General features: G+C 41.5%; 4 protein-coding genes, 1 non-coding gene and 2 pseudogenes across 13 annotated transcripts in view; 5 read left to right on the top strand and 2 right to left on the bottom strand.

The window, feature by feature from the left end:
• IQCH (IQ motif containing H) overlaps nucleotides 1–83,150 on the top strand; it is a 198,145-nt gene extending 114,995 nt beyond the window's left edge. Inside the window, exons 12-21 of one of the 5 annotated variants that reach the window (XM_069458489.1) lie at nucleotides 2,972–3,147; nucleotides 8,952–9,224; nucleotides 13,744–13,935; nucleotides 29,336–29,456; nucleotides 32,704–32,990; nucleotides 56,350–56,520; nucleotides 65,593–65,715; nucleotides 72,225–72,286; nucleotides 77,413–77,521; nucleotides 83,037–83,150. In XM_069458489.1, coding sequence (XP_069314590.1) covers nucleotides 2,972–3,147; nucleotides 8,952–9,224; nucleotides 13,744–13,935; nucleotides 29,336–29,456; nucleotides 32,704–32,990; nucleotides 56,350–56,520; nucleotides 65,593–65,715; nucleotides 72,225–72,286; nucleotides 77,413–77,521; nucleotides 83,037–83,150 — 1,628 coding nt within the window. Of the gene's footprint in view, nucleotides 1–2,971; nucleotides 3,148–8,951; nucleotides 9,225–13,743; nucleotides 13,936–29,335; nucleotides 29,457–32,703; nucleotides 32,991–56,349; nucleotides 56,521–65,592; nucleotides 65,716–72,224; nucleotides 72,287–77,412; nucleotides 77,522–83,036 lie in introns of those variants that run through there. The other 4 variants (XM_069458498.1, XM_069458506.1, XM_069458514.1 and 1 more) reach the window with 4 other exon arrangements.
• Nucleotides 83,151–102,282: 19,132 nt separating this feature from the next.
• On the top strand, nucleotides 102,283–107,118 carry C2H15orf61 (chromosome 2 C15orf61 homolog). Its single transcript, XM_069458475.1, has 2 exons — nucleotides 102,283–102,649; nucleotides 106,930–107,118. Exons 1-2 carry the CDS (start codon nucleotides 102,304–102,306, stop codon nucleotides 107,055–107,057), a joined length of 474 nt encoding a protein of 157 aa, XP_069314576.1. The 5' UTR covers nucleotides 102,283–102,303; the 3' UTR covers nucleotides 107,058–107,118.
• A 15,127-nt stretch (nucleotides 107,119–122,245) lies between these two features.
• On the top strand, nucleotides 122,246–364,951 carry MAP2K5 (mitogen-activated protein kinase kinase 5). 5 transcript variants are annotated; one of them, XM_069458428.1, is made up of 22 exons: nucleotides 122,246–122,999; nucleotides 128,260–128,308; nucleotides 140,037–140,104; nucleotides 157,328–157,397; nucleotides 161,473–161,513; nucleotides 162,583–162,650; nucleotides 168,858–168,906; nucleotides 176,125–176,189; nucleotides 199,906–199,945; nucleotides 213,513–213,581; nucleotides 213,674–213,755; nucleotides 219,640–219,701; nucleotides 225,749–225,797; nucleotides 251,111–251,184; nucleotides 252,149–252,199; nucleotides 260,928–260,999; nucleotides 283,481–283,510; nucleotides 302,982–303,008; nucleotides 303,320–303,352; nucleotides 325,163–325,224; nucleotides 328,191–328,236; nucleotides 364,544–364,951. In XM_069458428.1, the coding sequence occupies exons 1-22, from the start codon at nucleotides 122,865–122,867 to the stop codon at nucleotides 364,646–364,648; spliced, it is 1,347 nt and encodes a 448-aa protein (XP_069314529.1). In that variant the 5' UTR covers nucleotides 122,246–122,864; the 3' UTR covers nucleotides 364,649–364,951. The 5 variants fall into 5 exon arrangements, with proteins under 5 accessions (XP_069314529.1, XP_069314546.1, XP_069314537.1 ...); XM_069458445.1 differs by lacking the exon at nucleotides 283,481–283,510; XM_069458436.1 differs by lacking the exon at nucleotides 302,982–303,008.
• A 17,290-nt stretch (nucleotides 364,952–382,241) lies between these two features.
• SKOR1 (SKI family transcriptional corepressor 1) lies at nucleotides 382,242–391,276 on the top strand. Its single transcript, XM_069458414.1, has 9 exons — nucleotides 382,242–382,441; nucleotides 382,669–384,871; nucleotides 385,965–386,055; nucleotides 386,977–387,084; nucleotides 387,580–387,651; nucleotides 388,994–389,068; nucleotides 389,322–389,396; nucleotides 389,906–389,971; nucleotides 390,456–391,276. The coding sequence occupies exons 1-9, from the start codon at nucleotides 382,335–382,337 to the stop codon at nucleotides 390,548–390,550; spliced, it is 2,892 nt and encodes a 963-aa protein (XP_069314515.1). The 5' UTR covers nucleotides 382,242–382,334; the 3' UTR covers nucleotides 390,551–391,276.
• A 5,016-nt stretch (nucleotides 391,277–396,292) lies between these two features.
• Nucleotides 396,293–396,399, bottom strand: LOC138380982 (U6 spliceosomal RNA). Its single transcript, XR_011232940.1, has one exon. It is a non-coding gene; the product is annotated as a U6 spliceosomal RNA (small nuclear RNA).
• Nucleotides 396,400–423,907: 27,508 nt separating this feature from the next.
• On the top strand, nucleotides 423,908–424,162 carry LOC138375056 (NADH dehydrogenase [ubiquinone] 1 alpha subcomplex subunit 3 pseudogene; annotated as a pseudogene).
• Nucleotides 424,163–574,507: 150,345 nt separating this feature from the next.
• On the bottom strand, nucleotides 574,508–575,583 carry LOC138397852 (glyceraldehyde-3-phosphate dehydrogenase pseudogene; annotated as a pseudogene).
• Nucleotides 575,584–576,716: the final 1,133 nt, after the last annotated feature.

Raw genomic sequence — 576,716 nt, 5'->3', positions numbered from 1 at the left:
CAAAGAATTTCTTTACAGAAGAGTCTCATTATTGGAAAAGACTTGAAAGTATTAGGCTTCTATTTTAAACCATTCAATAATTCAGTCTGTGTCCACCTGCAATGGAAAATTTTGCTAATGTGAATGTTTCTGAGAAATTATGAAATGCTTTTTCTTGATACACTATCTTCATGATATAGTAATGCAATCATAAAACCTCTTCAAGAGGAGTAATGAAAGTTTAGAAATAGTAGTTAGATGAAAGAAAAAGTACTTTCTTGTGAAATAAAAACGTGACAAAGCTAGAAAAATTAGTAATAATTTTATGGAAGAATAAATAATTGTCCTTTTTTATTGCATTCAGTGATAGAAAACCTTTGTTTTTTGTACTTATTCAGGGGAAACAAAGATAATCCAATCAGGCTGGTAAGACTTGTCCTGAGATATTGGCTGTGAAGCCACAGTTGTCAAGTGGAGACCCCAGTGGCTAGATGAGTTAAGCAAGAGAGCGGCTGGTTTTGACTATTGACTAGCAATCAAAACAGCTTTCATCTTTGTATCAATTCCTTTCCAAAACTACCCGTCAATTAATTTTGAACATTTGCAGATTCATGGTGAAACTACACCAATACTGGATATTAGAGTTAGTGATATGTATTCCTTTGCCAGAAATGAACAGGAAAGGTGAAGCCAGCAATATGATTTGTTGTTGTTTGTAACCTAGAAATTCCTTCCCAAGAAAAAATTTATTTTTCTTCCACTACAGAGTCTGTAAGTTATTTTTGCTGTTTTTGTGCCCCTATTCTTTTATACTGAAAAAAACCCACTAGTTTGGTTTTAAAGCCACTAGTATAGTTTTTTTTTTTTTTTTTTTTTTTTTTTTTTGAGACAGAGTCTCACTCTGTTGCCCAGGCTAGAGTGAGTGCCATGGCGTCAGCCTAGCTCACAGCAACCTCAAACTCCTGAGCTGAAGCGATCCTCCTGTCTCAGCCTCCCGAGTAGCTGGGACTACAGGCATGCACCACCATGCCCGGCTAATTTTTTTCTATATATATTTTTAGCTGTCCATATAATTTCTTTCTATTTTTAGTAGAGATGGGGTCTCGCTCTTGCTCAGGCTGGTCTCGAACTCCTGAGCTCAAACGATCCGCCCACCTCGGCCTCCCAGAGTGCTAGGATTACAGGCGTGAGCCACCACGCCCGGCCTGAAAAGCCACTAGTATAGTTAAGTAAGACAGTAGTCTCTTCTTCAAAACAAGACTTGGGATAACTGTTATAATTTGATCATTCAGCAATTGGATGCAAGTTATTTAATTACTTTCTCCTGAGTTAATTTATTTTGAGGCTTATATGGCAATTTCACAATCAAATGGGAGCCAATTAAATATTCACATGTATGGAGCACCTACCCTGAGCTTAGCACTGGGCTAGTTTAGAAAACATGACCTCTAGACCTCAGGAGGACGAGATTTCTCCTGCATGCTGTGGGTCTAAGTGTGTAAGACTTTCCACTTTCTGAACCTCCCATTTCCCACATCCCTTTGGTCAGCCCACAGATGTTTACTGAGTAGCTCCTAGTACTCCACATAGTACCAGAGCTTTGGAGAATATAGGAAAGACTGTAAATATTGCCTTTAAGGAGCTTAGCAAGACAAGAGTAATAGATTTGAAACAACAGGATGGAACAACAGAGTACATGACTTCCTTGTGTTAAATCTTGAGGCATTGATCAAAAGGCACTAGCATGGGGGCCAGGGCAGGGAATCACCGTTGGCTGCTCTGCCAGGGTGGGCCACGGAGCAGATTCACGCACCTGTGCCCTTCCTTGAGCACTTACTATCTGCAAGATGCTGCACTGGGTACTTTTTTCTATATTCTTTCCATTTAACACTAAAAAGTCTATGCCCCGAATGGTTTTATTCCCCATTTTATAGATGAAGAAACCCCAGTGCTTAGAAAGGTTAAATGATGTGCCCAGGGCCCTAGGCAGCTGGCCTACACTTTAATCAGTCTATGCTCTGTATACTCTCCCAAACTGAACAGAGGAGTCTTAAAATCCCCTCTTGGCCCTACCTGTCCAAGAAAATATTTACAGTACTCCCTCCTCTGAGCTTCCTTAAGTACCTGGCCTGCGTTCTTCACTGTACCCACAATCATTGCTGTATTTCCCTCTGTGTCTAGCCAAGTGCTTTACCCGTACAGATCGGTCAACTCTTTTGTGAATGAATGACTTTACTGGCTGCTGATTTCCCATTCCTACTCCCTAAAATATTGTGCAGCACAGAGTGATGAATCTCATCTCGCTATTCCATTTGGATCTAATACTTAATTAGGGTTTCTTTCTGTGTACATACAAGATGCACATCTTAAGAAGGAGAACAGTTAAATTAAGAAAGTGTTTCCTTTAAACCAAGAATCACTAGATGAACTATTTAAGTAATATACTCCCCTTTGGGAATGGAGCAGAGGACAGGTTGGTTTCCTGAAATAATCACTGCTATGGCCATAATCAGACCGTTTATTTGGACAGGACATTCCCTGAATTGGCCTAGTCAAGTCCAGACAGAAAATGAAATTGCAATTTCATCAGCTTTCTAAAGTTAATAGCTCTGTTTCATAATTTACTGAAGTTAATGGGATAAATTTTTAAAGCAGTATGCAATTCCCAGTGATGTTAATGGGAGTTGTGTGGCTAAATCCCTATGTATTATTTGAAAGTCCATTTCAGTGGTACCTCACAGCCCTCCTTCTGAAGGAATCACTGCATCTGTTTTGTTGGTGATAGTGTGATTTATCTTTTCTTTAGAGAAATGCTAAAGACTAAAAGGGTCAGTTAGATTGCTAAAATTAAGATTGTACAAACAAAACCAATCTAAATTAACTTCAATGTAGCTTTTGGATCTCTATTTTAAACTGCACAACATCAATTGGATGCCAACATAATGTCATTTACCTTTATACCAGTAATTAACATTTTGCCTGTTGTTTTTAGATGCCAATGTGAACGTCATCTACATCTGCTCCCATCATATGAATGACGAGTTACTGCTATATTACAGTAAAATCCTAAGTCTACAAGCAGCTGTCAAATCAGGGAACCTTGAGGACAGAAGTGACCTGCAGCACAGGTTCAAAATTATCACCCCTGAAGCTGTAAACATCTTCCCTGTGAGTTTGTCTTCTAATTACTACGGCTTCAGGGATGCAGTAAAATTAAATTGGAAATTTTATAACTTGCAACGCTCTGGTACACATCAGTGAAATATTATTGCAAGTTTTAACAGCTTTACTGATTAGACTACTAGTTGGACTGTAGGAAATAAATATCCCAGTTTAACTCCCAGACTTAGTTGAGCTACCCCTGCCCAGTTTCTCTGTAACTGAAGCCTAATTGCAGTCATTGGGTGGTACCATCAAGTAGGTGAATTTATCACAGGTACCATTCTTTTTTCTTAATTTTGTATGGAGGACACCAAGGCAGGGAAAGGCAGGGCCTGTCCACAGTCACAAAGCTAGTTAGGGACAGAATCTAGATGAGGCCCCTGTTTTCTGATTTCTACACAGATATTTCTTGTGACTCCATGGTAGTTTTTCCTTAGGGGAATTTTGCCTGATTTACTATATCACATGGTTCATAATGAACAATGTTCAGTTTTTATTTAAAGGCGTACTGACTTCTGGTGACTGGAATGAGTTCTGAGTGGAATCCCATTCCTAGACAAGAGCCTTTGTGAAATTCATGGAACCATGAGGGCAGCATTCTAGACTAAGGCAGCATAAAAGATGACTTGAAATGAATATTTCTACATTTTAACAAGAATTTAAACTTTCCATTTTAAACGACCGACATTTTAATCCCTCATGGACTGTACAATTTTTAGGAAATTTTTTTTTGTATAATTAAAGACTCTGAATTTGCTGATAAAGATAGCTCTCTCCATTCACAATTTTTTTTTTTTTTTTGAGACAGAGTCTCACTCTGTTGCCCAGGCTAGAGTGAGTGCCGTGGCGTCAGCCTAGCTCACAGCAACCTCAAACTCCTGAGCTCAAGGGATCCTCCTGTCTCAGCCTCCCGAGTAGCTGGGACTACAGGCATGCACCACCATGCCCAGCTAATTTTTTCTATATATATTTTTAGCTGTCCATATAATTTCTTTCTATTTTTAGTAGAGATGGGGTCTCGCTCTTGCTCAGGCTGGTCTCGAACTCCTGAGCTCAAACGATCCGCCCACCTCGGCCTCCCAGAGTGCTAGGATTACAGGCGTGAGCCACCGTGCCCGGCCTCCATTCACAATTGAGATGCACCAAAGTCAATTCTCTATTACAAGAAAAACTGATTGTATACTTTACATAGGAAGCATCTATGTGTTGGTTTACTACCCACTAACACTTTAGATAGACCATGATTTGCCATAAAATGGGGGGGAAGGAGATGGGACCTGAGAAAAGGCCTGCCAGGGCTGGGGAGGGCTGCTCTAACATTTCTATTTTGCTGGTATACTCATTGAATTGTCATCAGGGTTTATTCTCTTCTACAAAGATGAAGATTTTATTTTTTCAGAACTGGGCACCTCAGTATTATTCCAAAGGCCCTTTGCTGAGCTGTTTCATTGGCACCATTGGCTGTGAAAGAGGAAGGCAAGGCCATGGATGAGGGGAAGCAAGAGAAAGGGCAGGTGACAAGTCATCACCACTTACTTATATTCTTAGGAAGCCTCCAATATCCTCCACCAATGCAAAAATTTCTTTGGTACTTCCTAACTATGCCTTGGCCTCAATGGCATAGTTACTGCAGACATCAGGAAGCAAGGAAGAGAAAGAACTATCATTAGTGTTTAGTTAAATTCCTGATTTTCTCCAGTCAGAAGCTTAAGCTAATACCTGATAGCTGCTAGTAAGGAGTTTCTGCACATCTGAAATGCTCATTTACATTGACGAGGTACAGAATAGGGAAGGGGCACTAGATTTAGGAGAAGTCAAGTACGCGAACTAACATTTACCAAGTGCTTAGCATGCATTTTCTCATTTGAGCCTCAGAACAATGCAACAAGACAGAAATTATCAATCTCCCTTTATGGCTGAGGAAACCAAGTCTCATTCTCTAGTCCAAGGTTACTAGTAGGACCAGAGTGTGAACCAAAATCAGTCTACCCCAGTCTATCATGAATTGGAATGACTGCTTTGCTCCTGGGTGACCTTGTGGCCTTGGGCAAGCCCCTTTATATCTCTGGTCATCTGCTCTTCATCTACAAAATGAGGTGATAAATTAGATAATTTCAAAGCCCTCTCCAACTCTATAATCCTATTGCCTGAGAAATTTAAATTTACCCTTTCCAGTGCACTCTTCAACTTCCATGCAGGAGATTGGCAGTTAACATTCATTGATGCACCAACTTACAGTCATAGTAGGTTTGCATCTTTTGGAGTAAAAACAAGTAGGCAAGGTTTTAAGTACTTAATACTTCTCATAGTTTAAGTTTAAATTATTTACGTAATTAATCACTCATAGGCAACCAACTTTTTAAAATTCAAAAATTAAATTCTCACTTTCAAATCAGTTCCTGCTCATGTTTAGCCATTGCTTTATTTCCATCTTTTTAATGGATTTGAGAGATTGTATCAGTGCTGATTTTCATTTAAATGAATGGCTTTGAGGAGATTTTTTAAAGCATGCCAAAAATCTGTTTATACATTTCTCCAAGTTATTATATGTTCCTTGAGTTTGTAATGGCAAAATGTGTTCTTATAAAAGTCATCATGTCTATTTTTGGACGTTTTAATGTTTATGAAGACATCCTGAACAACTACCTTTTGTCTCAGGTCAAAAAAAAAAATCAATGTTGATAAATTAAATGTAGCCATAATGCAATGGAAGTAGGAACATTTTTGATTTTTTATCATCTGTGTTAATCCACTGCCTGGATTTTGATGGTACTGATTTGTTCCAAATGGTCCTACAAGACCTGTGATCAGTGATGTGTCCTCTGCCCTCACTCACTCACATTTGGATCTTTATTAAACTCATACTGAACACAATGCTATGGTACCATCTTGCCTGAAGAATAAGGCATGCCCACAGTTGACTATAATACAGAGCTGGGTTAAAAAAACAATACACACACACACACACACAGATTTGGGTAGAGTGTTTGCCAGTAGAAATAAGCAAACCTAGAGGAGATAGAAATGCATCCTGGCTGGAAAAGTGCTCAGAACTTTCAAGTTAAGTTCTATTGCTGCATCTGTCATCCCCTCTTCACATCTCATAAACCCACCAGAACTTCACTACTCACTCTACAAAATGGGGAAATTTTGGCAGCTATCGTGTGCCAACTGTGTTAACTGGGTTTGGATCCTGCCTCAGCTGTTTACTAGCTGTGTGACTTTGGGCAAATCACTTGAGCCTCAATATCCTCATCTCCAAAATAGGGACTGTTAATTGATACAGTGTTGTGTGGATCAAATGAGAGAACACATGTCAAAGGCTTTGACCTTGTGAACTTACCATGAGAGAATTGCCGCCTTGGAATGCTCTTCCAGGTGCCCTGAAAAGCCCACCGTGGACATCATAACTCAAGTCACCAGTTCTCCTGGACAGTTAATTTTTTTTATGTTTCCTCATTGGGATAATTTATGGGAAAAGGAAAAGAGTGAAGGGGAAAAAGCAGTGACGGACCGGATGGGAAGCACACACTCAGCAGGTGCTGTCACTGGCCATTGTGTTTCCTAGAACTGCATTCTCAGAAGGATGTTTTAAGAATGGATTTACACTTATGGTAGAAAAGGCATATTGCATAGATCTAAGGAGCTTAGAATAGAACACCTAATCTGAAGGAAGGGCCCAATAGGGTAAATCATATAAATCTTCTCAGAGAAGCTCTCTGTTTTTTGCCTTTTATTATCATGGTAAAATATGTATAATATAAAATTTGCCATTTTAACCATTTTTTAATATACAGTTAAGTGGCATTAAGTATTATACATTCACATTGTTGTACAACTATCACCACTATCCATTTCCAAAACTTTTCATCATCCCAAGAAGAAACTCTGTACCCGTTAAGCAGTAAATCCAGAAGAGCTCTGGTTTTAAACGGAAAGTTATTTCAGAGTTATAAGGACCCTAGAGACTTTTCTAATCCAACCCCTCATTTGAATATAGGAAACTGAGACGCAGAAAGGTCAAGTTTTCTAAATCACCTAGCAATACGAATTCAGGCAGGACTGAAGTCCGGGGGCTGCCCCAGTCCAATTCTCTTTCTTCCATGCTCAGAAGCTGCTACAGTCTCCAACAGTTTGCAAACTGATGCGTCTGGTATTCCTTGAAACAGTTACTCAGCATTTCGCCACATTTTTATGCTGAATTGAGTAATTTTTCACTAAAATTGGGGGAGTAGGTGCTAGTTTATAAAATCCCTTAAGACTCAGGCACTTTTATGTTACTTGCATGACATTTTAAGCACTTTATTTTAAAAAGAGGATTTTCTCTGTAATAATAGTCACTACCATTTATTGAGTATCAACTTGATGCCATGCATCATGCTAGATATTTTACATTCAAAATCCTATTTTAAAAGCCTTAGTGCAATCCAGCAAATGGATATTTTGATTCCCATTTAGCAGATGGAAAAAGTTAGGCTCAGGGAGTCTAAGTCACTTGCCCAAATGCATGTAGCTCATAAGCGATAGAGCTGGATTCAAAACCATCTATTTGACTCCAAAGCCCCAGCACTTTCCTGGATGCCACGCTGCCCTCTTCTCTAGAGGAAGCGAAACAGTCCTGGGTTCTTGTATTCTGTCCTTGGGTACTGTCTTTCTCATGCCCGTCTTCACCTGATAAATCCTACCCCGTCCTTCAGAGTTCACCTCAACCCCAACCTCTTTCAGAATAACAATACTAGCTAACATTCAGCGTGTGCTTTTTATGTGCAAGGCACTATCATAAGTGCTTTACACGCATTATCTCATTTAATCCTCACAACATCCCTATGACATGAATACTATTATTATAGTCATTTTACAGATGAGGAAACTGAGGCACAAAGAGCATGTATAATTTGCCTTTTCAGCTCTCTCCTTTAGTGTATGGCCTCTACCTCTCTCTCCGTGCCTCTGAGGCACTTTGTGTCTCCTCGTGGCCCTTATCTGCCTTGTGTCAGGTTATGTCCTAGCTGTTCTTGTGTGTGTCCCCACTCCTTGAAGGCAGAAACATGATTGTTTATTAGTTGTGGTGTGTGCTGCCCATCTAGCTCTGTCCTCTGCCTCTAGTAGACATGCCAGAATTATCTATTTAATTGAATGAGACAGACACATACATTGCGCAGCTGGGTCTAATTAGTCAAAAAACAAATTTTAAAAGTTTTCATTGGAAAGTGAATGTGAGTCTTACTGAAATTTTCAAATATTTTCTGTCTGTCAATCCTTCTCAGCGTTGTTGGCTAGAACCATGATAATCACCATACAAGAGCATATTCTCTGAAACAGGCTGTGATAGAATTTTGGAGAGAAGGCGTCAAGTGCCTTTTTCCTGCTGAAGCACTTAAAGAGTTGCCAGAGTAGGACTCTGTATAGTGAAGAATACTGTGGGGCTTTTTTCTTCATTTCTTGTATTGATTTTCCAGACACTTTAGTGTTAAACCATGCCAGAAGTGTTACAGAGATGAATCACTATTATCCAAAGGCCGCCAGCCTCTTTTCCTTCTGACAGAAGGATAATTCCACGTGGATCAAATAAATACAGATGTGTAGTAATTAGTTCTATTCCCAGTGAGCCTATTTCCCACACACTAAAGATGTGAGCGATTATGGAACCTCACCCCAGCAGCTTTTATCAATTTAAACTGCTAGACAACAGGATAGGTCATAACCCAGCCTGCTATTAATAATGTATTTATTATGTGCAACATTATAAATTAGGTGTACGGACTAGAAAAAGGACACCTTTTAACAAGAATAATTTCATCTTCCCCCAGAAGCATCATATGTGCCTGGCCACTCACCTGCTGTACAGTCCCAAGGCACTGAAAAGAGTAAAAAATCTCATCCAAGGAGAAGAGGCCTACATTGTCGGCGGGCTCCTCCACAGAGATGATTTAGCTGTGGCCGATATGTTAGACATACCCATCCTGGGCTCAGAGCCTGAACTAGCTCATCTTTATACCACCAAGTCTGGAAGTAAACGAATCTTTGAAGGTGCCAATGTGCCAGTCCCTCCAGGAATATATAACATCTATGATCAGCAACAGGTATGTGGGGTGGACAGTGAAGGTCTCTTCAAATATTTCACATCCTTTTGACTTTGTGCAACTTTAGGTCTTCCAGAGCCAGCCCTACCCAATGAAAAATGTGTGGAATACTTGAGTTGATTTGAGGGGATCTACTTTAGGCCTTTGTGTTTTAAAGCAGTGGTCCCCAACCTTTTTGGCACCAGGGACTGGTTTCATGGAAGACAATTTTTCCACAGACTGGGTGTAGGGGTGGGAGGTACAGTGAGCAATGAGGGAGTGGCTGTAAATAGAGCTAAAGCTTCTCTCCTTCACCTGCAGGGCTGCTTACCTCCTGCTGTGCCCCTGGGTTCCTAAAAGGCTACAGAGAGTACCGGTCTGCAGCCCAGGGGTTGGGGACTGCAGTTTTAAAGTATGTTCCCGTTGGTCTTGCAGAAATTGCTGGAATTTCCAAAATATTTACTCATTTTGGATTAAGCATCAAAGACTCTGTTGAAATGTATATATCTTTTGGACTAATCTGCTACCAATATTTAATGCCTTAACATGGATGAGTTCATCATTCTATCAGCTAGCCTAAGAAATATGAGAGTCCATTTTGGCTAAAAGAAACAGGTTTGGAAAGCTCCAGGGAGTGAGCCTCTCCACCAGGTCAGATTGCAGAGGGCTGCAGACATCCTTGGCTCTGTAAAAAATACTTTGGCTCCTCAGAAAGGGGCCTAAAGGGAGGAGGGAAAAGAGCCCAGAAAGGAGAAGTGAAATGGCTCCAGGAATAAAACTGTTTTTGGTTATACCTTGGACCAGATCTGTGGCTATGAATTCTTCTAGCAGATAGTTAGGGCCCAAAATATTTGGAGAAATATATTAGCCATTAGAAGTGTTTTCTGAGTTAGCTCTGGCAGGTGTTCTCCCATTTAACTGCCATCTGTTTTCATAATAAAGGAAATTAAAAGACAAATGGCTGTTAATATTTCTTAACCTCTGTTTCAGTACATCTCTTGACCTTTGCTCTGAGCCAATCACAAATTATCCCCTCTACCCACTTCTTGGGAAACCAGAGAACCATGTTCAATGAGGCAGTTAGTGAGGGACAATATTTAGGGAACCCCTCCTACTCTCAGTCGCCCAATCATGATGCTCCGCACCCCATAGCTACTGAGCTCAGAAATCAGGCCTTCAACAAATTATACTTTGCAAAGATTAGTTTGAAGATACTATTAGCCTAGTAAATCGCCCTAAAGTGTTACAGTCTTATGAGAGGGTTCTTGGGCAATACATGAGCACATGAAGGAAGTTCCTCTTAAAGATATCACAGTGTGGGAAAGGCACAGGCAATTTTAGTCGGAGTGGAATTCCAGAGGGGCTCCTCTTGAGCTGATGTGTCACTTCCATTGTCATTAACTTCCACTGGAATTGGAAGATAACAAGGGAGATTGCTTGACTCTGCTTCCCAGTAGAATATTTGGCTGTTAGACTTATTACAAGTGAAATACATTTTTAAACGATACAGTTTCACATGTGCACATTACATTAAACAATCTATGTATGTGCAATATTTATATTGAATTTTGCCTTCATCTTCACTAAGGAGAAGTCAGGCAATCTTTGCTATGAAATATTTTAGAACTTTATATGTTGATGGTGGTTAAAGGTACAGGCATATTTAAAACACTAAAATCTCCCTCTACTGCTGGTATTCAGAAGTAGGACTAAAAACCTCTGCAAAGATACATCAAATTTGAAGGATATTATTTGACCTATGGTATGTGCAAATTGTATAACAACAAACCAATTTTTAACTGAGTTCTACTCCACTTGTTTGGAAAACATATGCCCGAGGTCATCAAGAATTGAAATACTCCACTGAGATTTCTCCAGATAGTGACTACTCTACTTCATCTATCTGAGCGTGTCAGCATTCTGAATCTGCAGATGGTGATGAATCAATAACACTGACTTTTTACCAATGTGCATCATAAACTTGAACCTGGTGAAAGAAAGCTGTGATCATGTTAACTTATTAATAAGGATTCCTGACCATCAGTTGGATTTTAGCAATAGTCATTTTTATACCTTTGCCCTTTACCAGTGTAAAAAGAATCACAACTAAAAAATTTACTACCTCTTTTGAACAGATAGACTCAAACAGAAAATGATAAATGTTTGGAAATAACATAAAGTCATTTGGTTTATGATTAACTAGTTTTTTAAAAATCTAGCATGAGCACAGTGAGCATTTCCTGTTTTGATCCATAAAATAACTGTGCAAGTTTTCTTTCAGGCATATGCTCCATATGAAATATTGGCAGCTTTGGTTAAATAATCAAAAATGGCAATGCTATTTTAAAGCACTGTTCAATTTTCACTTAAAGATAGCACATAATTCTTTCCAGTGGTACAGTCTTTACAATACTATTGATCCTTTTCATTACCATAGGGGATCCATCAACAGACGCCCATTTATAGGATTCTCAGAAGCAAAAAATAATAGGATTTGGAAGAAACAGATAATAATTCTGTTAGTAGTCGAAACCTCCAAATATACACTACATCCAAATATACAATAAAAAAGGGTATACCAGAACACCCTTCCTTACACTAGCAAAAGAATTTTATCTGATGTCAACAGGCCAAAGACCATCTCTAAGTCTGCAAAATGTGATCATAATATGGCAAAATATGATTAAATATAGAATCTATCCTCTCACTACATTACAGAAAGAGGGATGCAACTTTGGAAGGCACATTAAAAATCTTCCCAGCCTGTGTTCATCACGATATGGTGTGAAGACCAGAATACTTGTCATTTAAACACCTGAATTATCCACAGAAATTACTTGATAATTAGGGAGCTAAGATAATTTCATTTTACCCCTAAGTAAAAACCCCATCATTGTATGGGGTTTCCGAAGACCCCAAGTATAGCCATTTTGATGTCTATCCCACTCTGCTCTATAGCATAGCACCCCCAGGAAGATTTGCTGGACAGACACAACGCAAGAGAGCAGATTGTGCCTTTAATCAAAATAATTTTAATCTTACAGCTCCAGACTTCAACAGAACTTGAGTCCTTTCACAATCTTTAGCTAAAAAAAAATTTTTTTAATCCATATGGTGGGCAAAGAGAACTCATCAAAAGAAAAGAGAATAGGAATGTTGCAGAGACTTTCTTAAATACAGGAGACGCAGCCAACAAAAGCATGGGAAGGCTCGGGAGACAGAACGCTCGGCGTTATTGTGTTGCTTTCTGGGAAGTATAGACTGAAAGTTTGATGAGAAGACAAGACAAAAAAATCGTTCTGTGATCTAATGAGTTATTTTTCTCCAAGGCTCTACCAAGACAGTATTATTTATAGTTAAGTCATCTTGCTGTAGACTTTTATCTGATTCAAACTCACTCCAAATGGCTTATTGACTGTTAGGAAAGTTGCTTCTCTTGCTCCTCTTCCAACTTCTTCCTCCAGCTCCCTCTGCTCCACCTCTCTGCGGATTGGGATTGGGATGGGCAGCACAGTGGGGAGGGAGTCAGCATCGGTTTTAGAGTCAAAGCAACCTGGGTGGAATTCCTGCTCCGCCACTCAGTGCTGTGTGATCATGGACAAGTTATTTAAATTAGCCAAGCCTCTGCTTATTCGTATATAAAATAGAACTAATAATGGCGCCTACCTCATAAGGTTATTGTATTAAATGAGAAAATTCATGTAAAGAGCTTACATGAGGCAAAGGCATGGCTCATGGCTTACATGAGCCAGGCCAAAGGCATGGCTCCTCCTGAGAGTTCAGTAATGTTAGATGTTGTTATCATCATCTTTGTCATAATTATTTTGATGTTAGAGCTTGGACTACTATTCTGTCCCTTAAATTTCCATGTGTTTGAGCCCAATTCTTGAGGGAATGTTGTTTCAAATGAAATGTAGGATAGGTGTGTATTCCAGAAAGTATGCTTCCATGAATATTTTATCTCCTATATCTGTCTTGTTCTATAATACACTTATTCATATCATATATGTAACAAACTTGGCCAACTGACCAGCCAAACAAATGTATTTCATGTATGTTAAGGAGGAAAAAATTAAATGCTTTATATGTTACAACATTTAAAAGCTCGACAAAGTTCCAAACAGTTAAAGTTTTCAAGACTGTAACTTTTTATAGTCTTAAAACTATAAAAACATCAGTGGAAGAATCAATAAGTAAATGCATAATTCTCTGGAAAAGAGAGAAAACAGTATCAAGATTCAATTACAGATATTCAGGGATTCTTTCTTTTGTTTTCAAAAGCCAGCAAAATGATAGTTTCGGAATTTCTCATAAATAAGACTATATTGTTAAACATGTTTTTGGCCCCATTCGTTAATGGTTTCTTCACGTTATATGTACATCGCTTAAAACCTTTAATCTGTCTGAATAACTAGAAGATAACTGAATGAACAGATCATTTAAAGTAAAGACACATAAAAAGTACAACTAATTTAAGATAATAAAAAGGAATCCCAAGAAATTAGCTATATTTAACGTTGCTGTCTCTTCGGCCCCATAGATGATAGAACAGCTGAGTCAGCTGATAGCCGATCACCTGCACATCCAACGCTGGGTCTTTAAAATGGACCATGAGTTCCGAGGAAATGGGACTGCATTTTGTGACATTCCTTGCTACCTAAAGTGCTACGAGTGGGTGCTGAAGGAGAGTAACAGATACGGCCCCAAAGACTGGAGGAAGAAATGGGCACAAGTGAGTATTCGGTGGTGACGTCAGCCCCCCAGTGTCTGTGAACGGTTAGGAGATGAAGCAAAAGGCTCAGCTAAGAGATGATAGTACTTTGCTCTAGACTCAGCTCTGTCACCTACCAGCAGTGCCTTTTTTGGGCCTTAGTCCTTATATACAAAGTGAATAGAATTGATTAGGTCATTTTAAGTGTTTCTTTTTTGGGCTTTAAAAGTCTTTATTCACGTCTTCAAATTGCTTATGATAATTAGGAAGTCATTTTTTCATCATATTCAGGTAACATTACAGATCTCATCACTTGCCCTGAGTGGGTCCTAACATCTGGTGTTATTAAGCTATCTGTATTTTATTATGAGATAGAAATTCTATTAGTGAATGGTTGTCACCTGGAAGCTAATGTGTAATAGCATTCCGTCAACAGTCATATGTTTTGAAGACAATTCAGGGAAATTGATGTAACTGCAGGTCCCTGGGAGATGCTGAGTACATCCCAGCCAGAGAATCTCCAGCAAAAGCTGAGCTGTGGGTAAGAAGTCTTAGCATATGAGTAGACATGTATAGATTTTTCCGTGTGCATTGGTGCAGAGATGAATTGTACAACCTCTCAGTCTATTCCACATTTGCTTAATAATTAATTTTATATGGTTTAACATGTAAATTAAACCTGCCATTCTAAAAGCTGTCCCACTTTGCATCCAGAGACCTAGACTTGCCTGGTTTCTCTTAATCCCAAATCTCCGCTTTGGCTGTCCTACTGGTTAGAGCATAACTGATTAGGAAAATTCAGATGCAAATTCACTTAACCAGTCCCTTCCCTACCGGCATACATAGCAGTGGGCTGTGCGAAGAGATTTGCATGTGCTTGAGCATCCCACTCTAGAAGTATATGAATCAAGACACAAGCAGTAGAAAGGGAGGGGCACACTAGAGGAAACCATATTATTCCTGGGGAAGTGAAATGATGAATAAATCTAGAAAACAGTCAGGAGAGAGAGATCCCTTTGACAAATGTGACTGTTCTCCCCATGATCTATTCCGGGCTTTTTTCCCTCCTCCATCAATAAATGGACTAAATGCAGTACCTGTCATGGCCAGCTCTTTACATATTATTTAAAGGACACCAAAATGAATTACTCTTCTAGAAAAAAATAAAACAAAGAAAATGTATTTAATTTTGAGACGCATAGAGGTTTCCCTTATGTTGTTCTTGAACTGGATTTTATTTCACATTCTATAGAATTTTCTTTTTAAAGCAAAACTGTTGAGATTAAACTATTAAGGAGTAGGCCTTTTTTACTTAAAAAAAAACTGAAATGTTAGTGTGCAAAGTGTTTGCTGGCCTCAATATTTCAAACCAATAATTTTTAAAGAATTCCTCTGACATTAGACTATGATAAATTGGAAATATCTTAAGTTAAAAACATTTTTAAATACTGACATTTGGCTGAATTGTATTTAGAAGTCTCACATTGTTTAATTTCAGTTATTTTAAACTATACTATTTTAAATTGGCACCAAATACATTTGGCACTGTCATTAATGTTACTAAATGTGAAAGCCTTGAATAATTAATAGTCTGTCGAAATCATTTTTTAAAACTTAACAAGGAAAAAATAATTATTCAGAAATCTTTTTACAGTTTGAGGCCTGTGCTTAGCCATGGTATGGTGAGAAGTCAAAACTAAAACTAAAGTGGTTCTGAAAAGGTTTTTTTTTTTTTGTTTGCCGTTGTTTTTGTTGTTGTTGTTGTTGTTGTTGTAGGAGATTATTGACATTCTTTTGCCTTCAAAGTGAAATCATATTCGAACTGGAGGTGAACTGCAATCTCCATTGACTGTAGCTATTGCAAACTTAGGATTAGAATTTTCCTTTGTTCCAGAAGACCATAGTAATGGTGCACACTTAGACATCAAAGCATTACTTTATGAGCACAGGCATGTTTTAATGTCCTATTACAGTTTGTAGACCTGTTTCTTTTGATAATGAAGATGTTGTATCATCAAGCCCAGCCTGCCACATACAAAACATATGCTGGCAGGTTATTAAAAATTTCAGCTTCTTGATGAAAGACTATCCTGCAGGCTAAGAGTCCAGAGAAAGACTCCATTCTGGGAGAATTATTAGAAATGAGAATATGACTGTAAGCACTAAATTATGTTAATACTTACAAATAGCATCATTTGCATAGCAGTTTATGACACGATACCATGATTTTTCTCATTGGTGTGTTGGAGGCAACAGATTAAAAACAGTGTGCTGTTTATGGGAGTTTGAACTGTTTTGAGATTCTCTTACCTCTTACGCAGATATTGGTTTTAGATGTAGGCTCCAGTGTCTAATATAAAGAGCATCTCTTTTTCCATCTCTCTAATTTAGAACCAGAGTTATTTGGCTAGTTGCGGTGGAGATTTAAAACAAAGTCATGGAGTCAACAGATGCTGAAAAGCTATAGTCACGTTTTAAAAAATCAGTAAAGACATGTAGGTGATTTTAGGAAAAGCAGAATGTTATGCGATGGCCACAGTGAAAAGGAGTACAACTCTCTTTCATTTTTTCTGGGTGGCTTGGTACCAAGCCTATTCTCTTCATCCTACCAGCTAACAAAACCTACTTTCCCAAACAGGTTCCAGTAAGCTCATTCACTTAAGTATTCAATGCTTGTTAAGGTTTAATGAATCCACACACTTGCGCACACTCCAAATTCCCCTTTCCCCAGTTGGGGATATTTATTTTCATTTAGTAGGAATAAAGGCTTAAACAAAGGAAGGCACACTTGTAGGGAAGCAGCCTAGGGCACACTCACCTAAGACAGTGTAGGGAGACACAGGTAGACATTTACTGTAATACCAGTTGTTCTTGTGGCTTTTTTTTTTTTTTTGTAAGACAGGGTCTCACCCTATCACCCAGGCTACAGTGCAGTGGTGCGATTATAGCTCACTGCAGCCTCGAACTCCTGGGCTCAAACGATCCTACTACTTTAGGATCTGGGACTAAGGCACACACCACCATGCCTGGCTGGGACTACAGGCACATGCCACCATGCCCAGCTAATTTTTTTACTCTTTTTGTAGAGACTGGGTCTCACTATTGCCCCAGGCTGGTCTCCAACTCCTGGCTTCAAGTGATCCTCCTGCCTTGGCCTCCCAAAGTGCTGGGATTACAGGCGTGAGCCACCTCGCCCAGCCTTTTCTTATTTTTAAAGGGTAAATCTTCCCTTCTTCAATTCCTGGGACATTGGCTTACTGACAGTGATCCTGCTGGTGACGCTGGTGACACTACTGGTGATGCTACTGGTAATGCAAGAGAAGATCTTTATAGAGCAGTTCCTCTATGTAAAGAGCTTAGTTAGTTTAGGGTTTCTCTGTGCAGCCCTTGTTTGTCCCTCTGTTACCCCGGAGAGTCTGGGATGTGGAGGTCTTGGCATCACTATTTTACCACTTAATGAGAAAAGGGAAATTGAACTGGCTCTTGAATGTTACTACTAAATATTGCTATCTTAGCCCTTGCAAGAAGAGTTTTCCCTTTACTTGTACTTTCGTTTACTTTGTTAGACATTTGGTATTAATTCAGGGATCACCAAAGGGGGGAAAAATACTAATTCGAGGCACCCAAGCCTAGAAAAGGTAGAATAAACCACAGTTGTTGTTTTGTCTCCTTGTAGAGCTAAGTCAGCAAAGTACACTATTACAAAAGAGAACCATCAACCAATTCATGCCTTAGAACTCTCTACGTCCCTGTCCACTGGGAAGACTTCCATCCATCCTGAACGGCCTTGTAACTGGTCGTAGGAGCCATTGTAGGAAGGCTGAGCTTGGGGTCTTGTATGGAGGTATTTATTAGGTGATCCCAAAGAGCCATTGCCTTATAACTGCATAATTTTTAGAAAAGTTAAATGATAACATAAGAGGATTAAAGAAATATTTAACCAAATAAGTACATAATCACTTTTCCCAAACATAGTTGTTTTCATTTTTGTGTATTTCCAAATATGTGGTATTTATTTCTCATATCTGCAATAATAGTATATATGTTAGTTAAACATCAGATCTTAAACATTTTCCATGTTTCTACGCTGTCTTCACGTTTAGTGGTTGTATGATATTCCCTTGTACTGATTAACTCCAAAATATTACACTGCTCAAATAAGTTAGAAATTTAGGTTGTTTCCACTTTGTTTTCTTGGTGAGGGCAAAGGAAGGAAAGAGGAAATATCTGTTTGTTTTTATTTTGGGTTTTGGTATATGCCTCTTTTTGCTTCTGGTGAATTATTTCCCTAGGAGAAAGACCCAGGTGTAGAATATTTTATGGCTCTTGTTACATAGTGTCGTATTTCTAAGCAGGTAGTACCCATTTCCAAACAACTAGCAGAAAATAAATGTACTAGTGTTATTACAACCTTACCAACACTAGATATTATGAACTGTTTGCACTTTTATTTTAGATATAAAAATATATCTAATGGTTGCTATTATTTAATTGCTAGTAAAGGATATTCTTTTTTATGTCCTTATTTATTTATTTGTATTTTATATCAAAAACATAACATCTTTATATTTAAAAAATGTAGTAGGTTTTCTAGGTTAAGAAAAAATCTACAGTATCATTTTTTCTAATCATTAAACTACATATAAATGATTATTCATTCATTTGTTTTTCATAGTTATTTTTATATCCCAAAATCTTAACTTCTTAGATTATCTTTGTATGTTAGTAGTTGCCAGAACACTGGCCTACAGTGGAGATTAAGCATTTTGTAGATCCATGAATACACATCTAAAGTCTTGACGTATCTTTGTATTTCTTAATGCACTAACAATTAATTAATATCATTGTAGAATACCTATGGAGTGCCAGGCTTTGTGCTAAGCACATCACATGAATTGTCTCATTCAATCTCAGAAAAACACTGAGGTTTTTACTCATCTACTTCCACACCAACTTGATAAGAAAGGTGTTGTTATTCCGTTTACAGATGGAGAAACTGATGCTGGCTAATAAAGGATCATGCCTGGATTTGAACCCACATCTGACTCCTCCTAGCCTAGGGCTTTTGCCACACTGAGCCAAATCCATTTAGAAAAGACCCTCTTCTTTGAAAATCCTGGAGAAATACTCTCCCCTAGGTCCTTGCCTTTGTGACCTGTACCATGTGCTGCCCTTGTGGCAGTTTTCTGCTTCCCACAGAGACTTGTGGGAATCACAAATGCTCCTGGAACACAGCGGCCACTGCTCTCGAATTTCTTTCCTCTCCTGGATGACAGTGGAGCAGCTGGCCTTTCCCACAAGGCAGCAAATTTAGGGGTGAAGGGGGCAAGCAGTTCACACACCTCCGAGCTGCAGGGGAGGAACCCTGCGTGGGGAGTTTCTAAGATTCAGCCCCTGCAACCCCATTGCCTCACATACCTGGGTAATGAGAGAGAATTCTAGATATCACACTTTGATTATTCATGGGGTGACAGGTTTTCAATGCCTGTCTCAATTTAATACACTGTCATGATCATTTTAGTGAGCCTGTAAATTCTCAATTCTTTGAGTAGCCTACCTCCACAATGAGATGTAGCTTAAAAATATAGTGAGCATTTAAAGCCCTGTTTTTTGCATATGCAACCAAATATTTTGTTTTCCTTTTCTTTTTCTTTCTTTTTTTTTTTTTTAGGCTCCTGTTCCAGGTTGACATAGGAAACTCCCTTTTAAATAGAATGAGTATTGGAATAGGCTAGTCTGAATAGTTGAACATTCCACTATTCAGTGAGGCATTCAGGGTAACTAAGAGGTAGTTTGGCTTCATGGGGTTCCGTAGCCCAGGCACATCTAGGTTAGGCTCTCATGCTTGCTAGGGGATAACCACAGGCAGATTTCTTCAGCTCTCCAAGTCTGCATTTCTTCATCTGCAAATAGGGATATTAATACCTGTCTCTTGGGGAGGTGGTGAGAATTAAATGAGATAATCCTGTGAATTGGCCAGCAATATGTTTAGTATATAACAAGGTTTCAAGAAATGCTACCTGTTATTAATATTACCATAAAATTGTATTGCAACAAAATACAGGTAATTATTGAACAAGTACATACAATTTCATCTTTCTTTAGTGATTTAGAAGGTCCTTGAGGATCTTGTAGGCGTCCAGAAGATTGTGGTAGACATCCATTATCGTTACATAGGATTGTGGCCATTGAAGATTCAGACTTTTGATTCAGTTATTCCTCCCTATGATTTACCCAGACAATGCCTTTAAAAAAAATAAACCTTGACAGTAGCCTTGTTTCTTACCACTAAAGAATAGAAAACAATTCCATTTATTTGAACTTTCTACATATTGAATGAAGAGGCTTGATAAAGTCGAGATTATTCTGACCAAAAGATTGAGACTTGGTCGCTTTATTTTCTGGTTCCAGTTGGTGTATTTTCTAATTAGTGTAGCAGCACGTCACCACAATCGTTGGAAAGTCTTAATCATTTACATATTTTTCCTTATCTCTGAGAATGACTTAGAATGTTTTCTTCCAGTTCAATGGTTGTTTTCATGAGGCTGCCAGGGTTGAATTCGAGGTGCTTCTCTGCGCCTGGGGAAGATGACAGGAGAAGGAAAATTGCCTCCCCAAGCGAAGTGAAAGCCGGGGTACCCCTTCCGAGGACCCATAATAACCAGCTACACAAGCTGTTGGTTTGTGTGTCCTATTGATTTAATATGCTTCTAATCAGTACATAAAGCTATGGGCCTGCAGTGTTAATTTTTCATATGCTTACAAAGTACCCTTTGATTTTCTGTCACACGTTAATTACAGCGTTTTGCCATTAAATAGGAAGCTTTGTGTAAACTAATTACTAGGTAATCATTGTCTACTGCAAGCGTGCTGTTTGTACCTTTTATTTTATTCTAAAAATGCACAGATCTCACAGTCTGGAAACACTCTACCTTCCAGCCATTAGCTCTCACTAATTCATAGCATTACTGTGGTGAGAGTGGAGGAGTTGTAATTGTTGTGGTATCAGAGCTGTTAATTACCGGAGTAAACAGTTGAAATGGTGCCAAGGTCTATTGTACAAGGCAGAGAAAAGGAGGTTTAAATGTTACTCCCGCCATCTGGGGACTGGAGGAGCGGCAAACGCTTGGAAACAGCAGTGAGGCGCTGTCGCCGCCTCAGCTCCAGGGTTGGCGGCCATATGGATCCAGAATATTTTGAATCAATTGAATTTAACTGCCAGTTTTTCGCAATAACAGCGTGGAAGGAAGGAATAAAGCAAAAGATGAGAGGAACGAGAATTGGTTAGTATTTTCACGTCCAGGAAGTCCCCGTTGGAGTTCTTTTAGAGATGTCTGCTTTGCGGAAAACCACAGAGCAGGCGTGGGCATTTGGAACGGATTCAGGGTGAGGTTTATTCTCCTCTGACGGCAACTGCGCCATTTGCTTCTGGTCGTCTGTCCTCGGTGCCCCTTGGTGAGGGAGGGATGCCCTTGAGAAGAGTCGGACTTCCCTGAAACTGTGCCAGACCCAACAAAAAGCTTGACTGTGGAATTCATCAATTTATAATCCTGGTATTTTAATAAGCATGGTCTGTAGAAATAAAGCAGTCAACATATATTACCACTGTATCTGCCTCAAGTAGATACGTTTGTATAAGTGGAAACATCAGAGAAAGCACAGGTCTTTGCTGCGGTTAAGGAAAGTTGCTGCTTGCCCATTCCTTTTGTATAAAATTAAAATGTAAATTCTCCTGATAGTCTCTCATTTCATTCCACAAACCCACCCCTCTCCCCGACTACTTGAATGAAAGATCAAGTCGAAAGGGCACATGTGTTTTCTTTTGTTTTTAATTTTCAATTAAAGAGCTTTCATCAGCATATGCAATTTTCTCAACGAGTGATATCTCTCTAAGTAGATAGAAAGAAACCTATTACCAGTAATAATAATTATGGCTACTTATGGTTGATTTTAAAACTGCATGGTTTCTGCTTTAAAATATTGCATGATCTTTAAAACAGTCATATGTATTTACTTGATGTCACTCTTATATTTTAATACCATTTCCTTTCAAATCATTTTCAACGTTAAAAATGTTTTTAAAACACCAGCCATTTGCTGCTGTAACTACTTTTTCATATCGTTCTCCAAACATGAACACATTCTTCTTTTTTTAAACCACCCTGGATTATTTATGTTTAACTGTTCCTTTAGCAGATGTTGAAGTAATTCAGGGAGTAAACAACTCCTTGAAAGAGATCACAGACCTCCACATACGCCATGAACCAAGGACAGTGTTTGTCGGGGCTTTGATGATGACAGTTTTGTCCTGGGGAAAAATTTTCCTGCTTTTGTGTATGTGCAAAGTTCGATTAAGCATTTCAAGAAGCATTTAATCTTTATCTATTGAAAACCCCAGCATGCAGCACGAGATGGGGTGAGCCTAGAAAGAAAACCACGAGCCCCTGTGGTGAGGGGAAAAAAGAAACAGCAGTTTAAGTGCTGGAAAGTTGAAAGGGAATGAACCTTTCTAGTGTTTGTGGTCGGGGGCAAAGCAGTTGTGCTGAGCTTTGGAATGGAGGCACAACATATGTGCCTCAGTTGGACAAAACGCTTCTTGAGTCAAATCAACCGCCAGGCCTGCATGTTGGTGCAAGGTGGAGGCCCAGATAATGAGGGACAGACTCCTCGAGAAGCCGCGAGTAGATAATGCTACATAAGTATGGAATTATATACCGCATTTTCACCATTCTGTTTAACGAGAGCCGCCACCGCAGCGAATCACTTGCCACACAGCCGAAATGGGCCATTAGCTATCAAGGGAAAATTGTCTTTGCCGCTTTCAGCAGATGGAGCAAATATTTTACAAAGCAATTTTACATACCAAAAACATTTGTGTGCCTTAGTAATGTTGGCTGTTTTACATTATGTTACCTTCTACGGCAGCATAATTTTCCATCTCATCGAAGGCAAAGTTGGCATTTTTGATTTTTAAATTCTCAATTAACAATTAAACATGGAGTATTAAAGCAGTCCTTAAACTTTAAGTAGGTGTGGGAAGTAGTTTATGACTTGCTGAAGACAGTTTCCTTTTTTCTTCATTCTCTCAGCATATTTTTGCACCCTAAAGAGGGACTATTTTTAATCATCTTAATGGAAAGGAATGAGTGAAAACTTCACTGCTGATTGCAGAATGAGAGTAACCAGCACAGAGGGTGATCAGAAGAGCATTTGCTGGCTTAAAACACTCCTCGTGAATGGTGGGTACGTAGTTTGGCCCAGCAATTTGTATCAGTTTAAAGTGTTTTAAGCTTCAAGTAACAGAAAACTCAACTCAAAATGGCTTTAAAAATAAAGATAATTTATTATCTCAGCTAACTGAAAACCCAAAGATTGGTCTGGCTTTTAGACAAGGCTTAACCCAGTGTCTCGACAATGTCACTGAAGACTCAGTTACTTTCCATCTTTCCTCTACACCTTGCGTACTGTCAGCTCCACTATAAGGCTGGCTGTCCTCAGGGTTGCACAGTGGCTGCCAGTAGCTCCTAGAGTTTGTCCTTGGTCAAGGCAATAGGAAGAAAGAACATCTCACCTGGGAAGCATTCTCAGAAGAGCATAAAGCTGCTCTCTCAGAGGGACCCAGGAAGGGCTTCCTAACATTTGATTGGCCTAAATGGGCCATGTGCCACTGTGGCCAGGATGTGGCTGTCTGGTCAGTGGGCCACCCTTACAGCTGAGTGGGGGGTGTCACTCGCAGTCAACCTACATAGCTAAGAATGGGGTAGGTGCAGTTTCTGAAAGAAGTTTGGGTGATCCTTACTCTGAAAGAGGGGACATAAGTCCTGGGCAGCCAACAGCAGATGTCCACTCTTTTTCACAAACTTGACAGCAGAGGACTAGCATCACCTGTGGATGATCTCATCCAACCCAGATTGACCTTTTATGCCACGGTGGCAGTTACCCGCACAGATTCCATCGCACCATGGCACACTGGTAGCAACCGGTTTGAATCCCAGTTCCCGGACATACGACATGAAGAGGGGATGATACTGCCTACCTCGGAGAGTGGCTGTGGGATGGTAAACGGGAACCCCAGCAATATGCCTGCCACGTGGTAAGCTTTCAATAAGTGAGAGCTATTCTTGTACTTGAAAATGACTCAAATTTATCCTGCGCACAGCAAAGCGGCCCTTCTAAATTCACCCTCGAATTTGGAATCCTTCCTCCCTTCTCTCCACCTCTGAGCCACTGACTGATCCAAACACTGAGCGCACCTTTCCTGGTGCGCCACACGTCACACCCTGAAAGAGGCAGTGGCAGGCGGGGGACGTGAGCCGGGGCACACTCACCCACACTCTCCCTGTGTGACTCTCGAAGCCCCTGTTCCCTCTCCTCTTGCATGAGCCATTTCTCCTAAGCGGTCCACATGGCCCTTTCCAACACTGACAGTAATGCGTAGTCTTCCGAGTCACTGTCTTGTCCTTTTGACCTTACACCAAGTCCGCCACTTAGGGATATCAGAAGCATCTCCATAGCTAAACCATCTAGCCAGGTCCCTCGGGTTTCTTTTGAACACCATCAATACCTGATATGGGAGACTTGAAGTGATTAGCCAAAAAGCTATTTTATTTAATTTACTATTGCAGAGTCAGCAGAGAAGCTACTAAAATAAAATACGAATTTTGGTGGGATTGATACTGAGAGTATTCTAATTTGTTTTCATTCTTCTTCTCCCATCCTCCCCAATACACACACATACACACACACACACACACACACACACACTCAGAGGCACACTTGGAATTTACTTGGTTAGAAAAGCTAAATCTCTGGAGTTTGAAGTAGCTTTCGTCATTGAGGGCAATATTAAACTGGATATGCTAGTGGCTTCCCCTGAGATAGCCTGAATTTCCTTCAGTCAAATATCTCTTCCTTCATATATATGCTTTTCTTGATAGAAAAAGAGAGAGCGCAAGAGGCAAGGCCCATGCTTGATAGGCAAGGATCTCTAGGAGGCATTGGTCAGGCTGGGAGAGGCCTTCTGCCTTCTGCAGATGTCTTGCAACCTTCCCAGGTCATGACCACCATCGCTGCACTCAAGGGCAGACGTGGGTGCGGACAAGCCTCTGTCATGGCAGAGACGGGGCTGAGGTTTCTCCTGATGGGCATCACCCAGACCAATCAGTTCCACAAAGGCCAGCAGCTAATGTGCATCCCCAGAGCGAGGGCAATCATGATGGAATGAAAATCTGGAATTCTGACACTTTTTTCCAAAAGTAAAGTGTATTTTTCTACTCCTTGTTTATCATTCACAAGGCATGTATTTTCCTGTTCACACCCCGAGTCATTTCTCTGAACGATCTGCTCCATGTGGCTCAAACACTGACTTGGTCATCTATCGCCTTGGTGTCGCTCACTGAAAAGAAAATTCCAACTACTCATTTCACAAGTTTGTAAGACAGAGAAGTGCACCGCTGTGGCTGGCTTGTAACAGACATCCATACACACCTTCAGAGGGTGAAGAAGAAAGCAAGCTAGTGATGGTTCCCCAACTCTGCTATTTTCTGTCTTCAGTCATTTGTTGAAAATTACCCAATAAGAGTCTGAAAACTCAGCAAGTGACGTTACACAAGCCTCTTCATTCTAAGTGCTTCCCATTTGTAAAGCAAAGGAAATACTATTGCGCTTGCCTACCTCAGAGTGTTGCTGTAAGGACCAAATGAGATCATGTATGTGAACCTGTGACAAACAAGAGAAAGTATTTTACAAATACTGTTCTAATGATTCACGTGGATGAGAGAGTTTGTTTGGCATGGCTGTCTGTGTGTGTGTGTGTGTGTGTGTACTTAAGTTTTGTTCTGAACTGAATAAACCTGAGTCACCACACACCTTCCCTTACCAGCATCTGCCCTTAAAGCTGTGCTAATTACGTTTGAGCTAGGCAGAATGATAAACACTAGAGAACAGAAATTCCTTCCTAAACCGAGAATTTGTATCTGACACTGGTAGATGCCTTGTGGCCACTGAGACCTTGTTGCTTCTAAAGAAGAGCGTGTTCTGGGCTTGTCATACCGCCGCTGGGATGGGGTCCTCTGCTCTGGGACCTGAGCTCTGGCCTAACCCACCAGTTCGCAGGCAGGTGCTGGGTCCCAGCAGAGACTGTGCTGTCGAGGGTTGTTTAGGGGGGAATAAAATAAAATGAACCTCTTAACACAGAATGTCATTTTGCTGTCCTTATGTTAATATATGTAGGTCCTGTAAATTTTTTTTTTTTTTTTTTTTGGTACAGGTAGGGGTACAATTTTCTTTGATTGATACTAAGGCTATTCTTAGCATAATCCTTATATTTTCCATCAGACGCTTTCAAAATAAATAAATTAAACAGTTAATACCCCTGCCCTCCCACCCCCCACTATCCCTCTCCGCGTCTTTTGCCTAGCGAGTTAATCATGGCCCCGAGCCGCCTCCGCGTGCCCCAGCATCCCCTACTGAAGTCACCGCGCCGGTGCCGTCAGCTGTGTACTTCTCACGACGGGCACAATTCATCCTCCAGATCCCTGCCGCACACTTTCCTCCAGGAAATCTACCCCGTCGCTGTGGCTTTGTGCGCAGTGAAGACTCTCGGTGTCAAGGCAGAATGGCTGGCCCTGGCAGCAGAGGTGGTGGCGGCAGCCGGGCAGTGTCCAGATGCCACGCACAAGCGGCAGCCTTACCGGTGAATTATTGGCCCTCCCATAGCATGTTGCTTCTGAGGTGACACTTCGTAAATGTCACCTCATTTATCTTCCTGATGCCCCTCAGAAGCAGGGAATCGCATAAAACCCACCAAGGAAGAATTGGTGGTTCTTAAGCGGCCATCCCGCTAGGTGGTCCCTGGGCAGCAAGGAGGGGGCCTGCCGAGAGGTTTCACATTCTCCCTCATTGTGCACCTTCAGAACGACGGCCTGTGGTTCCCACCAGCGTGATCCGTTCCACGGACCTTCAGTGGCCCCTGTGCTGGGCCTGGGGAGACTGACCTCAGGGCCAGTGTCAGTGCCATTAGGGAACCCCAAGGGAGCTAGACAACAGGGGAGAGGACAGCCATGGGGGGGATGGCACAGAAAGCTTCCTGGAGGAGGCGTGGCTGGAGCTACCTCAGAAAGGATGAGGAGGAGTCAGGAAGGGAGGAAGAAGGAAGACGTGAAGGCAGTTTAAGGGGAGGCTGGGAGCTGGCGAGGGCAGAAGTGAGGCTACATCAGGAGCCAGAGGCCACATCCCAAAGGGCCTTGTTTTCTGTCGTGCTGAGGACTTGGTACTCAAGTTGAAGGAGCTCTAGTTTCAAGGTTACGTTGCAAGGCTTTCACCTGCTCCTTCACCGCTGCCCCTCTGGCTCTCTTCCTGCACCAAGAAAACCCACAAAATACATCAACACTGTTTTTCTAGCACAATGACTTAAAAGGCCTGACATTCTACAATTTTTTGATACATGGATGAGTGAATGAATGATTTCTCTTGGACTGTCTTCCTGTGAGTGGTCACACAGCGTTTAACTGGTAGCTGGTTTCATACTCTTCAGAAACAGGGCAGAAAAGGCCCCTTTAACCAAAGCAGAACAGAAAGAGCCCTCCACCCCCCTGGGAGAGGGCCCGGGCTGCGAGGCTTCCTTTCCAGCGCAGGTGGAGTCTAAAGCTGGGTTGCATCGTCCCGGCTCCGGGCACCTCATGAATCAGAGACAGTGGGCTTCCTCGATAGGGCAGAGTGGTTTTCATCGAAGCAAGTACGAAACAGAGAGAAAGATGAATTGGGAGGACTGCTCAGAGAAGGGACAGAGAGGGGTCTGGGTTGCCAGATCTGCGCATTTCAGGAGCGTGTTTACGATGTAGGTGAAGGGCTTTGGGGAGATCAGGTCATTCCCAGTAAAGATCAGAGAAGATGTGTACAGTGTGTAGGATACGAAGGGAGGGGGAAGGCCCATTGCTTTGGCAGCAGTATTCCTTGCCTCCGTGTCCTCTATGTCCTCTGTGTCGCAAGGCAGAGGCTCTGCACGAGCCGGCTTCTCAGCCCCTCTGAACAGACCTGCCACACCGCGCAGCGGCTCACCGTGCACCGAGTCGGGGCTGGGCACGCGCCGTTTCTCAGGGCTTTGCCGTCTCGTATGTCCAGCGCTTACTAACCTAACTCATGAGAATCTCCCACCAGGATTTTCTGGCTATTTCTGAACTTAGTCCGATGATTTGGACCTGCCTGGAGTATCCCCTCAGATGTTTGCCTTCTATTGTGGATTTTCAGTGGCCACTGGACCCAGAATCAACCAGATGTTCCAAAGACTTGGGGAGGGGGGCACATAGAGGACAATCACTTTTTAATGTTGGGAAATTGGAAATAAATGACTGTGCAGATTATTTCTAAGATTCCTTCCAGCCCCACCCCCAGGGCTGATTCCTCCACAGTATTCTTAGATTCAGAAGTTCCCCTGCAACCTGCAAGCCTGAGTTTTTCTTGTCAATGTCCCATATTCTGAGTATAAATACTGTCCGTCGTGTGGGTTTGTGTCCCACATCTGGCCGAAATAACATCTGAAGAGGTGGCTTCTATTTGAAAATTTTTAGATAGTCTAAGAGGAAGCACACTGTAACTTATGACATCCAAAAAGAAAATTGTCCTGGCAAACCAAGGTTTTTTATATCAAAAGCCAGACTTCTTAGTCATTAGAGGGTTTCCTACTGATTTCATTTTGACTGGAGACTCTGTAGTGTTTGAATGGTTTTGCATGTGGTTATGGGGCCGGCCACACATCTAGACAGATGAGACTGTGACCTGGGAAATTCAGGCAGACGGAGGCTGGGCCCAATACTCTGCCCCACCTGACTCTACTCTACTCTATCCCTGCGGAAAACCCCACCTTTACAGCTTCAGCCTGTAGTTTAAGGCTTTGATAACAAAGTTGTCGGACGCAGATAATCCACCAAGGGGGAAAGAGCACGAATTAAAGAGATGAAGCTGCCAAAGAAAGACCTTGCCAGCTCCCACGGTCAGCCCTGTTAGGGCCATAGAATAAAAAATGTCCCAGTCTGAAAAATCTTAAGGACAAACTAGTTAATCCCACATTTTACATAAAGGGAAACTGAGGCCCAGAGTGGGGAGGCACCTTGCCCAAGGACACTCTGCTGCTCAGGTGGCAGCGGGTCTCAAACCTGGATGTCCCGATACCCAGACAGAAGGGTGCCTTTCGGAGACAATAGGCACAATTAGCAGCAATTTTCAGGGGGCCAAATCACTTTGAAATATGAAAACCGAAATGGCTGGAAAAATAGAGAAAATTTTCAAAAATGGCTTTCTGACTCTGGGTAAACAGTAACCACATTTTTTTTGCCTGTTGGAGGCCTGGTTTTTAATCACTCCACAAGCAGTTTTCATTTCTGTAGTAAAATTGCTTGTGGTTCTATTTAATTTGTTTCTGCAGGAGCCAGCTTTGGTGAAGATCTCCAAGGAGCTGGCGGGCATTTTAGCACAGCACGCACAGCCAGTCAATGAGAAACAGTTCCCAACGTGGAGGAAATTCCTCCCAACGTTTCTCAGTCAAGGTAAATAAGACTGTAAAGCTTCTATGGAGGATTAGTCTACACAACCTTGGATTCTAGTTTGGGGTCAACCGGGGCCAATTTAAATCCTTTGCATCTCCTGTGTTGGTTTAGAAAATTGTTCCTACCGTTTTCTTTTTTCAATGCTGCCTAAATATTTATCTTGCACCCAGCCTCTTAAGTAAATAGGAAGCGAGCATACCAAGCGTGGCAGGCATAGCTCAAGATTCTGGGCCTTTTTTTTTTTTTTGTGCCACAGACTTCTCCTGAGAGGTGGGCTTTGAAATCAGACCACCTGCGTCTGAACCTCACCTGTAACCTTGAGTGAGCAAAGTCCTTAAAGCCCCGGAGGCCCAGTTTCCTCACTTTCCGATCTCACAAGGTTGTTGGGAGGACTCTGTGAAATACAGCTATGAAAGCTCCCACCACAGAGCCTGACGCGACACGGTTCTTTAATAAATTTCAGTTTCCCCTTCTGTTGTCTGGGAGAGCAGAAATGGTCTCACTTCCAGTTCTGAAGGTAGAATTTCCGAATAAGGCTCCTCCACAGTCCAGGAGCAAAGCCAGCCTGCATTCCTTTCTCCCTCCTCCTCCTCCTACCTCAGCCGCACTTTCCAACGGCATGGGGAGGCCCATGAAGGAGGGATGGGTGGAGCGGAGATGGGGGGTCCCATGCCAGGGCCCTCACTTCCTAGGAGGCTACAGTGGGGGCAGATATTCCTGTGTGCTGACCCACAGGCATGACGAGAGAGGTGCAGTATAACAGACCACTCGGTTCACTGCTGTCAAGAGATCATAATAATATACTAGCAGTAATATATAATGATAAAATAATGTTATGTCAGATGATAACAACAGCGGCACCTGCACAATGATAATAGCACAGTGACAGCAGCATAATAAGCACTATCTGTGCCAGGCGCTATTCTAAATATCCATGTACAGGTACACGTATGTGTGTGCGCTACCCACACAGGTACCCCATATGTATGAGGAGGGTACTGATACCACCCTCACCTTACAGAGGCAGAAACTGAAGTACAAAATATTTAAGTTATCCCAATTAGCTCTGCTAACATGCAGAAGAGCCCACGAAAGGCTACCTCTGTGCTGCTCCAGGAGTCTTGGCCAGAGCCCGTGGGCACGTTTATCAAGGAACATATCTTAGCTCAGTGTATGAGAAAGAATTAGAAGGGACAGATCTGTTGGTCATTAGAATACACTGGTAGTGGACACCCTGTTCATGAATTCTTTAACCAAGGGGTTCAATGGCAGCCATGTAGTAAGAATGCTAAAAAGGGATTCTTTTGAGGAAGAGGACAGAGAGGGGCTGTGCTACATAACTTCTAATGTTCTCTGAACTCTTAAAATTCTGTGATTCTACAAATTTCCACATGCACCCACTGACAGCAAAGTCAAAATAAGAAAGCCAACCCCCTGCTTAAATGGAAGAAAATAAAGTAGCTTCCATAAAAAATGATCAAGAATAAGAGATTTTTACCAGCCTGAGTAACAGTGAGACCCATCTCTATTAAAAATAGAAAAATTAGCCGGGTGTGGTGGCATGTGCCTGTAGTCACAGCTACACGGGAGGCTGAGGCAGGAGGATTGCTTGAGCCCAGGAGTTTGAGGTTGCAGTGAGCTAGGCTGATACCACGGCACTCTAGCCCTGGTGACAGAATGAGGCTCTGTCTCAAATAATAATAATAATAATGATAAGGGATTTTTTTAAGTCAAGAGGGAAGACCCTGAAGATCTCCAGGTTCATCCAGGACAGGGTGTTAGGAAGAGTCCAGATCTTCCAGGGTCAGCCTGCAAAGACTTCCTGTAAACAATTTCTTTCCATGTGAGTTTTGTAGATCAACACATAGGTGACAGCTAAAGCCGTAAAATTAACTAAATCAGAGACTCACTGGGTTTTTTTTGTTTTTGTGGGTTTTGTTGTTGTTTTTTGTTGCATTTACCTTGCTAAATCCCCCAAAACTGGTATTTCAGTACGGTACATACTCCTGGGCCCCATTTGAAGAAAAAAACATCTTGAACCAACCGAATAGGTATGTTAGGGGTTTAATGTATACTCTCTAAAATCAGTGTTTCTCTTGAATCTTGGTGTTTATTAGGGCTACCTCTGACCAAATTTATAGACATTTAAGGAAAGTGCCTTTTGTATGAAGTAACAGGTGGCTGCATTTGAGAATTGCTAAAATCTCAGGACTTAATCATATCTGCTGTTCAAAGTCTGTGGCTTATACCTATGGGCAGAGGCCCCCCACCCCCACAAAATTGGTGAAATACAGGCCAAGTTTATCTTAATGCTGTTGGGTGCTAGAGGCCATGCTGTCTAGGGAACACTTCATTGTTTTTACTTTTAAATTAAGATATCTCTTTACAAGTAATAACTTTTTTTTTTTTTTTTTTACAAAAGGGTTATACCCAGTAAGATTTGGTAGGCCTAAAAACTGAAGATCGGGGCTGTGTGATTAACGTGGACACCACTGAGCTGGCCCACAAAATTAGTCAGTAAAATATCGTTGCTATGGTTGAGCCCCAGATTTGCCTGTATGGTTTTTGGCATTCAGAGCAAGAGCCAAAAGATAATAAATTATAAAGCTCTCATTATCAGCAAAGAGAAAGCATACCTTTTCCTCAACAATGCCAGCGTCTCCTGGCTGTTATATTTTTTAAAATGTTTTACAACTGGCTTTTATATAGGAGTACTTTGGCTGAGATGATGGTCAGTGTTCTCTCAGCCTGCTAAAAACCCAAACCTATAAAACCTTCGAAAAGCAGCGAAGTTGACCAGAAAGAGCACATTGATCGTCAAGATACAAACTGTGGACTCTGGGCAGTTAATTCTCCCTGAGGGATCTGACCATAATTCTTGGGTTCGTTGTTTACGTGATGAACAGGCATAGACTCAATGATCTTCACAGTGTCTTTCTAATTATGATTAGAATCAAAACTACCGTGCATTGAGCCCTACTTATATGCCAAGCATTGGGCTAAATACTATAGACATAGTATCTCTAAGATTCACATCAACCTGGTGAGGTAGTTTTATTATGCCCACATTACAGATGAAGAAAAGTAAGTTCAGAGAATTTCAGCTATTTGCCCAAAGTCTCCCAAGACATGGTAGATGCAGAATCTGAGCCCAAGTCCACCGAAGCCTGGGCTCTTGTCTTCCTGCTCTAGATGGGCACAGTTCCTGTGACACGTCCGTTCACCTACTCCATGCTTTTCCCACCAGGGGGTGTGATCGAAGCGTTCCCACTGGCAGACAATGTCACCAACCTGACAGTAGACATGCTGATAGAGCCCAACGGAGAAATCAGTGTGCTGTCCACGGGGGACCAGTTTCATGCCGACGGCCCCTTCATCTCCTCCGGTACCACCTTGCCTCAGACCTCAGTGAACCCCGAAGTTCTCAGTTATTTGTGCCTCCAAATCGGAAAGGCTTGCAAAATGAGAGATGTGGTTGGTTACTTTTCTATAGATCTCGTGACTTTTATTGATCCGAGCACCTTGGAGCAGCAGGTAAGTCAGATAGATGTCATATGAAATATTAAAATATGTAAATGACTCCATACCCTACATACCATCACAGCGGGGGGTATGAGGGAGCTTCTAAAATTCACGGCTACTCTGATGAGCTGACTCTAAATTCAGCATCTACGTGGTCCGCGCCAATCCGAGAGACCAGGCTTCCTGTCTGGAAGTACGGGGCCAGGGTCATCTTGTTCAGGTACAGTTGGAGTTTAAATGACTGAAACCTCATACCTCTGTTGACTGGGCCCTCCGTTCTGTCCCTTGGTGCTATGCCTGTGTCTTGTGAGACTATTTTATGCCATCCAGGGATTGAACTTGTCCGAAGCCTGTTCTTAAACAGAAAATCAATCACTGGATAGGAGTTAAGAGCTCTTGTTTCTGTTTCTATTCTTAGAGTAGTTCACCAGCAACTCAGACTGTCGATCTTTTTCTTTAAAAAATGTATTGGGAAATATTTCAGAAATATAAAAAGGTCTAAATAATAATATAATCAATATCATGTGTCCCCCACCTAGCTTAAGAAATAAAGTGGTGTCAATACCACCTCCAGTCCTGTGTACTCCTTGCCAAATGCATAGCTCCTCCTCCTGGGGGACAGGAGGAAGCTACTGTCTTATATTTAGGATTTTGATTCCTAATTCCCGTCCATATCTTTGCACTTTTACCATACATGGATATATCCAGCAATAACACATGGTTTTATTTGGCATGTTTTCAAGCATATTGTAGATCGTAACATTCTATATGTCATTATTGTCCAGTATGTTTTATTTATTAAATACTGCACTGTGAGGTTCTTCGTGTGCTTATGTATGGCTCTGATGTATAATATTCTGGAAAAATAATTTTTAGCCTTTTTTGCTTTGCCTTGTTTCCTCCAAAATTATAATGCTTAAATTCACTACCTATTTCATAGGACTCGTTTTTAAAAACGTTCAGTGACCCCTGCCTCAGTGCTGGGCGTCCAGACCTGTGTCTGGAGGGCGAAGTATCCTCCCGGCCCCTCCCTCCGTAGCTGCTGGCCATCGAGCACTGTAAACGTACTCTAGTTGTTTTATATTCATGATTCTCAGCTTTACGGTTCTCCATTCCAGTCAGATGATGGTTTCAAAGTGAGAGTTTATGTTTTTGGCCGTTTTCAGCTTGTTCCATAATCATTTTCCACGTGCCTTCCCCAGCCCTCCGTTGGTTTCACATTCTGTTCTCAGGCCCACACGTCGAGAGGGAAAAGGACAAAGTGAAGGGCGTTCAGACATCTACCTGGGGGCAGCGGAGAATAGAAACAACGCGCCGTGGGGAAAGCTGGGTGGCAGGGAAGCGGGGGAAGGAGACAGGGGAGCCCACCCCCTCAGATATTTGTCACGAGAAAGGAGGGTTGAACCTGGGGTCCCAGGGCGGTAGGCAGCATGGAGCTATGGGAACAGTTGACCTGTGGCTTGGTATAGGGAGACTCGCACACAGCCTTGAGAGTGATCTTCTCCAAACACAATGCTTGCCTTGCCCTGGGCTTGCCACCCTTCCAGGCTTCTGAGAGAAAGATCCCACCTTTCACTTGGCTGGTCCCATGTTCCCGGCCAACCTTGTGTCATCCTAACTCCCCTCTTTTTCTCTCTGGTCCATCCGCACACACAGCCTCTCTCAGTCCCTCTTACTCATCACACTGCCCTTTGCCACAGGGCCTTGGCATATGCTACCCCTCCGTCTGAGGGGCCCTTGCCTCATCTTTCAACCTAGTAAACCCCCTTCCCATCATCATATTTCAGCTCAAGCCACACTTATTAAAGCCTTTCCCGTCCTTCTGGAAAGAGTCAAATTCTCCTGTTTTAAGTTCTCATGTTGTCGTGGAGCTCTCCCTCATACCATTTATCTCAGTTGCAAATTCAAACTTATTTATGTGAGTGTCTGATTAATATCTATCTCCCCATAGACTGTGAGCTCCCAGAGGATATGTGCTATGTCTCTTTCTGCTCTCCGCTATACCATCAACATTTATCTCTGCCCTGGCACGAAGTAGGTGCTCAGTAGATGTTTGTTGAATGAATGAATGAACAATAGCGGTTTCGAGCACATGCTGGATGCTGTCATGAAGGCTTTTAGAGAAGGAGCTCAGACAGTCATTGGATGAATGGGATCAACAGATATTAACCCAACATTCTTTGATTTTATCATACTATGAGTTCTCCTTGTTCCTTCCCCCTGATACTTGAATATATGGTCACTTGTATTACAATTATCAACAGAACATTGAAGGAAGTTCTCAGTGACCACACAAAAGGGTGTTTCTTTCTATATCAGCAAAGGAAATAGTTCTGTTCTCTCTATCTAATAGCTGATTTGCAAATCACCGACGTGTTCTCTAGCCATTTTGCAAGTGATATCACTCAGAAAGTGCCTTAATATCTTTTCTAATTGGAATGTCTTGTGATGCCAGTGAAGAGTCTGGCAGGCATAGTATCAACCTCTCATTTTTGCCAGTCTAACAGAAAAAATGTTATTTTTTTTTTACTCAGTATTTCTTTGATTATTAGTGGTGATGAACATTTCTTTATATGTTTGTTGGCCCATTTATATATCTTTTCTTACTTGTCTGATCATGTCTTTTGCCCCCTTTAAATTGGACTATAATGCAAATGTTGATTTGTAGGAGTTCTTTGTATATGAGGAACTCTTGTTCTTTGAATGTTGTGCATGTTGCAAATACCTTCTCTCAGATTATTTGTGACCTTTCTTTCTTTTTTTAAGCCGTGTTTCTCCACCATAAAATCACTATTTTTTCCTTTGTAATTAATTAGTGATATTTTGTAGAGAGCTGCTTAAAGTACCCCAATATCTTATTCCTTATCAAATTCCACCCACAAAGTTTATCATACATTGCTCACTTTTTCCTGAATCAACTACCACTATGATAGTGATAATTTTCTATTTCTATATTTTTTCTACATTTGTTAGTTGTCAGTCTACTGCAAGGAAGAATTTTTACTTCTCCACTTTTCATTTATGTATATATGTATGCATGTATTTATATCAGTATGAACTCATGGGTTTCTATTTTATTTAATGGGTTGTATTTTGATACTTTCATATTTTGATGCTCAAATTGTCCCAGATTTGGCCAGTTGGAGACCCTGCAGGGTGGTTCTTATGTTCTTTTGATATGTTCTTATCATTCTTTGAGCATTGTCTTACTTTCTGGCACAATAAGATGTTCCAAGTTTATTTTCTGTTTTCCCTACCCCAGACCTAGGATCAGCTGAGAAGCCCTGGTTCCTTTAGCAGAGGAGGATATTGAAATCTGGGCTGCTAGTGTTCTCATGCTGCTGGGATGTCATTGCGTCTGGGACCTCTCAGTGGACAGAGCTAGAAAATACATGTGTTTTATATATATATATACATATATATATGTATATATATATATATAAAATACATATGCACAATTATATACATACATATGCACACATAAGCATATATCTGCATGCATACACGTATGTATCTATAACTATTTCTGTATCTATCAGAGTGTGTGTGTGTGTGTGTGTGTGTGTGTATTTATTTATTTATTTTTAGATAGGGTCTCTCTCTGTCACCCAGGCTGGAGTGCAGTGACACTAACATAGCTCCCTGCAGCCTTGAACTCCTGGGCTCAAGCGATCCTCCTGTATCAGTATATATATTTTAAAACCATGAGTTCCTGCCAATGTCTCCAATTGCAAACCAGCACTCAAGATTCTTTCTAGATTTCCCGTTTTCCATGCTTAAAAATCGATACCCCGATCACACTGATTTGGAAGCACAATTACAATCTATATACGTTGTATAGATGTATCAGAATATCACAAGTATCCCCAAAATATGTGCAAGTATTATATATCAATTTAAAAAAATACAAATAAAACCCCATCCCCATGCTGTTATGTTAATTAACAAAGGGGAAAAAAGCTAAATAGAGCCTGACACATAGTAACTGTGTATGTTTACAAAAGAAAATCCCAGAGGGTTGGGATCAATATATCTAGAGAAGGGGTTGGTAAACTACAGTGCATAGGCCAAATCTGGCCCAACATCCATTTTATATAAATAAAGTTTTATTGTAACTCTAAAAAAAAGAACCTTCTCCAACAGTGAGAAATTATCTTTATCCCTCAATATATTTATTAATACTTATCTGCTCAATCAATTTACTTATTTACTAAGGTAACCAGTCTCATACCCGCTCCTGCCATCTCCTTTGCCTCCCACATCTGTGCCCTGTCCCCAGTGCCTTATGTGCTTGGATACCAAACCCTGTCATTTGGGTATTAAGTTTATTTGTAATGCTCTTCATCGTAGTAAAGTTTCATATAATCAAATCCAGCTCTTTTTTCTAAATTGTTGTATTATCTTGAGCTTATCGCTTTCTCTTATCTTTAGTTTTCTTAGCTGTAAAATGAGGAGGTTAGTTACTTGACTTCTGAGGGAACTTCCAGTTCAAAAAATTATTGATTTCAATAATATTTTTGTAGACCTTATTTTTCTGTATCAGAAAATTCAAAATTTAATAGTAATAAGAAGAGGAATTCACTTTTTAAAAATTATCACCAGGAAATAATCACAAAGATTTATATATACATATTAATCACTACATTATTAAGAATAGCAAAACATTTCAAATAGCCTAAATTCCAATAATAGAGAATTTTTAAGCAAATTATGATAGATCAATGGAATTGAATACTACTACAAAGACATTAAAACTAGTATTTTTGAAGAATATTTAATAGGAAACTCTATAGAATAGCAGGAGGGTAAAAAGCAGATCACAAACAATATATGCAATATGATGACAATTTCATAAAAAGAAAAAAAGAAACCATACAACACAGAGCAAAGAGGATCCAAATATATACACTAAGATGTTGCAAGTCATTCTTTCCAGATAGGAAGACTGAGGGTGTGGTAGTCAGAAAATTGGTCGCCCAAAGTTGTCCACACCCTAATTCCCAAAATCTGTGAAGTTGCCTTACATGGCAAAAGGACTTTGCATATGTGATTAAGTTAAGAATCTTGCAATAGGAAGGTGATTTTGGATTATCCAGGCAGGCCCAGTGTTCACAAGGGTCCTTTTAAGGGAGAGACGGGGGGCTCAGAGAGAGAGACTTGAAGATTCTATGCTGCTGACTTTGAAAAAGGAGGAAGGGCCAACGGGCCAATGAATGCAGATGGCCCCTAGAAGCTGGAAAAGGCAAGGAAACGATTCTTCTCTAGAGTCTCCAGGAGGAATGAAGCCCTGCCCACATCTTGATTTTAGCCCAAGGAGACTGCTGACCTACAGAACCTTAAAATAATAAACCCGTGTCATTTTAAGCCTGTAAATTTGTGGCAATTTGTTATAGCAGCAATAGGAAACTAATACAGAGAGTGATAACTGTTTTGTTTTTTGTGCTTTCTGCATTTGCATTTTGAAAACTAAACATGAATTATATTTCTAATCAGAAAAAATAATGATAATTATAAATTTGTATAGAATATTACATTAATAGTTTGCAAAACACTTTCACATACATGATCTTACGTGCACACACATCTTGCAATAGACATGAAGGCAGAAAACTGAGGCTACTGCATCCATTTCAAATCCTTGCCTGCTGACCCCAGCTGGGCCCCCATACTTTACCATGCTTGAGTGGCAGGAGCAAAGATGGCTGGGAACCAAGGAGAAGTAGACAAAATGACCATAGAGCAACAAGAACAGGTCTACATTGTGAATCAACTCCAGATTAGAATGTGGAAAATCCTGTCTATAGATGTAAGGAGATAAGAATGAGGTTCTAGAAATAACAGTTTTGGAAATGTAGGGTTTAAATATTGGGAACATCAGGCAGAACACAGGATCATTTGGGCATAAAAGAAAAAGGGCCAGTCCCTGGGAAATGGCAATGATGGAGCATGGTACAAAAACCGCCCTTGTCAATGGTTGTAGGTCCAAGACTGGCCTTCAGAGATTGCATTCAGAATACGTGGCACACCAGAACGCACACAGCTAAAGGTGGCCATATCGGAGATCTGGCCTTCCCATGGGAGGATGAGAGGAGGGGATCTGCCCCAAATTATGGTGAAGGGATCCAAAGGCAAAGGCAAAACTATTTCCAAAGGTTGATGGGTCTTGGAGCAAGGGCCAAAGATAGACAGTATCTAGTGGGTTCTAGGAGGAGCGTGAAGCTCCTAGTAAAGGCTCTAGGTTGAGGAGGACTGACATGTTCATTGAACAAACACCTTCCAAGGACCCAGTCTGGCCTATGCTAGGTACTGAGGGAGCAGAGATAAACAAGACATCTTATTGTGAAGAAGCTTACGTCCATCCATCATCCAGTTTCATTTGATGTACATGCATATCATTGTTTTGTACTCTTATTGGTTCATAGGTATAAATATGGCCTCTATGAGATTTTTTAATCCTCTAGAAAATGCACTGGGCTTTGACTTGTTTACCTCTTCATGATGTCTAATGCAATGATGGTCATATTAGGCTTGCCACCTGATCATCATTTGTTGATTGATAGACTCTTGGAACTTCTAGATGACCCAGATTTGTTGAGCTTATTTACTCACTTTTGGGAAACTCTTAAACAAAACAAGTGTTTATTGAGCACCTGTTAGGTACAAGCCAGTATGCGAGGTGCCAGAGTAGCGCACTCTGTAAGATGTAAGAGACAAGGAAGTGCCTGTCCTTAGGGAGTTCACAATCTAGCTTGGGAGAGAGGCTTGAAAAATGAATGACGAGAAAAGGCTTAAGTGACAACTACACTGAACAATAAAAGAGACATCAGAAAGATAATGTCAGTTTTAACTGCCAAATGATTCGCTACTAATTCAAACAGGAGAGAGATCCCTTCTGTTTGGAGCAATCAAGAAAGGTTTTTACAGAGTAGGTGGGACTTGAGCTGAAAGATAATTAGGATTTGAAGGAGGAAACAGTGTGTTCCAAGTGAGAAAGAGGCTGGGAAAGGTGAGTAGGGGAAAAACACAGAGCATATCTGGATAAAAATGATGATCTAAGTCTTTCTACCATCACGTCTGACTCACCTCGTAGAAACGTGCATTTGCATAGCATTCCTCTATCCCTGCTCGTCGTAGAAAAGTCTCTAGACGTATGATAGATTAGCAAAGATGCTTTCTGTTGAAATTCCTAGATGAAAAACAACTTTGTTCTTAGATAATTGTGAACTTTTGAAACAACTGTCTCTATTACTAGCATTGATAGTTATTACTTAAAAAAAAAAAGGAAAGGAAAGGAAAGGAAATCCAATCTTTAAGCATTTACACAAAAAACAGCTACAGGCAACTTAGTCATGGCCCTTCCTAGATAGGTAAGGTAGCTACAAAAGGAAATAAGACTTGTCACAATGTACAAATTGTGAGGAAACACAAAAATGGAGACCCTGATGTATATCAGAGTACATTCCATTTATTCTGAAAACTATTTCTAAGAATTTCTAAATGCAGAATATCAACCCAGAATTTAAAAAAAAAAAATCTGAAAATAGTTTCATTGCGATGCTAATGGGTTCTGGCTTTCCTGTAACTACTGTGATACTGTAGACCGTTCCCTTGACCTCTCTGACCCTTGTTTTTTCCTTAACATCTGGTAAATTCCTGCCCTCCTTCTCACGGGATGTTCTGAGAGGCTGAGCAGATACAAGGTGCCGTTCCTATTAAATCAAATGGTGTAACCACGTGTAAAACTGTCACAGGAGTCCTCAGCAGGTTCTCAACCTGTGAGTGGAATCGGAATTGAATTAGCATTATTTTTAAAAGTCACTGAGCATTATCATCATCTCAAAGTGATATATAAGCATCAAAAACGAATACATTTACTTCAGAGAATGGAAAAACCGAGGTCTACAGAAATATCATAATTCCTTCTTGTTCATTGCTGTATACCCGGCACCCAGCACCCTGTCTAGCGAATAATAGATGCTCAATAAATATTTATTAAATGAATGAATGAATACTTCCCTCTGAGTCCCCCTCTAGTACTCTCATTTGCAAGATCTCCCTATCTCTGTTTTCAAGATATAAAAGGTATTCACCAAGGGAGCTCGATGAGATTTACTTTTCCTCTTTAGGGAAGGTATTTTATTTATATGTACGAAGGCTAACAGTGTATATCTGAATTAAAATTTAATAGGCCTTTGGTATAAACAGAAGTGCCTATTATTCAGTGTTTTTAATGCTATAATAGGCACATTGTTAATCACAATTAATACCTAGTGAAGGGAAAATAGATCCCAAAGGGTTTTGAAGTATTAAAGTAAAAGACCTATATTCGTGTCAATGAAAGAGGCATATAATATACGACTAATAGTAATGATGATGGCAATGGTGATGACTTCTACAATAAGCACTTAGACAATGGTAACAAATTTTACAGTGAAAATTACAGTTCTGTTTGTTAACAATGCTAGTGCAGGTAAACTAGTGGACAACTTTCTATATACAATATTACCGTATGTGACTGTCCTTGAATGGTTAACATACCTTACATTGTAAACCTCGACATTGAGGAGGATTGAACCTAAGCCTAAAAATCAGCTCTTGGGTAGAACTTGGGTTGTTCTACATGTAATAGACCTAGTTCTTCTGCTTTCATCCTCTTGCCCCCCAAGGCTTCAGAAGATGCCCACTCTCGTCGTAGAGATCTTTGCTTCCTTTCAAATGAAACTGAGACACCTCTCTCTGGGCTTTGAGATCTTTAACTAACTTTAACCACCGGAAACATTGCCAGGACAAGGAATATCTGGGCATCCACACTGCATCCTGCACTTTTTAATAGGTACCACATTTCTGCAGGACTCAGAAGGGCAGCGGATAGGAAAAAAGAAAAAGCCTCCCTGCTAATGCTAAGAAATACCAGAAGATTCTTTACACACAAGTGTTTATAGCTTTCCCCCAAGCAGCACAAAAACAAAGCTGAAAATCTGCTTCCTACTTCCAGCTGTCACCCGCGGTCAAGACTTTGTGTGTGATAAATTTTCCTTTGCAAAATTGTCCTTTTTCTCTCTAGCTTTGTCAAGGTATAATTGACAAATAAGAATTGTATATATTTAAGGTATGCAACGTGATATTTTGATATACATATACATTGTGAAATGATTACCACAATCAAGCTAATTAATGTATCCATCATCTCACATGGTCACCTTTTGTGTGTGGTAAAAATACCTAAGACCTACTCTCAGCAAACTTCAAGTATACAATACATGATTATTAACTATAGTCACCATGCTACACATTTGGTCTCCAGAACTTATTCATAACTGAAAATTTGTACCCTTTAATCAGCATCTCCCCATTTCCCCCACCTCCCGACCCCTGGTAACCACCCTTCTATTTTCTGTTTCTCTGAGTTTAACTTTTTTAGATACCACATGTATGGGAAATCATATGGTATTCGTCTTTCTGTGTCTGGCTTATTTCACTTAGCATAATGGCCTCCAGGTTCATCCATATTGTCACGAATGACAGCATTTCCTCTTTTTAAAAGCTGAATAATATTCTATTTTATATATATACACCCCACAGTTTCTTAATCCATTCGTCTGTCCACGGAAATTTAGGTTGTTTCCGTATCTTGGCTATTGTGCATATTGGTGCAGTGAACATGGCAGTGCAGATATCTCTCTAAGATTTTATAATATTTTCCTTGGATATATACCCAGAAGTGGGATTGCTGGATTGTATATTAATAGCAATTCTCTTTTTAATTTTTTGAGAAACTTCTATACTGTTTTCCATATGGCTAAACCAATTTGCATTCCCACTGGCAGTATGTAAGGGTTCCCTCTCTCCACATCCTCACCAGCACTTGGTATCTTTTGTCTTCCTGATAGTAGCCATCCTAACAGGTGTAAGGTGATATCTCATTATGGTTTTGATGTGCATTTCCTTGATGATTAGTGATGAACACCTTTCATATACCTGTTGGCCAGTTAGTTGTATGTCTTCTTTGGAAAAATGTCTATTCAGATCCTTTGCCCATTTTTAAATTGGGTTATTTGTTTTTTTGCTGTTAAGTTGTGTGAGTTCAGCAAAAGTATCCTTAGTGTTCATTTTAATTTAATTTTACTTATACCATAATGTTGGAGTGACGAAGTACAAGGTAATTTGCTCCAGGCCTTACCTGTGTCTTAAGACAGTCCTGAATCACCCCCCTCCCACCATAAGGCACGAGTTGCTTTTCTCATTGATTATGTCTATAGGACATAATGGCCCCATATTCAGTAAGTGCATTCTCATCCCACCTCCCACATAATACCTTCACCCTGACAACTTGTTTTTCTTTTGCTCTCTGTCAATATACAACTTCCCTTCCTTTCAAAACATTTTTCAAAATCCAACTCCTCATGGAAATCTACCTTAATTAATCCCCCTTCAACTGCCACTTCGTCGTCTGGCCTCTTGAAGCTGAGGCCAGTACTGATGGCCAGAGTAATTAGTCGAGATAATGTTAACTGTTCATTGAATTGTTATCATGTTCCAGACACTGTTATATATTTTACATGTAGTAACTCTAATCCTCACACCCTGAGAAGTGGGTGTTATTATCCGTAGTTTACCAATGAGGAAACTGAGGCTAGAGTGACATATCCAAGGTCACACAGTTATTAAGTGGCGAATCCAGGGTTCAGAGAATGACTTTTCTGGCTGCCAACCCTGTGCTCTTTCCCTCACAGCAAATGCTCACTGTGGCACTGCGTTGGATTCACAGTGATTTCCTTTGTGAGTTTCTTCCCCCTCTCCGCCACTATCACCAAAGAAAATGCATGTTTCTCTTGTATCTCCTCAATATGCTTGTTGAATTGAGCTGAACAGCTTAAAGCCAAGAAAACACATCTCCTATTTTTTTTAATATATTCCATCCTTGTGCTCAGCACATAAGGTAATCATTAAATGTTAATGACTAAGCGAAATGGAGTAAAATCAGTGTTGTGGTAGCCATTTTTAAGCTTTAAGAGTTGAAATGTGCAGCCCATGCACAGCACCACAGCTGGGAGCGCCATATTGCCATTAAGCCAGAAGGTGGATTCACGGGATGGGAACATTGAAAACAGACACCACAAGAATGGTTAAGTCAGTTTTCCAAACCACTTTCTACAAGTAGCTACTGCTTTCCCCCCCATAATAATTTCACAATGATTAGCCTGCTAGGTAAGAAATCCCAGGCAAAATCCTACATCTCACAGGAATTTCAAATAGCCTTTGAAGTACTGGGTCAACGTTGGTGGTGATGTGGACAACAGGTAGAGTCATTCTATTTAACTAGTCAAAAATGTAAGAGAACTGACATCTAGATTTCTATTATGGGCTTTATCTTTCAAGATAAATGCCTTTGTTCTTATAATTGGATTGATGAAATGCAATCTCGCATTCCAACACATATGGATATCAAAACGTGTATTTGGTGAGGAATGGTGTGTCATGCTACCAATTTCTGCTTCCTTTGCTTTCTTTGCTCATAGCACAAAATTTCCTATTTTTTGCCAAAACATTACTATGTAGCTTTTTAACTTAATTAAATATATAGGCAATTACTGACACCATCTGTCTTCATAGAAAAAGAACAAGAAGTGACACAGAAGACAGGGATTCTGAAGGGGATATTTAGCAAACACAATCTTCTAGTTCCACTATAATAATATTTATTTTTAGGAGCCCTTCTGTTATTTTAAATTATTTATGCTTCCTAGAAATAATGAATTTGAGCTATACTTAAAATGTGGTGGCTTTAGTATGATTTTTTAAAAAGAAAATATCAGGTAATCCATTGCTTTTTTAGTAAAACAAAAACTTAAACATGTCGTTGAACATCTGTTACTAGTACAGTCTAACACAGCACTTAAAATCCTTTAAAATCCCTGAAAACCTTTATAAAGTTACATGAATCTTTTGCATAAATAGAACTGTTTTAACAATATGTATTCCTTTAAACATATATTTTGCTTTCTTAATCATAAGGTTCATTGTGTTCCCTATTGTTCCAAGCCCTTATAAATAAGTAAATGCAATGGCTTCCCTTCTTCAAGGGGTCAGTCCTCCCCTCTCGTGCCACCACATTCCTGTGCCCTCTGGAGTCCCTTCCTTACTTACATCTGTTTTTAACCTTTGTCTATTTCTCCACAAATGACTTAATATATAAATGATATCAAACCAACCCATTGGAACTTGATCAGGCTAAGAGTTATGAACCAATACAAAACACAAGTCCAAATAAACTAACAAAATTCACCTCCCATAGGGAGAACATAGGCAGCCCATATAAAGAACATGGAGTTCCCCTAACATTGGCAGTTACCACCAAGGAGGACAACTGTGTTCCCAGCAGCTCTTCCTAGAATGGAGGGAGCATGTTTTGAATCCCACGTGGCAGTGACTAAGTTCCAAAATCCTCTGTAAATAGAAGTGTGCAGAACAAGAGGACATTTTTTTTTTTTTTTGAGACAGAGTCTCACTCTGTTGCCCAGGCTAGAGTGAGTGCCGTGGTGTCAGCCTAGCTCACAGCAACCTCAAACTCCTAGGCTCAAGTGATCCTCCTGCCTCAGCCTCCCGAGTAGCTGGGACGATAGTCATGTGCCACCACACCTGGCTAAGTCTTCTATTTTTTGTAGAGATGGGGTCTCATTCTTGTTTAGGATGGTCTGGAATTCGGGACTTCAAGCAATCTTCCCACATTAGCCTCCCAGAGTGTTAGGATTACAGGCATGAGCCACCTCACCAGCCTTGAGGACATTTCTAAAGAGGCTCAATATAAAGATACTTTTCAAAGAAATGACACTATACAACTTCTAGTCATATTAAAGGTTTATGGTATATCGAAGAATATGCAGTCCCAGATTTGGGGGGAATGCATCAATGTATGTATTTTGTATTTTTTATTCACTTGTTAATGAAAGAAATACGAAGGAAGTAATTTCACAGTTATTTTCTACAAATTGCCTCAAAGATTCTGCATAAAATGCCTAGCAGATACAAGTAGAGCTAAAACTAATTTACATTTACCTGCCGTGACTCAAGAGCCGTCTAGAGTATTCCCCTGAGAGGAAGCTGTACATTAGGAAAGAGTGCATTGAATTTTAGAAGAGGAAAGAGGAGAAGGGGTGGGGAGAAGGAAGGAAGAAAATACCCCCCCCGAATGCTGTTTCTTACATTTGCTAGAGATTGACCCTAAGGACAAAGGGTATGGGGGGGAGGGGTGTCTGTCACTTAAAAGCAGCCTCTGAAGTAGGAGAGCCCTGACAGGTGAGCCAGCACCGAAGGACCTTACTTGGTGAAACTCCAGAGTGACTTTCAGTCAGCAGCTACTCGATTGGGACTTTTCCCAGGGCCCTAGAGCTCCACCCATACATTTCTGGAACGTGCCACAGGACTTTCATCGATCACGGGTAGGAACCGTGGCTTTTTGCCCATACTGAAGGACAGTATTTCTTTGTCCTCACACAGCTCTTACATCATAGGTTCTCAAAGTGCTTCACAGACAAATGATGGGGAAGGTGAGGAAAAAGGTGTTAGGCAACTTGCCTGGAGTCCCACAGCCAATCACAGGCCTGCTACAGCTCCAGAACTCTCTGGTAGAGCTTCTTGTTGTGACTGCCAGCGTCACTGGGCCCTCTCACGGCCTCCAGAGCACGCGTGTCCCTTGCCAGACTGAGAGAAATGGGCAGGTGTTCTCTGCCCATACATGGCAAAGCTTTTTAAGGTTTAGACTTGAAGAATCCCTAGGATAAACCCAGAAAGCAACTTGGGAGGTGGTTTGTCACAGGCTCACATTCAGTGATTATTTACACGCTCAGCTAGATGCAAGCAAGTGGTCACAGAAATTGCACAGGTGTCCATTCCCAAAGGAGTTTCCCAGAGACTGGGTTGTATGCGTGTGTGTGTGTGTGTGTGTGACCGCTTTATTGAGATACCACATATCATAAAATTTACCGGTTTAAAGTTTACATTTCAGTGGTTTTCAGTGTATTTACAGAGTTGTACAATCATCCCCATTATCTGATTTTACATTTTCCTCACTGCAGAAAAGAAACACTGTACTCATTGGAAGTTACTGCCCACACCTCCTTCTCCTCAGCCACCAGAAATCATTTTCTGCCTCTGTAGATTTCCCTATTCTAGACATTTCATTGTCTTTGGTGATTTGTTTCTTTGACTTAATGTTTTCAGGATTCAGTCATGTCATAGCATGTGTCAGTCATGTCATAACATGTGTCAACACTTCCTTCTCGTGGCTGAATAACACTCCATTGTATGGCTAGACCACATTTTGTTCATCTGTTCATCGGTGGATGGATATTTGGGTTGCTTCCACTTTTTAACTGTTATGGATAATGTTGCTATGAACGTTCATATACATGTTTTTCATTTCTCCTGGTTCTACACCTAAGAGTAGAATTGATGAGTCATGTGGTCACTCAAAGCTTAACTTTTTGAAGAACTGCAAACTATTTTCCAAAGTGGCTGCACCATTTCACAACCTCACTAGCAATGGAGGAGGGTCCCAATTTCTCATATTTTTGCCAACACTTGTTATTGTCATATTTCAGCCATCGTTGTGGGCGTGAAGTGGTATCTTTTGTCTGCATTTTCAAGGAATATTTTTCACCTGTTTGTTATTTGATTGAACCATACAACAAAGGTTGATTGGACACTACTTCTATCAGGGGTGCTGTGCTAGGTGTCATGCAGGATGCAGATTGGAAAAAGAAAGGACCCTGTTCTCAGTCTCACTCTCCTCTCTAGGAACTTCCCAAATGTAAACACACTTGCCTTGGATTTGGAATCAAGCGCTCTGAGCTCTGGTCTGCATTCTGCTCCTGAGCAGGTCTCTTCCCCTCATGGATCCTCATACCTAGGGTTTGAAGGGGCTGGACTAGACCAACTCCAAGGCTGTAGCTCAGACAGTCCATGGTTCTTGCCTACATATTCTGCAACCCACATTATTCTTTGTAGAAAAAAAAAAAAAGTTCTGGTTGACCTGAACTGTCCAGGAAACTGGGAAGGAAAGGCAAACTCTGCGGCCAGCTCGCCGCACTGATGGGGGCCAATGCCGTGTGCTTGTCCTTACCAAGAGAGGGCCTCGCTCTGCGTGCCTGTTCTCCCTGTCCACAAGGTCTGTGTACAGAAATCCTCTGCAACGGGAGCTACAGAGCAAGAGCTCTTCCGCTTTGAAAATCCACACAGAAGCCTTTTGGAGATCGCAGTGATGTTAAAGGAGCACTTCTCAATTAAGCAAACCATTCACCAGCTCTGACATCTATAGCATGAAAATTAAAGGAGAATAACTATATACAGTATGGGATTACTATATTGAATGGCCATGGGAGAAGAATATACAGTTACTAGTCCTAGAAACCTGTAATAGGTTATAAAAATTGGGTTTTCATGTTTATTGTAGAATAGTGCTTAATGTTAAAATAAGAAAGTGGCCTTCCAAAAATTCATAATAAAAAAGTGAGGAAATACTTAAAAAGAAATGAGTATGTAATTCTGTACCTTAAGAATATAAATTATAGGGATGAGCACAGTGGCTCACACCTGTAATCCCAGCACTTTGGGAGGCTGAGGAAGGAGGATCACTTGAGGCCAGGAGTTTGAGACCAGCCTGAACAGCAATTTATTGTTATTTTGTAGTTTTCTTTTCATATTTGGGAGCCGGTAACACTTATTTTCAGAATCCAGAAATTTTGAAGGCCTTTGAAAATTATGGAGGCCCTAGGCGTGTTGGATTACCGGCCCCGAATGCTAAGTGGCAAGGCCCAGACTGTTTGCAACCTCTGACCCCGACTCCAAAGACCCAAAATGAGGCAATGTCCAGGGAGGTGATACAGAGAAGGGAAGCTCTAGTTGCTCAAAGATAACCTCATGAAGCTGTAATTTAAGCCCTGCCCAAAAGGACAGATAGGATTAATAGAGACCGAGGAGAAGGCCTCTAAGATGAATACCAAGTGTCTCACCCACTGACCGGGGTGACTGCCCTGTCCAGCGGCACCGAACCTCCTCCGTCAATTCTCCAAGAGACTGCTATCCCAGCTGCTGCCACTAGGTGGCAACATGCCCAGAGGCTGCCATCCCCTCTGCCTGTTGATTTTTTTAATGTAATACAAACAGCTCTTACCAAATATCATAATCCCATTAATATTTTACTAATTGAAAATTATTTCAGTGCAATGTACCAACTCCTTTAAAATTAAGTATCAGGTATGTTGTTTACCACAATGGAGAACTCAATGCTGTCTGGCAATTCAATGATCCAAACGGTTAAAGAAAAGAGATGTCGTTCAGTAACTGCCTAAGAAAGCACGTTCTCTTTATAATAGCTGGAATTCTGCACCATGTCTGTAAATAGCAACTGAAAATCAGCAAATGTGCTCCCCATCTTTGAGAGGCAGGCACGAATACTGACGGGAGAGCAAGTGAGTTCCCAACGTTTGCTCCAGCTCTGCTCTCGACAGTCAGATGGGGCAGCGGTCAGGGCCCAACATGAATTGGTGTCTGCCAGGCCCCCGCAATAATAGTCTCACGCACTGTCGCATGTGGCCACTGGATCCTCACAACAGCCCTCGGGGACGGGACCCATCAGGCCTGTGTTAACAGACAAGGAAACAAGCCCAGAGAGGAGAAGAAAGTTGGCTGAGACCACACAGGCAGTGGTGGCCAGGCTGGCTCCCAGCGAGGTCCTGGAACTCTGGTCCAGTGCACTTTCCATTCCCAGGAAGCCACTGTCCTCTCCAATCTCATTACCTTCAAGGTGCTGTCATTTCTTTTCCCCCTGCCAAGCTGCCCTTCTTTTCAACTTATTTCATCTTGGTCTAAACATGGTGCGAAGCAGGGTGACCTGCTTCTGCCTGTGTCCCCTAGGGAAGTCCTCAGGTCCTGTAGACTTTACCTCTCTCCAGCCAAGGAGAGCCTTGAGCCCCGGGCCCAAAAGTGAGAGCAGAGCAAAGGATGCCTCCCGCCCAGGGACTGATTCTGTCTTATCCCTGCAGCCCAGCCAAGCGCGTGCTCCTGATTTCACAGCCGAGAAAGGAGAAAAGGCACCTGAGATTTCCACCCGCCCTCTGGAGCATCCTTCAACCAAGGCATCGCAAACTTAACACGCCCAAACCTGAAATCTTGATTTTACCCTCCAAACTGTTCCTCCTCGGGAAACAGTAACTCCAACCTTCTATTTTCTTCAGAGCAGAAGTCTTGGACAAGACCGGGCGCGATGGCTCACGCCTGTAATCCTAGCACTCTGGGAGGCCGAGGCGGGTGGATCGCTCAAGGTCAGGAGTTCGAGACCAGCCTGAGCAAGAGCGAGACCCCGTCTCTACTAAAAATAGAAAGAAATTATATGGACAACTAAAAATATATATATAGAAAAAAAAATTAGCCGGGCATAGTGGCACATGCCTGTAGTCCCAGCTACTCGGGAGGCTGAGGCAGGAGGATCGCTTGAGCCCAGGAGTTTGAGGTTGCTGTGAGCTAGGCTGACGCCACGGCACTCACTCTAGCCTGGGCAACAAAGTGAGACTCTGTCTCAAAAAAAAAAAAAAAAAAAAGAAGTCTTGGACAATCCTTAACGCCTCTCTTTTTCTCACACCCCACATCCAATCCATCAGTAAGGCCTTTGTGTTCTACTTTTGAAAAGTCTTTGGAATACAACCACTTCTCCCACCCCCCACTCTTACCATACTGGCCCAGTTACTGCTGTCTCCCACCCAGGTTACTGCACTGTCTTCCTAACTGGACTCCCAGTTTCCATCCCGGCCCCTCATGGTCTCTTCTCCTCACTGCACCCAGAGTAACATAAGTCAGGTCATGTCCCTTGCCTGCTCAATGCCTCCAAGTGAATTCCCGGCCCCCACGGTTGTCGGTAGGACATGAGCCCTTGGCACTGTACCTCGCCAAACCAGTGAGGACAGAAGGAACCTTGGCCTTCCTGGGGCTGCATTCCCCAGAGGCCAGAGGAGCTGGGCAGATGTCCTGGCGTCCACAGGTCAGCCATAGCTGTGGGGACCCATGGGTCTGACTGAGGGCTTGGTCTTGCTCTAGAAAGAATCAAGTCGTCCACTGGTGGATTTTCTGTCGGACTAGGGCTGTGAAGGAAGACATGAACATGGGCAGGGAAGAGAATCACACATCCCTCAGCCAGCTGGGCTGCTGAGGAGGACGGGTCATGCGTCACAGTTTGCTCTGAAGGCCTGATGCTATCTCTGTTGGGGGCGAATTCTCAGGGCTGCATGTCTCTTTTTAAAAATTCCTCATGATGTGGGAAGTCTTCACAATTCCCGGCTGACCTTATAGATACATCTTGGGGCCACAAGGGGAAGGTCCACCCAGACTGTTATCCCCAGTGAGTAATTGAGGAAAGTGGCCCAGAGAGGTCCACTTGCTGTGGGTCGCAGATATTTGTCTGAAACCCTGATATGGAAAGCTGGGGCCTTTAGCAAGTCATTTATCCTATCTGGAATCTCTGGTTCTTCTCCTTACAAAAAGCAAAGGCCAAGAAGATGACAAGAAAACTATGGGATGAGTCTGCAGAACATCTGTGGATTCTTAAAGCTCTGAAATTCTGATTCTTCAATGAATGTTATTCGATCTATAAATCAGTCTCTCCGTCCCATACCTGCCCTGAGGCCCCTAAGAGAACACTGGCAAGAGGCAAGACCAACTCTTTGCTGCGGAACTGTGTTTGCACTTGTGGACGGCCACAGGATGGAGGGCCTGAGCACATCTGCCCACGTGTGTGTGTGCTCTGCCACCCATTCATCCCGCCTGTCACCAGGAAGAGGTAGAAGCAGCAGGGGTGAGCAGGCGGCCTCCATCTGCCTGGAACACCTCAGGCAAAAAGGGCTCAAGATCAGGCCTCTCTCCCACCCCTCCCCACACAGAAGCACGTGGTTACATTGTCATCCCAAAGCTGTGGCACAGAACCTGGGAACGGAGCACTTCTGGGCGGGCTGGCCTCTGCCTGACCCCCTCCCTGCCCACGGGTTCTCATGTGCCCAGGCCTCGGGATGCAGCTGCGGTAGCGCTCAGGGCCGTGGAGAGCTGGGACCTTGGCAGCCCTTCTCCCCTCCCACCCCCACACTGGTCCTACCTCCTTGCTGAAGTTGCAGCGGACTTCTTTGCTACCAACCCAACAGAAATAGAATTCAAGCCATAAATGGAAATCACATGCGTAATGTTTAATTCTCTAGTAGCCTCCTTTTTTTAAAGTTAAAAAATAGACATAATTTTAATGGTATCTTTTATTTAACTCAGCATAACCAAAATATTACCATTTCAGCATGTTGTCAGGATAAAATATTATTTATGAGCTAGTTTGCATTCTTTTTTACATCCTCAGTCTTCAGAATCTGGTGTGTATGTTTGAGCCAGCCACGTTTCAAGTGCTCAATAGCCACGTGTGGCTAGTGGCAACCGTATTCGACGGTGCAGATCTAGAATACACGGGAAAGTCTGTATATAATTGCAGTTATCATAATGCCACTAATACTAACATTGACTGTTAACATTTTGTTATATTCTCGCCTAGTCCTTTCTAAGTATATTATTTTTGCAAAGCTGAAGTCACATTGCTTATATAGCTAACTTTCTGTGCTCCTCTCCCTGTATTGTTCATCTTCCCAAATCATGAAAAGTCATTCGCAAACGCCATCTCTAATTCTAACACCAAACTGTCCCATCACTTGGATGTCATAATCTTATTAACCAATGCCAAAATGTTGGACAGCTGCATTTTTTTCAATAACATAAGTAACGCTGAGATGACTATTTTTGTATTACTTGTGCGCTTAAGGCCTTGCTGTAAATCTGTCTAGCATTCTAGCCATTTTTAAGAAATTATGTTTGAATAGCAGCACTCAGTCAAACAGCTAGCAACAAGTGATTTCTGGCTGGGAGCTGAGACTCCTCGGGTTCTCGGCACGCAGTTGTGACGCCTGGCTCTGCAACCTGGGGCAGGCCACTTTGCTTTCCATGCCGGAGTTGCTCCGTTTATAAAGTAAACTGATTGTATTAGGTGATTTTTAGGGGTCTTTCCAGCCCTCACCTTCAGTGATGTTTTTCCCTAACCCACGAATCTAATCAATTAACCTGTCAAGCCAGTCATTATGTCATCATAAGCAAGTCATGTTAAAGCCACCACCTAAACATTTTAAAATCCAGGCTCACTCACAGTGCGTTTGTACAGGCCACCGTCATCGCTCATCTAAATTGGGACAGGGGTACCCAGTGCTGAGAGAGAGTAGGTTCTAAATTTAACAAATCAAGAATAGGACTAAATGAGAGATGTGTGAAAGCATTGGGCTGGCGCAGAAGAAGTGGCCAATGAATATTTGCTGCAGAGACTCACTTGGATCCCATTCCCTAAAAGTTGCAGAGTTCACAACATTGCAATTGCAAATGCGCTCCACTGCACCCCTGCCCCAGACACTGGATGCTTCAGAAAGACAAAGACTTGGCAGCTTCCCCTAAAGGGCTGACAGTCTAGAGGTGGAGGCAGGAACCCCTGTACACAAAACAAGCATGCCTCAGGCAGTGTCTTCAATGGAAAAACCAGATGGAGAACAGAACAATTATCCGAGCAAATCAGGCAAGCCTGCTGTTGAGGAAAAGACTTAACAAAATTTGTCCTATTTCCTTTGTGAGCTGAGGGGTTAGGGCAGCCTGGGAAAGCAAAAGTGTTTTGGCTCCAGAAAGACTGTTCTATGCTCTGTGATCTTAGGCAAACCATGAGGCCTCTTTCTGATCTCAGTATCCTCACCAGTAAAATGGAGATACAGTAATACCAACCGTGTCCAAACCTAACTACCCACTGGACTGAATTGTGTTGAACACAAGGATTACATAGGGGAAAACAGTTATTAAATAGGGTGATCTAATAGCTAACATAGATAAATGATGATGTGTCTCCTAAGAATCTACTCCTCTTAAAGGAACTGTTTGGTAATCATAAGTAATGTTTGTATTGAACTTTACAGTTTATAAGGCAATTTAATGTGCATTTATTTTATTTTCAAAACCCTGTGTAGTGGGTATTGCCTTTGCTTCTTTGACACTTAAGGATACTGACATTGAGAGAGCTTAAGCAACTCCTTCAAGTTCACACTGTGAGGGCTACATGTAGGCTCTTTAACTCCTCGCTCCTCACCCTTTCTCCTACACTGTGCTGCCTTCCCATTAAAATCCTTTTCACCAAAGCCTTAATGCTATTAACATAAATATTAACGATGTGTCTTATATATGTTTCCCTTTGATCAAGGACACCAAAGCATTAAAATAGAAGCTCTGAAACAAAATGCCTGACATGCAAGAACAGCAAGTTCACTTTCTCACATTAAGGGAAAGTAGCTGTCCCCATCTGATTTACATTTTATGCCATGCAGCAGGAAATATTTAAGTTGACAAATAGGATGTTTACAACTGCAACAGATACTTGGCAGTTAGTTTTTTAAGAATTGTTGCAAATGTGATTTATTCGCTATTATAAAAGAGCATTACTGTGCGAATATGACTCCTGAAATTAGCTTCAGTTTAGCAAGGGGCCTTGACAGTTTGACCTCTTAATATCCTTATAATGATGCCATTTACATTCAATGCTTACTCAAGTCACTCACTGCTAGTTCTGGTTTGAGAAGAGTCCACTCTAGAGCAGATGTATTATGTATTTTAACACACAGAGTTGGAGAGTGGGGCACGTGGAGGCCTTGTAAGAGGAAAAACTGTTTAATCAAGTCTTCATGAAAATGTGTTAGTTTCCAACTTCCTACAGTGAAAATGCATTACTGCTAATTGCAGCATATTCCATAAATATAATACTTCATGTTTTCTCCACAAGACATTTCCATGGCATGGATTATATTAAACAAGAACATGTTCTGATCCTCCACAACTTTAGCTTCTAATTTGACTGGAGAATTGGTACAGGGCAAGGATTGGCTGGGTCAGGATCACTGCCATCTCCTCCAGCAGGGAATGGGAAGAGCCAGGCAGAATTGGATTCAAATCCCGGCACCACTACTTCCTAGCTCTGTGGACTTGGGTACCTCCCTGAACCTCTGTTTCTTCATCTGTAACATGGAACTGTTATTTTATAGGTTATTATAAAGATCTGAGATGTTTCTGAAGCACCTGGCACACTGTAGGTACTTGATACATGGCAGCCTAGTGTTTTTATCACTTGTTTGAAGCTCAAATGTCACCTTCATAATGCAGCCCTGACTTCACTAGGCAAACCCAGTCTGTCCTTTCTTTCTGCTTTAGTGGTACCTTGTTCATGCTGACATCACATGCTATATCGCATATCACATTGTATTGTTTAATTGAATATGTATGTACCTGGTCTTCACTTCCTTGATGGCAGGACCTGCACCCATTTACTTTTAACTCTCCAGTGACTAACACAATGATATTTCTTGAATGTTGGACTGAGAGGGATTCTGGGCGTGCTTCTGGATTCAGCAGAGGGATAGGGAATGACATGGGCAATTAAGGTTGCTTTGCCATAAGAGAGGGAAGAAGTAGCACATGACTTACTTTGTCATTGCCAGTTTAGCACATAGTAGATGCTCAGTAAATATCTGTCAGAAGAATTAATGGACATAACTTAGCTCTCTAGTAGTTGACATTAACTTATAACTATGATGTCTATTTTTCAAAGCATTTTAGTTGCATCATAGTATTCTTCCAATAATCCTGTGATACAGCTAGGATAAGGTGTTATTACCTGTTGACAATTGAGAATACTATGACGCTGTAAGGTAGTAAAATAAGAATACCCTGCACTTTCATGATAAAATGATGGTAGAGCTAAGACTTACAGACCAGCCCTAAGTTTCCCTTAAGTTTCGTATTAACATTCACAGAGAGGGTGTCACTGCTTTCTCTAAAATCACAGCAAACTGCCCCTTACTCATATTTACTCATGTTTTTCCTCTTTCTGTTCCACTTTAGTTCCCCACCCTCTGAAGCTTCTGTCTGGGCTCATTTTCTCAGTAGAAAACCTTGCACCACCTACCTTAGAAATGGCAGGCTCTGGGCAGAAACACCAAAGCCAACATGAGCTTTTGGGGACTCAGCATCTCCATTAGATTGTCTTGGCCAGGTATTTCTGTAACCTCCCACAAGAACCTTGAATCTTCCAACTAGAATAAGACTCCACCCCTCCGCTGACTGATGTAGAAAGAGAAGGAAAAGCATCTACTCCGTTGAGCCACATGGTCACTGTTTTGTGTGGTCTCATGTGGTTCAGTCTGGCTCGGAGGAGCTGGGGGAGTTCTCTACTGTTTGCTGGTCTCACACTGACTTTTTCGGTTTCTGTTTTAATCAGGTGTGGGCAACGGGCCTTACCTTCGCCTATAGCGACCAGCTGGCCCTGACTCAACTCCTCTTATACCTGACCAACGGCCATCTGGACTGCAGTTTGGGCACCCTCGAAGTGCCCCGCTTTGTTCCAAAGAAAGGGAAGAAAACAAACTCCATTAAGTGTCTCTCAATGCCGGTAAGCAACAGATGCTTCCCGATTGTTCTCGGCGTTCAGCGGGGCTCTGTCTATCTGCCAGGCTCTTTGAGTAGAGAAGGAAGAAAGAGTTTCAGGCAAGTCACTGGACCTGTCTGAAATGGGTTCCAGGAATGTGAATGCATTGGTCAGAGGAAAGGGGGCAGGACATTCCAAAAAGAGAAGGCAGCGTGCACACGTGTGACAGAGCGTGGGGTTCTCTTCTGTTCCCCTGGGTATGTGTGCGTCTGTACCCACTGCCTCCATTACCAGAACTTCTCTGCTTGCAGTCCTCAGGAGCCAGCTGCCCAAAACTGCATTCGTCATCTTTCTTCTTCCTGTCCTTCCTCTTGGCAGAGCAGGCCAGAGGCTGCTAAGGTAGCCCCAAGCGCCACATCTATACAGCAACTAAGTCACGTTGAGTCTACCTGCTAAAACACCTCAACCCGACCCCCCTCCCTCTCCATGAAGACCCCCCCCGCCTTAGTTCCGGCTCTCACCACCTGACAGTAGGATTATAGTACCCTTCACCGAGCTCCCTGCCTCCGCCTCTCCCCTCAGCCTACACAGACACTGCAGTCAGGGTGGCAAGGGCAGAAGCAGGTCTGAGCATGTTGCTTCCCTACCTATGATTTTGAAGACTCCTGCAACCTTCAGGAAAACCCCACTTCCTGCTTGGTTGTGAGCCCCTCACGATCTGCCTCTTCCCACTGCCGCAGCCCCCCTTGTCCTCACTAGCCCCACGGGGGGTGGCTGGGGACAGGGTCCCAGGGCTGGGGGAGAGGTGTGCCAACCTCGGCACCCTGCGCAACAAAGGGCAGATCTCCGTGGGAACAGTGGGTGCTTGGCCCAGCAGGTTAAGTTTGTCGTGGGGCAAGAGAGCAAAGATCAGGAGGACCAGATGGCCCTCAGTGTAAGAGAGTTTGGGGACTTTCTGGCCACAACTGCTCCGACAGCTGCCAGAGGGTTTCTTCTGCCTTCTCCTACAACAGTGGGATTCACACCCTTTTTGCAAATGAAGCTCTGCTTGAAATCCGAATATGTCACACAGTTGAAAGAGGAACTCCAGCGGCTCATAGGACCCCACACTGGTGTCCCAGAGAAACCTTTTCAGAGCAGTGTCTCCTGCCTCTCTGCGGAACCCCTTTGGGTCCAGGAGATGCCTCTGGGATCTAAAGAACCTTTGTTTGACTCTGCCCAGGGTATCCACGGTCACGCTAGAGAGAGGGTGCCTGATGTCTTGGGGGGCTCCTCCTTCCCCTCCTTCTCATCCACCTGTCTAGTGAGGTGCTAGCAAAGACCTTGCTCACAGGCATCCTCTTGATCTTGTAGCTTATTAAGAACAGAAGCAGAGTTGGACTGGGGAGAACAGACCTCTTTTAATGAGGTCCCAGGACTTTGCTGAGAACTCCCAGGTCTGACCCCACCTATGGGCTCCATCTTCCCCAAAGAGACCTGCGGGACCCTAAGTTCAAAGTTAGAAGGAGAGACAGCAGTCAGACTTGAGCCCTTCAGGCCAGGGAGCCTAACTCCATGCCGTTTCTAAAAGGAGGCTGGAAGCTGAGGTGGTTTTCAACACAAGACTTCCAAAGACAATTTGCTGCATTTAAGTATGTTGTTTCCGAAGGCCGTAAACAGAAGTTGTACTTTAAATTAGAAGCACTCTCCCATTTTCCCATGTTGCTATAGGTTTCGTTCCTAGCTCCAGGCTAGACAATATGGGAGTTCTCCTGTGATCAAGAGTCTTAAACACTTTTAGGAGCTGCACACACACAAAAGGGAGGCGTTATGATCTTCAATAAGGCAAATGTCTCTTCCGTCACTGAAGAAAAGCTATGCAGGTTTTCTGATGTCAGGATAAACCGAAAGTGCTTTTGCTTTTAGAAAGATATGCATGGATGTTTCACCCTGGTGCCCATGTGCTTGCGTGTGCACACCTCCCTTGCACATGTACACGCACGATAGCCTGTCTTTTAAAAAGAAGCACGTACACAGGCACACACACAGTACAATTCCTAAGCAAACTGAGGGATCCTGAACAAGTGTGAACAGACTGTTAAGCCGTCAGGTTTACGATCAGTCAGTTGACAGCCCCCGTTTGAAGACTGAAGAAAAAGGAAACACACAGAACCACAATGAGAATGAGAGCGTATCCGCACTGATACCTATGAAACCCTGCCGGTTTGGGCCTGTTCCTTTAATAGCACGCTATATGAGGGAAAAGCAAAATCTTTCCTGGACTGTCAGAGGAGCTGTTGTCCCTATCAGAAACAGGTGGCAGAATTGTCACTTAGAGCCGTTTAGACCAGGTCATTGGGCTTCTGATCCAGTGACCTCCCTAAATAACCACTTAAAGGTATAAACAAGGTCTGAAAAATCCCAGATGTGCATGTTTTAGAAATGAGAAGGAATCACCTAACAATTTTTTCACTTGTAATTAATATTCTGTCAGAATTGGCATAAATCGTTCCCTTTTCCGTCGGTTTTCACTCTTCCTCTTTCTTTCTGGCCCCTCCACACCATGGCTGGTGAGTGGCCGAAAGGGAACATCTTTGCAAACATCTTAAAACAACCCAACTCATTTATTCGCATTTTAACAGAACATGATCTGTAATGAATGATTAAGTAAAACCTTTTGTGTTAAATTATGATGTTAATAATGATTCTGTCTCCTGTAATTTATTACAAATTCTCAAATGCTCCGGGTTTGATTTTGATAGAATGCAACAACAACGGAGTTTATGTGATGACTTTATTTTTAGAACTCCTTCTTTGAAGGCGCACATTTCCCCGCGACTGCTGCTACTGTAATTATGTACAAAACCAATCACTCATTAGAGTTAGGATACATTATCTTCTAGACAGATGAGGCTAAATAAGCAACACATTAATAATTCAGAGAGCAGTTCATTATGCATGTAGATGCCTGCTTCGTAACTGAAATAAGAACCTCATCAGCCTCTGCCAACCCTTAAACAATAGTTCTGTGTTATTGCAGCCACATTCAAGTTTACGCTTGTTAAACTGCTACTTGGATTATTTTATCAAACATTCATTTATTTGTGGTCCCTTACTGCTGAGGACAGATTTTGGAAGCTCCTTTTTTAAGTTAATGATTTGAGCAATGGGTGTTATTAATTCTCAGAATATTATAAACATGATTAATTTTCAGGCAGAGATTTATTACATAAGGATTTCAACTATGTCAACTGAAATGCATCACTGTCAAAACAAGTATCATGGCGAAAATAGAATATGCTCCACACTTCAAGTGCTGGCGCTCAGAACTAAATCAATTTAAATTGTGGCTGAAATAAAATTATATTCTCCAGTGAAAAGGAGTATTTCAAGCTTCCTTTATTTGGCTCGAAGCATTCTTGTTAGATTGTGATTTAGAAAGGTAGTTTAATAAGACTAGACTTCCACCAATAATCTTTTGTCTTTTATTTTTTCTCCTGTTTTGCTAGAAAAGGCTAACCTCTGAAACTCCCACACATTCCAAATGTGACCGGTGGGAACTGGTAGTGAAGAGCACTGGTCTGGGACATCAAGAGAGATCCCGAATTCTGATCTCTCTAGTGCCATTGTCCTCGTTTGTAAAATAAAGGGAGGGCGAAATGATCCCCAAGGTCTCTTGAGAGAGTTAATCTTATGGGGCCTATGGAAAGGGGTTCTGGCCGGGTGTGGCTCATGCCTGTAATCCTAGCACTCAGGGAGGCCAAGGCAGGAGGATTGCTTGAGGTCAGGAGTTCAAGACCAGCCTCAGCAAGAGTGAGACCCCATGTCTATTAAAAATAGAAAGAAATTAGCTGGGCAACTAAAATAGAAAAAAAAAAAATTAGCCAGGCATGGTGGCACATGCGTTTAGTCTCAGCTACTCGAGAGGCTGAGGCAGGAGGATCACTTGAGCCCAGAAGGTTGAGGTTGCTGTGAGCTAGGCTGAAGCCACGGCACTCTAGCCCAGTCAACAGAGCGAGACTCTGTCTAAATAAATAAATAAATAGAAAGGGCCTCTGTACCAAGGCTGGCCCAGGCAACCTCTTGGGTTATGGAGGGCTGAAGGAAGGGACATCTCCTATGAGGGGACACAGGAAGGGCCCATCCCTCTATACTGGCAGGGACAGGGGACACTTTACTGAGAATATAGAACTTGGTCCTGCCTTAAGGTCTAGCGCAGTCACCAAGCGGCAATGATGGGGAGAGCTCCCTCAGCAAATGGGACAGAGCCTGGAGAGAGCCCGTGGTCTCTCAGCAGAAGGCAGTGAACCTTTTAAGCCTTCCCTTAAAAGGTCTTTTTCTTGCAGAATCTTTTAGAAAGAGGTAATATTGTTGTAAAAGGTCCTCACCAACCATTACCTAAAAATTAAAGAGAATGAGGCTGGGCATGGTGGCTCACACCTATAATCCTAGCACTCTGGGAGGCCAGGGCAGGAGGATCATTTGAGGTCAAGAGTTCAAGACCAGCCTGAGCAAGAGCAAGACCCCATCTCTGCTAAAAATATTAATAGAAAAAATTAACTGGGCACAGTGGCCTGGTTACTTGGGAGGCTGAGGCAGGAGGATCGCTTGAGCTCAGGACTCTGAGGTTGCTGTGAGCTATGATGATGCCACTGCACTCTAGCCAGGGCAACAGAGCAAGACTCTGCCTCAAAACAAACAAACAAACAAAAAAGGCTGATTATCAAAGAGCTCCAGGTTTATCAAAGTACACAGGTGAGCGGATAACCATAATTCATGTATTAATATGATAATAACATCCAAAACGTGTGGAGCCTTTACTCCACCCCAGGTACTTCGCTAAGTGCTTTACATCAATCTTTTTACAGTCCAATATATTAGGCAAGTGGTATTATGTTCATTTTTAGAGAAGAAGACTGAGGTTAAGAGATGTTAAGCAACTTGTTACAGGTCACTAGGCAAGCAAGTGGTGCTGCCAGGATTTAACCTCCGCCGGTGTGTTTAATCCCTGGGCTACCCAACCTGCCCTTCAGTGGCTGAGAGTTGATGATCCGGCCCCAGAGTGGAGCTGAAGCTCATTCCTGAAGAAGCCTCTTGCTGAGGCCATAGAAGAAACCATTTTTCCAAAGGGGGATTCATTTCTCCTGTGATGAGGTTGTTTCCAGGTATATTGCCATTATCCATTGGCTTCTCATCCGCTCTGAGCTCGGCCAAGACTCGGTAGCACTGAATGGGTGGGATGGTCATGGAGGAGTTGTGGATTTTAAAAAAGAAATATAAGCAGATATAGTACAGGTTTCCTAGATGGCACAGATTTTCAAATAAATAACAAAGAGTATGGAAAATGTCATGTCATTTATACCATGAACCATATTGAGTGACAGACCCTCAACCTGCTGCTGGCGTTCTTTGGAGAAACGACTGTGGACTGGCAGGGACAGGGGACACTTTACTGAGAATATAGAACTTGGTCCTGCCTTAAGGTCTAGCGCAGTCACCAAGTGGCAAGGATGGGGAGAGCTCCCTCAGCAAACAGGACAGAGCCTGGAGAGAGCCCGTGGTCTCTCAGCAGAAGGCAGTGAACCAGTCGGGCTGAAGCGGAGCATCTGGGAAGAGGGGAGCAGGAGAAGTGGTGGGAGTGGTGCATTGAGCAGGTTCGGAGGGTCTGCCCACCATGCCGGGGTCTGGATTTCATCCGGAAGGCAAGAAGAAGACACTGAAGATTTCTGAGAAGGAGAATGACATTGACCAACCTAGGTTTGGGAAAAGCAAACAATCCGACAATACGGCTCAGAATCCCAGGAGACAGGGACAGGGAAGGAACAGCCTGGGAAATTACGTTTACTGTAGGTCCAAATTCCTTTCAAACGAATAGCAACGAAAATAGAACAACAACAAAAATAGTAGCTACTATGTATCAGGCACTGTACTAGGTGCTTATTTAATCACCAGAAGTCAGAGAAGGGCTGCACACAGTGACTCACGCCTGTAATCCCAGCACTTTGCAAGACTGAGTCAGGAGGATTGCTTGAGGCCAGGAGTTTGAAACCAGCCTGGGCAACATAGTGAGACCCCATCACTACCAAAAAAAAAAAAAAAAAAAAAGTCAGAAAAGTTAAATGATATACACAAGATCACGCATATAGTAAGTGGCCTTGTCAGGTTTTGAACCTCAGTCTTTCTGACTCCATACAACCTCTCCACTATAGAATTCTGCTTGCATCCTCACCTGCTCTCCAGGCAATAAAGGTGTAGACTAGTACGGTTATGGAAAAGCAGAGGCAGCTGGGAGACAAACCAATTATCCTGGTTCTTCTTTCAGATTCTTTATGAGTCACCATCCCAGGTCTGGGGAGAGGGGGAATTTCAGTCTGCATCCACAGATAGGACTAAACGTCAGGGTGGCCTGTCCTTACTTGTCCAGTAACGCAGTGAGCTCTTCTGCTGTGCTTTGGAGCCAAGACACAGCGTTGAGCTGATCCTGCCACCAGATGCCTGCCCGCCTGCCTCTCTTGCCGACTGGGGCCTGATCTTGGTTTTGCTTGTTAATATACTATGGCAGCATAAGACAAGTTTGGAAGACAAAAATAACCTTGGAATTATCTTGTGAATTCATGGCAATTACCATGCAATTACATGCTCAATAACCACAATGGAATTCCAGAGTATTTACAGTTCACTTCCATGTGCAAAAGCTCAGGCTTCTGGGCCTTCATTGCACAGGCAGGAGCGTGGCCAGCCTGGCATGGCAGGGCGAGCAGGCCTGGTGGCCGTGCCCTTCCAGACTGACTAACCCGCTGAGCTCGAACTTCTCTTAGCCAGTTCTTGTTACCTCACCGATTATTCCTGCTTGGTTCCGCAGGGCCACACTGTCCTCCAAGGGCCAAGGCCTGGGGTGATTGCCCTGAGTTGTCCTTCTCTAGGGACGGTAGGACTGTCCTCTGTGCCTAAATAACCTGCTTCTGCCCCAAAGCACTTATCGACTGGCAGTCTCTTGCATGACATCCTTTGAAGAGTTTCTTAAGTCAGAGGGAAGTGCTGTCCGCCTAATCTGTATCATGTATTCATTCTTTTATCCATTCGGTAAGCTCTGAGCACCTGTTCCGTGCTACCGTCATGCCCAGCCTTGAGATTCAGAAACCAAACAGTGCCTGCCCCCAAGAAACTCCCAGGGATGGAAGGGACACGGCCAGGGGAACAACTTATGACAGATCAGGATGGTCAAGTACAGTTGTGAAGCATGTGAGGGTCAAACACATTTTCTTTTGTTAAGAGAAAAAAAAAATCCCAGTGACTACACATGGGGCGATACGAATGGAGGCACACACGCAAGAGGCCTCGGCCTGTGGGCGTCTGACACTCCCGTAGACGTGGACTCTGCTCACACGTGGGAAGAGTAGCCTTGAGTAGTGGCTCTGGTGACATGACCCTCAGATACGGTCCTTGATGTGAATATTGAAGGAAAAGACACCACATGTGGGGGAAGCATGTCACAAAAAGTAACCATGAAATCTGAGTGTGTGCTTTGGTATGGCGAGAGCACGGCAGGAGAGGAGAGGATGTCCGTTCTCTGCAGGGCACTCGGCCCCATCCCTCTGTGTCATCTCAGAGGTCGAGAGAGGCCTGAGGCCTAATGAATGTCAGGTCACTTAGGATCCCTATGGCCAGCGCGAGACCAGCAGTACCTCCTTTTCCTACTCCTGTTTCAAGTCACCGCGCTAGCCCAGATGTCTGGCTGCCCAGCACCTGAGGGTCCCCAAAGTTCAAGAGTTGGGCCAGGCACCTTCACCTTCCATGCCCTAAGGTTGCTCAGGGCCCCATATGCAGTTCTCCACACTTCCGGCTTTCCAACGAGAAACACAGCTGATTATCAAAAGCAAATATCACAGAACATGCTACAAAACTGCCAAGATCTAATATCTTATTTTGTACGTATTAAATTTTAAATGCTTTTAGGAAGTATATAATCAAAACGCTTTGGGCCTGCTAGAACCAGTCTCTTTGGGAGGGCTCCCAGTGACAGGCAAACAAGATAAGTAGCAGTTTCCTAAACAAAGAAAGCAGTTAGTATCAAACTTCTAACACTGGCCACCCCAAGGAGGTAGGCTACTCTCACTGCTGTGCTTCCAAAGGGTATTTATCTGTACTGTGAAGAACCTGGTAAAGTTTTTGCTAAAGTAGCAAAAACTACCATAGCCAGGTGATAAAAGTTACATCGTCAGGGATAAGTCGTGTTGATGGCAGGTTCCCGTGATACAAGATGAGGAAAATGGCTCTGTGTTCTTTTCTCAGAAACACATGATTCTATTTATTTATTTATTTATTTATTTTTGAGACAGAGTCTCACTCTGTTGCCCCGGCTAGAGTGAGTGCCGTGGCGTTAGCCTAGCTCACAGCAACCTCAAACTCCTGAGCTCAAGCGATCCTCCTGTCTCAGCCTCCCGAGTAGCTGGGACTACAGGCATGCACCACCATGCCCGGCTAATTTTTTCTATATATATTTTTAGCTGTCCATATAATTTCTTTCTATTTTTAGTAGAGATGGGGTCTCGCTCTTGCTCAGGCTGGTCTCGAACTCCTGAGCTCAAACGATCCGCCCACCTCGGCCTCCCAGAGTGCTAGGATTACAGGCGTGAGCCACCGCGCCCGGCCGCAGAAACACATGATTCTAATCACGAGGAAAACATCGGACAAACCGAAACTGAGAGACAGTTTACAAAATACCTGACCAGTACCCCTCAAACTGTTAGGATCATCAAAAACAGGGAAAGTCTGAGAAACTGGCACAGCCCAGAGAAACCTGAGAATATATGACAACTAAATGTCTTGGATGGGATCCTAAACAAAAAAAGAGAGAGAGAGAGAATTAGGGAAAAACCAATGAAATCCAAATAAAGTATGGACTTACATTGACTGTAATGTAGCAATTTGGTTCCTTAGTTGTGACAATCGTGCCACAGCAATGTGAGATGTTAGCAATAGGAGAAGTGGGTGTTGGGATATAGAAACTCTCTGAATTATCTTTGCAATTTCCTGTCAATCTACAACTATTCTAAAATTAAAAGCTTATTTAAGTACGTGTTTAAGAGCCTAACCTTCAGCTGTGCTCTTTTCCAGACGCTGGCAACCAGTCGCTATGCCGTGATGACCACCCAGCTGAGGCACGACAATCTCTCGGTAGTTTTCCACTACGTTTTCCTCCAGATATGCAGGGCCCATGGCATCGGCTATGACCTTGAGGTATGAAGGGTTACAGTTGACCAGGGCTAGACCAAAGCCCTGGATCGCCTGTGAGTGATCTAGGTAGTGAGTATTTGGTCCCCCTTCAGATATTCTTTTTTTTTTTTTTTTTTTTGAGACAGAGTCTCATTCTGTTGCCCGGGCTAGAGTGAGTGCCGTGGCGTCAGTCTAGCTCACAGCAACCTCAAACTCCTGGGCTTAAGCGATCCTACTGCCTCAGCCTCCCGAGTAGCTGGGACTACAGGCATGCGCCACCATGCCCGGCTAATTTTTTGTATATATATATTTTAGTTGTCCATATAATTTCTTTCTATTTTTAGTAGAGACGGGGTCTCGCTCTTGCTCAGGCTGGTCTCGAACTCCTGACCTCGAGCGATCCACCTGCCTCGGCCTCCCAGAGTGCTAGGATTACAGGCGTGAGCCACCGCGCCCGGCCTCAGATATTCTTTAAATATTGGTGGGACATGCATTTAGAAGAGAGCCGAGTACTGCTGGGGGAAGGGCAGAAAGGCAGCTCCACAGAGGGCAGGAGTTAGTCCTGGGAAGTTCGGCCAAACTTGCACACTCCCCTTGGTAAAGCAAAAGCCATACAGCTCACCAGACTTAGGAGGCATTTGGGGACCATCTCTTAAACCTGAAGCATGCCCTAAGTTTCCTGACCCTACCCTAGCTGCTTAACAATGAATATCCTCTGTCTTAGTCTGCTGAGGCTGCCATAACAAAATAGCACAGATGAAGTGGCTTAAAAAACAGAAATTTATTTCTCACAGTTCTGGAGGCTGGGAAGTCCAAGATCAAGGTACTGGCAATTTGGTTGCTGGTAGGGGCCCACTTCCTGGCTTATAGTTGGCTGCCTTCTTGCCGTGTCCTCACATGATACAGAGAGATCTCTGGTGTCTCTTTTATAAGGACATTAGTTCCACTGGTAGAGTGGCATGTGCCTGCAGTCCTAGCTATGTGGGAGGCTGAGGCAGGATTACTTAAAGCCAGGAGTTTGAGACTTGCCTGGGCAACATAGCAAGACTCTATCTCTTAAAAAAATAAAAATAAAGACACCAGTTCTATCAATTAGGGCACCACCCCTATAATCTCATTTAACCCTAATCACCTCTTTGAAGGCCCTATCTCCAATGGGAGTTAGGACACAATTCTGTCCATGGCATCCTGCTACCTACATATGGCAATTTTTTTCTAGAAGGAGTTCTGATAATAACAGCTTTCTCCATTTTTGGTCTATTTCCAATGATATCTGGGGCCCCTGCCCAGCTGTGTCATCCTGACATAGCTGGAGAGGAGCAAGTACGATGTAATGTCTCCTACCTAAAATAGAGCCTCCACTTTGTGCCTAGAGACTCATGTTACTGTGGAGAAATAATTTCATGTTTTTCCACTTTGATTCACATTTTCAAATCTCTGATACTCAGGGTGTTAAAAAGACCTCAAGTGGCCCTGTACACTCTTATTTGTGGAAGAACTGTCCCACATCACATCAAACATACTAAAATATATTCATCCCCTACATTAAATATAATGTATATATAATGACATAAGAATTGAGCAGTAACCAATGGATCAAATGTTTTGATTTATAGGTATTCAGTATTACATTTATTAATTTATATTTTTCATACTTGAGAACCAATATACTTTTCAGGGATCAAATGTTTTTATAGGCCCTTGAAAAGCAGGCAGACCTTAAGCACGGGGCCAACAGTGAGTAGAGTGGTCTGGCGGACACTTGGCAATCCCCACCAAGCTGCCAGGGCGTTGTCACGGTGCATAAAGCCCTTTGGTTAGATTGATTCATGCTGTTTGCAGACACATATAATGGAGCTCATATTCCCTTGCAAATTACATTAAAATTGATAAAATAAAGAAGAACAAAAAAGCCAGATTGAACTGATTTACCTGAAATTAATTGTTGCATCTGTTGCACATAATCCCTTTGAATTAAATAGGTTTTAGCCCCAAACTGATTAGACTGATACATTGCCACATACCAAAAGGTGGCTAAGTCTAACTCTAGCTTTATCTGAGTCTATTTATTTTACGTTCTTCTAAAAATATCAAAGCATAACAAGCTCTGTGAGTGGGTACATTTGGCGGGGAAAGTCTCCTGCCCAAAAGAAAACATGCTCGGTCACTTTCTAGTGCCTGAAATGATTATTAGAGATTTATTTCTTAGGTGCAAAGCTTTGTATTTGATCGAAGTTCTAGTATCCTTGGGAAAAGTAAAGCACCAAACTTTATTTACACCTTTCTTTCTGAGTTGATCAGCTCCATTTGCAAGAGCAGATTGTAGTGAGAGGAAGAGATCGCTATGGCCGGGGAAACAGGTGGATGGCGCAGAGGAAGGGGCTCCACGGGGCTCAGGAGCTCCCTGGAGAGAGCTATGGAGAAGGCAGACAGGGGGGCGCCGAGACATGGTGCAGTTTGGCACAGTTTCGCAGGCTCGCCTTTGGGCCACACAGGCTAAACAACCTGAAAAAGATGAACGATGACATGGGAGGAAAAGAGAAACACAGATGGTGGGCAATGGAGAGATAGGATAACACGAAGAAGAAAAAGAGAACAGAAGAGACAGGATAAAATCCAGAGACTGGAATCCTCCATTAAAAAGGAAGGAGGGGGAATCAGGGGCAAAAAAAAGAGCAAATAATAAACGGAAGTACAAAAAGAGAGAGAGAGAGAAGGAAAAAAATGGAGTCATAAAATTCCAAGGTGGGAAGGAGTCATATAACGACTCGGAAATTTTAGAAATTATTCTTGCTTTATTTTCCTGAGATGAGTTCTTATCTTTTCTGACCCTGGGGGCCATCCCTGGTCAGGACTCTCCACTTGCTCTTAACCGCCTTTCCTTCCGGGGCCAGTGGTGAGCCCACGTTTACACAGTACCTGCTGTGCGTTGGCCGTGAAGCTGGGCGAGCACTTTCACTTCATTATCTCATCCACTCTTCATGTCTGCCCTGCAAGAAGGTGTTATTTCTACGATAATGCAGTGAGGACTTTGGGCTTAAAGACTTTAAGTACTTTCCCAAGGTCACAGACCCAGGCATTTTGTGGAAATGACATTTGACCCATCATTGTCCACAAAGTCAAGCATTATTCTTTCTCTTACACCAAGGTGCCTGCTATGAGCCTTTTTCCTCCCAAGGACTATTTCCCACTGTCCCTATTTTCTAAAATATTATTACCAGCCCAATCCAAGAATTCTAGAATCTATTTCAAATGAAATGTTCCATCTAGGTACCTCGTACATAGTCTTCAGCTGGAGAAGCACAAACTTGTTTTCAAAGCCCCTATAGCTGTCTCTACTTTACAAAGAAGAAAAATAAATATGATTATCAATTAACTTCCCTAAAATTTTATTGCCTCTTTGGGTTATGCTGAGTCTAAAAAGAAGATCATGTACGCAAATTCCATCGCAACCTCTGCTACCTGCTCACACTCTTGGTTGAATTTAATGTGGGTGCTCTTTGCAGAGAAAGAAGGTAACATTAATAATACATCATTGTTGATGCTACCAAAGGAGGAATCCTCAAAAGTCCTTATACCCAACATTGTTTTTCTTCCTATTATTATCACATAATCTCAAATGATGTTCTTGTCCAACGTCTCAGGGAAAAAAGAAATGAGATCACTGTATGAGTTTATTTTTCCCTGATGAATATCGGAAGGGAGCATTGCTGAGTCTGTCAGTGACTTGGTGGGTTTCGTTCCTGGTATTTCTGTAATGCTACAGACTGCCCCACTGATTTCCTAATGAAATGAGGTTGTAATGAAAGCCATATGGAGAAAGGCGTCACGTTTACCGCCTACAACAGTGTGGAGCAGGGCTGGTCTCACACGTACACAGGCAGCGTGCCATGGTCCTAAGTAGCTCCACCACCACCAGCAGTCATTTCCTCAGGCCAGGGTATCACCGTGGTGGGAATCATCAGGGCTGCTCACAGATACTCTGATTCTCCTCCTTCCAGGTATGTAACGGATTTACACTTCCTCAGGCCTCCCTCTAAAGTTAGGCGTGGCCAAGTAACTTGTTTTGGCCAGTGAAATATGAGCAGAAGTGATAGGTGTCCTTCCTATGCAGAAGCCTTTAGGAGCCACTTCATGAGTTGCCATATGCTTTTCCATGCCTTGGAAATTATAGAAGCACATTGACACAGAGCCTCCTTCAGCCTGGGTCCCTGAGTGTGCCAACAGTGATCAGAGACCTGTGCCAACCCATGTGGGAAATGGAGCATGCGCAAGGACTATAACTTCTGTTGTTATAAACAACCAAGAATTGGTTTTCTTAAATTACTATGGTGTATCCCAGCCTACCTGGTTGAAATTGAAATTAGTATCAAATGTTCTGAACACAGAAACCTAAAAGTTTGGTATTGACTTAGTGGTCATGCAATGAGTAGCAAAGAAACTGTTCATGGAAACTAGAGAGATGACAATCCATGTTATGAAGTGGTGACATGTTTAGTAAAAGTGTCACCTGCAATAAGTTGGAAGGCAAATAATATAGCTAACATACCTACAGCTCCACAAGAAGCAGTTGGAAAAGATAATGTTAATAGTGTATGTTGGGCATGGCTGCCTGCATTTGGCAAAGTATATATACAAAAATTATAAACTTTCAAATGAATGAGGCGTTTTGTAAATGGAAATGAAAGGGAATAGAGAGATACTGGAAGAATAAAAAAAATTGAAAAGGCATTTCCACAACAAAAGCCAATTAAAATTCAGCCTGACAATAAGGGTCAAAAGTACAGGTTTGACTCTAACCTGCTATTAAAACCTGCGAAAGAGATAAGATATCTTAGAGGAAGAATCCAACAAAGATTATGGCCTCCAGTAAGTATTTTCCTTTAGACAGAATCACTTAGGAAAAAGAGACAGAGTGTAGCTCTCCTAGTGAAGCCTGATAGGTGTAAGATACCTGAAATTAAGAGAGAGAGGCATAGACACAGGAAAGCAAAGAAATGTAAAAAATCTAAGCAGCGTATCTAGACAAGAACTGCACGTGTAGCGATTTGTACTTGTAGCTGATTGAAATCAAATAGATTAGAAACCAACTCAGCTTTTGAGAGGGCTTAAGAGTAGTATCAGTCTGGATTAAAAGAGACCATCACTGATCAAGACATAAAACAACGCTTGGGCCCTCAACTATCTACAGGCAGGAAATGGATGAGAAAATTTTTAAACTGCTAAGGAAGGCGTAATCTCTAATGTCCACTTCAGATGCGGGCAAGGATGATTGTGGAAAAGGAGTAAAAGCCCAGAAGGCAGAGCCAAGGACCGCAGAGAAGAATGTCTAAGGAAGCCTCACGGAGCCAGTGGAATGAGGCTTAAACCAAGGAACATTTCCCGCCCAAAGGATAGGGGCCCTTGAAATGCCTGCCCGTGGGATTTCACAATTGCTACAGACCCCGTCTTCCGTTCCTCTCTCACTCTTTCCCTTTCCAAATGGAGAACTTACTGTGGTTACACAGTCCCCGTTCTACCGATGTTTGAGTGATGAAGGCTGAGCAGATAATTTGGTTTTTTTCTTTTTAGTCTGTAGTTATTTATAATATTATTTGATAGCATTTTATACCTTGTAAAATATTTTCATATATTTTGTTTCATCCTTGCCATAACTTTGAAAGGTTGATATTCCTGTTCTGATTTAGTAGATGAGAATGCTGAGGCTTACAACAAATGACTTTGCAAGTTTACATACAAAAAATTATTTATTATGGCGCTTTCTAATACCTAGCTTGAAAAGAATTTTACACAGAGTAAAATTTTAAATATAGTCGAAGGCGGGGAAAGATGGATAAATACAGACAAAAGGATCTATAGCCTGAGATGCTACCTACCTGGGGAAACAGGCCTGAGTAGGAAACAGCTGTTGGGAATCTGACAGCGTATTGTCTAGGGAGAGACCGGGGTACATAGGTAGATAGCAGTTGCCTTGGGAAAACGTTGTTTACAGTGAGGTTTACTTTGGTGAGCTGCTTGTAGACTCTTACATCTCTCACATGTAAAATAAAATACTGAATTGTTTTATGGGGTATTAAGGAAAAACACCTTTGTGTAAGCCTTTTACTTCTGTTATTCTCTCTGGATGAAGGCAAAGAAGACTCCTGGTCACCTTTCATGGAGAGTTATACAAATTGCTTCCCTATATTTTTTTACCCACTGCTCTTATAACAGTGGTTTTCAAATTTTGATGTGCACAAGAATCACCCAGGAAAGGCAGATTTCCTTCCAAGGATTCTGAGCTTGGATGATGCCCCACAAGATGATTCTGACGCAGGTGTTCTGAGGACCGTACTAGGAAACACTGCGCTAGAACGTGCCTACTCCATGTTCCGGAGACACCCTTTTCAAATGTGCTTCTCACAATATGAAAGTAGCTCTAGATTTCAATTCAGATCAATCTCTGTGGTCTTAGTGGTCTTTCTGTGCTAGTAACATTTTCTTTATTTTCAAAATAATATGCTATTTCTTTTCTCCCCACTCAAATTTTACAGGACAGACAAGGAACTATTTTTTTATTATATGAGCACCTGAAGAGAGACAAGTTGGGAATGTTGTGAGTATGAAGTGTCTCTATGAGATGGAATAAGCTAAGAAAACAGACTATAACCACCACCAAGAGTGGTGCTTCTTGTGCATTTTAACCAGCATGATGATTTATTGGAAGTCTATATTGTTTTATTTAGATCCTCAGGTATTTCATAAAATGAATTTAGATGTGTCCATAGGGGTTCGTAAATATAACTGATTAATTATCCAAAATTGGCAGGTAAGAGTTTAGACTTAACAACCCATCACACTCAAACATACATGCGTGTAAGGCATGTCAAATCTGACTGATAGGGCCAGCTCAGGCGTCCAGATTATGGAATGGCAGCTGTCATCCTGGCATGCTTAGAAAAGTGCTCTGGTGTCTTGGCAAGATGTTCCCCAAAAAGGCAGAGTCTGTGCCCCTCCTAAGATCTGGTTTCCGCCGCGATCTTCTCAAGGCACACGTATGCTGAGCAGAGCCCTGCGGCAACACTCAGGACGCTTCTACATACACTTCTCCCAAACTTCTTTCCAGGGTATTTTGAAGAGCTAGCAAAATTGTCTCCTCATCCAGGATTCAGAATTTTAGAGCCACAACCTTGAGTTATCTAGTATTCCATATCTTGGCATGTAGTTATTTGGTACCTTTAAGTCATCCTACCTTATTGGGAAACTGTTTCTGCCCTGTATTTCTCTTCCTTGTACCATCTGCAGGAGTGTAGACATTGTAGCTTCACATTGAAACACACCACACACACACACACACACACACACATACAGAGAGAGATCTGGTCTTACAAAAACTAACCAAATAAGAGCCAATTCCTCTGCTAACCATTGACGTTCCTGATCGGATCCCCATCCCCCACTTCTCCCCCCTCCCCCACTCCCCACGTCAGTCTCCTGGAAACTGATTCAAAGAGTTGTGCACCAAAACAAGCAACCAGGTGCATAGGACAGGTCTCAACTCCCCTACCCAAAACACAGTCCTTTGTTTTACCAAAGCATTCTCAGTTATTTATAACAAACCATTATCAATACAGTGATATTCACTCTCATCAATCCTTCTCAACTTTTGCAAATGTTCTGGTTTCTTCCCCTTTGGAGATAGAATGTGACTACAATTTAATCTAGTGCTTAACAGTCTTAAATGCTTCTCGTCACCTGGGAGGAGGACAAGCTGTCCATTTGAGTCCTCCCCTCCAGTTCCAAACCTTTCCAAAAATCCCATAAACATGCAAAACTTATTGGCTCTTGTTAAGAAAGTCCCTTCACTGGGGATTCTCCCCATCCTTTTGTCACACTGCCCTGAAAGCAACAGAAATGAGCCTCAATCCACAAGAGCCCAGCAAGCATGCGTTCATCTTCTCTGCCCAGGTCCTCACATCCTCACGTCCAGGATGACAACAGAGCCAGGGACACCTCTGAAGATGTGCAGGGAAGCAGTAGCCTTTGTTTCCCAGTGATGTTCTGGCCCTCAGCTCTCTCCCTACCCTACCCTTACCTATCAGAAAATTCAGAAGCGTTTAATCAGCTGTGCCAGGCATAGTTCTAGGTGTTGGATAAACAGCAATGAACCAAACAGACAAGTCCCTGCCCCCGTGAAGCTGACATTGCAGTGGGGTGGGCATACAATAACCAAGTAAACAGGTAAATGTGTTCTAGCCTGTCAACTGCTGACAAACCAGGAAAGGGGCACAGCAGTTGACTAGTAGCTGGAACACTTCCTATTCCACTCTCTGCAAACTTGACAGTATGATGCCTGGGCTGTGGTAGGACATAGGCCACCAGGCAGTTACTGGGACTAGGAAAACCAAGCAGCCAACTGGATGTGAAGTTGGCAAGCTGGGGGATGAGAAATTTGCATTTTCCTGGGTTTTGAGTCTAATTAAGCAGGAAAGTTTCAAAGTCCAAGTGTATTTCTAATCTCAGGAATTCAGACAGATGGATTAGTTAAGTACAAAGAACTAGAAATCAGAACACAGAGAGCTCTGTCTTACTGGGCACCAGCTGGCGTGAGGGATTAACTGCAAAGACAACCTGGGCCAGGACTGGAACTAGACAAACCCTCACGCACATGGGATGGGGCTGGGAGGGGTGTGCTCCCTTCAGGTGATGGGAGAAGAGCAGTCACACAGGCTAAATACAGGACCCACGATCCAGGTGCCTGGAGGTCATCCCAAAAAACAGCCAATTCACAGCATCAGGAAAGTTCCAACCACAAAGAGTGAAAGGACGACCTGAGAGCTATGTAGGGGGAGCTCGAACATAGGAGCTCAGAAAGGAGGCCACTCTCAGAAGACCCAGGTCAGCTGCTGGGGGGGGGGAGGGGCATGAAGAAAGCTAGTCAGCAGGTGACGGAACCCAGCAGAGGCTGACACTCAGGAGCAGAACTTGTGTCCCAGAATGGACAGATGAGACCTGGGTAGGATTAACAGGGCAGAGGCAGAGTTTCTGGGTTCTGGGTCACAGGGAGATTTATCCAGGTGGGACTGAGGCATAGAGGAGCTAGGCAACAGGAAAACCATCGCAGAATTTAGGAGCCAGCAGGAGAGACTGTTTCATGAACAAAGAAACCCCCCATCATCTAACTGACCTAGCAACACAGTGGATTTGATGCTGAAGCCCACAGAATGAATTATTAGACTGGTAACCAAGAGGAACTCGCCCAGCTGTCCCTACACCTGCACCTGAGATTTCAGGCAAGGATGCCTTGACCTGCAGGCTAGCTTCAGCGGTAGAAATAGTCCTATTGGCATACCTTCTAGATGGCTATTGCTACTGACATGTCCTGCAGAAAGGGGACTGTTGACAGGGACCTCCTGAAAGATTCCTGTGCCTCCTCCACTGCTTTCTGCCCCACCTTATTCTCATCCCTTACTGCGGTCATTGAGCCAGAGAATGTTAGAGCAGGGAAGGACCTGGGGGATTGATGGATCTTCATATTATAGATGGGAAACTGAGGCTTAAGGAGGGTGTGATTTGCCCGGGTCCCACAGTTGCCTGTGTCCTGGTCCCGAACCTAGTGTTCTTTTCTCTACACCACAAAGGCTACACTGAGTGATCACCTTGTATAGGTAGCCCTACTGTGTAATGCAGAGATTCTCAGATTGTTGTGAGGTGCATCACTTGTGCAAGTTTGTACAGATTTTGCTAATTTGCTTTCTGTGAATATTAGATAGGATTCAAGGTTATCCCTAGAATTCTCACTTGCATATAGCTGTGCTTTCTTAAGTGTGAGATAAAAGGCTGGAATCACAACTGCTGTATTGGGAATTGCACTAAAGTGTAAACACAGGAGATTGGGAAAAGATGATTTAATTAACAATGGCCAAGACAGTCCCGTTTTCTAGAACTCAAGTTGAAAAAGAAAAGACGAGAAAATAAAAACTTTTTTTCTTTGTGTTGCATAATTTTCCCTGGAGCTTTAAGGGGAGGCCTTTCCTGGGATGGTGGCTTTGTTTGGCTTCAGTGCAATCAGGTCATGCCAGGTGACTGTCAAAAAGGAGAGGGAGCTCACACGGAGGATGGCTTTTCAGACCAGAGATTGTGGTTTGGCTTTTCTGGGATAACTTCCTACCAACTCCATCTATTCTGGGAAATAGTGAAATTCAAGAAGAAATTTCAAGGAAGAGAAAATGAAGGAAATTCTAGAAATGAATTAATTAATAGGGAACAGGGACTTGGAGTCCATCCAGCCTCCTAGTTCCCAACCCAGAGAACATGGACATCAGGAGGCTGAGGAGAGACCACGGGAGGGGCATGAATCCGTCTGTGAACACGGCATCGTACACACACGTGCACACACAGGCATGCAGACACAGCTATAACTTAACTATGAGCCTTAATTTTTAGTATATATGAGAATCACCTGGGAAGCTTGGTGAAATTGCATATTCCTGGACCCCAAATTCAAAGATTCTGATTTTGTTGATCATTGGTAGAGCCTAGGAATCTGCTGTTTTAAGACGCATTCAGGGTCTAATATATACTGACCCTGTGGCAGTAAAATACAAATCACTTTTTTAAATTACTGATTCTGAAGTTGCCTTTGGCTGCTATTTATTTTCTTAAAAGAGATACTAACGTTCAACAGTCACAAGAGGTGGGTTGTCCTCGGATTCAGGAATGGAACTCAAAAGGTTAGAAGCACTGATCTAGTCCAATTCCTTTATTTCAGAGAAAAGGAAATGAAGACCCAGAGAGCTTAATTAAGTAACTTCCCCAAAGCCATACAGTTACTGGCAGGACAACGAGCCCACTCCCTGTCATGGGGACTGGGAAGCTTTGGGCTCCCACCCTGACCCGAGGGAAAGTCTGATGAGGCTAGAAGTCGCCATCCCAAAGAGGTCTGAGCCTTAGACTGTAAGGTGACTTAGTTTACAGGTAAATGAGAAAGAAGTAATCCCACCATCTCAGGGCAGAACACTTTTTAAATATTAATCCAGTCATTAAATAACCTATTTTTTTCCTGCAATAAAGAACATTCAAAAAATAGCTAGAAAAATACCCTAGAGTTTTGTTTCCAAATTAAAACTTACAACGATCTAGTTGTCTGGGAATGTTCACTGACCGCAGTATAATGCTACACGGTGGTTTGCAAGTTGTCTCTGAAATCTTGTTAGAGTGAGCGTTCAGCTTCATAAAAGATGGCCGTTCACGAACGGGGCACATTCTCCGCTGAACATGGGCAGAGCACCCCCAGGAGGAGCAGGACTCACTTGCACACCTGAAATAGATAATAACCCCAGACAAAAGTCTCCTGGATCCCGAGATGCAAACGTCTCTGTAGACAAGGCAATTGTTAGGCATGAGTCACACTTAGCAACAATTCTCTTAAAGTGACTTAAACAATTTTTAAAATGAGCTCATACAATGTCCTAGCTCAGTGGTAGCCTTTCCTGGAAATGACTGACCCTATCGCTGTATTCTGCTAAGTTGATTAATAAAAAATATTTATTACGCAAATCCTTTTTGTTGACAAGTTAAAATGGAGCCTCATCTTTCATATCTCCCTGAAGATTGCCACCTTGTGAGATTGAAAATACTCATTAAATTCCATCACCAGACAGGCACAAATGAGAGGGCGATTGTTTTTAAGCATGTGAGGGGAATCGTTGGTAAACTCATTTGTTTGGATATCATTAACAGAACAATCGGCGAGGATCTCCAGGGGGTCCTCATGACCTTTGCTCACAATCTCTTCATCATCCATCAAGAAATATCAGCACCTAATATGCAAGGCGAGACCAATTTTAAGGTGAGGTGTTAATTAACTAACGATCCTGGTTAATTTCTATACAACGGCTGAAAATACCTCATGCTGTATTGTAAACAAGTGCTAAACCATCTTTTTTTTTTATTGTAAGCAGTACATATTTTACAATGTGCAGGGTCAATATTGTAAGGTTCCCACTGAAGCTGTTAGTTAAATTTAATAGCTTGAAACTTTTTTCTTTGAAATATAGTAGACTTGCTTTTAGCTTGCTGCCATTTTCAGACCCAAGCTCATAAGAGAGAAGAGCTTCCTGATGTTGGAGGTGAAGCTAAAACATCACAGTGGAACCAAAACAGAGATTGTCACGACCATAAACTGTGAATGTAATCTGTCCATATTTCAGATAATACAATGTCTGGCTAATGATTCCTGGGGAGCTCCAGTTTCTAGAGCTGGAGAAGTTCTAAGACCCAAGAAAGCAATGTGTGTTAGAGAGAATAAGAACAAAAAATCCCAGAAACGGTGATAGAGAGCAACCTTGTCTGGTTCCAGTTCAGACTTAAACCTAAGACATGAAACTATAAGACTTCTGGAAGAAAATGTTGGAAAAACTCTTACAGACATTGTCCTAGGCAAAGGATTTATGAAGAAGACACCAAAGGCAATCATAGCAACAACAAAAATAAATAAATGGGACCTGATCAAATTAAAAAGCTTCTGCATAGCCAAGAAACCATCACGAGAGCAAACAGACAACCTACAGAATGGGAGAAAATATTCGCATGTTACACATCTGATAAAGAGCTGATAACTAGAATCTATATAGAACTCAGGAAAATCAGCAAGAAAAAAATCAAGCAACTCTATCAAAAATTGGGCAAAGGACATGAACAGAAACTTTTCAAAAGAAGATAGACTAATGGCCAACAAACGTATGAAAAAATGCTCAACATCTCTAATCAGGGAAATGCAAATCAAAACCACAATGAGACATCACATATCTCCAGTGAGAATGGCCTTTATCAAAAACTCCCAAAACAATAAATGCTGGTGTGGATGCAGAGAGATGGGAACACTCATACACTGCTGGTGGGACTGCAAACTCGTACAACCTCTGTGGAAAGTAGTATGGAGATACCTCAAAGAGCTACAAGTAGAACTACCATTTGATCCAGCAATCCCATTACTGGGCATCTACCCAAAGTAACAAAAAAATTCTATAATAAAGACATCTGGACCTGGCTTGGTGGCTCATACCTGTCATCCTAGCACTCTGGGAGGCCAAGGTGGGAGGATCACTTGAGGTCAGGAGTTCGAGACCAGCCTGAGCAAGAGCGAGACCCCATCTCTACTAAAAAAATAGAAAGAAATTAACCAGACAACTAAAAGTATGTAGAAAAACTTAGCTGGACATGGTGGTGCATGCCTGTAGTCCCAGCTACTCGGGAGGCTGAGGCAGGAGCATCGCTTGAGCCCAGGAGTTTGAGGTTGCTGTGAGCTAGGCTGACGCCCCGGCACTCTAGCCCAGGCAACAGAGTGAGACTCTGTCTCAAAATAAATAAATAAATAAAGACATCTGCACTAGAATGTTTATAGCAACACAATTCACAATTGCAAAGATGTGGAAACAACCCAAGTGCCCATCAATACATGAGTGGATTAATAAAATGGGGTATATGTATACCATGGAGTTCTACTCAGCCACAGAAAACAATGGTGATCTAGCACCTCTCATATTATCCTGGATAGAGCTGGAGCCCATTCTACTAAGTGGAGTATCCCAAGAATGGAAAAACAAGCACCACATGTACTTACCATCAGATTGGTATTAACTGATCAATACTTAAGTGCACATACGGTAATAACATTCATCGGGTATTGGGCAGATGGGAGCTGGGAGGAGGAGATGGGTATATAACCTAATGGGTGTGGTGAGCATTGTCTGGGGGATGGACACACTTGAAGCTCTGACTCGGGTGGGGCAAAGGCAATATATATAACCTAAACATTTGTACCTCCGTAATATGCTGAAATAAAAAAATTAAAAAAAAAAATAAAAGAAATGCAAAAAAAAAAAAATCCCAGCATATATGTGGACCATCTACCCCACCCCATTTCTCCAAAGTGGGGTGGATGTTTCACCACCAACCTTTTGAAGACTCCTTGTGGCCTGTAAAGATGTTAGTCCACAAAGTCCAGTTATATGTCATTGACTAGACGTCTCCAAACTCTAAAATACAGGAGCAAGATCTAGGGAGTGGGGGGGGGGGGGTTGAAACACCAGCTGAACAGAGATGACCACATGGTATTGATCAGGAAAGTCTGAATCTGATTCCCAACCTAGGCCTTCATCATGTTTGAAAGAACTCAATTGGAAACCCCATGTAGTTTCTCTCTTAAATGGGAAGTTCAATAAAAGCTTGATAAAAATATAATTTTTAGGCTAGGCATAGGAGCTCACACCTATAATCCCAGCACTTTGGGAGGCTGAGGCAGGAGGATCCCTTCAGTCCAGGAGTTCAAGACCAGCCTGGGCAACACAGCAAGACCTTGTCTCTACAAAAAAATAAGAAAAATTATCTAGGCGTGGTAGTGCATGCCTGTAGCCCCAGCTCCCGGGAAGGCTGAGGTGGGAGGAACACTTGAGCCCAGGAGTTCAAGGCTACAGTGAGTTAAGATCATGCCACTGCACTCTAGCCTGGGTGACAGAATGAGACTCTGTCTCTAAAAAAATAAAAAATATAGATATATAATTTTTAATACATTTTTTACTTGAGTTAAGGCATAACTCCTTTAGTAACAGTAACAATGACAACAATGCTTACTTTTTAAAGCGATTTTATGAGCTGGGGAATAACCATTGCTTTTCCTACAACATGATTGAGAAGATCCAATAAAAAATAGACCCCGTGTTACCTCAGTGTACACTGGCCCTAAAGAATATAGGCTCGTCATTTACACTTTAAGTTCCTTCTAGCTACCATCATTTTAACTGTTACTGCCATGTGCAAACTTTCAAGCCTGTCCAGATATAGCTAATAAGCAGGATATGGTTTATCCCCAAATCCATACAGACTAAGCAGACTCTGAGCTTGGACTTGAGATTGGCAGAGTCAACCACCCTAGAGAAAATGAAGGCTATTTCTCTGTCCTTTCTCTGACTTTCAAAATCAGCAAAAGTCAGATGTTTTCATGTAGCTTTTAAGTATCTCGTGATTTCTAGCCTTCTCAGATCAATCATTATTTTCTTGATTTTTACTTGTGTTAGATGGTCTAAAGGCAAAAACTTTAAATCCCAATATAATGTAGGTATAATAACAAAAATTTGAAAAGTAGAATAGATTCATCCTTGGTAATATTTTCTGTCCACTACCTAGTGGCATTATGATAGGTATTTGCTGTTTGTCTTGCAGAAATCCCACTATTTGTGGGAAACAACTCAAAAAGTTCAAGCAGTTAGTTAAGGGAGAAGATTATAAAAAATATATAGGGGTCATTGAAATTTGTTCGTAGAGCCAGTTACAGTGCTGAGACGGACAAGTGGATATCCACATACAAATAAATGAAGTTGGACCTCTATGTCACATCATATACAAAAATTAAGCCAAAATGGATAAAAAACTAAATGTCAGAGCTAAAACTATAAAACTCTTAGGAGAAAACATAGGTGTAAATCTTCATGACCTTGGGTTAGTAATGGTTTGTTAGACCTGATGCCTAAAAGACAAGCAACCAAAGTGAAAATTGGACTTCAACAGAACCTAAAATTTTGTGCATCAAAGGATACTATCAAGAAAGTAAAAAGAAGGCCAGGCACCGTGGCTCATGCCTGTAATCCTAGCACTCTGGGAGACTGAGGCAGGGTTGAGAGGTCAGGAGTTCAAGACCAGCCTGAGCAAGAGCAAGGCCCCATCTCTACTAAAAATAGAAAGAAATTAGCTGGGCAACTAAAAATATGTAGAAAAAAATTAGCCGGGCATGGTGGTGCATGCCTGTAGTCCCAGCTACTTGGGAGACTGAGGCAGGAGGATCACTTAAGCCCAGGAGTTTGAGGTTGCTGTGAGCCAGGCTGACACCATGGCACTCTAGTCCGGGCAACAGAACGAGACTCTGCCTCAGAAAAACAAAAAAAAAAAAAAGAAAGAAAAGAAAAGAAAGTAAAAAGACAGACAGCCCACAGGCAATATTTATAAATCGCATATCTGATAAAGTGCTAGTATCTACAATATATAAAGTACTTGTACAACTCAACAACAGAAAGACCAATAATCCAATAAAGGGAGCAAAGGATTTGAAGACTTTTCTTTGAGGAAGATACACAAATGGCCAATAAATATATGAAGAAATGCTCAACATCATGTCATTAGGGAAATGCAAATCAAAACCATAATGAGGCACCATTTTACACCCACTAAGATGGTTACAATTAAAAAAAAAAAGCAGGCAATACCAAGTGTTGGCAAGGATATGGAGAAACTGGAAACTGGAACCCTCATACATTGCTGATGGGAATATAAAATGGTGTCATAACTGTGTAAAGTTTAGCAGTTCCTCAAAAAATTAAACATAAAATTACCATATGACCCAGCAGTTCCACTCCTAGGTACATACTCAAGGGTGTTGCAAACATGTTCACACGAAAGCTTATACATTAATGTTCTTGGAAGCATTATTTATAATAGCCAAAAGGTAGAAACAACCAAATGTCCATAAACCGACATTGTATTATATGGATGAACCTTGAAAACACTGTGCTAAGTGAAAGAAGCCAGTCACAAAAGACTGCATATCATATGATTCCATTTATATGAAATGCAGATGCAGGCAAATCCATAGTGATAGGAAGTAGATTAGTGGTTTCTAGAGGATAGGGGGTGGGAGACTATGGGGGATGATGGCTAATGGGCACAGGGTTTCTATTTGGGGGGATGAAGATGTTCTGGAATTACATAGTGGTGATGATTGCTTGTGAATATACTAAAAACCATTGATTTGTACACTTTATAAGGGTGACTTTTATGGTATGGGAATTATACCTTAATAAAATATCAATTAAGTAAAATGGGAAGGTTCATTTTTCTTCCCAGCAACCAATGGAAATAAACCTGCCACAAGCCCACTAGCCCTCTTTTTAGGGTGACGAGACCAGTGCTTCTCAAACTATCTGTAGTGAAGAACCTGTTTGTTTGGTTTTGTTTTTTTTTCTGACCTGTCATGGAGCAATATTTTTGTAAAATACAACAAAATCGAATTACTAAAAAAAGAAATGAAAAAATTAAAGACGTGCAAAACAGAAGCCCAGTGTTTTCATTATTAGACTTTCTAGACATAAAAATTCTAGAAAGAGTTACAAATTCTTCCTCTCTACTTTTTTACTCATTTCAACAAGACTGGTAACCAATGATTTGTAGACAGATGCCAGTCAGTGGAACATACTTTGAGTAGAACTGGTCTAAATCATACTCTACTTCAAAAAGGAGCAAATGCTTGCTAGGGAGGTTGCAAGAGGTGTTTAAGTAATGACTGAATGAGTATTGTTTTTATTGTTTGTTTACAGACCACCATTAAAGATATTGAAGCCATTCTAGGTGTAACAGAGGAAAACAAAATGAAATTTCAAGAAGAGCAACAGTCCAAAGTTGATAAAAACCTCTCTAATCCTGATAAGTGATCCCGGAATACCTTATTATTTTTGGATCCCAATTTGGAGCAAAAAAGGCAACATTCCTTTTGCTGTGAGGAATTAAAAGTAGGGGAAAATTAGTGCACTTTGTTTGCTAGGAGGTAAATTAAAACAGATTATAATGAAATGCTCTTTTTAAAAAATTGTTTATTAAGTGATCTTATTTTGCTTATTAAATAAACCAAAACCTATTTGTGTTTTCACTCGAGAATGTTGAACTATCCTTTCCGCTTCCCAGATTTAAGAAAAAGAAATCTAATAGGAGGAAGTTAAAAGTCTTACTGATACCACGTCTACATTTACTTCTTTATAATCTTCAGGATTATGGAGCTTTTGAAAATGTTTAAGTTTTCTCCTTTCTTTTTATCTTTTATTTTCTTTAAGAGATAGGGTCTTCCTCTGTTGCCCAAGCTGGAGTGCAATAGCATGATCATAGCTAACTGTAACCTTGAACTCCCAGCTACTCCAGAGCTTAGGCAGGGCTCAAGCGATCCTCCTGCCTCAGCCTCCGGAGTAGCTGGGACTACAGGTGCATGCCACCATGCCCAGCTCTCTCCTCCTATTTCTGATGTCATTTATCTTCTGCATTTAAAAATTGAATTAAGGTTTAATCATTGCTATTGGGAAAAAACACAAATGCCTTTTTTCCCAAGACTTGAAATTATATAAATTTTGTAAGTGATTCTTTACCATTCATTGTATTTTTGTTGCACAAAGTCACTGTTTGTTGTTGCCATTTTTCAAAAAGTAGGAGAAGCCAACATCTAGTTAGACAAAGCACCAGAATTAATCTAGATGGCAGTATCTGCTCTTAGTTTAAGATAGAGCATAACTTGAGCCCTCTAGCTTGAATAAACATTTGTATTCTCTAGTTCTCCATTTAAAACAGCAGTAGGATTTTTTCAAGCGTTGTTCAACAGTGCAGTACCTTTAAAAGAGCACATTGTTAAAATTTTGCAGTGCTGGCACTAACTTTCAGCATTTGCTTCATAATTGTCTAAAAATATGCAAGCTGCAACACCAAAATCATGTATTATTTTAAAGAGTGATCTATAAAAATATCCGAGTGTGTTGAAGAAAGGAGGAGCATTCTTACCTATGGAATTCCAATAATTTTTTTTACTGTGTTTCACCCACAGGCTAAGAGTTTCTGCAATAAAATTAACATTTCTCTGTGTGTCAGCTTTTGTTTTGCTATAGTTGGAAATACATTAATTAGCCAGCTTCCCTGCCTGCACTAGGTACAATGATGACCTCTTTTTCCTGCCAGATCTTTCTAATCCCTACGAGGGGCCCATTGTCCAGACACTTGACAGATAGGAAGTACTACATGCCCATTAGAGTCTCGCCTCGATTGAAGCCAGAGCAACATAAGGTCCAAGAGACTCATTAGTTCACTGGCACAATCGTGTCCTGAGAGTAAATGAAACCCTCTGTCTCCCTATGGCTCTCATCTGCTCTGGACTTTAAAAGAAAACTGTCTCCATTTTGTTCAGCACAGCAGTGGCTCATTCACATGGGGCGAGCCCCTTCTTAACAATGCAAAACTGTTCAATCTATCCGGGAAGTTTGTTATGTGAATTTTGATTAGCACTCCTGAGCCTCAAGCTGCTGGCAATACTGAAACGTGTTCGCTGTCCTGAACCATTTTTTTAGCCACTTGATTGGTTTCTCAGACAATGCCACTTTCCTCCTTTGCATGTGCCATTAGCATACACCACAGAAAGCCTGTTCCCAAATTCAGGCCTTCTACCCAGATTCGGGTCTCACTGGAAAGCGACAGGGAGCAAGGTTGTCTACCTAAACACCTACAGCTTCAAAATGAAAGGAGAAAAATTGGTATAATAAGACAATCACTTCATGTAATTATGTGGAAGAAGCCAAAGGACCAGATTAAATTAGTGAAATGTTTTAATTACAGAATATTTGAAGGGATGCATAGTCCATTACCTTTGGCACATGTATGTTATAAAGATACTGTACTATTGGTAAACTAAGGCAAGTTTGGAAAAAGAATCATTTATATGTGTACAATATCTAAAGTCAAGATTAATGATTGAGCTTTTATTATACTAAATAGAAAACTGATTTTGGGGAAATGATATACCATTTTTCAGGAAGTTTTTGGGAGAAGCATGCATTAAACAGTAGGGGTATCTTTGTAGGAGAATTGACCTATTATTTAATGTTAAATGTTTGCAGTGGTTGGAGAGCATTCTTTCTTTTTTTTTTTCCCCACCCTTGGCCTCCCCAGAGCATTCTTTTTTTTTTTTTTTGAGACAGAGTCTCACTCTGTTGCCCGGCTAGAGTGCCGTGGTGTTGGCCTAGCTCACAGCAACCTCAAACTCCTGGGCTCAAGCAATTCTCCTGCCTCAGCCTCCTGAGTAGCTGGGACTACAGGCATGCGCCACCATGCCCGGCTAATTTTTTCTATATATAGTTTTAGTTGTCCATATAATTTCTTTCTATTTTTAGTAGAGACGGGGTCTTGCTCTTGCTCAGGCTGGTCTCAAACTCCTGAGCTCAAAGGATCCGCCGGCCTCTGCCTCCCAGAGTGCTAGGATTAGGGGCGTGAGCCACCACGCCCAGCCCCGAGAGCATTCTTGAATAAGTAATAACCCACTTTATACTGACTTTAAAGAAACTGATTAGATGATAATATTAAATGACAATCTATGCTGTCTACCTACTTACCTACCTTCCATAATCTACTTACATTTACCATTTATTGAACTCTTTCTAGGGGCTAGGTTTGTACTGTCCTAGAAGCTTTATATCCATTATTTTATTCCATCTTTCCAACAACCCCATGCAGGTAGATGCTACTACTGTCTTCATTTTACTTATAAGGAAACTGGGATTTAGTGAGAGTATCTCACCTTATGTCTCAGGCTAAATCAAGAGAAATGTGGGATTTATTGTCTTTTAGCACAAATTCTAGCATGCGATGTAAAATAGAAGGTTCGGTTTCATTTGCCCCAGATCATGCAAGGGATTTGTACATTTTTTAAATCTTTTTTTAAATTTTATTTTCCAGAACTTACAGTGTTGACATGTACATTTTTAGAATAACAAATTCTAGAGTGCTGCTTAAAATACAGATAGACAAGTTAACTTAAGCACACTTCCTGCTAATAAAATAAACTTGTGCAATTGACAACATCATAAGGCATCACAATTATGTGATCAGAGAAAAAGTGGCGCCGGTGGAATTCTCTGGTGATGGATCTGTAAGACTTTGGTGGAGAACTGGTGATGGAAATGCACAGGAGAGTTTGGAAGCTGGGGTGTCGGGCCCGAAGTTTTGTTTGAGAGATGGGAATGAGGCCAGGAAATCCTAGAAGGGTTGAGAAAGGCTTCCAAGAAGATGTAGAATAACCTAGCAGGAGTTTGGGGAGCATTTTTTCAGCTACGCCATCCTAAGAATTGCAAGCATCCTATTTTTCAAGTATAAAAACATGTATTTTATCACAAGTAATACATTAGTAACCATCTGATCGCTTTAACAATTAATAATCATTTGTATTCAACTGGCACCTTTCTTCTAAAGAGCTCAAAGCACTTTACATTTGTTATCTCATTAATTCCCAACACTGTCCCTGTGGGGAAGGTAATAAGTATTTTAACATTTAAATGTTTATCTTTCAGGATTTCTCAAGCATACATTAATTATATTTCCAAAAATGTAAATGTTCATTAGTTTTATTTTACTGTTCCTCTGGCTTTAATGTGCATAATGAATTTGTTCAACTCTTGAACAATGTACAAATCATGGTAAATCTTATCTGAAAACTATAAATTAAGTTGCCAAGATAACGCGAAGGGTAGAGGTTGGGGGGGCGGGGAGGAAGCATTTGACTTTGCTTTTTCCACTAGAGGAAGTTTGGACCAGTCGATTCAAAGCCCAGGTGAAATACGCTGCGGCTCTTCTGCACCTTCCCTCTTCCCATTCCTTCCCAAAGGCGAGTCACAGGAGAGTCGGCACTGCATCTAAGAGTCCGAGGCAAATAGAGCTGCTATTTATATCATTGTTTTATGAATGATTTCGTCAACGTGTGACGGAAACCTGATGCATTCCATCAGGAGTCACTTCCGAAAGAGTCACAGAATAATAATAAGGGCCGGGAACTCGTCTTCCCAGGCCTCCCTCTCTCTGACCTGGTCATACCTTCCTCAATTTTCTAACTAGAAAAATGGCAGATAGTAATACCCTACTCCTTAGGGAAGCAGTCGAGATTAATTAGCCAACGTTGGGAGAGTGTTCCAAAGATGAAGAGTTCTACATAAATGTTTAAGTATTATTATTACATCGCTACTTCAAATGGAAGTTCTAACTTTGAAATGTGATTATACACTTTCCAAAAAAAAACCCCTTCATAACCACATATATAGGTTTATTTTTCACTCTACCAGTCTAACTCATGGTTGTGAAACTTTATTGCACTTGATGGAAGGCCTTGGGTTTTATTAGTTTTAAACTGCTGGTTTCTGGGGTATTTATGTAAATGAGGGAAAGATACCAAAACAATAAATAATAAGCATGTCCCTGCTGTTTAAAAATCTGTTGGTAAAAACAACTTTTGTTTTAAGACCCTAAACATAGCACAGAAAAATATGGCTTTGGCATGTATGCATAAAATAGGTTTGTTGGTTTTGGTTTTTTTTTTTTTTGGATGGTAGTTTTTCCCTCAAGCATTTCTTTATCATTCTGTAAACATTTTGTTTCAGTTCTACAGTGTCATCATATATATGTCTGTCACCACACATACACACACACACACACACACACACAGAAATCAGAAATGAGAGAAGTAAAATGCTACATTTTAAGATTTTTTTATTTAACAAACTGTTATAAAGTATACCAGATGGCTAATTACAGCTCCCAGAAACAAAAGGCCACACCCAAGTTTATTGCAGTTGCCTCATAAGGAATGTTGTGATGAAATCATGGTCCCATAAACTTGACAACAAAACAGCAGACCTTCCATTGATTGCAAAATACACTCCAAATTCAAATTCAAATTTTGGTTCGTTTAAAGATTTATGCCACTTTGCTTCCTAGCAGAGGACACAAAATTCTTACTTTGCAATCATTGGAAAACTCAAAACTAATTAGGAATATACTTTTTGTTTCCAGATTCCCTTTATAGTCACTTTCCAGTCATTTTCTTAGGTTTTTTTTTCCAAGTTGAATATCTATAACCACATTCCTAAGCCAAAACAACTAGATCATTTGCAACAATAGTGAAAAATCAGAAAGATCTAAATATTCAACAGTTAGGGTTTTGCTTAAAAATATGGAATAGCTGTATGAAATACCTACATACAGTGATTTGAAAAATCATGTTATTACACCTACCATATGATCCAGCCATTCCACTCCTACGTATTTACCCAAATTCAGATTTTGGTTCATTTAAAAATTCCTCTGTTTCCCAGCAGAGAACACAAAATTCTTACTTTGCAATCACTGAAAAACTCAAAATTATCTAAGAATACACTTTCTGTGGTCCAGATTCTCTTTATAATCACCTTCCAGTCATTTTCTTAGGTTAAAAAAGAAAGCAAATGTCCATAGAAAGATTTGTCCATGAATGTTCATAGCAATTTTATTTATAGTAACCCAAAGCTGGGAAACAAACTAAATGTTCGTCAACAGATGAATGGATAAAAAATTGTGGGATATCCATAAAATGAAATACCACCTACCAATGAAAAGGAATGAACTTCCAATCCTGATCTGATAAGCTCAACAACATAGAAGAATTTCAGAATAATTATGTTGAATGAAAAAATCCTAACAAAAAAGTATACATACCCATTTATCTAACATTCTAGAAAATACAAACTATAGTGAGTGATTGCCTGGGGGTGGAAGATGGGGTGGGAGTCGGGTGAGGAGGAGTGGGGGTGATGGATATCTTTACTATGTTGATGTACAAATGGTTTCTTGGGTGTGTACAGTTGTCAAAACTTACCTAATTATACACTTTAAATATTGTCAAAGATAGGCCAGGCATGGCGGCTCATGCCTGTAATACCAGCTCTTCGGGAGGTCAAAGCAGGAGGAAACCTTGAGGCCAGGAGTTCAAGGCCAGCTTGGGCAACAGAGTGATACCCTGTCTCAAAAACAAAAAGGAAAAAAAAAGAAAAAAAATATTGTCAAAGGTAAGCAAGGCCAGACACTAGTTAAAGTGGTAAGAACAGATTTTAATCAATAATACACTATGGCAATAGGAAAAAGAATGCATTGTGAACTGAATTCAGCTTCAATTTGTACAAAGGTGACTGGGAATTTTAAAGAGCCAATGAGGGGATAGAGCAGGAGAGTGGTGGCTCAGTAGAGTCAGGGAAGTGAAAACTTAGAAAAGCCAAGATGGAGGGTTGGTTCGTGGGAAACCCACTGGGTTTGTTAACTGACACAGAAGTTAGGCTCCTGTCTTCCCACAGAGATTGGGAGGCAGAGGCCCTAATTTAGGTCATGGCTGGAAGAAACAGAACATTCTTTTGGCAGCCTTGAGTTTTCTCATGCAGGCACTTTAAGGCAGGCTAGTGTCATCCTAGGGATGCAGACTTGAGCTGTTAGAAACCATGTTAGTGTTTGTTCAAGCCTTCAGAGGCCAATCAAGAAAAGGGCTCAGGCCAGGAGCGGTGGCTCATGCCTGTAATCCTAGCACTCTGGGAGGCCGAGGCGGGAGGATCACTTGAGGTCAGGAGTTTGAGACCAGCCTCAGCAAGAGTGAGACTCCGTCTCTACTAAAAAATAGAAAGAAATTAGCCAGACAACTAAAAATATATAGAAAAATTAGCCAGGCATGGTGGCACCTGCCTGTAGTCCCAGCTACTCGGGAGGCTGCGGCAGAAGGATTGCTTGAGCCCAGGAGTTTGAGGTTGCTGTGAGCTAGGCTGACACCACGGCACTCTAGTCTGGGCAACAGAGCCAGATTCTGTCTCAAAAAAAAAAGAGAAGAGTGCTCAGGGGAGCCCGGCTAGAATTTAGTCAAAGAGAGAACTTTATCACTATGTGCAGTTTTTGAATATCAATAATACCTTAAAGAGCAGTTTGTTAACAGTGGTTACTTCTCAATGATGGGATTTTTTTTTCTTTCTGTATTTTCTATTTTATAATGAAATTGTTTTTAATTTATGCAGCAACTGAAACAAAAATTTAATAGGATATAGGGGTTGGGAAAGGAAAATCTAGGAATGTCTTTACTGTAAGCTCTACTCTCCAAAGTGATAATGAACTTTGGAACATGGCATGAGAATGCCATCATGACCCCCCTGCACCAAGTTCCCGAGGCTGCCACCAGAGAATAGTGGCATGTTCCCTCGTACCCTGGGTTGACTGTTTTTTTTCTAATGCCCTTAGTGTAAATATTCTAGAGTACGCACCAGACTATTGCTTTGGTGCCGTGCCTATTCAAACAAACAGAAACTGCATAGAAGGTTAAGTGCTTCCACACACCTGCAAATATTTGGAAGGACAGAATAATGATTATGTGGAATTTGTAGATGTTCTAAATGGATATGGAATATATATGACATCTGTTTTAGATTTAAACCTCCTAATGGGTTTTAGCTCCAATTCTTTCCTTAATAAGTAATTTCTCCTCTCTAGTTCTCAGGTTTCAGATACAGAAAATAAGAAAGTAGAACTGATATTTAAGCTTCCTTCCAGCTCTAATGTTCTATGATTCTATGCCACCATCATCAATGTATCAAAAGAGCAAAATTTTATATATCACACAAGCAGGTGGTTTCTTCTACTAGCTTTCTTCTTCCATTTATTGGAAACAAGGGATGAAAATATTTTGAAAATACTTTGCAACCTTATATGGCCTCTTAAGCTCTCCCGTCTACTATCCAAAAGAGCTGTGATTTTAAATGGTTCCAAATATCCTATAACTTTAAAATAGTTCATTACAACACAAGTATTTTTCTCTTGAAGGGAATCATCTTTACTGAAGCCAAACATAGTACATCCTTTAGACTAGGATCATGTCTTTCATTTTTTGGGTTTCACTCTCCCACACTGAGCTGTTATTTATTGTTAAGCAACTAAAATAATGGAAACATTTTATTGTGAAAGCATTTTTATTTGAACTGATGTAATATGTACCTTCTGCACTAGAAGATCTCAGTGCAAATAGATGAAATAGAAATGAGAATAAAAAGCTTTAACTGGTGTTGCGTGAAAGATGTGTATTTACAAAGTGACCCCCAAAAGCAGGAGGAGCCGGGAAACCAAAGAATGAGGCAGACAAATCCAGTTTATTGGTAAAAGGTGATTTATTGGGGAACTTAAAGACAGAAGTGTGATTTTGGGTGGCAGCAAGACAGGTAGATCTCTGTGCTATTACCCCTCAGACCCAGGGCTTATATCAAGGAAAAGGGTACACCTGCTCTATAAGAAATGTGTAGGACAATTAAAATTGACCTTATGACCTATAATTTGTGTGATAACATCAAGGTTGAGCCGGGCACTGTGGTTCATGCTTGTAGTTCCATCAATTTCGGAGGCCGAGGCAGGAGGCTCGCTTGAACCCAGGAGTTCAAGATTACAGCAAGGTGCACTCCAGCCTGGGCAACAGAGTGAGACCCTGTCTCTAAAAAACAAAAACAAAAAAATCAAGGTTGTTTTGACCTAAGGGCAGGATTTATCAGAAATACATGTTCTTACAGAAGGAACAGTAGATAAAGTAGAAATCTTAGAAGCATTCTCTGGGGTTAATCAGAAGTCAACATGGTGAATTAGCATCCAAGATGATGTTACTTTAGCCTCCATAACTGGACAATTGTCCCTGTACAAACCAGAGCATATCTGCTTTATACATCTGCTTTGCAGGGACAGGATGGATAGCTGAGGTGCAGTCTCTGAGATTTCTTTAATTTATGCCTGTTCCCAAAAAAGAGATGGAAGATGCATTTTGCAACATTCCATTTTACTGTGTAGTAGATGTAGCCCCTGGTGAACTGCAAACGAGATACGAGAAGACAGTAAAAATATTTCTACCTGGCATCTTTCATCCTGTCTTCTAAAGACATCCTAAGATGCTACTATGTTTCCTGGGCCACCTCTACAAGCAGGCAGGCTCAGCCTTTTTAGGAAATGTCACATCCATGTAGCAAGGCCTGGACAAGGAGCTAGACGTAAGATGATTCTATATCCCTCCATAAAGACCACACCGATTGTTATGACCAAAAGTTATAGCTGAAACACTTCTTTGAGCTTCATTGCCAAAACAGAAACCCCCCTCCTCCCTTTATCCTTGCTACCAGTTCATAGGTTCTTGGCATTGAAACCATGAAAACAAAAACTTATCAATGATATAAACTTTTAAAACTACTTACAACATTTTTCTTAAGATTACTTCCTCTTTCAGTACGTCTGTAGAATTTTTATTTTTTTCTAATTATAGAAACATATGCTCATTCCAAAAAACAAATAGGGTCACATAGCTTCTTCAAAAAAATAAATAAATAAATAAAGTCAAAAAACTTTGAAAAACAGGAAAGAATGGGGAAAAAATTTAAAAATCAGCTATTATTCTACCACCTGGCAATAACCACTGTCAAGGTTGGGCGTGTACTGCTATTATTCCCGCCATTCCTGCCTACGGCCTCTGCGTTTGCCATTCCTTCTGCCTGGCTCACTGTCCTGCTCCATTCGGGTCTTTGCTCAACTGTCACCAGCCCAAAAGGGCCCTTCCTGACTACTCTCCCTAAATTATAATAGCATCACCACTTTCTGTTCACTTACTCTGCTTTATTTTTCTTCAAAGCACTTGACAATATGTAATAATATTACATAACAAGTGTGTTTTTTATCTGTTTCACCCAATGGAGGGTGAGTTTAAAGATATTGTATGTATGTATATAAGCATACATACATATATATACACATGTATACATATATACATACACACAGGTATATATCTCTCTTAGAACATTTTCAGTAGTGAGAGTTGCTCAATTAACATTATTGCATTTGGGTTTTTTGTTTGTTTTGTTTTGTTTTTTTGAGACAGGGTCTCACTCTGTTGCCCAGACTACAGTGCAGAGTGGCATCATCATAGCGCACTGCAACCTCAAAGTCCTGGCCTCAAGTGATCCACCCACCTGGGCCTCCCAAAGTGCATGAGCCACCAAGCCTGGCTCTTCATTCTACCTCATCATGCCAAGTTTAAGCCTTCATTTTATAGACAATTGATCCAGGCTTAGAGAAGGGAAAGTGATGTGCCCATAGTCACGTAGCTTCTTTAAGGAAGAATTTAGATAAGAACCCAGGACTCCTGATTGCCTGTCTAAAGCTCTCTCGACTACACCATCTCTTAACTGCATGCTGGCTCAATAAATTAGAAAAAAATTGCTAACTTACTGCATAGTTAAAATGGAGACCGATACACGCTGTTATACTTCTCTGAAGATTACACAGTATATTTGCTTGGTGCTGCGAAGTGCCGACCTGATGACACTTGCAATCCTGAGCTTATTTGATGTGGTTGGGAAGCAAATGAGATTGCAGTGCCCCTGTTGCGCATAGGTGCTCATTGAGCATTTCCTGCATGGTGGGGAAGTGCCCTATATTTACAGTATTTGATCCAGTTTAACAGCAAGATCTAACGTTAAAATTAGCCTTGTAAAAGTTTTCACCCTAGTTCACACGAAAACAAGATTCTGAGATTGCGACTAGCAATTTTTCGTGAGTTGATTTATCTGAATAAAACCTAAAAGGTTTTGAACCATTAAGCATTAGATTTAGAAAAAAAATTTAGTGTACCAAAGAATAAACTGAGAAATGGAACAGGTTTGTTTCTTGTAATAATTATGAGCAATATCTCAAATTCAGCATCCTTAGACCATTGAGCTGTGTAGGATAAATGTGCTAATTAATCAATTACTACCCAACAATGTACCCTGTTTATTTACTGAAATGCACCAGAAATGTGTGCAGAACTGGTAATTATTAATCATCTTCAGTAACAAATATGACTCAAGTTCACCTTCATATAATTAATAGAGCATGGAGTTAGCTTTAACATCTTGCTTTATTAAGAACAGCAATGAGGAATAAAAAGAAAAGGCTGAACTGCAAGTTGTGGTTCACTGAAATGCTGGCCTGGACTAACGCGAATATTATCCGTAGCAGCAGTATTACTCATCTCCACCCAAATTACGGCCACATGCTCTCTCCATTAAAACTCAAGTTTTAAAAACTAAAATGCTTTAGTTTGAATGAAATTTTAGGCTTAACAGAAATGTTGAAAAAACAGCCCAAAGAATCCCCACATAAACTTTACTCAGATTCCCCAAATAAAACCTAAGTTTTTGGACTTGATAACTTGCTTTTGGGGTCTGCGTTGGTGGTGTCCAAACTCCTTAGCACATGGCTCTCAATTTTAAAGATGTTTAAAAGTACATTTCAATATACATAGAAATAGTTGTTTTACATCAAATTTTGCAAGTGATCTAGTTTTTTATGGGGAGGGGGTTGTGTTTTGTTTTTTGAAACAGGGTCTCTCTCTGTCACCCCAGCTAGAGTGCAGTGGTGTCATCATAGCTCACTGCAACCTCAAACTCCTGGGCTCAAGTGATCCTCCTGCCTCAGCCTCCTGAGTAGCTGGGACTACAGGTGAGCACCACCATGCCTGGCTAATGTATTTTTTTATTTTTTATAGCAGTGAGGTCTCACTGTTAGGCAAGTGATCTAGTTTTGAAAAATTATTCTTGTTTGAGAGTCATGATGTATGCCCAAACTGTCCTTTGAGCCAGACAGACATCTGCACTAAGTGAGCTATATTTTGGCTCTAGAATGCTATTTCCTGTGTCCTTACTGGCTGTGCAACATCTAAGGGATGCTAAACTGTGCCGGCTACATTAACATCTGAGTCTGACATCACGTGACTCTTTCAAACTGTGTTCAAAGCATGGGTTTTTTAGTCCTGCTAATGTAGGTTCAAATCCCAGCTGCACCACTTACCTGCTCTGTGACTGCAGACAACTACATTACCCTCTCTAACCTCTGACATTCAGTTTCCTCAGCTTGAAAATGAAGAAAATGAAACTTTGAAGTGTTATTTAAATGAGACAATAGGTTAAAAAAAAATACCTAGAACATAATAAATACTCAGTCACCAGTAGCTAACATTACATTGATATTATTCCCCTCTGTAGCCAGTTTTAGCTTAAGACACTGAAACGTGCACACCTATGCACCCAAAAACAAAGTGATACTTCAAACAGTGGAAACTGAAAAGGCAGATTGACATTTCTGAAAGTTTTCTCCTGAAGGAAAAAATTGGAGAAAATCTAGTGTTATTATACAGCAAATTAAAAACCTGTCCCCTCTGAAAATACCAGTGGAACTTCACTTCAAGAACCAAAACTGACAAATCATAAATCAGTGGGCAGACTACTGTATTTCCATTATAAAATGATTCAAGACCCCTTTAAATGGAGAGCCCCTTAGGGCATCTCGGTATTTGTTTATAGATCATTAACTACCTGACAGTGAGAGTGGGGAAGGGGCAGAGACACTTAAAGCTAAAGGACCAAGAGCCACTGTCGTTGAAGATCAGCAATGAAGCCAAAATATCTTTGAGATTTGGTATGAAAATATGATTCGTGTTACAAAAATGTCATATGCTTTTCACGAACGTATCTGTTGGAAAACAAGGCTCATTTTATGAAGCTGGAACCATAACCAGGACCCACGTGACAAAGTGAATTTACTTGGCCGCGTTTTCAAATACGTCCCCAAACATGAGGATTTGTAATATTGGAAACACGCCCATAAAATGGATTTATTCGGTTTAAAAAGTCACAGATACGTCTTCTTGCCACTGGATTCCAGAGTATTAGCATCCACAGCGGGAGATGCGAGAGTAGAACTGTTTGCTAAGGAAAAGCTCACTGAAAGCAGGAGGTCAGGATTTTTATTCTTGATTCTGATGTATGACCTATCCTGTAGTTTAATTTCTCCAACTACCAAAATTTAAATTTAAATTTAAATTTAATTAAATTAAAACCACTGACTCTACATATTGTAATTTCTTTTCTCTGGCATTCTTCAAATACACTGATTGTATTCATTTTAACTACTTTTTCTTTCCATTTATTCAACGAGTACCTCCTATTAATATATTCCAAGTACTGTTTTAGGTGCTGGGATCACAAAGGTTAATAAAACAGAAGTCCCTGGCCTTAGCAAATTTACATTCTAGTGAGGGGAGACAATGAGAGTAGTTTAGATACAAGGTGCTTTTGGATGAGGTCCCCATACCCACTATGTTAGCAGTGAAATGCTTTACCAGAGTAATTCTTTTTGCCATTTTACGTAACAGCAGCCCCAGCTGCCACCCAGCTCCTTGGGGGCTTTCAGATTGTCAATCAGTTCCCTGGAAGGACTCAAGAAGACTTAGATAAGAATACAGCAGTTGGGGTGGGCATGGTGGCCCATGCTTGTAATCCCAGCACTTCGGGAGGCCAAGGCAGGAGGAGAGATGATCGCTTGAGTCCAGGAGTTCCAGACCAGCCTAGACAACAAAGTGAGACCCCTGTCTCTACAAAAAAAAAATTTTTTTTTAATTAGCCAGGCATGGTGGCAGGCACCTGTAGTCCCACCTACTCTGGAGGCTGAGGCAGGAGGATCACTTGAGCCTAGGAGGAGTTGGAGGATGCCGTGAGCTACGCTTATAACCACTGCACTCCAGCCTGGGTGACAGAGTAAGACCCTCTAAAAAAAAAACAAAAAAAGAAAGAATACAGCAATTCCTTCCTTTCCTAATGACTTTTGTCATACTCAGTACTTCTGTGGATTGTACGTAAAGCCAATGTCTGTTGTCCTTGCCAGGGTAACACAAGGATACAGGAATGGAGCAGCAAGCAGCATCTGCCAGCGATGGGAATGGGGAGAATCAGTGAACATTCACCCAGCTTTAGGGGTCTCTCAAGCCACCTCTTCTGGTATGAGCTTGGCTTAGAGGGCACTGAGCCTTTAAGCAGGTGCGGGCTCCTAGAAAACCTGGGTGTGTGGCTCCTTTGGGTACCTAAGTTTCAAATCGTGCTGGAATAGGAATTGGACAGCATCATTTCCATGGTACTTCTTCTCTTGAACCAAAAGTCTTTAGGCCCCAAACTGGAAATTTTAAACAAAATCATTAATGTAAGTATTTCTGTCTTTTTTTTTCATAATTCCTTTATCTTTTACCAACATGCTGATACATGCACCCAGTAACTTTTTTATAATTCTCCTTCTGAGATAGCAGTGACCTGAATTCTATGTTCCTACCGTACTGTTTTAAATCACACTATCAGAAATATATGAGTAAATGAGGATCTCACAGTAAGGCTGGAAAAACAATATGAGAATAAAAAGTTTTGTGGCTGGCCTGAAAAGAGGTAACTTGGTTTTCAGTTACCTGTTCTCCTAAAAATTCTGTCTCTGACCATACATTGCATTTTCAAAACAAGATGTGATCAAATAAACGTACCCTGTTATAATGCTAAAAAAAATGAGAATAAATATTCTATATACATATAAGATCAGGTCTGGTTCAGGTCCACAGTGACATGTTCTCTGTAGGTATTTAATGAACACTAGTAATAGGATATGTTAATAAATAATACTATCCATGGGACTCGTTTTTTGTCTTTTTCAAACTTTCTACTGAAGTGTCATGTATGTAAAGTACACCTGTCATATATGTTCAGTTAAAAGAATTTTCACAAACTGAATACGCTTATTTAACCAGAACCCAGATCAAGAAAGAGAATGTCTTCATCCCCAAGAAAGTCCTGCATGAGTGGCCCCATCCCCCAGAGGTCTCACATGGGTGTCCTCATCCCCCAGAGGTCTAGCGTGCTCCTTCCAGTCACTGGCTTCCCCGCGCCCCGCTCTGCTGAGGGTGACTGATCCCTGTCTTGCCTTCTGACTACAAACATGAGTTTGTGCCTGTTTTCATACCTTATATAAATGAAATCAAACAGTAAGTACTTTAGTGTCTGGCTCCTTTCATCTTATGTTTGTGAGATTCATGCATGTTGTGTGTGATTGTGGATTCTTCCTTCTCATTGCCATATAGTACTCCTTCATATGAATATATCACAATTTGTCTATCGATTCTACTATTGATAGGCATTTGAGTAATTTCCAGATTGAATATTACAAATATGAACCGTGCTGCTGTGAATATCCTAGTACATGTATTTTGGAGAATATACGTACACAATTTCTGTTGGGTATTGTTGTGGACTGAATGTTTGTGTCTCCATCCCTCAAGTTCGTATGTCGAAAGTCTAACTCACAACGTGACTGTTTTTGGAAATAGAGTCTATGAGGAAGTGATAAAGGTTAAATGAGGTTCTAAAGGTAGACCCCTAATTTGATTGGGCTGGTGCCCTTAGAAAGAGAGGAAGAGACAGCAGAACCCTCTCTCTCCACCATGTGAAAACACAGAGAGAATGCAGCCATTCACAAGCTAGGAAGGGAGCCCTCATCAGGAATCCAGTTGGCTATTACCTTGATCTTGGACTCCCCAGTCTCTAGAACTGTAAGAAATAAATTTCTGTTGTTTAAACCACCCAGTCTGTGGTATTTTGTTATGGCAGCCCAAGCAGGTAGCTACTTACCAGTGGTATGACTGGGTCATAAGGCATGCATATATTCAGCTGTAATATATACAGTATTGAACTGTCAAAAATTTTCCCAAAGTGGTTGCCAACAGTGTATGACTTCCAGTTGCTTCATAGCCTCACCAACACTTAGTATTTTCTGTCTTTTCTACTTTAGCCATTCTGGTGGGTATGTAATGGTATTACATTGTTGTTTTAATTTCCATTTCTTGGATGATTATTGAAATTAAGCACTTTTCACGTGTTTATTGGTATCTGGACATTGTCTTTTATGATGAAATGTTCATTCAAATATCTTTTCATTTTTCTATTGGATTGTCTTTTTCTTAATGATTTGTAGGAGTGTGTTCTAGATACCAAAATGCTTGTCAGTCAGATACATGTATTGTTACTTCCTCCACTCTGTGGATTTTTTGTTGTTGTTGTTGAGATAGAGTCTCATTTTGTCACCCAGGCTGGAGTGCAGTGGCATGATCATAGCTCACTGAAGCATCAAACTCCTGGGCTCAAATGATCCTCCCTCCTCAGCCTCCCAAGTAACTAGGATTATAGGTGTGCACCACTGTGCCTGGCTACCTTTTTATTCTCTTAATAGTGCCTTTTCATGAATAGAAAATTTTAATATATTCCAATTTATCAATTTCATAAAATTCATTTTTAACATGTTCTAAACATCTGTAATGTCCTCGATGCCTTTAAATAAAAAACAAGAATGCTAAATCCCTTCTAGGAACAGCACGATGTATTCACATACATGCCAAATGTTGTACACAGTATTAGTCTTCATAATTATTCTTAAGGGATTCTAAGGGATATATCATTTCTCTATGCATTTTGGGAAGCTGAATATTCATGTATTTAATGTATTCTTAATGATGGTATACAATACTTTTTTAAAAAAACATTGACTTAGTGTTTTGAGTGCTGACTTCAGACACATCCCTAAGCCCCTTTGTTTCATAGCCATCAAGAACTGGAGCTGAAAAGGAAATCAAGTGTCTGATCTGAATTGTGAGGTTGGTTGTGTTTTTGTTTTGAGAGATTATTTATTTCAAATATAATCTTACAGTCAGAAGAGATGTCATATTCTCCATCTCTGTATCTTTAGGTAGGGGAATGTTTCATTCAAACACTCTTGAATACCTGGATGTGGTCCACCATCTATCAGCTCTATTTGGAGCAACTTCCTTACCTTAGAATGGAAAACAGAGGGAGATAGTCAAAGAGCCTTGGATTAGGGGAAACCCTCACCGCTGATGAGATTTATCCAAGAGAGCAGTTTCCAACAGAAGTCTTTGAGGTTCCTAGCCTTTTACCTAAGCCTTCATAATAGCAAACCTATCTAATATGTGGTTCTCTGTATCAGTGGTTTTTATCTCATATGCCACAGAACTTGGGGTTTCTCAGACATACTTCAGGGATTCTGCACATGTTTGGTTCAAATTTCAGTTTTTAAAAAATAGATTTTTACGTTGCCAAAAGAAAGATAATGACAATTTTAACATTACAAACTGCCCACACATGAATTTGAGGTGAAGTCATTTTAGTGTAGATCTCGTAATTAAGCTCCTGCTGCCATCTTTGTAATTGAAGCACATGCCCAGATGTCAAGGTGAAGCACTTTAAAACCATTCTTATTTGTATCTACTTTTCTGGAGAAATCAGGATTTTCTTGATAGCATACAGCCAAAACAGAAGATGCAGAAATAAACTGGGTGTTCAGGCTGCTATAACAGCAACTGTTGACCACAACCCCCAACTTCAAAATTCTGGAGCATAATACAGGGTCAAAAGTGCAGTGGCAGTGAGGCCAACCATGGCATGCTCACCAGACTAGTTCCTGTCGTTCTTATCCATGTCATTGCTGTCCAGACTCCCTTGGTTCCTTCTTGGTTATCCAGACATCCTATTTATTATTTTAGCTACCCAATTTCCTTCCAATAAATTCCTTTCTGCTCAAAACAAAAACAAACCCATGACAACAAAAATGTTTAGTAATAAAACAAATTTTAATCTACTTTATACGCTGGAGTTCTGAAATAGATTTTGTTTGAAAAAGGACTCTAATGCTTTTTAAAATTTAATTTGAAAATCATATACTGCCTCACCTCTCTGCCTCCTGTCTTAGTCTCCCTTTCAACCATGCCTTCAGCCATCTCCATGCAAATCTAACCACATCATGCCTTCACCTAAAATCCTTTAAAAACTTTTACCTGATTGGAAATTCTATAAATTCTATAAAGTTCAAATTATTTGCATGACTACAAGGCCCCTCAAGATTTGGCCCATGTTGGGGGGTGCTCAATCAATGTTTGTTGAATGAATGGATAAAAACTGGAGAATATAAAAACTAGCCACACTATCCTACATCTCCCTTGAGTTTTCAACAATAATAGTAATTGTTATATGATGATTACACATAACTGCTGTACCTCATTTACATAAGGTGCTTTCAGACACATCATCTTATTTATGTATGGTCTCTCCAAACAAGATGAGTTTATAACAAATAAAAGGAAATGCTTCTTTAGAAAACCGTTGTATACGTAAGTTATTACCCCAAGAGGCTGCAAAGTTTGAGAAGAGGTTTTCCTACAGTAATGGATTGATAATGGGTAACTGAGTATTATAAAGGTTGATAACTAAAAGGCTCCTGGTCTGGCGTTCTTAGGAGGAAGGTGGCTCTGTGCATCTGGGCATTGCACCCAGAGACGTGGGATTTTTTGAAAATAAAATTTTTATATTTTTTTGAGACAAGGTCGCTCGCTCTGTCATCCAGGCTAGAGTACAGTGGCACAATCATAGCTCATTGCTGCCCCGAACTCCTGAGCTCAAGCGATTCTTCTGCCTCAGCCTCCCGAGTAGCTGGGACTACAGGTGCACACCACCATGCCTGGCCTTACATAAACTTTTCATTTTTGAAATATCTGGGGCCTATTTTAAACAGTGAACAAGACAGCGAGGACCTATACACACAGTGCTCCCTGACCTTACCAGGCAATGCAAATCTGGGGTCTTGGCTTTTAACTCACTTCCCTGAGGACACTTTCTCAAGTGTTTCTACAATGCCAACTAGGGATTTCAATAGGGCCCAGGGCCTGGGTTTGAGTTCTGCCACACGCTAGGGCGGTTATTTCATTGTTTTACACCTTAATTTTGCTCATACCCAAACTGATAAAACCTCCCCACCCTGGGGTTACTAATAACGACATGAGGTCATATGTGACAATTTAACCAGCTCCTTTGCGCAGGTGTCCCTCACGCCCACCGCGCGTCACTCCTGCGGCCCTTCCACGGCCCCCCGCCTCCGCGGGAGACCGCGCGACCACCGTGCGCACGCGCCGCCGCGCCCCGGGGGCTCTCGCGCACCCGCGCAGCGCCCGCTGGGCGTTCCCGCCGCTCGCCCGGAGCCGCGGGCGCGCGCCCGCCCGACTGCCCCGCCCCTGCGGCGCGCCCCCGCGGCGGCCGCGAGCACGGGCCTGCGTCCTCGGCGCGAAGGGCCATGGAGCCCCTTCGGCGGGCCCACGAGGCCGCGCTCCGGCTGCTGCTGTGCGGGCCCTGGGCCTCGGGCGCCGCCTCCCGCCCGAAGCCCCGCGCCTCGGAGGTGCTGACGAGACACCTGCTGCAGCGGCGCCTGCCGCACTGGACCTCCTTCTGCGTGCCCTACAGCGCCGTCCGCAACGACCAGTTCGGCCTCTCGCACTTCAACTGGCCGGTGCAGGGCGCCAACTACCACGTCCTGCGCACCGGCTGCTTCCCCTTCATCAAGTACCACTGCTCCAGGGCGCCCTGGCAGGACCTGGCCCAGCAGAACCGCTTCTTCACGGCGCTCAAGGTCGTCAACCTCGGTGAGTGGCGGCCGCCGGGGACGGCCCCGCCGTCCGCAAAGCACCTCGGCACACGTTGGCGGCCAGAGGCCCAGAGCCGGCGGGGTCGGGCCGTGCCCGGGGGTCCGCGACATCGCCCCGGCTCCACCCCCCGGAGCGACCGTCTAAGGCCGGCCTGGGCGCCGGCCTTTTGTATTCCCGGCCCGGGAGGTCCTTACCACGCTGGGCTGTTGGCTTCTGAACTCGTTCCCCGAAAGTGGGCTCACTGACGGGCCTGTACTGAGTGAGGGACCATCTCGCGTCTCCCCTGGGGAAGGGCAGTCAGTCCGTCCTCAGGTCCCCCCGCGGTGAGTCAGGGAGGACCCTGCACTGGGCACTGAGGAGGGTGGAAAAAAATAGTCCCCGCCGGAAAGTGGCTCTGAAGTTAAATGTCTGTGGCATAGCGGAATTCATTCCCGTGAACGTCACTTTGTGGGTGCGTTTATGTTACAAAAACTAGAACTACTTTTTAAGTTTCTTTGTTTTCTTTACATGAAATCCCAGCAAGTTCGTTTTACTAAAAGCACTAAAGGTTTCCACCAAACATATTAGCCTCTTCAGGTGCTAGGCCTAAAAGATATTTTAAAAACTACATCTTTAATGTTTGTTTTCATGGATATATTCTAATTCTGAAAGTATCTACCCTCACCAGATGTTTGTTTTCTTTTGTTTCAATGACAGAAGAGGCATGAACATTGACATGGGTTTATCTTTTATAGGTCAGGGAAAAATATAAGGCCTCAAGATGTTTTGAACCTATTAATAGCTGACATAAAATTAATTAATCAAGATTTCAGTAATTCAAAATCTAAACATGGAGCTGAACCATGTTACCCAACCAGTTTTTTAAAGCCAGAATTAAAGCTAAACTCTGTGCAGCTATACCACTAGTATTACATAATTTGTTAGCTGATTAAATTTAAATATGGTATATGTATTTTTACTTAAAAAAACTCACATATGTCAGTCACGGGATTTTTGAGCCATTCCTCCACTAGTGCTGTCCTGGGCTCAATCCAATAAGGAGAAGAGGGTTATCCTTTAAAACTTTGTCGTCTTATTTGACTGATAGACTATCTAGAGCATGACCACTAATTTGGAGGTTGATAAGAAGTCGAAGGATGAGGAGACTTAGAAAATTCAACTCAAAATTGTTTGGAAAGACTGGAGTGATGACTAGATTGAATAAGAATAAGTTTATTTCAGCGTTTTCAGAATCAAGAAATCATTCTTCCCAAATATAAAGAGTAATTGGTTAGGAAAAGTATAATAGGAGGGTTATAGATAAACCATGAGCCAAATGCCTTTTTTTAAAAAAGTTGTCACAATTTCAAATAACATTTTGTTTAAGATCACCTTAATAATTAGGGGCTTCTCTTTTAGATGTAGATATTAAGACATCCCCAAAAAGTAGGATACCCAGCACATTCCCCACATAGAAAAGTTAAATCTTTTGAGGAAAGAAACAGTTGTACTTCTTTTATATGGGCGAGTGATTTAATGGTCTGTATGATCTTTTGGAAATTCTAAAAGTCCTGCTCAAATGAGAATAAGAGTTTTAAGTTAAGCAAAAAGGAAAAGGTTTTGCTCATGCATGCTTTAATACAAATTGGCTTATACTGATAAGGGGAATTTTTTTCTAGGCTTTTTAAAGTGTAGTATAGTCACCAATTTGGTAATGTTTATTTTTTATTTTTGTCTGAAGGTAGGGAATGCAAATTAGATAGTAGGATCCTTTCTTATTTTGTGATGTACAATTACCCCTCTGGATCATCAAGTGCATATTCTATTAATAAGAATACTTAGGATTTTATTCCCCTTCTTCCCTTCCAAATTAGTAATTATCAGAGTAATTCATTTTTCCACTTTCTAAATAATGAAGATTTCTGTGTACCCATTTGTGCCCTTTCTCCTCTGCCTTCCCTTCAATAGAAGCTGACATTTTACTGATGGTTTATCAGTCTGTGTATCCTGCTGGGAAATAGATTGAGATTTAGGAAAAGCAACTTACCATTGGAATGAATGGGTAATCGGAGATTTACTAGCAAGTTCTAATTTTTTTTTAAGTGCTTAATTTGACAGTGGTTTACCTACTGTTCAGTTGACTCAAAATGAATTATTATGCAAAGAACTGATTTTCAAGTTTATTTTGATGTTCTGATATGTTTCAGATAGTCTAGAAAAAAATTAATTTTTCATGGAATCTTATAGACTTTAAAGCATATGTGCTGCAAAGAAGATTCTTTTTATGTGTAAGTTATAAATCTTCCCATTTAGTGTGCTAGTCTCACTGAATAAACAGATGGCAGAAAAAAAAAAAATACAGAATTTATGCCTCCTATATCACAACTCCATCCCCTGTCAAACAGCATTACTGATAATGGTTCCTAGTTGTTTCTTAAGAAGAGGTAATGTAGTTATTATTAAACTAGTAATCTTTGATCAACCCCGCATTTTAGCTGAAAAAATATCGACCATTTGTGTGATTTTTCAAAAGTGTGAATTTTTTAAAGTATCAATATTTTAACTGAAAACTGTGATAAATACTATAAAGCAAAAATCTCAGTGTGACCAGCCATTCCTTAAATTTATATACTTAGCATTGGGTTAAAAGTCATATTTTATATATTTTACTCCCAGTATGTTTAGAAAATTAATAATTGCCTCTAGAGCCTACTTTTTTCTTTCTCATTCTATTGATTTTCAGCTTTTGGAGTTACGATACTGTATTTTATTTTTTATTTCAGCTACTCTCTCTACTCCTTTCTTATTTCTGCCTGTCTTGTTCATGTTTTTCTCTAGTCTGCCTCCCACCCCTGTGCCACTGGCCTTTTTTTCTTTTTGGTTAAATGATTTATAAATAGCTTTATTATTCTAGTTTTTTGTATTTTTTGAGACATTCCTTTGAGGCACTAGAGATTCTTTTGGGCATTACTAGGGAACAGAAGGCAATATAAAAGGTTTCATAGGAATTCTAGGGAACCCTGTGAGAGTGACAGACTTTGACCTAGCATATTCCTAAAAATAGAGGAGTATCAGCCTGAATGGGCATTTTTTTACCTTCTCCTTCTCATTGCCAGTTAGTGATGCTTCTCCTGATTAATCACAGTGGCTGGAATGCAGGTTCAGGGAATAAGCACTGGGTAGTCCAACACACACACTCAAAAAGAGCATAACACAGCAAATATATCCTTGCAGAAAAATAAGAAAAAAAGATTAGCAATATGATTAGTCCTGAGCATGTGTTGATTTCCTTATTAACGAGAAAGAAAGTGATTTTCCAAACATACAGCTATCCTTTTAAATTGTCACTTTCTGCCCATTTCGCACATGGGAGCAATAAAATTAATACTTGTGCAGAGCATACAGTACTTGTTATTGATTTGCCTATGGTTTTATACATATGTTTTTAATATGTTAATAGTCATTGGTTTTAAATAAGTGCATTAAAAGAAAGGAATTATAAAAGTTTGTTTTGTATACAATACAGTAGCATATTCAGAAGAATGCTTAATCCATCTCTGAGTAGTGTGTGTTTGGTTTCATATATCACAAATGGCAACTAATTTCAAATAATCAGCAAAATCTTACCAATGGAAATATTTCAAAGAAGAAACATGGGTTGGAGTCTACTATATACCTCTTTCAAATTGGTTGAAACAAGGTTGTTTTCAAATCAATCATAAAAATACTGATGATAGTGTTTCTTTCTCATGCCTATTATACTGAAATCTTCCTTAGACTTAGGCGTTGCCTTAGGTTTTGAAGACAACCATTTGACCCAGTTTCTTTTAAGGTGTACAAAAATTACTTTAGCCATCAGTGTTACTATCTAACTTAAAGAACAGTAATGTTGACCTCATAATTTTAGCTCAAGGATAATAATCAGGAGTATCTACAATTAAATTAATTAATATTCTTCTCCATTTGCTTATTTGTGAAAAGAATATAGAATTACTTCATGAGTATTTGAAGGTAATGAATTAGTGAAGTGCTTTGAAATAAAATTTATACCAGCCTTATCTATAGTTTTAAAAATCTCTAGGCTCGCATAATGCATAATTGCCATCGTGTTCTACAAGATGAAATTGAGTTCTTAGATGGTAATCATAGAGTCAGTGTCGAGTAATATTTTTATATTTTCAGAACTTTATAATTTGTTAACATGGCTGAAGAGTGTTATGTGATTAGTAGCATGACAAATACATGGGTGCCTGATTAATAAGTATTGATGTTATAAATAACGTTCATTTGTTTTCTAGGTATTCCAACTTTATTATATGGACTTGGCTCCTGGTTATTTGCCAGAGTCACAGAGACTGTGCATACCAGTTGTGGACCAATAACAGTTTATTTTCTAAATAAAGAAGATGAAGGTGCCATGTATTGAAAGTATGCATTGGAGAACATAAATATCATTGGATTTCCTCTGTGTGTATATGCAATATTTATTTTTCATCTTTTAAAATAAAACTTTTGCAAACATCTTTTTCTTTCTGTGTTGTCTGGTTCTTTAAGATGAATCATTGCCCTCAAGAGGTGAAGCTTTACATACATTTTTATATATTGTATACTCTGTTTAGCTAATGGGAACTACAAACACGTGAAGCTTCAAACCATTTTTTTTCCTAGAACTAGGTTAAACTACAGGTAAAAAATGATTATAATGTAATAGATTCTACAGTTGGATATTAACAATTTAAATTGACTCTAAAGAGAAAACATAGATGCCCACACAAAGGAGGGGGGAAATATTTTATATGACATTGGAAAAAGAAGTAGAGGATATTAGGGTATATGGTGGAGATAACAGTACATCATTGGCAATCTGAAGTCTGAACCACTCAGCTGCCAGGATTTTAAATAGAAATGTTTTAAAGCCCTTGTGCCATTTACCTGAAGGAAGAGTTGGAGTGTAATGAGTATAATGTTAGAACTTCTTGTTGCTTAAAGAATCCACAACCATAGTGCTTTTTTAAAAATGTAATAATAACTCTGATTAATGTAAGTACAGCAAGGTGAATGAAATTAAGACATTAAAAGTTAAAGTAGCATGCCGGTAAAACTAAGAATAACTATGTTCTAGAAAGACCCAGAAAAATTAATTTGGTAACTATTTATAAAAGCAATGAACTGAAATGGTACATATACGTAGACAATAGGGAGTGGACTGAAATTTTAAAGACCTGATGATGGCACTTTTGTATTAGAATTTTATTAAGTTAATTGCATTTTTGAAACAAAGTCATTAAAAAAATTTATCCTTGGGGTAGTCACAAAATACCGACACATGGTAAATTTCAGAAATTTGGAGTAATTTAGGGAGAACTAAGTAGAACTATTTAATTTCTAAACCAATGGATGTTTAAGATTTATGATCTCTCCCATAATTACGAACATACATTATATATCATTTTATGTTAATGTGTCGCTGATACTCTGCAACATTTACACATTTTTGTAGCAAAACGTTTTGTAAAATTTAAGCAACATTGAGATGCTTACTCCTATCAAGGCAGTAGAGAAAGTGAGTGGAAGTGATTGAGGTGAAAGCACCAGAATAATGAAGTAATACAAACTGGCTTCGTTAAAGGTAGTCATTTTAAATGAGCCACAGAGAGTGAACTGTTCTGCAAATATATGTAGTGTTCACTTGTCTAAAAGCAATTCTAAATAACACTTTAATCAAAGAAGTACTTATGCCAATATATTTAGTCCAGAAGAATATACTTGACACTAGTTAAATGAATGGCTTGCACAAAGGAGATAGTGTTACATTAAGCTTCATTAATAATAAAACTGACTATTAGCATTTTGCAAGGAAGGCTAGAACTGATTTCCTCTGTAATGGGCTAAGTTAAATAACTATAGCTCATAAGTTTTAAGTCAAATACTGCTCATTCATTGCTGCTGGTCTTGTCAATACTTGCTGTAAAGGTTTGGTCCCAACACAAGGCTGATAAAATGGTTTTTAATTACCAGACTATAAATACAGCTTTTTAGTAGAGTTGCACCTCTTTTCACACTGGCCTGTTTGATTTCTGATAATTTGTACTGCTGACTCTGCTTACCTATTTTTCAATAGCTACCATCAGTGTGACTTTCTGTCCATATAGTGATAGGTAAGTCTCCTTGGAGAACATCTTTGACAAACTACCCTATTGATCTTTGTAATTCTCTGCTGCTTGCAGCATTAAATAGAGCCTTGATTTCTTGTCTGATGTGCTCACTGTGTGACAATTAAGCAAATGTAATATTTTCTTGTATTACATGAAAATCAATAGACCTCTTGATCCTACAGAGTTGATCATGGTGAAGGATGAACTCAATGATGGCTAAGGGCATGGTTCAAAAATTAAAATATTCATTGGATTTAAGTCTTGTAGAAAACGTTTTAGTCTGAAAAACACTTCTCGTTGAACAGCAATAGTTTAAGTTTTTTCTTTAAAGTTGCATATTACACTGAAGCATTGTGGCCTAAAAGGGATAAAGTATAAATGCTGGAAGTCATGAGACTCAGTCTATTTTTAGTATAAGTGCTATCTTACATTTTGACCTCGGGCTAACAATTCTACTCCTTTGTGTCTGAGTTTTTCCACCTGTAATTTGAGAAGAATGAAACAGGAGACCTTTCTACCCTAAAATGTAACATGGATATGCTTGTAAGCACATCAGTTTTACTTTTCTTTCAGAAAGAACCGTGTTTTTGTGATCCACATTCTTCTGTTACATATATTCATATCTAAAGGACTTCATTAATAAAAAGATTTCAAAAATAAGGTGGGAGAGAGAGACACATCGAAGGCATTTTGTGTGAGTATATCTATGCACATGCCAATTAGTCCCAAAGTGGCGTGGAGGGGTCTGAGCGGACCCTCCCCTTCTAGACATCAGGAGTTTTCTTGATTGATGAAACCATGAATTCACCTTTTCTGCCTATACTTCTTTAATGGGATTTTGTCTTTAAAATAACCCAGGAAAAACTGTTAATGAAGATGTTTTTAGTATAAAACTTTGCATCTCTTCTCTTCTTATTCCATACAAATCAATTATCAAGTATTGGAAGAAATTTCTAGCAAAATTCTTAGTTACCGTATAAGTTGTGAGCCACCATACAGATGCAGTAACCAGGCTGGGAGCATGAAAGAGGCTGCTGATATAAAAATACCTATTTTCTCAGTGCTGATGTCCTAATATACCAAATGGTACAAATAGTTGCTTCTTTCATCATACATATTTAGTCATTACTATTTTGCTAATGTTGACTTCAGTAAAAAGTGAAACATTTTTAATTATTAAAGGCCATATGTATTTCTTTTAAAAAGTACATTTTATTTCATATCATTGATACTTATATTCATCCAAAACTATAAGCAGAAAACATCTGTAATTCTTTGTGAAATATCTTTTAACTCTTAAAGAATGAATGATACTTAAATGAGTGGGATGACATAAAAGGCAAGGATCTTGGTTTCACTTCACTTAAAAGCTAATGCAGATAACAGAAACCTTATCCTAAAGCTAGTGGATCAAGTATCTACTTTTATTCAGCACTTACTATTCAGACAATAATGACTTTTGGGGGCATCTTAACCTAAACAAGTACTTAGCATTACATCTCACCTGGGTCAACAGTCTAGGGTATCGGAGTTAAACTGTGTTACTGTAAATTAATGGAAAATGTAACTGCACTTTGCTGAGAGATCAATGTCCAATAAAGGCTGCACAATCAAATCTTGTTGCAATGATTGAGGTCTTTAATTGCCTTTCGAAGATAAGGTGGTAATCAACACAGCTTTAACTGATCTTTTTTACTAGTTCAATTACATGCTAATGACTAGTGCCAAGTCAGAATCTTTAACTACTTAAACTTATTAAATCTTATTTTAGTAATGAAAAATTACTTAAGCTATGCAATCAATAGAACACAAATCTTAATTACTATATTTCACTTTCATATCATTTTATGTGCTTGACGAATGTTTCACAAGGGCTTTCCCAACAATGAGAAGTGTTATTAGTAGTGTCCACAGTCCACAGAGTATTTTTTTAAATTGGAGATCAGATGTTGATTTTTTTTTCCTTTAATGAAAATGTGGCTAAAATGGTTTCCACTAACAAAAGCTTGGCCATCCAGTTACTGCTCAGAACTCTCTTCTGCTAATTGAGAGTGCTAACACAACTGAACTAAAGTAAATCTAGATTGTTATTAGTAAGTGTATTTCTAAAAAGTTCGGTTAGATTTCTAGTAAAGAAATGATTTCACATAGAACCTACACAATTTTCTTATTTAAGGAAAAGATAAATGTAAAAGGCAATGACAAAAGAAAAAACAGATAAATTGGACTTGATCAAAATTAAACATTTGTGCTTCAACAAACACTATCAAGAAAATGAAAAGACAATCCACAGAATGGGAGAAGGCATTTGCAAATCATATATCTGATGAGGGACTTACATCCAGAATATATAAAGAACTTTTAAAACTCAACAACTCAATTAAAAAATATATTTGAACAGACATTTCTCCAAGAAGACATACAAATGGCTAATGAGCACATGAAAATATGTTCAACATTAATCAGTAGGGAAATGCAAAACAAACCCACAATGAGATAACATTTCACATCACATTATATTTTGATGAATATAATCAAAAAGACAGATAATAACAAGTGTGGGTGAGGATGTGGAGACAATGGAAGCTTTATACCTTGCTAGCAGAAATGTAAAATGGTGCAGCTGCTTTGGAAAAGTTTGGCAGTTCCACAGAATATTAAATATGGAGGTATTAATACTATACAACTTAGCAATTGTGCTCCTAGGTATATACCCTAGGGAAAACATATGTCCACACAAAAACTTGTACAGTTCATGAATGTTCATATCAGCATTATTCATACTAGCAAAAAGGTGGAAAAAACTCAAATATCCATCAATTGATGAACAGATAAATAAAATATGGCATAGTCACACAATGGAATGTGTACTGATACATGCTATAGCATTGATGAAGCTTGAAAACATTATGCTAAGTGAAAGAAGAGTCATAAAAGACCACATATTACATAATTCTATTTATGTGAAACTGCCAGAATAGGCAAATCTATAGAGACAGAAAGCAGATGAGTATTTACCTCGGCCTGGGGAGGCTGGGAAGAAATAAAGAGTGACCATTAGTGAGTATAGGGTTTCTTCTGGGGATGATGAAACTGTTCTAAAATTGATTATGGTGATGGTTGTACAATTCTGTGACTATATTCAAACCATTGAATTGTACACTTCAAATGAAAGAACTGTATGGCATGTGAATTATATCTCAATAAAGCTGTTAAAAATTATTAAAGGGGAGGGGAGGAATGTACAATTAGTGTTCAGTGGGTACAGAGTTTCAGTTTTGCATGATGAAAAGCATTCTGTAGATGGATGGTGTTGATGGTTGCACAATAATATGCATATATTTACTACGACTGAATGGTACACTTTAAGATGGTAAATATTATGTGAATTTTACTATAATGAAAAATAATTTTTAAAAATTAGTAAAAAATTTAAAGTTACCATGATAAAATATAACTGCATGATTCCTATAGAAAATAACTGAGTTTAGAAAAATGTTAGCAATTAAAATAGTTAAAACATGTTGATTTAACATCATTTTATATGTTGCAATCTCAGAATTTTAAAAATTTTAATTATGAAACCTAGTTTTAACTAAGTAGATGAAATCTCATTTGGGATCATTTTTAGTAGTATTAAAAAAAGATATATTTTCATATCTCTACTCACACTCACAAAAATTCATTCAAGATGGATAAAAGACTTAAATGTAAGGCATGAAACCATAAAAACTCTAGAAGAAAATGTTGGAAAAACTCTTTTAGATATTGGCCTAGGCAAAGAATTTATGAAGAAGATCCCAATGGCAATCACAGCAACAACAAAAATAAATAAATGGGGCTTGATTGAATTAAAAAGCTTCTGCACAGCCAAGGAAATAATCAACAGGGCAAATAGACAGCTTACAGAATGGGAGAAAATATTTGCAAGCTATACATTCAATAAAGTGCTAATAACCAGAATCTACAAGGAACTCAAGCAAATCAGCAAGAAAAACTCAACCCCATTAAAAAGTGGGCACAAGATATGAACAGAAGCTTTTCAAAAGAAGATAGACAAATGGCCAATAAACATATGAAAAAATGCTCAGCGTTACTAATTATCAGGGAAATGCAAATTAAACCCACAATGAGATATCATCTTGCCCCAGAAAGAATGGCTTTTATTAAAAACCCTAAAAACAGTAGATGCTGGTGTGGATGCAGAGAGAAAGAAATGCTTATGCACTGTTGGTGGCACTGCAAATTAGCACAATCTCTCTGGAAAACAGTATGGAAATCCCTCAAAGAACTAAAAGTAGACCAGCAATCCCACTACTGGGTATTTACCCAAAGGAAAAGAAGTCATTTTATCAAAAAGACACCTGCACGCGAATGTTTATTGCAGCACAATTCACAATCGCAAAGATGTGGAATCAACTCAAATGCCCATCAATTCATGAGTGGATTAACAAAATGTGGTATATGCATACCACAGAATACTACTCAGCCATGAAGAAGGATGACTTAATGTCTTTTGCAGCAATATGGGTGGAACTGGAGACCATTATCCTAAGTGAAGTATCTAAAGAATGGAAAAACAAACACCACATGTACTCACCACTAAATTGGAAGTAATTGATGAACACACATGTGCATAGAGGAAAGTATAAATCAATGGAAATCAATTGGGGGGAGGGGAAGGAGGGGATGGGTGAAAACTTACCCAACAGGTATAATTGAACATTATCTGGGTGATGGCACACTTATAACACTGACTCAAGCATTACAAAAGCAATCCTTGTAACCAAAAACATTTGTATCCCCATAATACTTTGAAATAAAAAAATGAATAAAAAAGGATGTATTTGGTTTGAAATTATTTAAGATAAGACCAAAGTAAGCATGTAAAGTGTTAGTAAAAGAAAATATCCTCTCTTAGATCCTAGTTGCTAGATAAAGAATATCAGCTACTACTAGTACAAGGTTTTATATAGTATTGCTTATGGCTATTTTAGTTGCACTTATATCATTTTAAATACAGCTTATGAACATTGTACTATTCCATTATATTATTAATTTATCTTCAGTTATATTTATAGTATCAATTTAAAAGCTGTAAAACTTCACAAGAAGTAGCTTAAACACAAGTATTTTGATAAACAAAAGCTTTTGGTTTTTAAAAGCAAATCATGTAAACAGTACTTCTTAAAGAAGATTTGAAGTTTTTGTTGTTGTTGATAGAATTATGAACCTTATAAACTCAGTATTTTTTAGTTAACCTAAATACATAAATCTGTTTGAATTCATCTTATGAAAACAGATATGTCATTAGATATACGATCATTATATGCTTTAGTGATTCATGGACCTTGTTACATACATGCTTTGTAATGTATGAATTATTTAGTAAGAAAAATCACAATAATTTTGTTGTTACTCAAAAATTTATGGGCTGGCAGAAACAATTATGCAGCCCCTGAAGCTGGTATGTTAAGGTAACATCATTAACACTACGTAGTATGATTTTTTTTTAGTAGTTATTTGACATAACCTTTACTGCTTCTGCTAGAATATATCAGTAATTTTATAACACTCTGTCTGTAAACAGAACATTGAATTTATTAGCCACAAAGTGATTCATTTTATTCTATTTTCATATTAGTACATAATTTAAAATCAGACCTAAAAAGTTGTCTACTCAAACCCTAAAGCAAGAATAGAAATATACAAAATAAAAATTAATACTCTAGCCAATAGATATAAATGTAAAACTCCATTTAATGAAATGGATATTTTTATTTTTAAAAATGTAGATATTAAAAGAATTGGATGAAAATAATTCATGAGAGCAGGAGATGATCTTGTAACCTTTTTTATACATTGTATTAAGACCCTTACTATGGGATGAAGACCAAAATTTTACTTTCTCATGCTTTCAAATCTCTAAATTTACAAAATGAAGGAACCAAGAGTTTGAATAAAAATCTAAATAGTGTCACTTAATTTTAGACCACATTTAAAAATCAACAGTCATTCCTTTATCCAACAAATACTTTTGACATTGACCATGTTGAAGGCAAATTTTAGTAACTTTACCTGCCAATAAAATCTAGCAGTTCTGAATCTACACAGAGGCCATTCAAGCCATTCTGAAAAAGACTGCTTCTGCACACAACCAGGCGTTACTAATTTTTGTTTCCAATATTTATCATATAATAAAGGTTCTATTTTGGATAAATATGTAATGATTCAAAATTAAAAAGAAAACTTGCCTTTGTCTTTATAGCTTTTAAAAAAGGATACTTTAATTGGAGATCATATGGATGCTTTTCAAGAACAGCAGTAAGTTTTGAAATATTATCTCAGATGTAATGAATTAACTATGTATTCTGAAAAATGGAAGATTGGAATCTTGTTGCATTATCCATTTGAGGCATTTCAGAAGGTGCCATCTATTTTCTCATATTAAGAATTTTACTGGGCCGGGCGCGGTGGCTCACGCCTGTAATCCTAGTACTCTGGGAGGCCAAGGCGGGTGGATTGTTTGAGCTCAGGAGTTCGAGACCAGCCTGAGCAAGAGCGAGACCCTGTCTCTACTAAAAATTGAAAGAAATTACATGGACAATTAAAAATATATACAGAAAAAATTAGCTGGGCATGGTGGCGCATGCCTGTAGTCCCAGCTACTCGGGAGGCTGAGGCAGAAGGATCGCTTAAGCCCAGGAGTTTAAGGTTGCTGTGAGCTAGGCTGACGCCATGGCACTCTAGCCCATGCAAGAAAGTGAGACTGTCTCAAAAAAAAAAAAAAAAAAAAAAATTTACTATTCTAAAGTCAAACTTAGAATGATATGTAGAAGTAAATGAAGTGAAACATTAAACAGAAAGTACTAGGATCTTTTTAAACAAAGTAAGAAACAATGTGTTAGTAACTACGAGGCAAGAAGAATGTTTATTAGGGTTACCTCATGGGGCAGTGAGTCCTCTGTTGTTGAAGATGTCCAGAGAGGATATATGATAATTCCTCGGGTAGATGCGGAGAGAATTCTTGAATGAGGCAGGGGATTAGATTGGTGATTTTGTAAGATCCCTTTAATTCTCAAATTTTATTATCATTCTTGCATGCCTATGTTTGATTCCCAATCATGCTGTTTAGTTTGGTGTTTACTGCTTTTCTACTATGTATGTAATAAAAAGAACCATGTTTTGAAGATAAAAGAAATGGTTTAAGCTCTTGCTCTACCATTGCTGGTTGAGCAACTTTGAGAAAAATTAGAGTTTTCTAAGTCTCAGTGTCTTCAAGTATACAACAAGAAGTTCATCTAACACTTCCATAGCGTTTATTTGTGCCAGGTCCTCATTTAAGGACTTTACACATACGAATTTACTCATCCTCTCATAACCCTATGAGGTAGGCACTATTTTTATGCTTATTTTTCAGCTGTGGAAACTGGGGGGGTCTTGCCCAAGATTACACACGGTGTCATTCCAATCCCTGCAGTCTGTCCAGAGTCCCTGCTCTCAGCTGCTACCATGCACTTGTCCTACGATGCACATGGTCAGACAACAGATGCGCAAGTGCTGTTAAAGCTGTGAAGTGCCACACTAATGTGAGTTATGTTTTGTTATGATTAGTACTCCTACAAATAAAGAAAATAACATAGATATGTTCAAACAATGAGAAGAGAGGCATTATAAAGTTTAAGTGATTCGTAGGAACACCAGCCTACGCTACCTAAAGGAAAATGTAGTATGTAGAAATGAAGTGCAATGGCATTTTAATGAATGAATGAATTCATGTTAGAGTATCTAAATTCCACAGTGCCTGGCCTACAGTGGTGCTTCATAAATAACCGGCTGAACTTCCATGTCTGCTCCTGCATGAGTGCTGGGATTGTTCCCGTCCGGCTTTTGGGAGTTTGTCTGTGTCCATTTTTGTCCATGTCTCTTCATATTCTTTTTTTTAAACTAAGAGATATTAACCAACTTGATGAGAATGCTTATGTTTATTGTGCTGTTATTCTATTGTAAATTATATTTTTTACAAATTAAAATTATTGCTGGTGTGTAGAAGTGCAACTTATTTTTTAAAAAAAAAACTTTTGGCCGGGCGCGGTGGCTCACGCCTGTAATCCTAGCACTCTGGGAGGCCGAGGTGGGTGGATCGTTTGAGCTCAGGAGTTCGAGACCAGCCTGAGCAAGAGCGAGACCCCATCTCTACTAAAAATAGAAAGAAATTATATGGACAGCTAAAAATATATATAGAAAAAATTAGCCGGGCATGGTGGCGCATGCCTGTAGTCCCAGCTACTCGGGAGGCTGAGACAGGAGGATCGCTTGAGCCCAGGAGTTTGAGGTTGCTGTGAGCTAGGCTGACGCCACGGCACTCACTCTAGCCTGGGCAACAAAGTGAGACTCTGTCTCAAAAAAAAAAAAAAAAAACTTTTTATTTTGGTATAATTTTAGCTGTACAGACAAGTGCAAAGACAGTACAGGGAGTTCTAGCACACTCTCACCTCCATGTGCCCCTAATGTTAGCATTTTCCATAACCATTGTACATACCTCAAAACTAAAGTCAACACTGGTACATTATTCTTAACTGAGTGTCAGAGTTTATTCAGACTTCGCTAGTTTTTCTACTGATGTCCCTTTTCTGTTCCATGATTCCATCTAGGATCCCACGTTACATTTAGACATCATGTCTCCTTAGTCTTCTCTGGTCTGTGATGGTTTCTCAGACTTTCCTTGTTTTTTATGGCCTTGACAGTTTTGAGGAGTACTTTTCAGGTATTTTGTAGAATGTCCCTCAATTTGAGTTTGTCTAATGTTTTTCTCATGATCAGACTGGAGTTATGGGTTTTGGGGAAGAAGGCCCCAGAGGTCAAGTGCCCTTCTCATGGCATCACATCAGAGAGTACATCATGTCAACATGGTTTATCGCTGGTGATGTTAAACCTGATTGCTCCGTTAGAATGGTGTCTGCCAGGTTTTTCTGCTGCAAAGTTCTTCCATCCTCTATTCTCTTCATGTTCTTTTAAATCAAAATTAATCAACAACTATTGGAGTGTTATATGCAAGGGCCCATACTAGGCTCTGAAGGAGACAGGTGGATTTCTTTTTCTTTTTTGAGACAGAGTCTCACTCTGTTGCCCAGGCTAGAGTGCCGTGGTGTCAGCCTCGCTTACAGCAACCTCAAAGTCCTGGGTTCAAGTGATCCTCCTGCCTCAGCCTCTCGAGTAGCTGGGACTACGGGCATGTGCCACCATGCCTGGCTAATTTTGTCTATACATAATTTTAGTTGTCCATATAATTTCTTCCTATATTTAGTAGAGACAGGGTCTCGCTCTTGCTCAGGCTGGTCTCGAACTCCTGAGCTCAAAGGATCCTCCTGCCTCGGCCTCCCAGAGTGCTAGGATTACAGGCGTGAGCCACTGCACCCGGCCTGGATTTCTTCAACATGGGAGGCAATCAATATTAGTTATGAAATGTACTGTTTAATGGGAGTCTATGATTGTTATTCTATCAATCTTGTGGTGGTGGGAAGGCAAAGAAGCAGGTGATACTCAAGGCAGGCAGGAGAAGCATATGGAAGTTGCATTCCTATTGCTCAATCTACATTGCCTTCAAAACTCACGCATTCAACAAATATTATTAAAGTGCCCGGGATGTACCAGGTACTCTCTTAGGTACCAGGGATATGGAAATGAATAAAACACACAATTCTCTCCCCTCATGAAGTTATAGTCTAGTGGAAAGACAGACAGACAAATGAGTAAAATATGTGGTATGTTAAATTGTGGTAAGTGCCAGAGGGAAAATAAACTAGAAGAGGATTAGGAATCATGCACACTTTCCTGCTTGTATCCGTGGGTGGGTGGGCTTGGGGCTGGTTTGCAATCTCAATAGAGGAAAGACCTCAGGAAGAAGGTGACATTTGAGTCAAGACCTGCAGAATGTGAGGGAATGAGCCACGTAGATATCTAGGGTCAGAGCAATCCACACAGAGGAAATGGCAAATGCAAAGCCCCAAGGTGGAACGCCTGCCATGTTCAAGGAACAGTGAGGAGAGGCTGGTGTGAGTGAGGAGGAGTAGCAGGAAATAAGGTTCAGGAGTTCCAAAGGGATGGGGGGCAGAATGTGTAGGGTTTTGTAGGCCAAAGGAAAGGACTTTGGCTTTTACCCTGCACAAGATAGGAAGCCAACCGGAGAGTTTTAATCAAACAAGTGACCTGATCCAACTGTAACTACTTGTTGTAGGGGAAAGGGTAAAAACAGAAGATCAGGAAAGAATAGTTTGGACTGGGGTAGTTGCAGTGAAGGTGGCGGGAAGGGCTCAGATTCTAGGTTAAAGATTCGAGATTGAGAGCAAGGTAATGAGATGAAAGAAAACCTTTCTGAATTTATAATAGCAAAATGTGATTTTCCTCATTAAAGAAAATCACTTTAAAACAACAACAAAATAACTTGATTAAAAAATGGGCAGAAGACTTCAGTAGATATTTCTCCAAAGAGGACATACAAATGGCCAAGAAGAATATGAAAAGACGTTCAACATCACTAATCATGAGAGAAATACAAATTAAAACCACAATGAGATATCACTTCACACCCAATAGGATGGCTGCTATAAAAAATACAGAAAATAACAAGTGTTGGTGAAGATGTGGAGAAATTGGAACTCTTATGCACTTTTGGTGGAAATGTAAAATGGTACAGCCATTGTGGAAAACAGTATGGTGGTTCCTCACAAAATTAAACAAAATATGACCCAGAAATTCCATTTCTGAGTATTTATCTAAAAGAACTGAAAGCAGGGACAGAAACAGTATTTGTACACCCATGTCCACAGAAGCATTATTCACAATAGCCAAAAGGTGGAAGCAACCCAAATGTCCATCAGTGGATGAATGGATAAACACAATGTGGTAAATACATACAATAGAATTTTGTTCAGCTTTAAAAAGGAAGGAAATGCTGACACATTACAACATGAATGAACCCTGAGAGCATTATGCTAAGTGAAATAAGCCAGTCACAAAAAGGCAAATGTTGTATCATTGCACTTATATGAGGTATCTAGAGTAGTCAAACTCATAGAAACAGAAAGTGGAATGTTAGTTGGCAGGGGCTGGAGGAAAGAGGAAGTGGGCAGATGTTTAATGAGTGTAGAGTTTCAGTTTTGCAAGATGAAAATCTGGAGACTGGTTATACAAATTGTAAATATACTTAACACTAATGATCTGTACACTTAAAAATGGTTAAGATGGCAAATTTTATGTGTATTTTATGACAATTAAAAATTTTAAAATGTAAAAAAATGACTAGACACCTAACTTTACAGAAATGTAACTCTTGAGTTGTTTACCAGTTAACTGGAGTCAGTACGGGCCAGTTTTAATATTCCTTAATGTTATTACTCTGATGAACTGCATTGTTTTTATTTTCTCCTCTGGGTTCATTTTTCTCCTAGTGTTTACCACTATCTAACATATATTTCACTCATTTGTCTGTCTGTCTCCCCTCATCAGAATACAACTTTGTGAGAGGAGGGATTTTCTGTTATACTTATGAGAAGTCCTTCAAGTAGGAAAAATAGAAATAAGCACAGGTTTTTACCATAGTAAATCTGCTTTATGGCTAGTAAACTATCTCAGCCAATGCCTGAGTAACTATACTGACTTATATCCACTAATAAAAAAGAAAAAAAGTACTATATGCAAAAGTCTTAAGATTGCAACTTTAATGTTGAATATTAAATATTCTTTAAATTTAGACAATTAAGCTCTATTTGGTAAAGAGATGAAAAAGTTATATTTTGCTATTTATGATATCCAGTGGAATGGTCTTGTATTATCTGTGACTACAATGCTTTTTGCAATGAGGGTTAGAGTTTTCTGGAAAATCCATGCTCAAATCATCAAAGTTAAGATTTCTTACTACATAAAGGCTATGAAGAACTGAAGTGTGATTATATTGGCTCTGCAAATATTGGGAAGAGTTATGAGTTTGCCATTAGTGTAAGAGAAGCTTCAGAATATGTATGCAAATTTGGCAAATTGAGTTGGTTTTCCCCATGGTACTATGAATAAAGGAGACATTTTAACAAACCATAGATTCATAGAAAATCTCTAGTTTTGTGGTCTATTTCCTCTAATAATAGGAAATGAATTTTGAATAAAAAGTACACGGGGACCTTGGATGAACAGTTTATTTTTCACTGGATTGAAGAAGTGCAGGTAGAAAGGGGCAATTCCTAGAATATCTGGAGGATCTGACTAAATGAATTTCTACCTAAGCTATTAATTTGCAATAACTAAAAGGTGATCATTTATCTCCTACAGTGGCCTTTCAAATTAAATATAAAAGAAATTCAGGCAGAGAAAATTATGCACAAAAAACTTGATATTATACTGAAAATGACCAACATTTAAATCATTTTTACTCTGGCATTAATCAACTGTTACAAGGGAAACTGACACCACTCCTCCACTGAATTAATACAAAATTCAACCCAAAAAAGCAAGCCGATGTTTGTACCTTGATTAGAAACAGAAAAAAGACGAACCGATACGGTGCAATTTATAAACAAACTTCCGTATAAAGCACCAAAGACTGAGAAGATCATGCGTTAAAAACTCTGAGGTAACAAGGCATTTAAAATTAACCAAGGTTTAGTGCTACTGCCCTGGTATCACCGACTGCGTAAGCATTGCAATTTAGTTGAAAATATATGGGCTAGCCTGGATATTTTTGCAATAGTTTAATGAGTGGTGATGATGCTACTACTGCAGCTGTCCCCAGGCAGTTAAACTCTTTACAGAGTTTCTTTACTATTGCTTTTGAATAGGGGACTGTTTTCTATTTTAGGGCACTCGTGGGGTAAAGAACCTCATTGAAAAATTTATATACGTTTCCCAATGTGGGAGAAAGGCGATCCTCTGGACTTGTGATTTGGAAAAAAAAAAAAAAAAAAGACTATTTTTTTGAGTTCTTGCCTTTCTCTTGCTGATTTGATGCACAAAACCCCATGAATATTCAGGTGCACGGCTTGAAAAACTAGGGATAAACCCGAGCTGAAGTTCTGTCTTTATGAGGCTTTTGTAAAGGGAAACAGTACGCAATTTTAAGCCTTAATTGGCTTTTGGCGGATTGCAGCCCTAGGTCCGTTTTGTCCTTCGTTTGTTAGATGTTTTCACCTTACTGTCTTTAACCAGAGTCCGGCAAAGAGACTGCCGCGACCCGGCTGCCGCCAGCGCTCACGTGGCGCTGGGGGTCTCGGGAGCTAGCAGGACCAGCCCCGCCCCCTCACCCCGCGCCGCTTGTCCCTTTCGCGGGTGCCGCCCGCCGGGAGCTGCCCTTTTCCAACATGGCGCCGCGGGAGGCGGGTCCCGTTCGTCGGCTCCCGGGGTTCCGGCGCCGCGCATTTTGGTTCCGGAGTAACAGTGCCCTCGCCACCGCCTTCCTCCTCCTCTCGCCGCTGCTGCCGCCGCTGCTGCCGTCACCGCCGGGCCGCGCGGCCTGCGGCGGCCGGGGCTGAACCTGCGCGCGCCGCTCGGTCTGTCTCCGTGTGGGACAGAAGACTCGCCCCCTGACCCTCCCGCGGAGGCCCCCTCGGCGTTCTAGTGGTCTGGGGGTCCCGGGGCTCCTTCCTAAAAGCCCGGGACTGAGTCTCCTGCAGTCGGGACCTTCTCATCCGCTGAGGAGGGGTGGACCCCTGCCGCTGTATCTACCCCAAACTGGGTCCTTGCTCTGCCGTCTCACACTCACACGGACGGCAGAAAGCTTCACCATACTGTTTGCCTTCCTTTCCAACTCCAGAACCTTCTGACCTCCGCTAGTTCCTGCTGGCCCCTGCCCGCTTCCCAGTGCGCCCCGCCAGGAGACACCCTCAGACCCTATACACCCTGGGTCTGGCTCGGTGCCTGCGGGCCCCTGCCTGATCACCCCTTCTCTCTTCATCACACCCTCATCCTCCAGTCCCCTGTTTTCACCTTCTGTTCTCTACCCCTCACTCCCTTTGTCACCTCTTGACGTCCCTGCCTAACCAGGGGCGAGCCGGTACCCCCCCGCCCCAAGATGTGAGCCCCTTTAACCTGTAATGCTCTGGCTGACCCTTGGCCCCTCCCATGCCATGGAGAACCAGGTGCTGGTGATTCGCATCAAGATTCCAAATAGTGGCGCGGTGGACTGGACAGTGCACTCCGGGCCGCAGTTACTCTTCAGGGATGTGCTGGTGAGTGGTAATCTCAGCGTCCAAATCCCCGAGTGGGGGGCTCAGGGACTTGGGTAGTCTGCAGCTTGACCACTGGTGGCATGTGTTAGTGGCGATGGCAGTTTTATTGCTTCAACCACAGCATTGATTAATTGCATCAACCAAAACCTGGCAAACGTGCAGGTCTCTGGGGAAATAGACAAATCAGACTGAACCCCTGTCCTCAGGGAGCTCACAGCCTGAACTGAGACACACACACAGGCAACTAACTGGGATGCAAAACGCTGTCTAGAAGAGTTTTTTCCTAAGTGTTTCAGGGAATGTCCCTGGCCAGATTCCAGCCATGTCTTTCTACTAAGTTCTCTGAACTTGGTGACCAGCCAGGAAAGGGAAACAAGGGCAACTTTAATTTACCATGTTGAGCAAATTTAAGGCATCATTGAGTGTAAGACATCTTACCACTAAGAAAGAAAATAACTGCCTGTTAACTATGATATACCATCCGTTGTACAAAAATAGCCCAATTTCAAAGATATTAAAATAGAGGGAAAGTGTGCACCTTAGAATTGATGATGTATTACCTTCAGGATACTCAGAATATATTTCAAATAAAACTATGGAATGTGAGAGCCATAAGTAAAATTATGGAATGTAGGTGGCCTCTTCAGCGCATGTATCTTTTTTGCAGGTAGTTACTGAAGAGCAGTGAAGTGACAAGACTTTTCAAAGCTGTGTAGCTCCTGAGTGGGAGAGTCGGTACCAGAACTTAAATTTCCTTACTTTTACTTAGTAATTTTCTCCCCCACATGCTGCAGCCATATTTCATCTTTCTAGGATTCATTCGAGATAGACGGGGTACATTGTGCCCATTTTGTATACTGAATGACACAGGCATGGAAGGCAGAAACTGATATACCAAGAAGCACTGTTGCAAGTAGCAAATCTGTGGTGGAACTTACCCGCAAGATAAGAGGGGGCTGGGTGACACAGGTTCATGGGAGGAGGAGGATTGTGATGTGATTTTTTGATTGTCTTGGGTGACTCAATCAAAACTTGATTTCTATATATTTTGAGTTGTGACCCTACTGACCACCCAGGCCATGCAGATGTTCAGGTGCCTAGGCCAGGAATGTAGAGGCTACAGTGAGCCAGCAGCCTTCAATCCCGTGCATCAAATGCCACCCTTCTCTTTGCATCCAGAGCTCTGCACGCACACGCACGCACACACGCATATCTTGCCTCATGATAAGACCCAAATTCCTTCACGTGGTCCTCTGGGCACATCTTGATTGGCTTTTGCCTGCCTGGCATCAGCTTCATCTCTCACCACACCCCTATGAGCATCCTGTGCCCCAGGTACGTAGAATTACTTTCATTTCTCCCAAGTGCCCAGGCCGCCTCCACTCTGCCCTTTTCTTCAATTGGCCAATTCCCACTTATCCTTCCAAGTCAAGTTTTGCTTTTTCTCCATGTTAGTCTTTGTATGTGCCCCACCTCCGTGTTCCCACAGTTTTATGTAGTTCCCCCAGCAAAGCACACATGTTCAGTCATGATTCTTTGTCTCTTCCACTAGATGATAAACTGGTGGAGGAGATGGATGTATGTTTTCCCTGTTTCTGTTGCTTCGTAGGACCCTGAAATATTTGCTTAATGAGGAAGCTTCAAAGAGGATACGTGCAGTTAGGGTTCTGTGGACAGATCACTAGATTTTGAGTCAAGAAATTTGGGTTTAATTGTAAGCTGTCCCAGTACCTAGGGAAGTCACCTATGTCTCTGAGCCTTAGTTTCCTTGTTGTAAAATAGGAATACTTATACCTGCCTCAAAAACCTGTGAAGATTATGTGAGATTGTGTCTATGATGAGAAAGATGAGCTTTCTCTCACTTCACTCAATGAAACAACAGAAGATATTATTTTAAGTCGAGTAGTACAGTGTTTAAGACCACAAACTCTGGAGCCAGACCGTCTGGGTTTAAATCACAAGTTCTACCACTCAGGGAAGTGTCTTCTGTGTCTCAGTTTCTTCATTTGTTAAAAAAAAAAAAAAAAAAGAGGGGATAAAAATAGTGCCTATCTCATAGAATTTTGAGGACTGCTCTGGGCCTTGTCCTTTGTCTGAATCTTCAGGGACTGGCCGCAATGTCAAGGAGACCTACCTGGTCCTGAAGGAGAGAGACATTTGGATTATCTGTTGTATCTATTTTGCAGCTTTCTGTGTTTCTCTTCTTCCCTGAAGAACGAGTCCCTAGTTCTGGGAAAACTGCAGGAGGTTGAGAGAGTGTCCAGTCCTCTCTGCTCTGCTCTTTATATTCTATGGTCTCTAAGTCCCAGCTCAGATTCCCCTCCTCTATGAAATGTCTGTCTAAACTGAGCCTTTGATTTTTCCCTCCTCCTGAATTAGCAAATACTATTTGCTATTTATGTTTTTTGTTTGGTTCTTATTATACTATAGAGCCAAACATGCTATGTTTTATGTTATTAATCTTTTAGGTTTGTCTAAGGTCAAGGACCAAGTCCTTATTTTCCTATAGCCTATAGCTCTTGAGCTTTATGCTCCTGGCGTGTTGTAGATGCTCGATTATATTTTTGGTCTGTCACGTATTTGTCTGATTTATTGAAAGGAAGGAGAAGAAGAGAATCAAGACATGATCACCATTACGATATGTAAACTTAGTTTCTCTTTTGAAATCTTCTTCAGGTTAGGTAAAATGGTTTTGTTGTCAAAGGGAGGAGATGGTCACTTGGAAATAAGTTACTTAAAATATTACCTGAAAATGTACATAAAATCATTAAATGTACCCTACTTAAAAATTACTGGTAGATATTGACTAATTTTCAAACTTCTTACCCCTTTGTCATTATGATAGCCTCACTTTATTCTCTTTAAAGAAACAAGATGGTTGTGTTCACATGGTTCTCTCCAGCAGGTTTGTTTTTTTCTGTCTCGTTTTCCCCACGTCACATGTAAAGCATGTGTGGCGCCTTATTTATGTTGATGACCAAAAGCATGCCCTTGCTTCCCAGTGGCGTTTTCAGCGGGTTGTTAGAAATTTGCTGTTTGATGGGGTCTGCTATTCATAAGTAGAAAGGATCCTAAATTAATTTGCTAATACTGTAGAGGGATCAGAGTTCCCTGGAAGTAACTAGTGATAACCTAGACATAGAGGATTGGGGATGGAGCAGTTTTTTTCACCCTCCTTTTTTTTCATTTTTTAACCTATGCTAGCTAGAAAGGGTCTTCAGTAAATGCTGTGGAAGGATGAAGTCAGTGAGCGAATGACTATCCTCCATTGATTGTTGGGTGCTGGAATTTCAAGGTTTTATTATGAGGTAAGCTTTGTAATGTTTCAGTGATCGGTGATGTGGGGTTTTTTATTTGTTTGATTGTTTTGAGACAGAGTCTTGCTGTCACCCAGGCTGAATTGCAGTGGTACGATCATAACTCACTGCAGCCTCAAACTCCCTGGCTCAAGCAATCCTCCTGCCTCAGCCTCCTACGTAGCTGGGACTACAGGCGTGTGCCACCACACCCAACTAATTTTTAAACTTTTTGTAGAGATGGAGTCTCGCTGTATTGCTCTAGGCTCCTGGCCGCAACTGATCCTCCCACCTCAGCCTCCCAAAAGGCAGGGATTAGTCATGAGCCACTGCACCTGGCCAGTGATGGGTGTTATTTATTTAGCAGGCACTAATATGGTACTTGCCACGTGCTAGATACTCTTCTAAGCACTTTCCAAATATTAACTCATTTAGTCCTACAAGATTGTCCTGCAATCTCATTTTACACATAAGGAAACTGAAGCACAGAGAGATTTTCCCTCAGCTGTGAGAGGCAGAGCCAGCATCCAGCCACAGTTTGGCTCCAGATTCCATTCTTTTAGGTTTTACACTGGACTGCCTGTGTACTTTATTCTGTATTCGCCCTATAGTTTTCTATCAGTAAGTACTTTCTACCTATGAATGTAGAAAGAATTTTTTAACACTAAAATCTTTTACAGATACTTCCTCAAAAAGTTGATGTTTCATTTACTGAGACTAGAGTCAGAGAAAAAAATAATCTCTTTTGGCTCTAATGAGCAAGAGCTGCATGAGATAGTTCTCTTTGATCAATTTTATATGCACAGATTTATTTTTGAAAAAAAAAGAAAGCACTGTAGAGGCAAGACTATTATGCAAATTGCCACTGCTGCAAAAGCTTCTAAAGAATTGCCTTTAGAAGGAAGTTGCAGCCGCCACTCTGCTAAGTGCCCTGCTTAGAAGGGCTGTGGGCTCCCTGCTGAGAAATATTGCAAGCAGCTTTGTCAGCTGGCTGCCTGGTGCCAGTTCTTGCGCAGCCTGGGAGGGACTTTGTGGCAGAACTCCCAGAGAGAAATGAGGTCTGCAGGCCATTCGGGTTGGACTGGACAAAATGGAGGATCACTTCCCCAGAACTGAGGTGTACTGTGCCTCTTCAGTTAAGCTTCTCAGTAGGCTAATTTTCAAGTGTTTTCAACTTTATAGATTTATTTAAACATTGATATCATATTATATACACTTTTAAGGTTTTTTTGGTAGGCCAGATTAACTTTATTTTGGTGTCATTAAGTATGTTTTCTATTGCTTAAGAGTAAAGGTTGGTAAGAATTGTTTGTATTCAATGTGGCGTTATGGGTTTATGTCATCATCAGGGAAACTTGTGTGTTGAACTCCCACCATTATGAGTGCAAGGCGCGGTGTTGCTTGTTATATATCAGAACTACATTGTTGAAAATGTCTACAATGTCTACGCTTATGTTTATTACATTAATTTTTACATTACCTCTGTAAGTATTACTAGATCCATTTTGGAGGATAATTGAATTGAGGCTCAGAGAGGTTAAGTGATTTTTTTCCAAGTCATGCATCTAATAATAAATGCAGAGCTGAGATTCAACCTAGGTCAGTCTGATTCTCCAACCCTTTTATCTTTCCATTGCAGTATATTCCACAACCTCCCATAGAAGAAACCAACTTTTTGTAAATACCCAACACTGTATTTCTATATACACTGTTGAATTATGAGTAAAAGATTATGTTATTAATACAGAGTAGAAAAGGTTTCCTAAAGATTTTTCTCCCTGGAATAGAGATTTAAACTCTGGGTTTACATTGCTGGGCTAAGTGTGATTATGAGCTAATGTTTTTATAGTTTATGCCAACATTTCAAAAATCTTTCCCAGGTTCTCATATTTCCTCTAGGATTTGCCACATGTTAGCAATAAAGAAGATGGCTAATTGTGTTTCTTTATTCTTTCTTTGTTTAGGATGTGATAGGCCAGGTTCTGCCTGAAGCAACAACTACAGCATTTGAATGTAAGTCTGGCTTGTATACTTTCTTGACTATTTCTTTCTGCAGTAATTTTTTAAAGGGTTTATGAGTTGCATTACTTTAGAAACTGACAAAAACAGATTATTTATGATTATCATATGGTACATTTAAATATTTATAAATTAATACAAGTTTAATGATGATACTTAACCGAGTAATATTTTCTTATTTAATCATATCTTGGGTGAGCATATTTCTACAATATAGCTTTAATTACCAAGGTGACCTTTATTTGCTCTTGCTCCTCATTGTAATAATGTTGCGGGACAAAATGAAACGTGTAAACTACCTGTAGGCCAATGATTATTGATAAAGAGATTTTAATCCATTGCTGTTTTAAAACAGCAACAAAATAGAGCTTTTACATGAGAATTGCACAGAATAATTCTGTTTCAGTGGGGCTTGGCAGGATTGCTAGATGATGATGGGAACACTTCGGGTCTTCAGTCCTTCCTTTCTCCTCATAGTTGTCTTGAGGACAGGGCTGGGATGGCTTGGGGACTAGAAAACTGGTTTTGACATGAACCATGTCATTGCAGGGGAGATCATGGTCTGAGTAATATTAAGATGAGAGGTTAGGCCAGGCTATTGGGCTCATGCCTGTAATCCTAGCCCTTTGGGAGGCTGAGGCGGGAGGATGACAGGAGGCCAGGAGTTCAAGACCAACCTTGGCAACATAGTGAGACCTCATCTTTGCAAAAAAAAAAAAAAAATTAGCCAGGCACGGTGGTGTGCGCCTATAGTCCTCGCTATTTGGGAGGCTGAGGTGGCAGACTCACTTGAGCCCAAAAGTTTGAGGCTGCAGTGAGCTATGATCGCACCACTGCACACTCCAGCCTAGGCAACCCAGCAAGACCCTTTCTCCAAAAAAAAAAAAAAAAAAAAAAGATTTTAGAGTTTAGTCAGTAGCATAGACGCTAAGGTGCTGAGAAGGATAAAGTGAGGGTTTAGAACTGTGGTTCCCATCTTTTTTTGAAGATGAGGGCCACTTTTCAATGTAGAAAAGTTTCAGTGTTTCCACATAATAGTATGCTTTTTTGTTCCTGTTTTTTAAGAAGATGATTACTGACAGAATACAATGGGTACCTCCTCTTTGGAGGACAATTTGGCAATACTTATTAACATGTAAAATGTGCAAAACCTTTGAGTTAGCAGATCCACTTTTAGGAAGCTATTCAACAGAAATAGCTACAGATGTGTTGAATACCCTTCAAGCAAAGTATTCATTGTGGGATTATTTTTAAGAGCAAAAAGTTAGAAGCAAAGTAAATTCATAGTATAGTGGGTTAATAAATTATAATTATCCATAATTTGAATCAGTAAACAGCAACTAAAAAGAATGAGTTAGGATTTTTGCATTGACATGGATATATATATATATCCATGATATATTATTGAATGAAAAATAATACGTATGATATGATCCCATTTTGTAAAAAGTCTAACCCTTCTCCCCCAAAATCATGTATTTATTGAGAGATAGGCTCTGAAGAGTGCCCACTGCAGTGCCTTCCAGTGGCTTTCCCTGAAAAGTGGCTTTGAGACCCAGGAGGTGGGCTAGTGGTAGATGAATGAGCACACTTTTACTCCATATACTTCCCTATTGTTTGAATATTTTTCAACAGTCATTGTTTGTTTTTAAAGCTATAAGTAGAACTTTTAATGTAATTAGTATTTTATTAATCACACTAGGATTTATATACTATAGCAAAATAGTGCGTATATCTGAAATATATGTATTAGTGTTGCAAGCTCTATTGAGATTCCTTTTACTAAACTGCTTGAGAGTGCCAGCAGTTTCATGGACAGTCTGATAGTTAAAATTTGGAATATTTACTGTTGATGGATGATGGACTAAGAGCATTTCATGGGTTATCTCATTTATTTTAACCATCACAAGATCCTCATGAAGAACTTTGAAGGACTGTTATTAGCTCCGTTTTAGTTGAGGAAAGGACATCTCTTTTAAGCAACTTACAGTCTCACAGGTAGTAGGTGATAAAGCGGAGTTTCTGGAGTAGATTCTAGAGCATATATTCTCAAACACTGTGCTCAACTTGTCCTGAGAATTGTCAAAATTCTTGAAAGCACATATTCTGGTTGTTCTTAAGCATGGCAAAAAGCAGCTTACTTTCTACTTTCTACTTGCTTTCTGGGTCCCCAAAGTGCCTTGATAACTTGTGCCTGTCTCATTAGCTTCCAGTTAGGGTTTATAATAATACTGATTCTTTTAACTATAATTATTGATGGCTTGCTTTATGTCAGGCAATGTACAAGATGACTTAGCTAGGTTGTTACTAATCTTTACATTGATTCTGTGAGGTAGGAAAATTATACCTGTGAGGAAACTGAAGCTCAGAGACATGACATGATTGTTGAAGGTGATTTCTGGGAAGTGATGGAGCCCAGATTAAGACGCATGTCTTTTTGACTGTAAAACTTGCCCTCTGTAACTAAGTGTGTTGAAAGCCTGTGAAGTGTAAGTATAGAAAAGTTGAAACCTTGAAGTTTAAGTTTAAGCTCTTCCTTTTCCCCCATGAGGGACAGCAGCTGTGTACCCACCTGTGTCTGGACCAGTTTTAGATGAAAAAACAATTAAAACAAAAACATACCCACAGACAAAATAATGACAGTCCTTAGTTTTTTAAGTTTGGATTATCATGTACTTTCTATTATAGACTTGGAATCCTAGGCTGGCTTTTTTCATGAGTGCTCTAGGGTGACTTTATTTTCTGAACCAATGGAATCTATGTATAAGAAATAGTTTAGAAGATAAAGCTTTTAAGCAAATTTACTGGATTTTGGGAGGATAGTCCAGTGGTTTATGGATATGATAGAACAACCCTGAAATAAATACTTTAATCAAAGAAATATTTATGGTAATATATTTAATGCTGAAAAGTATACCTAACACTAATTGATTTTTTATACAACAGAGATAGTGTTATACTTAGTGATATAAATTAAGCAACAAGAGAAAGGGCAACTGTCAAATTTTTCTGTTTTACATAAATATAGAGAAAGAGTTGACTGAGTAGAAAAGAGGGGAAGGGTCAGGATATTATAGATTCTCCAGTTCTGAGAAGTGCCATCTCTTTAATGAAACGACTGGTGATTCCAGGTAAGGTTAATTTCTCTGCACAAGAGCAGGGAACCCCCTCAGTCTGCCTTCTGGTCGACTGTGTGTGTGTGTGTTTTCCTCCCTCACTGCATTTTGAGTCTCTTGGTGATAGGCACCATATTTTATTCCACTCTTTCTTTCTTCTTAGTAATGAGCTTACTGCCATAGAGGAACACAGTTGCTGAATGAAATGGAACGTTATATGTGTCCATATTCAAATGAAAATTATAAAATGCACGTTATCTAAAGCTAAATGAGTAATTTGCTTTTTTGGATTATTTGTTCTGTTGTGTAGACTTGGGATATAATCGGTTGGTGGTGGACAATTCAGACTCCAAATTCAAATTCCCACATTTGACTGTCCTGGGGAGGCAGAGGGTCTGCAGTATCTGTATTCTTTCTAATTTCTATTCCTGGGGATGGTATTTCCAAGGGGAGTTAGGGATGGGTGAAAGGAGGGAGGCCTGTCACTGCTGAACTCACCTTTTGGGCTGATGGTCCTAAACCTCTGTTTCTTCTTATTCCTTTTAGGTCCTTTTTCCCTTACAGCTAGAGTGCAGATGAAAACAGTTTTTAGTAGCTAGTGTCTTTTTTTTTTTTTTTTTTTTTTTTAGTTTAGAAGGTTCAGATAAATCTTAAAAAAATTCAAGCAGCATAGAAAGAAAGCAAAAAGTAAAAGTCCCAATTTCCCCCCAATTTGCTGGTTTCATTGTTAACAATTTCTTCTGTATTTTTGTAGAAATTTTTTCTGCGCATAGTATATACTGTACTGCACTAGTTTTTCCTATCCCCACTTAATTTATATTTTAGACCTCTTTTCAACACCAGTGTGCACACATCAACATCATTCTTTTGGATGACTACCTTATACTTAATTTTATGGCTGTGGCTTAATTTATTTAACTTATTGATGACATTTAAGTTGTTAACAATTTTTTAGTATTAGAAAAAAAATGCTGAAGTCAACGGAGTTGTCTTATATCTTTTCACATTGTGGAAATAAATTTTTAGGATTAAATTCCTAGGAGTTGGAACTATTGAGACTCCTGGATTACAGGAGTGGTGGCTCACACCTGTAATCCGAGCACTTTGGGAGGCCAAGGCAAGAGGATCAGTTGAGGCCAGGAGTTCGAGACTGGTCTGGGCAATATACTGAGACCTGGTCTCTACAAAAAATTAAAAAGTTATCTGGGCATGGTGGCATGCAACTGTAGTCCCAGCTACTTTAGACACTGAGGCAGGTGGATTGCTTGAGCCTAGGAGTTTAAGGTTGTAGTGAGTTATGATCACGCCACTGCACTCCAGCCTGGGTAACAGAGTGAAATCCTCTCTCTCAAAAAAAAGAGTATTCCTGTTTTATTATCTATTAATATTACTATATTTGCTCTCTAAAAGATAGAGCCAGTTTACACTCCTACCAACAACAGTGTATGAGAAGGCCCATTTCCCTCTACCTTTACCAACTCTGGGTATTAGCAGACTTTTTAGTTAATGTCAATTTGATAAGTGAAAAAGATTATTACCATACTGTTTTATTTTATACTTCTTTAATTATAAATGAGCTTGAACATCTTTTCATTTGTATTTGGTCACTTGTATTTACTTCCTATGAACTGTTTGTCACCTTTGCCCATGTTTTTATTTGGTTATTTGTCTTTTTCTAATTGATTTAAGGATTTTCCGGTATTAAGAAAACTGATCATTTGTCGTATAGGTTACAAATATTTTTGTTCATTTATTGCTCTTTTCAGCTTGCTTTAGTCTTCTATTGTCTCTTCTTTTTTCCATAGAGAAGTTTAAAGTTTTTGCATGGTCAAATTCATCATGTTTTCCTTTGTAACTTCTGGTTTATGTCATACTTAGAAATGTCTTCCATATTCCAGGATATTGAAAAAAATATATTCTTTTTTCTTTCTCCTTTAATGAGGTTAAACACACATATTAGTTTTGTATATAAATTTGTATGTTTGTGTGTTCATAATGTGGGTTTTTTAAAAAATTAGAAGCATGCATTTTTATTACAAAGGTCAGAAGAATTTTTTTAAAATTTATGTACCATCTTCAGTTTATTTTGGTGAAAGGAGTCAGGTGGGGATCCAACTTTATTTTTAAAGCAGATAGAAAGTTTTGACTTCATACCAGTTATTGAATAATTTGTCTTTTCTCAAATATGACAACATTTCTAAGATGAAGCTAAAATCTATAACCATAAAAGATCCTGTATGTTTGCATTTCTGGGTCCTACGTATGTTGTAGGAGCTTGACATTTATATCAACCCAGAGACCCCTGCTGATTTTCGTGGGTTCATTAGCAGATTAATGAGTAAACCAACACCTGAGTGATAAAAATCAACCACGCCCACTAATGCATTTCCTGTGCATATCTGTTACTTGTGTTCTTCTGCCTGGATTTTTCTCTAGACAAGCTGTGTGAAACACTGTTGGATTGGTGCTGCTGGACAGTAAAATCTCACTGGTAACTTGAAAGAAACATTTTAAGTCTGCATAAACAAATGCTGTCTTATACCTAGAAATACCATGTGGTTTTATTTTTCCACGATACTCATGTATTCTTGATCTGTAGCTCTAAGTATCTTAACACTTGTCAAACCATGCATCTGAGTTTGGTGCAGAGAATATGGTTATAGGATAAGTATTTATTTTATTTGTGCCTTTCTTCAACCCTGACTATTTTATACTCATTGATAAAATCCTTTTTGTTTGTTTTATGAAATTCTAGAAGATGATTTTATATTTTGAGTGGAAATCTTTAAACCAATACATCATATCTGATTTTAAATTTGGCATAGTATGACCATTGAAAGCTAAATTGCAATTAAGTTATAAGTTCTCAGAGTATAGAAAACAACTATAGCTGATTACTAGAGTGATACCTGTAGGAAATATCCTTATATCCAAATAGCAAAGACCATCTTATTAAGAGTAGTTGGGTGGGAGTCCCTTTTTGCTTCAGAAAGGAGTCTAAATCATAAGATACTTGGAAAAAAAAGAAGTTTCATTTTCTTAATCTGTTGTATATGTAAAAGATAAGTGGTTGCTTATAAGCTGAACTAGGTAAGTTAGTGAAAAATTGTCATTCACAATAAACCTGCATTGATTCTAAAACTTATTTAACATGTAAGATTTAATAAGCATCCTAGAGTGTGAGACAATTTGAAGAAAGCTTTAATTTATTGAAATTTTGGCTTAAAATATTATTGATGCAAAAAATCCAAATCCTTTTTAGTCTTATGAAAGTAGTCGTTTCTTATTAGTAGTCTTGCTAATTTGTATGGGAATTAAGATGTTTAAGTCCTTTACCCAAGCTCCAGACTAGTTAGTTGTCCCTTGAGGTCAATAGACAGTACTGCTCATTTTTGAATCACTAGAAATCCTACCATAGTATCTGGCACATAGTAGACACTCAATATGTGTTTCCGGAATACATGAATAATTGAAGGAATGAAGTAATAAGGACAAGCTTTCTATATTCCATTAATCACCAAATCCTATTGTCTCTATCTTCAGAATTTATCCAGCATGTGATGAATTCTCAAAACCTCACCTTGGTTTAGGCTACCATCATCTCTCACCTGGAGTGGGACAGTGGCCTTCTAACTGGTTTCCCTGTCCCTGTTTTTGCCTCCATAGAGCCTCTTCACACAGCATCCAGAGTGATTCTTTTAGAAGTTAAATGAGATTACCATACTTAAAACCCTCTATTGATTTCCATCTTACTCAAGAATAAAAAGCCGAGTCCTTAAAATGCCATACAGGGCCCTGTATTTTCTCATCTGCCCCCAACCCTGTCCCACCATTACTTCTCTGAACCCATTTATTTCTTTCCCTACCTCTCATTCTGTTCTAGCCACTCTGGCTTCCTCTTTGTCCCTTGAATATGCCAGCCACTCCTGTAACCATGGCCATTGCATTAGTTGTTCGCTCTGCCTGGAGCACTCTTTCCCAGATATCTACATGGTCTAATCCCTCACCTCCTTCAGTCTCTCTCCACTAGAGTGTATGCTCCACGAGAGGCACGGTTTTGTTTGTTTTTTCTTTTTTCACTGTTACTCTTCCAGTGCCCAGAATAATGCCTGCCACATAGTGGGCACTTTTATTTGCTGGAAGGAGGAAGAAAGCAGAGAAATAAGGAAGAATCAAGAGGAGGGAGGCAGGGAGCCTCGTGGATATGAAGATTTGACCATAGAAACTGTAGCCTCTAGTCCTGCCCAGATCATCAAACTGCACACCCGAGAAGGGCCTTAAACTTGACATCTTTTCTGGTAGTTTCCTGTGGATGTCTTTCTAACCTCTACAATTATGTTTTCATTTCTTTTCTCTTGCCTGGGAAAAATGCCTTTGCTGTAGTTCTAATTGACTCCCACCTGGCACAGAAGGAGTGTGACAAATGACATATAATATATTGCCTTAACTTTCTGTTGCTCTTTGTAAAAGCGAGATTGTTTCTCTTTGAAAGCCCTCTTGAGCCCCTGTCACCACAGTGGGTGGTGTTTGGCCGAGAGCTCTCCAGAGTCTGTTGCTCACTCGGGAGGCTGTTCAGACCACCCTTTACCTGAGGCTGCCTTTCCTCCTCTGTTGGGCCTTTATGTTCCTCTTCTTGGTTTTTCTTTTGGATTGTATGTTGCTTCAAATAAAATCGCTAACAACATATGGCCTGTTATGATTCTCTTTTCCCAAACTCTGCCATTTTGTATATTTGTGACACACTGCAGATTTTGTGAAGATTGCTTCATAATATTTGTTTACCATCTGCTGCACTCTATTTGGTATCTTGCTAGGATTTTTTCCTCCATTTTAAGTGACATTAACAAAATCCAGCCAGTACGTAGACTTTCTGGTTCTACTTTTGCTTCCCTAATGTGCTGGAAAATCATATTACTATGCTCCAGGCAACTAGAGAAGCCTGGAATTCTCATTGTGAACCAGTGTATCAGATCTGTTTCCCCCACCCTCCCTTTTCTTGGTCATATCCAGTAATGCTTTTTTGGTCAGATGGCAAAGAACCTCCATGTATAAGACAGAAAAAGTTCAAATTATTTTTCTACTTCTTTCTACTTAGTACCACTACTTTTTAGTGTTCTTCACCAACATATGTGTACTTTTGAAACTCTTTGTCCCATGTTAGTTTTTATGATTTATAGTTCCAGCTACTGTAATTTTTATAGCTAATCCAGTTTGATAGACAAATATCCAGAATCTTTGCTAGATGGGCTATGTCCAGCTTTTCGTTTAGAAAAATGGTTTAGATTACTGTCATACTAAATTGCTTAGTATGTATTTCTGCTTTCTTACCCTTCACCAACTTCTCATATCTATCAATTCACTGTCTTTAAAGAGAAGTGCATTTTTACTTTAAATGTTAAGCTGAATGGTTTGCTCTTAGGCAAACCATCAAGGGGTCAGAGAGAGCTCAGAGATTTTGCCTTTTGGCCAGAACCCCACCAGTCTTCTCATGGGTGTGGTTAGTTTTCCAACTCAGTCTCCTCTTGGATAAGAACGAGTCTTCTTTAAAACAACTAAGCACAAATATTAAAGAATCAAGCAGATAGTCCCCCAAAGAACAGTTTGTAAAGAAAACCAGTGCCTACGTAAAACTAAGTCTTCTATTAATCCATAAGAACTATTAATCACTGCATCATGTAAGTCTGATTTTATCCCCAGGCTTTATTAGAATGCCTCTTTCAATGTATCTGAAATCTTTCTCTTGGAGTCAGACCCCTTATGGGGTTGCTCTAACACTTTACCACCAGGTTGGCATCAAAAGCTTTTGGCTTCAGTTTTCTGTCCACTTAAAGCAAGTGCCCTTGTAGTGTTTCATAGCTGGTTTTTATGGAACTGCCCTATAAGAAATTATTCTGGTAGCTAACTTCCCTCTCAGCTTTTTTTTTTTTTTTTTCTGTCTGAAATAATCCCTCAAGAGATTTCGTGGAAATCTAGAATTCTAGACTATTTTAAGTAGCCTTAAAAGGTTCAAACCCTGGCTTTGAGAACTTAAAGAACTCTCTCCTCTTTTTTTTTTTTTTTTTTTTGTTCTTGATTTAGAGAGATTATGATGCAAATGATCTTTCTGGAATCTGTGCCCTCTTTAGAAATTATAAGGTTTTTCACTAAACCTATTTTAATAAACTATAAGCACCTCCCCATCCCACGTGAACGATACCTTATTGAGGTCTTATGTGTATGGAAATTTGAATATAAGCAGTACCTCCGCAACCATCATCTCTATAAGCTAGCTGAAGTGCAGAGGTGAGATTTATGAAGAACCACCTCATTCAGACTGGAAATTGGTGTTTTGTTTGTTTGTTTGTTTTGTTTTGTTTTGGCCAAGTTCAGGTCCTCGTCAAGAACAAATCATTTTGATCTGTATTTAAACAGAATTTGACCTTGGTTTAAAGCAAAAGTGTAAAGTGCTTTTCATGTGTGGTAATATGTAATATCATATCCTTTTATACTCTGTTTTGTCCCTCTCCTGTATTTTTAAGAAAACTTTAGACTTAGCCTTGAAAATGTTAGTTTTTGGAATGTATATAGAAACTGTTTTCTTCTCTTCCTACAGCTACAATGGCATTTCTCCCCCAATTTGGCCCCAGAGAATCTGTACCCAAAACGAAAGAAAGAAAGACAAAGTGTTAGATTCCTCTGTAGTTCTTTACATGTGAGACATCCCTCAGAACTGTGCCTTCTTTGTTGTTCAGAGTGGCCAGGGTGTGCCTTTTACAGTGAAAATGCAACTCTTGGTAATAATACTGGTAGTGACTCTCAACAGCTTCTAGCTATTTAGACAGTGTGACTTGATTCTGAATCACATGGAATTGGGGAACTCTGTGGGAGTGAACCAGGATCCAGACAGTGCTTTGGAGAGAAAACCTGGGTGAGAGCTGTTGGCTTGGTCACCGTGTGGGGCTGGCCCAGGTGTTGTTTTCCATCATGCTGGCACATTGCTGTTGGCTACGGGGAGAAAAGGGAAGTATCATTTTGCTTGGAAATAGGCTAATTGGGAGCAAGCACAAACTCCCTCCTAGGGTCCCTACAGCCTGGTCACCAAGCAGGGAGATACCTTTAAAACTGCAGCTGTGCCCAAGGAAGGATCTGTTGACTTATGGTGGGGGAAGAACCCTGTGTCGAACTGAACTCTCCCTGTCCTTTCAATATGTTCCCAGAGCGCGTTGTGCAGACTTATTCTCTTCATGATGAGAGATTTGTCTGCTTCTTTAGGCTCGGGATCAGTGTTCTCCACATCTGGTCAAATCAGCAGTTGTATGCCCAAGACTGAACAACAACAACAAAAAAATACCAATTGTTAACAGGTGTACCAGAGCTGAGGCTTCCTGCCAAGAGCCTGCCCTTCCAAGTTGTCTACTTGGGAGGCTCTGTATATTACTCAAAACGTTTTTGGCATTTTTCTTTCAAATGTGCATTTAGAGTCTAACACATAGGCTTGTTCTCATTGTTGACAAATCTTTATCTTTAGAAGGATGAAGGGGCCAGCTAAACATTTAGAAATAGCCAGAAGTCATTCTGAGTCCTGTCTGGCAGATGGTGTGGCTGGGTGACCAGGCCAACAATTCCATTTTGGGTTAAAAATGATATCTGATATTTTCATGCAGTTTATCTTCAGGTTCTGAAAGCTATTTTGAAGGGATATTTCAAAATGCTACTTTGGATAAGAGAAGTATCATTGTTTCTAGATGTGGCCTCCTTGATGATACTTATTTAAAACTTATTTAAAACTTAAATCCTTTAAATATTTATTTAAATACTATAAATAATTTAAATGCTTATTTAAAACATATTTTTAAGACTGTTAGATTATTTCAAAATAGCATGAATCATCATTTGAAGCTTGTTATGGTCAGAGAGCACCCAAAGCAAATGAAACTGTTCAGAAAGAGAAAGAGAGAGTGCCGCTAAATAGAATGTGATATGGAGGGACTTGTGTTAGAGCTGCTTGGCAAGTTAATCTTATACTAGGCCCCAGGTTCTTCTGTGAAAAGGGAATAATAATAATGGTTATGATGTCCACATTGTAGGACTGTTGTGAGGTTTTAAAGGAGGAATTGCATATGAAGCAAAGGTCATGGTATCTTGTGTATAGTGGTGTTCATTAAATATTAGCCATTTTTATCATGGCCACTGTGACATGATAGATTGCCTGGGAGGAAGAATGGAGAGAGAGAGACGGGCAGGGGGCTGTTTGAGAAGTTAAAGAAGTACTGATAGTAGAACAAGACTGGCCTCTCTTTGGGTTTTAAAGTTCTTCAAACCAAAAGTGTTTTGTCACATTCCAGTTATATTTACTTTAACCTAGATATATATTGTGAATGACTTAGCAATATTTTAATTTTCAGCTGTCCCTAAAAAAAATTTTAGTTCTATATTGAGATCCTGATTGTATTCCGAACAAAAGCAAAACAACAAACAATCCCAACATCCTCCAAAAATATGGTGTTGAGGGTTTGGATATCAAGTTATAAAAAACCAGTTGTATTATGGTCCCACCCAGCATGGTTTTTGTACACTTAAAAAAATGTAAATCTTATCACTCAGCAGTATGTTTTTTTGTTAAACAGATGAAGATGAAGATGGTGATCGAATTACAGTGAGAAGTGACGAAGAAATGAAGGCAATGCTGTCATATGTAAGTATGTTACAAATGAGGACTATTTTTAAATGTGTTAATGTAAATGAGGATGCTGTTTCCTGGGCATAGTGAAGATATGTAAGTAAGTCACAGTTGCCATATATTTTTCTATATAATAGATAAGGTTTTCAAAGACATCCTTACGTGAAAGTTAAGGGCATTCTTTTCAAAAGACACTTACTGATCATATCATGAACATTAAGAATAATGCATCTTAATGACTTTTGCATTAGGTATGGTGCAGACTAAATGGACTATCAATTTCCTGTATTTTTTATGCAGTACTTAAAGTAACGGCTCATTAAAAATGAACCCCTGGGCTCTAAAAAATTTTTCAAAATCTACTTTCAACTGGAGATCTCTTTCACCCTTCCAGACTATAGTTATAATGTAGCTGCAGGCTTAATATGGATATACAGTTTAAAGATGTACTCTCAGTTATTTTATGTACTGCCCATTCTCCTACCCCCATCCGAAAATGAACCACAGGGTTACTTACTGAATCAAAATGATTTGAATATATTCTGAAATGATTTTTCTTTTGTGTTTCAAGTTTCAGTGAAAATTTGTGTTAACATTTATCTGGTACTAAAGTTGATACAGAAGAGAAAAGGGTACATTTCTAAAACTTCTATGCTAAGCTTGAAAAATTCAACTATGATGAAGAGACATAGCTTACCTGATTTGAGCTTTCCTCTCAAGTTTTATTTTATCTGAGTTTGTAATCTGTTTACAAAACCTTTTCCAGTGGTCCGGTAGAAGGAGCTTTGGACTGAAAGTCAGGAGACCACAGCTCACTCTGGTTTCCTGGCCTTAGGCAAATCACTTAACCTTTCAGTGCTGTAGTTGCCTCATCTGTCAATTGTGGATAATAATACTTGTCCTTTATACTGCACCGGGTCATTGTAATGATCAAATGGGATAATGGATGTGAAAGCCCTCTGAAAACTTAAAAGTTCTATACAAATGCAAAGTAGTATTGTGGTGGAAATGGTGGAATCAAGGCCCTTGCTTTTCACTGAGACTCTAATGTTAGCCAACAGTTAGGTTGTAGGTTTTTGATAGACTTCAACTTCAACCAGGATATTGTCTCATTGTAATGAAAACTGTAGACTATCTGTATGAGTTTCCGCCAGTAGTTTTAATTTAGGGTAGGAGGAAAGAGAACAAGAAGGATGGGATGATTAACAGAGCATTGCATTCCAACCAGCATAGAGTAGGAAAAGTCAATTTCCCATTGACTTCCCATTAACTTACGTGGGAGTCTTTGTGTGCTGAGAATTTAGAGCTGGGCTCATCTGTACCTTTAAAAGCAGAGTAGGATTGTTTGCTGAAAAGGTCTAGCACTAGCACTGATAGATTGACTGACTCTCCTGAGAATGTGACATGCTTATTTTTAAAAACATATGCACACACACACACACACACACGGAGATGGGTTCTAATTTTCTCATATATGTCCATTGCAGAGAACTGTCATCAGAATATTTTCATTATGTATTCAACATAACAACACACAAAAGATACGTACTATTGGTATGATCTTACAAATTGTGCTTTTTGAAACTGTGACTGGCTAGGATCATAGTGATAATAACAACCATTTCCATTTTTAAGTGCCTGCTATATAAAAAATGCTTGAGATATTTCATTTTTTTAAGTTTTAATCACTCTGTGAGATAGATATTACCATCCCTATTTTTTAGATGAGGAAGCTATGGTTAAGAGACATGCCCAGGATTTAACTAGTGTGGATGTGAATATGGAATTTTCCTATGCGAAGCCAATGCTCATTCACTATTTTCCACTGTCCACCCCCTACCTCCTTGCAGATTCATACTGGGATCTTTTTATGTCATCTGCATTATTAAATTCTGAATGATTTGTGTTTTTTATAATACCTTAGTTGTGATTTCTGTACCATATGTTCCTTAAAACTTATGCTTACCTTCTCAAATGCAACGTTTAATTATTTTTGTGTTGTAACAAAATACTAGAGTCATGATTGGGAGCCACTTTTTAGTCTGAATAGAAGTCATCTAGCTCATTGATCCCCAAATGTTTGCATTTCATGAACTAATCAGTTTTTCATTTTTATGTTGGGGGACAGACATAGACATGGTAACTTTTAATTTTACCAAATATAAACATGAGTAAAATAAGTAAACTAATGAAAATTATCTATTATCATTATTTAATTAACAAAAAAAAAAGTTGGAGTCATTTTAAGGGTAAAACAGTGGGCAAGACATATCTCAAAAGTAAAGATGACCATTTCTTTAAAGTGAGTATATTTAGTTCTGTGTACAATCGCTACATTATTATTGTTTTTTCTTATTTTGCTGTGGATGGATGAAAACTTTTTATGCATTGGCACGGGTCCATGGATTGTGGTCTGGCTGATCAGCTTCAGGTTTTCTCATTAATTCACCCAATAAATATTTATAGTTGGAAACTGAGGGCCCCCCCCCCCGATTTTCACGTACATAAAGGTAGAGCTCCATTTTTCTGACACTGAGTGTTTCAGTAAGATATTTTGAAATGAAAATATGTCTGAGAGAGTTAACGTATTTTAAATAATTTAAAACTTAAATGGGTCTCCTTTTCCTCTTGTCTTTTGCTGTAGCCTTTACTATCGCATACCCTTTGTTTGTATAGAGTCAAACGCTCAAATAAACATTTAAAAGGTAAAGAGTAAGTGAATATCTTTTGCAAAAAGCACAAACAAGATTGGTTGGCTATCATTTTGATCTGTCTCGGTTCTTATGTTGAAATTCCTTTGGGTTGCAGTTTTGCCATAAAGAGAATTATTTGGACCTAATCTCACAATAGATTTTGGTTATTAGTTCTCATGATTACCAGCCTGTTATTAAAAATTTGTATTGGTATTTATTTTTTAGGTTCAGTTTGGCCTTGAAGTTTGATTACAGGATTTGATGTAGTGGCATAGGGAAGATACTGACAGATGAGCACATTTTGTTTTTTAAAAAACAAACCCAGCCTAGTTTTTCATATGAAATTCAATCTGTGGTCACCTTAGTATTTCTTTAAAAGCAAAAATAGAGACACTTTTTACCATTAGTTCTTTAATCATTCTTTTCTATTGATTACAAAGGTTAAGTGAATAAACAGCCTATATGTCTGCATAAGAATAAAAACAAATTTGCAACCTCTGAGTTGAAACTTGGAGAATTACTTTTCTTCTCCCTCGAATGCAAGCATTTTCTGGCTTTGGGCCAATACAAGTGTAAGTTTTTATCAGTAATTTAAATAGATTTTTGTATTAGACCTGAAAATGTTGCCTTTTTAATTGAAAACTTATCAATTATTTAAATCGCTAGCAGCCTGAAGCTGTTAATTTTATGAGTGCCATAATAATGGCATACAGTGGTTTTTGATACATATGACACATAGAATATCGTATTGTGGTAAGGATTTGTCATGACAATAGGTTGTTGTGTGCTGTTAAATAATAACCAACATATTAAACCAAAGTCTGTTGTCATACATTAGTAGCATTTTATGTAAGTTATTTAGAAGTTCTATTCTTTCCTTCATTAGATATATTTTTAAGAGATAATGAGAAGAAAACAAAGCTATAATAAATTGTCTTTTAAGAAAATGTAAAGTAATTTGGTCTCCAAGGAGATATTTAATGTATTGAAAGAATTCAGCAGCGAAGTGTTATTACAGAACCATTGTGATAGCTCTCTGCGTTTTGTTATGAGTTTGTGTTAATCAACAATCTGTTTTTATAGCATAGTTTCTTGTAAGTTATGTTGTTAGAATATTCTACTTCTGGGATCATGGCTTTTCCTCTGACACTATTGTATCTTTTTAATTCCTCCATAAAGTATTTTTTTAATTAGAATGTGAAATGCTTTATTAGGGAAAAAAAAATAGACACAACCTACATATTCTGAAAACTAAATACCTGATCATTACTAATTATTTAAAGGACCCTGTTAAATATTCCTTTAATGTAGTTTAGATTTGTTGTTCTTTTTTTCCCCTCTCATTTTCTAGAAGAACTGAAAATAAGTATGATGCTTTTCTCCTTCTATCTGTTTGTATTTGTTGTCTGGTAATGCTATTGAGGTCCAGTTCTAGAAAGGGATTATTTTATTGTTAACCTCTGATTTGGGGTGACTTTTCATTAGGAAACTCAGCTGTATATTTTTGTTTTTGCTAAATCCTGTGTCTAGTAAAGGATTTATTACATCTGGTTCTCTTGATATTGAGAGGCTTGTATGAGTGGAGCACAGTATAAGCAAAAATAATTTTCATCATTTTGACTATCCTTTTTTTTCCTTCAGACAGGACCTTTTTCTGTCACCCCCAGTAGACTGCAGTGGCTCATCATAGCTCACTGCAAGCTCAAACTCCTGGGTTCAAGTGCTCCTCCCGCCTCAGCCTCCTGAGTAGGTGGGACTACAGGAATGTGCCACAATACCCAGCTGATTTTTCTGTTTTTCGTAGAGTTGGGGTCTCGCTCTTGCTCAGGCTGGTTCCGAACTCCTGAGTTCAAGCAGTCCTCCTGCCTTGGCCTCCCACAGTGCTAGGATTACATGAACCACAGTGCCCAGCCTTCCTGGTTGTTTTAAATAAGGTTTATATTTTGGTATCTATTGAAGTCTTGCTGAGGAAGCTTTACAAATACTACTTTTTTCCTGATTGTAAAAAATAATGCTTTTTGACATTCTGAGTTTGATCAGGAACGTAAAAAATACTCTGTGGGCATCTTAAGTTTTAAAGATTTTGACCTTACCTACAAGGCTATGTTTTACCACAAAATTTGTTGCCTCTTTAGGAGTTGAATGTTTAATAGCCTCAGGCCCTTTGCTATTAGGAAGTTTTCTTTAAAGAGCAAAGAGGTTGGAAGCTCATTTTCCACGTGGTACTTTTAAATATGTCTCATGTTAAATAGGTCCTACTGTTTTTTGTTTTTTTGTTTTTGTTTTTGTTTTTGTTTTTGAGACAGAGTTTCCTTCTCTTGCCTGGGTTAGAGTGCAGTGGCATCATCGTAGCTCACTGTAACCTAAAACTCCTGGGCTCAAGTGACCCTCTTGACTCAGCCTCCCAAATAGCTGGGAGTACAGGTGTGCACCACCACACTTGGCTAATTTTTCTATTTTCAGTATAGATGGGGGTCTCACTGTATTGCCCAGGCTGGTCTCAAACTCCTGGCCTCAAGTGATCTTCCCAGCTCAGCCTCCTCAAGTGCTGTGATTATAGGCATGAGCCACCACGCCTGGCCACAGATCCTACTTTGAACTTACTTTGCAGGTGGCAAAATCAGCTCAGCCTTCAATGAGTGGTTAGTCCCTGTATTCACTGCAGTTTATCCAAGCAACTGACAATACAGTATATTTTTCAGGTAAGCTGGAGAAATGATAAAAAGAGTGAGAAAGGGAAACTGAAGGAAATAAATTATTTTAGAAATTAGTTTATTTACTCAAATAGTGACATGCACCAAGCTGTAAGTAAAGTTTTTGTTTTGTTTTCTCGTCCTAGTTAAAGAATAAAACTTTTTTTTTTTTCCTAGAGGCAGATTATTTTAACTGTCTTCACTGTATTGTCTGGGACATTTGGATACCCTCGAAGTAGTGATAAAAATGTAGTACCCCCTTATGTAGCCCCTGTTATGATATATCTTGGGTCATGTTTGGTATCAAGGAGCAGAGGCATACTCAAATTTGGGTCAGAACAAGGGCTTTCTTATGCAGTTCTTAGAAGCAAAGGAAAAGATGAGCATGAGCAGGCCTCAGCGTTGGTGGCACCAAAGCATGCTGGGGACTGCTGGAACAGTAGCTTTGAACCACCAACATTTTGTCTCTAATGTGGGTCTGCTCCTAGTTCAGCTTCATCTCTGTGGAAGGCTCATGTAGCCTATTTATAACAGAGTGTCCCATGTGGCTTACTGTCTACGTGACTGGATGGTCCCGTTTTATTTAAGTGGCAAGTTTCCTGAAGCTACTATTAAACTTCTCCTACTTTAGAGGTATAGCAGAATTGCTTCAGCCTAGAAATCAGATGAAAGGTTAGTGTAGAGTCTATTGAAAGGATTTGTTCTGTAAAATTTGGATTCAGTCATAAGGCTGCTCTCAAGGATCCAGAAGGCCACGTGTGGCCCCAAGGCTTCAGGGTCCCTATTCCTGGTATAGACACTGCCCTAAACTAACCATGGTGATGACTCTGAAAGCTTCTGCTAAGATGATCCTACAAGTTTTGGACCTATCACTGAATATAAATTTAAACTCCTTCTGCCAACACACATTACCTTAAACTTAGCCAAGTTGAATTTCATCTGCTATTGGCTGCCCAGACTTCTATTAAGACCATCTGGAGCTCCCTAACGTGCTTTATGGTTTTATCCAAATGGTGTTATCATTAAACTTAGCCAACTTGCTGTCATTTTCACTTCTAAATCATTAATAAATACATCTATCCAATAACATTAGCCTGTAAACAGGTCCCAGAGTTGTTCCCTGTTGACCTTTACACTGGAAGACTTTTGATTGTGATTTTCTTTCTTACCATCTAATCAATCCATGACCGTATGTGCACCCTCTTGGTCAAGTCATTTAAGGAAGAGCTTGGGCACGTTGTTGTTTCCTCATGGCAGGGACAATGAGTTATTAGGGAGTCAGGGGACCTGAAGCCAGGTAAATAAATGTGGCTATTAATTTGGTATTCAAAATAGATTGGCTTCAAATGTTATTTTTCACTACTGGGGCAGTTGTGTGCTTTGTGAGAGGTCAGTATCACAGAGGAAAAGTCTCTTAATGTAAAGTATAAGAAATAATTGAAAGAAGGTATAACTGATGACACATCTGAGTAGTGTTGTAATTGAATCTGTAGCCATTTGACAGAATTAAGATTGTTGGGTTCTTCACTGGGAAAACTAATAAATTAACTATGGACTGCAAATAGTTGTTGGTTTATTGATTATTGCTGTAATTACTGACTGAGCTACATATAATGGGGTATGCTTGCAGTATTGACAAAACTGGAATTTGAAAATTTTATTGTTAGTAGGGAAAAACCAGCATGAGTATTCCTTATAAGTGAAATACTGCACCAATTATGTTGTCTGTTAGAAGGAATACTAAGGAGAGATTTAGGAAACTGTCCTGTTATAAATGTATGGAGGAATAGTAAATAGGCCTGATATTTCCTTTGTATGGGAGACTTGCTGCTGAGTAAGTTTGAAGATATGACCAATGAGAGTAGTTACCATGTCTGCATTAGTTCCTGCCTGTCTCTGTCCTATAAACATTTGTGGAATACCTGTTATGTACTAGGTACTATATGGCAGTGATTTCTTAGGTTTTTGGAGGCATGACCTTTTTGAAAATCTGAGGAAAGCTGTTTATTCTTCTCCTAGAAAATTCACATAATACATTTCACATATTTTAGGAGCTTCAAGGATCTCTCAAAGGCCATATAGATCCTAGGTTATTACCTCTCTGCCATAAGAGATAATAAAATGTATAAGACATGGTCCCTGCCCTTCATGAGCTTCTAGAAAAGAAATAATGTTCCCCATAATACCCTTTAGTATTTATAGTACTGTTATAATTGAGGGAAACAGAGGGGACACTGACTCAACCTCATTAAAGCAATTAGTTAAATTCTACCTCTGTACTTGGTCCATATATTTCAGTGATCTTGTTTAGTATTTTTTGTGTCACCCTATTGTTATGAACATTTTTCTTGTATGTGCTCTTGCTTAGAGGTGGGAGATTAATAGCACCATGCCTTATTTCAAGATTTTTTAAAAGTACTTGTAAGATTTCCCATATACCAGCTCCTTTAATTTTGATCTTCTTAACACCTCTATAAGTTGAGCAAGGCAGATATTTTTTCCATTTTTATAGCAGAAGATACTGAGGCACAAACAATTGCATGCCTTTATTGAGGTCACACAGCTAGTAAATAGAGAGCTGAGACCTGAGATCACTCACTCACTGATTTACTCCCTTATTCATACAGCCAATTTTTCATGCAGCAAATGTTTATTGGATAGCAGGTCTCTGGCCAAACGCTATGCTAGGTGATGGGGGGGTGCAGCAAGCATATAGCTCCCTCAAGGAGCTCATGGTCTTGTTAGAGACATTAGCAAAAAAGGAAACAGAGGTCAGTGTGGGAGGACAAGAAACACTCATAATTACCAGGCAGAGTGATAAACACTATGGTATGCTTAAGCCTTAGGTGCTCTGTGAGCACAAAGGAGCTCCTAATCTAGCTTTGGGAACTGAGAAGGTTTTCTGGAGATGGTGGTGTCCAGGTGGAGTAAGCTAGGGCAAGAAGACTGGAAGGATGTTTGGGACAGAGAGAACAGCATGTTTAAAGACTCAGAGGTATCCAATAGCTGCAAAGTTCACATTCTTCTCCTCAGCTTGTGGGATCATTCTCAAGGGTAGACCGTATGTTAGGCCACAAAACAAGTCAAAAAATTAAAAAAAATTAAAATTATACCAAGAATTTTCTCTGACCACAATGGAATAAAACTAGAAATCAGTAACATGAGGAACATTGGAAAATATATAAACACATGGAAATTAAACCATATGCTCCTGAATGACCATTGGGTCAATGAAGAGATTAAGAGAGAAATTAAAAAGTTTCTTGAAACAAATGAAAATGAAAACACAACCTATCAAAACCTATGGGATACAGCAAAAGCAGTAACAAGAGGAAAGTTTATAGCAATAAGTGCCTAAATCAAAAAAGTGGAAAAGCTTCAAATAACCTAACAATGCATCTCAAAGAACTAGAAAAACAAGAGCAAACCAAACCCCAAATTATTAGAAGAAAAGAAATAATAAAGATCAGAGCAGAAATAAAAAAAATTGAAACAAAAAATATAAAAGATAAAACAAAATTGGATTTTTTAAAAGATAAAATAGATACATCTTTAGCAAGACTAAGAAAAAAGACAACCCAAATAAATAAAATCAGAGATGAAAAAGGAGACATTACAACCGATACTGCAGAAATCCAAAGGCTTGTTAGAGACTACTAAGAGCAACTATATGCCAATTAATTGGAAAACCTAGAAGAAATGGATAAATTCTTAGACACATATAACCTGCCAAGATTGAACCAGGAAGAAATCCAAAACCTGAAAAACCAATAACAAGTAACAAGATGGAAACAGTAGTAAAAAGTCTCTCATCAAAGAAAAGCCCAGGACCTGATGGTTTCACTCCTAAATTCTAAGCATTTAAAGAAAAACTAATACCAATCCTGCTTAAACTATTCCAAAAAATTAAGGAGGAGGGGATACTCCCAAACTCATTTTACAAGGCCTGTATCACCCTGATACCAAAACCAGACAAAGACACAACAAAAAAAAGAAAACTGTAGGCCAATATGTTTGATGAACATAGATGCAGAAATCCTCAACAAAATACAGCAAACCAACTTCAACAACACATTAAAAAGATTATTCATCATCATCAAATGGGATTCATCCCAGGGATGCAAAGATCTTTCAACATATGCAAATCAATCAATGCGATACATCATGTCAGCAGAACAAAGAACAGAAACCTATGATCATTTCAATTGATGCTGAAAAAGCATTTGATAAAATTCAACTTCCCTTCATTATAAAAACTCTCAAAAAACTGGGTATAGAAGGAACTTACCTCAATATGATAAAAGCCATATATAGATATGATATGACCCACAGCTAGTATACTGAATGGGGAAAAACTGACAGCCTTTCCTCTAAGATCTGGAACAAGACAGGAATGTCCACTTTCACCACTGTTATTCAACATTGTACTGAAAGTTCTAGCTAAAGCAATTGGACAAAAGAACAAAGTAAAGGGCACCCAAATTGGAAAGGAAGAAGTCAAAGTATCCTTGTTTGCAGATGACATGATCATATATCTAGAGAAACATAAAGATTCTACCCAGAAATTATTAGAACTGATAAATTTAGTAAAGTTGCAAGATACAAAATCAGCAGCATTTCTATGTGCCAACAGTGAACAATCTGAAAAAGAAACCAAGAAAGTAATCCCATTTACAGTAGCTACAAATAAAATAAAATACCTAGGAATAAACTTTACCAAAGAAGTGAAAGATCTCTATAATGCAAACTATAAAACATTGATGAAAGAAACTGAAGAGTACACAAAAAAATGGAAAGATGTTCCATGCTCATGGATTGGAAGAATCAGTATTGTTTAAATGTCCATACTACCCAAAACAATCTACAGATTCAGTGTAATCTCCATCAAAATACCAATGACATTCTTCACAGAAATAGAAAAAATAATCCTAAAATTTATATGGAACCACAAAAGACCCAGAATAGCCAAAGCCATCCTGAGCAAAAAGAACGAAATTGGAGGAATAACATTACCTGACTTCTAATTATACTACAGAGCTGTAGTAACCAAAACAGCATGGTACAGGTATAAAAACAGACCAATGTAACATAATAGAGAGCCCCAAAATAAATCCACATATGTGTAGTGAACTTACCTTCAAGAAAGTTGCCAAGAACATGCGTTGGGGAAAGGACAGTTTCTTCAGTAAATGGTGCTGGGAAACTGGGTATCTGTATACAGAAGAATGAAACTAGACCCTCATCTCTTGCCATGTACAAAATCAAAATGGATTAAAGACTTAAATCTAAGACCTGAAACTATGAAGCTACTAAAAGGAAACATTGGGGAAATGCTTCAGGACATTGGTCTGGGCAAGGACTTCTTGAGTAATACCCCCAAAGTAGAGGCAACCAAAGCAAAATAGGACAAATGGGATCACATCAAGCTAAAAAGCTTCGGCACAGCAAAGGAAACAATCAGTCAACAAAGGGAAGAGACAACCCACAGAATGGGAGAAAATATTTGCACACTACCCATCTGATAAGGGATTAATACCTAGAATATATAAAGAGCTCCAGCAACTCATAGGAAAAAAAAAATCAAATAATCCAATTAAAAAATGAGCAAAGGATCTGAATAGACATTTCTCAAAAGAAGACATACAAATGGCCAACATGTATATGAAAAAATACTCATCATTAGTCATCCGAAAAATGCAAATCAAAACTACAATGAGATATCATCTCACCCCAGTTAAAATGGCTTTTAATAAAAAGACAGGCAATAATGAATGCTGGCGTGGCTTTGGAGAAAGAGTGACGCTTGTATACTATTGGTGGGAATGCAGGTTAGTGCAACCACTATGGACAATAGTATGAAGGTTCCTCAAAAAACTAAAAATAGAGCTAGCAAATGACCCAGTGATCCCACTGCTGGATATATATCCAAAGGAGGAGAATTCAGTATATTGAAAAGATATCTGCACTCCCATGTTTATTACAGCATTATTATAGTCAAGATAAGGAATTAACCTAAGTGTCTATCAACAGATCAAGAAATTGTGGTGTGTGTGTATATATATATATATGTATGCAATGGAATATTATTTAGCCATAAAAAGAATGCAGTACTGCCATTTGCGCCAACATAGATCGACCTGGAGAACATTATGTTAAGTGAAATAAGCCAAGCACAGAAAGACAATTTCACATGTTCTCACTCCCATGTGACAGCTAAGTATTAAAAACAATTAATCTCATGGAAATAGAGAGTAGAATGATGGTTACCAGAGGATAGGAAGGGTAGTGGGGAGGAGGGAATAAAATAGAGATGGTTAATGGATGCAAAATATAGTTAGATAGGCCGGGCGCGGTGGCTCACGCCTGTAATCCTAGCACTCTGGGAGGCCGAGGTGGGCGGATCATTTGAGCTCAGGAGTTCGAGACCAGCCTGAGCAAGAGCGAGACCCCATCTCTACTAAAAATAGAAAGAAATTATATGGACAGCTAAAAATATATATAGAAAAAATTAGCCGGGCATAGTGGCGCATGCCTGTAGTCCCAGCTACTCGGGAGGCTGAGACAGTAGGATCGCTTGAGCTCAGGAGTTTGAGGGTGCTGTGAGCTAGGCTGACGCCACGGCACTCACACTAGCCTGGGCAACAGAGAGAGACTCTGTCTCAAAAAAATAAATAAATAAAAATAAAAAAAAATAAAAAATATAGTTAGATAGAATGAACAATATTTGATAGAACAACCAAGTGACTATAAACAACAATAAATTAAGATATACTTTAAAATAAGTTAAAGAGTGGAATTAGGATGTTCCTAACACAAAGAAATGTTAAATGCCTGAGGTGATGGCTATCCTAATTACCTTGATTTGATTAATTTACATTGTATGCCTGTGTACAAAACATCATGTGTACCCTATAAAGATATGCAACTATTATGTATCCATAACAATTAAAAAAAAAAAACCAAACAGGCTCAGAGGTGAAAGAATGCACAGTAAATTCAGGAGGAGCTCCCTCTGATTCAGTCTTTATGGACAGTGGGAGAGGGAGGGTCTGGGATGAGGGTGGAAGATGGGCTAGGTCATGGAAGCCATTAGCTCGAGGGAGCAGGGAAGTGACATGATCACATCTCATATCTCTGGAGGGTGGCTTGGGGAAGAAAATTTCTGAAGCCATTTAGGGGGCTTTCCATGTGAAAGACAGTGGTGGTAATAGGGCTGGTGAGAAGTTAACAGATTTGAGAAGTGGAGAGGATGTCGAGTTAATAAATCTTGGTGATTAAATGTGGGGAATAGGGGAAGAGAGATGGTCTGGATTACTTCCAGATTTCTGGTTTGGGAAACTGGATCATAGTTGTGGCATTTACTGAGGTAGTAAACCCAGGCAGCAGAAGACAGCTCTAGGGTATGAAGGAGGGATGGGAGAGGTAGAGAATTCGGTGTTGGACCTGTTGAATTGGAGGAGGCTCTGGACAACCAGTTGGATATGTTCTGAGTCTTAGGAGACAAATCTGGGCTGGAAATAAAGATTTGTGATTCATCAGTTCCTAATTAGTCTCAGTGACTCCTCTGGTAATTGAAACCTTTGAAGTAGCTAAAGTAACTTAAGGAGAGCATAAAATGAGAAGAGAAGGTTGATGAAAAACCATGGGGAACTCCAGCATTTAAAGGAGGTGGAGGGAAAGAACTACTTACAGGAAGTTGAGTACAGTGGTTGGAGAGGTAGGAAAACCAGGAGGGCTGCCAAAGAAAGAGCCAGAGGTCACCCATCAGCACAGATGTCTTTGTACTGCTTCCCCAGTCAGTGAACGATCAGGTGACACGGCCTGACCCACACAGGGTGTGAGCGTAGAAGCCAGAGCTCTCTGCCAGCTCAGTAGTCTACTCACTCAGTAACCCGGTCTACACAGTAAGCGTACGTTTTATGCTCTGAGTGCATGGACTAGAATGAAAGGAGTATTTTTCTTTGTTTACTGATAAACCGTTTGCTTCATCTGTTAAATAGAGGTGATGATATTTGAGAATGGGATAGGGTTGTGAGAAATTAAGTGAATAAACACAAATATGTAGTACTGAGCCTCATATACATAGGTATCCAATGAGTGATGGTTGTTTCTCTCTCTCTCTCTCTCTCCTCTCTCAATAGAGAACTTGTGCCTTATAAAATTAAACTGTGATGTTTTTTATATGGCAGATTTCCATGAAGAAAAAAATGTAATTATTGATTGAATTGTGCTGTTAGAATTAGAATTAGGTTCATAACAAACAGGAACACTGATAAACTTGCAAAGAAAACAAAGCCAAAAATTGTACTTGTTATCCCCTTGTTGAATCTGGCCTTCTGTTTCAAATTAATTAGATTTTTTTGATAACTATGCTAAACTTTGTCATATCCTTATTAAAATTGTTTAAGGATTTTGAAGAACATCTCAGAGGGACTCTGAAACTAATCTGAGTCTGGTACTGGAGTTTCCATTAGCAATCACAAAACTGATTAATCTTTTATTCAGCTTATTGATTATTGCTGCAATTACTGCATGTAACAGATTATACAAGGGGTAGCAACAGAAAACACATTTTATAACTGCTGCTCATGTATTAGTTTGAGCACAATATTTTGTACTCTTTCATATACATAATTATTTTTGCATTTTAAAATACTGGAACATTTCTACTAAGATAGAAAGTGGTGTGCTTAGTATTGTTTCAGTATTAGGAGGTTTACTTTTTAATTTCTCAACTAATGCATTACAGTTTACAAAGTGCCTTCACTAACTAATTCTATTGCTGCAGTTTAGTTTTTGAGCCTCACAGTAACCCTATGTAGTAGTCAGAGTAGAGGTTTTTACTCTCATTTGGAGAAACTAATATTCCAAAAGGTTAAATGACTTCCTGAAGGCTGTACACGTTAACGAGTGGCAGAATCAGAATTCAACCCCATTTCAATCAGTTAGTATTTATTGAACACCTACTGTGTGCAGAGCTTTGTGTTAGGGGTAATAAAAGCCAGGATGGGATTATGGAGGTAAAGATAAAGAAGTTATCTGGATAACTTCAGGTAATGGTTTCATTAATGTTATCCTGGTCACTTTGTTACTTTTCTGTCCAAGTCATGTTAAGTATCTTGGTATACTAGGTATAGGGTTTTTTGTTTGCTTTTTTGTTTTTGTCTAGTAGAAGTCTTTGTTATCATTATCTGTATTTTATCACTATTTAGAATGAAATTGGGGAGAATCCCTTTAAAAGAAGAATATGTTTAAAAAGATACAGAGAAGATCAAAATCTAAAAACAATTTGCTTTGCAGTTTATTAATTGCTGTCATATGTGTTTTCTAACATGAGTCTCATAGCTGTGCTCTGGTAGATCCTATCTTCATTTTACAAATGAGTAAAGTGAGGCCCAGTGAGCCTTTCCTCGCTGAGGTCAGGTGCTAGGAGATGGCCAGTGATGAGATGTCTAGGTCTGAGCACTCTGACTCAGGGTCAGTTGTGTAGAGTGGGCCCACACTGTGAGTTTATCACCCTTTGGAGCATGTTCTTGATGGTGAATTACTTTGCTGTGTGGAACACAAGATTCCTCATTAATACAAACACAGATCAAACTCACTATTTCAGCAAGAGAAAATAAATATACTTGGATTTGGAGGAAATGTCAAAAACGAAAAACAAAACCTAATTACTTGTTTTAGAGACACTGGTAGGTGGCATGCTTGATATCATTACTGTGACTGCGTTAATCATAGTACAAAGAGATGTTTATGGATTGCTTAAAAATTCTCACAATGACTATAAAAGTATATGTAGTTTGCCAATTGATTTGGCACAAACCTAAAATGAAAGGGAAACTTTTTATTTATTTTGTGAGGTAAATAAATAAAACTGGAAAACAGGTCAATTTCATGCATGCAAGGTTTTATAGTAGGGAAAAAATGCATTGCACCTGTTCTGACCCTTTACATTTGAGGTTATTTGTTTTCAAACTTGACCCCAAGCACCAGTTTTAGACAACTCTATAATTAATTTGTTAGATAAAGCATAAGGATATTTTATTTGTCTTGATTTCTAGGACTATGGTGAAGTAGTAACTGAAATTACTAACCTATTGTACATAGCAGTTAATTAAAGAAAAGCATTAGCTATAGGAGAACACCACCATTGCTGTTGTCTTGTATCAGTACAAAAAGGCAGTAATTTTTTTGACAGCCACTGATTGGAAAGTTGCTTGCAGCCTTTCAGAAGCAAGGGGGTACATGCTGTGGATCAATAACCGGCAAATTTCCCATTAAAGAGAATACCTGAGCAATGTTCCAAATAGCCACTGGCATCTTAATTTTCCATGGAAACCTCAAATACTTGTGTGCTGAGGACAAGTCATTTTCGGACAATTTTTCCAGACTACTTGTTAACAGTTATTGCTGTCCCAAAAGGTTGACAGCCTACATGATTGATATTTCATTTACTTGTCATCACTGTTTGAGTAATGGCGAGTGCTGTACTTCTGTGGTTTTAAGGAACAGAATCTCATGAAAGACATTTGCCTTAGTATGTATTCCAGAGAGTGTGTTGCACATGTTTATGCTGTATGTATATAGTTTTAGGTCCAGAGAAGGAGAGGATCACTTTCCTTTACAGTTTGAGAGCCTTTGGAGAGCAGGGTACACTTACATCAGTCCATAGCTATCAAAAATCCACTTTCACTTTATTTGTTATTAGGGCAAAGAGCCTTAGACTTGTTAACTTGTGATTGTCAAGATGATATATAATAGAATTTTATAGCTCCCCTTTATTGGGGAATAAAAGCTTTGGCCTTATAATAATTTTAATGTACATAAAAGTAGTAGGGAAGACGTATGTGTTATCTTCTAAAAAGAAACTTTTTTAGAATGTCAGCACATAATGATAATCAAGGAGGAATTTCCTGAAAATGTGGTGGTTAAATAATATGCATGTGTTTTTAATATAGAAACAGTAAGGATGAAAGGGGAGTTCTGCTCTTTGACAGCCCCTCAAAATACAAAATCAGCACTTTTCGTCATCAATATTTTTCTAGTAAGAACATTGGTTTGTTGTGTCAAACGTTATAAGAAGTGAGAGCGCAGAAGCCATCTCCAAGTTAGGTGGACATATACCTACCAGTTAGCATATTAAGGAACATGGGAATCAGACCATAATAGAACCTATGTAGTGATTTGTGTTCATGAAGGAGTGTGAAAGCTTTTTCATTCAGAACTTTATTTTTTGTGCCCAGAATTTTATAGTGAAATTTGATCCATACTAAAGTATTTATAAGCCTAAAGCATAAAAGGTATATTTGCTTGAAGCTAGGCTACCTTTTTATCATATTAATTCTGTCATCTTTGGATGGGTCATATCTTGTTTCCTGGTTCCACAGTCTCTCTGATTTAGATTTCCATTATTTGTGCATTTTATAGACAGATGTTAATAATATTTGATTAACTGGTATGTAGGTCCAAAACCATTGTGTAGCTTCTCCACTTTGTAAAATTCAGGGGAAAAGAATAAGAGGCAATTTGAGAAATTTCTACTAAAATGTTTTATGTGTCATTTTAAATACTTATCATTTAAAAAATTTCTTAAATCAAAAACTAATATAAAATCTTAATCAACACTTTTACTCTTAAAGATAATTGGCACTGTGAAGGGTAACACTATACTGGACTTTTAATCCTGAATATTCACTGTAGTCATTTTGATGTGCAAGTAGGGGAAAAGTATTCTCAAGGCTGATATGTGTATACCAGCAATTTACAAAAGTACTATGAATTAAACAACCCATGAGTGTCTATTCCAGTATTCATACATTACTGAGTAATCTATTTCTATAATCTCTTTGCAGTATTATTCCACAGTAATGGAACAGCAAGTAAATGGACAGTTAATAGAGCCTCTGCAGATATTTCCAAGAGGTAATGTTGAGCAAATTCTAATCAACAATGATTATTTCAGTAAACTGTTTCATCAACAGTTATGTTTTCCAAAGGTTTAAATGCACATAACATGATGTTTAGATCTTAATTTGAAAAGCCAAAAGAAGTATTCATTATCATGGGGATTGCAAGCTATATTATAGTTATGGCAGATAAAATATCTAATTTACTAGAGTAAATTAAACTAACTAGATTGTTTTTTGTTTTTGAAGTACATACTTACATTAGCTTAAAGAACACTTTGGGGGCCCACATGGTTTCTAAACCAAGGCAAATGAATGACTTTAATTCTGGATATTTATAAATTGTGGCTCATGATGGTAGCCAAAGCTGCTATTGAGGAGAAAGCTTTCATCTAGTACAGAAGCTAAGATTTACTGAGGGGTTTTAGGAAAGAAATTTTGGTGAAATGTTCAGTACTTTGTTTTTTGAGGAGCTATTTTCTAAATAACAGAAAATTCTCATAAATGGAAATTTTATTGTTAAGTCTTCAAAAATATGAGCTGATCTTGGTGAATCACCTGGTCAGATAATTTTCTTTTTTCCTTTTAGGTTTGGCAGTCCTAGCCTTGTAGATATGATTGTTCAACTACGTATAAACGTTCCTTTAAAATTTGAATAATGGTGAAAAAGAACAGTTAATTATATAAACCATTAAGTCTTTCACCCATTATACATTGCCCCACTTGGAATCCATGTTTTCTAACTAATGGAACAGATAAGGAAATTCTCTAAGTAACCCTTCTAGAAATAACTTAATTGAAATAATTAAAAGTTAAACTTACCTTCGTTAACTGATACTGTACAAATAATCATGGTATGAGTTTTCCAATTAAACATTCTAGACTTTCATTACCTGTAACTTTGAAGTTTGAATGGCTCAATTAACCAGTAGGCTCCTACTTGCACTAATAAAGTCTCCAAAGGCAGCTGGCTTGGCCAACCCCACAAGATAAGGGTTCAAGAGTAATATTGCTCTTCTAGCATATGTGTGGGCAGCAGAATTGGGAGTGCTTATTACATTATTAATAACTTATTAAAATGCTAAATAAGTAAAATTGGGCAATTTAGGACCAATGATAGTCCAAAACAAGAATTATGATTTATCCGATTATATTGTACTTGAAGACTACCGAAACAGAAAATAAAAAAAAAAAGAAAGAAAAAGAGAAAGAAATGTTGCCATTTCCTTGTATTAGGCCAATAGCAAGGATGCACATTTTTTTTTTACTGTTGCAATAACTGGAGAACTTAGGCATGTTTCAGAATTGTTTTTCTGCAAGGAATAGTTTTTTACAAGCTGAAAATTTCCGTTAATTTCTTCCCTACTTGATAGCATTATAGCTCTGTTGTAGCAAACCTTAGTGCAGTATCCTGGGGAATTATAGTTCCATTGTTGTGGGTCTTCATTTTTCTTTTTAATAAAATATTTACTTCACTTCATTAGCAATCTTTTCAAGTTCTGTTTGTTTTCTTTCGTTTTGTGAACAGTCCCTGTCATACTCACTGTCCATACCATTGTGCCCCCTCTGTGATAATAACAAAACCATTTTTAGACATCTGCTCAGTTCAGGCACTAATATTGCTGTATGTGTTATCATTTCTAATCCTCCCAACAGTTCTGCCTATTAGGTATTATTGCTTCCATTTCTTAGATAAAAATATTGAGGTTCAGGGACGTTAAGTAACTTCAGAGTCACATAGCTTATAAGTGGTTAATATCCCTTTGAGTAAGAATTTCACTTAAATTATAATTTGCTTAAAGTGGAAGGGCATATAAATTAAAATATTAGTAAAATTTGCATGGGGTGGTTTGGAGGGCTTGGACTAGGGGTAGGGAGAAGAGTTTATTATGGGGAGATGATAATTAAAAGAAGAAAATACATGAGATGGTAGTGTCACATGTAGTCCTAGCACAAAACCTACTAGGTTACAATGAATTATTAAATATAGTCTTTCCAAGTAAAATTTTAAAATTTCAGAATATGAAAGACTCAGTCTTCCTATCTTTGTGGATTTTTTGTATGCTGTGGTAGAATTCTTTCTGTTTTTTTGTGGTCTTCTCCTTTTTGCTACCTATCTACATTGAATGTACATCTTATCATATGAAGACAAGTGAGATTATACAAATTTATACAGTTAAGGTATAGACATATTTGGTACCTGGGCCTTCCTAGTTAGAGGCCCTCAGACCTTAGATTTCTTGGTCAGGCACCATGTTAAGAAGAATCTTTAGAATGAACAAGTAGGAAGGATGGGAGAAAATGATTCTGTTTTAATAACATACGTTTTCCTCATTCGAAGTAGCACGTTACCTTGGATAGTAACTCCCAGCTGTGGCTAAGTCCTTTCTGTTGTTAAAAGATATGTTAAATAATAAATATGAAAATTTACTAGCTTTATAATGACTTCTGATTTTATAACTTTAGGAAATATGAAGTTATTAGGTTTTTTGAATACTGTTTAGATTTCCAGTTATAAAGATTTGAGAAGCCAGTTGAGGAGTGAGGTAGATGTTAGAGTTAAAGGGTTTATGCTTGTCTCTGATTCCTTGGTTAGCTACTTTCCTTAGGTGAAGTTTATGAGTGCGCTGGGTTACTGCTATGGAAATATTGTAAAGTTGTTGTTTTAGGAAGTGTTGATAGTCCCTCAAGAACCAGGCATCAAATGTATGTGACTGTTATTTTGTTCAAAAAGTTAATTTCCATTTTAAGGAAAGATTTGGATGATGATGATGATGATTATTATTATCATTATTAGAGACAGAGTCTCACTCTGTTGCCCTGGCTAGAGTGCAGTGACATCATCATAGCTCACTGCAATCTCAAATTCCTAGGCTCAAGCAATTCTCCTGCCTCAGCCTCCCAAGTAGCTGGGCCTACAGGTGCGAGACACCACACCTGGCTAATTTTTCTATTTTTTGTAGAGACAGGGTCTCACACTTTTCAGACTGATCTCAAACTCCTGAGCTTAAGCGATCCTCCCACCTCAGCCTGCCAGAGTGCTAGGATTACAGGCGTGAGCCACCGTGCCTGGCCTGGAGTCTTAATTTTAATGTGTTTTAAAAAGACAAATAAAAACCCTTTATTAAGGTTTAGGTATATTTTCTAGGAAAATAACATAATAAATTTGAATATACTTGAAATATACAAAATGAAAGCAACTGATGTGCTTTGTAATTATTACCCACATCATCTTATTATTAAATAGCTCTATTTCTTATCAGAAACAAAGGAAGAACACATGTATATTTGAAAGAGGAGCAAAAAAAATCCTTCCCCAAATAATCAAACAAAACTGATGGCTCCTTAACATACAATTTGTAGGGCATAATAATTTTCAAATGGAAGCAGTCTATATAGTATGGGCAGGAGGCTTTTGTATTTTTAACATTTGGTGAAGAAGCATTTGCTAAATTTGAAAAGTACTAATTTATAACTTGAGATGGCGTCAGGAAGTTAACATTATTTTTCCTGGCACTACTTTATCTTTAGAACTAAATATTAGCAGATGCTAAGATTTGCAAGACGTAATAAAATTAGTTATATATTTGTATTTTAATAAATTTGACTGCTTATGGCTGTGCAAACTAGTATTCAAACTTCCATATTTCATCTTAGAATCTCAAGCAATCTTTTTGGCATTAAAACATCCTTCTTCCACCCCACTCTCCCCCCAAAAAACCTTAGCTATTTTCAAAGTAGTTTAAGTGATAGCTGATACACAATGTAATAGAGTGAGGACAGATTGCAGAAATTTGAATTATGAAAGAAATCTAATCATTTTAGCTCAGTTAACTTGATTTTTATATATTTTAAGCAGAAATTGGAATTTATATGAGGTGGTGTCAGAAAGCTCTTTGCATTTATAAATGCTCACTCCTGCAAGTTAAAACCTTGGTTCATAATTCCCACTTTGGGTCTTGGGAGCCACTTTTCAATCATTTCTCTCTGCTAATTTTGGTGTCACCCTCATTTCTTTTTAAACGATTCATTTTGAGCAAATTTGTAAATGGCCCTGATGTGTTCTACAATTTAGTCAATTACTGTTTCAGCCTGCAAGCCTCCTGGGGAACGGAACATACATGGCCTGAAGGTACGAATTTCAATAATTGTTTCAGTAAAGTTAGATGGATTTGTAATGCTGTGTTCCACTTATTGAAATGTCAAATAAAACTGCACTTTCTCAAGCTCTGACAAGCGATCCTTTTTTTTTTTTTTTAAATGGGAAGTGGAGAGGGATTCATCTGTAGTATTTGCTCAATATGTGTATATACTTGGATACTGGGGTTTTGCTGCTGCTGCTGTATTTTTAATTTTTTAAAATTGTTTTATTGGTCAGTTTCTTCAGCATGATCCTGGGTACTGTTGTCTCCACAAAGATTTATTTGAGTGAGAATACAGACTTCGTTTCAGTGATTAAGCACATAGGCATATTGCACTTGGACTACCCCCCTCTTCTTTTTGACATATTTATGCTAGAAACATATATCTAGTTAATGTCTTTTTATTGTTCTGTGTATTTTGAATTCTGGATTTCTGCTTAGGGCTTCATCTCTGAAAGAAAAGCGGGCCTTGGTATTAGGTTCAAATATTTTATAGTTGATTACTTGGATCTCATTTTTTATTGAATAAGCAACATTCTACAGGGTGTCCCAAAAGTCGCCATAGGGAAAATGGGAAATTATAGCTAAATGTACCTTTATTTACAAAATATTCATTACAAAATTTTACAAAATTTTTCCTTCGTATGGAAACTTTTGGGACACACTGTACATACAGTGTTCTGCTTGGTTGTAGAGATGGAAGGATATGATAACCTGTGGTTCACTACTAACTCCTGGATATATTCTTAATATACTTTTTTGAACATACCGTTTTTGTATGTGTTCTAGACAGTGAAATGAATTTTTTCCTTGTTTATCTTTCCTTTTTCCAGCACTGTTTAACTAAGTATTTGAATAATGACAGGAATAGAGTATTATGTAATATACAGGTTGTATGGTTCTGTAACCTATATACTGAATAGACTCTAACTGTGGGTCTGTCTAGCAACAAGCTAATTAACCTCCATAGTGAAATGTGAAATTTGTGGCAAATTATAGGTTAATTAGAACTGTGTCCTCAGAACACAAGACTGATCAAGATTCTTTCTTTACTTATAGGTGAATACCCGGGCTGGACCCTCTCAACACAGCAGCCCAGCAGTCTCAGATTCACTTCCAAGCAATAGGTGAGAACAAGCAAGTGAAGTGTGCCCCTGGTGTAATTATCTACACCAGGGGGTGGGGTGGTAAAGAATAGGCTTATGGGATGACATTTCTTTTTTATAAGACCAAAAAAGTATGTATGTGGCCAAAAAGAAATTTGGCCAGATCACTCTAGCTATATATTGACCAAAGAGAAAGGACTTTATATAGAAAGATGAAATTATAGATGTTAAAGTATTAATTTTGGTCTGTGGACTGGTTCACCTTCATTCTCCAGATCATATAGAAAATTCAGTGCCTTGGCTTTGACTATTCCTGCCTTGATGGTCTGTTTTGTCAATTACAAAATGCTTTTTTTTTCTTTTTTTTTTTTTTGCTTGCCCATCTTTTGACAGCCTCGTCATTCACGGGCATCTTCACTAGAAAGAGACAGGGAATAAGTAAAGTGGCGAAATTGAAATTGACCACCATGTTGCTCATTAGTGTCTTTGGTGTATAGGAAATTGAAGTTAAGAGGGAAGATAATTTTCATTAGCTCATGCTAATATTGCTGGAGTGGATACTAAAGACCTGAGCTTTTTCAAAGTGTTCTTACAAGCCTGAGAACTTACTTCCAGACTATCATCGTCCTCAAAGAAAGCGCATCCTGCTTAAGCTGATAGAATTCTAGGACATTTTGGTTTTACATTCAGTTATTCAGCCAGTAAATATCATATTACTGTGCTTGAGGGTGGCACTATGAACATGATTGTCCATGTGTGCATATTCACATTGGTGACTGAAAAGCCAGCATGGAGCTAGAAAACCCTTCCATTTTATGTTGAGGTTTTTCTGGGTTTAGGGCTTCAGCCAATTTTTTTCTTGGTTTAGGATTTTAACCAATATTTATAAAGTGATACCCTCTATTGGCTGAGATGTAGTTCAGGCTTCTACTTTACCGTCAAAATGTCTCCCACCCCTCTTAACCCACAGTCTTGGTTTTTGGCCAACAGGCTTTAATGTAGATAATTTAAAGTCTGTTCTGACTCTTTCCTTACTTGCATGCCTCTTCCCCAAAGTCACTTCCCCGATTGCGTTATTATGATGTCAGTGTATCTACCCACCAGCTTCCCTGCTATGAACATACTGCTCTTAAAGTATGTTTCCTTTTTAAGTAATTTATTCTGCCTTAAAATACAGTTGGTCTGGTGATTCGCCAGTGGATCATCTACCTTGTGGTGATGAGGGATAGATGTTCTCAACAAAGGGCTTGGCCCTGCCAGGTGGTACTTCGCAGCTTCCCTCTCCATGCGTGTTGAGCACGTGGGCCATGGCCCGGCACAGTAGAGGCATTGGGCCTGAGGGTCACTTGTTGGACTCAGTTTGAAGAAGGCAGGGCATTTCATTATTACCACTATTTCCAGAACAAGTGTTACTTACAGATTATGACCCCAGAGGAAGAACAAGGACTTTCCCTGGTGTTTTAAGTCAAATTTCATCATGGTATAAAAAGCAGAATTGAGTTGAAAAAATGGCAAGACAGAGAAGGTAATTCTCCCAGATTTGGTTTTTAACAACATGAGTAAATTAGCTTTGTTATTCAAAAATTATATATTCACAGAGTATTATGAAGTTATTAGGTTGGACAGAGGTTCCGAAACCATCTGATGATCCAGTGGTTCTCAGCCTTTTGTCGGTGGTAACTTCCCTTAGGGATATTACATCCTCCCAAATAATAATGATAGTTTGCTCCAGGAGTGATTTCTGTTATGAGAGGAATGTAATTTGAAAAAGTCCTACAGGTGATTTTACTATGCCACCCTAGGTTGGCCATGTTCTGTGCCCCAGATTGGTAACTAATCAACAGGTATTTATTGAGTGCCTCCTGTTTATTAGGTACTGTCCTACACAATAGAAATGCAGCGTGATCCTTGTCTTCTGAAGCTCACCATCTAATGGGTGTACATATAAAAAAACTATGCAAATAATTACACTTTATATTTAGTGTCATGAAGGGAACGCAGGATGTGAAGAGAGCAGACGCTGCACAGGAATATGTTTAGATTTAGACTGGGTCCTCAGGGAAGGCTCTCCAGGGAGAGCTATGGTTCCATCTAGACCTGAAGGAAGAGAAGGACCTACTCATGTCAAGCAGCAGCGAAGGGCATTTCAGACAGAGGGAGGAGTGTAGGTGAAGGCCCTGAGGTGAGAAAGGAGCTTAGCGTGTTTGTAAGCAGGCCAATTTGGCTGGAGCCCAGACAGGGATCCTGGGGTGGGGCAGGGCTATGGGAGGAAGAGGAAGAGCAATAGAAGTGACAGGACATAAGGAAGTAGACAGGAGTCAGATTATGCAGGGCCTCCTGGGCCCTTTAGTGTTTGAATTTTCCTCTCAGTGTACTGGTGAGCCATTAGAGGGTTTTCTGCAGGAGAGTGCCATGGTGGGCTCTATGTTTTTAACAGATCCTCTGCCTGTGGGGTGGAGAATGAGTAGAAGAAACACTGAGCTAATCCTGCCCTCCTTTGGTGCTTGATTCCCCGGTCCTTGCCAAATAGTCACGCAGACTCTTCCTGAGGATCTGTGTGGGAGGAATGCACTTTATTGTTCAAGGCAGCTCTCTCTATTTTCCTTTAGCTATATCTTAGCAAGCTCTTCTTTGTGAGCTGGGATTTATCTCCCGTTAGCACCCACTCCTGATAATTCAGTTTAGTCCTTAGAATGTGGCTGTTCCAGGTGATAGCTCTTCCAATCATCTTTGCTCCAGACGTACTACTTCTCCTAGATTTCCTGTCTCCAGATAACCTGCCAGTCCTCTGTCACTGCTCCTAGGCCTTCCTCAGCCCCACATCCTTGCAGTTGTGGGTTCTACCTTCTGAGTAGCTCTGAGTCTGTCTACTTTCCAGCGTTGTTGCTGTGCAGGTGGTTCAGGCTGTCCAAATCACTGCCACAGCCTCCTAATAGCTTCCTCCCTCCAGTCTTGCCCCATTTCAGTCCCTCCTCCCTGCTGTAGCTGGAGTAGTCTTGCTAATGCACAGTTCTGAGCCATCATTCCCTGCTTAAAAACTCTTTATTGCTCTTCACACCATCAGGATAAAGTGCAGCCTCCACAGCAGGTGAGCCATGGCCTTTCACGTGTGGGTGCTCTGCCTACTCCAGCTTGCTGGCCTGCCATTTTGCCCCTTCCCATCTGAAATTCCAGTTTTGCTGATGAATACATGTGCCCTGAATGTATCACTTTCCTCTCACTAGTGGGCCTGCACATGTGCTGCTGCCTCTTTCCTGTTTTCCTCCTCTTCTAATCCCCACCTTCACCTTCAATCTGGCTCTTATTGGTCATCCTTGATGACCAAATTATCTTCTGATGAAAACTATCCCTAATTACTACCCACCTCCCAGTCTATACCAGGTTTTCCTTCTTTGCATTCCAATAATCCTCCCATGCTTCCTTTTATTGTAGCAGTGAGCATATTGTATTGTAGTCACCTCTGTCCCCCAATAGAGTCTATACTCTTTGAGGGCAGTGACCGTAGTGTATTTATTGTCGAAGTCCCAATTCCTAGCATGATGCTTAGCACAGAGGTGATAGTCATGAAAGAATGAATGAATGAATGCACTTACATACTCTTTAAATCTTGTCTCTGGATTAAATTCTTTCCCAACTCATTCATCTTCATGGACATGACATTATTTCTAGTCTCCTTATCCTGTTACTCTTCTTTGGATATCTCAGTGTCCCTCTTCAGGTATCATACTCAGATTACAACTGTATTGCATTTAAATTTTAAAATGTTTTTGAACGTGATTTTTAGATAGCTCAGGTCACTGTGACCATACAGATAAATGAAATACTGAGTAAACTGAGTCACGAAGAAATTGCCAGGATACAGAATGTTTTTTTCTTTTACTAGACCAAGTTGGTAGTCAGATATTAGCATAATGAATGAAATCAGTATTTTCCTCTGTTATTCTGAAAGCATGAGTTGTGTTTTGCCTTAGATGAATGAATGTTTATTAAACTGAGCTAATCCACATGGTTTTCCTAGGCCATAATTACTGAATTCAAGTCCCACTGTCAAGGCAGGGCCTTTCCTAAACAACTTGACTTTCTCCTTCTGTAAAATTAGGATGATTAAACTTTCCATCTAACTACCTCTGGTGTTAGGAAGATTGATGAAACTGTATTAAGGAATCATGTTTTGTTTCTTGGATGAAAGGTGTTTTGCAAATGCAATGAATCAAAATGTTATTATTTCAAGTTTATAACATAATGGAATATCTGTGAAGAAATGTTGCCTGGGCTTTGTTTGGTTATTTGTGTCTTTACAAAAATTGGGATTCATTTATAGGAATACTAGGATCTAAATGTTTCCTGAAAAAAGTGTGTGTGTGTGTGTGTGTGTGTGTGAGAGAGAGAGAGAGAGAGAGAGAGAATGACTTTGAGCAAGGTATGTACCTTAGTTTTATCTATAAATTAGGGATAATAATAACTATACCCGAAGGGTATAGTTATTGTGAGGACTAAATTAGGATAAGTAATGGCATTTAGCACAGTGCCTGGCACATGGTTGTCACTTGATAAATGGTAGCTGCTATTATTATTTTGTTAACTGGACTGATTTTAGGCAGTTTATCAGCTTTAGTTCCATTCTACAAAATTCTTAACTTCCACTTTAGTGCATGGATTCTTAGACTTGGTAGGACATTACTAAAGTCTAGAACCCTAGAGAGAGGACATATTTTGTAAAATCTAGGAAAGTAGGGACTGAGGCTCCATAGTTGGCATTTGACCATAGCAAAAGTTTAAGATGTATTTAGAAAGAAGAATAACAACTTGAAATGTAAGTGTGGTCAAACTTAAAGTCTGAGATTTTCTCAAATGTAACCTATTAAAGGTACCAAATGGAGTGTGTGTGTGTGTGTGTGTGTGTGTGTATTTCATATTAGGTCATGAGTCCTTTTGCTTTCTGATACATTTATGGTCTTTATGTCTTGCTGCCTTACTACTGCTACTACCACAATATGATAAACAACAGGAGCAACGACCACCATTTATCAAACACTTAGCACATGCTAAGTCACTGGGCTAAGTTCAAGAGTGAGAAGGGAATGGAATAGATAGAATAGGTAAGATTTTGTCTGTGTTCTCAGGGAGCTCCCAGTCTTGGGGGAGGGTATGGTGGGAAGAAAGACATCTACGCTGATAACTAGCACAGGGGAGAGAGTTAACCTGGTATATAGGCAGAAGGTTAGAGTGGATAGATCAAGAATAGAGTTAACAAGCTTTAAATTTCAAATAGAACAGTGCTGGAGGAAGCTGCTATTTCATATGCCACTCTACCGGCCAGGTAGATATTTGCAGACATAGCTCATTCTAAAGCTGGAAGGAGTTCAGAGCTCCCCTTGGCCCACCTCTCTTTCTTCAAGAAGGACTTCCACTAAACTCATCCACATAAACGTTAACATAGCCATATCATCCAGGAACATTTTAATATTCCTTAAATAACTCTGGAAACTGCCTGCCTATAGGAAAGGAAAGAGAATGCAGCTGAAATTTATTAATTTTATTCATAAAAACGTACCCACTATGTACAAGAAAATGCTAGATGTTTTGTAATACTTAATTTTCCTGGTTACCCTCTAGTTGTTATTTTCCCATTTTTTTGTAAAGAGGAAATTGAGGTTGAGAGAGGGTAAGTAATTTGTCCCAAATCACACAGCTAGTGAGTACCAGGATTTATTTCTACTACACATTTGCTTCCTAGGAAGCTGAATTATAGTTCTTAACTGCAGTAAGGACTTAAACAGTGTATTTTAATCTTTTGAAGTTCTATAATCTTTGTTTGCTGTAAATATTCTGAGTGGGTTGTTAAATACTTTGTGCTTAGCAGATGAGAATGTCCATATAAAATTGCCACTGAAAGGCCACCCAGAGGCAGCAGAACTAAAAAAGTCACCGAAGTAGTCCATAAAATATTGTAGCTTCGTTTTGACTGCAGGCCTTTTTATTCCTTTAGATTACTAATGGGGTTTTAGTCTCTTCATTGATACCTTTAGCATGTGGCCAGTTACTTTTGAAAAAATTTTATACAAGGAGAAGGATGCAAAGAGTATAGTTAGTGCCTACACCTAAAAGCAAAAGTAGGGTGGAGGGCGAGAAAAAAAAAAAAAAGCAAAGGTGTATTTTAGTCTGGAATTTTGAATGGTATTCAAAGGTGTTGATCTTGCCACTATAAATTATGTCTTTCCTTTTCAGCCTAAAGAAATCTTCTGCTGAACTGAAAAAGATATTAGCCAATGGCCAGGTAGGTATTATTACATTTTAATATTTTCACATAGTAGTGACTTATTACTCTCCAGTGTTCGTATTCATAAACTTATTAAACACTTAAAAAGTATGTGAATTTCTTCTTGTCATAAATGAGTAACATGGCTTAATTTGATTGGCAGAACAATTTGCAGCACGTTTTTCAAACTCTGCTAATGGGTTTCACTCCCAGCAGATTGAAGTACCACGCACACACCCTGCTGCCGTCTCAGTTTAAAAAAAGTTAATCAGTTCTGAACAAGTGTGTCAACCCATGGGTTGCTGAAATGGCCCTGCATTCTGAGGTGACGGTTTCTTTCATTATCTTTGGGGAGAAAAGGAAAAACTGTTACTTTATTTAGCTCCTTCTTTTGTCCTGAAACTAACACTGGCTTTTTAGGAGAACAGTGACAGCAGACCTTTGGCATTTAAAATTCCTGGCCTTCAGGAGACCTTGGTTTGCCTAGTCGACTGGCCATCTAAAGCTGAATGACCTAACCCCGTCAGTGAGGGACAAACGGGCCTGCAGGCCAGTTATTTCTCACTAATTTTGATTCAAGTAAATGGACACTTCTGAAATAGTACAGTGCTTTTAAACATACACTGGTAAATTAAGCTACCTACAGGGTCCTCGATTCTTCAATAGCAACATAAATGCGTTTTAATGTTTGTTATAGTGGAAGCCCTTTGATAGCCTTGGAGGCAGGCGCCTGTCCATTGCGATCAAGCCTGCCTATTAGGCTCTATTGACTGAGACATCTGTGTCACCGCAAATAAAAGACTCTTATTGATTTTCTTAACTGCTGTTCACTTCCCGTCCATGTTTCGAAGCCTGAAATCTTAATTATCTCAGATGCTTATTCAGTGCCTTCACACGCTGACCTCTCCAAGCCTCATTGGCATTTCATGAATCAAGTACTTGTAGTGGAGCATGTCAAGAAGACAAAGCCAGGTCCTCATGCCTGTCCTTTAATATCACCTGTAACGTTGTGGCCTAATAGATGTATGTGCCTTAAAATGGTGATTGTATGGTAGTGCTTCTAAAAGCCTTGCTTATTTAGCACATACTTCCTTGAATGCAGTTAGAAAAAATTAAGTTGATCTGGTTCCGACATTTGATCATCATCCAGTGTGTGAATTCTAGTCCTTAAATATTCTGTATACAGTTAAGGAGAATCTGGTGTTGTGTGTATAATCTTGATAGTGTCTAAGTTTTAGATCCTATTTATCTAATACTTTTAACTTCAAGCAGCCAAAGATTTGTTTAGATTGAGGTCCGTGTCTATATCACCCCAGTATCCTATGTGTGTTCAGAACCAGTATAAACAAAATCTGACTAAAAGCAGAAATAGTGAGCCCAGGATATTTATATATCTTCAACATGCCTGAATTCTAGTTACTGATTATAATTTATGTACAAGTCGCTTGTGTTCTTCAGCTGGAAAATATATTTCAAAATTGACATAAATTAAGAAGCTTTAACTACATTTGTTCAGCCCACGCAATGGAAAATAACCTGTCATAGATTCCTCTTTCAAAAATGAAAAACAAGGTTGGGTGCAGTGGCTCAGACCTATAATCCTGGCACTTTGGGAGACTGAGGCAGAAGGATTGATTCAAGCCAGGAGTTTGAGACCAGCCTGAGTAACATAGCGAGACTCTATCTCTACAAAAAATAAAAAAAAAATTTAGCCAGGTGTGGTGACACACGCCTATAGTCTCAACTACTTGGGAGGATGAGGCAGGAGGATCGCTTGGGCCCAGGAGTTTGAGGTTGCAGTGAGCTATGATGACACCACTACATTCTAGCCCAGGCAACAGAGCAAAAAAAAAAAAGAAAGAAAAACAGTTTATTTTCACTGCAAAAAATAAGCATTCTGAAATGTTCCTAATGTTTTGACAACAAACCTAGTATCATAAATGTTTTAGTGGTCTCAGTTAGGAGGTTCTCTGTTGTGGGAGATTGTAATACCAATGATTTTTTGACACTTAAAGATGGTTTATTGCTTTCCTTTGGGAATATGATAACCCCACATTAAATAGTATGACATTTTCTTTCTTTTAAGGATTAGCTTTCTTTATATTTACTTTGACTTAAGAAAACCCAAAAAACAAAAAACCCACTTTTGGAAGCTTTCAGAATACCTCCTACTAATTCCTCAGTTCCTTGGTGCTGTAGGGTAACTAAAGAGTGAGTGAGATTCCATTGCGGTGAGGTAATATACACAGTGTGGGCATCAGTACATTTCTGGGCTGCACACTGACACTACTTGATATGGAAGATGTGAGTCACATTTAGCGATACTTTAACACTTGAGCATAGTTTTTTTATTTCAGTGGTTTATCAAAGCATTAATAATGATTTGCCTTTCCACTAGCCTCCACTTAGATTTAATAAGGAATTCATATTAATCATTAAAAGAAAGGGACATGATTCTTCAAGATAATCAAATATTGACAGGTTAGAAATAGCTTTCTGCCTGGGTTCATTGATATAGGTTATGTGATATAAATATTTATTTCTTTTCTGTCACTCAGAGTAAATGCCACCAATTGATTCAGCATTGATATAGTGTCAACAGTTCATAAGAAACATTTGACTGGCTTGTGTTTTCCGATTAGTCTCTGCTCTATAAAGTGGGATTTACTAAATCTCTCCAATTGTCTGCTCATAGAGTGTGACTGCTTTCTGAAACCATTATTGCTTCGATTTGTGAAGCAAAGGTCTAGTGATAGGACTAGTTTCTGTCAGACCGTTACATAAAAAATAAGGATTAATTGAGCATTTTTATTTTAATGATTTATAAGCAATAGGTACTGATTCTTTTTAGCACAGGCAGACAATAAACAAAAGAATGTTTTCTTTACTGATCTGTAATTGAATTCCATTTCCTTTTCCCCATAAATTTCATTAATATTAATATAGTAAATCAAGCACTTTTTAAAAAAGTTTAACATTTAGTCTTTGGAATTGAGACATTGTTTTCCTGTTAACGCTTTAGATGGAGTATTTTATTTTTTCCAGCTTAAAAAAATAAATCATAAGGTATTTTTGGCATGTTTTATTGAGAACTATAAATCAGTCTCACTGATGTGTTTTCTGTATGTGTTTTTCCTACTTCAGGTCTGGTGTGGCATCATCTGTTTAACTTTGGCCCTTGATTTGAAACTGATTAGAAGTAGCCCAAAGGGTCAATTTAGAGGATTTAAAAAGTATACAGTTACTCTAAGGATATGTGACTTTAACCTTTGCATCTATAAGGTTGTTTTCCCTGTTTTTCTTTTTTAGATTTTGTAGGAGACGGTGACAATATTTTCTTATTCCTGTTAAGTCAAGATGTACTCATAAATGTACTGAGAAGTCACAGATGTAGAACTAAGTCTGGTCCAGCTGCATCTTTGCCTATTATTTTGAGAACTTGAAATGCCTTTAGAAAAACTTTTTGTGTTTAGAAAAAAAAAGAGTTTGGGGAAAAAGGTATCTATTGTAAAATTAGCTTTAAAAACTGTATCATCACCAGTATATAAAACTCTTAGATTCTTAAACAGCTTGTTTTGGATGCCATATGAAGACTGAAACATAAATGAGAGTATGTATGTAAGTCTGAACTACACGACACCCTCATCTACCCACATAAACACAGTCCGATTGCCCGTGGGTTGCTGCTGTCTCCATTTCTTTCATGGGCCCTGCCTTTCTTGCAGCAGGAGCAGAGCCCTGTGCCAGTCATTTCTCTAAAGTCATTTGCTGTCTTGGCAGTTGACAGGTAATTGTAACTCTGTGACTTTTTCTTCTTCCTCTCTCACAACTATTATTTTGCTTTTTATTTGCTTTTTTTTTTTAGTCAAAACAAGGAAACTGAACTATATTTTAAAACTATTTGGTATCATTATCGAATGAAAAACTTTACCTCTTTTCAATTCAAAGAGCTATGTGATTTTTAAAACATTTTTCATCTTAAAAACAAACATCATAGCTAATGAAATTGCTTTTAACTTGTGAGTGCCCTTCAGGTGATTGTTTCCCTTCCTGTGAGCTGGTGGCTGTTGATAGAGGAATGCCCCTCCAAACTTCCACCTGAGACAAACTGCTGATTTATAACATTGAGCTGGAGTTTACTCAAAGACTGAATTCTAGCCTTGACTAGTTGTTACTGACTAGTTATATAACCTAAATGAATTGAGCTAAATGGCCTTAAAATGCTATAAAATTCTGTGATTTTTATGATACTTGATCCCAACTATTATATAATATTTAAATGTAGTACTCTGAAGGCTTATAAAGCCCATTTTCTTATGTCATGAGCACTGTTCCTATGCTTCATTTTGAAAAGTTGAATTAATATGCTCATCTAAACTAAAAAGGCAAAAATGTTATTAGATGTTTTTATCCCTTTAATGATTTTTTTCAGTTAAGATTAATTAAATTAATCTTAGATTAATCAAATTAAGCCATTTTTATCAAAGATACGAAATTCTCAAAATTTTTTTTGCAGTCAGTTCATGATTACAATAGTTTTCTGCTTTAATAGTTTTCCTTTTAAAAGTTTTTACATGAGGAATATTGGTATACTGTATAAAAGTTAGAAAATTCAAATATGCAAAAAAGAGGAATCTGATTTTTTTAATATTAAAAAATTGTCAATCGGTACCTAGGCCAAAGGTGTGTATAACTTTAAAACATTGTAGAAACAACACTTTAATCATTTTTTATGGATACTGTCTTTTAAAATAATTAATTAATTAATTAGAGATGGAGTCTCCTTATGTCTGGTCTCAAACTCCTGGCTTCAAGCAGCCCTCCCACCTCTGCCTTTCAAATTGCTGCGATTACAGGCATGAGCCCCTATACCCAACCCTGGATACTATCTTTTTAAGTGACATGGTTCTAGAACTTGCTCTTCAAAACCATCTTTATGTAACTCTTGCGATCTTCCTTATTATCTGAAATATTCTATATATCTGTCTTGATTTTTTTCTGTCCTTGAATTTGCTTACATAGTGCTTAGTGCATATGCACATACATTTGCAACAAACAGCACTTTCCCTCCTCCCTTTTCCTCACCCTCCACCCGATCCTGGGGCCCTCAGCCTATCTCCTAGCTCCTTGTTAGGTTGAAGTGCTGGGAATGCAGGTTGGAGAGCTACTCCACTTCTCTTTTCACTCTGATGGGCATTAGTGGTAAAAAGACTATGATATCAGGATTATAATGGTTGAATGTACTCAGAGATGTGCCACCACTACCCTGTGGTGGAGGGGATATGACCACATACTGTGGCCCCTCTGGAGCCTAGACCCTAGATACTAGGTAGCTACGTCCTGCTTACCCTTAAACTCAATGCCACTAATTTAGAATTTGCGTGCTTGAATGAATGAAATATTTCTCTCCTAGAAATTTATTTCAAGCCATGATGAGGGTGCATCTTGGTAGGTAAATTAATGGTACAAATTAGGTTGTTAGAGACATGTTCAGATTACCTAGAGAAATATTCTAAAGAAATTAGCCTGATAGCCTGTTTGTACCCACTATTAGATACTGCTCTTTACATATCCTTCATTGATCAAAGTAAACCAAGAAGCTACTCTGCTAGTTTAGCATCTCAAGTCACTTTATGTGCTGCTTTAAAATTTATCATTCAGTCCTGAATGAGGTTTTTCTTTTCTTCATACAACAGACTTTATACAGGTAAAATTTTTTTTTTCTATATGGGTAGTGAAGAACAGACTTCCCCTCCAATAGGAAAATTGTTGCCAATTTTTCTGACCTGTCTGTCATTTCTTTACTGACCTTAAATATAGTAATTAGCTGATTGTAAATTGCCTCAATCTGATTGTACTACAATTAAATTGGGTGCTGAATTGGCCTTTGCACATTAATCTGTCGATATTCTTTTAGGGATTGGCAAAACAGTGTGGAAAGGAAGCTGTTTCTGTTACTTGCACTGTACTCCTAATTATCACAGCTCTCTGAAGCTTCAACTTCAGAAATGTATAGAAGAAAAATATTTCCCTTGATAAATGAAGCCTTTCTTTATTCAATTGGTGGAAGTTTAGAGTAGAGCAAAATATTTAAAGCTTTACTATAATGGTCTGAGAGCAAACTAATTTTTTTCCAAGTGATATTGAATTAAAAACTCCATCCATTTTCTGTCCATGTAAGGCAGTGCAATTCCCTGGAAATTGATTTTTTTTTTTTTTTCAGGGCTTACTATGGCTTTTCCCAAGCTTTAGCTATATGGAAAATAACACCTCTATTAAATCCACTTAGTGAATAAAGTTGGCAGTTAATTTTTAAGAAACTGGATCAGTGTGTAGAAAATTACTGAATGTATCAGTTAAAATCTGACTAGTCTTAAAGTCATTCGATAAATAATTATTTAGGGAGTTTTCTAAAAACTCTGAAACATTATTTTGTGGTAGGTAGGTAATATAATTCACCTACTATTTGTGATACAATGAGAGTAGTATTTGTGGTATAATAGGTTTTATAGAATCTTAGAAAATGTGCCTTGTTTTATATATTATGAAGATGACTTTGTTTTATAAAAATTACATGTCTATATGTTTTCCCTTTATGCATTATAATATTTGACTATGTGTGCATTTTAAGGTGCATTGATTTCACGCTTTTCTGTCAGCATAATATGATTTCTGCCCAGTTATTGCTATAAACTGATTTATCGTTTACAGAGAAAAGCTATACCTCCTGTAGGAAAATTATAAACATTATTCAGTTAGTTTGTTAAACATTAATTATAGGGTCACCTGAGGAGTTTTCAGGGGCTGATTTACTTGCAGATCATGCATTAGATTGCTGGGTGTGTGTTTATGTGTGTGCATTGTCTACCTAAGTTTGACTTTGGTTATGTGCAGTGCTATTCGGCATTTGTTATATGCAGTACTGGAGACTGTTTTCTTATCAGTATCTCTGACCTGACCCTTTTGAGCTATGTTATATCATTCCATTTTGACACCTTTTATCAAACTTTAATGAAATGACCCAGGCAAACAAATTGTCATTAAACTTTCCATCACTTTGTCCCTTGGTATCGTCTTTTATAAATTGGACAGCAAATGTTGTATTGATCTTCTCGTTCTTGCAGCTGAACTTGAAATGACCCAGACTGCATGTTGTTTATGGCCCAGAGTTGCTTTTCCTTGACATTTCCATCCACAGCATGACACCCTTTTTGTTTTTCTTTCTTTCTTGTGGAGATGAATGAACAAGACATACGGTATCGAGACACCCTTGGTCATGGCAATGGAGGCACAGTCTACAAGTGAGTAGTCAATTTTGTTTAAACTTTCTATCCACTTTTGCGAAATACTGATTATCCAAGTTCTCCATGGCAAAGATTTTTAAATGACCACCAGCACTTAGATTTTATTTCCACATTTGACTCCAAAATTCTGCAAGGCATCTACTTTCTCAGGATTGCCTGAAAAGTGCATTTATATTGCCTTTTTAATATTTCTGAGTCTGCATCTCTCCTGAGTGTGTACTTAATAGTCCACCATTAGCTAGTGTACTTTTAACTGGCCTGAAGTTTAATGCATTTTTTTCCTTTGCTCTTTAACACTATTTTTTTTAACATTTTGCTAGCACCCTATGCTAGTCCCCTGCCTGTTTCCAGTTATACCCAGTGGAAGCTAGACCTTATAAATACCATTGCTTTGCCCTATGTTGACACTGTAAGTTATTAAAAAGCCTTCTTCCTGTTGTATTTCCCTCTTTCCTCACCCTACTCCCCTGAGAGAATTTCTACACATTGATGAATATGTTAAGTTACAAAATTCTCCCAAATTCTAGTTGCAGTGATCTTACCCTAAAGGAGCATTCATTTTCATATTAAAAAATGTTAGCCATAAAAAATAGTTCTCTCGACAGGGAAGTCTTTCTCATGCAGTAGTGCAAAGTTTAAACTACATAATGTAATATCTGGTACTTAATAGTCTGCAATGGTGTATGAAAAATATTCCACTAGGAATTTAAAAAATCTATACTCTGTAAGAAAGCCCTGAGGGAATAATAAAGCTTTCCTCCAGAGAGCTGTTTTCCATGTATACACTAACCCTGCATCACATTATGATTGTGTTTTTACCTTGGATATTTCAACATTGGTATTAATATGTATTTTCAGAGTTATAATTAATTAATTTTCTAATTAGTTACTCCTAGTCTTAGAATTTTAAATTCTGTCTAACCACATGTGTACAGACAAAAATTGCCCTGTTGTCCTGTGACCATGAGGGGTTACATCCTAAGATCCCAGCGCACTCCCCCTCCCCCACATCCATGCAGCCTTAGCATAGAATTAGATTTCTCAGGGTTAGGAGCTACTTCAGAGACATCTGATCCAGTCGCCTGTCTATGGCTTCAATCCTCTCTGCAGATACAGCCAGGATGTGAGTCCTTTCTCCTCAATATAGTCCTTTAAGAGCTTATGTTCATATATTTGGATTATTTTTTTCCTGCAGATGACTGAGTATTGTGAAAGTAAAGTCCTTCCACTATGATAATTCAGAGAAATAAATAATAACATGTTTCTTACAGATCTTTGGGCCTTGCCCTTAAATGTTTGAGGCCTAAAGTGTCTAATGAGTTTTAAGACTACTGCTATCTTTACCTGGATCATACTTTCATTCCATCCCATGCAGCCTCTAGTACTGCATAAATGGCATATCTTCATCTTAGTCTTCTCCTCCTCACTCTTATCTGACTTGAATTTTTCCCCTGTTCTAAAGGCTCTTGAGTTCAGGTACCTGTAGAAAGGAAAGAAGAAGAAAGAACATGCTCATTTCAATTTGCTTCTCTTGAGTTCCCTGGGAGGAGCAGTTTTCAAAGACTCAACCTTTTTCTTAATGCTTTTATGATCATAGCCAAATATAATAAAACAGGAAAGATTTTTTAGCATCTCTTTGGATTTCTTTTATTGGCTTCAAATGGAATCCAAAAACATTTCTTTAGACTCCTAACCTACTTATCTGTGTTATTTCATCAAATGTTTAGCTTTATATCTCTTAATTGAAGATCTATTGTGAATTTACTGTCCTGGTTTGTTCTAGAAGGGAAGAAACCATAAGAACACCAAACTCCAGCAGAATTTTTATTAAACATAATATCCTAGATGTTAAAATTTTAATCCTTTATCTTAAAACATAGATTTATTTTTAAAAAGGGGGAGGGAGTAGACAGGAAAGTGGAAATAACGGGCCCAACCCACAAGGAACGATTACAACATGAAATTATGTTAATGTTTTTAAAATTATTTTTTACTGTGATGAAATACATATGACAAAATTTACCATTTTAACCATTTTTAAGTGTACAGTTCAGTGGTGTTAAGTACATTCACGTTGTTGTGTAGCTATTACTATCAATACCATCCATCCACAGAACTCTTTTCATCTTATATAACTGAAACTCTGTACCCATCAAACAGTAACTCCGCGTTCACCCTGTTATTATTGTTTTTAGCTGAGAAGCATGGCTAGAACTTCTCTTTTCATTAGGGCCATATGTCCAAGGGAACATGCCCCAGATGTCCTTGGCACAAGTTCTCTAATTTGCTAGAACACTGAGGTGACATCAGCAACTTATCCTAAGAGTTCATTTGGCTACCATTACCAATGTTCAGTGTGAGCGTTGTAAGATTTAATATGTTTTTAACCGTGGTTGCTTGTGGAGGGTGAGTGGCAGTATCATGATAATTTTAGTACTTTATTTATATAGTAGATCTCTTATAAAAAATTCCATTTATCTTATTGCCTATGTGATTCTTAAGGGGAGAGAACATGAAGATACCAAATTGCATAACCACTTGTCATTGATCACTGGGCTTCATTTCTGCCTGGTCTTCAGCTTGTGTTGTTGCTCTTATATCCCTGACTTTTAGTTCAGCACAAAGAAATGGTAGAATCATCAAGAAATGAGAAAGCACTTTACTAAAGTGTCTATAAAACTAAATGTTTGATGTGTTGTGATTGAGTTTCTCCTACACTAAGTTTACCTTAATGGTGTTGATGATAAAAATTGTGGTTTTTTCCAAACAAAATGATTACATTATAGGTTATGCTACATAAACTAGATGAAGAAAATATTGGAAAATCCACTCATTGGTAACAAAACTGCCTAATGGGCCTATTTAATTTTTTTTTATAAAATGTAATAAAGCTAATAAGTGCAAAGCATAAGTTTAATATTTCAGTCTTATTCACTCCGCTTGATGGGATGTTGTGAATTTCAAGGCATATATCATGTGCAACTGCAGTGTATATTATTTAATAGCTGATACATTTTCATCCTTTAAGTCTAGATGTTCTCTACAGTTATGCAATATGAAATTCTGTCCCCAGACATTTAAACCAAATGGTAATGTAGATTCTGTGAGCTGTCTCTGCTGAGCTGTTCTCTGTATTAAGATAATGATCTATGCAGGTAATTTTAAGTTAGTATTTCTTGGATTACTAATTTGGGCTAAATGGATCATAAAGGAAATACCTTGGACTAAAGTATAGCCCAAGCCTGGGAAGAAGAAAAGTTTAGGAAAAAGTAATGAATGCATTTTATTATTGCTCCATTTTCCAAAGTGCTATACGTTGCTTCAGAAAAATAAATTCAGGAAAGACATATGTTCTATTCTCCTTTGAGAGATTCACAATGAATTTCAAAAACTTTAAGAAAATAAAGAATAGTATATGTTATGTTTAGTGTGGGAGCTCTGAGTTTCAATCTTGCCTCTGCCATTAATTAGCTGTGTGACCTTGGGCAAGTTATTATATTGTCTTATGCCTCAGTTTCCCCATCTGTAAAATGGAGATAATAATAATATCTATCTTACAAGGTTGTTGTGAGGTTAAATGAGATGATACATAAACGGCTTAACACTGTGACTGATAATTACTAAGTGTTAGCTACTGGTAATAGTAGTACTAATAATAGAAAAATTATTTATTTAAACCCTGTACTTCTTACCCTTACTTGGCCATGGGACTATTTTCGAGGAACATTTATAAACATCTTGTAGAATTATAGTTGCGCTGAACTAACTTTGAGAAATTCTGCTATTACACTTCTATGTTTTCTTCTGTTCTCTAGTTTCATGAAAAATACGATTTATTATTAAATCTTATATATAATGATTTTTAAAAAGTTTCAAAGTATTTTTTTTAATTTCAGCATATTATGAGGGTACAAAAGTTTAGGATACATATATTGCCATTGCTCCCCCCTGCACCCCCCCCAAATCAGAGCTTCAAGCGTGTCCATCCCCTAGATGGTGCGAATCACACTCATTATGTATGTATACACCCATCTCCGCCCTCCCACATCTGCCCGACACCCGATTTAATGTTATTCCTAAATGTGCTCTTAGGTGATGATCAGTGAAACCAATTTGATGGTGAGTACATGTGGTGCTTATTTTTCCATTCTTGGGATACTTCACTTAGTAGAATGGTTTCCAGCTCTATCCAGGAAAATACAGGAGATGCTATATCACCCAGGGTATTTTTTCTTTTATCATACTTTATATTCAGACTGCTGCAGGACAGCTGATAATAATGTTAAGCCCATTTTATCACTGAAAAAACTAAGGCTTACAGTCATGTGGCCATTTAGTGGCAAAGCCAGATCTCTGCACACTGTCTCCTTTCTTTTGCCCTGTGTTTTTCCTGCAGGCAGTGTTGTTTCTCAAGGTCAGGCAGAGTCCATTGTGTTTCTTTGTGTTTTCTAGTGTACCCAGCACGCCTTAAGGATAGAATAGATCCTTGACATATGTTGGCTGAAATGAGAATGAGGCAAGTGGAAGCTGTTTCAGTCAGATTTTAGTAGGGCTCTTTAATTGGATCATCCCCATATCTAGCTAGTTTTAGAGGCTGCATCATTGTTTTAGAAAATTCACCTAGAAGAATAGGAATTTCCACAGTAAGGACATATATTTGAATCATTAATTTTCTTTGAAATGTTAAAACTTTGAGTACTTAGCATCCATTGACCCAACATAATAGTCACTATTCTGTTTTCTTGGATAGTATGCCATGTTCAGATGAAAGTAATTAACAGGCCAGTTACTTTGGAAACATTTTTTGATTCCAAAACCAGTCACTCAGACTCTTCTTCCTTAACACATTGTTTGATGGAGTCACTCAAACTTTGGGTCCAGAAATGAAGTGATATTTAACTCTTAGGATTAAAACTTGCTAAGTCAGCCAGCCATCATTGAAGGATCACCTTTTGTATTTTTTCCTTATTGCAAATTATTCAAGCTAAAACTCAAATTGTCAGCTTTTTGGCCATATAGTCTAGCCTCTAGGTGTTTGAAACAGTGAATTTTCCACCTCCAGTTCCTTCCTACAGGATAGTTAAGAATCTACTCTGGACTTTGGGTAGCATTTTCTCAGTGATATAATGGGTAGGACATATGCTGCCTTCATGGTGTTTTGAAGATTGGATATATACCATTATTTAAGAATTAATTTGCATATATAGAGACAATAAGAAGAGGGAGGGGCATAGTAATTCTTAAAGGGTGTTGGTCTCTCCTTTTTTCTGTTATCTATTTTAAGAAATATTTGTTGGGCAGCAGGCTGGTCGTTGGAGGTGGTAATTGAGAATATGTGAGCTATTAAATTGTATTCTGTACTTGTGATATGGCTGTAGACACCAACTAAAACATTAAATTTGTGTTTGGGGCCTGGACTTTAACTCATTATAGTAATGTGATTTATTTAATGAAAATTAGAAGCTATGATGGTCATTTATATAAAATGAGAAAATATATGAATTGTCTAAGTAACTGCTATTTAGTAAGCAAAATATTTCAAAACATGGGATTCCTGAGAGGAAACACAATAAAAAGAGCCCTTTATGGTGAAAACACTGGGAACCACATAATACCCAGCAAACTCTGACAACTGCTTTCCCCAGCCAACCTGAAGGTATCAAACCTAAATGGAGAGCGGTAGGTCTGGCCCCAGCTTCATTAATGACTGTGTCAGTGACCCCACTCCTTTATATATATGTATTTTTCCCTGACATGCATCTTGTAAATTAAGAGTAGTTTTTAAAGGGTTTTGATATTGACCTGAAAGCTAGGGTGGTTGTTTCATTTATTTTGACTTTAAAGTTCCAATCAAATGAAAAACCTTTTCCTTGTAGCCAAGATCATATTTTAAACAAGCAAACAAGACATCATCCTAATGTAAAATTAAATACTTTTATATAGCTGGATTGCATTATAGTATCATGTGATGAGCAAGGATATTAATGGTTTCAGAAAAATCAATGAATATTTGTCAAATAAAATTAATTATGTATGTTTCCCTCTCTCCCTTTGTCAGCATTCACTGTTGTAGGTTTGTTTCATACAGTAATGTGTATTGTATTGATTAGAATCTAAAAAACGAACCAGAGCTCATGATTCTGTACACCTTTCCCACCTTTGCTCCCCACCATGTTCCTGTAACCTCACACATGCTCATATCCATTATGGCAATGATGGATTATTGGCATCCAACCAACATGACAGGATGTCACAGGTCGCCGAGCAGAGATTTTCAGACTCTGTTTCCACCTGAATTAACTATTATTGAAATAGTTTATTGAGATTGAAGTATTGATCATTTTCTGCTAACCTTGGCTTAAGGGAAGGAAGAAGAGGCTGTGGTGCTTTTGAAAGACACTAAATTTCATTTTTAAAAATCTCATTTATTTAGCCTTTTCTTCTTTCTATTTTATAGCCCTTATTATTGTATTGCTTGGAAAAAGGTAGCTTGGCTTTATTTTTTATGACAGTATAATTATACTTCAGAAATGTACTTGATTACTATGGGTAACAAAATTGTTCTAGTATATTGGTTTGGCCAATATTGCTATACAAACAACTTTTCAGTCAATTGAGCCTGGTAAAAATCAATACATTACAGTAATATTTCAAGTAAGAATTTGCTGAATCTAAGTGTTTCAACCCCATCTCCTTTCAGGGAAAAAATAGTTTTGAAGTGGCAAGACTTCTTTTTAATATTTTATTTTAATAAAAATGCTTTCTTTATAAAGACATCTAAAGTCCCCAGCAAAAGTGGTTGTGAACAGGTTAATGGTACATTAGCACACTCCTGTATTATAGGCTGGATGGTATCTCATTTCCATTTGAAATCTATTCTCTTGCCGCATTAGGAGGACGTGACATCTGGGATTGGCTTCATCCTGCAGTATGCCACGTTTGGATTCCTGTGTCTAGTTCTGGGTGCTGAGTTTGCAGAGATGTGGACAGTTCAGAGAGCACCCAGAGGAACAAGGAGAGAGTAATGAGGAGTTGGGGAAATATGCCTCTTCAACCATCTTCCTTCATTTGTTGAACAGCCAAGTTCTAAGTGTGTGCTATGTGGAGGTTACTGTGTTGCGTTGGGGACAGCCTGCCTTCATGGGAGGGCAAGTGTCCATCCTGTGTCCAAATGGATGTAGAAGTTCTGTCTGCAGGTAAGCACAGGACTTCATAGTCTGGGCCTCATGTTCGTATGTGTGGTACAAAGGCCCCAGGGGCCGAAGAAGGAAGGATCAGGAAAAGCCTCATGAAGGAACTGGTATTTCAAAAGTGGTTGAAGGAACTGGCTAACTTTTACCTGAGAAAGAGAAAATTAAAGGGCCCCATGAAAAGTCTGAAGGGCATTCCTATAGATGTGGAACAAGTTTGCTTTGGGCTCAAATAGCTTGTCTTGAATGTCTCTGTGACAATCTACCTCTGGTTAGAGTGAGTACTGTACTCTTCCTACTGTTCTTCCCACTGAGTTGTCTTCCCTGAAGGAGAGTTGTGTCTGGGTTATCTTGGCAGGAGTCCTCACTGTGCCCAGCTTGGTGCCTTACCTACTGTGGGCACTTAGTGTTTCGGGAATTAACCTACAGAGGCAGATTCTTCACAGCCTAAGCATGGACACAAAGTGGTGTTCATTGCTGGCTGGCTTTGGGAGGTGGTAAACTCCCCTACCTTAAGCAGAACCATGTGGTTTTTGTTCAGAATTGCTGAGAAAAGAATTCTCACTTAAGACCTGGACATGAGAAGAAGCACAGGCTTCTTCCAAGTTTAAAGTTCGAGAACTATATTTAGCATTCAGCTACCATAAAAATCTTAGGTGTTGCTTGGTTTTGTTCTTTCAATTTTGTCTTACTGCATATTCATTTATTCATTGAAAAAATACTGTCATTCTGTGCCAAGGACTGTTTTAAGCATGTGTGATCCAGTAGTGAACAAGACAGACAAGGTCCTTTCTCCTGGAACTCACACTAGTGGAGCAAACGATAATCAAGAAACTAAATACTGAAGTAAGATGATATCAGACCTTATAAGTTCTATAAAGAATATAGAAGAGGGCCAGGCACAATGGCTCATGCCTCTAATCCCAGCATTCTCGGAGGCTGGGATGGGAAGATCATCACTTTGGGGCCAGGACCAGCCTGGGCAACATGGTGAGACACCATCTCTACAAATAATAAAAAAGTTTAGCCGGGCATGGTGGCTCATACCTGTAGTACGAGCCACTCAGCAGATTGAAACAGGAGGATTGCTTCAGCCCAAGAATTCAAGGCTGCAGTGAGCCATGATCGTGCCACTGCACTCCAGTCTGAGCAACAGAGCGAGACCCTGTAAGAATGTAGAAGAGTTATTCAGGGAAGGCTTGTCTGAGGGGATGCTATTGGAGCTGAGACTTGAAGGACAGGAATGAACTAGTCATGGAAAAATTTGGAAGAAGAACCTTCCAGGCAGAATGAACCACTCAGACAAAAGCCCTAAGATGGGCATGACCTTGTTGTGTCTAGGCCAGTGTCATTGGAGTAGAGTGTGTTCTGGGGAGAGCCGAGAGATGGGCAGAGCTTGATCATGCTGAGTCTTTTAGTCTTTGCTAAGTCTTTACTAAGAAGCATCATTACCTCCCTTTCACCAGTGAGAAAGATAAAGCTTGGAAGGGTTAAGTGGCATGTCCAAGGTCAAGTCTAGAATGGAGCTCAGGTCTTTTGGCACCCAGATCAGTACATGGGGGTGCTTCTCAAACCAAGGTTTTTCTGTTCGCCATCCATTCTCTGAGTTTTCTAACTTTTAACCCAAATTATTTTTGGATGTAACGTATAAATTAGTGTACACATTCTGAAAGTCACTGATGTACCATCTCCTGTTGTTAATTTTAGAGGCTTTTTAGTAGATGTTAAAACAACCATTCCTTGGCTGACAAAGTTATCACAGCATAACTTGTTATTTGGACTATCCTTTGGGTGTCCTTACTTACCAAAAATTTAGATTTAATAATTGAATCTCTAGATTAATTGTGTGATTGTGCTTATGGAGGTGGTGCATTTCTTGATTTATAAGACACATTAATTTTTTTTTTAGCTATTTTATGGTATTTGATATGGTAGAAAATTGTAGCCTCTTGGTTGGCATATAGCACAAGCAAATATGTGTATACCATAGCATCTAGGGTATTTACTTAAATTGCTTTTTTGGAAAATAATTCACTGGAAAGTCCAAAAGGCATTTACTGTATATAACTTTCTGCCACAGTTTTTTTTCTTTGCTCTGTCGCTGGTAACTTTGATATGAGAGACCATGTTTCTGTTAAATTGCTACCTTACTGCCGTAAAATGTGTTTAGGTTCTGAACACTAACATTGTATTGGAGGAGCATGTTGCTAAATTAGAGGGGGAAGTAGCAATAGAGATTTAGGTTGTGAGTATTAAGCATAAAGTCATTTTTAAAAAAACATTAATTTGCTTTTTAAATGTGAATTGTATCATGTTGTTCTGTTGACTCTTAAATTTTTATGCTTTTCCTTGTCGGTATTGTAAAAGGAAAGAAAAAGAGAGTACAGTATTATTGCTAAAAGCAGAGTTCATGGTTTTTGTTTTGTGAATTCAAATAATGAAATGAAAAATGTTTAGACAAAATTAGAATATGCTTTAGGGCACAATCAATATAGCATTTTAACAAGCTTAGTGTGTTGTGTAAAGTTCTCAGACACACTGATTCTATTATGACTGTTAACTAACTGTAGCAGCAAAATGTAACACTATACTTAGTCGATAAACATAAAACTCTGATTAAATCATAATTAAGTTTTCAGAAAAGTTATATAAAAACTATGAATTAAATATATATTTACATTGTCTCAGCAACGAAATGTATAGCCAATGAAACTTTATAGTGGTAGAGAAAATGATACATGGGATAAAATTACAAGAATTTTTACCACAAACACATGTACTGAATTAACTTTGTGTACACCACTTATTTCTTCTTCCTTTTAACTTTTTGGTGATAATTCTTAGTGAGTGTTTGCAGAGCACAGCACCTGAGGTAACTGACAAGAAAGCAAATGAGAAGTTTCCTTGCTACTTTGGAGGCCCAAGTAGAGTGTTTCAAGGCCCTGCCTGCCTCAGTGTACCTGAGATGCAAAAGGTGCTCAGAGTCACAATGGTTGCATTCGTGTTTCCAAAGTGGGCCACCATCACATGCCGCGTTGTCATTCCCCAGCTGTGCTGGAATGTGGCTGAGCACAGTAGGTATCACCATCCTTATTTGACTTACAAGGAAACTGAAATACAGATAAATAAACGGGTTTCCCTGAGAATTCAGAGCAAGTCAGGAATAGTGCTACATGAGGAAGCAGAATATGTGCAAACCTAAGAATTTCTGCTGGCAGTTTCTAGCAAATGTACTTCAGGGGTACTTTGTGTTTTTACCTTGTGCACCAGGCACATGTACCTTATGGGTGACCCATATGAACAAACAGCCGACTCCCTGGAACTTATAATCTTTGAAGTAATTGATTAATCTCATGTCAAGAAATGTTAATACTGATCTCTAAACCTCAGTCACTTCAGCATATGATTCTCTGAAAATTTTACTCTTGTTTTTTTTCATTGCCGTGATTTTGTGAGTTTATCTGTAAGTGTATTTAAATCATCTCTGGAATCTTGATGATTTGGGCTAGTTGGTTTTCGTAAGGAATGTAGTTTTCCTTCTCTCACATAAACCCCTGTTCGCTTTCTCCTCCCATTTATTGTACTTTAAAAGTATATGTGACTTCTTTAAGCCTTAATCTCCTAAATGGATTGGTGAATAGCACTTTCTCTTGACTAATGTCAAGGGATTCTATAAAGCAAAGTGTTGCTTAATTTTTCAAGAAGAATGTTCTAACACATTTCATACATTTTTGGAAATAACCAAAGATATCTCAAAATGAGCGTGGTGAAATTTGGTGTAAAGTCCCAACACTTTCCTTCTGTTGTTCACAACATAGCTTTTCAATGTAGAGGCACAGTGCCATGTGCAGGGAAGTCTCCCAGATTCCTTCTTAATTGGTTTAAAGATGGCTGTCCCTGTATGGTGTAAGGTTTGAAGGTAGTTTGTGGTGTTCAGTTATGTTAAAGGAAAAAGTCTCTCCTGGTTTGTTTTGACCCTAGTCATGATATGCCTATTTCATGAAGTCTGTTATGCACAAAAGTGCACAAAATGAAGATAAAGTGTCCCTCTCCAGCCTGACAAAAGCCATTTCTTTGCAGAATGGTAGCTGCAGTGAAAGTAAATAAATGAATGGACAGCAATCACAGCCTAGTTGATGAAACTGTTCAATTAAAGCACAGGCATTTACATGGTGTAATTTCCCTAAATTGCCAATGAGCCCCTTTAGACACAACCAGTGTTCAAATTGATTTCAGCATTGATTTTGGCTGAAGCTGATAAATTTCTGCTTGTTAGTTAAAGTAATTTTGCAGAAGACTTTGTACTGCAGTATTGAAGTGTTCATTTAGCTGATGGTTAAAAGAGGAGTTATTTACAGAGGCCTCTACTGTTGTTCTGAGATGGGACAATTCCCCAATCATCTTTTACTTTTAATTTTTTAGGCTTCAGTATACCAATCAATAGGTGATTGAAACTGATTAAAACTTATCCAACCAGCTGCCTATGGCAGTTTAATTAGAAGCTGGATGATTCTTAAATTAAAGTTGTCTTATTTTCATTGCATAGCCATCTTCCAGAACAGTAAAGGACTAATAGTGCTGAAAACTTAAGTTTGGCTTTGTTAAGATATCTCACAAATGTTAAATAACTCAGTAGCTATTCCTAAAATAATTAAAAATGTATTCAGAGGCTTTGCCTTTATAGAGATTAGAAGTAATAATAAGTTTACTTGCCAACCAAGGAATTTTTTTTCTTTCAGGCATAGGAATAACCTATCATATAATGATTTTTGTGAAAGTCCAGCTGTTTGTGATATGTATCTTATTTCATAAGCAAGATGAATTCTTGAGCTTATTTTTTTAAACACTGTGGTATAGGATGAAACTAGCCATCATGATATCCTGTGCATCTCCACTCTGGAAAACAGCTTTGAATTTGTATATTTTATTTTATTTTGAGGTCTTGATTAAAATAAATCTCCATCAAATGAAAACAGATATTTTCATTTTAAGTCCATATTGTGGGCAAGATTAGAAGAGAGATTTTTTCCTTCTCCTTCACCCCCTGGGAAGCTTCGCTATACTCATTTTATCTAGTGTGGGACAATTTTTTGAGTTTTTAATGGAAATGGGTTAATATTTCTGTCATAGGGGACATATTACATCTGGTATTACAGGGAAGAAGGGAATAAATGGCTCACTTTTCAGAGGTGCATTTACTCTTTGACCCACTAGGGTACTATTTAGTGTTCTAGAAGAGGTAATTTAGTAAATTGTACCCCAGTGGCCTGAAAAAGTTGATGCAACTCTGAAAAGTGAGTCATTCAATCGATTTTCCCTATTGCTTTTTAAAAATCAACACTGGCCATGTCCAGAGAACCTTGAAGCCAACTGAAATTAGAGGATCTAGAATTAACTAGTTTATGTTCACACAAAGCTTATTCGGACATGTACTGGATTTGACTTCAGAGGACCTAAATCCACTTCCTACTCCAATGCTTATCAGATAGGAATTTTCAAGCAGTCATTAATCTCACCAAGCCTTGGTTTCCTTATCTATAAAATGGGGATAATAATAGTACCTATCTCACAAATTTTTGTACAAATCAAATAGCTTCCCTGTGTGAAAAATGTCTTATAAAGTACAATAGAATGTTAATTATTAATTGAAGTTTTTCTGAAGTAGCCATTTTTTTGTATCTGATTTTGGAAAGTGATTTACTGTTAGTTTTCTAAGAAACTGTGAGCAGAGATTACATGGTAATCAAGCCATTTCAGGAGAGAGTTTCCTAGCTCGTTAATCCTCAAGATATTCTTTTCCACATGTATTGCCTAACTACTCCATTTCTTTCTTTCATTCTCATCATTAGGCTTTATATCTCTTGCCTCTCTGTTTTGCCCATTACATTTTTTTAGAACCTTTAATCCAAGAGATCGCTATGACTGTAGCTTCCTCGATCTCAAAGATATTTAGGCCGTATATTAAAAGACATTACTCTAGTTGATGTGGGGAGACCACATCAACTTATGGAAGAAATATGGAGGCAGTGATGACCACATTAACTCTGAGGCAAGTGTGGGAGTAAAAAGGGGTATATAGCCACAATAAATAGAAAAAGGAGGAAATGTAGAGTTGCAGTAGCTTTTCTTTGAAAATCTTTCTAACCTAGCCAAGTTCCCCATATCATACGTTAAGTTGATTTATGAGCCCTATGTACAATCCTTTTAAAATTAGTATCTGTGACCTAATAACATGTTTGGTTTGACACTTAAGCAGTTTCTTAACTACAGATTATTTTGCAATCAGTAGTCAAGCATCTGTAATGGGTTTTTAGACAGAAGGAAGGTTGGCATAGACCGCTATTTGAACTAGTACAGTTTACATAAAAGCTTCTTTTTACAACTGCTGTTTACTTTGGATTTCCTGTTTTAACAGCTAGAGCCTGGCTGTGTTTATCTATTATGGAAGGCAACAACTGTCAGTGTTGATTTCCCTGAAACTATCTGAATGTTTTCTGTGGATGGCTATTTTAGTATGTGACAATACTCAAAATTCCAAAGCTTGACCGTTAGTCCTAAACTTATTATTAGTAAAATCCACTCCCAAAAAAACCTAACAAGTGAACAAATCTCTAAAAATACCTAAACAATAAAACAGATTTTTTGTTAGTTGAACCACAGATAGTTTACATTTGATTACTGAAAATATGTCATTGCATTAAAAGATGACACTCAGAAGAGTTTTAAAATTAATCTCATAAGATATCAAAAGATTTTGTTTTGTTTCTGTATTTGTATATTCATGTGCATTTACATGCTTGACTTCTATGTGGCAAAGCAGTATTCTGCTTATTTTGCATTGGCTTCAGAATTATTCAGCCCTACAATCTTTTGGAATAATGTATTTATTACAGTCAATTCTCAAGTTCCTTGTTTTTTGTAGGAGATTCGAAGTCTCATGTGGGTATCTCTTCATAGTGGTGCCTTTAGCCCTCTTGTTTTCTACCATCTCCTTTCTTTTTGTTCTAGTTTTCTTTTATGCCAACACTATAAAGTCTTTGAAAGGGAAAAACTTGTAAGTTGAAGGAAGAGTTCTATCTTGTTATTAAAAATTTACATAAAAGCAGAGTTAACTTTTTTTGGGTAAATAAATAAAAGTCATTTAAAGAGTGAGGAAACACCATCTTTAACTATGGAAACTGATGATCCTACATCACATTGGCTTTAACAAATACCATATTTTTATTTTTTAAATATTTTATAGAGACGGGGTCTCACTGTTGCCCAGGCTGGTTTTGAACTCCTGGGCTCAAGTGATCCTCCCGCCTCAGCCTCCCAAAGTGTTAGGTTTACAACATGAGCCACCATGCCTGGCCAGATACCATATTTTTTTGATAAGGAATAGATATAATAGTTGAGTGTGAGTGTGACCAATTCTTAACTTTCTCTGCTAATGAGAATTCAGAATTACATTTTAAACAACGGAAATCCCAAACTTTTTGTCATAATGAATCAGATCTCAGAGAGCTTTTTTTTACAGTGTCTTTTTGCCTCTAGTAGACATCCAGGAGTCCTAGGGCATTTAAAGAACAGAGTCAAAGAACCCAGGATATCCCACAAGCTGTGAAATCTTTGTATGAAAAACAAAGAACTGATTTTATTATTTGGGAGAGCCATGGCTATTTCTGCAGTGAGTTAATAACAAATGCTTTTGTTTGTAAATTTTATTTATTTTAAAATAGCCTTTGATCATCTTTCTTGTCTCCTACCTATCCTCTAAGAATGTGGTCCCCAACTCCCGGTCCGTGGCCTGTTAAGAACCGGGCCCCACAGCAGAAAGTGAGCAGCGGCCAGTGAGCAAAGCTTCGTCTGTATTTATAGCCGCTTGTCATCACTGGCATTACCGCCTGAGCTCCACCTCCTGTCAGATCAACAGCAGCATTAGATTCTCATTGGAGCGCGAACCCTACTGTAAACTGCGCATGTGAGGGATCCAGGTTGCTCGCTCCTTATGAGAATCTAATGCCTGATGATCTGAGGTGGAGCTGAGGAGGTGATGCTAGCGCTGGGGAGCGGCTGCAAATACAGATTCATAAACCTTGTGGGAAAATTGTCTTCCCTAAAACTGGTGCCAAAAGGTTGGGGACCGCTGCTCCAAGACCCAGGGAGCAAAATAAACATCACCTTCTTTTCTGCTTGCCTAGAATAAGACCATCCCTTTCTAATTACTGGCTATTTTAAGCCAAATCCTAACTGTTGCTTTCACTGTTTTAGTGACTGGATTATTTCTTAGGTTTGATCCATTGGAAAAACTTTTCCACAATTGATAACACTCTATGAATAATTCACAGAGTAATTGTGTCCCTCTTTTCACTAACGTTCTTTGAAGTATGTTATATGAGAAGTAGAACTTAAGTCAATGGCATTTAGTTCACATGGTTTAGGAAATAAATGGCCTGCATCCTTCATAGGATGGTGACAAAACTGTTATTTCAGCGTTCCTCTTTTGCCATTGTAATAAGTCATTATGCGTGCAATTACTCTTGAGGTATTTTCCTAAAAGGCAAAAAAGGGGGGGAAGGATGTTTGTGTATTCATTTTGATGACTATTTTGCCAATAAATTGACATTTATAACATATTGTCAGTTGTGCTGAAATCTTAAATATTTTTAGTCAGATCATAGGTCAGCCCCCTCAATTGTTTAATTATATCCTACCTCACAATCACTAGAGAAGCACATATGCTCCCTATTATAAATCCTCTCTGTTCATAATTTAAAATAATTTGATTGGAATATGTTCAAAAATTAATATACAAAATAGTGCTATAGAAATTAGATGCCTACTTTAATTGTATGAGATCATACAATCTTTATCAGAAAATATATGATCAGCTCTAGGTTATTTATTTTGTAAGCAGGAATCATCTGGGACGATTCATATTTTTTGGGTTCTCGTAGAATTTGAAATTCTAAGCATAAATAATTTCAGTAAACATTGTAAAATACAGATGCAGTTGATCTTATGCATGACATAAATTTGTGTGGGAGTCCATATGTTGGAATGTGAACACAGGTTGTTTATCCCTTATGTCCTATGTGGACTTTTTAACATTTGTTTTCAAATTTTTATTTTCCTTACATTTAAAGATTCTGGCAGAAATCCAGCTTATTCTTCATAGTGATATATTTTAATAAATTCTTATTAAGATTTAGATGAAAATGAGCACATCTCTAACCTTATATATGTTATATATATAGACTCGTGTAATTACCAGTTGGATGTCTTTTAGGCATTTCAAGATTATCTAAAACTGAACTCTTGATTTCCTGTGAAACCTGCTCCCTCTACTGCTTTTCCCATCTCAGCAAATGGTTTATTTGATTATTGTCAGTCAGCCCCTATTAGAAAGTAGCTTCACGAGAGCAGGGACTTTTCCTGGTTTGTTCTCTGCTATATCCACACTGCCCAGCATACTGCCTGACAATCAGAGGTGTGCATTAAGTATTTATTAAATATATAAGTTAAGTATCTAAATTAAGAGGAGAGTGTATCATACAATGTAGTGGAGGCTGGGCATATGGTAATGAACAAAGTGGATCTTGACCCTGCCCTTGGAATTTACAATAATGTAGAAGATAGAGACCCTATTTTAGAAATTTGTAATATGGTTAGGTAATTAGAGTTTACAATATAGTTAAATAAAATATAGACCAGTGAATGTAAATAACTATTAAAGAGAAATGATAATTTATAACAGGAACATGTGAAGGATCATAAGGCAATCGAGTTGATGCCAATGGATAAATGAAACCACAGGGTAGGAAATCTGGTAGGTAGAATTTTCTTGCATTCTTTCCTAAATCCCACCTTCAACATTTATGATATCTGGAAGTAAACTCATCTCAAACCACTACCTGTATATACTCTCTCCGTAGTGGAAAGAGCACAAAGATTATATAGAGATGGACCCCGATTTGAATTCTGTATCTGCTCCTCATGAGCAGATGTTACCTTGAGTGAGTTTCCTAATACCCTGAGTCTGTTTCTGTTATCTATAAAATGTGACTTAAGATACATATGTCATAGGGAAGTTAAATTAATTCTGTAGAGACCCTTAGGTATTGTTAGTTCCTCCCCTTTTTTTCCCCCTTTTCCTTTCTCCCATCTCCTGACTACCCCATTTCTTTATTAATTAATAAATATTTTTATATTTACTGTGTGCCAAATATTGTGCTAGGTACTGTGTACACATTGTTGAATGAGGTAGATATGGTCTCTGCCCTCATGGAGCTTAAAAGTGCAGGGTATATAGTCTAAGGCTAACTAGGTAAAGTTCCCCTGTTTGTGTTGGGGAATATGGCTACAGTACTCCCATCATCTTAGCTTGAAATTTTAGATTCATCTTTCCGTTCCCCGTGTTTCATAAATTCTCTCTGATCAAAGAAGGTCTTTTGCATCTGTTTCCCCTTTCCCATGTGTGCTGTTACTACCCAGGTTCATGTTGTTACCACCTCTTGCCTTGACTACTGTAACACGCTTTCTAAGTGCTCTTGCTTTCTCTTCCTTTCCAGTAGTAGAGTGATAATCTGCAGCCAGAGTAATGGTTTTAAAGTTAAGGTCTGATCAGATCACTATCCTGTCTAAAAACCTTCAATGACTTTGTATTGGCCAGCAAATTGAGTATAGCAAACTTTCAGCATCGGCAATAAAAGACAATGGAACAGCATTCTCAAAAGTTTGAGAAAAAAATAATTGTCTCAATTACACTGTCATTCCAGAGCGAGCGTAAAGTAAATGAATAAGACGGTAGAAATAAATCCAAATATATTAATAATTACAATAAATATTAGTGGACTAATATTGCCAGTTAATAGGTTACTTAGATTGAATTTTTAAAAATATAGCTATGTGCTCTTTTAGACTATTTAAGGAGAAATTCCTAGAACACAAAGACACAGCAAAGTTGAAAGGAAAAGGATGGGGAAAAGATACCTGGCAAAAACCAATCAAAGGAAAACTGTTGTGGTTATATTAATATAAGACAAAATAGATTTTAAGGCAGAAAGTATTAGGGAAATATAATGGGAATAAAAATATTTACAACCGAACAATAAAGAAATACCATCTTTGAAAACTTGTGAGATGCATCAAAGTCATACTTAAAGGTTAGTATTATATACATTTTTAGAAAAGAATAACTAGATATTAATAGGCTTGGCATGTAACCCAAGAAATTAAAAAGTAGAAGGACAGGGAGTAAACCCAAAGAAAGTGGAAGGAAAGAAATGCTAAGGAACAAAAGTTAATGAAATAAAAATTCAAGAAACAATTCAACAAAACCAGAAGCTGGTTCCTTGGAAAAATTTATCAAATAGAGAGGAGACATAAATAAGAAAATTAGGAATAAAAATGGGAACATAATTCTAGAGAGAGCAGAGATTTTAAAAATTAGAGGATACAATGAGTAACTTTATGACAATAAATTTAATTTGAAAGCAGACAAAATGGACAATTTCCTAGAAAAACTTAATGAAACTCTCTTAAGAAAAATGAAAAACAAAATAAACCTATAACAATTAAGAAAATTTATTCATTCAGATATTTAACAAATATTTATAAAATGTGCCCAACATAGTTTTAGGCACTGGAGATAATAGCAGTGAACAAGAAAACCAAAAGTCTTTATTTTTATGGAGCTTTCTTTCTTGTGGTGGGATACATAATAAATTAACAAACTGTGTAGGATGTTGATAATTCTATGAAGAATAAAAAAAAGTGAAGGGAGTGTGGGCTGTTTTATGTAGGAAAGTCAAATAAGTTATATTGGACCTGAAAAAAGTGATGGAGCAAGCCAAGTGGATATCAGAGAAAGTGGTCCGGGCATCAGGAATAGGTGCAAAGGCCCTGAGGCAGGAGCATGTTTGGAGGAGCAAAATGAGTATTGTGGATAAGGGAGATTGGCAGAAACAGAAATCAGTGAGGTAACCAGGGGCCAGATCATGCAATCCTTGTAAGGACTTTTGGTTCAGGTTAGAAATTTACCTATGAAATGGGGGATTATAATAACTTCTCGTAAGATTATAGAATTAATTAAATGTATATGGAATTTTTAAAAATAAAACACTATCCAAGTGATAGATTTTTTTTCAATCCAGAAGTATTTACTATTTGTCAAATATTTATTAAGTATGGAGCACCTACCATAGGCCAGTACATTGTTAAGCATAAAGAATGCAAAGTTGATTAAGACATGGCAGTGCTGACTGCTCAGTGTGGGAGAGACACATAAATAGGTTTTTGCAGTGGGCTAAGAGCAATAATAGAGCAACTAAAGTTTGAAGCATTGGAGAGGTATCAAAATGTTACTTTATAGCATCTATAAGGATGCATATTAAAGGAAGGTATGTAGGTATTTTTAGGGTAGCTTATATTTACCTATTTATTAACTCAAGGAGAATGAAAAATTGTCCTCATTTAGCAACAGTGATAGTCAAATGGTGTTTCTACTGAGATGAACACCTGAATGGAACACTTATCATACCTATAGTAGGATAGAAATAAACGTGATAAGAAATCTGAAATTTGAATCATAGTACATTGATACTATTTCAGATGGCTGTTTTAATTTTTTGTCCTTAGAGTTGGTTCAACATGAAGTAATACTACTTGTTTACGTTTTTTAACGATAAAAGATATATTGCAAGCTTTTGCCAGTTTGTTGTTATTAAAGCTTTGTTAGAGGCTCATTTGCAGAGCACATAACCTGACCCTTAGAGGATATACTCTTGCTCTTTCAGTCTGTTTTAGGCAGGTTTTACTCTTAAAATACTCAGCTACTCTGAAAACTTCTTAGCTTCCTAACATTTAATGCATGTTTACTGAGTGCCAGTTTCTTTCCTCAGTATTATCTCTTTGGATCCTCACGACTTTATAAGGTAGGCACTGCTTTCCCTATTCCAGACTTGAGACAACTGAGACATGGTGAGGTTTACTAAAAGGTTTACATGGCTAAGAAGTGGCAGAGCTGGGGTCAGAGCCCAGGCAGTGACTTAAGAGCCCCACGCCCTTTTCCTCTTCTGCCTCTCAAGGATGGATTGGCAATGATTGCAAAATGCTTCCTAGCCTGGAGAGATTCGGATGTGATGGTCCTTAGGCTGATTGAAATAGGTCAGTACCTTTGTTAAGTTTTGAATTACTGGTTTCCCTGCCCTAGAATATAGTTAAGTAAAATTCAATCACATCTTTCCTTTAGGCCCTAAAATATGTATAGTCTGCTATAGTTCCAGTCTTGGCTTTGCCACTGACTGTGTGAGCTTGGACAAGTTATTTAACCTGGCTTTTGGGTGTTTCTGCTGTAAAAGAAAGAGATTAGACTAGACAATTTTCTTTATTTCCTACTAGCTCAATAAATTCTCTGATTCTGTACTCTTACCAGGATTACAGGTTGATACCAACTTCTTTGTCCATTCATCTAGAACCTATTGTTCCAAATGAAAAAAGAAAGTAAGAAAGTATGGACAGCAAATATTCTCTTGTGCTGGGCTCTTTATTATTTTAAATATTCAAAAAATTTATATGGGGGCTACTAGTTTTTGCCATCCTTAAGTGTATATGTCGTATGCTCAATTTTAAGGGCTGGGACTATTCCCAGAAGGCCTGTTCTGGTCACAAACATAATGGAACACTCAAGGACTAAACACTAAAAATATCTCATAAAAATACTTCCTCAATGCATTCATTGAAACAGGTAATTACTGTGGCAACAGCAAACTAATTTGAAGTGTTAGCTGTTAATTAAAACATTGCAGAGGTGTATAGTTGTCTTTTGGTGTAACCAGAGCCTCCACTCAAACTTCATTAATCACTTTACAGTTAATGTGTGGAGGAAGGTCAAGACAATTGAGATGCAGTATCTGTTGAAAGTAAACAAGTTCCTTTTCTCCAGGTAGAATGCCATTTGCAAAGTTAAGGGACACACTCGACTCATGCCTGGTATTGCCTTTGTCATCCACTGCTCCTTGATGATTAAATGTTAAACTGGTGCTGTCATTGTACTGTAAACCAAACCACGTAGCATCTTCATTGCTAGAAATTGAACCCAAACTTCCACGGATGAATTGGCGTGCATCATAATTAAATTATCAAGCCTCCCCTTTTAATTCACTTGGAAATAGGAGACCTTTCTTTTGGAAAAGAGATCGACTTTCTTGACAAGCTAATTAAGTTGCCAAACTGTCCAGTATGGCATGTATGTTAGACTGTCTGCTAATCATTTTCTTATTGCTGCTGCTGGTCTCAAAAGTCCAGGTGTTGCTTGTTCAAAGTAATAACACTGATCTTTTTACAACTTTTGAATCCTGTGTATGCATTCAACTATTTGTCTTCCTATTTCAGTCCTTGGTTAGTGATGCTAACATATAATATTTTAAAAAGTTAAAATTTAAATATCTATGATATAGAAGAGGGAAAATAATGTATCATCATTAAACCTTACGTATTTTGTTACCTATATTTGTGTCTAATATTTACTAAATTCCTTCAAATCACATTTCAGATTAGCTTAGTCCAACAACTTCCCTGACAGGAAGTAGAAAAATACTGTGTAAGTTTTTATAAATCAGTTTAGTACATGAGTTTAGATAGATCATGAATCAAATTGGAAATTTAGCTTTGCATTGTAAAAGGGTGATGTTAAAATAGATAGTAAAGTAAGTGGTAATGTGTTCTAAAACCAGTATAATATGAGGGTTCCATTCATAAAATGTGTATCACTTTATATTATACAAAGTATAAAATTTTTTTTAATTGGTTAAAGTTTTATAAGTAATAGATATACTAGGGAGGTTGTTGTTTAGACAAAGTCTTTAGATACTTTAACAGGTTAAAGAATTCTTTGGTAAAGTGAACAATTGTCACCTAAGTTTTATAACTTTACCTTTCGTTTAAATGAGATATACCTGAATTTCTGTCCAATTAATTAATATAATAAAAACTAAGTTTTTATACATTCCATAATTGGATTGACTTTTGTCCACTGAAGTAGTAAAAGCTGAATGAATAAGTTCTTATATCACTCATGTATTTGGCTACATACATACATATATTGTATGTATGTGTTTTCCTAGTCTTGCCTGAATTTGTAACATTTTATATGTGAAAAATATTACAAGTACCTATAAACTCAATAAATTAAACCATTTGTATAAGTCAATCACTTTCAAAACATTTGTCAGTGATTGCTCAACTCTGTAAATTTACTAAAAATTATTCAATTATACCCTTAAAATAAGTGAATTTTTATCATATGTAAATTATATCTCTGTAAAGTTGTTAAAATTTCTCAGAGCAAACAAGGAAATATTTTTGCCAAAACAGCAGAACATGATGTTTCTGTTTCAGTTATGGTGGAGTATATAAGTTTTGTTTATTTTTGTTTTAAGAAGTGAGCAGTTTCAGGGCCTGTTAAATATATTTTGCAACTGGGCAGGTGAGGATGGGGAATGCCTGAGGCATTAACTTCTATTCCCCCACATTTTCCCTACCCCATTCACATCTTAACCCTAGCCAGGTGAGAAGAAGAGCAATCTGATCTTGGCTAATGTATAAATTCCTCTGCAGAGCAAGATTTTAGTTCTTCCAAACTAATTTGCTGTATTATACGTTTATGGGCTTGCAGTAACAATAGTTGTTTATGCTATGTGGTTTGTTTTGAAGTTTTTATATGAGGCAGATTATTCCTAGATAATGTGCAGAATATCCAGTCTGAATATCCAGTCTGTGTAAAGGCCACATTTCATTTAAACAGGAAAGGTCTTGATGAAGAGTAATAATATTTTATTTCTAAAAACCCTGTTCTCTTACTTTTTCATAAATGAATGTATTTATATTTCTCGATTTAAGTTGTAGTTATTTCAGTATATCTGATTACTTTGAGCTTGCCTCTTTTTTTTTTTTAGGAAAAGTTGAACCACATGCTTGAGCCTTTTAACTCTGTGATTTCTTATATAAAATTTATATCATAAGCCATAGCTAATTCTATGTGTTTTGAGATTATTTTGGTGGAATGTAGTGATATGTATTATCTGCATATGTAATTGAAAGGAATACAAGCAAAACCTACCATTTTACGTGGCTCTGTGCAGTGCTTACCATAGGACTACACAGGATCCCCACACACAATGGCAGTCATGAGGGATCTGGAGCCAAAAGAACTGGGTTTAAGGTCTCATTCCACTACCACTCACTTTGTGCCAGTGGGCAAACTTCTTAACTTCTCTATGCTTCAGAGTTCTCATCTATAAAAGGAGGATAATAATGTATTATCATTATCTCAGAGGGTTATTGTAAGACAATGTATAATCAATCCCTTTGTGAACCATTAAGCTCCATGGAAATATAAATAACTAATGTTATTAGTGTTCTTTGAAAGTACCATGTATCCCATTGCTGCAGAAATGTTTGGATTTACATTTATGTCCTTAACCATTTTGTAGATTGTTTAGTGATCTTGAGTAATTTTGTTATTTTTTTTCTTCCCATAGAGCATATCATGTCCCAAGTGGGAAAATATTAGCTGTAAAGGTAAGCACTGGATACATTTTATGACATTACTGATGCTCACCACTTTCCTTTCCTCTGTTAGCTTGAGTCACAGGTATTGTCAAAGAGGAGATGAAATGCTTTAAGGGTTGGATGGTAGGTAGGGGAAGCTATGGCCCTGGGGTGACATTCAGATGCCTGAAAATATTTTAAGGATGCCTTAAAATGGTCATTTGTAAGGTCCTGGCATTATAATTCTTCTCACCAAGAAGAGAACACTTCTTTCTGTTGTTTCCTGCTAAGTGGCATCACTGTCTTCCTAGTCATGCAGCTCAAAACCTTTGTAGTCATGCATTTCTTTTCCTCCTTTATATGCCACATCCTGTAAATTGCCATATCTTATTAGAAATTTTACCTGAAATGTATCCATTTATCTCTTTCTATCTACTCTCATTCCCATTGCCGTCGCCTTGGATCAGGCTCATATTACCCACAGTTGGACTTTTGAAATAACTTCCTCACTGTACTTTAAGTCTTTTTCTTTTCTCACGTACTTTTTGAGAAGTGGAATCACATCTGACCGTGTAACTATCTTGCCCACCCCATCCTCAGTTGTGTACAATATAAAGCCCAAGATGTCTGCTGCACTTCTAACTCTTTATGGTGTCCTGAAATACCCAAGCGGCACACCTACCAATAGAGTCATGCTACACATAACTCAGGGATGCTCTAGACAGTTGCCTAAGATGCTCCCTACTTGTTTCAATCCTGTTCATAATCCATACCCCATCTCTGCCAAACTGCAAGATCTCAGTCCTGCCACACCACTTCATATTTAATCTCTGTCACTGGCTGCTGGTGCTTGATCTTCCCATCGTCTTTAATCTCAGATTTCCCTCATGCACTTTGTCTTGGATTGCACCTCTGACTGGACCCTTCACTACCTCCATTCCTAACCCCACAGAACTTTACTTACAACACTGGGCTTAGCTAACAAACTGGTCAGGCCTACTTTGCTCCCTACCCTCCCCATAAATTGGTCATTCCCTCCACATTTTGGCCCCCATCTGCCGTTACAGACATGCCCTCTGCTTTACCAGTCTGTTATGCCCTTCATCTTTAGTCTCTGGAACTTTAGAAATGAAAGCTTTTGTTTTTTGAGTGACTGCTATATACCAGGTATTATGCTAGGTATTATATAACTATTATCTTTAATCCTTAAAACTACAGAGTGAGCCTATCTATTTTAAATTTGAAGAAACTGAGACTCTGAAAGCTGAATTGTCCAAATTCACACTGTTGGAAAAGGCAGAGCCAGGATTTAAAATGAAGTACATCTAACTCCAAAGCCCATGTCCTCTACTACACCACGCAGCCTTTATACTGCTACTGCTTCTCTCTCTGATTTCCATCTGTCTTTTTAAGGTTCAACTCCAAGATGCCTTCTTAGCTATTCACAGTGATGAATTTATTCTCTTTCCATAGTATATATTTCTGCATCTTTTTTCTTATCTAGGAAATGAAGAATAACAGCATTGAAATTACAATTGGTTATACCTTTAGTAAGGTTAGAGAAAAACTAATGCTCAGGTCTTCTGACTGCTAGTGTAATCCAGAGTTCTTCCATATCACACCTAATACAGCACCTAGAATGTGTTATGTGGCATTAGCAAGTCTAGTTTTTATAACTTAAATAGCTCGTGGTTAGGAGGTACAACAGAGCCCCCTTTGGGATGTTTTCTTTGACGCTCTATCCAAACTAGTTCTTTAGAATTGTAGAACTGGAAGAGACCTTAGAGATCATCTGTTATAGCCCCCACATTTTACAGAGAAGGAAACTGAGATCCAGAGAGTTTGTAAGGTAGGCACTGTAGAGGCAAGACTCCATCCCAGTCTTTCTCTGAGCTTACCAAGTGCAGTTCCGTTATACCACCTTAGCATTCACAGATTGTACCACCTTGGTGCTTGCCGAATGTAGCTCTGTTTCACTACCTTGGTGCTCACTCACTGAGCACAGCCCTTTTGTACCATCTGGGCATTGTGCTGTCTTTTCTATACTTCCTGAACTCCCTTTTCACTAAGAGAACACCTCCACCAACTTGAGCACTACTTTCCTATCTATTGAGTTACTTGTTTGTTCCTTTGATGTGAAAAATCTTAGATTATTGCTGTTGATATATTTATTTAAAGACAGTCAACTCTTGGTTATTTATTCTAAGAGAGGGGTGTGCTGACATAAATCGTCCAAAAAGCTATCATTATTTGGCCTTGCAAGTATATTACTAATTTTTCATAATTTCATATATTTTGAATTATGTTTGATGTAGGCTAATATTAAATTCTTGTGCTTGAGTACCTAGTTAGGTATAGCAAGGGGCCAACAACTATTTCTGAAAAGGATTAAAGGCAATTTTAAAGAAAGGACATATTTATAAAATAGCTATTAAAGTAGAGACTTTGGCAAATGAAAATAGTTGGGGTTTACAAATACAGTGTTTACTAGACTTGACATTAAACTGGGCTTTAGAGCAAGGACTGTCTTACATCCCTAGAGTCTGTAAAATCATATATTAGATGCTTAAACTGAGATAAATGATTTAAGAATAGGTATGATTATTGTAAATAAACTTTTTGTTTAGCCCTGAGCTTCTTGGTAGCGTAGTAACTGTGTAGCTTATATAACAGTTATAATCTAAGAAAAAGAAATGTACCATTTCTTCAAAACAGGCAGAATTTTTCATTAATTTTTAGAAGTGTGTCATTTAGTTTCCAAATATTTGGGGATTTTTGAGATATCTTTCTGTTAATGATTTCTAATTTAATTCTATTGTGGTCAAAGAACACACTTTTTATAATTGGAATTGTTTTAAATTTATTGAGACTTACTTTATGGCCCAGAATATGCTCTATCTTGGTAAATGTTCCCTCAGCACATGAAAAGAATGTGTAGTCCATTGTGTAGGATGTTGTATAAATGTCAGTTAGATCAAGTTTGCTTATAGTATTCTTCAGATCTTCTGTATCTTTACTGATTTTTTTCTACTTGTTCTGTCAGTTACTGAAAGAGGGGTGTTAAAATCTCCAACAACAATTGTGGCTTACCCTTCTATTATTTTTTACTTCATGGTTTTTGGAGATGTATTCTCTAAGTGCATTTAGAGTTGTTATGTCCTGTTGATGAATTGGCCCCTTTATCATTATGAAGTGATCCTCTTTATCCATGGTAATATTGCTTGCTCTGAAATTTATACTGTCTGATATTAATATAGGCACTTCAGCTTTATTTTGACTAGTGTTAGCATCATACAGCCTTTCACTTTTAACCTATTGTGTCTTTATATTTGAAGTAGATTTCTTATACACAGCATATAGTTGAGTCTTGCTTTTTAATCTAATCTGATGATCTTTACTTTTTAATTGGGGTGTTGAGACCATTTACATTTCAACTGATTGTTGATATGGTTGAATTCAATCTGTCATTTTGCTGTTTATTTTCTCTTTGTTCTGCCTGTATACTGTGCCTTTATTTTCAGTGGTTGCTTTAGAGTTTATGTTATACATTTTTAACTTATCATAGTCTCCCTGTGTAAATAATATTGTACTACTTTATCTGTCGTCTAAGAACCTAACAATAGTATATTTTCAGTTCCCTCATCTCAGCATTTGTGTTATTATCATACATTTTACATCCTCATATGTTATATACCCCAAAATACATTATTACTATTTTTGCTTTAGTTATTTATCTTTTAAAGACATTTAGGTGGTAAGAAAAGTTGTATTTTATACTTATCCCATGTATTTACCGATTACAGTGCTCTTCATTTGTTTGTGTAATTCAGATTTCCATCTGGTATTATTTTCCTTCTGTCTGAAGAGCTTCCTTCCTTTTATATTCCTTATAGTGCAGGTCTCTTGATAATGAATTCTTTCAGCTTTTGTAAATCTGAAAAAGTGTATATTTCACTTCCATTTTGGAAGATATTTTAATTTTTGCTGAATATAGAATTCTAGGTTGACCCCCTTTTTCTTTCAGCATTTCACTGTCTTCTGGCTTGCATTCTTTCCAGCGAGAAGTTTACTGTCTTTTTAAATCTTTGTTCCTCTGTACATTAGAACTTGCTTCTTCTCTGGTTGCTTTCAAAATTTTTTCTTTATTGTTGGTCTTAAACAGTTTAATTATGATGAGCTTTGATGTAATTTTCTTCATGATTCATGTTTTTGGGGTTTGTTCAGATTCTTGGATCTGTAGATTTTTTAGTCTTCATCTAATTTGGAAAAATTAGCCATTATTTTTTCAGGTATTCTCCCCACCTTTGGGAACTTCAGCTGCAAATGTATTAGATCATTTGAAGTTGTCCCACAGTAAAATGATGCTCTGTTGTTTGTTTTAGTTTTTTTTCCTATGTTTCATTTTGGATAGTTTCTATTGCTGTGTCTTCGAATTCACTGATCTTTTCTTCTGCATTTTCTAATTTATTAATCCTGTCCAGTGTATTTCAGACGCTGTCCTTTTTTATCCCTAGAAGTTTAGATGGCTTTTTTTATACTTCCATGTTTATAGTTAACATGGTCAATCTGTCCTCTACCTCCTTCAATGTATATTATATAGTTATGACAACTGAATTAATGCCCTTATCTACTAATTCTATCATATGTGTCATTTCTGGGTCAGTTTTGACTAATTCCTTCTTCTCCTCATTTTGGGTTATATTTTTTGCCTTTTTCATACCTTATGATTTTTTATTGGATGCCAGTCATGTGGCACAGGTGCTAGATATTTTTGCATTCCTATAAATAGTCTTGAGCTTTATTCTGAGATGCTATTGAGTGAGTTTGAAATAATTTAATCATTTCAAGACTTGCTTTTAAGCTTTATTAGATGGGACCAGCCCAGTGGTTAGTCTAGAACAGGGGTGGGGAACCTGTGGCCTAAAGGCCACATTTGGCCTTCTAGGTCCTTAAGTGTGGCCTTTTGACTGAATCCAAATTTTACAGAACAAATCCTTTTATTTTTATTAACACATTGTTCGTCTTTTATATTTTTATTTTATTTTTAAAATGAACATATTTAAAAAACCAAAGAATAAAGTAAGTTTCAATGAAATAATCCTCCCAGATTGACCAGCACAATTAGAACATTAGTAAGCCATAAGGGCTAAATTGATAGCTGCTGTGCTTATGGTTTAGTTCTAACTTCCCCATCCTGACGGGCACCACTACCGCATGAGGCTGATGGGTGAGAGTTTTAGGGAGGTGAGTATGCCTGTCTGTTATCAGCTTTGGACAGCAGTGTACTATGTTTCCGTTTGAAGTGGAATTTGTGAATAGTTGCACAGCTCGACAGTATTTTGTAATTCTGTCTGCTTAACAGCCCATCGTGTCAAAGAAGACCAAGTGAATGCTGAAGGAAGAGAAGAGATTTTTTAATGAGGATTGAGAATTGCAATGTTATCTTGTTTCTGCTAAAGATAAGATGATTGGCTTGCTTTGTGATACTGCAATATCAACATTAAAGAAATACAGTGGTCATCAGCATTATAACACTCATAAGGACCACAAATATTTTAAATTAGAGGTAGAGGCATGAGAAATTATATTGCAGAAATTAAAAGATGAAAAGCAAAGACACTTCTTTCAAGCAGCAATAAGACCTGGAAATAATGCCACTGAAGCAACTTATAAAGTAGCTTATATACTAAGGGAAGAAAAGGGAAGCCATTCAGTGATGTAGAAATTGTGAAAGAATGCATTGTTGAAGTTGTAGGATGCTTAGAGCCTGATAACATTTCAAAGTACAAACAACTTCCTCTTTCAAGGAGAACCATAACTGATCTGGAGCATGAATTAGTCTTCAACTTAACAGAATGACTTCATGCAATACTTCAAAAGGAAAATATATATTATTCAATCTCTTTGAATGAATCAACTAATACTACTGACTTGGCGCAGATTTTATACTTCATTTGGGTCATAACAGAAGATTTTCTTTACTATGAAGAGTCACTTGCTTTGGGTACTCTTGTGAACAGAACACGGGGAATAGATATCTTCAACAACTTTCAAGATAAATGTCGTGAAGTTGGACTGAATTTGGTAAATTTAGTGAGTGTATCTACAGGTGGTGCACCTTCCATGACAGGAAAACATGAAGGGTTTAATGCACACATAAAGTATTAACAGATCCAGATGCTCTGATTTCTTTTCATAGTATCAGCAAAAATCTCTGTGCTAACGCTACTATTTTAAGTGATACTTTGCAGCAAGTTATAAGTATTGTTAATTATATTCATGCAAATGCAACATGGCATTGACAGTTTCATAACATGTTAAAGTTGAATGATGAGGTATATAGTGTGGATTTGTGCATTCAGTGTGGATTTGCTGTATCATTCTAAAGTGCATTGGCATCGCAGGGACAGGCATTAGCCAAAATTTTATCTCTGAGAGAACAGATAAATTTTATGAAGAACAGAATCAGCAATGTGAATTATTGAAAAATTTCTATAAGAATGCAGCATTTATGATATCATGTCAAATCAAAATGACTTGAATACTTCTTTGCAAGGTAAAACTAAGTCTGTGTATGATATGTGGCCAAAATCCCAAGGATTTTGAAAAAAGTTATCTTTATTCAAAACATTTCTTCTAGGCCGGGCGCGGTGGCTCACGCCTGTAATCCTAGCACTCTGGGAGGCCGAGGCGGGTGGATTGCTCAAGGTCAGGAGTTCGAGACCAGCCTGAGCGAGACCCCGTCTCTACTGAAAATAGAAAGACATTATATGGACAACTAAAAATCTATATAGAAAAAATTAGCCGGGCATAGTGGCGCATGCCTGTAGTCCCAGCTACTCGGGAGGCTGAGGCAGTAGGATCGCTTAAGCCGAGGAGTCTGAGGTTGCTGTGAGCTAAGCTGACGCCACGGCACTCACTCTAGCCTGGGCAACAAAGTGAGACTCTGTCTCAACAAAAAAAAAAAAAAAAAAAAAAAAAACATTTCTTCTTAAAAAGGAAATTTTGGATGAACATTTTCCCCAGTTAGCAAAGGTCATTGATGAGTAGGATGGTATATGTCAATCATTTGAAGAATACACAGCTGTTATAGACCTCTTAATTGGAGAATACAATGAAAGGTTCAGTGACTTTGAGAAAGAATCATGACATCACACTCCAATTAGCTTTTCAGACTCACCTAGTTGATATCACTAAAGCACCTAAAGAACTACAGATGGAAATGATTGAGCTCTCAGGAGATGACACTTTAAAGTCATTGTTTGATGCTAAGAAAGATTCAATTGAAATATGGGAAAATGCAGAATACCCATGCCTTTGGCAATATGCCTGAAAAATGCTTCCATGGTTTTCAACCACTTTTTGCTGCAAATCTACATTCTCCTACCTAACCCAAATCAAGACATCCTTTAGGTCATAAATGACTGATACTCATCTAGAGGATCAACTGAAACTGCAGACCCCTCTGCTGCAACCAAATATTCAAATGCTTTCCAACAAAAAGCAGACAGAACAAAGTCATTAACAAATAGTTTTCACTTTTTGAAATTATTACGTACATAATAGATTTTTACAAAATAATGTACATTTTTAAGTATATCTAATTGAAGTTTCTTGAATGAGCTAAATTAATGCGGCCTTCCAACATGAAAAGGTTCCCCACCCTGCTCTAAAATTAATTTTCCCATGCAACTGAAGCAGTATTCTTCTGAATACTCTACCTGGTGACTTGGGAATTACAAGGTTTTCCATCCTGTCTGATGAGAAAACATACTCTTCCTGCCCGGTGTTGGTGTGCAGATTGTTAACTCTGGTCCTTTCTGGTGTTTTTTTGTTTTGTTTTCTGGCCTCAGGTAATTTCCTAAAATCCATGTGTTGGTTATTACTCAGCTGAATGCTATAGGCCCCTTCTGTAGATCTCTGGAGCTCTCCCTCAGGTCCATCTTCCAGCTCTCTGCCCTCTGGTCCTTTTAGCTGCCTTGGCCTCCTCAGACTCCCACTTCTTTCTTCTCACCTTAGGAAGACAGATGAGCTCCACCTGGGTTCCATTCCCTACACTGGGGCCTAGAAACTCTCCAGTCAGTAAGGTGGGCAACCATGGGACTCATCTCATTTGTTTTCTGTCTCTCACAATCACTGTCCTGTTCTGGTTAATGTCCAGTGCCTGGAAGCCTGTTGATTTTCTCTCTCTCTCTTTCTCTCTCTCTTATTTTAGTACTTCTTCCTTTCTTGTCACCACTCTAATGTAGATGCTTGTTTTGTCTCTTATCAGACATGTTGATCAGCTTTTGAATTACCCTGCCAGTAAATAGAACCACTTATTGATGATTTATACTGTGCTATGTACTTTATATACATTTTCCTCATTTAATACTTACAACAAGCTTTTGTTACTATTATTGACCCCCATTTTACAGATGCAGAAGCTGAGGGACAAAGAGGTTAAATAACTTGCCCAAGGTCCCATAACTAATAAATAGTGGAACCTGGATTTGGACCCAGGCAATCTTGTCCCACATGCTCATGACCCCATGCCATTGCTGCTCATTATTCTCAGATTCGGCTTCCCTAAACCATAATTCTGACCACATCTCTCCTCCTCTCAAAGGTCTTCAGAGGCTTCATGTCACTTCCCAAATAAACTAAAAACTCTAGAACAGCAGTCTCCAACCTTTTTGGCACCAGGGACTGATTTCATGGGAGAGAATTTTTCCACAGACTGCAGGGGGTGTTAAGGGGGTAGTGGGGAGTTGGGAAGGGGTAAGAAGGGGAGGCAGAGCTCAGGCAGTGATGCAAGTGATGGGGAGCAGCTGTAAATACAGATGAAGCTTCCCTCGCCTGCCGCCCACCTCTTGCTTTGCCTCCCGGTTCCTCACAGGCCACAGACTGGTACCAGTTTGTAGCCTGGGCATTGGGGACTGCAGTTCTAGAAGATGGCACTCAAGATCGTCCACAATATGTCATCAGTCTGCTTTTATAGCATTATTTTACATGTCTGAATCCTGTGCTGCTTTTAAGTTGAACTCGTTGCCTTATCTGTACTCAGTACTTTCTCACTTCAACACTTTGATTCATGTATTCCTATCTAATTAGGATGCTTTCACCCGTATCTCTACCTATCAACGTCTTTAACACCCTTCAAGGATCAGTTCAAAAGCCTGTTCCTCCATTGAACTTTTCTGGATAAACCCTGTCACATATGGTATATCTCACACTCACTCATTTTCTTCTTTGAACCTTTCTGGAATTCTCTGTATGTGTCTCTTAAGGGTGTTATCACATACTGTCTTGTATTTTGCTATTAGTATACATGTACATTTCCCCTATTATGTTGAAATCTCTTTGTGGGGAATGGATCTGATTTATCTTCTTGCCTCACTGCTGTAGAATCTGGCATATAGGGTCTATATAGAGAACTACACATAATGAGTAAGAATTCAACAGATAATTTGTTGAATGACTGAATCAATAAATTTTTGTTCTTTTGTTTGTCCTTTAGTTCATTCATTCATCTCTTGAAGTAACATCTTGAAAGCAGGTTCAGCTCACATACAAAATATCCTGTAGTGTTCTCTGTATGGACCATTGCTCTCACCCAGAATATTTCATAGCTTTCTTTATATTAAAGGGTGAAATGGAAGGTTAAGAGTTAGAAGTGCATTTGATCTTTTCCTGACCCCCTCCTGACTTTTGTGTGACTTCAAGCATGTCACTTGAACCTCTCAGTGACCTCAGCTGTGAAATGGGGCTGCCTGGTCTCACAGAGGGATTGCGAAGAGCAGCAAATCACAGTCCTTGCCTAAACAGAATCACCTGCAGGGCTCTGACACCTACATAGAATGATGAGGGAAATTTAATTTCCCAAGTTAAGTGGTTAGTTGGACCCACGCTTTGAATGTCTGTAGGAACAAGTAGAGTCCTTGAAAATCTGTTACTTTTCTCTTCCTATTCAAAATACTTCTAATTTGTTATGCTTTCAGTGTTCTTATTTATTAGACAAAAAAGCATATTGTTATGTTTCCTTTTTCAGACTTCAGAAGTAGGAAGATATCATTTCAGATATTTTTAAAAGAAGATGAATTTGGGGAAAAATAAAATTACCTTGAATTTTTATTTTCTGCCATTGAATTTAGAAAATATCTGCCTCAAAGAGAACATTTTGAAAATGATGCTAATCACATTTTAAAGATAACTATTTGATAATGACTATATGTAACTCATGAAACACGTTTCCACCTAGCTTTTTGTTTGTTCGTTTGTTTGGTGTAGGTAAGCAAGACAATTGCAAATAAGTAGAGCAGAAAACAAATAAAAATACGGTTAGCCATCTTGCAAACAAAACCTTTCTGTACCATTAATGTATTCTATAAAATCTTTCAAGTAGTAAAGCTTGGAATTTAATAGATTTCCCAGTACTGTTTGTTTTCTAATTGGGAAAAATCCATTTAATAGGAAATTTCTTAGCATTGTATAGGGCATGTGCTGATTATCATTCTTTGACTGCTTTGGGTTTCTGCTGCTTTTAAACTAGCATTTAAATGGACCATTTGATTAATCATTTGTATACTGACTGTAATCCTCCCAAATTTCCTTTCTGAGTTGTACATACTGTAGAAGACAATTATGTCGCCACAGATTAAATAAGTGAATTAAAACAGAATAGCGGCTTAATTTGACCTGTGATTTTGCTCTCCTTCCCTTTAGTGGAGCGTGTGCCACTCCAGCAAATAAATGAAGTCATCCATGACAGCTTGTGATGAATTGCCGTATTTATACTGTATATTTTAATAGCCTCACACTAATTTAAATTGAGCACAGAGTAAATTATAATTCAGTCACTTGACTGCTTATATTTAACTTGACAACTCATCCTTATTTGTCCTGGAGGTGTAGTGGAGAGCAGTGGAAATGCACTCAGGTATTTCAGTTTCTTAGTTAACCCTTTCTCCATGAAATGCTTCATATTCAAATTCCCTCCAGTTTGAAACCTTTAGCGCTTCCAAAGGAGAAAAAAAAAACGAAGACTCAGGGAGTCCACACTTTCCTTGTACTTCAAAAAGAAAATTAGTATTTGCCATGCTTTTTGCCATTGCCTTCAAGTAAGGAATTGGACTTGTTTATTTTTAGCAGTTTTAAAGCTCACTCGCAATAAGGCCCAGGGGAAGGAGAATTAACCTTCCACCCAGAGTGCCAAGTCTCCCAGAAAATAGAGAGCATTTGACTAGAGTTATTTTAAGGTGGATTTTACTTTCCCTCTCAAGTTCCCAGAAATTGCTTTATTCGCTTTTCCATCATTATGGAATCTCCACTGTTGTAGACTATAGCAAATAGTAACAGTGATTACTAATTAGAGTGCAATGGATTAGCTCCACAAATACTGTATTCAATGCTGCATTTTAGGTCAGCATGGCATTTTCATTTATTTTGGTGTTTATGTGTTCAGTTTTAAATTCAATGGTAGAAGTCAAGCAATCCATTTCTTCTGTCTAGAAACCACTTCTTATATAGAGGATTATGGTTGTAAGGAGCACTTTAATTAAATCCCACTTCACTTACTTGGCACTACTGTGACAAGTTGAGCTAGATTGTGGAAGAATTCCTTGAATGTCATGCTAGAGTTTTAACTCTATTCTAGGGCATGGGAACCCAATTAAGGTTCTTGATCAAGGGAATGAGATGTTCACAATCCGTAGTTCGCGCTTAATTCCAAGGTGTTAGCTAGTCTTGTGGAATCATGTCATTTTTAGGTTGGTGGCCTGGAGATGAAATATATCTTAGTGGTCATATATCTTAGCACTGAATAAATGGCATTTTTGAAACCTTAAAAAAAGTTGTTCACAGCTTTACTGTGGGTTAGAAATCACCTGGGGAACTTTTTAAAAATACGAAGATGTGGGCTCAACCCCAGAGATGCTGATTCTATTGTTCTAAGGTAAGACTTGTGCATCTGAATTTTTTAAAAGTGCCCCAGGTATTATAACATGAGGCCAGGGGTGAGAGCCACTGCTTTATGGTCAATAATAACTTCATTCCTTTTAGCAGAGTTTTTTAGGATGAAAGATTTCCTGTACTTGACAGAGTGGTGTGAATAGCTGTAATATTTTACAGCACAGAGTTGAACCAACCCCAAATGAATTAATTTTGTTGCTAAGTTTTATACAGGAACAAAAATGTAAGTGAATATTGTTGGCAAATTACTATTGATCAGGAGAAGTGTTTAAATGTTTCTTGGCAGTTTTGTATTACACTTACAGTCTAGTTTAGTGAGAGCTTTTATAAATAACCCTAAAGCAAACTCTTGATAGAAACTGGCTATACCTTTTTTCTCACCCTCCCCTCCCCTAAATCGATGTCAGTACTATAAAATGTATACTTTAGAATTGTCCTTTTCTTTCCTTGCTCTATCAGCAATTTGCAATTCAAAATTTATGTTTTTTTCTCCTATATGATTATATTTTTATATATTCTTCAGTTGTAATACAAAATGTAATTCAGTGTCGAATGGTGCATAACTATACTATCATGGTAATCCTGAGTGTTAAGTTTTTATCTAGAAATGTCTAGAATCAGAAACTCTGCCTCAAATCTTAAAAATTGACTTGTATTTTATTCTCATCACTGTCTTTTTAAAGTAAAAAATAATTACTTTTAAATTGGTTTCACTGAAGTGCTTAGTAAAATTTGAGTGGTATGGTCTTCTTTAAAAATAAGTGTTTGAAATAAACTCAAATTTATTCTGAGTAAATGTATAAATATTTTACATTTCTGCATTACAAATCTGCCTCAGTGGTTGATATTTTAAGGAAAACCATAAAGCATCAGGAAGTACTGGAAGGCATATGAAACACAGAGTCAGACAGGGTCCTACCAGTGCCAGGCCCCGTGGCTCCCTGAAAGCAAACCTTGGTTTCCTCTTCGCTGAAAGAAGAGAGTTAAGATGAAATGAGGTTCCATCAAGCTCCGGCATTTTATAATAGTATTAGCAAAGAAATTGGAAGAAAACTAACAAATGATATATTTTTAAAACTCCTTATTACTCTTATAACTAAAACCCCCATTTTAAATGTCATTTTTACTCATCATCCTCTCTTTTTATCACCTAGTGTCTGAATCATGAGGCAGTTCTTTTTTAATGGTTTGAGGGTCATTGCTATCTTACTCTTTTGAAAATAACCAATGTGACCAAAATAAAGTGCATAAATTAAGAGTGTTATAACTTAACTGACTTTTAAAGCCATTAATGCTGACCTTTGAGACCTGGCTTTTTCTTTGGTCCAATCAATCACTTCTGTATCCACTCCCCCAACACAAAAGGTTAGACAGATGTGGATACAGTTTATATTACTGGGGATTATAGTGGTGAGGAGGGGGAAGGGAAGATGAATAAAGAAACCACCATATATTTTAGTTCTTATATTTCATAGTGATTATAGCTATATTTAATTTGAAGCTGAACATCTCATTACCAGGAAATGGAGGCAAAAGAACAAGAAAAGAAAATAATGAATAAAATTTTAAAAGTATATGAAAAAATTAAACAATAAAACAAATTTGAAGTTGAACAAATGTGTGAATGTTAATACCTTTCTATATTTAGGTCATACTACTAGATATTACACTGGAACTTCAGAAGCAAATTATGTCTGAATTGGAAATTCTTTATAAGGTAATTTTTTTCTTAGTCCTTTTTACCTGTAAAGCATGCCTATGATACTGGCTTGCGGGATTGTAACTACTTTTGTCTTATTTTTGTTACAGTGTGATTCATCATATATCATAGGATTTTATGGGGCATTTTTTGTAGAAAACAGAATATCAATATGTACAGAATTCATGGATGGTGAGTTTTCCCTTTTATAATACTTATTAAATGATTTTTTAAAATATAGAGTGGTTTTGATATAGATGTCAAATGGAATTAAAAATAATTAAAATATGCTAATAATTACCTCCTTTATACTTTAAAATTATATTAGTGTTAGGGGGTCCTGGTGTTAAATATTTATAGCTGAGCTATAATTTTAAGAATATAACTTCATTTACTTTATTGAAAATTTAAATAGAACAGATTAAATGCTAGTCTAATCGGTGGTTTGATATTTGATTCTTCTATGCAATCTGTCTTTACTTGCAAAACAGATGTTCTGTTCTTTTAATGTTCCCATAGCCAAAACAGATTTTCTTTTAAAGAAATCTATTAACCCAATGTCCTGTGTCTTTCACAAAGAAATCGGTTCTTAATTGCAAGATAAGAAATTGTTTTTCAACACAGCTGTTTAGCCAAGATGTGTTTAGTTTTCTGTGGATTTTAGTCCTTTCTTTCATTCTGTGTTTTTTATTTGTTTCTATTTTGGTAGCTCTTCTTTCTTGATCTGAATATTATGGCAAAATACAGATTTCTGGATGCCTTATCACTGCAATGATGTCATCTTTCTTATTGTACCCATTTTAAATATAAGCAGTCTTTAAATTTTGCATATGCAGTTTTTTGGTGTCTAGTCCATTAAAATGCAATTTTTTTTTTTTTTTTTTTTTTTTTTTTTTTTTTTTTGTTGAGACAGAGTCTCACTTTGTTGCCCAGGCTAGAGTGAGTGCCGTGGCGTCAGCTTAGCTCACAGCAACCTCAGACTCCTCGGCTTAAGCGATCCTACTGCCTCAGCCTCCCGAGTAGCTGGGACTACAGGCATGCGCCACTATGCCCGGCTAATTTTTTCTATATAGATTTTTAGTTGTCCATATAATGTCGTTCTATTTTTAGTAGAGACGGGGTCTCGCTCAGGCTGGTCTCGAACTCCTGACCTTGAGCAATCCACCCGCCTCGGCCTCCCAGAGTGCTAGGATTACAGGCGTGAGCCACCGCGCCCGGCCTAAAATGCAATTTTTAAAAATATACTTAGTTCCTTAGAATTCCCTTGTAGGGATTCTCAGTATACTACTAAAGCAATTAGTTCATGCCCAGTAAGACTTTTTAATGAGTCAGTATTGATACCTTGATACTGTAATACGATGGATAATGTGTTGTAAGTTGTTATAGATGTCAAGAATTAAAAATCTTACAAGCATATGGGTAGTATGACAATTGCAGAGACTGACTAGCATAAGTGGCTTAATAGAGCCAATACAGGTTATTAGGTTATAACTTTCATTTTTTCTTTGCAGTCTTAAGTTTTTCAGTTATATTAAAACATTTTTATTGAACTATAATTCAAATACCATAAAAGTCACCCTTTTAAAGCTTATAATTCAGTGGTTTTTAATATATTCACAAAGTTATGCAACCATCACTACTACCTAATTCCAAAACATTTATTACCACCCCTAGAAAGAAACTGTCGACCCATTAACACTCATTCCCTGCTCCTCCTTTCCTCTAATCCCTGGCAACCACTGATCTACCTTCTGTCTTCATGGATTTACCTATTCTGGGCATTTCATATAAATGGAATCCTACATTATATGGCCTTTGTGTCTGGCTTCTTTCATATATTATAATGTTTTTAAGGTTCATCCATGTGGTAGCATGTATGAGAACTTCATTCCTTTTTATCACTGAATAATATTCCATTGTTTGGCTATACCACATTTTGTTTATTCATTCCTTAGTTGATGGGCATTTGGGATATTTCTATTTTTTGCATAATTATGAATAGTGTGCCTCTGAACTTTTGTTTACAAGTTTTTGTGTGGATATATGTTTTTAATTCTCTTGTCTGTGTACCTAGGAGTAGAATTTCTAGGTCATGTGGTAACTATATGTTTAACTTTTTAAGGAACTTCCAAACTGTTCCATTCCATTTTACACCATTTTGCATTCACATCATAAATGTATGTGGGTTCCAGTTTCTCCATATCTTTGAAGAAAAACTACATGCCACCCCCGTCCCCCTCCCACTGTGATCAAACTTCTTGACAACTTTCTCCCAAACCCTAATGCTATTCTGTTTTTATTTACATTTATTTATTTATTTTGAGGCAGAGTCTCACTCTGTTGCCCTGGCTAGAGTGCAGTGGTGTCATCATAGCTCACTGCAACCTCAAACTCCTAGGTTCAAGGGATTCTGCTGCCTCAGCCTCCTGAGTAGCTGTGACTATATGTGCGCACCACCATGCCTGGCTAATTTTTTCTATTTTTAGTAGAGGCAGCCTTCTTGCTCTTGCTCAGGCTGGTCTTGAAGTCCTGACCACAAGCAATTCTCCTGCCTTAGCCTCCCAGAGTGCTAGGATTACAGGCATGAGCCACCAGGACCAGCCCCTAGGGCTGTTCTTTTAGTGTAGATTCTCATTATCTATTTTGTTTTGATATCATATTAGTTATTTATTTCTAAGTATTTATTGAGCACTTTCTTTCAGATACTATTCTAAACCTGGGCATACAGTAGTGAGCAAGACTACCTTCATGGGGCTTACATTCTGGAAGGGGACACAGACAAGAAACAAATAATATACTCTCATAGAGGGATAAATCTAATTATAACATAAAGCAGGGTAGATAATGACTAACAGAATGCTAGGGTGATCAGGAATGGCCTTTTTTGCAAAAGTGACATTTTAGCAGAGACTTTAATGGCAATGAGTTAGCTCAGGGAAGGTCATGGGGAAGACCTTTAAGGCGAGTCAGGTATAACTGCTCCAAGGTGGATGTAAGCTTGGTGTAATCAAGGCCCAACAAGAAGGCCAGGGTGGCTAGAGAGTAATGAGAGGACCTGGGGCCTGGCAGGGGTCAGAGAAGTAGGCAGAAGCTAGATTGTGCAGGTTTTGTAGGTCATGGTAGGGAGTTTGTGTTTCAGTCTGAATTTATTAGGAAGCCATTAGAAAGTTTTAAGCAAAGGAATGATATGATATGTTGTCTCATTAAATCAAAACTACATCCACTCAGAAATACCCAGATAGAAGATCTTGGAATATATACATGTATTTAGATTACCATCATTGGAATAAATTGTCTCCCAAAAACCCATGTTACAAAGAAAGAAAGGGCTCTTTATATTTTCAACTAGCAGAGGCTAAGAAGAGCTTCTACTGAAATTTTTGTTTGTGCTTCCAGATTTCGATTTTGTTAAAATTAATAATAATCATGGTAATTTTAAGGAAAATTTTGGGACTAATATGACTAATATATTCTCATTCATTTACTACATACTTGTATTTATCCTGTGTGCAAGATTCTGCTTTATATTTTAGACCCTGTGTTAGACTAAGCAAAGACCTTACCCCATGGGTCCTTTTGGTTCACTTACATGAAGATGATGGCCCTTATTTATCAACAGAAACAGGTAGTTATTTAGCAGTGGACATGGGTTTTTGCTAATCTGTTAGCACTGTTCCTCTTGGTTGCCATGGTGGATAGAGACATGCAGTGAAGTGACTGGTCAGGGGTGGCCTGTGACCAGGAAACATAGGGAAGGAAGGCCACTGAGAACAAACCAGTGACCTTGGAATCATAAGCAAAAAGTTTAAACCAACTGAGCCATGGATGAATGAGTTTCTAAATGCCTTGACTACCAACATCTCAACTAATATTGAACTCTGTCAATGTATCATAGTAATATCACATTGCAGCAAGATTTTTTTAAACTGCAAAAAGTTTGCATGTAATTCTCGAGCCATGTGATTTTATGAGGAAACCTTTTAGATCTTTACAGTTCTGGAATTTCAAAGGCGCAGATCTTCTCTGAGCTCTGGTTCTCCATCTATCAAATAAGGCCATTGGACTGATCGTTAATGTCCCTTCCTGCACTAAATGTTTGATGATTTGATAAGTCTAAGAAGTCCTTTTTTTGCATAGACCTGTAGGATAGAATTGATAGTAAAGCTGAGTAAAAATTAAAAACCAACTCCCCCTGCCATTTTTAGCCTGATAAGAGTTACTGAATTGCAGAAAGAGAACTCATCAAGCTGTTCACTTCATAAGGGATTGGTCCAATAAGCTGCATTTGTCAGTCTTCCCAATACCAACATGTAAACCTTGATCTTCTTGAAACTGTTCATCCTGGCAATTCATCTGAAAGATCAACGAGAACATAAAATGTTTTTCTGCTGTATTTTCACTTTTATTGTATCCATAATAAAAATGCTATTTTAGTAGATAAGTATGGTTCAGTTCATGGCAGAAGAGTCTCTCTTTTTTTAAAAAATTATCTTTCCAGTAGCACTCAGAAGTGAAGCATAAAGTTTAGTCACACTATGGTTTCCCAGCTTCTCATCAGAATCTGGAAACTACAAGCAAAAATTACCTAAGAGTGATTATTTTCTTCTGTCTGCTCTGAACAGGATGTAGCTTCATGTATATGCTATTTTTTACAGGGAAAATAATTTATTTTTTTTCTCTGATGTTCAGCTTTGGGAAAACTTGACATATAAAGATATTCACATTTGCAAAATAGACTTGACTGCATTTCAAAAGAATCATGCTCTATGTTATTATAGTACCTTATGAGGCATACTTATAAATCACCCAGTAGTAAAGTGGTAAATAGGAATTTTTAGCCTCTCATAGAAAAAAAATATTTCTCAAATATTCTGGATGAGTTTTAGAACTGAAAAACTGCACCTCAACTTGATTCTTAAAAGGTTATTACATATTGTTAAAATATTAATAGTTTTCATATAATCATATCATTAATGACTGAAGCAGAGGTTTTTTTGTATATACTCCTGAAATTCTTATACCACTTGCCCAATATTAAAAATTTAACAAGCATACCCAAATTTCTATTTCCAAGCGAATATTGGTTCCTTCATAGTAGTCACCTAGAAAGTTTCAGTTACTTCAGTGATGCTGTTGTTGCTCTGAAGGCTTTGGGGGTCCCTTCTTTTGAAACTGCTTCAGAGCAAGTATAGCTATCTGGTGAAATTTATGATAATTTTCACACATTCATTTATTCATCCACAGATATTTATTAAATATTTACTATCTGTTAGTTGTGCCAATTTATAGATTGATGAAAATGAAAAACAAACAGAAAACATGGATCTTGCCTTTACTATGCTTACAGTTTAGTGTTTTGGTTTTTGGAAACTGCCAAAAATCATTAAAAGCTGAATTTGGCAAAGGTGAAGGATGTTAGTGAATACCATTTTAATGAAAAATAAGTTGTAACGTAAAAAGATTGATTTTTCTTTTTATCTCACAAAGTGGAATCAAAGAGAATTTCCAAAAAATTCTTTGAACTAATATAGTATCTTTGCAAATAGATTGATTGCTTGTCTTAGTACCTAATTTAAAGACTAACATTTATTTAGATACGTGTTAACTTTGCTATTTTTACTTTATTAGTTTTTATGTGTATTTTGAACATTATATCCACCAGCTTTTGTTTGGTTAATATGAAAATTTTAAGATAGTTTCCTGGTTTACATTTGAGAAAACTGGTAAACAAGGCAGACACCTGAATGTGATTGTCATATTGATCTTTATAATTTTGTATATGTGTTTAAGTTTACGTAAAGTACAGATTCTTAGCCTTTCCTTGACTAGTGTCCTTCAGCTCTTTCATGTATATAACTATATATACTTGGGAATAAAATGGAAATATTTGGTTACATTTCATCTGGAAATATGATTATGTCATAAAATCTGACCAAAAACCAGTTTTATTCTAAAAATCTAATGCATAATGTAAGAAGAGGAAAAACAGAGTCTCACAATGAATACACAGAGGAGGAGACCCATGCCCTGTTTTGGTAGTTTCACTTGTAATAACACAATATGTTTCTCTCTACAGGGGGATCTTTGGATGTATATAGGAAAATTCCAGAACATGTCCTTGGAAGAATTGCAGTAGCAGTAAGTATATGGCTTTAGTGTTAGGAAATTTGGATGATTTAATCATTCTAATCAAGCCTATTCTTATATCCTCAGTATTTTTTTTTCCTTTTTCTTCAATTCCAAATGGCTGCCAGGATCTTCTTAACTTTCTTCTACTTTTATTATTTTTGTCCTTTTTTCTTTTCATAGCCCAACCCATTGTAACAACATAGTCACATGACATTTGACCTGTTCAAGTTTCATATATTTGCAAAGACCTCAGGGCTCTTGTTGAGCAGTAAAATTTCTAAGTTCTTCAAAAAGGAAGCTGCTTTTTGGACACTTTGTAGTTATATGCATATGATAGAAAACACCTGAAAAGTCTAAATTATTAAAATAGTCTATGAGACAATGCTACTTTGTTCTTAAAGATTTTTGCAGATTTGTTATGTTCTTCGCTTTAAAGTTTTTATCAGCTACATCTGGGAATTTATTCTCTTTGTGATTAATAACAGTTTTTCTATATTCCTGTATTTCTTTTATTCACTAATAAACTGATGAAATATATCAACTAAACTAACATTACTATGTAAATTCTAGATTTCAAATTTGGAATAATGTAGGCTAAACAGTGTCTGAGAGAAGTCATGGGGTAGTGTAATAGTAAACAATTGCTAAACTAAAGGCACTCTGATAACTTCAGTGGTTTAATGCAGAACAAAGTGATCATACCATGTACCACTTAATTAAATGGCTGATTTTCACATTCATTATACATCAAACTGACAACTCAAATCCTTTAATCCAACATGGACACTTATTTAGTCTTAGTTCATCGTAATTCACAGCTTTCCTTTTTTCTTTCTAATTATTAGTGTGAACTGCCCAGGGTGATGAGAACTTTCTTTTCTGATGCTATTGCTTGCTAAGTAGCTTCTAATCTACATGTGTAGGTAGATTAGTTTGGTATGAAATTTGAGTACTTAAATCACCATTTTAGATGAAAATAAAAATGTTTCATTTCCTCTTCTAATCTCAGGAGGTAGTGACTGCTTTGTGGCTTTTGGCAGTTCTTGGCTCTAAAAGTTTAATAACATGTACATAAAGGGCAAAAAAAGGCAAGGATACTAACTGAAAAAGAAAAGTATACATGTTCTATATATTCAGTTATCTGTTGAACTTGAAAAAAATAGAAATCTGCTTTCTTCGGTAGGGAAGCATGTTCTTCGCGTACTTCATAAATCTTACTTCCCTCTTGTGTAGGGCATCCACACAAGGCCACCGGTCTTTTCAATTCTACTGGAGTGGGAAGACTGAAGTGAATGGAGTCAGCAGAAAAAATAAAATTTAGCGTCAAGTACAGGGCTTGCCTATTGGGCAAATATGACACAAATTATTTTAGTGAAAGGCATTGAAATAAGTGCTAATCCAAAGCATTGTCTACATTTGCCCTTACAGCTTTTTTAAATTAGGGTAGTTTTTATTTTCTAAAACGTGTCTAATTTCTCCAGCTTTTATGGCTTATCAGGTCATAGTAACGAAAACTAATTATGGCTGCAGTAGAAGAAATACTTTTGATAATTTTGCTCTTATCTGCCACTTTTTATAAATTCTACTGGAGCTTAAGTTTGTATAATGCCTCCAAAGTGTATTTTTGTGTGTATAGTCTGAGTAGGCTATACATTTATCCTCTGCAGCTGACAGACACCAAATTGGCACGTGGCTAATGCCTGACACTGGGAGGACTATACCAATCAAAATAAGACTAGCAAATTGTTGGGTTATAGGTCATGGTTTGTAAAATAAATGTTCCCACAGACTGATTGGGTTCTCGGTATCCATGGTTATCTCCCTTACAGTGTACTGAAGATGGCATCAACATCTTTCCCTTGAGCTCTCTTAGTGAGACCAAGAAGGCACACGGGTGCGACTGCCAAGTCAAAAGTAACAGAATCAGAAGGAGAGAGGGGAAAGATAGGTGTATATGGAGTACTTCCTGTGCCAATCACTGTTACATGCTTTCTGTGCAAATATTATGTCATTTAGTCTTTACGGCAACCTTGTAAAGTTTGGATTATTGAACATATTTTATACATATGCAAGATAGGGTTTAGAAAAGTTAACTAACTTTCCCAGAGTTATCACGTAATTAATCAATACTAATTTGAACACAGAAAGACCCCTTGCTCTTTCAGTCTGCTTTCCTAAGAGAATGAGGGAAAAGTAGAGGGAGGAGTGAAAGTGAGAACTAGGTTAAAAAGAAAAAGACGTAGGAATGAGAGTATAATGGAGCAACACATACAACTGCTTCAGATTGTTTTCATGTCTTAGAACCACGTCTACACCAGGCATGGTGGCTCATGCCTGTAATCCCAGAGCTTTGGGAGGCCAAGATGGGAGGATTGCTTGAGGCCAGGAGTTCAAGACCAGCCTGGACAATGTAGTGAGATCCCTTCTCTACAAAAATTTTTAAAAATTAGCTGGCATGGTGTTGCATGCCTGTAGTCCCAGCTACTTGAAAGACTGATGCAGGAGGATCCCTTGAGCCCAGGAGTTTGAGGATGCAGTGAGCTATAATCACACCACTGTTCTCCAGACTGGGTGAGAGAGCAAGACCTTGTCTCTAAAAAAGCAAAAGAAAAGAAAAAAAGAATCACATCTAGGTATTCCCTCCCCCTTCCCAAATTAACTTAACTTTAGTTTCCTGATTCTAATAATCTGGTATGCAAGGCAGGTTTGTAAATCTAAGGTTCATTACCATATGGAGCTTGTCGGCCTCTATGATAGGTTATTAAAATTTTCTCTTATAGGATGTATGGCAAAAGAGCATTTTCCCCCCAAAGAAATTCGTGTAAACTATCTGATTTCAGCCTTCCAATTTGCTCAATAATTTTTATCCCCATTCTGCCTTTCCCTGCCATGTGACACATTTTATTTTTTCTCTCATTTCTGAAGAAATGACACTGTGTACTGTATTTTGAGTGCTAATGTTGATTGAAGTTGTCCCTGAAAGGATGTGCACTTGACTTGTCAAGGAGTGAGTGATTGACAGCAGATATAAGTACTTTTAGTGTCAAGGCTTTGTGAAGTCATTGTTGGGAAACCTAGCGTACTGAATACCGATAATATCCTCTGGATTTTCAATGGACAGGTTTCCAGCTCCCTTGTTCACTGATGCTTATATGCTTCTAAAGGAAAACGTCTATTTTGACAACATTGGAAGAATAATATTTTCTTTTTGAATCTCTAACAAAATTTATAATTTTAGCAAACCACAAAATAAGCATTTGATTTACTTTTTTTTCTACTTGATACTCTGAGTATGTTGGATTGCCTTCCCCTGTGTGTTTTCTGATTATTCATTTTGTTTGGGACCAATTTTTAATGGTGAGCTATCTTTAATGGAAAGGTTTTATAATATGCAGCCAAGCTTCTAAGTTGAGAAGTTTAACCCTACTTCCTCAGGACTCAGAAGATGATTACTTCCATGCTAAATAAGATAACCTCCTCTTACTACTCAGAGAGAAAATTGTTTTCATTATGGATGTTATTTTTATAAGCATTTAAAGAAATATCTTTTCCTGTTTCCTTTTGTGCTAAAATTATTATTAATATTTTGATATTTTCTTTTCTTTTTTACTATCTTACTGTCTGGAACACATGTGTTTTATTGTAATGCCAGTTATTCCAAACTCTGGAAGAAATCATTTGCTATAAAAATTTATTCTGTTCTCTTAGAATAGGCAAACATATAGTGGAATTGATCATAAAGTGTTAGCAAATCTTTCAGGCGTACATGCTGTTATACTCTGTGAAAACAATTAAAATATCTTAACTATTGCTCAGCCCTATTAATTGGTATGGATTTTGTCTTCTAGATCTTTAGTATTTAGAAATTGGTTTTCTCCCATTGCACTATTGCATTTCTTTTTTTTTTTTTTGTAGACTTAGTTGATACAAGTGCAGTTTTGTTACATGGATGTATTGCATAATGGTGAAGTCTGGGCTTTTAGTATAGCCATCACCTGAATAGTGTATATCATACCCCCATTGCATTTCTTATTTTTACTATTGCTCTTAGTCTTTCTTAATCAACTAAAATCCTTCTATATTTAGCCCCCAACCCTCCTTTCATTATTTTCAAGATGTTTCAGTTACTTCTCGTCATGATAGGTTTTCTTGTTCTTGTCGTCCTGACTCATCTAAAATTTTCTATAGTGATGGATACTTTTAAATTCTTTTAGTAAATTTTGAGTAATGGTTCATTCAATGTATCTGGTATCTAATTATGAATAGTTAGCCTTGAAATTGGCAAGTTCACACTCATGCACATAGAGGGTCAATGATAAAACATGTGCATCTACTTTTACAACATTTTCCATATAAAGAGTTTTAAAGTTCTTTTTTTTTTGGAGACAAAGTCTGGCTCTGTTGCCCAGGCTAGAGTGCCATGGCGTCAGCCTAGCTCACAGCAACCTCAAACTCCTGGGCTCAAGCAATCCTTCTCCCTCAGCCTCCTGAGTAGCTGGGACTACAGGCATGTGCCACCAAGCCCGGCTAATTTTTTCTATATGTATTTTTAGCTGTCCAGATCATTTCTTTCTGTTTTCAGTAGAGATGGGGTCTCGCTCTTGCTCAGGCTGGTCTCGAACTCTTGAGCTCAAACAATCCACCCGCCTCGGCCTCAGAGTGCTAAGATTACAGGCGTGAGCCACCACGCCTGGCCTAAATCATTTTAAATCTACAGAAAAGTTGTAAGAATAATAAAAAGAATTCCCACAGATGCTTCATCCAGATTTCTCAATTGTTAATAGTTTACCACATTTGGTTAAAAGTCTGTATACATATTTTTTTCCTGAAACATTTGAGAATAAGTTACAGACATCATGCCCTTTGCCCCAAAATACTTTAGATGTCTATTTCCTAAGAATAAGGACATTCTCTTATGTAATCACTGTATAATGATTACAATCAGGAACCTAGTATTGATATACTGCTACTAGATTGTATTCAATAGTATAGCCCTTATTCAAATTTTGCCAGTTGTCCAATAATATCCTTTATAGACCAAAGGAAAAAAATTTCTGGTCTAGTCTCCAGTCTAAGATTACACATTGCATTTGGTTGTCATGTCTCTCTAGTGCCTCAGTGTTTCTTTCTCTTTCATGAATTGGATATTATTGAAGAATACACTGCACCAACACTTTGATTATATATTTTTACCTTGGCCTGAATACTTTCTTCTCTTTTCTTCACATCAGTTGAATCTATAATATGTTACTCAAGGACCAACACTGGTAAAGCCTTTCTGACTACTGATGGGAAAAGCAGTTTCTGTTGTTCCTACTGCCTTATTTCATTAGCTAACTTTTTTTTTTTTTTTTTTTTTTTTTTGAGACAGGGTCTCACTCTATTGCCCTGGCTAGAGTGCAGTGGCATCATCATAGCTCACTGCAGCCTCAAACTCCTGGGCTTACGCCATCCTCCTGCCTCGGCCTCCTGAGTAGCTGGGACTATAGGCACACGCCACCATGCCTGGCTAGTTTTTCTATTTTTCGTAGAGATGGAGTCTTGCTCTTGCTCAGACTGGTCTTGAACTCCTGGCCTCAATCCTCTTGCCTTGGCTCCCAAAGTGCTAGAATTACAGATGTGAGCCACCATGTCTGGCCCTAGTTAACTTTTTAAAAATGTATCTCCTTTGTCATTAATGCCTTGACTTCAAAAAATGTTTTACATATAGAAGTACAGAAAATAAAAAAGTTGTCCCCTTTTCCTGTCCCTCTCCTTGCCTGTATAGCACCATTAAAAATTTAGCATATGTACTTCTGGGTCATTTTATGTACATATACACTTATTTCTTTCATTTGACATACCTTATCTTCAGAACATTGTAAGTTCATTAAAGGAAGGAACCTATAGCTTTTACATTTGGTGTTCCACAAAACCTGGCACAGAAATGGATGATACTCAATAAATGTTTATTTAGTTGACAAAATTTTAAAGGAAGAATTATGGTTGATATGTTTAAATGTGGAAAGTTCCTTATAAAAACCATAATTGTACTGTTTTCTTTTTCCTAAATTTAGGTTGTTAAAGGCCTTACCTATTTGTGGAGTTTAAAGATTTTACATAGAGGTATGTGCTGGGCTTATAAACTTGGATTTAATTTGAGGTGGGAGGGGGGCTCTCTAGATTTTTAAAGTGAATAAATGATCTGACATTTAAGCCAGCTTATGTATTTGGTAGTCAAAAAAAATGCCTTGTTTATAAATGTTATTCTTCTTGTTTTCTCCCTCAGCTGCTCTCATTTAGGTTATAAACTTGGCATTGTATTTTTGTGACTCACATTTATCAAACATGTAAAAAGATATTTCATAGTATTTGAAAATGACAGGATCTCATTTGTCTTATTTAACTCTTGTTAATGTAAAGCTTTCACTTTCTGTACAATTTCATACCCTCCTTTTATTAACATTTCAGATATCATCATATACTGTTCCTTAAGAGGTTACTTCACATACCTGGAAAGTGAAACTTTAAATAAGGACTGGTTAAAGCATCAGAAATAATCCCCTAGTCTAGTAACAGAACACAAGAAAGAATAATCAGAGAACTGTTGAATGTTGCAAAAGGAACCTCTTTTTTTTTTTTTTTTAATGTTCCCAAAATGTCTGAATTCATTTGAAGCAAATTATTAAGAGAGGAAGAGACTATAACAAAGCAACTTCAGGGCCTGATGTTACTAACAGTACTGTTTAATTTTACACATCTGCTCATTGTAGCTTTATGTACTTTCGGGGAATGCAACTGCATACACATTAGGTGTGATTAAAGGAAAGTTTTTTTTAAAAAAGGCATAAACTATGAGAGGAAAGAAACAATTGATGTCTTAAACTGTAGTATCACATCTATTATGAAGGGTTGTTTTCTTTTGTGTTAGTTTTAATATCTTGGTTATTCCAAATCTCTTCTTAAATCATCCTTCTTTTAAAGAGAGTATCTAGATTTTGACAAGTAAAATATTAATTCAGTTTTTGAAGGTATTTATATTGATTAAATGGAATCATAAACCAAATTTTTTTTTTAAATCCAGTCCACTCTATTTCTGGAGTATAGCTGATGCAAAATAACAAAATGTAGATGTAGGGAAAGTGAGCTGAATTATTGTTAGCATTACTTTTTCTGGGTATAGATAAGTGTGTACACACATTTCATGGGTGAAAGAAAAATGGAACATTTTTCTCTACCACAGTTAAGAAAGAATGGTGTTTAACATTATATGACTTACATTGCTTCTATCCCCTCTACTTTCACCTCCTCACACTCACCAACCTGTAAAGTAGTTATAGCCGTTTTAATAAGAATTAACTCAGTGGTCAGTTCTCATCATTTTATTGATTTTTTTTTTTTAATGGACATCTGCTATCTATTTGACAAAGGAACAAAATGAAGACATCAGTTCTCAATAGCAAAGCTTTCTTTTTAAAGGACTGTGCCATGGAAATTGGAGTGTTATTGTTAAAATGAGTCTTAGGATCATCCTATACTCTGGGCATACAGGATAATTCTGGCTTATAGCCATAACTTTCTCTAGCCATAACTTTCTATGAGGAATCTTAGCAGTATTAAGAACCATAGTGGATAGGGAAACATGTTTTAGTTATTCTATAATCCTCTTTAAAATTAGAAATCATGCTAATAAGTTGATATACCTTAAATCTTCCTGTATCTAAATTATTTGGTTTTAGTTTTACTCTGTGTTTCAGAGAAATAACTGAATTTTTCATTTGAAATGGGATCTTGATGGATGTATTTCAAATGGATCTATGGGGATCTAAAAATGAAGTCTAGGGTCAGATTCCCAGTACAACCACCTTAGGATCACTGTGGGCAAATGTGGTTGACCAGAGCCTCTCAGGGGCCAGTAAGTCCTTCTTCCCAGCTCTGGTTGCCCCTTGGGCTAACAAAGGTCTTTGATCAGTTATGTACAAGGACTGCAGTGGTTTGACCGAAGGCATGGAGGTTTCAAAAGGGAATCCTGAGCCTGTACTTCTCTTTTCAGTCTGTGCTGGCCAGCCGTATTCCTATGGAGAGTAGCCCTGTATAAAATACCTCCAGTTGTGAGAAAAAGATATCTGGGAGGAGCTGAGTCAGGGCAGTGGTAATGTGCCAACAAATCCTCTCAAGGGATTTCATCCTTAAGTAAATACTAGTGAGTGAATGTGTGTCTACATCTGTCTAGATGGCAAAGACTAATGAATTGCAGTGTAGGTGAACAGTTACTCACCAATGGTTATAGATACTCAACTATAGACATAAATATGCTGTGGTAATATACCTCTTTAAATATATTTATATATTTAGCTTTTGAGTTTCCTGGCTACTCATGGAATCTTCCACCGTCTGGATTTAAAAGCATGTGTTTTTATTGAAGAGTGGAAGAAGCCAGGTGTCCCTGAAGACTTTTGTAAAGCATTGTAATGGGAAATTTACCCTAGATTGAGTAGCTGTTAACTTAATATTTTAGAGGTTTTGTCCATATTTAATAACTTGGATTCCATAAAAATAAGATTAAAGATGCCTTTTTATTTACCAAAAAGCTATTTAATTTTCTCCTTGATTAAAAAATTGTAGCTTTTTAGATCAGTTCAATCAGGCAATTAAAGATCAGAGCTTTTAAGTTCAGCTAAGGCAATTAAATAGGTAATATACTTGTTTATGCATTTTTGCTATATATGCTTATTGCTGTACCTTCTTAAAAGCACATGTACTCATTTTTGCTTTCTCTAAATGAATGATGATGGGAATTTAGCTGAATATGTGTCACATTGTCAAATCAAAGGCAGGTCTTTCTACAGGGTGGAAGGGAGCTGGGTATAGGTACTGTGAGAAGACAGTGAAAAGAAGATGGTGAAAGAGAAATACTAATGAGTGATCTACACCTTTTCCTCCTTTGTTTTGGGCTACGTCTGTGTGCTCCTCTAATCATCATTTTTTAATACTGCCCCTAAAAACCAGAGAAGAAAAAAAAATTGCTTTTTACTTATGAGTAGAAATTTCAAAAGAATAAAAAATGGAGATGTGTTCAGTTACCTAATGAGAAAAGAGAACAAACTATTTCTCACATTTAAATGGCTTTTTTGGAATACAGTAGTGCTGGATTTTTAGCTGTAGGAAATCTATTTTATATATATATGTAGTATATTTTGGAATTTATTAAACATAGCTAATGACTTCTAAACAAACTGTTGAAAATCTAGAGTCTTTCCCTTATTGTGTATCCAGCGAAGACTGTATAATAGAATGAAATCTGAGCAATAAGCAGTGACAAACTACCCATCCCATGAGACCTGTTAACCTGGTCAAAGTTAGTTTATTTGGTAGTGTATTATGTCAAATGGAAATTGTTTTGGAAATTGGAGTACAACAGTTGCTATTCATAATGGATTATCAAATATTGTATTCAATCAGGTGTTCCTGTTGTTTATTTTGCTCTTTTTAAGAATTGGTTGAGATGATACATGTGAAAGTACTTTATCAAGTACTATCAAGTGCTAATAATGCAGGTATGTTTTTATTATAACTATGAATTAATCACTTTATCCAATTGATAAGAATACCCTACTCTCAAATCAAGCCAGAGAGAGTTTATTGTACTTTATATTACTGAGTCAAAATTATAAAAATCTTTTCTCTAAGATAGATCAAATATGATGAAATGTACATGAAGACATAATTATTAAAAATGTTTGAAACTCCCACCAAGATTAACTACTGTGGAAAAATTATCTTTATTAAAAGGCATATGCGAGGTGCTATAAGCATAGCATGTGCTGACTGTGGGTAAAAACAAAGAAAATGAACAGTGAGAAAATCTGTTAGGCCAGATCCAACGTTACAGCAAACATTGCAGCTTAACTTCAAAACATACATCGCCACTAATGAGGTGAGAGCCCTGCATATTAATAAACCTACAGCTCCAGTCATAGCTATCATTACCCACATCAAACATAAATACAAGATTAACACCTATGCCATTTCTTTGGAAGATGTGAGAATGCCCTGGTATTAACTGCTCTCTCTTTCCCTGAGGATAAAAAATAGAAATGGAAGGGTAATGAGAATAGAACTTAGATTAAGAAAATAAAATTGGCAATCAGTCTGGGACAATCCTGTACAGATACAGAAGTTTATAGAAAGAAAAAAATCTAGATAGTTGGTGCCCCTGGACATTTTTTGTTTATAGGAACCTGGTTAGTTTCATTTATTAACACTTTCTCCAATAGGAGAGCTTTTTTTAAAAAAAAAAAAAATTTTTAATTAGCTGAACATGGTGGTGTGCACATGTAATCCAAGCTACTCAGGAGGCTGAGGCAGGAGGATCGCTTGAGCCCTGGAGTTTGAGGCTGCAGTGAGTTATCATGACACCACTGCACTCTGGCCAGGGTGATGGAGTGAGACTCTGTCTCAAAAATAATTAATTAAAATAAATTAAAAATATATTTTTGCAGAAATTCTGGAGACAAATGCTGCCCAAATAAATTTATGTTTAGAGAAAAATTTGTAGCTCCAGCATATATGTTACAAATTTTATTTTCTAGCTCTGGCTTTTACTCTTTTCTAAATCTGGCCTCACACAGAACTTCCAGTTGGTGCCACCTTACATTCCAAAGCCAGTGTTCGTTTGTTCATTCAGCAGCTATTTCTTTTATACCCACTGTGTTCCTGGCACTGTTCTAAGTACTTGGAATACATTAATATATAAAACACAAAATTTCTACACTCACGGAATTTATATTCTAGCAGTGGTGAGGTGGGTTGGGAAATGACCCGCAAACAATAAACACAATAAATGAGGAAGTAAAGAGTGTGTTAGAGGGTGGTTAGTAATATGGAGAAAAGGAAAAGCAAATCAAGCTTAGGAGTAGCAAAGGGTCAGTTGCAGTATCAAGTAGACCTCACAGAGAAGATGAGGTTGTAGTGAAGGCTTAAAGGAAGAGAGAAACTAGACAAGTAGATACGTGGGGGAAAAGAGCAGAAGCCACAGGTTGGGGATGTTCCTGGAGTGTTCATGGAACAGCAAAGAGGCCAGTATGTCTGTCCAAATATATGGGGACAAGGGTAGAATCCACTGTTAGGGAAAATGTGTCGGCAATCTAGGTGGGTTACGGAGGCCCAGATCGGGGAGATACATACGAAGATGGGGAGTGGTGATACGATTCTGGATGTATTTTAAATGTAAAGTCAATAGAATTTCCTGATGGACTGCTTGTAGATTTTAAGAGAAAGAGAGGAGTCGAGGTTGATTAAATTGTCCACAGCAGTTCAGTATGTTAAAAAGAACTGCAGTAAAACTAAGGGGAAAGTCCTGATAATATCAAGTGCAGGCAAGAATACAGAGCAACTGGAACTCTTGTACATTGCTGCTGGGAATATAAAATGGTACAGCTCCTTTGAAAAATAGTCTGGCAGTTTCCTGCAACATGATTCAGCAATCCCATTCCTAGATCTTTACCCTAGAGAAATGAAAACATATGTCCACATAGAAACTTGTAAGCAACTGTTTACAGTGGCTTTATTCATTTTTTTTTTTCATTTTTCTTTTTTCTTTTTTAAGCTCAGGGTAGTGTCAGAATATAGTGACTTTATTCATAATGGCCCAAACTGGAAATAACCCACAGGTCTTTCAGCTGGTAAATGGATAAACAAACTGTAATACATCCACACAATGGAATATTACTCAGCCATAAAAAGGAACATGACTACTGATATATGCAGCAGCGTGGATGAATATCAAATACTTTATGCTAAGTGAAAGAAGCAGACTCAAAGGGCTACATACTGTGTGATTCTACTTATATAACATTCTGGAAAAGGCAAAACTATAGGATAGAAAATACATCAGCGGTTGACAGAGGGTGAAGAAGAGTTGACTATAAAGACATTGAGGGAACTTTTTGGGGTGTTGGAAATGTTCTGTATCTTGATTTTGGTGGTGGTTATATAACTGTACACATTTGTTAGAACACTAAGACCTGTATCCCTGAGAAGGGTGAGTGAATTTTACTGCATAAATTATGCTTCAGTAACCCCGACTTAAAAACAAAAAATGAGGGAGAGAGAGAAGGCCTTCTCTTATATCTTAGCAGTGCGGTAGACACTCTATTTTATTTATTTATTTGTTTGTTTATTTATTTATTTAAGACAGAGTCTCCCTCTGTCACCCAGGCTGGAGTGCAGTGGCAGGATCACAGCTCACTGAAGGCTTGAACTCCTAGGCTCACGTGATCCTCCTGCCTCAGCCTTCTAGGTAGCTGGGACTATAGGTGTATGCCACCATGCCAGGCTAATTTTTTTTTTAATTTATTTTTGTAGAGATGGGTGTCTTACTATGTTGCCCAGGCTGGTCTCAAACTCCTGGTTTCAAGCAGTTCTCCCATTTCAGCCTCCCAAAGTGCTAAGATTACAGGCATGAGCCACGCTGCCCAGCCAACACTTTAGAAAGAAATTTCCCCTGCCAAAAAGACAAACCATTCTTTCAGAGGGTCTTGGTGATTCTGTCATTATCACTGTATCTTTGTGGCTCCTGACAAATCCTACCTAGGTTTAGTCTAGTAACTCAGCTGCTTAAAAACCAACCAACCAACCAAAAAACTTCTCATGATTTTAAAGGACATCTACAATGCCAGACAGAGAAGAAGGCAGGGGGCAGGGATAAGGATGGAGGGCAGGGGAGAGAGGAACTTAGAAGTTGTTGTTATCATTGGCACAGCAATCTGGAGCATCTGGAAATTAGACAAAGTTTTCTTCCTTAGCTAAGCCATTTTTTTTCCCTCAGAGATGTTACTAAGAACTGCCAATGTACAGCGCTGACTCGGCCTGTTGGACAATTTTAAAAGTTCAGTTTTTAAGAAGGAATAGGCTTTATTTGGTATTCCCAATTCAGTCCTGCTGACTGACCGCCTCACTGGGTGACCCTAGAAAAGCAGGTCCCTCCTCTCTCTGCTTGAGTTTCCTCATATATACTGTGAAAGGCTGGCTGGCTGATCACTCAGTTTCCTTCAAGAGCTAGAGTTCTGCGTTCTGTGATTTTGTGACTGAAGGAAGTGTGACATGTTGACAAGATAGGGGAACAAAGCAAATCAGAGAGACACATGGAAAAAGAAAGAAAATGAGGATTCCCAAGAGTAGATTTGGCTATGAAAAAAATAATAATAACAAATATTTATTAAGCACTTACTCCACTGTTCTAGGTGCTTAATGTGTATAAACTGTTTTAAGGCATTCCTTCAAAGTGGGAAATTCTAGGAAATATGAAATGTTTCAGAATTGAAGATGAGACATTGAAGTGTAAACAAATAATTGAGGATTAAAGCAATGTGTCTTAGCTAAAAAAAAATAAAATGCTTGTTTTCTAAACTAGACTGATGTAATCAAAAAACAGCTTTAAGGGGAAAGGGTTTTTAAAGTGTAAAGTATACTGACAATAAAGTATTATCATTAATAAAGAATTATAAAAAGGACATGTAGAGTCACAACTTGGATGGAAAGCAAAAGCATCCTTTTTGGAAATTCTTTTTATTTTGAAATAATTGTAGATCCACAGGAAGTTGCCAGAAAATGCACAAGGTGGTCCCCTGTAAAGGCATCCTTTTTTAGGAAGGAATTTGGAAGAAAATTGGAGGGTGATAGTTCAAAAGAGTGTAGGCAGGTAAATGTTATATATATTTGCTATTACCTTTTAAAGGAAATCAGTATACATTTTAAGATTTTTTAAATGTCATAATTGCATTATATTCCAAAATTACTTTATTATATTTATTCAATGAAGAAAGATAAATGAGATGGTAAAAGTAAAACCTTTCAATTCCCTAGGAAAGAAATTTTGATGTCAAGGTGATAGTGTTAAAAGAATACGGTAGTGTATGTAAAAGTTGGGATTTGTGGCAAAAATAAATTAGAGAGTAATCATTTGCTGGATAAAGTGATGTTTAAATGAAAAGATTGTTAGAAAACATTGCTATTGGTAGAAAACTAACATGATACATTTTTCGTAGTTTTGTGAAGAAACATAATCTGCACAAAGCTTTTGTAAGAGTCTCTTTTGCAGAGATCTGCACAGTCTGTGGTTAGCTGTAGGTTACAGTGAGTTTTGAAATAATCTAAGTCTTTTCTTTCTGAGGGACTATTTTTTTTAAAAGAACTGGTTAGATTTTGAGGAATCCAGGTCAGTTTAACAGGAGTCATCCCGGTTGGTTTTATGTTGTGACCTGTAATGATGACAGAGCAGAGGTGTGGGAACATCCTTCCCTGACCTCTGGGGCTGCTTGGTTAGATGAGTCTGGAAGGAGGCATGTATGTTATGGCAGTGCTAGTGGTAAGAGCACAGTTACACCTTGTTTCCTGTTTAAAAATTTAAATATTGTCCTTTAAATGTAAATATTAATCACATGCCACTGCTGTAGTAGATCATAACTCATGAACATTTGTGTTTTTGAAAAAAAATAAAGACTTAGCCCATTAACTGAGGTAAACAAACTAGTTTAATGACTCTGGTTTGTTGGTTTTTCTCCAGCTTCGACTATCCACACAAATGAACATCTCTAGAAATTAAGCCTCCTTCCCCATGTTGGTCATTCATTCTCTTTGCCTAGGGTAATCACTGGGGATTTCTGTATTTGTAGTATGGTAATGATTTTCAAAAGACAAGAAACCCTACATATCATTACTTAAAAGTGTTCTTTTAAGTATGTGTGAATATGTTCCTAGAATATATAAAGAACTCTCAAAACTGAACAGTAAAAAAAACCAAACAATCCAATTAGAAAATGGGCAAAAGACATGAAGAGACATTCCACTGAAGAAGATACACAGATGGCAAATAAGCACATGAAAAAGTTGTTCAACATCATTAGCCTTTAGGAAAATGCAAATTAAAACCACCATGAGATATGGCTACACACCTATCACAATGGCTACAATAAAACAGTGACAACGCCAAATGCTGGTGAGGACGTGGAGAAATAAGATCATTAATACATTGCTGTAGGACTGTAAAATGATACAACCCCACTGTTGACATTTTTTTAAAAATCTAAACACGCAATTACATATGACCCAGCATTTGCACATTTATGCCAGAGAAATGAAGACTTACGTTCACACAAAAGCCTGTACACAAATGTTTATAGCAGCTCTAATCATAATAGCCAAAAACTGGAAACAACCCAGATGTCCTTCAACAGGTGAATAGATTACTCAGCAATAGAAACGAACAAAGTATTGATACACACAAGCTGGATGAATCTCCAGATGATTATGCTGAGTGAAAAAAGCCAGTTACAAAGGTTACATACTATTAAGATTCGATTTATATACATTCTTGAGATGACAAAATTATAGAAGTAAAGAGCAAATTAGTGGTTGCCAGGGGCTAATGAGGGGATGACGGACAGAAGGGAAGTGGATATGGCTACAAGGGGGCCAGATGAGGAGTCCTTGTGGGGATGGAAATGTTCTGTCTTGACTATTGGTGTCACTACCTTGGTTGCGATATTGTACTATAGTTTTATAAGATGTTACCATTGGGGGAAACTGGGTGGAGGGTAGGGTACATAGCATGTCTCTATATTATAATTTCTTACAACTGCATGTAAATCTGTTAGTTATCTCAAGATTAAAAGCTTATTGTAGAAAAAAAGATTATGTGATCTTTCTATAGTTGCCTGTATTCGGGTGGGCTACTTAATCAGAGAGGGTTATTCTGGACTTAGCTTTTCTCTCCCCTATGCATCTGTGATAGGGATTTGATCATAGGCAGAGTTGTCCCTTTTAGGACATCTCTAAGAGGGTGAGTAACTCAAGGGAAATTAGCCTATCCTATTCTGAAAATGAGTATCAACGGACGCTTTAGAGAAGAGAGAAGAAAAGAGGTCATGTGTCATAACAGGGAAGAAATGCAAATGAGAGAGGATAATTAGTCCCCCATTCCCCTCCCTTAAAATCCTCCTGCCTTGCTGGGGATTGAAATTTAAAGTAGACTATGTGATCATTGTATATTTTGACTCATAGGTCCTTGTGGTATCCGTTATGGTGAACTTCTGTCCATCCATCCAGCAAGATGCACTCAATGTGTAGATGAATGTCTGATTCACCAAGCTCCACAGATAGCTCTGGTCATAGCTTTGTCTCTTGGGCAAACCTGAAGTTTAGGAGCTCATCAGAGGTAGAGGGAGAACACCTTTGTGATGGATGGTAGGGTCATTTCTATTGGTAGAAGATGGAGGCCACAGTTAATTTATTCTGATTTCTCCCAATCCAGAAGGAACTTAATCTTCTAAAAGCAAAAGACTGGATTTGATTTCCATTGTGCTGATCACCTTCAACCATGCCTTTGGAGAAAGGGACAGACATGGAGAGTTTTTCTAACTGTATTTGATTGTATGCCAGTGCATATTTGTTGGACAAATAAATTGAATCATGATTTCCTGGGGATAAGGAGCTTTTTATAATGTAACTTAATTAGAAGTCATCCTCTGTTACCTTTTCTAGTATTAAAGCGAGAGATTTATCCTCAGATAGAACATTCTGCCAAGCAGAATGGACAGACAGCTTTAGCAGTTAGAAGAGCTCTCCATGTCTGTCCCCTTCTCCAAAGGCATGGTTGAAGGTGACCAGCACAATAGAAGTCAAATCCAGTCTTTTGCTGTCAGAAGATTACGTTCCTTCTGGATTGGGTGCAATCATAATAATAATAGTAATAATTGTTAATGTTATTTATTGAGTGTCTTCTATATGTTACTGTGTTAGATCTTTTGTATGTATAATTTTATTTAATCTTCATGATATCCTCGTAAGGAAGGTATCATTGTATCCCCATTTATAGATGAGGAAAGGCATTAAGTGGTTTATGCCCTAATGGAAGAGCTCTGGTTTTAGGGTCAGACCTTGGTTTAAATTCTCGTTCTGTCTCTTAATTCATCTCATCTGTGTGACCTGGGGTCAATTTCTTAATTTCTGGCATATAATAGTTATTATAGTTAAAACAATTGCTTCTCAAGAAAAAACCAAGAGGTTTAAGTGAGAGGGAATAATTAGAACCTTCCTTAAACTTCCCTCCTATGTATCTCCTTTTCTTAGAAAACTAACCTGTGAGAAGTGGAAAGAACCTAAAATAAAACATCTGAACCAGTTTCTTTGTGAATTTCCCAAGCTCACCCAACTATTTGCTGCCAAAGCTGAGATAATAATCTAGTCCATTAGTTCAGTTGAGATTTAGTTTATATATATAATGTAGTTTGTTAAGGCTTAAAATGTACAGTCAAAGCCTCTAGCCATATAGCCTTGAACAAGTAATTTTGTTAATTCAAGCCTCAATTTCCTCATCTGTAAAATGGGGTTGTAATCTATCTCAAGGGTTATAATGAGAACTGAATGAGATGATGCATATGGTAATAATGTACTTAACCCAGTTCCTGGCATATAGCAAGTGCCAAATAAGTGTTATCTACCATAATTTTTGTTATTTCTCTAAAACAATTTGCCAGAATTGGTCTTCTGGACATGATGCTCCAAGTCAAGTCTATCATCTTACAATTTATTTATGCATTTAATGTGGTGTTGCTTTGATTTCTTTTTCTTTTTCTTTCTTTCTTTTTTTTTTTTTTTGCTGAAAAGCTTTTATAGTCAGTAGGAGTCTTAACAATCAGTGGTATCTTAGATTGGGATTAGTAGGTTGTTTAGGAGAGTTCCTCCTAACCTGGTATTTCCCATACCCTGACCAGAATTGGAACACATAGCAGGTAGGAATGTAGGATTCAGCACTTTGGAAGGAAATCTCTTTTACGTAATTACATGAAAGGATTAGGGAAGGGAGAATTGAGAAACCCAGGCCTTTTTGCCTTAGGTATTAGCCTTGTGTTAATAAATGCCCTATGTTCATTTGGAATGGGTTGTTGCAAAAAAAAAAAAAAGAAAGAAGAAAAGAAAAGAAATGCCCTATGTCTCCTGCCTTTATCATATGTGAAGGAGGAAAGCCATGTTTGTTGCCCCCATTCTGAATGGAATCATGAGACACTAGGCAATAACTGCCATTGAGGATGGCTAATTATGCTGCTTAATTTTATTTAATGCTTTTGCAAGAATATTTGGATGACCTACCCTTTATTATGTGATAGGTGATTAGAATAACTTTTATATCGCATTGTGGTTTTCTCTTAAGTGTGTTCCTGTTGTGCACAGATGAATTTGAAATGCAGAATGTCAGCTTAGTCTATATTTAATTGTACCTGCTGTTCTCATTCATTAGAATGCAGTCCCCAAGAAATAACTAGATAGATATATTGTTTTTTGTCTTTTCATAAAACAATTAGACATAATGAAAGAGCTTTGCTGACGCACCCTGGCACAGTGGTAGGAGAGGTTACTAGGCGTGGAGCTAATGCACCCTCTGGCTTCTGGTAAACCGAGAGTGGCTTCCTGGTATCAAGCAGTATAATTGCTGTATAGAGGGAAAAAGTTGAAGATAAGTTTATTTCTACTTCGTTATTGCCCCGCAATAGCCATGTGCCACATTTTAAAACTGAACTCATGTTTCTTTAAGAATTGTACCATCCCTATTTCTAAGAGCATTCAGTGAGGCTTACATGTGAAAGCACAGAGCAAATTAAGTATTTTAAGTATAAAACAGACACCAAAAGGAAGCAGAAATCTGAGATATCAACAGCACCGGATGTGACTAGATCACAGCAAAAAGGGAATCCACAATTTGGATGGTTTTCCTTTGCTGACAAGAGAAAGCATATAGCCCATACAAAGTCACAATTTTCTTTACAGTTAATTTTACCAGGAAATTATCATATGGGTCCCTATATAAAACACATTGAGTAACTCCAACTGTAGTTTTGTGAAAGAGCTTTTATTTGTCTGATTTGAACAGCCCCCTCGGCACCCAGCCAGAACCTGACTGAGGGTAACCTCCCACTCTGACCCCTGATTGTGTTGGGGCAGAGGCTGGGCAGTGGGTGGAGGAGCCTTTTGTGAAGACCTGCAGAAAACACATGCTCTTGAGGGCTCTGGCCTTTATTACCAAGCTTTGGCTCTGTGCTGTTTCTGTGGATTGTTTAATGGCTAATTGATGCAGTATGTGTAAAGATACAGTTTCCTGTGTGAGGCAGTTATGGGTGGCAACATGGGTTGTCTCTACATGATACCAATTTCCACAGTCAATTTGGTCAATTCAGTGGAAAAAAAAAAATCGGTCAGTCCAGCCTGAAAATCAGTCAGAGCAGTTACTGGAGGTTGTTGAGGCAACTATGGTTGGTTGACCAAATTTTTCATGTTCGACAACCAGTTGTTTTTCCATTTTGTGGCCATAGCCTTAGTCACTTTGGGAAATAATCTTAAATACACAAAAGTGATGTTTTAAAATTAGTATCTTTCTTTAAATATTTGTGATCACAGTTTATCAGGCCTTCTAGTGCACATTAGTTTTGAGAGGAAATAGCCATTTTACCGCTGATATATAGTATATGTAATTAACTGATGTTTCATACTTTGAGTAGGAGAGTGACCACAGTGACCACAGTGACCACAAAGCACCTGCAAAACTATGGATTACATAAAAAGTGTACTTGTTAGTAATTAATTGTTAATGATAAATCAAGTTGTGTTTTGAGGCTGATATTTCTAAATAGCTTTATTAATATGTGACTTATGTACCATAAAATTCACCCATTTTAAGTATACAATGCAGTGATTTTTAGTAAGTTTATATAATTGTGAAACCATCACCATAATCCAGTTTTAGAACAGTCTATCACCCCCCAAAATCATCCTCTTGCCCATTTGCAATCAATCCTTGCTTCTGTCCTCAGTCCCAGAAGACCACTAATTTATTTTCTGACTCCATAGATTTGCCTTTTGTGGACATTTTGTATAAATAGAATCATGCAACTTGAAGTTTTTTGTGCCTGATTTCTTTCACGTAGTGTATGTTTTTGAGGTTCACACATGTTATAGCATGTGTCAGCAGTCCATTCCTTTTTATTGCTGAATAGTATTCCATTGTATGGATATATTGCATTTTGTCTATCCTTTTACTAGTAGAGGAACATTTGGAATTGTATCCAGTTTGGGACTGTTATGAATAATGCTGCTATTCATAGACAAGTCTTTATGTGGTTCTGTGTTTTCATTTCTCTTGAGTAGTTATCTTAAGAGTGGATTAGTATCTTTCTTTAAATATTTGTAACCATAGTTAATCAGACTATCTAGTACATATCAATTTTGAGAAGAAATAACCATTTTACCATGTTCAGTTTTATATGTTCGGTGTAATTAGCTGATGTTTCATACTTTGTTAAAGATAGACTAGGAAAGTGAACGCATAGTGACCAAGTTTATGTAGTAAGTTTATATTTCATTTTTAAAGACGCTTTGAGGCTGATTTTTATTCAGTTACAGCCTCCTGTAGAAAACCATCTACTGTTATCCTCAGCATGACACAAGACCCTATTTGTAAACTCTTCCATTCCTCCCACTCCCTGATATTTTTCTAATAATTTAAGCACTTCAAATTATTGGATGGAACTGCATCATAACTACCTGTTATCTACTTGGGCTATCACTACTGCAGCTCAAAGATTTAGTACATCATCATTAAAAAGCCCACCTTACTGTTAAATCTCATTGAAGGAGTGGGAAAATAGTGTGACAGGAGACACATGTTGTGATTGGATAATTGTTAATTCTTCTGTGATCCCAGCTGAACAGCGCTTGCCATCCTGGAAGAAGTCTACCTTCAGGTGGAGCTGGTAAATGAAAGTTAACGGCACTTAGCATTTGGGTCTGTTCCAGTATATTAGATGATCCACATCCTGATTTTCTAGGGTGGAAGTCATTGTCATTATAGATTCTACAAAACGGTAGCTTGTAATATATTTAGTGCATTCAGGTTTACAAAATGTTTTCCCGTTCATTTGATTGATTCAGCAATTCATTGAGCTCTAGCTCTGTGCCAGCAGTGCTAGGCACACAGTCTTAAGTCTCATAACAACCTTGTTAATGTAGGAAAGTCAGATATCCAAGATATGATTAGATATCAAGATATTATATATATCATGTACTATAAGATCAGGGGTGATATTTGATCTTCCTACACTGGCAAGATTGTCAGTGGGAATTCAAGGTTGTTATGAGAATTAAATGGGACTGTGCTTGGCACCGAGCAAGTATGTGTGAGTACTTTCAAGTACTTGTGCAAGTACTCACACATGTGGATGTGCACTCAAAGAGGTTTAAATGAGTTGTCCAGTCTCACAGTCAGTGTGCAGGGACTGACTGTAGGATCCTGGATTAAGTCTGAAAGCCTCTTTTTTTTTTTTTTTTTTTTTTTTTGAGATGCAGTCTCCCTCTGTTACCCTGGCTATAGTGCAGTGGCATCATCACAGCTCACTACAACCTCAAACTCCTGGGCTCCAGCTTTCCTCCTGCCTCAGCCTCCTGAGTAGCTGGGACTACAGGTGCCACCATGTTCTGCTAATTTTTTTTTTTTCTATTTTTTGTGGAGATGGGGTCTTGCTCTTTCTGAGGCTGGTCTCAAACTCCTGGCCTCATGCAGTCCTCCCACCTGGGCATATCAGAGTGTTAGGATTACAGGCTAGGCCTCCCACAGTGTTAGGATTACAGGTATGAGCCAACGTGCCCAGCCCTGGAGGGCACTTTACGTGGCATCATTCTGCTATCTCTGAGAGAATTTGATCAACAGGAATCTATTTTGACTCCTATAAAAGCCAACCTGCATAAAACAAATGAATTTTTTTCCAAAAGGGAAGAAGGTAATGAATATCTGATATTAAAAATGGGTCATTTTCCGTTGTACCTTTGTCTCGTTGTCTCCAACATGATATTGACATCTTGGCCAAGATAGATTAAAACCAAACCTCAAATTAGGGAACACCAAAATGTGATATTTCATACTGAATGCAAAAGGAGATTACAATTAATTTGGTTTTGGAATAGAAGAAGCTTATTTCTCATTAGTGGTATGAAAAGGACCCATAATTCCAGCCTTCCACACACCTCATTTGTATTTTCTCTGAGAAAATGTCTCAGTTAAAATCAATGCTCTACTATTCATTTAAGCTCCCTTGCCTTCAATAAAACTAATTGATAAACCCTAATAATTAATGGCCTGATTAAACCAAAATGACTTACATCTGCCCTGATGATTGCCATTTATAATCAGTCACTTTAATGACTCATCTTTTCTGCGCTTTGCTTACAGAAAAAAGGCTGTGATGTTTTAAGTGAGCCAAATAAAAAGCTGTATGCCTTCGATTGCTGTTTGTTTTCCATAACTTGCTATTGCATTAAAATAAGCATGAATATAACTTCCTCCTTAAAAGTAATCTTCCTGCCTAATCTGTTGTGCTATTGTCTGTGGCTTGGAGGGAAGCTGAAAACAACCCTCCCCCCACCAAAAAAAAATCCAATCATTGTGGTGTTCTTAACAGTTGTAGAATTTGCATGTCTTAAATGAAAACTTGAAGTTGTAAGTTCAGTGGTCACATACTAGAATTGTTGATACCTCAGATATAAAGTGGAATATTTCATGTAAGATAAAACTTAAATCAAGGAAGCTTTCCTTACTCCAACATTTGAAGGGATTCTATTTGCTTCAAATTCTGCCACAAGAATTCAGATTTAGCCTAATTAAATGAGTAAAGTCCTAATCTAATTTATATCCCAGTTACTTCAAAAAAGGATCTGAGGTGGCTTATCAGGCCAAAGCAGTGAACAAAAGACAAAAACAAGAATTTTTTTTTTTTTGAGACAGAGTCTCACTCTGTTGCCCAGGCTAGAGTGAGTGCCGTGGCATCAGCCTAGCTCACAGCAACCTCAAACTCCTGAGCTCAAGCGATCCTCCTGTCTCAGCCTCCCGAGTAGCTGGGACTACAGGCATGCACCACCATGCCCGGCTAATTTTTTCTATATATATTTTTAGCTGTCCATATAATTTCTTTCTATTTTTAGTAGAGATGGGGTCTCGCTCTTGCTCAGGCTGGTCTCGAACTCCTGAGCTCAAACGATCCGCCCACCTCGGCCTCCCAGAGTGCTAGGATTACAGGCGTGAGCCACCGCGCCCGGCCAAAAACAAGAATTTTAAAATAAAGCGATACTCAACTTTGCTCATGAAAGAGATAACTGTTACGGGATTTGCCTTTCACCAATAATAATTAGGAAACTGGACAAAATATATGAAACAGTTATCTTCAAACATTAGACAATAAGTAATGTAGGACAGTAATCCCTGAGAGAAGGGAAACAAATGAGGTAAGCCCTACGATCACCCAAGCTTTCTGCCTGGAAACCCAAATAGAGCCCAGAGGTCTGAGTGAGCTGAAAAGACACAGCTTGGAGTTCAAGGAGGACAAAATGGCTAGTCTTTACAGAGCAGAATCCTAGAAAGGCAAGAACTATTCAGAGAAAGAGCTCTAAAAATTGTATAGGAGTTTCCTTGTGTCTGGCCGAATATCAATGTGGATTCATAGGCTGAAATCTTGCAAAGCTAGACAACAAACTGCTGTCTGGGAAATATATTTCTGGAGAACTATAAGACAATTCCCAAAGCTTACACAAGATTGGTAATTTTTTTAATTCCAACAAGCCAGTGTGGAGAGCATTCAGTGCTCTCATTAAATACATTAGAGCATTCAAGAGAAACTTTAGAAGGTTCATGCTTTAGTAGTGGGGCTACTAAAATAAAACCTCTAAAATAAGCCTTTTGTATTGGGGGAAAAGATAAAATAAAAAAATAAAATAAGCCTCAAAATGATTCAGCTGTCTGCAAGTTACTTAAACTACTTGCTGGTATCGAGTTCAACACTCTTAAAAGGATTATAACAAAATCCAGCAGTCAACAGCAAGATTCACAGCATCTGGCATCCAAATAAAAATCAGTAGACAAGTAAAAATTTTTTCTTCTGATTATGGATGAAAGACCATAACCAGGCAAAAAATATTAGTCAATAGAGAAAGGACCCCACTCACTGCCCCCCCAACACACACACCAGAGATAATGGGCTTAGCAGACAAGGAGTTAGATCAATTATTATAAGATTTATAAATATGCTCCAGGATTTCATGGAAACCGTGAGCATAATGAGGAGAGAAATAGAAGATATAAAAAAGGACCAAGTGGAACATCTGTTTTCAATGATGAAAAATAAAATATCTGAAATAAAAATTTCATTTGATGGAATTAGCAGCAGATTAGACACTACAGAAGAAATGATTGTGATCTTGAAGTTAGAGATAGATTATCCAAAATTTCTACAAAATTGCTTTTTTCTACTATTAGAGGAAAGATTTTTAGAAATGAGCATAGCCTCAGTGACCTGTGAGACAGTATCACAAAGTCTAGGATATATGTTTAACTGAAGTCTGAGGAGAAGAGGAGAGAGAAAAAGGAACAAAAAATAATTTGAATAAATAATGGCCTAAAACTTTCCAAGTTTGGTGAAACCTGTAAACCCACAGATCTAAGAAGCTCAGTGAACCCTAACCAGGATGAACATGAAACCACACCAGATCATATCAAAATCAAAATTTTGAAAGCCAGTGACTAAAAAAAAAAAAAATATTTAAAATGTTCAGAGAAAACACAACACATTAAGTAGAGAGAACAAAGATAAGCATGACAGCAGACTTCTTGTCAGAAGCTATGCAAGGCAGAAGATAATGGGAAGATATTTTAAAAATGTTGAACAAAAAAACTTAATCCAGAATTCTATGCCCAATGAATATATTTTCCAAAAGTAATAGCTAAATAAAGACTTTTCAGACAAACAAAGCTGAGAGAATTCATTGACAGTAAACCAACATTATAAAAAATGTTAAAGGAAGTTATTTAGGAAGAAGGAAAATACCAGATGGATGGTTAGAGCTGCTCAAAGGAATAAATAGTGCTAGAAAGGGTAAATGTGGATAAATAGAGAAGTTTTTTTCTCTTTAAAATTTAAAGCAAAAATAAAGACACTGTATTGTGGGGCTTATAATATACATAGGGGAAAAATATATGACAACAGCACAGAAGATGAAGGGAAGAAAATGGAAATAATATTATTGTAATCATACATTATAAATGAAATGCCATAGTATTACTTGAAGGTAGACTATAAGAAGTTAAAGCAGCATGTTATAAATTCTAGAACAGCCATTAAAAAGCATAAAGCTTCAAACAGGCTGGCAAACTTAAGCCCATGGCTCAAATTTGGAGCTTTGTCTGTTTTTATAAACAAAATTGTATTGAAGCACAACCATGCCCATTCATTTACATGTGGCCTATGGTTGCTTTTGAACTACAGTGGCAGAATTTGAGTAGTTGCAACAAAAACCTTGTGGCTCCAAAAGCCCGATATATTTACCTTATGGCCCGTTACAGAAAAAGATTGCCAATCGCTGGCTTAGAAGCCAGTAGTAGAGATTAGTGGAATGCTAAAACAAAACAAAAACAAAAACAAAACAGCCCAATTAACCCAAAAGAAGGCAGGAAAAGAAGAAGAAAGGGGCCAGGCGCAATGGCTCACACCTATAATCCTAGTGCTCTGGGAGGCCGAGATAGGAGGATCACTTGAGATTAGGAGTTCGAGACTAGCCTGAGCAAGAGTGAGACCCCATCTCTACAAAAAACAGAAAAAATTAACGGGGCATAGTGGCATGCACCGGTAGTCCCTCCCAGCTACTCAGGAGGCTGAGGCAGGAGGATCACTTGAACCTAGGAGTTTGAGGTTGCAGTGAGCTACTAAGATAATCACTGCGCTCTACTCAGGACAACAGAGTGAGACTGTGTCATTCATTCATTCATAAATAAATAAGTAAAGTTAAATGTAAATGATCTAAATACCCCAATTAAAAGCATAAATGTCAAACTATTTTAAAGAGCCAGACCCAATGCCACAGTGTTTGCAAGACACTTGTTTTAAGTATAATGATATAGAGATACACTTTCCAGACACTAATCATCAGATTTTAAAGCACAAATAATAACAACATATTGTGGGGTTTACGATGTATGAGAAAAGGCAAACTGTAACTAATCTTTAATGACAGAAAGCACTCAGTCGTTACACAGGCTAGCGGTCAGGGTCGAGTTGACTGTAAAGGGACACAGCAAATTTTGGGGAGTGATGCAGATGTTCCCTATTTTGATTGTGGTTTGATTACATGATGTGTAGTTTTGTTAGACTCATCAAATTGTACATTCAAAATGTTTGTAATTGGTTTTTTTAAAATGAATAAAAATTGATTTCAAAAAGTAAAGTGAAACAAAAGAAGATATTTCTCTTCAGATACTCTGAACTTTTTAGAAGTTAAATGAGAGGGAAATGCAGTGGATTATGTTGGTCTTTTCTAAATGCTGGCCTGCATACCGTGCTGTATTGGACTGGTTTCTGATTCGGTAGATCTGGGATAGAACCTAAAAAGCTTTATTTTTTAAATGCACAGCCAGGTGTTGCATAGCTCTCATTGTCTTTATTATAAGAAACAAGCCAATTGTTCAGAAGGAAAAATCCCCTTAAGAATATACATAAGCAACATTGTTATCCTGAAATCTCATGAGCAGTATTTTTGGTCAAAGAATATATCAACAACTCCTTGGTCTGCATGCTCCCAGAGGCCAGCGACAGAGTCTTACTCATGTGTCTCTCCACAGCATCTAGTAAGTGCCATCTCTGGCACTTGGTAAGACATCAGTAAATATTTGCTGAAGGAGTATTTTTAAATGACTGTGGGCCATGTGTGGTGCCTCATACCTGTAATCTCAGCACTTTGGGAGGTCAAGGTGCTTGAGACCAGGAGTTCAAGACCAGCCTGGGCAACATAGTGAGACCCTATCTCTACAAAAAAAAAAAAAAAAATTAAAAATTAGGTAAGTATGATAGTGCGTGCCTGTAGTCCCAGCTAGTTGGGAAGCTGAGGTGGGAGGATCAGGCGTGGTGTGGTTCACACCAGGAATCCCAACAATTTGGAAGGCCAAGGCAGGAGGATTGCTTGAGGCCAAGAATTTGAGAAGAGCCTGGGCATCACAGTGAGATCCCCCATCTTTACAAAAAATTTAAAAATTAGCTGGGTGTGGTGGCATGTGCCTGTAGTGCTAGTGACTCAGGAGGCTGAGGCAGGAGTATTGCTTGAGCCCAGGAGTCTGAGGCTGTAGTGAGCTGTGATCATACCACTGCACTTCGGGGTGACAGAGCAAGACTCTGTCTCAGAAAGAAAAAGAAAGAAAAGAAAAGAGAGAGAGAAAGAAAAAAATTCATTCATTCTCAAGTGTATTCCATTAAATGGGAAAAGATGCAGCTCTTTCTCAGGTCAAATTTATGCTTTTGTGGGTGAGCATGTTAGCCCATCTATTTAGTAGAGACATCATTCATTCACCATTTGTTCAACAAATACTGTTTCCTGTATGTACTAAACACCATTCTAAATATAGTAGTGAACAAAACAGATCAAATGTGCATTCATGGAACTTCCCTTTAAGAGAGGAGGACCAAGAATTAACAGATTTATATGTAGAGATACAGTGTGTTGGTGATACTAAATGTTTAGAAGAACATTGAAGAAGGGGGATAGGGAAAGGGAGTCTCTGGGAAGGAGGGTATTGCTATTTCATACTGGGTGGTTGGGGAAGCCTTCTCTTAAAAAGGTAACATTAGAGCAGAAACCTAAAGGAAGTGAATGAGCAAGCCATGTGTATACAGTACGTGGGAGCAGAGGGTTCCAGGAACATGGAACTACAAAGCAGGAACGTGCCTGGCAAGGAGGCCAGTGAGCTGAAGCAGTGGGCAGGGAGAGGAGTGGTAAGGATGAGACCACAGAGGGTGGGGGGTGGAGGGGGAGCTTATGAGTACCTTAGAGACCATGGGAAGACTTAACATTTGTACTGAGTTTGCAAGCCCTTGGAGGTTTTAGGCAAAGAAGGGATGTGGTCTGATTTAGGCTTTAAAAGGATCGTGTTAGCTGCTGTGTTGAACACGGACTATAGCAGAACAAGTATAAAAATAGGGAAACCAGCTCAGTAGCCTTGTCAAGAATGAGTACATATGGCCAGGCAAAAATGTTTCCTCATAAACGTTAAATCGGCTTCACGTTTCTACTTCCTGTGTTTTGGAAATTATTTTTTTTTTCAGCTAGACTTTTACTCACAGCTTAAATTGCTACAATAGCAATAGAAATTATTTCCTAAATATAATGAAATATATCACTTTTTGTAGCTTGGTCGTTTATTAGTTGATAATAATAATGCCTTACATTTATAGAATGTTTGACAGTTTAAAAAGCAATTTTACATTCATTATCTCACCTGATCCTTACAGTTCTTTAGGATTGTCACTATTATATTATTATCTCCCTACAGAGGTGGAAACTAAAACATCACATGCCAAGTCCAAAGTCATGTGCCAAGTTTGTGACAGGATCAGAAAGAGACTAAAACCCAGGTCTTCTGTCTCCTAGCTTGAATCCATTGACTTTGTTTAAAGGGGTCTGTTATGTTCAAATTATGTCTCAAGATATTGCTGGGGAAGGAGGCATTTATATTAGCAAATTTAATATATTATTTAAAAAGCCATCAACCAGTGAGCAAGATACTATGCTTGGAAAGGATACATACAAAGATGTATTAAATGTAAAGTGTATTCCTACCCTGTGAATTCATTTCTTGGGTTGATGATACCTGTAACAGCAAATATAGTAAGAAACTACTAATAGAAAGTGTCATAAAAGCCTGGCACAGCGGCACACACCTATAATACCAACTACTCGGGAGGCTGAGGTGGGAGGACCACTTGAGCCTAGGAATTTGAGTCCAGCCTGGGCAACACAGCAAGACCCTGTCTCTAAAATAAATAAGGTATCATATGCAGCATCCCAGACAAATGATATAGACAACAGATGCTATAGCAATTCGAAGGAAGTAATGACTTTGATGGCCTGAATAGTGTGGGCAGTAGGGAAGCAGGTACTTGAGATGAGGAATGGACAGGATTCAGGTAGTCAGAAAATACAGAGGAAGCATTTCTAAATCTGGGGGTGGGAGGAAGTTGATAAAATAAATGGGCAAAGGCTTAATGATGGTATTTTTTTTGAGATAGTGATTAAAACTATCTGATTGGAACACAAAGGTTGGTTTGAGGATGGCTGGATTGTCTAGTACTTTCATACATAAAGTGCTCCTAAAAACTAGTTTTAAAAAAAACTAGGCTGAGAGATAAATGTGCAAAAGTCATACAGTAGGCTTACATGTATGTTAAAAAGATGTTAGAAAGCTGGAAAATGCAGTCAGGTTCTTATTTACATTCTGCCTCTTAGAATGTAGTCTAGCAGTGTTGTTTTATTCTTTCTCTCTCTCTTGATCCACTTAAGTCAAGTGTGTGTCTGATTCAAACTAAAGATTTGCTGTGTTTAGTGTACCTCATTATTTCCAGGCAGCCCCTTCTTCCAGGAGCTCATAATATTTGTTCATTACCTGTTTCCATCTGATGTGGTGGCTTAAGAATGCTTTAGGGTATCAATATATTATATAAAAGAACAGATTGCCCAAAAGAAAAGTACTCAAAGTTGAGGGCCTATCGTGAGAATTAGATTTGGAAAATAAGACCAGGCTATGTAGACTCTAACATTTGTTTCAGTTCAGCAAACGTTTATTATACAGCGTCTGGTGTGGCTGTCTATGCTGTGTTGTGCTGACTGCTGGAGCACGCTGGAAAGCACAGCCCTATTCTTAAGGAGTTCACATTGTGATGTGGGGGGGGGGGCATGTCAGGGAATATTTAACTTCCTCTTTAAGGAGAGAAGTGATGGAGTGAAAGTGGTATATTTAAGGTTTAATGTGATGGTGGTATAAGAAGTATATTGCAATTCGGGGAAAACTGGAGGTTGAGAGACTGAATAATTGGTAAAAGAGCTTATAGCTACCTGGGCATACCAATTTTTATTCAAACAGAGAACCACCCCCACCCCAACAGACGTTATAGTGTGTGTTATCTAAAGGACATGGCACAAGGACATGTTCTATGGTTTACCCCTCATCACTGAAACAGAGTCATCAACATAAAATATATGTGCTCATGGTTTCCATTCATCTGTTCACTTAGTGATTCGACAGATATTTATTAAGCACCTACTATACGCCTGGCATTCTTCCAGGGACTAGGAATACAATAATCAATAAAAGAGACAAAGTCCCTGCCTTCATGGAGTTTACATTCAAGTTCAATCAGTCAGACAACACTAAGTGAGCTAATGTTTGAGAACGTGCCTAGCACATTGCCTGTCACAGGGTTCAATAATTGTAAATTACTGTATTTGGACTTGAAATTTGAAATAAGTGTCTGCTCTTGGCAAGACACTTTGTTGGGGTGCTCTTTTGCAGGATGGAAGGCCAGGGGGACATTAACTCATTTGCAGATTATTTTTTAAACATTACGTCAAAAAATTGAGTCTCTTGTTCAGTTTGAAGGTGGCTAAGGTTATATGCTGTATTAAATATAACCAGTTGTCTGTTCTAGAACCACTTTTGCCCTTAAAGATGAAGCACTGAAGCAGGTGCTGCTCTGTACCATCAAAAGTGGTGTGCTCTTGTCCTGCTTGGATGGTTTCTGGGGGCTCCCTGAATTCCTGAAAAGACTCATTGTTGTCACTGATGATGCTTCACAGAAACCCTTTGTGTTGTTATTTAGCTACTGACTGCTTTGGTGAAAGCTATGTCAATTCTTTTGTTAACTAACAGCAGTCAAAAATGATGTAAGAAAGAGAAGGATAAATGAAACAAAGACTGATAAGTGCATGCATGCACACACATACAGACATCTTTTAGATCAATTTCTGAGTATTATCTGAAGTAGTATTTGTCACATAAAACATAGGAAATAGCAATACTGCATTCATTTTCTCATTGTTTCGTTCGGATATGACCTGTTACCGGCAACATAGCAATGATTTTTTTTTTAACCTTGTTGACTTCCCTTTGGCCTTACTACTTCTTAGATGGCAGGGCTAGCTTGATGGTTACACATATAAAGCAAAGCTAATCCTTTTGTGCAAATTCTTTGCAAGAAGATTACATTTTCTTACCTATCTACTTTTCCTGAAAGGCTAGGAATAGGACAATGGGTGTATTTACTGTTGTTATAAGCCAGGATTTGATTTGACTTTCACTTAAAATAAACCCTTGCTTCTATAGAAAACTGAATCGGTTGGAAGTAGAGGAGTTAGGACCTTACATTTTGCCTCCAGATAAAATGGTTTGCATTAAATTTGTGATTAGAATTTCGGGTTGAGCAGATGATGTCATTTCTGCAATGTGGCATGGTGTGCGTGTATGCTTTTTAAAAACAAGCGCTGTAGAGATGGAATTAGTTACGTGGACTTTTCTGGTCCCTTTTTAGATGTGAAGCCCTCCAATATGCTAGTAAACACAAGAGGACAGGTGAAGCTATGTGATTTTGGAGTTAGCACTCAGGTAGGTCTGTTTCCTCCCAATGTGTTCTCCTCTCTGCACCAACCACTTTTTATTTTCAATCTACACTCTGGATTGAAAAATCACCTAGCCGCCAGACAAACAGAAACTCTGTATCTTTTCCTCGGCTGGGATTGTGTTATTCATTTTTAATCTCTGAGCGAGTTTCCTTCATCAGAATATGATTGTTCATTGTTTAATGACAGTAAAAACTGCTGATATTGTAATTACTACTTACAAATAGCAAACTTCATTGATATGCAGCTTTGATATGAAAGCGTTTTGGCCAGACAAAAGGGAGGGCAGAGTGGGAGCTGTGCCTGGGGAGCCCGACTGGCCCACAATAAAAATTAATATTGGGAGCAACAATGGTGGAGGGCCATTACAATGTGCAGCACAAATTTTAATTAATTTCCATTTTGGGCCTCCCCTGAGAACTCCAGTGATAGTGACCCATGAGCGTGCTGTGATGTTGATTTGAATTGCAGCCACCTTTACTCCCAGCCAAACACGAAGACCAAAGCGAAGGTCATCGTTGTATTATGAGTTGTCAAAGTCTGTTATCCCTCCAGCGTATTTAGTGTTCATTTCATTCTAGTAATGCATGGGGCTTCATCCACATCTTGCGCCATCTGACTAAAAAATGAGTGTGTTCAAATTCTACTTCAAATTGACTTTTTATATCAGGCGGGTTTGGGGTACTAAAGCGATAAGCATCCTGCTTAAGTGAATTGTTTAAGGTTATCTGCTATAAACTGTAATGTTGTGCTTGTTTAAATTGGAAATCACATTCAAAAGAAAAGAGAGATTTAATCATTTTTAATGCCTTTGTAGATAAATTTGCTCCCTTTTACATAATTTTTAGTTGATTTATAGGAATGATGATTGTAGGTTAAATGAGGAATAATTGCCCATTTTATTTCCACATTATCTTTATATTGTTCTAACAGACTGTTTTGTCTCATAGCTGGTGAATTCTATAGCCAAGACGTATGTTGGAACAAATGCTTATATGGCGGTAAGTAAACTTATGCAAAAATAACATTTAAAACCAACATCTTTATCTTTATGTACTTGGTAATGTATAATTCTTGAATTAATTCCACAGCTTTAGCCTAGAAGATATAAATTACAAAGTCAATCCAGTCATGATTTGGTTTTTAAGTCTTTCTAAAAGACGTTAAGGTTTATATAGGAGCTATTAACTTATCTGACTTTGTTGACTTAACTGGTTCGTTCAAGTATGAAATTTCTGAGTTTTGAAGTTTAATCCTACAGAAAAATTGCACCTTATAGCATATTGGCTGCATTTCTACATTGCTTATTTAATTAACCCTCAAGTATACCAAAATATCAGTCAATAAGATTGGTTATTTTTCCCAGGAATAAAAACGTTTTGTCACTAGATCAAAATTAAATTATAGATATAGCCAAATTTTATTTATGGGCAATTCCTTAGCACTTGTACCTCTATATTTTGTTTAGTTGTTGAATTCATGCCTATTGTAAGATAACTTATTTAGTTTCACTGAAATAAATTTACCAAGAATAAAAATTAGAAGCATAGAGTTATCTCAGAGACCAATGTGGACGTGGCTTTGACCTCTTTTTCTTACCTTTTGAGTAAAGGAAGTTATTTGTGTCCATAAAAATGCTTTAGTTTATTGGTTTCCACAATCACTTTAAAAGTGGGAGGGAAGACCAGGTGAGGTGGCTCATGCCTATAATCCTAGTGCTTTGGGAGACCAAGGCAGGAGGATTGCTTGAGGCCAGCAGTCCAAGACCAGCCTGAGCAAGAGCCAAGACTCCATCTCTACAAAAAATAGAAAAATTAGCTGAATGTGGTGGTGCATACCTGTAGTCCCAGCTATACAGGAGGCTGAGGCAAGAGGATCATTTGAGCCCAGGAGTTTGAGGTTGTAGTGAGCTATGATTGTGCCTCTGCACTCTAGTAGCTTGGGTAATGGAGTGAGACCCTGTCTCAAAAAAAAAAAAGAAAGAAAAAAGAGAGAGAGAGAGAAAGGGAAGCAGAAAGCCAAAACAGAAGCATATCTGCTACCATTTTTGGAGCAAAGTTTCGTCTTGTTTTAACATCTTAGGGTTAATTTTTATCCTGAGGGCTCTAGATCTCTTAGGGTAGTCCCTTTTACTTCTAGTAGCCTTTGTTTATGTATCATGAAATTAAACAAAGTTAGTATGAACAGAACTGTTCATACTAACATTGTTTAATTTCAGTAATCTTTGTTCATACGTTATCTTGATTAAAAGATTTAAGGATAGAACCCTAAATCTTACTCTCAGAAAAATACAAAGCATTTTGTTTTCATTCAAATCTCAGAATAGTTAATTTTTGTCTTCCATTAATTTTTTTTAATTTATACATTCTTATTTTTTTGAGGTAATGTGAGAAAAAGTAGATCAACCTCTGAAGTCATCATATCTCTTGTTTGGGTTTTTTGGTGGGTTTTGTTTGTTTGTTTGTTTTTGAGACAGGATTTTGTTCTGTTGCTTGGGCTGGAGTGCAGTGGTGTCATCACAGTTCACTGCAACCTCAAACTCCTGGGCTCAAATTATCCTTCTGCCTCAATGTCCTGAGTAGCTGGGACTACAAGCATGCACCACCATGCCTTGCTAATTTTTCTATTTTTTTTTGTAGAGACAGAGTCTTGCTATGTTGCTTAGAATGTAGTTTTATAAAACTTAATCTCCCTCCTTGCTCTATCGACCAGGTTAGAAGAGATTGGTGAGCCACTTTTATAGTTAACAATGCCTTGCTGAATGCTATAGTTTCAGTCTTTGAAAGAATATGAAACATTGTGATTTAAAAAAAAACCAAAAAACTATAAATGAAACAACTTCTCAACTACCCAGCATGTTTTTAATTAGCTTTAAATTGCTCTAATAATTAAATTGCATTATATTTGAATGTACAAATCCAGATTACAGTTGTCTTTCCCAGGTACACATTAAAGAAATTACTTTTTTCCTTTTTGTTTATGTATGAATGTGATGCATCCATCTATTAATTGAAAATGTGAGGATTAAAATTATGAAACATTAGCTCAGATTGGCAAAGCTAAAATTACTTTGCTTCTTGGGTAAGTGAATTCTAGTCATCAACTTTATGGTTCAAGCTGTAAAAAGCATAAGATACCTGGGAAAGGAATAGTGATCGCCTGAGAGTGAGACCTTTGCTTAAAAGTCAGTAGGAGGCTCTTGTTGTCCAAGTACTTAACCTAGATGGTGTGAAATCAAATGTTGTGGGTGGGAAAAATGGAAATAGCGTATATTATTCTAGTATGGGTATTAGTCCTGGGCTTTTTTTTTTTTCATAACCACAACTGGTTCTTGTTTTTAGCTGGTCTGTTTTATAAATTTGAGTTATACATGAGGAACTATGACAACTATCAGTGAACTACAGCTTTCAGGCCAAATTTAGCTTACTGCCTATTTTTGTAAATAAAGTTTTATTGGAACTTGGCTGTGCCCATTTGTTTATATTTTGTGCATGGCTGCTTTAGCACTATAGTGGCAGAGTTGAGTCGTTGTGACTGTTGCAGCAGAGACCATATGGCCCACAAAGTAAAATGTATTTACTGTCTGGCCCTTTACAGAAAAAGTTTGCCAGCCCCTGGTCTATGCCAGTGAAAACTGTATCTGAAATGGAGTACCTTCAATTAATCAAACAGTATTTACTGAGCACTTTCCATGCTGTTAGTCAGGTATAATGGAATTACTCTATAATCTAGATAAGACTGAGTAAAATAGGAAACATGACATTATATATAGCAGCATTATGTGTGACATAATAAAGATTTAATTTGGACTAAGCATATATTTAGAAAATAGGAAAGCATACAGTGCACAAATTTGATGATTTAAACAGTATGTGAAAAGGGCTCTTATAGAAGAGAGAGATCACTGTGGAGGGATAAGCAAAGGCTCAGAAATAGCATGGGTGGGCATGGGGAGGTGGGGAAAAAGACAAATAATAGATTATGGGAATATATAATTTGAGGACATCTGATGTAATGCCCTCATTTTACATCTTCCCTCACTTTATACTTATGCATACTTCTGTACAGTGATAATAACATCAATAATAATAATAATAGGTAACAATTAGCATTATGTGCCAATCACTCTTCTAAGCTCTTACACATATTAACTCTTTAAATCCTCACAACACTATGAAGTAGGCAATATATTACTCTCATTTCATAGGTGAGGAAACTGAGGCAAGAGAAGTTAAATGACTTACCTAAGTTCACACAGTTAATAGGTGACAGAGTCAGGACTCAAACCTAAGTGATCTGCCTCCATAGACTAAAGTCATTATTGCTGTGCTTCTGTTTATATCCATATTATTTATGTGTCTTTCCTAATCTAGATTGTGAACTTCACAGGGGCAGGATTTATTCTGCTCATTCTGTATTTCAGTCCCTCACACAGTGCCAAATAGATTAATTAGTTCATGAAAGCTGCATTTTAAAAGTGTCTTGTTCACTAATTAAAAGCAGAGCACTTAACTTTTTGTATTAAGAATCTTACCTGTATTATGAGGTATAGAAGGCCCCAAATTACTCAAATACAGCCAGCTAGGCCACCCAAATATTGAAAAGAAAATAGGCCGGGCGCGGTGGCTCACGCCTGTAATCCTAGCACTCTGGGAGGCCGAGGTGGGCGGATCGTTTGAGCTCAGGAGTTCGAGACCAGCCTGAGCAAGAGCGAGACCCCATCTCTACTAAAAAAATAGAAAGAAATTATATGGACAGCTAAAAATATATAGAGAAAAAATTAGCCGGGCATGGTGGTGCATGCCTGTAGTCCCAACTACTCGGGAGGCTGAGACAGGAGGATCCCTTGAGCTCAGGAGTTTGAGGTTGCTGTGAGCTAGGCTGACGCCACGGCACTCACTCTAGCCTGGGCAACAAAGTGAGACTCTGTCTCAAAAAACAAAAAAAAAAGAAAAGAAAAGAAAAGAAAGCCAAAGGAAATAGCTCTGTATTTGTAAACAATCTCACTTTATTCTTCATAACCTGAAGTGTAAGATACAAGAAAAATAATTAGGAAAAAGACAGGAAGTCTTCTGTAACATCCTCAGTGATTAAAACCAAAACCAAAATCAAAACTGAGCCAAGTACAGTGGCTCACGCCTGTAATCCTAGCATTTTGGGAGGCCAGGGCGGGAGGATCACTTGAGCCCAGGAGTTGGAGACCAGCCTGGGCAATAGCGAGACCCGTGTCTCTACCAAAAAAATAAAAGCATTAGCCAGCTGTGGTGGTGGGTGCCTATAATCCCAGCCTCTCAGGAGGCTGAGGCGGGAGGATTGCTTGAGCCCAGGAGTTTGCGGTTGCAGTGAGCTATGTTGACACCACTGCACTCTAGCCCCAGCAACAGAGTGAGACCCTGTCTTCAAAAATAAAGCAAACAACTTATGTACACATTAAGCAGTGGAACTTGTAGGAGACTTGTAAAGTCATCTTGATCCAACATCCTTGTTGACCAAATGAGGACACCAAGACCTGTAAAGTGAAGTGTCAGAGGGACAAATAATTAGGTTCAGTAGACACTTTCATCCAAAGCATGAAAAATTTTCAACTACATTTTAAAAGGATTTCATCCAGAAGGATTATGAAACAAAGGGGGTCCATAAGCTTGGGGCTTATATTAAATTAAACCATTTCTCAGAAATTCTAATTACTAAAAATTGTATTCTGTTTTTAAGATAAAAGTCCCTAAAACTTTAACCAAATATTCACTCCTAGTGATTTATTATAGTTTTTAAAAATCACATATAAAAGTTTGACATCGGCCGGGCGCGGTGGCTCACGCCTGTAATCCTAGCACTCTGGGAGGCCGAGGCGGGTGGATCGCTCGAGGTCAGGAGTTCGAGACCAGCCTGAGCAAGAGTGAGACCCCGTCTCTACTAAAATAGAAAGAAATTATATGGACAACTAAAATATATATATACAAAAAATTAGCCGGGCCTGGTGGCGCATGCCTGTAGTCCCAGCTACTCGGGAGGCTGAGGCAGGAGGATCGCTTAAGTCCAGGAGTGTGAGGTTGCTGTGAGCTGGGCTGACGCCACGGCACTCACTCTAGCCCGGGCAACAAAGTGAGACTCTGTCTCGGAAAAAAAAAAAAAAAAAAAAAAAAAAAGTTTGACATCATTATTATGCATAACTGAAGTTTTGAAATTAAAAAAAATCTTACTCAGATACTTGTCCTTTGGGATCAGAAAGTCGATCTAAATGACTACTATTATTTCCAGAACATTTTTTTCTGCCCAGACTATTCCAATCCTTGGAAGTTGTTTTCACCTGGAATGAAACCTATATAGGTTGCATGCTCCAACTCAATTGGCTATGCTCATGCAGTGGTAGTAAAGGTCGTGGTGATGATTGGAAGGAGCCTGACATTTACTGAGTATTCCTGTGTGGCATGTACTGAATTTAATCTTCACACAACCCCATGAGGTATGTGTATTGTTATTATCTTCATTTTAAAGATGAGGAAACCAAAGGTGAAATAACTTTAGCCCAAGGTCTCAGAGTTGGCACATAGTGAAAGGCAAGATTTAATTAGGACACCAGCTTCTAGTTTCTGCTAATAGCCCAAGATAGGTTACTTGGATCACTTTTTCTGTTGAAAAATGCTAGTTAAAAGGCTTTTCGTAAACCATCTCAAATGCACTGAAGAGCTAAAAAGACAATGGGGAACTCCCAGGACAATTTTTGAATGAAATCCTGCAACAGAGAGGAAAGCAGAAGGAGCACCGTGGATGCTTACTCCTGAGGGCATTTGCCCATCCCACACTCAGGCAGAGGGGCAAAGGTCAAGCCCCAGGGTCCACCTGAGGCAGAAGGTCTCAAAGGAGATCTTCCCCATTCCATGCTGGAAGCCGAAATGGCTCACCTCAGTGTGAGGGCAAAGTAGTGCTCCTCCTTACCCCGTCCCAGAAAGCTGAAGGGTAGGCATTTTGGAGAAGCAGAGGAGCAGGAGAAAAACGAAAAGTGGGAAAAGTTGTGACCATAGACTATAGCCCTGACATAGCTTTGCTGGATATATGTATATAAGACCTGAATTGGACAAGGCATTTCCTGCTGAGGGCTTGGTTTGAGGTGGGCATATCCACCTGAAGCCTCAAGAGAACTTCTCCAAAATTTTTCTTTCAAGAGCAATAACTAGCAAGCAGTCAAAGAAACCCAGGGACAAAAGAAAACAAAGCAACATGAAGATCCAGTAAGTAGCAAGGACAGGCAGCAGAAACAGTTGCACACAGACTTAAGATCACAAATTTTAAAAGTGACATAGTAAATCTGAAAAATCTCAGACAAAACTTCTATTAATAGATTAAAATTAAAAACTCACAGTATTTGATAGCATATTGGACACAGCAAAAGAGAGAATTAGAGAACTGGATGATAGATCTGAATTGGAGCAATCTGACACCAAAGCCCCGTTGAACCAGTGTGCAGTACTACCAACGCAGGGATCCTGCCAACTTAAAAAAAAATCCCCATCACTTGTGTTATGTATTTTGATTACATGCTAGCGACTAGCCTAAAGTATTAATATTTATGCCTGCCTTGTTAATTTTCTGAGTAGCATAACTCTGAGCAGAAACTCTCCTTTTTGAGAAGAGATAAGGGAGGTACCTTGGTATTTTTTGATAAGTAAACCCTTGTATTGTAAACAGAGACAGTTCTGGGATTAGTTAACTAAACGTGGGTCCTGGTAAATGCCTAGTCACAGAGGACAGCTGGAGGGAGTGCAGTGTGAGTGCCAGCTTGAAGCCACTGCCCTTTAAGATCCTCCATAAATTCTGCCTTTTAGATCGTCATCATTCTTTACTGTTCTTACTAAGGACAGGCCAGGGTTTTCTGTTTCTTTTTCTTTGCTGGTCACTTAACCCCCAACACAGAAGTGCTTTGGATGAGAGTCATGTTTTTCCTATTATTTAGCTTTCCACATTGGTGACAGCTGTCATGTGAGAAAGTAACCCCAGCTTTAGCTTTTTAACCGCAAAATGTCCATCACAGATCTTCTGTCAGCAGTGTGGTACCTGGTGGTTCGTTTTGTTCTGTTTCATTTTGTTTTTGAGGGGAGAGGACAGGGTAGGCCACCTTGGCTTTAAGTGTGAGAACAGCTTTGAATTGTGTAGCCTCAGGCCATCAAATTCTGGCTCCATAAATTCAGAATGTATTGAGGCTCATCTTTTGTCTAAGTCAGTTCCAGGGGCCTGGAAACATTTCCCAATCCCTATACACCTTAATTTGTTAGGATAGACCCATGGAGCTTGCTACCTGCTTTTGCTGAGCATTCTTGCTCAAGCACTGCATCACAACAGTAATCTTGTTTTGTTAGCTTATTGCAAGAATAATTTCTCTAAGGAGAAGTTGTCAGAATCTCATCCTTAAGGAGTTCTCTTATTTGCCACCTAATATCTGTTAACATGATCACTTTTTCTATTTTTTTCTTTTTTTAATTTAACTTAATTCTTCTATGTTTTATTAGCAGCTTACAGTTTGCATTTGTTTTGGTAGTTCAGTAGGCAAATGTAATGAATGTATCTAATCTCATTGTTGGTTCTGCCAAAATATTTTGTACATGGCTTCCACTTTTGTTTGTGTGTTTGTTTTTTCTGTATTCTGAGTGAAGTGCTGTGTATTGATACCCGTTAGCCAGTGGAATGAAGAAATGGAGAGAGGAAGGAAAAAAGGACAGGGAGTAAGGCTACCTTTGGTTGTTTCTTTAACAATTCTAGAGGATTTTAGGTGCATGTGAATACATCCTAGTACCTGTTGAACTAGCTAGCACTGGATAATGGAGTGTGGGTTATGATCCCAGCCCTGCTATGGTTAGCTCTGTAACCTTCAGCAGTCATTCCACCTTTGTGAGACCTCAGTTTCTCGTATTAATTTGTTTGTGTGTTCATTCCAAAGACTTCCGTGAAGTACCATACTGAATGCCATATCCTGGAGGGATAGGTCAGGAAGCACCTGCTCTCTGTATGAAATTATTCCTGTTGCAATACAGAGGGTGCATGTAGCAGCTTTCTCAACTAGGTATTTCCTACACATCTTGAGTGGAGGACTAAGGGTACCAAATGGACCCTTCAAACTGTTCCTTGGTTCATATCAAAAGAAATCCTAATAAATGGAAGAACATTTGGAATAGTAAGTGAATCTGGCTGAAGGAATTATAGATGTTCTTTGCACTAGTCTTTTTCTTTTAACTTGCCTGTAAGTTTAAAATTGTTTCCAAATAAAAAGTTAAAAAATTAAACCCTAGTGTTCCAGACCCACCTATCAAAATACAAGTAAGTGATAATATTGTATAATATTGTTTAATTTCTTACTACACAACTCGGACCACTGGATTTGGAGAGAGAAGACCTGGGTTTAATTCTTTTCTCATTCACTAGCATAGGACCTTGCCTAAACTATTTCACTACTCTGAGCTTCTGTTTTCTTATCTGTGAAATAGAGATAATGAAGTCTTCCTCACAGAGACTTTTCGAGGATTCAGTGAGATTATATATACATATATCTACATAATTTCTATATATTATCTATATAATATACATGCATACTTACATATACATGTAAAATTGTTTTGCTATCCATAAAATTCTGTGCAAATGTTGGGGGCCCCCCACCTTAGGCGAGCTCATGTTCAGTGTGTGTATTTCCTAGAGGAGTGTACATCGACTCACAAGCTCCATTCTGTTTTCTTACAGCCTGAAAGAATTTCAGGGGAGCAGTATGGAATCCATTCTGATGTCTGGAGCTTAGGAATCTCTTTCATGGAGGTATGTTGTTTGCAAATAGACATTTCTGTGCATATCTGTACTTATATGCTCAATCAGGAAGAATGAAGATTTTGAAAGTAAAATAAAATAAACCTTCAGTGTGTTATGTATACATACATGGAGTTTGACTCTAAAGTCTTTATTTTTATATCCTTTTATGGCTTGGGAACTGACTCTGGAGGTTATTCTAAAGTGCTGTTTCTCATAGATCACTTGTATAGGACTTACCTAGAGTGCTTGTTAAAAATACAGGTTCCCTAACCCCATCTAAGAGCAATTAAATCCAAATCTCTAAGAGTCTGCATTCTTAACCTGTTCCCTGGGGGATCCTTATGCACACTAAATGTAGAGAACCTGTATTCTAAAAGAAGATTACAGAAATATTCTTTGCCTTGTTGGAATAACCTCCAAAGGTGATTTAAAAGGTACAGCCCTACTCATTTGGATGTATACATTCTATATGTTTGTTTAAAAAGAAAAAAGCTACCTCGTTCTAATATATATGTGTTTGTGGGGTAAGGGGTGGTATGATATGATGGAGGGGAAGGAGGGGGAGGGAATTTATGTATTTGACACAATTTTAATATCTTTATGCTTTATAGCTGTATTTAGAATGGACTTTCAGTGTGCTAGGTGTAGGCCCCACTAGAACTCTGTGCTAAGATTTCTATAAAATAACCATTGATCTATAAGGAAATGTGTATGATTTACATCAGGAGGACATCTGGCTCAGTTTGAATTACAGTAGTATAGAACCTGGATACTCAACCAGTGCTTCAAAAATTGTTTCAGATAAACGAGGACTTTTTAACAAAGTAGAAAGGACTCTTTAAATAAGATCATAGAGTTGCAATCACAATTTTATAACCTTTTTTTAGTCAAATACTTTTTCTGTGGATTTTTGTAATGCATGGATGCAATTGTATTTGTAAGGAAATGTCTTCAGACTCAATTCACCTACCTGGCAGAAAGAAAACAAAAATAAAGTGTTCAGTGTTCATTAAACCATATTCCTGTGCTTCTTCATAAAAGGGAATCTAAGAAGAAATACAATGTGTATGCATCAGCTGACAGGTTATCCATAATGGTGGTTAGATCTCAGGACTGAGTCTCCCAACAGATTCCTGAAGGGCTTTTTCTGTTAGCCTGTTTCAAGGGAGACTAATGCTTTTGATTTGTGGGACTCAGGCCTTGCTGTCATATAATTTCCGTTGCATATTTTAAATCATTGTCATTGATTGTATTTTATAGATGGCTAGATAAAGCGTAGAACAATTGAGAAGTTATATGGTATAGAGATAAGAATCCTTCATTGGGAATGGAAGACCTACATTGCATTTCCAGGTTTGCTAACTGGTTTTTTTAGGTTACTCTGTGCAAGACACTATTCCTCACTGGGCCTCAGTTTCTTCATTTGTAAAATAATGATCTCCAAGCCCCTTTCCAGACTAATACTCTGTGGCTCTGCTGCTGCTCATTTTGCTGTTGTCTTTTCCTTAATTTTACACAACAACTCTAGAGTTTGTGACTGAGACAGTGATAAAAAGGGATAAAATGCAGAGGCATAGCAGTACTGTCAGAGAGCATAACTAATAGATTTAAGATTTAGAGCACGTATAAATGTTCACCATCCGTCCTTTCCACATTCATTTATGCATTCATGTATTGAGCTCCTGCAATGCCTACTGTATAGGTGCTGGGAATAGAGTAATGAAAGCACACTCGAGTCTTGGCTTTCACGAAGTTACATTTGGTGACGGCTAGGGCGTGAGGGGAAGGACAGAAAACAAAGGGATGACCACATATGTAATTTGTCAGGTGGTGGTAAGTCCTATGGAGGAAAAGAAAGCAGGCTACTCCTCTCTGATAAAGTACCGTTTTAGTGGAGGGAGCTGCCTGGTAACAGCAAGTGCAAAAGCACTAAGATGCAGTGCATTTGGCATATTTAAGGAAAGCAGAGAGACCGGTGTGACTGGAGTGCAGTTGGCAAGGGAAAAGTGGGAAAAACATAAATTTGGAGAGGTAGCCAGGGGCCAGATCATATACAGTTTTGTAGGCCATGCTAAGGACCTTAGATATTACTCTGAGAGTAAATGATCTGACTTACATTTTCAAAGGATCACTGAGTGCTCTGTGGAGCACGACTATAGAAGGGCAGGTGTGGAAACAATGAGATCGGTTTAGGTAGATAGATGGGTGCCCAATAAATATAACACAGTTATATTTATTTATGTTGCATTTTAAAATGTGTGTCTGCCAGTATTTTGCTAGGTGCTGGGGATGCAAAGATTACTAAAAAGAGATTCTTTGTAGTGTAAGGAGGGAAATTGGCATTGATGTATTTTGGATTTTGTTGATCATGTTCATTTATCCCAGAGGTAAACTATTGAATAGTCTCTGGAGGACTGAAGAAAACATACTCACTGAATTTGTAAGATTGAGGAAGATTAGGTATAGGGAACTGTGAGAAAAAGTGTCAGCGTTGAGTGTGGGACACCTGAGTGCAGAAGGAGTGTGTTGGCTCATGTGGTGAAGTGGTGAGCAGATGACCAGATGGTTGAGAGTGAGGACCAGGAAGGGCTAGGCCTTTTGATGCTCCCTGTGTTTTAAAATGGATGGTAAGGAGCTGGGTGTTAACGGCGGGAGGAGGAGATGTTGTTACAGGATGTAAAGTGGAATCTGATTATGGTCATCAGAAAGGGTTGTTGAACACCTCTTTGTACATGATGCTGAACTAAATGCCTTCAGAAGAACCACAGGATTTCAGCCCACGCTTTCTAGGAGCTTATTACCCACCAGACAAGCAAGTGACAACATGTGGCCCACCCAAGTGGTAGACCAGTAAATCATTAGAGAATAGAATAAGGCCCCTGGCATGTGTTTTATACCTTATTCATTTGGGGGTCCAGGGAAAAGAAAAACATGTGATAGGGAAGGGGAATAGGAGGTTTTGAGTCCATAGGGGAGAATTCATAGGTGATTCAGTAATGAAGGTTACAAGAGACCCCAAGGATTTTTCACCCCGCTTAGGGAATGATATAGTGAGAACAGTACCAAGGGGATTGGAAAGTTAGTCCAAAAGAAGTATTTGAGAGTCAAGATTCTTTGTTTTTACTGCAATACACTTGGAATAGATGTGTAAGTCCTGTTTCAAATCACTATAGAGAGAGAGAAGTATAAATTTCAATAGCATTTTTAAATTTGAGGGACAAACTGCATTCTGGAACATAGTCAACACTTTCAGAGAATTGCTTCTCAGCCAGGAATGGTGGCTCACACCTATAATCTCAGCACTTTGGGAGGCCGAGGCAGGAGGAACACTTGAGGCCAAGAGTCCAAGACCAGCCTGCACAATATAGCGAGACCCTGTCTCTACAAAAAATTTTTAAAATGAGGCAGGTGTGGTAGCGTGCACCTGTAGTCCCAGCTACTCCGTAGGTTAAGGTGAAAGCGTTGCTGGAGCCCAGAAGTTCGAGGCTGCAGTGAGCTATGATTGCACCACTGCACTATAGCCAGGACAACAGAGTGAGACCTTGTCTCAAAAAAAAAAAAAAAAAAAATGTGCTTCTCTTCTGTTTATTCTCCCTTTTGAAAACAAGATTCTCTTTCTAGATGTAAGCTCCAAAGAGTAGAAATTTCCATTCATTCTATAATTCTTACTTAAGAACTTGCCACATGCCAGGCCCTGGAGAGTGGGGCACACAAAGCTGAAAGAGCCCACCCCTGGTAGAGCAGAAAGACACCTAAAGCCCAGAATAGCAGGGTAAGTCTTCTTTAGAGATGTTTATGAAGAACTCTGAGCCACAAGTGGGAAGAAGGCTGGGGTTTCATAAAGGAGTTAACATTTGAGTGCAAAGCCTTGATTTTGAAGGGAGATTACCTCTAGGAGAAAGAGGGAAGCGATAGAGAATCCTCCACATCCCGCAGCATACTCGAAGGTGAATCCCTGCAAACACTTACAGGGAGGTCAAATGTCAGCACATGCAAGGTCTCCTAGTACAGTTTCACTGCCTACTTGTGCGCATACCTTCCTCAAAGTGTTTTGAGTCAACCAATTTATTCCTCTAGAGTTCCTGTGGTAAAGAAAAAAAATCAGATAAAAATGTAGGAAACCGAACAAATGATTCCCTGAAATTACACAAGAATCAAAAAGAGACAAAATGGGAACTAGAGTTTTCTATCACTACTACCTCTCCCTGGCATCCCTTCCCCTAATTCCATACGCTCTCATCTCTGAGGTTTGGGGATGCAAGAATCAGAAGATTGCCTTCGTTGTTTTAAACTCCTAAAATGACTTGCCTGCTTTCTTCCTACTGCCCCTTCGCTTGTTAATGTGCTGTCACAGTCCCCATGGGGAGTCATAACAAGGCCTCTCACCACACTCTTTCATAAAAGATGATGCTACATGCCCCTAAAATGCGCTGTTAAAAAAGAATCACAGACGGGTCCATTTGTGCCTTAAGCAAAGAATCTTTAATATCAGACTATCTTTTATCCAGGAACAGAATTGCTCCCATCTCCTTTCAGTTCAGCATCCCTCTGTTGGTGGGCTAAAGGGGGTCTCTTGCAGGATTTTTCCAGCTGTATGTAGTATCTGTAGTTGGCAGATATAACATAAAGGTGGAAATTATTCTTAAGAAGGGGAAAAATGAGATTATTCAGCTTGATTAGCCCATGGCATTTTGACTAGATGAGAAGAATTTGGCCCCTTTGTTGTTTTTATGGTTTTTAACTCAGATCTTTAAATGTGTCATAGTTTCCCTCCTGTGGATTAGTTTTGGAACCAAATAAAGGTCATTGCCATATATGGGGTTTGTGTGGGCTCACTTTGTGATGGGGAAGAGAACCCATGTGGAATTACAGTTCCTCCTTGAAACTTGACAACAAGAATCAGTGTGGAAATGCAAAAAGAAAAGAAAAGAAAGAAGTGAGACCCACTAACAAGAGTATAAAATTCCTAAACTAGGACAAAACCACTGGGAAGGGTTAATCCTGCCCCAGAATATTTGTTTGCCTCTTTTAGAAAGCTCACACTGATTCAGTTCACTGGGTAATTTTTAGGATTATTCACCCTTATAGTTGCTATTTAACACTTTAGAGCTAAAAGAAAATGAGGCCAGGTGCAGTGGCTCACACCTGTAATCTCAGCACTTTGGGAGGATGAGGAGGGAGGATTGCTTGAGCCCCACAGTTCAAGACTAGCCTGGGCAACATAGCAAGACCCCGTCTCTATATAAAATTAAAAAAAGCAAGTTGCCCTGGCATAGTAGCATGTGCCTGTAGTTCCAGCCACTCGGGAGGCTGAAGTGGGAGGATCACTTGAGCCCAGGAGTTGGAAGCTACAGTGAGCTATGATCACACCACTGTACTCTAGCCTGGCCAATAGAGCAAGACTCTGTCTCTAAAAAAATAAATAAATAAATGAAATGAGTTTGGTACATAATAAGGGCTTTATGTTACCAAGTTTGATGCTTTTATTTAATCCTTAGGAGTAGAGCTGCCTAAAACATTTTAGGGTGCAATTTCTTAATTTCATAGGTCAGTGCTTATCTCTTCTCCCAGAGAATGGCTTGAGAAGAGAGTCCCACTTTCTATTTTTACTAAGTAATTGCTCCATTCATATGCTTACATCATTCAAGTCGCAGCATAAACCTGTAGGTGGGAAGTAAACAGTTATATCTGCAAAAGCTGGATTTTGAGTCGACCCTTCTTAGGTCAAAAAATAAGTCAATATGCATCTCTAGCTTTGCATTTGCAGTACCTAGGACAATGCATGTGCATTAAAAAGGCACCACTCCAGTCTTGTAATGTTCTTATTCTCACTGAGTATGCTGTACAAGTAGATGTTCTAGCTTATGTTTCTATCTGGGAGGTTATTGTTAAGGTTGGTAGTGAATAATCTTCTGCCAGACTTTTCCACAGGAGTTAGACCGAAAAGGCCAATCTCTTCTTCTTTTTTTTTTTTTGAGAGACAGGGTCTTGCTGTGTCACTCAGGATAGAGTTCGTTGGCTCAATCATAACTCACTTCAACCTTGAACTTCTGGGCTCAAGGGATCTTCCCACCTCAGTCTCCCAAGTAGCTAGGACTACAGGCATGTGCCACCATGCCCAGCTGACAATCCCATCTTTAGCACATGTGTATTGCTCTTTTTACTTAGATCCTCACGCTTTCTGCCATTGTTGGCCTCCTCTCTACACCAGTCTCTTGAGTCCCAGACATGGAACAGTCTGGCTTGATATGCTTGGTTAATGGGTGTGTCATCTAGTCATCTGAGACCCCTCTTCAGCATGACCACTGTTTTACTGAAGTGGTTTGAATGATGTGCTAAATGATGAAAACAAGGACCGTGGTTTAGAAAAATGTCTCAAAATAAGTGAAGAACATATTCAGAGAGCCACATAAGGTCATTGTCATCAGAGTAACACCATCTTCTGAAGAGTTTTATGGGTTCTATTACTTTGACAAAAAGAGTTTTTCTTGTGAGTTTTAGAATTACCTTTACCAAGTTAAAAATAAATCCATGGAATACTGCGCTGTTCTCTATACACCAAATATCATTTTTCTTCATCACCCCAAAATATAGTTTAAATACCCATCCTTCATGATTCCTACTCTGATATCTCCAGCTGAAGGTAATATCTTCCTCTTCCGACCTTCATTTGCATCTTCCTTGTGTCATGTAAATTTTCCACTTTGTATTATAGTAATTTATAGATGTATCATAGTTCCTCACAACAGGATTCAAATCTGATTCTCTCATAATCTCCTACCCTGTACAGCACAATTCCAGTGCCTTAGTGGGTACTCAGGAAGTTTTTTTGGCTCAATTGTTCCCTATTTTGTAATAGTTTTTAAAGACAGTTTCTGAAAATAAAGATCAGAGTTTAAGGTTTGATGGAATCCTTAACATAAGTGCTCATAAATGTTCATGGAATAGATCACAGGATTTTGCATGTGAAGAAGAGCTTTCTGTTTGCCAAAGTATCAGATCCAGATTCAGAGTCCACCTCAGCCAGTCTAAGCTATAAAACCTTGGGTAAATCGCTTAATTTCTCTGGGCCTCAGTTTCCTCATCCTTAGATGGAAGCTCTCCTTCAGAGCTTTTGGACAAAGATCACAATGAAAAAATTAAGCCATTATCCCCTCTCTTTAAAAGGAATTACCTTTTGAAGTGTTTACATTTGCGTCAGAAAGACTACTAATTTGGTTAAAGATGATGAGTGAAATGCAAGCTTTAGCTTACACTCTCACCTCAATCTCCACTAAAAATAACCATAAAGGGTTTTTTTTTTTTTTTAAAGTTTAACACCATAAAGACAAAGTGAAAGGAGACAATAGCAAACAAGTTTTGGATGTGAGAAAGCAGACGTACAACAGTAAACAGCTTAGCAGAGCTGAGAATGCGGAGTCCTAAGCCAGCAGTAAAGAAAGCAAGAAGTAACCTGATGTACTGCAGGCACCAGAAGGCTCAGGAATAGGAAGGACCAGATGGATATCTGGAGCTAGGAGTGAAGGTGGGACCAAGAGAAGAGAATTGCTTTAAAGTCTTTTGAGAAGCAGTTAAGTTATTTGACACAAGTCCTCTCCCTAACTCAGCACAGATGGACAGTTTCCCCTCTCCAAATCTAACACAAGACTGAGTGGAGATTCTTTTTGGAGAGAATAAAATAAGTCATACCTGGCACCATGGAAGTCTGGGTCCTATTACAGAGTACAGAGGCATTAAGTGAAAGTTTAGATTCTGAATGTGGGGATCCCCCCCTCTGTTCCTAGGACACTGGTGGTTAAGATTACCTTTCAGGCAGGAGATTGGCAGAGAGTTTCTCTAGGGAAATCCGACTAGAAAATCTTAAAGATCCAGCCGTCGGAAGTTCCCCAGCCAAACAGTCCAACTACATCATGCTCCCAGGAAAGCCCTATGAGCTCCGTCCAGGAACACAGAATTTCCAGTCAGATTTTTAGTGCCTTACTGTTAATGAGACATTAGAGGAAGGCCTTTAGGATAAAAACAGAGGCCTTGAAATAATTGGAAAAAAAAAAAAAAAAAGCAACTCCAAGGGCCAGAAAACTATGCATGGGGGAAAAAATTCAAATGAATTACCAATAGTATCCTCAAAGGACTAAGAGAGAATATTGCACTCAAGAGATGAGAACAGGCTACTGCAACAAAAGAATTTTCAGAGAACAACAAGAAAATAGGAGAGAAATGAAAATTAGAGAACCAGCTCAGAAAGTCTAACATGAAAAATAGAAGTTTTCAGGAAGAAAGAAGAGAGAAAACAAAAGGAGAAGAAATCACCAAAGAAAGTGTTTTAATTTTAATGTTATGACATGGAAGAAATATTTGTATGTCATTTGAGATTGCCCTCCTCTTAGTATTTCTACAGAAAAACAAAAAACAAACCTAACTTTTTTTTTCTAAATGGCATGTGATGATGTTTTTGCCCAGAGAAAGTGAATTTTTTGTTGGAGGATGGTAAATAGAATTTTTCCAAAGGAAAGTTTAGCATAAAAAAGTACAAATAGGCCGCGCACGGTGGCTCACGCCTGTAATCCTAGCACTCTGGGAGGCCGAGGCGGTGGATCGCTCAAGGTCAGGAGTTTGAGACCAGCCTGAGCAAGAGCGAGACCCCGTCTCTACTAAAAATAGAAAGAAATTATCTGGCCAACTAAAATATATATAGAAAAAAATTAGCCAGGCATGGTGGCACATGCCTGTAGTCCCAGCTACTCGGGAGGCTGAGGCAGTAGGATCGCTTAAGCTCAGGAGTTTGAGGTTGCTGTGAGCTAGGCTGACGCCACGGCACTCACTCTAGCCTGGGCAACAAAGCAAGACTCTGTCTCAAAAAAAAAAAAAAAAAAAAAAAATTACAAATAATTTGACATGACTATCTTTTGTCATATGAGATTGTAAAGGCTGATAACACATCTCACTTTTTGGTTTTGCCTTTATACATATTGTTCAATGGCTGCCAGATAAGACTCATTAGATATCAAGAAAATGAAGTGTGCTCTTTTTACAAAGCATCCACATAAACCATGTTGAACTATGTAAATGAAAATGAAAGTATTGAAAAAGTTGCATGGATTACCCAGCCCAATACCCTTGACAAAAGCTTGTGGGAAAGTTTAATGGAGAGTTTGTCATTTTCTTTCTGATACCATTTATTTTTTATTTTTTACTTTTAGAGATGGAGTGTGGCTCTGTCACCCAGACTGGAGTGCAATTGCACAATTATAGCTCACTGTAACCTTGAACTTCTGGGTGGAAGCAATCCGCTCTACCCTGGCCTCCTGAGTAGCTAGGACTATGGGCACGTACCTCCACACATGACTAATTTTTTTGTTTTTATTTTTTGTAGAGACAGGGTCTTGCTATATTGCCCCGGCTGGTCTCAAACTTCTGGCCTCAAGCAGTCCTCCCACCTTGGCCTCCCAAAGTGTTGGGATTACAGGTGTGAGCCATCATGCCCAGCCTTCCGATATAATTTTTAGATTCAAAGGCTATCATCCTAATTCTTGAACTGTTAAAGAGCTCAGATTTTGGATTAACCAGAGTTTGGTTCACATATTGTCACTTCTACTTATAATCAGTGTGATCGCAGCCAGTTCACTTTGCCACTCCAAGGTCAGTTTCTTATCTGTAAGATGAAGATAACATTAGAATCCATTCATTCCTTAAATATTTATCGAACCTCTTTTATGTATCAAATACTTTACTAAGTACTAGGGATAAACTGGTAAATAAAATAGGCAAGTACCCTTTCCTTGTTGAGCCAACAATGTAATGAGGGAGGCAGAAGATAAACAATGATAGTAAACACATATTTTTTAAAAGCAAGATTAGAATATTTTCAGTGTTCTAGGCTTTTTAACAAATACTTTCATTTACCCTTACCAATGGTAAGCTTCTCTTTAAAATAGCATCATGTATGTATTGAATGCTTACCAAGTAACAAGAATTCGAGAGCATTATCTAAACTTGGCTCCTGCCTCTAAATATACGGAAGAACCCATTTCCCGCTCTCCCTACAGAAAACACCCAAAGACACAGCTATCTCTGGTGGATCTACAGTTGCAGTCTTGTGTGCCTTTCTAGCCCTTGGTGCTCGTGAACCTGTTCTGAGGACTGATGGATGGCTCTGGATGCCCTGTAAGCACCTGCTGTCAGCTTCTCTAGACTATAAACACTTTACATTTAGTGTGCTTCACTCGCAAACTAATATTTTCTCCTCTTCTTTTTAAATGATTATTTCCAAGAATGTGAGTAGAATCTTATTACAAGTTGAGTATCCCTAATCTGAAAATCCGAATCTGAAGTGCTCTAAAACCTGAAACTTTTTGAGCACTGACATGACCCTCAAAGGTCACGCTTATTGGAGCATTTCAGATTTCAGGTTTTCAGATTAAGAATGCCAGTGAGTATAATGCAAATATTCCAAAATCTGAAAAACTCCAAAATCTGAAACACTTCTTGTCCAAAGCATTTCAGATAAAGGTTACACTCAACCTGTGTCATATGTTCAGTCTGCTGCTCCAACTAGTGAAACATCTTACCTGTTGATCAGAAGTTTCTGCTGAAAACCTGAAGGATCTGAAGGGCTCAGTGACAAAGGAAATTTCAGTAGAAGATTGTACAGGAAAGTGGGAAGGATGTGGTTCTGGAATCTTTGTCATGGGCCCTCCTTCCTTTCCATTGAAAAATGTTGAGGAAAAAAACATGTAGCAATTTCTGTCACTCTTCCCCCCACTCTAACTCCCCTTTCTATAATTCTGTCTTAACTTGATTTTTCCTATTATTTTTTTTTTCTAAAATTTTGTGTAACTTACTGCAAAAAGGAGCTGTTAAAATGACCTTTGGCAGATGATGGATTGAGTAGTTCAGTCCTCTGCAAGGTTGTGAAGGGATCCAGCTGTCTCATATTACCATGCCTAAATGTGCATTTTCCAAGGTTGTCAGTCATCGGAGTGAATGTGAAACTGGCAGACACAGTGAAGTGTTGCCACTGAATGAGGCATTGTGGAGTTTGCTTTGTGCTCAGAGCTATCGGGAACAACCATGAGATTGACAAAACAAGTTGGAACAGGTGCTAGCAGTCCCAGCTAAGCATTTTATTATTTTGATGGATTTCAGATGGATTTTAATGTTATTTCAACAGCACATGCCCTTATCATGTATACATATAAATACACAGAATTTGGAATTTTAAAAAAACATTAAGTCAACAAAGTCTTGATATGAAGAATAAAGAAATAAAGAGAAGACGCAGTGGGCATTCTACAACCCATCTTCAGATGTTCGAAGGATTGTCAGTGGAGAAATGGTGCTGAATCTTCTGAAGCTAAAACAAAAACAAACCAAAAAAGCCCATGACTTTCTATTCAACATAAAGAAGAATTTTCTAATGGATAGATCCCTACACCCTTGCTACTCAATAGTGGAATCATTAGAGGTAAAAATGCCCGATCCCTGGAGACATTTCAGTAGGGACTGAATGACTTAGATTTTTTTTAGAAGAAATTCTTTGTAGAAAAAACAGGCATAAGATTAGACAATATGCAGTAATTCATTCATTCAGTCACTCAGCAGATATTTTTTGCATACCTACTATGTGGCAGGCCCGGTGTTAGTCCTGGGGACACTGCTGTGAACAAAACTGACAAAGTCCCTGCTTGCGTGGGCCTACATTTTAAAGAAGGGAGCCTGACAATTGTAACTTGTTAGACAGAAATAAACAGGATAACTGAGTGGCGTGGGGTCACTTTTGAGTTGAGATCTAAAAGATGGAACCAGTCTTCTAGTGACATCTGTCAACTCTGAAATTCTCTGAGTCTGTGATAATTTTGGGAACCACTACTGCTAACTTTGAGATATCCAATGGTAGAAACTGCTGCTTCTAGAATTCTATCAATACTCAAATCCGGTGACCTGGAATTGACTTTAAAAATCATCTTCAAGATCCCACAGACCCTATGACATTCTTTGGTTCTGAACTGTATAATGATAACTTTAACATCTTCTATAGCATTTATTTAGAAAATTCTTGTACGCGCCTTGTATTTAGAGACTAGAAATTTTTTTAACTAGAAAAGAGACCTTAGAACTTGTTAAATCAGACCATTCCTCTTACTAGTGAGGAAGCTGGGCTTCAGAGCAGAGAAGGAATGAGCCTGCATTTGCTGCACGCAGCTCGCGCTGTACAGAAGAGGACTGGAATCAAGGTCTTCTGAAGTGAAGTTTACTGCTCTTTCCTCTCTTCCAAGCTGTTGACATCCTCTTGCTAAATGTCATTCTAACAAGAAGGGTGACAACACTTTATATGTAGATAACACTTAACGCCCTTTGGTATTCATTATCTCATTTAAGCTTTTCCCCACTGTGATGGGAAATGCCTGAAAAATCAGTAATTTGAGGCATCAGAGATTTTTCCACCTTATGAGCATCAGAGCTCCCATTTTGCAAGTGAGGAAACTGATATCCAGAGAAATTAAAGGACTTTTCCAGAAAGGCTAAGTGACTATGCCAGGCAGCAGCAGTCAGGTGTCCCAATTCATGAATTAAATTCTTCTTCTTCCACTACAAGTAGATCAAGTAATTGAGAAAAAAAAAGAAGACATGAATGGTAAATATAAATGAGCAGGAAATTAGATAAAGGAAAGAGAGGTTTATTGTGGCTCCGCTGGTCAGTCAAGACTGCTTTCTACAGGATTACACCTTTTACTATCCCTGTAGCTGTTTCCATTTTACTGTATTTCAAAATGTGCCCATTGGGCTTCAGAAACCACGGCCTAGTTTGTTAAAAGAAACACAAGATTAACTCAATCTGTAATATGTCTACTACAACAGGAAGTGGGTAGGTGAGAATTACATCTGATCGGTAAATATTTATCCAGTACCTCCCTATGCTGACAGTGAGGGTATAAACTTTGCCCTCAGGGGCTCCTTGACCAGTGGGGAGACGGAGAAGTAAAAGTGCATTGCACCTAGTGCAAAACTCACATAGGACTGGGCAGATGAAAGTGAGGACTGACATCAGCGTCAGGAACGCATTTCAATTGTTAATTACTGCTTAATAAAGTACCCAAAATTAGTGGCTAAAAATAACAGCCATTTATTCACTTAGGATTTTGTGGGTCAGGAATCCTAGCAGGACTCAGCCATTCCTCATAGCGTCAAGGATCCCTCATGAGGTTGCACTTGGATAGTGGTTAAGAATGGAAGATCCAAGATGACTTCACTTGCATGTGTGGTGCCTTGGTGGGGATGGCCAGGAGAGACTGGGACTTTCCTCTCCTACATCTCTCTATCTCTCTCTCTTCCTCCCCTTCATGGCTACTTTAGGCTCCCTTTGTGGTGCCTTGTGTTCTAAGCTGTGGTGGCAAAAGCAGCAAATCCCTTAAAGCCCAACCTGAGAAATGACACAAGATTGCTCCTGCCATATTCTGTTGACCACAACATAGGCTCTTGATGAGGAAGTTACAAGGTCATATTGCAAAAGAACGTCTGGGATGGTAGATTCTGTTAAGGACATCTCTGGAAACGTAATATACCCCAGAAAGCTTCCTAGAAATGATGATGTCTAGACTACGTTTTGGTGAATGAGTTATATCTGGAGGACAGTGTTCCAACAGGAGCAGCAGCATATACGAAGACTAGAAATGTGAGAATGTCATCTGATTATGACTTTCTTGACTTTGAGATGTCTAGAAATAGAAGTGTAGATGATGTTGAGCTCAATAGAGTAGACCCCGGCACTGATATTTTCTCCAATACCCACAGCTGCATGACTCCAGATAGTGGTTTAGAGATGGAAGTCCCCAGAGCTAGGTCTCTAACAGACTGTTGTCATGGTTAAAGCTGCCTGCTGTCAGAGGACACAGGTCAGTATTACACAAACATATTAAAAAGATGTCATTCTTAATTCTTATTATGAGGATTCAAATGGCTATTGAAGTAAGTACATGAGATGGGTTTGGGGGCAGTTAACTCTAACTCTTTTCCCTTCTTGCAACCCTTTAGTCTTTAATAAGAAATAAGCCATCTAAATTCATTATAATGCTTAAATATGTGAAAGTGGTAGCTACTGACCATTCTAAGCAGTGATGCATAAGAAGGCCCTATCAGTTAAGACTGTCAAACCTTAATACTGAAGAGTTTATGTACTATGTTCATTAAGATAGTGTAGCAGGGAAACAACCAAACCATGTACCACCAGGTTGACCAGGCTCTAAGAGATATCACCATCAGGGTGATCATAATTTATCAGGATCAGGATTTATCATAATCAATAAATCTTATTATCAACCTACTGTAAAATACTATTTCTGATGTCATAGAGAACATAGAAGTTTATGATTTAGAGTTTGCCCTTAAACAAGTTAAAATTTATCAGGCATTGGAGACACAGGAAAATGTAGAGCACTAGGAACTATCATCAGGTAGGGTGTGATACTCTGCTTAGTGAATGGTATGGTCAAGGAGTGGTATGATTTTGGCCACAAAATTGTGGGTAGAGTCTTCTGAGACTAACTCCTGACAGAACTGGAGGAACATGAGGAACAATTTGAGCTAAGTCCTAAAAGGGTAAGTAGGTTAGAGTTCCAGCTACTCATCTGTTGCACCATCTCAGATTCCAGATAGGAAAACTATCCTCAGTATTGCATTTTGAGCTGTGCAAACATTTGAAAAACATTCATTTTTTATTAGAAAACTAAACTAGTTGCTTTCATCCATTGCAACTGAATTTTATTTCTCTTTTATTCAGAGTTTCTCACTGAATTTCCTTTCCATGCACAAAACACCATCCAAAAAGGCCTTTGCAGCTGTTTTTAAGTGACTTCTAAAGATTCAGGTATATACCCAGGTATTTTAATTAGCATTGCTGAGAGTAGAGCTACTGATGGAAATCAGCATGGAACAATTAGGGTGTCTGTAAAGCTACAAACGTGGGTCTTTTTAAATAGAGGGGGCTTTTTCCCCTTCTTTTTTTTATTTAGCAATTAGATACCTCATATATACTGTGGCCTGGTTGAAATTATATGTTGCATTTAAACACAATATCCATCCAAAAAGTTATTCAGCTAGGGTTTTTAGTCTAATGTAGAATAGACTGATATAAACACACACATATGCTTACACATACATAAGTGTATAACACACACACATACACACACTCTTTTTTAAGGAAGAAAAGAAAGTGATGCAAATGAAATGGCATTATGGAAGAGGAAGGACAATTACGTGTGTTGGGACAGCAAGGTTAGAAAGACCAAGCAACGTTTAAAGATTCAAAACAATAGCATTTAGCATGAAATCTACTTTTTATCATCCTTACCCAGCCATCAGAATGAAGAAAGACAGTGTCCAGCTGTAGCAGTAGTTTGGTAGCAGGAGAATTAGAAGTAAAGGTACTAGTGCCTGAGGGGTGGGTCATGAATTAATAATTGCTATGTGGCGGATGAGCCCCGTCAGAAGAGCTGAAAATGAGGAAGTTGCCTTGCAGAGCGCTATCAATCACTCAGTGACCATAACTTCCAGTAATTAGTGTATTTTATGGGCCTTTGCTTCAGTGGCTCGAAAGCACATATGCTCCAGTCACAGCTAAACTTTGCCGGAGTAATATTCCAGGATGATTTATCCTCCTGCTGCACTGGGATATAACCCTATATTAGGTGAAGATTGTGAACTAAGCTGCAATAAAGTGTAAGTTTAGGTACAGTTTGCCCAGGTTGAGACCTCAATGTATCATGCTTTTCAGCATTCATGGTTAGGCTACAGCAAGCAATCATTTTTAACAGTGAAACAAATAAAGCAGTTAAAGAAACAGCTTTAGGATATTGTACTTGTGAATTACTGTTGCCTTCTCCCCATTTAAGTGTCCACTGTAATAAGCCCATTTCTAATTAAAAAAAAACTTTATTAGAAACATTTATTTGTAATGGTGTCATCTCTCCATTACTATTAGCGATCTAGGACAGAATGCAAGGCCTTTTGAATGATAGAAAAGTGCTTGATTTATTTCTTTATGCTACTATGTTTGGGCTCCTTAAGTTAAAATGAATTTGCTTTATATCAGTGGGTTCTGGTGGTGATGAGTAGTTCTTTTTGAAATATTGGCACATGTTAAAGAGTATTCCTGATGGGAACCTCACATTTAGGCTCTTTCTACAGAAAGAAAAAAATGTTATGTACAGGTTCTCAGGAGTACTTGGCACTTTTCATACAGGCATAATGAATTATTTGCTGTGGTTTACCCACTGTACTAGAAGCCTTTGGGGTCTTTATACACAGCTTCCTTTACCAATGCCTAAACATCTGTAGAGCCCAATGTTCTTCCTAGTAATTTAACAAGCTTTGCCACCAACTTACAGTATGACCTTGGGCAAATTAATTATGCTTCTGGTACCTCCATTGGGCCATAATTCTGTTTGTGTTAAAGAAATCCTTTGAGTTTGTAAGAAAGTATTACCCGAAAATAAGGAAAAGATATACATGGTTCTATCGTATTCTCTTGAGAGAGAAATACTTCTACACCACTTTTAATGATGATGTCCTTGAATTTCCTTAAATAGACACCAGTGATAAGCTAATTTCACCAAGCAGAGATGAAAAGGTGTACACAGTTTGATGGCTTTCATTACATTTATTATCCCATCTTTAATTTGCCATGTATTATAATATCATACAAGTTAAACAATAATAGTAAAACAAATTGTCTTTAATTAAAGTGAATTAGGTTTTGATTTTAATATATTTGATGTAGTAAGAACTGATAATGTGGAGGGTCCCAAAGGTTATTAGGGCATATTTCTGTTGGGCCTGATGGTATTAGTAATAAACCTCTTCCTCGTAGTTGTAGACGTGAACAAATATGTCACTTCATCAGTCTCTGTTACTGGCACTTATGCCCCTCCACAGGGGTTGCAGATTCCACAAGTTATCAGCTAATGGCGTTATACATTAAAAATTGAAGCTTTCCTCACTCCGAGGCCTTTCAAGGCTTTGTTCTTAAGCCCCAGACACTTTGGAGTGCAGCTGCAAACTATAGGCAGAAGATTAAATTAATTTGTAACTCTTTTTTTTGGTCCTGCATTACTAAATCCTCCACATTTAATTGAAACCCTACTTCAAGACGCTTTGTGTTTCTGTGTTCTTTGTTGTCAGTTTAACCTCCAAAGCACTTTAACACTGGTAAATTGCTGTTATATCCTTTGGATTGTTTTTAAACCATTCAGTAAGAGAACAGTGAAATTGATATATGGGAAGAAAAGTAAAATCTTCGGTAGATTTTGAGGTATTTAATATTTATTATGGTTCTTCACCAGCATACTTTCAGATGATTTAAACTCTTTCTCTAGGACTGTGTAAATTGGTCTTGGGATGAAATCTCACCTAGGGAATTTTATGTAATCCAGTAGTTAAGTCTGATTTTTTAATGTTTCCCTGTGTCTGAATGTTCCAAAGTGGCTGCTGCATTTCTGTAAAATGAAGGTTTAACTGCAATGCACAATCTAAATGCAAAATCCTTAGATGGAAATTTAATTGTGTAAAATGTGCACAAGGTAATTAAGAACAAATTTTAGAACATTTCAGACTATAAAGTCTTCCTTCAGCTAGATCACTGGCTATATTGAAAATGCTTATTTTCAATTTGCAGTTATACTGAGAAACATAGAATATGTCTAAATTAAGAATAATAAAATCCAGTGCTCTTCAGCATAACTGTAAATTTAAAACTACTCCCACAACATTGTTGCTATTCTAAGGAGGGGACAGTCACCAAAAGTATGTCTTGAATTTGTCCTGTACTTGCTTTCTGACTCCAATGTTTATTTTCTCTTTATCATTTATGATTTCATGACAATAATTACTTTAATATCAACAAAAGACATTTTTGTTGCTTTGTAAATAAATATCTTCTAACTTTTGTTAAAATACTGATGTTTCTATCATGTGATTGGCAGTTGTTATCATGTCTCTTTATGCACAAAACCACAAATGTATTATTTAAATTATGAAATCCAACATATTCAAATGCTGCTAACTGAAAAGCATTTCATAGATTATTGTTGGGCAAATCAAAGATCAGTAAGGTCACACTAAGGAACAGTCCTAGCTTTACAGTAAGATGTCAGTGGTTTACTGTTATTCTAATATATTCCCAACTGGTAAACACTTTCAGGGCATTCTTTTTTCCCTTTTACATAATATATGTCCCACAACCTACAGCGTATTAGTTTGCTGAATCTTAAGTATTTGGAATTAAAATACGCTTTTTTGTTAACGTTAAATAGAATTCCTCATCTCTACCTCCACCCACCCCCCAAAATAAATAAAGCATTTCCCAATCTTTTACAATGTGAGCTGTTCCCCTCCTGGGAATGAAAAGGGTGTGAGAGTCTTTTGATGAATTGCTGGCGTTTATGTGCATCTACATTTTTCAATATACTTTTTTTCAAAATGACTTAAGCTGCCTATATTTAAATGTTTCTTTTGTAAAGATGATAAAGAGAGCAAAGATTTCTATTGGCTTAGCCCTAATCTGTTTGCTTTGTTGCGATTTTTTTTTTCCCTTTACTTTAACTGTTAACCTATTTATAAATCTAAATCTACATACAAAGGTCATTGGTTGGCTGAACTTAAACCATTTTACTCAGTAAATTTAATTAAGAAAATACAGTGCAACTCATAAGCAAATGAGTTTTTTCCTAGTTTTAAACCAAACCACCCTCTTGAGTGCTGATTGCCTTGCCCGACCCCTGGTGATACAGAAACAGGCAAAATTAAAAAGGACATTAAAGCTTCATTAAATCTGAAACACATTTAGTACAGTGACATATCTGCAGGCCATTTCAGAGAAGATTACATACTCTCTTTTGTAAGTTTCCTAATTTATAATACCTTGACAATAAAAACTGGGGAAATGCAAGTAGATTAATAGACCAGTAGGGGTAAAAGATACAGAATGGCCCCAGGTCCGTCTATCTCTGAAATATTCACTCAGAACGTACGTGCTTCCTCCTACCCATAAGAGTTCTGTGTTTATTTTGACTTTTGACAGCCTCATGAAGAACTTGTTTATTTTCTCTTTTTCATGAACTTGTTCTTCATGTAGCCATACCTGCTAAGAGCCCTTTTTCTTTTTTACCTCCTAATAGAACTTGATAAAAGGGTGCTAGGGTCTGGCTATATATTTCCTTCTACTTTTCCACAAGACAAATAGTGTGGAACATAAACACTGCAGCTGCATTAGACCTAGAAGGATAGAGACATATATAGAAAGCAGGTTCCTCTCCTGGGGCTTCAAAATGACTGTTTTCAGTGCCAGCCTAATAGTGTCACTGCCTCTTTTCACTGGCATAGGATTGGAGTCCTTGGTCCAATCCTGGAGAAGCCCAGTGATGATGCTCCATGAGAGAGAAAGTGATTGTCATGATGCTGTCGCAACGGTACATGCTGTTTAGGGTCAAGGAACCATTCTCTGTCCTCCACCTGCGAAGAGGTCAGACCTGCAAGATATCTTAGAAGCAGCTATGCCTCCCAGGGGCGTAGTTGATAGGTAGGACTGAGGTCCCATAGGGTGGCAGGAAATTATGCAGAAAGCGAAGCCAGACCCAAGAGTGATGAGTTCACCAGTTCAAGCACTGCCACTTGTTCCCAAGCACACTGATGCAGAGGTGCTTCCAGCTGACCAAACTGCACTAAATTTTCTCTCTGTTCTCTTTCGTGGTGATATCTTACAGAGCAAATGAATCACAACAGCCATCCTTGTTTGCCTTGTGCCAGTCATGAGAGAGAGGACCACGCAGATGACTGCACATTCCCAAATTGGCTGGAGCCTGGCCGCTCCATAGAATGATTATGATTTGAGACTTGGAGTCTTTGTGTTGAAATGTGAAGAATTCACATTTTTTGCTTTATCCCACTCTTTTGAAGCCATCCATTTATGACTGCTTAATTCGTTAAACTGTAAGAACCAATAGACAGTGTTGGCACCTGCCAGCTAGTTTAGATCTTGACTGGATGTATGGTGGGCAAGTTTCTTCTGCTTGTAAGCCATGTGGACAGAATTCTTCCATGGTGCCTAATGACATCTTCAACATGTACCTGAGTGAATGACACAACACCTGTAGAAGGATTTGAGATAGAACATTCTAAATGTTTTCTAGTAGTTTGTAAGCTGTTAGCTTTTTTAGGTGAGAGACACTCCTCTTGCTGGTTTTCTAACTCCAAATGGAATTAGCTGCAAAATTCATAATCTATAGAGCACTGTGATGATAGGCAACAGCTTTAGCTGCACTGTCACTACTTGTCAAGTCAGTACAGAATGGTGTAAATGCCTAGTCCACCCACCACAACAGACTGCTTTGACTCCTCCTGAATCAATGTGCACACTCTTGTCAGCCAGAAACACACTGTATTTTCAAAATGTAGGGCAAACCTAGAAGCCTGTATTGGGTAGGGGTCTGGTAGGGGCAGAGGATGGGAGAGCTGAGTCTCTCCCCTTCTGGATAATAGTACATGGACAACAAACATAATCACAGAAAACCCTGAAAGGGTTTCTCTTTCCTTCATACCATCTTGTGATGTTTTTGTTATTTATACCTGAAGGGATTAATGATATCTATCAAATGAAATGACGGTAGTATTTCTTGAATACCCATATACATGGTGTACATCTTATATACAAGATGTGAGTACAGAGTAATGAAATTTACTAGGTATTCCAAAACATTCTATACACACACACACACACACACACACACACGCGCGCGCGCGCGCACACACACATCCAAATGAGTGTTGGCCCTTTCAAAGTAGTCACTTTACAAGGTCATATGCCTTATTCCTGTTACATTGCTGTTGCTCAGACTGGTTTTAGAACTTTGAAAACCTCAGCACCTTCAAGTCTATCCTTAATAAAAGTAACAAAATATTTATTCTTTGTAGGTGGCTTGAATTTTGGTAATACCCATAGGCCATTCAAACATTAGTCTACAAATAATATACATGATCAACAAACTGAAAGGTATAATTTTAAATCCAAGATAAGATGCAGTTCTAATAAAATGACATAGGTGTTCTGTTACTTGAAATAATTCTAAATACAATTCCAGAAGAAGAGTTCAGAAATGTTTGAGCAGTGTGAGTATCTTTGAAATAAGTGCACAAGTTCTCAAGACCTAGAAAGGCAGTGTAATATGCTGGAAAGAGCACTAGATTAAGTCACAATTCTTGGGGTCAGATCCTAGGCTTCCACTTATTAACTGTGTGGGAACTACATCAGTGGGACTCTAGGATTCTAATCTACAAAGTGGATTGATGCTCTCTTAGGTCCCCGACAGCTTTAAAATCCCTAATACCAGCCTGAGCAACATGGCAAGATGGTATCTCTACAAAAATTTTAAAAATTAGCCAGCTGTGGCTACAGCATGTCAGTAGTCCTAGCTACTCAGGAGGCTGAGGCAGGAGGATTGCTTGAGCCCAGGAGTTCAGAGCTTCAGTGAGCTGTGATCCCAACACCATATTCCATCCTGGGCTACTGAGCAAGACCCTGTCTCTAAAAAAAAAAAAAAAAAAAAAAAATTCCCAACGTTGTGATTCTACTTTGAAAGTGGTTACAAATACATATAAAGGGTGTTAGGATTAAAGATGGGCCACATTATGAAGCTGCAAAATTTTGCCATTTTCTTTAAAGTTATGATGTGTTTTGTTAAATTTTATCTTATTACTTTGTATCACGCCTGTTCCTGGTTGAATCATTTTACTTTTATAGATAAGGATCCCAAAACCAAACTTTAGTTACCTGTGCAGAAACACAGAGCAGTTTACAAATCAAGCTAACCTGGAAGCTCTAGGGATTCACTTTCCCAATGTCAGACTTAGAGCTACAGTTCTGACTTCACAGTCTTGAAATGGCCATTTTCCCACTGATGTTAGCTCTCTTCTTCTAACTATAGATAGAAAATGGGTGAAAAAACTAAACAAGTGGATGAAAATAATGGCACAATTTTCAGTTTCATAATATGGTCCCTTCCGCGCTTCCTACAACCTTTCATTTATGCTTGTAACTGAAAACTCTACAGAGCTGTGGGCAAGGAACAATTAGATGTTCCCCTTTTACAAGAGGAAAAAAGCCACCAGAGTTTTACATCTCTGTCTAGAAGAAACTGTCATACACATGTAAATGTGAATAATGCCCGCAGAGCTGAGAATATTGCTAAGAGAAACCACATAAGGGTAATATTAAGTTATTAAAATTAGAATGTTTTGTCAGGACTGCAACATTGTCCATTGAAAATGTCCATTCTAAATACAGCTCTTAATGTAATTACAGCAATAATTTAGTTCATGCATTGGAGATTGTGAGCTTTTTTATATTTGCTAGATGGAATTCTGAAATTTAGTACTTGTCTGTCTTAAGGAGATCTGCCCTGCATGCAAATCTATAACTAGACAAATATTATTTCCTTTCCCAGCTTGCTCTTGGGAGGTTTCCATATCCTCAGGTAAGATTGTTCATTACTGCCGTTTGCCACTGTGACATTCATTCCTATGTATGAAGGTGCAGGGAGCAATTGTGAACATTTGAGCCACATACAAATAAATCTGTCCTGTTAAATTGAAAAGTGATATCTTAAAGGAGTTGTTTAGAAGTCTCTATTGATTTTTGATTTTTTTAAACTCTTGATGTTTTTTTCCCCCTTTGTTAAAGGTTGAAAGCGATCATCGTGCTCTTCCTTTGTGTGACATTTGAGATGTTTTTTCTTTTCCTGGTCCAGTACTTTGTACTCATATTGAGGTTGGAAGAGATACTCAGCCTTTTCTTGATATACTTTTTTGAGCTTTTGGATTCAATTAAAATTATTTGAGTTAAAGGATTAAAATGAAGGGTGAGAGTATCTAATCTAGGTCATTATTTTTGCTAGGCAAATAATGGGCCCCTAATTTTATATGAGTGTGATTTTTAATATATTCTTTTTAAAGATTTTGCTCCTTCCTATCCACATTTCTAAGACAAATACTGGCATTATACTGGCATTATGCTAGCATTGCTGACTCTAATATTTATAATATTTATAATTTCTTTAAGATTTTTATTATAGAAGGGTGCTAGCACTTAAAATGTAAAGCTGTTTTGTGGTTTGAAAATGATTCCCCAGTGTGTGTGGGGAAATAAGTGAAATGTCTAGAGGGATGAAAAATGAATGGTTTGACTGTTTTCCTCTGGTTGATTCTCACTGTTTTTCTGGCATCTTGGTCTGTACAGGCCAAAGTGCCTGGAGGCATGTCTGATTTAAAGGTGGTGTTGGTCTCTGCTCTTTAAGCATCTATTAACTTGCTATTATTATGCAAATAAGTGTTGTATTACACATACTAATTTATGCATGGTTAGATTATGCAGATGCATCACAAACATGGTTATTGAATAATAGGATGGGGCTCATTCTCCCTACCATCTTTATAAGCGGTTTTAAGCAAATTCTCCTGGTACCCATGTGGACATTTAAAGACTCTTCACTCACTAAAATGTCTCTTTCGTATTCTTTTTTTCCATAGTTAAAGCTATCAGATAAGGTTAGGTTCAAGAGTGTTAGTCTCACTTTTCAAATTTGTAGACTTCTTTGTTTAAACATAGTCTTTTTCTTAAAGACGAAATCTAAAATGTAATTGCTTGGCATGCATGCTAGCATTTGTAAGATTTTAGCATATACAGCCTTGCTGCTTAGCTCTAGGTAGCCCATCAAATTAAAACCACATTTTCAGGATTTATAGCTCATTAGAATATTTATCTTGGTAAGCCTTTTATTCTGTCAGTAATTTTTAAACAATTCACTGTTTGGCCAATTTATACAATCCCCTAAAATTTTGAAAATGAACAGAATAAGCCCTATACAATATATCTATCAAACAAGTCTTTGTAGAAAACTTGTAAGCCAATTAATAAAAATTCCAAAGATTGAAAATGTAGCTATATTCTTGAGATTCCTAATGTCTAGAGTAATTAATCAGTGAGATTTGGTAAGTGATGAGTCTAAGAAATGGATTGCCGTCGCATTTCACTAATGAAGCACATGAAGGCTGTGGTCAAATTTGGGAAGATGCTAATACCTTTGCAGTGTTGTTTTCCTGGATGTCTAAAGTGTATGTTTATTTAATCAGTCAAAGTTGGAAAATTCTAATACTATGCTGAACTCCCCAGTTAGCAATAACCTTTATGCCAGAGTAGAGGAAAAAACTGTATTCATTGAATCATGAGAGAATGTTGTCACCAAATTGGTACTTTTACCTCAAATAAAAGAAACAGCTTTGATGCCATCAGACCTATTTCCCAGGTCTTTCAACAGAAGTTTGGATGTTTCATTGCTAGAATCAGTAATGACTTTTGGTGGAGTTGGTATTTACTTTACAGACTTTGTACTGTAGAATGAAGGTTGGGAAAGGATATTTTATAAATGCCTTTCCTGTTCCTTCCTTTTGCCCTCAAATAAAGCACATGCAGAAGAAAAATGTATGTTTTTATAATATTACAGAGACTGGATTATGAAATAACACCTTCTCTTTGGCCCGTATTATCTCATTTGAACTCATAGCCACTCTGTGAGATAGCCTACCCTCATAAATTGGGCAAAACATGGCTGATTTGCTCACTGTTGAACTGCAGCTGGTTTGGTTTCATTGAATCCCAAGTGGAGTAGGCAGGAGTGAATCATAGATTCTCAGGGTTGGAAGGGGTCATAGATAACACTGAGTCAAACTTCTCTACAATGTCTCTGAAAAACAAACATCCACACTGCTTGAACACCTCTAGTAATAGGAAACTCACTGCTTCACAGAGCAGCCATAGGGTCAAAGCTATGTTCTATTTACCAAACTGAGGACTACCTCACCCTAATTATCATCCACCAGTCTGATCCTTGAACACATGAAAGCCTTTCATATATCCCTAAGATCACATTGTTTTGAATCCCTGTGTACTCAGGGCTAGGAACAGTGCCAGGGAATTGGTGCTATGAACTCAAAGTCAGATCAGGACACCAGATTTAAGAGTGGCCTATTGGAAAGAGCTCTGGACCAGGAGCCAGAAGATTAGAATTAGAACCCAGCTCTACCACCAGAACACCACAGACCTTCATTCTTGCTTTGTAACTCCTTGAGGCCTCGGTTTCCTCATCTCTAAAATGAGGATCCTGATACCTGCCTTTCCTGTCTGATTAGAGGAGGCATGCTGATCAAATGAGATTATCAACGTGAAACTACTTAGAAAAGTACCAAGGGCCATCCTGCTGGCCCTAATGTTGGGCTGCAGTACAAAACAGAATTTCCAACTGTCAACTGAAGGTTGCAGAGGAATGCTCTTAGCAACCTGCCAGCCACAACTGGAACAGAGCACAAAATGAGCAGAGGGTAAAGCTGGGAGGAGGGGCCAGCTTCAAGACTCGTCCTTCCCCAGCTCAGCATCAGTGCTGCTGACAACAACGTCATTAGCAGCCCCTCTTTCTGATAGTGACACAGTGTGTACCCAGTTGGGGCACAGATGGGGGAGGGGTGTTGGGAGGATATTAGGGAGAGTCAGTGGCCTGGGACCAACATAAATGTTAAAGGGCTGGGTTTTTGTTGAGATAATCTTTGTCGAGATGATCATTCTATATGAATTTCATTGTTTTGTGGGTCAGATGTTTGTTATTTGAAAGCACTATCTGTTTTAGTTTCCTTTAGGCCTTAAGCTTGAATAGCCTCATTGGCATGCAGTTTAGGAGTCTATAGGAAAAAGGGTTAGGAGCCAGTATAAATGCATAGTCATCTTACTATGACTTATAAGAAGAAGAACAGTGGTGTCTTGGAGTCATCTAGCACTTTTCCCACATACAGCTCCAGAGCACTTTTTTTAAATCTGACTGAGGCTGTACAACCCACCTATAGGGACTATTATTTCCAGCCTCCAGATGAACAGACTGAGGCTCAGAGACGTCAGGCACCTTGCCTTAGGCTGGAATGGATACAGTTGGGTCTGAACCTGCAGGCAATTAAACCAAATGAGTGGCTCTGTGACCTCTTAATTTGGTTGGCTCTTCATACCCCTGCTCTCCTTCCCACTAAGCCCCACCAACCCCTTCTCCTAGTTTGCCTTCTCTGCCCTAGGGAGACCTCTTGTATAGTTGGGAAATGCTTAGCATTGGAGGGTTGTGCTGTTGTAGATGATGACAAGACCATTCCCTAGAGCCCTTTTGCTTTTCTTAACGTGTGTGTTTTAGCAGAGTGACAGGGGATCCAGAGGATCCCAGTGCCATTAAATTCTAGGTGGCTGGGAAGTATATTCTGCAATAGGAAAATGAAATATTGCATTTTTAAACATCTTGCAAACAGTGCCTCAATTTCTTGAATAATTTGCTTTAATAGTAATCTGGAAAGATACGCAGGTCTGGACAAGGACTGGAGCTCTGTATAGTTAATCATGTAGATTCAAATTCAGTTGACTTAAAAAACATGACGGTGGGCAATGATTTGTTTAATGACACCATAATTTAGGAGAAATGAAAAGGATTGCCTGCTAAAAAATTGTCATCCTTCATTCAAACTTTACAACAGTGCCCTGCATTAGGATGATAGTAAATCCATTAAGGAGACTTCTCAGGGGATGCATCAGCTCTGGCATTGGGAAATTTGGTAAGCAAGATGCCACAGGAAAGTGAAGATAATACAAACACAAATGTATTTAAAGTACTTTTGCATGTATAAAAATATTGTTCTTCTTTTGGCTACAATTCCTGATCTTGGTTAATAAATTACATCAAAATGACCTGAAGTTAAAAAAGGGAAAAAATCTGAGCAAATAATGCCCCTGGTATTGTAAAGCTTTGAATGTTTTCACACCCCATTAATTTATTACTTCTCTTTCTTCATCTTTAAATTTCATTTTTTTTTTTCAAAAATTCCGGCTCCCCGCTGCTGCAGTGATTTTCATCTTGTTGTTAATTTTCCCTGCTCCATATGGAGCTCCAGACATTTCACCTGGAGGCTGTACTAGATTTTGCTGTAGTGATCGTACTTCCGGAGGCCAAAACTGTCATTTAGGGTTCCTGGTGCATCTGTCTGCGCCAGGCTTTTCACTGGCATGGGAGAGTGTGAATAACAAATTGGATGCACCTGAGATTCGGATGATTAGTGTGTTTTGTGAATCTCCACGACTTGTAAGCAGATAGCTCTGGGGGAAGGGGGGAGCTGAACAGCGACTGTGGGTGAATCTGTACTCACACCTTACATTTGGGGCTTTGCAAGGGAAGTGCAAACATCCTAGGCAGTCTGAGTGCAGAGAGAGTAACAAATATTTCATCCTGCCTTGTCATTGATTAGAAAAGAGCCTTTAATTTCATTTCACCCCATGTTGTGATTAATTTGCATTCTTTGTCAGAAGTTAATGGAGTTTTTTATGGTTCACTCTGAAATCCTTGAAGACATCAGACTTGATCTGATGTTTATACAACCGCCAGCGGAATTTTTTCATTTGATTGATGGCAAGCTTGATGTTATTCCAAACGGCTTTTTAAGCTGTTTTTAAGAATTATTTGAATAAAATGCAAGCAAGATATTGTTGTAACGACAAGATTATCTGTTAAAAATCTGTTTCAAATAAAGAAGATGATAAGTAGTAAAAAAGGATCAAAAAGATAAGAGAAACAGTGAATAGTGATGTTATTTGTTAAAAACACATAAGAATAGCATTCAAATAAATTATTGCAGTATATAGAGATCACTTTATTGAAAAAAAATACCATCATCTGACCAAATATAATAATTAAGGCTAAGGAAAAAGGAAAATCTGAATCTTTGGAATTTGAAACTTTTACTACCAATTGGCTAATTCTCATTTATTCTGCCAGCTTTTGCCACCAGTGTACAAAATAGAGATCTACTGTTCTTAACTCAAGGAGACAGGAGTGTCAGGTCTGCTAGCTGAACAAAATGATGACATATTACTTGTCTCTATAAAGAGGCATTCTTAAATCCCAATACAAGTTAAACATAGGTAGATAATAGAGGGTTTTAAGTGAAAAATGTTCACTCTTTGTGGTGTAACAACTGGCCTTTTCTACAAGATAGTACAGAAATAAAAATATCCTGTTGTTAAGACCGATACCCTACTCATTCATGGATAAGAGAAATGTGTGTTCACCCCTATACACTATATATCAAAGTATGAGAGGAGCTCTAGGTGGCATTTGCTTCAGAACCCCCTACTACTAACCAAGGAAATATGTTTTGCAAATGTTTTTTGATTATGGATACCATTCATTTGATTTGGGGGTTTGCCTTGCTTCAGCAGGTTCTTGCTTCTGTGTGATTGTTGCTAGTGAAACTTACTCATAGGTCAAAAAGCTACTTATCTGAGTACTTTCATTTAAAACAGAATAATTTATTTGCTGTATCTGAAAGTTTGCTAAATAATTGGGTGGTTTTAATTGAAGTTACTGCTTTCTGATCCTTGTATTAACATGATCTAAGGTCCTTTTTATTATATGCAATCCATATTATTGACCAAATTTGCCCTGTTTTCATTTAAATGTAAGCAGCTTGTCAAGGAGAAAATATTTGTTTAACTTGGCTTGGAAACCTGCTATTTTAATGTGCTTTGCTTTGTTTTTTTCAATTGGCAGACTGTCTTTTAAACATTTATTTTGTGGTAATAAATTGTGCTCTGGGTAGAGTATTTGTTTCATAATAGAGTAGAAAGCATATGTTCTAAAAACTATTTAAAAACATTAAACACTTTTCAAATGCTAATGTTGAAATACTAGAGTTTTTACATTTAATTTTGTTTGTTGTTTTAAAAGTCTTTGGTATATTGTTACTAATCCTGAAGTTGATTGTTTAATGTTGTTTTATATTCTATGTTAAATTCAGACCATAGTTATTATTATTTATATATAGTGATCATACCTGGAATTGCAAAATACCTAAAAAGTTTGCCCTTTTTGAAAAGAAGTATTTAGAATCTATCCTTTGTTGTATAAACTTTTCAAAGTTTAGAACATCAAGGATTTAAGTAAATTTTATCCAATTTTTGTATAAGGTCTCTAATCAAAGAAAAAAAGCAGTAGGTAATTACCCCAAACTTTACTCTTCTTTAACTGGCAAGAATTTAAAGGAACAATATATATGCAATTTTTTCCCCAGATTTCTAACCTGTGTGTTTTAATTCATTGTTTATTTTTGTCCTCACTATTTAGGATATAGGCATTTAAAATATCCTTATATTTCAAGCCATAAAATCAGATTTATGTTCCATAAAATGCAGAGATGAAATTTAAGTGACATGAAGATGTTCACTTATACACATTTGCTTCTTCCCAGGAATTTTTTAATTGCAATTGTCAAATTCTTCTCCCAATATCCATCAAATACTTATAATTTTATTTGCTTAGGCTATGCCAAAGACAGGAAGTAGGTTCCTAGCATGTCCTAGTATACAGAAATGAAAGAGAAATCATCCCCAATGTATGGGTAGAAATGTGAAATGTTCCGTTAAAGATAAATTACTTGTTAATACTTCAGTTGAGGTATGTGTACTTAGCCAGTTATGTTAGAGATTGCTGTCTTGTTTTAAAGTACTAACCTCATGTTGGTTTGGTTTTATAGCACCTTCTAAACTATTGTATGACATACATCTCAATTTATTTCAACATTTATTTGTCATTGAGCACCTACTCTGTGCCAAGCACTAGCAACACAAAAATGAAACAGATGCGGTCCGTGTTCTCAAAGAGTCTAGTCCAGAAGGGGGAAAAAACATAAAACAAAAAAAATGGCAGTTGATGCAGAAGGATCCCTCTGGGAGGTGGGACACTCTGGCCTGGAGAGGAAAAGAATGTGGTCAGCTAACATTAGGAAGCCAACAAGTTTTCACAGAATAGAGAGATGATGCTTGAGCTGAGGCTTGGAGGCTAGAAAGATGGGAAAGGATGTTCTAGGCACTAAAGTCAAAAGGAGATTCATCTGGTAAAAGATAAAGGCCTAAAACAGCATATTGTATTTGGTACCCTTCTAGTACTTTAACTGAATTCTAGTATTATTACGATCACTTCCCTAACAGTTTAGCAGTTCCCCTAGATAACTTTGAAAGCAATACCTGAGGGAAATAGAAGGGGGAGGGAAACGGAAGGGGGAGGGAGGAGTGGTAGAGGAGGGAGGTGGTATGTCAGGATGGAGATGACAAGTGTAGCAGGGCACAGATAAAGAAATTGGGTTTGAGGATTTTGTGAATCCCTTTGAGATGACCGGGAACCAATCTAAGATTGGAAGTCATTAAGATCTCTGCCCCTGAGGGCAATTGGCACATGCCTCTAGGGGGTTCCCTGCCACCCTCTATGAATTTGACTTGGAACATCATAGGACATTTTCTAGACTACTGGGGAGGAATTGTCATGATCAAATGAGAGCACTGTGAAAAATATAAGGTGGTGAACAAGAGCAAGGTAATAGTAGTATTATTTATATTTCCAGAAAGTACTTTAGGGATTTACCAGTGTAACTCTGAAAATATATGACCATGTCTCATGCCAGGTAGGACTAAAATGAATTACTTTTCTGATCCCACAAGAGCCTTCCTTTGTAGTCTTTCTTTTTTGAGTTATAATTTATCATTCACAATTACCATCATATGTAGAATTATATACAGAACCCAGTCATTTTTAGTTCGGTAACTGGGGACTATGATTTTTTCACAATTTTTAAATAATCAGTTTAGCCGAGAAATAGAATTGAAGGTTAAAGTAATAAACTTAATATCCAATCTGGCTTTCAGGTGGTGGCTTTGCCGTCATCTCTCCCCCTTAGGCTCTGTGGTCCAGGAGGCCTTCCACTTTCCCCTCTTTGGTTTTATTGGTGCAGTCTGTTACTTTGTGGAATCAGAATTTCAGGATTTGAAGAGATCTTACAATGATCTAGTCCAACTCTTATTTTAAAGAGGAAATGGGAGCCCACTGCCATTAAATGACTCGCTTATGATTACCAAGTATTCAGCAACGGGGTCAGACTGGCTCCCACTCCCAGTGCAGTGGTCTTTTCACTCTAGAGGGATGTTGGGGAGGGAAAGTGAGATAAGGCACCCAGAGGTTTTGAGCCTAAATGGCCGTCCTTATTTTACACACCCATCCACTCAAGTACTGCCTCCAACTGGTGTGTCTGCAGAGATGGAAATTACTGTCCCACGATGCTCTATGCCTGCCAGGTAATTGCTGACTAGATATGGATCCCTGGGGGGAAAGTGGTCCTCAACAGCAGTAGTAGCAGCAGCAACAGACAAAGACATCAACTTTTATTATACTCCAGTGTTTTACTTATCACCATTCAGTATAGAAAACTTGGGTAGATTTGGGGCTAGGGGCTCATTGGCATCCAAGTTAAAAAGGGGACAGACCTGGCCGAGCTTTGTTTGAGCACAGATTACTTTTTAGATGTTTAACAGTTTTGGATTAATGCCTGGGGCATTTGGGAATTCTTCCTCAACTAAAATGTTAATGATGCTAAGAACCCAACCCTCTTTAGTGCCAATAAAACAGACAAGCTAAGTTCATTGAAAAATCAATGAGTTGCCTAAAAGGAGCAAAGAGCTGATTCAATTTAGGACTGGAGATTGCCAGGACACACCAGGTAGAAAGAGGGTCCTAGGGACTGCTTAGGAGGCAGGAAAGGAGGCACTTGTCTGTTTATGCACAGATCCAAGGTGTCATCTCCAAGGAATTGTGGGAAACCAAGGTAGCCAATTAGAAGCAAGTGTGGACTCTGTTAGGTTGTACACTGTCATGGTCTGCAGATGGGGAGGTCTCCCATCTGGGGGTCTCCGCCCTGGGGAGAAGGAAAGAATAGCTGGATAATGGAATAGTCTTTTGAGAGAAGGAGCTGTTGGCCTGTAGGCTCATAGGAGGAAAGACCAAAGGGGGATAAAGAAGCTCATCTTGTTTTGTTTTCTGTTCAGAAACAGGTAGCAGAGAGCACCCTTCTGGGCATGAGGAGACCTTGACTGTAAGCCTGGTTGGTAAAATACTGTAAACAAAAGAAAGTTCCTGGCCAAAGACCTCCTTCCAACCCCAGCTTTTTGGACGGCCCTATGCCTTCTTGGTAACCAGGCAGCTGGAAACACTCAGTGACTCAGGGCAGAAGGGATGGGAGACAGCAAATGACACACCCAACAAGTGACAAATTAAGTCACTGACAATGTATGGTTTCCACCCAAACACACGCACACAGCTAACCTGAGTTCTGGTCCTGACCTTTCTTTTCAGACCTTAGTCTCCTCACCTGGAAAATGATGGAGGTACCTTAGGTTAGTGATTTGCATGATTATGGGAAGACTCCCATCACAGGGGAGATGGGTATCCACCCACACATATCCACACGTGTGTGCACACAACCACAAGAGCAGCTCTGCTTCTATCTGGTAATTTTTTCAATGCGTCTAAGTAATATCTTATTTGAACCAAGGGTTATTTGGTAAACAGAGTATGAGAAATGCTGGACTAGATATTTCTATGGTCTGCTTTCATCTTGTATCAGGACCTTCTTCTTTTTTTTTTTTTTTTTTTTTTTTTGAGACAGAGTCTCACTCTGTTGCCCAGGCTAGCGTGAGTGCCGTGGCGTCAGCCTAGCTCACAGCAACCTCAAACTCCTGGGCTCAAGCGATCCTCCTGCCTCAGCCTCCCGAGTAGCTGGGACTACAGGCATGCACCACCATGCCCGGCTAGTTTTTTCTATATATATTTAGCTGTCTATATAATTTCTTTCTATTTTTAGTAGAGATGGGGTCTCACTCTTGCTCAGGCTGGTCTCGAACTCCTGAGCTCAAACGATCCGCCCACCTCGGCCTCCCAGAGTGCTAGGATTACAGGCGTGAGCCACTGCGCCCGGCCAGGACCTTCTTCTTTTCCACACCTAGCCATCTTTCTCATCACCATCTCCCCCTGAGTACTCCCTAGGAGTTTATTGAAACCTCATTTTACTTATATCAAAATATGGCAGATGTGAACTAAAACTCTGAAACAAAAGTCAAACTTTGTCTAGTTCGTTTTTTGTATATATATAGAGAGAGAGAGACTCACAGCCAAGAATAGTTCATTCTTGATCCATGACTTCTTTTCTTTAATTCTATTTTAAATTTCATTTACAGTCAAGCCAGTAAGACACATGTTAATTAACAAGATTATGTGTGACTACATTTCAAGATTCTTTCCTTTCTTATCCCATATGAACACGTATTGGCTGCAATTGCAGCTGATCTCAAAATCTCAGCAGGCCACACAATGTTGTCAAATATATCATGGTTTGGGGGGGAAAAAAAAACAGTAGTATGTGAAGCCGAAGCCAATGAAGCAACCTTTCGCGCAATGCCAAGAAACATCACCTTGGGGTGGGGGCAGGGGGGAAGGCTATCTTAGAAATCTGTTAGAGCCTTGAGGGAAGAAAGCAAAACTCCAGAGAATTATATTTTGTTCAAATGCTGAGTGACATTTAGAGGAGAGTACAAGCCCTATGCTTAAATCTTAGCCCTGCCACTAAGTTTTGGGGACCTTAAATAAGTCACTCGTTTTTGTGGACTGGCAGTTGTATCTTATCCGTCTTTTGGGTCCTAGAGTCTAGTACAGTGCCTGGCATAGAGTAAGTACTTGATAAACATATATGAAATCTATGACATCATTTTTTAGCCGAAGTTTATTTTTCACATGTTGGCAGAGCAAATTTTGCAATCAGAAGGAACCAAGAGCACATATGCTGAGGTTCTAAATTAATTGTTTTGTCCCCTTTCTTTCTTTCTGTATCCCATCCTTGCACTCTACCCTGCCAGCATTAATACCTAAGGATATGCACTTCTGAGGAGGTGTGATAGTTGTCTTCAGACATTTGAGGGTTCTCAGGTCAGAGAAGATGTGGATTTGCACTGTCAGGAGGATACAACTGGGGCAAGGGAGGGAAGGGACAGTCAGAAGACAGTAAGCGCCCCATCACCAGATGGATTCAGATTCAGACAGAAGCCCCATCAGCAGCAGTGCAATGAAGGAGGGATTCAAGGATCAGATCTGGGTGGGGAGCCAGATTGGATTTAAAAATCTTTAAAATCCTTTCAGACCTCAAGACTCTGTGATTCTCCTTCAGTGCCGGTCAGGCCTCTCCTCAGCCAAACAAACAAAAGAGGAGAAGCAGCAGATAGAAACTTCTTCAGCCTGGCCCAGGTTCTGTAATTGGTTTAATCATCCACACATTTTGACTCTCAAGTACTATGTCAGTATGAAACAGAAGAGTACAGGAAAAAAGTGTTTCTTTTTCAGCCCTGCAAGATTAATCTACTTCTCTATTTTCTGTCAGTTGAGCTAACTGTGTGATACGGCTATCAAAAAAGTGAATGCACTTTTAGCTTCCATGAGTTTCTGCTATATGGTGTGTATAGTTCCCAGAACAAGGTGATGTAAAGCCAGTCAGTCCAAGGTCTGTGTTCAGGTGTGGGCATCACACTTTATGAGGAATGTAGAAATATGGAAGCAAATTCAGAGAAAGGTGACTGCAATGGTGGGGAATGTGAAATCATGCTTGGATCCCTCAGACAGCTTTCAGGCTGAGAAAACTCAACTCAAAGGGACCTTAACCGTAAGGGGAAATTATTGAATTGCATGACTGAGAAGCCTAGTCTTGCTGGTGTTAGGTAGAACTTGGTCCAGCAAGTCACCTGGGGCTCTCGGCTTAGTATGCTTCTCCTTCACAGACCAAGAATGACTGTTGAGGCCGGGCACAGTGGCTCACGCCTGTAATCCTAGCACTCTGGGAGGCTGAGGCAGGTGGATTGTTTGAGCTCAGGAGTTCGAGACCAGCCTGAGCAAGAGCGAGACCCCGTCTCTACTAAAAATAGAAAGAAATTATATGGACAGCTAATAAGTATATAGAGAAAAATTAGCCGGGCATGGTGGTGCATGCCTATAGTCCCAGCTACTTGGGAGGCTGAGGCAGGAGGATCGCTTGAACCCAGGAGTTTGAGGTTGCTGTGAGCTAGGCTGATGCCACGGCACTCTAGCCCGGGCAACAGAGTGAGAGAGACTCTGTCTCAAAAAAAAAAGAAAAAAAAAAAAAGAATGGCTGTTGAGGTTCCTGGAGCAACCGGTGTCCTGCCTGAGAGGGGAAGAGCGGGTCCCTCTTCCCCACAGACATCCAAAGGCCGTGGACTTCAGTTGATTGGACCAGTTTAACTCCCTGTGACCAGGGGATTTAAATGGTGCTAATTTAGGCCTGAAGCATGTGCCACACCCTAGAACAGGGCCTTGCCGGGGGGGGGGGGGGGGGGGGGGGGGGGGGGGGGGGGGGGGGGCCGACATTGTTAGTACCAGAGGGGAGGAGGATAGAAGGCCATCAAAAGAGCTGATCATAAGGAAGAAAACAGGGATGTTTATTCAGGAAGGAAAACATTATGGAGACATGACCGCTATCTTCAAATGTGTAAAGAGCTGTCATTAGACTTATTTGCCATAGCTCCACATCATGGGCATATCTTACAGGAAGACATATTTGGACTCAAAATAAGAAAGAACTTTCTAACAATTTAAGTTGTCCAAAATAGAATCATTGGAATCTCATCATTGAAAGTCTTCTAGCAAAGACAGAATATCTATCTCTTTGGGATATTATAAAGTGAATTTCTACACTGGGCAAAGAACTGGACTAGGTACCTTCCAACATCATTCTAGATTCTACAGTATGTGGAGAATGTAAGCTAACAGAGATGCAAATTAAATGATAGTGCCAGAAAAACACTTTCAGAAATTTTGAAACATTAAAATTTTGTTGTAGCAGATTTATTTGACCATAAAGAGCGGCGTAGTCAACAGGCCTTTCTCAGAAAAAGCAACAATCCCCCCGCCCCCGCCACTTCTCCTGCCTCTACACACAGCTAATGTTCTTAAACTGATTCTGAAATAAGGCCACCCTTTTGGGGGACAAAGAAAGGAGAAAATTTTAATACAGCAAACGTCTAAAATCTTCCTTGAAAGGAAGGTGCTTAACGGTCTCCTTGGCCAGACCTTGTGCCATTAGGGAAAAGCTTAATTTTGTAATTCACACTGATCATTTTAAGTTATGGTTCTGAGCCTCTGCTTTTCTCACAAAATTCACATCTAAAAATTAAAATGTTCATTTACCCAGAGGAGGATTTACTATGGCTCCTATACACTTATGTGGGATGGGACGTGAGCCATGTCAATTTTAAATATACAGAGATAAAAGAGTATGGACTGGCAACCAGTTTTTTTTTTTCCTGCTCACCTACTGGCAGACCTAGCAAATGAATAATGTTGCACCATATCTTGATGCTCCAGCTGTTGTATTTTGTGTGAAAATGCATTGTCCTTGATACTCAGGAAGCAGTGAGAGCCAAGTGATCTAATTTATGGCCATGGTGATTTTCTGTCTGGTCCCATCTGAGCTATACTCTTCTTTAGGCATCTTAGAGCCTTTTTATCCCACCCACTGTTTGCTAAATTCTGAGATATCTAGTTTTCACTTTTCAAAACTGGTCACTCCTGAGCATAGCATCTCAGCTGGAGTCTAAGATAGGGGCCCGGAGGAAGGTGCCAGTGAGTTGATCTTAGACTGTGGGAATCATAGTGACTTTCTTTTAACCTATCGAGTAGCTGCCTGCAAAATCCTCTTATGACTTCTTTTTAGGCTCTTTGAAGATATACTAATAGACCCACTGGCATGATAAGAACTTGAACAAGGACAGATGCTAAAGAACAGGAGAGATAGTCTGGAACAAATGAATTAATACATGTTCATCCTATATTATTAGAAATAATATATATTATCCATTTATTGTGTCTCCTAATGCAGTCAGTATCTAAAAATACTAGTTTGCCAAAATTCCCATTTGTAGTTAGCCAGGGAAAATTTTGTTCTATTCTTCTTTTTTAAAAAAACAGTTGCTTGGGAACTCTTTTTTTAAGTTAGTGGTACAAGGCAATGTATATAAAGCTTGTCATGTGCAAGGGATTTTGTTTTTCTCATTGAAGGCTCTTTGAGACTTGGACACTGTTTTTGCAAGTTATAACAGGATGGAGGTGGTGTGTCCCTAAGTTTTAGCACCCAGCATAGTGCCAGATACAATTAGATTGAATGCCAGTACCATTTCTCCCTCGAATAGGAAAAATAGCTCCTGAATGGGAGGCTCTGCCTTCAAGGAATCTTTGGGTTCCTCTAACTCCTTTCTTTGTTTTGTAGATAAGATCCCTGAGCCCCAGTGAAGGGAGGGGGCTTCTGAAGCCATGTGGATCTGACTGGAATTCCAGGGGTCTTTCTGACTCCCAGCTTCATGTATTTTCCCCACAGCAGGTAGCCTCCTGAGTCAGCTGTCAAAGCCAGGCTGGGCTCTATCTATGACCTTGAGCACTGCTCCCCTGTGAGCCTCAGTTTCCCTAAAAACAAAGTGAGCACATTGAACTAGATCATTTCTGAGTTCCCTTTCATTTCAAAAATTCTTCAGGTCATAATTCTTCATTTAGAATATGAAAGTTTCAGTTTTCCATAATCTTTGTTTGTGTTTATTCAGGATTATAGTTTAATGCATCTGATTTAAAAAAGAATCTTTGCAAAATAGCTATAATCTCTAAAATCTGAAGCTTAAAAAAAAACAAAAGAATAAAGAGTTCAACACTGAAAGCTAGAATATGATGCCAGTAGCACAACAAATGAAAACACCATTCTTTAAAAATTTTAACTGTGTAATTTAATTTTATATTTCTTCTTTCTATTTAAGAGAAAATAACACAAGCTTGAAAAGCAGTAAATATGTAAAGAGAAAATTTGTCAACTGATATTGGAAGATCTGACCTAGGTCACACATAAATCTCCCAGACAAGAGCTGCAGGGCAAGCCATAATTTCAGAGAGTAAAAGAGAAAATGAAAGCTATAGCTGGTGTCTTCTCTAAGTTACACAGGTGAATTCATTTTAGTTTTCTGATTGTATCTCTGAATATAATGTAAAAGATCTGATAGCAAGGTCTGTTTTACCCCTGTATGTAAAAAGTACCTCTACAGAGAGAGAGGCATAAAGTGAGACTTCCAAAATTGCTTTTTATCACTGTTGTAGTCATTGACTAAATAGTTCAGGCCCTACAAGCCAACTTTTGCATTGGCGATTTCTTTTCCAGGATCATTTTTCACAGTCATAGGTCATGTTATAGGAGTTTTCTAATTGCTACCTGTATGGTCCTTGCAAGAAAATATTTGATAAATGTTACTATAATAACACCAAGACCTAACTAATACTTGTGGCTGCCTTTTCTGAAGTAATTCTTCCCTGTTTAAACACATATGATCTGGCTTACATCAGAATGGGGCATAACTGTCCCCTGTTAGTGTGGTTTTAAATCTTGGATGTAATGGCAGATGAAAGAAAAAAAGCTATGCCCAGAAGAGGGAAGAGGTTCATTTAATTAGTGTATCAAAATCCTACTGGTTCTAGAGACTGATTAGCAAAGTACGTGACTGGAGCAATTACTGTTCTGTTCATTGTCCCAAAGTACTAGTTAGACATAGAAAACATTCAACAGAAGCAAAATGTATAAGCAGGAATGTGGGCTTGGACAAGTTAGTTATAAACAGCATTTCATATGTTGTGAGGGGCACACAGTACATCAGCCCTAACAATATTATTGTGTTCCTCTGAGCCCTGCTGTCACGGCCAAGCATTTGGAAGGCAGACCCAGAATGAAGATAGGCGTTTGCAAAGCTAACATTTTATATTGAGTACCCTTAGTACCACTTTTAATGTGCTATAAAACTAGGGGCTTCACTTTTTCATGAACTGTGTGCAAAAGCAGAGGCAATGACTGGAGGTTGACTTTGTTTGGAATTGTTTTATGGTTGCTGCGCCTGTACAGTAATGTGATCTTGAAAAAGGTAAACAACAAAGAGTTTAGCAGTGAAAAATATGCCTAATATAAATACAATCGAGTACATGGCAGTTCAGAATTTGAAAAATACGACTGTGGCATTAAATTTTCTGGTGGAATTAACGGAGGAACAGAATACAGCCTTTGAGGCAATATATCTGAGACAGAGAAAGGAGATAATACATCTAACTCTATAGTCTGTGTGGCATTCATATAAAGAAAGGCACAGTAGCTTTATTTAATTGAGAAAATGAATCAATTACAATGATGTTACATCATCAAATTCTTGTGAAATAGAAGATATAAGTCACTGCATTGTGTAACACTGTTAAAAAGTAATTGAGTATCTTAAACATTTTGAATCAATTTCAGGTACTGGCGCTGCTACCTTAATACAAAATTTATGAAGATGATTTCATATAATATGTTGCTATCAAAACTGTGTAATAAAAACTGGTAACAATATCTCTCTTTAAAAACCTGGGCAAAACGGTATAGTTATAAGATCATAAAAAAAGACTCTGATATTGCTGTTTTTCTCTTTCTTGTAGTAAAGAGCAAGCATTAAAATAGTACAATTTTAAGTTCTCTTAGACTGTGCATTTAACCCACAGAATAGGGCAAGGTGGAGAACTTCTCTGAGATCTCGGTTCATGAGGAAATTTTCTCCCCTCAACTCATTTGATTCACACAACTCATATGTTACTGGGGACAGTTTCTCGTAATCCATTCCTGAATTCGTTTTGAAACCTCTCATTTCGAATGTTTGCTGTATATTTTCCTCAGAGAATATTATAATCCCCCTGACTCTTGGACATTTGTGAAAAACACTCTCTTGATGTCAAAAATGGATTTCTAATTCTTTGTTCATTACAAACAGCTCTCCTGTTGAAGTAGATATATCTTACTGAGAATGTGGGGGCAGGGGGAGTATCCATGTGTGCTTGAAAAAAAAAAAATAAAAGCAAACACCATAGATAACTCATAGGGGAAGTTACCCTGGCTTTTCAAGATTATTCTAAAGGTGGTATAGTTTGTTACTAAACTCCTCAGCTGCTCCAGGGTGGTAGTTAACAGCCCTGCCTCCCCTTGTAACATAAGTTTTTACCTTCACTGTGTGTGCCCGTCAATTAGTTCCTGATTATTAGAGAGTACATGTGGTGTTTGTTTTCCCATTCCTGAGATACTTCACTTAAGATAATGGTCTCCAGTTCCATCCAACTTGCTGCAGAAGATATTATTTCATTCCTTTTTATGGCTGAGTAATACTCCATGGAGATCAAGAAGGGAGGAGGGATAAAAACTTACCTGTTGAGTACAATGAACACTATTCAGGTGATGTGCACACTAAAGGCCCTGACTTAAGCATTATAAAAGGTATCCATGTATCAGAAAAATTTGTATCCCCTTAATATTTTGAAATTTAAAAAAAGAACATCTTTATCTATGGAGCCTTGTCCAGAAGTACTCATTGACTGGAGGAACCAGAAGGAGCAATAATTCAGGGCAGCACTATGCAGGAACTATCTAGGCTAAGAGCCAGCAACCTGGGACACAGGTTTCCGGGAGGAGGTGATGAAGAGCCACGAGCAGTGATGAGAGGGCACCAGGCTCATTTGAGAAATACATGAGAGAGCTCTTTTTAAAACACTCAAGCACTAGGTGGAAGGGTCTGCTGATCAGCCACATGGTTGCAGAAGAAATGCAGAAGCATAGCTGCAGCCCTTGAGAAGCTCACGGTCTAGTTGAGAAGAAACAAAGTGTCAAAATTAATACCTTATCAACTATACCACGCCAAGCATAAATGTGTGCAAATCCAGTTGTTTTTAAATAATGTGAAGATCGTAGGCAAATATAATACAGATGTTGGAGGGAAAGGAGCACTGGAGAAGCCCCAACACCACCACAGCCTGGCCCTGAGGCCTTGGGCCCGCGCCCTGTCCTCTGGGCAGACCCAGTTTTCCCATCATAGAACAGACATGACTATCCCTGCCAACCTCAGGGTGGTTGTGCAGATCAAATGTGTGTGTATGGGAAAAAACTTTTAAAAGCACCATTAAAAACATATAAAGGACTATTATAATACTATTTTCCCTGTATTTTACCAGCTGGTTGGAGCTCATTTATCCCAGAAAACAATTGACCCATCAGTAGTGGTATTTGGTTCCTGAAAATTTCCCTCTTAGACAATGTAGTACCTGGGACTCCATTTTCATTGAATTTGTAATGACTGTAGGCATTTTTTTTTTTTTTCTGGATGGTAAGGCATTGAAGTGTTTAATACTTTAATGACTAAGTGGATGTTTTATTAATTTTGTGTCACATTTTAGTAAGTTTCTAAGAGATGTGGTTTATCAGTGTTAAATGGGTGAGCAGCCTGCCTTCTGAATGTTGATCAGGAACAGAGTCTCTTATTGGAATGTGCTTTTATTCCCTGAAAAACAGTGTAAAACTTGCACAAATTTGATTTTCCCAGAGAGCATTGCTGCCCTGGAAACAGGCTGAAGGAACTTTGGAAAAGGTGGAGTCTTTACCTCACTCCTAAGTTAGAGGCAAATACTTCAACCACATAATTAAAGTTTTCTTCACAAAATAGGGGATTGTGAGCAGACATTGGCAGGAATCCAAAATTCTAATTTCTGACTATGATTTAATTTCAATTTTAAATAAATCGGTTTTTAATTTAAAAAGAGTGAGCTTCATAACATTAGCAATGATTGCAACATTAAGCCCAGTGTTCACAATCTAGCAATATAAAACATTATTTATATCTGAATCGTAAACAGCCTTTTGAAATGGATTATGGTTTTTCTCCCTATTCTAATACAACCTGGAGGGTACTAAAAAGTGTTGTGTGAAATTAACATTCTGCTGACTTTCGCCTATAAATGAGAAGCGAGCTATTAACATTTGTGTATTTTCATTATGTAAATTGTGTTAACACATGCCCACAAATTGCCACCAGCAATGCAATAATTTTCTCTCAGTGATCATAATGTGTCCAAGTGAGTCATTTTGATTATGACATGCTAATTACATATTGCCTTTTTTCAGATTCAGAAAAACCAGGGATCTTTAATGGTAAGCTTTATGAGTTCAGAAAAAAATTCACTTTTCTTTTTCCTGATGGCTGCTTCCTTTGCATGCTTGAATGCCTTGTTTTAAACTTAGCAAATTGCATTTTGAAGAAAATGCAAACCTTTAACTGCCTGTATTAGATTAGGTACCATTAGAAATAATAGAACATCCTGAGCATCAATGTTTTTATAAGAGTTTGCTGTTGTTGATTAATCTTGCTATATTTTATTGCATTAATGATTTTTTCTTTCCACTCCACTGTAAAGATATTGCATAGAGGCTAATACTTTTTCCTCTCTCCTTTTCCATTGCAGCCTCTCCAGCTTCTGCAGTGCATTGTTGATGAGGTGAGGCATCGTCTTATGTGCTTTCGCTCCTAAAGTCATTCCTAATGGTGTGGAAAGCTTATATTTTGTTTCCTAATGAAGCACAATGCCCAACATCCTTGGAGCAAGTTGTGTTGTATGGCTCTGAGCTGTTGTTACGTGAACTAGCCTTGTCCTGAATCCCACTCTTCTGATTCTGGCCGAAAAACCCTGCAAAAGCAGGCTGTCCCACAGGCTGGTCCTCGGGGGTATCAGAGGCCCTAAAGACAAAACACAGTAATATTAATTGATCCTCTCCCTGGCCAGATGGGGATGGAGCCGGAAATTAAAATGGTATCATTTTTTCCATAACAGATATTTAAAGTCATTCAGTAGGCAAGGGTCAGAGTTGAACAGCAAGCATAGCTGGATAAAATTTGCCTTTCGTGCTTTATTTACCCAAAGCATACCAGGGTGATAAGAGGGTTTAAAAGCTCCAAGTCAACAGTTCAGCTTTAATTTCCTAATTAGGCATTTTCCTCAGAATAACCAGAAACTAGTATTTTCACGTTTTAAGTCATCTTACCTCTAATCATCCTTATCGGTCAAGTTCCACTGTCCCTTCTTAGAGCTGATCTACCTCTATTTCTTTCTCAACCAACTTTTTCTACTTCTTATTCTGACCTTAAATTCTTTTCTTTTCCTATAAATTAACAATCTTATGGTACACAAGGCTCTCAAGAAACATTAACATTTTTTTAAAACTGAGCTTTTCTGGGCTTGGGTTTGCCTACTAGCAATGTTTATTTTTTAAACTTTAATTTTATAATATTTAAAACACATGTAATTAGAGTGGGAAGGCAATAAATGATTCCGATAGGAAAGTTTGAAAGAAAAAAACAAACCGTAATTCATAATTATTCCTCTCAATTAAACATCTGTATAACCAGTTATGAGATTTGGGAGAAAAAAATAAAGATCCTCCAAGGAAAAAAACAAACACACACACACATCACAATAATAGTAAGAATGGGGCTCTAACATCCTTAATGGTTGCATCAGTCAGTCCATATATCCCCTGCAAGCCATAAACCATGTTGGTGTAAAAATGAAGGCATCGTCCTGAAACAAATGGAGGCTCCATTATCTCAAATATCAGACAGCCCTCCTGGATCGAATAGCTCATCAATATCTTCTGTCATCTTACATTCCAAAGCATCCTATCCCCATCAGAATCCTCCCAATTAAACCGATTTTCCTGAAGTCCCCCTCCAGTTTTGCTTGGGGAGGTGCCCAGAGAAACTTGGCCTATGCAGTGAAGTGCACAGCCTGCCGTGTTTCCTGGGCTCCACTTTTCTTGGTCTGCTGGGCTCCTGAGCACCAGAGCATTCAGGTACGGATTTTTTCTCACCAAAAATATGTGTATTTCTGGAGAGATAATTTGAAGGTTTTCTGGATCAAATAGATACTTTCATTCCTTGTTTAAAATAGCAGTGATTGCTATTGAATTTAAAATATTTTTCTAGTTTAATTTGGGCAAAATCATGAGAATACTTGAAATTAGTAAAAGGATGGGTGAGGTCCTGTAATTACCGTGCTTGTCCCATGTGTTTGTCACATTTCTCATTGCTATGCTGCAGTGTTCCTCATAGAGTGGCCCAAGGACTAACTGCACCAGAATTACCTAATGCTCTTGTTAAAATGTAGGTTCCTGGGCTCACATCACTGAATTAGACTTTCTAAGGGTGGTGCCCAGGATCTACTGGCTTCCCAGGTAACTCTCTGCACGTTAAAGTTTGAGAACCTCTTCTACAATAGCTTTTTAAGGCTAAGCCTGCCCTTTTAGGTCCCTGAAACTTCAGGACCATGAAACTTGGACCACAGATCAGGAACTGGAATGGTAGCCAAAGTAACAGGAGAATTGAGCTCCAATCAGAAATGTGGGCAATCCAATTTAATTTTGGTGGGTGGAGTTTTTCTGGCTTGGAGCTGGCTAACTCAGGTGTGAGTGATATCTTAAAGACACCATCTGGTGTTTCAGAGTTGCTTCTGTCAACAGAACTTACCTTAAGACCCTTCTATGAACAAGTCCTCCCCAGGTCCCTGAATACCTATGTTATAAAGTGCTTTGGTTCATTGTAAGTGATGTGTGTCTATGTGTACCTGATGCCTTAGCCACCTGATACCTTTGGGGAATAAGGTGGCCCCTATTGTCTTGATAACTGAAATGTATGACTTTAAGCTCTGACATCTGTGAGAATTTTTGTATTTTTAGAAAGAATTGTTTCTAAAATGTATTTGTTTTTGGTGGCCTGTTGACAGAGTGTGGTGAATATCATTTAACCTTTTCTCAATGACTCGAGTCCTTGTTCTGAACATGGTACTGAACTTAAACTTTGATGTATTGATGCCCTCTAGGGCTGTAAAATTGTGTGGGGCTTACCTTGTTCTTTCACTGAATTTTACCAACCATTTTGCCAGGGTGTTTGGCCTTGACACTCAGTGATATTCATAGGCCTCTTGAAGTGTATAGAGCCATTTGCCCCCAAGCTAAACAGCCGTATACAGCTATGTACTGCTCTGTTTGGTGCTTTCCCTGTGTCCTTTGTTGTGATTGCCTCTGTTCTCTGTGGCACTCCTCATTCTTATCAGTGACTACCTTTTGCTCCAACAATCTGACCGTCTGTCTTCAGTCTTTGCAATCCTGATAGTGACCCTCACAAAACTAAAAAGTACCAAATGAAATCACATACTCAAGTAGTATGTGTAGGATGAAACAGGCTCATCTGAAAAGGGAGATAGAGGTTTATACACCTTTTTAATGATGTGAAATGGGCTAGTGAATATGTTCATTCATTCATCAGGTAATTATCAAACACCTACCATGTGGTAGCCTAAGTTGAGCAGGCCATGGTCAGGACAGCCTCTAATCGTAGAGAGGATTTGGCTTCTCGGCAGGGCACCCAGGCTGACTGCAGACGAAGTCTGTGAGTCAGGCTAGAAAGGTAGAAGCACAGTCCCACATGCTGGGACTCAGGAGGCTACATGGCCACCTAAAGCTCCCTCCGCCCCACCCTTGCCTGGGCTCCGAGAGTGGCCAGCAACAAAGAGCTGGCCACGTTAGTGTTGTGGCAAGCGGAAATAGTGCAGTGATGTCTGGGTCACCAGATGCCAAGCTGGCTGGATCCAGCTAGTGGGGGCTGTCAGTGGATTGAGGTGCTGAAAACTGAGGTGGGGACCTTACCCTTGAGCCTGTCCCTGGGTAGTCCACAGCCTTGGAAAAGAGACAGACACAGAAATGAATAATTACGGTTCAGTATAGGATGAATACTATAGGACCCAGAGATGAGAGGGTTTGTTCTGTCAGGACTGAAGGTTGATTTGGAGAAGGCTCCTCAGGGGCAGTAACATTTAAGCTCAGTCTTAAAAGATAAGTAGGAGTTTCCTAGGTTAAAAAAGGGAAAATGTAAATGTCAGGCAGAAGGGCTTGAAACTATCTTGTGAATCATTTTTGAGTTCACAGATGTGTTTCAGAATGTTCAGGTTGTCTAAAATATGACAACCAGAAAAATGGGTTATTACTCCGAGTTTATATATGTTTCAAGCATATTATAGCTAAAAATTCTCATCTAGCATCTGTAAGTGCTCAGCAGGACAATTAACAAATCCTGGATTTATACTTTTGTTTATTTATTCATTTATCCGTAAAAAGTGAATTCATTTAAGCCATCTTTTATACCTGATCAGAAGTAGCTTTCATACAAAAGTGTTGATTTGTTAGTAAGAACTGCAAGATTTATAAAATACCAAAATGCTTCTGAAATATAAGCACAAACTTTTAGTGGTCAGTTGGGCCAGGTGTGTAGGTAAACAATGGGCTTAATTGTTTAAGATGCTAACTGAATAATTCTGAGATTTGCTGATCATTTCTTCCCTGCCGTGGGTATAAGGAAGGAGGATTTGGTCTTAGGCATGGCATAGCACTTGATGTAGAACATCTGGATGGGACTCTTGGAGAGTTACTGCTTCTGCTTCTTACTCTAATAAGGCTTTCTGAGGAAGGTGAGCACAGAAGCAGGGCTTTGATAGACAACAGTGGTGTGTGTAAGTCTGGAGACCAAATGGACAGCTGGGCAAGGAGCCAGAGTCCAGGGGGTAGAAAATAAAAGTAATCAGTAACAGAAAGAAATTTTGAAAATTCACAAATATGTGGAAACAGCACACTCCTGAATAGCCAATGGGACAAGAAAGCAAGCAAAAGGGAAATTGGAATATACTTTAAGATGAACAAAAATGAAAATACAACATACCAAAACTTATGAAACGCAATGAAAGCAGTGGTAAGAGGGAAATTTTTAGCTGTAAATGTATACGTTAAAAAAGAAAAAAGATCTCAATAGCTTTACCTCCTACCGTAAGAAACTGGTAAAAAAAAAAAAAAAAAGCAAATTAAACCCAAAGCAAAGAGAAGAAAGGAAATTATAAAGATTACAGCATAAATAAATGAAATAGAGAAGAGAAAATAAATGAAACCAAAAGTTGGTTCTTTGAAAAGATCAACAAAATTGACAAACCTTCAGTTAGTCTTGGGGCTGGGGGACAAGTCACAAATGGCTAAAATCAGGAATGAAAGGACATTTTATTATAGACCTTATAGAAGTAAAAGGGATTAGAAAGAAATAGTATGAACGATGGTATATCAATAAATTAGATAAGCTAGATGAAATGGACAAATTTTAAGGGACACGGAAACTATTGATACTCACTCAAGAAGAAATACAGAATCTGAGTAAACCTATAACAAGTAAGGAGATTTTTTTTTTTTTTTTAAGAAACTTCCCACAAAGGAGAGCCCAGGATTATTATATATAGTTTTACTGGTAAAGTCTACCAAATATATAAAGGAGAATTAAAACTCTTCCAAAAACATAGAAAAGGAGGGAGTACTTCCTGATTTCTTCTATGAGGCCAGAGTACCCTGATATCAAAGCCAAAGACTTCACAAGAAAGGAAAACTGCAGACCAATATTCCTTATTAATATAGATGCATCCTCAAGAAAATACCAGCAAACCAAATCCAGCAGTATATAAAAAGAATTACACATCATGACCAAGTGGGATTTATCCCAGGAATGCAAGGTTGGTCCAATATACAAAAATCAATCAGTGTTGTAAACCATATTAATAGAATGAAGGACAAAAAAGCACATTATCATCTAACTAGATACATAAAAGCATTTGAGTTTTAAGTCCAACACACCCTTTCATGGTAAAAAACACTCAAAAAACTTGGAATAGAAGGGGACTTCCATGACTTGATAAAGGACATCTACCAAAAACTCACAGCTAACATCATACTTACCGATGAAAGACTGAAAGCTTTCCCCTTAAAATCAGGAAAAGACAAAGATGTCCACTTTTGCCACTTCTGTATAGCATTGTACTGGAGGTTCTATGTAGGGCAATTAATCAAGAAAAAGAAAAGACATGCAGATTAAAGAGGAAGAAGTAAAACTATATTTGTAGATGATGTGATACTATATTCTGTGATATATATAGAAAACTCTAGAAAGTTCCCAAAAATCTATTAATATTAGAACTAATAAACAAGTTCAGCAAGGTTGCAGGATCAACACACAAAAATCTTTGTATTTATATATACTGGTAATCCAAAATGAACAGTGATAATCACAAAATCACCAAGTCCCTTTCAAAGAATGATTTGTCTTTTTGGCAGGGGAAATTTCTTTCTAAAAGTAGAGTGTCAGCCAGTTGCAGTGGCTCACACCTGTAATCCCAGCACTTTGGAAGACTGAGGCAGGAGGCTTGCTTGGGGCCAGGAGTTTGTGCTTCCTGATACCAAAATGCACTATAGAATTACAGTAATCAAGATAGTGTGGTAGTGGCATAAGGATGGACATATGGAATAGAATTCAAAGTGCTATATATGTATAGTCAATTGTTTTCTGATAAGGATGCCAAGACCATTCCATGGCAAAGGAAAGTGGGCATCATCAAAATTAAAAACCTTTCTGTGTCAAAGGACACTATCAAGAAAAGTGAAAAGACAACCCACAGAAAGGGAGAAAATATTTGCAAATCATTTATCTGCTAAGAGTCTAGTATCCAGAATATATAAAGAACTGTTACAATTGATAAATAAAAAGACAAATAATCTGATTTTATAATGGGCAAAAGATTTAAGTAGACATTTATCCAAAGAAGATATGCAAATGGTCAGTAAGCACATGAAAATATGCTCAACGTCATTAATTAGGGAAATGCAAATCAAAACCACAATGAGAGACTATTTCATATCCACTAGGATGACTATAATTAAAAAAAAAAACAGAAAATCATAAATGTTGACAGTATTGTAGAGAAATTGGAACCTTCATAAATTGCTGGTGGAGACATGAAATAGTACACTTGCTGTGGAATACAGTTTGACAGTTCATCAAAAAGTTAAACTTAGGATTATCATATGACCCAATTCCTTTCCTAGGTATATGTCCAAGAGAATTGAAAACATATATCCACATAAAAACATATATGTGAGTATTCATAGCAGCATTATTCATAATAGCCAAAAAGTAGAAATGACCCATAAGTTCATCAACTGATGAACTCTAAATATGGGTTCCATCCACACAGCAGAATATTAATCAACCATAAATAGGAATAAAGTGATAAATGCTATAACATGGATGTATCTTGAAAACATTGGCTAAATGAAAGGAACCAGACACAAAAAGACACATATTATATGAAATTTACATTTATATGAAATGTCCACAATAGGGAAATCCACAGAGACAGAAAGTAGATTAGTTAGTGATTGCCAGGGACTGGAGGGGAGAGGAGAATTGGGAATGACTGTTAAAAGTCCAGGGTTTCTTTGTAGGGTGATGGAAATGTTTTAGAACTGAGTTATGTACTTTAAAAGGGTGAATTTTATTTTATGTGAATTAAATTTTAAAATGTCAAAGAAAAGAAATGAGTTTCTCTATGATGGCTTCTATGCTTAGCTGCTGTGTTTTTAGGACAAAGGTCTTCTTTGGCTGGATAGGATGGGCCTCAGTAGAAGAAAAGAAAAGACAAACTTAAACCATATGCCATTTTGTGTAAGACTAGCCCTGCTAGAAAAACCTGTACTTTAAGGAACATTTACTGAGCTCCTGCTTGGGCCATGTTTCCTACCAGGTGTTGGGGTAAATCCCTGTGCTAGATGGCTTCATGAACTAGCGGGAGACAAGCTCTCCAACTAAATTTGATTTAAGATGATAAAAACTATAATAAAGTCATGTAAACAAAGCTATGCAAGGTTGGAAGAGGTAAAAAGGTAACAAAGGAAGGGCTCCCTTTCCTCATCTTCTTGCCCACCACTCCACTGCCCACCATTTTCTACCATCCTCCCCGCCATCCTTGCTGGGGCGTTCCTGTTGATCTTTTCCTAGCTACAAACCAGATTGGGAAAGCCAGCATCTCCCCCACACAGAGCCACGAAGGTCCTCTTCTCAGTGGCTTGCTGCAGCCCTACCTGTCTGTTGGCCTGGAGCCCGTTGTTACAGTGATCCTACAAGGGGCACTGTGTGGTTTCAGCTTCATACATATTGAGATGAATTCTAGGGTAAACCACCTGTTCCCGAATGAGTCTGCCCCAAATGGCTACAGTCTCACCCTCCTCTCTCTCTCTCTCTCTCTCTCTCTCTCTCTCCCCCCCTCTCTCCCTCCTCCTCCCCCTCCCTTCACCACCCCATTCTTCTTTCTTTGATCAAGAACAGGAAGAAAGAGATAAGAAACAAGGTAAAGTTGTCATTACCTTGTTTTGAATACAAGTGTGCCTTGTGGAATGTAAAAGTTGTATTTTCCCCCAGCTTTATTGAGGTATGATTAACAAGTAGAAATTATGTATATTTAAGGTATCCCATATGATGTTTTGATGTACATATACATTGTGAAGAGATTGCCACAATCAAGCTAATATATCCATCCTCTTACATAGTTATGGTTTTTTGTGTATATATGGTGAGAACACTTACTATCTACTCTCTTAGCAAATTTTAAACATATAATACAGTATTATTAACTGTAGTCACCATGCTACATATTAGGCCTCCAGAACTTATTTGTCTTATAAAAGTAATTTTCCTCTTTGACCAACATCCCCCCATTTCCCCCAGCTCTCAAGCCCCTGGTAACCACTCTTATGCTCTATTACTGTGAGTTCAGCTATTTTAGATTCCACATATAAGTGAGATCCATGTGGTTTTTGTCTTTCTTGTGTATGGCTTATTTCACTTAGCACAACATCCTTGAGGAGGTCCATCCATGTTGTTGCAAATGGCAGGATTTCCCTTTTTAAGACTGAATAATGTCCCATTGTGTATATGCATTATGTATGCACACACACACACCACATTTTCTTTGTCCATTCATCCATTGACTGACACTGAGGTTGTTTTCATATCTTGGCTATTGTGAATAACGCTGCAGTGAACATGGCAGTGCACATATCTCTTCAGAATAGTCATTTTATTTCTTTTGGATATATACCCAGAAGTGGGATTGCTAGATCATATGGTAGTTCTATTTTTAGGTTTTTGAGGAACCTCCTCCTCCACACTATTTTCCATAATTGCTGTACCACTTTACATTCCCATTAATGGTGTATAAGCATTCCCTTTTATCCACATCATCACCAACATTTGCTATCTTTTGATTTATTGAGTATAGCCAGCCTAACAGATGTGAGGTGATATCTCGCTATGTGGGTTTTTTTATTGTTTTTTTTTTTTTTTTTTATTTGTAGAGACTGGGTCTTGCTGTGTTGCCCAGGCTGGTCTCGAACTCCCAGCCTCAAACAATCCTCCTGCCTTGGCCTCCCCAAAGTGCTGGGATTACAGGCATGAGCCTCTACTCCAGCCTCAGTGAGGTTTTGATTTGCATAGAAATCATATTTCTAAAAAACATTTGAAAATCGGATTGTATCTTCCCAGTGATAACAGTAGTTGATTTTCACTCATTTTTTAAAGCATTTAACCCCGTTATGTTGCTTAAAAACCCACCCTGTACAATAGATGAACACAAAGCTATTCTGCTTTGGTCAAAGGATGAGAGGCTTAGATTTCCACCCACTTCCTGCATAAAAGCCCTTAGAGTTCCATAGATTATAGTTTGAGAACCATTGATTATAGCCCAATCATTCTGTAAGCCTGTATTAATCCCAAAGCTAGGCACTGGGGAATGAGAATGAATAAGTTGCAATTGCCACCATTAAAGAGCTAATACTCTATCAGAGAGGCAGACAAGTAAACAATCATATATAAACAGATCACTAAACTGCAGGTAGTATAAGTGGTATGAGACTTGATGGCCTGAGCTCTCAGAGGACCATAGTGACTATCATTTTAACCACTCACATAAACGGGTATTTACGATATGGTATTTAATGATGTTTGCAGCCATATAAATTCTGTAATAAAAGTGTGGACAAGATGCTGGGGAAACACAGAGGAGAGAAATCATGGAGAAGATGGGGGCTACCAGGGAGGCTCTGCAGAGGAGGGGCCCCTGCAGGGAGTCCAGTGTGGCTGTGGTGCTTGGGAAAGTGTTATGAGGTGAGGCGAGGGCCGCATTTTGAAGGATCTTTATGCCTCATGCTTGGAGACGGTTGTGGGGATGTGGGGGTGAAAGGGTTTTAAGTAGGGGATCAGCATAACCAGATTTGTGTTTTAGAGAAGATCACACTGAGAGGGCTGTGAAAGATAGGTTGGAAAGGGCAGTTAGAAAGCTGTAGTTCAGATCAGAAATTGTGAAGACTTTAATCAGGACAGCTTTAGTATGTTAGAAGGGTATTTAGGAGCTATTAATAGAATGAACTGCATTTGGTAAGTAATTGGACATAGGGGAGGGTGGGGAGGGTGGAGGTCAGGGATGAAGCTGAGGGCTTAGGCAGTCAGGCACATGGCGGTGCCCTCACTGAGATGGGACACCCAGAAAGAGAGACATGTTCAAGGGAAGGGGATAATTAGCATTCTGTTCGTAAGACATCATTGAGTGCTTCATTCAAAACCATATTAATTCCTGTTCCAGACCCAATTATAATAGTATATCTAGGCCGGGCGTGGTGGCTCACGCCTGTAATCCTAGCACTCTGGGAGGCCGAGGTGGGCGGATCGTTTGAGCTCAGGAGTTCGAGACCAGCCTGAGCAAGAGCGAGACCCCATCTCTACTAAAAATAGAAAGAAATTATATGGACAGCCAAAAATATATATAGAAAAAATTAGCCGGGCATGGTGGTGCATGCCTGTAATTCCAGCTACTCGGGAGGCTGAGACAGGAGGATCCCTTGAGCTCAAGAGTTTGAGGTTGCTGTGAGCTAGGCTAACGCCACGGCACTCACTCTAGCCTGGGCAACAGAGTGAGACTCTGTCTCAAAAAAAAAAAAAAAAATAGTATATCTAGACCCTAAGTTCCTAGACTTTTCACTTCTGTCTTCCTAGTACTGCATCTAGTATATAGCACACTCTTGTAAATATTTGTCAAATGATATTTATGCATAAATTTCAAGACCTCAGAAATACAAATCCAAAAAGTAATTAAGGGTACATGATGAGGAGGTACAGAGCTAATAAATATGGTCCTTTACCAAAATTCAGAAGTCTAGCCTTAACTTCTGTGGTTTACACATTTCCCCATGTCACATTGCTTTCCCACAATACTCCATTTTGCAGACAAGGAAACTGAGTGACAGTTGAAGGGTGAGGCTCCTGCCACCATACTGTAATTGACTTGATGGAAGCAAAAAGTGACAGCTGAACATTTTGGCATCAAAGGAAGAGATTTTTTTGAAGGTATGAAGAAGGCTCTTAGCATTGCAGACGGGCTCAAAGGGCTTAGGTACATTACAGCACAGTTCAGTTTTGCTGTCTATACCTGCAGTCCCCAACCTAACCCCCAGGCTACAGACCAGTACTGTCCTCGGCCTGTTAGGGACCGGGCCGCAGAGCTCCGAGGCTGCTCCACAACGCCCCCAACCCCATCAGTGGAAAAATTGTCTTCCATGAAACTTAGGAATGGGGGGTGGGTTGCACAACAGGAAGTGATCGGCCAGTGAGTGAGTGAAGTTTCATCTGCCATCACTTGCATCACCACCTGAGCTCTGCTTCCCCAACCCCCCACCCCCTGTCTGTAAAAAAAATTGTCTTCCATGAAGCTGGTCCCTGGTGACAAGAAGGTTGGGGTTGCTGGTCTATATAAATGATTCCAGGTCTTCAAATATTAATTGAATTCTATTCTACATACTCTGTTTAGGTTGGCAGGGAGGAGCATGAATCCTTTTAGAAAGATTTCTGTTAAAATACAAAAGGTTTGGCTCTTAAACCTCTGTTATCTTAAAAAATTCATTCATGTAGAATCACTCACTCTTAGAAAGGGTGACCGAGAAGCTCCTGGGCTATGAACATGGCATGTGCAGGGCGTGTGTAGTGGTGGTAGGAATGACTGCCTAATAATATCTCCCTAGAATTCAAAAAGTGGGATTAACCAACTCCAGAGGGAACAATATCCATTCATCTTTTGCCTGAGGGACTTTGCCGTAACTCTGGCTTCTGAATTTAACAGGAAGTAAAAGGAATATCCCCCACCTCTCCTGTTCCCAGTGTCCCAAGGATGGCCTTTATAGCACATAGCTGCAGGTGGTGGAGAGGGAGATAAGACCTGCCGGCCTAAGCTCTCCGACAACCCTGTGGGCCCAGAGTTTCTGACCACAGTGACTAAAACTCTAACCACTCTGGCAAACAGGTTTTTATAATGTGGGATTTCATGGTCTTTGCAACTTCTATTAGTTAATGACGGAGGCATTAGAAACTTGGTAAGTTAATACAAGTGGATATATACAATAGGCCTGTCCTCTAGCAATATTGTTAGCTAGACCTGTGTTTCATAGTGTTGAGAATATATAATTGGGATCCTGAAAACTGATATTCCTCCTTTATGTAAGGCAATCTTTAGAAATCTAATACTTCCTTTGAAAAGTCCAGTGTGTTTAAATTAATGCAATTTGGCTGATTTGAAGATTGAAAATAGGTTAGCATTAAGGCCAGGATTCCTTTAGTAATTACTTTTTCTATTCGTAATAACTGTTTCTTTAGAAATGATATTAACATTCTACCAAAACACAGCAGTAATCCAAAAGTTAATGTTCTGTTCATTTATAATTATATTTAATTCATATTTATGAGTTGTTGGGAGGGAGGAGTAAGAAAGAATTGATTTTAAAAAAATGTTACCAAAAAAAGAAGTTAAAGGAAAAAATTTTCTAATAGTCTGAAGGATGTACAAAAGCAGTTGAAGTAGGAAAAATTAATTTGTTAAACATAGTTATACAAAATCAGATTTTTTTAGTTATTGTTGGAAAAGTCTGTATTTATATTCTTTCCTAGTGGCACTGAGTGAATTTGGTTGATAGACTTTCTCCATTTCTTCTTTTTTACTAACCAAAATATTAACATAAACATCCCCATGATTTGATTTCAGTAAGTCAGTTAGATTTGTGGGGATTTTTTAACCAAGAAAAATTCTGCATCTTTAGGCAGTCATTGAACAAGTAGCTTTGTGTTGTTTCCTTTGACTTGTCCATGAAGCCTGATGTATTATTAATGAATTAATTTCTTGGTGGTGGAGGCCTGTGAATAGCGTTCTGTGAATGGGCAGTTGCCTGGTGGGGCCAGTTTTGGCTGCTGTCATTTAACATGTGTTGCTCTATTGTGAAGTCTTACCCAGCCGTAGGACAATGCTCATTTAATCCTCCATGATGGGACCTACACACCCTGAGCCCAAGTTGGATGCCAGGGTCAGTTACCCAGCAGCTTGGGCTGAGGCCCTGCTCTGCAACACTGCCGAGTTGCTGTAATCATTTTGCCTGTCGTTAATTTTCTCTAAACCAGGGAAAATGTGTATGTGAGCCGTGCAAATGTTCTCAAAAGAGATTCCAAACTGGTCAGCTGGGGTGTTGCCTCCATTCCAGAATGGAGGCAGCATTCCAGGGAGTGTAAGTTCCTTCCTTCCTCCTGGAAATGGAAGTGGCTGGGCCCAGGAGATCCCTGATGTTCTGAGGTCCAGAGTAGCAGATGGCATTATGATTTTCCAAATCCTGATGAACATTCTAACTGAACTTGTTCATTTCACAGTATGTAGTTCTATTTTTTCATTTCCTCTCCCTTGCTCCCTCCCTCTCTCCCTCTCTTTGTTCCTCTCATATTAACTGTTAATAATTTTAAACTGGTACAGTATCCTCTTTAGCCAGCTTTAAATTCCCTTTTCTCCATCATTTATTGTATGGAACTAAGTATAGCACGATTTCACATATAATTCGAAGCCTTTGAATTTGTTTACAAATCTGTAAGCAAATGCCACCAATACTCACATCCTAAGTAGCCACTGGAAGTTCTATTTTTCTTCCCCTTATCCATGGCTTGCAGTGCAGGTGGCAAATGGCAGTAATTATTTTAACTAACAGTTGAGTGAACATTCAGGAGGATATACAGTGTGGTGATGTGGACTTTGGATTTACAGTGAGTTCTCAGAGTCTGACTTGATAGTGTTATGGCTTGTTGATTTTTCAGGACACGGACCTGCCAGATTCTTGCACCTGAACAATGTGTAGATGTGGTTCAGATGTTTCAGTTTTAACTCCTTATCTATGAAAAGAGGAATGATTCCTTTTATTAGGCATCTGTTAAGGGTTATTTTTCTCTCCTAGATTTTTCTCTTTTGTTTTTGTTCAGTATAGTTTATGCCCTACCTTTAATCTAAGGGTGCTTTTGATCAGCTCTTCTGCACATAGAACCTGATGAAATGCCAGTGTGTATATTAACATTGTAATTTAGGTCCCGGATCAAACATGTGTAGCTGGACTTTTCCTGAGGAAAAAAATTGACCTTACCAGTGTATGAAATTCAAACAGTATATAGGGACAAGGTAAAACCACAGGTAGGAATTGCTGAATAATTACCTTTAGACCAGCCTGAGCAGGAGACTTCCCACGAGGGTGAGCTCATTTAATGGTTCCTAAAACTCAATCTTGTGGATGTCAGTGGTCATGCTTGATTATTTGCAGCAGTGTTTTATGAAAAAGCAGTAGAAATGCATTGGAGAGCTACAGAGAAAGAGGACAATAACTGTTTTTACTTTTGTAAATTAAACCCCTTTGGTATGAGACAAGTATGTTTTTGCTGCTCTGCATAAGGCATTGCCTAGGGAGGTGTGTGTGGACGTTAGTGTGCAAGTGTGTGTGGACTGGTCATATGGGCACCTCTAAATAATGCTGTGCACTGTAGCTTATGACCAACGAGAGACCTAAAACAAAGAGAAAAAAAGATGTTCGTTGGCTTTGGAAAGAAGCAATTGCAAATACAGTTTAAAAGATTAATCTGTTGTCCAGTTCTTTACTTACCTGTTTTTAAGAAATTTTATAAAACACCAAGATCTATGTCATATGTTTGGAAAAATCTCTAAGTAAATGTAAATCTTTTAAATGACAACAGAATAAGTAGACTAAATGAAGAGTTCCTTTTGACATTAATGACAAAGATCGTTCCTCTTCTCTTTTATCCCATTACTGAGGAACTTCCAAAACACATTTAGGAGAAAAAGAAAATAGGAAAAATTGCTATAATCTCAAATTTCAATTACCAAGAGACAGATTCCTTTAGACCTGTTCATTTATATTTTGTGTTTTTTATAAGCCATCTGGTAGTGATGTTCACTTGGCTAACAGCTGGTTCTCTTGATTAAAGGGTTTATGGGTAGGGTGGGTGTTTTTGTGGTGAAAATTCAGGCCTTTAGCCCCTGGTTGCAGGCCCATCTGAGGCAAGTTAAATGAGCTGCTACTGTCAGCCCAGACCCAGTGGACAGGACTTCACACCAAAATGCCCACACATGTAATTTGTCACTTCTGGCAACACAGAGCATGGGGTGACCCAGTGTAGAAATTGAATCATCTTTCACTTTCTCTGCTCAAGGCTGATACAGAGTGGGATGAGTAAAAGGCAGGCTCTCTCTGGTCTCCAGCAGAGGGGAGTCAGAGGCTTTCTTTGGTGACATCATGTGCAGGCCTTCCTAAATTCAAAGCCTCACTCCTACCTCGACGCTGTCCCTTGTAACATCCCAAGGATTAGGTCAGTTCCACCTTCATCATGAAATCAAAAATATACTTAAGTCAAAATACCAATTGTTTGCTCATAGGGTAGCCATGTTTTTAAATAAGGTCATTGTTTTTAACAACCATTGATTGAATTTGTACAAATCTGCTATGTAGTATGGTTTATTCACATCTTAAATGGGGCTGACTCATTCTCTGACCAGGAGGGAGCACCTGTCCATCTCCCACCTTTCTCCCTCTGATAACATGTGACTGCTTCCCTGCCCACACCCCCCCATGGTCAGTTACAGCAGAAATGTATGGATAAAAACATTGAGGCCCTTTAATATGCTAAAACTTAGCTCATGTCCCAGAATCTACCATTGGATTACACTGTGAACAGGTAGATTTTGGTTTGTAGGTTAGCTTCTGTGGAGCTCTGAAAGGTGAGGCTCCACTTTTTTTGTTTTTCGTTTTTTTTTTTTTTTTTTTTTTCTTTTTTTTAAACAAACTAGGTTTTTTTTCCCCTGGGCAAGTGCAGATTTGTTCTGTGGACAACTGGCAGTTGTCTCACAAAGATGATACTTTAAGGCAGTGAAGAGTGGAGGATCAAAAACCAATTTAGGGTCTGACAGGCAAAATGCTGTTCAGCCTGACATGAAGCCACTGGAATTACAAATAACCTTTGATCTCAGCACTGTGGATACAAGTGGAGTGATCTAACATAGATGGGCCAGTTAGTGTGAACCCCAGTGCTAGGCCAGAAATTGTTGAGTCAGGCCAAAGGAACATTAGACTTGAATTTAAATATTTACTTCTAAAATACAAAGCATGACTCTCAATATTGGTCAGACTCCAGGTGATTCTCTGATGTTAACCACCTGTTGGTTTGATGACTTAACACCAGTAAGTCTAGAAAGGAGCCATTTGAAAAGAAGGCTTGCCAAGCTTTATTTAATTTGCCATGCTGGTTTAATCTCACTGCAGCACAACTAACCTTAGAGTTAACCAGCACAGCCAACACCTTGATAATTTTGAAAAGTTGTTCTTCTTTCTTCCTTATGTTTTACTGCCAATACATACTAAGTTTGAAGGAATGTCTGTTTTGCACAAAGAGAAGGGAACAGGACACAGACTCCACTTTCAAAGTCCCCAGCCCAGGTACTCTCCAGGAGTGAGGAAGGACCAAAGTAGGAGAGCAGAATAAAGAAGGTATCTCACACCCTACAGACTCTATTCTCCAACACTCTCCTTTTGAGCTCATATGTACCAGCTAAATGGAATCAAACCCTCAGTGCTCCCTGTTCGCCTAAGTGCCTAGTTTTGGCACTCTGACTTGGCCATTTCCTCCATCTTGCAGGGCTGTTTATTAGGGGTACACATCTTATCCTCTGAACAATACACAGATTCTTTGAGGATACGGATTAAGTATCAGTCATCCCATAGTGCAAGGCTCATTGTCTTTGACATGGTAGGTACTCAAGAAAATTGTTTAATGAATGAGCAAATAAATAAATAATGAACGATCATGTCATATGAAGTATCTTATGTTTATGCCCTATCAATGTCTGAATTAACCACATTAATGTCAGGTTCCATTGTCATCTTTAGTTATGAATTAAAGGCAAAATGAAATCCTTTTTTCTAGTTGATTACTTATGCTAGGCTTCTCCTTTACACAAAGCAGAGTTCTGCTGAGAATCTGGGCTTCATCTAAGCATTTAAAAATAGTCTCTTACCTTTTTACTTTAAACTTTCTATGTTGACATAATTTTAGAATCACATGCAGTTGTAAGAAATATAACAGACAGGCCAGGCACAGTCGGAAGCCGAGGTAGGAGGACTGATCTCTTGAGCCCAGGAGTTTCAGACCAGCCTGGGCAACAGCGAGACCCTGTCTCTACAAAAAAATTAGCTGGGTGCAGTGGCACATGTCTGTGGTCTCAGCTACTCAGAAGACTGAGGCAAGAGGATCACTTGAGCCCAAGAGCTCAAGGTTGCAGTGAGTTATGATCACACCTTTGCATTTCAGCCTGGACGACAGAACAAGATCCGGTCTCTGAAAAATAAATAAATAGTACAGAGAGATCCTGTGTACCCTTCACCCAGTTTCCCCCAACAGTAACATAAGTTATAGTTCAGTAGATGCAAACCACTGACCTTATTCAGATTTTAACAGTTTTACGTGTACTTGGGGGTGGGAGGTAGAGTGGTATAAATATTAATGACATGGTTCCTTTTAAAGCCAAGAAACATCATAGTTTCAAAAAAGGATATCTCTTTAAAATAATGATCTCCCATTTAAGTCATTTCAACAGCATTTTTTCATTTATATGTTCTGTATTTGGGGTATCCAACTTACCTGCCTGCTCTCAAGGTAACAAAGTGTACTTATTGGCAAACATACTCTGCAAATGAACTAGCAGCAGCTGCGGTTGGACCTCTATCTGCCTCCTCCCCTCCTCCACCTCTTTGAGTGTGCAGGTACACACACACTCTCTCTCTTTCTCTCTCTCAGATTTTCTGCTGCTTGCCTTTTTTTATGCCTGAGTACCTTGCTGACAAGTGCTAATAACAAAATACCCAGAGAGAGTCCAGTTGAAGTTAGCATACATTAAACATTCTGAACTTGTCCTTTTGCCCATAGATTGTGCATAATTAATAATTAAACAGTTTCAGTTGTAATGGGTTGACCTTCTTGAACTGTTCATTATTCACAAGGCAAAGGCATCACTCAAACTTTTTCCCATTGTCCTTCGCTGTTCTCTAGCATGCTGCATGCTTGTGTTCCAGTTGTTTAGCAAAAGGGGCTGACCAGGTAGTTACTGAAGCCTCTGAGGCTTGGAGTCTGTCCTCCTTGATGACCAGAATTGCTTACTGAAATGGTTTATGGCAGCTGTTTTTATATAACAGTTGCCTGCTCGATAACAAGATCCAGCTTGTGTCCCTTTGGCAGGACTCTAAAGTTGATTTGGGATTAGAATCTCAGATTAAGTCTTTTGGTTAAGGTTGTGTCCACTGTTTTGTTCCATACCTTCATGCTTAGAAGTTCAACAGAAAAGCATCCCAAGGCCGGGTGCGGTGGCTCACGCCTGTAATCCTAGCACTCTGGGAGGCCAAGGTGGGTGGATCGTTTGAGCTCAGGAGTTCGGGACCAACCTGAGCAAGAGCAAGACCCCATCTCTACAAATAGAAGGAAATTAGCTGGACAACTAAAATATATAGAAAAAATTAGCTGGGCATGGTGGTGTGTGCCTGTAGTCCCAGCTACTCGGGAGGCTGAGGCAGGAGGATCGCTTGAGCCCAGGAGTTTGAGGTTGCTGTGAGCTAGGCTGATGCCACAGCTCTCTAGCCCCAGGCAACAGGGTGAAACTCTGTCTCAAAAAAAAAAAAAAAAAAAGGCATCCCAAGATAAGCCCTTAAGATGAAGTATGACAGCCAAGGTCTTAAAGAGAGTGACTTTTGTTAACAATTTAGGGTTGGTTTCAGCCAGTATCGAGAGTTATTAAGTGAAACTGCTTCTTCAATTTGCGTTTATATTTTTGGAATGTATTTCTCCATCTTGCCAGCACCCATATTTCACAGAGGACATTTTTGATAAGTAGCAGCAACTATTTTCCTAGAGCGTCTGACCCCTATGGGACGGTTCTCAGTCCCTCTCTAACCTCACAGCGTCTGGATACTTTGCCTTCCCGTGAGCTGCAGTGAAACTGGAGTGCAAATTACTGTGCACTTCCCTCCCTCCTTCCCACAGATCTAAATTAGGTAACAAAATAGGCAGATTCTTGGAGGCCTTTCACATCCCGTTCTAAACTAACTTCTAATTTTATTTGCTTTAAAAAGAGAAAAGTATGCTTTAAAATCCTTCCACACAGTGAACATCCTTAGGTATATTCATTTGCTTTCCTTTGGAGTGTTAACAGCCTGTGGTGGAGTTGGAGGCTCTCAGAGACCTCCTTGGCCCAGTGTTTACGTGTAGCATTCTGGCTACCCGCCTTCTAGTCAGTCTTCTGTATCTCAGAAAATTCTCCCTTGAGGTATGCAAGAGACATGGATTTTAAAATGAAAATAAATATCTGGCATTATGCATGTGAGATTAGAATTTCCCCCCGCATCTTTGATGAGTGATTCTTTCCAGGCACCACTGAGATGAGAATCCACTCGCTGTGGTTCTGCAAAGTCGACTTGGGCTGGCATGTTCAGAAGTGAAATAAATTATTCATGGGTACCACCCAGTGTTCCTTAGTTTTATAATATGAGGAACTTAACAGGCTACAATATCAGGTCTTAAATAAAATTAACTACCCATGCAAGATGTCACATTTCCTCGTTTTCTCATCCGTGTTAAAATGACATCTTCATCAAGTTGCCTAGTCTATAATTCATTAATTTACTCCTAGTATCATACTTTGAAATGAAGCCCACATTAGCATCATGGTTTATAACAGATCTTTGCAGAAAGCTAGTCCAGAATTTTAACCATCTTGGTAAACATTCAGCCACATTAAGACAGCAGGCTTTTGTTTTCCTAAATATTGCATTTTAAAGCAACTACTACTCAGACGCTTTCAGTACCATACCCTCCAAAAAAAAAAAAAATCCATAAAGGAAAGACTTAGAGAAGCTTCCTCAGAGTCCATAATTTTTGCAACTCAGACTTTTAACTATGTTTTTACTAATGATTTTTGAGACAGTAAAATGTCATTTCTTGAACTGGGACTTGTAAAATCTTGCCAGCTTGGTGATATATATGGTTTTCCTAAAACAAGCTGGGGCTGAAATTGATATCATGTTTTATTTTTGCTCTTCAAACCTATGGGACTTCTGTGACCATTTTATAGTACCTTTATTGAGGACTTGTCATGTTATTTTGTGTCTTGTTTCTTTTGAGTGGACTGTTTCGTCAGCGCCCCCCCACCCAGCCCGCCCCATTTTTCCCGTCCTCTCTGTGTTATGCCTCCATGTAATCCTTTGAACTTGGCAAGATTTTATTTCACTCCCATTTTCCTTTGTTTTCCTTTACTCTTGGAAGTCTTTCTCTACTGATGAGAATCTTAAGTTTAGAATTACTAGTCTTTCCCTCCTGGATGAATGGAGTAAATTCAAAGAAGACAGATATGCAAAAACCAAGAAACATTTTGTTCATATTCCTTTCCTTTTAACCTCTTCAGGATTTTTTTTTTTCACTCCTTTGACCCTCTTAGTTTCTTTTGATTTAATTGTATTTTCCAGCAGTTTCCAATTGTTTGAATTGGAAACAAAGCCTTAATAAGAGTTCTAGTTAATTTTCTGTCTTGTAATTACCGATCTCATTTTTCTGATAATTGGCCACAGCAATTATATGTATATTTACTAATCACATAGGAGGCTGTGCAATTGTATCTATCTGCCACCATTGATAATGACACGCATATTGCAGAGGTGCTTTTATCATCTTCTTTTTTCCACTACATCAAAGCTATTTCCTCTCGTTCTCAATAATGAATACATGCATGCATTTGACACAGTTGTGTGCTAGAGAAATTGTTTGGCTCCCACCAAATGCTGCATGCTCTGAGTTTCTTGCCTGCAGCGCTGGAAGGTTGTATGTAATGATATATTGCTCATCCAAATGGCCAAAGCACTCCAAAGCACAGTGAGATTAAAATAAGTCATTCCTTTGTTAATTTAAATAGGTGCATGTATCATACTTTGCAGGGCACTTTGTGTAGGGATGTCAGGGAGGAAAAAAGCCGCCGAAAGGTATTTTTAATAGCAAATGAGAATAGATGAGAATGGAGTCATTTGCAGCTGCCTACTTTATGTGGCTCTCTTGTTCCAACTGTAGGTCTAATGAGATGACTGTTAAAGTACTCTGCAGTGTAATTTCATTACATCCTGAGCTGTTACACTATAAACACAGTGGCGCTCTGTCATTCTTGGAAAAACTCCTAAATTCTTAAAGCCTTCCTTTGCAAATGGTAATGGGGTTTGCTCCTTGTGTTATGTGGTGGTGGTTGCTTGTTGCTGTGTAGTTTTCTGCTCTTTTGAGTGACTCCCACCTCCACCCCAGTTTTGTTTGGTAGTCGAGTTGGGAGTTTTTCATTGTGTCCTTAATTTACTGACTTTCTTATATGAGGAGTTTGCCTCGACTGGCAAATAAGCTGAAATTCCTTTTCGGGAAACAACTTCCCCTATAAAAAGCCTTTCTATTCATATTAAAGTAAAAAAAGAAGAAAATCTGACCCAAATGATTCCATTAGGGGCAAGCAGTTAAGAGCAGTTGAATATACAAATAAATGTAAATAAAAAGGAAAGTGTAAATAAATAGCAAATCCAGTAAAAGAAACAAAGGTCAACACAAGAATAATTTCACAGCTCTTTGTTAATTACAAGACCATTTGTGTGTTACTTAAATAATCATTAATTTCTCATTTACACTTTCCCTACCTTCTTTCCTACCCTGTGGCTATCATTGTCCTTTTTTCACCTCCCCTCCCTCTCTGCTCTCATGTTTCTCACTATTGTGAAACGTGTGTGGCTTTGAATTTGGCATTTTTACCTAAATGTGTGGAAGAGGTAGAGACAGTCTTTTTAATTGGATGAGGCCTTATTTTCATTATATTCATCTTTATACTGCTTCTTTGTGGGGGTGGGGTGAGGGTAGAATATAAAGAAAGAGAAGGAACTGTTGAGACTTTTGGTGACTTGTTTTTCCTCCATCCCAGGATTCGCCCGTCCTTCCGGTTGGAGAGTTCTCCGAGCCATTTGTACATTTCATCACTCAGTGGTGAGCCCGTTTGCAAACATGCCATGCCCTCAATGTAAATGACACATGCCATTAACTCCGCGGCTCCGTGAGACCTTATGGCTCTCCCTGCTTCCTTTTGGAGACGGGAGGGACTTCAGGGCCTTGGGCAGATGGGGTAGCAAAGCTGAAGAAATTGTTTAAATTATGTAAACGTTATTTACACAAAGAGTCATAAACGTACTTCAGAGGCTTTTTGTTGTTTTAATAAACTGCTGAGAGTCAGGCTACTTCTTTGAGCACAGATACTGTTGCCATCTTTTTTTTTTTTTTTTAAGAAATACACAATTTTATAGTCCCTATTGAACAGACATATGAAGCTTATTTTTATTAATGTAACCTCAAGTTACCCATAAAACTGTCTGTCACTTAGTGGGAACAGTATAGTTTATTAATTCATTAGATCTTCAGTAAATAACTTTTATCTTTGGTTATATTTCAAACACAATACTGGGGTCCCATGTCAGTGAATTTTGATGTTTGAAAGACTATGAAAACATAGTCCCATTAGGCCCACTTTAACCCTTAAAAATTTGAGAGGAACCACTGGGGCTCTCAGAGTCTCTAGGCAACTCCTAATCGTTTTATACCTAAGGAAGCAAGCGATTTTCTGCCGAGATTCTTTTCCATCCTTCTGCCTTTTTCCTCCCAGCAGAACGCATCTTTCTTTTATTGTCCGTTTCACCACCATCCCCCACATCCCCTGTCCTGCAGGACTCGTGTGGCCTTGGGAGGCCCACATGCTCCCCTGCCCTCTCCATCACCCCAGCCTGGAGAATTACCCAGGAGAGAGGAGGAAATTGGGAGCATAGGAATGACTGTCCTCAAAGCAGGCGACAGACCCAAGCAGAACTCCTTCCTAACTGCTTTGCCCCTCTTTCCCTCCTCCCAAGTCCTCATTTCTTCACCCCTTCAGAGTCATGTCCCCTACTGGCGGAAAATGAATGGGCAGATCCTGCCCAAAGAAACCCTTCGTTCCTGTGGTGCAGCGCAGTGGTGCAATCAGGAGTTCTTGCTAAACCAAGATGGTTGAACGCTGTTCCCTCCCCTCCCCCATGATCCATCTGATGATTACACTGAAGTGAGACCAAGAAATATTCCTTAATATAAATGTCAAGCTTTATCACCTTTTTGACTAAGTGTGATGTGTTACCTCTTAATAAAAAATGTCTCATACAGTTTATATTCCATAGAACAAATAGGTGGAGAAGAAATTTTTCCCCTGATTTTTAAAATTTTATTAACACTCTCTTTTATTTAAAATACGTATATAATATTCTGTAGCTTTTAAAAACTATTTTTACTCTGAAAACATTGTATTTCCAAAGCATGCCACGTTGGAAGAAAGCATACATATGGATTTAACACTGGAATCCTGACCTGTTTTGAAGCTCATTAATGATGTTAGAACCATTATCCAGAAATACATATTAATCGCTCCTCATTTCCTTTACATGAAATTCCTAAAAAACGCTCGGAAGCATATCATGGTAATGCCTCATTTTTAAGTGCAAAAATTGTAAAACAAACCGTGCGATTCCTGTACTGCCTGGAGCGGCTGGTTTGAGAGTCACCCACTCTGAATTTGTGACTGGATCACGGCACTTACCTCGCTGTGTGGTCTGAAACCAACCTGGGGGTGGGGCTGGTCTGGGCAGCAGGGAGAAAAGTGGATAAGGCTCTACCTCCCTCTTGTCCAAAAAATTAATCAGCTGTTTTTTAAAAGTTTTATGGAGACAGAGGGAGGGATAACCTGTGTTGAAATTTCCGCAGATGTCAAGCCGAAACAGAAATGATAGTGGGTAATAGCCTTGTTTTCCCAAGAGATACAGCTACTTTGGAATGTCAGATTAGGACTGTTACCAACTCTATTGGCGAGACAGCTTGAATTACTTGCTAATGGATGCAGTATTTGAGAGGTGCATATGGTTATTTATAGGGAAGGCAAATGTCCTCGATGTCATTAATGGTTCATAACTACGGTTCTTGTTTACCAAATGATCATTAAATCTCTCTATTTAAAAAAAAAAGTACTGTCAGCAAATGCAGAGATTATATGAAGGGTTTTCTTCTTGCTTGTTAGAGGATGGCTTATATAAAGGATAAGCATCTGTGTGATTTTCTAAGTGATAGAAGCAGCAATCTCTTTTCATGACTTCATCCCACAGACACTCCTGAGTAGGCAGCTACCCACAGTCACCTCGGTCCCACGTGTGAGGGCTTCATCACATAGCTAAGTACACGCTACAGCTACTAATTATACCTATTGCGTGAAAGATAAGAAATATTTAGCATGAGGAATGTGACTCTTTAAGCAGCTTAAACAAATTTAGCCATCCTACAGCTGTTTAGTGAATTATCAACTTGCATTGTAGCCAAAATAAATGCAAGTTGAGATAATGTGCTATAACTCATTTGTAATTTTGTAGCGTTATCTAGATTCCTGACCTCTTTTACTTACTACTTATCATTCAGAGTAATAGTGAAGGAATGAGATGTATTCTCATTTAACTTGACAGTCATGTTTCTTTTCTTACTGTCTGATCCTAATTCCTGAAAAAGAAGTATATTATTCCCTAAATTTAAGTTTGAAATAAATTAGATAAGAGTCAGAAAGAGAATATTGCTGCTTTTTTTCACATTAATTTCAAAAGCAAAATTAGAATAAATTTAAATTCATTCTTCATCTGTATTACAAAAGTAAAAAAGTTTTTAAAAAGTAATTTTTAAAAAAAACTTTGTATTTCTGATTCATAAGGTCCCCAGAAATCTGATTAAGTAGGCCAAAATAAAAGAAAGGGAATATATGCTAATACTTTGGCCAAGAATTGAACATGATGAATTTTGAAAACATTCAGATTCCAAGAGAAGTAGTCAACGGTGGGAATTATAGCACAAATTTACAAGTGATGTAGATAATATGAGGGTTTTTTTTTTCCCTACCACAGCATGCGAAAACAGCCAAAAGAAAGGCCAGCACCTGAGGAATTGATGGTAAGTAAATTTTTTTAGTTACGTTAGAATTCTTCAGTTATATATTTATGTTTAACATGTTTTTTAAAAGATGGGAATGGAATTTAAAACAGCCACAGGCACTGGAAAGGCAACATTACTTATTTTATTTGGGTGGGTGTTTTTGAAGGTCATACCCTCAGATGGCAGTTTTCACTTCTTAAAAACCCACCACTTTTTTGAAATTTAATGCAGAACTCTTTTCATCTGCCTCACTCACGGGTTACAGACTTAATGCAGGTTACTCTTTCTCCTTATTTGCTGTTATAGCCTTTCAGAATTCAGAGGATTCGTAACAGAAAAGACAGCGCGTTCAGTTTTTAGTGCAATCCTATAGGAAATTACTGAATGTGGCATGGACTCCTCTTAGATTCACATAGAATGAAATTAAACTGGCTGCAAAAGATCAAGTTAATGTGAATCTTTGGTCTCTCCTCAGAAAGAGACAACTACAAGGCTGCTAGTGCTGTGTTCTCAGCTCCAAGGCAGCTTTCTTTGATTGCAAATGACAGTTTTTAGTCAAGCAGAGAGAGGAACAGAGATGCTCCCTAACAATTCCCAAATGGTCATTTATTTAGTGCAGATTGTTGATTTGACAATGCACAAGCTGTTAGAATAATGTTAGGATGGAGCATTAGTAAGTAATAATTATAGTCTACTCTTTCTAATGTTTTGCATACCATTCCCTGTCTTTAGATTACTGCAGTCAAGACAAATTCCTACCAATTTTCTTTCACCTCTTTAAATAACATATTTTTTAAAGGTATCAGTTCAGAGGTTTTCATCCATTGTATTCCAACCTATTAAACAGTTTAAGCACCCAAATTTCTACATAATACAGATTTCATGCCCAAATATAAAATAACAGTATGTTTCCATTTTGCGTCGTGAATGCTTTTCAGGAAGGTACGTTTCTCCCTCGTGTTCCCCGGAGCAAAATCTCAGTTTTCTGGATAGTTTCAAGTTAAAGTTCACCCCTAAAACCTCTGCAGTTTATAACTGTACAGGTTTCATGTCTAGAATAAACTGGTCTTTTTTTTTTTTTGGTCTCTTTGATGGTTGGGAAATTCTTGCAGTTAGTCACATTTGAGAAAACTTGGAACAGGTTCTAGAGATGGAGACCCATTTACCTTGTGCATTATTATGCTATGGCTGGATAGCTCAGCTATTAAAACAAAGGAATAGGGTTTCATAAAACAGATATTTGTTTGTAAATGCATGTTTCAATGCTACAATAGTTGGCCACTTATAATTAAAACATCTGCAGATTGTACGTACACCCATAAATGTATATGGATGTGTGTGTTGGTAAGGAATACCACTCCAGGGTGGCAAGTCATAAAGACAAGGCTAAAGGGTGAGTACTTTCAATGCTTTAGAAGCAAGTAGATGTGAATGTCTGTGTGTGTGTGTGTGTGTGTGTGTGTGTGTATGTGAGAGAGAGAAAGAGAAAGGGATATGTATTTAGATATATCTCTTCACAACTCTACACCCTGGCGTGTGCTGTTCCACGTTTTTAATTAATAAATATCAATAAATCAATAAAATACAATGAAAAATGTAGTCACAGGAAGCACCATCCTATACTTAATTTAACATTATTTCTAGTACTGCTCACTGTTTGATTTTAAATGAGTTTATTCCCAGAGGTATAGCACTAGTGAGGCACCACTGATTTGGTAAGGGCTCAGTGAGGAGGCAGGAAACAATAGAATGTGTGTGAAGCCACTGTGGTCAGGGGCTTGAGCCCTGCCTGCGTTTGGCCAAAAGGTTGGGCCCAATGGGGAATGGGAAAGAAGGTGGGTTTTCCCTTGTCTTAAGGAACCTGAGTCACATCCTAGGGACCCAGTCTTAAGGAACTATTCTCTTTATTCCTTCTAGCATATTAATGGCTTTAATTTTTCCTTTTCCCTCTCTGCCTACAACCTATTTGATGGTGCTCCCATCTGGAAGGCGAGAGCCTCCTCTGGAATGCATGAACTGTAGAGCCCATTTGTCACTGTGGGTGGGGGCCTATGCCTTTCATGAAAAGAGCAGTTTATCTCCCAAGCGCAGTAACTCCAGCCAGCAGGGTACCAACGTGGGCTGCATAGCTTGGGCTGCATAGCTTGGGCTATGCAGCTTGGGCCGCATCAGATGTGAGGCCTGCAGGATTGTCAAGGTTTCCCTGTGGGCCCGCATTTTCCAAATCAAAGGAAGAAAATCAGAAGTGGAGTCAGGTGGAAATACTGAAAGTTATAGATCCACCATTTGGGAAATCTTTCATGAACTCCATGTGTGACCTTCACCAGTGAACACGGCAAGTCCCAGCCTAAGTAAATCAGAATACGGGATAAGTGGGCCAGATCACCCTTACTCCTGGGCCTTGGCCATGCACATAGTGGGCACTCAAGTGGTTTTTGTCCTTTTATTCCATAAGGTCACTGTATATACCAGAATACCCAATATCAAACCTTAAAATCATCACTGGCAGTTTCTGACCATGTCAGTCTTAAAGACAAAATCTAAAACTCAAGGTTAGACTCTTGAGACCATTAAAATCCCAGTGTTAGAACTCATTTAGTTATTTAGCTATTTTATTCCCTCCACTTTGTGGGTGTTCTTAAGATGGTTGTCAGTTTTTGTATCCTAAGCAGAAGTATTTTAAAGTTGGACCAAGAAATTCCTTTAATGCTCACATTTTGGAGACACCAGGGTCCTTATGAGCTGCTACAGTTTTCTAGCTTGTAGCCATTATGCTACATAGAAAATTCACTCAAAAGTTTATGGTCAGCATCCACATCATCTTAAAGAGATCTCAGAACCAAGTAAACAATTGAATTCAGCAGATAGTTATAGACCACTATGTGCAAAGTCCCTTGCTAGACTCAGTAGAAGACATAAAGAAGAGTAAGCCACATGAATATAGTCTTGCAGGTCATATGGCAAGTATACAAATAACTGGAATGAAGTAACTATTGTAAAAAGAACTGCAGAGTTCTGTGGAGATCCCTTTGACATTGATTTCGTGGAGTTCAAATTAAGACAACGTGTTCACCACCAGCTAGGCAGTCTCTTAACTGGCTTCTATAGAAGGAATCCTAGTGTCCAGGTCTAAAAACTTTGACTCTACATAAAAGCAGCACATCCACCCACGTAGGTCTTTTTTCTTGAGTGAATTCTCTAGTGGATTCCCATTCAAGTATAGGACCTTCTTCAATTCTTTAAGAGCCTATTGCATAAATCAGGAGTCAGCTTTAAACCCAACAAAAATAAACTAGCCATGCAAATAGCCAAGAACATTTTGCATGCTGACACAATCAGACAGATAGGAACCCCTTTACCTGTTCCTGTGATAATGATTGATTTTGGTTTGTTTTTTAAGAGGGTCGCACTCTGTCCCCTAGGCTGAAGTTCAGTGATGCTATCATAGCTCACTGTAACCTCAAACTCCTGAGCTCATGTGATCCTCCTGCCTCGGCCTCCCAGAGTGCTGGAGTTGTAGGAATGAGCCACCACACCCAGCCAATGATTCCATTATTAAGGAACAACTTTTAAATCAGGCTGATGCAAATCATAAGAGTGACCTGTGGCAGTGCTGCCCCAGCTTTGGGACCTAGGACCAACAAACTTAGGAAAAACTTTCAGACAGTGGAGTCTCTGAGGAGGTGGCAGACAAGAACGGTCATCGTGCTTCACACAGCCATGCAAGGATGCCATGTCTGGTGTGGGGAAAAGCCAGCTTGTGCCAGTCACAAAGGATTGGCAAGACTGCAGCAAGAGGGGAGAGGAAGATAATGCAAAGATGGTAGAGAAGTTTCTCCAAAATGTCAGTAATCAAATTGAGGGAAGCAAAAAAATAAAAATCAGACCCTTAAACACAGTGACAGAGAGACAACCTAAGATGGGACCATTGAAATAGGGGTTCAAGTCTGGTTTTTCTATTCAGTTTGTATATTTAAATATTTTTAAGTAAAAGGGATATGATGAGAAACATTACTGTATAGACCATTTGCTTCTGTAAATCACAAAGAATTCCTTCTAAGGAATTAACCTTCCTTCAGGGTTCTTTGGTGGCCTAGGTCTGGCTGTGACTTAGCAGGGAGGGCCTCTACCGAGTCCCTTCCTTTGTGCAACCTCAGACTGTATTCCCGCTCCACTTCAGTATCTTCATCTGCAAAACCGAGGGGTGGACTAGATCAGCAGCTCTTGACCAAGGGTCTATGACTTCAGGAAGTCAGAGCTCTGAAATTACATCCAGAATCGTGTGTGCATGTGAAGATTTGCATTTTTTCCTGAAAAGAGGAATTCATGGCTGTCATCAGTTTTTCAAAGGGGACCATGACCCTACATGATTACGAAGCTCCCTCACTACCTTCCCATTCTGTTCCTTAGAGCTGTGTGGCCAGGACCAGACCAGCAGCTCAGGAGGGAAGGTTGGGGGTGGGCGGAGTTGGGGGGTGCTTGCTTGGCAGGGAAAAGCCCTCCCTGTGGGACTCTGCAGGGCTTCCCACCAGCTGTCAGGCAGCCCTTTAACCTCCCAGCCCATCCTGAATGTGAGCCTTGACTCGAGCAGGGAGGGGTGTGGACCGTGGGCACCCTCACAGTTACAATTTGGGCTCAGAGTGCTGTCGATCCTTCTATGCATTTAGAGTATTTCCAGAAGCTTTCCATGTCTAAGCTCTATTTAATGGAATCTATGCATAGTAAGTAATCAGGTCAGAAGAAGCCGCATCCCGGTTTGAGATCAATCGCTGGCTAATACTTTATCTAGGCCACTTTATTATCTCATGCTGATCCGATTCCCATTCTCCTCCTTCTTTGTAGCATGCACTTCGGCTGTGGTAAAAGTACGTATCACATACATATTAAAAACATATACCCATTCTATCTGTATGTAAATGCGTGAGGCACAGCTGGATATTGCAGAGGAGTTTGATTTACTAATAGTTATTATCTGTTCTAGCTGTTCAGTGGCAGAGAGAATTTCAGAGAAACAAGCTGGCGCAGAAATTGTCTTTATGCTATTACTATACTGCTTTAGTAATTGTTTAAAAACATGGGTTTTCTCCTTAGGTTCTAATAATGCCTGTTATTTTGTGCATTTCCTTGTACATTCCAGAGCAGGGCGTCCTCATTTAGCATTTCCTTGAATTTGATTTTCAGTCCAGGCATCCAGAAGAAACACGGTGTGCAGTTTGCAATTGAAATTTGACATTTTGCTTAGAAAACAAGTAAATAGTGGTACTGGAAATACAAGAAGCAGGTGTGGGTCGTATGGTGTCAGTTATAATCAGAATAATACTCTTGGATTTTTTTTCTTCGTGAAATCCCAGCAGCTGCAAACGTGAAGGCATCTCATTTCTCAGTGAAGGCTTTATGTATAAGAGGTGGTAATGTTTGGGGGCTAATAAACACCAAACTGCTCTAGAAAAATCTGTTTAAACATTTAATTACTTGCTAAGAGATGTTAACTTATTTAACTCCTCTAAATTAAGTTGTCACTGGTAGCTTTTCTGCTTTTCAAAACCTGATTGTAATTACATTTTCAGATTGGTTGGTTGGTAGTTCTCTCAGTTAATCAAGGTGCATGATAAACTGGGCCTCTGCATGGTCCCTGTAAAAACCGGAGTGACCACCAGGTTAGATTTTTGTCGCTCTAGCACTCAAATTCCTGTGTGACTTTGGAGTTTACACCAAATGGCTTTGTTTGCCATTATTAGCCCCAAACCTTCTGATCACTATGAAAGACAAAATGCACTGGACAATTAAGAAGATGATTTTATTCAGGCTATTGCAATAGGGAGAATGTTTATTAATGAAGAACAGCTCCAAGAAAAGGGAAGAGGCCAAGGTTTGGTGGAGGCAGGTGAACAAGGAGTCATCAGGGCGTCTTATGGAAAGATGGGAAAGGATCTTACCTCTGTGAGAGTGGGTGCTCCTTGGTGGTTCACAAAAGGGTGGGGGCACGTCTCACCTGCTACTGCGTTCTGGGAGCACAGGGCTCAGATAAAGCTCAACATCATTCTAAACAGGCCAGAGATGAGTTGCAGTTTATTTTGATTCAGAGCTTGTATGTGCCCTAAGCACAAATACGAAGAAAGGCACATTCCCCTAGCCCCCTTGGATTGTGCTCATGGATCACTGTGCTTGCAAATATCTAAACTTTTTAAAATACTAATGATGGTTGATAAGCAGTTGTGAACTTTAGCTATTGCCTCTGTTATATACAGCATGTTTTATTAATAAAATAAACCTTTAAGGCCAGACTCATAATGGGTCTGGCTTGCCATTCTTGTAGACACCGTTTTGCTCTTAGTTATTCATTTGGAGGTAGCATGTTAGCTACCCCACCCAGAATTTGCAGGAAGAAATCCTGACTTGGGTTGTAACTTCAACTAAATACTTCTTTCGTGCACAGAAGTCATCACAGGAGCATGGGGGCCTCTTGGAGGGTCCAGTTGACAACCATGTAATGATTTTTTTTTCTAGTTCTGAAGGCCATTAAAATCATCTGTTTGAGTCTGCTTATAAATAGAAATCCACTAGTAAAGAAGTTGATTTTAGCTTTTTAATTGCACATAATTACAACGGCAGAATCACTGGATGCTTGAGATCGCACTAAATCAGACAGCTTTAATTTGAATTTTTGATGACACATTAGCACTTCAGCAAGAACAGAGAGATTATAACCCCAGAAAACAGGCTTTGTTTTTCCATAGAGTGACTGCTTAATCTTTTCATGAGACTTTAGCAGATAAATACGTGTGTGTGTGTATACATATATCTTTATGTATGTGCATATAGCAATAGACATACAGACAGATAAAATCTGTCATTCCTTGATCATGGTGATCTGACAATTTTAATTTCCCAGTAAAGAATAACTTTTTCCTCCATCAGTCAAGTCAGATCTCTTAATATGGTGATGATTTGTCTGTTTAATATTGCGGTTGTTTGAACTCGTGCCTGCAGTGCTGCTTTCGTGTTTTATTGGGCTGACTGTCATCTTCCCAGCATCTCGCTTCCAGGCACATTGAGACTGTGTAGCATTCATTGATTGCAGAAGAGTTTGGTAATGTTGGCTGCGGTAAAGCGGGCCAGTCAGGCTGCTCTTCAGTGTCGTGCCAGATTCACAGGGGCTGAGGTGGGTCTTTGGTGGGTAACGTTACACATCAGTTCCTCGTCTGACACTGCTCAGCTCACTGGAGGTTTCTGCTCTGTGGGCGGTGTCCTCTGCCTAGAAGGCTCCCCTTCTTGAAGACCTCTTCACCCTCTTCCCTGTGGCTTTTCCCCACTCTTCCCTTCACAGTTCCTGCTCCCTTCTCTGAAGCCTTCCAGAATATATTGTGCCTAACTTGGAGCAGTACCTAATTATACTTTCATCTTGAAGCCACGAGTTGTTCCATGTAGTACAGTGGTTCTTAATCCTGGCAGCTCATCAGAATTATCTGGGAGGTTTAAAAAAAGATAGAAAAAAAATGCCTGGATCTCAACCCAGATCAAAGAATCTCTGGCATTTGGGTCGGGGAGCAGGTACTTTTTTTTTTATTTTTTAAAGCTCTCTAGGTGATTACAAGGAGTAGCCAAAGGTGAAACTCATAATTTAATGCCTTTTGTTCCAACTAGATTGTAAGTCCCTTGAAGGAGGATCATGATTTTACAATTCAGTGCCGGGTTTGGTCCTATTCTGCTGTCATTCAGGCAAAACACTATTGGTTGTGTGTGCTGTTCTCTATGATCCAATTCAGTAAAACCATACTAGACACTGAACAGATAAAGACAATAAGACATGTCTCTTGTTCTCCAGGAACTCATAAAGTAAAGCTGAAGAAACTGACCCAAGGAAAAGCAATCCCTTGACATTATGATATATAGTATAAATTAGGGTAAGACCGTACTAGAATACATGGTCTGACAAAATGTTTTTGTTTGACCGCCTGCTAGGAGAGGTCATCTGGGTAAGATAATTTGGTGCTAAAATAATGACATTTCTAGGATGTTACAATGTTTGCAGGGATAATCTTCAAAGCATTTAACAACCAGTACAGCATGGGCATAACCAGTCAGAACAGGCACCAGGGTTCAGCCATCCCACCCTGGATGTGTGGGCAGAGCCAGGAAGTGCTGAGCAGGAGTTGATCAGCATCACCTGTGAGCTTCCGTGTGCATTCTGACCACTTGAGAATTCACCTCTCACAGTTAATTCTACATCAAGAGGTCATCAGAGAGCAAAGACCTAGAGGACACCACCTGGCCAGCTCCATATTTGCCTGATTAGATTGATGGCAGGGGGCCCCCAGGTTTTTATCTATCAGCATATCAGATGCATACCACCCACTCCTCAGCTCTTGGGAATAGTGGAGTCAGTCGAGAAAGACCAGAGACATTTAGCCATTTGTGGGGGAAATGTAAAAGGATCCTAAAGCTAGTCCCTGGGATTTGGGAATTGCTGTTGAAGGTAGCAAAGTTGTTTTCCTGTGAGTACACACCAATAAATAGATGCAATTCTTATCAATTATTAATGAGTCTATCCAGGAATTTTAAGGGCTGCAAAGAATATTAGAAGCCTCCTATTTACAATTGTAACCAGCTGGATTTGTTTTAATGGGTTGTTTGCTTTTTAATTTGTAGCAGTTTGAGAGAGACCTTTGGGGATCATGAGGCTTGTGGTTTCAGGTACACAGTTTTTAGGTACACAGTTATTTGGGGGACCAAATCTGCCTTCAGATAATTTGAGGTTCACTTGGCCATTTAGAGACTGCAGAAAGGCATTGGAGACATTTGGGCCTTCTGTCCTCTATTTAATTTTCAAGATTAGAATTAAACATTAGGCCTTGGTCTACCGAGAGACATTTGCCAGAGCATGGACTAGTTTCTTTCCAGTATCCTGGTTTACCGTTTTTCTGTTCTCTTAATATAAATGGTCACTGATTCTGAAGTAGGAGAATAGGTACCATTCGTTTATTTGTGCAAAGGTTCCCTTGACACAAATAAAAATGGAATTTTCAAATGTAACCCGATTAACTCTTAATTGTATACCAATAGCCTCTGTGTGCCTTAGCTCCCTCGGAAGGCTTCTGAATGGCCTGCATCTCTTTTTAAAGTTGGGGGAAGGGGGATTCAATTAATAGCAGGACTTTCTAGTTGTGGGATTGGTGTGGAGTTGACAAAAATTTGTATAAATAGGGTACATTTTTCCACTTAAGAGGGCTGTGCTGAAACATTTTTAATTGGATTTTCATGGTGATTGACAGCATTTGATTATGACAGTAACTTTATTTGGCTGGACTGCTTTAGCCTCTTGTTCAGATTTTTCCATCAAAGCTCCTTTTTATCCTCTGAATCCCCAGTGGAGCAGCAGTCATTGTGGAAGAGCCTTTTAGCACCTTTGTTGTAGCCATCCCTGGTGATGATTGGGCCCAGCTGGTAGTAGATAAGAAAATGTTCCTTTCACAAAGAGGCTGTGTCTCCCGCCTCTGCGGTTTCAATAATTTTAAGAGCCCCCAAAACCTGTTGAGGATTAGAAGTAGCTTTAGATGTGAAATGAGTGTTAAGTATTAGTAATCGGGAGATTAGGGCCCCAGGGACAATGAGAGATAAACAACTGCAATTAAGGCAAATCTGCCGATGTAAACAAAATTTAGCAGAAACAGATGCCCTAACCATTTTGGGGGATTGATTTGAGGGCACCAAGGAATCGATTTTTGTCTTGTTTACACTTTCAAACCCCTGTGATATACTGGAAGGCTAAATATTTCATACAGCCTGATTTTAGTTAATTTTTTTTTCAGCGCCTCACAGTAGGCGCCTCTCTTCTCGCAGTGACCAGGCCTGAGTTTATTCAGCATTCACAGGGAGCAGCTAATTGTCTATGAAGGGCCCCCGTGTTTAAATGGGCTTGACAGGAATTTAAATTTTGTTTCAATCAACCCCTGTGCTCACAGCCTGCTCCAGTTTCTAATTTTTAAATTAAACATGATTTTTTTTTTTTTTTTTAAGCCACAGCCTTGCCTCTGGAATTCTCTCACTCCAGCTCTCAGGAAGGCAAATCAGCAACCCTGGAATGCTGCTTTAGGCAGGGCCTGTGGCACCAGCTCTGTGCTGGAAAGTTCTTTCTTCAAAGCAAGCTTTCCTCCCCCCGTCAGGGAGGTCAGCAGAGCTTCGGGGGCACACAGTCCTTCTTTCCTTCTGAAACGGCCCCCTTTCCAGCTCTCCTGCGCAGACGGCGGTGCCGCATCGTCTGGAAAGTGGGTTAAGTACCAAAGGAAGGCTCGAGGATGCCTGGTAGGGGCTGGCTGAATTATAACCCACTGCACGTCTGGTGCAGATTTGTATTTCAGAAGCCTTTTCTCCCGTTGTGAGATAGGGAGAGAACACGATTTGGGCATCACAAAGGTGCATTTCAGTATGCGCTTGCCGTTTTTATTTCTTGAGCATCTGCTGTGTGCAGAGCATCCTGCCTGATGCTGAGGAAGCAGCACGTCAGCCCTGAGTCCTGACCCCAGCCAGCTTACAGTCTAGCGGGGAAGATAAGGATAGAAACGTCCAAGCTCACCTACCCGTCCCACCTTCGCCTGCCCCTTCACCTCAGGCCACTCCTTTACACGCCACGATTCTGGCAGTCCCCAAATGCGGGAGGCATTCTCACACAGTTTCTCATAGCTCGTGCTATTTCCTCGGCCAGGAATACTATTTCCTCACCTCCACACGGTGAACTCCTACTCGGCCTGCAAGACCCAACTGGCACAGGCTCTGTGAAGCTTTCCTAAACCTGCTTCAGTTGGGCGGAGGACTTCTCTTGCATGTCATCCTTCCCCCTTGCAAGTGCCTCTCTTATTGTGCTGCTCACACTTTCTGGCAGTAACTTGTTTACATAAGAGGTGTAGTCCGTAAGTGAGACCATGAATCCTAGATAGAGCATAAGATCATATTTTAGTTATCTTTGTATCCTTAGCATCTAGCCTGAGTAGAATGCTCAAATAAATGATCGTTGAATTAAAATAATGTGAATTTAAAATGAGTTCTGGGGAAAGAAAGATTTCTTACAGCTAGGGGTGTCTGGGGAGGATTTGGGAATGGGTGACAGGTAAGCTGGACCTTGTGGGACATTTGAGTATTTATGTTAGTATATTACTTTTCTGCACAGAAAGGCAAAACAAAGCTTATGTCATAAGGAAAAAGCCAGACCCTCTAATATCCACATTATCCAAAATTTGTACTGTAATTTATTTTCTCTGAACTAACTTGAGAGACATTGGAGTAAAAATTGTATGTAATTTGGGACTGAAGATGAATTTAGAAAGGATTCTGTTCTTTAACCTTAAAAAGAAATAGATCTCTTATATAGAAATGATTCTATATCGGTAACATTTTAAACCCTTGAATTAGAGAGTTCTTTCATATAAGTTGTCTCATTTGACCTTCACATGAGCACTGTAAGGATTATTCTTGTTTGCATTTTATTGATGCATAAACTGGGGCTCAGAGAGGTTAACTTACTTGCCTAGAGTCACACAGCCAGGAAGAACAGAGGACTTTTCTACTACACTACATCAAAGCTATATCCATTGGTACATAATAGGCAGAGGAATGTTACTGTGGTTTCGAGAATTTCAGCTAAGTCCAGCTATTTCCTGCAGTCAGAAAAATAAAACTAAATACAAGTATAGTACCCTGCAAAGAAACTTGCAGGATTCTGGCAGTGTGCTTGTGAAGCCATTGCCCTCTAGGATGCTGTGCTCAACTCAATCCTTAAGGTCCCTTCCGCCTTGGTGCCTCGTCCCGCATCCGCAGGGCCACGGGTGAGGCAGAGAGCAGATGGCCGCACACACTCGCCAGCCGTCCCTAAGCGGCAGCAGCCTGGTGGAAGCCTGAACCTCAGTACAAACAAAACACAATAGGAAGAGAGAAAGTAATTACCAGCACTCTGCACCTGGTGTGTTAGTCGGTTATCGGAGGGGAAGCTGTGAGAATGTGTAAGTTATTATTGTTTTTTTGGTTTTGGCAACATGCAGCAAAAACCGAGGGCATATGTCCTTCCACTTGTCTGGCCACACAACTTTCCACCTTTCCAGTTCCATCATCATGGTTATAGAAATGAGTGGCGTCCAAGAGATGTTGTTCCTTGGGTTTGGGAGAAATTTCTTTTAATTCAGCAAACTTTACTGAGCCCATTCTCTGTGCAGAGGTGCTATAGTTTAATGATACTCAAAGTATGGGCTGTGGACCAGTGGTAGTATCTGAACTGTTTCTTGAACACAGCAAGATAAGGAGTTTGTGCCAGAATATGAACCAAGCATGTCTCAAAGCATTCTGTTTAGTTCAGCTGACATTTTGTAGCAAAACTTTCTCAGTGAAGGAAGCTGTCTGTTGGTCTACGTGGTTGCATGGCTACTTCTCTGGTTGCAAACCAGTAGCCAGCAGCTCACAGGCCAACTGCTTGAGTGGCACAGCTGTAAGGAATACAGAGATCAGACACTAATCCCGCCCTCCAGGAGCTGACAGTGTAGTGAGGAAGTATGGCTTTTATGTAACCATGGCATCCCCTGCAGCTCACATGATACAAGGCACCGCATAGCTGTTCAGTAATCTCTGTTGAATAAAATATCAAAAAACTCAGTGAAATAAAACTCAAATTATGGTGAGTGCCATAAGAGACATGTGAACAAAGTAGTTGGGTCACACAGAATAGTAAGCCCAATAGACATCAGGGTCCACCAGGAAGGGAGACGGAGGGCAGGGAGGGGAAGACAGGCCAGAGATATCCATACCGGCACAGGCACTCGAGGAGTGGGAGCAGCAGGAGCCCAGTCTTGGAGCCATGACCTCACTCATTTCTGTAACCATCATGGTAGAACTGGAAAGGTGGAAAGGTTTGGAACAACTGGCAGGACTCTGCCTTCTGTAAAAGGGAGGCTGAGGACGGGCTTTAGAAACTTGGAAATCAGTCTGTCGTGTGAACGTGAGCCAAGAAGCAACATGGGAGACTGGAAGGGGATTGATTCTGGTATCAGAAAATACAGTTTCAAGTACAGGCACTACCTCTAGGAAACGAAGTAAGCAACAGCTATTTACTTAGCTCATCTGAGCCCGGGCTGCTTCATCTGTAAAATGGGGTAATGATACCAATTTCACAAGGGGCTTTTTAGTAGTTTTTTAAAACTTACATAAGATGGAGTTTATGAAAATGTGTTTGTAAACTGTAAAATGCTAGACACATGTGGGGCACTAAATCATTCAGCTTTTTGGGGTCATGATGTTCTCATCTGTCTAATCTTCTGGGGTATCTCCAGCCAGTCACTTCTTGGAAGACAGATGTGTTTAGTGGAACTTAATGTGACATATAGAACAAAGTATACACGTGCTGAATGTTTGCGGTTAGTGCCCACCGAATTGGTAGTTCATTTTCTCAGGGGTGGGTCTCTGTGGGTCATTCCTCCCCACTCACTGGCAGACTTAACTTTTTTGTGTCTGCCCTCTGTTACCGATAAAATATAATGAGCATGTCATTGGAGGGAATTACTGCAAAACAGTCAACAAGTATTTGTTGTCCGGGTCCTTGAGGTGCTGCCATGGGTTCGGAAAGAATACAAGAAACATCCGTGTCCTCAAGAGCAGACTAGACACGCACTTCAGCAACATCTGGAGAAGGCAGAACAAGCTGTGTGCTGCTAGCTTGGGTGGTATGGGAACTCAGGAAAGGGCAGCCGAGGGACAGTGGCAGCCAGGGAGACAGCTCAGTGCAGGCCTGAGTACAGGAAAATGGGTTCTCACAAAGCATGAAATTTAAGTGAGATGAAAGTATGTTACGTGCTTAGCATAGTGTCTGGCATAAACTAAGTCCTCAGTAAATAGTAACCATTACCACCACCATCATCATCATCATCACTGCTATTAAGAGGGAAGGTGTTCCAGGAAGAGAAAGTGGCATACCCTGAGACTAGAGGGAACAGAGGACAGTGAGGAACCCACCCTGACCAAAACAAAGAAGGCCCTTGGAAATGATGGGGGTAAAGTTGGTTGGGCAGGGCCAATGCAATCTGGAAGGAAGGGTTTCACACGGCAAAGAGAAGTGAGGCAGCTGGAGGCTGTTGTTGGTTCTTAAGCTGGGAGGTGGCTAGGCGAGGCTACACCATGACAGGCCGGTGAGCAAGCAAGGGGGACACACAGGGCTGATCTCAGCCTGCTCCAGGTGGGCCAGGCCCTCTGCTGAAGCTGATTTGTGAATAGGAATGTCCTAACCCTCTGGCTCTTTCTGAAATTCCATGGAGGTCTCTAGCCAAACCAACAGGAAGCCGAGTTCAGAGCCTCTAGCTTCTCAGCAGCATGTCACTTGTCTCTCTTTCTGCATCTTCTTTTCAGTGTCCTCTCTGTCACTATCAGGGAAAATCATTAGTATGCTAATCTAGCTAGCCGTCATTTTAACACTGACCTTTGCTAACCTGCCTTTGCAATTTCAGGAACTATGTTTGACTTCTCTAAAAGTAACCTTAAATTGTAGTCTTGTAAGAATTCCAGAGCTGTATCCTTCACTCCTTCTTCTAATGAGGTTATGACCAAATGCTCATTATAATTGCTTTAGACTCCTTTTAATTTTCAAGCTTATTAATCATAAGAAGAGTTATTTAAAATTGCATAAATTAATCTTAGATTAAAAGCCCATCAAAGCCTCGAAACAATTAAGAATAAGTAGGATTTCCCTGGGGCAGCAAGTTTTATTTTAATATTGTAGTCAGGTGGATATCAGAACCTTGAAGTATGGTAGTGATTAATGTATGCAAAATTTAAATGGGATTTTTTAAATGGCAAATCTAAATCACATATTGACCTAACTGTAGGCTTTAACTGCATTGTCTGTCATATATTTAAACTGTTTACTAATCAACATTTTAATTACAGCGTGTGCTGGCAGACCCTAGGACAAATAAAACCTAGCTTTTTAAAAATGTTGCTGTAGAATCTGTTACCCAAAAATAACAAGACTCCTTTTATTGGGAAGAATGGAGGAATGAGAAGGTGGAGAGTAAACTTTCTTGGCCCAGCACAGGGCTAGGTGTAGAGACTACTCTGGATACTTCTCAGTCCCTGCTCTCGCCTTGAGAGTCTGCTGGTCTGGGTCAGCTACCTTTCATGGAACTACAATTGGGTTTCCTTTGGAGTTAATTCATGTTTAATTAGGGAAATACTTCCCTTTTTGTGTTTGAGCCCTTGGTTGCCAAGCATTGTTTACTTAAAGAGTATATAGCCCTGGGGTCCCTAGGCCCTCTTCTCTTTTATGATACAGAAATAAAATGTTTTCAGAAATTTGATTTGGCCAAAATCAGAAGCCTGTTGTCTTGACTTCTCCCCGACACCCCCCATGGCTGCTGGAGTAGGCAGGTAGCCCAAGGCTGTGTTAAGTTTTGGAAAAACTTCTCTATTTTATGGATACTCTTTCATTATTGAAGGTCGATGGGTAAGAGGGTCCCCTTGAGCAAATTGTTTCTCCCCTGGACACTTTAGTTCCCACTTCATGGAAAGGGGATAATAGTGACCAACGTAATGATTGTTTTGTGAAAATCCAAACTGGATGATGCACATAAGCTCTATAGCACAGTAGTTAGAAAATAGTAGCTTCCCCCAAAATGTTTATTCCTGCCCTCATGACCATTTATTTTCTAAAACTAGTTTTTTTTTTTTGAGACAGAGTCTCACTCTGTTGCCCGGGCTAGAGTGAGTGCCGTGGCGTCAGTCTACCTCACAGCAACCTCAAACTCCTGGACTTAAGCGATCCTACTGCCTCTGCCTCCCGAGTAGCTGGGACTACAGGCATGCGCCACCATGCCCGGCTAATTTTTTGTATATATATATTTTAGTTGTCCATATAATTTCTTTCTATTTTTAGTAGAGACGGGGTCTCACTCTTGCTCAGGCTGGTAGTTTTTTAATTTTTTATTTTATTATTATTATTTTTTTAGACAGGATCTCATTCTGTTGCCCGGGCTAGAGTGCAGTGGCGTCATCACAGCTCACTGCAACTTCATACTCCTGGAATCAAGTGATCCTCCTGCCTCAGCCTCCTGAGTAGGTGGGACTACAAGTGCATACCACCACGCCCAGCTAATTTTTTTATTTTTTTATAGAGACAGGGTCTCACTCTTGCTCATGCTGGTCTTGAACTCCTGACCTCAAGTGATCTTCCCGCCTTGGCCTCCCAGGGTGCTAGGATTACAGGCATGAGCCACCTCACCTGGCCCTTCTAAAACTAGTTTTAAAATTATGATTAAAAATTCAAGTAGTACAGAAGGACCTACAATAAGAAGTTGGCTTTCTTCCAACCTCCCTCCCATGTCCACCAGCTCCACTGTCTAGAGATAAGCACTATTAGTAGTAGCTTGTGTGTCCTTCTGAAATTTTTAATTCTTTTTATTCTGCACCTTTTTCACTTAATATATTTTTGAGATATTCTCATATCATATAAAGGTCTACCTCATTCATTTTAATGGCTGCCTGGTATTCCATATTATGAATGTGCCATCTTTATTTAGCAAGACGCTGCCATAGAACATTTTGACCATTTCCAGATTTTTGTCATTGAAACTGTGACTCTCTCTCTAAATATGCATCTTTGTATACTAGAGGTGAGAATGCCAGTTCTCCTTCTCTTCGATACTAAGTTATCAGATTTTAATCTTTTTTTTTTTTTTTTTTGAGACAGAGTCTCACTCTGTTGCCCAGGCTAGAGTGAGTGCCGTGGCGTCAGCCTAGCTCACAGCAACCTCAAACTCCTGAGCTCAAGCGATCCTCCTGTCTCAGCCTCCCGAGTAGCTGGGACTACAGGCATGCACCACCGTGCCCGGCTAATTTTTTCTCTATATATTTTTAGCTGTCCATATAATTTCTTTCTATTTTTAGTAGAGATGGGGTCTCGCTCTTGCTCAGGCTGGTCTCGAACTCCTGAGCTCAAACGATCCACCCACCTCGGCCTCCCAGAGTGCTAGGATTACAGGCGTGAGCCACCGCGCCCGGCCCAGATTTTAATCTTGCCAGTCTAATCAATGGTAAGATGGTATCTAGTTGATGTTTTAATTTGCATTTCTTTTATTAAGTATGAGGAGGAATACTTTTTCCAAATGTTTATTGGCCTTATACATTTTTTTCACATCCTTTGCCTGTTTTTCTGTTGAATGTGTTTTCTCTTCCTTCAGCTTTTTAAGACTTGATCTCTCCATCTAGGAAGTCAGGGAGATGGGCAATCTCCAGCGTCCCTTCCTGTCTCTGCAGTCTGTGGTCCAGGCCTGAGTGTCCTTTGGGCAGCTTTTATGCTACCAAAGGTGCTGTCTGCCTATGACCTTGTCAAGCCAGCATTGAGGCTGAATAGCCAATAGCTGGGGGTAACCTACAAGAGAGTCGTTTCCTTCTCCCTTTGTTTGGTTGTGTATCTTCCCTCCTATCTTAAAAAAGCAGGCTTGGAAATTGCAAGGCAGAGCTGGATTGAACTTCCTTTAAAGCTGCCTACAGACATCAGGAATATTTATTTTTTCTATTTGTTTTAAGCCTGGGAAGACTGTGTGGTTTTCTCGACACTGTCCTGATGGAGCCCTGACCAGCAAGCGTGCAATGCCCCTAGCCCTAATGTGCCATTAATGATAGGTTAATGTACAGTATAATGTTTTTGGGACTACGGGTTCATTACACTTCTGAGTGTGAGGTCTTTCCACAGAGCGCCCAAGGTCCCATTGCATTATATCATGCAATAAAAATACCCTTTTCATATCACACACTAATAAACTGTATTTGAAATGCTGTCTGAGGGCACTGCCGTCTTGTCTATAGGCTGTGCACGAGTGCAACAGTTGGGATTCCTTTTTCTATTTCGTGTTTTAGTTACACGGAATTCTGAACCCAGAAGTCTGCTCATTCTTGTTTTAAATGGGGAGCAAGTTGGGTCTTTAGGCCTGAGGCTCAGGAGAGGGGGTACTCACTGAGTGGTGAGGGTCCTTAATACATGGAGAGCAGGACTCCTAAATCTCTACTGCTCATCCCCCAGCCCTGTGTGTAGCTGTCAGGAAAGCCGATCACATCAAAAAAACTGTGTTCTAGTTTCAGCCACACTTAGCGCTGAACATGTGTTAGATATTATAAAAGCTTCCTTATGAAACGGAGTATAAGTACTGCAAAATTTAGGACATTAATAGTCATCACTATGGAACTGCCTTTGTGGTAGCCTCTGTACTAGGAATTTCACAGACACAGTCTTCCCGTGAGGTTGGTGCTGTTCTCCTTGTTTTACAGAAGACAAGTTCACAGAGCTAGGGGGAATCAGCTGTGTTGTAGAGAATGAAATCTGCAGGATACCTGGGAACCACAGGTAAATTATTACCTGCCTGCCCAGAGAGAGCCCCCTCCTGCCACGGACAGTCCACCTACCAGAGATCCGAGCTGCAGCTGGGCTGGAGCGAGCATCCTCTTTTCGAACGCACATAGCCCTGGTGCCCTGCTTAGTTATTCATACTGTTCTGTGAATTGGTTTAATGTCAACAGTTAGCTGACGTGAGAGATGATTCTAAGCTTGGAACACTTTGGAAGAGGAGACCCTTCTGCACTGAACAGGCAAAGGGGCATCAGAGTTGAGGAGTGAGGCAAAGACTGGGGGCTCAAAGGGCTTTGAGTGACCTATTTCATATTTTCTCTAGGGCAGACCTGGCATCTGTGACTTTGTTATGCAGGGGATTATTTCGGCCAGTTACAAGTGTGGGGAAAGAGTGACCGGTGAGGGCCAAGAACCTGGGTTCAGGCATCATTACTGCCTCAGAATGCAGGGTCCTTGTTTATAAAAGAAGTTAACATTTACTTTGTGATAGGGCTTTTGGAGATCATTTGAACTAATGTAAATGAAAACACCTAACAGGCACCTGGCACAGGTTGTGTTGCTGTTACTTCCATATTATATTGAGAGGCACAGGCTTGGGAGCTGAAGTCCAGTGCAAATCCCAACTCCGCCTTGGCCAAATCACTTAACTTCTCTGAACCCAGTTTTTGAGTCCAGAAACCAAAGGAAATAACAGTAATGCCGTCCAGCTACTTCATGGGGTTGTTGTGCCCTTGAATAAGATAATGAGCTTGAAAGCACTTTGTGGAATGAAAAACCTTACTCAAATGTTAGTATCCATAAATATAGGTATTTCTCTCTCCAAATCAGCATATTCAAAATGGATTATCTTTGAATAAATATCCTTATTTATTGCAAAGGCAATAAGGAGAGCTATTAGGAAGATTCACTGATCTCTTCCCCTCACCACCAGGGAGTGTGTATATATATCATGGCTGCAGTGTAGACTTATAATAGCACATAGCATATAAAAGTCAGGGCAGTTCTAACCTCCCACCTCTTCATAATAAAAAAGTACTAGGCAGAGTAGGGGCAGGGCCAGGTCTCTGCTCACCTGCATTGGTAGGAGGAGAGCCAGAACCTGGTCGATGTGGACAGTATTGCTTAGCACAGTGGTTGAAGGATAGGTTTGCAAAAGGAGGTTAAGATGAAAGGAACTGTATTGAAGGCTTGAGTTGGTATGGTGGAAAGAAAAAGCCAGGAAGTTACTGAGACCCCCCTGTAAAAGACTAGACCTTCTGGCTCTAAGCAAAGTTCCCTTAATTGTTATGAAAAGAGTATTTAAATTTCAAGCATGGCCGGCGCAGTGGCTCACACCTGTAATCCTAGCACTCTGGGAGGCCAAGGCGGGTGGATCGCTCAAGGTCAGGAGTTCGAGACCAGCCTGAGCAAGAGTGAGACCCCATCTCTACTAAAAATAGAAAGAAATTATCTGGCCAACTAAAATATATATACAGAAAAAATTAGCCGGGCATGGTGGCGCATGCCTGTAGTCCCAGCTACTCGGGAGGCTGAGGCAGGAGGATTGCTTAAGCCCAGGAGTTTGAGGTTGCTGTGAGCTAGGCTGACGCCACGGCACTCACTCTAGCCAGGGCAACAAAGCGACACTCTGTCTCAAAAAAAAAAAAAAAAAAAAAATTTCAAGCATAATTGGTTTTTCTTTTAAGGTGTATAGGGTAGGACTAAACCTTTTGTTTTTGGATATGGGGACTTTTAGACACCTGGGTAAACATCTCAGGGGTTAAATCTGTCTTTGGGGCTACCAGGACTTGAAAAATGTTACCTTGTATCAAGAAAACCAGAAGTGACAAGTTCATTTAAAAAGCCTGGTTTGTCATTGTTTATCTAATTTTCGGAGTTGACACAGAAAATTAAACCAGCTGACACTCACTCTCTGACCGTCTCTCTGGCTCATTTCCCTGGCCCTTTCCTACCTGACCTTGCAACTGCAAAATGCTCCAAACCCTAAAATATAAAACTTCCCACTGAGTTTCTGAGTTGCCCTGCAGTCCTTCCAAGATTATGTCATAGGATGTCATCCCTAATGTTATTAAAAAAAAACAAGATGAGACTATAAATCTGCTCTGTGAGGTATTTCCTTTTTTCCCTCTGCTTTGACCATAAATCTTAGAAGTAATCAAACTCTCTGCAGAGAAGCCAAGATAAACTTGGGCCTGAAGTGGCCCCATATGTCTTTGCTGAATTCAGGGGTTCTGCAGGCTTGTCTGCCCCTGTGACATCACTCGGGGCTTCGTGGAGAACTTCATATTAATAGAAAGGCGGCTGGGCAAAATGGGAGCTTCTGTTGCATTTAATGTTGAAGACGCTCTGAACCTCATACGGCAGTGCGTCTTTAAATCAGCCCCATCAGTGAATGCATACAAGGAAATTATTCAGATAACTGAAGCTTATTCTTTATAAAATCAAAACTTTTTTTTAAAAAAATTACAAATAAGAGATCTTTTTAAATATAACACTTCTCTGTCCTTTTAGAAGATTACATGCATTAGGATTTAGCTTTTTAAAAAATTTTCTTTAGAGCTGGGTGCAGTGGCACACCTGTAGTCCCAGACAGCTGGTAGGCTGGGGCAGGTGGATTGCTGGAGGCCAGCATAGTAAGACCCTGTGTCTACAAAAAAATAATTCTTTATATCATCATTATGGATATTGTTTATTTGCTATGTTCTACTATCCCAGTGTCTCCTGGTATTAACATGTAGGGCCACTTGTCCCCAAACTAGTTTTCTGTTTTTGTTTTTATTGTGTAGTTTTGCTAATGGATATCACTTCTTGCTACTGTTCTTGTTCCTCCCCTTAACAGCCCTTCCCTCTTCCTCTTTTATTTGGCTGTTTCTTTCATGCTTTCGATTGGGAAACCATATACTAAAGCATGTTAGAAGTAAATCTAAAATAAAAGAAAATTGGCTTGAATGAAGGCTTGAGGGGGCCGGGTATGGTGCCTCATGCCTGTAGTCCTAGCACTCTGGGAGGCCAAGGCAGGAGGGTGGCTTGAGGTCAGGAGTTTGAGACCAGCCTGAACAAGAGCAAGACCCTGTCTCTGAAAAACAAAAAATTAGCCTGGTGTAGGGGAGTTTAAGGTTGCCGTGAGCTAGGCTGACGCCACGGCACTCTAGCCCGGACAACAGAGTGAGACTCTCTCAAAAAAAAAAAAAGGCTTGAGGGACTAGCTAAAAGTAAAATGTTCAAGTTTTAGTTTAACTTCCAGATTCTTAGTCTAAGATAAGGGTGTCAAATTATAGTGGCTTTCAGATCGTAAAGTGCCTTTAGATTTGGAGACAGGCCATTTCACTAGGAAATATAATACTTGATGATGTTTTATATAAATGTCCAAGTTTGAAACAACATGATCATTTTACTCTTGAATCAGTAATTGAAGTGAACTTCAAATTGTTGAGGTTTTTTAATTTTCAGAGGGTACCAGATAGCCGTGAATGTGCCAAGGAAAGTCCTTAGGCTCTAAAAACCAGGTTTAGATCCAGGGACATAGAAACCTCTCAATACGTCCATACTGAATTTTATTGAATTAAAGTCCTCTTGGTAAACTGGAACATAGCTACTATTAGAGGCAAGCTTGTAACTGAGTAACTCTGTCTTTCCTAACAGTGAAATTAGACTTTGGTTTCATAAGGCTCTGCAGTGAAGCAGCCAGCTTATTTGTAACCAGATAAAGTGTGCTCCCACAGTCGTTCATCCTGAGCCTGACCAGCAACGCCGCCTCGGAAAGCGCGGGTCACACCGTTCACCGCCACAGAAAACGCATTTCAGGCTTCCGTACATTTAATTTTCCTCAACATTACCTTGCAAACCACAGCAAATCAATAACAGAATAGTTAAGTACCACAGGTTCTTTGTGTTTTGTTTTAGAAAATATTGCTCAAGGCTAAGAGTAGGTTCTATTGATGATTTTTATTTGCTGCTGGGATGCAAAATGATCAGAATTTTCAAGTGGTTTGCTTCCTTTTTGTGCATTTCCTTTAAAAAAAAAAAAAAAGGAGTCAGTTTCAAATGGAAACCATTGGTTACTAATAGCAGAAACTCTAGAGTAACTGGTAATTTTCAATTCTGTGTATAGACTAGGTCTGATTGCTTTGGCCTTTGTTATGCAGATTGCAGATTTTCCAAAGGGGCTGCCCTGGCCAGCTCCCTGGACCCCCCCTCCCCCCCACTGAATGGAGTGAGGCTCAGATAACTCTGGGACATCATAGCTGAAAATAGTAAAAAAGATGGTATTTCATTTAAGGTGACTTACCCAAAGTTTTGATGTCTAGTGTCTTTAGGAGTTTTTTTCTTCTACGTTTTTTGTTGATATGACAGCATCAGAAATTTTCCACTTTGGCTTCGGTGTTTGTGTGTGAATGGTTTGTTTCTCCCTGTTAAGAAACTAGAAAAGCTGTTACTAAGATGGATTTTAAGGGAGTAGCAGCCTTTACTTAATTGGATGCTTCTTGAAATAAGATGAGACAATAGATGCAAAGTGCTTTGAAAAGTTAAAAGTGTGATACCAGAACTCAAAACTTTTGACCTGCCTGCTGGCAGGGTGATGGTTTGTCAATGTTTGTTGGCACCTTGCCAGCCACCACCATTATCACCCTTCCCCCTTCCCAGGGCACCATCTCACACTCACTCACACACTCATGCTCCCTGCTGTTGAGTCATTGCTCTGCGTTTTCAGATATGCCGGCTTTGTGGCATTCGTATGGTAGGCCTTATTAGTTTAAAATTTTGACTGGATTTATGGTCGTATGTCTTTTTTTCATTCCTGATAATGTTTAATTGTGTCTTCTCTTTACCAATTTTATCAAGTTTGTCTACTACTCTTTTTTAAAGAACTAGTATTGGCCACGTGCAGTGGCTCATGCCTGTAATCCCAGCACTTAGGGAGGCTGAGGCAGGAGGGTCACTTGAGCCCAGTAGTTTGAGGTTCCAGTGAGCTATGAAATCACACCACTGCACTCCAGCCTCAGTGACAGAGTGAGACCCCATCTCTAAAATAAATTTTTCAAAACCAGTATTTTATTGAATTGATTATAATATCTTTCTATTTAACTATTTTATGTTCTTTATTATTTGCTGTCTTATGTTTTCTTTGGATTTACTTTTTTTCTTTTTATGATTTATTGAATTGGACACTTACCTCATAAATTTCCAATCTTTTTTCCCTAATATATGCCTTAAAGCTATAAATAGCCTGCTAAGTATTGCTTTAGCTGCATCCCACAAATACTTATATGTGTTTCCATTGTCGTTCACTTCTACATAATTTCGAATTTAATTAGAATGTCTTTTTTGACCCCAAATTATTTAGAAATATCTCTTTCGTTTCCGAATATTGAGAGATGTTTTATTATCTTGTGATTGTTGTCTAATTTTAATATACATAGAAAACATGATCTGTATTAACATCAGATCTTTGTTATTTGTTGTACTAAGGGAGTTACATGGTTCGGTTTTTCTTCAGTGTTCTCTCTTTGCTCAAAACGAATGTATATTCTCTGATTGCTGAGTGTAGTGTCTTATATGCATCTTTTAGATCAAGCTTGTTAATTGTGTTACCCAAATATTTTGTAGCCATACTAACTTCCTACCTGCTCTATCTGTCAGTTTCCAAGAGGTGTGTTGAAAGCTCCCGATGTTAAGGTGGCTTTGTTTATTTCTCCTTGCAATTCTGTCATTTTTTGCTTTACATGTTTTAAGGCGGTGATGTTAGTTGCCTATGTCAAAACATTGTATCTTCATTTCGAAGTGTTTCCTTTATGTTTATGTAATGACTCTATCTCTAACATATTTTGCTTTAAATTTTGTTTCCGGCTAATGTTAATATAAATGTACCATCTTCTTTTGATTAGTATTTGTCTGTTATGTGTTTGATTATCCCTTTAGTTCTGTGTTCTTTTGTTTTAAATGAATCTCTGCATTTTGTTGTTGATGTTTTTAATTTTACCTAAGACTCTCTTTTAATTGATTTATATTTATTGTTTATTGATATATTTGATTTTTTTTCTACTATTCTATTTTGTACTGTCTCTGCAGTAGGTTTTTATTTCTTTGTTTTTTTTTTTTTAACTTCTTTTTTCTCCTTTCTCTACTCTATCCTTTCCCTTTTAGACTTTCCATTGGTTTGGAAATCATATTCCATTTCTAGCCTTCAGTTGATTATCTCTAAACTAGCTCCAACTGCATATAATAAAAAACAAATAGCAGCTTCAACAAGACAAGAGGATATTTCCCACTTACATAAAAGGAGGCAGAAAGTAGGGTGCCCGGACTGATTTGGCTGCTCCTTTTATCCTGTGCACCCAGGGACATTTGAGCTCCAGCCAACAGGAAAGCGGAAGGGGAGTAGAAGTGCTTGCCTCTGCTTTTAAAGAAAGAATTTCTAGGAACTGGCACACAGCACATCTGCTCACATGGCCTTGGCCAAAACCGGCCGAAAGGGAGGCTGGAGTGCTATTGCTTTGCTGGGTGTCAGTGTTCCCTGCTAAAATCAGGATTCTTATCACAAAATATGAAAGGGGAATGGATATTGATAGGCGACTAGCAGTCTCTACCACAGCCCCTTTGCCCCCAGACGTAAGGCCTTTTAGAGTCTCTAATCACTCCCTTCTTACATGTCATCATGGTCCAAGATTCCATTGTCACCTTGTTTTTAGATCTTCAAAATTAGTCATTACTGCTGTTGTGGTTTGATGAAGTTAGTGCTTGTTTGGATTGGTCCACATGTTTACCAGTTGTTTTGCTTCTCATTGCTATTGCATTCTCCTTTCTTCTAGGCTTCTTTTCCTTTCTGAAGTCCATTAAGTGTTCTGTCCGTAAAGGTCTGTGAGTGGTAAAACCATCTGAGTTTTTGTTCTAGGATTGTCTTCACTTTGCCCTAACTCTTGATTATTAGTTCAATTGGGTTTATAAAGCCTAAGTTGATCATTTCTCCCCAGGACTTCGGAGATACTCTGTTGTCCTCTGGCATCTACTCTGGGTGGCAAGAATCTGGTGACTGCCTAATTGCTACCCTTTCTAGGCAGTCAGTCTCTCTCTGTGTCCTTGGTATTATGCAGTTTCACTACAGTTTTTCCAGGCATAAATTTTATATTTATTTTACTTGGAAATCATTATGATTTTTGAATCTGAGAATTGATGGCTTTTCTCAGTTCTCAAAAATTTCAGCTGTTGTTTCTTTCAATAATGCTCCTCCCCCACTGTGTCTAGTCTCTTCTCATTCTTTCCTCTGTGCCTTTCTTTCACATTTAAAAAAAATTTTCTCTCTCTCTACCATGCTTTGAGTAATTTTCTCAGCCCATTCTTCCAGCTAAGTCTAGTCTCTCCTCAGCTATACCCAGTACACTGTCTAACTCATCCACAGAGGGTTTCTTTTGTTTTTTTTTTTTTTCTAGTGACTAAATGTTTTCTATAAGTTATATTTTATTCTTTTCCAAATCTCTCCATTGTCTTTTTTATAATATCGTATTCGTTAATGTTTTAATGTACATTTGTTTTTACATTTTCTTTCCAACTGTTTTTCTATTATCTCAGTGCTGAGAGCACCGATCTGCCCACATGATTTCTACTGACTCTTGTCCATGGTGATTGTTTCCTCATGTGTTTTGGAATTTTTATTCCAAAACTCATATTCAGTGGTGCTTATTACTCTGGAAATTTGTGGATTTCAGAGGTATTGCCCCTGAATGGTTTTCCATATGCTTCTAAAGTATCACTAGATCAAGATCAATGTTACATTAATTTACTAGCCAGAGTTTCCTAAGCCACAGAGGTAGTGTTAATACTTTGGACCCCAAAACTGCATAAGGCTCAACTTTGTGTTTGTATTTCTTGGTCAACTTCCCTTCAGAGCCAGCTTGTCTCCGCCTTTGCTGACGGGCAGACTTTCCTCGCTCACCCCCTCTGTGGCCCTGGCTTCATTCAGGGGCTCAGTGTCAGTCCCCCAGGTGGACCTCGTCTCTCGTTTCTGCTTAGGTCTTAACACTCCCAGGTCCTGTATTCCTGGGATGAACAGCTCCCCTTAGGGCCACAGACTTTCTGCTCACACATTTATAATTCTGGTTTCCAGTTTCCTTTTCATTTTTAGCACCTGTGGATTTCTGTCCTTTCTTACGAGTTCAGCTATGCTTTTAAAAAAGCGTTCCATTTTATCTGGCATGGCTAGGGCTTTGTAGAGGGAGGGCTTTTAGGCTCTCAGTCTCTCATCTCATCTCACTGTCAGAATCACTCAGTTCTGTTTTGTTCAGCAAACTTGCTGAGCTCCCACTGTGTGTGAGAAATAGTGCTAGTTCTCCTGGTCTGCCGCTCTTCCCCGGCTCCACGGTCACATGCGCACCCCGGCACAGCCAGGGTCAGGGAGCTCAAACACCAAAAGTCAAGAGGTAAGAAAAAGAGGACAAGAGAGAATCCATCCTTCTGAGCATTGTGTCTTTAAACCTCCATCACCACACAGCTCTTACCCCCACAGACAGACCGGCCACATCCAGACACCTGTACCTGGCCCGATATTCACGGCTGGCCGTGCTGCAGATTCAGCCTCTCGGGCGAGCCCTCAGCATTATCCGGAGCACGGTTCGCACTCTCATTCTGACTCCTGGGCATCTGCCCAGCCCAAGACTACCTGGAGGAGCCAGCATGCTCCCTGCTGTACTCCCGCCCAGTCCTATATGAGGCCCCTTCCAGCAGCCACCAGAGCCCCTCTTAAAAAGGCCAGCAGTGGCATTCTGCCACTCACACGGGTTGGCTCCCTCGGACACACATTGTGTCAGTGCCCCGAGCGTTACCCGCCTCACCACTGGAGCCGTCCTCTGCCCTGTGCCGTGCCGCGCTGGTCCCGAAGCTGCTCTGTAAGCACAGGCCCTAGAATAGCTCACAGAGACTTCCGGAAATATCTTGTTCTCCTGAATGGGTCATTTTCTGGCCAGTTACTCTGTGGAGGAACACAGAGATCTGCTCAGATGAAAGGTGGAGAGCTCCTTGACCCCCTTAGATGCCTGTGTACCGTCTAGGATGGCTAGAGGTAAGCTGTTTGCTGCTAAAAATTGAATATTTGGGGGGAAACATCTATTTCTGTAGCAATTGTGAAGAATAAACTTGGGAAGGTTGATTGAAATGACATGTCACAGCTGTACAACATTTCTGTGGTCTTAAAAGAAAATGAAGGGAACCCCTCACCCCCAGCCATTGAAAAGCTATAGAAATCGGAGGCTAAGAAAGCACATTTTCAGAACAAATGCCTTGCGTGGGAAAGCTCTGCACCCGTGGCGTGTGCCCAGGTGAGGCAGACGGGCGGACACTCACTGCACATACGTAAGGCTCGTGCCCTCCTCTCACTGCTGCACCCCCAAGTGTGGAACCTGCGTCTGCAGGAAGGAATAACAACGCTCATGCTGCCCACGGCATGTCTGTGAAGCACTGTCTGTGGGTTAGGTGATCTCACGTGGTCCTTACAGCCCATTCCGGGAGCAAGAGAGGGCAGGTGGCACTGGGTGAGGGCGAGGAGGCCAGCAAACAGCTTCCCTGTATTCAAAAGCAGCTGAGAAATAAGACCCAGAAATGACAGAAAGAAAGCATCAGTTTCACTTCTGTGAAAATCTGGATTGGAGAATGTGCTTACATGTGTGACCCCGGTGGCCTTGCTAAGAACTTACCCACTGAGTCCCGGTCAGAAGAGAACAGCAGGCCTCCCCCTCAGACCCAGAGCCTGCCTAGAGGCTGACCATGAGATGGCAGCCAGCACACACCCTCCTGTGGGCAGGGGACCCCCTGCGCCTGCCCGCTCAGTCCCACCCCTCAGTGGGCAGAGGGCTCAGGAGTGTTATGACAACACAGGTGCTTCCACGTACAGTGATGAAGCCAGGGGAACGGAGGCTCCCCCCTTTAGTATCTCGGTTACAGGTGGGGCAGTTGTGGCCTTCCGTGCCTTCCCTACTAGCGGGACGGCCAGGAGAAGGTTTGCTGACTCTTAGCCCAGGGCCCCTGGAGTTACCCAACAGAGACCGATGGGAGATGTCTACTGAGATGCCTCAGCTTCTCCTTGTGGAGTCACTCATCAGGGCCCCCTTCCAGCCACCCCTGTGGATTAGCCTGGCCACATCCAGCCTGGAAGGAAGAGTCAGCCCCTGGGTTGATCATGATTCGTTATCTTATATAATTAATAATATCGGTGCTGCACACTGCCCTGACATTGGTCAGCAGTTTAGCAGACAATGGACATCTATGCATCCTTCCATAAATTAACTTCTCTAATAGAGATTAGATTGATAGTTTTAAAACTTTAACAGTGGGACACTTTTTATTATGTAAAATTAGTGTAGAACTTCAATTTTTTTTTTTTTTTTTTTTTACTTTTTTTCTTTTTAAGAGACAGGGTCTTGCTGTGTTATCCAGGCTGGTCTCAAACTCTTAGTTTCAAGTGGTCCTCCCGCTTCAGCCTCCCAAAGCGCTGGGATTACAGGCATGAGCCACCGTGCCTGGCCAGATCTTCCATATTAATGTAGAAAAGAAGTAGTTTTTTTTTTTTTTAGCATGAATGTGTTAGTATTCATTGTAGACAATTCTTTATAAAGTCATCCATGAGACTTAAAGGACACAAAACTCCAAGAGCTGGGGTCACAGAGGACAGTTACAATCTTGTATCTACATCAGCGTTCAGTTTATTTCTGTGTATTGTCTCAGTAGCACAGTGTCAAGGAAATCCTGACTCACCGGTTGCCTTCTCAATTTAGGCATCCGTTAAACCAATGTAGATGCTCAAAGGAATAGCAGAAAAGTTTTATTTCGAAGTTTAGTCACAGTACCTACCAACTCTTTATATGACTTGCTTATGGCAAATATATAGGTCAGACAAGCGGTACTCAAAGCTCACAGGAACTGACACCATCAGAAACTCAGAACAGCCTTGACCCACACCACACCTTGCTCAGATGTGCGAGATGGGGCTTGATGTGGCTGGGCTTTGGTGGTGCACTCACAATTTTATGCATATGTACGACCTGAGTGGGCATCACAGCCCTGAGTTGGTTCAGATGACCAGCACACCGCAACAGCCCTCCTCGTTATCAGCCCTCCTAGTTACAGGAAGTTGAATGATATGCCCAGCTCTAACAAGTAGACTCCTAAAAGCTGCAGACAATAACAGAATGCAAGGCAACAGATCACCAGTATTCATTGTAACATTTTGAGTTGGCCATAGCTGAGTGTATATGTCATCTTTTTAAAATATGTTTTTAGAAATACAGCTAAAAACATTTCTTAACAGAATTTGAATGAAACATCTGTAGAGCTCCGCAACACACCTCTCACCCTTTGGCTCTGCTGCTCTCTGAGGTCCCGTCCTATCCAAACACACCTCCATTATTGCTGAGAAGGGACTGAAGGGTTACTCCTGCAAAAGGGCTGGGATCCTGAAGGGAGATACATTCAAGCAAGGCTCACAGGTCCAGCAAGGAAAGGTGAAGTGATGGATAGTGGGTCAGCATTTGGGGGTCCCTCCAGCCTCTCAAGTCACCTTTTACAGGCACCTCAGTTACAGGGTTATCCCTACTGGCTTTTTTGAACAGCTTGGTGGAGTCTCTACGAGTTTGGGACTTGGCTAGGATATACGTGAACCAGTTTCACTGACTTACACAGGTTTTATGGGTCCTTGACATCCTCTCCCATGCAGCATCCTTGAGGGAGGACAGTCCTGTGGTCCAGAGGTCTAGAGCAGCCTCAGCGTGTAGAGCCTTCTCTCTCGACATGCCCACCCCAACCTGCAGTGCTGCTCAGCCCGAGCATCAGGCTCCTGAGGAAGCACGGCAACTTACCAGTCTGCGCGACTAGCTTCCCTGGGGGTGCTGCGTGCTCGGCACTGCCCTGCCCTCCAGTGGCTACCAGTCTAATGTTAGGGTAAGAAGGGCTCGAAAGAAGGTAACACACTGCAGAACAAGTATGTCTCTTAGGGAGGTCAACAAGCAGGTGTTTGCACAGTTCTGTGGAGTCAGAGATGACATCTGTTGGGAGGAGACATGAAGAAAGGCTTCGCAGAGGTAGATCTTAGGTTTGGGGTGTGGTTTGCTGCCAGGCATCCTGTTTCTAATTGTTCTTTCTGCCCTGACCTCCAGGGTCTGGTCCCTATATCCCTGAGAAGTTTCTTCTAGGCCCTGAGCCTCAGTTTTCCTGGCTTCTCTGGAGTCTAGACCCACAAAGAAAGCATGGAGAGCCAGGGAAGCTGGGCTTGTCAGTTAGACCACCCAGCTCCTCTCCGAGAGCAGGCTTCCCTGCAGGGTGGGTGCCACCACGCTCCAGCCCTAGCGCAGGTGAGTAAGGACAGTCTGATGGCTAAGTTCTGGGGCCCTAGAGACACAGTGCCCATGTTCAAGCTTGGTGGCCTTGGACAGGTTCTGTAATCTTCCTGTGCTTTGGTTTTCTCATCTGTAAAATGGGGATAATATTAATGCTTAATGGAGTTGCTGAGTATTAAATGGTTAGAAGTGCCTGGCACATATGAATCTGAACCGGGAGATCACAAATGTGCCCTTTCGACCGTAATGTCAGTCTGCCAGTTAAAAATCAGTTGTTGGGCATCTCTTATGTATGAGATACTCTTTTTTTATCTCCCCAACCTTGGGGAGCACTAGCAGGCAGGCAGTCAGTGTGGTGAATGTCATGGTAGAAGAGTGTCCTGGGTTTAAACCCTAACTCTGCCACCTTCTAGCTCTGTGTTCTTGCCCCACATCATCAAGTTTCCTGGAGTCTATAAAACAGGGATTCTGGGAGGGATACAAAGGGCCGAGTGCAGGTAAGGCATTCAGCCAGTGCAGTGAATAGATGCATACATAATACACAAACCACTCTTTCATGCCACAGACATTAACTGAGGACCTACTATGTGCCAGGCATTGCACCAAGCCCTGCAGCCACACCAGTAAGTTTTTAAATGATTCAAATGCGTGATGTTCTTGAGGAAGTTATATGAAGACAGCCAAGTGTGGGGAACCCAAGTAGGTAAATTCCTATTTGGGAAGAAACTCAAAGCCCAACTAAGGACAGCCAGTGAGGTGTCATCGAATGAGCACTGGTCTGGGAGTCCAGACCCTTGAGCCTCAGGCAGCACTCACCCACTGTGGAAGGCTCAGAGCGTCGTTCCTGCCCACACGACAGCTCCCCAAGCCCTCCTCCCCCGCCTCCACATGAGAGGGGCTCGGGAAGCGTCCTGCTGTCCGTCCATCACAGTAGAACCAGGGGGCTACAAGTACAGAGGTGAAGAGTCAAACTCTCCCAACACGCTGGACACTGGTGCCCAGGTAAAGGAGGGAGTGTAGTGAACAGCCGCGATTCCTCTTCAACACTTAGGACGTTTTCACCAGCGCCCCACATCTCCCCCTTGGTGGGAGTGTCTGCACCAGGAGATGCCGCCTCTGGTGTGGTTGTGTCGTCATTCTCCCCATGTCCCACTTTTGGAGCCATCCTCCCTCTTGCAGTCCTGTCCTTTTCCCTTCGTTATGTCTCCATCTCCATCTTCTGTGACGAAGCTTGTGGACCATAATGCTTCAACCCTGCCAGTTTAATTGTTGCAATTGGCCCTGAGAATCTGGGAGATGAGAGTGGCTCCCACTGCCTGGTGAGGAGGCCAGTGAGATCATTCAGCAGCTGCAGCCTGGCACTGCCAGGCTTTGCAGACAGGCTGCTCACACCCTTTCTGCATGGAAGACAGAAGCCTAGGTGTCTAGAGCAGTTACCGTGGGTGGAAGATCTCTTGACAAGCAGCATGTTGGTGTTCCAGCTCCAGGGTGATGGACCATGCCATGCTCCATTGTTCCTCATCGGCTGATGGAGCTACAAGAGTGTGTCCACACCTGGATTGCCCTGCCTGGGAGGGATGTACATTTCACCCAGGCACAGAGGTGGGGCCATCTGCAGGGGCTGGAGCCCTTCCCGGGCCTCATGGGGACCCTGCAGAGACCCTCAAGGTCAGCTCTCTGATTGCACATGCAGGAGAGCACATGGTCATGAGCACGACATCTTGAGTCAGGAGACCCATGTTCTGGTTCCAGCCCAACCACATGCTTGGATGCCATACGGCGAGCTCCGCACAGTGAATGTCAGTTTCCTCGTCGGGAAGCTAGAGATGTATAGCTGTGCTTGGTGCCAGAGTGAACCTGGGGAGCCAGCGGGCACACAGGACAGAGCCTTTGGCAAGTGCCTGGCACACAGCTCCATCCAGTGCTGGACTCAGTAGTACTGGGTGTGCAGTCTCCATCCCTCTCTAGGAGGCTGGCCTTGCCGGGACTCCTGGAGCATCTGGCTGTGCAAAACTCGGGCACTTCAGGGAGGCCGAGTGATTTTCATACTTCCCCCAGAATTTTCCATCAGGTTGTATTTGTTTGCTAACTAAACTCATGAGGAATGCCTGCACTGTGCATGTCACAGGGCTTGAGGATGTCAGATACAGTCTAGGAGGAAGGAGAGAACTGCACCCCCCAGGGTCCCATGGGAGCCATGCCAGCCCTGAGAATGTTCCAGAATAGAAACCGGAAGATCTAAGTTCAGTCTCAGTTTTTTTTTTTTTTTTTGACAATGTCTTAGTCTGTCACCCAGGATGGAGTACAGTGGCACAATCATAGCTCCTGCAGCCTTGAACTCTTGGGCTCAAGGAATTCTCCTCCCTCAGCCTCCCCCAATAGCTGGGACTATAGGTGTGTGCCACCATGCCCAGCTAATTTTTTTTTACTTTTTTTAGAAATGGGATCTCACTGTGTTGTCTAGTCTGATCTCAAACTCCCGGCCTCAAGTGATCCTCTCACCTTGGCTTCCCAAAGTGCTGGGATTAAAGGTGTGAGCCATCAGGCATGGCTAAACTCTTAACCAACAGCTTCCCTCTCTGGGCCTCAGTGTCCTCTTCTATAAAATGGGAGCTGTGTTACACTTTCCCTGCTTCCCACACAGGGTTGATGGGAGGGGTAGTCAGGTGACTCCCCCAGCGTGCCCAAGGGTCAGCATTGACAGAGGTCAAGACCCGGGATGGTCCAGGCTTGAGCCTGCAGCCCTGGTGCCACTTCTGGCCAGGCAGGCCTAACTCGCCCTGGTTCCTAGAAATAAGGCAAGGGGGAATGCAACCTGGTATTGGTTGTCCCACCTCTGCCCAGCCCAAGACTCTCCAGGAAGGGCCCAGGTTTGCATTACAGAGACTTATGGTCCAGTCCCAGCTCTGGGAACCAAGGCAGGTCAACTATGACCCTGTGGCCTGTTTCCTAATCTGTGAAGTAGAGACGATAGTGCCCACTTTTGTGAATTAGCACTTCTTTGGTTGCAAATAACAGAAACCAACCCGTGCCTGGGAGGTGCTTCGTGGACCCTGCAGACAGAGATGCTGCCAGGCCCCAGGGTCTCTAATGTTGTCAGGACCCCCTCCTGCCCTGCTCCGCCCCACTCTGTACAGCGCTCCTCCTATCACTGCCTGCAGACCCGCCTTCTCCGTGTGTCCGGTCACGTGGTGGTCCATGGCTACCAACAGCTCCCAGGTTCACAGGTCACAGCCCAGGTTGCCTAGAGATGCTGGGGTTCCCCCCTCTCTCTCTCCCTCTGTGATTCTGCCCCTCACATCTCACTTCAGGCACCCACCCTAAACCAATCAACAGTTGCTGGGGACAAGATCAGTTGTCCAGGTCAGGCTGGTGTAAAGCGTCAGGGATGCATTGTTCCTCAGCAGTGATACAAAGGATCTGGGGGTCACCTCCCAGGCAGCGAGGGCAGGAGAGGGCCAGAGTGTCTGGCGGAGCGGAGGATGCCGGTAGCCGCACAGCCTGCTCCCCCCTCGCCTACTGGGGCACTTGGGCGAAGTGCTTCCCCGCAGCGCGGCCATCCGCCCTTCCTGCAACGTGGAGGAATGCCTCCACTCTCCCCTCCTGCGGTTCCGCTCTGCTTGCTCCGGAACAGATGATAACAGAGATGGAGCATATGGGCCCCAAAGTCACCCGGCATTCTGGGAAAGTGACACTGTGTTACCCCGGGCTTGGAGGGAGGGGCCCATCGCTGCTGAGCACAGCTTCTGCCTTTGTTCTTCAGAGGGGCACAAGGTCACCTCTCCTGAGCCTCCTGAAAGGAAGTGTGCACGCCTGGAGTTCAGGAGGATTTCCTCTGTCTGGGCACAGGGTGGGCATTTATATGAGGAGGAGAACATACGAAAGCCAAGACAGTCCCTCCTGGGCCTCCCCTGCCTCCGCCCCCACCCAGGCCTGTGCCACTCACGGGGTGTCCACCCAACCTGGCCTCCAGCTCCCCTTCCCCGTGGCCCTGCTCCTCTGGAGGTCCTGCAGGCGTGTCGACAGCCCCCACACAATGTCATGAGCAGATCACAGGAGGCGCCCAGCTGGGCCCCAGGCCTAGCTCCACCATGGCCTCAGTGAGTCCCTGCCCTGGGTCGGGTGCCTCGGCACCTTCTGAGCTGAGTTTCTTCCCTCCTCGCACCTCCGACAGTATCGTGTGTGCCTCTGAGCTGGACCCGTGCAGGGTGCTCCCAGGGATGGTTTTCCATACCTGAGTTGGACGGCTGGGTGAGGGGACGCAGCATTCACCCAGGGTGAAGAGCCGTGGGCGTTCTTTCTTCCTGTCCCAGGGACGTCTCAGGTCTGACCTGTGGTCCGGGTGGGCCATTCAGCCCCCTTTCCCTACCCTCGCCTGGTCCATGACAGCTCCTGCAGACACTGGGGGCTGGCACCCAGGGCCCACGTCCCTCCTGGCCATGCGATGAGCTCATGGTGAGGCAGTGTGGCACCTCAAGCAGGTTCCCAGGGCTGCAGGTCGAGGCTGGGGTGTGTTGGAAATGCCGCCCTGAAAGCCCAGCCGGTGGAGGTGGGGGAGGGCCCATGAGGGACTCAGAAAGCTGGAGGGAGCAGGGAAGCTGCCCCTGGAAGGGGAGGGAGGGAGGAGCTGGGGGGAGGCAGCAGAGAGCCCCCATCCTCCTCATTGTCTCTGCCCGTCCACCGTGGCTCCCCAAGTCTCACCATGCAGGCTATAAAGTTTTTGGTAGGTGAGGAAGCCACCAGGTGTGAGTTCCTAGCCAAGAAGCTGCTTGGAGAGGAGGAGGAAAAAGAATGTTTTCCAGTTTTCCTTTCACCTTTGACTTGTAGCCAGGCAACCCTACGGCTGTCCCTGCTTTTTTCTGACCTTCCCTGGGAACTCCCAGGAGGCCCTGATTGTGGGTGTAAATCTTGGTGCTGCAGGACAGCAGAGGAGGGACCGGCTAAATATAACCCGGCCTGCCTGTGGGCTAAGTAGGTTAGAACCAGAGGCAGGCCACTCCGAGACAGTGCCGGCCCCTCCGGAGTCCAGCCCCCACCGGACTGCTCACCGGGAACCAGAGTGGTCTGCGGTACCAGCACTCTCCTCCATGCTCCCGTTCCTTCCCCAGGCACGGTTTGCCTTCCCCCAGCCGCAGACAGTGATTTATTTATAGGAAAGATGTAGACAAAGGGGAAAACTAAAAGGGATTGACATGGCCTCTGACGAGGTGGTTCCTTGGTCTCTGAGCAGCAACCGGACCGGAAAGCTGGCGACACAGGTGCCAGGCGTTGGCCGACTGGCCCTGCGGGTGACGCTGGCTGAGGAAGGGCCAGGCAGAGTGTGCGGTTAAGATAGGCCCTCGCCCTTAAGGACCTTTCACGCTCCCTGGGGTGTCGGGAAAAGGTGACAGAGCAGCAGGCGGAGTCTGAGGCGAGCCAGCCAGTGCTCCAGATGGCCACTGCTGACTGCAGGTGTGGCACTGCCCGTCCTTGGGCCTCAGTGGTCTACGCTGTGAAATGGGGCTGACAGCCGCCCTCCTTACCCGACACGGTTATTGGGAAAAAGAAATCAGATCCAGGCCGGGAACAGGCCTTGAAAAGTGTACTGAAGGGCAAAGTCCATGAAACACCGGTCACAGCCTGCTTCTCTTTCCCACAGGGCCACCCGTTCATCGTGCAGTTCAATGACGGAAACGCCACCGTGGTGTCCATGTGGGTGTGCCGGGCGCTGGAGGACAGGCGGAGCCAGCAGGGGCCCTCCTGAGGCCTCAGCGAGTCGCTGGAAGTCCAGGACCAAGGGGCACGGCCCACCTGTTGCCCCCTCTCCATTTGCTGCCTGCGCCAGAGCTTGCTGGGCCCGGCTTCCCTGCTGTCACCTTCGACTCTGCAGGCAGATGGCCTGGCCGAGGGAGTGGCGGCCCCTCCCGTCGGGAGGCCCTGACTCCGGCAGGGTGGGCAGGGGGGAGGCAGCGCGAATGGAAGCTCCCGGGGCCCCCGCCCTCTGTTTCCCTAACGTTAGTCTTTGTAAAGGTCAGATCCCACCAGCCTCACTGTGGGAATAAAAGTATTACCGCTCCGTGACCGCCTCTCCTGCGAGGGTTGTACTGTCGGGTGAGCGTGTCACCCACCAGGGCTGGGGCCAGGCACCTGCGGGCACCCCGACGCTCCCGCAGTGCTCTGAGGGGCCCGCAGCCGTTTGTCAGAGGAGAAGCAGAGGCCTGGAGGAGCCCGATCCAAGGCCCAGCAAGGCGCAGGCCCCGGCTGGGCTGCTGAGCCCCGGCCCGACACCGCCGGACGCTCAGCCGCGCCTGGTGGTCTGCGGAGGGGCAGGAGACCAGGCGTTGGAGAAAAGTCCCGGGGGATTCTGAGAGGTCTCCCTCCGCCCCTGGCCCACGCCCTGCCACCAGCTGCTCTCCTCTCCACGCAAGCCGCCCCCGCTGCCTGGTCCCCGCACCCGCGACCTCTCTCACCGCCGCCATTCACAGCCGGGCACTCGGATAACCCCCGCAACCACGGCCGGGTGCCTGCGGCTGTCCCCGTGGTGCCGGCAGGGAGCTGAGGCCCTCGGGAGCTCGGTGTCTGCTCAGAGATCCAAGCGGCGTCCCAACGTGTCTAAAAGCGAACTCTCCCACCCCTACCCCGGCACACGTCACACACAGCTCAGACCTCTCTGCTTTCGCTCTCACTAACCGGCACCTCCGTCCTCCCAGTGTCCAAGCCAAAGTGCCGGCCCTCGGCCTTGACTCCTTTTTATGTCACACCCCACATCCAGCCGGCCAGGAAGTCCTATTGTCTTTGCCTTCAGAGGATATTGGTTCTCCCACTTCCCACCGTGGCCATGCCGCCATGGCCTCCGGCCTGGACCCCTGCCACAGCCTTGTCCCTGCCCCCTGCCCCCCACGGTCTAGTCACATGGCGGCTCGAGGGATCCTGTTGAAGCAGAAGGCAGATGCCGTCCCTCCCTTGCTGTCCCTCCCCTGCTCAGCCCCCTCCAGGGGCTCCCAGTCACTCCGGACAGCCACGACCCAACAATGGCCTGCGTGACCCTGTACAATCTGCCCTCATTGTCTCTGACCGCAGCTCCTGTCTCCCGCAGTTCCCCCGTTACCCAGCCAGCTGGCCTCCTTGCTGTGCCTTGCACATCTGGGCACACTCCCGCCCAAGGGCCCAGTGGCATTGAGCCACCAGAGGTCCACACTCCCTCCATCGTGTGCAGGTGGTGCTGAACATTGCCCAGCCAGGGGTGACGTTTCCCAGCCCCCCTTGCACTGAGCAGGGGCCTCTGACTAGCTCTTCTCAGTGGAATGAGAGCAGGTGGCCGGGAAGCCCAAGATGTAGATGTCGTCGGCTACCCCGTTCTCCATCCTCCTGCTAAGTGAGAGGAAAATGACTGCCAAGGCAGGTGGGGAAGGCTGAGCCACCGTGGAAGGAGCTTGGATCCCTGAATCACCACGTGGAGGAGTGGGCCTCACCCCCTCAAAGGAACACCTGTGATGGCCTGTTAACAGCTGGGACTCAGTTATGTAGATTGGGGTTTTCTGTGTCACTAGCAGAGAGTATCGGAGTATCTCGGGCAAATGTAGCCCTTTGTACTTGGTGCCTGGAGCTTCCCTCCCCGGGTACCCACGGGGCTCACTTCAGCCTGCAGGCATTAGCTCACATGGGCACCTCAGTGAGACCTACCTGACCACTCTACCCCAAATCACACCCTCCCTACCCTCCAGCGGGTACGCACGCGCCCCTTGCCTGCACCGTTCTCCTCTATTGCATTCGTAACTATGTAATAAACCACTTATTTTACTTATTTATCTTCTGTCTACCTTTCCCACCCTCCATTACAATGAAAGCTCCACATGGGCAGCGATTCTGGTCTGTTTCCTTCACACCATATCCTCACTGCAAACAAGAAGGCCTTGCCTAGTAGGAGCACAGTAAATATTTGCTGGCCAAATGGCCAAAATGGTGGAGCTGTGACTCCCAGCCCATGCTCAGTCCATTGCCCCTTGAAAGGGCCACCTGTGTGAGGCATCATCTGGTTTCCCACAGCAGAGTCGAGGCCATAATGTTTTTAGTAGCACTCTGTAAGGCACAGGCCTTGAGCGGCCTCTGAGCCTCAGGCAACATCATCCTACTGCGCCACTTCCCTGGGGCTAGGCAGGTCACAGAAGTGGCCTGGCGGGGACCATGACTGTGCTCCCCGGCCCGGTGCTCAGGGCAGGGGAGAGCTGCAGGCCACAAGTGTTGTGCAAGCTTGAGGACTCCCCAGACAGGCCTGACCACCCCAGGATGTGGAGCAGCCACCCCCGAGACTCAAAGCCTGTCCTTGTTTCGAGAAGATGCACCCAGCAAGCTGCCATCCTAGATCCTAAGTCAGGGGAGGCAGGAAAAATGGGCAGGTGTCCCATGCCAGGCTGTGCTTAGGGCTTACTTTATCAGCTCGTTTAATCCTGGCCACCATCCCATGAGGTAGATGGGGGTATTATTATTCTGTCTGTTGTGCAGATGGAGAAACCAAAGCACAGGCCGAGCGACTTGCCCAGGGTTACCCAACATGTAAGTGGCAAAGCAGCGTTTGGGACTCAGAGCCCCACTCTTAACCATGGCCCCAGAAGTCAGCGGCACAAGCTCCTCACACAGCACTCTGGTGTGCATGCGTGCACACACACACACACACACACACGCACATCCTGTCCTCTAAGCACAGAGGTTCCAAACTCTGGTGTGCAAAGGTGGTGGGTCAGTACCTTTGGGAGCGGGGCCCAGGGACCTGCTCTTCGACCGGCTCCCTGAGGGTACAGGTGCAGAGCGCCCGCCAATGGCACTGGGAAACACTGCTCTGTCTAGAGGCCCTGGACCTGCAGATTAGCTTCCAGGGTGACCTCGGACAAAGCATGTCTCCTACCTGAGCCTCAGTTTCCTCATCTGTCAATGCAGGGATTGATCGCACTGAGTCCCAGAGTTCCTCCCAGCCCTGAAGTTGCAGAGCAGAGTTCCCACCATCTGGGGCCATGGGCCCTGTGAGCATCCCCAGAATTATGTGCACCCACATGCATGCACAGAGTGCTGTTCACAACTCGGGGGGTCCTGGAGTCCGTGCAGCCCCTGCAGCCCACTCGCTCATGACCCCAGGTCGAGCCTCCTGCTTTGGAGCAGCCCCCAACGTGTAAGTTCCCTCTGGCTTGAAGTCAGGAAGATGGGGAGCTGGGTGACCTCTGAGGGGTTCTCCTGCAGGGGTTCTCTGGCTGGAGGCAGGACCCTCTTTGGCCTGCTTGGGCTCCGTCATTCGTCTGGTCACCCTTGGCAGGCTGAGGCCAAGCTGCCCTCGCCCTCAGAGGTCGAGGGAGGGCTGAGACTTAGAACACAGTGGGGCAGGAATGAGCTCTTCCCTCTGCCCGGAAAGCCACCCCCAGCCACCCTCAACCTCTCCATGTGGCTAATTCCTATTCCTCCTTTCAGGCGCCTCTCACACGGCCCCTCCTCTCGGCAGCTTCTTTATTCCCTCTCTGGGGACAGACTGTGAGCCCCTCACAGGTGGGGACGTCTAGTCACCTCCAACCCCAGGACCCGGCCCAGGGCTGACACGGGGAGGGTGCGCCAAAGTGTGGGAGGGCAGGGGGGAGGGAAGGGGGTAGGAGAGGGGGATGGAGGGATAGGGCCCTCAGACTGAGGCCCTTGGGGCAGCCCCTCCTCCACAGGGCTTGTCACTGTCCCACCCTGGTCTCCAAGCCTCAGTGACACCTACTCGCCTTCTCACCAGAGCCTCCTGGAGAAAGACCCCATTGGGTGCAGCCTCAGGCCTCTGAGACCTTCAGGGGAGCCTGGAGAGGAGCGTTTCTGGGGCAGGAGGGTCCCCAGGTCACAATGAGAGGTAGGTGCTTCCTCTGCACGTAGGCCCCTGGCTTGGAGGGAAGGAGGCCACCTCAGCACTCCCTTCCTCCTTCAGCCTTTGGTTTTCCCACGTGGGAAACATGGGATACAGAATCCCAGGGCCTTGGAGACCCTCCAAGAAGGCAGGGTGGCAGACGGAGGAAAGGTGGGACCTTCTTCCCCAGATGTGGTTAGACACAGGCCTTGTGGTCCAAAGCACCGTGACCCAGAGCCCCCAGCCCAAGGCCCAGCCCAGTTGGGGGGCGGTCAGGCCAGTGCAAGCTGGGCTGGGTCTGGCCTGGCTGAGGGAAGCTGAGGGCGCCCTGCCCCAGCACCAAGGACCTGGGACCTTTTGCTGGAGCTGAGCAGACCTGCATCTTCCCGGGAGGCGTACGCCTCCGATCTGCACGCTCAGGGCTGGAGGCCAGCGTCAGACCTGAGTGAGGCCTCAGGAGGGTACTGGGCTGCAGGCTGGCAGCTCCCCTGAGGCCCCTTCACACGGGGCTGGTCAGAAGGGAGTGACGCTGCCTCCACGTGGATGGAGGAGCCCGGCGAGGGCCATGATGCTGCCTCGAAAATGTCTCCCCTCCCCACGGAGCACGGCCCACGTTCCCCCTTGGAGCTCCATCCTTTGGCCAGGCCCAGTCCCTGTTAGGATGGGAGCCTGTGTTCTCGGTCACAGAGATGGCAGTGAGAAAGAAAGGTGTGTGGGAGGGGGAGGGGAGGGGAACACAGGCCGAGTGCCAGGGTCGGGGAGGGAGACAGTGCCCAGCAAGGTGGCAGAAGGGCCTGGCTCAGGAAGGCAAGAAGGGAGCCGCACTCAAGGGTCACGGCGGCCCAGGCAGCAGCCCGACTCCATTCCTGGGGCCAGGTGGACCCTCCGGACTGTACCCAGACGAGGTCCCAGCCTCCACACGGAAGTGATCGAGTGTTTTCACTTCCTGTGGCTGAGGAAACAGTTCAATCCAGGGCGGGGAGGAGGCGTGGGGTAGGAGGCTGAGGCCAGCATCAGCTCTGAGGTGCTGTGGCGAGAGGTCAGAGGGGCGGCCATGTGGGACAGGGAGCAGGGAGGTACAAGGGGGTCTGCAGGGGAGCTGGGCAGGGGGACACAGGTGCTGGCCGCTGGCACAGGGAGTGGAGCTGGCTGGGCTGCAATGGCACTCGCCGGCTCTGTCATGACCCCTATCCGCCTTGGCAGAAATCATGTCCCTGATCCCCCAGAGATGCTCCTAACCTGGCGGGGCGGGCAGGGCCGGGTGGGGCTGGCAGTGGGCGGGGCCCCTCAGGGGAGGCCAGGTGGAGTTCCAAGGACAGCCCGGGCTGGCACAGGCCATTGAAATGGATCCTAATGTTGGGAGGGGGGAGGCGGCAGAGCCCAGATCTCATAATGACAAATTTTCTGCTGAACAGCCACAAATATTCGCTGTGACTTTGGACAGAGCCTGAAAAAGACTTTGTTTCCTCCCTTGGCGGTATCATTTGTCTTGTTTTGAAGCCACGAGATTGCAGGCGCGAACTCATAGACTAAAGTTTGTCTTAATTGCTGCGGTGTCACCACCTCTCTGGCAGATAACAGCACGATGAACGAGTCGATGGGGCTGAGCCCTCCAGGTCCTTCTTCTAAAGTGAGACAAATGTCCCTCCTTTGAGCCCAACAGTCCATCGGCAGCTCTGTCATTTATTTATCTCCCTAACAGTTTGCATTAACTTGCAGGGGATAAAAAGTCTCTCCTGCCCACAGACTTAGTTAAAAGCATCCAGTCAAACTGCTGCTGGGCCTTCCTAGGACTTGGCCCTTTTATCTTTTTCCTCCTTTGGTGGGGGGTTAGAGGGGGGCACATAGGGAGAGAAATGGAGCATTCACCGGGAAAAATAACGAAGGCCATAGTGTGGAAAAGTTTTGAGAAATAAAAGAAACACCGTTGGTCTTCCAGTATGGCCTGGGCATGGAGAACTGCCTTCACACTGCCTCCTTGGGTCCTCCCAGCCCCCCTGCAAGGGCGGGGGCCAGCAGGGGCTTCCCCACCTGTCTCCCACTCCATGTTCCCTTCACAGGGGTGAGGCTCTGCTCCCTGAATGTGCTGAGCACTCTCTGCCTCTGAGCCATTGAACAGGCTGTTCCCTCAGCCTGCGACACCTTTCCTCCACATCCTCTATCTCCTGTCCAATTCCTCTTCATCCTCCCATGCTCAGACAAAATGCAGTTCCTCCGGGGAGGCCTTTTCCAGCACCCACCTGGCCTGCGGGTGTAGGAGCCAGCCCAGAGGCTCCCAACACCCCAGGACGCCCCCGTCACTGCCTATCTGGTCCTTGTGTTTCCTCACACCATCTGTCTGCCTCATTTCAGGAACAGCCTGGGGAAGGCAGGAGCTGGGTTGAGGGCTGGCATACAGGAGAAGCTCAGGAAACAGCGGTTAAGTAAACGAAGGGAGGCTGGGCTTGGTGGCTCACACCTCCCAGAGTCCTAGCACTCTGGGAGGCCAAGGTGGGAGGATGGCTCAAGGTCAGGAGTTTGAGACCAGCCTGAGAACAGCGAGACCTCCATCTCTACTAAAAAAAAAAAAAAAAAGAAAGAAAGAAATTAGCTGGACATCTAAAAATATACAGAAAAAATTAGCCGGGCATGGTGGCGCATGCTTGTAGTCCCAGCTACTCTGGAGGCTGAGGCAGTAGGATCGCTTAAGCCCAGGACTTTGAGGTTACTGTGAGCTAGGGTGACACCACGGCACTCTAGCCCAGGCAACAGAGTGAGACTCTGTCTCAAAAAAATAAAAATAAAAAGATACATAAACATTGGAGTGATGAGACTGTTGCTTTTCAATTTTCTCTCTACTATTCTGCACTTGTCAAATGTAACACAGCGAACATATATTATTTTTGTAGTAAAAATAATTTTTTAAAATATTTTAAATCTCTTGGTCAGCGTCTCTCACAAGGCAGTAGAAGAGACATGATTCAACGTCTCTCCTGACACAACGTCTCACCTGACACTGTGTCTTCTGACACCCAGACAAGCCCTTCTCTCCCACCCCACAGCCTCCGAGGTCCTTTTTTGGCAACCCCGTGGGGGCGGCAGTGGAATGTGGCCACGAAGGGCATGCGCTTGGAGTGATAGGCCTGACTTCAAGTTTTGGATCCTCTATTGACTCCCTGTGTGACCCTGGGCAGGATGCCTAACCTCGCTGGGCCTCAGTTTCCCCATTGATAAAATGGGGTAATGACAGTTGTGGATGTCGTTGGTGTCATTATTAAATCATCCCTGCTGCTGACCGTGACACGCACAAAACACTTCTGAAGCACTGGTGTCTACCCCGTTGCTCCCACCAGGCACCCCTGGCCACACACACGTGCACTCAGATATGACCACCTAAGTCCCTGGGGCTCCTCACATTTTCATCTGCCTTCCCCAGGAGAGATGGGGCCTCCCCAGAAAAGGAGCCCACCCAGCCTCCTTCCTCTGCAGATGCAAATGGCAGCTCACTGTAACTGCTCAGGAACTGGCCACGTGGACCCCTCCCCACACACGGACAGTTCACTTCACCCTTCTGCCTTCCGACGTATGTGGCATGTGTCTCTATTACCACACCGTCCTGGGGTGGAGCGACTGTGGGGTGTTCTGTCTCCCTTACCGGAGTGAGAGTCCTAAGAGAACACAACCTGCCTCGAGAAACAGCCTTCACTTCAGACGGGTCTGGGTTTGAGTCATGGCTACAACTTCCTGGCTGTGCGGCTTTGGGCAAATCACTTCACCTCTGAACTTCAACTTCCTCAACTACGAAATGGACATGCTGGCATCGTAAGATTCTTGGGAGAACTAAACCAGATGAGAGATGCCAAGAGCCCAGCGCAGCAGCTGGTGCACAGTGGGGACTCAAGTTCCCTCAGCTAGTGTCAATAGAAGTAGAAAGTGACTCTCCTCCCACCACCCCTGCCAGCCCCAGCCTTAATCCTGTCCCTCTCTGACCCCCTACTCTGTTTTATTTGTTCTTCATAGCAATTGTCACCATTTGAAATTATGGTAATCTTTCTTGTCCATCTGCCTGCTGGGATGTGAGCTCCAGAGAACAGGCACTAGCTTGCCTGGATCCCTGCTGTGACCCCAGCTCCTGGCACACAGGAGGTACTAAGTAAGTGGTGGATGAATTGATGGTGTCTCCAGCACCTGTGCTGGGCATGGCTGAGGTTTCGGAGAGACCCTGGGGGAATCCCCCTGCCCCAGCTGGGGCCACCTGCTTTTTCACCAAAATCCCGGCAAGGCTGGTGCCATCTCTCCTGGGGAAGGGGGGATAGTCTTTCTTCAGACCAGAAAAGCCAGCAGGGTACCAAGACAATTTGATGGAGAGAGAATAATCTTGCAACAAATAGTGCTGGGACAACTGGATATCCACATGCAAAAGATGAATTTGGACCCCTACTTCACATAATATAAAAATTAACTAAAAATGAATGGATCACGACTAAAACTAAAGAGCCAAAACTATAAAATTCTTAGAAGAAAATATAGGAGTATATCTCACAGCAAAGCCGTCTTGATATGACGTCAAAGCACAAGCAGCAACAAATAGATTAACTGAATATCATCAAAATTAAAAGCTTTTGTGCTTCAAAGGAAACCATTAAGGCCAGGCATGGTGGCTCACACCTGTAATCCTAGCACTCTGGGAGGCCAAGGTGGGAGGATCGCTTGAGCTCAGGAGTTCAAGACCAGCCTGAGCAAGAGCGAGACCCCGTCTCTACTAACAAATAGAAAGAAATTAACCAGACAACTAAAAATATATAGAAAAAATTAGCCGGGCATGGTGGTGTATGCCTGTAGTCTCAGCTACTCAGGAGGCTGAGGCAGGAGGATCACTTGAGCCCAGGAGTTTGAGGTTACTGTGACACCATGGCACTCTAGCCCGGGCAACACAGTGAGACTCTGCCTCAAAAAATAAAAAAATTAAAAAAAAAAAAAAAAAGGAAACCATTAAGACTGCAAGTGAAAAGACAACTCACAGAATAGGAGAGGATATTTGCAAATCATATTATCTGATAAGGGACTTGTATCTAGAATATACAAAAAACTCTTACAACTCAATAATAAAATTACAAATAACCAGTTGAAAAAACAGGCAAAGGATCTGAATAGACATTTCCCCATATAAGATGTACAAATGTCTACTAAGCACATGAAAAGATGTTCAACATCATTTTATCAGGGAAATACAAATCAAAACCACAATAAGATACTATTTCACATTCACTAGGATGGCTGTAATAAAAAAGACAAATAATAAGTGTTATTGAGGATGTGGAAAAATTAGAACCCTCATACATTGCTCATGGGAATGTAAAATGGTTCAGTGTTTTGAAAAAACAGTCTGCTGGTTCCTTAAAAGGTTAACCATAGAGGTAAGCACTTCCACCCTTATGTATGTACCCAAGAGGAATTAAAACATGCAGCCACACAAAAAGTTGTATACAAATGTTTATAGCAAAATTATTCATAATAGCCAAAAAGTGGAAACAACCTAAATATTCACATGGATGAATAAACACAATGGGATATATCCCTACAATGGAATATTATTTGGCAATAAAAAGCAATAAAATACTGATACACACTACAACACGGATAAACCCAGAAAACATGCTAAGCAAAAGAAGCCAGTCATAATCGTACCATATACTGCATGATTCAATTTATATGAAATGTCCAAAAGAAGCAAACCTATAGAGACATAAAGTAGATAGGGCTGGGGAAAAGTAGGGAAATGAGGGGTGATAACTATAATAGGGTTTCTCTTTGAGGTGATGAAAATATTCTAACAGGTGGTGGTGATTGTTTCACAACTGTGAGTATACAAAAAAGTCATTGACTTATATACTTTAAATGGATGAATTATATGGTATGTAAAAGATATCTCAACTCAGGTTCCCCTGGGCTCAATGCAGTGAGTCACAGAGCCTGTGGGGGAACAGATGGCCCTAGAATCACTTCCTCCAACTGATGTAGCATCCTGTGGTTTGCCCAGTACCCCAAAACCTGAGCTCAGAGTTGCCCTGACCTGTCCCAGCAAGCAGACTGGACCCCACCCCCGCCCCGCCCCGTGTTTGGGTGGCCATCCTGGAGTGATCTGGGGCTGTCAGGGGAGGAAGAGCTGACGTGGGCTGAGCACCTACTCTTAGCCATGTGCTTTGTGCAGGGGCGGGACTAGGGGAGGACTTTCAGGATGCTGACAGTGAGCACTTCCTTAAATCTTTCACCCTAGGCACCTCACTCTAGTGCCAGCCCTGGCTATGTGGCATATACCCAGTGCTTTATCTAATCTTTATGACATCCCTATAAGACCCGTATGACTACATGACAGATGCAGGTTTGGAGACTCAAACAGAGCAGGTTTGCTGGCTCCAGAGGCTACGCTCTTTCCAGCCCTTTCCCCCCACCTGCTGAGTAGAAGAGCCCCTGGGAAGGAAGCCGCTTGCAACCAAGGGGCGCTCAGCAAGCCTGCCAGCTGCTCCGCACCTCCTCAGAACAAACCTGCGGGGGCTCTACCCAAGTGGCCTTGCCTGAGTCTGTGTGGAAGACGGGCATTCCAAGACCTGCTAAACATCACCAGGGACAGAAAACATTCTCCTGAAGAGCCAGATTGGCCACGAGACCCGGGGGGCACCAGTCACTGTGGCCAGCAAGTCAGCTGGGACCTAGGCTGGAGTTCACAGCCCTCCCACTCAAATGCTGTTCACTCATTCATTCAACAAACATGTTGAGAACTAACTATGTGCCAGGCCATGTTTTAAGGCCCTGGGTATACAGTAGCAAACAAAACATTCCAGTGGGAGAGACACAAAACACAAATAAGTAATCAGGAAATATTAACCCATGGACAATCCAATGATGAAAATAAAATCGCCATGAGACAGGGATGAGGGGCCTGGCAGGCAGGCTTAGAGGAGGCCGGGCACAGTGGCAAGGAGACACCTCTGCGGCTTTGGACAGGCGGGTGCAGTGAAGTTCAGGCAGCATGCTCTGCAGGGTAGAAGACTCTGGGCGAGTTTTCTTGGTGTGTTTCCTTGGAGACTTCTAAGTGCCCACACAGTCTCCCCTGTGCTGAGAGGACCTTGGAAAGAGGCTTGTGGCTAAGCTGGAATTGACGAGAGGAGAGCCCCTCACTAGAGATTTTGGGGAGGGGGTTCCTCATGGGGAAATCCTGGGGTAACTGGAGCTGCTCACCCACCCTCTTTTCTTAATACCTCTGCTCAGGCTGTGGGGGCTTCTATGTCTGGTTGGGGCAAAGAAGGCTGATCCAGGCTTCCAGGTTCACTCCCTCCCAGCCTAACTTGCACCCCCAAGTGCCCAGAGAGCCTCAGGAAGGGCAGGGCATGGCCCAATGCCTTCCAACCATTCCCAAGGCCTCAGGGCTCTGCCCCTGCCCCAAGTTTGCCCAAGCAGGGCTCCTGAAGATGTTCACAGGCCGGTGTTCTTGGAACTCCCAGTCAATCCTTCACCATGAGAAGTGCAGGTGACTGTGCCCATCCTACAGATGCAGATATGGAGGCCAAGTCAAGGTCGACGGTCCCACAAATGTGGTCAGTAGAAGAACCGGATCTGGGCCCACTGAGGCTGCGACTTTTCTCCCTCCTTTTGATTTTCCCCCCGGAGCCGAAGTCCCCTGCTGTGGGGAGCGCTGGTCTCACCTCTGATTCCTAAGAGCCTGGTCTGGGCGACCCGAGTGTGCGGCCTCCAGCAAGTCCGGCCCTCTTCTGGTTTCAGTCTTTGGTCCACACCGGCGCGAGGTGGGCCCGGAGCTCTGGACCCCTGGCGCGGCCCCGCCTTCCCGCGACCTCACTTTGCTCCGGGGCTGGACCCGCAGGCCCCGCCCGCCTCCCGCGCTTGCCGGGCCTGGGCCGCCTCCGCCTGGGCGCGGGTCTATCTGGCCGTCGGATTAATATCCAGATATTAAGTAAACAATAAATTAGCAAAACTACAAGAAAATTTTACAGCCCTTTGCATTTGGCAATCATTGAGTGTTAATTAGAAATTCATTACAATTAAAACCCTGCCTAAACAGGGCCTGCGCGCCTTAATTACATCTGATTTTTAATTCAGAATACGTGTTTACACAGTAAGCGCTACGTACCCCATGATTATCCCCAATCCTCTTTATACTGTACTAATTATGTAAATTAAACCTAATTAACTGACGAAAACTGCCGTTAATTCAACTGGTAAAAGATATGTGCTTGCGGAGGAGGCGCGGCCGCCCAGCCCCAGCCCCAGCCCGAGCCCGAGTGGACGCGGAGGCTCGGCCAGGGACGCGACGCCGGGACGCGGAGGCGGCGCACGCCCAGCCGGGCGAGGGGAGCACGCCAGGCGCGTCCTGGATCCAGAGTCCGGCTCCCGACGCTGGTGCCACCAGGCAGCAGATCAAAGAGACTCCCCAGTAAATCGGGGTCAGGAAGGCCACAGGCAACGACTCCTGCGGGCTCCCCAGGCTCAGGCCAGAGCCGCAGGACCCAGAGCTCCCACTGAGGGAGAGGGGTCCCACCTTGCCCTGGCCGAGCCTGGGTGTAAGTCCCAGCTCTGCTACTCATTGACTGCACCGAGCAAGTCCCCTGGCTTTACTAGGCCTTTTCCTCCGCCCAGAGTGTTGTGAGGCTGATAACAAAACCTCCTGTGCCGCACAGCGCGGCACCCTCCTTGCTGTCCCTTCACCGAACTAGGCCCTCTGCAGCGTAGCAGGCAGCGCACCAGGCTCGACAGTTTGGGTCTAGGGGATCACCTAGCGTCCCTTGCCTGAGGAACCTGGTGAGGAGGGCGTTGGCTTCCACCGCTGGACCTCAGTTTCCTGCCTGTAAAATGGGAATATATGATCCCTACTTATCCCCAGGGCCCTTGTGAGAACCGGCGGTGCAAACCGTAAACTCTGCCCACAGCGGTGATAACGGACCAGACGCTGGCCCCGGAGTGTAGCCCTAGCCCCGACCCCAAGACCTGCTCCCCGGAGACCAGCGCTGAGTGGTGGGGCTTCCCCAGCCGCTCGCCACGCGCCTTCGGTCTTTCTCCAGCGTGGACCAGCGACTGAAAGTTGGGTGGGTCTCCTGGCGCTGGGCCAAGGCACCGGGAGCTGTCCGTAGCTTGGTGCTGAACGCGAACGTTCCGGCGACACTGCACGACCACGGGTGCCATAATCCGGGGTGGCACCCTTTGTCTGAAAGGGCTGCAGGGAATGACCTAGAATCTGGCCCCGGAGGCGTTGTTGGTCCTCGAAGTACAATAGAGGCAGGACTGGCAGCCCCTGCTCAGGGGGACCCTGCCCATCCCCTCTTCATTCCCACCCCTCATTCCCCTGGGGGCGTCCTGGTTCTCTGGTCGTTGTCACCACCATACCGAATTCTGAGATGCCTTTTAAAAAATCATTAGGAGGCTAAGAATAATTACTGAAGGAGACTGTAATTATGGGATGGGGGAGCCTGGGCTGAGGGAAGGGGGGGACCAGCGGATGGGGACTGGGCCAGGGCACAAAATAGGTTCCCGTTCCCCCCACCCCAAGGGGTTTCGGGTGTGGACAGGGAGCTGCAGAGTTGGCGCCAGACAGAGGCAGCGCTTGGGAAAGACGCGGGGATGGAGGGGCCAGAGGCAAAGAGAGAAAGAGGGGCCGAGCGGACTCCAGGACTCATCTGGGAGAAGAGGGAAAGGCAGGGAGATGAGAGAAAGACGCCGCTGAGGGAGGTGAGAGAGCAAGAGCCTGTTCTAGAAGAGACCCTGCAGAGGAGACAGAGCTCCCAAACTTGGGAGTGGTTTTCCGGGTCTAGGAGAACACGTTACCCCGGGTAGGGGGAGAGGGCAAGTGAGTCTCCAGGCAGTTCCTCTCCAAGGGCTAGCCCCGCGCGACCCGGTGGCCCTTCCAGGCCTTTCCTGGGTTCCCTGGGAGCCAGAAGGTAACAGAAGAGAGAGAGGGGAGCAGGGAGAGGAGCAGGAACATTCCCCAGAGGCGCCAGAACGCAGGAGGGAAGAGGGCCCATACCCGAGAGCAAGAGGGAAAAAGAGGCGGTGGGGCGAGGGCGACCCCGCGCCGCTACCCACGGAAGATTTATGGCACCGCCCGGGTTCCAAGGACAGGCTGCGCTCGCTGCTGCTGCCACCGCCGGTAGTTGCGGTGGCCGCTGCGCCCCCTGCCCGGGCGGCCCGCCGCGCCCCGGGCCATCCCTGCCATTATTAACTTCTGTTTGATTAGGGTAATTGTTCAAACTTGGGCTGGACAGTATGATTAATTACAGTTTAATTAACGTGTCCATTAAGGACACTTAATGCCACAGGGGCAGGGAGGGGGGTGGAAGCGGCGGAGGGGGCGCTCGGGTGCGGGCAAGGAGGGGCGGGGGTGCGACTAGTAACTCAAATGACGAAGTAGAGACAGAGATTGAGAGAGAGAGGGAGAAGACGGAGACTTAACTGGGTATTAGGGAAAAGAATGGTGATGACAGAGAGACCGACAGAGATAGAAATGAGAGAGAAGAGAGAAAAAGAGAGAAATGGAGCTTGGGGGAGAGAGAAGGTGCCAAGGGGCATCTGTAGCGTCAGGGGGCTAGACCTCCACCACGGGGAAACTGAGTTAGCAGCGTTAAAAGAGAAATTGACTTCAGGTCTCTCCCAACGATGACTTGGCTCCTGCCATGGGCCTGTTAGTGACAGCGAAGGGAGGCATTCGAGGCTGAGGGCCCCCCAACCCAGTTCCCTAGTCCCCTGCCGAGTGATGGAAGCAGGAGGGCGCCCCTCCCCAGGCTAGATCGCTCCTGGTGTCCCCCGCCTAAGTTGGGAGGGTGGGAGCGACGGATCTGCTGCCTTCCAGCAGCCACCCCCAGTACTCCGCACCCAGGGGCCTGTCCCCGCTGCTGGTGACCTACTGGTTCCTCAGGGCCACTCTGGGCTCCACCACCCTAACCCTCCCCTGAGGCCCGAAAGTGAGATGCCCCCTCCCTGCGTCTCTTCCTCTTCAGCCCCCGTCAGCCCCATCACCAGGCCCTGGCCCAGCCCAATCCTGGCCCCTTGGCGGGTAGCACTGGGCCCTCCCCACTTCGTTCTTGGGGGCAAACTTTGCGGCCCCAGGCCCTTCCTCCCTCTTGGCCTCTCCGGCTAGCGCGGGGCGCAGGTGCGGGGCGCGGGACGCAGGTGTGCGGCCGCTTACCTGGGGCGCGCAGGCCCTGGGGCTGCGGGGAGGCGGTGGGCGCCGCGTGTGGCCCGCGGGCGGGCGGACTCGGGGAGGGCGCGAGTGACTGCGCGGGCGGTGGGTGTGGCGCCCCGGCTCACAGCTGTCAGGCGCGCCCGCCCCGCGCCGGCCTCGCCACTCGGGCTGTGACCGCGCTGTGCCCGCCGCCGCGCCATGCGCTCCAGGCTTCGGCCTCTTCTTCCGGCCAGTCCCCGGCCTCGGGGACAGTGGCTCAGGGCACACGTCTCCGCGCCCGGAGCCCTGGCGTCCCGCGCCCGCTGAGAGCAGGAGGGGCCGCGGGTGGGAGCGCGGAGAGCCGGGGAGCTCGGCTGTGCGCGCGCGCGGGGAGGGGCCGCGCCGTCACCCTGAGAGCCCGGCGGATCCGGACTCCCGCCCGCCGCTCCGCCCGCCGCGCACCTCCGCTCCCCGCTCGCCCGGCTCCAGCCGCCGCCGCACGGTGAGTACCCGCGTCCGGTAGCCCGCCGACCCTGCGCCCTGCCCCGACAGCTTTTTTTCGTTTAGTTCCGATTTGGGCTCTTGTGGCTGTTGTTTTTATTATTATACCTAATGACTCCACCGCCTAGTCCGTGCTGCTGCCCGCCTCCCGCCTCGTTGCCCTCCCCAAGCTCACCACTCAAGCCCCAGGAGCTGATGACGGTTTCCCGAGCTGCCCTGGCTGCTGCCCCTTGTCGCTGCGCACGGCTTTTCGCCTGTGCTTTCTGCTTTGGCCCCTGAAATTCTGTTCCTCTTCTAGGGCCTCCCCTTCTCCTGGCTCCAGGGCCTGGACACCCCCCCCCCACCGCCAGGGGAACCCCACGGGGACCCAGGACCCTCAGCTTGGGGAGGATACCCTGGGCTCGGGGTGCTCTCTTCACTATATGCGGGCCAGGCACACTTGCCAATTTCGGGAAACCGAGAAGCCATCGTCATTTCCCAGAGCCAGGCGCCCTCCAGCCTCCTCCGCAGCCCGCCTGAGAGCCCTCTGGAGGGCACGAGGCTTGCCTCGCTGACCCCTCAGCCGGGAGTTAGGACAGTGCTTTTGCCTCCTAAAATGTTACAAGAGACTTCAATGTGAGCAAAGGGTCAACTTGTTTCAGTTGGATCCTCCGAGATAAAGATGAAACAGACAGATAATAGATAAATAGCTTGATACTTGAAGAAGGTACGAAGACAGATGGGAGAAAGAGCAGCGAGCTGGCAGAGACAGACAGCTCAGGGACAGATAAGATCAACACATGAGGGGCACCTAGACAAATAGAGAGAGACGGATGGAAGAGTCCACTCTCCTTGCTGAAGGCTTTTGAACTCGGATCCCTTGTCCGCCTGGAGCTGCCCTCTGAAAATGGATTTGCCTCTCCGGCTGAGTCTAGGGGAGGGGCCCTCATGGTTGGGCTGCCCCAACGGCTGTGGACCAGGCTGGAGCCCTGCGTGTCTGAGGACAGGTGGCTGGGCCCAGCGACCTAGAGGGGCCCAAACATCAGTTCCCGGGTCCCCCTGCTGCTGAGGTCTGCCGGTGGGGCTGCTTCCCTGCCTCAGCTAGAGAGCAAAGCTCAGTCCGGCAGCAACTTTTCTGCCCGGAGGCTTTTAGTGGCTTTGAAGGCAGCCACCATTCCTTCCAGCCCCTATGAACCCGGACAGCGGGTCAGGAAGGATACTCAGAGAGGAGACCCCCCCCCCCAAAAGAGGAAGCCCAGAGCCCCAGGATCCCGCATTTGGCCTGGGTGAGAAAGGCATCTCTGAAGGAAAAAAGCTCAGGGAGTGGGCGATTGGAAGGGAAGAAGTGGCTCCTAAGAAACTTCTTTGAGAACCTCTCCGTCCTTCGCGCTGACCCCAGATTTGGTCTGGAACGTAACTAAAGATGCAGAAAATGTGGTTAGGAACTGCATAATCCTCGTCCCACGAATGGCTGGAAAGAAAACGGTTTATATATCCAGCCGGAATCTTTCTGCTCAACGGACCCGGGGCGTCAGTCTTGAGAGAAGAAGCACGGGTTTGTGGCAACTGGCACTGTTGTCCCCGGAAACCGGCTCCGCGCGGAGCTCGGTGCGGTGGGAGCCGCCCTGGGTCTGGGTGCGCACGGCGCGCTTTGGAGAGGGTCGGGTTCAGCACCGCGAACAGCGGTCGCCTCCGCCTTTCTCCCTCCCAGGCAGACCTGGGTCCCTCCCCCTTCTCCCTTCCTCCCCCCCTTCCCCAGCCGTCTGGAGATGGGCAGTGACCGCCCCTCCCCCGCCTCCCTACTCCTCCCCGCACTGCCCTAGCCCGCCCGCGTGCATGCGCGACTGAGCAGAGGGGCGGCGGGTCCCCGAAGTCCGGGCTTCAGGACCCCGGCCGGCAGGACCGGCTGCTAGGGTGGCCGAAGGTGCACGGATCTGGGCATTGGAAAGCCTGAGTTTGGCAATGGCTTTGCTGTGTGGCCTTGGGCAAGTCACTCTGCGTCTCTGGGTCCCACTTCCTCCCCATTCCGAAAATAGGATTGGGTTCCTAGCAGCCCTGGCATTCCAGAGGTCTCCATTACCCCTTCTCCTCCCCCAAACCCCGGGGGCTTTTGTTGTGGCGCCAAGACGGGTCTGAATAACAAAAGGCGCCCGTCCAGGGGGTGAATGAGCTTGGACTCCCCACTGCCAAGTATTCCCGCGCGCCCGACTCGGCGCGCCCCGCTGGGCGGGCCCGAGCCGCTGCGGCGGCGGTGCTGAAAATGGCTCATCCGCTCTTTGCTTTCTCTGTTTCGCAGGAGCGGCGGCATGGAGGCTCTCACCACTCAGCTGGGGCCGGGGCGCGAGGGCAGCTCCTCGCCCAACTCCAAGCAGGAGCTGCAGCCCTACTCTGGCTCCAGCGCTCTCAAACCGAACCAGGTGGGCGAGACGTCGCTGTACGGGGTGCCCATTGTGTCGCTGGTCATCGACGGTCAGGAGCGCCTGTGCCTGGCGCAGATCTCCAACACCCTCCTCAAGAACTACAGCTACAATGAGATCCACAACCGCCGCGTGGCCCTGGGCATCACGTGCGTGCAGTGCACGCCGGTGCAGCTGGAGATTCTGCGTCGGGCCGGGGCCATGCCCATCTCCTCTCGCCGCTGCGGCATGATCACCAAGCGCGAGGCCGAACGCCTGTGCAAGTCGTTCCTGGGTGAGCACAAGCCACCCAAGCTGCCTGAGAACTTTGCCTTCGATGTGGTGCACGAGTGTGCGTGGGGCTCGCGTGGTAGCTTCATCCCCGCGCGTTACAACAGCTCGCGTGCCAAGTGCATCAAGTGCGGCTACTGCAGCATGTACTTCTCGCCTAACAAGTTCATCTTCCACTCGCACCGCACACCCGACGCCAAGTATACACAGCCCGACGCCGCCAACTTCAACTCGTGGCGCCGTCACCTCAAACTCAGTGACAAGTCGGCCACAGACGAACTGAGCCACGCTTGGGAGGACGTCAAGGCCATGTTCAATGGGGGCACACGCAAGCGGACCTTCTCGCTGCAAGGAGGCGGTGGAGGCGGCTCTAATGGAGGGTCGGGTGGGCAGGGGAAGGTTGGTGCTGGCGGCGGTGGCGGTGGCGGCCCAGGGTGTGGCGCGGAGATGGCCCCAGGCCCGCCGCCCCACAAAAGTCTGCGCTGTGGCGAAGACGAGGCTGCCGGTCCTCCGGGGCCACCTCCTCCCCATCCGCAGCGCGGACTTGGCCTGGCGACCGGAGCTAGCGGCCCGGCGGGCCCGGGAGGGCCTGGTGGCGGTGCCGGCGTACGCAGCTACCCGGTGATCCCAGTGCCCAGCAAAGGCTTTGGCCTCTTGCAAAAACTGCCCCCACCACTTTTCCCGCATCCTTACGGTTTCCCCACCGCCTTTGGTCTATGCCCCAAAAAGGACGACCCGGTGTTAGGCGCGGGCGAGCCTAAGGGTGGCCCTGGCGCTGGGAGCGGCGGCGGCGCGGGCACTGGTGGGGGAGCTGGGGGCCCGGGAGCCGGCCACTTGCCACCGGGGGCAGGGGCGGGCCCGGGCAGCGGCGCCATGTTCTGGGGTCATCAGCCCTCCGGGGCAGCCAAGGACGCAGCGGCTGTGGCTGCAGCGGCCGCTGCCGCCACTGTGTACCCGACGTTTCCCATGTTCTGGCCAGCGGCTGGCAGCCTCCCGGTGCCGCCCTACCCGGCTGCGCAGAGTCAAGCCAAGGCCGTAGCAGCCGCCGTGGCGGCGGCAGCGGCGGCGGCTGCAGCAGCTGCAGGTGCCGGCGGCCCAGAGCCCCTGGACAGTGCTGAGCCAGCCAAGGAGGGCGGCCTGGGCGCGGAAGAGCGCTGCCCAAGCGCTCTGTCCCGTGGGCCGCTGGACGAAGACGGCGCAGACGAGGCACTGCCACCGCCCCTCGCCCCGTTGCCCCCACCGCCGCCGCCACCCGCACGCAAAGGCTCCTACGTGTCAGCCTTCCGGCCGGTGGTCAAAGACGCCGAGAGCATTGCCAAGCTCTACGGTAGCGCCCGCGAGGCGTACGGCCCTGGGCCTGCCCGCGGGCCGGGACCGGGCACGGGGACCGGCGGTGGCTATGTGAGTCCGGACTTTCTGAGCGAGGGCAGCTCCAGCTACCATTCTGCCTCTCCCGACGTGGACACCGGGGACGAGCCCGAGGTGGATGTGGAGTCTAACCGCTTCCCTGACGACGAGGGCACCCAGGATGAGACGGAGCCCAGCGCACCCAGCGCGGGAGGTGGCCCAGACGGTGACCTGCCCGCTGAGCCCGCGTCTGCCACCTCCTCAGGAGCAGACGGTCCCACAGACTCTCCCGACGGCGGTAGCCCCCACCCTCGGCGCCGTCTCGGGCCACCCCCCGCTGGCCGGTCACCATTCGGGGACTTGGCTACGGAAGACGTGGTACGGAGACCTGAGAGGAGCCCACCGAGCGGCGGCTATGAGCTGCGAGAACCTTGCGGGCCCCTGGGAGGCCCCGCGCCGGCCAAGGTGAGCCCAGCGCCCGCCCCGCCGGTGGCGCCTCCCCACTCAGCCCTCTGCGCCGCCGGTTGCGGGGCAGGCCGGGGCCCGGCGGAGGACGGGACTTTTGTTCTGTGTCGCGCAGGTGTTTGAGCAGCAGGCCCTGGCCGATGTGGGCAGGCTCAGCCTCGGGCGCGCTGTGGAGCTGGGCTCAATGGGACCCTCGACTGAGGGTTTCCAAAGGGGGTGGGGTGGGGGTGTCAGGCCTGAGGAACGTGTGTGCTTTTTGTTGTTTCCGCGAGTGGGGAAGAGACCAGCAGAGATTGCTAGACACACAGGGAGAAAGAAATAGGGGGTCTGGAGGAAAAAGGAGGAGGTAAGAAAGGGACCCAGAGCCGGAGAAGAGAGTTCCCGAGGCCAGGCCCAGAGTGCGCCCGCCGGGTCGGGGATCAGAGCCCCAAGGAAGAAGGGAGGGCAAGGAGAGGAGCGGGCGGCCTCTCCCTAAGTCCTGGATCCCCGGAATCTCCAATCTACTCGCAATTTGGGAGTCTCTTCGAACTCCTGCCTGGGGAACTGCAGGGTTCGCTGTTGGGAAGGTGTCTTGGGACGTTGTGCGAAGCGGGAGGAGGACTGTCAAGTTGGCAGGGCTGGGGCTTTCGGGGCAGGGATGCAGCCAGGCTGGAATCGTTGGCCATTTTGAAAGTGGGTGCGCACACCTGTACATTTCCATTCGGTACATTAAAACACGAGTCATTAACCGGGTGCGAAAGGCGTCATTTATGCCGGGGACGAGGTACCGGCGGGAGGGAAAACGCCGCTGAAAAGAGGCGGCCGCAGAGGGTGCGGGCGACTTTGAATGGCCCTTGGCTTGGGAGGCGCTTTGTGTTTTGAGTAATTTTCTCGAGGGTGCTAATAATTACCCTGAATCTACAAGGGGGATGCAGGCTCCAAGGGCTCCCAGGTGCGCTGCCTGCGTCACCCTGCCCGGGGTGCTCAGGTCCTGTGGGCACTTCAACCTCCACTGCCCCCTCGGCTTTCCCTCTCGGCCGCGGGACAGGGCTGGGCGGCTTCGGGAAGCCTCCCAGAGCCCCCCTAATCGCCTGTCATTTCTCGGCCGCCGCAGGTGTACGCGCCTGAGAGGGACGAGCACGTGAAGAGCACGGCGGCGGCGCTGGGGCCGGCGGCCTCCTACCTCTGCACCCCCGAGGCCCACGGTAACGCCGGCCGAGCCCGCTGGCCACTGCAATGGGGACCGCAGGCACAGGGCCGGGGCCAAGGAAGGCCTGCGAGGGAAGACAATGAGAGAAAGACAGAGACGCAGAAAAAGCGACAGAAAGAGGGAGAGGGAGAGAAAAATAATGGGGGGGGGGTGCTAAGCGAGTACTCCCAACAACTTCCATCGTTTGATTACTTAAAAACAATAACAACCCACCCTCTCCACACACACACACACACACACACACACACGCTACAGCGCACCTCACACATAGGGTTAAAACCTTTTAAAAATCACGCCTGCATCTCCTTCAAGTCCGCCCATTTATTCAGCAAGTGTGTTTGGCCGTGGGGTCCCCTGTGGCCAGGCCGGGTCGGGCTGGAGGAGGGGGCCGCGAGTATGGGTACCCCAGAAGCACTGGGGGGTCGGGGAGGGGAGGTCCCTGCATCTGCGCACGGGACTAAGTTGCTCGCAGAGGAGGGGCTGGTGGCCTCAGAAATCCGGGCAAGTCGAGGCAGCCGAGCTCCCGGCGATGTCCCCCCATCCACCCCGAAGGTCGCTACCTAGGCTGCGTTCTCCGCGAGAGTCGCGCGGACAGATCTGGCGGCCACGCGCACTCGCGGTGCCCCAGTATCTGCGCACGATGTAGGTCGCACGTCCCTGGTGGGCTCCGCTGCTCGTCTTGCTCTTTTCCAAGGGGCTGGGGCGGGGGCGCGAGGCCGGGGATGAGCAGACCACGCGCGGGGGAGGGGGTGCCCTGCCCAAAGCCTCAGGGCGCGCGCCTGGGCGCACAGCCGGGAACCAGAGGCGGCCAGGACGCTTTTAATTAGGGCTCGGGCGCCCCGACCGCGGCAGCTCTGGCAGTATCCGGGTCACGGTTTTTTTGCCTCTCCTTGAAACTCGGTTTATTGCCTTTAAGAGCCAGATAAGGAAGACAATCATTCGACCGCCGATGATTTGGAAACGAGGAAATCCTATCCAGACCAAAGGAGTATCTCGCAGCCAAGTCCTGCAAATACAGACCGAGGTGAGCCCTCGGACCCTTCGCGCCCCACTCGCAACCGGGAGGTGGGACCCAGGCCGCCCGGCTTCCCGCACGCTTGCAAGGAAGTCTTTCAGTCTAGAGTAAGCGGCTGCTGGTTTTCTCCCGCTACAAGGAGATAAATATTTAACGCGGGCGAGGCGCAGACCAGGTTTCCTGAGTTGCTACCTCCTTGGTGGGTTTGGGGCTCTTCCAGGTAAGGGTAGGGGGTGTATTAAAAAGGAAATAGAGGGACACTCCACCCACATAAAACAGGTCAAAGGGCATTTCCTGCCCTAAGACCATCTTCCTCAGCCCGGTCTTCTAACCCCCAAAATGATGGTTTGGAAGGTGAGTAGTACTGGATGCCTGTAACTGTTTCCTCCAAAAGCACAGGGTCAGGAGTAGGTCCCTGACTTGGCACAGCTCCTGGGAAGCTCACCCCTCCTCTCCCAAGGCCTCTTCTAGGATAGAACTCCTTTCACTTCCCTTGTATCCCAGGCGAAGATGGCTTTACCCTGGATGTCACAGGAACTCACCTGGTGGAGAAAGATATTGAGAACCTGGCCAGAGGTGAGGTTAAATCTGTGAAAAGGGGGTACCCTGTGCTTGAGGGAGATGGGTTCTTCCTATAGAGGGGCTGTTATCCCTGTAAGGGGTGAGCGTGGGAAAGACTTGGCTCTTGGGAAGATCAGTTTTCATTGAGTGGCAAAGGTAATCCTCTGGACACATTATCCTGGCACAGAGCGAGGTGTGTGGGTAGGAGGTGGAGGAAGTGAACCAAACCCCCAGATTGGTATTGGAAGTTTGGGTCCCTAAGGCCAGGGTCTGTCTGAATAGCCCAGTAGGAAACTGAAATGAGTAATGATTCTCAGAACTTGATGTCTGGGGACAATCTGGGTCTCCCAAACTCAATGGAAAACAGGACTTTTTCTGAATAGCAAGGTTGCAGGGAGGCATTTATCTTAGGAATGTACAAGAGGTTACCTTTTTTCTCTGGGATTAATGTATAATCACCCCCATGTCAGCCAAATGGAGTGAAGATGGAGCTTATTTGGAGAATGGGATCCCGGTGTTGCTGCTCACAAGGGATAGGGTATGGCTCAAGGCACAGAGAAAGGGAGTCTCTGGCCCCACTTTAGCCTTCCATCTTCCATTCCTGTGTTTCAGAGGAGCCTCTCCAGGGGGAGGGCCCAGATACTAATGGCCCTATGACCAAGGCAGTCCCCCCCTTCCATCCCTCTGGAGCAGGTTTCTGAGAGCACTAATGAAGCCATCCACACCTAACTCCCCCCCCCCCAGCCCTTGGATGGTCTTGGTGGTTGGGGGGAGACAAGAATTGGTGGTCTTCCATTCTTTCTAGTTACCGGTTTGACAGGATATGCCATTACCTTCAAAATCATTGGTGCTTTATATGAGGGTTCTTAGCATGAATTTGGCAGTCTGGGGACCTCCTGAAATTGTAGGCAAACTGTTGTGAGTGTGTATATTTTTCTGGGAACGGTGACCAAGGCCTTGACCAGATTCTCCCTGACTTATATTGGAAAGAGGAATTAGCTCTGTCATTTGAAGTGGGAAATCAAGTTTTTGTGGCCAGCCTCTAAGGTTAGGGAGTTAGGAACAACTTAAAGCAATGTTAAGCTGGTTAGTTCCTGGAGCCGGGACCTAGAGGTGGAACATGGATTCCACCATCCTGAATTTGATTTTCCTGGGCATCCTACCCCCATGGCTGTTTCTTCACCCAAATCCTTTGGATGCAGATGGGAAAGTCAGAGTGTGAGAGCCTCTACTTATTGGTCCATCCTCCCCAAGTCTTCTCCCAGGGCCATTGGCCAGGGCAGGACCTGGATGCTTTCTGGGTGCCTTGAGTTCAAATCTCCCCCACCCTTTACCTCCCTCTCTCCACCCCTCACAGACGAATTGCAAAAGCTGCTCCTGGAGCAAATGGAACTCCGCAAGAAACTGGAACGAGAATTTCAGAGTCTCAAAGGTACCCCATGCCGCCCCACCCAACTTGGTCACCAAGCTTTCCCCACAGTGCCCCAGACCTACTCAGACAGCCGGGGGCAGGCAGCTGTGGCTGGGCGCCCTGCAGGAGCCGGGCAACCCCTTTCCCAGGGTTTCTTGCTAGGCAAACGGCGGGGTGGGGGTGGAGTAGGGGTGAAGATGGCGGGGAGAAGGGAGGAAGTGGAGCTGGGGATGCGGGCTGTGCGTAACAGCTCTCACTTAATCAATTTGCACAGATAATTTTCAGGATCAAATGAAGAGGGAATTGGCTTATCGAGAAGAAATGGTGCAACAGCTGCAAATTGTCAGAGGTAAGACGGGAGTCAGGTGAGCGCGTGCACGGGCCGTAACTGCCTCTTGTCTGGCAGGAGCCGCAATGTTGGCTCAGTCATTTGGATTTAAATTGAAGGTAATTTAACAATTATTTTTTTTATTTAATATCCTTTGTATACTCTGATTAGCCTCAGAATGGCAAGCGAGCCCAGCAAACGGCTTGCAGGCATCATTACATGGAGTGATTGAACTTCTTATCGCGGCAATTTCCATGGTTTCTAAATTAAAAATCGAGGCGTAAAATTACCTGGGAAGTAATGCCTAAGTTTGCTTTAATTTTGGTTAGATCCGTCTGCCTTTAAGCGCCATCCCAGGCCATTTCCTCCCTCCGCCAGGCTGCAGTTTGGAGCTTTGCTACCCCTCCCCCTGTCCCTGGAGTAGATTCTGCGAGGGGCTGCGCCCTGGGGAGAGGATGAAGCCCGGGCTACGACCCGACCATTCAGAGGGTGGTCTGCGCTTCCTCACGGGCCCCTCCCGTGTCTTCCAGATACCCTGTGTAACGAACTCGACCAGGAGCGGAAGGCGCGCTACGCCATCCAGCAGAAATTGAAAGGTGCGGAAGCCGGGAAACAAAGATAGGAGGGGTGTCGGGGGCTGGTTGTGCCGTCGAAGGAAAGAAGGAATGGAGGGGCGAGTGAGGGGGAAGGCTAGGGTCTGCATGGATCGGAAGCTGAGAGGAGGGAAGTGGGAATTGATTTTAATGGGCAAATTATTCTAGAACGCTGGAGTAGGGAGAAAGAGCCCCTTGGGCTCTGGGCATCGGAAAATCTGCCTTCTAGAACCAATCTGGCCTTGGGCAAGTCGACCCCTCTCTCACTGTGCTTCAGTTTCCACTTCTGTAAAATGGGACTATTGAACCAGAGCAGGGATTCTGAATCACCAGGGTCTTTCTTCTATCTTGCTACCTCCTGAGCCACTCAGTTGAGAACCCCTGGCCCCCAAAGGGTTGGCTGAGGCCAGGGAGGGGAACGGGGGACCTTGCGGGCAAGGTGAGGCAGGCGAGGCGCCCAAAGTGGGCTGCGCGACTCTCTCCCCAGAAGCCCACGACGCCCTGCACCACTTCTCCTGCAAGATGCTGACGCCCCGCCACTGCACTGGCAACTGCTCCTTCAAGCCCCCGCTGTTACCCTAGGCCCGGCCCGGCCGCCGCGCCCACGCGCCCTCAAGCCATGCTGCTCCCTCCTGTAAATAACCGCTGCCGCGGCGGCCCAGAGCGAGGAACAAGCCATTCCGACTTGACCGATGTAAATACAGCCGCCAGTCCGCCCGCCCTCCTCCCGGACGCCCCGGCCTCGCCCTCCCCCTCCCGGGCGTCCCAGTCCAGGGCACTGGCTCGGTTTCCAAGTGTAAATACTGCCTCGGCCTTCGATTGAACTCCAGGGCATCGGACTTTTAGGGGTTAACTGGACCCACAGGGGGAAGAAAGGCGAGGGGGGGCCTCTACCCCCGCCTCAGTGTACAGCCTCGGACCCCGATTGTGAATACAATGTAGCAACTCCGCTGGCGCCGCCCCGCACTCCCAGCCCCGTCCACTTCTGAAACTCTCGTTCCTAATGACAAAGTGGCTATGTGCAATGGATATAAATGTACTGTGAGTCTCTTGGTTCAGTATTAGGTTTACTTTATTTATGCTGTAAGTTATTTTGCTTCCTTCTCCGGGACCTACTTCAAGTCCCATTTTGCATTCCCCTTTGGATTTTGCTTTGTCTATTTTTTGTTGTAACCTCTTGATGTAACAGCACTTTAAAAGGGCGACAACTGACTCACAAGATGGCAACCACCTGGAGCCTGTTTGGGGAGACCACCCTGTGACTTTTGTTTTTAATAAAAGAAAAAAAATCTGTCACTTCCTGGGGCTGCGGAGATGGGAGTGCGTGGGTGGGTGGGTGGCGGTAGGGGATTGGGGAGGGTGCAGGACTGTGCAACAGGTGGGGCGTGGGAACCGTCACGCATCTTCTGGGGCGCCCAGGGTTAGAATCGCGCCTGCTCAGGTGGGCAGCAGCGAGCGCCCCGACCTCTCCATTGGCCCCTCCAGCCATATCCAGTTTCCCCCCACAGGCCACTCCCTCTCCTCATTGAGTACCCTCCCTTGGGACCCGGCTGGGGAGAGGGGACTAGGGCATGGTCTCTAGCACCTCAGTCCCTGCCTCTTCCCTAGAGCGCTTGCAGGGGCCCATTTCATTCCTGCCCATTTCCACGCTTGCCACACTGGGGAAGTTACCTCCGGGGCTCCCAGAGACAAGGCACCCAGAGCAGAATCCCGGGTTCAACCAGAATTGCCCTTTCCGGTGACGCGGGCCGGCCTTGGAGCCCTGGGGCAGAGTGGAGGGCGAAGAACCTAGCAAGGATCTCGGCTGGGCGGGCCTGGAAAGGAAGGCACAGGTGTCCTCCCGCCTGCCCTGCGGCTCTCCGAAAGGAGGGAACCCTGGCCGCATTTTCACGTTGTCCATTTTAGTCCGAGCGGGGCTGAGGTCTTGGTGAGGCCAGAGGGCCGCAGGTGCCCGGGCCACCGCGCTCGCCAGGCCGCGGCTGGGGCGTCGCACACCGGGGTCGCGTTTGGAGAGGCCTCACCTTGCCGCAGGCCTCCCGTCGGCCTCAGTTTCCACAGCGCACCTGCTGCTTGGGCTACAGACAACGGTGTAAACTGCCGAACTCCTTTTTTTGTTTTGTTTTGCGGGGAGGAAAGTGTGGACGGAGTGGGAAAGCGCGCGGCACTGGGAATCAGTCAGCCCGGGCTTCCAATGTCACCTCCTCTGCTCTGGCTAGCAAGGGCCCCGTATCGCGACTTCGGTTTTTCCTGGGTCTCCGTTTCGGCTACTATAAAATTACAGGCCTCTGTCCCCGGCGGCTCGTGGAAAAACTCTGAGAGGGAAGCCTATCGCTGGACAGCGGTGGTGGCCGAGACCTGCGCCCCGACGGCCCTGCCCTCCGGACACCCAGAGCTCGCGTCGGCCCCCAGCTCGGGCGGGAACCCTCGGGCGCCGGCCGGGAAGATTCGTGGGGGACTGTCTGGAGGGCCGCGGGCGGAGCCGGCGAGTAGGGGGCGCGCTCTGGGCCGCCCCGAACGGGTGCAGACGGGGAGACCCGCTGTACCGCAGAGACAGGACACCAGTCCCCACAGCCCAGGGGCTTGGAGCCCTCAAGTCGCCGGATATTCCGAGGGCTAAAGCTAGAGAGGACACGAGGGAGATAACTGCGGCCAGGGCGCGCGACAAACTGCGAGGCTTCGCCTTGGGACGGGCGATCTCCAGACAGGGACCCTCTAGGGCCCTTTCATATAGATGGGACCAACCAGATCAGTTCTCCGCGGTACCCTTGGAGAAACCGAGGTCCACAGAGGAAGTGACTTGCATCCCCAGGGCACGCTAGGGGCCAGCGGAACGGGGACGGGGCCTGGCAGCTCGGGTGTTGGAGATGGTAGGCGCCTTCCTCCACCACATTTTTGGAAGACGCATTTTCCTTCTCTGATAAATGGGCATAACCATTACCACCCAGGAAGTTCCTTGGCTGCAGCTCAACAAAAGAGCCTGGCAAATGTTCCTTTTCGCCCTTCCTTCCCAAATTCCCCCAAAATGGAGAAAAGCACAGAGACAGCTGGAGCCCATAGGAAGGGGCGCCCCATCTGGGCCGGAATCTCTGCGGACTGGAGGTGTAGGCGGATCCGACCCAGAAAGCTCAGTTGAAAAAATCCTCCTGGGCTCCACGTCCCTTCAGAAGTGGTTTGTTCCCCCTCCACATGTTAATAACCAAACGATTGGTATGGATGTAATTATCAATAATTATACGAATTATTGCTGATTGCAGGGCTCGTAGCCACTTTAATTAGTTTACCAGATTCTAATTAAGTTAAACGAAACATTAATAGGGAAAATATGCTTTGGGAAAAAACCCAGGATTTTTTAAAAAGTCTATTTCTCGCCACATCGTTGCCACCTTGTGACAGATTTTAGGCATTGCAACCAATGCCCGAAGTCCCACATTAGAGTGCCTCGGCTCTCAGAGAGAAAAAGTGGGGCTTGGAGAGTTGGGAGGGGGCAGTTGGGCACAGAATGTCCTCCGGACTGTTCTTCCAGGTTGTTTTGTTCCCCACCCCTGGTGCCTACAGGAGGTCTGGCTCTGGAGTCCAAGGTCTGGGGGTAAGGGACAAGGTAAACATAACTCTTTTCCAGAGGAACTCCAGAAAGGAACTCTTGGAAGCTGCAGTAGGACAGTGGACTCTATTCCCATCTGTCCTGGCAAATCCAGGGCGAGAGACTGCAAAAGTTCCAGATGCTGTTGAGACTGCATCAAGCTGCTTTATATTTCACTCCCCTGGAAGAAATTAGTAAGTTGCTTCCCACCTCAATTTCCTCTGCAAATCCAGGTCATCTCTCTGCAAAAGCACCTCTTAGAAGATCCCTCAACTGCTGGGACACAGGTAAGCTCTGTGTTCTGATAGCACTTGGTTCATGAGGCTAGCAGGGTACTCATCTCCCTCTGTAATTCTTGGTTGTATGTGTCCGTTTCCCACAGGACTATAAATACCTCAAAAATAGGGCTTACACCTTGCTCTTCTTGTGACCTCCAGCACAGGGCCCAGTGCACCACAGGCACACAACACACGTCTAGATGAACTTTATGGTTCATCTAGGTGCTGAAAATGTCTGAGGGAAGGAATCCCTAGGTGCTTCTGGACAACAGCCACTGAGATGCAATTAAGCTCATTTGCATAAGGTTAATTAAGCATGGGCTTACTGCTCACAAAGAAGATCCTTCATCAATAGGATTAGTTTTGGGGGTAGGTGTCATGTAAGTGATTGTCAACCTAGAATAGGAAAATTTTCTTCCTGTTCCAACTGTGTCCCAAAGAGGGTGTCCTTCACTATCTCACATATAACAAGATCACTGGGCACATACCTGTCCAGCCATTCCCAGCTACCCTGCTGTAAAGCATACCATTGGTCCTTTGCAAAAAAGTGGCTCCTACCTTGAATTCAGCAACAGAAGCAGAACTGGATCTGCATGCTCTTTCTATAAATTCTAAACAGCCTTATAGCTCCTCCTCACGCTCAGAGGCAGCATAGTGTTTGGTTAAGAGCACAAACTCTGTATCGAGATTTACTGAGGTCTCAATCCTGCTCTGCCATCGACTAGTTGTGTGACATTGGGCAAGCTGTTAAATCTCTCTATGGCTCAGCTTCCTCAACTATCACATCAAGGACATGACAGAATCTACTTCATAGAACTGTTTCATGCATGTAATGAGTTAGTATGCGTAAAGCACTGAGAACAGTTCTTGGTACACAAGAAGTGCTAATATATTGGTGTCTGCTAAGATTAAAACCCCCTCTGAGTTCATTTTCCAGCCCTGAGACTCAATACAGGGATGCTTTGAAAGAGTCCCCAAATAGGCCCCAGTCTGTGGCCCTCTGCTCCTCCAGGGGCCCAGGAAAGAGGACAACCCAGTGCTTTTTCAAGCTGGATTCTTGAACTTTCTGGAGACACATTTGTAAGAATCTACAAGCATCCAGGTCGGAAGGGCATCCTACAATGCCAACACTTTTGTTGACTATATGTGTCCAAAGGGGCAAAGGTATTTATCCAAGTTCTCCCAGCAAGTTGGTGCACAGCCAGGAAAGTCAGCCAGGTCTCTGGGTTTTCCAGGACTAGGAACTGCCTATGTCCTCCTAATTCCTGCTCCTAGACAAGTTTCTTTACAAACTCTGAACAGTTCTTCTTGGGCCAAGTCCCTCACTCTTAGATTCCATTTTACGCTCCCCCCCCCCCCCCAATAAGATCCCCTTTCACATACCTAGGCTAATAACATTGCAGTCAAGGATTCCTTGTCCTTGGCTGACAAAGTCATTTTCTTGTTTGGCATCCCCATAGACACTTAAAACTACTCACCCAATCGCCCAAAGAACTTTTGGCCTCCAAAGAATCAGGTATCTTTGGGAGAAGAAAACCAGCCACTAAAGATGGTCCTCTAACTCCATGCATCAAAGGCCGTAAGCCAAGGAAGAGGCACAAGATATCCCCCAGACCCCTATTCTCAGCTGTTACCTTGAAATGATCATTTCTCCTTCACTGAAGAGAGCAGAAATGGGTCCTGAATGGAACTCTCAGAGGGTACCCATGGCCTCTGACCTCCAGTCCTACTGGGGCGAGCCTGGAGGCTGGTAGCTGTGTGGCTGCTGGAGGTCCCAGTGGCTGCACAGCCCACCGGACAGACTACAGTGTGTGCTCAGCAAAGCAGATGCACCATTTTTCTTTTGGAAAGAAATTGACATTTCAAAAAACATTGACTTCCTCCTCCCTGCTCCATCTTACTAATTAGGACTGTGTTTTTGTAATTGAATTACCTGGGGATGGGTTCTGATCTTTTCAGGGTCTATGTGTCTAGAGGTCTTATTAGGCCTTGTTTCAGCCTCTTACTAGTGACAGGATCTTGCCCAGGTTGCTTTACCTCTGACTCCTGTAAAATGGTGACAGTAATACCCGAAGGGCAGGGCTGTCAGAAATATGAGATACTGGTGAAGCCCTGGACACATGGCAGATGCTCAATAAATGGTGGGCATTATTATTAATTTTTAAGATTCAGTCGGTCAGTCTTATTACAAGTTCCTATTACAGTACATCTCACGTGTTTATTGCTGCACTAGGCTCGGCTGTGTTTTGGACCTGAAATGGATCCACTTTGGAAAGAGAACCACAATACTCTGGATGGTGCAGAGGGAAGCAGAGGCAAGATAGGAAGGATCACAAACTGGAGCCCAAGGGAAGGACGTAAAATCTCTCGAGACTACTGTTTCCTTGTGTCAAACATAAGATAAAACCCACAGGTGAAAAGTGTTTGGATCTTATGTGTAAACTGTGCGCGGGAGTAACCCTGGTCAAAAATATGGAACGCTTCACGAATTTGCGTGTCATCCTTGCGCAGGGGCCATGCTAATCTTCTCTGTATCGTTCCAATTTTAGTATATGTGCTGCCGAAGCGAGCACGTTACAAGAGCTGTCCCGGAAATTATATAAAGCAGAAAATGTGAAAACTTTTACAGTTATGGTGCCTATACAGTGTACTTCTGGAAACTCCAAACTACAAAAAAATTATTATTTTCTGTGTCACATATCCTATAGTCGTATCTTTACGTTTATGGCCAGCTTATATCTAAAAGTCTCTAACCTTCTTACATCGTATATGCAAATGTTAAGGGACCATGGGAAATTGGCCCTCTTCCCGCCCGACCTCTGTGCGCGCCTCGCAGGCGGCGCGGCCGGTCGCGCTTCGCTTCGTCACGTGGTGCGCGTTGCGCGTCTCTTCCGCTCCGGTCTCCGCGGCGCGGAGGGATCTATCTCAGATTCCACCTTGCACACTACGCTGAGACGAGTGTGGCAGTGCCGTGGCCCCTGAAACGGCGGAGTGGCGTGCGGTGCTGATGCATTTTTGGGGATGCATCCGGTCCCCACGGGAATTCGATTCGGGCCCCCCAAAAGGATACGAGCCGCTGGTCGGGCTCTTCCCTGCGCTTCGACCCCGTCACCCATGACCCTAGCCAGGCCTGCGGCCACCCGCAAGAACCGGAAGGGGCTGGCGAGGGCTGCGGCTCTGGGTTCGTGGAGTGTGGGCACCAGCTCTGGGTGGACCAGGGCGCGCCGTCAGCTTCCCCTGGGGTTATCGGGACCAGCTCCCTGCCTTTGGAGCCAAGGGGAAGAGGGAGGGTGGCTGTCACTCGGGGGTGGGGGAAAAGGGGGGAGCGGTTGTGGTGGTGTGGGAAAGGTCATCACCCTTTGATCCAGCACTTAAAAGGGCCAGGCACTTAATTGATGTCGCTTACCCCACTTGCACGTTAGGAAACGGAGGCCCTGGGAGGTTGAACCATCAGCCCTAAGTGACCCTGCTGTGGTGAAAGGTGGGAGTTGGATGCAAGTCTGGTTTCTTAGAATTCGGGAGAAAAGATTTGGCACCGGAAGTGCAGCCTCCTTTTCCCTCGTAGACCTTCCTCCCAAGGCTCGGGCCAGCTCATTCCCTCCTGCCTTCATTCCTTCGACAAATACTGAGCACCTGTGATGTCAGCGCGGGGGCTGCGGGGGTGAATGAGTGGGCAGCGTTGCTGTGGTCATGGGGCTTCCGCTCCAGCACGGGAACCAGGAAGCACGGAAGCGCCTTCTTGATGTTGAGCTGTGCTGCAAAAGCATGGCAGAGAGTGCGTGGGGGCTGAGGGCCACTTCACTGGGGGCAGGAGAGGAAGTTACATTTCATCTGTCACTTGGTGATATGTGGCAGCCCTGAGAGGATGGGAACAGAGTTCCAGGCAAAAGAAGGTCTTGCAGCTACCTGAGTGGGTGTCACCCACGGGCTCAGTCCTTCAGGGGCAGTCCTTCAGGGCTTATGAGAGGGGAGGGACCTGCCCAGTCACCACCGGAGAGTGCCTGGCCTAGCCTTTGGTGGCTTGAGCTGTCCGCCTCCCAGCCTCCCAAGTTGTCTCCAGTGAAATGGAAATCAGGCGCAGGCTGCCCAACTTCTCATCTGACCTCTCTAAGTAAGCAGTAAGCAAACGCAAACCTCAGAATGCTAATATGGCCTTTATTGAGCGAAAAGAGCTAATTTGGGCAATGATGTTTTCCTCAGATTTACAAAAGGGAATTGCAAATAACCAAAAAGCGTATTAACATTGATGGGAGAGGATGCTAATCTTCAATTAGCATCCACGTTTTATTCATTTATTTAGGAGGAGAGCCTTTTCGACACAGTCGATGCGCACACGTGTCCTTGTGACAGGTACTGCTCCTCAGTTCATAACTGCCTTAACAGCAGGAGACGGACCTGGTTATTGTTCACCATTTCTGGCTATCATTTTGAGCCAGAGGCAGATTTTTGTTTGTTTGTTTGTTTTCTCTTGCCAAGCGGTTGTGGTGCAGAGGAGAGAGATCTGAGTTCAAGTTCCCGTTCTCCTGGCACCATCTTTTTGACCTTGGCCAACTCCCTGGGCCTCTCTCTCTGGTCCTGTTTTATATTCTGCAAAGTGAGAAAACTACCCTAGAAATGATCTTTAACATCTCTTTTAGCTTTGATACGCTGTGGTTCTTGTAACTGGGTAGCTGAAGGACTTTTCTTTGAAAATGTAATTATGAAGATGTAAAATTCCAACACTGTTTTTGTTTTCTGTCTTAGAAGGGTGAGGCGAGCTGGTCATCCCCGAGGCATGGAAGGCCCCTGGAATAGTCCGAAGGGGCCGTTGTGGACCTCGGGCTGGGACCTGCTGACACTTGCCTCTGAGCCCGGAAGCCAACATCGAGGAATGGGGAGGGGAAAGAGGGATGGGAGAGATTGATGTGGCAGGAAGGTGGAGGACAGGGGACAGCATGGGGGAACTCTCTGAAGGGCGTAATGCCTTCTGGGAAGTCCTGTGCCCCCACATGCCTTGAGGAGGAGCATGTGGGAGCCAGAGGGAACGGCGCTGGTGAGCAGTCTTGGAGCTGCAGCTCCTGCCAGCTTCAGAGCTGTTGGCTTCTCTCCCACTTGGCAACCCTAAGCAGAACTGCCTCTGGACAGTCTTCCCTGAATATCCTGGACTGCGGAACCCCAAATGATGAGGAGTGGTCCCCCAATCCTATCTGAGGTGGTGCTTCCCACCACCCTGAGTGGGAGAGGACAGAGCCAGCTTTAATCTGATCTTGAACAATGAAGAAAATGGGCTGTTTCATATGGAAAAAATGTCAGTGAAGATATGAGATCTTGGCCCTACACAGTGGCTCACGCCTGTAATCCTAGCACTCTGGGAGGCCGAGGCAGGCGGATTGTTTGAGCTCAGGAGTTCGAGACCAGCCTGAGCAAGAAGGAGACCCCGTCTCTACTAAAAATAGAAAGAAATTATATGGACAGCTAAAAACATGTATAGAAAAATTAGCCGGGCATGGTGGCGCATGCCTGTAGTCCCAGCTACTCGGGAGGCTAAGGCAGAAGGATTGCTTGAGCCCAGGAGTTAGAGGTTGCTGTGAGCTAGACTGACCCCATGGCACTCTAGACCGGGCAACAGACTGAGATTCTGTCTCAAATAAAATAAAATAAAAATAAAAAAAATAAAAAAGATATGAGATCTTAGGATGCTCTAAAATTATGGTGTTTCCCTTACAGCCAGAGAGCACTGTTTGTTTTCATATATCATTTCATGTGAACCAGGAAGGGCCAGGGTTTCCTATCAGCCTCACCAGAGGAAGAAGAAGCAGGAACCTGGGGAGAAGCAGCCCTGGGAGGAATGGCATTAGTGGCTTCAGGAGATGTGGCCCCGGGATGATGGCGCAGGGACAATGCATAGAATTCACAGGCTTGATCCAGAAGCTCCAAAGGCCCCAGATCCAGAGCATGGCCGGAGGGGGCTTGGCTGCAGGGGCTCTGAGTGTGGGGGACACCCCACTCCCCCGGGCTGCCAGAAATTCCTTTGAGCCTCTCATGCTTTCAGTTAAGCCCTGTTCTTGTAACATCTCTTTTGAAGTACACTGTTCCACCTGATTCCCTGCAGTGTCAATGAGTTTTTCCAAAGTTAGGGAGGGTGTGGGGCAGGCAAAGAGGTCTGTGTGCCCACAGCTCAGAGGGTAGCCTAGGGGAAGAGGCAGGGTCGCCCACAGCCAGCTGACCTCTTGGAGGTTCTGTCTGTAGGCTTCCTAAATCCAGTGTGCCCGGAGCTCCTGCTCTGCGGCTTGGCCCCTCCTGTGGTTACATCAGTTCTAATCCTCCCCAGGTGCCTAGTCCTGTCCCTCCCCCAGTTTATATTTGGATGGAGCAGCACAGCCCCGGCCACGCCTTTTGCTATCCCCCAGATCTCATATTTCTGCCCAGAACTTAAGTATCTGTCTGTTTCTTTACCTGTCAGATGGTGACTGTGTTGCCCGCTTTGCAGGGTTGTTTGAAAAGTAAATTGCGGATTGGGTGTGAAGGCCCTAGAACATTAGAGGGCTGATTCATGTAAAAGCTTTGGCATAGCCCCTGGGCATCTGGGAAGTACGTGGTAGGTATGAAAATATTTAATACATTACTTCCCTATTCTCTTTCCTTAATTTTGCAACTATCTGGATGAAAAAAAAACCCTTTTTTTTAAGTGAAAACAGCAGGATGGGGAGGACTCCCTAATTTTTGCTCCTTTTAAGTACTGCAGGTACTGTTTTCACCCACATGTCTTCAATCCTTTGGATTTGAGTTACTGAAGGCCCGGCTTAAAATGCAGTTGTGTTGCTAAGAAGGGAGTACAATTCGAGGGGTTGTGGGAAGCTCTCTCCAAAAACTCTCTTACTCTTGCCTTAAATCCTGTCATTGGTGAATCACTATTTTGAGCTGTTGCTCTACTTCGGGTTCATTGTGATTTAATTCATCAAGACTCTTTTCTTTGGCAATCCCAAGATGGCCTAAGAGCACCGTTGCTTAGGTTTAGGATGTGGAGGGTGTCTCTGGAAGACGATGCAGAAAGAGGAATCGCCAAGTCTGACTAGAGTCTGCCAGCTTCTCTCTGGTCTGTCAGTTTCCCTGTGTGGGTTTGCAGGGGTGGGAGGAGAAGTGTCACCCCTCCAGATCCTTGCTTAGCTGAAGTCCGGACATCGCTCCCTCCCGAGGTTACACGGATAGCAGGTGCGGTGCAGGGAAAAACTGCATTGGCTTTCAGCCAAGAAGGTTCGTATTTACATCCTAGCAACTCTGCTGGCCACCTGGGTCCCCAGTCTCTTTGAGTTGCTGAGCCTCAGTTTCCTAATCTCTTAAATGGAAGTGATGATTTTCCTACTTGCTTTACAGGGTTGTGAGGCCCAGGGAGAAATCCCACTGTAAATTGCTCTACAACAAAAGACAGGAACATCGGTGTTGTCTTGAGACACCCAGTCGAGTCTCCAGCAGTTAAATGTCCCCCTTACCTGGTGAGTGAGGCATTTGTGCATCAGGAACAGACCTACGAAACCAGAGCACCAAGATGAACCATCACATTGTATTAATATTTTCACACCACTTAACTCTCATTAAAATGTACTTTGCTGAATTTAATATGTGATTTCAAATGACACAACATATTAAGTGCTTAATATACTAGAAATTATGAAACTATTATACTAGATGCCATGTGAAATAATTAGACTGATTTAAACTTCGGCAGCCAAGTGAAGGAAAGATTTCAACTTATAATGTCTTAAAGTAGCTTAAGCCACCACCGTAATCCCCCAAATAAACATCCAGAAATTAAGATCTTTAAATAAAAACTGGAACTTAATCTGTACTTACTCTGGGAAACTCTTCTGGGCTTTGGCAACGCACTGTTGCCCCTAGGCGCTCAGGGGCTCTGGGACCCACCCCAGGGCAGGGTGTCAGGATTAGGGCTCCAGTTGGCTCTCCCCCCGGAGCCTGGCTGGGGGACAACTCAAGTGGCTTGGGGTAAAGCCTTCTGCTCAACTGACAGATTGGTCATCTTTGCCCCAAATTAGCCTATTGACAAGTTAAAAATAAAAACAAACCCACTTTATTTAACATTTATTGAGTGCTTCCTTTGTGCCAGCCATTTTGTGTGCATTTTCTCATTGAATCCTTACAATGCTTCTGTGTTAGGAGCCACCATTTTTTTCTTTTCTTTTCTTTCTTTTTTTTTTTTTTTGAGACAGAGTCTCGCTTTGTTGCCCAGGCTAGAGTGCTATGGCGTCAGCCTAGCTCACAGCAAACTCACCTCAAACTCCTGGGCTCAAGCGATCCTCCTACCTCAGCCTCCCGAGTAGCTGGGACTACAGGCATGCGCCACCATGCCCGGCTAATTTTTTTTTTCTATGTATATTTTTAGCTGTCCAGATAATTTCTTTCTATTTTTAGTAGAGATGGTGTCTTGCTCTTGCTCAGGCTGGTCTCGAACTCCTGAGCTCAAACGATCCGCCCACCTCGGCCTCCCAGAATGCTAGGATTACAGGCGTGAGCCACCGCACCCGGCCAGGAGCCACCATTTTTGAGATGAAGAAACTGAGGCTCAGAAAAATTAAGGGAATCATCCGAGGTCTTCAATCGGAATCCATAATGTTCATCCCTACATCACGTCGCCTCCTCTAAACTCCTTGTTTGTGTGATGTGCACGTGCACCTGTGCAGCACTTCCTATTTTAGTAAGATTCATAACCAAACACATTGATCTGTTATCTGACAGTAACACGACCTGTATCTTCATCACACTCCAGTCATGGAGGGTGGGGACCATGTCTTGAGAGTTCCACCTTGAACAGGATACATGCACCTGGCTAACTTACACAGGACATTCTCTGTGAACCCTTGCTGCCAGTTCAGTTCAAGAAGAATGAATTCATCACCTCCTGAGTATGCTGACATAGACCCTAGGGTAGCTTTCATAAACAAGATAACCTCTTACAGAGAACAAGGATACTTTCTACCACAGGGAATATTCATTTCTTAGCTGCTTAAGACCCTATGTCTCAAGTATTCATAGCAGCATGAACATACCCAATGGGCTGTTTGAAAAATATATATTTTAGTGTAGAGATTTAAGTATATTATCACTTTTTGACCAGCAAAAATGATAATTAATGAAGAGTAGCTCCAGCAAACATGTTTATAATTAACTGAAAACATGAAATTTCCATACATATCAGGATTAGGTTTTGTCTCATATAATAAAAAACCAAGTAACAGTGGCTTTAAGATAATAGAGGTTTATTTTGCTTTTGCACAAAACAGGTCGTCTTTCAAGGTGTTGTCTGATGGTTCCACCATGTCAGACATCCAGGCTCTTTTATCCTTTAGGGCAACAACTCACAGTCCATGACGCCCGCTGGAGCTCCATGTTCCAGGCATTGGGGAGGAGGAAAGCAGGAAAGGCAAGGGGCCACGTTACTGTTCTAAATAAAATCAGCAACTTGGCATAGCACCTAGCACTCAGGTAGCATTGGTTTTCTTTCTTTCTTTCTAAGAGACGGGGCTCTGGATATGTTGCCCAGGCTGGTCTTGAACACCTGACTTCAAGTGATCTGCCACCTAGCAGTCAATGCATGCTACTATTAACTGTTGCTCTTCCTTTCTGCAGAGAGTCAAGGGGGAAGGGAAGTCATATTTACTAATAGCATACAGAGTTCAGGGACCATCCTGGACATTTTTGCATATTATCTCATTTAATTATCAAAGTCCTATGGAGGGTCTAAGGGACAGGTGCTGCCTCTGAGTGTGTCGCCCAAGTCCAGAGTCTCAGGAGGATCACCCTCCCCTAGAGAAGTCCTAGAACTCTGTAATCTAGGGTCCAATGTACTCTGATATTTGTTTCTTCGCCTTTAGACTGGGAGGGACTAAATGCTGTAAGGCTCTTTCTTGCTAATTCAGTTCTCTGCTCAGATGTTACTTCCTCCAGGAGGACTTTTCTGACCATGTCTTGAAAATAGCACCTCCTTTCATTCTTTTTCCCTTTATTTATCACTGAAATTATATGAAATACTTGTCTACTTGTGCATGAGGAGCAGGATGTTTGTTTTGTTTACCACTATATTCCCAGTGCCTAAAATAGTGTCTGGCACATAGTAGATGCTCAATAAATATTTGCAGTTATAAATATTTGCCAGTTCCTGACACCTGGAAGGCACTCAACAAATACTCTACTCCCACCTCCTGTTTTAGCTGAGACCCCCACTCACATTTCCTGGGCCTGGACTCAACCAGCCCCTGATATTCCTGCCTCTCCAACTTCGGACTGAGAAAATGCCCACAACTTGCCCCTCTAATCATTGGGAATATTTCTCCTCAGGTAATGTCAGAAGCCTTGAAGTCCTCGGGGCTGGGATCTCCTGCACGGTGACACCTCATCCTGGGCCCCTGCTTTTCCCTGGGCCTAATGTGACCTATTTCATCTGCCCTCTTGCCACACCCCTGCCTAGGGTCACAGCCTCCCTGCCCCAGGGGAGGGAAATGTTTCCCTTGGAGTGGCTCAGCTGCCCCTGTATGGCCCAGGCCCTGAATGTTTACAGCACTTTGGGGACACAGGCCATGTCTTCCGTTATAGCTTCCCATTGTCGGCCTAGAGCGAGGCCCTGCAAACTCACCGTAAAGCCTTCTCTCCTTCCTCTGTCAGCAGTAACTGCTCCCTCCTCCCGGCTCTTCCTGCTCCCCACTCATGTTTAGTGCTGATCTCCTGCCCTGGATCAGAGTTACTTGTTTGCTTTCTTGCCTCCCCTGCCCCCTCCCTACCCTGCAAGCACCTCCCCAGGGCCAGGGGCCAGATTTGAGTCATTGCCGTACTCCCAGGGCCTAGCACAGCACCTGATGTTTAATAGATGCATTAAAAAAAAATCTTCTATTACAAAGGATGGATAATAGGATTTCAGAGTTAAGATGACATCAGAACAAACTTACTTGATATGCCATCTTCCGACTTACTAATTTAAAAGCTAATTGAGTCACAGAAAAGGATAAAGACTCAGAACCATTCAGTAAACTTAGTGGTAAATTGTTGGCAGGAGTCTGAGATGGAATTTTCCCTAATGATGTGCCAGGGGAGCCAGGCAAAGTCACACAGTCAGTGGCCTGTACGTGCCTTGCCCTAAGGCAAGGAAGCATGCAGGGAGAAAGGTCGGACCCTCATTCACTGAACAGGGTTGCAGTAGCCAGAAAACTGCAGCACACTCCCAACACCCAGGCATGGCTTTCTGAGCAGTCACTTCTGTCCACCCTTGTCCCCCTTTTTTTTTTTCAGACAGAGTCTTGTTCTGTTGCCCGGGCTAGAGTGCCCTGGCGTCAGCCTAGCTCACAGCAACCTCAAATTCCTGGGCTTAAGCAATCCTACTGCCTCAGCCTCCCGAGTAGCTGGGACTACAGGCCTGCGCCACCATGCCCGGCTAATTTTTTTCTATATATTTTTAGCTGTCCAGATCATTTCTTTTTATTTTTAGTAGAGACTGGGTCTCGCTCTTGCTCAGGCTGGTCTCGAACTCCTGACCTTGAGTGATCCTCCCACCTCGGCCTCCACCCTTGCCCCTTATTAGACTATCTCTGCTCATGTCCCTGGGGAGACTGTAGCACTCAGTACCTATGAGGCAGGGAGCAGAGTAGGACTGGCCAGGGGGCAGCCAGGGGGCACACGTGCCTAATGCAAAGCCACTACAGATGGGACGAGTGCAGTTTTATTTAAGCTATACCTTATATACAGTAATATGTATGCATATAGTCATTAAATTGTATTAACCCAGTTGGAGGGCCTTTGGCTTTTAGTAGGGGTGCATAATACATTTATATTTATTCTGGCATGTTCAATCTTTTTTAATTTCTTTTTTTCTTATTTCTTTTATCTTGGTCTATGCTTTCTCTTTTTTATGTTTCTTTGATTTCTGTGATATGCATGATGATTTTTTTTCTTTTTAAGAAATGGGGTCTTGCTGTGTTGCCCAGGCTGGACTCAAATTCCTGGGCTCAAGCTTTCCTTCCACCTCAGCCTCCTAAGTAGCTGGGACTACAGGTGTGGGCCACCACATCCAAGTCATTTTGTTTTTATCTTCTGTGATTTGGAAAGTGTACAGCCTATTGTTTTAATTCTGCTACTACCTTCAAGATTTTCAAAAACATTCTTGAACCCCTGTTTCTTTAGCTATCAGATTCAAAACAAATCTAACATACTTGCCTCCCTTATAAAGTGAGAAGTTTTTGAATCTTCTGCTTCTATGTTTCTCCACTAGAGACCCAGGTTATCATATCTCTCTTAAAAACTATAGGTTTTGGCCGGGCGCGGTGGCTCACGCCTGTAATCCTAGCACTCTGGGAGGCCGAGGTAGGCAGATAGTTTGAGCTCAGGAGTTCGAGACCAGCCTGAGCAACAGCGAGACCCCGTCTCTACTAAAAATAGAAAGAAGCTAGCTGTACAACTAAAAATATATAGAAAAAATTAGCCGGGCATGGTGACACATGCCTGTAGTCCCAGCTACTTGGGAGGCTGAGGCAGGAGGATCGCTTGAGCCCAGGAGTTAGAGGTTGCTGTGAGCTAGGCTGACACCACAGCACTCTAGCCCAGGCAACAAAGTGAGACTCTGTCTCAAAAAAAAAACAAACTATAGGTCTTTTTTCCCCCAAAGATTAGTTTTGACTTTTGCATCCAAATTTTAACAATGCTTATGATAATTATATTGATTTTCTGTGTTTAAGCTGTTTCCGTGTAAACTGCAGGCACCAGTTACCATGTCTGCACAGCAAATTATTCCAAAACTTAATAGCTTAAAACGATAATCATTTATTATCTCTTGCTGTTTCTGTGCACTGGAATTTAGACAAGGGATGGCTTGTGTCTCTTCCACAATGTCTGGGACCTCAGCAGGAAGACTCAAAAGTTGATTCTCTAGCTTGGCTAGAATCGTCTGAAGGCTTGTTCACCTAAGGTTGGTGCTGGCTGTCACCCAGCCAGAGGCCTGGCTGGAGCTATTGACCAGAACACCTACACGTGGTCTCTTGTGTAGCTGGGCCTTTGTCACAATATAGCGGCTGAGTTCCAAGGCAAGCATCTAGAGTGGCAAAGCCAGGTGGAAGTCATGGCGCCTTTTATGACCTAACCTCAGAAATCATTCATTGTCACTTATGCTACAGCCTATTGGTTGGGGCAGTTACAAAGTTCTGTCCAAATTCAGTGGAAGCGTGTCAACGTTGCTTTTAAGATGAACATGTGGGGCCCCGTGCGGTGGATCACACCTGTAATCCTAGCACTCTGGGAGGGCAAGGGGGGCGGATCCCTTGAGGTCAGGAGTTCAAGACCAGCCTGAGCAAGAGCGAGACCCCGTCGCTACTAAAAAAAAAAAAAAAATAGAAAGAAAGTAGCTGGACAACTAAAAAATATATAGAAAAAATTAGGCGGGCATGGTGGCACATGCCTGTAGTCCCAGCTACTCGGGAGGCTTAGGCAGGAGGATCACTTGAGCCCAGGAGTTTGAGGTTGCTGTGAGCTAGGCTGACGCCATGGCACTCTAGCCCGGGCAACAGAGTGAGACTCTGTCTCAAAAAAAATAAATAAATAAAAGATGAACATGTGGGATGCTCCCAGATGTTCATGTCCACGTGTGCATGTGCATGTACACACATGTAGGTACACACACATATATGTTGATATAGTCATCTTTGAATGACCATCAGCCACACTGTAGTTCCTAAAATTCTTGATTTTGACTTATGTTTCAGAGAGTTACAGTATGAATTTGAGTAATTCTTTCAGGAAAATTACAAGAGGAGGTATCTGAAAGTGTTCATGAATCTCAATGTGTAGCATGTAAAACTGCCATCTTCTTTCAATTTAAAAAATTATAAAAGTGATACAATTTCATTTTAAATAATTCAAACACTGTTAACAATTTGTTGTACATATAATCATTGCAGATTCTTCTATGCACGTTTTAGCATATATTATTATTACTATAAAATGGGAGCATACTGTTCATGTTGTTTTTTACCCTGATGAAGTGGATTCCCTTCCTACTCCACTTTTGTAAACGATCTATGTGCGTTTCCTCTTGCTACCCATGGGCCTTGCCAGCTGGACCTGGTATGTTCACATCTGGGATTGTATGGTGCCTTCATCCTTGCATAGCAAACAGACTGTGGTCACGACCTTTCCCATCACAGTGGATGAGTCCAGCCAGCAGCAGGAATGTTTAAGAACCTGCACAAATTCAGTCCAGTGGCTGCTCAATTGACTCGCCCCCCATGGTGGAGGAAGCCAGTTTTGTCTCCACGTGCACGCGCGTCCGGATAGCCCTCATCTACGCGTGTGTTCTTTGCATTCTCTTTTGAACTGGTTGTAGCATCTTACTGGGTCCTTTGTTAATAATGAGTTAAGTAGGATCTTGAACACAGTGTAATTTTCTTTTTTTTGAAAATTATCCTTTAAGAGTCCTTTCTTAAGTTGACAAATGGCGTATTTGCCACCGTTCTATGACAAGGTAGCAGGCAAGATTTGATGCTCCTGATGGACGATGGAGTGAAAATATGCAGATGCAGTGTGATTAGAACCACGTTTAACATTCATAAGAAAAAAACCCTGGACAAAGTGTACCAAAATGTGTTAGACTGATATTTTTCTTTATTACGTTTTCCAAAAATTGAAAAATACAGGCTAATGCTTACCTTTGTTAGGAGAAATCTAGTGAGGCTAAAGTCTAAGCCTTCGTTTTATTGATGGATTGATGATTGTTTTATGGATCTCAAAGGGCAGGGGAGAGGCCTCCTGGTCTGTGTATAGCCACTGGGGTCAATGGGCAGTTCTGTTGGACAGTGAAGGAGCATGTGGTGATAGTAATAGTAATAATAATAATCAATATGTATAGTGTCCCAGGAATTGTACTAAGCAGTATCTCATTTAACCCTCTCAACAGCCCTTTGAAGTAGGTATTATCACTATGCTCATTTTACAGATGAGGAAACTGAAGTTAGGAAACTTACGAAGTTTGGGGGACTTGTCCAACTACTATGTGGTGGAGCAGGCACTGGAACTTGGGTTCTTAACCTTCTTGCTCCCCTGTGTCATGTGGGAAATGCTAGAAGTAAGTCCTAGGATCCCCTTCTGAAAAATCACCCCCACTGCTGCATCCAAGCCCTCAGAATCAATTCATTCCTGAGGCATTTACTGAACTTTTTCTGTGTCCCAGGCCCTGAGGCTAAGGCATGGCCAGAGTCTACAGGTAACTCAGGAACCAGGAGGAGCTGGCAGGGAGCGGGTAGGTGAGGGAGGAACAAAGGAGGGGCACTGGCGTGGGGTGGGGGCAGGGTTAGGAGGTGCTTCCAGGATGAGGTGACAGCCCACTCAGTATTTTTTTTTTTTTTTTTTTTTTGAGACAGAGTCTCGCTCTGTTACCCGGGCTAGAGTGAGTGCCGTGGCATCAGCCTAGCTCACAGCAACCTCAAACTCCTGGGCTCAAGCGATCCTTCTGCCTCAGCCTCCAGAGTAGCTGGGGCTACAGGCATGCACCACCAAGCCCGGCTAATTTTTTTCTCTATATATTTTTAGCTGTCCAGATCATTTCTTTTCTATTTTTAGTAGAGACAGGGTCTCGCTCTTGCTCAGGCTGGTCTCAAACTCCTGACCTCGAGCGATTCTCCCGCCTCGGCCTCCCAGAGTGCTGGGATGACAGGCGAGAGCCACCACACCCGGCCTGCCCACTCAGTCTTAAAGGACTAGAAGAGCCAGCCTGGTAAGGGGGCGAGGGCATGAGGGGTTGGTAAGGCATTCAGGGCAGAGAAGGGCCTGAGCAGAGCGGAAAAGAGAAACACCAGAGAAGCACCGTAAGCACACTTGTTCCAGCACTGCCGTCCTCCTGCCTCCAGCATCTCCCCGTCCCCTGCCCTGGCTGCCACAAGCCATTTCGTTCAGTGGGAAGGTGGGTGCAATAGATTATCAGGGGTGAGCACCTGAACATGCCAGTCAGAGCCCACTTTTTTCCAGGATGTCTGGACTCGGGTCAGATCATTCCTTCCCAAGGCCTAATGGTGTGTAAGATGCAGCCCAGAGAAGGCCACGGCAGCGGGTGTGCAGAGGACGCCAGGACAGTGGGCAGACCAGGCCGTGGGAGGTCTGAGCAAGGGGTCTACACACCTCTGAGGTCCAGCACACCCAGCATGGGGTCCAGAACACGTGCCATAGCATTCTTAACCCATTTCTCATTTCCTTTAGGTTGTCCAAATTGCGTTTCTGTCACCTGTAACCAACGACTCCTGCTGACATGGCCCCCGAGGTGGTCGGACTCAGGAGAGGGTCATTCATGCTGACTCAGGGAGGCTGACCGACAGATCAGGAAGCTGATGTGCTTACTGGGAGAAATGTGACTGCTCACTGCGTCAGCCTTTCATGTCATTATTGCTTCTGTCTCCTCTCCCTGGGGAAAAGCCACCTGGATTGACAAACGGCCTCTCGGAACCTGCTTGGTGAGCAGGCCCCAGTGCCAGCTGTGATCCTTACAGCTAGTGGCTTCAAGCTAGTATTGCCCAGGAGTCAAAAAACTGTTTCTGGCCGGGCGCGGTGGCTCACGCCTGTAATCCTAGCACTCTGGGAGGCCGAGGCGGGCGGATCGTTTGAGCTCAGGAGTTCGAGACCAGCTTGAGCAAGAGCGAGACCCCATCTCTACTAAAAAAAATATAGAAAGAAATTAGCTGGACAACTAAAATGTATATAGAAAAAATTAGCCAGGCATGGTGGCACATGCCTGTAGTCCCAGCTACTCAGGAGGCTGAGGCAGTAGGATTGCTTGAGCCCAGGAGTTTAAAGTTGCTGTGAGCTAGGCTGATGCCATGGCACTCTAGCCCGGGCAACAGAGTGAGACTCTGTCTCAAAAAACCAAAAAGCAAAAAAGTATTTCTGTTAAGGACCAGACAATAAACATTTTAGACTTTACAGTCTCTGTTGCAGCTATTCAGCTCTGCCACTGTACTGTGAAAACAGCCAAAGACAAAATATAAATGAGTGTGCATACCTGTGCCCAATAAATATTTATGCACACTGAAACTTGAATTTCACATAATTTCCATGTGTCTTGATATATTATTGTTATTTTAATTTTTCCAACCATTTAAGAATATAAAAGTCAGCCGGGCATGGTGGCTCATGCCTATAATCCTAGGACCTTGGACGGCAGAGGCAGGAGGATCATTTGAGACCAAGAGTTCAAGACTAGCCTGGGCAACATAGCGAGACCCCATCTCTACAAAATATGTTTTTTAAAAAATTAGCTGGGTGTGGTGGTGCACACCTATAGGCCCAGCTACTCACTTAGGAGACTGAGGCAGGAGGATCGCCTGAGCCCAGGAGTTTAAGGCTGCAGTGAGCTATGATGACACCACTGTACTCCAGCCTGGGCAACAAAATGAGATCCTACTGTCTAAAAAAAGAGAGAGAGAGAGACTATAAAAGCGATTCTTAGCTCCCAGACCAGGCAAAAACTGGTGGTGATGGACCAGGCTTGTCACACTGGCTTCCTCTTCTCTGGCTATCAGTCCATCCTCTTCAGTTAACACCCTCCTGCAGAAGTTAGGACCCATGAGTGGTTTCAGTGCTTGGAAATAATCACATTTCAGGTCTGGCTTCCCCAAATTTAGCCACAGACCACATGGATACAGCCATGCCTGATGCTTCTAAGGGCAGCTGTCCTACCCCCAGCCCCTGTGAGAAACCCATCTTATAAGCCCACCCAGCCCACCCTGCACAACTGAGGGGCCAGAGGCCAGGCAGGGCATGGGTGGGCTGCAGTCTCTGACTCAAGGCCTGGCTTGGAAGCACAGGCTGTCTTTCGAGAAGGGTCTTCAAAGGCCCAGAGGGAAGCTGCAGTTAGAGGTGGGCTCTGTGGCCGGAGGTTGAGTAGACTCAGGGGCTGGGGTGGTCACAGGAGGCCAGGTGCCAGCTGAAGTAATGGGGGAATGGAGATGGTGGGTGAGAAAGCAAGATAGGTGGGGACAGATAACAGAGGAGTGCCCTGGAGGAAGGCCGGCAGACAGACTGAAAGACTGACAGAGAAGTAGACACAGCAGCTCAATCCCTGAACTGCCCCATTTTCTGGCCCTTCCTGAGGCTTGACTAGCGAACTTCAGGGGATCTTCATACCAACACCCCCGTCTTGCTTCCTGGGGGTAATCCCGGCAGTCCCAGCACTTCTCTGACAGTTTCTCAAAGCAAAGCCCTGATGGGGCAGTCATTTCTGCTGCTGGCGGGGCTCCTCCCTGGCATGTGACTTTCTAATCTTACTCTCCAAAGGACTTTGCACTTCATGTTGGGGACTCCTTGCTTTCTTGGTGTCTGCAGATTGGAATGTTGCCTCAGCCAAGAAAACTCACAGTTGGGTGGCCTGGGTCTCACTTTCCTCACCTTTTAAATGGCTATCCTGCAGCACACACCATTTACTGTGACAAAGTTAACTTTATCCGAGTCCTGTGCCTCCCAAAGGCGGTGATGGCATACAAATTCCCCCACCCCTTTGAGTTTCGGGGAAATGGCTAACCACAAAGGACCCCCTTAATCTCACATATTCCAAGACAAGACGGGTCTCATCCTTGCTTACTATTCCCGTAAGACCGGCTGATGACTCCCTTGTTTACCAGCCTATCTAAAACCGGTTCCCTTCTTTTTCTTCGAAACGTTCCTCATTAATGCACGTTCTCCCTATTGCAATAGCCTGAATAAAATCTTCTCTTTAATTGTCTGGGGCATTTTGCTTTCCCAGTTACCAGGAGTCGTTTTAAGCGTCCATTGGGTGGGGCATCCGGAGTCCCGGGTTCTAGTCCTGGCTCACCAAGCCGAGCTTTCTCTTCTGGGAGGTTTCAGGTCTCAGGAGCTCCCTAAGGGCCCCTTGGAAGACGTGTGAGTGGCAACCCAGTCCCTCGGCCCGGCGCGCGGAGGCGGGCAGAGCGAGCAGCTGTACCTTTTGCACGCTGCCACCAGAGGGCGGCGGCTCCGCGGAGGAGGGCCCAGCCTCTGCACCCGCCGGCTCCCGCAGTGCCTTTCAAACGCGGGGGAAGCGGACGCTAAGCTGCGTTCTTTCCAGCACCCCAGCTCTGTCCCCAGCTTTCTCGCTGCACTTAGGGCGCCTCCTTTATGCTCTTGCAGACGGCGAGTCCTCCCCCTCCCTGGCTGCTCGTCAAAAGACTCGAGTGGGCAGGAGAGCTCAAACCCAGCTTCTTAGGGTCTAGCGCTTGTCAGGTGACAAGGTCCCTTCCCCTCTTGTGGCCCTATGGCTCCTCCTCTCTACTTGAGACCGGCTGAAGGACTCCTGAGGCCGCGAGGAAATGGGGAGGAGGGGCAGGACGGAAGGGCCCCGCCAGGACTGCTTTGGGGGCAGCACTAAAGCAAGCACCCCATCAGCCCCTTGGAACAGCACACTGTCCCCTTCACGTGGGCAAGACAGGAACTGTTATCCCATCTGAAAGATGGGAAACAGCCTCCCAGAGAAAAAAGGTGATTGGCACAGCTAGTAAATGGCCGAATCAGGACAGGAGCTCAGTTCCCCCGGCCCCAAACCCGGAGCTCTTGGGGTGGCGCCGCGCGGTCGGAGATGGTTCACCGCTTGGCAAAAGTAAGCCGGTCGCCCCAGCAGAAAGAGGCACTGGACATCCTCTTTCTTCAGGACAGCGACCCCTGGACACCAAAAGGCAGATGCATGAAGTACTCAAATTTAAGTTTTAGGCCGGGCGCCGTGGCTCAAGCCTGTAATCCTAGCACTGTGGGAGCCCAGGCAGCAGGGTCGCTTGAGGTCAGGAGTTCGAGACCAGCCTGAGCAAGAGTGAGCCCACCCCATCTCTACTAAAAATAGAAAGAAATCTGCCAGACAACTAAAAATATATGGAAAAAATTAGCCAGGCATGGTGGCACATGCCTGTAGTCCCAGCTACTCAGGAGGCTGAGGCAGTAGGATCCCTTGAGCCCAGGACTTTGAGGTTGCTGTGAGCTAGGCTGACGCCACGGCACTCACTCTAGCCCGGGCAACAGAGCGAGACTCTGTCTCAAAAAAAAAAAAAAAAAAAGAGAGAGAGAGAATGAATAAAATAAAATTCATCAGTAACCCCCGCACCCCCATAGATACCGCTGTTTTTCTTTCTAGTGGGTTTCTTTCCCAATACTGTTACTCAAAATGTGAGTAACAATATTAACTGTAGAGGAATGTTGTGAGGACTGAGTGAGAGAATGTATGCAATAGCGAACATTCCAGAAGTGTTAGCTATTTTCATTATGTATGTAACAATGTATCTATCATTTATGTGCTGCTGTTTTCACCTACAACGTTGCTTCATGAAGTTTCCCATTCAACTATTCTTTTGGAATTATATTTTTAGTGATTGTACACTATTTCATTATATTTAAGTACAATTTATTTAAGTTACCCCCTATTGTTGAATCTTTAGATTGTTTCCAATTTTTACTGTTATAATAACAGTGAGATTAACGTCTTTAAACATCTATCCTTGTCAGCATTTCTGATTATTTCCTTGGATGGATTTCTAGAGGCAGGATTACTGGGACAAAGGGTGCAACTATTTTTCAGGCTTTTGATTCAGGTTACCAAACGGCTTCCCAGAAAGATCCTGGCAATTTACACGCCCACCTGCAGTGCATGAAAATGCCTGTCCCACTGCACACACAAAGGAGGGATCTTTTCATAGGATGGGCGAGATTTGAGGATGTTGCCAGACCAAGGAGAAGGAACCCCATAGTGAGGGAGAGTTTAAATTTCAGGAGAGAGAAGGGAAGTCTAAAGAAGTGAAGTCCATGGGAGAAAGGGAGAGGGGGTTGGAGCAGATTTACAGAGATTGCCTTGGACTTCAGAAGGGACCCCTCATTTCCTGAGACTGGTGGAAAGACGTCTGATTGGGTGTGGATATAGAGTCACTGTAAGTAGGCAGGTGAGATTCAAGAAGCTCGTCTCTAGGGGTCACCTTTTCTCAATCAAGTGGGAGGCTGGGTCATCTACTCAAAGGTGAAGGGAGGGTGAGAAGGGGACTTGAGTAAAGGGGTTCAACTCTTTTGCTTGAGGAAAATAAAAGTGTTGACAGTCCGGTTGCGGTGGATGACTTTGAGTGTGCTGTGCCATTATGCAGGGCTGTGGGTACTTTCTCTACTGCATGCAGCCACCTGGGCAAAGAAAAAGTTGCACAGGTTAATTTAAATCAAATAAAATGTGGTAAACAGTAGAAAAATGGTTTTTGGGAGCTGGGAGGATTCATTGTAGTGAAAAGTTTACAAGTTTCTGGAGTTGTACCAAACTTTCAAGGAACAGTTAATTTCTATCTCATATAAGTTGTTCCAGAAGATTAGAAAAGAACAAAAGCTGCCCGTATCATGTGATGAAACCAAGGTGATCTTGATTTCCAAAATCAGTAAGGACAAAGCAATAAATGAAAATTTTGGCTGGGCTCAGTGGCTCATGCCTGTGATCCTAGCACGGGAGGCCAAGGTGGATGGCTTGAGGCCAGGAGTTTGAAACCAGCTTGGGCAATAGCAAGATCCTGTCTCTACAATAAAAAAAATTAGCCAGGTGTGATGGCGAACACCTGTAATCCCAGCTATTCAGGAGGCTGAGATAGGAGGACCACTTGAGCCCAAGAGTTTGAGGTTGCTGTGAGCTAGGCTGAGCCACAGCACTCTAGCCCAGGTGACAGAGTAAAACTTTGTCTCAAAAAAAAAAAAAAAAAAAAAAAGAACAAAACAACATTGTTTCAGCACCAAAAACAGGCCAATAGACCATGGAATGGAATAGAAAACTCAAAGCCATTAGTATACAGGTGGGAGATATCACAAATCAATGAAGAAAGGGCAGATTAAACCAGTTCACTACATGGAGAAAAATGAAACAGAATCCCTACCTTATACCAAATGAAAATGTATCATATATACTTAGTAAGACTCCAAGGTCAAAAATAAAACTCCAAAGTTAATAGAAGAAAATATAGAATAGTATCTTTGGGACCTGGGTTCGGAGAGGGACTACTTAAAACTTCAAAAGCACAACCTAGACCGGGTGCGGTGGTGGCTCACGTCCATAATCCTAGCACTCTGGGAGGCCGAGGCAGGAGGATTGCTTGAGGTCAGGAGTTCGAGACCAGCCTGAGCAAGAGCGAGACTCTGTCTTTACAAAAAAGAAAAGAAAGAAAGAAATTAGCTAGACAACTGAAAATATATATAGAAAAAATTAGCCGGGCATGGTGGTGCATGCTTGTAGTCCCAGCTGAGGCAGTAGGATTGCTTCAGCCCAGGAGTTTGAGGTTGCTGTGAGCTAGGCTGATGCCAGGGCACTCTAGCCCGGGCAACAGAGTCTTACTCTGTTTCAAAAAAAAAAAAAAAAAAAAAAGGCACAAACCAGAAAGCAAAAAATTGATGAATTTGATGACATCAAAATTAATTATTTCTGTACACAAAAGGATGCCATGGACAACAGGTAATGGAATGGGAGAAGATATTTACATTTCTAAAAATGCTAAATACATAGAATATACAAATATAGCCATCACTTGGTATTCATGGGGTATTTGTTCCAGGAGCCCCCTCAGATATCAAAATCCAAGAATACTCAAGTCTCTTATTTAAAATGGCATAGTGTTTGCACATAACCTAACCACACCCTCCTGTATACTTTAAATCATCTATACATTACCTATAATACAATGTAATGCCATGTAAATAATTGTTATACTCTATTGGTTTTTTATTTGTATTTTTAAATTTGGGTATTGTTATTTTTTATTTTTATTTAAATTTTTTGAATATTTTCAGTCTGCAGTTGATTAAATCCAAGGATGTGGAACCCATGGGTATAGAGAGCCAACTGTAACCCACACAAACCACTAAGCTAAAGAGGTATCCCGGTTTCCCATCCAGTATGTACGGAGCTTGGATGTCTTCGCCCTGCTCTAACAAGTAAAAAGCTGCAAACTGAAAAACCAACAACTCTTCTTAGATCCAGCAGAGAATTGAGGTCGCAGGGGAAATCATTGCCGCTAAAATTAAAGACAGGTGGATACTTACAATTTACTGATTAGAAACCCATGAGCAGGAACCTCCCCAGGAAGCAGTTCTAGGATAGGAAAACCTGAACCGTAATCGATGAATTGCTGGGAGTTCAGTGTGGACAAATCTGTTAAAAACTTCAAAGGGAGCCCAGTCTTAGAAGAGACCCACACTTTGGTGAATTTTACCCCCAGGAACTCTGTCAGGTTCTCACAGTGAATATCAGAGAAAAATCCCCTCCTGCTTCTTGCAGGGGGAGAGGAGAAGTCACCATTGTGAAATAGCCAGTGTTCTGATCTTCTTCTTAGCCAGGTATGGTGGCACATGCCTGTAGTCCCAGCTATTCAGGAGGCTATGACAGGAGGATTTGCCCTCAGGAGAAACTATTTTACCAGAACCTGATCTTCTGGGGTTTTGTCAGAGCCTCACTGACCTGGAGCAAGGGAAATACCCAACTCCAACCCGCTTTAGCCATCCTGTCCTACCTAAGTGGGTGAAAAACCTGAGAAGTGCCTATGAAGTTCATAGCCCAAGGCACAGGCTCACTAAAGACCAAGACCTAATCATAGGACCCCAGAATGCCTCCCTTCCCCCCATGTCTTACCCCCACATCAAAGGCCTACTTAATGCAGCTCCGTTCGCCCAGTACATCGTGTCTGGCTTTTAACAGAAAAAATTCCAAAGCATACGAAAAGGCAAAACACTTGAAGAGACAGAGCAACCATGAGAACCAGACTCAGATATGACACAAGACAATATGATTATTTAAAATATCTATGATACTATGATTTAGAATAGTACTTAAAAATAACTATGACTAATTTAAAACAACTATTAATATGCTAAAGGTTTTAATGGATAAAGTAGATGACATTCAAGAACAGATGGACAACATAAGCAGAGAGATGGAAATTCTAACAAAGAATCAGAAAGAAATGTTAGAGATCAAAAACAATGTAACAGAAGTGAAGAATGTTTCTGATGGACTCATGAGTAGACCGAACACTGCTGAGGGAAGAACCTCTGGGCTTGAGAATATACCAATAGAAACTTCCCAAACTGAAAAGCGAGGAGAAAAAAGACTAAAAAAAAAGCACCAAAATAAAACAATGGAACAGGATATCCAAGAACTGGGACAACTACAAGTGATGTAACATATATGTAATGGGAATGCCAGAAAGAAAATAAGGAGAAAAAGGAATAGAAGAAATATTTGAAGCAATAAGGACTGACAATTTCTTCAAATTAATGTCAGACACTAACACAGATCCAGGAAGCTCAGAGAACACCAAGTAGGATAAATGCCAAAAATCTACACCTAGCATATTATGTTCAAATTGCAGAAAATCGAAGATTAAGAAAAAATTTTCAAAGAAGCCAGAGCAAGAAACCCAGATCACCTGTAGAGGAGCATAGATAAGAATCTGACTACTTGGAAACCATGCAAATAAAAAGAAAGTAGGGTGAAATATATAAAGTGTTGAGAGCAAAAACCCACCAACTTAAAATTCTGTGTCCTGTGAAATTATCCTTCAAAACTGAAGGAAAGCTGGGTGCAGTGGCTCACACCTACCACTTTGAGAGGCTGGGGTGGGAGGATGGCTTGAAGGGCAGGAATTTGAGACCAGCCTGGGTGATAGTGAGACACCCTTTCTACAAAAAATTAAAAAAAAAATTAGCTGAGTCTGGTAGTGCATGCCTGTAGTCCCAGTTACTCTGGAGGCTGAGGCAGGAGGATTGCTTGAGCCCAGGAGTTGGAGGTTGGTTGCAGTGAGCTATGATGAGGCCACTGCACTCTAGCTCAGGAGACAGACTGTGACCCTATCTCAAAAAAAAAAAAAAAAAAAAAATTACAAGCATCTGGTTTTCAAAAGACACTGTTAGGAAAATGAAAAGGCTAAGCCACAGCCTGGGAGAGAAAGTTTGCAAAACACACATATCATAAAGGATTTTATGACAATCATCAATTTATTGCTTCTCAGCTCCAAATCCACTTTCTTACCTGCTCTGTGATAATGGAGGTATCTAAATATCTTTCCTTTGACATTTGGTGTGATGTTAAGGAAGCAGAGGACACTGGAGGAGGAAGAAATTTTCTCTTATTGTTTCACTTGTCCTGCAGAGGGCAGCTTCTCCAGCTCCCAGTTCTTGCAGCGCATGATAACCAGCCGTGCCCAGCTGCCAGAAGCTTCCCTTAGCACCTTCTCAAAGTGGCAAGGCATCCGACATTGATGGCTTCCCCCAGCACCCAGCATCTGAGAAACTTTGCAGTGAGTTTCAAGGTATGGCACCTCCCTGAAAAAACATCCCCTAGTACTCGCAGGGAAGATTCCAGTATTCCACTGGTGAGCTGCTTCAGTGTCTTCTGCACCATCCAGTGAGCCATGCTGTGCTGTCCCCAGCAAAGTCTGGAGTTCCTTCTCAGCCGCTGCAGCTCAGCCCTGCTGGCAGTGGCGGTCCTCTGTATTTGCTATTCTTGCATTTGTCAAAGTTCCCGCTAACTCTCATGAGTCAATTTCCCATTATCCAATCTCTTGTTAATATCTCTTTCTGTTAAACTTTCCCTGTGGAAATTACTGTGTTTTCTGTCTCCTAACTGGACTCTGACTGATACTGAATTCTATCTAGTATACATAAAGAAACCTTACAACTCAATAATAAATAAAACGAACACTCACTTAAAAAGTGAACAAAAGATTTAAACAGATGCACTTCACCAAATAAGATATAAGCACATAAAAAGATTCTCAACATGATTAATAGAGAATTGCAAATTAAAACCACAACAAGATATCATTACATCACAAAAGGGCTCAAATTAAAAAAGGTGAAAATACAAGCTGAGGATGCAGTGCAAATGGGACTCTCATACATTGTTGGTGGGGATGCAAAATAATACACTTTGGAATACAGTTTGACAATTTCTTATAAAGTTAAATATACATATATGTATATATGTCATTGTTTTATTTGCAATTCCTTAATGACAAATGATGTTGAGCATATTTTTTTATGTGCTTATTTGCCATCTGTTTATCTTCTTTGGTGAGGTATCTGTTCAGATGTTTTGCCCATTTTTAAATTGGGTTGTTTGTTATTGTTAAGTTTAAGAGTTCTTTGCATATTTTGTATACAAGTACTTTATCAGATATATGTTTGGTAAATATCTTCTCCAGTCTGTGGCTTTTTCATTCTCTTTTTTTTTTTTTTTTTTGAGACAGAGTCTCACTCTGTTGCCCGGGCTAGAGTGCCATGGCGTCAGCCTAGCTCACAGCAACCTCAAACTCCTGGGCTCAAGCCATCCTCCTGCCTCAGCCTCCCGAGTAGCTGGGACTACAGGCATGCGCCACCATGCCCGGCTAATTTTTTCTATATACTTTTAGTTGTCCAGATAATTTCTTTCTATTATTATTATTTTTTTGTTGTTTTTAGTAGAGCCGGGGTCTCGCTCTTGCTCAGGCTGGTCTCGAACTCCTGAGCTCAAATGATCTGCCCATCTCTGCCTCCCAGAGTACTAGGATTACGGGCGTGAGCCGCCATGCCCGGCCTTTTCCATGTCTTCTTAACACTATAGGTAATATTAGGAAAGGAACAAATATGCACTATGGCAAAATACATGAATTAATTTATTTTACTATTTACAATTATAATGGAATTTAAATATATATAATTATGACTACAATTATGTCAAATTGTACTTGAATCATCAGTTTGTCCATTTTTGATTTGGTAATTGTTGCTGTTGTGTGGTTTCTAACAGAAATGATCCCTGGGTCATGATCTCTCCTGCGCCTCCTAGATGTAGATGAAGTCTTTGTGTCTGATCCATCTCCCCTGCCTCCTTCTCTACTAAGACTTCATCTATAAGGGCCAGGCAAGGTGGCTCATGCTTGTAATCCTAGCAGTTTGGGAGGCTGAGGCCAGGAGTTCAAGGCCAGTCTGGGCAATAGTGAGACCCCTGTCTCTACAAAAAAAAAAATAAGAAAAATTAGCTGGGCATGGCAGCACACACCTGCAGTCCCAGCTATTTGGAAGGCTGAGGCAGGAGATGGTTTGAGCCCAGGAGTTTGAGGCCAGCCTGGGCAACATAGTGAGATCCCTTCACCATCTCTAAAAAAATTAAAATTAAAAAAGGAATTTATCAGCCGGGCGCGGTGGCTCACGCCTGTAATCCTAGCACTCTGGGAGGCCGAGGTGGGCAGATTGTTTGAGCTCAGGAGTTCAAGACCAACCTGAGCAAGAGCGAGACCCCATCTCTACTAAAAATAGAAAGAAATTATATGGACAGCTAAAAATATATATAGAAAAATTAGCCGGACATGGTGGTGCATGCCTGTAGTCCCAGCTAGTTGGGAGGTTGAGGCAGGAGGATCGCTTGAGCCCAGGAGTTTGAGGTTGCTGTGAGCTAGGCTGACGCCACGGCACTCTAGTCTGGACGACAGAGTGAGATGCTGTCTCAAAAAAAAACAAAAACAAAAACAAACAAAAAATGGAATTTATCTATGGGTAAAATGAAGAAGAAAATACAAGTAAATATAAAAATCACAACTCACAGGCAGCAAGATTGCTTTAATCCCTAAAACTGGGGGGGGGGGTGGGGGGGCAAGGGCAATATACGTAACCTAAACTTTTGTACCCCCACAATATGCTGAAATAATAATAAAAAAAATCCCTAAAACTATTTGTGGTGCAATTGTCAGGGGTACTGGCCACTAGCTGAGGTCACGTGAAATTCCAGGTAGCTCACTGTACCAGCCACATCTCTACTTCTCAAGAAAGCAAATTGTAATGCAAGGGAGTAAGGGTGCCTGATGCCATTTGAATGCACTCTAATTTTTCACAGTTAATTAATTAATTTCAAATTAGGAGGTATTTCAGGCAAGCAACAAGACAGTATACTGTCCACCTAGCTTAAGATGTAAAACATTACAGATGCAATTAAAGTTCACTCCGATTAAAACAAAACAAAACAAACACCCTCCCCCGCCTCTCCCAGCCTCCCCCCCCACCCCGCAACATGCACACTTTTATTGAAGTATAGTATAAATGGGTAATTCGCTTTTAACAAATGATGTTCAAAATTCAGTTATGGAAGCACCAGTTGTGATTTATTTCCTGAGACAACTGCCTTTAACGAAGACATAACAAGGCGTTGCAATAATATACCTGCTGGAAAATGTATTTCTCAAAACATCAAATTCATGATGGAAACAATGTCTTTTGACTTCCCCCATTATAAGATATCATTTCCACACTTTTTTTGTTGAATATATAAATGCAAACAATTCAGCATTCAAAAATGTAAGACTATAGGCTGGGCACGGTGGCTCACGCTTATAATCCTAGCACTCTGGGAGGCCGAGGCAGGAGGATCGCTTGAGGTTGGGAGTTCAAGACCAGCCTGAGCAAGAGCGAGACCCGGCTCTACTAAAAATAGAAAGAAATTATGTGGATAGCTAAAAATATATGTATAGAAAAATTAGCCGGGCATAGTGGCACGTGCCTGTAGTCCCAGCTACTCGAGAGGCTGAGGCAGAAGGATCGCTTGAGCCCAGGAGTTTGAGGTTGCTGTGAGCTAGGCTGACGCCACGGCACTCTAGCCCAGGCAACAGAGTGAGACTCTGTCTCAAAAAAAAAAAAAAACACAAAAAGATAAGACTATAAATAAAGGAGAAGTCAGTCTCTTGTCCACCAAGTAAGGACTTGTGATTTGTTCTTCCAGAAGGCAGCTATGACTACAGTGTCTCGTGTATCCTTCCAGAGATAATCTACATATTCAACGAATTTTCACTATATATATCTGCATAAAACAGAAACACAATTATCCTGGCTTAACCAAAGAGGAGTTTGCATTTCTCATGATGAGAGGTCTGGAAGTGGGCAGTCGGGGTGGGCGCAGCATGGCCACGGAAGCATCAGTGGCCCGGCTTCTTCCCATCTTTCCGCTCTGTTAAACCGGACGTGTGGCTTTGGCCATCTTGTTTATTAAGTCCCACGGCCACAAGCTGACGGCTCCACCTTCACTCTCACACTTGCATTTCAGAAATCAAGGAGTAGGAAGAAAGAAAGGGAAAGACGATGCCTGAATTAAAGCAGAATCGTTCTCAGAGATCTCCAGCTGTCTCCTCTTTATATCTCTGTGGCCACAGGGGTGTCACATGGCCACTTGGAGGAAGCCTGGGAAGTGAAATATTTTCTCTGGGCTCATTCTCCTCTCATCAAAATTTCTCTTAGTAAAGAACAGCAGCAAATAATTGCATATTACATCTGTGAATCCTACTTTGCTTTTTTCATTTAACTGCCATGTATGATTCAACATAGGTTTCCTTCTCAGAATACAGACTTTCAAAGTCAGTTAGATGTATTTCTTTATTTATTCATTTGACCAATAAAAATCTGTTGCTAATTAATGTGGTAGAGACCAATTGCCTTACGGTGTCTGTTTCTGATGTTTTTAGAACCACAGATGTTTAGCTGGACACGGGCCACCGAGAACAGGACTAAATTTCCAAGCTTTCAGCTAGGTGTGGCCCCGTGACTAAGCTCCAGCCTATGGGATGAGAACAGAAGTGATATATGCCTTTGGAAAGGATACGGTGCCTTCCCCTTCCTCTTCTTCCCCTTCCTGCTGGCTGCGTGGTGGACCTGGCGGTGCTCCACCATACAGATGAGATGTTGCACGTAACAGCAGCCAAATCTACATCCTAACTGATACCTCTGTGAATGTGCCAGACACTGCACTACGGGCTCAGGATACAAAAAAACCATAAAATTAAGTTCCTGCCTTCCAGGAGCTCAAAATATTGCGGGGAAGACCAAAGAATAAACAAACACCTTTGAAGTCTTGAGGTCAGTGCTGTGGTAGCCTCAGGGCCTTGGAGCCTGGCACAGCCAATCACCTACCATGCCCCTGGCCTTGTCTGTTTGAGCATCTGTCCAGCCATCCATGCGTTTATTCATTTGCCCACTTACCCGTAGATCAGTTCATCTATCACCCACCCATTCCTGCTTCTGTTCATTCATCCATCCCGGTCCTCACCGCCACCACTTGAGATGGCCTCAAGACTCACCACCTTCCTCAAGAATGCTTGGGACAATGAGCCAGTGCTGGTCATGTCCTTCACCACTGAGGGCCTTGTGATAATTCTGCCCCCGCTCAGCCCCTACACCAAATACTCCATCATGATCAACAAGGCCAAGCGCTACAACTATCCAGTGCCCGTTCAAGGTGATGGGAACATGCCTGACATGCCCAGCCACCCCCAAGACCCCCAGGGCCCAAGCTTGGAGTGGCTGAAGAAACTGTGAGCACCTCCATCTATAGGGAGGGGGTTCCTCCTCCCTATGACCCCCAATAAAAATGTGAAAATCTGAAAAAAAACCCAAAAACATTCATCCATCTCTGCCACATATCTCATGAGGATCCTGTAGTTATTATTTTTGTAGAGAATTATTATGCATGACCCATTCTGATGTATTTTTCTCAGAATCAAGCCAATCAAAATGGCACCTTTTACATCCATTTTAACAAATGCCAGGCACCAAGATCACCATACACATGCAATAGAATGATGAAATTTCATGTTCAAATCACATAGTAAAATGCTGATTTGTGCACTTGTTTAGATTTTCCTAGGTAATAAAAATGACATAGTCATTAGGTAGCTTTTTTTCAGGGAGTTCCTCCCACTTCTCCTTAGTTGGATGTGACATCAGCACTCTAGCTATGTACCCCCATATTCTTGAGGGACAGGGTAAGTTGGGGTGACCACCAAGGAAGGCCAGCAGGCTTCATTCACCTCCACGGAGTGAGACTCATTATCGTCCTCTCTTCCTCATTTAGGCCATTTAAAATTTTGCAAAACTCCACTTAACAACTCTTCTTTGTTAAGGATACGGATTATGGCAAGAACATAGTCAAGGCATGAAATTTTGTTTAAGGAGAAAATATAGTTGTGTTAAGAAATTAAATGGCTCACATATTGACCCCCATGAATGCATAGTGACTTATTTACCAAAAACACTGAATTTATTTGGTATAAAACATAAGATATCAAACTTCAAACAAACTTAAGCAGTTAAGTCTAATATGAATGGAGATGAACTGGGGGGGAGAAGCGAGCAAGGTGAGGGGGAGAAATGGACAAAGGGGTGAATTTTTCTTTTTGAAATCTAAAAGCCCTGGAAGGTGTGGAAATTCAGCCATGTTCTTGGTTCTGGGGAGATACAAAAATCAGATCCCTTCTGCACCTCCCTGCCCCTGAGGCAGGAAATTTCCTGTCTACTCAAGTAGATGAGATACACATCTGCAAAGTGCTATAGCAGAATGGGAGGTGGATATGATATGCCAAGTGCTGAGTAAATAGTGTGGGTAAGTAAGGTGTGTTTCTCCAACGGAGTGGTAGTCACAGTGGATTGGAACGGCCGGCCCGGGAAGCTCCTCTTCCCTCCTCTTCCTTTCCTTCCTCCCCTTCCCAGGCTCTGGGGACACAATGGTGAAGAAAACAGAAAGAAATCCCACCCACATGGAATTGACATTGTCATAGGGCAAGACAGCAAGCAAAATAAAATAAAAATAATAGAGTGTGTAAGGCAGCGATACATGCTATGGAAAAATAAGACGGGGAAAAAGAATCAGGGCTATTGGGAGGGGGTCACTGAAATGTGGTGGTAAGAGAAGGCCCCAGGTGAGGAGTAAAACTGAAGGGAGATAAGAGAGGCCCCAGAGTGGGTACCTCATTATTTGGTGCCTGCGACGTGCCCACGTGACAGCTATAGCAATATGTGGCTATTTGCCAAACTCCATTCAGCAAACACTTAAGCTCACTACAAAGAATGAGAGTGTTTTTTCTTTCCCATAAGGTTGACAGTACATGGGGGATGGGCTGCAGAGGAACAACAGCAACCTTTGCATTTTTAAAAGGCAACCCCTTAACCCCAAAATGAGGCTGAGAATCCAATAATGACTTTCCAGCCGTATGATTGAGGGGACGGGAACCTAGTGATAATGGGACAGGGGACTTTGGCTGCAGGCCTCTCCTTGATCCACCACTTAGGGCAACTGCCCTGCACTCTGTCTCTACCCTCTGCGGCCACTAGGGGCAGGGGTGCTTGCACAGGCCCCAGGCAGCCGGGCTCCTGGAAGCTGCAGGCCTGGGAGAGGGGAGCGACTCCCCGCTGGTGTGAGATATCATCTGAGGCTCATTACGTTCTGGCAGTTTGAAAGCTCCTCAGATTACCGGGCAAAGTTGGCTCCGGCAATGTCCGGGGAAGGAAGGACTGCCCTTCCAGGCTGGCCGGCATAATCAGACTCAGAGGGGTCCGCTTCCCTATGAAATACGACAAAAGGAGGTGAAAGCAAAGCCCTTGCTGGGTTTTGGCTTCGGGATGAACGGATTCCACCCCCAAGAACTGGAGTGACCTCCTAGTGCCTGGATTCTTCCATCCCTAAATGGGAAAAATAATAACAGCATTTTATAGGGTGTCGAAATTGCAGCCCTCAATTGGTGATAACTGTCATTACTTAGTATTAGTACTTACTATTAGAATACTTCTTTGTTGCATGGATTGCAATGTTCGAATAAACATATTTTAAGGGCTTCCAGAAACTAGCAGTAGAGAGACATATCTGTAGAGGTTGAGTGGAGGTTCTGGACCTGACTGCCTGGATACCAAACCTGGATAGCCACCTGGGAGCTGTGTTCCCCTGGGCAAGTTACTTAACCTTCCTGAGCTTCTCTGTCCTCATCTTTAAAGTGCAAATAATAACGGCGCATATTTTTTACTTAAAGGAGCCTGGATCAGGCTTTCTACAGCCAGAGCATCCGTGTGTGCTGTACAAAGGGCCTAGGTAGCAAGGGAGTATTATTCTACTAATACTATAATTATGTTTTTATGTTAACAGCACCGACCTCAAAGTGATGTGAAGGAAGAGCAATTGTAGAGCGCTTTACAACAGTGCCGGACAATACCTGTATTATTATTATCATCCCCATTTTGCAGATGAGGAAATGGAGGCCCAAAGAGTGAAGAGACCCGACTGCAGTGTGCTGCAGCTAGAAGGTGGCAGGGCTGGCTCTGGAATCCAGGGGTTCCGTCCAGTACCCCGCAGCTGCCCAGCCTGGGAACCAGACCACCCCGCCCCCGCCAGAAGGCACCCTGGGAACGGAAAGCTGGCCGCCCTCCAAGTCCCAGGGCGCCCTGGAGCCCTGCCCCCGCTCCACCCTCCCCCATCCCCCCGAACAAAGTACACTTTGGCGACGGGAACATTCCAGCAAACTGAAGGCATCGCAGGGCGCGGCGGCCGCGCCCCCCTGCGCTGCGCAGAGCGCCCACGGCCCAGGCCGAACCCCGCTCCCGCCCCCGCCCCCGCCCCCGCCCCCGCGCCCGCGCCAGTGGGGTGTGCGGACGCGATTGCACCGGAGGAATTCTCTCCTCTCCGTCCTAACCTCAGGGCCCGAGATCGCAGAAGCTGAGCCGCCGGCGGGCGGAGCAGACGCGGAGGATCGGCCTGTGCCCGGAGCACTGCGCGCTCGCTGCAGCGCTTGGCCGCACCGCTCCCGGGCCTGGCCCCCCACAGCCCCCGCAGCCTCGCTTTACTGCTTTATATGAAATTAATGCGGGCTGTTAAGGACAAGCAGAACTAGGAGAAAGGGTTCCATTAATGCCACCACCCTGAGACAACGGCTATTAATTTTGGTTATGTCTTTCTAGACATTTTTTCTATGCACAAAACCATACAGATATATATTAACAGAAAAGAGATCATACTATTATACTGTTTGTTTTTAAATTAATGAACTTTAGTTTTTAAAGTAGTTTTAAGTTAACAGAAAATTAAGGAGCTAGTGCAGAGTTCCCATGAACCCCCCTCCCAGCCCTCGCAGTTTCCCCTGTTATTAATGTCCTGCATTAGTGTGGGACATTTGTCACCATTGATAAACCAATATTGATACATTAGAATGCACTGAAGTTCACAGTTTACATTAAGTTTCATTCTTCGCGCTGTAAAGTTCCTTGGGTTTTGACAAATACGTCATGTAACATGTCCACCATTACAGTATCTTACAGAGCATGTGTGACATTCTGCCCCAGAAGTCCCCTGTGCTCCACCCATCGTCCCCGCCCCGCATACCCCAGGCAATCATGGATCTTTCTACTGTCTCTACAGCTGTGCCTTTTCTGGAATATCATATAGTTGAAATCACACAGTGTGAAGCCTTTGCAGACTGACCTTCACAAATACACTTTTAAGGTTTCTTCCTGTCTTTCCATGGCTAGATAGCTCACTTATTTTTTATAGCTGAATAATATTCCATAGTATGGATGTATCATAGTTTGTTTATCCATTCACCTTTTGAATTGTTTCCAGTTTCTGGCAATTATGAATAAAACTGCTATAAACATTAGTGTAAGGTTTATTATACTGTTTTCTAGCTTGCTTTTTTTCAATTATATTATGAATGTCTTTAATATTATAAATATAGATCTATATCATCATTTTAATGGCTACATAAGATACTGTCACAGTTTATTTAACCAGCCCCTATTGTTGGACATAGATTGCTGTCTCTGATTCTGACCTCATAAACCTGTACCAACTAGTTGGTCCACACTACAAGTTGATAGTATCTTGTAGTTGTTAAGGATTAGTTGCTGTGTCCTGAAGTGTCCAGGAGTGTTCAAATCCTGACCACTTCCCTTACTTACTTGGTGACCCTGGAAAAAGTATTTAATTCATTATGACTCGGTTGCCTCATCTGTGAAGTGGGAACAATAATTGTACTTATTGTCAGGAACAAATGAGCTGAGACGTATAAGATGTTTACAACAGTTTAGAACCTGACACATATAAACTCATAATGAAATTTAGCTCTTATTATTATCTATTGAGCACCTACTGTGTGTCCGGAGCTAGGTATTGTGGACGTTATCAAAGATTAAATTGTATTATGTAATGTAACCATAAAGAACTTTGATTCAGCTCCTGCTGGGGGGTGACACAGGCTCAGTAGTACCAACTCTTTGTGTTGTTTTCTCCACACCAGGCACTGTTCTGGACTGGGGGAGTAGCAGGGTTGGAATTTGAACACAGGGGGCTTGTTTTAACCACCCTGCCTCTGCACAAGTCATCCCGATACAGAATACAAAGCAAGATGAGTTCTAATAAAGTGGAGATGAAAAACTGTGAGAATTCAGGGGACCCGGTGATGGCTTCCAGCTGGGCATACCAGGGGAGTGTCTATGTTCCACTTCATTCCACGAACACCTACGGAGCTTTATAGATGGGACACCCCCATTAGCACTGGGTGAATAAAGAGGCAAATAAAACCAAGGCCAAGCGTATAATCTGGGGGGACAGACAGAAAACAGACTCAACAAGCAATGGCAAATGACAGGTGGTGACACAAACTGAAAGGAAACACAGGTTTCTGTGTAGGATACCCAGGGGTGTGGTAGGGACTGCCACTTTGGAGGAGGCGACTCTGAAACAGTGGGCACTGTGGGATGAACAGCCGGAATGAGCAAAAGCCCGGAGGCAGGAGAGAGTTCTCGGTGTGTCCTAAATACCATCAGAAGCCAGTGCGGGAGGGACACAGGGAGCAAGGGGAAAGTGGCTGAAGATGTAGACAGAGGACAGTTTCTAAGAACTTTCCAACCTAAAAGAACTTCCTGAAAGTGACTGAGCAGCCCGAGGAGGTAGGGACAAGAACACTCACTCTGTGTGCACCTGTTAATATTATGGGCCAGGCTCTATACAGGCTATTCACACAATATTATGTTCGACCTTTCCAATAACTTACTTTATGGATGAGGAACTGAGGCGTGGGTTTCATTCCAAGTGCACAGGGAAGCCACTGCAAGGTTTTAAGCAAGGAAGTAGCATGGCTGGATTAATATTGTAAAAGGATCCTGCTGGCTGCTCTGTGGGCAAGGAGTGGAGGTTTGCAAGGGAAGAACAGAGGGACCAGTTAAGAGACTACTACAATCACCCCGGTGAGAGAGAGAATGGAGATTCCGCTAGAAGGCTGGCAGGGGATGCAGAGAGAGCTAGATGGATTTTAGTTATATTTCAGAGGTGATGCTGAGAGGAGTCTTGATGGATCGGATTTGGGTGGAGTAGGAAGAAGGAAACAAATATACCTGATTTAAAATGATGCAAACAATTCAGAAAAGTATAGAGAAGCCAGATGAGATTGCATGTGCCTTTAATCCCAGCTACTGGGGAGGCTGAGGTGGGAGGATCATTTCGGCCCAGGAGTTCAAGACAAGCCTGGGCAACATAGTGAGACCCTCATCTCCAAAAAACAAAACCCCCCCAAACCCCAGAAAAGTATAGAGAAAAAAGAGTATAAAATCATCTGGAATCCAACTGTTCAGAGAGATCGTCCATTGAAACAGCCCTCCAGACATCTTTCTATGTCCAAATATAATAAATAAATGGGCTCTTTCAGTTGAAAGAAAACATTGCGATGATCAACTCAAGCTAACTTACAAAATAGGGACTTTGTTTTGAGGACTCAGGGCTATCTCCTGGAACTGCAGACTGCCTGGTCTTCATGAAGAGCTGGGAGCAGCACAGAAAGCCAGGAACTCAGGTAGCTTTCTTTCCTCTCCAGGGTGCACTGTCTGCTACTCCCTGCTCTAGCCTTCTCTCTTGCGCTGACTGACCTCGCTGTGCACACCCACCATGGCTGCCCTCCCTGGCTTTAAACTACTCCCCAGTGCAAGTATCCAACAAGATGAGCCAAAGTCACTGATCCGCAGATCCCATGTTCTGGGAGAGAAGATGGGGTCCACGCACTCGCAATTAGACAGTTCATCCTTTATAATATGGAGAAAGGCTCTGGGTCCAATACAGGTGGGCAGTTGGGGGATGGGGGTGGGGGGGTTTCTAAAAGATGAGAAGATATGAACTAGTGATCTTTGAGAGTGGCGCTGTGCATGAGGGCTGCTGCCCGCTTGAGGTCTGTGGTTACAGACATACAGAGATTAGAGGGCACAGGTGTGTTTTCTTCCAGTCACATCCTGCCGCTCAGGTGCAAGTGTGAGGTGCAGGGAATTCACTTGTACCATTTTTCAGGACAATATAATGAGGAAAAGAGGGACAAGGGATGGTTGTAGTGATAGAAACTAAAGGGATAATGGGCCGGTTGCGGTGGCTCACGCCTGTAATCCTAGCACTTTGGGAAGCCGAGATGGGGGTCATTGCTTGAGGTCAGGAGTTCAAGACCAGTCTGAGCAACATAGCGAGACTCTATCTGTACAAAAAAAAAAATAGAAAAATTGGCTGGGTGTGATGCTGCATGCCTGGAGTCCCAGCTACTCTGGAGGCTGAGGCAGGAGGATCGCTTGAGCCCAGGAGCTTGAGGTTGCAGTGAGCTAGTGAGCTATGATGACACCACTGCAGTCTAGCCTGGGTGACAGTGCGAGACCCTGTCTCAAATAAATAAGTAAATAAATAAAGGGATAATGAAGAAGGTGAGGAGGTGAGTGAAGCGATGTGCAGTAATCTATTGGGAACTCTCACTGGGGTTGAAGAGTTATTTGAGTCAGGATACTGGAGTCAGAGAGCTGGAAATCTTGGAAGACTTGGCCACAGAGTGGGGCTGCTGGAAACTGTGATTTTAAGGTAGTGCAGGTATCACTGCTGGCAGTCTAGGGCATGACCATGGCAGTGGGGAGCTGAGGCTGTGGGGGGTACAAGATAGCTCGAAGTGAAGAGAGCAGGGCAGCCGGCTTCCAACCCGGCCCTGGTGGTTCTCCCCTAGTGGTATTCGCGCCCCTGCCCCTTGTCTAGTCCCCAGTCAAGCCTTCAGATGAGGCAGCAGCCCAGGAGACTGGCTACAGCATCATTAGAGACTCTGAGCCAGAACCACCTGTCTAAGTGGCTCCCCAAACCCTGCCCCATAGACACCATGGGAGATAGTATGTGCTTATTGTATTAAGTCTTGTTAATATCTGATTTGTTATACAACAATAGATAAATAATACAGAATCTGAAAAGTTAGGGTGCTGTATGGGTTTTTGATATGGATGCTCACTGAAATCACAAATAATGGTGAGGTACCACTGCTAGGGAGAGAGGGGCTGAGAGCCAGGCTCTAAAATCTTCAACGAGGCTTCAATGAAAAGAACAGCAGGTGGTATAGTCTGAGGATCCAAGTTCAAGGAACAGGGTTTGATAGAGAAAAGCAACAGTAATTAGTCTAGAAAAGGCGATGAAGGACAAGGAGGACCCTTCCCCCACCTCCAGACCTGTGGTGTGTGGGGTGGAAGAGAAAAACCAGCCACTACTTAAGAGGGCCGCAAAAAGGCAGTGTCCTCAGGCAGATCCAGATGTCAGTGAAAGCAAGGAGAGGAAATGGGTGATTGCGGAGGAGGCTGAGGATTTAGGGCATTTTGTAGACGGCAACCACGGACTGCAGGGTCACAGTGGGAGGATGGGAGTAGGGAAGGGTGGGCAACTGATCAGATTAAAGGATGGACATGAGAGTCTGAGTGGTGATGGTGACTGGAGAGGCTTGGACTTGGGGTGGGTATTGGGACAAACAGGTATGCGAGGCCTGAGGACTGAGTCATGAGGTCTCAGAGAAAAACGAATGATGGTTCCTTCTCAGGATCGGTGCTTTATGCAGTTTTCAGTGGTGAGACAGAGGAGAGGTGGTCTTCCTGGGGGCACTAAAAGCCGCTTATAAAGGCTATTATAGGTAGTGTAGGAGCCAGGAAAGGATGATTTTCTAAAAAATAATTGTTGTCATTAAAATCTGGAAAGAAAGTCTTCATTCTGCTTTCCTTGGTTTTATTTTATTGTTGTTCTAATTTTCTATTTGAAAATTTATTTTCCTCCTTTTTTAGCATTGAGAGTTTTAGGACAATGGACTGTCCTTTGAATTCAGCCTTGGTTGTGTTCCATAGGGTTTTTTCATATATATATATATATATATATATATATGTATGTATATATTTACTGTAAAGTAAAACTTACATGTAGAAAAGTTAAGAAAACATAAATATATAGCTAAATGAATTTTCACAAAGCAACTACTACAAGTAACCTCTGTTCAGGTCAAGAAATAGAACATGGACATCACTTCCAAAGCAGCCTCCATACCAGCCTTCCTAATCATTACTTCTTTGCTCCTCACCGAAAGTATTCCTATTCTGCTTTGTAATATTATAGTTTAATTTTTTCCTTTTTAAAAAACAAAAATAGAATCATACAGTATGTGTCTTTTTGTGCCTGATTTTTTTTTCATTTAACATTATGTTTGTGAGATTTGTTGAGGCTGCTACCTTCAGCTATGACTGGTTCATTTTTCTTGCTGTGTAATATTCCACTGAATGAATATATCACGATTCATTCCATTGCAGATGAAACTTTGGATTTTCTTTTACTTTGGAGCATTACCAATAATGCTGCTGTGAGCATTCTCATATTAATATATGTTTTTATGTGCATATATGCAAGCATTTCTACTGGTATATCTATGAGTGGTATTGAGTCATAGGATATATTTTTCTTCAACTTCAGTAGACAACACCAAATTGATTTCCAAAGTGGTCATACCAATGTACAACCCACCAGCAGTGTATGAGCGTCTCCTTCGCTCCATATCTTTGCAAGCATTTGATACTGTCAGTCTTTTTTACTTTTGGCCTTGATGGTGGGTATGTGGAAGTTTTCCACTGAGGTTCTGATCTTCATGTCTATCCATTTAGATAGCCTCTTTTGTAAAGTGCCTTTTCAAATTTCTTATTCCTCTTTCTGTTGGGTTCTTTTATCTTCTTCTTATTGCTTTATAAGTTATTTATGTATTCTGGCTACAGGCCCTTTGTCAGTTTTATGTGTTGCAAATAGCTTCTCCCATTTGATGACTTGCATTTTCACTCTCTGAATCCTGTCTTGAAAACCAGAAGTTCCAATTCACCATTATAGTTAGTGCTTTTGTATGTCTAGACCAAAAAAATCTTTCTTTACCCCAAAGTCTGGAAGACATTCTGCTGTATTATCTTCTAAAAGTTTTATTGGTGTGCCTTTCAAATTTAGATCTATAGTATACCTGGAATTTATTATTTTACATAATGGGAAATAATATGATTTTCATTTTTCCTATATGAATATCCAGTTCACCTAGTACCAGTTATTGAAAAGACATTCCCTACTGCAGTACAGTGCCACCTTTGTGGTAAATCATATGACAATAAGTACATGTGTCTGATTCTGGGCCCTCCAATCTGTTCCATGGTCTATTTGTTTATTCTTGTGCCAATACTATACCAATACTATACTATCGTGACTCCACAAGTCTTGAAAACTGTTTGTAACTCCTCCTAACATGTTCTTCTTTAATAGTGTCTTGGCTATTTTTGGCTCTTTGAATTTCCAGATACAATTTAGAATCAGCTTGAAAATTTCCACAATAACAACCTATTAGGGCCAGGTGTGGTGGCTCATGCCTGTAATCCTAGCACTCTGGGAGGCCAAGGTGGGCAAATTGTTTGAGCCCAGGAGTTCGAGACCAGCCTGAGCAAGAACGAGACACTGTCTCTACTAAAAATAGAAAGAAATGATCTGGACAGCTAAAAATATATGTAGAAAAAAATTAGCCGGGCATGGTGGCGCTTGCCTGTAGTCCCAGCGACTCGGGAGGCTGAGGCAGAAGGATTGCTTAAGCCCAGGAGTTTGGGGTTGCTGTGAGCTTGACGCCACAGCACTCTAGCCTGGGCAACAGAGCAAGACTCTATCTCAAAAAAACAAAACAAACAAACAAACAAACAACCTATTAGGATTTGCATTGGGAGCGCATTGGCCGTAGAAGCCAATTGGGAGAGAATTGACATCTTTATGATATTCAATTTCTAATCCATGAGTATCCAGTCCATAAACAGCCTAGGTCTTTAAAATTTTTCTTTAATAATGATGAATGTTTCTTGGTTTCTGAGTAGAGGTTTTACTATCTTTCATTAGATGTATTCCTAGGAATTCGGTATTTTTTCCTGTAATTATAAAGCTGTATCTTTTAAAATTATATCTTTCCATTTTTGTATAGAAATGTAAGTGATGTTTGTAAACTGATTTTATGTCTAGTAACTTTGCTCAACTCACTTATTAATTCTAATAATGACAGTTTGTTTCTTACTAGTCCTCGTATCCCTCCCATATTTTTCTTGCTCTATTATACTGGCTAGAACCTCTGATATAATGTTTTAAATAGTCACGTTCTTGATCTTAAAGGGGGCGCTTTTTTCAGCACTAAGATTGATATTTGCTGTAGATTAAAAAAAAATCTTTTATCGGATTAAAAATGCTTCCTTCTGTGTTAGGGTTCTCCAGAAAAACAAACCAATAGTATGTATCTCATATATGTATGTGTATATATCATATGTATGTATGTACATATCATACACATGTATGTGTGTCTATCATATATGTATATATCATGTGTATGTATGTATATATCGTATATGTATGTGTATAATATGTATGTAAATATCCTATATATGTGTGTATATATAGATCTCGTATACATATTTACAGAGTTACTGTAAGAAACTGGCTCACCAGCCTATGAATGCTGACACGTCCCAAGCCCTTCAGTCAGCAAGCTGAAGACCCAGAAGAGCTGATGGGTAGCTCTAGGTCAAACACCAGCAAGCTTGAAACTCAGAAAACAGCTGATGTCTCAGTTCAAGTCTGAAGGCAGTAAAGAACCAATGTCCCAGCTCCAGGTAGTCAGGCAAGAGAAGTTCCCTCTTACTGGAGACAGGTATCAGTCTTTTGTTTTAGTCAGGCCTTCCACTGATTGGCTTGGGCCCACCAACAGGGGGGAAGGCAATCTGCTTTTCTCGGTCTACCAATTCAAGTGTTGATCTCCTCCAGAAACACCCTCACAGACACGGCCAGACTAATGGTTGACCAAGGGTCTGGGCAGCCCATGGCCCCGTCTAATTGACACAAAAAATTAACCATCACATCTTCTATTCCTAATTTACTGAGAGTGTTTATCACTGATGAATGTTGAGTTATATCGCTTTTTGTATTGAAAATCTATCGTATGTATGCATGTATTGAGGTAAATAATTAAAAAAGAGAAAAGAAAAAAAAGAAAGAAAATCTATCATATGATTATATGATTTTTCTCCTTTATTTGGTAAGTTTTAATGATTAATTTTCAAATTTATACCAATCTTGCACTCTTGGAATAACACAAACTTTCAGGATGTCTTATCTTTTGTACAGATTGTTGAATTTGCTTTGCTGTTATTTTGTTTAGGGTTTTTTGCATCTGTGTTCCTTAGTGAGATTGACTTATACTTTTCCTTCCTTCTAATATCTTTGTTAGGTTTTAAGTGTCCAGGTTATGCTGGCCCCATAATTTGAATTTGGCTATATTTTGTCTCTTTCTGTTAGCTGGAAGAGTTTATTTAATTTTGATATTTTTCTTTCTTAAATACTTACTAGAATTTGTGAGTGCAAAAAAAAAAAAATACTCAGGAGGCTGAGGCAGGAGGATCGCTTGAGCCCAGGAGTTTGAGGTTACAGTGAGCTATGATGACACCACTGCGTTCTAGCCTGGGCAACAGAGCAAGACGCTGTCAGGAAAAAAAAAAAAAAAAGAAATTGTGAGTGAAGTCATATGGCATATGGGACAGGAGTTCTCTTTTTGGAAAATTTTAATTATAAACTCAATTTCTTTAATAGTTATTATACTATTCAGATTTCCTATTTCTTCTTTTGTTGGTTTTAATAAGTTGCAGTTCTCTAGGAACTTTCCCAACTCACTTAAAATTTCAAATTTATCGGCTGGGCGCGGTGGCTCACGCCTGTCATCCTAGCACTCTGGGAGGCCGAGGCGGGTGGATCGTTTGAGCTCAGGAGTTCAAGACCAGCCTGAGCAAGAGCGAGACCCCATCTCTACTAAAAATAGAAAGAAATTATATGGACAGCTAAAAATATATATAGAAAAAATTAGCCGGGCATGGTGGTGCATGCCTGTAGTCCCAGCTACTTGGGAGGCTGAGACAGGAGGATTGCTTGAGCTCAGGAGTTTGAGGTTGCTGTGAGCTAGGCTGACGCCACGGCACTCACTCTAGCCTGGGCAACAGAATGAGACTCTGTCTCAAAAAAAAAAAAAATTTCAAATTTATCGAAGGCATAAAGTTTTTCATAATTTTGTTATCTTTTAAATGTCTATAAGATCTGCAGAAATGTCCTTTTCTCATTCCTAATATTAGTAATTCATGCCTTCTCTCTTTCTTTTTTTTTTTTGAGACAGAGTCTCACTCTGTTGTCCCAGCTACTGTGCAGTAGTATCATCATATCTCATTGCAACCTCAAACTGCTGGGCTCAATTGATCCTCCTGCCTCAGCCTCCTGAGTAGCTGGGACGGCAGACATATGCTACCACGCCCGGCTAATTTTTCTATTTTTTTAGTAAAGACAGGGTCTCGCTGTTGCTCATGCTTGTCTCAAATTCCTGGGCTCAAGAAGTCCTCCCGGCTCGGCCTCCCGCTTTCTCTGTTTTCTTTATCAGTTTTCCTAGAGACTTTTAACTTTTATTAGTATTTTCAAAGAACAGTTTTTTTACTTTGATCATCCTTTGTCTTGTAAGTTTCTTTTGATGCATTAGTTTCTGCTCTTATCTTTATAAATTCCTTTACGCTTTTTAAAATTTAATTCGTTGAGGCCAGGCATGGTGGCTTATGCCTGTAATCCCAGCATCTGGGGAAGTGGAGGTGGGAGGATCACTTGAGGCCAGGAGTTCACGACCAGCTTCAGCAACACGGCAAGACCCCATCTCTACAAAAAATGGAAAAATTAACCACACATAGTGGTGCACGCCTGTAGTCCCAGCTCCTCGGGAGGCTGAGGCAGGAGGATCACTTGAGCCCAGGCGTTGGAAGTTACAGTGAGCTATGATGACGCCACTGCGCTCTAGCCCAGGCAACAGAGCAAGCCTCTGTCTCAAAAAAGATTAATTTGTTGAAACATAAAGTTACCATATGACTCAGCATTCCACTTCTAGATATACCCAAGAGAAATGAAAACAGATGCCCACACAAAAACTTGCCATGAATGTTCATGGTAGCATTATTCATAACAGCCCAAAAAGTAGGAACAATCCAAATGCTATCAATTGATAAGTGGAAAAAGAAAATGTGGTATAGACACACTGTATTAGTCTGCTGGGCTGCCATAGCAGATTACCACAGACTAATCAATTTCTGTGGCTTAAACAACAGAAATTTATTTTATCACAGTTCTGAAGGCTAGAAGTCCAAGATTAAGGTGTCAGCAGTTTGATTTCTCCTGAGGCTTCTTTCCATGACTTGCAGATGGTGTCCTTAGTTGATCTTTTCTGTGCTTGCACGTGCCTAGTGTCTCTTTCTTTCTTTTCTTTTTTTTTTTTTTTTTGAGACAGGGTCTCGCTCTGTCACCCAGGCTGGTTTTGAACTCCTGGCCTCAGGTAATACTCCTGCCTTGATCTCCCAAAGTGCTAGGATTGCCCAGCTCTTCCTTTTCTTATAAAGACACCAGTTCTATTAGAGTAGGGTGCCACTCTTACGACCTCATTTGACCTTTATGACTTCTTTAAGGCCTCTGCAAATACAGTCATATTAAGGGTTATGGCTTCAACATACGAATTCTAGGGGACACAATCCAGTCTTTAGTTCATACAAAAGAATGTTATTCAGCCATAATGAAGTACTGATACATGCTAAAACATGGATGAACCTTGAAAACATGTTAAGTAAAAGAAGTCAGACACAAAAGGCCACATATTGGATGAATCTGCTTATATGAAATTTCTAGAACAGGCAAAAAAGCAGATCAGTGACTTCCATACAGTGGGGTGGGAGGGATAAATGCTAACTGGTATGTGGGTTCTTTCTGGGGTGATGAAATGTTCCTTGACTAGATAGTGGTGATGGTGGCACAGTCTTGGGAAAATACCAAGAAACCACTGATTGAACACTTTAAAAGTTTGAATTTTATGGTATGTGAATTTCATCTTAATTAAAAATTTATTTGATGGGTTTTTTTCTAACTTCCTGAGCTATATGCTTAGGTCATTGATTCTCAGCCTTTCTTGTTTTCCAGTGTATGCATTTAAAGTCTAAACGTTACCCTCTAAGCACAAGAAGTTTTGATGTCATGTTTTCATTATCATTCAGTTCCAAATATTTTCTGATTTCTATCGTGAGTTGTTCTTTATCCATTCTGGGTCAATTAAAAAGTATTATTAGTTTCTAGATATATGGAGATGTTCTAATTACCTTTTCGTTATTAGTTTCTAGCTTGATTGAACTGTCATCAAACCTATCTCTTATGGCCAGCCTTTTGGAGATTGTTAAGACCTGCTTTTATTGCTCAGTGTATAGTAAATTTTAGTAATTTTTTTTTCTTTTTTTCTTTGATATGTTTATTTTTCCTTCAGTTAGTAAATGTTCTTTGTGTGATTTTGTATTGTTGGGTACAGTGTTCTACAGATATCAATTAGGTCAAGTTTGCTAATCATGTGCAAATTTCCTATGTCCTTCTAACTTTTTGAAGTGGGTCCTATCAGTTAAGGAGAGAAGTGTCTTAATGTACCCTATGTGAATATGTCTTTTCTCCTTTTTGGTTCTAATTTTGCTTTATGTATTTCGAGGCTAAGTATTGAAGTGTAAATAAATTTAGAATTATTTTATCTTTCTAGTAAATCAAATCTTTTATTGTTATGGAATGTTCCTTTTTTTCTTTTTTTTTTTTTTTTGAGACAGAGTCTCACTCTGTTGCCTGGGCTAGAGTGTCGTAGTGTCAGCCTAGCTCACAGCAACCTCAAACTCCTGGGCTTATGCAATCCTTCTGCCTCAGCCTCCCAAGTAGCTGGGACTACAGGCATGTGCCACCATGCCCGGCTAATTTTTCTATATATATTTTTAGCTGTCCAGATCATTTCTTTCTATTTTTAGTAGAGACGGGGTCTCGTTCTTGCTCAGGCTGGTCTGGAACTCCTGGGCTCAAACAATTTGCCCACCTTGGCCTCCCAGAGTGCTAGGATTACAGGTATGAGCCACCATGCCCGGCCTCTTTTTTTTTTTAATAATGCTTTTTTGCCTTAAAGACCCCTTTGTCAATACAGTAGAAACACAATATATCTTTTCTGCCCTTTTACAACCTTTCTGCATTCTATATTTTATATTTGTTTCTTATAAGTGTGCAGTAGGGCTTTGTTGTTTTTATATAGTCTGACAATCTTTGTCATTTAATTGAAGCATTCAGTCCATTTACATTTAATACAACTACTCATATTTTTTGGCTTAACTCTAACATTTACAATTTGTTTGAAACTTCTTCCCCTGTTTTATGTTCTTTTTTCCCCCTATCTTCTTTTACTTCAAAATGGCTTTTTAAACTTTTAATTGAAATTTAAAATATGTACAGAAAAAGGCATAAATTATATGTGTATACCTTGATGAACTTCATATACTGAGCACATATGTATAACCACACTCAGAACTATAAACAGAGCATCACCCACACTGCAGAAGTCTTCCTCATACTCTCTTCTCGGCAACACCACCACCAAGCCTCACTTTTACCCTGATATCTAATATTGTAGATTAGTTTTGCCCATTTTAAAATAGTTTATAATGATAAAATAGTTGTGAACATGTTTGTGTCTGACTCATTTTGCTCAAAATTATTTGCAAAATTAACCCACATTTGTGTTAGTTTGCTCAGGCAGCCATAGCAAAATGTCACAGACTGGGTAGCTTAAACAGCATAGATTTATTCTATCATAGTTCTGGATGCTACAAAGTCTGAGGTCAAGGTCCAGCAGAGTTAGTTTCATTTTTCTTCTTTTTTTTTTGAGACAAAGTCTTGCTCTGTTGCCTGGGCTACAGTGCCGTGGCATCAGCCTAGCTCACAGCAACCTCAAACTCCTGGGCTCAAGTGATCTTCCAGACTCAGCCTCCCGAATAGCTGGGACTACAGGCATGCGGCACCATGCCCCGCTAATTTCTTCCATATATTTTTAGTTGTCCGGTTAATGTCTTTCTATTTTTTAGTAGAGACGGGTTCTCGCTCTTGCTCAGGCTGGTCTCGAACTCCTGACCTTGAGCGATCCTCTTGCCTTGGCTTCCCAGAGTGCTAGGAGTACAGGCGTGAGCCATTGCACCCAGCCCAGAGTTAGTTTCTGATGAGGCATCTCTTTCTGGCTTGCAGACAGCTGCCTTCTTGCTGTGTCCTCAGATTGCCTTGCCTCTGTGTGGGAGCGGAAGTGCCATTTCTGGTGTCTCTCCCTCTTGTAAAGACATTAGTCTTATTGGATTAGGGCCCCAACTTTATGACCTCGTTTAGACTTAATTACTTTCTTTAAGGCCCTATCTCCAAATACAGCCACACTGGAGGCTACTGCTTGAACATATAAATTTTGGGGGTGGGATGGGGTGGTGGCATAATAGAGGTAAAGGTCTGAAAGAGCGATGAAATGTTTTATGAGTTGTCTCTTTAAAACCCCCCACCCTTTTGGGGAACTGAAACCTGCATTCCTTCCTGAGGACAGTAATCAAAGAGGCAGAAAAATGTTCTTTGCTGTTTGTTTTCTACATCTTACACTACAGGTATGGCTCAACAGAATTGTCTGGACAAGGGTCACAAGATTGTCATCACTGGAGATAAGGTCCACCGAAACCACCAATTATAATTAAACAACAATAGCCCAAAGCCACAGCATGTGACACCAGGCCCATAGACCCAGGCCCAACCACCAAAAATCCCCCTTTAAAAAGCCCTATTTTTCTGCTTAAAGGCAGGATGGTGGTCTTTTGAGATGCTAGTCTGCCACCCTCCTCATTTGCTGGTAAATTAATTAACTTCTCTTTCCTTTTTCTCAAACCACTTGTCCTCATTCTTCCTTCTTACTGATTCGGTCTTGGGAACTAGTACCGAACTTTCAGTAACAGTAGTGACACAATTCAGCGCATAACAGTATTGTTGTATGTTCATTTTCATTACTGTATGGAAATTCTTTGTGTGAATATATCACATTTTATTTATCCATAGAAGTGTATTTGGTTAGTTTCCAGTTTGAGGTTGCATGAATAGTACTTCTATGAATATGCTTATGTCTTTTGGGTGACTAATAAATGTTTCTGTTTGGTGTATACCTAAGAACTGTTGGGTCCATAACATATCCTTATTTTCAGCTTTACTGGATACTGATAAACAGTTTTCCCACAAGTCAATTTACACTCTCACCAGCAGTTACTGAGAGGTCTGTTTGCTCCACATCTTTATCAACATTTGGCATTTTCTGACTTTATATTTTCATTTTAGTCATTCTGAAGGTTGTGTTGTGTGGAATATCTCATTATACTTTTAATTTGTATTTCCTTCATAACTAATGAAGTTTTATAAAATAAACCTTTTTTCTGTTTATTGGCCATTTGGATATGATTTGTGCAGTGCTTGCTCAAATCTTTTACCCAGTTTTACATTGTTTTCTGTCATGCTGTTATTGATTTGTAGGAATTTTAAATATATTCTGGCCACATGAATAACATCTTCTGTTATTGCAAATATCTTCCTACACTCTGTGGTTTGCCATTTTACTCTCTTCCAACAAGGAGACACTTTTATTCTTTTTTTTTTTTTTTTTTTTTTGAGACAGAGTTTGGCTTTGTTGCCTGGGCTAGAATGCCGAGGCGTCAGCCTAGCTCACAGCAACCTCAAACTCCTGGGCTCAAGCAATCCGACTGCCTCAGCCTCCCAAGTAGCTGGGACTACAGGCATGCGCCACCATGCCCGGCTAATTTTTTCTATATACATTTTTAGTTGGCCAGATAATTTTTTTCTATTTTTAGTAGAGACAGGGTCTCGCTCTTGCTCAGGCTGGTCTTGAACTGCTGAGCTCACACCATCCACCCGCCTCGGCCTCCCAGAGTGCTAGCATTACAGGTGTGAGCCACTGCGCCCAGCCTTTTATTCTTAATATAGTCTAATTTATCAATTTTCCCCATATAGTTGACCCATTTTTTAGCCTGTTTAATAAACCTTTGCATACTACAAGGTTGTGAAGGTGTTCTCTTATGTTTACTTCAAAAGCTCTATTATTTTTCCATTCATATTTAGATCTACAGTTTGTTGGAATTATTTTTCATCTGTGATGTGAGGTAGGGGCCAGAATCCTTTTTTTCCACACGGATATCCAATTAAGCCAACACCATATATTAGAAGGTTTTTTTCTTTCTTTTTCTTTCTTTCTTTCTGTTTTTTTTTTTTTTTTTTTTATGAGAAGGAGTCTTGTTTGTTGCCCTGGGTAGAGTGCAGCGGCATCATCATAGCTCATGGCAACCTCAACTCCTGGGCTGAAGCAATCCTACTGCCTCAGCCTCCTGAGTATTTGGACTACAGGTGTGAACCACCACACCAGGCTAATTTTTTCTATTTTTGGTGGAGATGGATCTTGCTCTTGCTCAGGTGGGTCTTGAACTCCTGACCTCACGCCATCCTCCTGCCTCAGCCTCCCAGAGTGCTAGGATTATGGGTGTGAGCCATTGTGCCTGGCCTTAGAAGGTCTTCCTTTCTCCATGTGGTATAATAATATGTGTACTTAGTCTTTGTCCCCAGTGCCTGGTACAGAACTACTAAAACCCTTGGAATTTCTCAAGTGATAGGAATGTCTTTTGTTATTCATAACAAGTCTTTTCTACCACACCAAGAGTTTATGCTAGTAAGATGACTTAAGTGGGGTCCCCAGATAGCTTCAGGATGTTGCTGGGCACCAGAAAGACCAAGGGATTAGAATGTTGGAACTTTTAGCCCCACCCACCAACCTGCAGGGATGGGGGGGGTTTGGGTGGGAGCAGCTGGAGATTAAGCTATCTAAAAACTCTTGAACAATGAGATTTGATGAGCTTCTAGGTTGGTGAACACATCCACTTGCTGGGAGAGTAGTGCTCCCCAACTCCACCAGGACAGAAACTTCTGGGGACCCTTCCAGACCTCACCTGTGTATCCCTTCATCTGGCTGTTCATCTGTATTCTATTTATTTATTTAAGTTTTTAGAAACAAGGTCTTGTTCTGTCACCTTGGCTAGAGTGCAGTGGTGTCATCATAGCTCACTGCAACCTCAAACTCCTGGGCTCAAGCGATCCTCCTGCCTCAGCCTCCTGACTAGCTGGGACTACAGGTGGGCATCACGATGCCTGGCTAATTTTTTTATTTTTAGTGGAGATGGGATCTCACTCCTGCTCAGGCTGGTCTCGATCTCCTGACCTCAAGCAATCCTCCTACCTTGGCTTCCCGAAGTGCTAAGATTACAGGCGTGAGCCATTGTGCCTGGCCCTTTATGTTCTTTGTAATAAACCAGCAAGCATAAGTAAAGTGTTTCCCTGAGTCTTGTGAGCCATCCCAGCACATTATCAAACTCAAGGAAGAAGGGTCATAGGAGCCTGGATTTATAGACAGTTGGTGAGAAGCACAGATCATAACCTGGTACTTGCTATTGGTATCTGAATTGTGGGCCATCTTGTGGGACTGAGTTCTTTACCTCGGGGTTTGACGCTATCTCCAGGGAGATAATATCAGAATTGAACTGAATTACAGGACACTTGGGTGGTATCTGCTGAAAAATTACTTGATGTATGAGGGAAAAAAATACCCCTCACATCTGGTCATAGAAGTGTCCCATGTCGTGAGAGTATAGTAAGAGAAAAGAGTGTGTTTTCCTCATGCTAATGTACTGCAGTGCTAATTTTGATATGTATTAGGTGACTAAATAGATATGTGTCTGAATCTATTTTATTGGTTTATTTGTCTATGTTGGGATTGATATTTTTTATCATTCTATTTCCATCTTCTATTAGTTTGAAAATTATGCACAAAATGCCAAAAAACACCGTTCCATCTGCCAACAAAAGAGACTCTGAGCTGGCTATGGGACGGATTCCTTGCGGGGGAGGTCAGCACATAGCTGGCAGGTGGGACTGATGCCGGTAGCACCAGAGGCTTTAAGTGGGTCCTGAAAGGAACAGACACACTTACCCTTGACTGGGCTTTGTCTACCCAGTGTAGATGCAAATGCTCGGAGTACTATAAAAGAGCTGGAACAGAAAATACTATACCGGTTTGGACAGCTGAGTCCCATTTATTCAGACCAAAGAACACAGTTTCAGCACGTGATGTCCAACAATGGACAGAAAGATATCCTCCTCCGAATGACAGTTTAATAGAGAATTGGAACCAGCAGTTAAATCATTAGTTGTCTAAAACAGAAGGAAGTACAGGCATGAAGAGTTGCCTTACATGCCTTCATGAGTGTGTGCTCACACTTAAGGGCACCAAGGTAATGTCCCCACCAGATAGATTCCTCTGCCATTTTGGTGGATCTAGGGATGAGGGGATGGGAGAGGATGTTGGTATAACTACTCAGTTCTTCCCACAGAGGGAGGATGCTAGTATGACTATATTTTCTCTTTCTTTCTCACATTACCTCAACTTCTTTTTCCTACCTGATGCAATGGTCCTAAGAACAGGGCTATCCCAAGTGCTGGAAGCAAAGATAACTCATAAGCAAAAAACTCTATGCTTTTAAACCTTTGTCTTAGTCCATTTTTATGTTGCTATAAGCGAATACCTGAGGCCGGATAATTTATAAAGAAAAGAGTTTAGGTTTCTTTGGCTCATGGTTCTGCAGGCTGTACAAGCAGCATGGCACCTGGTGGAGGCTTCAAGCAGCCTCTACTCATGGAGGAGGGGGAAGAGGAGCTGGTATGCAGAGATCACATGGTGAGAGAGGAGGTAAGAGGAGGGGGCGGTGCCCGGCACTTTTTAAGAACCAGCTGTTGGGGGACTCTTGCAGGAACTAATAGAGTGAGAACTCACTTGTGACTGCAAGGATAGCACCAAGCCTTTCATGAGGGATATGCCCCTGTGACCCAAACACTTCCCAGTAGGCCCTTCTTCCTGAAATTGATTGGGGACCAAATTTCAGCATGAGGTTTTGATGGGCAAATATCCAAACTACAGCAACCTTTATGTCAGAATTCCTAGGGCATCATGGAGCAGGTTGTACCTTCATCCCATCTGGCAAAATTGAGGTTAACAGTGAATGCAGCTATATTGTCTAGTAGCAGAAATAGCTGACCAGTTCTGTACATACATGACCCTATCCTAGATGAATGAGAGTGGACTGAGGGGGAGGTGCCTGCTGGACTAGTATTGCTGCTGGCATTCTAGACCAGCACAGAGGCCAAACCTAAGCTCCTTTCCAAAGGCAGAAAAGTTTGGGTATAAATAGAGAGAAGGAGGAATAGTAACTGTGAGTAAAGGAATGGGAAAATAGATTATACAATGAGGGAAATTCAATATTACATTAACACTTTGAAAGAGGCTCAGAAGAAGGGCAATATTGCCTCTTAGCTCAATTATACCAGAGGTCTGAAAGGGTAAAGCCATATATTGCTGAGATCACCCCTGCTTTTGGAACCATACAAGATCAAATAGAAGCCTGCAAACCTCAGTGACCTTGCCCTGGAAGTCACTTTGGTCATATGATAGGATGACGGACTGGACTAACTAGTAACTTGATGGGACTCCAGCAATGTTCCGAGTATCATTTTACTTTTATTTTTCAGGTTATAGCTACAATAGTGTGATAATGATATAACATTGGTATTGTTTGTAAGATTATAATACTGATATGGAGATAAAATGTAAAGGAAGTTGAGTTAAAAGCCTCCTATCCCTATGCCATACTGGCTCCTCCACATGTTAGGCACATTCATGTTGGTACTATTACTCTATGTGTTATATTAGTGCTACACCATTAATATAATAATAATCAGACAGGTTTGATTGTTTTTGTTATAAGGCAACCATGGCTGAAGACAGGTATGATAAAGAATTTGCCTGGTCTTTGTCCTTTGTTCCTGGCTTCCAAAACCCTTGGCATTTCCCAAGTGATCAGACTGTCTTTGTTAATTGTGAACCACTTGGAGCACAACTGAGTTTATGCTAATGAGATGACACAGGGTAGGCTCCTAGATAGCTCCAGGACAGGGGCTGGTTTAAGCCATGTGAAATCAGTCTGATCTTCCAATCTCCTAGGAGGAGATAGAGCCAGGAGATTGAATTCAATCACGTGGCCAATGATTCCATCAACCATGCCTATGCAATGAAACCCCAATAAAAACTCTGATCACTGAGCCCTGTGGACTTCCTGGTCAGTAAACACACTGATGTGTCAGGAGGGTGACACACCCTGATTCTCTGGGAAGAGGGCACAGAAGCTCTGTGTTTGGGAACCTCCCAGATCTCACCCTACGTGTCTCTTCATTTGGCTGGTCCTGATTTATATTCTTTTATTATTATTATTATTTCAGCATATTACAGAGGTACAAATGTTTAGGTTCTATATATTAAACTGCAGTCCTAAGTACAGTGCTTTCTAGGGTTCTGTGAACTGTTCTAGTGAATTGTCCAACTTGAAGGGTCATGAGAATTCCTAAATTTGTGGCCAGTTGGTCAGAAGTGTGGGTGGCCCCCCGAAGTGTGGCTGGCATATGAAGTAAGGGCAGTCTTGTTGGGCACCAATCATGCCCTTAAACCTGTGGAGTTTGATGCTAACTCCAGGTGATTAGCATCAGAATTGTACAAAGGCTCCTCGACTTATGATGGGGTTACATCCCAATAAACCCGTTGTAAGTTGAAAATGCATTTAATACACCTAACCTACCGGACAGCGTAGCTTAGCCTAGCCTACCTTAAACATGCTCAGAACACTTACATTAGCCTATAGTTGGACAAAATCATCTAACACAAAGCCTATTTTATAATAAAGTGTTGATTATCTCATGTAATCTATTGAATACTGTACTGAAAGTGAAAAACAGAACGGTTGTATGGGTACTTGAAGTACAATTTCTACTGAATATGTATTGCTTTTGCACCATTATAAAGTAAAAAAAACTGTAAGTTAAACCATAGTAAGTCAGAGACCATCTGTACTTCCAGATACTACTGGTGTCATAGAACACTCTGTTTTTTATCCCTAGCCTCAAAAGGCTGTCAACTTTACTTAGCTTCTTAACTTTTCAAATGCCTCTTTTGGACTCATCTGATGCCCGCTGGGGAAAGGCAACACTAAATACTTAGCTTCACTCTCTAGATTTCTGAATTTCAGTACTATAATTTTTCATTGCATTGTTAACTCTTCAATCTGTCAATCAGATGTTTTTCATATTCTGTCCAGATTTTATTTATTTGTTTATTTATTTGAGATGGGGTCTTGCTCTGTTACCTGGGCTAGAGTGCAGTGGCATCAGCCTAGCTCACAGCAACCTCAAACTCCTGGGCTCAAGGGATTCTCCTGTCTTAGCCTCCTGAGTAGCTGGGACTACAGGTGTGCACCACCATGCCCAGTTAAGTTTTCTTAAATATTTTTTTGTAGAGACAGTGTCTCTCTATTGCCCAGGCTGGTCCTGGGCTCAAGTGATCATCTCACCTTGACCTCCCAGAGTGTTAGGATTATAGGTGTAAGCCACCACACCCAGCCCTCTGTCCAGATATTTTCAATTGTCCTCAGTGGAAAGTTTGGTCTGAATTATGGAGTCTACCATTAATGGAAGCATAAATCCCTCTTCTCGTAGTTTTTTTTCATTGTGGTTAAATATACAAAACATAAAATTTGTCATTTAAACTACTTTAAAGTGTACATTCAGTGATAGTTAACACATTCTCAGTGTTGTGCAATAATCACCACTATCTAGTTCCAGAACCTTTCATCACCCCGAGAGGAAACCCCACACCCACTAAGCAGTTACTCCCTGTTCTTTGCCCCCTCAGCCGCTGGCACCCACTCATCAGCTTTCTGTCTCCATGAATTTGCCTATTCTGGACATTTCACATAAGTGAAATCATACAACGTATGGCCTTTCGTGTCTGGTTTCTTTTGCTTAGCATAATGTTTTCAAGGTCATAGATTTTTTTCATATGTGGTGTTCTCCTTGTTTTCTTAATATTCTGCAGTTACTGTTTTGATTTCTTCTTTGACTCAGAAGGCAGTTAGGAGATTGTTTTCAAATTTTTGTTCTACTTTTATTATTCATTTTCAGTTTTGGTGCACTGTAGTCAGAGAATATGATTGATTCTATTTCCAATTTTTTGGAAATAATTTTCTTCATGGCCTATTGTACTGTCAAATTTTATAAATATCTCATGGGCATGAAAATCAGGTATAGTCTCTATATTCAAAATGTATACTTATGGCCGGGTGCGGTGGCTCACGCCTGTAATCCTAGCACTCTGGGAGGCCGAGGCAGGTGGATCGCTCAAGGTCAGGAGTTCAAGACCAGCCTGAGCAAGAGCGAGAACCCGTCTCTACTAAAAATAGAAAAAAAATTATATGGACAACTAAAAATCTATATAGAAAAAATTAGCCGGGCATAGTGGCGCATGCCTGTAGTCCCAGCTACTCGGGAGGCTGAGGCAGTAGGATCGCTTAAGCCGAGGAGTCTGAGGTTGCTGTGAGCTAAGCTGACGCCACGGCACTCACTCTAGCCTGGGCAACAAAGTGAGACTCTGTCTCAAAAAAAAAAAAAAAAAAATGTATACTTATATACTCTATTTATGTGTCTAGCCAGCTGGTTAACTAACTGTCATCTATCATCAATCGTATTAAAGATATCATTCAAAATCCCAGAATAATTACTTATTTTTCCTCTGTCTGATTTTCCAAGGTCTGTGAGAGGTGAGTTAAAGGACCTTATTGCAATTTGATCTCTATATTTATTAATAGTTCAATATTATAGTATATAAATTAATCATTATAATTTTTATAGTTTTACTTTATGTATTTCAATGCTATTACTTTTTATAATATATGTTAGCTTGAATTCAGCCTGTTATTATTAACAGAACCCTTGCCTACTTTTTGTTTCAATTTGCCTGCAATATGTTAGTCCCTCCATCAGTTTCAACCTTTCTGTGTTCTTTTGTTTTAGGTATATCTCTTGTTGATAACATATAACTGGCTTCCATTTCTGTTAAAAAGTGAGTTTGTATCAGTTGTATTCATGCCTATAACAGATAGGTTTAGTTTACTTTTGTCATACTTTGTGTTCTCTGCTTTTATGCTTCTGTGTGGTCTGTTTTTGCTGCTTTTCTGCAATTTGGAAAGGTATTCAAACTGTTTTTAATTCTACTGGTGGTTATTTTTGTAATTTTAAATAATACATTTAATCAATATTTCTCAACATATCATCTTCAGAAAAAGAACAATATCATCTATTCCCTCCTAAAAAAAATAGGAAATTGGTGATTTAAACAATTGCCCTTGTAGCCACTGGAGAAAATGATATGGTGATTCTTCAAGAAATTAAACATGGAATTACCGTATGATCCAGCAATTCCACTATGGATGTATCCTCGAAAGGAGTGAAAACAGAGACTCACAGATGCTTACACACCTATGTTCATACCAGCATTATTCACAATTGTGAAAACATGGAAGCAACCTATGTCCACCAACAGATGAATGGATAAATGAATGTGGTATACACACACAATGAAATATTACCTGGCCTTAAAGAGGGAGGAGATTCTGATACACACCACAACATGGATGAACCTTGAGGACATTATGCTAAGTGAAATAAACCAATCACAAAAAGACGAACATTATATGATTCCACTTATATGAAGCCCCTAGAGTAGTAAAAAATCAGAGACACAGAAGAATGGTGGGTGCCAGGGTCTGGAGGAAGAGGGAGTGGAGAGTTAGTGTTTAGTGTGTATAGAGTTTCAGTTCAGGAAGATAAAGAAGCTCTGGAGATGGATGGTGGTGATGGCTGCACAATGTGAATTTACTTAATGCCTCAGAACTGTGCACTTAAAAATGGTTGAGAAGGTAAATTTTATGTTATATATATTTTGTCACAACAAAAATAAACAAGCAACACCAATCTCCTTTTCTTTTCATTCTTTTCCATCTTCTTTTTTAATAAAAACTTAGGGAAATTTTTTCCCCTATAATCTACTCTCAACAGCAATTAACAGAGAAACATTTTGTAGGGTTTTATTCACAATAACTAACAATTATATCATATAATTATATAGGCATAATTATATGTTTAAATAGATTTAATGCTTACCACAGCCTGTTTATCCCTCAGTTTCCTCCTATGTCAGTTCTTGATTTGGATTCATAATTTGGTTGTTTCTATCGTGCTTTCAAATAGAGTGATGTGTTTCCTAGTGATACAACGAATGGTAAGTTATGTCTTACGTGATGTTTTTAGAGGGGGACCCTTCAGGGCTAGGCATGGCAACAGCGCCCCTGCTACTGCAGGCTCTGGGGTGTAGCACCATCCTTTTGGCTTCCCTTAACTCTTGCCCTCACCTGGCCGGTAGTCCCTTTATTGAACTCGCCTCAGTTATCCGGCTTGAGAGTGGCTTCTGTTTCTAGCTGGGACTACGGCTGATAAAACCTCTGTCTCCTCTCTCCCCACCCCCTTCTCTCCAGTCTCCTTTCTCTCTCTTTCTCCATCCCCCACTCCTCTCCCTGCCTATTCTCTTTCCTCTTCCTTTCTTCTTCTCCCCTTCAGAGCCAGGTGACAGGCCAGTGCGTAGGTTAGCATATCACGCTCCCTATCTGGCCTGCCACTGCCCTTGTCCCTGGGTGGTCAGGAACGGAGTATTCCTTCTCTGAGCACTGCTCCGTGTTCTGGCAGCTTTGCAGCCCGTACAGCCCATCCCCCCGCCTCTCAGAAGCGCCACCCCAGCCAGCGGCCTGACAGAGCTCACAAGTCCGTCCCACTCTTTCTTTCTTACAGACAACCCGCTTTATTTCCTAGGCTGACATCTCGGGAGGGTGGGTGAGACCAAATCTGTTACATCAATGTCTAGATGGAGCATTAGCTAGCTCAAGCCAAGACATTATGAGTTTCATTTTTATTGCTTTCCCAATCCCTGTGTGCAGATTTTTATTGTGTTAGGAGTTAAAAATGTAATAAACAAGGAGAAAAAAAAATTTTAAGTCACTACAGCTAAAGGCTCCAGCCTAACAAAATCCTTAACAGACCCTTGTAAGCCCTGTTGCTGGGAAGTATTTGTCCAACAGACCTGGAACAGTTTTAAAAAAGGAGGAGTGGGGGTTTGGTTCACATTAAAGAAACACAAAGACTTTTCATCTGGCTCTGGGGGAGAGCAGAGCTACAGAGGGAACAAGAAAAGAAAGAAGGGATTGAGCATTTTTGCAAACAAATGATAAAACTGCCTTTTAAAGAAGGGGAGGGGGGATCCCTTATCCAAACAAGACTTTCGCCAGGGTAGGAAATCATTTCTGCAATTGTTTACAATGCTCAGGCAGCCAGTCCAAAGTCAACACGGCCTGGGAGCGCTGCCCTGAGCCTCCTGCTCCATGCCAACCGCCTGCCACCTCGCGCTCTGCTATTTCTGGGACTTAGTTCCCTCCCTTGGAAAACAAACTGTGGCCCTCACTGTCATCCCCAATAAAACACCCAGTTTTTGCAGCCTTAATCATGTTTTCCAGAACAGTTGTCCAACCGGGGGCCTGGATGCAAAGCGCTGGGCCTGGGAGAGCCAGTGTGGGGGGAGGGGCACTTTCATTGCGGATGCCAAGGTGGAAATTTCCATTGCTCTCCAAGATGGCTTCACCTGTGGCCAAGGAAACCTATTCGGTCTCAAAGGGGAGACCTTGGCTAATGAACAGCCTGAAATTTATGCCCCTTCATACAATGTGTTCCACAAGCCCAGAGCAAAGTTTGCTTTTGCTAAAATGCACTGGGATTACTAGTCATAACCCTTCACATCTGGATATCACTGGGTGTGGAAGACTTTCACTTCTGTTATCTCATTTGTTCTCCACCATGAGAAAGGCATTAGTAACTCCATTTATTTAATTCATACATCTATTTGCTTCCTTATTTGGTGTCAATAATATAGTCACATGTTTGAAGATTGTAAAGTGCAGTGAAAAGAAAATCTCCTTTCTACTCTGCCCTTTATGCACATCCAAGCCACCAGGGGTGCTACAAGGAGAGAGTCTTACACCGAGACAGAAGAGTCCCAGGCACTAGTCCTGGCTCTGTCTCTAATCTGCTGTGTGACTCTGCGCATGCCACTCTCCCTCTCTGGACCTCGTTTGTCCCATCTGTGAAAATGAGAATAACAGCTAACATTCATTAGGTTATATGTACCTGCCGCCGTGCTCAGTGTTTTTACATGTATTAGTTGAATTAAGCTCACTGCAGCCCTAGAAGGAGGCATTATTAGCCCCATTTATCTGTGAAAAAAACTGAAGCACAGAGAAATTAAATAACTTGCCAAGGTCAAGTTAATGAGAAGGATGGCTGGGATTTTATGGACCTGGGTAGTCTAACGGTGATGCTCATAGCCACTTAGACCACTGTGCCATGACACTGCTGCTCATTGATGATACTGACAATACTGCATGATGGCTTGAGGCAGAGGGTGCACCAGGGCATTGCCTCCCAATTCTGGTGTCCACAGGCCTGTGTCCGGTTCCTGCAAAACCCTGGCCAGGCAGCTCTGACTCACTCGGCCCCACCGAGATGGGTTGGTGACAGCGGGCAAAGCGCAGGAGTGACCCCAATGTCAGACCAGGGCCTCCCTCTCTGCCTTTCCAGGGGCATCAGGATAGCACCTTAAAAACAAGAACTTCCTATTATTTTTTTTAATCAAAAGTAATGATGCACATAATTTAAAAAGCCAACTATTATTCAGAGACTTACAACAAAAGACAGCAGCCTTAACCCTTTTGGCAACTTGTGTACATATTTATCTCCATGATTCTTTGCAACGTTTAATAATGAGATTCAGAAAATGTGATTAAGTGTAGAGTTTATTCGAGCCCAAAGCTGGAGGATGGCTACCTGGGAGCATAGACTCAAGTTGCCCTTAACATACACTCCAATTGGCACCGTTACAAGTGGGTTTATAAAGGAAAAAAGAACAGGTAGTTCCTAAGGTATTTATCAAGAATTACATGAAAAGAACATAAGCTGTTGATTGTCTATGGTTGTTCTTTTTATCACAAATTCCAGGAACATGAAGATAATGGGTGAGGCAGCCAGTCAGGAACAAAATGACTTTAAACAATTGCCCCCAGGCATGGGTGGGGGACCTGTGACTGAAGTCCCATACTCTTGTCTCTGGGCCTGAAACATTTTGCATACCTCACATAGCTCGGACTGCTCTGAGCTATTTTTCTTTTTTTTTTTAATTCTCCCCCTTTTCATCAAGATCTTTCAAAGGAAGCATCTTAAATGAAGCTTGGTGGTTCTGGACTAGGAAGGCTCATTTCTGGATGGTCCTGTTCCACGTGGGTGGGTGAGGATATCTCTCAGTGAGGAATTTTAAGAGTGCCAAGAGCTGCATTGGAATGGCCTTGCAGAGTGGGAAAAATGTGATCTCGGTCAAGTGACTGACTTACATGGCTGCTGTCACTTGCTGAATCACTTCTAGTCTTTTATTTATTTATTTATTTATTTTTGAGACAGAGTCTTGCTTTGTTGCCCGGGTTAGAGTGAGTGCCGTGGCATCAGCCTAGCTCACAGCAACCTCAAAAGCCTGGGCTCAAGCGATCCTACTGCCTCAGCCTCCTGAGTAGCTGGGACTACAGGCATGCGCCACCATGCCTGGCTAATTTTTTCTACATTTATTTTTAGTTGGCCAGATAATTTCTTTCTATTTTTAGTAGAGACAGGGTCTCGCTCTTGCTCAGGCTGGTCTTTAACTTCTGACCTCGAGAGATCCACCCACCTCGGCCTCCCAGAGTGCTAGGATTACAGGCGTGAGCCACCGCGCCCGGCCACTTCTAGTCTTTGTAATACCGTAACTTTAGTTTTCTCAGAAGAACTAAAACAAGGGATACATAGTAGAAATACAATGGACATAAGGATTATAATCAAAAAGAGAATTTGGGCCGGGCGCGGTGTAATCCTAGCACTCTGGGAGGCTGAGGTGGGAGGATCATTTGAGCTCAGGAGTTTGAGACCAGCCTGAGCAAGAGCAAGACCTCGTCTCTACTAAAAACAGAAAGAAATTATATGGGCAGCTAAAAATATATATAGAAAAAATTAGCCAGGCATGGTGGTGCATGCCTGTAGTCCCAGCTACTCGGGAGGCTAAGGCAGGAGGATCGCTTGAGCCCAGGAGTTGGAGGTTGCTGTGAGCTAGGCTGTTTCAGGGCTGGAATCCAATAACAGGTGTGCCATAGTTTTCTTTTGAAAAATAATTTTCCTTTTTCCAGTTCCCCATTTCCACTAAAAATGGATCACAGTAGTGTTAGGGAGATAGTGAGGGATTCTGGCTCTCCCAGGGACAAAGGTGGTCACCCCACCTTGGTGCTGCCCCACCCTTGATCCTGCCTGAGCAACTGCCACAGCTGGGAGGAGGAGGAATGCCCAGCCTATCTGCAAAAGAATGCAGGGAATCCCCCAGCCCACAGGCCAGGCAGCCCAGGCACAATAGGGATTGGAAAGTGATTTAGAGTAACCTAAGGCTACTTATCATGTCATTAACTGTCCATCAAAGTGGTTCAGTGGTGACATCTGAACCATGAGAAGGGCTCAGTCCAGATAATATAAAACAAGACCCCAGACTATAACCAGGGCCCCTTATTACAACAGAGGGTCTGTGGCGAACGTCTCTTGCTCTTGCTCTGCAAACCTATCTTGCCCTTCCTCAATGAACCTCGTTTTCACACTTGCTTTGCTCTGGGTGTGTCTGGTCATTCTTTGGCCCAGAGCACACCAAGAACTGAGAACAGAACTGCTGACCCAATCGTAGGACCAATTTCCTTGCAAAATTGGTTTTAGTATTACACTTGGCCTGATTATTGCCTTAAAGTGTAACAAGAATAGTAAATGGCCATATAGGCTCTTTTAAGTTTGCTTTACTAAAACTTTTTCACAAGGAACCTCAGATTAGACTTTTAAAAGCCTCTTGAGGCCAGGAAGCCAAGCCAAGGATTCATCAGATTGTGCATGTAATATCTGTATGAATTGGGTGAATTCCTCTCTTCTTGAGGTCCCAAAATATCTTGAGATTCCTAGGCCTGTCAGAAAATGACGTTCTTTACTTACAAACTTTGTGAGGGAACTCTGTAGATAAGGTACCATGCCAGTCTCTCCAAAGAGCCTTTTTATGGGCTCTCTAAAGTCAGCCTCAATTCCTCAGAGCAGTCTGGTCATTCATATCTGAAAATACGCCATTTTAGTCAAAGTCTTGGTAAAATTACCAGTGTCTCCAACATGTCCTGTTACAAAAGAAAACATATTCTTATTGTAGCTATGAATAGCCCAAAAGGAAAAAGTTTTTTGACTCTGGAAAACAAAATATAAAAAGAATCAACAATGTTTCAAATAAAACAGTCATAAACATCACTTTAGTCCTTTATCAGCCCAGTGCCACATAATTAATTCTCGCTCTGCTTGATGTGGGGTTAGCAATCTTTATGAACATGTCAGTTTTTTATTAGAGTTCTGGAAGTTTTTACTTAGTCCAATGGTATTATCTGTAAAGTTATCAGAAACCTGTACTCAAAAGTAGTTGTCAGGTCCTTTTCCATGAATTTCCCTGAAGAAGAAGTAGCTGATTATACACCACTTTTTGAGAAGAATCAAAGTACAACAATAGTTGTCTGTGGATGACAAAAGACTTAAGAGTTGTCATGGTTAATTACACAATTAACAAGGAAATTTGATTATTTTTGTGGCATACAGCAATTTAAAATAATAATCATACTTAGGACTGACAACATATATCATTATATACCAGAATTTTAGGACCTCATATAATTTTGGAACACATTAATAACAAATTTATACAAATATTACTCAAAGTTAAAAATCATTTCTTGCCGGGCGTGGTGGCTTACGCCTGTAATCCTAGCACTCTGGGAGGCCGAGGTGGGAGGATCGTTTGAGCTCAGGAGTTCGAGACCAGCCTGAGCAAGAGCGAGACCCCATCTCTACTAAAAATAGAAAGAAATTATATGGACAGCTAAAAATATATATAGAAAAAATTAGCCGGGCATGGTGGTGCATGCCTGTAGTCCCAGCTACTCGGGAGGCTGAGACAGGAGGATCCCTTGAGCTCAGGAGTTTGAGGTTGCTGTGAGCTAGGCTGATGCCACGGCACTCACTCTAGCCTGGGCAACAGAGTGAGACTCTGTCTCAAAAAAAAAAAAAAAAAAAAAAATCATTTCTTATTTGACAATGCTTTCTATATATTCTTGACATACCAAATAAGCCTAATATGTCTCTCTTGGACTTCTAAGGGTTCTCATTATGTTCAAGTTAGTTTGGGGCCAAAAAGACTTAATTTTAGATTTTGAAATTTAATTCTTGAAAATATGTCAAATATTAAAGATTTTAAACACTTGATATTATATTAAAATAAGAAAGGTTTAAAATACATGATCAAAATAAGATCACAAATCACTGTAAATTAATAGTCATTTATTTAGCCAAAATGATAATTCAAAGATTTTAAAAAGCAAAAACCTTTACTCTTTGATAGAGAGGAGACTCAGTTGCCAAACAAGAGATCTAACAAAGACATGATGTAACAGAGGCAAAGGTCTGAAAAAGAGCAATGAAATGTTTTATGAGTTGCTCTTTAAAACACCCCACCTTTTTGGGAATTAAAACTTGCATTCCTGCCTGCAGCCAGTAATCAAAGGGGCAGAAAAATGTTCTTTGCTATTTGTTTTCTAGTATCTTAAACAACAGGAGATGGTGCCACAGAATTGTCAAGACCAGAGTTAAGGCTGGGAGCGGTGGCTCATGCCTATAATCTTAGCACTCTGGGAGGCCGAGGCGGGAGGATCACTTTAGGTCAGGAGTTCGAGACCAGCCTGAGCAAGAGCAAGACCCTGTCTCTACTAAAAAATAGAAAGAAATTATATGGACAACTAAAATATATATATACAAAAAATTAGCCGGGCATGGTGGCGCATGCCTGTAGTCCCAGCTACTCGGGAGGCTGAGGCAGTAGGATCACTTGAGCCCAGGAGTTTGAGGTTGCTGTGAGCTAGGCTGACGCCATGGCACTCTAGCCCAGGGAAGAGAGTGAGACTCTGTCTCAAAAAAAAAAAAAAAAAAAGACAGAAGTTATGAGACCATAATCACTAGAGATAAGGTTGACTGAAACCTGCCAGAAGCCACGACATATGACACTGATCAGGTAGATCCAAGCTCAACCGAAACCCTCCCCCCCTTTAAAAATCCCTGCTTTTCTGCTTAAAGTCAGGATGGTAATATTTGAGACACTAGTCCACTGCCCTCTTCATTTGCCAGCAAATTAATAAACTTCTCTTTCCTTTTCCTCAAACCACTTGTCCTCGTTCTTCATTCTCACTGATTCAGCCCTGGGGACTGAACTTTCAGTAACAATAAGGCAAACTCTTCCACTCCCCATTTTTTGCAGCTTACCCCAAAGGTAAATAAAATGTTTACTATCTCTTATTAATACTACATGAAATTCTTGTTCAAAGGATAAAACCAAATTTTACTTTTATGTTAACACATCATCAATACTAAAACCAGGATGAGTGTGGTGGCTCACGCCTGTAATGGCAGCAGTTTGGGAGGCCAGGAGTTCGAGATTAGCCTGAGCAACATAGCAAGACCCCCATCTCTACAAAGAGTAAACAAATTAGCCAGGTGTGGTGGCACACAGCTGTAGTCCCAGCTACTCAGGAGGCTGAGGCAGGAAGATCTCGTGAGCCCCAGAGTTTGAGGTTGCCGTGAGCTATGATCATGCCACTGCCTTCATGCCCAGGCAGCAGAGTGAGATTCTGTCTCAAAAAAAAAAAAATACTAAAGCTAATTTTAATAAAACCTCATAAACAAATCCATTCAATCTCAGTCAGCTTTGACCACACAAGATAAGATTTTCATAAACCTTTTATAATCTCTTCTACTATTCTATTGAGGGGCAAATCAATGCGCTGAGAAAACTCTGTTGTTCCAACACAGGGGCCCAGACTGGCATTGCCTCAGTGTGCTATTGATATTAATGCTCAAGTTTTAGAAAAACTTATAAATAATCTCCTTCGACTTTTAGCCAACTTGGTCACACACAAAATTCCTTTCACCAGATTAATCTTCCACAAACCTTTTACAACTTGCTTAAACTTTCAGTTTTGTCCTGTACTTCTTTTTTATATTGGCATTTTACCTCACGACAAAAATTTCCCTTTCTTTCCCCCTTATCATTTTGACCACACAAAGTTCTCTCTCGTGCAAAAGAAAAAAAAAAAAATTACTCTTTTTGTTACTGCCCAGCTGGGTTCTATCGCCCGCTGCTCAGAAGGAAGCCACTATACTGAGTGTGCAGGGGTCGCAGTGGACAAAGAGTTTCATAATGCAGGGCGCTGAGTGAGGAGAGGGGAGAAATTTCTCAAATCTGTCTCTCTGAGAATATGGGGGCCAGGGTTTTTAAAGGCAGTTTGGCAGGCAAAGGGCTAGGGAATTGGGTCTGCTGATTGGCTGGGGATGGACTTGCAGGGTTGGGAAGCAGAAATTGTATTGTCTTCTTGCGCAGAGTCAGTTTCTGGTTAGAGGATGACAGGACCTGCGGAGTCAGTTCCCACATATGGCCGCTGGTCTGCTTGGCATCAGTTGGTCCCCCCAGTGCACAATCTGGAAGATATCTCAAAGACCTGTCGTAGGTTTTACAATAGCGATGTTATCTATGGAAGCAACTGGGGAAGTCACAAATCTTATGCTAGTCAAAGGTACATGACCCCTAAGCAGTAAGCAATTACAGGAAGGCAAGCTACGTACGGAACAATGGCTGGTTATTTTTTTCACTATACCTATATCTTTGCAGAGTTCAAGTCCCTGGCACAGTTCCCACCTTATGACCCTTTATTAACTTTGTTTTTTTTTTTTTTTTGAGACAGAGTCTCACTCTGTTGCCCAGACTAGAGTGCCGTGGTGTCAGCCTAGCTCACAGCAACCTCAAACTCCTGGGCTCAAGCAATTCTCCTGCCTCAGCCTCCCGAGTAGCTGGGACTACAGGCATGCACCACCATGCCTGGCTAATTTTTTCTATATATATTCTTAGCTGTCCAGATAATTTCTTTCTATTTCTAGTAGAGACGGGGTCTCACTCTTGCTCAGGCTGGTCTTGAACTCCTGAGCTCAAACAATCCACCCGCCTCGGCCTCCCAGAGTGCTAGGATTACAGGCGTGAGCCACCGTGTTCAGCCCCTTTATTAACTTTGTAAAGGCAAGTTTCATTTTCAACTTTCTTTACCAAAACACATCTTACTTTCTTTATATACTCTGTAAATAGAATTGTTTCTCTTATATCTAGTAGTTTTAACTACATATATTAACTACAATTTTAACTCTTAATAACCCTAATTCCCAGTGAAAACCCTAGGAAGTAAGTAATTTTGAACTGTTTTATACCAGCATTGGTAAATGAAAATCATTTCAGAATTTTTAGAAAGATGTTTCTTCGATTTTTGTTTCTTAACAGATCTAAATATATATAGCTTTTCTATACCATATAAATAATTCAGACATTTTATTATTGCCTATTATTTAACATAACATGACTTTAAGATTATTGCTGAAAAAGATTTTCAAAACTATGAAAAGTTCATTTATGAACTTTATCCATTTACATTCATTTACCTTATTCAATCTTAACAATTATGCTTAAATTGTTTATGAAACAATGCTAGCCATCATCTCAAGTTATTTTTTTATTGATCATTTCTGCAGCCTGCATGTTTTAGGCAGGCATCATCTAAGCAAGAACTCTAAAGTTAAATACGTGGGTATTTTGCTGATCAGAAGACACAGCTGCTTTCATTAAACCAACAATATTAAACTAGTCTTATTTACCAAAGGTTTACCCAAGTCATGTGAAAGGTAAAGTTTGTTATGTAAACTTTAGGCCAATATCTTCCTCCAAAAGTTTCCAGTGGCTAAGCTGCAGCAAGGGCGATGCCCTTACAAGTGGAGATTTCCTTTATAGATGTCAATTTGTTATACAGGGTTTCAAAATAGCCACATAAATACCAGAAAGTAGTATTTTGGAGAGCCATCTAGTTAGATAGGTGGTCTTTTCAACTTGGCGTGTTTGTTGATTAGATTACTGTCTTGTGGGTGCGGGGTGGAGCCCTTTAATGAACAGGGCAAAGCACACATTTGCAGTTTCCAAGACCTGGTATTTAAACATGTGAAAAGCAGACACAACTGGAAAGCAGAACATCTAGATCTTTAAAATCAAGGATCTCACTTTTACATTCAATCCTTCCCCAAAGAGTTCCCTGCTATGATACTGAACTGTACCACACTTCCCCCGTGCACCTCGTGACAAAGACATTCCCCTGACTCTGGGGGGGCAACCCAATGCCAATCAGCTCATCTCCCACAGCAGGCATCCCTTGGTGGAGTTCTACAGCCTCGGAGTGTTCAATCTTGCCCTTTATCTAAGCGCAAAGAGAAGAGTAGCTCCCTGCAGTGACAACCACTCACTGCAACCGACAACGTCAGCTACTTCTAAAACTGCAGCTTTTGCCAGGGAGCTGTCAGCCACGGCACACACAAAAGTCAAGTTCTCTCTCATAGTGCAACCTAATACCTGGTACCCCCAAAGCCAAAGAGATCAGATACTACTTTTAATAGCTCTTGTAATTCCTTGTTATTTAACAATTTAGTTGTGTGAACTAAAAATAAAATCCTAAGCCCTCTGCTGTCTAAACAGATCCCCTCTTGGCCAAGGGGATCCCAGGAAAACCTTAAAACTGAGTTCCTGGCCATGAAAGGAGGGAAGGTCAGACACTTCGTTATACCCTCCTCTTTTTTGGAGTTTAGATACAACGATTGACCAACATTAATATTAAAACAGAGGTCATAAGACTGACAAAACAGACTCCTTATGACAATAAGGTACTAATTATTAACAAGACTTAAGGCCATTCCAGGCAAAGATTAAATCACACCTGTAGGCCATCAGTCTGCTTAACAGATCACTTGAGTCTATATATTGTGGCTTGTCTCTGATTAATAGACTTCCTTATCTCAACTTAAAACATTCAAAGACTTTAGACAAAGCTTTATTTCTTTAATGAATTACAAATCAAAGAATCTTTGAACCCACCTATAACCTGTAACCCACCTTCCCCCGGATGTCCTGCCTTTTTGGGCCAAACCAATGTATATCTTCCATGTATTGATTTATGATTTTACCCACAATTCCTGTCTCCCTAAAATGTATAAAACCAAAGTGTAACCCAATTGCCTTGGGACCACTTACTCAAGGCTGCTTGGGAATGGCTCCCAGGGCTGACAGCCACTCATGTTTGGCTCAGAATAAACCTCTTTAAATTGTTTTACAGAATTAGTTTTTTCTATTAATAGTTTCCTTCATGACAATATGAATTGTAATTTGTTAATTAGAAGGATCAGATTTCAAAGGAATTTTTAAACCTAGTAATTCTATTTTTTTTTTCTGACTCTAAATACATTTTTCCCCTTTTGAGAGAAGATGTGGATATTATATAATTTACAATCCTTTCTGAAATGTCTAGACTTTTTGCAGTAATTGCAAAGCAGGGGATTGGATCAGGTTTGAAACTTATTAGGCCATTTAGGGGTTATAAATTGGTTGGGTGATTATCTTAGTTGTAAACTTATGACTTTGTTTGTTTTTCTTGTTTAACTTCCCTTTCCTTTTCTTCCTTGATCAGAGTATGGGACATTTGATTGGCAAGATTAACTAGATCATGAGTTTGAGAGGTAGCCCCACTAGGGTGCTGTTTCTTTATTATAATTGCCTGTTATCCTTTTATAAAGTTTGAGTTAAGGAGAGTATCATTTTGTTGGTTAGCATAACTTTCTTCTGTTAGATAGGTCTGAATATTATTTAACCTTTTTTCAGATTTCTCATAGTATGACATTATAGGCTTATCAAAATTTTGTCTGGTATTGTATTTTTTTCCCTAATCAACTACTCTTTGGAAAACTAAAGGGAGAGTGTCTAGTAAAGCTTTGGAAGTATCTCGGGCCCATTCGTGGTCTGCTTCAGAAAACTTATGAAAGTCTTCTGAAGGATTTCTCCAATTTGTCTTTGCTATTCAATCTTTGGCTTTTCTTTCTGACACTAACATGTGAACCAGTTGATATTGATCAGAGAATCCAGGATCTTAAGCTTGAATGCTTAATTCAGATTCTTCAGAAAATTCAATAGGGTCCTGAAGAGGATCCAGGAATCCTTTTATTATGCCGTTAAGTTCCACTTTTGACCATGGTTGATCAATCAAGGCTGGCTCTCCTCGACTGGACACATGATGTTCCCAGGATGGAACCAGAACAGCGGGAGCAGAAGAAAGGGAAGTTAAGTCTGGACAAGAACATTCTGACAAAAGAGAAGGAGGAGCTGAAGGAAAGGGAGAAATTTGAAATGTCAGTAGTGTGTTCTAGACAATCTTTTGTTTTCCTCTTTCAAAGAAATGACTTTATCAGAACCTCTTTTAGAAGCTTCTAAGTATCATTGGAAATAGCTCTTGCAGTTATTGTATAATTTCATTTTATTTTTTTTCATTCCCAGTAATTGCATTATATTGTTTTGTTTTGTTTTAGAGCTGGTGTTTTCTAACTGAGCACAGAGATAAACTAATTTAAATATTTCAAGGTACCTCTTTTATTATTTTTTATTTTTTTATTTATTTATTTTTTTCCTGAGACGGAGTCTCCCTCTGTTGCCCAGGCTAGAGTGCCGTGGTGTCAGCCTAGCTCACAGCAACCTCAAACTCCTGGGCTCAAGCAATCCTCCTGCCTCAGCCTCCCAAGTAGCTGGGACTACAGGCATGCACCACCATGCCCGGCTAATTTTTCTACATATATTTTGAGTTGTCCATATAATTTCTTTCTATTTTTAGTAGAGACAGGGTCTTGCTCTTGCTCAGGCTGGTCTCGAACTCCTGACCTCAAACAATCCACCCGCCTCGGCCTCCCAGAGTGCTAGGATTACAGGCGTGAGCCACCGCGCCCGGCCGAGGTACCTCATTTTGGCCAATGCAATTTGGGGTCATCGTAAGTTATGCATGACCAGTTTTCTAAATATTTGCTTGAAGAGGTGTCATAAGCATTAAATATATATCTAGCTGATATTTCTTGTGGTGGATCGCTCCTTAAGGAGGAGGACCTGGTTTTAGACAATTGAAATGAACTTCAGAATCTGGCCAGTTTAAAAGATAGCAAAATTTTCACCTAAGCCATAAAGATTCATTTCCTCTCTTCAAAGAGAAACTGTTTTCTTCTTGACCAAATTTTGAAAGAAGGAAGACGTTGAAAAACTCTAATGAGTAATTCAAAACAAAACTTTAACATCAGAGAAAAGTGAAAATCACAAATTTGTGATCAGAGAGAATTACAAACTAAACTCCTACATTATAGTAGCACTTCAATTCCAACCCTGTCACATTAGGAATGTGTATGGCTCTGTGTAAAGTCTGAATCCTCAATTAAACCTGTGTAACAGAGGGAATGGCCTAAAAAAAAAAAAAAAACCAGCAAAAATATTTTCTGTCTCTTTAAAACTTCCCCCACTCTTTTTGGGAACTTCAGTCTGGCCTGGATCCTGGAGGCAGGTTAAGTCTTTTGTTTTACAAGGAATAACTCAGCCATCCCAGGCCAGAAGCCAGCACCCCAGGTAGGCCCAGGTGGGGCTTTGTCTTCGGCAGAGAAAGGATAATTAGAATAGTTAACCACAATAGCATAGGGCTGAGAGGCCTGCCTTTAAAAGTTTGGCATTTCTGCTTATGTTCAGGAAATTTGGATTTTGAAACAAGATGGTCTACCATTTTTCCTTCTTTGACGGTAAAGCAATAAATTTCTCTTTCTTTCTCTTCAAACCACCTGTTTTCATTCTTATGATGCGGCCTCCTCGAGAACAAGTGCCAAACTTTCAGTAATACCCAGAGGATTTGAATCGTCACAGAGGCCTTACCAGAGGTCCCTGCTGACTTCAGCAAGGTCCGATGAACGAACGTTGTTCATGCTGGTACCAAGGTTCTGATTGCCGGTGAAGTGGGGGAGATCACTGGAGGCCAGCTTCAGGTCCCAACTAGGTCACCAAAATATCAACCTTAAATAGTGAGACTCAGAAAATATGATGAAGTATAGCATTTATTTGAGCCCAAAGCTTAAGGATGGCCACACAGGAGCATAGAGTCAAGTTGCTCTGAATATATGTTCCGATTAGCAGCACTTACAGGTGGATTTTTTTTCTTTTGTTTTTCATACTATTGTAAAATTTTGTATAAAACATTTAATTAAAAAAGAAAAGACAGGGTCTCACTCTTGCTCAGGCTGGTCTCAAATTCCTGAGCTCAAGCGATCCTCCCACCTCGGCCTCCCAGAGTGCTAGGATTACAGGCATGAGCCACCGTGCCGGCCAACAAGTGGATTTTTAATGGAAAAAAGAAGAGGCAGTTTCTAAGCTGTTTACCTTTACCAATAATTTACCTGAAAATAACGTTATTGATTAGCTATATATTGTTTTTGTGTCACAAACTCCAGGAACATGAATATAATGGGTGAGACAGCTAGTTAGGAACAAAATGCCTTTAAACAACTATCCTGGGGCATGGTGGGGGTGGGGGATTGTGGGCCATGACTGAAGTCCCATACTCAGGTATTTCTGAGCCTGATACATTTTGCATACCTCACATGGCTCAGAGTGCTCCGAGCTATTTTTCTTATTCTAAATCAAGGGTCAGCAATCTTTTTCTGTAAAGGGCCAGATAGTAAATATTTTCAGCTTTGTGGGCTACACAGTCTTTGTTGCAATTTCTCAACTCTGCCCTGTAGCTAGAAAGCAGCCATAGGCAATATGCAAATGAATGGCTGTAGCCATGTTCTAATAAAACTTTATTTACAAAAACAGAGTTTTTCACAAAAATGGATTTGGCTTGTGGGATGTAATTTGCTGATATCTATTCTAAACAATTGCTTTAATTTCTATTTCTTAACTTTTTAATTTGTAAATTTTAATTAATTAATTTTCTATTATGGTAGATAAGAATTTACCTTTCTTAAACAGTTCTCCTTTCTGCAGTTGCTTACTCTACCAATTCATCCTAATAAGTTGTATTGTTATCAGTTAATTAATGTTCTGTGCTTACATTATTATGAGTGGGTAATTACTGTTCTCTGCTGGGTCAAGTAGTATACCATGTGACATTTCCTTTCTCTTACAGCTTTTATTTTTAACCTGGAGTTGATAACTATTTCATTCTTTTTTTCATTTGCATAGTGTCTTTAAGCTTCAACAGCCTCTCTTAATTATCTGTATGGTTAAACAATGTATCAGTACCTCTTTCTTTTTTCAATGCCATTGTGTAGCTGGAGCCCCTCCTAGATCCCTCCAGCCTCCTGCTCTAGTGTGGACTGGGTCCTCCCTGGGCCTGGGCTCATCTCTTATCCCAAAACTTCCTTTCTCCATTGTCTTGAATTTCTAATTTCTTTTCTGTATTAGATCTCTTTTTCTTAGATCCCATGTCTTCCTCTCTGATTTACATCCTCTGAAAGGGGTACATGGAGGTAAATTTTTGAGATTTGGTATATCCAAAAAAGTCTTTCATCTACTCTCACTATTTATTTATTTATTTAGACAGAGTCTTGCTCTGTTGCCCAGGCTAGAGCATCATCCTAGCTCACAGCAACCTCAAACTCCTGGGCTCACATGGTCCTCCTGCCTTAGCCTCCTGAGTAGCTGGGACTACAGGTGCACACCACCACACCTGGCTAATTTTTTTTTCTGTTTTTACTTGTCCAGCTAATTTTTTCTATTCTTTTTTTTTTTTTTTTTTTTTTTAGTAGAGACAGGGTCTCGCTCTTGCTGAAGCTGGTCTCAAACTCCTGAGCTCCTCCTGCCTCAGCCTCCCAGAGTGCTAGGATTACAGGCGTGAGCCACCGCGGTCTGCCTGTTTTATTCTCTTTCTTTAATGTTTGAGGCTTTCCTCAAGTTCTTGGTAATCTTTGTCTATCTTTATTAAAGAATGAGACACTAAATAAAAAGCTGTGTGAAAGTTCTAAATCCATAGAGAGGGCTGTCAACTGGTGGTTCTCACCAAAGAAGACACAGCAGTGAGAGTATTTTTTGAAGGAAACCCCTGAGTGTCATTATCAACCAAACCTCTTATTTTTAGCCTCAGGTTCACTTTCAGCATTACCTAGTGCCTCCAGTTACTGAGCCTTCCTGGGCTTCTGCAAGATAAGTTGACTCGCTTCTCATGGTATCACCCATACACAGTCTCTCCCTTTTTTGTTTTTTGTGCACAGTCTTTTTTTTTTTTTTTTGAGACAGAGTCTCGCTCTGTTGCCCGGGCTAGAGTGAGTGCTGTGGCGTCAGTCTAGCTCACAGCAACCTCTAACTCCTGGGCTTAAGCGATCCTACTGCCTCAGCCTCCCGAGTAGCTGGGACTACAGGCATGCGCCACCATGCCCGGCTAATTTTTTGTATATATATATTTTAGTTGTCCATATAATTTCTTTCTATTTTTAGTAGAGACGGGGTCTCGCTCTTGCTCAGGCTGGTCTCGAACTCCTGACCTCGAGCGATCCACCCACCTCGGCCTCCCAGAGTGCTAGGATTACAGGCGTGAGCCACCGCGCCCGGCCGTGTGCACAGTCTTTTAAGACTCAACTTTTTTCTAGTTGGATAAGAAGACTGGACCCTGCATCAGCTTTTCATCCTCCCAAAACCTGTGGACAACTCCTTCCCCCTGTTGTTCCCATTCTGTACTTTTCGTCCTTGTGGGCTTAATTCGTTCTTATTGCAATGCCCCTCATTGGTCTCTTTCTTCCATCTTTGTTCAAGCAGAGAAGCAAGAGAGATCCTTCAACCAGGACATCTGTGGGCATTTCATAGGACAACTGCCCTAACCTCTTTAACAGTCAACAGCACAAAAACAAAGGGATAGAAAGGGACTCTGCTCTATTAAAAATATTTAGGAGGCAAACTAAAAAATGCAAGGTGTGATCCTGATATAAACAAACCAATTGTAAAAAGACATTTGGGCACAATTGGGGGAATTTGAATATAGATATTAAAAAATCATTAATTTTGTTAGATACAATCACAGTATTGCAATTATGTAGGACATGTATTTTCTAGAGCTACCTATTTAATTAATTATGATGAAATATCATGATGTCTGAAAATTTGCTTTCAAGAACTCAGCAAAAAAAATGGCCGGGCGCGGTGGCTCACGCCTGTAATCCTAGCACTCTGGGAGGCCGAGGTGGGCGGATCGTTTGAGCTCAGGAGTTCGAGACCAGCCTGAGCAAGAGCGAGACCCCACCTCTACTAAAAATAGAAAGAAATTATATAGACAGCTAAAAATATATATAGAAAAAATTAGCCGGGCATGGTGGCACATGCCTGTAGTCCCAGCTACTTGGGAGGCTGAGGCAGTAGGATCGCTTGAGCTCAGGAGTTTGAGGTTGCTGTGAGCTAGGCTGACGCCACGGCACTCACTCTAGCCTGGGCAACAGAGTGAGACTCTGTCTCAAAAAAAAAAAGAACTCAGCAAAAAAAAAAAAAAAATCAAATATGGCAAAATGTTGACAATTGTTAAATCCAGGTGGTAGATATGAGTATTCATTATCTTTCTTTCTTGCTTTTATGTAGGTTGGAAATTTTTCCCTAAAAAAGAGAGGAGGGAATTAACATCATGCTATTCGACAGCTTTGTATAGCTTCCTAGTTCCTTAAAGTAAAATCCAAAGGTCTTACTGTGGGCTTCAAGGCTCTATGAGATCTGGAACCACCTGTTCCTGGGATCTCAGCTCCTGCTGCATTCAGGATTCTTCAGCTGATCAGAAAGACCTTTCCTGACCCTCCATCTAAAATAACATTTTCCCTCCTTTCATGGCATTTCCTATTCCCCTTTCCCTGCTTTTAATTCTTTATAGCATTTATGATCACCTGGCTTTTATGTTTTTGTGGTAAAATGTATATAACATAAAATTTGCCACTTTAACCATTTTTAAGTATTCACTTCAGTGGCATTAAGTACATTTACATCATTGTACAACCACCACCATTATCTATCTCCAGAACTTTTTCGTCATCCCATACTGAAACTCTGTACTCTGTACTCATTGTACAATAACACTCCCTTCCCCCTTCCTCCAGCCCCTGGGACCACCATTCTACTTTCTCCTTCTATGCATTTGACTACTCTAGATACCTCATACAAGTGGAATCATACAGTATTTGTAATTGTGTCTCTGGTTTATTTCACTTAGCATAATGAACGTCTTTAAGGTTCATCCATGTTGTAGCATGTGTCAGAACTGTATATGGCCTGCTATTTTATGTATTTATTTATTCATTGGCTTATTATCATCTGCTTATTTTTATCATCTGCTCTCCACCCCCACCCCCAGGAAGGTAAGGTCCTTGGGGCAAGAGCTTTGTTTTGCTGGATCATCTAGAACAGTGCCTGGGCACAGAGTAAGCTCTCAAATATTTGTTGAGTAATTTGCCTCCCATTGGGGTAATCTTCTTTTTGTGCATAGAGCTGGCCTTCTTTTTTGAACATGGCTTGTCTATTCAGCAAGCAATTTTTTAGCTCCCGCTGTGCTAAACACTCTTGGAGACAGAAAAATAAGACAGTGAAACCCATGCAGCTGAGAGGGTTAGAGTGACGCCTGTTTTCCTTGTCTATTATTTTGACCAAGATTTATCCCCTTCTGATAATAGCAATGGGATTTTTTTCAGAGAGGAGTCTCCCCTCCCCATTCTCAGTCTGTGTTGTTTGGAGGGAATCTATCTTATTCTCTGGGCTTCAAGGAAAGACAAACAACCCAGGCTCACCAATAAGATCCAGGCCTAAGACTTTTGTTGTAACCATTATACCAAGTACAAAACTGAGAGAATGTTAGCCTAAAATTGTGATGCCCCACTGCATTGAAAGCTTATGTTTGAGAATAAAGACAACACAGAAGATAATAGAATTAAGAGATGGTCAAAAGGAAACAGAGGCCTGGTAACATTGTCTGAGCTCCTGGATCCAGCCATGCCTGAAGGCAGAGATCCATTTCCTGTACTTTCAGCTTTATGAGCCAATAAATTCTCAACCCCTTACCTCTCACTTACTTATTTATTCTTATTTTGATTTGAATTGGATTTCTGTCCCCTGCTACCAAAAGATTTCTTACCAATGTAAGGGAGATGAACAAAATTGAAAGAGGGTAGAGAGATGTAGCTTGTGGGGTTAGGAAACTCACAGCTATTATCCAGGAAAGGCATAAGGGACCTGGGATGTCTACCCTCAGGCAGAGAAGCCTCTTAGAAACAGGATTTAGATATGTAAACAGCTGTCACGTGGAAGAAGAATTAGATTTGCTCTAGGTAATGCAAGAGGGAACACCAAGACTGGCAGGTAAATATTTTCAGGGAAAACTCAGTTCAGTAGAAGGAAAAATGTTGAGGCCCCAGGAGCCACTCAGAGGTACAGAGGTGATGTGGGGATGAGCCCAAGGGTGGGAGACATGCATGGTGACGCTGGTGAGAAAAGGGGCAGCCCTGCATGGGACCTCATTCTAAATAACACTTAAGGTCCCTTCAGTCTGAAAGTGGGGACTCTTTGCTTGTGCTGACTGATGTAAGTGGAGAATAAGTTTGGCACCTGAGGACTTTAGACACATGGCCCTTCCTCCTCACCATTGGGCCCAGTACTGACATCCCAGATGCTAATTATTGATATTAATAGAAGATTGTTCAAAACCACAATTGATATGAGCTGAAGGTCATGTTGGCCCAAGGGTTATAAGAGAGGGTGGCTTTCCCAAGGACTTTGAAAAAAGCTTTTCTTATTGGATTAGTCTTTCCTATAAAAGAATCCCTGGCACCAAAACATGCGCTTTGGTTTTGTTAAGAATTGTTTTATAATTCAAAGAGTCTGGGTCACAGCCCTGGAGAGTTTCTGGATGGCAACTGCACCACAGTCCTGAAATAAAGGATGCTGCCACCCTTTCCTGTGGCGGTGCAGAAAGTCTAGAAGGGGGCTCCGAAACCTCCCCTACTTCCCCTTCCAGGCCTCCTCCTCTCGTTTGCCAGGATCTTTTCCTTTCTTGCCTGTCTCCTGTCCCCAGATCTAGCTCTTGGACCGGTGCCAAATCTTCAGAAGGTGTTTCTGGAGAAGAAGAAAAGCTATAGTGACCAAAACATGTACATCGGTCTAGAATCATTACAGCGTGACAAGAAGAGTTTGGGCTTTGGAGTCAGACAGGACCTGGGTTTAAATTCTGACTCTACCCGAATCAGACTCAATATTCCAGGCTCAATTTCCTCACTTATAAAAGGAGGATGATGACACTTTCTTTAATGGGGTATTTTGAGAATTAAAGATGATGTCATTAGTGTTTAGTATAGAGGATGGATGGCCATTAAAAGAGTGAAAGAATGAAAAATATTTAAATAATGATTGCTAGAAGACCAAAGGGCCTTCAAAACCCAAAGAGTGATCCTTAAATGGTTGGTTTTCAGGTATAAGGAGAGACTCGTGAGAAAGAGAGAGTGGGGAGGGAAAGAGGGAATTGTTTTCTTAGGAGGGGTCAAGGAGAGCCTGAAGAATGACAATTAGAGATTGTCAAGGCTTTGCGTGGGAGATTCTGCTAGCTGCCTACCTGGTCCCTCTCCCTCTTTCCTGGGCTCACAGTAGTTCGATTACATTTCCCAGCCCCCCTTGCAGTTAAGGGTGGCCAAGTGACCACATTCTCTCCAGTGGAGTGTGCGTGGCAATGACATGTGGCAACTGGGGGCTCAGGCTTTAAAGTCATGAGCATGTCTCCTTCTCTTTTCCTCTTGCACCAAATGCAGTTCAGATGTGGCTGCAAACCCAGCTTCAATCACGTGGATAACAACTGGGCTCTTGGGGTGGCACAGTGACAATCTGGAAAGAACCTGGGTCTTGACAGACTGTGTGCCGCAGGGCTGCCAGCCTTCGTGGACTACCGTGTGAGAGAAAAATAGACTCCTTTGCTCCCGAAGCCATGGTTCGGTCAGATCTGTTCTAGTAGCAGAGCCTTGCCCTAACGGGTGGATCTGGTACGGACCATCTTGGGTATAAGGCATCCACGTCTCGAAGGCGGGTTCCACTGAATACACAATAGGCAGTGGTGGTACAGTGAGAAAAGCCCCAGATTCAAAGTTACGAAATTTGGCTGCTCGGTGAAAATAATTAACGTTTTGCGCTTTGCATTATAGTTGACCAAGATTTTTCTCTGTGAGACCGAGTTTCTTTATCTGTAAACCGGCAACCACTGAAGTAGGAGGAGCATAGTTTCAGGAGTTGGCAAATGTCATGCAGACGTGAGGGCCTGCCCGTGTCCTGGGCACTGGAGGGCACTAGACGTGCTCTGTCTCGGCTGAAAGGCAAGGTCAGGTCTTCTGAAAAGAGCCCAGGGGACAAAAGTGGTCAGAGTCTCCTGGGCAGATAGGCACGCAAGAGGCCCACGGCGGAATGTACTCCTAACCCACTAATGGTAAACATATGCAGAATTCTAGATACAGCGAGAGCCCTATAATACCTCGCGTTACAGAGATCAGTCTCTGCAGAGGAGCACTGCATTAAAATAATGGCTCCGGCAGTCAGGAGGCCACCGTCTGAGATAAATGCCAACATCCTTAGCTAATCTAAGTAATGCGTGAGCGGGAAGAATTCAGTGGCTGGGAGCCCAAGTGGAGCTGTATAAAGAATTCTTAAGAGCAGCTAGTAACCTCTGAGCAGTAGGCCCAAGTGCACGATGGATGGACGCAGACAATGTCACATTTAGTCAAATCCGAGGGGAGAGGGGATGCCGAGAGGGCTGGGGGTGGGGGCTTGGATTTTGGAGAGGGGCAGGCTGTCAAGGGGCCTCTGACAGGGCCTCCACCACACCGCACACGGTTCTCGTCTCTGTGCCTCATTTGTTTTGAGCACGATCAACTCCTTCCGAGTCAGGAGTGCCAGGTTAGAAAATCCACTATGCTCTCGTTAGAGAGGTCAGGAGGGGCTTGGCTAAGTTAGGGGGAAAGAGATCACTCCTGTTGAGAAGGGAGGCAGCCTTTTACCTCTGATGTGATGCCCCACGATTGTTTGAATTGGAATGTTCTAGAGATTGTCTCATTCATTTCCCATCTCCCCAGCCCCACCTCCAGCTCCCATGTTATAGTTGAGGACGCTAGGACCAGAGTAGGCAAGCACAGTTCCCAAGGTCACACAGCAAGTTAGGGTCCATGAAGATTGTCTCCTCCAATTCAACCCATCCTGCTGGTCCCCACCCACCCTGTCATTTCATAAACACAGATACCGAGAAAGTGCCACAGTCAAGGTTTCACATTGATTTCAGGGCAGAAGGGGAGAGGTAGCCAGGGTGCCTGGTCTCAAACCGGGGATTGCTGACCACCACGTCTCAGCATCTTCTCAGCTGAGAATGATGCTCATCAAAGGTCCCTCTCCTGGTCTGGCTCAGCAGGTCTTTCTGCAGCTGTCACCAGCTGGGGATGGCACCCCTGCTGACGGGTCGTGCTCTGCTGCCTGGCGTGGTCATGTGCTTCCCTTGAACCAGTCAGCTGTGGCCCGGAGGCAGGATGAGTGCAGATGCTGGCAGTGACCCAGTGGGTGGAGGGAGGGTCGTTCCCAAAGGGGACGCTGGGCAGACGGTTCCCAGGGACAAGGGCTGCAGCTTCCTTGACCTCGAGTCTCCTCATCTGTAAAACAGGGACAGTAATTGTGGCCACACAAAAGGGCTGTTATGAAGGGTAAATAGCACACATAAAGTTTGTTTACATAAGCACCCAAGACATATTAGTTCCCTTCCTCTTTTGTTTTGTTTAGGAGTATTTGTAAAATCAGAAGCTATTTCCAATACCAAGTATGGTAAAAGAGAAAATGAAATTTTGGCCTGAAAAGTCCACTTTGAAGAAGGAGAGTGACACGGTCCAATTTTTAATTTGAAAAAATCTTGCTAGCGGCCTGGCGCGGTGGCTCATACCTGTAATCCCTAGCACTCTGGGAGGCCAAGGCGGGAGGATTGCTCAAGGTCTGGAGTTCGAGACCAGCCTGAGCAAGAGCGAGACCCTGTCTCTGCTAAAAAAAGAGAAAGAAGTTAACCAGACAACTAAAAATATATATAGAAAAAATTAGCCGGGCATGGTGGCACATGCCTGTAGTCCCAGCTACTCAGGAGGCTGAGGCAGGAGGATCGCTTGAGCCCAGGAGTTTGAGGTTGCTGTGAGCTAGGCTGACGCCACGGCACTCACTCTAGCCTGGGCAACAGAGTGAGACTCTGTCTCAAAAAAAAAAAAAAGGTGTACGGGAAAATCTCCCCTCCTAACCACCCGGTCCCCTCCCTGGAAGCAATCAGAATTAGGAATTTCGGCTGGGCGCAGTGGCTCATGCCTGTAATCTTAGTACTCTGGGAGGCTGAGGAGGGAGGATCGCTCAAGGTCAGGAGTTTGAGACTAGCTTGAGCAAGAGTGAGATCCCATGTCTACTAAAAATAGAAAGAAATTAGCTGGACAACTAAAAATATATAGAAAAAATTAGCCAGGCATGGTGGCGCGTGCCTGTAGTTCCAGCTACATGGGAGGCTGAGGCAGAAGGATTGCTTGAGCCCAGGAGTTTGAAGTTGCTGTGAGCTAGGCTGATACCTCAGCACTCTAGCCTGGGCAACAGAGCCAGACTCTGTCTCAAAAAAAAAAAAAAAAAAATTAGGAATTTGATGCATATCATTCTAGGGATATTTTATGTATATAAAAGCAAATATATATGTGAAATATATATTATATGTAACATATATAGACATACATATGGAGATATATGGATATATATAATTTCCCTTTTCATATAAATGATAACATATTATATATATTTTTCTACTTCTTGATTTTCCTGTTTATGAATACATCTTGAGGATTATTCCTGTCTTAATTATCTATTGCTGCATAACATATTACCCCAGAACTTAGCGACTCATTATCACCTCAGTGGCTGTGGGCCCTGCTTCAGCGGGTCCTCCACCCCTGGTCCCCCACAGGCTGTAGTCGGGGTGTCCACAGGGATTGCAGTCACCTCAAGGCGCAACTGTGATCAGCCTCTAAGCTCACTCCTGAGGGTGCTGATGGAACTTAGTCCCTGGCGAGCTGCTGAACGGAGTCACTCTCAGGTCCTTGGGCCATGGGACTCTCCTACATGCTCCACAAGGAAAGAGTTCGAGTCAGTTGTAAGACCCATGTTTTTATAGCCTCATCTTGGAAGTGACAGCCCATCTCTTTTGTTATATTCTAGTTCTTAGGAGAAGTCATTAGGTCCAGCTGCCCCACCCCCAACCACCACCACACACACACACACACACACACACACACACGCACGCACAAATACACACACACACACACACACACACACAAAGGAGAGGACTACACAAGGGTGTGAACCCCAGGAGGCACGGGTTACCGGGTGCTATTTCAGAAGCCACTGACCATAATTCTCCCGCAGTACATACCAACCACCTTCACTCTGTATCAGCCCTCCGCCGTGGAAGGCCCTGTGCCTTTAACCAGGGCTCTGCTGGGGGGTTGCTGGCTTCATGTCTTTCACCCCCACTTGCTGGGAAGCTCAGGACGTAAGGGGGTCTTGTGCATATGGTGCATGCAGCAGGCACTCAGCTAACACTGTTTTCTTTTGGGTGTGTGGAGGATGGAAAAAGGTTTCTTGGTTCTGTCTTAATCAGGAGCGAACTGGGTGACAAATTGTTGCTTGTTCTTTTGGAACTGCTGGTGCTTTGGACAGATGTTTGGAACTGCAAGCCAGAGGACTGCAGAGAGCACGTTCAGACATGATTGTCAACCGGAAAAGGGACTGTGTAAAGGGCCTGACCAAGCTGGGCTGGACACACAAAATAGAGCCACAGTGTCCTGGACGGGACTGAACTTGGGCCATTCTGTGTTTATGTAATTGTCCTGCAGCTGGCAAAGAGCAAGACCACAGCCTGACGGGGGGTAGATTCCACCGAAGCAATGTTCCCACCGCTGGTCATCTTGGGAGCAAGTTTGTCCTGGAGCAGAAATTGAGAACTCAGGATGTGAGCCATTGGGGTGAGAGGGAAGTCCATGCTCTCTCTCTTTCTCTCTTCCCCTCCAGAGTTGAGACCGCCCTGTAAGCAAAGACGAGGGTGCTGTGCTGGACCCTACCAATGCATAGCAAACTGGGCTGGGCAGGTGGGTGGCTCTGTGAGATTCCCTGGGTTGCTCTGAGAAAATCCACGTGGTCAGGTTGTATTTCTCTGTATTTTACTCCTCTTCCACGGTGCCCCAAGTTTTTCAGCTGCTGCTGAAGCTGCATCCAGTTTCTGTTGAGTGTGAGGCGGGGAGAAGAGGGCCCCCCAGCCACGCTTGGGCTGAGAGGCTGGGAGGAGGCAGGAGTGGAGCCACCCACGGAGAACAGCAGGGTGGGGGCTGCTGAGGAAGCTGGAGGGCAGAGCACAGGGGCAAACGCTGGGATAGTTGTAACCCAGCACCTGTGGGACAGTCCGGCCAGGGCTCAGTTCCCATGGGAGTCAGTAGGGCTCAAAGTAAATTGTATTATCATTTGAGTAGCTAATGGAGATAAGACAGTTTATTATCGTTGGCCTGGGAGGCCTGAACATAGCTGTTCTATTAGATGTTGTAGTAGTAAAAATAGATAATACCAACAATCTAGTATTCAACGTTTTAATAGAACTTTTTACTTTACAAACCATTTTTCCATATATCCATGTCTAGTTGATCCTCAAAATAATCTTACATGTAAAACAGGCATTAGATTGTTAATTGTTATTAATTACCAGGTTAAACCATGTGAAGTTGCCATATTTATCCGTCAAACATGGTTAAATGTCAACAGTTGTGTATGGTTCGATCTAATATTATTATGAAAATAATAACCATTATTATTATAAATAAAAACAATAATATGGCTTAGTCCATTTTGTGTTGCTATGATGGAATACCACAGACCAGGTTATTTATAAAGAAAAGAAATTTATGTCTCACAGTTCTAGAGGCTGGGAAGTCTAAGATTGAGGGGCACACATCTGGCAAGGGTGTTCACACTTTGTCATCTTATGGCCGAAGGTGGAAGGGCAAGACAGCATGAAAGGGCCAGAGGGGAGGGGGCCAAACTCGTCCCTTTTATCAGGAACCCACTCCTGCAATGACTAACCCCCTCCCTCAATACCAGCACGAATCCATTCGTGAGGGCAGAGCCTGCATGACCTAGTCACCTCTTAAGTCCCTACCTCTCAACACTGCCGCACTGGGGACTAAATTTCCAACATGTGAACTTTGGGGGACACATTCAAACCATAGTCCGTAGGTACCTTTATAAACATTACGTTTATAATGTAAGCTAAGCTCTTAACACGTTCTATCTCATTCAATTCTCACAAGCACTCAATGAGATGGGTGTCACAGTGGATACAGCGGTGTTCCTTTCGGATCCCTCTTCGGGGCCCACACACATTCCCAGCTGCTGGGAATATTGGCTACTGATGCCTCATGGCTCCTTCCCCCACTGGGAGCTGTCCTTGGACACAGGGTGCTGCCTCCACCAAGGCAATGCCCAGTCCCTGGGACATTCAGCAGTCAGGGAATGGCCAATGTGGGGGTACAAAGGCTGGGCCCCTTGCCTTAATGTGGGACCCTCTGAAGGGTGCCTGGCTCAGGGCTCCCTGTGGGATTGGCTCCCTCAGTTGCAACCACACTGGGGGCATCTTCTCCTTCTTCTCAATCCATCCTCTCACTTACTTACAGGCGTGTCTCCCCCCAGCACCGCCCTATAAACCAGGAGGCAATTCTCCACCTGAGTCTGCCTCCAGGGAACCCAAACTGGAGAGGGTTGGTGCCAGAAGTGGTCCTAGGAGGCAGACGCCAAAGTGGGAATTTGGAGAGTGGTCACTTGCCAGTCACCTGTTGGTGAACCGGTGCAGGAGAAGTCAGGACAGTCCCTGGCATACTGTAACTGTATGATGGTTACAGCTTGCACTGGTGGTGACCTTGGGTGTGATGGGGTGCAGCAAACACCACCCCCAAATATGGCACCTTGGAAATTGAGAAAACAGCGGAAGCAGGAAGGCCATTTTCCCCTTTGCCTTCTTCCCTGAAGCAGGCCACGAAACCTAGGTAGGTCACTCTCTGACCTCTGGCCCTTCTCCCCGGAAGACCCCATGTGACAGGTGACCTGTCCTACGCCCTGAGGGAAAGAATGTCACACCGTCACACAGAGATACAAAGAAGAATCTGAACCAACAGGCCTTGGTAAGGCCACCTCCCTCCAGTTTATCACCATTAGATCACACCCACCTTGTCTAATCATACTTCTCCATGACTGTCCACTCTTCATCAAACCTAAGCATAAAAATACGCAGGTTTCCCTGTGTCTTTGGGTCTGCATTTCTGAAGGCTCCTGTGTCATGTAAAACTAATATTAAATAAATTCGTCAGCTTTTCTCTTGTTAATCTGTCTTTTATTATAGTGGTCTCAGCCATGTACCTAGTGCAAAGTGAGAAGATAAATCTATTCTCCTCTCCAAGTGGGATATGGGAGGAAGGGTCCCACTGGCTGGTGTAATATCTCTGGCAATGGAGAGAAGTATGATTACAAGGACTAAGGAAATGTAATTCCCCCAGTCCTTTCCCTGTAGCTGAGCCCATGGATTTGCTAGAGGGGGTTAATGATAATCTCAGAGTAAATAATCACCACCCCATCTCTAAAAGAAAAAAAAAAGTGTAATCAGAGTGAATAATCCCCAAGGCAAAATGTGAAAGGCAGAGGACTTCCTGGGCAACAGTGAAGGAAATGCCTTCTGCAGATGGAGGACCAGGTGCAGGACTTAATGACAAGAATGGCAGAGCGTCAGAGAAGGTGGAATGTTTAGGCCTGACAGGCCCCCAGTGCCAAGGCAAGAGCCCTAATAGGCAAGGAGTGGGAAACTGAGGCCTGGGTTGGAGATACGTGAGTACACACAGTTGAGAACCTTGAATTCTCAAGTTCTTCTGAACCCACTGGACCTGCAGAATTGACTGACTTCTCCTTGTTGGCAAAGAGTGGTGCCGCTTGTTGAAGATCGTGCCAGGTGTCCAGTGAGGCAGGGGCCCTACGAGAGAAGGCTTGTGATCCTCAGAACCTACCTTCGCCTCCTTCCTGGCTATCTGACGGACGAGTCAAACCCTAACCGTGCTAGGCCTGCTAAGGGAGGAGAGGGACTGCACCCCGAAGGAGCCACGGGACCTGCCTAATACCCTCGGGCAGGAACTGTGCACGGAGCTGAATCCTGGGTGGGCTGGGGAGGGGAGGAAGGTAAAGGTGGATGAGGGCAGCTGTGGGTATGGGAGCACTCTCCCATGACATGGAACTTACCCCCTGGCAGGGAACCCAGGAGATGATGCCAACACACGTTAAAGATGCATTCTAGAAGCTTGGGAAAAACAATGGTTCACACTAAATGAAGAGGAAATGTCAGAACTGCTGTGGCCGACAGTGGAGGAAGACATCAAAAATCTCAGAGAAGCGGGTGTGCCAGAGTGTCTGCAGTGCAGAAGGCCAGGAAAGCCACCAGCCCCCTCTGTTCTGTGGGGGGCCGGTGAGAGCACCCTACCTACTAAAGCAATAAGGTGAGCCGGTGAGGGCCGGGGTGGAGGTGCTATTACAGAGCTAGGCTCCCTAATGCCCACAGGATGAAAGAGCCCAAAATAAGAGAGACCAGGTGGCAGTGTGTGACCTTTAGAACCGAGGTGGGTGCAACTGCAGTGAGCAGCAACCCCAGAGTGGCAGTCAGGAGGGCCTGACCCTCAGAGGGCTTTGGAGATGGTTAACAGAACACAGTGTTCCTGGAGGCAAGACAGATGGGTGGCCAACAGGGTACTGTTTAATCTCGACAGTGAAAGGAAATCAAGGATGGGGGTGATCAGGGGGCTGAAGGCAGCTGCCCCAGTAATATGTTGCGATCCCTCGCCCCAATTCTGGACTGGGCCAAGGCCTAAAGGAGATGCTGGGTCCCTGTGAGGAAGGACCTGCAGTATCATGGCAAAGGTATTCTGTGGTAATTCCCCCCACCCTCTCCTCAAAGAATCTGTGGTCATTTGCTTGTATAACTGAGCATGAGGAATGGGGAACGTTGAGGATTTTGAAGGATTATTACTCATGGAGTCTGAATTGACTCTGATACCTGTGATCCAAAGTGCCATAATGTCCCTCCCTCCCATTAGAGTGAGGGGTGTGGAGGCCAGCGAATCACAGAGCCTCAGCCCTGCTCCGGCCAGTGGGTTCACTGGGTGGGCCACCAGTCCACTGTGGTTGTATCCTGATCCCTGAATGCATTGGAATGGACATACGTGGCAATTGGTAGACCCCTGATTGATCCTTGACCTATGGAACGAGAGCTAGTACAGTAAGGAAGACCAACTGGAAATCACTAAAGCTGCTCTATTTCCTTGGCCACGACAATAAGTCAAATACAAGATTGTTTTTTTATTCCAGGGGAAATGACAGGAATTATTTAATAGTTACATCCTCAAGGGTTAAAGAATGCAGGGTGGTATCCCTGTCGTATTCCCATTTAATTCAGCAATCTGGCCCCTATAAAAATGGCTTGATCATGGCTGATAAGGGTAAACTACCACAGACTTAAATAATAGCCCCAGTTGTGGCTGTGGTGCTAGGTGTGGCATCCTTCCTGGAGCAGACGAACACGGCCTCCGATACATAGTATAAGACCGCTCATCTTACTGCCGTCTTGTCTGTCCCTATCGGAAGGGAGGATCAAAAGTAGCCCACAGGCGCAGGGAGCAGCCTACAGGATACCTCTGTGTGTTGCATCGTGGCCATGCTAACTCTCCTGCCTTCTATCGCCATGTGGCCAGAAGGGACCTGGGCCATCTGGACATCCACAAGACACCACGTTAGTCCACCGTATCAATAACATCATGTTAATGAGCAAGAAGTGACAAGTGCGTTAAAAAACCTTGGCATGACACATTCACTCCAGAAGGTGAGAAATAAATCCTACCTGGATTTAGAGCCTTGACGCGTCACTGAAGTACGGAGGGGTCTAGTGGTCTGGGGACATCCCCTGCACGGGAAAGAACGTGAAGAACAAACGGTAGGCCACCGCCGGCACGCGGCGAGTCTGAGTGCTCATGGAACTGTCCTGCATGGCTGCAGCTGGTACCACAGTGGGGCTGGGTGGACGTGACTCAGGGCACTAGCGGAGTCTACTATGTCCCATTTTACAGACGAGACAATAACTGAGTCTCAGAGATGTTAAATAAATTGCCCCAAAACACAAAGCTGGCAAGTGGCAAATCTAAGATTAAAAATCCAGATCTAACTGATGTCAGCCCATGTTCTTTACTACCTATGTTGTGTAGATAAGGAGCCTGGGAACAGAGAGATTAAGTGGCCTCTTGTTGCGTATTGGGCTCCCTGGGAGGCAGACTCTGAGAGAGATGGGCACGCAGGGGTGTTTACAGGAAGTGCTCCCAGGAGCAATACCCCGAGGGGGAGTGGAGAAGGCCAAGAGAGAGGTTGAGCTGTGATGCCCTCATTACGAAGGTCCTGGACAATGCCACTGGGAGCCCTGGAGCTGGGGAGCTTGCAGAGTTGTCCCCTGCTGGCAAGAGTGGGGTGAGCTGTATATTCTTGTGCAGAGGCAGTCCTTGGGCTGCCCCAGGAAGAGGATGTCACATTTAGGGAGATGGTACTTTTCAGCCAGGGGCTATTTCCCCAGGGGACTCATCCAAGAACTGTCAGCCTTCAACACCTCCCGCTGCTGGGGGACTAACTGCTTCAGTCCTGGAAGGGGGATCTAGGGTGACGCCACTGTGTCCACTACACCCCTCCAGGATCCCACAGCTAGGGGCTGAGTGGTAACACTAAATTTGTCCTCTGACTCCAAATATAACACGGTTAGCCCTATTTTTCCAGCTCCATGATGTGTCCCCCTATCTCAGAGTGAACCACCAAGACCACGGGCTCTAGCGGGGGATTGTTGATTGGAAAGAACAGGGACCTACTCACACCTGATCACATTAGAAGGAGGGTGCTGACAGATAGGGATCATACTGGCATCTAAGGAGAGGGAAGCCATTCCACTCCTCCAAAAACATTGACTGTTTACCATACACCAAGTTCTGTTCTCAGTGTTGGGGAAACAGGAAAGTAAACAAGCCCCTGCTCACGGGTTCCCTCTCCGATGGAGGAGGCGAGGGGAAGCCTCAGGCCTCGGGGAGACCAAGCACGACTTGCCCTCCTCCAGGGGAGGAGGAGCCGAATCCGTCTCTCGTCTTTTCATAAAGAGCCTGTGGGAGAGTCTTCATACTTGGGGAATTTCTCATCCGCTTCTCTGCCATGTGCCAGTGACTGAGTAGGGAAAGGTTGGTAACAGCTGTTACCTCTGGGCGCGAGTAAGATGGGTGGAATAGGGCAGGAAAGGGGAACTTCCATTTCCTCTGTCTCTCCTGCCCCTCCTTTCCCTTCCCCAGTTCCGTATTTCGCTGACATGCCCAGGGTACAGCGGCCATGCAAAGGCAACCTGTTTTCTTCCCAGCTCTGGGGTCAGGTCTGGGCCAGCAGCCGGAAATTCCCTGCCCCCTCTCCTCTTTCCTTCCCCTCTAGAGACGCCTCTTGCTATCAGCTGAGAAGTGGGAGGCAGGTACCTAGAAAGTCTATAAAATGGGCCACATGTGTGAGAGATTTGGGGAAATAAAAGAGAGACATTTTGCAGACTTTAATTTTTCACTCTATATACATCCGCATCACTAGACTGTTTTATAACAAGTGTGACTTGTGTGTTGCATGTCTAGCGGTTGCTGTTGTGAGGTTTTTTGTTTGTTTGCTTTTTCTTTTTGACACTGTGGATGGAAGACTCTGGCTGACAAACCAAGCCTGGCTTGGGACTCCTTAGAGTACAGACCCCTAGGCCAGCACGTGCCGTCGGCCAAATTGTGAAGGTGGCCAGGCTGCCCACAGGGGCCCTTTGTGACCATGTCACCTCCTGCTCTCTTGAATGGTTCTGATTCTGATTGTGGGTCATCCTATGGAGGACAAGGGTCTCCTCGGGTGGGCTTTCTTCCCTTGGGGTTTTTACACTTCACACTGGACCTTCTTCCTTCAAGTGAACGGCTCTATGACCTAAGGAGGGAACACGCAGCAGCAGCCGGTGATCTGGTGATCTGGTGATCTGGTGGTGGCAGCTTCTCCCTAGGGATGACCTGGTCCCCTGGGGAGAGTGAGGCTGGCTTTGGAGATAAGTCCTAGAATATGCAGCAGACAGCTATGAATTCCTCCTGCCTGGCAGGCAGCGGCCACTTTTCTGGTGACAGCACAGAATTTCACCTTAGTGATTGACCTCTCTTTCATTTAATGCAGTCTTGGTGGGGCTGTCCACCAAGGGACCCCAATGCCTCTGATCAAGGGATGGACCATATGACATAAGTTAGGGCCATCAGCTGCTCTCTCCTAGGAACTTGAATCTTGAGCAGACGACATAAAAACAGAAAATGTTTGGGGCCAGTTCATCCCAGTCCTGGCAGCCGGGGGCCGTGGTGCACTGTGTCCTGTCCCCCAGATTCCTCACGCTGCCCTCTTGCCTGTCTTTCTGGAGCCCAGGGCTTCAGCTTTTCCTTCCGTTTCCTGTTGTCTCCCATCTTCCAAAAAAGTACTTTCTGAGTAAGTTACCCAGGGTCAATTTTTGTCACTTACCACTTGAGACCCCTGACTAATACAGCATCCACACCACCTAGGCCTCTGAGGCCCCATCACCTCCCCAAGCAATGGCTCCATCTTTTCAGGTGTGTGTATGTGTGTGTGTGTGTGTATGTGTGTGTGTGTGTGTATGTGTGTGTGTGTGCTGGGATGGGAGGTCTTGCCCTCTCTGGTGGATTTCATTTTTGCTGTAGGTATGGAGTGGCCCGTGAAAGCGCATGCCGGGTGGGTGCTGGGGCTGAGAGAGACGGCAGTGTCAGCCAGGTGCCCCTCTGGTGTTCCCGAGCCCTGCTGTCAGGCCGGACGTGCCCCATGGGAGGGGGCTGGGGACAGAGCACAGGCAGGGCATGAAGCCACAGGCTGAACACACCATGTCTTCTGGAGGTGCCAGTTGGAAGGTTTTATGGCAGGTGGGGAGAGATGGTTGTTTTTTTTAAATTTAAAATTAAATATGTATATATTTTGGCATAGAAGACAAGAATCTGTGGGAATTTTTATGAGAACACAAGCATGTTCTAAGAAATTTCCAACTGGCAAAAAGCCAATTCCATATACATCTCTAGACCTCTTGGCAGTGCGCATTTCTCTCTGCAACTATAAAGGGTTCTTTGGTGGAAATTTAGAGAAACACAGACCCACGGTGTTGGGAGCTTTGACAGCTACAGACTGTTCTAATCCAGGTCCCCTCCTCTGTCTGCCCTCAGATTCCTTTTAAGTTTGGGCTGGAAGTGGGGCCTCTCAGTGCTATTAGCCCTGACATCTTCCACAGACCCTGATCACTACTACTATAGTGGACAATCCTGTCAAAATCATTCACCAAGGAGAGACAATCCCTTCCTCCATGGGCAAATGCAGGAGGCTTAAAATTAGTGTGGTGCTCTCACGATCCAGGGGAAGGAAGTCAGTAAAGAAAGCCCAATCTCTCTTTTGGTGTGCGTGAGATTCCAAATAATATGGATCTTTTTTTTTCTCCTCTCCTCTCCTCTTCTCTCTATCTCTCTCTCTCTCTTTCTTTCTTTTCTTTTCTTTCTTTTTTTTTTGTTGTTGTTTTAGAGACAGGGTCTTGCCATGTTGCCCAGGCTGGTCTTGAACTCCTGGCCTCAAGCGATCCTCCTACCTCAGCCTCCCACGTAGGAGAGTAGGTGGGATTACAGCTGCAAGCCACCACACATGGCTTTGACCCCAAATCTATGGATTTTTACTATGTGCTAGGCATTTGTAATGTTTAATCATTATAATCTCAAGGTGAAGATGGCATTATAATCTCATGGTATGGATGAAGATTGTTACAGGCTGAATGTTTGCATCTCACCAAAATTTGTATGTTGAAATACTACCCCCAATGTGATGATATTTGGAGGTGGGGCCTTTGGCTCCATCCTCATGAATGGGATTAGTGCTTTATACAAGGGATCCTAGAGAGCTCTCTAGGTCTCTTACTGCCATGTGAGGATATAGGAAGGTGGCAGTCTGCAACCTGGAAGAGAGCCCTCACCAGAACCCAGCCATGCTGGCAACCTGATCTCAGACTTCCAGCCTCCAGAACTGTGAGAAATAAATTTCTGTTATTAATCAGACAGTCTATGGTACTTTGTTACAGCAACTCTGACTAAGACAAAGATACTGGGGCTCAGTGAGGTTGAGTAAGTAACCCAAAATCCCAGAGTTAATTAGGCCACTTATCGTAAATACCATTCTTGTTCCAGCGCCCCTTTTGAGATTGCACTCCTGACCTGGATAGGGAGTACATTAAATCCACGAACCAGCCTGAGTGGTTTATTGTCTGCTGCCTTTCCCCTAATGGGGTGACTCTTCTCACCAAGAGTCCTGGCCACCCGGGGCTGGGGAGATTGGAGAGAAACAGGGAGAAGGGGCCCAAGGACGATTTCCCTCAACAACTCTGTAGTGTAAGCGTTACGATCGTGGGCTTTGAGGATAAACAGAGTTGGATTTGACGCCCCACTGTCCTCCTTAAGTCATTGCATAGATATGAGAGACAGAGAGGGGTACGGCAGGAGGAAAGCCACCACCACCAGCAAGCCACAGACTCCAGGAGCCACAGCTGTGTTCCTGGTGTCTTTGCAAAGAGGAAGGGCAGCTGCTAAACCTCCCACAGCATCTGAGCAAGTGTCCCGCACAATGTTGCAAGTTACGAGAAGCTGATGGCAAAGGGGCCGTGGGTGGGCCTGGCCGACTGGACCTGGCCAAACCCGCTGCCGGCCACTTGCTCTCACGACCTCATGCTGACCTAACATGTCTGCCCTGCAGGCGCTCATGCCTCTCCCCTGACACTCCCAGCCTGGGAGCCCAGCCTGGCGCCAGGACGGCAGGACAGCTTCCCTGACTCCTGGGTTGGAGTCTGTGGTGGTGACTGCTCCTCGTGAGGTCCCTTTGGTGGCGAGAGCGTCATCTCCCACCCCCAGCCTTCCTGGGACGTCCTGTACAGCAGGAGCTGATAACGCTGTGCACAGGCCAGTGGGAGCAGACGCTGTCTTGTCGCCAGGTCCTGGACACTCTGAACCCAGCCTGGGACCCCAGCCGTACTGGGGCAGGGAGGGGCCCCCAGGGCGCAGAGCCAGGGATCGAATTACCCTCTACTTTATTGGCAAGTTTTTTTGTTTTTTTTTTAACTTGCTTTCCATTTTATGTTTCTTTAAGGGAAGACGTCCCATTGTGCACGGAACACTCACAGGGCCTTGGAGGAACAGCTGGAGTTTCTGTTGCCGGAGGGCAGGGCCCTGTCTTAGAGTCGCTGCTCAGGCCTGGAAGTGCCCTTAGGGATGGTCTAATTCAGCCAGAGCCCAAGGCCGGCCAGGACCTGAGCTGACGGGGCGCCCCCAGAAAGGAGGGGTCGCACCTACATTTCTCGCTGCTGCCTGTTCACTCCCAGCATGAGGTCTTACCCAGAGTTGGTGCTCAAAACATATGTGATGAATGATGGCTGAAGGATGAACAGTCCCAGTGGGCCCTGGAGGCTGTCCTCCTGCCTCTCAGTCAGGTGGCCTTGAGCTTGCCTTGCTTCCCAAGTTGCTTTGGCCGGGAATTGAGGCCACCACAACTGCCCAGGTGGCAGCTAAGCTCCTCACATGGTCCCCTGTACTGCACCACCGGGGGCTACATCTGAGAGTCCCCACTGTCCAACACGGAAGCCTTCGCAGAGAGGATGAGCAGCAGAGGTTTGCCCAGGGAGTGGGTCTGGTGAGTGGACAGGATGTTCTGCCCCGTGGCTGTGTCCCCACTTGGAGAGCAGGGAGCCAGCTGTCTTCACCTGGGTCTCCCCAGAGCAGACCCTCAGACAAGGCCTTACCTGGGAGGCGATCCCAGGAAGTCCAGGGGAGCGAGTGGGGACGAGAGCCAGGAGGGTGGAAAGCCCATGAGAAGGTGTTAATGAACAGGTTGTCACACCTCTGGGCAACCAGGACTCAGTCCTGCTGGGGAGCTGGGAGGGACTGTGTAGAACACACCAAGGGAGGGACCCGCGGAGGGGCCAGGAGGCTTTAGTTATCCAGCAACACTGTTCCTCACCGGTGGAGGTTTCAATGTGGGGATGTTAATTTTCTTAGCCTTTTGGTCCACCTCGTGGCCCTGCTGCTAGGGAAAGCCCCCAGGCCGAGAGGAGACTGGTCCACGGCTGTGGGTGACCTCCAGGTGGGCCATGGGGATAGCGTGGGGCACGGAGAGCGTCTGCTAGAGGGGTATCTACAACATCATTGAACTCCCTCAACCCGGGCCCCCTTGGCCACCACTGGGCCAGGCTGTCTACAGGTGCAGCGTGCCCAGAGGCAGCAAAGCCATCTGATGGGCACAGCTTGAGTCTGGGACTCTGGCCTCCTCCAGGCCAGACAGCCATCTCCCCACAAACAGCACCAGTGTGCACTTCCAAGTCAATGGTCCTGCCTGCTCTGAGGGGCTGCTGGATGGTGAAGATGCTGCTGCTGCTGGGTGACGAAGCACTGTGAGTCTTCAGGCTCCCAGTGGGAGCACATCTGGAGGTTCAATGTCAACAGGCCTGGGTGTCAAAGTTTATCGCTAACTCCCTGGGTGACCCTGAGCAGATTGCTTGGCCTCTCTGGGCCTTCGATGACTCATCTAATATTAATAATATAATAATGTTAAGTCTTTATGGCTGCAACACACTTTATAGTTTAAAAATCATGTTTGCAAACCTGCAGTCTCAGAGCTTCCCCACAGACGACTGAAATCAGGTATTTTTAGCTCTATTTTTGAGTTGAAACTGAGGTCTAGAGAGGGCTAGTGACTTTCTCGAGATCACTAAGTGACCTAGAAGTGCCAGCACAGGATCCTCATCCCGCTCTTCTCTACCTAAATCCAGGCCCTGTCTTTTGTGAATTGCGGTAAAGAAAATGCAGACCAGAATACATGCTGAGTGACATGGCGACATTGATGGGGAATAATCCATTACTTCTAAAAATAATGTTTTGAACCTTAGTGGAAAAGTTCATGTCTTCATTCATTCATTTCTTCCTCCATCTGTACATCAGAGTTTCGTGAGGCGTCACGTGTGTGCTAGGCGTGTGTGCTAGGCATGAAACAAGTGGTGGGGGATGAAGGGAGGTGCTCGCTGTGACTCTTGCCCTTGACAAAGTCACAGTGTGTAAGAAGACGGACAAGGAAACACAACCACAGCAGAAAGTCACTTATCTATTCCTTTAATTTGGAAACTTTTTCAAGTCTTCCAATAGTCCTTATGGAAAAGCAAATGTCCATAAAAAGGAGATCTCTTAAGGAGGTGGGGGGCACACACAGGGTCGGGGTGGGAGTTTGAGGACAAATTTTAGCAACTCACAATTTTTTGGCGGGTCCCGCGGGTGCGTGTGGGTGGGGCACGCGGGGGTGTGCCCGAGCACATGTGCTCAGAGTTCCTCCCACCGAGTCCCCCCCTCCCCCGAGCGTCTCCCCAGGCACAGGAACTCTGTAATCACATCCAGCCCGGGACCATAACCAAACACAGCATTCCCCCACCCTCGGCAACCTCTTTGTTTGATCTTCCCCCTGGAGACACAGGTCATGAGGAAGACAAGGGGAAGGGGGGCAAACTGCAGGGAGTGTGTGGGGAGCTTCCTTTGAACCGGCTTTTAATTCAGAAACTGAAAACAAGATGCCATTTCCCAAGGCCTCCTGAGTTACTGCTGCCCTGCATTAAAGGAACTCAGTCACCGAATCCCAGGGCAGGGGCCACCCTGGAGGTCACTGGTCTAACCCACTTGGTTTACACAGCCCAGGAAGGGACGGTGACTTCTGTGATGTCACACAGCACAGAGGGGCTGCTAGTTTCAGGTTGCTAATCATGGAGAACGATTTCAGAAGTCCAGGGAAGAGCCTTCCCCACTCGTTTCTTGATGACACCTAAACTGCCTTGCTTGGGATGTAGCCTTCTATTGCACCACCAGAGATCAGCCTAACAAGTAAATGCACCAGGGAGGCAATAAGGTAATGGAGACTCATTTATGCTAGCGTGTAGATGACTGATATCAGGGTCTTTGACACCAAGAGTTTGAAGTAGAGGGCAGAGAAGAGGAGGTCAGAAGGGGACTGGATCCTGCAAGGGCAAGAGGTGACTGGGGCTTAGCCTAGAGGGAGGAAGGCACAGAGCTGGGAGGCTTTAGGCACCAAAGAGAAACTTAATACTTGCTCTGTCGGCCCCAGGCCCTGTGCCTGATTTTCCCTTTCCTCTGGGATGGAGGCTGTGAGATTTCTAAAGTGTCAAGTCACTGTTCGGGTCTAACCCTGTTGACTTCTAGAGAGAATGTGTTTTAGATTTATTTTCAAGCTGCATCTAAAGGTATCAGCAGGGTCATTTGTTTTAGCCACCCAGGTCTGTGGCTGCCTCAGCTCCCCGTACAGCAATACTTCCTTCCTCCAGCCCTGTGGGAAATGAAGTGTTTCGTCGGGTGAGGTTTTCGTTTTGTCCTATTTTGTTTTTTAATAATTTAAGTTCCTTGTTTTATGTATCTAATCTCTTTGTATTTTCAATATGAAAGTAGTTTTAAGGGGCATTTTACATTCCCTGAGTATATTGTAATTGTTTATAATTTAAATTAAATTTAATTTTTTTCTTTCTTTAGTGTTTTAATTACTTTAAAAATACACACTCATTGTAAAAGATTCAAAAAATAGAAATGTATATGAAGCAAAAAGTAAACATCACTTTATCACTTTCAACTCTAAAAGTAGGTGCTATTAACACCTTGGTGGATTTTTCTTTTTTAAGCAAAAAAGGGATTATATGCTACATCAGCAGGTGTGTGAATTCCTAAAGATCACTGAGACCCTTTCAGAGGTCCACAAGGTCAAAGTTATTTTTGTAATAATACCAGGACATCATTGCTTTTTTCCATAGTGTTGACATTTGCATGGATGTTGCAAAAAGCAAAAGTGGGTAAAAGTATTGGTGCCTTAGATCAATCAGTAGCATCAAACTGTCCTAGTGGACACTGTATCCTTCACCACGACACTCTGAGAGGAACACAGATGGCAGTGTCCCTAAGAATGCCCTTAATGAAGCAGTAAAGACGATTAATTTTATTACATTTTAACCCTGGAGTACCTGTCTTTTTAAGATTCCGTATAATGAGCGAGGTGTAGTGGCTCAGCACTTCAGAAGGCTGAGGTGGGAGGATCACTTGAAGCCAGGAATTTGAGGACAGCCTGGGCTACATAGCAAGTCCCTGTCTCTACTGAAAATTTTTAAAAAATTAGCTGGGCGTGGTTGCGTGCCTGTAGTCCCAGCTACTAGGAAGGCTGAGGCAGTGAGGCAGCAGGATCACTTGAGCTTAGGAGTTCGAGGCTTCAGTGAGCTATGATCGTGCCACTGCACTCCAGCCAGGGCAACAGAGCAAGACCCTGCCTTCAAAAAAAAAAAAAAGATTGTGTATAATGAGATGAGAAGCATGCTAGGGCACTTCTGCTGCATTCCAAAGTACAATGATCATGTGAGGAGAAGCTCTTAGGTACGTGTTTGAGTTGCAACCTGAATTCACTGTTTTCTTTTTTTTTTTTTTTTTTTTTATGAAACATTATTTTTACTTGAAATAATGAGTGACAAACTACAGTTGTTCAGATTTGGGAATTTTTCAGACATCTTCTCAAAATGAATGAAATGGACCTGTCACTTCAAGGAAAACCAACAATATTTGTATTTACTAATGATGAAGTTCAAACTTTCAAGCAAAAATTAGAATTTTCGAAGACACATATTTGCCAGTCTGAGACTTTAGTGATGAGATTGGTGGTGATATTAACAAATGTGATTTTTTTATATTGTTAATAAAATGTGTTAATATTAATAATATCTGTATTACTCAGTGAACCAATAGTTTTCCAAGACCAATGCATAATGTTATAAAATCATGGAAAGGTAAAAGATTCATTCAAAGTGGAAGATAAACCAATAGATTTTAATATAACAGAATAAAAACAGTTCATTGATATGGTTTAGAATCTGCATTGCAGCTGACCTTTGAGAAACTACCACTTGTCCAATTTTAGGAAACAAAAAAAGAAGACTATCCACAGTAATCTGAAAAGAGTATTAAAATAATCCTTCTTTTCCAACTATATATCTATGTGAAGCCAGATTTTCTTCATGTACTTCAACCAAAACAACATATAGAAACAGACTGAATGCAGAAGCAGATAGGAGAATCCAGCTGTCTTCTATCGAGCCAGATATTAAAACACATTTGCAAAAAGTGTGACACAATGCCAGTCTTCTCACTAAATTATGGTTTGATAAAGCTTCTTAAAAACGATGTGATTTATGGTAACATGTAAGGAGTTTATTACTGCTATTTTATATAAATTAATAAATACATTTTTGCAAATATCTTAGGCTTACTTTCTAATGCAGTAACTACTGATAGGCATGACCTGCATAACAAAAGCTCTTTGGGAGCCTCAATCATTTATACGAGGACAAAAGGGTCCTGAGACTAAAAAGCTTGAGAACTGCTGCTCCACATGTTAGTCCATACTTGATCATTATTACCTGGCAGTAAAGGAAACTAGCTCACTCTGTTTAGCTATTGCATTTAGTTTTTTTAAAATTTACTTGGCCACTTCCCTATTCATAGACATTTAGGTTGGTTGTAATTTTTTCATTATTGTTTATAATGTACAATGAATATCTTTTGCGCTTCTATCTTATAAACTTTTGCAAGTATTTCTGTAGGACAAATTGCTAGAAGTAGAATTACTGAATCAAAGACCATATATATGTTAAAACTTAATAGATACATTCAAATTACATTCTAAAAAGAGTACACCATTGTAAAATTCTATCAAAAATGTATAAAAGTACCCATTTTTCTGTCTTCTTTTTTTCCTGTCTTCTTAAATCAAATATTTTATGACTATTTTTTCTCTCCTTTTTTTTTTATTTTTTTGTCTCAAAAAACATTAGAGTGGGCTCATATTGAAAGTCAGAAATATGGATAAGTTAAAGCCAGATAAGGGGTTGAGGGGAAAATACAAGTGTCCCACCACTGGCTTTTAATGTGTTTAAAAGAACTTGTGCAAGTTTGTTTTGAATTTAGAGATGTAGATCAAAACAAAAAAGCTGAAAGTAACACAAAGCACCAAGGGTATTCCTAAGTAGCTCCTTTTGCCTAGACAGTCACAAGTCTTAAGACCAGTTGGAACCGTTTTAAGCTGCCTTAGTTGCCTTCGTCCCCTTCAGTTAATTGTAATACTAAAGTCCCCACCTAATGGGAAGTACTGTGCGTGCTTAAGCTGCACTGTATGTAGATATACAATGATGCAGAGGGAGAGCGAGCTCTGCATCCCTTGCCAGAAGGAAATTCAAGCCTCCACACACAGGCAGGCAGTGTGGATCTTACTCTCTGACCTGCAGCAGGCAGGACTGAGTGCCCAGAGGATTCCTGTCTTGACTAGGAATGAGAGCCCCGTGTAAGTAACCTCTAGTAATAACTCATCTAACTTGCCCAGCGGGATTGGTCTGGGTCATTTCTTTGGTCTCTTGGCACCATCTCAGTTTGGAGGGACGTTTTTCTACACTGTCCAGGGATTTTTCCTATAACAGGGATAGGATTGGGCAGGGGTGGCGGGATGGGGAGATGGGGTTGGGGGTTATACTAAAAATCTAGACAAATGGAAGATACTGTAGCCAAGTACAACATTTAGCTCTGTGCTTCCAGGCAACCAAGGCAAAAAGAAGCATGGTGATTTACATACCTAGTCCTGTCTTAACAGCAGAAAGCCAGTGAGCACAGAGAGAGAAAGATTTTTAACATTCATATGCTATGTTCTCACATGGATCTTTTTTCTTCTTAAAATTTTATTTCATCTTGGTTTATTTTATTTTATTGAGAAGACAATACATTTGTATGGTTCAAAAATCTAAATAATACGAAAAAACAAATGTTGGCGCAGATCTGGAGAAATTAGAACCATGTACACCGTTGGTGGGGTTGTGGTATAACTGCTATGGAAAACACAGTGGAAGTTTCTCAAAAAATTAAAAATAGAACTACCATATGATTCAGCAATCCTACATCTGGGTATATCACCAAAAGAATTGAAAGTAAAGCAGGGACTGGAAGAGATATTTCCACACCCATGTTTATAGCAGCACTATTCACAATAGCCAACAGGTAGAAGCAACCCTAATGTTTATCAGCAGATGAATGGGTAAACAAAATGTGGTATGTACATATAATAGAATAGTGGTCAGCCTTAAAAAGGAAAGAACTCCTCTCACATGCTACAACAAACATGGATGAACCTTGAGGACATTATGCTAAGTGAAATAAGCCAGTCACAAAAGATAAATCTGTATAATTTCACTTATGTGATGTATTTAAAGTTATCAAATTCATAGAAACAGCATAATGGTGGTTACCAGGGACGTGGGGGAGGGGGAAAGGGGGGGCTGTTGCTTAGTGGGTACAGAGCTTCAAATATGCAATATGAAAAAGTTCTGGAAACCTGTTTCACAATAATATGTCTACACTTAACACTACTGAACTGTATACCTAAAAATGGTTAATATTTTTCAACAAATGGTGCCAGAACAAGTGGACATTCATATGCAAAAAAAATGAATCTGGACACAGGGCTTATACCCTTCACAAAAATTAATTCAAAATGGATCATAGACCTCAATATAAAATGCAAAACTATAAAACTCCTAGAAGATAATATAGATAGTTGATTAGCTGAACTTCATTAAAATTACAAACTGCTCTGCAAAAGATACTGTTAAAAGGAGGAGACTACAAGCCAAAGACTGGGAGAAAATATTTGCAAAAGACATCTAATAAAGGACTGTTATCCAAAATATACAAAGAATTCTCAGAACTCAACAAGAAAACAAACAACTTGATTTAAAAAATGAGCCAAAGATCTGAAAGACATCTCACCAAAGAAGAGAAACAGATGGCACATAAGCATATGAAAAGATACACAGCATCATATGTCATTAGGGAATTACAAACTGAAACAACAACAATGAGATACCACTACTTACCTATTAGAATGACCAAAATCCAAAATACTAACATCACCAAATGCTGATGAAGATGTGGAGCAACCAGAATTCTCTTTTATTGCTGGTGGGAATGCAAAATAGTACAACTGCTTAAGAAGACATTTCTTACAAAACTGTACATACTCTTACCATGTGATCAAGCAATCACACTTCTTGTTATTTAACCAAACATTGAAAACTTACATCCACACAAAAACCTGCACATGGATGTTTATAGTAATAGGCAGCTTTATTCATAATTTCCAAAACCTGGCAGCAACCAAGATGTCCTTCAGTAGACGAACGAGTAAGTAACCTGTGGCACATCCGGATAATGGAATATTATTTGATGCTAAAAAGAAATGAGCTATCAAGCCATGAAAAGACATGGAGGAAACTTAAGTGCATATTGCTAAGTGAACAAAGCCAATATGAAAAGGTTTCATGCTTCATGCAACACCAAGAGTGAATCCTAATGTAAACTATGGACCTTGGGCAATAGTGCTGTATCAATGGAGGTTCATCGATTGTAACAAAGGTACCACTGTGGTATGGGATGTTTATAGTGGAGGAGGCTGTACAGGTGTGGGAACAGGGGAACTCTCTGTACCTCCCACTCAATTTGCCTATGAACCTAAAACTGTTCTAAAAAGTAAAGTTTGTTATTTTAAAAAGATGCTTAAGATGGCAAATTTTACATTATGTAAATAATAATATAAAAATATTAATTTAAATAATAATGTAAAAAAGTACACACTGAGAAGTCTCACTTTCATTCCATCCTATCCAAGAGGCAACCATTTTAATTTATCCTTTCAGTGTTTTATGCAAATTCACACAAATACAAGTACTGTATATATTTTTATGTCTCCTTCTTTCATTCACTAAAAGAACATACTATATACATTGGTCTACACTTGCTGTATATTGTGTTTTCACTTAACGGTCTATCCTGGAGATCTGTGTTGAGAAGCACTGTCCAATATAGTACCCACTAACCATATTTTGTTATTAAAACAAAAATTAAACAAAATTAAAATTTAGTTCCTTGGCTGACTTACTCACATTTCAAGTGCTCAACAGCCATAGGTGGCTAGTGGCTACCATTTTTCTAAGAATAGACTATTTCCATCATTGCAGACAGTTCTTTTGGAAAGCACTGGCTAAAAAGTCTTTCTCATTCCTTTATACAGCTAAATAGTATTCCACTGTGTGGTTGTAACATAGTTTATTCCACCAGTCTGTTATGGGGGACATTTGGATTGTTTGCACTGTTTTGCTCTCATAAACAATGCCCTATCACCACATGAATCTTTGTGGAAGGAACTCTGCAATAACAAAAGGTGTGGTGAGATAAGGCTTTGACCCCTGTCTATTCTGCAGGGAGGTGCTACCTGGGTGAGGTCTCTACTTTCATGGGCCTACCCAGTCCTTACCTCTGCAAGTCTGCAAATGTTCAGGTCTAAGTCACATTAGGCACACCCAGAAGACACTGATGGGCATCCAAAATGAGCAATTAATTGATATTAAATGGAGGTAATTCTTTAAATTTACTGAAATCCTTATGCCTGCTGCCTAAGACACTGCCTTCCCAGGAGGCACGCCATGCTCTGGGGAAATGAATAATTCTGATACATATTTCATCCAGATATATGACAGGTTCCTGTACCAAAACCAAGTATGCCTCTCCTTTTGTCGGAAAACTTGTGTTCACTAGGGTCACTGTTCCCTGCACGGCATTATCCCTTTGGACCATCTTTTCATGAAGTCTCGGAAACTAGCCCTCTTCTGCCAGCTCTTCCTTCAGGCAGAATGTATGTGCTTGGGACGTTGTACTTTGCTTGGCAATGATCATGTTTCAGTGTTGTTTCAAGTCCTTCCCAAACTCTTCAATCATATAACCACAACATCTTTGATGTTGTTTTGGTTATATATGGGTTTTAAATATGTCCACAAAATCTTTATTACTCTCCTCTTCAAGAGATGGAATTTAATTCCCCTCCCCTTGAGTGTGGACTGGGCTTTGTGACATGCTTTTACTGAATAGCAAAGCATATGGCAGAAGTGATGGTGTGTAGCTTGTGTGACCAGGTCATAGAAGGCACCATGGCTTCCTCCCTGTCGTGCTTTCTTGGATCATTCATTCCAGGAGGAGCCAATTGCTATGTCATGAGGATACTCAGCTAGTCCTGTGGAGAGGTCCAAGTGCTAAGGAACTGCCATTTCCTGCCAAAATCCAGCACTAATTTGTACAGACTGGTGTCTGAGTTCGTTTTGTGCTGCTATAACAGAATAGCTGAGACTGAGTAATTTCTAAATAACAGAAATTTATTTCCTCACAATTCTGCAGGTTGGGAGGTCTAAGGTTAAGATGCCAGCATCTGGCGAGGGCCTTCTTGCTGTGTCATCTCATGGCAGAAGGGCAAAGAGAGAGAGACAAAAGGGGACCAAACCCACCCTTTTAAAATGGTGTTAATCCCCCCTGTGAGGGCAGAGTCCTCATGGCCTAATCACCTCTTAAATGTTCCACCTCTTAATATTGTTACAATGGCAATGAAATTTCAATGTTAAGTTTTGAAAAGCACAAATATTCAAGCCATAGCAGCAGATGCATGAGCCACTTAGGAAGTGGCTCCTCCAGCCCCAGTCGAGCCTTCAGATGATTGGAGCCCTGGCCAACTTCTTGACAATTTCATGGAAGACCCTGAGTTAGAACCACCCAGCCAAGCTGCTCCTGATCCACAGAGACTCTGTGAAATAATAAATGTTTATTGTTTTATGCTGCTACGTTTGGGGGTAATTTCTTAGCAGCAGTAGATAATTGATATACCCTAGATGGCTCAGATCATCCTTTTTTGTGTTAATTCTTATTAATTTCCTTCTCAAAGAGTTATCTCAACTTCCATTCCACAGGGACACTTGAGAAGAGTAACCCATGAACCACCATTTTCTTACCTGTAAAAGGCAGGATTGGTGGGAAGGACACAAAGCAGGAACTCAAATGGAAACTATGAACACGGCTGTCATTGCTCATTAGTAATGGACTCACTGCACATCTTCCATTCGCCTCCCCACATCCTTTCCTCATCTTTTCCCACCTGTCTGTGCCCCGGGGGCTGGCTTCCGTGGACTATGCCCATGGCCACTCTCACTCTCAGGCTTCTGGTAGAGTTTAGCAAATGAGAAATACTGGTGGGAGAAAGGAGGGCCCAAGGAAAGTGAAGAGAAAGATATATTTCCCTGCTCTCTTCTCTGCCAGGTCGCCATGGTTTGTCTGTATTCCTTTGCCTAAGGCCACGCTGTCAGGGGACCCTTTCCAATAGCCAGTCTGTGTTGGCATTGGAAACCACTTTCTCCCCTCCTCCCTCCAGGCCTAAAGATGTTCCCACTGTTGCTAGCCCCAGGGCGCTGCACTGTCCTTTGGTAGGTTCCCTAAACTCTGCCCACATACTTTTGTAAATAGTCCCTTTATTAAACTCCCCTCTAATTACACAGATCCCCTGCAGCGATCCCGAATAAATAGTTTTAAAATGATGTAGAATCATTATTATGGTTATTTTTAATAATGATCCTGGATTTTAAGAAATGATATAATCAGAAAGATTGCTAAGAATTTAAATAGATACAAGATTGAGATTAGAAAAATCTAAAGAAATGGTTGTTTAGAACATCCCAAGTTGAATTCTTTAGTAACTGTGTTTATCATAGGTATGAAAGGAAGCTTGTTTCTCTCCTGAAAGCAAAACCCAGGACCTCCAAGGTCGGCTGTGGAAGGAGCATTGCTGGTGGCGGGGAGAGACGCAGAGCAGGAGAAGGCAGCCGGCCAGCTTCGACTTTGCTCCCCAAGTGGACATTTCTTACCCTGAGTCCCACCCCTTCCTGCCCACAGGGCACTGTTGCTTCCCTTTAATGATTTCCCTGGGACTTCAACAACAGCAACAAAAACAACTTTGTAAATATTCGAGAATGAAAAGGAGAGCACCTGGGCAACAGCCACCCAGTTAAACTGCCCCTAGTCCTGCCTGGAGGAGGAAGCACACTTTGGATTCCCAGCCTGGCTAACTCTGTCTCAATTCCTTGATGACTGCCCCACCCCATGGGGCCAGCACACACTTTCACGGGCACCTTGCTTAAATTTCTCATCTTCAAGGTGGGCATGATACTATGTTGGGACAATTCATCTATGTAAAGTGCCTGGGACAGTGTTGACACCTAGTAGGTGCTACTTTCAATAATAGCAGCAGCAACTGTAGTTATTCGTGAAGCTGATGGGTGTGGAACATGAACGTGTTTTGACATCTAGGGTTGAAATTGATGCCAAGAGCCCATGCCTAAACTCAGAGTCCCAAGAGTGTCTGGGATAGACTATGAAAAAACGTTAAAAGTCTGCACAGAGATTTTACTAGTTGGCCTGTAGTATGATTTTTGTCAATGGAATGACAAGTGATGACAGATCAGTAATAAAAAACTTAAGTTGTTTTTAACCACTGAGTAGAGTCTTTACGAACGCAGCTTAACATTTCCATGGCTCAAATTGATTCTGAATCTCAAGTATTATTCAGGGTTCTAAAATGGGGGCAGACTGGGTTTACCAAAGGGTACGAGCTTGCCCTAAAATTAAGTGGCCCCATTTGGGTGCTTCTTGAGTTTTTATATCTCAATTATAAATTTCCATAGTATAATTTTTAGCCTTCTTCCACATTCTTGGCTTTTGGAAACCGTATATTATTACTTAGAAAGTGATCAATAAATGGGCGTGGTGGCTCATGCCAGGTATGGTGGCACTTTGGGAGGCCAAGGTGGTTGAGGCCAGCAGTTGGAGTTTGACATCAGCCTGGAAAATAAAAAACTTAGCCAGACATGGTAGCATGCACTTGTGGTCCCAGCTACTTGGGAGGCTGGGGCAAGAGGATCACTTGAGCACAGGAATTCAAGAAAGTGATCAATAAGTGTTGGTTGATTAATAATGCTTGGTGAATGATTATAAACGCTTTTTCATCTTCCATGTCCCCTCGTTATCATTAGCTGCTTCTAATCTACTGTACACTGGGAAGACAGATGTCACATCTTGTAGTTGTGTGTGCTGCTGGAAGGAGTCAGTAGTGGCAAGAGCTGATTTTCCTCTCGGGGCCTCAATGCCCACATGGAGCTTCTTTTGAGGAAAGCTGGCCATTGACCCTGCTGCCATGGAGCAGAAGCAGGCCACAAACCCAAGAACAGCTGACTACAGATTGAAAGTCTCAAAAGGACACCAGTAGCAAACTGAGCCAATCGGATCCCCTTCTGGAGAGTTTGAAGGTGAGTCTGAGGAGGACATCCCATGCTGAAGAGGCTGGCAGAGGCAGAGCCAGGGCTATGAAGGGGAAGGCAGTGAGAACCCCCAGGCAGAGCAAGGCGGTAGGAGGAGCAGTCACAGAGGCAGAGAGTAGCTTTTGTCGCCTTATGGTGGAGCCCCAGAGTCAGGGGCAACAGATGCCAGGGGCATCCGGCAGTGCTCCAGGTACCAGAGCCGCAATAATCCCCAATGACCCCTAAAGCGTGTCCTGTTTACTGCAGGACTGTTTCAACGAGAGAGTCGGTGCTGCATAGGCAGGTGCAAGCGGCTGTGCGGGCTGTTTTTGTTTATTTTAGAGGTGAACTCAGGCTCACTTTAACCAGAGTATCTTTATTTTCTCGATTTTTTTTTTTAAATTTAAACATTTGATCTATGGAGCCTGGAATATATGTTAAAATTCACTCAAGAGGTGACATAGTTTTGAGCTGAGGTCCTATTTTCCAATTTCTTCTCCTTTCATTTCAGGTCTGGCAGGAGGTTTTTACGTTGCCTCCCAGGTGTGAGAACCAGTTGATGTGTGGTGCTTATAAAGACCGAAATGGGTTTTGAAAAAAAAATTAAGTAGAATTCTTTTCCAAGATGCTACTGGCTTTAGACTCAGAGCATCAGCTAGCATGACTTGTAGATGCACGGTTCAAGGTCATGGAATTTCTCTCCTTCCTCATCTTTGCTTTCTCAACTCTTCAGCTACACCAATCCCCACGCGCTTCTTGTACTGTCTTCTCACACTGTCCTGCCTCCTCCGCCCTTTCCTTTCTGACACAATGTGATACTTCCCCCGCACCAGACATTGTTACATTGTGTTGATGAGGAACCCAAGGTGCTGGTGTGAGGGACAGAGCCCAGCTCAATGAGGACAGTCATTGCCAGGTGTCATGGGCGGGCGAGGGGGCGGGGGGCATGGCAAACATAGTGATGGGCCCAGGAAAGCCAGAAAGGAAAGGCTTTCTAAATGAGCAGAGAAGAAATCCAGAAGCCATAAAGGAAAAATGAACACATTTGACTACATAAAATATTTCACAACTATGAATGGCGGAAGACACCGTAAACAACGTCAGAAGGCAAATGACAGAGCAGACAAAAATATTTGCAACATATGTAACAGATGAAAGGTAAATGTCCTTCCTTTACAAAGAGTGGTCTCTAGTTTCGTAAGAAAAGTATGAAAAGCCCAACTGAAAAATGTATTGGCGTTCGAATAGGCAATTCACAGAGGAAAAAATGCCAACCTCCAAAAGACATAAAATGATGCTTGATCTTACTTTAGTCAAAGAAATGCATGATAAATAATGAGATACTATTTTTTTCTATCATGTTGGAAAAAACTAAAAGAACAGATAATAAAGAAGTGAGGAAACGGCCGCACTGACACATTGTCAGTGGGAGGGTGTATCATCACAACCTTTTGAAATATAATTTGGCAATGTCAATCAAAATTAACATGCGCGACACTCTCTGATCCAACAGGTCTACTTCTAGAAATTTGGCATACAGAAAAACTCATGCATGTGCATAAAGATATATAGATGAGATATTAATTGTAACTCTGGGATATAATAGCAACAGTGGAAAACAATCTACATCTTCATCAATAAGGGAATGTTTAAATAAATCACACATGGTGCATCTATTTAACTATACAGTAAATAAAAAGAAAGAGGAAGACCTACAGATACTAACCTACAAAGATGTTCATAATAATTAAGTGAAAAAAAGCAAGTTGAAAAATTAGATAAACAATATGAATCAAATTTTTTTTTATTTTTTTTTTGAGACAGAGTCTCACTCTGTTGCCTGGCTAGAGTGCCGTGGCGTCAGCCTAGCTCACAGCAACCTCAAATTCCTGGGCTCAAGCCATCCTCCTGCCTCAGCCTCTCGAGTAGCTGGGACTACAGGCATGCGCTACCATGCCTAGCTAACTTTTTCTGTATACATTTTTAGTTGTCTGGTTAATTTCTTTCTATTTTTTTAGTAGAGACAGGGTCTTGCTCTTGCTCAGGCTGGTCTCGAACTCCTGACCTCGAGCAATCCTCCCACCTCGACCACCCAAAATGAATCAATTTTTGTATTCTTTGAAAAAGCATGAAGAAATTGTCCAGGGGCAGTGGTAGCAATTTGGGAGGCTGAGGCAGAAGGATCGCTTGAGTCCCAGAGTTTGGAACCAGCCTGGGCAGTAGCAAGACCACATGTCTACAAAAAAATTTAACAATTAGCTGGGCATGGTGGCACACAACTGTAGTACCAACTACTCAAGAGGCTGAGGCAGGAGGATCACTTGAGCCAAGAAGGTTGAGGTTGTAGCGAGCTACGATGACTCCACTATACTCCAGGTTGGGCAAGAAAGGAAGATTCTGTCTCAAAAAACAAAACCAAACAAACAAATAAAAAAAGTCTGAAGAAATAGAGAGTGATCAATGGGTAGGTCCATAGAAACTTGAAGGAAAAAATAAGGATGAATACAGAGCAAAGTGTTACCAGCAGTTTAACCTGCAAAGTGGAAGGAGGGGTCTCGAGTCTTTGCAAAGTTCTTTCTTTCTAAGCATAGTTGAGTTATGGGAGGTTTTTTAAAATGTGTTTTCATAATTTCAAACAAGTTATAAAATATGATCTCAGTTATAAAATGTGACATGGTTGTAAGGACGTTTGTGAGAACTGATTGATCTGTCACATGCCTGTTTTGCTTTAGGCACTCTCCTGGGATATTTTCACTTAGTTTATCTATTGCCCCCTGTGCAATAGATGCTATTATTGGAGCCATTTTGCAGGTGAAGAAAATGGAACTTACAGAACTGAAGTGACTTGTGCACAGACTCTGGCTGTGATCATGGCTTGTATACAATTTGAAGCAAAGATGTCAATATAGGTGACACTTAGGGTGTTATTAAGGACTAGATTTAAAGCCTGCAATATGAGGACCCCCCCCCCTTAAAGCACATGAATAGTCCTTGAAAACTGGGTCTCAATGTATCCTTCCCCAGCTGGGGTCAAATCCCCCTCCTGTTGGGTTGTTTTTTTTTTGGTTTTTTTTTGAGACAGAGTCTTGCTCTGTTGCTTGGGCTAGAGTGCCATGGCGTGAGCCTTGCTCACAGCAACCTCAAACTCCTGGGCTCAAGCATCCTTCTGCCTCAGCCTCCCGAGTAGCTGGGACTACAGGCATGTGCCCCCATGCCCGGCTAATTTTTTGTATATATATTTTTAGTTGTTTGGCTAATTTCTATTTTTAGTAGAGACGGGGTCTCGCTCTTGCTCGGGCTGGTCTTGAACTCCCAACCTTGAGTGATCCTCCTGCCTCGGCCTCCCAGAGTGCCAGGATTATAGGCGTGAGCCACCGCGCCTGGCCCCTCCTGTTGGTTTTTAATGTCATACTCCATCCATACTCTAGCTGGGCAACGCAAGTGAGGGTAGAGTGAGAGTAGGGGTTTGAGTCCCAAGCACTAGAAGGCAACTTTAGCTCCCACCCAGTTAATCCTGGATAGGCAAAACCAAACGGTAGTCCAGGTGTGTCAGCTGCCCACATTCTCAGCAACACTTCCAACTCTATTCTACCTCTTTCTCAGGACACATCTCCAGCTAAGACATCCCCAGAGTCCCCTTCCACAAAGCTCACAGCCCTTGTCCAGGGCGCTGGCAATGACTCCAGATCTCTGAGTTCGATGCTGTGGACTGGGAGAAGGCGGGGTGAGTCAGTGTGGGACCAAAGCTGCCGTGACCAAAGCTGCCAGGACAAGCTGGGAACCAGGGGAGCAGGTGACATCTGAGAAAGAGGGATAAGGGAAGCCAGAAAGCCAGTAGTTCTGAAATGAGTCTGCGTGTGTCATTTAAAAAAAAAAAGGACAGGGGCTTTTGAAGCCACAAAACAGTCCTGGAGAATAATGTAGCCTGGAAAATACAAAATACTATGAAAGGAGCAAGGGACCGCTAAACACCTGAGACAGGTCCGTGGTTTGTGCTTAAGTGATCCGTGTGTGTGTGTGTGTGTGTGTGTGCGCGTGTAGAGTGGAGTCTGCTGAGTTCTGATGACTTGATTCAAGTATCAAGTCACCTGTCCCACCCTTGAAATATGCCAACCTTCCAGTTGGGGAATCTACCCTCCTCCCTGATTCCAGTCCCCAGTGCAGGCCACTGTCCTAGCTTTGCTGGGGGATGGACAAATTGCTTGAGGTCATTGAGTGTTACTCACCGAGTCAGGTCTGCTTTCCCAGGGCAGTCAGCCCTCCTCAGCTCAGCTCAGGGGGCCGTTGGAAAGTCCCTGCGTGTTACCAGATCATGGGCCTCAAATTTTTTTTATTGCAACTCTCAGTACGAAATACATGTTATATCACAACCCAGTACACAGGTGTGTGTGCACGCTCACACAGATACCTACACACACACAAACTGACACTGAAGTTTCAACAAACGATGTTACTTAACACTTATCCCAATTATCTATAATGTACTCTGATTATTTTCCATTCTATTATTTTCCTTTTCATTTTTAAAAATGTTTGTAACTGCTTGCAACTCACTCAATTGATTTCAAGACCAATGGATTAAGACCAGCACTTTGAAATACACATTCGAGACCACTGAATTATGCAGTTGGGACCACTGTAGTTTTAGAATAAAAATAAGATTAATTATAGAGGGCTTTCTATGTGCCAGGCATTGCTCTAAGCACTTTATACCAATTAACGCATTTAATCCTCACACCACCACCATGCCGTGTGTAGTATTATTAATCCCTGACGTACAGACAGTTTGAGAATCTAACCCCCAGAAAATAGCTGTTGAGTACGGATCCAGGTATCAAAGCCAGGCAGACTGGCTCCAGAGCCCCTAAATCTTAAGCACCACACCTACCTCCTCCCTACTGCAGACGTTCTTGGACCTTTCACGCTGGGTCACTTTGCCATCTTTTCAAAAGACGACACTCAGTGCTGAGCTCAGCAGGCTCTGGCCAGAATTTTGAAGAGGACTCACACTACAGCTGGAACTCTCCTGTGGTCGCCAATTCAGGTGATTGTTCCAGTAGATCAATCCCGCAGAGCATTCGTTCAACACTCGTTTACTAAAGCACCTCGAACCCAGAAGGTCAGGGCTGGAAGACATCCCAGACACTCCACTACTTAGGACTTTTCATATGGAGTAAAAGTGACACAGGCGTCTCCCAGCTTCAGGACCTCCATTTTTCTGTTTCAGAGGTGAAATTTCTGCCTAAGTTTGTACTTGAACACAACAGTTTTTTGCTGTTGAGACAAGTTTATGTATTTATTTTGGAGAAGGTGAGAAAAAATTTTAAGGAGTCACTGTTCTTTTGGAAAACAATTCATTATACATTTTTTAAATTGTGGTAAAATACATATAATGGAAAATCTATCATTAGGGACTTTTAGTACATTCACAATGTTGTGCAATAGTGACCGTGTCTAGTCCCAGAACATTTTCATCACCCCTACAGGAAATCCCACAGTGACTCCCCATCACCCTCCCTCCCCAGCCCCTGGCAACCACGAATCTACCTTCTTTGTCTATGCATTTGCCTCTTCTGGACATTTCATATAAATGGAATCAGACAATATGTGGCCTTTCATGTCTGGTTTCTTTCACTTAGTATGTTTTCAAGGTTCATCATGTTGTAGCATGATTCAGTACTTCATTCCCTTTTTATGGCTGAATAATACTTCGTTGTATGAATATACATTTAATGTTTATCCATTTATCAGTTGATGGACGTTTGAATTGTTTCTACCTTTCAGCCACTGTAAATAATGCTGCTATGAGCATTTGTGTACACATTTTGGCGAACACTTGTCATCAATTCTTTCAGTTATATACCTAGGAGAGGAATGACTGGACCATACGGTAACTCTACGTTTGTTATTCCGGAACCTCCAAACTGTTTTCTACAGTGGCTGCACCATTTTACATTCCCACCAGCAACGTTTGAGGGTTCTAATTTCTCCACATTCTTGACAGCAGTCGTTATTCTCCTTTTTAAAAAGCACTGTAGCATTCTAGTAGGTGTGAGATGGTATCATATGGTGGTTTTGATTTGCTTTTCCCTAATGACGATGATGTTGAGCACCTTTTATGTGCCTTTTGGTTATTGTATATCTTTTTTAGAGAAATATCTATTCAAGTCCTTTGCCCATTTTAAAATTGGGTTGTCTTTTGGTTGTTGCATTGTAGGAGTTTTTAATATATTCTGGATAAAAGTCCTTATGTATATGATTTGCAGATATTTTCTCCCATTCTGTGGGTTGCCATTTCACTCTCTCAGTAGTATCTCTTGATGCACAAGAGTTTTTAATTTTTATGAAGTCCAATTTATCTATTTTTTCTTTTATTGCTTGTGCTTTTGGTGTCATTCCTAAAAAACAAACAAACAAACAAAACTACTGCTAAATCTGAGGTCATGGAGATGTACCATATGTGTTCATCTAAGTTTTATGGTTTTAGCTCTTACATTTAGGTCTTTTATCCATTTTGAATTAGTTTTTGCATATGGTGCAAAAGGTAGAGTTCCAACTTCATTCTTCATGCAGATGTCCAGTTTTCCCATCATATTAATAATTAGCTGAAAAGACTCTTCTTTTCCCATTGAATGGTCACAGTGGCCTTTGAAAATCAATTGACCATAGATGTATAGGTTTATTTCTGGACTCTCAATTCTATTAATATTTCATTTTTCTATATGTCTATCCCATGCCAGTGCCACACTGTTTTGATTACTGTAGTTTTGCAATAAGTTTTGAAATCAGGAAGGGTGAGTCCTCCAACTTAGTTCTTTTCAAGATTGTTTTGGCTGTTCACAGTCCTTACAATTCCATATGAATTTCAGGATCATCTTGTCTATTTCTGCAAATAGGCCTTGGGATTTTAACAGGGATTGCACTGTGTCTGTAGATTGCTTTGTGTAGCATTGTCATCTTAATATCAAGTTCTCAAATCCATAAACCCAGGATGTTTTTCCATTTACTTAGATCTTTTAAATTTTCTTTCAGCAGTGTTTTCATTGTATAAGTCTTGTATCTCCTTGGTTAAATTTATTCCTAAGTATTCTATTCTTGTTTTTCTATTTTTTAAAATTAATAAACCTTATTTTGGGGGGGGGGGGACTAGTTTTAGGTTTACAGAAAAAGTAAGCAGGAAGTATAGAGTCCCCATATGCCTCTTTGTGTGATTCTTTTTGATGCTAGTATACATGGAATTGTTTTCTTAATTTCATTTTCAGATTGTTCATTTCTTTGGGTGTTTAGAAATACAACTGATTTTTGTGTGTTGATCTTGTACCCAGCAACCTTGCTGAATTCGTTTATTAGCTCAATTATTATTTATATTTGACCCTTGCTCTGGTCCACACACCTTCTCCCATCCCCACTTAATTGTGAAAGAAATCAAATAGCTGGGACTTGCCCAAGGTCCTGCTGCCTCTTATGGCAGAGCTTGGGACCGGCTTAGCACTTACCCCTCAGTATGCAGGGCTCCAGCTCACTCCCTTAACTGAACCCCGACTTTTCAATGTAACTTGCAGGCACGAATTTCAGCCAGTTCCCTCTACAAAGCCCTTACCCACCCCTTCCGACTCCCGGATCCCTACCCTTTCATTTGACCCCAAGTGACTATTACAATCAGCCCAGCCTGGACTCCCACCTTCACCCTGGCCCCCAGCCCTGGCCCCCTGGTCGCAGAAATAACTCCGCGGGGAAATTAAACTCCCAACCCTTTGCCCCCGATTTCCCACCGGGAGCAGAGAACCACTGGGGTGGGTGCGCCCAGCCCCCACCCCAGGCAACCCGCTGTTCCCCGACCCCCTCCGCTGTTCGCTGGGGTATTGTGGGTCGCTCTGACATCCCAACACCAATGACCGCAGACTCAGGCCTCACAAAGCTCTGCACACGATGGCCCGGCAAGGTCAGTCCCTTTGCCTGCAACACGTCTGCCAGTAAGGCAGGCAAATTCAGCATGCAAACCAGGATTATTTTAGCGAGATAGGGGCCCCCGCTTGGACTCTGGTTTCTCACGTCTCCAGACGCGGAGAAGATGTGGACAGAGGCAGAGGGGTGGGAATGCGGCCTGGCGTTGGAGTGGGTGGAGAGGAAGGGAAAGGGAGGAGGAGGGAGGGAGAGGAAGGGGGAAGAAGAAGGAGGGAGGAACTGAGAGCCCAGAGCCCCGCCCGGTTGCCTAGGTGACGGGGGGGGGGGACGGAGGGAGACGTGGGGGCTGAGTTGATCCGAGCATCTCAGATCTTAAAACCATCTAGTGGCACCTACTTCCGCTGCTCTGCTCCCAGTAGCTCAGCGCCCGAGGGGGCCGGGGCGGAGCCCAAGCCCAGGGGCGTCTTCACCCTTCTTTTATCCGTGTTCAGTGTTCTGCAGCTCTTGGAGAAACAGAATGTCAGCCCTGGAAAAGGGTTTGCGAAGTCTCCTGGCCAATGATTTTCAAACAGGTTTGGAGCAACAGATCCTTGTTTCAAAGGAATTCTAACCCAGAACCCCAGTATACAAAACAGACGCACAGGGAGCTAGTCACCCCACTCCGCCTTCCCAGAGTGTGCAAAACTCGGGTCTGGGCCCAAGCTCTCCACTTGTCTGGTCCTCAGACAGCCACTGACGTGCTCAACGATACCCAGCAAATAAGTTCCCGGCAGAACCAGGACTGGAAAAGGCCTCCCGGCGACCATCACAGACCAGGCAGGGACAAGAACAGGGGCACAGGCTTGTTTTAGGAACCTGGAATTTCCAGACCTGCAGGGGGTACACAACACCCTCATTTTACAGAGGAGGAAACTGAGGCCCAGAAAGGGGGCAGTGGGCTGTTGGTAGAGTGATCCTAAGAGGGAGTAATATTTCCCTAGAAAGAAGATGAATTTGAGCATTTGGCTTTTTGGCTAGCCCAAGCAGTAAATCTTTGATCAAACTCCGAAGTGCCAGATGGCGCAGGGGGAGGAGAGCAGGCTTGGGAGTTTCATCCCCCTCCGTTACTGACAAGCCCTGTGACCTTGGGAGATTTAGTTTAAAGAGTCAAAGGGATCATCCCCTGGTTTGTAAGAGGTCCAGAAAAGTAATAGGATTAAATGGTGCTTCGGAGTGTTTTATATTGTTTCTAAATGTCAGGGGGAAGGGGAGTAAGCAAGCTGTTCTTGAAAGACTGAATTTGACTGTGGGTTTTCAAAATGCCCTTTATTTTTCGTTTCCATTTTTCATGGCTAATTATAAAGTAACACATGGCCATTTCAGAAAATGTGTAAACTACAGAAAATGAAAGTGAAAAAAAGCAGAAAATAAAATCACCCGTAAACACATCACCCAGAGGCAACCATTGTTATATGTTGTTTTACATTTCCTTTCAGTCTTTTTTTTTAGAATTTTTTCCTTGTACACAGTATATTGTATGGTAATTTTATTTAATGATTAATACTCAACTTAGAATATTATTAGAATATTAAAGCTAAAGATCTGTTTGATCACCACCCCAACCCTAGATTACTTGGTGTATATCCTTCTAGACCATTTAATTCTTTTTCACCTATTTCTACTCATTTTTCATTTATTTATACCCATTTCATTTATGTATACTCACAGGAAATAAATAATATAATAATATATGTTTTTTGTGTATTGTGTGTTTTACACAATGGTGTAATGTGTTTTCTGTGCAATTTGCTTTGTTTTTTTTTTTTTTTTGAGACAGAGTCTCACTCTGTTGCCTGGGCTAGAGTGCCATGGTGTCAGCCTAGCTCACAGCAACCTCAAACTCCTGGGCTCAAGTGATCCTCCTGTCTCAGCCTCCCGAGTAGTTGAGACTACAGGCATGCACCACCATGCCCAGCTAATTTTTTCTATATATTTTTAGTTGTCCAGATAATTTCTTTCTATTTTTTTAGTAGAGATGGGGTCTTGCTCTTGCTCAGGCTGGTCTCGAACTGCTGAGCTCAAATGATCCTCCTGCCTCGGCCTCCCAGAGTGCTAGGATTACAGGCGTGAGCCACTTCGCCCAGCCAAATTTGCTTTTTTTTTTGCTCATTTATTTTGACATCTATATTATTCCATCTTATGTACAACCACTTTATATCTACCCATTTTGACCTTAATGAACAAACACATTAGTTCCAATTTTTTGCTACTGTGGTAAATTCTACAATGAATAAACTTCGCATGTCTCTCTGCACAGGACCTTATGTTTCTCTGGTGGTAGATCATGGAAATAGAATTGTTAGGTGCACATATTTTCACTTTTAATCCACACTGCTAAACTGCTCTCCAAAGTGACCACCTATGAGTGTCCTCTTCAGCTCATAACACCACTTCACTTGATTATAAAACTTAATTTTCAAAATTTTGCATTTTTTACAATCCACTGAGTAAAGATAATTTCTCATTTTTTACTATGATTTTCCTGATTATTAATATGATTAAGCATATTCTCATGTTTGTTGGCTATTTTAAAATTTAATTTATAGGGCTGCTTTGTATGATTTAGGCCACTATCTTTCTTTCTATATGTGTTACAAATATTTTTACCAGTCTGCTGATTATCTTTTAACTTTGCTTGTGATGTCTTCTGACATGCAGAATTTTAAATATTTAATAAGCTAATATATATTTTTCTATATAACTTTTTACTTTTTTTTTTTTTTTTTTTGAGACAGGGTTTCACTCTGTCACCCTGCTAGAGTGTTATGGCATCATCATAGCTTATTGCAACCTCAAACTCCTGGCCTCAAGCTATCCTCCTGCCTTGGCCTCCCAAAGTGCTAGGCTTACAGGCATGAGCCACCACACCCAGCCAGTTTTTGCTTTTTTGGTCCAAAAAATTTTATCTATATTTTTCACTAACAATTTTAATTATCTGTCTGTCTACTTATCTATCTTTTTAAACATTAAAACCTTGAATCCATCTGGATTTTATTTTTGTGCATGTATGTGATAGGAATCTAATTTTGTTGTTTCGCATATGGATAGTCAATTGTTCCAATATCAATTATTGAATGATCTGTCTTTTTTCCACCAGTTTGGAATACCAACCCTATCATCTGCCAAATCCCCGTATATACGCGGATCTCTTTCCTGGCCATTTATTCTTTTCCATTTATTTCCTTTCCTATTTTTATGCAAATATGATACTTTTGATTACTATAGTTTCATAATATATCTTGACAGCTAATGGGCAAGTTACCCATTTTTTTCTATTCATTGCCTTGGTTCTTCCTTTATATTTACTCTTCCATAGAAATCCATTTATTAGTTTTGTGAAAAGTCTTTTGAGTAATTTGTGATTGCATTGAATTTGTATCTACAGTTTGAGAAATGTATCTCAAATACATTGTCTTTCTATCCAAGAATTTGGCATATCCATTTATTGGGTCTTTTCAAATGTGTTTTAGTCAAGTTTTAAAGTCATCTTTATAAAGCTCTTGTCTTTTATGGAGGTTATTCCTAGAGACTTCGTAGTTTTTATTACTATTGCTTTTTACTAGTACATTTTCTTATTTTATCCTTGTATGTAGGAAAGCTATTAACTTTGGTACGTTGGTCCTACTAATTCTAACAGTTTGTTCATTGGTTCTATTACGTCTTCTAGGTGAGACAATCAAATATCATCTGTATGTTAATGTTTTGTCTCTTCCCTTCTAATATTCATGTCTCATATTTTGGAGAAAGTCTTACTACATGAGGTTGAGCATGTTGAAGAAGGGTAATGGTGGCCATGCTAATCTTGCTCCTGATGTTAATGGGAACACATCTAATGATAAACCTCATTAGTTGAGGTTGTAACAAACAACTCCAAACTCTTTTTTTTTTTTTTTTTTTTTTTTTTGAGACAGAGTCTCACTCTGTTGCCCGGGCTAGAGCGAGGGCCGTGGTGTCAGCCTAGCTCACAGCAACCTCAAACTCCTAGGCTTAAGCGATCCTACTGCCTCAGCCTCCCGAGTAGCTGGCACTACAGGCATGCACCACCATGCCCGGCTAATTTTTTCTATATATATATTTAGTTGGCCAGATAATTTCTTTCTATTTTTAGTAGAGATTGGGGGGGGGGGGGGCGGTCTCGCTCTTGCTCAGGCTGGTCTCGAACTCCTGACCTCAAGTGATCCTCCTGCCTTACAGGCGTGAGCCACCTCGCCCAGCCTCCGTCAAAATTATTATCTACCCAGAACCTGTAAATGTGACCTTATTTGGAAATAGGATCTTTGCAGATATAATCAAGTTAAGATGAGGTCATACTAGATTAGGACGGGCCCTAAATTCAGTATGACTGGTGTCCTTATAAGAAAAGAGAAATTTGGACCCTGAGACATACACACAGGGAGAATGCCATGTGATAAGTGAAGCAGAGAGTGGAGTGATGTATTTATAAGCCAAGGAACACCAAAGATTGCTGGCAATCACCAAAGCTAGTAAGAGGCAAGGAAGTATTCTCCCTTTTAGCCTTCAGAGAGGGTTTGGTCTTGCTGACACCTTGATTTCAGTCTTCTAGCCTCCAAAACTATGAGACAATACATTTCTATTGTTTTAAGCCACATAGTTTGTGGTAATCTGTTATGGCAGCCGTAGGAAACCAATACAAAAGCTATGTTTATTCATCATTAGTCTTTCTTGTTTTATAATATGTGCATGTGAGTCTATATATTTCCCTGAAAACTACTTTGACTGCATCCTAAAGTAGTACTCCATTCTATTCCAATTTCCTTGTAGTTTTTTCTTCAACCCATTATTTAGACCTGTGTTTTAAAACTTCTAGATGTATACATCATCCTTTTATTGTAGGTGTCAGCCATCTTTTTATTGCCATCTTATTATTGTAGTTTTGACATCAAATTTTATTTCTATGTCATCAATAAACTGTATTACATCACTTATTTTAAAAATTTTGGAGACTTACCTTGCAACCTAATACTTGGTCATTTCTGGTGAATGTTACATTTGTGTTTGCAAAGAACATACATTTTGTGTTGGGTTCAAAGCTCTCTATATATCCATTGCATTCACAGGTAGTTCATTACCATGTTCAAGGCTAGCTAACTCTTGAACAAACCTGTTTCCCCTTCCTCCTGGGCACACAACCGGGCTACATTTCCTGGACTTTCTTGCCCTGCCATGTGATCTTATGGCTGAGGCTTGGCCAGTGGAATGTGAGCAGAAAGTATGTGTGTCACACTAGGCTCAGCTGTCATGTGATTCTCCATTCTCTCTCACTGTGAATGCCATGATCTCCACACCCAGGGCCACCTTGGAAACCACATTTTGAAGCTAGCAAAGTTATCTATCAGCCTGAACCTCTGAATGGCTGGGTGGAGCAGACAACCTTCCTCACTATCTCACAACCAAAGATTGAACTTCACATGAAAAAGAAATCAATCTCTATTGTTTAAGTGTTAAGCAACAGATGTTTAAAAGTTTGTTGCAGCTGATAATGTGACTTAAACTAATATACTCTATATCTTTATATTTTCTTGTCTTCTTGATTTGTCAGTATCTAAGGAATGTGTGTTAGTCTCACATTTAAACATAGGTTTACAAATTTCTGTTAGTAATTCTGTAAAATCTTGCTGTATATTTCAAAGCTATGGGTTAGGTGCATACACTCTCATAAGTGTTATAATTTCTTGGAAATTATTCATTTTATCAATATGAAAACTATTTTTGCTAATATTTGCCAGGTGTTTTAAAATTTTTTTTCAACTTTCCTGTGTAATTTTAAAAGTATATCTTCTGTATAAATAATATGTATTAATAGCTGTATTTTTTAAAAATTCAAAATGAAAAATCTGTCTTTTAGTAGATGAGTTCATTCACATTTTTTTAAATTATTGATATTCTTGCACTTATTCCTGACCATCTTATTTGTATTTTCCATTTTGATGCTTTTGCTGGCTTCTTTTCTTTTTTCTCCATTCTCCTGGAGTTTTCTGGAATCATTAAGTTTTATTTATTCAACGTTTTCATGTATTGATTTGAAACTTACATATTCTAATCTATAGTTCTAGTGGTTAACATTAGTTTTGTTTTTTGTTTTGTTTTTTTTTTTGAGACAGAGTCTCGCTCTGTTGCCTGGGTTAGAGTGCTGTGGTGTCAGCCTAGCTCACAGCAACCTCAAACTCCTGGGCTCAAGAGATCCTCTTGCCTCAGCCTCCCGAGTAGCTGGGACTACAGGCATGTGCCACCATGCCTGGCTAATTTTTCATATTTTTAGTTGCTCAGCCAAATTTCTTTCTATTTTTTAGTATAGACACGGAGTCTTGCTCTTGCTCAGGCTGGTGTCCAACTCCTGAACTCAAGCAATCCTCCTGCCTCGGCCTCGCAGAGTGCTAGGATTACAGGTATGAGCCACTACACCTGCCTAGTTTAAAGATCTTAACTGGCTTTATTTGCAATTCTGGAATCTATAACAGAGAAAATGGCCTGAAAAGGGGTAAAAACGTTTTCTGTCTCTTCAAAACTGCCTCACCCCTTTTGAGAACTAAAACCTATAACCCTGCCTCAGGCCAGTGGTCGGAGTGGGGAGGGAGGTGTCCTTTGTTCTTTGTGCCACAGGAGATGGCTAAGGGAATTGTCCAGATGTAGGTCAGACATTGTCTTAGCCAAAGATGGGATGAATCAGAACCTTTAAAAGCTTTGTACTTCTGCTCAGAAGCAGGTTGATGGTACTTTGAGATGCTAGTCTGCCAACCTCTTCATTTGCCAGCAAATTAATAAACTCCTCTTTCCTTCTCCTCAAACCGTTTGTCTATGTTCTGATCCAGCCTTGGAGACAAGTGCCGAACTTTCAGTAACAAATCTGACATTTCTGTCCATAAATTATTATTTATTTATTTTTTGAGACAGAGTCTTACTCTGTCCCCAAGTAGAGTGTGGTGGCATCATCACAGCTCACTGCAACCTCAAAGTCCTGGGCTCAAGCAATCCTCCTGCCGCAGCCTCCCAAGTAGCTGGGACTACAGGCCCACACCACCATGCCCAGACAATTTTTCTATTTTTTTTTGTAGAGATGGGATCTCACTTTTGCTCAGGCTGGTCTTGAACTCCAGAACTCAAGTGATCCTCCCTCCTTGGCCTCCCAGAGTGCTAGGATTACAGCCACCACACCAGCCTCTTTCCATCAGTTAGAATAAGCATTCCAAAGGGCTGAGCAGAGGAGGTGGGTTTTATACACAGAGAAGGAGTGAAGAAAGCAGAAGGGAAGAACAAAAGGCTGACTGGTCATTTCAAAGTTACTTTCCTGTAACAGAACGATAGAAAGATAACTGATTAGTTAACATAGATTGCTGCAGTTTACTTTTTTACTAAGGATTAAAGCAGAAGGACCTTCATTATCATGCTGATTGAAACTGGCCTGTTTGGAATATTGGCTGTTATCTCTGTCTCCTGATTTCCCAGTCAGATAACAACTTACTTTGGGTTTGGTAACATGGCTGGGTGACTCCAGTTTGGTTTTTAGTCTGGTCTGTTGGGGCCTAGTGTAGGAGCTTAGTCCAAGATAATGGCTTCCTATAACTTTCATTTACCATCACCCAAACAAGGCCAAAATATTAAGAAACAGCTTTTAAAATTTCCTTCCACTTTTTGTGGGATGTTCCGATACACATTAACTTTGCTAACATCTGAATTTTTAGTTCCAGGTTGTTATTTTATAACTTTTCAGGAAGTTATTATTGAGATAAAAATAAGATTTCTTAAATTCTCTGTTGACCTTTGGTTTTTGCATGCCACTATTTCTTCTTGGATTTTTTTTTTTCCCCTTAACTAGAGTTCAATATCTAATTTCTTTTTTTTTTGTTTTGCAAAAAGGATCTGGAGGGGAAGGAGTAAATTTTCTGAGTACATTTAGGTCTGAAAATGCCTCTATTTCATCCTCACATTTAAATAATAATTTGGCTATAAAATCATAAATTTAAATGTCCCTTAATTTAGTGTTTTCTGTATTGAACTGATGTTGCTAAAAAGGTCTGATGTCATTCTTTCGTAGTAGGTAAATCTAATGTTTTTTCCCTCTGAGCACTTAGAATTTCTTCTTTATCCTTGATGTTGTGAAGTTTCACTATGATGAGTCCAGATGTGGGTTAACAAATTATTTATTGGTACCTAGTGGACCCTTTCAATCTGGGGAATTAGTTTTTATAAATTCTGGGAAATCGCTGGTTGTTATTTCTTAAATGCTGCCTTTCTCTATTATCTCTGCTCTCTAATTCTAGAACTCTTCTAGATGAATATTGGGACTTATGAATCTATTTCCCATATCTTTAAGTTTTGTTTTGTTTTTATAATCCGTGTCTATTACTTTGTGCTGCATTCTAAAAGAATCCCTAGACCTCATCTTCCAGTTCCCTGATTCACTTTTTAACTGTGTTCATTCTGCTATTAGCCCATCTATTTTTTATTTCAATAATTACACCTTTTATTGCAAAATTTCTAATTGTTTCATTTTTATAACTGGCTATTCCTGTTTCATGACTAAAATACTCTTCCTTATCTTCCTGAAGATTTATAATTACATTTATTATTAAGTCTAGTCTTGGTTATCCTATTAACTCTCTTTCATCAGGTGTATGTTTATCTGTTGGCTCTATGATGTATTTTTTATAGTATTGCACTCCTCATGCATTTGGTGATCCTTGACTATGTGTGCATTTTTGAACTTGTAATGTCTTATTAAGCTGACAGCTGCCTCTGGTTGAGCAGCTTGTGTATAGGGAGGGGCAAAACAGCTGCTGGAGCTTGTGCTCCATACTATTTTGATAGGCAGGACCTGCTGCTGGGTGGGAACCTCAGCAGTTGGTCTTTTGGGCTTGGATGTTTCTCATTCCTCCTAGATTTTGACAGCCATTCAGTGCATGGCCCTTTCTCATTAATCCAAGTACTTTACCCCAAAGCTCTTATGCACCAGGTACATGAAGAAATGCAAGGTTGATAGGCCTGGCTGCTCTTGCAATTGTTTCCCAATTGATTCTCCAGTTTTCCCTGGGCACTCTTTTGTTTCCAACTTTCTTCCATCACCTCTGGACATGGAACATCTTGGTGTTGCTCCTTCATTTGGGGTAATTCATGTCAGCTATATGTATATAATTTTTCATATGTATATAAGACCATATTTTATGCATTTATTTATTTATGTATTTTTCCACATAATATTGTATTAAAAACAAATTTTCAGATATGTGGGTATAAATGTGTCTGTGTGTATTTGTGTTTCCTAGCTGTGTTTGCTCAGTTTGCTGGCAAGACCCAGAGGCAATGACACTTGAGTAGCAACCAGCGTATCTATTGCCCAAATCTCGGCTTCTGAGTACCATTATCCACTAAAAGCAACCAAGTATTCCTTGGAGAAATGACTGATTTTAGGACAGAGGCATGGACAGTACGACATAAGCCTGCAACATCTTGTTGTATCAGATAGTATGGAAGGGCCCAAAAGGACACACAAGCCAGCTTGAAGGGTTCCCACTGGCCAAATCTGGGACAGTTTGAGTATCAAAATAAATAATAAAAGTTCCTTTAAAAATTATGATATAATAAATTATGACCATAAAATAAAGATAAATGAGTTTGCTAATAAAAAAAGAATAAATAAATGAATGGAAGAGAAGGGAAAGTTCTTCCTTAGAGTACAATTACAACTAATAAATGAGGAAGGATTGATGGAATTAGAAAATCACCGTTTGATAACTATCATCATAATAAATGCTTCAAGCAAGAATAATCCTCAATGGATTCCAAAACAAGTGGGTAAACATTTAACAAGAAAAGGGATATTTTTCTAAAAACTCGTGGGTAAAAATTGAACAAGAAACAGGATATTTACATGGTCTAATGGCATCTCCTGCAAGATACTTATTAATTCTAAGGGGAAAAGAAGTAAGTTTACAGTGGAGAAACCTGACAGTCACCACCTTAATCAAGTAATCAGAGTTAATGACACCAGTAATATGACAAGGAGACATCATTTGCCTCCTGATTTAACAGGGACACACCATCCCCTTGGCCATATTTCTGACAAAAATGCATAGTGAGAATCTAATCATGAGGAAACATGATTGACAAACCCAAATTGAGGGACATTCTACAAAATAACTGGCCTTTACTTTTAAAAGTACCCAAATCATGAAAGATAAGAAAAGACTGAGAGGCTGTTCCAGATTAAAGGATACTAAAGAGCCACGATGACTAAATGCAACATGTGATCCTAGATTGTATCCTGGATTAGAAGATATATTTTATTCCCTTTTGCTACGAAGGATGTTATTGAGATAATGGTAAAATGTTTATGTCTGTGGGTTAAATAATGGTATCATATCATAATTAATTTCCTGATTTTGATTATTGTTATGTAAAAAAGTTCTTGTTTTTAGAAAAAACACATTGAAGTATTTAGTGCTACACAAACCAAAGTGTGTGTGTGCGCGCACACACACACACACACACACACATATTTTTGTCCTCTTCTATAAACATCCATTGTAAAGTCTGCATGATACTCCATTGGCTGGGTACATTGTAAATTACTGAATCACAACTTTCATGTTTGACATTTCCATTATTTCTAATTTTTCTCTATGATAAATAATACTGAAATGAACAGTCTTAGGCCGGGCACAGTGGCTCACGCCTGTAATCCTAGCACTCTGGGAGGCCGAGGGGGTTGGATTATTTGAGCTCAGGAGTTCAAGACCAGCCTGAGCAAGAGCGAGACCCTGTCTCTACTAAAACTAGAAAGAGGCCGGGCGCGGTGGCTCACGCCTGTAATCCTAGCACTCTGGGAGGCCGAGGCGGGTGGATTGCTCAAGGTCAGGAGTTCGAGACCAGCCTGAGCGAGACCCCGTCTCTACTAAAAATAGAAAGACATTATATGGACACCTAAAAATCTATATAGAAAAAATTAGCCGGGCATAGTGGCGCATGCCTGTAGTCCCAGCTACTCGGGAGGCTGAGGCAGTAGGATCGCTTGAGCCCAGAGTTTGAGGTTGCTGTGAGCTAAGCTGACGCCACGGCACTCACTCTAGCCTGGGCAACAAAGTGAGACTCTGTCTCAACAAAAAAAAAAAAAATAAAAAAATAAAAAAAATAAAAATAAAAATAGAAAGAAATTATATGGACAACTAAAAATATATATAGAAAAAATTAGCCGGGCATGGTGGCGCATGCCTGTAATCCCAGCTACTTGGGAGGCCGAGGCAGGAGGATTGCTTGAGCCCAGGAGTTTGAGGTTGCTGTGAGCTAGGCTGATGCCACAGCACTCTATTCTGGGTGACAGAGCGAGAGTCTGACTTAAAAAAAAAAAAAAGAAAAAAAAAGAAAAAAAGGCCGGGCGTGGTGGCTCACGCCTGTAATCCTAGCACTCTGGGAGGCCGAGGTGGGCGATCGTTTGAGCTCAGGAGTTCGAGACCAGCCTGAGCAAGAGCGAGACCCCATCTCTACTAAAAATAGAAAGAAATTATATGGACAGCTAAAAATATATATAGAAAAAATTAGCCGGGCATGGTGGCGCATGCCTGTAGTCCCAGCTACTTGGGAGGCTGAGGCAGGAGGATCCCTTGAGCTCAGGAGTTTGAGGTTGCTGTGAGCTAGGCTGATGCCACGGCACTCACTCTAGCCTGGGCAACAGAGTGAGACTCTGTCTCAAAAAAAAAAGAAAAGAAAAAAAAGAACAGTCTTATATTTAATACTCTGTCTTTCAGATTCTTTTCCCCTTTGGAGAAATACATAGAAAATACATAGTTGATTACAGTCCAGGAGTATGCGCATTTTAAGATTATTTATTTATTTAACTAATTAATTTTTTTTTTTTTTTTTTTTTTTTGAGACACGGTCTTGCTCTGTCACTCTGACTGGAGTACAGTGGTGTAATCCATAGCTCACTGTAACCACCAACTCCTGGGCTCAAGTGATCCTCCCATATCGGCCTCCAGAGTAACTGGGACTGCAAGTGTGCATCACCATGCCTGGCTGATTTCTTTCTAAATTTTTTGTTAGAGACAGGGTCTTGCTATATTGCCCAGTCTAGTGTCAAACTCCTGACCTCAAGCAATCCTCCTGCCTCGGCCACCCAAATTGTTGGGATTACAGACATGAGCTATTGTACCTGGCCTAAGATTCTTAATACGTACTTGATTCTTGTGAATTGGAATAACCCAAACATTTTTATGAATATTTTCATTCATTTAAAAGTTTTACTAATTTGAGAGGGAAGAGAGGAATGCTATTTCATGTTGTTTTAATTGGTATTTTCTTATTCACTAGAGAAGATGAATTTTTTCCCTAAAAGTAGTAGATTTTGTAAGTGTTTGTTTCTGGTTCCCGAGGGGATTTGTGACAGTTACACATTCCTCTTAGGGGTGGGAATAGCAAAGCTGTTTGTAACTTCTGGGAAGTAATACGTGGTGATTACCATATTAGAACATGCAGTCAAATCACTTGTGACACAACCACGTTATGGCACAAGATTGAATTGACAATTTATTTAGACTCCTAGAATGAGAAAACGCAGTATCTCCAGGAAGGGTGAAGAGTAAGTGACAGGAGGAGGTAGTTTCTCTGCCTACTCGTTTATCTACTTCCCTCTTTTCCTCCTCTTATCCCCCTCCCTTCTCCCTCACACATATTATGTATGCACGTATAATATCATATATTGTATATATACACATACAATGTATGTGTTCGAGTATCATTTAATAGAAACAATATCATGTATTATAATATTATAATGTAATTATGAATAATCCATGCTAATATAGTGTATGCATGACGTTTCCAGACATCAGGAGGATTTGGAAATGCGAGGCCAGCTGTGTTTCTTCTGGGGTGTCCGCTCTAGCAAGGCAACAAGACACGTGCCTCGTGACTGTGGGGCAAGGATGGTTAAGCCTGGCCCCAGTGCCCTTTAAAAGCATCTTTACTTTGCCCACCAACCTGAGCGCTACCTTTTCTCTGGAAGTCTCCTTGCTCTTCCTTCTGGGTACCTTGCTATGCCTGGAATTCCCTTCCCTTATCTATTAGGGTAGAGGGGCTTCATCTACCCTAATCATCCTTCAAGTCCACTCACATACCACCTCCCCTCCAAGAAACCTTCTCTAACCCCTGCCACCCCCGCCCCCCAGCCTTAGATGCAATGCTGTCTGAGCTCTCCCATGGTACCCGGCACTTTACACTTGGCACTGCGGCTATTCTGTACTGTTCCTGTGTCCTCAATTAGTCTGTGCGCTCTAGAAGGCAGGACCTGGTATGACATATCTCTATATCCCCATGTCATCTATCACAGCTCCTGGCATAGAGAAGGCAGGCTGTGAACCTCTAGATAAGTGAGTGAATGAACACATCTCTACAACGTCCTGCAAGTTCAGTTTCCCTACATCATCTGCCATGCTCACCGTGTGTGTACAAGATCGGACTAAATGTTAAATTATCTGTCTGGCTGATCGCACACAGGTTGATCGTGGGCAGGTTCCCATACTGAAAGCAAGAAGTGGGCATGTGAGTGTAGAAACGGACACTGGGCTGGGACCCAGGAAGACTGCGTTCATACCCCGCCCTGCCTCTCCCCAGCTGGGTGACCTTGGATGTTCACGTCCTCCTCCATGGGTCTTGATCTACCCATCTGTAGGATGGGATGTGGGTGTGATCTCCAATCCAAGGACACTTCCTTCTTACACACTCGCCCTTCTGGCACAGAGTGTGTCCGCTGCCCTGGCAGCCCCTGAGAGCCTTCGCTGCTCAGAGATGAAATTGGAAAAGAGAAAGTAGCTGGGTCTGTCAGGGCTGACATGTGCTCTCTATCTTCTTCAAGGCTGTGGAGCTTCCATAAAGATATTTCCCATGTGATACCTTTTCCCTCTTAGGTTTCATAAATTATTTTATTTATAGACACTTACATACATGTGGCCTCTGTGAATATGAAGGGCAACCTCCAGGCATAGCCCAGAAGATTAACTGTCAAAATATAAGGATGAGTCCATTTTCTGTGGGAATATATGTATGCAAATGCATAGGAAAGGGCAGAGAAGTTTACACACCAACCTGATAACAACGATTTCCTCTGGGGAGTGGGGAAGAGACTAAGATCACAGGCTCCAAAAGGACTTTAGCCTTATTGGTGTTTTCAGTTTTTTCAAGGAGAATGCATCTATGTATTATTTTATAAATTAAAAATTAAATAATAATTAATACTAAGTTAAAAGGTCCAGGTGGTATTTAGTGCTGCACTGACATAATTTTGGGTCTTGATACCTATTGTGGGTATATATCTTTATTTTTATTTTCCCATCGCTGTCTCTCTCTCTCTCTCTCTCCTGTCTAAATGTGACGATAGGAAATCATTACATTTCTAGCAATAAGAGCCTTGATTAAATAAAGCTGCTTTGATTCTCAAGAATACTTTGCAAGAATTAGGACTTCTAAGGTAATATATTTTTATGGAAAAGAAGCAGGTTAAGTAAAAAAAAAAAAATCAAGAATCAAAACTTTGCAACAAAGGACAAACGTTAAGAGCGATAAAATGGAGAACGCAGCATGCAGTTCAGGAGGAGGAGGTGACAGCCATGCTCACCACACAGGCACTGTGCTTGCGGGGACTGGGCACCAAACATGGTTCTGAAATTCCTGGCAGCCAGGAAGGGAGAAAGGAAAATTCAATTCCTTCCAGGACACTTCCTATCAGAAAGAAGGATGCCTTACAATTACACAGAGGGGCAAAGCTTTCCATGAAATTCTAAAAGAATTGTATAGTATCCTTATTATTGTCCCATGAGGAAACTGAGGCTCAGAATTTATTTAGCATCTTGCCTAGTATCCCATAGCCAGCAAGTGGGATGGCAGGAAATTAACCTGGTGCCTTCCCATTCATTATCTTGTTCAATCCTAGCAACAGCAATAAGAAATAGGCATTATTGTCCCTGTTTTATAGATAAGGAAATGGTGGCTCACAAAGGTTGATGTACTCAAGGGCACATAAAGAAAAGGCCAAACTAGGATTCAGGCCACGTCCTGGGACTCCAGCTCCAGGCTGGAGTGCCCTCCACCCTTGCCCTGCCCGGAAAAGTCTTCTCATTCCTCAGCATCTAGATCCAATGTCATCCCTTCTTTGCTCTCCCTGGCATTCATGACCGTAACTTCACTTGGGCACTTAGTAGGTATTATAGTTTTATATTTAAAAACTATTGTCCTCTCCAGATTCTAAATTCTGTAAAGATCTGGATTTCACCTGAATCATCTTTACATGCCTAGAGCCGGGCATCATGCCTGGCACATAGTAGGTGTTCAATAAATGTCCAGTGAATAGATGTGTAAAATCTATGAACCTGCCCTTGTTCTGCAGGGTAAAGGGCACACAAGGACATAGTACAGTGTGTCAATTCCAGAATAATTTGCAACTTCATTGAAAATATAAGGAACAACACTCATGTAGCAATTCAATGCTAAATTGTATGGTTTTACTTCTGAGTATTGAGGGAGAAAAGAAGGATGACATCTTTCTGGCCAGGGGTGCCCAGACGAGGCTTTCGGGATATGAAGCAGACCTGGGTGAGGGATGAAGCGCCCCCGATAGTGGGTTTCACAGCAGCTGCTCTGCAACAGCATTAGTTGGATAAAAAGTTGAAGAATGGCTGAGCCTTTGATACACTGAGGGGCAGAGCGACTCTCCACGGGATCATAGAATCTTAGACTCTTTAAACCAGTAAGAACTAGTCAGAAGGATAAGAAAAACTGTTCTGCCAAACACAAGAGGAAAGGGAGGCCCAGAGAAATTAACTTCCATTCATCTCAATCAATGTTCTTTTTGAAAAATTTAATTTGTTTAAAATGTTTAAAGTACCTTAATGCATAGTTCAAATTTTAATAATTAATAACTTTAATAACCATGATTGAAAGTTAAAATTTGATAAGCTATTTAATTTCTAAACCTGATGCCTCCATTTTCTGAGACAGCCAAGTATGATGGGATCACTTGCAGGACAGGCACACCCTCCACAGTCGTGATGGAGAAGGTCACTGATGGTCATAGTGGCCTCCTTTATGTGCGGTTGCCCTGGTGAGACATTTCTTGAAACACTTTGTACTGTAGTTGCCCAGGGTGTCTAAACCTGCCAAAGTCGATTGCTTTTGTTCTTACCCTAACCCACGCTGTCACATGAGAAAACAACAACAACAAAAAAGCCCTTCTTGTGAAGATAAAGGAAATTATTATGGGTGGCTGTCAAGACTAGGAGAAGAAGGATGCTCTCTGTGCTAGTCAGGGTCGTGGCAAGAAGCAGAATCCACCCAGGTGGTTCCCATGAAGACACTTGAAAGAAAGAGATACTTACAGAGATATGAGCAGAGTGTAGGGCACCAGAAACAGATGTTGGGGCACCCAGAGGCTGGCAACCAGGGAGGGAGGGAAGCTGTTACCACTCTTAGGTCTGAAGGGACAGGGGAGTGGACATTGGAGCCTGGTATGAGCAGGACTGGGAAGAAAGAACCACAGTCAGGAGCTGTAGCTATGAAGGGAGGCAGCCACTGCCAAAGACAGCCCGTGACAGCAGGACAGCAGGCAGAAAGAGGGGAAGAAAAAGATCAGATATCTCTCTCTCTCTCTCTCTCTCTCTCTCTCTCTCCCTGTCCCCAGTCTCCTGCTGGTGTCTCCGTTGGCCAAACCCAACCAGAAGTGAACTGTCAAGGGAGGCTGAGAGGTGCATCCACAGAGGTCAGATTTGGGGGCTTGGGGTAGGGCAGAGACTGGATCTGGGTGGGGTATGTGTGTGTTGCCAGGGAGCAGGGGTGGCTAGGCAGTGCATTCTCTGAGAGCCAACTGGAAAAACCTACACGTGGTGGCTGCCATCAGATCCTCCAAGCAACCTTTGTCCAGTGACCAAAGGGTTGGGCAGACCCAGGACTCCAGCGACAGTGCCTTGGATCTTGGATGTCATTCCTAGAAAACAGAACTGGAATGTGGTTTCAGTTAAGGAATTTGATGAAAATTAATTGCATTTCACCCAATCTGGGAGTTGTAATAACTCTCAGTAGGAGTATGGACAGTTGGGGTGAGAAGACTCAGAGAGCAGGAATTTGGCCATGTGTCTCCAACACTATCTGAAGGACAAGGTAGGCTCACCATAAGTCCCTTTTGAGCCTGCCCCCAAAGGGGGTTGGGTGCATCAGACTGTCATAGCTCAGTGACACCTGCCAGGAAGACCATCCGCTCCCTCCCATGGCTCTGACTCCAGACTCCCCAAACCACCTTTCGTTTAGCATTTGACTCCCACACAGCTTGCTTGCAGAGAGAGAATGTGCTCATTACCCCACAAAGGGGTCTCATTCTCTGGACAGTTATCTCTCTTTGTAAATGAACAAATTGGCTTCTGGTGTATGTGATGAACTTGGGGATTCTGAACCAGGGCCTCGTCCACAGCTCCCCAATCACCTTCACCTTCATCTCCAGGGTCCAGGCACACCCAGATTCAATAACCCAGTTTCTGAAGCTCTGGTGAGGAGGACCAGATAGTGAAGCTGGGGCCTTGACTTTCTGGACAACCTCACAAGCTGGCCTCACCAAAACACATCTGTACCTCACTTCTCCAGCTGTAGTGGGCAGCTCATGAGCCACACTCCACCTGCCTTTTCAATCCTTGTTCCTATTAGAATTGGGAACCCAAGGCTGGCATGGGACTGTAAGACCAGCCATTCCACTCCCCTCTTTTTTTTTTTTTTTTTTTCATAATAGGAAGGAGCATGATGAAAGGACGGACGCATGTGCAAATGGGTGCATGGATGGGTGGGGTGCATGGATGGATGCATAGATGCCTAGACAGAGGCAGGGACGCACAGATGTCGCGTGGATGTACAAATGGTGCTATGGCCAGGACTGCTCTTCAACACACACCCTGTTCTGATTGTGGCAGAGGCTCTGGGTGCCCTGTGCTACCACCGCATCTATTTCCATGCATACTGACAGTGCCCCACCTCAGGGATCTCACCCCCTTTTCTGCCTCAACTCTTTCTCCAAAGCTGCAAAGCTCACCCAGCCTAAGTGAAGGGCAGGCTGGAAGTACAGAGGAGTCAGCATCCTCAGGGGTATTGCTCAAGCCATGGAGGATGAAAATCAGTGCTTAAATGCCCCAGCCTCCCGTCCTTCAAAGGAACACTTCAGAGATGCATTCTGTATGATTCCTCAGAGGTTCCCTGGCAGGGTTGAGGCGCACCTGCCCGCAACAGTAACCGACTCAGCATCACACCCTCTGCTGGCTTTGCCTCCTCCCTGTCTTACTCTCCCCATTTCCCTACTCACGCTTCCTGGGATCATCTCCCCCCCAGAACACTCAAGTGCTTGTCTACGGCCCTGCTTTAGGACACAAATTAACACACTGGTCAAACCGGTCTACTTCTCTGCCCCTAGAAGGAAGATGCTGCTATATTTATGCATGTATGCATTCCTCCTTTCCGGATGAGAAACTCGGGACGGAACCTTCCCAAATTCACAAGACAAGTGACATTGGTGAGCCGGGTGGATACCAACCCATAGGACAATCTTCAATCTTGGACCTACAGAATCTCACAGCTGGAAGGACTCTTACAATCATCTAGTGCAGTGTTTCTCAGCCATTATTGCCTTCTCAAAGAGCCTTTTTAGGCTTTTTTCCTTATTCCCCAACCCCCATGAAATTTTAATACTACAGCTATATTACGTATCTCTTTACGACTGTGTTTGTGTGTGTGTGCATGCGCGCTTGGCTAGATATTCTTTCTTATATTGTTGACTTTTTTTTTTTTTTAGCTCTTGACATAATTACTGATGGGTTGAGTCACTAGAATGAAATAGGAAAACATAAACTATTTTCATTTAATTCTCAGAGCTTAAGTCACACACAAAAGCACTGAAGAGCAAACATAAACAACGCCCACCAGGCAGCTCATGGCAGCCAGTAGGCACACACGGGCCAACTCTTGTGATAGGAATTTTTGATGGAGCAAGAAATAAAAAGAAAATCTGCCATGGTTGTCATCTGCTCACCATGGTTTTTAGCACTGATCTTGCATGCATTTTGAGTATCTTCCATAACCTCAATGTCAATGCTGTTATTTGATACCTAGGAAAGCCCAATGAGAGAAATAAATTAAATTCTAAGGAATAAGATTTTTGCCTCACAGGGTTGAGCTTTGGAGGGTCATGAGCCATTGTAATATCTAAGATTGTTCTGCCTTCCCAAGAATCACTTTTCACCTCCTTGGGGAAGGTAAGAATGAGAATGCACGATTTAGTCCAACATTTTACAGATTAGGAGGACACTGAGGGCTGGCGGTGCAGTCATACGATGGGATCAGGAAAAGCTGGAATGAAAACCAGATCTTCAGACTCTGGGTCCAGAACCCCCATTATGTCATCCAAGAACCTTGCTCACCAGCCAAGATGAACTGGGCTCTCTGGCCCTCAATATTTGTTGGAAAAAATAAAAATCTTCATTTCACTGAGCAATGTTGGTGAGTATTAAACTGTGTTACAGTAGCTCCCCAACCCAATTTCCTCCGGAGCATATAAAAGCAGAGAGCTAATTATATGATAGTAATTACCTGGAAATTATATGTTTATTGGTTTTCCACTGGTGGATACTACTATTTTTGCACTCTTCATTGCTATGCTCAGTGACAGGAGTCACACGGTCTCTATTCCAAATGTTCCCTCCAATCTCCTGATTAGCAGGCTTTTTAAATGGGGCCACTGCCGGCAGCATGGGAAGCCTTTCGGGGTAGGGAAGGGACGTTTGACTAAGTCTCCACGGGAGGCTCCCAGAAGTCCCCATTGCCTATGTTCACAGGCACCTCACATCTTGGCAAGAGCCTTTAATAATAAAGTGCTCAGCATCTTCTAGTCTAAATGAAGCACATGCCTATCTCTGCCCTTGGATACTGGGAATAGTATCCAATAGGAAGGGGCCTCATTTGCCACCGGATATATTTATATACCCTTCAATTATGTGCCTTGGTTAATTGTCCCTTTTCTACCAGCTCATCTTACGACAGAGAGATCCTGAGCCTCGCCTGTAATTATAGTGAGGAAATATTTCTAGGAGCTTCTAAAAGGGAAGCCTAAACTGGGTCAAAATATCGAAGGTGGCAGGTCAGGGAGCAAGAGGCAGTGTTGGCTTCAGCGTGAGAAGTTGGTTTCCAGGGCCTTGGCGTGTCTTCTGCCACTCGAAGGCCACGGCCTGAAATTTCCCCATCTGCACCTCCTCCTATTGTTAATATTGTTACAACTAAGATTGATATACAACATCTGGGGAGGATTTTACAGTTTACACAGCGCTTTTCCATGAAGTACCTCACTTATCTTCTCTGAAAATGCCGAGGGCAAGTTGGGTGACTTGGCCCCACTTCTTGCACAGTTAAAACGCATCTCCTTCCCCCTCCAGAAGGGCCACAGGGCATGCCGTTTCCAGGCATGGTTATGCTTTGGGCACATACAGGGCTGCTGGTTCCCAGGAGGATCTCAGCATCTAGCAAAATGCCAGGCACATAGTAGGACACAGGAAATGTTTGGTGAGAGAGTGTGTGCATCTAGCATGGGGATTTGAGTGATTATTGTTCATTTACGATCCCTCTTCCTGTTGAGTACATTCTTACTTCCATGCCCATGCTGATTCTGCCTGCTTGGAACACCTTCCCGCTGATAGAAAAGTGTCTATTAGCTTTGGCCATAAATTCTACTCATCTAGGGACCCTCCCAGGGCCACTGATTCACAGTGGTCCTTCCTTTTCTGAACGCCTCCTGTCCCCCTCACCCAAATCATCAGCGCTACTCAGCCTTGACAGGAGATTGGAAACCCATCATGATAATGCCTTAATAACCTTACTAACTAATACTTAATAACCTTAATAATTACCTGCTAAACTACCTCATGTAAGAAACAGGGCGAAAGAGGTAAAACAGCATTGCCCAGGCCCCACGTAGCCCACTGAGTCAATGGATTAGCTGTCCAGTGTTCCCAAGGATGGGAACCAGGTGTCACCACGTTACAGCTTTGATCAAGTTGCGGTGGCTGCCCAGAGTGGTGGACTGAGAAGGCTTGCCAGGGAAAAGCCCAGCTTGGTGGGAAAGAGTGCTGCAATCTTTGAATCATGTCTTCCAGGCAGTGGAACTGATTCGGCGGGGGCGGGGTGGGGGGCTCACATTGCAACACTTGGGACCTTCGATTAAACTGACCCGAATCCGCCACTGCAACTGATGTTGTTGGCTGCCCCTTCGCCCTCCCAACTCCTAGTAAATGGATTCAGGGCAACTCCCTTTTGCTCACACTGAGAAGAAAGCACAATCTGAAGGTCAGAACCTGCCCCCTGCTCAGCCTGGTGATAGGGACACCGTGTTGCCTACCCTCCCCCAAGTCTAGAGTTGGCTCAAAGCTTTGACCATGCATTTGTACAATTAGAAGCAATCTTTCAGAAACAAGCAGTTCAATAATGAAATTTTAAAATTGCCACAGGGCCAACGAAGCCTATTTTAAAGGCAGAAGGAGGGTTAAGAGAAGCACGGAGCACCACGCTGCTAATAAGGGCAGTACTAACTCTGCTGAGAGAGAAGCAGACTTGCAAACGAGGGGACAATTAGAAAATGTTTCTCTTCTACTCTGTGGATTTGGAAGAGTGGTTGCAAACACAGATGCCTCTAGGGGCAGCATGGTAATATAAATGAGCAAATTAGCCTGGGTGTAGGGCAGGAGGGAGCAGTGAGGACTGTGGCTAATTGAAAGTGAGTGCCCTACCTAAAGAAACTCAAATTCTCAAACAATTTTAAAAACACAGCACTGGCCAAATAGAAGATGTCTGCAGGCTTTAATTAGCTTTACAGCTTTATGGCTTTAGACTGAAAACTCGCTCATTAGAGATGGGTGTGTATCTGATCTAAAAGTTATCCACTGACTAATTAGAAAAATAAATAAGCATACTGGATACTCGCAGGATGGTGGCTCTGTTTGGTGGGACACAATCCCACTACTCATTGTGGTCTGTCCTGCTAACTCTCTAGATAGCGTTCCAAACTAAATAAATCAGATTTAAAGAACTATACTGCTGAGTAGGGGATCCTTTGGGGTGAGATCAAGCCCTGGAGTTTGAAGGTGGGGTTTCCTGAAAAATGGGGGCAGATTTGCAAGGCAGAGTAGAAAGATTTGCAAGTCAGATCTGTGAGGCAGAAAGGAGTAAGCTTTCTCAGGGAAGCATGAGGCCGGGACACACCCTTAGGGACTGGCAGGGTCCCAGGTAGGACTGAATTGTGCAACATGGCCACCCTGGGGAGGGTTTAACTTCTCGGTGTGCTCTTGCAAACTATGGGAAAAAAAATAATATTTAGCACACAAACTCAAAATCTTTTCCACTACTGCATTGAGATTCCCCCTAGCGGCCCTCCCCTTCTAGGTTAGCCTCATGTGGTGTTGCTGTGGAGTTAAAGGGATGGGGCAGGGTGGGGACAGTGGCCGGCCCCTGCTGTTCACAGAAAGCAGCCGTGCTCAAGGGCACACCAGCGAGGAGCCAGGTGGTCCTGGCAAGCTGTCAGCGGGGAGCGTGCGGTGCCGGGGGTCCCTGCCATGCAAGCCCCCTCCCTTCTAACACACGTGGCAGGACTGCAACCCAGACGGGGAAGCAGCTGAGGCTCGGGCCAGCTCCAATCCAGCAGCCTGTCTGACCCCTGCCCCAGTCCCCAGAAGGAGCTGGGGGTCCGACTGTCCAAGAGGGCCAAGTCACTCAGTTGGGGAACTGTAAAATACTTGGGAAAATAGAGAGCCCTACACATGCGAGACATTATCACGAGCCCTCCCTCCCCACACACTTTCATCTTCATAAAGTGTTGTCTTTAAGGCCCAGTCAGAATGATTTAAATGATGAAATGATTCAACTTATTTGATCTGACCAGCTAATGTTCAGCTCGGACCACAGACCCTTGGAAATAGCAGCCCTCACCTCTCCCTTTGCGGGAGGAGGGACCCGTGAGCCAGTGGCTAAAGGCATGGACTAGGCCTCTGGCAGGTCTGGGTTTGAGTCTCAGCTGCACGAATGGCGGGCCTTGTCCTCTCTGAGCCTCAGTTCCCTCATCTTCCTCACAGGGCTGTGGTGAGGCTAGGTGGCATGGTCCTCTGCAGGCTCCAAAGCTTTGAGAGCATGATAAAGCAGTGTTCCGGGTGACTTTATTTTTATTTATTTATTTATTTATTTTTGAGACAGAGTCTCACTCTGTTGCCTGGGCTAGAGTGCTGTGGCATCAGCCTAACTCACAGCAACCTCAAACTCCTGGGCTCAAGCGATCCTACTGCCTCAGCCTCCCGAGTAGCTGGGACTACAGGCATGCACCACCATGCCCAGCTAATTTTTTCTCTATGTATTTTTAGTTGTCCATATAATTTCTTTCTATTTTTAGTAGAGACAGGGTCTTGCTCTTGCTCAGGCTGGTCTCGAACTCCTGAGCTCAAAAGATCCGCCCGCCTCGGCCTCCCAGAGTGCTAGGATTACAGGCGTGAGCCACCGCACCCGGCCCCGAGGTGACTTTAGACAGAGATGGGAAGGAAGGATAGTCTATTGGATTTTCAGACTTTGCATATAATCAAGCTATTTCCCCAAGGGACAGACCGGGGATAAATGAGCTGTGTCCCTGTAAGATAACATTCTTTTAATATGAGGATACAGTATTTGCCGCAAGGGGCTTGTGAACACTACCTCTTGGTCAGTCGCAGACTCTGCAGTCCTCTTGAGAGCCTGAGAGGTCACAGGTCAAGGTCCTGTGTCCCAGGATCTGGGCAGTGGCCCTGCTTGCCCTCCTGAGGCCCCCGTGCTGAGGTCACCAGGCACTCTCTCAAGCACGGCTTCCCTGTGGCTGGGCACCTACAGCCCTACTCAGCGCAGAGGCAGTAAAAGAAACGGGGTCCAAGGGCAGTGAGGGGACTCACGTGACTGAAGCTATGTCCTCCCTTTTGTGATCAGTCTGGCTTTCCTGGTTCCCAGATTTGGGGCTCCAAGCTTCAGCAGTAGGAGTCGCCTCTGCACCCTTTGCCTTGTCCTCCCACCCTAGGACTTTCCTTCTGGCTCTGGACTGTGACTTTCTGCGTGGATTCCGGACTTGGTTCAAACTTCTAGTTTTGGTGGCTCAACTATGAGGAAGAATTCCCTGTCCTAGTCCCAGAATCTCAGGTCCTCACCCAGCTTTCCATCCTCAAGGGATGAGGCAGACTCCTCCTTCCTCTGTGCTTCCCATCTTTTTGTTCTGTAACTTATCATTTTGTCTTGTAACTATTTGTTTTCATGACAAAGCCCCTTCCTGGACTGTGAGCGATTTAAGGGCAGAGTGGGTGTCAAAACGTATTTCATAAATGGATGCATGAATAAGTTATGATCAGTCTCTGTAGCATCACAATCATGTCATGCTACAAATGATATTTTGGCCCTATAAATTACATACAGAATCATTTTTATTAACCACAATTTCCATTCAAGTCTCCCAAGAGAGAAGAAAAAGAATCTCTGCCTGTCTGGCCCCACCTGGAGCCAAAGAAATATTTTTGTTCTTTTCTTTCTATTTTTCTAAGGCCATTGCTCTCTTTGGGGCTTGTCCACTTTAGTACCTGCACTTTAAATTTGGATTAAATGTGTTGCTCATTTATACGTTTTGAACTTCATCTTAAATTGGTCATGGCCCATTGCTATTGCTTCACATTTCATCTGTTGTGTTGGCTCTTTTATTACTTCTATAGGTTGTGAGTTAGGATAATAAAGTCAAGATAAAAATTACTCCAAGCCATTTGCAGCTCTGGGGAGCTGGCACAGGGCCGTCAGAAGCTGGCTGGGTGCCACCGAGAGGAGGAAATATTCTTCCATGTTGCCAGCCTTACCAGGGCTCCTAACAGTTTCTTGCCAAAATTTTAGGAAAATGATGATCTACTCCGCTGGAGCTATTCTGTATGTTTCTATAGGTGGGGAATCTTTCAACAAGTATTTTCACTATAAATACCTCTCATATTTTTTCACTGGATTAAGTCTGTAACCTGAGCTCCATATTGTGAAATACTGACATGGAGATATTAATCACCGTGCATAGCTGGGGTATCATTGTCATCATCATCAGCTACTCACACCAACTGAAGGCTTATAGGATATGGAATCCCATTCAGAGTATATTTGTGAAATATAATTGGAGACTTTCTTTTTTTTTTTCTATTGTGAAAATGTTCTTTTGGAGGAATAAGGGGTAGGGAGAATGGAAACAGCTTATGTAAGGCCAGTAGGGAATCACAACTCTAGTCTCTTAAATATTTGTTCTATATCTCTTTGATGTCACTGCAATGACTCAATTCAGACAATTTAACTTATTTATAGGGATGTGGCTTTTTTTCTTATTTGGTGAAGGAGCCTGTCTATCTGGCATAGAAAAACAAGCCAAATTTCAGTTTCTTGTTTAAGTGTTGAGAAGATACGGCCACGAGCATGTCTTTACTCAGTCGATCAATTGATCATTAACCAACACTGTTTACTAAGCACTGCTGTGTTCATGCTCAGGCCTGTGTTTAGAAAGATACAGATGGGAATAAGGCCACATTTCTCCCTTCTCTTTATGAATTTATAGTCTAGTCAGAATTTATAGAGTAGGCAGATAGTCCTGGGCTCAAATCCTAGTCCTGTAATTTAGCATCAAAGTGGAACTTTGGCAAATGATGAAATATCTCTGAGGCCCTGTCTCCTCCTCTGTCAAGTGGGGTGATCATGACACCTCCGTCACTGGGCTGCTGTAGGAATTGAGGGAGATAGTGTGTATACTTTGCAAGGTGCATCTACAAATGTTGGCTTTCTTCCTCTTTCTTTAGTCTTTGGTCTGGAGAAGCCCCAGTGGAGAGGATAGTCCTAGCAGCCCTGTGTGAAGGGCTTATTCTCATGGCCAAGGGCCACTGCCTCCATGGCCACGTGAAAGCAGGCCCATGGTGGCTGGCTCTGAGCAGAGGCTGCAAACTGGCTGCCCAGTGGCCAAAGCCAACCTTATACACTTTCAATTTATCTGATGTGGTATTAAAAAAAATTTAATCTGTTGCCAATATCTAAATATTAGAAGCTATCCATAAAAACCTGAATTTGGGGATTCTCTTGAAAGTCAGAAGATTCTGGCCTTTGACACTTGGGTGAGGTTGACCAGAAGCCACCGTCTTTGGACAAATCAAGCACTCTCCTGATTGCTTGTGACATCCCACAGGCAGACCGGCTGCGGTGAAAGGGCACCATTTAGTTTAGATCCAGCCAAAGTTCAAGGCATAAGAAAAAGCACCAAGCCAAGAGTGACGAGCTAGGACAGCACCAGCGCTAAGAGGACCTGCCAGAAGAGCAAAGCCTCAGTTCATTCGTTTATTCATTCAACAAATACTATGGAGCACCTTAATGTGCAAGTCACTGTACTGGCTGCAAGGGGGAAGGAGAAAGAACATTTATTGAGAACCTGCTATATATCAGGCTCTAGTATGGGCTCATCTAATCTTGCCATCAACTTGGTGAGGTACGTATCAATATTTTTATTTGGCAAATGAGAAAATGGATTCACGTGGCTAAGTGGAACAGCTGCAGCGTGCTGGAGTCAGAATCCCTGCCGTGTTTGCCTCACTCTGCCGTCCCTGATCAGAGACTAGTTTTTAAGCTCTGTCAGGGCAGGCAAGGAATGTGTCAAATGTTCCTCTGCACTGTTCCATATGCGAGCTGGTACACAATAGCGGATTGTGTGGATTTTCTGGTGGATAACAAGATAACGTGCCCTCTGGCTCCTGCTCTCAAAAAGATTCTATAAGTAAGGGAGACAGTGACTGCCAGGCAGGGTGTTTTGAGGTAGAGACACCAGCCAAATATGGCAGGGGTTCAGGCTCTGGGAGGATTTAGCAGGTGAGCTGGACCTTGAAAGGTGAGGAGGCTTTTGATAGGCAGAGAAGCAGGACAGGGTATTCTAGGCAAGGGGACAGCTTCATCAGAGACATGAGGAGTAACTGGGGGTGAGCAGAGCATAAGGTATAAGGAGAGTTAGAGTGGGGCAGGGATGGGGCCCAAAAGGCAGAATGCAGTCAGGTCCTGCATGGCTTAGATGCAGCTGAAGAATGCAGACTTCCTCTGTTTCCCTCCTATCAGCATCCCTGGGACCTACACTGTTCTTTGTCACTGTTGCCCACTGGGTCCTTCTGCTCTCTGCCTTGGCCTCTGGAGCACAAGAGAGATGAGGGAATTCAGGCAAATTTATAGATGATTGAAGGCATTGGGATCTCATGATATTTGGTATGAATCTGTTTTAAAGAACTAAATGAGTGTCATCACATAAAGCTAAACATTTCAGATTATGTGACTCAGAAATTTTACCCCTGGATGAATACTGTAGTCTAGAGAAACTCATGCACAGGATGGATTATGGCAGTGCCATTTCTAATAGCCCAAAAGTATGAACAACCCAAATGTCTGACAAGAGGAGACTGGATAAATAAATGGAGGTTGCGTTATAGAACCAAATGCTTAACAGCAGTGAAAATGTATGGATTCCAGTTACAGCAGTGATTCTCAAACAGAGGTGATTTTTCCCTCCCCAGGGGGCATTTGGCAATGCCTGGAGACATTTTCAGTTGTCACAACTATAGTGGTGTTACTGGCACCCAGTGGGTGGAGGCTAGGGATGCCCCAAACATCCTAAAATGCACTGCACAGCCCCCTCACACCAATTATCCAGCCCAAAATGTCATAGTGGCAAGGTTGAGAAATTTGAGAGTTATAGGCATTAATATGGATGAATCTCATAATGTTGAGTATAGAAAGGAAGTTGCAGAAGAATATGTACAGTATAATACTATTTTTTGTTTATTTGTTTTAGAGACAGGGTCTCGCTCTGTCACCCAGGCTGGAGCGCAGTGGAATGACCATAGCTCACTGCAGCCTGGAACTCCTGGGCTCAAATGATCCTCCTTCCTCAGCCTCCCAAGTAGCTGGGACTACAGGTGTGCACCTCCACACTAGGCTAATTTTTTCTATTTTTTGTGGAGATGGTGTCTTGCTATGTTGCCCAGGCTGGGCTTGAACACCTGGCCTCAAGCAATCCTCCTGGTCTCAGTTTCCCAAAGTGCTGGCCTTATGGGCATGAGCCACCGCACCTGGCCAGCAGAATATTAATACTATTTTTTTAAATTCAAAAGTAAGCAAAACAACAAGAATACATTGTTTAGGAATTTACATATATAGTAAAATGATACTGTGTTTTCTGGGTTCACATTGTAACTAACCTTTAAGAAACTATCACTTAATGAATTTTAGAGTGGTATCAAAGAGGAATATCCAAAATTGTCTAAAAAAGCTATTAAAATACTCCTCCCTTGTTCCTCCACAGGTATGTGTGAGGCTGGGTTTTCTTCATGTACTTCAACCAAAACAACAGATCACAATAGATTGAATGTGGAAGCAGGTATGAGGAACCAGCTATCCTCTATTAGCCAGACACTGAAAACATTTGCAAAATCTAATACAATGCCACTCTTCTCACTGATTTTTTGTAGAAAATATAGTTATTTTTCATAAAATATTTATTTTAAGATGGAATGAGTTTATTATTTTTTACAGAATAATTAATACATATTTTTAAGGTTCTAAGTTTCAATTTCTAATACTGTAAATATCAAAGAGATGAAGCTCACATAAACAAAGTTCCTAGGATCCTCAATAATTTTTAAGAGTTTAAAAGGATCCTTAGTCTAAGATGGATCTGTTTCCTTTATCTCCACTCCTGTTTCGGTCTCTGGAAGAGTTCCACTTCCTGAGTACCATTTATTGAGCTCACTTTTGACCTCATCTTGTTCTCATTTTTTAAGTAAGATGAAACAGTTATGAAATTCACATGGCTTGGCATCTCAGCCTTTGACTCCTGGTCGCTACCGTCAGCAAATGTCTAAATAGGTTTTTTCAAAAATTATTTTCTTCTTCTTCCTTTGTTTGTATTTACTTGTCATTTCATAAACATTGTAGAACACCCTTTAATAATAGATAAAATTAGTTCATTTTTATCAAATACCTACCTGACCAAGATGCTGCACTTTATGAGTTACCGCATTGAATCCCTCAAAAACCTCACAAGGCAGGTGTTATTCCCACTTCACAAGTGAAAAACTGGAAGTCAAATAAGTGAAGTGATTTGCTCAGGGTTGGGCAGGAAGTAGTGAGGGGATCCGGATGTGCCCCCAGGCCTGGCTGGTAGTAGCCCCTGTCCTGCACTGACAAGCTGCTTGTGAGGATGTGAATTAATTGATAAGGTATATTTTCTGTTGTCGAGGAGCTGATAGTGGAAAGGGTTAAACAATTTTGCAAACATTTGGTTTTTTAAAACTCTTTATCCTGTCTCAGTCAAGAAAAAAACAATTTTTTAAAGAACATTAGTGGTTCGTGTGCATTTACTGCCTAATTCTCCCAAGGATTTAAAAACATTAATAATCATTCATGAGGGTAGAGCAGAGCATTGGGGGTGGGGGAGTGGAAGCGAAAGTGAGCCTTGTGCTCCAAGAGCTTGTCGATTAGTGCGTGTGGGTGGGAGGTGGAGAGACTCATGGTACTGGGGAGAATGAAGCTAGTTCAGTAACAGAGGTACAACCGTCTTTACCAGGTGGAGAGAGCACATGTGATTGGTGCAACTGGGAAAGGCTTCTTAGAAGAGGTGGTGTCTGAAGGGAGGGTCAGGAAGAGATGGTGGGAGGTGGGCAGAAGGACATGTTCAATGGCTGGAGCTTGGTTCTCTGTAAGCAGCCCCTGAGACAGAGTTTAGGGATCAACAACTATGAGGGGAAGGGCAGGGCAGCAGAAGGATGGAGAAGAATTGCAGCGCAGGCTTGACAGTCTCTGCCAACTTGGACAGGGACCTCCGCAGGCACGATACCTGGCAGAGCTGTTCCAGGTCAGGTTGAAATGGTCAAGCCTTACAGCCCCATCTCATTCAGTCTCAGCCATAGGCTACCCTGGGGCATCACCACAGGTGAGGTGACTCTCCGCAGCTGATGTAAGAGCTCTGCTTTGGGAAGAATAACCCTGTGGCAGCTTGTAGAGCAGATTCAAGATTCAACTGGGTTGTTTGCCCAGTTCCTTTTCTCTAAAAATGACCCTGCCCCTTCCACTTGGCAATGGTGCTGAGTTAGGGGTGGGGACCTGACCCAACTGGGCCACTCAGAGTCCCTTGCGTGGGAATTTGGAATTGAGCCAATGAGATCCCAGTCCTTGTCAAGTCTGGTCTCTTACATGCAGATATAAAACGTCAACTATGGGGGGCTAGGTGTGGAGGCTCACGCCTATAGCTCCAGCACTTTGAGAGGCTGAGGGGAGAGGATTACTTAAGGCCAGGAGTTTGAGACCAGTCTGGGCAACATAGCGAGGCTCTGTCTCTACAAAAAAATTTTTTTAAAATTAGCCAGAGTGGTGGTGTGTGCCTGTAGTCCCAGCTACTCGGGAGGCTGAGGCAGGAGGATCACTTGAGCCCAGGAGTTCAAGGCTGCAGTGCACTCCAGCCTGGGCAACAGAGCAAGACCCTGTGGGTCAATGGCCACCTTTTCTACCATGGGGCCTGAGAAAGAAGTACAGACTAAAATCACCAAGAAGTTCACAGAAAGAGGCACCAAAAGAGCTGTGGTGACTCTTCTTGTCCATGACTCTAGCATTTTTCTTGAGGTTTTATAGGTCATCCCTGCAGTCTGTCAACAAATCTTCCCTGCTAGCCTTTTGTTTTCTTTTTGGTTTTGGTTCTTATTAAACCTCTGATTTTTTTTTTTTAATTTCAATAGATTTAGGGGATATGAGCATTTTTTGTTATATGGATGACTTGTATTAATACAACGCTGAAGTCGAGGCTTTCAACATACCCATCACCAAAACAGTGTACATTGTACCCCCCGCCCCGACTTCTCCCTTCTTAGTTCCAATGTCCATTACCCCACTTTTTTTTTTTTTTTTTTTTTTTTTTTGAGACAGAGTCTCTCTCTGTTGCCCGGGCTAGAGTGCCATGGCATCAGCCTAGCTCACAGCAACCTCAACCTCCTGGGCTCAAGCGATCCTTCTGCCTCAGCCTCCCGAGTAGCTGGGATTACAGGCATGTGCCACCATGCCCGGCTAATTTTTCTATATATATTTTTAGCTGTCCAGATCATTTCTTTCTATTTTTAGTAGAGACAGGGTCTCGCTCTTGCTAGGCTGGTCTCGAACTCCTGAGCTCAAACAATCCGCCTGCCTCAGCCTCCCAGAGTGCTAGGATTACAGGCGTGAGCCACTGCGCCCGGCCCATTACCCCACTTTATGAACATATACATCCCTCATTCAGCTCCTGCTTATAAGTGAGAATATGTGGTATTTGTTTTTCCATTCCTTAGATACTTCACATAGGATAATGGTCTCCAGTTCTATCCCAGTTGCTGCAAAAGATACTATTTCATTCCTTTTTATGGCTGAGTAGTACTCCATGGTATGTATAAACACCACATTCTCTTTGTACACTCATCAGATGATGAGCACTTAGGTTGATTCCACATCTATACAATTGTGAATTGTGCTGCAATAAACATACAGGTCTTGCCAGCTCTTTTTTTCTTTTTAAAAATCAGTCCATTTCCATTACCAGCTTCTGTTTCCCAAAAGCCCTAATGGGGAGAGCAGTTAGGAGTTATTAGTGTAATAAGCTTGATGAATTTTCACAAAGTGAATGCATCCATGATCCCAGAACTCAAATCAAGAAACAGAACAAGACCAGCACCTAAGGAGCCCCTTTTGGTCACCACCCCTTCCCACGGACACAGATGTGTTTGCAAAAGCCCTAACAGCAGCACCAAAGACGGGTTGGAGGAGCTGAAATAAAGACAGAGAAATATTTCATGAGGTGACAGCAATGGCCCGTGTAAGAAGTGGTGAGGCCTGCTCCGAGGCAGTGATGGCAGAAGAGGAATCAGTTTGGAAGAGCTGTGAATGTGACAGAATTGGCAATATTCCTTCTGTGGAATGCACAATTTGTATTTACTCATCCAGGCAATTGGGATCTGACCCTGAGAATTCCCAGTGGCTTGCCTTGTAATTTGAAAGTACCCAAGACTTGAATACACATTATTCAATCCTTTGGACGAATCCACTGATGCTGAACAATGGCGATACATTCTGAGAAATGTGCCTGGCCTACTCCACACTAAGGGTATAGAGTACAAGGGTATGTGGTGTAGCCTGTTGGCAGAGGCTACAAATCTGTGCAACATGTTACTGTACTAAATACTGCAGGCAATTATAACACAGTAACACAATGGTAAGCATTTGTGTATCTAAACATATCTAAGCATGGTACTGTAAAAATGGGGTATTACAATCTCATGGAACTACCATGATATATGCAGTGAGTCTGTCATTGACCGAAATGTTGTTATGCAGCGTGTGACTGTATAAGCAAATGCTCCCACCCTCAAAGGGAGTTGCAAATCAATGTGCTGCTGCTTTTAAAGGGAGTACTTTGGGCAGCTTCCTGGCGTTGTTTAAAAACAAAAACCAAAACCAAACTGGACCTTCATGATAGGAGACTACAAATCCTTCCTGAGAATCTTCAGCCTGGAAGAATCTCTTGCAGGTCAGAACTGTGCACTGAGGCACACTGGCAGCGCTATGTGGCACTGACTCAAGCTGCTTAATTTCGCAAACACCCACACAATATTATAGGGAAAGAAATTTTAAAAGCAATAAAAAAAATCCGGATAATTGCCATACATGTTTCTGCAATCCTGACACAGTAATAACTTGCCTGTAAACACCTTCCTTGAAGAATTGGTTAATAGGATGTACAATACATAGCAAAGGAAATTGTTTATTTCACAAAGCCTTTGAAAATGGGCTGTTGATTCTTCCTGAGAACCTGTGATGATTTTATAAGATTGGAGAGGATAATGCAATAACTTTCTAAAGGTGTAGGGTGGAGTAGATTTATGTGAAATAGAAATGTCCCTTGGCCTTGGTTGTCTTATCTGTAAAATGGGCACTGGGCTACCCTGTGGTTTTTGATTTTTGTCCTGTGGAGGTGAGTCTCTGAACCTCCCTTGCTTTAACGAGAGCATCTCTGCCCTCATCTATTTAAATGTTGGGTCGCATGTAAGATGTTTGAAAAAAGGGATTGCAAAACTAAAACAGACTTGGAAAACCGCTGGATTAGATGACTTCTAAGGTCCTTTATAGCTCTAAAATTCTAGGACTCTGTCTAACATATGCTTGACTTGTGGAAGGTGCTGAAGACTTAAAAAAAAAAAAACAAACACAAACCCATGACAAATTCACCAGTGTAAGTTATGCATGTTATGTGTGTTTGGTGGGTTGGGGTTGAAACAGCATCTTTAATATCAGTGATGATGGTAACATGGTAAGGCTTAAAATGGAAGTGTTAGTCAAGCATTTGGGGACATGACTTTGGAAGTTTTTTTGAGAAAATGACATTTAAGTGTGTGTTAAATGAAGACTAGGAGCTCACCAGGTATAGAAAGGGGGAGGGGATGGGAAAATATTGGAGGTAGAGAGGTCAGTGTGAGCAAAGTCATGGAGGCTGTAAGAGGATGGTAGTTGGGGAACTGATTACATTAATTATGCTCATTATGTTCCCTACATACCCAGGGAGAGTAGCTAGAAGTAGCCAAGAGGGATGCTGAGGACAGTTGGATAGACTTCAGGAGCCCCTATGATCTCTTCTGGGGTTGATGCAGGATCCTGCAAGTATGTGACCAACTAACAATAAGGTTGTTTAATCATTGACTGCACTACACCTTCCTTCTATTATTTTGTAACTCCACTGGGTTAAGTAAGCAAGGAATGTGTTGATAAGATGGTGGGTGGGGCCCCAACGAAAGCCTAGGAAAGGGGGAGTCACAGCTACCTGCACTGGTAACACTCACCCCACATCTATCCAGAGAAGAGGAAGCCCTAGCCCAGGGATATGATCTGCTTAGACCAGGCCAGGGCCAAGACTGTCTAGGTCAAGAGGATTACTTCTGGCCACGTGCCCTTCATCCAGTGGGACTTTATGGTTAGTCCTGAAGCTGGTTCCTCTGGGAGAAGAAAGCCTTTCAGGGTTAAAGAAGCAGAGTTAGTTTCCCCAAGACCAGGAAAGGACTGGGCATTTGGGGGCAGTGGGCCCATGGGTGGTGGACTCGTGGCCACCCCTTGGCACACAGTGCCCCAGATCGAGGGTCGCCATGTGCGACCAGGGAAGCTGGACCTCAGACATTGTGGTACAGAAGTCTGAGTGAAAGACTCTTATGTCCCGCTCGAAACGAAGGGAATGGAGCTGTCTCACAGGTTGGATAAAGAACGTCTCGGCAGTGACCAAGATGAACCCAGAGGGGCATTCCCCAAACTTTCTAGCTTTTTTAGCCTCTTGGGATTCCTGTACAATTCTAGGAAGGAAAACCCTCAGTTATAAGCTGCTCTCCTAGGAACTGGATGCTCAAAGTCAATTTAATTTAATTTAGAAAGAGAATGAGATGCGATGTTTCTTGCATGCAAATATTGTGGAGCAAATGCTTGCTACTATAATGGCTTTTCAGTGGGTGTGCGACGTGACCAGACCTGTATTTTGGAAACATCACTCTGGCAATCGAAGGAGGATGTACTACAGAGGGAGAGACTGACTGTGGGGTGAGTAGTCAGGGTGCCTAGTCCAGGTGAGGGGGCACAGGGCAAGGAGAGTGGAAATGGAGATTTGTGGGAGGTTTGGGAGTCATTTCGAAGGCGGAATTGACTGGTCAGCCAATTAACAGTAATAAATGCTAAGGGGGAGCAGGTCAGGATGACACTAAAACAGTGGTTTGCAATGCAACTGTACATTGGAATCACCTGGGACTCTTTTAAAGCTTCCCTTCCTCCAATGCCCAGGCCACACCTCAGACCAATTAAGTCTGAATGGCTGCCGGTGGTACCAGCTGCAGGTATTTTTGAACATACCCACGGTTGAGAACCACCGCACACTAAGCGTTCAAACTTGGTAAACAGAGTGAATTGGGATGGCATTAAATGAGATAGGGAACAAACAGTTCTTTGTGGTTAGGGTGTAAAATAGGTGGAGAAGGGGGAGGTAGGGCAAGTTCAGGCAGGAAATAGCTCAGTTTGGGATGTCCTGACTGCAATTAAAGTCTGAAGTCCTGGAAGGGATGGCCAAGAGCCACCGTGCAGCATAAGGTGGGGGCCTGTGGGGGGCCTGGAGCGGGGTGGGGCATCACTTCCTCTGAAGGGAGGATGGGTAAAGATTTGGAACAGCTGCCACGGGGGATGAATTGGTTCCAAGTTAAGAACAATTAACGCTAAAGAATTTATGCGTCAAGGACTAGCAATTCGGGGTTAGGTGAGATTGCTCTGTATTAACTATAATATTAACCCTGTATTTGGATTTGACCAACACACATTCATCTCTGTCACTGGTGTGCTGGGACTGGCTCGTACTAGTTAGGAAAGCAGACGGTGAAATATACAGGAATTTTGCCAGTTATTCAATGCAGCCATTATTAAAATGAAATTACATAAATGTAAATATATTAAGTACATTGTATTAACGATAAAGGTAATAAATACTCATTTTTCATCCCATCCTTCTGTCTTTTCTTCTAACTGCATTCTGGCTTTCTTTGCTCCCCACACCGCATGGCAGAAGTCACAGCTCCCAGATCCTGAGTTTGTAAGTCCTAACTATAAACCAGTCGCTGTGAAACTGGGCTCTCTCAGGCTAGATTCCAGATTCCCAGGGAAGAAGCTTATTGGCTCAGCTCGGTCCAGATACCAGCTCTGGATTTATCAGCCAAAGTTTCTCCTTCTGTAAAATAAGGATGAGGGAGCTATGAAAGCCAGACCTCCAAAAAGCCTACATCTTTAGGTCTATTTTTTTCCCTAGGAGAAAATGCATCATTTGTCCCCAGAGTCCACTGGATGTTGTAAAAGATGACAGCTGTCTCCTGAGACCAGCCATCTAAACCTCTCTAGGATCCCTTCTAGAGACCCACTTGGCAAAAAAAAAAAAAAAAAAAAGAGTAAAAGAAAAAAAAAAAGAAAAAAAAAAAAACCTTTATAGGAGACCTCATTGTTCTTACTTCAGCCCAAGACAAAACCAAGATATCAAACACCAGTGTCACCTCTGGCAGGAAGATGAACAGCTCCAGAGGGTCAGCCAAACAAAATATATCAGCCTAATTGGCCATTTGTATTTTCACCAGCCCAGCTGCTTGTCAAGGAGGGTGGTAGACATTCTAGTTTAGTACTGTTTGCTGTGAATAAGACTGAATCTCTCCCATTGTTCATTGTGAAATATCTGTGGCCAGCAGTCTTGTGAATGTTTAGGGCCGTTGTTGGTTTAGGGCTTGGCTGACTTCTTAGTTCATTAACTTCTCATTGACCAGCTCGAGGTAACGAGCAGAGCACAGCCCAAATCCGTGGACTTAAGCACCAGCCAGGGTCACGACTGGGATGGGCACCGTGCTCGTGATTCCCGTTATTAGACTTGGGAGCACTTGAAGGCAGAGCTGTCTAGAATCCAGACTCCAGATTGTCTCAGCCACCCCATAACTCCTGGCATCAGCTCTCGCATAGACTGGTCTTGATATTTTTCTTAAGAAGAAAAGACTTGTTCCCAATTCCTATAATTTATGAAACATAGAACACCCCTCAACTCTGAGTCACAGTAACAGTAAGACTTTACGCAGTTAATTCTGTCCCCTTGCTGGTCAGGGAAGGGTCTATTTTGTTTACCAGTTACTCAGCGAATGCTTCTCAAGAACTGTCCTAGGCACATTGAAGCGAGCCAAAGCGGAGGAACTGGTGATCTACTTGCAGGTTGTGGTGACAAGCTGTGTTATATTTAAGCGGTATTTGGATGACCAATTTTTAGGAAACGAAATTATAATAAAACATAGTTGGCCCTGAAACTATTAGGGCCATAAATGAATCTGTATTTGATGACTCAGAGGTCATATTTGTATCTTTCTTCATTTAGCAGATACTCAAATATTGAGTGTTTATCATGTGTGAAGCCCTGGTCCAGATCTTAGAAATGCCATGATAAGCAAGACATAGCCTCCACCCTCAGTGAGCTCGCTAGTGTAGTTGGGGGGAGCCCACAGGGGAAGAGGAGCAGGCTGATGGGCTGGTGAGTGGGGGGTTTCAGAGTGGGGCATGTCAGACTGCCTGGAGAAGGAGTGTGTCACCCAGATGTTTGGGTGGGCTGTGGCTCAGGAAGGTCCTCCAGGGGAGGCGACATCTTCCTTTGAGACGATAAAATCAGTGAGTTTGCAAAGGGAAAGTGAGGGGTGGGGAGGGAAGAGCAAGATGTTCCGGGAAAGGGGAGCAGGCTGTGTGCCACCGCAGGCAGGAACGAACTGCCCTTAAAGGTCCAGCAGGGCCTCAGGGGTGTGTGGTTAAAGTACTAGTTGTTATTGTTCTTCTTAATCTTATTTCTGAACTGGGACGTTTGTACAGTACAGTTTATTTCATCTTCATTATCTTATCTCATGCTCACCGGGAGCCCCATGTGGTAGGCAGGTGCTGTCCCTCCATTTCACAGATGAGAAGCCAGAGGCCTGCCATTGTCACATGGCTCTGTGAGTCTGGGGGAGTCTTGGCGGGTCAGGGCTGTGCCAGCCTGCACTGGGCTCCTTCACTCCCCACAGCTGACTCAGGCGAGGGCTCAGCCGAAGGGGCGTCTGATATACCTTCATACCTCTGAGTATCATTTGCTCCTCAGGGAGCTGACGGAGGTCCTAAGGCACAGAATTTCTGCGATCACACATGGATGCTAACACAGACACACCTGGCCTAGCTCTGCCGCTTGTTCTCCTCGGCGTGACCTGGGGCAAGTTACTTAATTGACTCTGAGGCTCAGTGATGCCTCCACCCAGCTGAGACTTGACCTGCGGGAGAGGGACTAGTACTGGGGGAAGAGTGTGGCATTGTGCTCCTCATCAGACATGTGGTACCACGGAGACAACCATTGGGCCTGCCCACATGGTCCCTTGGGGCCCAGCAATGCTCTGTTACCTTTGTGTCATGTTTGGGATTCAGGCATCTTTTATCTGCTTATGGTCACCTAGCCTGGACACGTCAGCAGCCTTTCCTCCTGGGGACTTGCTGCCTCCCAGGAAGCAGAACCAGGCTCCTTGCTGGTCAGACACCCTCAAGCTTCTCTTTTCTTCTTTCCCTCCACCAAGGAGTTCTGTTTTTTTGTCCCTAAATACTATCAATACCTGCAAACAGGCTTCTTCCCTTTTTCCCTTTGCAAACCCTCTAATTTTCTCTCTGGTTCCTTGGGGTTTTGGAAAACAAAAGCCAGAAAGCTTCGCCTGCTTCAGCTTCTGCTCTGCCTCAGACCTTTGTCTAGGTGTCATAGTTCAGAGCTAACTCTCTGCTTGAATGAGAGGAACAGAGAGGAGCATTTGTGGTGGGGGCAACCTATTAAAATTTCAAAACATAAAATCTAGTTACACAGGCAAGAGACAACTGAGGTCCCTGAACTATAGAAGCAGGGTGGACACAGAAAGGGATAGATCCAAGACATGTGTAGAAGAAAGAATCATTGACACTCCCAATCCAATGTGGGAGTCACAGAATGCACGCCTGAGGAGCACTATGCCCCAGGTCAATCAAACCAAGTAATCAGTAGTTGTCATTTAAATTGACCTTCAGTTACCTGCAAATAAATTAGTTGATTCATCATCTATTGACTGTCCTCAGTCAACTGAACACAGTAGAAATAAATATGTACCTTTTAGGTCGATTAGGCTGGATGAAAGGTACGAGAGGGTTCATTTGATTTTGTGTGTGTGTGTGCTTAAAATTTTGCATAATAAAAAATTTTTAAATAAGTAAATAAATTGATTTCAAAGCCACTTTTTTATGATCCGTCAACATTTACATCATGACAAGAAATATTTGAACTAATATTTCGGGCTCAATGTGAATACTTCATTCTACTATTTAGATGTTCTCCATAACCCTTAGTTCAGATCTAAATGAATTTTCAAAACTTAAGAATGTCTCTTGCTGGGAACAAAAGAAACATCCAAACCAAGAAAGCAAGAAATGAGAGGAAAAACTCTAAAACGATAAGGAGCCGTGTCTGTATTTTCTTAGAAGTGAACCTAAAGCCAAACAGCAAAAGGCGAGTATCCCAACATGAGCGTCCTTGGCTGCACCCTCAGCATCCCGGGTTAACTGCAAGAGCAGGGGAACCGGGGGCCTGCGGGAGTGGAGCAGGAGCGAATGACCCCGCCATCAGACTGGCCCCCAGGGCGGCGGCAGCAGTCCAAGACACAGTGTTCCAAGGACATTCAGTGCTCAGAGTCAGACAGGCAGAAGCACCTTTGTTCTGGGTCATCAGTTTATTCAGAACAAGACTGTAGCCAGAAGTTGGGGGTTTAGAGAACCCTGGCTGGTTCCTCTGAGGGAGAGGCTGACGAAGGCAGGCAGAGTGTCTCAGTCAGGTGGCCCAGGGGTCAAGGCAGGAAGTGGAAGGACAAAGAGAACACAAGGCAGATGCCCAGCCCTGACACCTGGCTGGGTGTGGTCCTGAGCCTCTTTCAGGTTGGAAGGAAGGGAAACAACTCCAGGTTACTTCAACTGATGTTAAGGGTACATAGAGAAAGTGACTTGACCTCTCTCTACTTTTTTCCTCATTTTTAACTGTAACTCTTGACTTCTGAACAGCTTCCGTGAGAGCCATAGTGCCTGCTACGTCACGGCTTTTCATCACCCTCTTCTCTGATGGTCTCCAGGCTTCAACTCTACTGTCTGCTCCCCACTCAGTCTTAGGATGGGCTCCCTAGGAAAAAGCATCTGGGGCAGATATTTGTGCAGGAAGTTTATTAGGGAGAATTTTCCAATAAGCACCACAGCATCCCCTACATCTTCTATCTGACTCCCAGAAAGAGTGGTTCTGGTAGGGTCCTCTGGTCACTCTGCAGTAGAGAAGGCACCCACTCATTTGTCCATGTTGTCACATCATGGCACCCCACAGACTTCCCTCATTTCCGTCCTGTACAGATGGCCGCCGTTGACTTGGGCCTGATCCCCCGTCTAATCAGTTGGAGGATAGATTGCAGGACCACTTGACTTGGAGCAAGACAGCTTTCTCAGACGGGCCTGTAAGAATGGTGTCACATGTCAGGTGTTGGAGAAATATGTAACTGGTACCCAGAGGCCCCAACAAGATTGCAGAAGCTCACTTAATCCCAAACCCAACTTGAAGAATCTGTGGCTGCTAATACTTTCTCTACCATGGTCAATATTGGTCTGAAACCTGTGTGGAGTTGAGTCTGTCCATGGTGGGCTGGATGGTCTCTAGTTGAAAGGGTCTAAGGGAGAGGTAGGTGCTGACAGAGACAAGGTGGTCTGTGGCACATAAAATCTTCCTTCTAGGGGAGATAGAACAACCCCAGGAGTGAGGAAGAACTTAGGGAACATGGAACTCAGGGACAAGAGACTCAAATTTGAGTTCTAACTCTGCAATTTACTAATTATAAGCAAGTTATTGGCCCAAGCTTAGTCAGTCAATAAATATTTAGTGACCGCCTATGGCCAGGAACTGTGTCTATCACCAGGGAGCTTCTCTCCCGGCTTCCTGTTCTTCTTTGTAAAATAAGGGTGCTGGATTAGATGATCTCAATGGATTAAAATGGTGGCCATACTTTCAGAAGCAGAAATCCAAGGTATGTAGCATGACACTGCCAGAATATTTGATATTGAAGGTGCCCCCAGAAAATCCAGGATGTAGGATCTCATCGTTCACTTACAGATAGACTATCTCCCCCACCCCGCACTTTTGTTTCCCCCAAATGTACCACATAGAATGAATCCTCAGAACGCGGTAAGAAGAAAGAGGTAGAGGCTATATAAGTTATACCGTCTCCTGTCTTTCTAATCTTTAAAATCATTTAAGTGTTTACCCTTATTTTTTGAATTCTTTAGAATTTAAATGGTCTGAGTTTAAATAGTCCTGAACACATTCCTCAAACACTCTTATTTAAACAAAGCTCAGCCGTAGTGATTACATAGCCAGGTTTTTTCCAACCCCTGGAGACTTTAATCACAATTTTATCTTAGGGTCAAGCATCCATACCTCCAAAGTGGTTTGCATTTGAATAGTCTTTCAGAAGTTGGTGCCAGATCCAGAATTCTCTGCACAGCAGATCTGGTAAGGTGGGGTCCCTGGCATCACCTTAATCGCATGTACACTCTCTCCCGGGTCACAGAGCCCCAGGAGCTGAATGCTGGTGTGCAGAGAGGAACAGGGATGGGGCATAGAATTTGGCTTGCCATTGTAGACAGTGATCCTATAGCAATAGGGATGGGCATGAGGGTGAGCGAAATGTCATCAGGGTAGTAAGTGCTTGGTACATATAAGGCACTGTCCTTAGTGCTGTAACGGACATAAAGGTAAAGTAAGGAAGATTAAAATTTATTAAGTGTTTTTTTGTTAGGTACTTTTCATACTGGCATTCAGTCAGTAACAATGAAAACAATAATAAGTGCTTTGAAGTACCTCTACTATGGGCTAGGCACTGTGCTTAATGCTTTATATTTTCTTTTATTTCATGCATGCATTCAACACATTTATTTTAGTATCTATGAGGTAGTAAGTGCAGGGGACATTGGTGAATAAAAACCCCTGCCCTGGAGGAGTTTTCGTTCTGGTGGGAGAGACAGGCCACAGATGTTGTAAATAAGTAAGTGGAGTGTTAGAAGATGACAATTGCTATGGAAGAGAATGGAGCTGGGTTAGGTGGATGAGGAGTGCCTGCATCAGGGGAGCACAGAGGCAGTCTGCACTATTAAATAGGTGGTCCAGGTAGCCTTCCCTGGGAAGGTGACATTTAAGCCAACATTCAAGTGAAGGAGATGAAGAAGTGAGCTGTGCAGATACATGAGGAAGAGCATGCCAGGGTAAGGGAGCAGCCAGGGCAAAGGCCCCGAGGCTTGGTATGACTGGTATATGGACAGCAGCGAGGCCAGAGACCAAAGAGGAGAGGGCAAGATGATGAGGCGCCTTTGTCTTTTACTCTGAGAGATATAGGAAGTCACCAGAATGTTTATTGTTTGTTCTGCTTTGTTGATCTGTGTTCTAGAGCAGGGGTTGGCAAACTTTTTCTATAAAGGATCAGATAGTAAATCTTTAGGCTTTGCTGGCCATATGATCTCTGTTGCAGCTACTCAATCCTGCTATTGTAGCGTAAGAGTAGCCACAGACAATGCATAAACAAATGAGCGCGGCTGTGTTCCAATAAAACTTTATTTATGGACACTGTTTGAATTTCATGTAATTTTCATGGGTCACAAAATATTATTCCTCTTTTGATTTTTTTTAACCATGTGAAAATGGGAAAACCATTCTAAATGGGCTGTATTTAGCCTGCCAACCATAGTTTGCTGACCCCAGTTTTAAAGGAGTGACATGATCTGACTAAGCTTTAACCAGAGCACTCTGGCTGTTCTGTTGAGAAGAGACTGGGGGCAGAAGCAGGAAGCCCAGCAAGGAGGCCATGGCAGTGAGCCAGGTAAGAGATGATGGCAATCGCTCTGAGCAGTGAGGTCACTACTGTTACATTCTGATGGTATCCTCCACTCAACCTTTGAAATAGGTAACATAATGATCCTCCTACACAGAGGAGGACACTCAGGCTCAGAGAAGTACAGTGAATTGCACAAGGACAGAGAACACACAGGTGGTGAAGCTTGGATCTGAAGCCCAGTCCAACTCCAAAACCTTGTTCTTAACCATCGTAACTCCAAAGTCATGTCATGTCACATGGGCCCTATTATCCCAAATGACAGATGTGAACACCGGGGCTCTAAGAAGTCAAGAAACTTGCCCAAGATCAAATAGGTCTTGATGACTCCAAAGCAATGATTCTTCTTCTTCTTCTCCTTCTCCTCCTCCTTCTCCTTCTCCTTCTGCTTCTCCTTCTTCTTTTTTTTTTAAGAGATGCAGTGTCTCTATGTTGCCCAGGCTGGCCTCCAACTCCTGGGCTCAAGAGATCCCCCTACCTCAGCTGAGTAGCTGGGACCTAATCTAGGCTAATTCTCAACCTAAGATGAGATTCCTGCCCACAAGGTGCTTATATTGGAGGTGTCAGGATTCTTTTTTTTTTTTTTTCTTTTTTTTTGAGACAGAGTCTCACTCTGTTGCCTGGGCTAGAGTGCCGTGGCATCAGCCTAGCTCACAGCAACCTCAAACTCCTGGGCTCAAGCAATCCTTCTGCCTCAGCCTCCTGAGTAGCTTGGACTACAGGTATGCACCACCATACCTGGCTAATTTTTTCTATATATATTTTTAGCTGTCCAGATCATTTCTTTGTATTTTTAGTAGAGATGGGGTCTCACTCTTGCTCAGGCTGGTCTCGAACTCCTGACCTTGAGCGATCCTCCCACCTCGGCCTCCCAGAGTGCTAGGATTACAGGCGTGAGCCACCATGCCTGGCCAGGATTCTTTATATAATCAGTGCCTCTGAGGTGCCAATAAAGTGTCTAGGGCATGCAGAGGTGGTGGGGTGGCATTCACCCAGAGTGACAAGAAGAAACTGACTGCTGTTTGCAACAGGCCTTGCAGAATAGCCAGCTGCCTCTACCCATGCTGATTCTTACTGAGATAAGACTGCTTAGTTCTTCTTCCAGCTATTTTGTTTGTTTTGTTCTTGTCTGGAGTGTGGGGAGGCAGTAATTTAGGAATTGTGTTATTTCTCTGTTGCTAAAGAGTCACATGGGAAAAAGTACTGAGGTCTCCCAAATCCTATCTCAGAAATAAATAAATAAGTACATAGATCTATAAATTTTTCTCTTAAAAGATACAAAGACATACAATTTAAAAATAATTACTCAAAATCCCATCACTCTGAGATAACTGCTGTTTCATATCTTAGAGTATGCTTTTCCAGATTTCTTGCTATTTATAAATATGCCTTTTAAAAATTGGATTATAGGGGATATATATATATATATATATAAAATTGCATAATGGGATTTTCCCACTTAATATATTTTGAACACTTTCCCCATGTGATTAAATGTGGAAATTTAATTTCTATCAAATCATTTTTAATGGTTACAAAATATTCCATCATTCGTTTACTCAATAAATATTCATTGAGCACCTACTATGTGAGAAGTACTATTCTGGGCTCTTGGGATGATACATCAATTAACAGAGGTGAAAAAAATCCCCATCCTCATGTAACTTACATTCTAGCAGGAGGAAATAGACAATTAAAAAAAAGAAACATAATAAATAAATGTAGGGCATTTTTGGCTATTGTAAGGATTTTTATTTTTACTCTTAGTGAAATAAGGAACCATTGCACTGTCTGTTGTGTGAATATGTACCTTATCTAACCAATCTAGGCATTGGCTGAACATTTAGGTTATTCCTAATATTTTGCTATTATAAAGAACATATTTTTATACATAGATAAGATCATACTATAGACACATTTTATTGGGTATTTAATATTATTGCCAAAGTAATAGATTCTAATTGTGACAAGCCAAACAATATAGAGATATATACATAAAATTTAATAATCTCCTCATTAGCCTCCTCCAATTTCACTCTTCTGTGGTAATTAGGGCAAATCAATCACGAAAACAGAAATTCCATCAGCATGTTACGGAAATCATTTTATTTAGAAGGAGGTGATCACACTAAGGCCAGCTGGCCAAATTCCACCCATTGCCTGTTTTTGTACATAAAGTGTTGTAACATAGCCATACTTGTTCATTTCTATATTGTCTATGGCTTCTTATATGTTACAAAAGCAATTTTTACTGAGGAGAAATGAGGCAAGTGGAGTAGTTGTGACAGGTAACCGTGGTCCACAAAGCCTAAAATATTTGCTGTCTGGCTTGTACAGTAAAAGGTTCCCAAACTCCAATCCAGGGGGTTGGGGCTGTAGGCAGAATAATAGTCCCCCAAAGATGTCTACACCCTAAGCCCAGGAACCTGTGAACATGTTACCTTACAGGGCTAAAGGGACTTTGCAGATGTGATTAAGTCAAAGATCTTCTTTTCTTTTCTTTCTTTATTTTTTTCCCTTTTTTTTTTTTTGAGTCAGAGTCTTGCTCTGTTGACCAGGCTAGAGTGCCATGGCATCAGCCTAGCTCACAGCAACCTCAAACTCCTGGGCTCAAGTAATCCTTCTGCCTCAGCCTCCCGAGTAGCTGGGACTACAGGTATGCACCACCATGCCCGGCTAATTTTTCTATATATATTTTTAGCTGTCCAGATCATTTCTTTCTATTTTTAGTAGAGGTGGGGTCTCGCTCTTGCTCAGGCTGGTCTCGAACTCCTGAACTCAAACAATCCGCCTGCCTCAGCCTCCCAGAGTGCTAGGATTACAGGTGTGAGCCACCGCGCCCGGCCACATCAAAGATCTTGAGATGGGAGGTTATCCTGGATTATCCAGGAGGGTCCAATGTCATCACAAAGATCCTTAGAAATGACAGAGGGAGGCAAGAGAGTCAGGGAGTTTTGGCAAGCAGTGGAGGAAAGGGGCCACAAACCAAAGAATGCAGGCAGTGCCCAGAAGCTAGAAAAGGGAAGGAAAAATCTTCTCTCCAGAGTCTCCAAAAGAAACAAAACTCTGCTAACACCTTAATTCAGACCCAGTAGAACCCGTTTTGGACTTCTGACTCCAGAACTGTGAGAATAAATTTGTGTTATTTTGAGCCACTAAATTGTGGCAATCTGTTAACAGCAGCGACAGCAAACTAATACAACTGGCTTAACAGACACTGGAGGACTGAGAAGGCAAAAGGGGACACTGAGAAAACAGGGGAGCTTCCAGAATTGGCTCCCACGCCTAGAGCTGAGGAACAAAGGGAACTAGCCAGGGTCATCTGAACCCAGACACTTGGAGAACAGGCCCTGTGGAGCAGGGACTCAGACCTCTGAGGATGGACTCTGGCATACTGGTGCTCTGGAGGGGGCTGAAGCTGATTCTGAAAATGTGGAAAGTGCTGGAAACTGGGACCAGCTGCTGCTGCCAGGGTGAGAACTTACTGGAGCTACTCTGACAAGAGTAGGAAGCCTTTAGGGATCAAACAGGAGGTTTCTCCTACAACTTCCCACTCTGCCTCCAGTTCCCCTATCAACAGAGTGTAACAGGACAGCCGACAAAGCAGAAGTGAGCTTTGCAGTGTCTCAGCCCCGGCACCATGAAGCAAAATATTAAGGGGTGGTTTGGAGCTGAGGCTAATTATGAGGACACAATGTTAACTGTGTGGTCTGTGTCGTTGTACTCTTTCTCTGTGCTCATACAAAAATATGTCCACATTTATTATAGCTTTTCTCCTGTGTCCTATTTAATAGTAAAAATGTGGTTGTATCATACACATTAGTCTGAAACTCACTTGTTTCATTAAATAATATATCATGCATATATTTCTATGGAGGTATATTAGAGCAGTCTCATTTATTAAAAATTGCTCAGTAATATCCCATGAAAACTCCATCCAATCATGGGAACGTGTATTCATTCATTCATTCCCAGTGACAAAAATTCTTTGCTTGGCCAAACTTGAGTCAGACTCCTGAACCTTCTCCTTGTCCCATCTGTGCACTTCTTTGTACAATCCAGTTTTAGGAAAGAACCCTGCTAAATCAATTTAGCAGGAACCCCCCCACCCTGTCTGATCGCCCTTGGTATCTGATCAGGTTTATCATCTTCTACCATCCCCCACGTGATGTCTGGTCACCCTGGCCTGTCTTTAGATAGAATCCTGTTAGGTCGGTTTAGCCGGAATCCCCCTCACTCCTGATGTTTCCTCTTAGTAATTTTCCACGCACTTACTTCCACCCTGCTCCTTGGCTATAAATTCCCACTGTCCCATGCTATGTTCATCACAGCAGGGAGACGGGGGACATGGCACCCGTTCATGGCCCTGCCTGGAAGTGACGCATCTTCCGTCATGCAGGAATGCTGAATTTCAGAAGAGACGGGAAAGTGTCATCCTATCAGATTCACAGAAAAGAGAACCTGTGTATTTGTGAACAAACTTAGTGCCTATCCCAGGCATTTTTGTTTTGAGGGTTTAGTTGCAGTAAAATAGACTAGGTAACAGCAACAGCACAAACACTGAGCATATTTGAGAAGTAGCAACATGAGGCAGGTTTCTCATCTTTCATCCTGAAATTCGGTCCTATCTTGAAGCTAGGTTTACTAAACACTGGCTTCTTAATCATTGTTTTAAAATGCCTTGACAAGGAAATACATCTAATTAAACAATAAAGTGAAGATGGCAGGAGGGGCTTCAAGACGGCTGACTAAAGCATCTCATACTTGCCTCTTCCACCAAAAAGAACCAAACTAGTGAGTAGACAATTGAACTTTGAATAGATCTTCTAAGGGAGAACACTGGAATTCAACAGACGTGAAACATCTAAAGCAAGGAAAAAGAGGGAAGCAAGACAGCCTGCTTGGCCAGGATCTGCTGGGAGGTGGGAGAGTCTCCCCAGAGCAGGGAAAGGGTAAGTGAGAGACCCCAGCAGACCACATTCCTGCAGTGGACTCCTACAGTCCTAGCCACAGGAGAGCCCGTAGACCCTCACAGGCCCTGAAACTAACATAGGGAGTTTCCTGGAGACCATGTGACAGCATTGCTCCAGAGAGGAAGCTTGCCCTGGGTCTCACACTCCACCCCAGTCCTAAGCAGCTACAATAAGGCACTATTTTGAGAGATCAGCTTGCAACAGATTGCACATTGTCCTGGGACCCAGCAGTACCTACACTGAGAAGCAACCAAAGTGCAGGCTGATGCCACTGGGGCCGAAGCACAAGCAGGGTGCATATTTCCCAACTGCCAGCCTGGGCTGCCACCACTGAAGGTGGTCCCACCCTCCCCAGTGGCAGGGCTGCCACACAGCCACTGTCACTCCCCACTTGAGTATTCTGCCAGGAGTCTGGGGATCACCCTTCCCCACCTACCACAGCAGGCACCTGCACATACCATCAAGGGACTGAGGACAAGACTATCTGGGTCAAGCTTTGCTCTCCCCACCCCATGCCAGAGCACATACTTCAAGGCCCTGGAGATTGTCCAGTCCATTCCAACACTGTTGGCACCTGAGCAAGCACTCCTTCTGGGGGCCTGAGGTCAGGCTTAACCACCCTGCCACTATCACCACAGCTGGCACCTACATGCACATGCCACTGCAGGCCTGGAGACTGACCCACCCAGCCCATCACAGCCACTGCCAACACCAGTGTACAGCAAAAGGTAGTCCCACCACTGCTACTGCCATCACCCATGCCATTCCAGCTGCCCAGGGGCCTAAGAACCTGGCCACCCACCCAGCCAACCACTGCCCCTACCAGCATCTGAGAAAGGCACCTGGAGGCCCAAGAATTAGCCCAGCTGGACCAACTGACAACAGTGCCAGTGTATGCTGCCCTGGGGCCTAAGGACAGGCACACTCAGCCCACTGCTGCCATAACTGGGACCTGAAGACTGACCCACCTGGCATACCAGTCCCCAGGAAAACATCACCCAGCCTCCACTAACAACTGTACCCTAAGCCACTGAGGAAATCACAGATTCCACTGAAACAGCCAAAGATACCATACAGAGACTGCACTACTGCATGCACTCAGAATCAAAGCCAAAGTGCCATACCCAGATGACACCATGATACATCTTCAGGAAAAATTCCTCCCCTACAAAAGCAAATTCAAAAAATTGGAAGAAGCAACTGTTGCACCAGATGTTCAGATATGAATGTAAGGACACAGTACACATAAAAAAGCATAAAAAACATAAAAAAGAAATATGACACCTCCAAAGGAACACAATAATTTTCCAGCAACAAATCCCAATCAAGAGCAAATTTATAAAATCCTAAAAAAAGAATTACAAATATTGACTTTAAAGAAGCTCAGTGAGATACAAGAGAATACTGAAAAACAATGCAAAGAAATCAGGAAAACAATTCAGGATATGAATGAGAAATTTATCAAAGGGATAGATATCATTAAAAAAAAAAACAGAAACTCTGGAGCTGAAGAATTCATTGAAAGAAATGCAAAATACATTTAAAAATTTCAACTATAGATTTATCAAGCAGAAGAAAGAATCTCAGAACTTGAAGACGGGGCTTTTGAAATAACTGAGTCAGACAAAAATAAAAAAAAAAGAATTTTAAAAAGTGAGTAAAGCCTACATGCCACATGAGACATCATAAAGTGACCAAATATTCAAATTTTTGGACCTCCATAAGGTGAAGAGAAAACAAAATGCTGAGGAAACCTACATAACAAAATAATAGATGAAAAATTCCCAAGTCTAGCAATAGATTTAGGCATCCAGATACAGGAGGCTCAGAGATCCCCAAACAGATACAATGCAAAAAGGTCTTTTTCATAGTACATTATAGTCAAGCTGTCAAAAGTCAAAGACACTGGGAGAATTCTAAAAACAGCAAGAGAAAAGTATCTAGTCACCTATAAAGGAACCTTATCAGATTAACAGTGGACTTCTCAACAGAAATCTTACAGGCCAGGAAAGCATGGGATGATATATTGAAAGTGCTAAAAGAAAAAAAAAAAAGTTAGTCAAGGATACTATACCCAGCAAAATCATCCTTCATAAATGAAAGAGAAACAAAACCTTTCCCAGACAAGCAAAAGCTGAAGGAATTCATCACCACTAGACCAGCCCTACAAGAAATACTTCAGGGAGTCCTCCACCCAGAAGTGTAAGAATGTTATCTACCATCACAAAAATATAGAAACCGTTGGTAGAGTAAACATACAAACAAGGAAAAGACTCCAATGTTACCACTACAGAGAACCCTAAACCACAATTACAAACAAAAATAGAAAGAAAAGAACAAATGATACACAAGACAACCAGAAATAATTCAATAAAATGACAGTAAGAAGACCTCATATATCAATAATAACCTTGAATGTAAACAGATTAAACTTCCACTTAAAAGATATAGACTGGCTAAATGAATTTTTTAAATGACCCTACTATATGCTGCCTACAAGAAACTCAGTTCACCTGTAAAGACATATATTGACTGAAAGTAAAGGGATGGAAAAAGATATTCCATGCAAATGGAAACCAAAAGTGAACAGGAATAGCTATACTTACATCAGATAAAACAGACTTTCAGTCAAAAACAGTAAAAAAGAGGCAAAGAAGATCATTATATAATATGATGATAAAGGGATCAATTCATCAAGAGGATATAACAATTATAAACAGAAGAAAACAGGGAAAACACTTCAGGTCATTGATTTAGGCAAAGATCTTATGGCTAAGACCTCAAAAGCATGGATAACAAAACCAAAAATAGAGAAATGGGACTATATTAAACTAACAAGCTTATGTACAGCAAAGGAAACAATCAACAGAGTGAAGAGACAATCTGTTGAATGGGAAAAAAATATTTGCAAACTATTCATTCAACAAGGAACTAATATCCAGAGTATACAAGGAACTCAAATAACTCAACAATTCGAAAAATCCCATTAAAAATTGGGCTAAGGACATGAATAGATGTTTCTCAAAAGAAGACACATAAATGGCCAACAGATATATGAAAAAATGCTCAATATCACTAATCATCAGGAAAATGCAAATTGAACACACAGTGAGATACTAATATCATCTTTCCCCAGTTAGAATGGTTGTTATTAGAAAGACAAAAAATGGCCAGGTGTGGTGGCTCATGCCTGTAATCCAAGCATTTTAGGAGGTTGAGGGAGAGGATTGATTGAGGACAGGAATATGAGGCTGCAGTGAGCTATGATCATGCCACTACACTCCAGCCTGGGTGATGGAAAAAAATAATAAAATAAAATAACAGATGTTAGCAATGATGCAAAGAAACAAGAACTCTTATACACTATTGGTGGGAATGTAAATTAGTACAACCACTATGGAAAACAGTATGGAGATTTCTTAAAAAACTAAAATAGAACTGCCATGTGATTCAGCAATCCCACTACTGGATATTTATCCAAAGGAAAAGGAATCAGTATATCAAAGGATACTATACTCACATTTATCCTAGAACTATTCAAAATAGCAAAGATATGGAATCAACCTATCAACAGATAAAGGGATAAAGAAAATGTGGTATATATACATGATGGACTATGATTTGGCCATAAAAATGAATGAAATTGTGTCATTTACAGCAACATGGATTGAACTGGAGGTCATTATGTTAAGTGATATAAGCCAGGCACAGAAAGACAGATACCACATGTTCTCACTCCTATGTGGAAGCTGAAAAAAGTAGATCTCATAAAAGTAGGGAATAGAATAACAGATACTAGAGGCTGGGAAGGGTGTGTGTATAAGAGAGAAGGATGAAGAGAGGTTGGCTAACGAGTGCAACTGTGCAGTTCTAATGTTCAATAGCATAGTAGGGTGACTCTAGTTAGCAACACTGTAGTGCATATTTCAAACTAGCTAGAAGAGAGGAGTTGAAATGTTCCCAACACATAGAAATGATAGAGTCAAGGTGATGGGTACCCCAAACATCCTGACTTGATCATTATATGTTCTTTGCATGTAACACGTATCCCATAAATATGTAAAATAAAAAGTAGTAGTAAAGTGAAGATGGCAGATGAAAACTCCTTGAATGGTGTGAAGAAACAGACAAGACAGCAGGGTAGTAAGCAAAGGAGGCATTCATTCATTCATTCATTCATTCATTCAACTAGCATTTGCTAGTTCCTATTACGTGTCAGGCGTTCTTCTGAGTGCTGGAGATACAATGGAAAACAAGACAGATATGAGCCCTGACCTCATGAAGTTTACTCTTAGGTAGGTGTCAGTACCAAGTAGACAAACAAATGAATAAAATAATTATAAACTGTGATATGTGCAATAAAAAATGAACAAGAGAATGATGCATCAGTCAGGATTCTTTTTTTTTTTTTTTTGAGACAGAGTCTAACTCTGTTGCCTGGGTTAGAGTGTTAGCAACTGCAAACTCCTGGGCTCAAGCGATCCTTCTGCCTCAGCCTCCCAAGTAGCTGGGACTACAGGGATGCGCCACCATGCCCGGCTAATTTTTTCTATATATTTTTAGTTGTCCAGCTAATTTCTTTCTATTTTTAGTAGAGATGGGGTCTCGCTCTTGCTCAGGCTGGTCTCTAACTCCTGTGCTCAAAACGATCCTCCTGCCTTGGCCTCCCAGAGTGCTAGGATTACAGGCATCAGCCAGGATTCTTGATTGCAAGCAAGAAAACCATTTAAATTTTAAAGAAGAGAACTGATTAGAAGATAATTGAGAGTTCTTGGGACCAAAGTGAGCCTGGAGGTTCAGACTTGGAAAGTGAACTAGAATCCTGAGAGATCCAGAAATCTGAGTACCAGGAACCACTGAGTACATAGTGCTGCAGGAAGTTGTGTTTGCCAGATCTCTGCTCTTGTATTCCTGTGTCCAACAGAGAAGTTGGGACTAGCAGTGAGGTTTTTTTTTTCTCGACTGAGCTTAGTTCACATACCTATCCCCTTAGGTAAAGCAGGAAGCTGTTCTCCCTCATCTTCTGGCCTCCATGCTGGGTGGCTGGCTCTGGGCACTCCCTTCCCACCAAAACTCCCACAGTGGGAGTTCCCTCAGTGAAGGATACTATAATGGAGGTAAATTACATGTGGGTCAGCCAAAAATAGTGCTACTGTTGACTATAGATGAAACAAACTCTACCAGGTACTGTCTTTGGGTAAGAGAAAGTAACATTTAAGTGAGCCAAGCCTGTTTCTTTCTTCTTCCCAAATTTGCCACACTATGATTTTAGTGTCTCCTTGATGACTAATGAAATTGAACATCTTTTTGTATATTTACTGGTGATTTGGAATATACTCTTCAATGATATGCTAATTCAAGTCTCTTGTCCATTTTTCTGTTGGATTGTCTGTTTTTTATTTTGTTAAATTGATTTGAAGGAGTTTTATGAAATTCTAATACAATTCTCTGGATGAGCCCTTTTGTTGAATATATGTATTGCCAGTACTTTCTCCCACTTTTTGCATGCCTTCTCTCTCTCTTAGTAGTGTCCTATGATGAAGAGAAGCTTACAGTGTTAATGTACACAAACTCATCAATGTTTTCCTTTATGGTTGGCACAATTTGTATCCTATTTAAGAAACATCTGTCTACCTCAAGGTTATACTCTTCTGTGTTAACTTGAACAGATCATTTATTTATTTCATATTTTAGATTTAGATTTATTATCCATCTGGAATTGCTCTCTCTATATGACTTGAGGTGGGTTCATTTTTTTGCTAAATGATTTTCAAATGACCTATGTATTTTATTGAAAAGATCATCCTTTCCCCAAAAGTCTCTGGACTCTATCCTCCATTCACTGGTTTGTTTATCTTTGATAACAATATCATGATGATTTAATTACTCTAGATTTATAATAGGTTTTGCTAACTGATAGTGTAGGGCCTCTGGTTAGGTTGTTTCCTTTGAGATTGCATCTGCTTTTCTTAAATCATTGTATCTCTACAAATGGTGGAATCAGTTTATTAGTTCCTACAACAAATCTACTGAGATTTTTATTTTTATTTTTATTTTTTTGAGACAGAGTCTCACTCTGTTGCCCAGGCTAGAGTGCCATGGTGTCAGCCTAGCTCGCAGCAACCTCAAACTCCTGGGCTCAAGCAATCCTCCTGCCTCAGGCTCCCGAGTAGCTGGGATTACAGGCATGCGCCACAATGCCTGGTTCATTTTTCTATATACATTTTTAGCTGTCCATATAATTTCTTTCTATTTTTAGTAGAGACAGGGTCTCGCTCTTGCTCAGGCTGGTCTCGAACTCCTGAGCTCAAAGGATCCGCCCACCTCGGCCTCCCAGAGTGCTAGGATTACAGGTGTGAGCCACCTTGCCTGGCCTCTACTGAGATTTTGATTGAAGTTACATTACATACATAGATCAATTTAAGGAGAACGGACATCTTTACAATATTGGGTATTTGAATCTATGAAAAGAGTACAATCCTTCTATTATCTAGGTCTTCTTTAATCTGAGTAAAAATTTAATAGTTTTTGGTGTAGAGGACGTTTTTGTTAGATTTGTTTCAAGATACTTTTTGTTATTTTAAAATTTAATTATAATTGGCATCTTTTTCTGAATCACATTACATTTTCTATTTGTTTATTGCTAATATATAGAAATATAATCTATTTTTGTTATCTCACCTTGTATCCAGTGAACTTGATAAATTTCACTTATTAATTCTATAATCTAATAGTTTTTGTGAGAATTCTTTTAAATTTTCTCCATGCACAATCATGTTGCTTGTAAATGATAGTTTTATTTCCTTCTTTTAATCCTGATATTTTCTTCTTCTTGCCTTATTATGCTGGCTAAGAGTTGCAGTACACAGCTAAATATTTTAGAAGCAGTGATAGTAGGCCTCTTTGTCTCATTCCAATGATCAAAAGGTATATTTTCAATATTTTACCATTGACTATAATGTTTTCTGTAGGATTTGGTAGATATTTGTCATCATATGAAGAAGTTCCTTTCTTTTCCTATTTTTTAAGAATTGGTATCATGAATAGATATTAAATTTTTAATAAATGCTTTTTCTACATATATCAACATGGTCATATGATTTTTCTCTTCCGTTAATGTGGTGAATGAAAATGGTTGCTTTTCAAATGTTAGACAAACTGTTGTGTTCCTAGAATAAATCCCTCTTCGTTGTATCATATTATGCTTTTATATATTGCTGTTTTCAATTTGCTAATATTTTGCTTAAGATTTTTGCCTCTACAGGAATGAGAAAGAATTGTCTACATTTTTCCTTCCTTATAATATCCTTGTCTGTTTTTTTTTTTTTTTTCAAATCCTAGTCTCATAAAGAGCAGCTATGTTATCTCTTTCCCTATTCTTGGGAAGAGTTTGTGTAAGCATGGTAGTATTTATTCCTTAATTGTCTGGAAAATTTACTGGTGAAATCATCTGAGGTTTTTTGTGAGAAAGTTTTAAATGCAGTCACATGCCACATAATGACATTTCAGTCAACAAAAGATGGAGTAAGAATATAATATGGTATTTTTTACTGTACCTTTTCTCTGTTTAGATACGGAACTACTTACCATTGTGTTACAATTGTCTACACTTCATTCACGGTAATACGTTTTACAGGTTTGTAGCCTAGAAGCCATGTGCCATATATCCTTGGTGTGTAGTAGGCTACACCATCTAGGTTTGTGTAAGTACACTCTATGATGTTCACATAATGACAAAGTCACCTAATGATGCATTTCTCAGAACATATCCCCATCATTAAGCAAAGCATGACTGTAATGGATTCAATTTCTTTAGTAGGTGTAGGACTACTCATATTTTCTATCTCTACTTTGGGAAGTTATATGTTTTATGGAATTAGTTCATTTCATCAAAGTCAGCAGCTGTATTGAATTAAACAGTTCATAGTATCCTTTTATTATCTTTTTTAGTGTCTATAGGATCTGTAGTGATGTTCCATTGCTCATACCTGATAATGGTTATTTCTCTCTCTATCTTTTATTGATTAGTCTTATTTAAGATTTATCAATTTTGTTAAAATTTTCAAATAGCCAACTTTTAGCTTTATTGATTTTCTCTATTTTATACTGGCTTTAAATTGTATTTCTACTCTCCTTTATTTCCTTACTGAAGTTTCTTTGAGTTTGATTTCCTGTTCTCCTAAAAGCTTCCTGAGACAGAGACCTAGATAATTGATTTTAAATCTTTTTTTTTTCTAATATAGGCATTATATGGCTACACATTTCCCTGTAAGTGCTGTTTTAGTGGCATCCCACAAGTTTGTTTTACTGTTTTTTTTATTCTGGTAAATTATATAATACAAAAGTGGCACTTAGAGTTAATAAACAAATTCAGGAAAGTTGTAGCATGCAAAATCAACATGCAAATATCTGTTGTGTTTCCGTATGCTAGCAATGAACAATCTGAAAAGAAAATTAAGAAAATAATTTCTTTTAAAATAACATCAAAAAGAATAAAAATCATGGGAATAAATTTAACTGAGAGATTCATAATAGATATTGGTCTGTAGTTTTGTTTTTTTGTGGCATTTTCATCTGGCTTCATCTGACTTTAGGCTAATTCTGGTCTCATAGAATGAATTAGAAAGTGTTACTCCCACTTCAATTTTGGGGAAGAATTTGAAAAGGATTAGTGTTAATTCTTCTTTAAATGTTTGGTAGAATTCACCATTGAAGCCATATGGTCCTGAGATTTCTCTATTGGGAAGTTTTGATTAGTGATTCAAGATTTCCTATTTCTACATGAGTCCGTTTGGTAGATTGTGTGTTTCTAAAAATTTGTTCACTTCATGTAGGTTACCCAATTTGTTGGAGTATAGATGGTCATAGTATTCTCTTATAATTCTTTTTATTTCTGCGAGGTTGGTAGTAATATCCACTTTTATTTCTGATTATAGTAATTTGAGTCTTCTTTTTCTTAGTCAATTTTGCTAAATATTTGTCAATTTTGTTGATCTTTTCAAAGAGCCAACTTTTGTTTTCATTGGTTTTCTCTATTTTTTTTTTTTTTTACTATTTCTTATTTCCACTTTGGTTTTTATTGTTTCCTTCCTTTTGCTGCCTTTTGATTTAGTTTGCTCTTCTTTTACTAGTTCCTCAGGTGTACAAATAGGTTATTGATTTTAGATTTTTCTTTTTTAAAATGTAGGCCTTTACAATTATAAGTTTCCCTTTGAGCATTGCTTTTACTGCACCCCTAATGGGCAGTATTGGTGTTTGGTGTATTGTGGGGTTTTTTTGATTTGTTTGCTTGTTTGGTTAAAGATAGGGTCTTGCTCTGTCATCCAGGCTGGAATGCAGTGGTGCCATCACAGCTCACTGCAGCTTTGAACTTCTCAGCTCAAGCAATCCTCCTGCCTCAGACTCTCAAGTAACTGGGACTACAGGTGAGTGCCACCATGACTGGCTAATTAAAAAAAAATTTTTTTTTAGAAACAGGGTCTCGCTATGTTGCCCAGGCTGATCTCCAACTCCTGGCTTCAAGTAATGCTCCTGCCCCAGCCATCCAAAGCGGTGGCATTACAGGAATGAGCCACTGTGCCCAGCTGTGTTTTTATTTACATTCATCACAAGGTATTTTCTAATTTATCTTCTGGTTTCTTCTTTGATCCATTGGTTGTTTAAGAGTATGGTGTTTAATTTCCACATATTTGTGAATTTTCTAGTTTCTTTTCTGTTAGGAAACGAAAACTGAGTTTCATTCCATTGTGAATTCATTCCATTGTGGTTGGAAAATATACTTGGTATGATTGCAATATTTAAAAATGTATTAAGATTTGCTTTATGGTCTAATATGATAGAATAGTCCATGTTTCATACATTTTAGGGCCTTGTCATTAGGTACATGTGTGCTTATATTTATAATATCTTCCTGATGGATTGTCATGGACTGAATGTTTGTATTCTCTCAAAATTCATATGTTGAAATCCTAACCCCCAGGGTAATGGTGTTAGGAGGTGAGGCCTTTGGGAGGTGAATGGGATTAGTGTCTTTATAAAAGAGACTCCAGAGAGCTTTCTCACCCTTTCGGTCATGTGAGGACACAATGAGAAGACAGCAATATATGAACCAGGAAGTGAGCCCTCACCAGACACCAAACCTCCCAGTGCCTTGATCTTAGACATTTAGCCTCCAAAATTGTGGGAAATAAATTTCTGTTGTTTATAAGCCACCCAGTCTATGGTAATTTGTTTTAGCAGCCTAGACTGAGACATGAATGGAACTTTTTTTTTTTTTTAATTTCATCTTATTGTTATGGGGGATACAGAATTGCAGGTTACATACGTTGCCCATGTACCGCCTTTCCCCCCAAGTCAGAGCTCCAGGCATGTCTGTTCCCCAGGTAGTGCGCGTTGCACCATCATGTAGGTATCTATCCCTCTCTTTCCCACTCCCCCTTCCCGAGTCAGCACCTTCAAGCCTTACCATTCCTCACACGGTGCGCAATGCACTCATTGTGTAGGCATACCCCCATCCCCTCCCCCACCCCCCATGTCAGTCTGATATCCAATTGGTGTCGGAATGGAACTTTTTATCAATATATTATATAATGTTCTTTTTTTTTTTTTTTTTTTTTTGAGACAGAGTCTCACTCTGTTGCCCAGGCTAGAGTGAGTGCTGTGGCATCAGCCTAGCTCACAGCAACCTCAAACTCCTGGGCTCAAGCGATCCTCCTGCCTCAGCCTCCCGAGTAGCTGGGACTACAGGCATGCACCACCATGCCCGGCTAATTTTTTCTATATATATTTTTAGCTGTCCATATAATTTCTTTGTATTTTTAGTAGAGATGGGGTCTCGCTCTTGCTCAGGCTGGTCTCGAACTCCTGAGCTCAAATGATCCGCCCACCTCGGCCTCCCAGAGAGCTAGGATTACAGGCGTGAGCCACCGCGCCCGGCCTTATAATGTTCTTTTTTGCCTCATATACTTCTTTGATTTAAAATCTATTTTGTCTGAAAATAATATAGCCACTCCAGCCCTCTTTTTGTTATTGTTTGCATATAATATCTTTTTCCATTTTTTTTTTTTACTTTCCTCTTTGTGTCTTTGTATCTAAAGAGTCTTCTCTTGCAGACAGCATATAGATGGGTGATTTTTTTTTAACCACTCTGGCAATGTTTGCCTTTTAATTGAAGAGTTTATTTACTAGTAATTTAAATTAATTACTGATAAGGAAAGACTTCCTTCTGCCATTTAACTATTTTTTCTATATATTTTACATGTTTTTCATTCCTCAATTTTTCCATTGCTGCCTTTTTTGTATTTGGTTGATTTTATTTTATTTTATTTTATTTATTTATTTATTTTTTTTGGTGGTGTTCCATTTGATTCCCTTCTCCTTTCCTTTTATATGCACGTATTTTAGTGATTTTTATCTTGGGAATTGCAACTAACACTTCAAAATTATAACATCTTAGTTTGAATGGTATTAACTAAATTTTAATAATATAAAATACTCTGCTCTTACACATCTCTGTCCTTCCTCCTTTGTGTTGTTATTCTCACAGAATGCATCTTTATATGTCATGTGCCCATTAACATAAATGTATTAATATTTTATCCATTTTCTTTTTAAATCATATAGGAAAAAATAGAGATGTTACAAACCAAAAGTAAAATTATAATGACTTTTATGTTTACCTAGGTAGTTACCTTTATCATTGTTCTTTATTTCTTCTCATGGGTTTGACTCACTGCCTGGTTTTCTTTTATTTTAGCCCAAAGGAATCCTTTTAGCATTTCTTATAGGGCAGGTTTATTAGTAACAAACTCTCTTAGTTTTTGTTTACCTTGAAATGTTTTAATTTCTCCTTCATTCTTAAAAGATAGTTTTGCTGGATATATAATTCTTGTTTGGCAGAGTATTTTTCTTTCAGCACTTGTATTATCCCACTGCTTTCTAGCCTTTATGATTTTTGATGAGAAATCAGCTCTTAATCTTATTGATGGTACTTGTACATGATACATTGTGTCTCTCTAGCTACTTTCAGGATTCACTCTTTGTCTTTGACTTTTGATAGTTTGACTACACTGCATCTTGTGGATCTCTTTGAGTTCATTCTTATCTGGAGTTTATTGCACTCCTTGGATGTATAGATTCAGATATTTTATCAAATTTGGAAAGTCCCTGGCCATTATTCCTTCAAATGTTCTTTGTGATCCTTTCTCTGTCTTTTCATTCCACAACTCCAATAATGCATTATTGGTCCCCTTGATCATCTCCCATGGGTCCCTTTGACTCTGTTTACTTTTCTTCATTATTTTTTCTTTCTGCTGCTTAGGCTGGATAATTTCTTTCTTTCCTTTTTTTTTTTTTTGAGACAGAGTGTCTCTTTGTTGCCCGGGCTAGAGTGAGTGCCGTGGCGTCAGCCTAGCTCACAGCAACCTCAAACTCCTGGGCTTAAGCGATCCTACTGCCTCAGCCTCCCGAGTAGCTGGGACTACAGGCATGCGCCACCATGCCCGGCTAATTTTTTTCTATATATATTTTAGTTGGCCAGATAATTTCTTTCTATTTTTAGTAGAGACGGGGTCTCGCTCTTGCTCAGGCTGGTCTCGAACTCCTTACCTTGAGCGATCCTCCTGCCTCGGCCTCCCAGAGTGCTAGGATTACAGGCGTGAGCCACCGCGCCCGGCTTAGACTGGATAATTTCAATTGTCCAATATTCATGTTGACTATTTTTTTTCCTTCTATCTGCTCAAGAGATCTGCTCTTGAGCCTCTCTAGTGAATTTTCTATTCCAGTTATTGTACACGTCAGCTCCAGAGGTTTGATTGGGTTCCTTTTAATACTTTCTATTTCTTTATTGATATTCTCATTTTGTACATACATAGTTTTTCTGGTTTATTTTAGTGCTTTATCCATGCCTTCCATTAGTTCTTTGAACATATTTAAGACAGTTATTAATACTTTAAACTCCTTATCTAGTAAGTCTAATGTCTGAGCTTTCTCAGGGATGGTTTCTATAAATCTATTTTTGTCCATTGGGCTATACTTTCCTATTTCTTTGTATGCTTTGTGATTTTTGTCATTGTCAAAAACTGGATATTTGAATATTATAAAACGTTATCTCTGGAAAACAAATTTTTTCTTTTCCACAGATTTTGCTGTTCTTGATTGTTGAAGGCTTATCTTGTTCAGCCAGGGTTTTTATTGAGATTTCCTTGAACACTGGGTACTTTAAGTTTAAAAAGAAAAAAAACAAAAACCTTTCCCAATCTTTGTGATCTGACTCTTTGCAGGAGCACTCCTTTAATACTTATCCAAGCCGACTGAGATTCTTCCTCAACCTTCATTTCCTGGTTGCACTGAGCCTGTCTATCAGCCAAAGGTGGAATCTTAGGGTTTTCTCAGTTCTTCTCTGAACATGCATGATGTCCTAGACATGTGTGTGGCTTTCTAAATCCCTCTGTATACAAGAGCACTTCTGAATTTGAATGCCCTAATTTCCTAACAAATCTCTCTCCCTGGCTTTTACCCAGACTTTTTAGATGGGCTATTTTATGTATCAACTGCATTCTTTAGCCCCAGGCAGTTGCAGTTTGTTTGTCTGCCTTACAATATTTTGAACAGTGCCCACTGCTTTTCTGCAGTGGATTCCAGGTTAAGCAAAATAGAGATGATTGCCTTCTGTCAGTTTTTCAGGTAACTCTCAGGTAGGTTAGAATAGACAAACACGATAATTGTTAATGAAGTTGGCTCTGCTCTCTTATAAACAGGGAGCAAGGTCCCACCCTAATGAGGTGGACTGTTGTCGTTAAGACTGATGTTAAGTCAGGGAGGGGTTCACAAAGTTTTCCTGACATTTTTAAGTTGCCTTTTTTTAAAATTCAGCAGGTACTTTGTTGCTGTAAATATTTGACTGTTTTCCAAAGTTCTGAAAAAGTTGCCTACTAAATGTATATTGCTTTTGCACCATTGTAAAGTCAAAAAGTTGTAAGTTATATCATTATAAGTTGAGGGTCATCTGTATATATCTACTTTTTATTTTTAAATAACTGTATAGTCACTTGCAAAACAAATGTACAGGAAAGTTACATGCACCCTCCTCCCCGCGCCCCGTCTCTCCCAGTTTTAACTTCCTATGCAACTATAATAAAAATCAAAGCCAAAACCAAAAATTGACATTGGTAACACCCATCCTCTCTATCCATCCCTAATCCCTGGACAACTACTAGTCTGTTCTCTGTCTCTGTAATTATGTTATTATATGAATGTTACATAAATGGAATCATGTAGTATGTATCCTTTTGAGATTTTTTTTTTTTTTTACTCAGCATAATTTCCTTAGATTTATCCAAGTTGCTGTGTGTATTCTTTTTTATTGCCGAGTAGTATTCCATGGTATGGTTGTATCACAGCTTTACTACTTACTCATTGAAGGAGATTTTGGTAGTTTCTAGTTTGGGGCTCTTACAAACAAAGCTGCTGCAAACATTCTCACACAATCTCCTGTGTGAAAATGTCTTTACTTCTCTGCTCAAGAGTGCAATTGCCAAGTTGTATGGTATGTACATTTGTTTTCAAAGGTGATGCCAAACTATTTTTCATAGTTGCTGTACCATTTCTACCAACAATATAAGTGTAATCCATATCTAAGAAGGCTATGCCTAACCCAGAGTCATATTTACTTTTAAATTTTCTTGTAGGAATTGTGTGATTTTAATTTTTAAAATTTAGGTCTGTGATTAATTTTCAATTATTTATCGTGTGTTGGGTGAAGACCACAATAGTTTTCGGGTCTCATGAAAATGCTTTGACTCTTTTTTTTTTTGTTTTTGAGACAGAGTCTCACTCTGTTGCCCTGGGTAGACGGCAGTGGCATCATTGTAACTCAATGCAACCTCGAACTCCTGGGCTTCAGCAATCCTCCTGCTTCAGCCTCCCAAGTAGCTGGGACTGCAGGTACACACCACTACACCTGGATAATTTTTTTTTTTCTATTTTTACTAGAGTCAGGGTCTTGCTCTTGTTTAGGCTGATCTTGAACTCCTGAGCTCAAGCAATCCTCCCCTCTCGGCCTCCAAGAATGCTAGGATTATAGGCATAAGCCACCTTACCTGGCCTGCTTTGACTCTTTTAAAATAAGAAGAAAAAATTAAGTATAATCAACTCAGATTATATTTGTATTTAAAGCAACACAGTTTTAAAATATAATTTTTTTTTTTTTTTTTTTTGAGACAGAGTCTCGCTTTGTTGCCCGGGCTACAGTGAGTGCCGTGGCATCAGCCTAGCTCACAGCAACCTCAAACTCCTGGGCTTAAGCAATCCTACTGCCTCAGCCTCCCGGGTAGCTGGGACTACAGGCATGTGCCACCATGCCCGGCTAATTTTTTCTATATATATTTTAGTTGGCCAGATAATTTCTTTCTATTTTTAGTAGAGACGGGGTCTCGCTGTTGGTCAGGCTGGTCTCGAACTTCTGACCTTGAGCAATCCACCCGCCTCGGCCTCCCAGAGTGCTAGGATTACAGGCGTGAGCCACCACGCCCGGCCAAAATATAATTTTTAATTGCTTTTATAGAGGAAGGTGCCTCTGATATTCTTTCTCACACCAAATATATGGTGGCTTTCCACACCAATTCTCCAATTCTCTGACAGCAATTGGGTATCCTACAATTCAGTTAAATTCTGACACTAAATCCAGGAGTTAGTGCAAATCCCACAAGTTAAAGGCTCAGTCCCACAAGATTACTCCAACTTCAGACACCAGTTGTAAGATCCTCAGGCCATTTGTACTTTTAACTGACCAATTATAAATTCAAGGGTTCCTAGGATTCCTTCCTCAGGTTTCATAGTTCACTAGAAAGACTTGTAGAACTCAGGACAACATTTTACTTACATTTGTCAGTTTATTATAAAGGATACAACTCAGGAACAGCCAAACGGAAGAGATGCATAGGGCAAAGTATGGAGAGAGGTTGTGCAGAGCTCCCACGCCCTCTTGCCCATCCCTCCAGCACTCCCATGTGCTCACCAACCCAGAACCTCTTCATCTCTAGTTGAAGAGTTTTTATAACTCAATCTCCAGCCCTCCTCCTCTCCCTGGAAGTGAGGGTGAGGTGAGTGATGCTGGAAGTTCTCACCCTCTAATTTTTGTGATGACCAGCATCCATTCTGAAGCTATCTAGAGGCCCCACTCTGAGTCACCTCATTAGAATAAACACATGTATGATTGAAAGGGACTTGTTATGAATAACAAATGACACTCTTATTAGGAGATTCCAAGTGTTTTAGAACTCTGTGCCAGAAATAAGGGACAAAACCCAAATACAATTCACCTTTGCACAATGCAGGGCTTAGAGGTGCCAACCCCCCATGCGGTAGAAAATCCTTGTGTAACTTTTGACTCCCCCAAAACTTAACTACTAATAGCCTCTTGTTGACCACACACCTCATCAATAACCTAAACAGTCCATAAATACATATTTTGTATGTATATATATCATATATATAGAATATATTGTATTATTACACTAAAATAAGCTACAGAAAAGAAAATGTTATTGCGAAAATCATAAAAAAAAGAACATATCTTTACTGTTCATTAAGTGGAAGTGAATCATCATAATGGTCTTCATCCCCATTGTCTTCACATTGAGTAGGCTGAGGAGGAGGAGGAAGAGGAGGCTTTGGTCTTGCTTTCAGAGGTGGTAGAGGTAGAAGAAAATTCACATATAAGTGAATCCACAGTGTTGTTCAAGGGTCAACTGTATATATTTTTATTACACCAAAAGGTCCAAGAAGGGTAAAGTGCCTAGGGCCACAGAAGTCATAATGTGGCCCTTTCAGTTGAGTAGCTTTCCCCCAGTCCAGGTGCCAGGCTGTGGCAGATTGGAATGGGTGGCAAAGTGAGCAGCACTGGGTGATGGTAGTGGAGACAGAGTGGAAGGGACTGGCTGGGTATGTGTTAGAGTAGAGTCAGCTGGACTGGCTGATGGATTGGATGTGGGAGGTGAACGAAAGAGAGAAATCAAGGATGTTTTTACAGCTTTTTTATTTGAAACATTGTTGGCTTTTTAAATTTTTTTCAAGATTTAAGGAACCTTTTTTAAAAATTTTAAGCTACTGATAGCGTATAGCAATTTGGTAAAGCATATGTTTGTCAACAAAAATTGAAACATTTGTTTTTCCTCCCTACTTGATCCCTCGAAATTTTGGCAACTATCATGAGTATTCTTATTTTTATGACAATATCATTATTTGCATAAGTTCAATAAGAATCTGTTCTCTTTAACAAGATTTAATTGGAAACATTAGTTATATTACCAAGGCTTTGAATGAAATGTCATATTTTAAAATGTGTATAGAATGCCTATTTTCAAGGATTCCCAGCTTTACAGTCAGTGAATAAAAAGTTGTCACTTCCTTGCAGGCTCAGAAACCTCCAGATATTTGATATTGCAGGCAAAGTCTGATGTCTGCCTTGGTTTGACATCCTAGCATCAAAAAGGTTTTTTTTTTTTGTTGTTGTTGTTGAGACAGAGTCTCACTTTGTTGCCCAGGCTAGAGTGAGTGCCGTGGCGTCAGCTTAGCTCACAGCAACCTCAGACTCCTCGGCTTAAGCGATCCTACTGCCTCAGCCTCCCAAGTAGCTGGGACTACAGGCATGCGCCACTATGCCCGGCTAATTTTTTTATATAGATTTTTAGTTTTCCATATAATGTCTTTCTATTTTTAGTAGAGACGGGGTCTCGCTCAGGCTGGTCTCGAACTCCTGACCTTGAGCGATCCACCCGCCTCGGCCTCCCAGAATGCTAGGATTACAGGCGTGAGCCACCGCGCCCGGCCTCAAAAAGGTTTTTTAAAGTCCAAAATGAGATTCCTTGTTTAAAATTTCCAGCAAAGAAAATTTGAAAGGAGCCTATGTGGTTATTCTTGCTGCACTTACGTAAATAATCAGGCCAAGTTTCAGACTAAACTTATTTTACAAACAAATTTGTTTCACCATGATTATTTTTGATCAAATGGGAGTGACTGTAGACAGAAAAATTTCAGAAGGAAACTATAGTACATTTGTTATTAGATTATAGCCCTGTTAGTTGTTTTTGAGTTTTTATTATATACCTATAGATCAGATTCGATCCTAAATTCTTCTACTTTCCATTAATATCTGGCCACACTCTCCACTAAGAACAAAAACTACCAAGCAATATAAACTTCAAGGGACAAGTTTCATGCCTGATATAGAAGCCACACAGAGATTTTACCAGAACACCTGAGTCCACAACCAGAGACATTGAAATTGCAAACCAGGATGAGAAGTGGCTGTCTTCACACTGTGGAAGGCTCTTCCCAGGACTGCCCGAATAAGTCCATAATAATATTCTTACCCTTCTTAATTTTTCCTTGCTCACCTCTTTCACTTGGTAGAATAATGTTGTAGTTAGAATTTCACAATCAGTAGTTTTTGTGGGTAACTTTATAAAGTGTAGCATGTCGAACTCCATTTTTTTTTTTTTTTTTTGAGACAGAGTCTTGCTCTGTCTCTAGAGCTAGAGTGCCGTGGCATCAGCCTAGCTCATAGCAACCTCAAACTCCTGGGCTCAGGTGATCTTCCTGCCTCAGCCTCCCGAGTAGCTAGGACTACAGACACACACCATCATGCCTGGCTAATTTTTCTATTTTTTAGTAGAGACCAGGTCTTGCTATGCTGCTCAGGCTGGTCTCAAACTCCTGAGCTGAAACCATCCTCCCACCTTGGCCTCCAGGAGTGCTAGGATTACAGGTGTGAGCCACTGTGCCCAGCCCAAATCCAAATCTTTTTTTTTTTTTTTTTTTTTTTTTTTTTGTTGAGACAGAGTCTCACTTTGTTGCCCAGGCTAGAGTGAGTGCCGTGGCGTCAGCTTAGCTCACAGCAACCTCAGACTCCTCGGCTTAAGCGATCCTACTGCCTCAGCCTCCCGAGTAGCTGGGACTACAGGCATGCGCCACCATGCCCGGCTAATTTTTTCTATATAGATTTTTAGTTGTCCATATAATGTCTTTCTATTTTTAGTAGAGACGGGGTCTCGCTCAGGCTGGTCTCGAACTCCTGACCTTGAGCGATCCACCCGCCTCGGCCTCCCAGAGTGCTAGGATTACAGGCGTGAGCCACCGCGCCCGGCCCCAAATCCAAATCTTTACAGGACCTAAGAGAGGCCTTTTTTTTTTTTGTCTGAGGATAGGGGACTTTATTGATGGTATATGTCAAGGCGGGGCTCCCTAGGCTACTCCCATTCTTCAAGAGGTCTGGCATGGAAACTGTGTCAAGGGGAGATTCTCAGTGTGGTCAGGGACTGAGTGGGGCAGGGACTTCCCAGAAGCTGAGGGCGTGTCCATGCTCTCACTAGGGCTGGTGGTCCAGGACAGTGGTCCCCAACCTTTTTGGCACCAGGGACCGGTTTCATGGAAGACAATTTTTCCATGGACCAGGGGGTTGGGAGGGGGGTGCCCTGGGTGGCAGGGAGGTGTGGTGCAGAGCTCAGGTGGTGATGTGTGGCCTGTTAGGAAACAGGCTGGTTAGGAAACACAGACTGGTACTGGGCCATGGCCTGGGGGATGAGGACCACAGGTCCAAGAACTCTTACCTTTTGGTCCACATTGGAGGCCATGTGGACCATAAAGTCTACCACCCTATTGCTATGGCCAAATTCATTGTCATACCAGAAAATGAGCTTGACAACGTGGTCATTGAGGGCAATGCATTGAAGGTAGAAGAGTGGGTGTCACTGTTAAGGTTGGAGGAGACAAGCTGGTACCCAGTGAAGCCCAGGATGTCCTTGAAGGGGCTCTCTGATACCTGATTTACCACCTTCTTGATGTCATATTTGGCAGATGTCTCCAGACGGCAGGTCTACAGCTGACACATTGGTGGTGGGTCATAGAAGGCCATGCCAGTGACCATTCTGTTCAGCTTAGATATGACCTTGTCCACAGCCCTGGAAGTGCCAGTTGAAAAAGGGATGAGGTTCTGGAGAGGCCTGTGGCCATGATGCCACAGCTTCCCAGAGGGGCCATCCCTGGTCTTCTGGGTGGCAGTGACGGCATGGACTGCTGTCATGAGTCCCTCCATGATGCCAAAGTTATCATGGATGGATGACCTTGGCCAAGGCTAAGCAGTTGGTGTTGCAGGAGGCATTGCTGACAATTGTGAGGTTGTTTTTGTACTTCTCATGACTCACACCCATTGCAAACCTGGGTCATCAGCAGACGGGGCAGAGATTATGACCCCACTGGCTTTCCCTCTTAGTGAGCTCCAATGTTCTCCAAAGTAATGAAGACACTGGTGGACTCCACAACATACATAATCATTGCCGGCATTACTCCATTTGATTTTGGTGGGATCATACTCCTGGAAGATAGTTCTGAGATCTCCATTGATGACAAGCTTCCTGTTCTCAGCCTTGACCATGCTATGGAACTTGCCATAGGTGGAATCATACTGGAACATGTAGACCATGTAGTTGAGGTCAATGAAGGAATCTTTGATGGTGACAATATTTACTTTGCCAGAGTTAAAAGCAGCTCTGGTGATCAGGTTTACTGGTCAAATATGGCCAAATCTGTTTACTCCAGCCTTCACTTTCACTGTGGTGTCTCAGGGACAAGAATGGCGCTGCATGAGAAGATGGCAGTCTGTCAAGTGGGAGGAGCAGAGACCTAAGACAGTTTTAGTCCACCTAGTGGGTAACTTTAGCAACATCTCTAATGCAACTATTTGTTCAAATTGTAATAGCGGTCTCTTTTACAGAGTTAGCACCCTGCTTTAATTTAACCCATTCTTGGGATGCTAGATGACAAGATTGCTACCTACTAACTGAAAAGGGAGAAATCTGTGCAGTTGCTCGCACTTCTTGTTGCATATAGATAAATACATCAGATATTGTAAAGACTCCATTGCAAAAAGTTAACAAACAGGCTACTTGGTTAAAACAGGCAGATTTTTCATCTGGCTTATTCTTTGATCTATTTAATTTTAGTTGGTTCAGTTCAGCTAGGCAAACCTAGCTAAGCAGCATACTCAAAACTCTTGGTATTATCATCCTGATAGTCATAATAGTAGTTTCTGTCTAGGCACAATGGCTCATGCCTGTAATCCTAGCACTTTTGGGAGGATTCCTTGAGGCCAGGAGATTGACACCAGCCTGGGCAATGCAGCTAGACCCTGTTTCTACAAAAAATAGAAAAATTGTTCAGATATGATGGCATGCCTGTAGTCCTAGCTACTTAGGAGGCAGAGGCAGGAGGATTGCTTGAGCCCAGGAGTTGGAGGTTGCAGTGAGCTATGATGACACTACTTCACCCTAGCCCAGGTGACAAAGCGAGAGCCTGTCTCCAAACAAAAACAAACAAAATAGTAGTTTCCCTGGTGTGCTATATCCTCTCAAAACGTTTTAAATGTTTGCATACAGCCATCTATAGAATATCAAATGGTCTGTTTTCAGCTAGAAGGACAAAAACAATGAAATGCATGATCATAAGGACGCTGTAACCCATGAATGATGTGTTCAGCCTGGAAACGCAGAATCATGGTAACTGAGAGTAGCACCAATGCTCTTTGTTTTGGTCACACTCTCACCTAGGTTGAGAATAGAGCAAGAAGAGAAGATATAATGAACTGAGCCCTAGGGTCATCCAACATTTAAAGATTAAGCCAAAGAGGAGAAATCAGCAAAGAATATTGAATAAGAGGCCCAATGAGGGAACAGGGAT

Source organism: Eulemur rufifrons, chromosome 2, assembly GCF_041146395.1.
Source record: "Eulemur rufifrons isolate Redbay chromosome 2, OSU_ERuf_1, whole genome shotgun sequence".
Taxonomy (NCBI): Eukaryota; Metazoa; Chordata; class Mammalia; order Primates; family Lemuridae; genus Eulemur; species Eulemur rufifrons.
Note: the sequence above shows the minus strand (reverse complement) of the source record. Positions and strands in the feature narration are given on the sequence as shown.

Coding starts and splice junctions, on each gene's coding strand:
- C2H15orf61 (XM_069458475.1), top strand. CDS start 102,304: ATGGAGCCCCTTCGGCGGGCCCACGAGGCCGCGCTCCGGCTGCTGCTG. Junction 102,650..106,929: donor GCTCAAGGTCGTCAACCTCG/GTGAGTGGCGGC, acceptor TTTGTTTTCTAG/GTATTCCAACTTTATTATAT.
- MAP2K5 (XM_069458428.1), top strand. CDS start 122,865: ATGCTCTGGCTGACCCTTGGCCCCTCCCATGCCATGGAGAACCAGGTG. Junction 219,702..225,748: donor TTGGAAGAATTGCAGTAGCA/GTAAGTATATGG, acceptor TCCTAAATTTAG/GTTGTTAAAGGCCTTACCTA. Junction 328,237..364,543: donor CAGCACCTGAGGAATTGATG/GTAAGTAAATTT, acceptor TCTTTCCCACAG/GGCCACCCGTTCATCGTGCA.
- SKOR1 (XM_069458414.1), top strand. CDS start 382,335: ATGGCTTTGCTGTGTGGCCTTGGGCAAGTCACTCTGCGTCTCTGGGTC. Junction 382,442..382,668: donor GCAGCCCTGGCATTCCAGAG/GTCTCCATTACC, acceptor TCTGTTTCGCAG/GAGCGGCGGCATGGAGGCTC. Junction 386,056..386,976: donor CTGCACCCCCGAGGCCCACG/GTAACGCCGGCC, acceptor ATTGCCTTTAAG/AGCCAGATAAGGAAGACAAT.